Genomic DNA, 488688 nt, shown 5'->3' with positions numbered 1-488688 from the left:
GAAGGTTTCTCCAGTACCACCCGGCCACGTGGTCCTTCAGCCGCTTATAAAATAATCGTTCAGAGACTTAATATTACCAATTGCATGGCCTATGGCAAGCTTCTTGCTAGCTAGCTCTTATAACTTCAATTAACCCATTTCTATTAATCTATGTTTTGCCACGTGTTCCGTGGCTAAAAGCCAAGTCCCCATGTCCTTCCTTCCGGCCCCACAGCAGTCCCAGCAAGCCTGAGTCCCCAGAAAGTCCTGACATTCCCCTTGAGTAGACAGGACCTGGAGTCCTGCCATCCTCCCATGACACCTTGGGCCTTTTTAGGGGTGCCAGGTTTAGGAAAGAGTCTACAAGGGCCACAGACAGGTTCTGGGGGCCATAGTCAGGAGGACAACAAAAGCAATACCGTGTCCAGTGATCACAACCAAAGTGGGATGGATGTTCAAGAGATGATCAGGTCAGATACGATGGCTCACACCTGTCATCCCAGAACTCAGGAGGCCAAGGCAGAAAGATTTCAGATTTCAAACCAGCCTGGATTACACAGAGACAGAGGTGTGAGAATGGGCATAGTAAATCACGTTTGTCCACACTGCATCATAGCCTTCAGCTCCTACGTGTTGATTTGAAGCATGAAGAACCAAAGGCCCTTGGAGAAATGGCTGGTGCCAGGAGGTCTGGTAGAGCCTTTGAGGTAAATTGAAAAACTGTTCCCCAGAGTCCTCACATCAAATCCTCAGAATCCATCAAGCCCCACCTTCCGCCTCTAGCACTGCAAAGCCAAATGAAATCTCCAGAGCTTGTGAGTTGTGCTGTTTAGAAAAAGCATATTTGCAGCAGGGATTAGTGACAGATCTTGAGATGAGATCATCCTGGAATGTCTCAGGTGGTTCCTAAATGTCATCCCAAGTATCACAGCAGCAGATAGCCCTTGTCCACACCCAGAAGACCTGAAGTCAATACTAAGACACTGTCACCAGGGAGCTGGGAGAAATGGGGAGAAACACCAAAACCCACCAGTTCTTCCCAAGCATTTATTTTTCTGAATTTGAGAGAATGAATTTTTTTTGGGGGGTGGGGGGTGTTGCTGTTGGTTGGTTGTTTTCTGTTGCTGGGAATAAAACCCAAAACTGGGAACATACCAGTCAGCTCTATGCCACTGAACCATATCCTCAAAATCATTGCTTCTTTTTTTTTTTGGGGGGGGGGGGTTCAAGACAGTGTTTCTCTGTGTAGTTTTGGTGCCTGTCCTGGATCTTGCTCTGTAACCCAGGCTGGCCTCGAACTCACAGAGATCTGCCTGGCTCTGCCTCCCGAGTGCTGGGATGAAAGGCGTGCGCCATCACTGCCCGGCTTTATTGCTTCTTCTTTTTCTTTCTTTCTTTGTTTCTATTTGAGACAAGCCCAGGCTGGCCATGAACTCACCTTGTAGCTGAGGTTGGTCTTGATCAACCACTTGCTCCTCCGGCCTCTACATCCCGAGGTCTAGGATTAATACTGCTTCCCTCGTCTCTTAAATTGGCAAACGTTGTATATATTTATGACATATGATATTTTAGAGTGTGTTCAACATATGGGTTAGTTAATTAACATTTTTATGTAGTTTTTGTATGTGTGTTAAAGAAAATTTTTATAACATTTGTTTATAGTTTGTGGTACATGCACCATGGTGCCTGTGGAAGTCAGAGACAACTAATGGGAGTTGGTTTCCACCATGTTGGTTCCAAAAATCAAACTCAGGTCTTCTGGCTTGCTGGCACTTTTACCAGATCACCACTCCTATTTAAAAAAATATGAAAAAAGAAAAGAAACGAAAAGCCAGGCAGTGTTAACTGAGTTCCAGGCCAGCCTGGTCCACAGAGTGATTTCCAGCATAGCCAGGGATACACAGAGAAATCCTGTCTTAAAAAACAAACAAAAAAAATTTTTATCTGTTCTGGGCTGGGCAGATAGCTGAGCAAGAAAAGCCCTTCCTGCACAAGCTTGAAGACCAGAGTTTAGATTCTCCAAACTCATGGAAAAGCTGCGTGAGCATAGTGGCCCACTTTTACTCTAACTCAGAGACAAGGGCTCCCCAGAGTAAGGTGGCTAGCCAAACTAACTGAAATGGCAAGCTCTGGTTCAGCAAGAGGCTTCACCTCTATATGCAAGGAAGACACCCAGTGTCAGCCTTGGGCATCCGTATGCATGTGCACGTGTGTGCAAATGTACCCACACACAGGAGTGCTCATGTACACAGAAATGTGCAGACACACACCACACAGACAGACAGACAGACACACATACACACATACACACCACAATACTTTTAAGAGCCAGGAATGGTGGCAAGCACATATAATCCCAGAACTCTGAAGACTAAGATTGAGACAGGAGAATCACAAGTCAACATAGAGAGTTCAAGGCTAGCCTGAACTACACAAAACTTTTTGTCTTAAAAGCAAAAACAAAACAGACAAAAATCTATCTGGAATGGGGCTCCGCAGCACCCTTGGCAAACTGAAACAGGTTTGTTTCAGATTTGAGGTCAGCTTAGGCATAGTGTCAGATACTGTTTCAATAAACCAAAAGAAGGGAAGAGTTCCCTTAGCGATTTGTTTTTCTCCAGCCTCAGCCTCCTGATTGCTGTGATTACAGGCATGAAGCACCATGCCTGGTTAGCAATTATACTTTCTTTCTTTTTTTCTTTTCTTTCTTTTTTTTTTTTTGTTTTGTTTTTTTTTGTTTTGTTTTTTTTTTTTTTTTTTGTTTTTGTTTTTCGAGACAGGGTTTCTCTGTGTAGCTTTGGCTCCTGTCCTGGAACTCACTCTGTAGCCCAGGCTGGCCTCAGACTCACAGAGATCCACCTGCCTCTACCTCCCGAGTGCTGGGATTAAAGGCGTGCGTCACCAACGCCCAGCAGCAGTTATATTTTCAATTTTTTGAGGAACCTTTTTTTTTTGAGGAACACACCGTGTGTGTGTGTGTGTGTGTGTGTGTGTGTGTGTGTGTGTGTGTGTGTGTGTGGACATGGCAGGTAAAGTTGCTTGCTGTCTGAGTTTGATCCCCAGAATCCACACGTACAGTAATAGACTTCTGCTTTCACTCTATACATGATTTTTTATGGTTATATAAAATCAACTCTTTCCATAATGGCTCTACTAATTTATATTTCCAGTAATAGTATGAAAATAGTTCCTTTCCTCCATATCCTCATTGGTACATAATTCCTCATCTTTTTTAAAAATAATTTTTGAGATTATCATATAATTACAGGATTCCCCCTCCCTTTCCTCCCTCCAGACCCTCCCATGTACTCCCTTACTCTTTCCACTTCATGACCTGTTTTTAATTACTCTGTGTGTGTGTGTGTGTGTGTGTGTGTGTGTTCCTAAATACATAGATACAGTGTACTCGGTCTGTTTGTTACTTGATATATTTTTATATTTTCAGGACTGGTTATTTGGTATTAAATAACCAACTGGTCTGCTCTTCCCTGGGGAAGACTCTGTCTCCCATTCAGCATCCCTTAGTTGTCTAGGTTGAGGCCTCCTGAGCTTTCCCTGTCTACATTAACATGTCTGTGGTGCCATCCTTGTTCGGGTCGTGTTCAGGCAGCCGTGTTGGGACTTTATGGGTGTATCGTCTGACATTTTTAGGAGACGATCTCCTGAAGTCCCTGTCCCTTACACTCACTCTGCCTCCTCTTCTTCCGTGTTCCCTGAGCCTTGGGTACTGGAGCTCTGTTGTAGATGTATCAGTTGGGACTGGGCTCCACAGCTCTGCATTTTCACTGGCTGTGGGGTTTTGTAACATCGTTCTTTAAATTAATACTTTCAGTGTATGTGTGGGCATGATTTCCCTGCATGTATGTCTGTGCACCACACGTGACGTACCTGCTGCCTTAGGAGGCCAGAAGAGGGTGTTTCAGATCCCCTAGGACTGGAATTGTAGACAGCTGTGAACTGCCACGGGATGCTGGGAACTGAATCCAGTCCTCTGGAAGAGCAGCCAGTGCTCTTAACTATTGAGCCATGTCTCCAGCCCTTGTAACATTTGTTTCTACAATAGTCATCCTAACAAGTGTGTGGTGAACTCCCAGTGCATTTTGTTTTGTTATTTGGTGGTGCAGGAGGGTAACCCAGGGCCTCTTGCATGTGAGGCAAGTGCTCAAACCATGAATCTATTCTCTTCAATGCCTTGTAGAGTTTGTTCACATTTTTCCGATTGTTAGTGATACTGAGCATTTTTTCCATACACCTGTTGGCCATTTTTATGTCTTTTGAGGGAGAAGTGATGAAGATTTTACTATTCCACCCAGGCTAGTCCCAAATTCATGGCTCAAGTGATTATCTTGCTCAGCCAGCCTCCTGTGTAACTAGGACTATAAGCATGTGCTGCCAGCTCCAGATCTGTACATCTGTAGAACCCAGGCCATAGTGCATGCTAGGGAAACACCCTACCACTGAGCTACATCTGCAGGTTTCTTTCCTCTTTTTTTTTCTTGGTTGTTGTTGTTGTTGTTATTTGTTTGTTTTTAAATTTTTTGCCTGTGTACCACGTGCCTGCAGGAGTCCTCAGAAGTCAGGAGAAGGCATCAGATCCCCTAGAACTGAAGTGGAAACTCCCTGGGATCTATGAGGGTGACCCTAGAGAAGATTCCTAGTAATGGGGCATTCAGAGCCTGAGCTGGCCATCTTCTGTAACCAGGCAAGGCTTCCAGTGTTGGTGCCAGGATATCAGCCCAGGCACAAAACCTTCCACCTACAATTTGTCCTGCCTGTAAGATGTGCTGAGGTAAAGGCAGTGCAGAACTTGTGGGAGTGGCCAACCAGTGACTGACTGGTCCCACCTGAGGCCCACGCCATGAGAGGGAGCTCACGCTGCCTAGAGGACCAAGACCTAGAGGCTGGACAGCCCAGAGACCTAAGGTAGACTCAAACGTAACTGAAAAAAAAAAGTTAATGAAATTATTCCTAATGATACTCTGCTATACTCATAGATCAGTGCCTAGCACAATCATCATCAGAGAGGCTTTACCCAGCAACTGATAGGAGCAGACACAGAGACCCATAGCCAAACATTAGGCGGAGCTCAGGGAACCCCCCAGAAATGGGGAGGAAGGATTGTAGGAGCCAGAGGGGTCGAGGACACCATGAACATGGCCCACAGAATCAACTAAGCACGTCTCATAGGGGCTCACAGAGACTGAAGCGACATTAATAGAGCCTGATGGCTCTGAGTTAGCGCCTCTGCAGATTTGCTACAGTTGCGTGGCTTTGTCTTCTTGTGGAACTCCTAACAGTGGGGTGGGGAGTGTTTCTTGATCTTTTTTTTTTTTTTTTTTTTTTTTTTTTTTTTGGTTTTTCGAGACAGGGTTTCTCTGTGTAGCTTTGTGCCTTTCCTGGAACTCACTTGGTAGCCCAGGCTGGCCTCGAACCTACAGAGATCCGCCTGCCTCTGCCTCCCGAGTGCTGGGATTAAAGGCGTGCGCCACCACCGCCCGGCTATTTCTTGATCTTTTTGTTTGTTTGTTTTTTGTATTTTCGAGACAGGGTTTCTCTGTGTAGCTTTGCACCTGTCCTGGAACTCACTCTGTAGCCCAGGCTGGCCTCGAACTCACAGAGATCCGCCCGCCCCTGCCTCCTGAGTGCTGGGGTGTTTCTGGACCTTTTGCCTGTTCTTGGAACCCTTCTCCTCATAGTGGGTTGGGTTGCCTCGTCCCTTGATATGAGGGTTCGTGCCTGGTCTGACTTTAACTTTAACTTTAACTGGTCTAACTTTAACTTTAGCTATGCTGTGTTCAGTTAACATCCCCAGAAGGCGTGCTCTTTTCTACAGGGAAATGGAGGAGGAGTGGATCTGGGGAAGGGCGAAGGGAGGGGGGTACTGAGAGGAGTAGAGTGGGGGGGAAACTGTGGTTGGAATATAGGTAGGAGAGAAGAATAAAAAACGATTTTCTTTAATGTGTACCACAAGCCTGCAGGAGCCTCCAGAAGTCAGAAGAGGGCATCAGATCCCCTAGAACTGGAGTTACAGGTGGTTATGAGCTGACTTGTGGATTCTAGAAACTAAATTCAGGTTCTCTGTAAGAGCAAATGTTCTCAACCACTGAGCTGTCTCTCCAGCCCTATCTTTGCCTATGTTTTATTGAGTTATTTATTGTCCTACTTTTTAGTAAGTTCTTTATAAGTTTTGGATGTTAATCCTTTTCAGAAATGTGTTTTTCTCACATTCTGTAGGTTACGTCTTCCCTAAGTTGATTTGATTGTTTCCTTTGTGTGGGAAGGCCTTAGTCTGTTGTAATCGCATTTACATATATTTTAATAATGTGAGTGTGAGTGCTTGCACACGTGCCCAGGAGAGTGAAACATGTGTATGCTGTAACATGCATGAGGCTGTCAGAGGACAATTCCTGGGAGTTGGTTTTCTGCTTCTGCCATGTGGTTCTGGGGCTCAAATTCAGGACGTCAGGCTTGTCAGCACCTTATCCACTGAGCCATTTCAAAACACGCATGCACGCACGCACGCTCAAGTGTGCAGATGCACCTTTTGATTTGTTTTTTGAGACAGGGTGTCAAGTGACCCAAGTTGCTCTCAAATTTGATATGTAACTTTTCCTGAGTGTGCTTGGTTTTTGTTTGTTTGTTTTGTTTTTCAAGACAGGGTTTCTCTGTGTAGCCTTGGCTGTCCTGGAACACCCTCTGTAGACCAGGCTGGCCTTGAACTCACAGAGATATGTCTGCCTCTGCCTCCCGAGTGCTGGAATTAAAGATGTGTGCTACCATGACCTGCTAAGATTGTTAACTTCTGATCCTCCTGTATTCACCCTCCAAATGCTGGGATTACAGATAGGCTGTGTCTGGTTTACTTTGCATATTATAACAATATTAATTATTTCATCTGTAAACATGGGATATCTTTCCATTTTTTTGTGCATTCTGAAGTTCATTTCATTGTTGTTTTATTTTTCAGTCTAAAAACCCTTATCTCCTTGGTTAAATTTATTCTCCACTATTTTTGTGGCTATTGAAAATGGAATTTTTTTTTCTGTTGTGTGCTTGGCTTTTGTTTGTTTCGAGACAGAGCCTCACAATGTAGCTCAGGTTGGCCTCAAATTCTTGCCTCTAGCCGGGCAGTGGTGGTGCGTACCTTTGATCCCAGCACTAGGGTGGCAGAGGCAGGCAGATCTCCGTGAGTTCAAGGCCAGCCTGGTCTACAAAGCAGATTCCAGGGCATCCAGGAATGTTTCACAGACAGAGAAACCCTGTCTGGGGCAGGGTGGGGAGGTGGAGTGGATATCTCGCCTGTTTCCTGACTGCTGAGATTACGGGCATGCATTGCCTTGCCTAGTTGTTTTCTCTTTTTCAGATAGTTTGTTATTAGGGTACAAAAACTGAGGGGTATAGCTCCGTGTTAGAGTCCACGAGGCTCTGGGTTCAGTTCCCAGCAATATAAGAAAAAAGAAGGAAGGAGAGGGAAGAAGGGATGGAGGGGGAGAGGAAGAAGGGAAGGAAGGAAGGAAGGAAGGAAGGAAGGAAGGAAGGAAGGAAGAAAGAAAGAAAGAAAGAAAGAAAGAAAGAAAGAAAGAAAGAAAGAAAGAAAGAAAGAAAGAAAGAAAGAAAGAAAGAAAGAAGGCAGGCTGTCCAGCTGGCCACTGGTCTCTCTCTTGGTGTTGGGAAGTGTTGGGAACCGAACCCAGGACCTCATACGTAGGAGACAGGCATTTTCCCACTGTGCCGCATCCCGACCACCACTGATTTTGCGTTCTGATTGATTTTTGTTTGTTTAAGAAAGTCTAGCTTTTAGATGCAAGATTGTAAAACATTGGTAGGGAACTTCTGCCCTCCGGGGTTCTCCCATTGTGCTGTAAGCCTGTATTTAAGATCTCTTCCCTCCTTCAATAAACGGCATTCAGCATTAAAAAAAAGAAAGAAAGAAAGTCTAGCTTTATAGCTCAAGCCAACCTGGAACTCAAGTTCCTTCTTTCTCAGCTTCTTGAGTGTTGGAGCTATAATCCTGTGGGCTAGGCCTAGCTTGGGTGTCTTGTCACACTAAATGGCAACATATTTGCCAGAGACTCTTGACCTATAAAGGAACCAGGAGCTTCTCTCTGCCTCCAAAGATAGGACCATCAAGGAGCTGAAGCATACCCAAAATACTGAAAGCTTATATTGATCCTTTTTTCAAGACAGGGTTTCTCTGTGTAGTCCTGACTGTCCTGGAACTTGCTCTGTAGACCAGGCTGGCCTCAAACTTAGAGATCCGCCTGCCTCTGCCTCCCGAGTGTTGGGATTAAAGGCGTGCACCACCACCACCACCACCACCACAGGTAACTGTATACTCTTAAACACAAATAGGCCATCTTGGGAGGATGCTGAGGAACCAGCTCATTGGCTTATTAACTAAAGGAAAGTGTTTACTCTCCTTCCTTTGCACACAGCTCTACCAGGACACCTGGGAGGGAGTTTCTACGCTGAAGTGTTCCAACAGAGAGATAAGGAAGGCTTCCACCATCAGAGGTGAGTGCTATGGTCCTCCTGTTCTTCAGTTCTGGACTCCTGAGAATAATCTGATCCCCATGAATCTGGTTAATCCCCCAGATTCACTCACCAGTTAACAAGAAGTGCAGGGAAATGTTAGCTACATTGGGGAAGCCAACCAGAGAAGCCTTGCAGAAGGGAGTTCCCTAAGTCCAAAGACTCATTTTCTCCAGAGACGACTTCTAGAGGAATAAGGGAAACCTTTGAACTGAAAGAGACATCTTCTGGTTGTGTGTCACAGTGAGGGATGAATCTATGACCGAGAAAAGACACGATGGTCACTGGCAAGCCCAGATGGAGCTGCATTTTAGGCACACCAAAGGCACTGGGGAGTCCGGCATGGGCACCTATAGGTGTAGCCTGGGCAATCAACCTATCAATTTATGTTGTTTTATTTAGACGCTTTTCTTTCATTTTTTTTTTTTTTTGTTTATTTTGTTTTGTTTCAAGACAGGGTCTCTCTGTTGCCCTTTCTGTCCTGGAACTCGCTCTGTAGACCAGGCTGGCCTCAAACTCACAGAGATCCTCCTGCCTCTGCCTCCTGAGTGCTGGGATTAAAGGTGTGCGCCACCACCGCCCGGCAACTCTTTCAATCTTTATTGATACCTGGCCCAAGTGACCTCACCCACAATGGGTAGGGACTGTAGACAGGTGTACGGGGCTCTGAGCAAGGCTGGAGCGGGCTGTTACGGTGCCTGGCGGTGTCCAGCCTAGGTGCAGTTTCAGCGGTGGGAAGACATTGGGAACCATTCACCAGCTCAGGATGCCGGGGCAGTACTTGTCAATCAGCCCTTGATAGTAGGGCCGCAGGCTGTCCACGTCCGGTAGCTCAGGGCTCTTGGTGTAGAGGTCAAATTTGCTGCCGACATGGGGAGGAACAATGAGCACCAGGAAAGATCCTTCTGGAGCCCCAATCCCCCTTCGCTGCCCACACCCCTCGAGGAGCTATGTACTTGAACTCTTGCACCCAGGGCAGCATATCCAGGTCCTGCTGGCTGCACAGCTGTCGGTAGTCACCACCCGTGTGCCACGGATAGAAGGAGTGGAATCGGATCATGTAGAAGGCCTGTGGATGATGCCACACCCAGCATGCTCAGATCTGCCAGACTGGCCAGACCGGGGCTAGGCTCCCGATCGGGGCCCTCCCCACACCTACCTCGGAGGGTAGGGAGAACTTGTTGAACTTCATCATCTGGTAAAGGTACTCTGCAGGAGAAGGGGGCGTCACAGACAGGTGCCCAGAGGGGCAGCCCTAACCACCACCCCCACACGGTCTCCTTGCCCGTCTCTCTGGCTGTGCTCACCGTCATGGCCCCAGGACATAAGGACATTCTCAAGTCCACAGTGGGGCTGGTACATGCCAAGTTCTGTGCTGCGATGACCAAGAGATGAGGATGAGCAGGACTGAGCGGGTCCAGGGGAAGGACGACCTGTGGTCGTATATTGAGGTCAGGTGGGGTGCTATTTCGAACTAACCTGTATCGAGGGTCCTGAAGGTCAGGATTGTCCTGGAAAGTCGAGTCACAGAATACCACAGAGGCCTGGGGCCGGCAGCCCACGGGAAAAGTGTCTCCAACAACGGCCCACTAGGAGAGGACAGGCAGCAGTGGGTGGGTGAGGAGGGGTCAGCCGGTCCGCTCCCTCTCGTAGTGCCCCAAGCTGAATGAAGCTGCCCCACCCCCCGCACCTGGCCTTCACCTACCTGAGGTTCCCCCCACAGAGCCAGGACCTTCCCCAGATCGTGCAGAAGTCCGACCAAGTGGAACCAGTCTGTGGAAAGGCGACAAATGCAGGGAGAAAGGCAGGCAGAGCAGGCTTGGGGCTGAAAGCAAGGAGCCCGGGGGTGTCTGTTTCCCTCAAGGTGGAGCCTGCGGGAGAGGACCAAGCCTCTCGGGTCGGGTCGGGTCGGGTCGCCTGCTAGGGCAATGTCGGCCCCTCTCCCACCTCAGCTGTAGGGCACACCTTTGTCTGGGTGGGCTTTCCGGATGCCCTCCGCTGTCTGGAATGCATGAAAGGAGTTGGGGAAATCGACATCCGGGTCCGATTCATCCACCAGATCATCTAGCATGTTCACGGCCTCCATGACTGTCATTTTCTTGTACGAGAAGCCTCCATACTGGATATGCTGGTGAGAAGGGAGAAATTCGCCGTGTTCCAAGAGGGGGCTACAGAGCAGGGTCCCTCCGTGGGTACATTGGGCCCCAGGCAAGGAGGCTCCCACCCTCGGAGTCTGCGCTAGGAGCAGGGAACCTTTACCTTTCTGCTGACGAAGTCCACCGTCTGGTGTGTGTGCATGAGCTTGTAGGTGGTAAAGACGCGATCCAGCAACGGGCCAGCCTGCAAACCAGACAACCAGCGCAGGCTATGTGCCAAATTGGCCCAGCACACTGGGAGCCGTGGCCTCCCCTCCCGCAGGAGAGGCCCCACAGGTATAAGGCGGAATGGAGCTTCCCCAAAAGCCCCCTTAGAACTGTGGGAAGAGGAAGGGCTGCTCCCCACAGGGCTGGACCAGAGACCGGGCAGAGAAAGTCAGGGTTGTTAACGTGGGTTCACTCACGGTGTAGTTTCGGAAGTTGTCCTTGCTTTGGGCCAACTCTGGGTCCACATCAGGTCGATAGACCAGGGAAGGGTCTGGGCCCTGGTTGGATAGGAGTTTGACCCAATTCACCACTAGCCGGGCTCATAAAGAACATTGCATCCCCAAGAGGGTAGGTACTAAAACACCTCATCCCATGTGCATGGCAGCCCGGCCGGCCAGTGTCAGCTCATGCCTACCTACTTCCAGAGAAGATACTAGTTAAGAGCCAGCAGCTCAAGCCGGGCGTTGGTGGCGCACGCCTTTAATCCCAGCACTCGGGAGGCAGAGGCAGGCGGATCTCTGTGAGTTCGAGGCCAGCCTGGGCTACCAAGTGAGCTCCAGGAAAGGCGCAAAGCTACACAGAGAAACCCTGTCTCGAAAAACCAAAAAAAAAAAAAAAAAAAAAAAAAAAAAAAAAAAAAGAGCCAGCAGCTCCCACCTGCTTGATACCCTTGCAGATGGAAGGTAATTGTAGGAGACCTGACTCCACGGGGAGGCCGGAGGTGGGGGGGCTTCCCACCCCTACCCCAGCTGGATATAAGAGGAAGAAGTTAGCTCTGTGACCTTGACGAGCAGGGCCTGCATGAACCAACTGAAGAAGACCTCTTCCACTGAGGGCTTGGGGAAGCCGCTCCTGTATGATCGTCAGGTACTTACCACATCCACCTTCATCCTGAGAGGGAGCGGCGATCAGACGGCAAAGCTCGCAGGTAGGTGAGATCCGAGGCCAGGGTGCCTTTTATAGGCTCACAAGTTATGTAACTGACCGGATAATACCTATCTCCTTGGACTTGACATTTGGTAATGAGTGACCATCCACCCTCCCCCTGGCCTCAGCAAGTTAATATATCAGCACAGAAGCAGAACCCCACCCCCCAGTCCAGCCCCCTTTACCTTCGTTCCCGCCTCCTCTGTCCTAGAGTGACTGATTCCTCGGATAGACTCTGTAGCCAGACCTCTGATTCCCCCTTGTTGTGGGCACAGAGGTCCTTGTACTAAGAACCAGGAATGTTAATGATGCAGGGGTGTCTCCTCAATGGAGGAGATAAAAATCAAATACCTGTGTCCCATCTGGAAAGCTGAGAGTGGATTCTTTTAATGACCTGGTGACCCTTTTGTTATCTGTGGAGACACACCTCACCCACCTTTTGCTATAGAGGCAGACCTCACCCAAATTCCAGAATGATTATCCTAGACCGTTACCCATCCTTAGGGGAGATGTCACATGTTCTTTATATCCTGCTGACCTCTATGATGTGGGTCAGAAACTACCTTAGATTCTAGGTCTTATAGCCATGGAGCCCACCCTCATGGTCACATGTACTCTGTAAAAAAAAAGACTTTCTATGTAGTCACACCTTCAGCTTTATTGTGCACCTGGAATTGGACTGATTGGATGGATGATTGTTGCCTGGAAACCTTTTCCCCAATTGTCCTGTGTTTTAAATCTGCTGACAGTGAACCTCCTGACCAAGTCAATCCGAACCTGGTTTTCATTCCTATCTCTTCTCCAACCACTGCCCGCATTGACACCTGCAGGCCACCCCACCCCCCAACTGGCACCAAAAACATTGGAGAAGGTAAGAAAACTTTCCTTTCTGTAGAAATTGAGGGTTGGGGAAGCGCAGTCCTCTCACTGAAAAGGGGTCTCAACCTTAAAATGAGAGGGTGGAACAAAATAAGGGCTCTTCTCACTCAGTCTTCCAAGACAAAGTGTTTTGTATAATTATTAAACTATTTGTTGCCAGGCAGCGGTGGCGCACGCCTTTAATCCCAGCACTCAGGAGGCAGAGCCAGGCGGATCTCTGTGAGTTCGAGGCCAGCCTGGGCTACAGAGTGAGTTCCAGGAAAGGCGCAAAGCTACACAGAGAAACCCTGTCTCGAAAAACCAACAAAAAAAGAAAAAAAAAAAAGTCCAAAGGAACCAAACATTCAGAGCTACAACTCTGCAACTTTATAGGCATAGGAACTAAAGTAAAGAGAGCCCGTGTAAAGGAGGATAACAAAGTCTCTGTGAATTATTTTAAAAAGAGAGAGTTGTTTAATTCCCCACCCCCTTTGGTTTTCCCTCACAGTGGGAATAACTCAAGTTAAATGTCCCTTCATAGAAATTTTTTTTCTTATTTTTCCCTAATAGCAGGAATAACTCAGTATCAATGACCCCTTCATGGGAGAAAAAAAAAATCAAAACAAGCCTAACTTCTAGAACAAAAACAACCACAACTAGGACATAGAGCACTAAGCCAATGCTGCTTAAATTTCCAGGGGTATTAGTCACTCATTACATTGTCTAATTAATGCTTAATTTTCATAGTAAATAAACTGAAAGAGCAAAATTCATAATTCATAATTATCTGTTTCTCACTGCTGAGGATCTGGCTCTGCTCTTTAAGTTGCTGTCTGGAGACTCGCCCTTACATTCCATAAAAATGTAACACCTGAAACAGAGCAGGTTATTAGCTTATTAAATAATGTGGTTGCTAAACCAGCAGCTCATAGAAATAACCTCTTACTGATAAAGAGCCTCTAATGATTATTTTTCTGGTAAACTATTTGTTCCGCACTGTTAATAGTTGGCAGTTCAAATTGACATATTACTTGGGATCTATAGATAATTATCTGAAATATTCCCTTTTAAAGAATTTTGAGCAGCTGGAATGGATGGCTCAGTGGTTAAGAGCACTGCCTGTTCATTCAAAGGATCCAGGTTCAATTCCCAGCACCCACATGGCTGTTCACAACTGTCTGTAACTCCAATTCCAGAGGATCTGACACCCTCACACAGCAGGCAAAAACCAATGTGTATTAAAAAAATGAATAAATCTTTTTTTTTTTTTTTTTTTGGTTTTTCGAGACAGGGTTTCTCTTTGTAGCTTTGCGCCTTTCCTGGAACTCACTTGGTAGCCCAGGCTGGCCTCGAACTCACAGAGATCCACCTGCCTCTGCCTCCCGAGTGCTGGGATTAAAGGCATGCACCACCACCGCCCGGCTTAAAATGAATAAATCTTAAAACAAATAATTTTTGAAGATACTCCCTGATTATTGCCTAAAATTACATCTAAAAATCCTATAGAGATTGTTTTTAATGGCTCTTCAAAAGGTCAAGGAGCTTATGTTTTATATACAATATTCACATGGTACACACACACACACACACACACAAGATTGTATTCACTCTGGGTTATACAGCTCAACCCTCTAAACTTGCCATAATCAATCAGCTTTTATTAGATGCTTCTCAGCCATTGAATGTTTTAACTGACTCTGCTATTTATTTAAATTTGAATGACAGGTTATTGGATGGACTTAAGGAAGCATCAGAGTCTTCTAGTCATGATGGGTAGCTTCGGAACCCCTGTTTGTACTTCTTTACCCAAAATGAGCATCCCTAAGGAATTAAGGATTAAAGCTCAACATTAACTGACCTCCTATAAAAATTAGCACATGAAGGATTAAGATGCAGTGAGAATGGAAAGGGAGCTAATGAGAGGAAAAAGAAATACTGCAAAAGGATTGTGATCATGGAAAGGATGTGGTGGAAGGAAACATTTGGAATGAGGTCCTTGAGAATGGAGTCTAGTTAACAGTTGGAATGGATGGGACATGCGTGGTTTGGAGACAGACATGGAAATGGAGATAGACACAAAAGTGGGGGAAAAGGCCTAGTGTACTTCTTCAGCTCAATTTCCTTGCTTAAAAAAAAAATCAAGGAGCCAAATGAGCCAGGTGGCAGTGGCACACGCCTTTAATCCCAGCACTCGGGAGGCAGAGGCAGGCAGATCTCTGTGAGTTCGAGGCCAGCCTGGTCTACAAAATGAGTTCCAGGAAAGGCGCAAAGCTACACAAAGAAACCCTGTCTCAAAAAATAAAAAATTATGTGGACTAGGTCATATTACACCCATTTTGCTCACAGCAAAAATAGTAGAAGAAATTAATCATAGATGGTTGAATTGAGGATGGCTTTCATCTTCCCTCATCCACTGTTAGCTATTCTTATAATTCTCTTATGCTTACCTGTATTAATTAGGGTAGCTGTAGAGGCAATGTATTCAACCTTGTCCTCTTTTACAGCCACTATTTTTTTCTTTAAAAAAAAAAATTAGGAGGGAGCAGATGTTGGGCACACAGTGGTCCTTGTACTCACAGAGAAGCACTAAGAGAACCAGGAATGTTAATCATTTATCTCAATGGAGGAGATAAAAATCAAATACCTTCATTCCATCCAGAAAGCTGAGAGTGGATTTTGTTAATAACCTGGTGACCTTTTTGTTATCTGTGGCAGAACACCTCACCCTAATTTCCCAGGATGGTTATTCCAGACTCTTCCCTCCCTAGACCGTTACCCATCCTTAGGGGAGATGTCACATGTACTTTATATCCTGCTGACCTCTATGCTATGGGTCAGAAACTACCCTAGATTCTAGGTCTTTTAGCCATGGAGCCCACCCTCATGGTCACATGTACTCTGTAAAAAAAAAGACTTTCTATGTAGTCACACCTTCAGCTTTATTGTGCACCTGGAATTGGACTGATTGGATGGATGATTGTTGCCTGGAAACCTTTTTCCAAATTGTCCTGTTTTTTTTTTTTTTTTTTTTTTTTTGGTTTTCGAGACAGGGTTTCTCCGTGTAGCTTTGCCTTTCCTGGAACTCACTTGGTAGCCCAGGCTGGCCTCGAACTCACAGAGATCCGCCTGCCTCTGCCTCCCGAGTGCTGGGATTAAAGGCGTGCGCCACCACCGCCCGGCTATGTCCTGTGTTTTAAATCTGCTGACAGTGAACTGCCTGGCATTAGACTCCCCAAAGTCTGATCCAGGTTGACAAAGTCAATCTGAACTGTATTGTCATTCTTATCTCTTTGCAGACCACTGCCTACACTGACACCTGCAGGGTCCCCCCTCACCACCACCACCCCAGCTTTAAACACCTCCATGCCTGCAGGCATCTCCTTCTGATAAGGCTTGCAGTTCTGAGCCTTACTCTAAAGCATGTGATTCCCCACATCTTTATTTTTTTTTTTTCTTTTCGAGACAGGGTTTCTCTGTGTAGCTTTGGTGCCTGTCCTGGAACTCACTCTGTAGAGCAGGCTGGCCTTGAACTCACAGAGATCCGCCTGCCTCTGCCTCCTGAGTGCTGGGAATAAAGGTGTGTGCCACCACTGCCCGGCGATTCCCCATATCTTATCCCAGGAAGAAAAACCTGTTGAAGAGCATCTATAAATTATAGGTGAGAAGAAATCAGTGTAGGCTGTGGATGCAGCTAAGTGATTAGGAGCATGTATCAAGGCCTAGAACCAAGGTTCAACCCCACTACTGCAAAAAATGGGGGGCAAGGGAGGAAGAGATCAGACTTGTTAAAATGATAAGACTTTATTTAAGGCTGCCACAAAAGGGGAGTGAGATTGAATGTAATGGAGACTGATGGAAATTTACCACTAAGGGTTGCAGTGGTCCAAGTCGGAAGTCGCTGAGACATCAGGAATAGGAGGGCTCTTGGGAGACCGCGTCACTGGATTCTTGCTGGAGGCAGGCAGGTGGCCAGCTATCAGGGTGGAAGAGAGGCCTCTCCACGGGCTGATTTGGGGATTTTGTTTTGCAGTGGTGGGCTGTCTGAGGTCTGGCAAAGAAGGGTGGTGGACTTCTGGGGAACGGGCTCACATGGACCAGGATTTAAAACACTTGGACACTCTTTGTTTGTTTGTTTGTTTGTTTGTTTCAAGACAGGGTTTCTCTGTGTAGCTTTGGAGTCTGTCCTGGAACTCGCTCTGTAGACCAGGCTGGTCTCGAACTCACAGAGATCCGCCTGCCTTTGCCTCCCGAGTGCTGGGATCAAAGACGTGCATCACCACTGGTCTTGGATACTCTTATAAAGAGGATCCAGCAGACAAAAACAATTTGCCTGGGCCATGACAAGCCTGGAGCAGGGAACAGGGCAGCTGACATCTAGGTGCCGTGAAGGTGAGAGTCTTAGGTTAGAAGCTAATTGAGTTGATTCTACATTCAATGGGTGCCCTATGCAGCTGTGCTGGGCCACCAGCAACCCCGGCACTGCTTACAAGGTAAACTGCAAGGAACCTTTTCTTAACTGCCTTTTTGGTGTGTGTTTCTCTCTCTCTCCAGTGAAAGTCGGCCCTGGGAGGCTGAACTCTCCGGCGTGTCCTGTGTGCTCCATGCTCAGTGAACATTGGCCAGGCAAGGGTTCCTTGGAGAAAGCTAGAGCCGTGACCTTCAAAGAGATCAAGGGCAGGTCCTGGTGCCTGGATAGGTTCTTGAGGAGAGTAAGACTTTTAAGTGTGAAAACAGCCAGAAAGTGGCCGTGGGGGTGCGTTGGGGGAGAGCTGTCCTGCCACTGAACCTCTGCATGGGGGCACCAGGAGGTAATCAAGTGTAGCCAAGCGCAGTGTGAGGTTGGCACCACACCAGATACAAGGGTCATGACTGGCAACCTCCTGACGCTGCACAAGATGCCAGTGGTCCTCCCCCTTCACGGCAAAGTTCTGAGGCTCAGGAGCCTTGGCCACGCCTGGGATTCTAGAGGTCAACCTGCAAGAGGTCTGGGTGTCCATGCTGGAAAGATGCAAAGTACCAGTGAAGAGAGGTATGGGGGCGACAGGAGGTGCTCCCGGAAGAGGAGGCGTCTTGTGCTGAAGACTCAGGAGAAGTTCAAGGTTGGACCTTGCCTAGGACCCAGGGTACCGAGGAGGGTCTTGGCAAATTTGGGTCTAGAAGACCCAGTTTCTGTCGGGCCTCAGCTTGTTTTGACTCCTCACCTTTACTCCAGACCTCATGGTTTGTCTTCACTGCCCACCTACCTTTACCATTACCTTTCAGTGGACACAGGACACACCATTCAGGGGTTGGCATCAGGGGCCTCTCTAGTCCCCATTCACACGCCTGCCCGCTGCTGTTGGTTAACCATAGCAGCCCATACCTTCCGTGAGCACAGAGACTTGACACTTCTAAATCCTACAGCCCTTGCTGTACCCTGACCTATCCTGGACTTTGCTGGTTTCTTCCAGGCAGCCTGCCTTTCCTGTCTTGCGAGGCTCCTCAGCACACCACCTCCTATTACAGTTCCGGCCTCTCTATGCACGGAGGTCTCTATTCTAGCAGAGCAGGGACCGAGCTAAGCTGTGCCCACGGGGCTTATCTTGGAAGGAAGACGAGTTACCTGAATTATACAAACCCTGAGTGAGCACAGGGATAGGGGGATCTAGAGGGGTATTTTTAGGATGCTCCTAACTGGGGATCATCTCTGGTCACTTAAAAGGTAGGCCTGACTCTGAGCACGAAAATTGTAGTCACTGGAGCATGTTGCTGAGCTCTGCGTGGCTACCTATAGTTCTGGAGTCATGAAGTGCTCCTACCAGGGAGGCATCGAGCGGGGTGCTGGGAAGCACAGGCAAGTGCTGTGAGTAGTTGCCAAGGAACAACTCTTTTGGAACCCTGTGTTCTGACCGGACAATTGCAAGGTTTGGGCGAAACAACGTGAGCAAAAACCCTGTACCAAGTACCTAGTTCCAGGTTATGACTGATGCCCGCCCCCACTTTTTTTTTTTTGTTTGTTTTTAACAGAGTCTTTGTAGCCAAGGCTGGTCTTGAACTTGTGATTCTGGGTCAGTTTGGTTCTCCTCTTGATTGCCATTTGCGGTCCATCTCCCGTTCTTGGACTCTTGGCTGGGAACAAAGGAATAAGCCTGTCAGACTCCACTGTCCCTACTCCTGATCCTGCTGGGTGTCCCCACGGGACCAGGGGTGGGTAGGATGTGGAGACAACTTTGTTTAAATGCCTCCAGCTTTCCTGAGATAGGTTTGGGTCTTGTTTGTTTTGTTTTTCTAATTTGGGGTAGTTTTGTTGTCGTTGATGATTGGGTTTTTGAAACAGGGGCTTGCTATACAGCCTAAGCTGGTCATAAACTTGTCATCCTCCTGCCTCAGTCTTCTCAGTGCTGAGAGTGCAGGTGTGTGCCACCACCTCTTGCTCAGGGGTAGATCATACCAAGCCCTTTTGAGATGGGACGCTTTTGTCTTATCCCCCTGCCCTGGCCTGAGGATAAGAAGGGTTGTCTCTGCTGTACTTTATCCCAGAATGTCCCAGGAGTCTCCAGTCACCACCGTGGCCTGGGCTCCAGGTTGGCAACAGCCCCTTGGAAGGTCTCTGCTTTCCTGACGCTGGTCCTAGGGACCACAGCCTATAGCTCCTCCTTCTGCCCCTCCTGCCTCAGGATAGGAACAAGGAAAAGTCACCATTCCAGGTCAGTCACAGAAGAGCAAACGGTACAAGAGAGTGGCCACAGCTTTAGCTCACAGCTAGGCTTTAATTCCCAAGGGGGTGGGGTCAAAGGGGCCGCTCTAGCCTTTCTCCTGCTTGGTTGTGGGAGGGGCTATGTTTAAGACTCTAGCTTTTGCTCTATTTCTTTAGACACACTCCTCCTTTCAAGTTCTCTGTGGCTTGAGATACTGTCACCACTCCGGCCAAGCATCTGTTCCCCGAGTGCGCACAGTTCTGGGAGGCACAGGCCCCCGATGGTGCAGCGGTCTAGATCCACGTATCCTCATAGGTTTAGGTTTACAGTATCCAAAGCCATGAGGAATCGCTGCCAGCAGGAGCTCCAGAGACCCGGGCCAGGCTGTGGAGCTCGGCTGCAGCTCTGGGATTAGAGTACAGCACTCCAGGTGGACCATTCAGGACCCACCTCAGCCATAACTGTGGGGGCTGCTGGGATCCACGGGAGCCGAGTCTCGCCGGCCAGCTGGCCGGACCAGCTGCCACAAGCGGTGACTGAGATTCTGCACTTGGCACGTGCCCAGGACACAGCCCACCCGCAGAAGCTGGGCGTGGGGTCTTCGAGGTTCCAAGTGTCGCTGGGGACCTGGGTGTCGTGAGCCAGCACCTTGAAGCAGATGAACCATAGCAAGGGTCGGGTTGCCCCTTCCCTGTGGCTGGGGGGCGTGATGAGGCTTCCAAACTACAGGCCGGAGTGAAGAGTGTCCAGGCTGCAGGCCACTGGAAGGAATCTTTGCTGGGGATTCTCTGTGGAAGCGGGAGGAAGCTGTGAGCCCGGTGGCCGGGCAGAGCCTCCCAAAGGTCCCTAATCCCACCTACTTCTCTACACAGTCTGAAGGCCCTGGCAGGGGAAGCCCACAGCTTCCCTAAAAGCCTGGCCTAGGACCAGGGGAAGCCCAAAGCCTGACCCCCTGTCTCCGACCTGAAGACTTCGGAGAGGAAGCCCATTACCCTTCTGAGCTTACTGGCAGCTTGGCCATCTCCATAGCCCAAGTCACATGTACCATTAGCAGCCGCTCAGGGCAAAGGTCTCCAAAGCAGTAGGCTCTGAGGGCCACTGCTCTTAGAATTCAGAAAGACCTCCCTGGGTTCTTCCCCAGAATGCCTCCGGTCTCCTTGGCTCCAACAGCCCTTTAGTCTAAGAGGCTATCCCACCCACCCGCATCTATCTCTCTCTCTCTCTCTCTCTCTCTCTCTCTCTCTCTCTCTCTCTCTCTCTCTCTCTCTCTCTCTCTCTCCTGTGTGTGTGTGTGTGTGTGTGTGTGTGTGTGTGTGTGTGTAGGGTGGGACTAACTAGCCCAAGCAGAGAGAAGCAAAGGAAGGAAAAGTCCCCTTTCTTGCCTTTCTCGGGCAACACTGAAGCCGGGAAGGTGGCCCTTGATCTGGGAGACGAACTCTAGAAAACTTATGTCCCCACGAGGAGGCTGGTCCACACCTGGTACTCACTCACCTGGGTCTGGAAAGCTTCAATCCCCTGCTCGGGCCGCCAGACTGCGTGCCCGGGAGCAGGTAGAGGAGGCTGATGCAACCGAGGGTTACCGTGACCATCAGGAACTGGGCCATGGCGGGCTGAGCTGTGGAGGAAGAATGCGGTGAAGCCGGCAAATGGGGTGGAGGAGGGCAACTTTAGCCTGGAGCCAACCCTCTTCACCCACCAGTTGGGGAGTTCTCAGCCCGGGGGGCTGGGGGCGTGGGAAGATTGGTACCTGAGTCGGTTGTGGCACAGGTCTCGGATTTTAGAGACAGCAGGCGGGGCTGGGGTCTGTTGGGAGATCCGGGAGCACTGAGTGGAACTCAGGTCAGGTCGTGGTCTCCTGGGCTAGTTCGCCTTCTGGGGTCCAGCGGAAGACCAGTTTGGGAGGCTCTTCCAGCGCTAAGTAGGCTTTGAAGCTGAAGGCGGGGCCCGCCGCTGATGGGGCGGGGCGTCCTCCACCGGGGTGGGCTGCACTCGCCAAGTTCTTCTGGCAGCTACTCCTGCCCAGCAGGAACCAGTAGAGCCACAGGGGGGGTCACTTCGAGGGGTCCACCCCTGCTGGGAAAGGCTCAAGAGGTGTCGAGGACCTCCTATCCTGACTCCGGTTACTTAACTCCTAACTTCAGTGTGCGACAAAAATCTCAGAGATGAGTGGGGCCCCAGTGACCCACCGGGCTGAAAGGTGAGTGCTTGAAGTAGAGGTGTGTTCTGACCCCAAGGGCATCGACCTGTCACCTCTTCAGGAAAGGCAGGAGCATGACTTGGTTACCCAACATCCATCCCCAGGAGATAATGGCAGATTCCCGATGACTGCCAACTTGTTTCCCAAGACAGGTGTCCTCTCATTATCAAATACTGTAATATAAGTACAAAGTGAGCCCCTCCCCCACCACAGCAGTATTCTGGGTGAGAGACTCGTTCCTCTAATCTGCACACAATGTTCTCTGTATGTGTTACACACACATGCACAAACGAGTAATATGTGTAAGTATGTGTAAGCATAAAGGCACTCTTTCTTATGGTTGGGCATGCATGATGAGCTTCCACTGCCCAGCATACCGCCTGGCATGAGATGCTCTTTTTTCAATCAGCCTTTTTTCCTATTGTGGTTGGTACTGGAGAGTGAGCCAGGCAAGCACCTACCCCAATTACCTTATTTGCCTTTGTGTGTACGTCGGGTCTCCGTAAGCTGCTCGGGACCCTCTGTAGCCTAGCGAGGGCTTCAACTCAGAGTCTTCCTGGTTCTGCTTCTTGAACAGCTGGGATTGCAAGTCTGCACCCTGCGTGCGCCTAGCAAGCAGTCCTTCTTTTTCTCCTTCTTCTTCTTCTTCTCCTCCTCCTCCTCCTCCTCCTCCTCCTTCCCCTCCTCCTTCTTTTTACTTGTTTTTATTAAACTTCAGTGTACAAAGTCATGGATTTCATTATGACAACCATCTACCCATAATGGATTCTGCGCCAGTGGTTCTCGGCATCTTTGTCAGCCTGGTGGACTTAAAAAAAAAAAAAATACCTCTAACACTGCCATAAGCATTCTCTTCCTGAAAGAACATTTCTGTGTCCATCTGTGTCTCCTCTTCTGTCTCTCCCTGTCCCTCTGTGGGGCTTCCCCGGGACTTGGTCACTCTGTCCCTCCTGCTGAACACACACGGATGCTCAGTAAACATTTGCCAGATGAGCCCATCAAAGAGAGTTGAATGTAGGCCATGCTGAAGATCTGGCTTTACCTCCTGAGGAAAATTGTAGCAGATAATCACCTGTTTGCTTATTTCCACCAGTTGTGGGAAGAGTGGTTTTTGTTTATGTTAGAAAAGAACAGTGCTCAGCGTGGCAGTGGTGCCTATCTGTAAACCCAACACTCAGGGAACGGAGGTAGGGGGAATCATTAGTTTAGGACTAGCCTGGGCTACATAGTAAGACCCTGCCCCCACCAAAAAAAAAAAAGAAAAAGAAACAAACCAAGGCCCGGGAATGGACCTTTGTAGTAGAGTGATTTTTCTATGTGTGTAAGGCCCTGGAGTTCCTTTACACCCCTCTCAAAAATAAAAAGGTGACTCTAACACAAATAAACATGGGGCTGAGGCAGGTGCTAGGGAGTCTAGAAGGAAGGGAAGGACGCTGGGGTCACAGGACAGGCAGGTCAGAGCAGAGAGAAAGTAGACAGGGACGCGAAGGAACGTGAGGTTGAAGGTCTGTACACAGCCCTTCTGTTTGGTAGAGCAGGAAACTGTGGAAGAGACTGTAAAAGAGGCTACAGTGTGGACATGCCCAGGCTAAGCTCCCTGTGGCTAGAGGTGTCTGTCCAGGAGGCCTTCGGTCTGGTGGCCCTAAGCGGGAGGGCAGGCTGGAACAGTCTTGGGTCTTCAGGGATGGTTAGGCTCTGAGAACTATTGTAAGCATCATCCAAGGGAAGGAAGGGACGACGGTGTGACTGAGTGCAGAATCAGTGTGCCAGCTCTCGAGGGCCAGCAGGGCAGAGGCGAGAGGAGGCTGCTGAGACAGACTCGGCTCTTTAGCTGTGCCTCCTTCTCCAGCCCGGCTCCACCTTCAGCGTGTCTCCACACTGCTGCTGGCACTGCCTTCCAAGCTACAAATGCCATCATGTGATTCACCCACCAGTAAGTACAAAATACATCCTGTGAGCTGGCAAGATGGCTTAGTGGATCAAGGCACTTGCCACCAAGCCTAATAACTTGAGTTTGATCCCCAGAACCCACACAGTGGGAGCACTGACGGCTCTCCTCTGACCTCTACACACATGCCATGGCACACACAATAAAAAACTTCGTAGTAATACAATTTTTGGAAAATATCTCTTGTATTCAAAGAAGCTGAACTTTGGTTGGACCTTAAAGTAAAGTTAATAATATGCCTTGAGATCACTTAAGGCTTTTCCCCCCTGTTTTTAAAAGTGATTTATTTTTATTTAATGCATGCATATTGGTGTTTTGCCTGTGGGTATGTTTGAAGGTTATCTGATCCCCTGGAACTAGAGTTACAGACAGTTGTGTGCTGCCATGTGGGTACTGAGAACTGAACCCGGGTCCTCTGGAAGAGCAGCCAGTGCTCTTAAACACTGAGCCATCTCTCCAACCCCCCAGCCCTCCTTTTTGTTTTGTTGGTGTTGGGGTTTTTTTTTTTTTTTAAAAGATTTATTTATTTATTATGTATACAGCATGTATGACCAGAAGAGGGCACCAGACCTTATTACAGGTGGTTGTGTGCCACCATGTAGTTGCTGGGAATTGAACTTAGGACCTCTGGAAGAGCAGTCAGTACTCTTAACCTCTAAGCCATTTCTCCAGCCCGGTGTTGGGGTTTTTTGTCTGTTAGTTTGTTTTTGTTTTCTTTGAGACAGGGTTTCTCTGTGTATTTCTGGCTCTCCTGAAACTCACCTGCAGATCAGACTGGCCTGGATCTCCGCCTGCCTCTGCTGCCTGAGTTCTGGGATTAAAGGCATGTACCACCACCTAAGAGCACTTGAGACTTAACCTGCTATCCTTCTGAGAACTCCTTACTTTTTTTGTTTTGAGACAGGGTCTTACTATGTAGCCCTGTCTGACCTAGAACTCACAGAGATCTGCCTGCCTCTGTCTCCTAAATGCTAGGATTAAAAGCCCTGTTAATATATAACCTGCCTTTGGCCAGGCAGTGGTGGCACATGCCTTTAATTCCAGCACTGGGGAGGCAGAGGCAGGTGGATCTCTATGAGTTTGAGGCCAGCCTGGGCTACAGAGTGAGTTCCAGGAAAGGCTCCAAAGCTACACAGAGAAACCCTGTCTCGAAAAAAAAACCAAAGTGTGTGTGTGTGTGTGTGTATCCTGCCTTTAAAGAATGATTATAACGAACAGCCTTATATGCCTCAGATTTCCCATGCAGTCAGCTTTTACTGACTAAGCTAGGGCATAGCTTTAATCTTAAATCATTCTTCCATGCCTCTGACCCAGAGTAATGTACGTGTTGTAAACATTTGCTGAAAACAGTCAACAGTTCAAAGCAACCTTATAGTATAAGTATCTAATATAAATGTTGTAAATATTGTGTGGATATAGGTTGATAGCATTTGTTTGCAGTTTTTGTTTACTATTCTGGGCTAGTTGGGAATAGTAATGTTTCTTCCTTGTAAAAACTCTTTACAATTTTAGTAAAGAGCACCTCATTCCTTCCCCATGTGATTGACACTTTCTGTGTTCTAAAATAAATACAGAGCAAAGCCTTTTTTAGGGACAGATGGAAGACACAGGAAGAGAAGTAGAGAATTCAAATTTGAGTTTACTCTTGGTCAAACTAATCCAAGAGGAAGTATGTGTTTTCCTTCCTTAATGCATTAACTAGTACACTTAAAAAAATAAAAACCCCAGCATTTAAATTCTCTGTTCTTATCAATGTGGTTTTTTTTGTTTGTTTGTTTTTGTTGTTATTGTTTTGAGAGGGAATCTCATTTTGTAGTCCTGGGTAGCCTGGAATTTCTGATGTAGATAAAGATGTCCTCAAACTCATAGAGATCCACTTGCCTCTGACTCTCATATGCTTGAGTAAAGGAGTGTACCATCATCCCAGCCTGTCTTATCAGGGTTGTGTGTGTGTGTAATATTTAAAGTTTATTTTTACTACATGTATTTATGTGTGTGTGTAGTGAGCCACAGTGCACATGTAGAGGTCAGAGGACAACTGGCAGGAATCAGCTCAGCTCTCTACTTCTATCATGTAGGTCCTGGGGATCAAACTCAGGTTATAAGTCTTGTTGGCAAGCATTTTTACCTACTGAACCAGCTCACAAGCCCCTTATCTTTTTGTTTGTTTGTTTGTTTGTTTTGTTTTGTTTTTCGACCCACAGGTTGAGGACTGCTGCTTTAGAGAAATTTTCTTAGGGTAAAAAGGGTGGCAACTTCATCAAGAGATATTTTTTAAGGTGTAAATTTGAGGTTTGATCCTGATGGCAAGGGTTTTGAAGGACAGGAAATGACTGGGTGTGGCGGGGGAACTGATAGGGAGCAGTGGGAAGTGGATAGGTAGGTGGGAGGGGCGTTTCTCTGGAAGGAGGGTGGGTGTAGATGGGCAGGTTTGGGGTCTATCATATTATGTATTATGGGTATGCTTTTTTTTTCCCTAGGGAAAGCTAACTCAAGGAGCTGACCATATCTGAGACAAAGTAGAATCAGAAGATAAAGACCAAAAGACAACTGTACGTATCAGCAGGCCAGGGGAGTATGTTTGGGGAGTGCCTATCCATCATGGGCGAGGACCACTGTGTCACTGTGGGTCATTCTACTCTACAGGGGCATCCACCCATCCATCTCAAGTTGAGATAGTTGTGTCATCATGGGTTCCCTCTGCCTTCTTAGGTCTGTCTGCAGGATATAGATGGTTAGGATAGTACATGGCTGGGTTAGGCATGAACAGTGAAAAATGGAGGCAGCAGTTTGCAAGATGACAAGCATTTGGAGGCATGCGTAAGTGTAGTGGTCGGGTCAAAGAACAGATGGAGGGAGCCAAGGAGCCTATGGGATAAAGACAGTGTCTTCTTAGAGGAGATCTGACTGGATGAAGAAGGGAGGATCTGAGGAGACTACAGGCCCTTGAGGAGAAGAGGCCAACAGCAGGTGACCTGGGAAATGTAGGGTCAGGCATTCAACTTAGTGGCAAGAGACTTGGGGATAGATTGGACCTTTGCCAGGATCAGGGTTCTTTCAGGTAAGGAAACAGGGCCTGGTGGTTATGGGAGCCATGGGGTACAGGGCCCTAATAGTTTCTAAGAGAGCCAGCCCGGGGTTCAAGCACCAAGTCAAACTTGCCAGTCACCATGTCTTCACTTAATGGTGTAGAGAGGAGTTTTAGTGATTGACAGAAGCCAACTCAAGCAAGTTCAGATACATGTTAAGCAGAAAGGAAGATGTCACAGTCCATATCACCTGGCAGTGGCAAGGGAGAGCCAGGGCTATGTCTCTGTGCATAGAATGTTCCTGGAAGAGTCTTCTTCACCCTCCCCCCCCCTTTTTTTTTTTTTTTTACAAAAGACAGTTTCATTTTATGTGCTTTGGTGTTTTCCCTGCATGTGTGTCTGTGCGCAGTGCTCCTGGTTACCAGAAGAGGGCGACAGATCCCCTGGAATCACAGTTAAAGATCGTTGGGCGCTGGGAACCCAGCTCAGGTTCTCTGCAAAAGCAAGTGCCCTTAACTGCTAAGCTAATTCTCCAGCAGGCCCTCATGCCCTGTTTATTGTTTTGTTTGCTTGTTTTTTGACACAAGGTTTCCCAGTGAAGCCTAGGAGGCTGGACTGGACGTCGTCATGGTCTACCTGCTTCACCCTCCCAAGGGCTAGATTATACACCTACACCACCAACTGGACTTCTCTCTCTCGTTCTTGAGTTTGGTTTCAATTCATTCTCCAGATCCTGCAGGTGGAGGAAACAGGATGCTAGTAGGTAGAGGAAGCTTGCCTTTCAGTTCCCACAGAAACTAAATCCATCTACACAAGCCCCGCCCTCCGCTTGGACCTCCCTGGTCAAAGACTTTGCCTCTCCTACAGTGACCGGCCCCTGACCCATTTCTGAGTCACTGCTAGAGGTCTGGCTAACCCCCTGACCTCCAGGGTGGTCGGACCTGCCAGGAAGGTGACCCACGCTGGGACATGCTGCAAATGTTTTTTTTTTTTTTTTTTTTTAATGCAGGTGTCGGACATCCCACCCACCCCAAAGTGAAGTCTCTCCCTTGGCAGCGTTTGAGGCGAAGCCCTGGCCCCCCAACTTGAACCTCTAGTTTGGGAGACGAGCTGGACAAGGCCCGGTCTCCAGTGGCTTACTTCAGCCCAAGTGAGCCGGAGCCTCGGGACCACGCCCCTAGCCCTCGGGATTAGGATCTCCTAAGGGTGAGTTCCAGGCCTCTTTTCATTCCGGGGCTTCAGTCTGGACGAGGAAATATGCCCTGGTCCTGACCCGTGTCTCACTCAGGTCGAAATGTCGGCTGCGGGATCGGGGTAGCTGACCCGCCCCGGCCGCCGTCGGCTTCACCCGCCCAAAGGGTTGAGCTGGTCCTTGAGCGTGAAGTAGTGGGCGGAGCAGCGCTCTCGGGACCCGCCCCCACGCCGGGTGGACCAATGGAAGCGTGTTGTACAGGGCCCCGCCTACACGGGAGGGGCAGAACTGCGCAGGCGCACGGAGCGCCCGGGCGGGCCGGCTGGCTGGGAAGATGGCGGCGGAAGCCCTGGCCAGCGGCGCTGCAGAGGAGCGGGCCGGGGGTGTCCCAAGTGTGCAGCTGAGGGCCAGCGCCGGGCCATGAGCGCGCCGCCATCGAGTCCTCGAGCCGTGGAGCCCGCCTGCGCCCCTTGCCATGGCGCGGCTCGCGGACTACTTCGTGCTGGTGGCGTTCGGGCCGCACCCGCGCGGTGAGTGCCGAGGCTCAGCGCCCCGGGGACGAGCTGGGGGTCTGAGGGACTGGGACGGAGGACTCGAGGCTGAAAACACCCGGCCGGAGGCAGTGTTAGAACTTGGGGCCGAGCTCTCCGGGCCTGCGAACAGAGGCCCCCGAGGTTATCGGCCACCGTGGCGTCCGGGGTAGCTCGCGAGGACCCCAGACTGTTTGGCCTGTGTCAGGGCCGTCCTCCCGCACCTGGGCACCTGCATCGGTCTCCTGAGGTGGGCAGGGGCGTGTGCCCCGGCGGCGCGGGAGGTGGGAGGGCCCTGCTGCAGTTCAAGTCTCCCCGATTCCAAGTTGGGTGGGATGGGCGCACCCGCCTTGGCCGACTGCCGGTGGCTGTATCTGGGAATTTCACAGAGGGGGGCGGAACGTTGGTTTTCCAGCTTCTCTGACCCAGTGTTAGTTCCGAAACCTCAAGCCCGCTTGGTGGGGTGCAGTGGGAGGGGAGGGGTTCAGAAACTGCTAAATGGATAGGTGGTGTTGAGCTGGACTTCGGAAGAAAGTGTCAGACTTGGAGAAGAGCGTTCCTGGTGCTCGCCCTTGCTGTCCAAGCCTGCAAGCCAGGCCCTCCGTGGGGGATCAGTGTGGTGATTGGTGCTCACGTCTAGGAGGCCCTGCTCTGGGGTTAGCACCTGTGTCTGAGAGCCCTTCAGCCCAGGGGGTAGGAGAAAACGGAGCCTGACAGTGACATCAGCAACAGCCATGGAGACAACAGTGTTGGGGTGTTGGCTAGAGTCGTCAGTGTGCCAGGCCCTGCACAACCCTTTGTGTGTATGATCTCATTCCTCCCAATAGCCCACTGATGCTGTTGCCCCTATCTTTAGAGGAGAATCGGGCACAGAGAAGTTGAGTGCCGTTCTGGGACAGAGACTGGGGACTTGCAGTCTAGCTGTCAAATCCCACCTGTGGAGGGGCAGTATCTTAGGGACAGCTGTGTGGCCAGACTAGACAGCCCTTCGTTCCTAGAGGTCATGCCTCCCACCATGTTCTTCTACCGTCATCTCCTCCACACAGTTACCCTGCCGCCTCTCAGTCACTGTCACCATTTAGGACCTAAACTTTCCTCCTGGCCTTTCTTCTTGCTAAGTCTTCAGTAGGACTGTTCCTTTGTTTAACGTCTACATGCTGGACCCCAGACCCACCGGGAAGCCTCTGCGTCACCATGATCTTTGTCTCCAGCCCCTCCTCAGTGCCCTCTCACTGAGCACCTCCTTCTCTCTGTTCTCATGTATTCAAGTCTCTATCTCTTGGCACTCAGTCGTGAGCATCTGCCTTTCTCTCCAGAGAGGGAGTTCTCAAAAGCAGGGACCACATTGTCTTCCTCTCCCTGTCCTCTTGGAGCAGGAGGCTTGCCACCCGTGCTGTGCTGGCGCACAGAGGGAGAGCCTGGGCTCCAAGGCACATGTGAAGGTCAGCGAGGCTCCCCCCGACACTGGAGTGCTGCTAGGCAATCAGGGAACAAAGCTGGCTGAGGGGTTACTTTACTCTGAGGGGTCTAGGGCTGGGTGCTGGGCCAGGGCTGGAGGAACAAAATGGACTTGGTTGGTGGTGAGAACAATGTGAAAAATGTCCCGTGAGGCCGAGACTGCAGGCAGGGACCAGGTTGGATAGGTATGTGTGTGTGTGGGGGGGTGAAGTTGAGGGTGACATAAGGAGGTGTAGGTGGTCTCCTCGAGAAGCTTGCTGTGACGCATGTGGACTCACTGATGGAGCCACACGAGAGATAGGTACCTCTGACCTCTGAGCGGGACAGAATAGAAGGCTGAGGCCAGAGGTAGCTACTTGTCCTGAATGATGTGAAGGAGTAATTCTCAAATTACCCATCGTTGTGGAACCAGAAGGCCATAGAGCCCTCTAAGTGTTGCCTTCTAGGGTCAAAATTGACTAGTTGCTGGCTAACCACTCAGCCTCAAGGCATTTCTTGGAGGAATCAGTCCAGAATTGGGTCACTGGGTGGGCTAAAGACAAGGGGTATGCACACCGGGAGCTGAAGACTCAAAGCTGAGGAGCACACTGAAAATTAGTTTGTTGTGGAAGATTACTTTAACTGTGTAAAGACGTGTTGCATTTGTTTATGTAGCAGAATAGTTGTTTAACTATGTAAAGACGTGTTGTATTTGTTTATGCTGCATTTGTTTAACGTGTAAAGATGTGTTGCTTTGCCTGCCTATGGCACCTGATTGGTCTAATAAAAAGCTGAATGGCCAGTAGCAAGACAGTAGAGGGACAGGCGGAGCTGGCGGGCAGAGAGACCAAGTAGGAGGAGGAACCTAGCGGGGAAAGAGAGAGAGGCCCAGGGCCAGCCAGCCAGGCAGCCGCCAGCCAGACATGGATAGGACACACAGAAAGAAAGAGAGGTAAAAAGCACCGAGGCAAAACGTAGATGAACAGGTTAATTTAGGTTACAAGCGCTGGTGGGACGAGCATAAGGTAAGTCTGAGCATTCCTAACTAATAAGAAGCCTCCGTGTTGTGATTTGGAGCTGGTTGGTGGGTCAGAAGAGAGCCTGCTACGTCGGTTGTCCTTTGTCACTTGTCACCAGCCTCATGCCAGTCCTTGTGCTCTCTCTGCCCCAATCTCCTCATCCTGAGATGGACGAATCCCATCCATCTAACGAGGCTGTCAGGAGCTCTCGCATACGAAGCTATGGCACAGGGCAGGCTGGGTAGCCGATGTGTGAACATTGCTCGGTGGGTGCCTCTGAGGAACGTGAAGGACCTGCTGTACTGGCTGCCCTAGGACATTGGGGTGGGGATGCAGGGTCTTTTAGAGTGAGGAGTATGAGGGAGAGGATACTTGTATTATTTTTGTTCTGAAGCAGAACTTTTTCTTTGGAGCTGCTAGGTATAGGACCTGGGTGCTGGGTGGGTACCTTTTTGTCTAGGTTGGGTCCAGAGTCTTACCTGAGGTAGCATCCTGGTTGCTAATGGTTACAGTTGGTGACCTCTCAGGGAAAGTAGACAAGGTTACAGACAGTAAATGGCTGGGCTCTGTGTGACCCTTCCACTTTAGGCCCTAAAGTTTAGAGGATGCCGGCTGGCACAGCATAGGCCCCTCACCAGGTGAGTCAGGGAACACCCTGTGTGTGTGTGCCTTGTCTTATCACTGAACTAGACACCTTCCTTAGGATGAGGACCAGACAGCTTAGCTTAAGACCCCTTGCCCAGCTCCCAAAAGTGGTCAGTTAATTGTGGTAGCTTGGCCAGTGCTCAGTTATCAGACACTTTACCTGGCCTAAGCCTGGCAGGTACCCCCCTCCTACTGCTGGGGAGGAAGAGCTAGATCTCCATCACCCACGAACACGACTTCTGTTCCATGACCCGGCCTCCTTCAGTCCCGATGATAATGAGGTGGCCACATTCTTGGGCCCCATCTATTGTCCCCACCCATGGCCCTGCCCTCCCTCTGGATCAGGTTGGGGCTGTTTGGGATGGCTGCAGTTCCCTCCCAGCCCCCCACCCCGGGAGTTTAAGGGTCCAAGGCTTTGCTGGGGTGGATTAAAGCTTCTGTGTCTGTTTCTTATGGACTGGGGACAGGCCAGAGAGAAAAACTGAGAAAGCTGTAGGCTCCCTCTGCACATGTCCTCTGCTGCAGCTCGCCTGGGCATTGTCTTCGTCTTGAAGTCTGAGAGTGAGAAAAGCAGGAAGGTAGTATTCTTCTGTTCCCTCCCTTTTCCTAGAGCCGGGCTCCTTAGAGGCTGCAGCTACCTGGTGCTGTCCAGCATGTGTGGTGCGGTGTGCGGTGGGCCAGGAGAAGCTGCCGTTCCTTCTTTGCCTTCCCACAGTGCACACTGTCCACGGTTGGCCCTCCAAGCATCGGAGCCTGGCACTGGTGATGGGGTGCTGCCAGCAGATGACAGAATACATGGTCTGTGTTCTGCCACTCAGGCCCCCAGCCTGCATGGGCCTGGTTGCTGGAGGAAGCTCTTGCTGAGGTGCTTTGAGTACGGGAATCCCAATGTGTTTTTCTAGTAGGGGCCTACCCAGCCTGTGGGTTCAAGAGTGGGTCAGGGACTTCCCATCTCTGCTTCAGTGGACCTTGGTGTCTATCCTCCATAGGCTCCCCAAAGAGCACTGCTTTGCAGTGTCTGGCTGTACTGTTGGGATTAGTCCCAGCACTGTTGGGTTAGCGAGGGAGGGTGCTCATTCTCCTCTCTACCCAAAGTGGGCAGTACTTTGGTGGGTCAAGTACAGCCATTACAGGTTACTCTGGTTGCCAAAAGGTTTTAGTGGATGACAGACATAGAGGCATGGCAAAACCCCTCACCTAAATGCAAGCCAGCAGTGTGGGGTCTCAGAGAAGCCAAAGGAGAGAGTTACAAGTCTTCCTCACGGTCCTGTTGGGAGGGCCTGCTGTGCCTCAGGGCTCCGGAAGTTGTTCTGCACTTCTGACTGAGGAACCTGTTTGTTGTGGGGTTGAGTTGGGCTGGGTGTGGGGAGCATGGTCATATAGCTGACTGCATGAATTCAACAAGCCCTAATTAGGCTGTAGTCTGTGCCATGCACAGGAACTTGTTGTCTGGTCAGGCTACTGACAGGTGTACCAGTTGCCTGGAGACAGGGGCTATACTTGTTGGAGGGAAGGCTTCAGGGTCCTGCTACAGGCCCCCCGATTTAGGTTGAGAGTGGATAGCAAGCTTCTTAGAGGAGGAGGCACTAGACTGAAACCTGATGGTCAGATCCTGGGCTGTTGAAGGTACAGAGAAGGAGCTCAAGAGAGATGACCACTGGGCTATCTACCCATCTCCCCTTATGAGGCAGTTGGAAGTCTCAGGAAAGGATCTCTTTAGAGTGTGGAACCCTCAGAAGACTTGGAGACTAGTGGGAAGTGGGAATTAAGATTTCACAGGATGAGGGATGCTGGCAATGGATGATGACCATCCTGTGCCCATTCCTCTGGGAGGAGAGGCTGTAAAAACAACCCTCAGAAGGCTACTAGCCCTCTGGCCTTGGGAAGGCTGCAGAGCAGAGGCTGCTCTCCCTGTCTGCACACCCCCCTTCCTTCCTCCGCCTGCTGCCTCGTGGCAAGAACTGGGTGAGCCCTGGGTGCCAGCCAGGGCTGGGCCCAGATGGTGGTTTAGGGCCGAGCACAAGGAGGCTCTTGCCTGAGTGGGTTGGGGGAGGAGCCACAACTGGGGGAGTAGGTTGTGTGTGCGCATGTTGTGTGTGTGCTTGTGTGTGTATGTGTGCGCATGCATGTGTGTACGTGATCATGTCTTTGTGCATGCACTGCCCAGGCCTGTTGAGGGTGGGACCTGAGGGACCCCCTGGGGGTTTTGTCTTGGTGGGACAGGTTGCGTGGGTGTGTGTAGGTAGGCATGACACCAGCAGACACCTGTCCCTTCCTTGTCTGTTGCCTGTCGCCTGCAGGGTGTTGGTGGTGGGAGGAGGGGAGCAGGAAGCTGAGGTTTTCTGAGTCATAATAGGCCCCTGCACCCCACCACCTCCAGCTTAGCAGCAACCTTCGTAGTATTCACATCCTTGATATTTTCTCCATGGTTCTAGAGGCAGAGGCATGGGTGATCTCCCATGGTTGCAGCTGAGTTCTTTTGCTTTTAGGGGACCTGGGGATTGTGTCCTGTTGTCTTGGGCTTGTGTGTTCAGCACAACTGTGTCTAAATGTAGGCTGGGTGGATGTGAGGCCATATTCTAGTAGGCCCATTGCACACTGAAGTTTTCTGGGACTTAGGCTAAGGTGGGAGGATCCATGAAAAGACTTCTTTTCTTTTTCTTTCTTTTTTTTTTTTTTTTTTTGAGACAGGGTTTCTTTGTGTAGCTCTGGCTGTCCTGGAACTTGCTCTGTAGACCAGGCTGGCCTCATACTCAGAGATCTGCCTGCCTCTGCCTCCTGAGTGCTAGGATTAAAGGCGTGCACCACCACTGGCTGGCATGAAAAGACCTTTATGTTGAACACCCTCCCTCACTATCTGCTTCTGCTGCTTCTGCTGGTGGGAGCATCATCAGCATTGAGTCTGGGCCATGTGAAGGATGGGAGAGCACTATGCCTTGGGGATCTTGAAGTTGTACATGTGAGAAGCAAAAGTGAGGACGCCTGTCTTTCTTGCCATACCACAGCGGTTCTCAACCTGTAGGTTTCAACCCCTTTGGGGATCACATATCAGATATCCTGCATATTACATATTTCCATCATGATTCATAACAGCAGCGAAATTACAGTCATGAAGTAGCAATGAAATAATTTTATGGTTGGGGTTCACCATAACATGGAACACCATAACAAAGGGTTGCAACACCGTGAAGGTTGAGAACCACTGCCGTACCATGTTCCATCTTCCATGAGTATATGAGGCAAATGGTATCCTATGTCATCGTTGTTACCATCACTTGGCCTCCTGCTTTGGTGGTTTAGGAGTGAGCCCCAGGCAGGGACCATCACTCCACCTACATAGACTATACTTAGAAGTTCTTTCCCTGCTGGTGCAGACAGGGGCCTGGGAGCGCCAGCCTTCAAAGGGGCGGGTCCCTGCTCAACTCTTGACTTCTGAGACTTGTGCTCTGGGAGGAACTGTCTCTGAGGTACTGTGGATAGGTAGCAATTTGGAGCCATGGTTGGTGTTTCTACCTGTGTAAGAGAAGCTGAGGCTTGAATTCCACACAGATAACAGTTGTGAGCATGGGCCCAGGGCAGACAGGTGACAGGGATCACCAAGGTGCCCAGTATATATCCAGACATGCCCACTGTCTGCATGGTGCCCACTGTCTGGCAAGGGCTTGAGGGCTAAAGCTGCAGGTTGGCAGTCAGGGAAGATGTTGAGTTAGCTACAAGTACTCTGCTCCCCCCTGAGAGGATCCTATACAGTGAAAGACTAGGCTGGGCTAGTAGGTGGGAGGAGAGGTCTGAGGCCTTCTCCACCTTCCTTATGGTGGCCTCTCTGCACAGAAGTATGTTTAGAGAATGGTAGATCTGGGAGCCTAGGCTGATATGACGCCAGATGAGAAGGAGCTGTTTCCATCCTGGGCCAGTCTTGACAGTATGAGGGGTCGGGGTGGGGATGGGAATTGGGAGGGCACTCTGACCACCTGCTCTTGTTCTCAGGGAGTGGGGAAGGCCAGGGCCAGATCCTGCAGCGCTTCCCGGAGAAGGACTGGGAGGACAACCCTTTCCCCCAGGGCATTGAGCTGGTGAGTGTGGAGGCCTAGCATAGGGGATATCAGGTCCACTGGGGGGCAGCTGGCCTGACAGGCAGGGTGTCTTGCTCATGTCACTGTGTCCCTTGTAGGCTTCACCCTAGATGGTAAGGCCAGAGCCCTCCTTCCAGAGGGCTAAGGCTAGGAGGCTAAGGTGTTCCCTGGGTGATAAAAAGGTGCTTCGTATACCCTGCAACTCCAGGTCCTGGCAGGGCAGGTGCTTGAGGGCAGGTGGTGAGGGAAGGGGCTAATTCTTACTGTGGGTGTGGGTGCAGGCGCTGACTGCTGATCCCTCCCTGTAGTTTTGCCAGCCCAGTGGGTGGCAGCTTTGTCCCGAGAGGAATCCACCAACTTTTTTTGTGGCTGTCCTTACCGACATCAACTCTGAGAGGCACTACTGCGCCTGCTTGACCTTCTGGGAGCCAGTGGAGTCCACACAGGTCAGTTGAAGCTCTGCTGTGCACCATGTGAAGCTGAGCCTTGAGCCATGGCCAGCTTGTTCTACCTCTGGGGGTATGTTCCTGTTGGGGAAGGCTGCATCTGAGTCACCTCTGTCTTCCACTTGGGCTCATGGAATGACTCGGATGAGAGCCAGGAGGATGGGTTTCTGTCTGCAGGAAGTGGTGTTCAATGAAGATACCACAGAGCAGGAGGAAGAGGCAGATGAAGGAGGCCAGGCACGGCTGTCGTCCACAGCACCAGCCCAGCCCAGCCAGCTTTTTGCTCCAAAGACTCTGGTGCTGGTGTCCCGCCTGGACCACACAGACGTGTTCAGGGTGAGGAGGGCCACCGTAGCGGCGAGGCAGTCCGTGGGGTGCCCTGTCAGCTGTACCACTGTTCCCTCTCTGCTTGTTGCAGAATAGCCTTGGTCTCATCTATGCTGTCCATGTGGAGGGCCTGAATGTGTGCCTCGAGAATGTGATTGGGAACCTGCTCACCTGTACTGTCCCTTTGGCTGGGGGATCGCAGGTAGGTCTTAGAGACAGCTGGGTGGCCCCAGGCCCTCCTGGTACAGTCATAGGAGGTGGGGGTGGGTACCTGTTGGCCACTCAGAGTCCTGCCTGGCCAAGCACACAAGCCAAGGCCTTAGATACTCCCTTCTGCTCTCGTGCCGTTGTCTGTCGTCTCTTCTTAGCCCTGTCTGCTTACTTGGCTTTGGGCCTGCCTTTTCCGTCTCTGTCCTCTTGATCATTGGGTGTGTGCCTGTCTCTGGATGCCGTTGTCCGTGTATCTTGTTTTTTTTTTTTTTTTTTGGTTTGTCAAGACAGCATTGTAGCTGGAGAGCAATTTCACCAATACAGGGTTTCTCTGTGTAGCTTTGCGCCTTTCTTGGAACTCGCTTTGTAGACCAGGCTGGCCTTGAACTCACAGAGACCCGCCTACCTCTGCCTCTGCCTCCCAGGTGCTGGGATTAAAGGCGTGCGCCACCACCGCCCGGCTCCATGTATCTTTCTGTTTCTTACTCTGTGCCTTGTGTCTAATGGTGTCTCTCTGTCTGTCTGTCCTGTGCAGCTGGACTCTGTTGAGGAAGGAGCGGTATGGACTCTTTGTTTCTTCTGCCCACTCAGGCCCTGCCCCACTCAGATCAGAGGCAGACCCCCCTTACCTTGAGTTTTCTCTGCAGAGCAGGGCGGGACCTTTCCCTCCAGCCGTCTAAGCCAGTCCCATCTCAAGACCTGTCAGCTTACCTGGGGCCAAGTGCTCAGAGCTGATACCAGCTGCCCACACTCTAAGCTCTGGTCGTTTTCTTTCTACAGAGAACCATCTCTTTGGGGGCTGGTGACCGGCAGGTCATTCAGACTCCGCTGGTAGACTCACTGCCTGTCAGCCGCTGTAGTGTGGCCCTCCTCTTCCGCCAGCTGGGTGAGACTGCCTCTTATACCCCACCCCCAATTTCCTGTTCTGGGACCAGTGGTCAGAGGTGAGGGTGCTCCCTGTGTACTGGAGTAGGGACGTGGGCCCTCACCAACCCTGTCTCCTTTCTTCAGGCATCACCAACGTGCTGTCTTTGTTCTGTGCTGCCCTTACTGAGCACAAAGTCCTCTTCCTGTCCAGGAGCTACCAACGTCTTGCAGATGCTTGCAGGGGCCTCTTGGCACTGCTGTTCCCTCTCAGATACAGGTGCTTTTCTGCCCAGCCCTTCTTCCTGGCCTCCCCGGTCCCTCTGTCTACCCCTCTGTCCTCCGGGGCTTACAGTGTCTTCTGGGCCATTGCAGCTTCACCTATGTGCCCATCCTGCCAGCACAGCTGCTAGAAGTCCTTAGCACGCCCACGCCTTTCATCATTGGGGTCAATGCAGCCTTCCAGGCAGAGACTCAGGAGCTGGTAAGGGCTGTGCTTTGTGTCTGCGTCACTGCCTGGGCTTGCTGATCTCTCACCACTTGCTCCCTTTGGTGCACAGCTGGACGTGATTGTTGCTGATCTTGATGGAGGGACGGTGACTGTCCCTGAGTGTGTGCACATTCCACCCCTGCCAGAGCCACTACAAAGCCAGACCCACAATGTTCTGAGCATGGTGAGGGTTGGGGCCAGGGTGGGGCCGGAGCCTTGGGCTTGTGGGAGCCGTCACCTGACAGCCAGGGAACCCAGAGCCTAAGGTCACCATGCAGTTGTCTCTGCTCCTCTCTGCTTCCACAGGTCCTGGATCCAGAGCTGGAGTTGGCTGACCTTGCCTTCCCACCCCCTACAACATCTGCTTCCTCCCTGAAGATGCAGGTGAGGGTCACTGCTGCTTTGATACAGAGATTCCAGTGCCTCGAATGGCCAAGCTCATGGTGCTCAGACACTCGGCTTACCTCCAAGCTGACCTCAGGTTTCTGTACCCTAGGCAGGAAGGAGCCTGGGAACGAAGGAGCTATACACATAGTTAGGTGTGATGATTGTGTCTGAGTCAGTACAGTGAAACAGTCAAGGGGCTGTGGACAGGAGACACTGTTCAGCACTTGGAGGACTCACTTGACTGCACTGTAGGGAGAGGCAAGGGAGGCAGCAGAGGTCCCTGGGAAACCCAGGGCCTGGCTGTGAATGGGGATAGAGAGAGTACTTGAATGGACCCGATACCTGCATTGACTTGTTCTCTCAGGACAAGGAGCTTCGTGCTGTCTTTCTGCGGCTCTTTGCTCAACTATTGCAAGGTTACCGCTGGTGCCTGCACATTGTACGCATCCACCCAGAACCCGTCATTCGTTTCCATAAGGTAGGCGCTGGGGCTGGGGCTGGGGCTGGGGCTGGAGACAGCTCTGTGAATCCACAAAGAGCTAACTTCTCGGTGTTCTCCCAGGCAGCGTTCTTAGGCCAGCGTGGGCTGGTGGAGGATGATTTCCTGATGAAGGTGTTGGAGGGCATGGCCTTTGCAGGCTTTGTATCAGAGCGAGGGGTCCCTTACCGTTCCACAGACCTGTTTGATGAGGTACAGCCCTGCCCCTGCCTGTCTCCCTGTCCCTCTCCAACCCGCTCAACTGACCCTCACTGTCTTGCCTCCTCCCCCTTAGCTCGTGGCTCACGAAGTAGCGCGGATGCGTGCGGACGAGAACCATCCCCACCGTGTCCTGCGTCACGTCCAGGAACTAGCGGAGCAACTTTATAAGAATGTATGGTGGGTGACATGGAGGGCATGCTGCCACCTTGGTCCTGGCCCGCTAGCCAATGCCTGCCTGTGTTCCCTCAGGAAAACCCATACCCAGCTGTGGCAATGCACAAAGTGCAGAGGCCAGGTGAGGCCAGTCACCTGCGGCGGACTCACCGGCCGTTCCCCCGGCTAGATGAGGGCACAGTTCAGTGGATTGTGGACCAGGCTGCGGCCAAGATGCAGGGTGCGCCCCCAGCTGTCAGAGCTGAGAGGAAGACCACTGTGCCTTCAGGGCCCCCCATGAGTATGTACCTCGAGGGGGAAGACAAGCTGGTTTAGGATGGGTACAAGGCCAGGAGTTGAATGAGCATGTCCTGTCTCTTTAGCGGCCATCCTGGAGCGATGCAGCGGGCCTCACGTCAACAGTGCGCGGCGCCTGGAGGTGGTGCGGAATTGCATCTCCTATGTGTTCGAAGGGAAAATGCTTGAGGCAAAGAAGGTGAGGCTTGTCAGGTGGAAGGAGCCTCTAACCTGGGCTCGGGGCAGCAGCTCTTGGGAGACTCAGGTCTTTCTCCCAGTGCGGTAAATGCTGAGCCTGTGCAGAGGCTGCATGGACAGGAGGGTGCTCCTTCGTCTGAGTGGACAGCAGTCTAGTGTACCCACTCTGCAGTGTAGACCTGTATATGCCATGGATGTGTGGAGTGTTTGCTTGTTTGGGGAGGAGTTTTTCAGACACCGTCTTTATAGCCCAGGCTGGCCTGGAGCTCACTATCTAAGCCGAGTGGGCTTTGCTCTTACTCTGTCTTGGCCTCTTCAGTGCTGGGATTAGAGGCATAAGCCACCACGCCTGGCTTGGTTGCTTTAATAATCTTCTTGCATGCCATTCTGCCCTTCATTGTGTTCGCGAACACCTCCGGGGTGTTGTGTGGTGCTCCTGGGGCTCCCTCCAGAGCCCATGTCCACACTTGGTTGGGAGCCAGCACCGTGCATGCCTGGTGTCTCTGTCCTCTGAACTGTCACTTGTGGGGTTGCTGGGTCCGCTGGAGCCTTAAGTCTGTACTGGTCAGTGAAAAGCAGAGCCTGAGCACACCTGACTTGCATCGGCTTTTGGGCTTTTCTGTGCTTGGAGCCTGGGCTTGGCCGTCTCCACTCTGACGCTGGGTGAGGACTCCCCCGTGGTGCCTTGTGTTCTACATTTCCCCTTGTCTCTGCCTCCAGTTGCTTCCAGCTGTCCTCAGGGCCCTGAAGGGGCGAGCTGCCCGTCGCTGCCTCGCCCATGAGCTTCACCTGCACGTGCAGCAGAACCGTGCAGTTCTAGACCATCAGCAGTTTGACTTTGTCGTCCGCATGATGAATTGCTGCCTACAGGTGAGGCCGGCCTTCATCTTCCCAGGGATGTCACATGGGTGGGTAGACATGGGGCCTCAGGTGTCCCTGGGACTCTGACAGTTAGGAGAGAGTGGAGAGGGGGTGCAGGGGTCTCTCCCATGTGATGGGGTCGGGGAGGTCCATAGTCCGTGGGGAATGGGGAGCTGAAGGGAGCTCTTATTGGCCCTGACTTTGAAACCTGAGGGAACGGTTCCAGGTGGCAGTGGTGGGAGACACTGGCCTGTGATGGCCAGAGGGGTGGGATTGGGTGTGGATGCTCTCCGAGAGGGGCCCCCTGTCACCCCTGGCTCTGCTCACAGGACTGCACTTCCCTGGATGAGCACGGCATTGCCGCTGCACTGCTGCCCCTGGTCACAGCTTTCTGCCGGGTAAGTGTCAGGAGGGTGGGGGACGAGGTCTCCTCGCCAGTCTACGCTTGCTGTGTGCTCATGACCTTTCCCCTTCCTTCTGTAGAAGCTGAGCCCAGGGGTGACACAGTTTGCGTACAGCTGTGTGCAGGAGCATGTAGTGTGGAGCACACCGCAGTTCTGGGAGGCCATGTTCTATGGGGATGTGCAGACCCATATCCGGGCCCTCTACTTGGAGCCTTCTGATGAGCGTGTGAGCCCCTCCCAGGTGTGCAGGACTCCCGGGCCCGGCCGGGCCGGGCCGGGCTGGGGGCGGGCGCCTTGGTCCCCGCTTACTCTTGCGGTGCCCTGACAGGAGGCGGGGGAAGCACAGTCTCAGGATGATGAACGATCTGCCCTGGATGTGGCTTCAGAGCAGCGGCGCCTGTGGCCAACCCTAAGCCAGGAGAAGCAGCAAGAGCTGGTCCAGAAGGAGGAGAGCACTGTGTTCAGCCAGGCCATCCACTATGCCAACCGCATGAGCTACCTTCTGCTGCCTCTGGACAGCAGCAAGAGCCGGCTGCTGCGGGAGCGGGCAGGGCTAGGAGACCTGGAGAGTGCCAGCAACAGCCTGGTCACCAACAGGTGGGGGGGCGGGGGTGAGGCCTGGGCCAGGGAGAAGGTGTATGGTGGGGGCGCGGGGGTGCTGGTGCCCACACATCCCCTCCTGGCCCAGCATGGCGGGCAGTGTGGCCGAGAGCTATGACACGGAGAGCGGCTTTGAAGACGCAGAGACGTGTGATGTGGCTGGGGCCGTGGTCCGCTTCATCAACCGCTTTGTGGACAAGGTCTGCACAGAGAGTGGGGTCACCAGTGACCATCTCAAGGGACTGCATGTCATGGTGCCAGGTATGGTGGTCCTGGGCACGGGAGTACTCCTCAGATGGGTGGCTGTAGGGGCCCAGGGTATGAGACCTGCTCTCCCCTAGACATTGTCCAGATGCACATTGAGACCCTGGAGGCTGTGCACCGTGAGAGCAAGAGGCTGCCCCCCATACAGAAGGTAAATAGTGGCTGACAAGCCGTGGGTACCTGAGGCCTGGGCTGTGCTCTAAGTTTCTGCTCTGTTTGCTGAATAGCCCAAGCTGCTAAGGCCACGCCTGTTGCCTGGTGAGGAGTGTGTCTTAGACGGCCTTCGAGTGTACCTGCTGCCAGATGGGCGTGAGGAGGGTGTGGGAGGCAGTGGAGGAGGCCCTGCACTACTCCCAGCCGAGGGTGCTGTCTTCCTTACCACATACCGCGTCATCTTCACGGGGATGCCTACTGACCCCCTGGGTAAGCCTCGACCTTTTTTCTGTGCCTCCCCAGCTCTCGGAGTAGATAAGACTTTCTTTTCCCTTCCCTTTTCTCAAAGAATCAAAGCCCTATAGGAGATAGGCCCCATGACGCTCCTTCCCTACCCACCCAAGACTTCCATGTCTGGCACCCTGATATATGTGCCCTTGTCTTCTCCTCCCCCTTCACTACTGCCTGACCTGTCTAAGTGGGGGAGCAAGTGGTAGTCCGCTCCTTCCCCGTGGCTGCATTGACCAAGGAGAAGCGCATTAGTGTCCAGACCCCTGTGGACCAGCTTCTGCAGGATGGTCTGCAGCTTCGTTCCTGCACATTCCAGGTGAGGAAACTTACGTCTGCTGCAGCTAGTTTATGCTCTGTAAGTGGGTTCCTGCCAGTGGGTTGTTGACTTGGGGCTGTCACATTGGCTCTCAGCTTGGTATCATCTGACCTTTTGAAATAGTGGCCTCTGTGTATTTGTCTTTTTTTTTTTTAAAGATTTATTTATTTATATACAGTGTTCTGCCTGCATGTATGCCTGCAGGCCAGATGAGGGCGCCAGATGTCATTACAGATGGTTGCTGGGAGTTGAACTCAGGACCTCTGGAAGAGCAGCTAGTGCTCTTAACCCCTGAGCCATCTCTCCAGCCCCTGTGTATTAGTCTTTATCCTTGGGGCACTGACCTGAGTCCAAGTTTTGAGTGTACTGCCTAAGCTGAGAGACCTCGTCAAGTAGCCACTGAAATTTACAGTTTATACACATTAGACCCTGAGTTACATGGACATGATGCCTTTCCTTAAAAGGCACAGTTGGCCTGCCTCTGTGGTATTGCGTGCCATCAGAAGGGAGCCTGTGAACTGAATGCTATCTGACTGGGGGGGAGCCTGGTAGCCACTTAGAGCCCTGAGGGTTTATTTGTCCGACCCAGCTGCTGAAAATGGCCTTTGATGAGGAAGTGGGGTCTGACAGTGCTGAGCTCTTCCGTAAGCAGCTACACAAGCTTCGGTACCCACCAGATATCAGGGGCACCTTCGCCTTCACACTTGGCTCAGCCCACACAACCGGCCGGTCGCCACGGGTTGTCAAGGACAAGGGTCCTTCCCTCAGGTATGGAGTTGGGTCCCAGAGCCAGGGCAGCCAGGTGCTTATTGAGCACCTAGCATAGTCTTCCCTGGACCTCTGCCTTCTCAGCTCTGTTGGACTTTTATACCTAGAAACTTCTCCCGGAACCTGGTGAAGAATGCTAAGAAGACCATTGGGCGGCAGTATGTTACTCGGAAGAAATATAACCCCCCTAGCTGGGAGCATCGGGGCCAGCCACCCCCTGAGGACCAGGAGGACGAGATCTCAGGTGGGAGCAGGGTCAGGGAAATCTGTGTGCTTTCTATCAGAGATGGTCCCATGGAGGCCGGGGCCTGGGTTGGTGGTCTCTGGAGATGGTCCCCAACGATACTGTTTGCAGTGTCAGAGGAGCTGGAGCCCAGCACGCTGACCCCGTCCTCAGCCCTGAAGCCCTCTGACCGTATGACCATGAGCAGCTTGGTGGAGCGGGCATGTTGCCGTGACTACCAGCGCCTTGGACTAGGTACCCTGAGCAGCAGCCTGAGCCGGGCCAAGTCGGAGCCCTTTCGCATCTCTCCTGTTAATCGCATGTATGCCATATGTCGCAGGTGAGGGCTGGCCAGGACACGCCAAGAAGATTTTGCCAGGGCTGACTAGGGTGGTAGGCAGTGCTTGAACACCTTCCCTGCTTGCCATGGGTCCCAGCCGTGGATCCTGCGGGTTTGGTGGAGGCACCCAGATAAGCACAAGGTGCCTTTGGCCTTCCGATTCTGGGAGCCACGGGTTTGTGCCACTGTGCTCACCCTGTCGGCTCTCCTTACCTACTCTGAGGACAGGCACGGGGCAAGGCCTTAGAGCTGCCCTCCTGACACCTCCCACTCCTGCAGCTATCCGGGATTGCTGATTGTTCCCCAGAGCATCCAGGACAATGCCCTGCAGCGTGTTTCCCGCTGCTACCGCCAAAACCGCTTCCCTGTGGTCTGCTGGCGCAGTGGACGCTCCAAGGCTGTGTTGCTGCGCTCTGGGGGCCTGCATGGCAAGGGTGTCGTCGGTCTCTTCAAGGCCCAGAATACACCTTCTCCAGGTACTCCTCCTTTGTTCTGCCTGCCTGCCTACCCTGCTTGTCCAGTCTCCACCTCCTGCAGCTCCAGCTCCAGCTCCAGCTTCTCCTTTCTCAGGCCAGATCCAGGCAGACTCCAGCAGCCTGGAGCAGGAGAAGTACCTGCAGGCTGTGGTCAGCGCCATGCCCCGTTACGCTGACTCATCGGGACGAAACACGCTTAGTGGCTTCTCCTCGGCCCACATGGGCGGTCATGGTGAGAGGGTGCTTTGGGGTGAATGGTGGCCGTAGAGCAAAGAGGACTTTAGGCTGTGGCAGCCGGCATTCATGGTGGGCTAACGAGCAGGGGCAGAAATGACTCTTTTGTGGGTGTTGGGTATGGGACAGAGGGACTTCTCTTCGTGTTCTGGGACAGGGCAGGAATACTGCCCAGACCAGGTAGGTGAGTGTCCTGAGGCCTGCTCTCCTCTGACCATAAGCCTGTCCTTTCCTCTCCTTCCCTAAACCAGGACATCTCCCAGAGGTCTCTAGGTCCGGCAGGTGCTCCGTCCACACTTTGCTGTGTTTGCTGATGCCTAGAGGAACACCCCCAGTCATTTCTCCATCCTTCCTCTAGCCTCTCCCTTCCAACTGCCACTCCGCCCACTAGGGGGCCTTCATGTTCTTCTGTCCTGGCTAATTGGATCTTGTCTGCTCTGCTCTCAATGTCCTTGTCATCCCCTCCACAGCACCCTGAACACACTGAAAGGGGTGCCAGGCCAGCCTTCTTCCCATGCTGACCTCTGCTTATGAGGCACCCACCCAGTTCCTTGCCTGAGAACTGCTATCATAATTGTGTGCAATGTCTTCTGTTGTTATGATCTATGACAGCTGCGTCTGCTGTCTGAAGGAGGCCCAGGGATCAGGGGTGTGCCTCTGGCTATTGGTTGAGCCCAGAGATCAGGGGTGTGCCTCTGGCTATTCTTGAGCCCAGAGATCAGGGGTGTGCCTCTGGCTGTTGGTTGAACCCAGGGATCAGGGGTGTGCCTCTGGCTATTCTTGAGCCCAGAGATCAGGGGTGTGCCTCTGGCTATTGGTTGAGCCCAGGGATCAGGGGTGTGCCTCTGGCTGTTGGTTGAGCCCAGGGATCAGGGGTGTGCCTCTGGCTGTTGGTTGAGCCCAGGGATCAGGGGTGTGCCTCTGGCTGTTGGTTGAGCCCCTTCTTGTGCTGCCCGGCACTAGCTTTGGGCTGACTGTTGACGTAGTTGTCTAGGCGGCAGCTCTTAAGGGTGCGGCCCTGTGTGTGCTCTCAGCGCTCTCAGAAGGCAGACAGCCCGTGTCCAGTGGTGGTTGGCAAGTGAACTGTGGGGCGTGGGCACTGCTCTGGCCAGGCCCATTCTCACGGCCTGCCGGTAGATGCGGGGGTCCTTAGCAGTTGATTCTTTGATGGACAACTTTAGCCACTAACTTGCATACCAAGCCCAGTGGGTGTCAAGCTGGGTCCTTGTGCTTGGAACTCTGTCTCAGCACTGGGTGTGGCGTCTGCCAGGCTCTCAAGTCATCTTACCAAGCTAATGTGACAGTATCACTTGGAAGTAAGTTGCCCCGGTCCATCTGGTCTGCTCAACCTTAACCTCCAGTCCTTCCCTCCCCCTCTTGAAGTTGTGGGGCTACATTTTCTCTTCTGGGATCAGCTTCTGAGAACACAGTGGTACTGGGGCCTTTTTTAGGCTTGGTAGCACCTGCTATGAACAGAGCCGTCCTATGGCCCAGGGTCCTTAAGTTTGTCTGTCTTGTCTCTCTGGTTCCTAGAAGCTGACCACCCAGGTCCATTGTGCTTTTTGTTATTGCTGTTTCGAGACAGCATTTCCCTGTGTAGCCCTGGCTGTCCTGGAAATCACTCTGTAGACCAGGCTGGCCTCCGACTCACAGATCCACGTGCCTCTGCCTCCCATGTGATGAGATTAAAGGTGGGAGCCAGCACACCAGGCCAGGTCTGTTGTTCTTGCCTGAAGCTGTCTGTCTGTCCTTCCCTTTCTCTGCACGCTCTCTTCCCCGGGCTTCTTGACTCCCTCTTGAGCCCCTGGTTCACATATGGACTCACCAGTTTGTCAGTGATCTTCATCTCTTGCTGGCCCCTAGTGCTAAGGACAGGGCAGCAAGCTAGCTCTCCTGGTCACCAGGCGACACCAGTCTGGTGGATAGGCCAAATTGACCCATGTCGCAGTTTCCTGAGAATACCTGATTTCTGTGTGATTTTTCTTCCGGAAATTCTGAGTGGTACTTCAGGCAGCATCCTCCCCTCAGAAAGTATCAGCCTGCACCTTCCCAAGTGTCCCCTGAGCATCTCTAGCCTTCTCGGGGGCTACTGTCGCCACCTCTGGTGTTGTGAGTTCAAGGTGTAGGGCCACCTTCCCTGACTGTCCAGTGATGAGCAGGAGTCTGCTTTCCCTCAGCCCTGCTTGGATTTCCAGCTTGCAACCTAAGTAGTCTGATGCTGTGGGCACTGCGAGCTGGGTAACTGCCATCTGTGATGTGGAGTTGTCAGAGAAATCAGGGTCTGGAAGGCTGGCCTGGAGCTTGGCCCTAGTGACCCTTGCATTGGATGGGGTAATGGTGTCTTGCCCCAGACATTTTTTCTGTGTACTGCATGAGGCTTCTACATAGTCAGGTAACCTGAGATATGACTCAGGCTCCCCCCAGACACTGCCACATTGTCGCAGCCTCTAACCGTGGTGGATGCAGTCCTGGGAAGAGATCCGCTTGTGTCCTCCTGTCCCTCTGGCCCTTCTTTCTTCCTCTTTCAGTTGCCTCTGGGTCTCCTCCAGGCTGAGGCTCTCAGGTACCTCTTGTGTTTTGTTCTGGGTAAGGCTACTACATGGCTGTATGTTGAACGCTTCTATCAGGAATTGTCTATCAGATAGTCCCTGGCTTAAACTAAAGGAAAGGGGGTCTAGGAAAAATCTGAAGACAAGATTGCTTGGAGCTGTTTGAAGAAGAGCCCCGTATGGCAAAGCCTGACCCTTCCCAGCATCACAGGCCCTCTCTGCCGGGCTGCCCCTGGTGGGAAGGACCCTTCCTTGACAGACAAGGGCCGGTCCTGCGCTGACCCCTGGGAGTGGGACTTGGTGGGAGCCTCTGGCAACCCAGGCCTGGGACCAAACCTGAGCCTTCTCTCTGCTGTGCCCTCAGTGCCCAGCCCCCGAGCCAGGGTCACCACGCTGTCCAACCCTATGGCGGCCTCGGCCTCCAGATGGACTGCGTCCCGAGGTACCGTACTGGGGCTTTCCCTCCCTGGCACTGACGGCCCCTAGTAGGAGTATGTCTTGGGCACTAATCTCTCCCTCCACACCCAGCACTAACGCCCCCTCGGAGAGACTAGCACAACTGACTCCCTAGCCTAGTCACTCACTGCCCAGCACCCGAGCCCACTCCAGACGCTAACATAAGACACTAACATAGCACCCCTCCCCATGTGCCTCAGCATCTGTGTGTTCCAGCCCTGCTCCCTCTCACGGCCTGCCGACCACTCTGCCCTGCCTGGAAACTCAGTCCCCTCCCTGGAGGCCAGGCCCAGCCAGCCCCAGGTAAGTGGTGCCCTGACCTCAATCCAGTGCTTACTTGGGGTGTCCTTTGCAGGCAAGTGGAGCAGTGTCCGAGCCAGTGGCCGCAGCAGTGGACTGGGGGCCGACGTGGGCTCGAGGCTGGCTAGCAGAGACCTCCTCAGCACCCCCCACACCAATGGAGCTCCACCCGATTCTGGCTTCCTCCGGCCACAGCGGGCAGCCCTGTACATCATCGGTGACAAAGCTCAGCTTAAGGTAACTGGGATAGGGACGCGGGGCCAGGCAGGGAGCACAGGCTAGGTTTGGCTCACAGCTTTTCATTGGCCTTCTTCCAGGGTGTGCGTCCAGATCCCTTGCAACAGTGGGAGCTGGTGCCTATCGAGGTGTTTGAGGCCAGGCAGGTGAAAGCCAGCTTCAAGAAATTGCTGAAGGCCTGTGTACCTGGTTGCCCTGCCACTGAGCCCGGCCCAGCCTCCTTTCTGCGCTCACTAGAGGACTCAGAATGGCTGACTCAGGTCTCTACACTGCCTCTGCCTCTCTGCCCATCTGGGTGCTAGGTCTCCCTCTAGGTCTGAGTTTCCTCATTTGATATATTGGGTACTGGGAGGAGGGCGAGGTGATGGGCACTTCCTGTGTAGTATCCTAGTGTCCGGGAGGCAGCTGATGGTCTGGGCCTGTTCGAAGTTGGACAGGCCAACAGTGAAAGGGATGGTGGAGCCTGTCTGCTGTGTTGAGGGTGAGGGAAGTTGATCTCCACTGTGGAATGTGGCTTGTGGACAGGGCCCTCTGCTGCTTTGTCCTTTCTGGAGAATGGAAATGGGTGTTGTGCCGTTGGTGCCCTGTGACAGCTAGAGCACTTAGGGATGGGACTGCTGGACACCTGAAGGGCAGGGACTTCCTCTCTTTCTGGGACAGGGTCTCACAATGCCGCGCTGGCTGGCCCCGAGTTTGTGGCAGTCCTCCTAGGTGCTGGGATTACAGACATCTACTACACCCAGCAAGAACAGGGACTTCTGAATCTGCCTTCCTCGCCACGGGGGTTTGGGGAGGGGTGGGCAGGCTGGAGGAACAGTGTAAACGTGACCAGAGCAGAGCAGATCACGTCCATCCAGTGCTGTAGGTACTACTGGCCTTAGAAGGATTCTGTGGCTATGGGAGCCTCTGGGACCCTATTGGCTGTAGTGTCCAAGGGTTGCCTGTCCCTGCAGATACACAAGCTGCTGCAGATATCGGTGCTGGTAGTGGAGCTGCTAGACTCGGGCTCCTCTGTCCTGGTGAGCCTAGAAGATGGCTGGGACATCACCACTCAGGTACGTGGCAGATGCAGGGAAAGGGGTGGGGGCGGGGTCCTCAGATGTTCTCTGACATCTGGTGGTTCTGGCAGGTGGTATCCTTGGTGCAGCTGCTCTCAGACCCCTTCTACCGCACTCTGGAGGGCTTCCGCCTGCTAGTGGAAAAGGAGTGGCTGTCGTTCGGCCATCGTTTCAGCCACCGTGGGGCCCACACCCTAGCTGGGCAGAGCAGCGGCTTCACGCCCGTCTTCCTGCAGTTCCTGGACTGTGTACACCAGGTGGGTGGGTAGGCAGGCGGGAGGGAGGGAGGGTGGGAGGCTGCCATGCAGGCAGGCTGGAGGGAGGGAGGGAGGGAGGGAGGGAGGGAGGGAGGCTGCCATGCAGGCAGGCTGGAGGGAGGGAGGGAGGGAGGTGCCATGTAGGTAGGCTTGAGTAGTTAGTTCTTCTTCCCTCACCTGACCTCTGACCCACGACTTCATGCAGGTCCATTTGCAGTTCCCCATGGAGTTTGAATTCAGTCAGTTCTACCTCAAGTTCCTCGGTTACCACCATGCTTCCCGCCGTTTTCGGACCTTCTTGCTGGACTCTGATTATGAGCGTATTGAGCTGGGTATGTAGGGAAGAAGGAAATCTGGGGTAACTGGGTTAGAGGGGCCTAAGCTCAGTGCTACTCTTGTGTAGGGCTGCTGTATGAGGAGAAGGGTGAACGCAAGGGCCAGCTGGCATGCAGGTCCGTGTGGGAGTACGTGGACCGGCTGAGCAAGAGGACCCCCATGTTCTACAACTACACATATGCACCCGAAGACACCGAGGTGAATGGGGTCTGGCGGGGGCAGCAGCTCCTGCGTGGCCCAGCTTCTGAACGTAAGACTTGCTCCCAGGTGCTGCGACCCTACAGCAATGTGTCCAACCTGAAAGTGTGGGATTTCTACACCGAGGAGACACTGGCTGAGGGCCCCCCGTATGACTGGGAGCTGGCCCAGGGGCCCCCGGAACCCCCGGAAGAAGAGCGGCCTGACGGAGGTGCTCCCCAGAGCCGACGCCGCGTGGTCTGGCCTTGCTATGACAGCCGTCCTCGAGTCCAGCCTGACGCCATCTCACGCCTGCTGGAGGTGCGTGCTGCCCCAGAGGAGGGCCTGGTCTTCCCTCCCCCACTGGTTGAGACACCAGGGCCATACCTGTGCATATGTGCGTGTGTCCCTTGGGGCGGCTCTGACTCCATCTACTACCATATGAACTGCTTGCTTACTTAGGGGGTTGTGGTTGCTAGGTCTCTGTCCATGCTAATAGATGTTTGCAGATAGTAGTGATGAGAAAGCATTTGTCAGACACTCTCAAGACCTGCGCTCTTGGCATGTGTGTCCTTGACCTGGTATATTAGTCATCATTGGTCACTGTGAGGAAATCCTGGAGATAGGCTAACTTACAAGGTAGAGAAATGTATTTAGCTTGCAGTTTTGGAGGCTCAAGGGCATGTACTCAATTCTGGTAAGTCTCTGGGCTGGGTCACATCATGGCAGAGTCTCCCAAGTTCTCTGTGACCCAAGGACCTTCCACCAGGCCCCACCTCTTAAGATTGCATTACTTCCTATTCTGTTACCCAGGGACTAATCTTACTTTCCCGTGGACCTTGCCTGAACAGACTGCATCTACCCTGTGGTACCTTGCTTTAAGTAACTTAGGTAGCTCCCAGGCATCAGTGCAGGCAGGGTTTCCCCAGGAACCATCCGCCTCTGCTTGTCAGTGATTAGTAGCTCATCTGAGTTTCAGCTCTGGAGCTTAGACGTCACTGTCGCCTCTCATTTGCCATCTTTTCTGAGCACATCTGCTCAGGAATCGGAATCAAACAAGGGCCAAGTGAGCTGTGGGAGTTTGTTGGTGTGTGGTAGTTGGGACAGTGTACAGGTGGCAGGTCCTGTCTGTGGCATGGCCTCCCTCACTGGTTCATCAGGGGCTGAGCAGTCAGGAGGGTGTGGGCCTCAGGTCCTAAGCAGGGGAGGGTGCGCCCTCCTCTGTGCTGGCTGAGTTTCCTTCAAGATTATCTGAGCATCTCAGGATCTTAGAGGGACCTGGTCCAAAGGGCTTATTACTGGAAGAGAGAGGGAGGGAGAGAGGAAGGGAGGGAGGGAGGGAGGGAAGGAGAGAGAGAGGGTGGGAGGGAGGGAGGGAGGGAGGGAGAGAGGGAGGGAGGGAGGGAGGGAGGGAGGGAGGGAGGGAGAGAAGAAGGGAGGGAGACAGTGTGTTTTGTGAATGAAGGTATGGAGGACGATAGTACAGAGATCAGAAGAGTCCTTTATCTCTGTTGTCAGCTCCATTCGATGTTACTGCAGTCACTTTGCTTTTCTAGGGCATAAATGCACATAGTACTTTATTTTTGTTTAGTTAACTTTGTTTAAAGAAGTTTTAAAAATGAGAGAAAAGCTTTCTTTTTTTGCCATTCCCAGTATCTTTTCTTTTCCGGTACTGAGAATTGAACTCAGGACCGTTATGTATGCTAGACAGGTGCTCTACCACTGAGGTAGAACTGTCACTTGGTGGGGTGCTTTGTTTTGTTTTTTGAGACAAGGTCTCTCTAAGTTATACTAGCTGGGTACAATTTGAGATCCTCCTGCCTCAGCCTCCCCAATAGTTGAGAGAACAAGTATACTCCAATCTGGTCTCTAATAATCACTTTTTTTCTGTGTATATCTAGTCTAATCCCAGTTCCTTTCAGTCTGAAAAACTTGCAATATTTCCTGTAATACAGGTCTGCTGGTCACACATTTCCTCAAACTTTGATTGATTGATATTTTTTTTTTTGGTCTGAAAACGTCCCTCCACCTCCTCTCCTTTTCATGGTGTTGTAGATGTGAATCAGTGCTAGCGCCTTGTATACACAAGGCAGGTGCTCTGCCACTGAGCCATGCCCTTTGCCTGCCTATTTATATCATTATCTACCTTCCTACCTACCGACCGACCTACCTACCTACCTACCTACCGTCTTTCAAGTGTGGTGGTGTTGTTTTGGTTTGTTGGTTTGAGGCAGGCTCTCACTCTAGCCCAAGTTGACCTGGAATTCACACTTTATTCCAGGCTGGCTTCAAACTCAGTAATCCTTCTGCTTCAGCCTCTGAGGTGTGGGATTAAAGGCAAATGCCATTGTGCCCAGCTGCCTTTATTCTTTCAGACAGGTTTTGTAACTAAAGGGGGCCCTGAACTCCCTTCTGATCCTGCTTCAGCCTACTCAGTTTTAGGATTACATTTGAGAACTACCACCTCAACTCTCATTTATTTTTAAGAGAGAGTATTGCTATGTTTTCCTAGGCTGGCCTTGAACTCCTGGGCTCAAGCAATCCTTCTGTTTTTATTTTAGCCTCTCGGGTAGGTAGAACTACATGGGAAACATGGTGCCTGGTTTTGCCTACCTGCTTCCCCCTCCTTTATCTTTCTTTCTGTTACTTAGTGGTGCTGGATACTGAATCCAGAACTTGGTGCATGGGAAGCAGGTGCTCTCCCAGGATCTATACTACACTCAGCCCATATGTCACTGTTGTGAAGGGTATTTTCTCTGAATATAGAATTCAGATGTGGTAGCTTTTTACATTTAAGCCCCCAGTCTACCCCCCCCATTGAGAGAATACTAATTAAACCCACATACTACATTCAGTTTTACGATATCATTACACTGTTTTCTTGCTTGCATTACTTACACTATAATCAGTGTTCATTCATATCCTTATAACCTATATAATGTCATTTTTATTTTTATCATTTGCGATAGGGTCTTGCTGTAGAGCTCTGGCTAGCCTGTAACTCACAGAGATAGGCCTGTATCTGCCTCTTGAGTACTAGGATTAAAGGCATGTACCGTCACTGGCCTGGAGATAGAGATATATATATATATCTATATATATATCTATCTATATCTATATATCTATCTATATATATATATATATATATATATATTTTACATTTACTTACTGAGTGTGTCTGTGTATATGTGCAGTGGAAGGTCAGAGGTCTGCTTTCAGGAGTCAGGTCTCCTATCCCATCATGTGGGTCCTAAGGCTGCACTTCAGTTGGCAAGTGTGGCGGCCAACATCTTCACTGGAAGCCATCATGGCCTCCCAGTCTGGAGGTTTTTGCTGTTGTTTTGTTCTTAAATATTTTTTAGATTGAAAAAATTCTTTAGGGTATGAGTGTTTTGCCTGCATGTATGTCTATGTACCTTATATATGCCTGGTACCTACAAAGGTCAGAAGAGGGTGTCGGATCTCCTTAGAACTACCTGTCAGATCCCCTGGAACCACAGATAATTGTCACCACTGTATGGATACTGGACATCAAACCCAGCTCCTTTGTAAGAACAAGTGTTCTAAACCGCTGAGCCATCTTTCCAGCTCTTGGATGTTTTTTTGTTCACCAATTCTCCCCAGGAGCTGCAACGGTTGGAGACAGAGCTAGGCCGACCTTCTGAACGCTGGAAAGATACCTGGGACCGGGTGAAGGCTGTGCAGCGCCTTGAGGGCCGGCAAGATGGACGTGTGAGTGGGATGGGGATAGTAGGCTGGGCCGAGGAACACCAAGTGTGTGTGTTGCCAGGAGATGGAGGCTGGCTGGCTTTGATTCTGCAAATGTCTACCATAAATCAAACAGTGAAGGGGAAAATGAATAGGAAGCCCACTTACAGTAAAACATAGCTCTCTGAACAGATGAAGATAGGTTTATTCTGTATCCCAGAATCTAATCAATATTTATATGTATAATTCAGCTATTATTTGGCTTAAAAGGGTTTATTGGGAAATGTTAGCATTTATACTATTTTCTACAGAGAAAATATTTGACTGTTTAGAATAGCCCTGGACTTTAGAATTATAACCTGTTTCATGTAAGGAGAACGAACACCTTCCACCCTGCCTCCTCCAGGGCGCCTCCAGCTCGCTGCTGGCCTCGGCCGTGCCCCACCACCGGCGCTCCTTAGGTGTGTATCTGCAGGAGGGGCCTGTGGGCTCTACTCTGAGCCTCAGCCTGGACAGTGACCAGAGCAGCGGCTCCACCACGTCCAGCTCTCGTCAGGCTGCCCGACGGAGCACCAGTACCCTGTACAGCCAATTCCAGACAGCTGAGAGTGAGAACAGGTGTGAAAGGCACTCCTGCTGCATAGCCACTTCTGGACGGGGGAATGGGGCCCACACATGACTGTGGTGGGGCTAGGCTCTCTGGGGAGCTTTAGTTTAGGTAGGAGGACGTGTAGAAGCCATGACAGCTGCCTGAGCGGAGGACAGCAGCAAGAGAGGTTTGGCTTGTCGACCTGGTGACTCCAGCAGGGCTGAGATGGAGCCGAGGAGCACCGTGAGACTGACTGCCACTAGAGGACACTGAGCCGGGGCATCCTGCTATGGTTGCCGCCAGATCTGACTAAGTGTTCCTCCTCTTTGGGAGTATTTGTGTCACATGAGACTGCTTTCCCAACACCCTTCAAGTTCTGTGTTTGGGACCCAGTGTCTGTCACATGACAACTATAGAGAGACCAACCAATCATCTCATTTCTAGAGGTAGTCCCCCGCCCGTTAGTTAACTTGGCTCTGGTTCTGGTACAAATGCAGGTCCTATGAGGGCACCCTGTACAAGAAAGGAGCCTTCATGAAGCCCTGGAAGGCCCGCTGGTTTGTCCTAGACAAGACCAAGCACCAGGTGAGTGATGAGTGCCGTGGACAAGGGAAACCGATGGAAGGTGGACCTGCCCTAACTCTGCCTCTTACTCCTCACCCCAGCTGCGTTATTATGACCACCGAGTGGACACAGACTGCAAGGGTGTCATTGACCTGGCAGAGGTGGAAGCTGTGGCACCTGGCACACCCACCATAGGTGCCCCTAAGACTGTTGATGAGAAGGCCTTCTTTGATGTGAGCCTCTGCCCAGGGGTGGGGAACACCTGGGGCAGGGGGCTTGGAGTCGTAGGGTCCGTGGAGTCAGTAACCTGCTCTTCCCAGGTGAAGACAACACGTCGCGTTTACAACTTCTGTGCCCAGGATGTCCCCTCGGCCCAGCAGTGGGTGGACCGGATCCAGAGCTGCCTGTCGGACGCCTGACCCTCCCGGCCCTGCCCGGGCTGCTCTGCTTCCAGTCGTTACAGACCACTAGGGGTGGGCAGGGCCGCCCCGGCCATGTTTACAGCCCCGGCCCTCGACAGTATTTGAGGCCCTGAGCCCCCCAGCACTTGTGTGTACAGCCCCCGCCCCGCCCCACCTGGCCAGCTCTAACTTATTGTGGTGTCATGGCTGAGCCGTTAGGGCCGAGGCCATGGTACAGCCCTGTACCGGGCTTGTAAATAGTCCACCCCACCCGGCCCGTCAGTGTGCTGGCCCTGGCCGGCTGGCTGTACTGTTGTTTCTAGAACCAGAGTCTATATAAAGAGAGAACTAACGAACACACTCCTGTCCCTGCATCAGCCAGTGTGTCACGGGTCTGCCCAGAGGGGCTCCTCTGTCCCAACCTTGGGTTTGCTGAGTGGGCAGAGAGTTGCTATCTTTCTTGTATACTTCTTCTGGAGCCTGAGTCCATCTTCCTCCAAGATCCTGTGGTCATGAGCAGCTCTGCTGCAGAAGGGGACTTCATGACACCCTTGCTAGCACACGGCCACCCAACTTGTGCAGGCCTCCAAGCCAGAGAAGAAAGCCCTGTCTGTCTTTTCTACCCAAATAGCTCTGCAGCATTAGTTGACATCAAGGAGGCTCCAGATATTGGAGAGAGAGAGAGAGAGTGAAAGACTTCAGGAAATCGTTCTGAAGCTGAAGGACAAAGGCCACACTCCTGGGCAGAAAGGAGCATGGGCTCTTAAAAAAACAAACAACAAAAGGTCCTCAAGGCAGCTAGGAAGGGGGAAATGTGGCTAAGAGAAGAGGCAACACCCACAGTGATCTGTAAGTCACAGATCATGGGTCTTATGCTGTCTACACCTCCTCCTCTTCCTCCCCTGGGGCCACCATGGAGGTCCCTGATCATCCCATCCAAGGACGTTGTGATGATTTTTGTTGCTGGGCTTGTTACTGTCCTTTCCTGCTTGCCTGTGAACCTCACCAAGACTCGACATCATTAGCTGTGTATTTGCAGCCAGGGCTGGGGCAGAAGGTAGGCAGAGAGCTATGGGTGCTGCAGAGATTGGAGGAATGTCCCAGGCTGGCTGTTGGTGTTGAGGGCTAGCCACTGGTGATCTGGAGCTGCCTGTCTCGAAGGTGGAGGTGAGCAGCAGGTACCAAAGACCCACTGAAAATGCCCGAGGTGTGACCTGCTGTGGTGGAAGGTTGAACCCATCATCTCCGGTGGTGTTACTACTTCTGTTCCCCACAGCTGCCCCCCAGTGAGATGATCTTCGGGCTTTCCTGGAACCGAGTTAGACTGTGGGAGGAAATCCATCCGTAGGGCACATTCTGGGGAGGAAACGGGCTGCTCTCCACAGTTCAGGTTCGAGTCAGGGCTGGGGGTGTAGCCGAAGCACTATTACCCGAGCAGGTGAACGCTGGCAGAGGCCAGGGCAGAGCCACAGGGCCCAGGTGAAGGTGCTGCTGGGAAGGAGGAACGTGACTCTCGGGTCAGTCACTTCTGGATGGGCCCTGGGGTTGGGTTGGGGAAGCCATCACAAAACGGTGTCATTGGTCTGACTACTGAGGTAGAGCTTTTCATTCTGTTTCAATAGGAGACCCAAGTACTATGAGTGAACTCGGTAGGATAGCAAAAGTGTCCACATAGGCTGGGCTCAGCATCTGCAGCTTAACGATACACACTTTTTCAGTAAGAATGATACTTTTTATTGGGGGTTGGATGCCCTGTCAGAAGGTCAGAACATTTAAAAAAAAACAAAAAACAAACAAAAAAAACCAGACTTTTAGACTCTTCCTGGACAATATGGGCCTGTCTGTCTCTGAGCCTCCCGGTGCTCTGCTGTGTCCACTCTAATATGTCTGATGTTGGCTACTACCAGGCACCTCGAACCACCCACTCAAGCGTGCCGGTCCACCCTGCTGATCATAGAGACAACCCCATCTGGTCCAAATGGTCTTTTGTTTTTAAGGCAGTCAAAAATTTGCAGCCTGATTCAAATACCAGCTCCCAGGATCCCTTGGGCAGCTAGAACTGGGGTTTGACCTCATGTGGCCAAACTAATGCCAGACCCCCATGCATTTGTGGGGATCAGGTCTCTCCAACCCAGGCCTTTGCATCTGCCCTGAGCCAAGGGAGACCCTGTACTGTAGCTGGGTACAAAGTGCAAAAAAAACGGCTTTTCCTCCATGCGTTAAAAAATACAGGTGAAACCAGAGCCTGGAGATCCACACCCTTCCTGCCCATCTGTTGATGCTGGCACTTCAGGATCTTGTTCCTCCCCAACTCCTGCAGGTGAAAGCTGCATGCCAGGGACTTCATTGCCATACCAAGGCCTGGCCCCGGGGGTGGTGTATCCTGTCTTCCAGTGGGACCAAGGGCAGGCAGGAGAGACGTGAGTTCGGTCATCCAACTGGTTCCAACTGCCAGCTTTACCAAATGCAGCATTTATTTTAAAGTTAAATTAAAAAAAAAAAAAATTGCATCACCAGGTAGTTTTCTTGATACAGGAAGCAGCCTGACCAGGGCGGGCCACAGCTGGGTGGCAGCAGTTACACAGGACCGTTTAAGGCAGCTCCTTCTGGCAGGGCATCTGTCTTCCTGCATGAATGGGGAAAGGCAGAGTTGGAAGCATGTGGGTTCCTGGGGTTCATCCAGTCCCATCCTACCCTCTCTGGCCAATCTACTCACCTGTCCGTTGTCACTGTCCCTGGGGTGGCAGCAATGGCTGGGGCTGCTGTGGTTACTGCCGTGATCGGCCCTGGGGGGACTGCAGTGGCCACTGAGGGAGAGACAGCTGGGGCGGCTGTGGGGGGGCCTGCCTTGCTTGGTGCTGTGGTGGCCACAGCAGGACTGACAGTCACTTCTGGAGATGCAGGGCAGGCAGGGGCCAACACGGTGCTGTCCGGACACTCAGCCCTGTGTGGCAGATAGCCTTCAGTTATGGGTGCCCCAACCTCGCTGCTGCCTACGTCACATACCCAACTGACCAGTAAAATGGCTTGAGCCAACTAAGGGCATGGGAGCAGCACACAGCTACAGCCAGGTGGCTCTGGAGGCCTGAGTCCCAAACAGTGGGACAAGCTACATGATTGCCATGACCTGAATCCTCCCTACAAGCAACACTCAAGTCCTGACAGTGGTGGAGCTTCGTTTACCGAAGGCCCCAATGTTTCTTCTTAAAGTCAACTCCACCTTGACCCTATCAAAAGGGTCCAGCGGGCTGGGCATGGGACACTCCTTTAATCCTGCACTTAGGAGGCGCAGGTAAGCAAGTCGCTGAGTTTGAGGTCAGCCGGGGCTATGAAGTAAGACTTTGTTAGAAAGTGGGGGTGGGGCGGGAAGGGACTATATAGGCACGAAGGGTCTTCATACCCAAGGCCAGCCCAGCCTAGCCACAAGTAGCAGGTGGATCCTCCATTGGCCTGCAGACAAAGATAGCTCTGTAGTCTGAGCCAGGCAGGGGTGCTCAGATGAGATGCAGGACAAGGGAGGGGGAGGGGGTTCTCAAGGCTGAATAAAACCTGGCAGTGATGCCGCCATCTAGCAAGTTTTAAGAATGGTCTTGGAAAGGATTGACTTTGCAGAATGACCCTGTCTTTTTCAACAGGGTTAAAGTAGTTCCCTAGGAAGGATTAAGGAAAGGAGCATTATGGTCTTGACAATCTCAGTAACCCTAAACTTTGAAGACAGGCTATGACATGGGCATGGCGGTGTACTGTGACCAGAGCACTGCAAAGATGGAGGCAGGAGGGCTGTGAGCACACAGACTGTCCCAGACTCGCGAGCACTCTCGTCCAGGAGCTCGGGACCAGGCTTTCCCTTTGGTTAATTTCATCCCATCCAAATGAGTGACCATGTGAGCCCTTCTCCAAGTCTTGGCTCTACTTTTCTGTAAATCTTTTAGTACTGGCTTTAGGGCTATGTCTTGCCTGGGGTTTCTAGAATACAGGGTCAGGGGCTCAATGAGCTTTGGACAGACACAGCCAAGGGGCTGTGGGCATAGAATAGTCAACTGTGAGCCCAACCTGGACATAGTGGTTCTCAACCTGTGAGTCGTGACCCCTTTAGAATTAGACTTCATAACAGTAGCAAAGTTAGAGTTATGAAAATAATGTTATGGCTGGGGTCACCACAACATGAGGAACTGTATATATTAAAGGGTCACAGCATTAGGAAGGTTGAGAACCATTGTGTTACACCAACCATGGATTCCAGCTGGTTGAGCTCCCAGCTTTCCTGAGGGGACCCTAATATCACAGAGGACCCTCCAGAACCACATAGCGTGGTGGGCAGGGCCTACTCTGCTTGTACAGGAGTAGGCAGGGCTGGTGGGATCTAGGGCCTGAATGCATGCATGCATGCATGATGGACTTGTGCTAGGCAGTATGGCTGATGCCCACCTGTCAGGTACGAGCCAACATAGAAGAAGTGTAGGCAGGGACAAGACTGGGAAGCTCATGAGTGATATTCATTCAGAGCAGTTACAAAAGCCTTCCACACATGGGGCAGTCAAGAGCCTTGTGAGTGAGTACCATGTCTCCTGGTAGAGTTCTTCCACTGCACCCTGAACTTAGGTGGAGTCCTGCCTTTCTTTGTACAGCTGCAAGCCATTTCCAGAATCCTGTCAATAGGCAACTCCTTATGCTCTCTAGTCTCTGAATGCCAGGAGGCATGTCAGTTCGCTGATGGACCCCAGGGACTGAGCCTCTGGGGAGTGAGTGCCCCGAGTCAGGTAACACCTGGAATGCCTTGGTCCTGTCTTCTCATCTTAACCACTCAAAACAAAAAATCAACCGTGGTCTGGGTTTGCTAGAGGGGCTGGCTTCTTTGCAGGCAGGATGACAGTCCTATTTTTTTCAGACTCCTCAAGGGGACTTTGACTTATCTACCTGCAAGTTGCTTCTACCACCCAGCTAAGGCTCATACTACAGACCCAATCCTCAACCCTGAGAAATGCTTTATCCTACTGTGGGTGTGCAGGGCACCTGACTGGAGTCCACACATGCCCTACCACAAAGCGGGCAGCAGAGGAGGGTTGGTCAGCCCCAGAGTCATGAGTTTGCCCTATAGAAAGTTAAGGTTGTTCACTGTCTAGAACAACCCTAGACAACAAGGAGATTAGCCAGTCCCAGAGCCTGAAAACAGGTATTCTCTGTAACTGGCTTCTGTAGTGGAGGCTGTCTTCTCAAGTTTCTGGGGAGCTCTTAGTACATCCAGGTTCTATCTTCTATTCTGAATTACTTAAAAGGGAAAACATGCACTATTGTCCAAGAAGTCCCATACCCTCAGTCCAGCCCTCCCCTTAGTAAAGAGGCATTGTCTTTTCTAGAGATGGCTTCACAGGATCATTAGCCACTGGGTTGGGCAGCAGCAAGGGATTCCAGCCTAGCGGCTACTTGTTCTCAGAGAGCTGAGATCTGGCAACCGAGCCTGGCTCTTAGTGGGTATAGGACCAGAGACTTGTATAAGCCACACAATATTCACTGCCCCCAGGCAAACTTGCCATCCCTTCACACCTGCTGGCAGCAGCCTCCTCTGTCTTGGGTAGTGGGGAGGCCTTTCCACCATGGCCTGTGCACACAGCTTCCACAGCACCAGCTGCCTTCTCCTCGTCTTCACTGTCAGATCCCCCCGAGGAGCTGCTGTCGGAGGCTACCAGTGGGGCCTTCCGGGTGACACACACGTTCCAGGCACAAGGCGAGGTAGGACCAACTGCAAACGAAGGAATCCTGCGATATTTGTGAGGGCAGAGGGGCCAGAGAGCACAGCTACCATGGCCTGAGGGATCCCAAATTTGCATGTGCCAGGTGAAACATGAGAGGCAGAAAGAGCTCACGTTGGCCACATGAGTGTCACACCTGTGCACCTGCTTGTTCACAGGGACCACATGAACTGCTGTGTGCCCTCCCTCGGGACTGCCCCCACACACGAGGAGGAAGGCACTTGAGGAGACCGCTGTCACTGCCCCTCTCTAACCTGGTCTAACCTGGTCTAGTTGCCTAGGAAGGAGGAGATGGAGGCCAAGGACTTTTCCATCAGTGACTCTCTACATACTTAACAATGTGACTCAAGGGTGCAGACCTGGCTCTGAGGGCAGCCTAATGGCCATGTTGCCCTGCCCTGTACCCCTAAAGCTGGAAGACCTCCATCTATACATGACAACTCAAATCCCACAAGTATATATGGACCCCAATACCACAAAGGCATGGTCACACCTGGGACCTTGACCACTTCCCATTTTCCCAAGGGGGTCTGGCCTTGCATTTAGGCCTGGGAACTAGTCAGAGCAGGTGTCCGAGCTGCTGCTACTCACAGGCTTTCTCTGGGCCTGGACTCTGGCCACCCTCAGCATGGCTGTGGCCCATATCCACAGGAGAGCTGCACCGGGGCCCTGACTCAGAGCTGCAAAAGAAGATGGGGACAAACTGAGCACACAGGGCAACACTGGTCCTGACACCCAACAGGCATTGCTCTACATGCTGATGTGTTTGTTACCAGCAGAAAGGCTGGAAGTCGGTGAATTTGGCCCAGCCTTTCTCTTCCGGAGCTGAGGGACCAGCTGTCCATACACTAGACCCCACATCCCTCGCAGCTCCTGGGGCTGCAGACATCGGGTTCACTGGCTCATCAAAAACTGCTGTCCATGTAGTACCTGCCAGGGGGAGATACAGCAGCCATAAATGGGCAGGCCCAGGATGTGATAGACAAGGGAAAAGCAGCATCACATGGAAATTGGTAGAGGGATCAGCAGAGCTCAGCAGGAATACAAGATGCTCCCAGTTAAGAAACCCCAGAGGAGAGCTGGAGAGATGGCTCAGTGGTTAAGAGTACTGACTGTGCTTCCAGAGGTCCTGAGTTCAATACCCAGCAACCACATGGTGGCTCACAACCACCTGTAATGAGATCTGGTGCCCTCTTCTGGCCTTCAGCCATATATGCAGGCAGAACACTGTACACATAGTAAATAAATCTTTAATAAAAGAAAAGAAACCCCCACCCGACCCCTGGAGCCCTCTCTGTCTGAAGTGTCAGAGATAGCAGGACATCCTGGTACCTACTGGCTTTTTGCAGAGGGTAGTATGGCCCTCAGACCCTGGAACGCTGGGGTGCGAGGGCCTCGAGGGTTCTGATAGATTATCAGATAGGTTCTATTATCAGATAGATTATCAGATAGATTATCTGATAGATTATCCACATGTATGGGCGTCAGTGCCAGCTGTGTGGTGCTTCACAAGGTACCCGAGAGACAAAGTAGGTACTGTCCCGCCGGAGGTCACAGGCACTCTGCTCTCTCCTTGGCCTGGGCATGGGTAGCCCTACTGTGGGTGTTCTTGCCCTTGGTCTTGCAGCTTCTTGTCAGCCCCAGCTAGGGTGCTGACAAGTCCTAACAGAAAGCTGGCTTCTTGCCCATGTCCTGAGTATCTCAGCACCCCAAAGCAGAAGTAATAAAAGGGGTCTCTTAAGAGGTAGTAGATGGGGTAGGCTATGCTACTGAGTACATCGGAGGGGTGGCAAGCAACAGCATACAGATTACATGGGGTATGCCTTCCCTAGCAATGACAACTGATGCCAGCTGTGCAGATGCAGATGCAGGAAACAGGTACCACAACAGAAGGGAGTAAGAACACCTTGCTCTAGATTCCACGTAGAGAAGAACCCTACCCATGATGGTCGGGCCTCCCAGAACATTTCATGAAACCATATGTAGATGGGGAAGCTGGAAACACAATGGCTCCGAAGGGAGCTCCTAAGACATACAAGTCAGATCACCTGTCCCCAGTACCCACGTCCCTTGCTGGATCTTCAGGTATTACCTTCTGAATCACTCTCTGAGCGAGGACCTTCTTTCTGTGTAGGGGATGAAGGAGTGGCCAATCCAGGCATATTCCTAGCTGCTGCTAAGCCAGCCTTCCTGTCCTGCCCTCCATGCTCCAGGGCATTCTTTGAGTAATTTTCTGAGACATGAGGGGCTCCAAACCTGAGCAAACACAAAGGTAGTAGATGCCTGGTAAGCCTTGGTTAGATGCCCATGCTGGAGAGCCCATGGCGGCTCAGGAATTGGTGCCAGGGAAGGTTGGGCACAGGGTATCCAGATAAGCACTGCTTGGCTCCCACCAGCTTCTAAGCTCTGGTCTCTTCAGGAAGGGTCACTGCCTCTCTGGGTATCAGAACTTTAACAGTAGCTGGATATCCAGTGCTCAATCTTGTGCCTGCTTCCCACTGGTGGAGGCTTTGAGAGAATATGTGAACCCACACCTGGCTCTGGCCATCACCCGGGCAGTGCATCGAGTCTCCTCATCCTCCCAGATGTCTTCTTCCTCCTCATCATCGAAGGGCTGGATTCGATCACTGCAGCAGGCTTCAAACAGAGCTGCACTAGGCTGTAAGATGGAATAGGAAGGAGCTGGTTTCTGCAGAACCTGGGGAAGCCTTGGTCCCAAATGACTCCCAGAGGGGCTCAGCTCAAGAACAAGGCTGACAAGACAGTACGGGAGGAGGCAAGGAGGGAAGCTCTGCTCTCACTCCCATGGAGGGCTGCCTCGCAGTCCTGACACAAATACACTGGCCAGGGCCCCCATGGCCTCATCCACCTGTGACAAGGACCAAGTTGTGGCCATAGCTTGAGTGATCTGAGCAAGTGGAACAGATGATGCTATGCCCTGCGGCCCTGCAGCAGCCCATCACTCACACTGTCCTCATCGGCTTCAATGTTGAAGTTGATCTCTGCAATCCGGTCAAATGGGGCACTGCAAGAACAAGGTCCCTCAGTCCCTCCTCTGCTCCAGTGGGCCTGGTTGCCCTCAGACAGGAGGTGGGACGTTCACTATCTCCTCAGGGACAGGGACCTCATCCTGGTGAGATCACTTGGAGCGTAGGGAAGAGGACTCACTAGCCCAGAGTCTGCGCCTTCATGGTGTCTGCACTCACTTGATGTTGTCATCCTGGTCTGCAAATTCCTCATCATTGAAGCCAAACTGATCCACAAAGTTGGCTGTCATCTGCTGGATCTGGTACTCAGAGAAGGCCTGGGAGGAGAGGACGCTGTTATAGAACAAGCTGGAGCTCTGGAGGAGGCTGTTCCTTGGAAGCCAGAGCTCTAGTGCTCAGAAGCAGGCAGTGAATTTTCCCGTAGGCTGAATATTCAGAGTGGCTGAGCAGTTGTGTACAGAAGAACACCTCCTTACTCAACTTTCAAGCTCAGTGTCCCCAGGAGTCTCACCAAGGTGATGTGACTTTGGGGGTGTCCCCCCAGGCCTCCCTCTCCCCCAGATATGCTTGGGGATGAGTTATATTTTTCTTTTTGCTAGGCAATGTGATGGGAACTAAGCACTACCAAGGACACAGGCTCCGGAAGGGCCCGGCAGGGTGCAGAGTGCCGGCCATGCCCTCACCTGCTGAAGGGACAGCTCGTTAGGGAAAGTACCCTCAATGTCCTCGTCCTCACTTGAGGAGTGAAGGTGGTGAGTGCTCACCTAAAACACAGGCCAGATGGGGTGGGCATGTGAGCTAGCCAGACCCCACCCAGTCCATTCCAGCCAGCGCCCAGACCCACCCAGCCCAGCCTGGGTCTCTCCCCAGCACCCTCCCATACCACCAACCCCCTGGCACTTGTGGGCCTGTGCAGCTTACTGCAGAGATGCCAAGTGAGGCCAAAGCCTCATGAAAGAAAGCCTAGCCTCCCTGACCCAGGTAATAAATACCCTGGGTCCCAAGCATGAAGAGTCCTTCACAAATAAGCTATAGCTGTGGGAGGGAGGAGACTGAGAGATGACACCAGCTTTGCAAAGAGATCCTGAGAGCCAGCTCTGGTGTGACACTGCCAAGGTCATGCACAGACCGCAGGCCCAAGGCTGGACTGGGTGCCCAGTCACAGTACTGCCCTGGGGCTTCCCTCCTCCCCCTGGGCTGCAGGGGCCTGTGGGACTGACTGTCAGTGGTCCTAGCTGCAGCCCTGCCATGGCAGTAGCCCCAGCCTCCTCACCAGGTCCACAGTGTTCCTGCGGTTGGTCTCCATCAGGGTTTCTTCCACAAAGCTCTCCCATCGCCCACGGCAATCTGCAGGGAGCCCTGCAAGATAAGTGCTACCTTGTAAGTCCTTGGGATGTGTGCAGACAGGGCAGGGCACTCAGGAGCCCTAGCAGGCAAATGCTGGTTGGTCCAGAGAGGGACAAGTTATGCTTCTATGGCCAGTCCACTTGAGGCAAACAGGGGCTGCTGACAGGAAGAAAGCCCATCCAACAAAGGGGAGGACAGATGTCCTGCAGAGCCTGTGACTATAGCAACCCTATAGGTCAATGCTCACCTTCTTGGTTTTACAAAGATCTCAGGGACATGAGAGTTGTCGCTTCATTTATTTATTTACTTGCAATTCATAAAAATAAATTTAATATATTGACAATATATTTTCTTTTTTGTTTGTTTCGTTGGTTGGTTGGTTGTTTTTTCAAGACAGGTTTTTTTTTTTTTTTTTTTTTTTTTTCTCTGTGTAATCCTGGCTGTCCTGGAACTCGATCTATAGGCTGACCTTGAACTCAGAGATCCACCTGCCTCTGCCTCCCCAGTGCTGAGATTAAAGGTGTGAGCCATCACTGCCCAGTTTGTTTGTTTGGTTGTTTGTTTTTTTTCCAAGACAGAGTTTATCCGATTTTGTTTTTGTTTTTGTTTTTGAGACAGGGTTTCACCATATAACTCTGGCTATCCTGGAACTCAATATGTAAGCCAGGCAGGCCTCAAACTCCTAGAGATCCACCTGTCTCTGCCCCCGTCCCCCGAGTCCTGCGATCAAAAGCATATGCCATTACACCTGGTGGCATGAGGATTCTGAGGCCACCTGCTGGTGTATGTTCACATACCGAGGATCTAAAGCAGCAGCCCCTCACTGTGCTCCTTCTAGTCCTGAATGTGGTCTACAGCTGGGGCCTGATCGGACACCAGAGCTTTCTGCTCACCCTCACCTCCCTACACTGTCCTGTCCTGGGCTCCACTCCCATTTGATTTTCTCTTCTAGCTACAAGGGAGCCACCCCCAGCTTGCTCACTCTCCTGCCCGCCACTTCCTTATCATGTGATGATGGGCCGGCAAATCCAACTTCACCAGAGACTACTCAAGTGTAACTAGGAAGAAGTATAACCAGCAGACAGGCAGGTGGCCTGAGATACCACAGAGAAAGAAATTCCTCTGTCCTGCTGGGTCATGGGGAGGACCACCTGGAGCTTCCTTACTCTACACTTGTTGGGGAGATATTGCACAAAGGGGCCATGGGGCCAAACAAGGAGCTCACCCCTCCTCCACACAAATGTGCACAGGACCCATAGTTATCTCTAGTGCAGCAAAACTATCTTTTCGCCTTCCCAAGACAGCTCCCCACCAGCCAACTCAGGCTGCTGAGCAAGAATTATCTCGCCCATGTACAAACTAGTTCCTAGACATCTCTGAGGCTACCTGTCTGTCAATCCTGACCAGGCTGCAGGGGATCTGGTATGCCCTATCCAGGCTTGCTGGTAACCTCTCCTTCCCTCACCCAGTACCCCCTCACTCATGCACTTAGGTCAAATGAGAGAGTATATGATACAAGGATGAGAATGTGGTCACAGAGTCATCCTGTGCTCAGGACATGAAAGGGTCAGAAAGGAGTGCCCTGCTTGAGGGGGCACAGAGCAGCGGGCACCACGGCTGAGGGCAGGGGCTCTGCTGTTCTGTTTGGGACCCAGAATGGTACTGCCCACCCTGTAGGGCTCAGGGTTCCAGTCTTGGTGCCTACCACCTGCTTCTAGGGGCAGGCTATCACCTACACTGATGGGCTCCAGATGTGCATACTAGGAAGGCCCTCCAAATTGTTGGGAGTTGAAAACAAACCAGGAAGGTGGGCCAGGGTCTCTAGTGAAGGCACAGCTCTGGGCAGCCCCTGAGCACAAGAGAGCTTAGAGGGTGGTTCTTGGCTTCTAAGCCCAGCACTGGAGCCCGTCCTTGGCAGGCTGAATCTCCTATACTCTACAGATGTCTGCTCCATGAAGAGAACATCCAGCTTATATTGAGATGACAAAGAAGGCTGCATGGTTGTCCCCTATCAGTGTAGTTACCACTGCTAAGGACACAGGGCAGAGGGAGACGGAAGTAGTGGGCTCACCTCGGATGACTTCACTGATATGGGTCTGCACCGGGCCCTGCTCCAGGTTCTGTACAACTGCATTGGCGATCCGTGTGAGGTGACCCATATTCCCGCGTCTCATGCCACCTGCTGCCCTGAAAGTAAAATGAACTATCATGGTGGTCACTCAGTCCAGCTCTGCCCATCCTCACTGGGAGGGCCACCACAGGCTTTCTGAGGCTCATCTCCACTGCCACCTGTAGCCCAAGCCTTTGGCTTCTCTGCAGCTGTCACCCCAGCTTAACTGCGGGGGAACAACCTGACCAGTCGGTGCCTGACCGACAGCCAGCCTCTAGGATACTGCTGATTATCGATCATCTGGTATGCATTACCATCAGCCCCAGCTCCCCCGTCAGACAAGAAACACTAACGAGACAGCTTACTTCATGGCCCACACTCCACCAGAGTAGCATGAAAGAGGAGCTGAGTCAGGACTGATGCCAGTACAGCTTGTGCTGGGCACAATGCTTTTAGGATACTGCCCACCGTTGGAGCTGGGTGGGGCCTCGAAAGGGAGCTGGTCTAGCCTCTACTTGTGCACCACACAGGTCCTGAGTGACAGTTCCACAACTGTACTTAGACCCCTCTGGGCTCCCATGAGCCCTGCCCAACACTGCCTAGAGACCACTGTTCTCAGCAGGACAATAAATGAATGAGGGTGACCACTGACTCCTGAAAAACACAGAGCATTGTTTCTGAGTGGAGAGATGCTCAGCCAGAAGATGCAGGAAAGCTAAACTGCGCCCTGTGCACAAGTCTCAACAAAGTGTGCTCCGCCAAGTTTAGGAAGATCCAGAGTGTTAGAGACAGCTCAGCAGTTACGAGCACTGGCTGCTCTTCCAGAGGACCTGGGTTTGATTCCCACCAACCACAGGGCAGCTCACAATCACCAGTAACTCCAGTTCTAGGGGATCCAATACCATCATGTGGCCCCTGAGGGTACCAGGCATACACTCATAGTGCACAAAAAAACATGAGACAAAACCCTCACATATAAAATAATAATTTTAAAACAAGAGAGAAAAGAATGGTGGCAGCCAGCACATGGGAAGCTGAGGTAGCAGTATAAGAAGTTCCAGGCCAGCCTGGGATATGTAGCAAGACACTCTTTCAAAAAAACCAAAACAGTGGCTGGTTGTGGTGGTACATGCCTTTAATCCCAGAATTTGGGAGGCAATAGCAGGTGGATAGATCTCTCAGTTTTAGGCCAATCTGGTTATGTGGTAAATTCCAGGATAGTCAAAGCTATATAATGAGACCCTGTCACTGGGGAAAAAGTTAAAAGAAAAAAAATCTTAGCGAGAGAGAGAGAGAGAGAGAGAGAGAGAGAGAGAGAGAGAGAGAGAGAGAGAGAGAGAGAGAGAGAGAGATCGAGATCACAGGTTCACAAAGTCCAAGGCTGGGCGGTGATGGCACATACCTTTAATCCCAGCACTCGGAAGTAGAGGAAGGTGGATCTCTGTGAGTTCAAGGCCAGCCTGGTCTACAAAGTGAGTTTCAGGACAGACAAGGGTACACAGAGAAACCCTGTCTCAAACTCGGAAGACAAGGGTGCTCTGGCTAAGCTGGTGGAAGCTATTAGGACCAATTACAACGACAGATATGATGAGATCCGCCGCCACTGGGGAGGCAACATCCTGGGTCCTAAATCTGTGGCTCGGATTGCCAAGCTGGAAAAGGAAAAGGCCAAAGAACTCGCCACTAAATTGGGTTAAATGTACACTGCTAAGTTTTCTGTACATAAATATAATTACAAACTTATCTTCCAAAAAAAAAAAAAAACCGAACCAAAACAAAGTCTAAGCAAGATAAGTTGGGGAGGGTCACCTACCTACACTGTGTGGCCCAGCCAGCCATCACTCAACACGCCACTCTCCATGCCTGCCTGTATCCTCCTTCCTGAGAAGCCCTTATTGCTGTTTACCCAGTAGCAAGATCCCTTCTAGAATAGTCCTAGGCACATATCTCTGTTACACACTGCTGATGCCTGACATGGAGCCTGGCGTCTTGCCGTATCCAACATCCTGGTGAGATGCATCTCTGCATCCCTAACTGGCCAAGGGGGTTCCTCAGGGTCCTTACTGTGTGTGGTCGTTGGCTTCCCAGGCTTCCAGGATCCTCTGTACCAGGCAGCACTTCTGGAACAGCTGTGAGAGCAGAGCGGCAAGCAGTGTGAGTGGGAGCCCAAGGTTCACACTGCCTCCTAGGTGCTGCAGGTAGTGAGCTGGCAAATCAGCACTGAAGACCCTGTGGCCATGACATCACTGATGCTCAAGGGCTCCAAGTCTCATGCTATTGAACGCCCTGAGAATGAAGACCAGTAAATATAGTAAAGGACGGTCTATGCTCCTCCAACATGCCAGAATGTCTTCTACCTCCCTCCTGGGGGCCTCACCTACACCTCTGGCCACTCTCCCATCAGCTTTCTGGGGCCCTTAGCATTTTCTTCTCCCATACACAGGCTGTTTTCTTGTACACAGGATGTCTGTTACAGATCCCAACTCACACCTTCACCGTCACTATCTGAGGGTCCCTGTTGGTCTATATGCACCGCCCCCCCCAACAGTACTCTCTGTCCCCATGTAGCTCTTGATGCTGCAATCACCTGTCTCATGGCTGTTTATTCACTGGGCCTTAAACTGTAGGCTAGACTGCAAGCATCTTATCCAGTATTAGCTCCTGCTGGGTCTGTCTGCACACAGGTTGCCAAGATACCTACCCCAAGCAAGTAACATTGAGACCTTCTAAACCCAATCAAGCACTGCTGTCTATGAGGCCTCTGAACAGAGACCCAGGAACCCTTTCTCAAGCTTCAGCCCTCCTGTCAGCCCTGTAGTATGGTCCAGAATGTCCTTCATCACTGTAGAACTGGGCAGCAGTCACAGTGGGTCTCAGCTCAGGTACAGCTTATGATCCCAAGCTATTTTCTCCCTTTCTTCCCTGGCAAACGTCCATTAGGGCTGCTCTCTACCAGGGACGGTATTAAATGCTGCTGTCAAAAAGAGGCTGAGTTGCAGGCTCTTAGCCCTAGGGTGCCAACCCAGGTGAAGGGGCAGGGTGACAACTGGATGGTCATCCTACGAAGAATACAGGAATTCACAGAGAAAGCTGGTGCACCTGGCTTCTTTTAACACTTGTATTTCCCCTTCTGTTTAGTTATAAAGGTGGACTGATGGGGGCGGGGGCCTCCTTGTGAGCACAGCCACACAGGGGGAGCAATGTCCAGGTGGCTGCCTGCCTAGAGCCACTACCCACAACCACAAGATCATCTTTGCAAATGCTGGCTTGCCTTCTCTGTCTCCAACTGTGATCCTGTCACACCTGAACATTTCTTCTTCACAATTTTGTGTTCTTGTGAGTAGCACCTCTGACCCACGAGGGTGAGGGGATGACACCCCAGATCCTGGGAAGTGCTGGCTCAGCTGACAGTGAGGAAGAAGGGCCCTGGACTTACATGGGTCACCATCGTGTTCTCAGGAAGGCTGGTGACGGACTGGGGGGTCTCCAGCTTCCCGACCCCATCTCCACTCCCCTGCAGAGGCTCCACCTTGCCATCCGATCCACTGGCTTCTGCCTGCTCCTCCCGGGCAGCATGGGAAAGAATGGCGGCTATGCATAGTTCCACTTGGAAGTGCAAAAAGTTATTCCAGGTGTATTTAAAAAACAAGTCCTGAGAAAACAGAGGACAGAAAAAAGTCTTTAGATGGGTCTTCTCCAAACAGCTCAACTCCAAGGTGAAGGGGAATCAATCTCAAAACTTCATCTGCTAATTTCACAAGTGTGCAGCTGTGGTGTGCTAGGGCTCCCCTGAGGCCCATCTCTCATTTATCAAGTTCCCTGAGGATCTGACCTGCCCACCACCCTCTTGCTTGCTACAATCTCATCCACCTCAGATCCTATCCAAATAGTTGTACTCTACTTTCTATGGATTTATTCTTTGTTCCTTAATTAGAGATTTATCTAATTTGGTTTTTTTTTAATGGTGTCTTTAAAGGGCTATGTATTTTCCTATAAAGCCTACTTTACACTTTATATATTTTACTACATAGTGTTTTTTAAATTATTATTCAGCTCTAAGAATTTAAAAGTATACTAAAGTTGAGACTCCACCAGGATGAGTGACATCCATCTCCTCCACATGAACACGAGACTGGGGTGTGCCAGGTATCCTTGGAAGAGTTGGAGCTAGAGCATCATTGGCAAAGCCTAGACCAAGGGCAGCCTCAGGCCTCCTGAAACACAGGATTAAAAGTATCCCGTCTCCCAAGGAGCCTTTTCCAGACCAGGGTAAGGAGAGGAAGAAAGGCTGAGTCCTCAGCTCTGGACCTTCTCCATTACTGCCATCTCATGCAGGCCAGGGTTGCAGCAGCCCACAGTCCCAGACCCAGCATCGGGGGGAGAGGGGGTACAATTTCAGACCCTCCTTTACAACAAAGATTACATCATCCAACAGAGAAGTCCTCTGTTGACATTCTTCTCCAAAAGATACATAATCCCTTTCTGAGTGTGTGTTGCACACTTTTAATCCTAGCACCTGGGGGGCAGAGGCAGGCATATCTTCGTGTGTTCGAGGCCAGCCTGGTTTACATAGCAAGTTCCAGGCCATCTAAGGATACACAGTGAGATCCCCATCTCAAAGACAAAGAAAATAAATAAAATAAAAAAATAAATAAAAATAAAAAAAGAGAAAGAAAGTAACAAACAAACAACCCCAGTCCTTTGCTTTACTTTTTGGCTCTGTAACCTTAAGCCATGCAGCCGACTTTGCTACCTAGATCACCTTTCAACAGAGAAAGGCAAGAATACATGACCTAAATGATGAATGCCACCAAACATTTAATTAAAACCTTTTTGTTTATTTTACATGCACTCGTGTTCTGTCTGCATGTATATCTATGTGAAGGTGTCGGATTCCCTGAACCTGGAGTGACAGACAATTATGAGCTGCCATGTGGGTGTTGGGAAGTGAACCTGTGTCCTCTGGAAGAGCAGCCAGTGCTCTTAACTGCTAAGCCATTCCAGACCCTTAAATTTTTTTTATGTGCATGGATATTTTGCCTGCATATGTTTATGTACCATGTATGTGCCTGATGCTTGTGAAGGCCAGGAGGAGGTGTCAGATACCCTAGGACAGGAGTCATAGATGGTTGTGAGCCACCATGTGGGTGCTGGGAACCAAACCTGGGTCCCTGGCAAGAGCAGCAAGTGTTCTTAACTGCTGAGTTGTCTCTCAGCTCCTCTACCACAGTATCGATCTGATACTAAAATGAGATAAGGATATGAAAAAAAAAAACTTTATATGCCTTATGCATACCAATGCAAAATACTAACAAAATGAATCCAGCTTCCCATTAAAAGAATCATTCACCATAACTAAATGGGACTATTCCTGGAAAGCGAGAGCAAGGCCAGTTCAACATAGGAAATAAATCAAAACAGAGAGGGAAAGATAAAAATCAAAAGACTATCTCTTTCATAAAGAAAAACTATTTGATAAAATTCAAGTCTTATTGAAAAAAAAAGCTTAAAAAGCTAGGGATAGAAGGAAACTTCTTCAAGATATCTACAAAATGTTCATACCTAACATCACATTCAATGCTGTAAAACTGAAAACTGCTCCAGGAACAGGAGAACCTTCGACTCAGTGTAGTGCTGAAATCCTCACCAGAGCAGTCAGGCAAGAACAAGAATCACAGGTCTCCAAATCAGAAAAGAGTAAGTACAATTATCCCCATTGCAAAATGACATGATCTTGCTTAAAAAAAAATTCTAAAGACTTCACATAACTATTAGAGGTAAGAAACAAGTTTACACACGAATTTAAAAGTAATAAAAACATTGAGTTATTAAAAAAAAGAAAATTCATGAATATTGTAGGATACAAAGTCAACACACACACAACTTGTATTTCTACACAGAAGCAATAAACAATTCAAAAAGGAAACCAATACTATATTGTAATGCACGATAACATTCAAAAGAATAAAATCCTTGAGAGTAAACTAAAGAGGCAAAAAACAGTGTACTGAAAACTGCAAACCAGTCCACACAGTGGTGGCATACACCTTTAGTCTCAGCACTCCAGAGGCAGAGGCCCTTGGAGAAATGGCTGGTGCTAGGAGGTCTGGTAGAGCCTCTGAGGTAAGTTGAAAAACTGTCCTCAAAAGTCCTCACAGCAGCTGGGCGGTGGTGGTGCACTCCTTTAATCCCAGCACTCGGAGGTAGAGGCAGGCTGATCTCTGTGAGTTCGAGGCCAGCTTGGTCTATAGAGTGAGTTCCAAAGTTACACAGTGAAATCTTGTCTCCAAAAACCAAAAACCAGAAGAAAAAAAAAAGCATCAGAAATCTAACACTGGTGATCTAAGAGTTCAATCCTTAGGACCTACATGATAGAGAGAACTGACTCCCACAAGCTGTACTCTGACTGCCACATGCACATGGTGGCACCTGGGACCACACACACACACACACACACACACACACACACACACACACACACACACACACACACACTCACACACCAAATAAATAAATATAATGCAAAACATGCTGAAAGAACTCAAAGAAAACCAGATTTATATATTTATGATTTACATTACTAGGAGCTGAACACAGGGCTTTATTGGTTTTTGTTTGTTTCATTTTACTTTTTTTTTTTTTCCCCGAGACAGGGTTTCTCTGCGTAGCTTTGCACCTTTCCTGGAGCTCACTTGGTAGCCCAGGCTGGCCTTGAACTCACAGAGATCCACCTGGCTCTGCCTCCCGAGTGCTGGGATTAAAGGCGTGCGCCACCACCGCCCGGCTTACTTTTTTTTTTTAAAGGTTTATTTATTATGTATATAATGTTCTGCCTACATGCCAGAAGAGGGCACCAGATCAAATTACAGACGGTTGTGAGCCACCATGTGGTTGCTGGGAATTGAACTCAGGTCCTCTGGAAGGGCAGTCAGTGCTCTTAACCTCTGAGCCATCTCTTCATCCCCCTTACTTTACTTTTTAAAAAATAATGTGTATAAGTGTTTTGTCTACCTATATGTCCATGGAAGCCAGAGAGGACATCTGATTTCCTGGGCCTGGAGTTATAGATGGTTGTGAGCTGCCATATGGAGGTTGAGAATTGAACTTGAGTCCTCTGGAAGAACAGCCAGTGCTCTAAACCCCAAGCCATCTCTCTAGTATGAACAGGCTTTGTGTATGACATAAGTGCTCTGCCACTGAGCTATTTCTCCCTAGTCCCAAAGAAAATCTACTGAAACAAAAGGGAAAACCACCAATATTCTCTTAATTAATGTTACATTATATGATAAAGAAATAGAGAGGAAAGAAAACACAAATATCTATACAAACACATTCTTAACAAAATATCACAGAAACACTCATGTCAATTATAATCAGTTCTATAACTGGTCTCGTGACCTTAGCTGGTATTTGTAACTATCTTCCTCTACTACCCATTCCACATTTCCTCCACTTTCAGCAAGAACCTCAGCATGTCTTGGCTCTTTTCCTGGAGGAGTGACCAATACCTTTATTTGTAAGGCCCTGGCATCCTCCCATATTGAGTAAGCCGTTGCCTGCTTGCCGACTTTGACCAGATGTCCTCTCTATGCTAATTCCCTGCTGGTATCCACCCTCCTGAATGCTTAAGGGAAGTTCCTTGTTTGTGTATCCTGCATAATGGGCGTTAATCCTGCATAATGGGCGTTAACAGCTTAGAGGCAAAAATGTAGAACATTCTGTAGCAAACTTCTGCCCTCTGGGGTTCTCCCATTGTGCTGTAAGCCTGTATTTAAGGTTTCCTCCCTCTTTCAATAAACGGCATTCGGCATTCTGCTGTGGTGAATGACTCGCTGTCTTTGTCTCTGTTTTTTGATCCACAGCCCCTTGCTTGGACATGGTGAATGGATGGTGGTAGCGCAGGTGTTATCGATACAAATGGAGGTCCCACCGAGATACGAGAAAGAAGGGACATCGCTGATGGACACCCGAAAGGTAAGGCTGGCCAGCAATTTAAAGAAAAAAGAAAAGATAAGGGTGGATTGAAACAGATGCAGCTAGCTCACAGTCAATTAATTGGACTGCTGAAGCAGGAGAGCACCGAAGTTAAGACAGGGTAAGACAGCTAAAGATTTTAAATAAAAAAGGAAATCTAATAGAGAAGAGGGAAGGAAAGGAAATTTCCCGTTAGAAGAGGGAGGAAAATTTTAATCAAGAAAAAAGGATTTTCCCGGTAAAAAAGGGAAAAATTTTGAAACTAGGCCTAAAGATTGGGGCCCTGTAGAGGAAGGATGAAGGAAAGAGAAAAGCCTCTTCCCAGTGGTAATGGAGGAAGAAAAGTCTCCAATTATAGAATTTTCAGGATAGCTAAAACTCTGAGCTCTTTCTGCCTGCCAGCACAGAGCAGCAGCATCTGAATTACAAAAAATCAATAGGTGGGCCTCATTGCTGCTGGATGAACAAGCAAGCAAGCCCAGAGCTTAAAGTTTCATTGTCTGTTTGCTTAATTTTGGTTTGAATGTTCATTTTTCCCTCAGAGTGGGAATAATTAAATATTTAGGAACCCTTCGTGGGAAATGTTTTTCTGTTTTTTTCCTTATGGTGGGAATAACTCATTATTAGGTAGTCCCTTCATGGGAGTAGGAAGTTTAAACGTGAGTTTGTATGTGCGGGGCGCGTGCCCAGCGTGCTGCGCGCAAGATAGCCCGGAGCAGTGGGTGGGCAGCTACACACAGACAGGAGGCAGAGCCACAAGGCCAACAGGAATTGACCAAGCAAGCAAAGGCCGGGAAGGGACAGGTACTAAAAGTTTAAACGGGCCCAACTCCTGATGAAAAATGATTTTGGTCAGGACATGGAATGCTAAGTCAATGCTGTTTGAATTTCCAGGGATATTAATCATTCATTGTATAAAGGATTTTCTGTTCTTTTGATTGTCTTAATAAATGTTTGAATTTTCATGGTAGATAAACAAAAGGAACAGAATTCATAATTTTGAACTATATATTAGGTATGCTCTTGTCTGTTGATCATTACTGAAAAATTGGCTCTGCTCTTTAAGCTGCTTTCTAGAATTCTATAGAAATATAACACCTGAAATGCATTGGGTTGTTAGCTTATTAAATAATGTCGTTGCTAAGATAAACCCATAAAAAATAATCTCTTACTGATAAAGAGGTTACAAAATTATTTTTCCAGTAAATAAAATATAGGTAAATTGGTCCACATTGTTAATAATTGGTTATTTGCATTAACGTGCTATTTGAAATCTATAAAAAAGGATCCTCTTTTTAAGATTTTATAAAAATACTCAAGAGTATTACCTAACGTTACCTCTTCAAATCCTATAAAGATTGTATTTAATGATTTTATAATTGGTATATGTAAAAAGGACCATGGAAATAGAAGCCGGTGATAGAATTGCTCAATTATTATTGCTTTCATATTTTAAATGCAAAACGGCACCTATATGTAGAACTGGAGGCTCTGGAAGTCCAGGAGAAAAGGTGTTTTGACAAACAGTTATCAATGATAAGCAGCCTAAATTAAAAATAAAATTATATGGGATTGAGATTAAAAGATTATTGGATTCTGGTGCTGGATATTTCTATAATTTCACAAGAATCCTGAGATCCCAACTGGCCCCTACTAGAAGTCAGGAACATGGAAGCTATTACAGGATATTAGAGCTGTGAATAAAATCATGCTTCTCATGGGAGCAACACAGCCTGGTTTGCCTGCCCCTGTGGCAATTCCTAAACATTGGCATTTAATTGTGACTGACTTATATGGATGATATATTATTGGCTGCTAAAGATTAAAAAAAACTTGTTTTTGATGCCTTTTCTAAATTACATGAGGTTCTTAGCCTGGCTAATTTACAAATAGCCCCAGAAAAGGTACAGGTATCCTTTCCCTGTCATTTTTTAGGTCATAAATTGTTACACACAGTCCACAAAAGATTACTCTGCTTACGGATCAGCTATGCAAGCTTAATGATTTCCGAACCTTTCTGGGAGATATTCAATGGCTTTGGCCCACTTTAAAGATTCCAACAGGTCAACTTCTGCCCTCTGGGGTTCTCCCATTGTGCTGTAAGCCTGTATTTAAGGTTTCCTCCCTCTTTCAATAAACGGCATTCGGCATTCTGCTGTGGTGAATGACTCACTGTCTTTGTCTCTGTTTTTTGATCCACAGCCCCTTGCTTGGACATGGTGAATGGGTGGTGGTAGCACGGGCTACATTTATTCTTGAAGGATCTGTGTCCTTTGTCATGCTGCCTGGATTAGATGGTTACAGTGTCCCATTGATGTGGTAGCACCAACAGATGTCCTAAAGGATCTCCTGTACTCCAGACATAATCTTTCTTACCTCCATTGTGGAGAAGCAACTCAATTTCCCCATGGTAACCTGGATCAATCACCCCTCATAACACTGTTATTCCTTTAAGGACATTAGAAGCCACAGTGGCCAGAGAGAAGTCTGAGCTTCCATTTTAATGGAATGTTTGTTGTGGCTCCTAGAAGGAGCACTCCCAACTCTGGAACCAAAACTTCTACTGCAACAGAATTTTTTTTAAAGGTATTTTGTTTGTCTGTTTTATTTTGGTTTTGTTTTTCTTTCTTTCTTTCTTTCTTTCTTTCTTTCTTTCTTTCTTTCTTTCTTTCTTTCTTTCTTTCTTTCTTTCTCTCTCTCTCTCTCTCTCTCTCTCTCTCTCTCTCTCTCTCTCTCTCTCTCTCTTTCTTTCTTTCTTTCTTTCTTTTTTTAAAGATTTGTTTATTATGTATACAATGTTCTGCCTGCATGTATGCCTGCAGGCCAGAAGAGGGCATCAGATCTCTCATTACAGATGGATGTGAGCCACCATGTGGTGCTGTGGGATGTTAATGTATGTCCTGTGGGAGCCCTTCTTGGGTTCCTTGTGGCGTTACCCAGCAGGTTTGCATAGAGGATGATTAGGACCATGGGCCTGAGTGCAGGTGTCTGAGATGGTCTGCACTTGGCTGTACTGGGGGATGGTCTGTATGTCAAGTTGCTCTGATTGGTCAATAAATAAAACCTGATTGGTCGTGGCTAGGCAGGAAGTATAGGTGGGACTAACAGAGGAGAAATAAAAGAACAGGAAGGCAGAAGGAGACGCTGCCAGCCACTGCCAGGACAAGCAGCATGTGAAGATGCTGGTAAGCCACGAGCCGCGTGGCAAGGTATAGATTTGTAGAAATGCGTTACTTTAAGATATAGGAACAGTTAACAGGAGGCCTGCCACGGCCATACAGTTTGTAAGCAATATAAGTCTCTGTGTTTACTTGGTTGGGTCTGAGCGACTGTGGGACTGACGGGTGACAGAGATTTGTCCTGACTGTGGGCAAGGCAGGAAAACTCTAGCTACAATGTGGTTGCTAGGAATTGAACTCAGGACCTCTGGAAGAGCAGTCAGTGCTCTTAACCTCTAAGCCATCTCTCTAGGCCCCTGCAACAGAATTTAAGGTCAAAGAAACAGGAAGCAAAAACTTTCCTAATGGACCACTGGGGGTGATAATGAGTGGAACTACTCCTTTTTCCACCCCTTGATTCCTGGACCTATGGATCCTTGTTATGGAAGAAACATACCATACAGTGGACACTGAGTCCAAGCATATACTGTTTTCTGGGAAACCCTGCCCCAGCCCTCAGGCTGCTGCCACCTACTCGGTGCTGTAACTTGATCTTCAAATGGCCCTTCCATCATTCTACCGGGCCAGCTGCTTCAGGACAGTGGGCACATGGTGAGATCAGTGGACTCCAGGATCGTGGGCTCACTGTCAGCACTTCTCTGGCTGTGAAGTGAGTTCCTTGGTCAGAAGCAATACTGTGTGGAGTTCTATGATGGCAGATAAGGCATTCTATAAGGCCATGGATGGTAGTTTTGGCAGAAGCATTCCATGTAGGAAAGGCAAATGCATAACCAGAATAAAAATCTACTCCAGTAAGGACAAAGTCTTGTCTTTTCCAGAGGAAGCAGTCCAATGTAGTCAACCTGCCACCAGGTCGCTGGCTGCACACCCCAGGGAATGGTGCCCTACTGGGGCTCAGGGTTGGTCTCTACTATTGGCAGATCTGGCACTCAGCAGCAACTGCAGTGAGGTCAGCCTTGGTGAGTAACAGTCCATGCTATCAAGCCCATGCATAACCCCATCTCTGCCACCATGGCCACTTTGTTCACAGTCCTCTGGGCAATGACAGGGATGGATGGGGAAAGGGGCTGACTGTCTATAGAACAAATCATCTCATCTACTTGATTACTGAACTCCTCCTCAGCTGAAGTCACCTTTTGATGACAGTTTACATGGGAAACAAGTATCTTCACATCCTTTGCCCATTTCAAAAGATCGATCCACATACTTCTTCCCCAAATGTCTTTCTCACCAATTTTCTAATCATGCTCTTTTCAAGTTCCTGACCATTTAGCCAATCCATTGGCTACAGCCCATGAATCAGTGACCAACTGAACATCTGGCCATTTCTCCTTCCAAACAATATGTATGGCTATGTGTATTGCCTGAAGGTTTGCCCACTGTGAAAATTTCCCTTCACCATTGTCTTTCAGGGTTGTCCCAGAACAGTGCGATAATGCTGCAGTTGTCTACTTCTGGACGCCTGCATAATGTACAGAACCATAAGTAAACCAGGCCCTAGACTTTTCTTCTGCAGTCAACCAATCACAGGGCATAACCATGAGGCTAGAGGTGCATGCTTGGCAGCAGCAGATGACATTGCCTGGCTCTGCCTCCCAAGTGCTTGGATTAAAGGCATACGCCACCACTGCCCAGCTGGACAACTTCTTTATGTAACATGATTGTGCCTTCAGGACCTAATGGAGCCTGATCTCACACACACACACACACACACACACACACACACACACACACACACACACACTTCCATTTGATAATATTGCTGCTGTGCACCCAGCTCATGATGGGCAGCTCAGGTCACATGGTAACTTGGTGGCCCACTGTCAAATGTTCAGTGTCCCCTATTGCCTAACAGCAAGCTGAGAGCTGTGTCTCAAAGGAATAAAATAGTTGAGAATAGTTGTCTGCCAGTGATGGTAGACCTTTCCTCCAAAATCCCAAAGGTCTCTTCTGTGATTCATCTATAAGGGCCTGCCAGCCAAAGGCTCCAAACAGCATCCCTATCTGCCACTGACACCTCAAATTTCATCAGGTCTGCTGGATCATATGGTCCAAGTGGTAGAGCAGCCTGGGCCTGTTGAAGAGCCTTCTGTTTGCAGGCCTCACTCAAAGCTAGCAGCTTCTGAGTCACTTGGTCTATGGGCCAGAGTAACACACCCAAGTGAGGAATGTGCTGTCTCCAGAATCCAAATAGGCCCACTAACAGTTGTGATTCTTTCTTGGTGGTAGGAGGAGCCAGGTGCAATAACTTATCCTTCACCTTAGAAGGAATCACTCTGCATGCACCACACCATTGGACTCCTAAGGATTTCACTGAGGTAAAAGGCCCTTGAATTTTGGCTGGATTTATTTTCTATTCTCTGATACACACATGCATTACCAACAAGTCCAAAGTGGTGGCTACCTCCTGCTCACTTGGTTCCATCTGCATATTGTCATCAACACAGTGAACCAATGTGACATTTTGTAGAAGAGACAGACAATCAAGAGCCCTTAAATTAAACTGTAACACAGAGCTGGAGAGTTAATATATCCTTGAAGTGAAATTGTAAAGATATACTGCTGGCCTTGATAACTGAAAGCAAATTGCTTCTGGTGGTCCTTATGGATACACAGAAAAAGGCATTTAATAGATCAATAGCTGCATACCATGTACCAGGAGATGTGTTAATCTGCTCAAGTAAGGACACCACATCTGGTACAGCAGTCACAGTCACTACCTGATTGAGTTTTCGATAGTCAACTGTCATGCTCCACATTCTATCTGTCTTCCGCACTGGCCAGACAGGAGAATGAAAGGGAAATGTGGTGGAAACCACCACCCTGCATCTTTCAAGTCCCCAATGGTACACGAATTCCTGCAGTTCCTCCAGGGATGGGATACTGGCTTTGATTCACTATTTTCTCTTGTAGAGGCAACTCTGAGGGCTTTCATTAAGCCTTTCCAACCATAGTTGCCCTCCTCAACCCACAGGTCAGGGAACCAATGTGAGAATTCTGCCAACCTCTAAGTCTATCTATCCCAATTATACATTCTGGAGCTGGGGAGATAACCTCAGGATGAGTTGAGGGTCACACTGGAGGAACTGAGTCAGAGAGCAGCCAAAATTCTATAAATCACCTGACCTCTCTAAGCCCCTACTGTAACTGAGGGCCACAATGTTTCTTGGGGTCTCCCAGAATCAACGTCAGTTCAGAAGCAGCATCCAACAGGCCCAGGAAAGCCTGATTGTTTCCTGTCCCCCAGTGTACAGTTACCCTTGTGAAAAACTGCAGATCCTTCTGGAGAAGGACTGGGGAAAAGCCAAGGGCAAAACTTTTAGGTATTTTATCAAGGGCCTTCCTCAGGGGAACCTGGTTGTTCTTTCATTCAAGGAGTTCTGTGCTGTGGAATAATCCTCTGTACACTGTGTAAATCATTCTGTGATTGATTTAATATACTGGCCAGTACTTGTACAGGATAAGGTCAGGTGGGAAAACCAGACTAAGGACACTGAGAAGAAGAAAGGCAGAGTTGGGGGAATCTCGGAAGATGCAGAGAGAAGCAAGATGAATGTGCCTGGCTGAAAGAAGGTATAGCCACATGGCAGATGGTAGATAAGAGATATGGGTTAATCTAAAATGTAAGAGTTAGCTAGTAACCAGCCTGAGCTATCTCCCAAGCATTTATAATTAATATTGAGTCTCTGTGTTGGTTATTTGGGAACTGGCAGGCAGGAAAGAAAAGTCTGCAAACTGGATCAAGTCTGGAATTCCCTTTTACCACTATACAATGGAACCTTTCTTTCATTTGGTTAAGAACTTTTCTACTGAGCTGGGTGGTGGTAGCGCATGCCTTTAATCCCAGCACTTAGGAGGCAGAGCCAGGCGAATCTCTGTGAGTTCGAGGCCTGCCTGGGAAAGGCGCAAAGCCACAGAGAAACCCTGTCTCAAAAAAACAAAAAAAAAGAAAGAAATTTTCTACAGTTTTTATATAGATCAAATAAAACTACAGTAGACTTCTTATATGTTTTGTGCCTGAAAACACCATGATTGATCGATCGATCACCCAGTACCAACATGAGTCACGTCATCATAAAAATCACTTTGCCCATTATGGGTTAGGCCATTATGGACATTGCTTTGTCTGTACTACCCATTAGCTTCACAAGTACTGGGGTGGTAGGCATGTACATCATTTAACTCTCCTTTTAATTGTTTTTACATGTACAATGTAGTGGCATTAAGTACTTTGCACCTATCTATCTCCAGAACTTGCTCCCCTTTCCAAACAGAAACTATACCTTTTAAACACTAACTCCCCAGACCCTGGAAGTTTCCATTCTTTCTGTCTTTGAATTTGGCTATTCCAGTACACTCTGTGTCTAGGTGGAATCACAGATTGTTTTTCTTGTGAGTGGCACATTTCATCGAGTATAGTGGCTTCAAGGTTCATTTACATTATGGCATGTATCAGGATTTCCTTTCCTTTCAAAGCTGAAACATTTATATTTATAATCATATATATATATATATATAGTTTAATCACTCATCTATCAGCAGGTGCTAGGATTATTTACACTTTTTGCTGCTCTGACCTTGAGTGTACAGAGATATCTGTTTAAGGTCTTTAGATGCATAACTAGGAGTGGATATATAGGATCTCATGGCAATTCTACAGTTAACATTTTGAGGAACCACAAAACTTTTCCAAAGCAGCTATATTGTTTTGCAATCTCACCAATATACAAGCTTTCCTATTTCTTTGCTTAATGATTTCCTTAAAGTGGGGACAAGTAGATAGTTCAACAGGTAAAAATCCTTATTGTCAAAACTTACAAACCAGTTTGAGTCCTAGGACCCACATGGCAAAGAGAAATCTATTCTTGCAAGTTGTCCTCTGACTTCCACATGCATGCCATGGCATTTGTGAATGCACATGCAAACACATACACACTCCACTACCCCTACTCCCCACAATAAATACAAAATGAATGTGAAGGAAAAAGGCCAGGCATAGTAGCACGTGCCTTTAATCCCAGCACTCAGCAGGCAGAAGCCCCTCCCCCCAAAAAACCCACTATGGTTGGGCATATAGTTCAGTCATAGAGTGCTTGTCCAACATACGCAAGCCCCTGGATTCAGTTCCTAGAATTGCTGAGTGGATGAATGAATATACAAGATCCATAGGGTAGCTCAATGATGGAGTACTTACTTGGGTTTTAGTCCAAGGACCAGAGAACAGTAGTAAGTAAGTCAGTAAAGTACTTGCCATCCAAGCATTAGAGACCTGAGTTCAATTCCCAGTGTCCATGTATAAGCCATGCTCAGCAGCACACACTTGTAGTCTCGGCACTAGGGAGATGAAGGTGAGAATCCCTGCTTGCTGGCCAACCACTAGCTGAATCAGCAAGTTCCAGATTCAGTAAGAGACCTTGTCTCAAAAGGTAAGGTGTAGCCAGATGTGGTAGCACACACCTCTAATCCCAGCACTTGGAAGGCAGGGGCGGAAGAATTTCTCTCTGTGAGTCCAAGGCCAGCCTGGTGTACTTAATAAGTTCCAGGCCAGCCAGAGCTACAGAGTGAGACCTTGTCTTAAAAAACAAGCAAGCAGGGCCAGGCAGTGGTGGTGTATGCCTTTAAAAACTCAGAATTGTTTTGGAAAGAAAAGGAAAATAAGTCTTTTATAAACATACCCCAGATACAAGCTGGGATCTGTCGTAGCAGTGCCAAACTTTTGGTGGTGGTGGTGGTGGTGGTGGTGGTGGTGGTGGTGGTGGTGGTGGTGGTGGGTGAGTGTGTGTGTGTGTGTGTGTGTGTGTGTGTGTGTGTGAGAGAGAGAGAGAGAGAGAGAGAGTCAGTCTCATATAGCCCACTATCTCCAGAGTATTTGACACCACACCTAGCAGTGCCATATTTGAGGGAACTTCCTGCTTTCTGGAAATAGAGGCTGCAGGGCATGCCAGAAGGGACTGTGCATGTCAACAGTACCCACACAGGGCAATGCCTCTTCCCTGTCCGTATCTTCCTGCTCAAGGAAACGGCCACAAGCTCTCTGTAGTAGCATCTCCTGACCAGAGCCAGTACAGGCAGGTCACTACTGCCAGCTCACCCTCTCATCAGAAATCTACAGCATTCTGACCAGACAGGTGACACACGCCTTTAATCCTAAGCACTTGGGAGGCCAGCCTGGTCTACATAGCAAGTCTCAGGCCAACCAAGGCTACATAGAGATATCCTGTCTCAAAAAACAAAAACAAACAAAAAAACACACACCAAAAGACCAAAAAAAGTAACCTACAGGCCACTGGGTAGCTTCTACTGATGGAGGGGCATTTCCTACTGGATTTGACAAGAGCCACAAGGATGACTATCATAAAAGACAAGGACCATCTCTCTCTGGACCCTTTATTTTTGAGACAGGGTCTTACTATGTAGCTCTGACTGTCCTGGAATTCACTATGTAGACCAAACTGGCCTCGAACTCAGAGATCCACCTCTCAGGACACTTTGACTTAAGAGATGACAAGACCAGACACCTGTCCTCTGTCATCAGCCTATGATGTCAGCTACTGTGAGCCGAAGACTGAATCACACCCCTGTGTTGCTCAGTGTGCTCCATCAGAGACCCATGATCAAGCCTTTGCTATCAGCACCTCTCCTTGGCAGGTCTTTTTGCCCAGGTGCTGAAGTGTCTGCCCTGAATAATCCTGTCCAGTGTTCCTGACCCATCTCCATGTTCAACTGCAGACTGTGCATGGCACATATAGACAAGCAGAGCTGGCTATGGTGCTGACTCACCAGCAGTAAGTCCATGGTGTTGAGCCGGCAGAGCTCCTGGTTGATGCTGGGCGTGTTTGTATGCAGCAGTGCAGCCATGAGGCGTGCACCATGAAGACGAGCATTTCCCAGGGGCTCCTCTAGCACGCCAATAGTGGTCAGGATTGCTTTTTTCTGCAAACACAGGAGGCACCACCCAGTTGGAGTCTTATAACAAACAAGGCCACTCACCTATGACATGCCTGGCCTGGAGAGAGTAGGGTGTGATCAAGACAGGGCTTCCTGTAAGAAGAAGTGAAGAAATCCACAGGATGAAGGACCCTCTTCTCCCCTCATAGCCAAAAAGAGCGGATAAGGGGACCAAAGGCTCCTAGGAAGCCCAGGGACTCTTGCCTGTGCCTAACAGGCCAAAGGACCACTACTATGGCATATGAAATGTGTCCAGTTTCCATGATGGAGCTAGCAGTGCCAATCTGAAGGCAAACAGCAAGACCCAACTATGGCTGAAGCCCTGGACATGACATTTGGTTATGAATCCCACAGAATTCTTTGGGGGCATTCTGAGCTAAGAGCTTGCCTCATTAGCAGTATAGCGTTTCTCCCCAGTTAAAAAAACAAAGGTTCATGTGTACATATTATCTATGTGCTTATGTATGTACTGTGTGTATGTGTGTGTGTGCTCCTGGCACATGTATGCCACAGCACATGTGTGACGGTCAGAGGGCAATTCTGTGCAGCTGAGTCTCTCCTTTTACCTTTCTATGTTCCCAGGAATCAAACTCAGGTCATGAGGCCGGCACAGCAAGCATTCTCCCACCTGGCCACCTCCCTAGCCCCGAGCTCGCTTCAGTAGATTGGATTCAGGAATTCCCTGATCCATCTCTGTCCACTTCTCCATAAACTGAATGTTTGAGGCTGACAAAACAGAGCTCTTGCCTCCATGAATCCCTCTTTATTAGTGGGAAAACAAGACAAAAACCAAGTCAGTAAGTCAGGTGGGTATACTATTTGGGAAGGAACTGGAATGTGAGGCCAGAGTGCCAGAGAAGAAGCCCTGGTGGGTAGGAGGCAGTTGAGGACCTTTGTGAACTTCACCCTCCTCAGTCGAACCCAAGAACTACCCTGAGCTGTTGACTGAACAAAGGGCTCCCCTGGGATCTTGGCCTCCAGGAGCTGAGCCACCCTTGGCTAGGTGTGCCCCGACCCCGAGGCTAGTTAACCTCATGCTCAGTTACCTGGGGAGTCTGCAACTGTCCCACTCCCAGGCCTCTCCTAGTAGAGGCGACATGGGTATTCCTAGCTAGCAGCGCATTTTCACATCTGCCCAGAGGTTGGTTCTCCAGTTAGCATCTCGAAGGGCAGCATCAAAGCACACTTAACTCCATACTCTGCCTTACCCTGTACATTATACTTTCATATGTCTCTCAAGGTCCCTAACAATCTCTCAGGGCCGTTTACCTTTGGAGGGTGGAGCAGGAGCTGGTGGAAATTCTTCAGCCAGGGCTCGATGCCGTGCAGGATGCTGCTGTTGACAGAGTATGACCTTTCCAGTCCCTGAGAAAAGGAGTCCACCAAGCCTTCTGTTCTGTGGATAAAGATAGCAGGCAGTCTTGGCATTTATACCGTGTCCTGTGCACTCCCCATTCACCTTGTCAACAATCTACTCAGCATCTTCCAAAAAGCTCTTGTTGGGTTTCCCAAAAGCCAATCTGAAAAGGGTCATTACTGAGGACTTCTACACACGATCCGGTGACTGGTGTACTGGGAAGAAGAAGGCCCTCGGCCCCGTAGCAAACACTTCTAGGTGAAGTCCAAGAGCACAGGGCAAGGGGAGTGACACAGGACTTGCTACCCTTCAGTCCTCTTAACCCCTCACCCCCGGCCCCGTAGCAAACACTTCTAGGTGAAGTCCAAGAGCACAGGGCAAGGGGAGTGACACAGGACTTGCTACCCTTCAGTCCTCTTAACCCCTCACCCCTAGAGGGGTCCCCAGTCCTCCAGTGAGAAACAGGAGACAGGCTGGCCACAGAGTTTCTTTGCTTTTTCAAGACAATTCCTCTGAGAGACAGATTTAAATAGATTTTCCAATTAATGAAAGCAATATGAAATCAATGCAGAAAAAAAAACCCTAAATAAAGGATCAGGGGCTGTCTCTGACTGCTTTGCTGGCTTTTGGAACCCTTATCCTCAACTGTCCAGCCTTCAACTTCAACTTGATATGCCACCCTTGGTTGATATCCATGGGAAGCCTGCCCTCCTCTGAATAGAAAGGAGGAGGAGTGGGGGCGGGGTGCAAAAGGGAGCAGGGCCAGGAGGAAAGGAAGGAGGAAACAGTGGTCAGGCTGTAAAAGTTTTTTTAAAATGTAAAGACCTTGACCTAACAGCTATAACTTGCCTTTGCTTGATATCCCTGGGAGGCCTGCCCCCCTCCTTTTTTTTTTTTTTTTTTGGTTTTTCCAGACAGGGTTTCTCTGTGTAGCTTTGCGCCTTTCCTGGAACTTGCTCTGTAGACCAGGCTGGCCTTGAACTCACAGAGATCCTCCTGCCTCTGCCTCCCGAGTGCTGGGATTAAAGGCGCGCGCCACCACCGCCCGACTTTTTTTAAGGAAAACAGAGGAATAGATCTGGGGGAAAGAGGAGAGGAGGGCCTGGGAAGAGTGAAAGAGGGGAACTGGGCAGGATGTAATGTATGAGAGAAGAATAAAAAATTTTTATTCTTCTCTTCAGGGGCTGAAGAGATGGCTTAGCGCATAAGAGCACTGGCTGCTCTTCCAGAGGACCTGAGTTCAATTCCCAGCACCCACATGGTGGCTCACAGCTGTCTGTAACTCCAGTTCCAAGGGATCCGGTGACACTCACACAGACATATGCAAGCAAAGCACCAATAAAATAAATTTTTAAAAATGTTTTTAATGTAAAGAGAAACAGTTAACTATTTCTATTTTGTCTTTCTTTTTAAAAACATTTAAAAATTTATTTACTTATTCATTTCTTTTACAACCCAACAGCTGTTTCTGTCCTTCCAGTCCCTTCCCCCACCTCCTCTCTGCCTCCCCTTCTATGCAGGCCTCCCATGTATATCAACCAAACACGGTGTATCAAGTTGAAGGCCAGACGAGGGAGCCCTTAGAGGATACGGATTCCAAAAGGCAGAAAAAGAGTCAGAGACAGCTCCTGCTCCCACTGTTACGAGTCCCACAAGAAGACCAAGCTACACAAGTATAACATATGTGCAGAGGGCCTGGTCCGTCCCGTGCAGGCTCCCCGGTCGTCAGTTCAGTCTCTGTGAGCCCCTAGGAGCGCTGGTTAGTTGATTCTGTGGGGTTCTTTCTTTCTTTTTTTTTTTTTTTTGGGGGGGGGTGGTTTCGAGACAAGGTTTCTCTGTGTAGCTTTGCACCTTTCCTGGATCTCACTCTGTAGACCAGGCCTGCCTCTGCCTCCTGAGTGCTGGGGTTAAAGGCTTCTTTCCTCTCTTTTAAAAAGAAAAAACCGTTGAACCAGGATCTAAGCAGCGCTCAGGGGCCTAAACCCCACTTCTCTGCCTCACCACTGCTGCAAGTACAGGCATGGGCCTCCAGGCCTGGTCCTAGTTCTGGCTTTCTACATTTTACATTGTTCCTTCCATCACATGCAGGGCTGAGTTTGGCTTTCAGAAGTGGTCTAGGCTTCCTGGATTTGTTAAAGAAATCAATATTCTACTTGTGTAAGTAGAGAAAATGATTACTTATTTTTAGGCAATACACTAATATTAATGTGTTGAGGTAGTTTTAGAAAGAGATTTACCCAGTTTCTTGTCATTTTTGCACACGCGTATGCATGTGCACGCGTTAAAAAGCACAAGGCTATCAGTACCAGGAAATAATGAAGTTCTCCCCAACACGGGGAACTATGACAACTGCCTTGAGGGAGAGGTGGAACCTTAGCCCCAACATGTGATACAACAGTTCAGAAACATCCTAGGGATGGCTCAGTGGTTACACAGAACCTTAACCCACTGATGAGTCTGATGGTCCTCTGAAAAGGCTGAGGGGGTCAGTGCTTAGCAACATCAAGATCCTCCTCCACTGTCTCCTGTGGCATGCCTTCCACCGGGCTCCTGAGCCAACAACTCTGCTACTGACTCCCCAGATCCTGTTGTCTCACAGACCTGCAGCTCACAGGGTAAAATCAGATCATCTTTGTTTAAGTGGCTGTGGCCACATCTAGCCTGCTGGGATCTCAGGGCCATTCTGGGCTGCAATTTATATTTGGGGTCCTAGAAAGTTCTCAATCACTTGTATTTCCAAATAAATTCAACTTTTCACACTAATTCATGTCTCCTGCTTTCTCCTGTCTTAGGAAGTGGTACTTTGCCTCAGAAGGCTTCCAATAGCAATACTGAGGATAACCAGTATGGTGAGCTTCAAGCTTCACACCTCCTTATTCATATATTGGCAGTATGCTTTTGCTAATACTAGGATCTTCTTGTCAGGAACTTTCTTTGACTAAATAGGGCCTCTCAGAGAAAAACTCCCTGAACAGCACATCTCTATCTTCCAGGCCTACATAGACTTTCCTCATGGATCATGCATTTTCCACACTGAATCATCTGTCCCCATAACGATCTCCTGGGACAGAGAGGAACACTGGAGGAAAGGGGACTATGTTTTGGTTGTTTTTGTCTCTTAGGATTCCATGCTAGGTATTCAGACAGCACCTGATGGATGAAAAAGAGGTGAAGGACAGTGGCTGGAGAAATGGCTCAATGGTTAAGAGCACTTACTGCTCTTGCAGAGAACCTGGCTTTGGTTTCCAACCCTATATGGCCGCTCACAACCACCTGTAACTCATGTTCCAGGAGAATCTGTTGCCCTCTTCTGGCCTCCACAGGCACTGCACCCACATGGCACACATACATACATGCAGGCAAACACTCATACACATAAAAATAAATACATCTTTTAAAAAAAGTGAAGGACAGCCCAGAAACAAAGTGTCTTACTGAACACTACTTAGCAGAGAAATTAGCACCTGTGGGTGACAGAATAACACAGCATGCTTCCTTCCCTAGCATGGGAGATAGCCGTGTAAACAGCAAGTGGCTACATGCTGGAGTAAAAGCCCTGCAGGAGGTACACATGCATACACACTCATGCATTGTAGGCCAGAACAGTCCTAGAGAAACCACACTCATTCCATATGCACCTACAACATCCTGCAAACTGGCAACAGCTGAGTGCCATCAGGCTAGGGTGAAACTATGCCTGCTAGTGAGGTCAAAGAGGACCTAGCTACAGCTGCAAAGGAGACCTTTCAACCGGGGGTGTCTATCCACATTTGTATAACCAAAACTTAATTAAAAATAGAGCATTTCCTGGCTCATCTTAGACATCTATATCCTGTGGCGTAGCGACAATGTATGCTGCTTTTCAAGGGAAAGGCTCACCCAACGCGCCTTGGTTCCAGCAAGGCAAGCAGCACCTGCATCCCACTGACCAGGCAGCTCTCCATCTGATCCCCATCAAACATGTTCTTCAGAAGCTGCTCCACACAGTCCTGCCTGTTGGGCACATGCAGAGGTCACTGCCTGGCAGAGCAGACACACAGACATAATGCAAGGACACTCTCTTCCCCAGAGGATACCACAACACACTGAGGCAGATGGGGCCTCATTCTGGCTTTGTCCAGGTTCAAAGCCAGGATAATACTCAAAGCTTGCGTAATACACAATCCCACTAGTCCCAACTGCCTGGACCACCAGGGCTTCCAGTGGCATCCCTTTCTGGGCTCTGAACCTGAGGAATTCATCAGATTCTGAATTAGAGATGGCAGGTCATCTCCTGTGTTCAAAACAGGTTCCAAGACAGGCCCATGATTTAGTGAGGCCCACCATACCATGGCCCACTATCACTCACGACTCCAATGTTATGAGGAGGGGGTCTGGCTCCACAGCCTCCTGCAGCTGACTGCCCTGGTCTCTGCCCAGCCTGATGATGTCACAGAGTGCCTGAGAAGCATTTGACTGCCTCTGAAAAGACAAGGGAAACAGGCTCCCCTCAGCAAAGACACCCATCAGCCAAGTGAACCCTGCTAATATATTCACACTTCTTATGAACCAGCTTTCTATAAAGATTCGTGAAATGGTTCATTTGAAAGTGGCATGTGTCTGCTTTGTTCCCCATCAAGATGTGGATTCAGTTAGATTTTTTTTTTTTTTTAAGACATACTGAACCCATCCCCAGGAATTAAAAATGGAGCCTAAAATAGCCAAGTATGTTATATGCCTTTGCACCTATTCTATACCTTTGGTTCACATTCTAAAATGTATTAAATATGTAATCATGTTATTCTATATTTTAAATTTAATATTAAGCAGTTACTATTATTTACAATTAGTCCCAGGGGCTTAGAAAAGTAGGATAAGCTGCTGAAGAAAAAAAATAGAGAACTCAACACTCCTAGGGAAACATCAATTCTGACCCCATACCTTCAACTCAAACATGTGCTTGCTGAGAACACTTGTGGGCAGAGATGAGAGCAATCAAGAGAAAAAGAGTTTGATCTTTGCAATATCATACACACACAGTAGAAAAACCGAGATTTAAAAAAAAGGCCACTTGCAAGGCTTTCAGGGAAAATGAAAGCAACCAGGTTGGCTCTGTGGCCTTAAGCTTACCTTTAGGTCCAGGGACAGGCCAGTCACCCTACAACATTCACACCACTGGTAGGCTCTACCTTTTGGGACACTAACATAGGAAAACCTCTAGACTTCAACAATTGTTCTCCAAGCTGTTTGGTAGGCTCAATGGGCAGCAGTGAAGACTCCGGACACATGTCAGGTATTGACTGAAGACAGTGTGTGTGTGTGTGTGTGTGTGCAAATAGTCACAATGCATGGCAAAGCCCTTACTAGATATAACTCAAGCTCTCTCAACAGTGATTACTGTAGGGAGGATGAAGATGGCTCAAAGCACCTGTGATATTATGTATGCTGACATATATTTTTTGCTCTCTGCCCACAGTTCCTGGCTAACGGTCTACTCTGGCAGTAGATTATAATATCCTCCTTATCCCAGAGGGCTCCTACTCCATGACATGGAATGGGTAATGCTTCACAGAGTCCAAAAAGAACCTGGACAGGCCTTACTGGGTTTTCCTACCAAATCTATTATCAATAATGACTATGCAGTTAAGCCTCAACAACAACAAAAAAACTCAGAAAGACCTGGTTTGGGGAGTTTCTGAATAGCAAAACATGTGAAGGTTTCTTCAGGGTAGAATAACTGGAAAAGACAGGGAAGCTCCACACCCATTCTTCCACATTACACTACACAACTCTTCTTACTGACATGTGTCATAATAAACTAGTAAACGCAACAAATTATCTGTACTGAAGGAAGTGTATAGAGAATCCATGTCTAGCTGGCCAGTCAGAAGCACAGACGTAAGGCAGCGGCAGGTGGGGTAGTTTGGGTGACTAAGTCCTCAGACCTGTGCCATCTGCTCCTATATAAGAACATGTGTCAGAGGTGAACTGAATTTTAGGGTGTCTGGCTGGTGTTCTCTGAGAACTGACTGTTTGGCTTGAGTGTGAGGAGCCTGACTCCTCACTTGCATCAGAAATAGTCTTGTATAGTGAAAGGTTAGTAGGAGACATTGAGTGAGAGCTGGCTTTTCTTTCTATGATTCCATCATATGCTTCTAGGGAAGCTTCTAGAAGGGCCCTAATCAACCTCTCCTGGTATTCATGCCTATAAGCAGAGGTTCTCCTTTGCTTCTCTGATTTTTCAGCTTTTACCCCGATATCTGACTCCGGGGTTTTTAATTGTTCAGATTAATGAGGATCTCGCATTACCCTTGTTAAGTCCATGTCCTTGGATGTAGGCTAGCCCTGGATGTGCAAGTCTAAAGTGAAAAATGCATTAGTGCAGTGGTTATCAACCGTGGGTTGTGAGCCCTTGGGAGGTGAGGGTCACATTGTCTGTATATCAGAATCACATTATGATTCATAACAGTAGCAAAATTACAGCTATGAAGTAGCAACAAAATAATTTTATGGCTGGGGGTCACCACAACAAAAGGAGCTGTATTAAAGGGTCACAGCATTAGGAAGGTTGAGAACCACTGCATTAGAGCAGACCATCATTTCTGAGCTGAATTTATAGAAGTCTGGTGTAGGTCCAGCTCACTCCTTAAAGCCAGCTACCTTAGTGTGAGACCTGCTGTACACTCAGAAGCCCACCTCACATAGAGCTAAAGGGTTACCTGGTTAGCAGCCTCTAAGAACTGAATGCTGCTAAGCCACTTGTAACTATGAAATGGATCTTCTTTCAGCTGAGTCCTGAAATGACTGTAATCCTGTGAAAGACCCTGAGCAGAGGAGCCAACAGACCATGGCCAGATCCCTGACCAGAGAAACCGATACTGACAGAGATAAAAGGTACTTATTATAGACAACTCAGCTACAGTGTGACTTGTCATGTAGCCATGGTTAACTAATACAACCCTGTTACAACAGTCTTATTATACACATATATGAAGTAATATGTGCATACATAAGAGTGTAGATAGACATATGAACACACACACACAAATATACATGTATATGATATATCTATATATCTATATCTATATATATATATATATAGAGAGAGAGAGAGAGAGGGAGGGAGGGAGGGAGGGAGGGGGGGAGGAAGGAAGGAAGGAAGGAAGGAAGGAAGGAAGGAAGGAAGGAAGGAAGGAAGGAAAGAAAGAAAGAAAGAAAGAAAGAAAGAAAGAAAGAAAGAAAGAAAGAAAGAAAGAAAGAAAGGCAGACAGACAGACAGACAGACAGACAGAAAGAAAGATTTTAACTGTTCTCACTATGTAGCCCTGACTGTCCTGGAACTCACTCTGTAGACCAGGCTGACCTTGACCTCACAGAGATCCACCTGCCTCTGCTTCCCAAAGAGCTGGGATTAAAGGTGCGGGCCACCATACCTGGTCTATCTTTATTTTTAGTAGAAACAAAACTGCCTAGACATTAGAGAAAGGAAGTGTCTAATGGAAAAGAAGTGCCTCGCCCCCTTCACCCAGCAGCGTACGTTCCAACAGCCTAGGTGTGGGACTTTTCATGGAAGAGGGTGGGCTTTGAGAGCGTCACACTCACATCTTCATCCTGATGGGGATGGATCAATTCCACAAGTCTCTGGATGATTTTCTCCTCATTAAGCCACTAAAAAAAGAGGGAAAAAAAGTTGAGTTCAGTATCTGCTCATATCTAACCAAATGGAAGAAAGTCCTTTGGTATAGCTGAAACTCATGTGCCCAGATCTCCTGGATAGACTCTGACATGCCTGTCTAGGCCCAGAAAGAACCAAAATGATGCAATAAACCCTGGGAATGGCCCAAAGAGTTTAAATGGGTGGGCCACTGTCCATCTGTCTTAACAGTGCATACTCTCCACCTTCAGGACACATTTCTGAAACCTAAAGTACACAATGAGCAGAATGGAGTCCAGAGGCCAGCCGGCTGTAAAAATGAGACAAATCCTAGCTCCCTGTGGCATCAGGGCTTTCCTAGGTTTAGAAGGACAGAAGGACTGTGGTGTGGTGGTAGGAGCACTGGAAGAGCTGAAGCCGACACTTTTTAAGGTCAAGGGCAACGGAGACCCAGTGAAATGATATCAGGCCACAGCAGAGCTGGCAGGCTCGTTCTACTAGTGCACTTTGTACTCTGCATGTCAGACTCCTCATGCAAAGATGAAATGCCCCAACAGGGATGCTTTACAGTGTGAATGAGGAGCCCAAGTGAGAGGTGAAAGGCTATGTAGTCTTCTGTGGTGGTTTCAAAGAGAATGGCTTCCATAGGATCTTATGTTTGAATACCGTCCCCAGTTGGTGCAACTGTTTGGGAAGGATTAGGAGGGGCGGCCTTGTTGGAGGAGCTGTGTTACTGGGAGTGGCTTGAAGCTTCAAAAGACTCCTGCCCTTCCCAGTGTGCTCTCTCACTGCCTTCCACTTAGGGTTCAAGACATGGGCTCTGAGCTGCTCCTGCCACCATGTCTTTGCCCCACCATCATGGACTCTAACCTTCTAGAACCGTAAGTCAAATTAAATGCTTTCTTTTGTTTGTTTGTTTGTTTGTTTGTTTTTGAGACAGGGTTTCTCTGTGTAGCTTTGAAACCTGTCCTAGAGGAACTCACTCTGTAGACCAAGCTGGCCTCAAACTCACAGAGATCCGCCTGCCTCTGCCTCCCGAGTGCTGGGATTAAATGTGAGCACCACCACCCCTACTCCCCAGTCTCCCACTCTGGCTAAATGCTTTCTTTTAAATTGCCTTGGTCACTTCAGGTGTGGTGGTGTATGCTCTTAATCCTAACACTCAGGAGGCAGAGACAGGTAGATCCCTATCTGGTCTACAAAGCAAGTTCCAGGACACCCAGGACTACACACAAACAAAACTCTGCCTAGGAAAACAAAAACAAAAAAAGAAAGAGAGGGGAAGGAAGGAAGGAAGGGAGGGAGGGAGGGAGGGAGGGAGGGAGGAAGGAAGGAAGGAAGGAAGGAAGGAAGGAAGGAAGGAAGGAAGGGAGGAATTGCCTTGGTCATGATGTTTGTGATAGTTATTCTTGAGCGTCAACTTGACTACATCTGGAATTAAAGACCCCAAAATGGGGCACACCTATGAAGACATTTTGTTTAGTTTGAAATGGGAAGATCCACTTCTAATCTGTATCTGAGATGGGAAGACCCACCTTTAATCCAGACCTTCTGAGATGGGAAGATCCACCTCTAACCTGGGCCACACCTGATGCTGGCAGCCTACTTAAAGGACAGAAGGAGGAAGCTCTCTCTCTTTGCCTGCTTGTTCTCACCTCACTACCAAGTCCATTCCTTCACTGGCACTACAGCCTACTTCTTTAGGATTCCAGTGTGTACTGAAGAGCAGCTGAGACATGCAGCCTCATGCACCAAACAGCTACTGCATTCTTGGACCTTCTATTCATAGGTATCCATTGTTGGGTTAGCTGGACCACAGCCTGTTAAGTCATTCTAATAAATCACCTTTCTATATATAGAGAGATTCATTCTATAAGTTGTTACTCTAGAGAACCCTGACTAATAGATTTTTAAATGAGCAATAGAAAAGTCACTAAATTAGCTCCCAACAAATACTTAACAACAGCTAATATACATGCTGCATTCACTGAATATGCCATAAGGAAATGAGTTATGAACCTAAGAGTGAGAATAACTACCATTTTATTTTATTCTTTTATTTCCCTTTTATTGAAAATAGATTATTTTCTTATACAACGTATCCTAAGCACAGTTTCCTCTTCTTCTATTCCTCCAAGTACGTCCCTCCCCTGACTCCCCTCCCCCAAAATCTGGATCTACCAAGACCCACAGCCAAACGCTAGGTGGAGCCAGAGGGGTCAAGGACACCATGAGAACAAGGCCCACAGAATCAACTAAGCAGGGCTCCTTAGGGCTCACAAAGCCTGAAGTGACAAATATGGACCCTGTGTGGGTCTAAGCTAAGTCCTCTGCATATGGCTGTGTAGCTTGGTATTCTTGTGGGAATCCTAACAGTGGAGTGTGGTTGTCTCTGACTCTTTTACCTATGCATGGGACTCTTTTCCTCCTCCTGGGCTGCCATATCCAGCCATGATATAAGGGTTTGTACCTAGTCTTATTGTATCTTGTTAGCCATATTCGGTGGACATACCTGGGAGGCCTGCTTTTTTTTAAAGGGAAACAGAGGAGGAGGTGATCTGTGGAGAGTGGAGGCAGGGGAAACTGAAGTCAGGATGTAATGTATGAGAGAAGAATAAAAGTTAAAAGAAAAAAGAAAATGACAGGCTTCTAAGAGATAACAACATAAAATATAATAAAAAAGAAAAGCTATCATATCTTTTATTTATTTTATGAGATAGGGTAGGTAACCTATATATCATGAGGCACTATGTAGGCCTTAGTGGCCTGGAACTCACAATCCTACCTCTGCCTCCCAACTGCTGGGATTACTGGCTTGTAGCACCATGCTCAATGAGAATGGCCATCTAAAGTGACACTTGATTCTCACAGTGAGAAAACGAACTGCTTACTTTGTTTGACTTTAAAATGGGGAACAAGCGAGCCTCTAGGCTGGGCATCCTGCTCTCCCCAGGGACTACAATGTCTCTCCCAGCAGCACAGCAGGACCCACCCTCTAGGTAAAGAGATGCACCCCTGCCTGACTAGCCAGCCTGTACTTTCCTCACACCCCTCATTGAGCATCGGCTCTAAGGACTGTGGGTGCCTGGGTAAGGGAAAGGGCAGGAGAGAGCAAGAGGCCATGTGCTGGGGAGAAGGAGCCTCTGTTTTTTGCTTCTGAATGGGCTGAAGAAGGACAAAAGTATAGAAAGAAACAGGTGGTGCTGAGGGACTGAGTGAAGAGCTTGGGGCCAGGCATCTGGTGCTTCCTGATCCAGGTGGCCTGGCCTGGTACACCTTCCCATGGAGAATGAGATGGTGTTCGAACACATTTACACAAAGTCCCTGGCACTCACATGTAGGACCTCTTGCCGGAGACCAACTGGTTCCACACAGCTGACGAGGCGTAGTAGCAGGTCCATGAGAGCAGAGGTACCTATGTGCTTCAACATCAGATTGATGAACTTGTCCTTCTTCTTCAAAAACATGATCACCTGAAGTCAAACACACCTAATAAGTAAACAGGTTCCTGACAGGAAGGAACACTCCTTAAAGAACTTTCATGAGAAAGATAATTAACTTTCAATTATCCTGAGAAGAAATGATAGAAAGACCAGGTAAAGGCTATATGAAAAAAAAATCCCTCCCAAAACAGGCAGCGTCCTAGAGGCCAGCAATGCAAGTACCGAGTGGCAGTGCTATAACTGGACACCTGTCTGGAGAATGGTGCAAGTCACCATGCACAGTCCCCACTGACCACGTGCTAGCTCACGTGTGCACAACAGAAACAAAAGGCACGGGAAGAACTAAGCTGGGAGATGAGGGTCACTGGTGCAGAACTACACAGAGGAAGCCTGTCTGAAAAAAACGTCCTCCCAACTCTACATGCTGTGGTATACACCCTGTCTTACATCATACACACATATACAATAATAATAAGGAAATTTGTAAAACTATCATGAGAAGTTAATATAAATAGTTGAATACCAATTTGTATGCATCCTTAAAAAATAATTTTTAAAAATCCAATTAGCAGTACAGTGGCCCATGCCTTTAATTCCAGCACTTGGGAGGCAGAAACTGGTGGATCACTATGAGTTCAAGGCCATTCTGCCCTACATAGTAAGTTGCAGGACAGCCAGAGCTACATAAAAGAGAGACTCTGTCTAAAAAAGGGGGTGGGGGGAGACAAACAATCTAATTAACCAGGCTACATGCCACTAATCCCAGCACTTGGGAGGCAGAGGCAGGAAGATCAGAAGTTCAAAGTCATCCTCAGCTACATAGCAGGCTCAAACCAGCCTGGGCTGCATGAGACATTCTGTCTTTAAATAAATAAATTAGGAACACTGTTAAAAGGGGTGACTCCAGGGCTCAGTGGATAAAGGCACTTGCTGCCAAGCCTAACAACCTAAATTTGATCCCTAGAATCAATATAAAGGCAGAAAAAGAAGAGTAACTCCACAAAGTTGTCTTCTGACCTCCATATGTGCAGCAGAGCACATTGTGTACCCCTCCCCCAGCATCACACACACACACACACACACACACACACACACACACGAACAAAAACAAGAAATTTAAAAATATTTTTAATCTTTATTTTTATTTATGTGCATGGGCATTTTGCCTACATGAATGTCTGTGCACCATGTTTGTGTAGTACCTGTGGAGACCAGAAGAGGGTGTTGGATCTCCTGGGACTAGAGTTACAGTTTTGAGCCACAATGTGGGTGCTGGGATTTAAACCTGGATCCTGTGGAAGAACAACCAGTACTCTTAACCCCTAAGCCATCTCTACAGCCCCCTTAAAATATTTTTTTAAGATTATCTAAACTGGAAAGAAGAAAATATGGATGAATATTCCAGATGAACATCAAAAGAAATACACCTCACTGGGTGTAGTGGCACACCTCTCTAATCCCAGCACTCCGGAGGCAGAGGTAGGAAGATCTTAGTGAGTTTGAGGCCAGCCTGGTCTACAGAATGAGTTCCAGGACAATCAAAACTACACTTGTCTGCTGGGCGGTGGTGGTGGTGGTGGTGGTGGTGGTGGTGGTGGTGGTGGTGGTGGTGCACGCCTTTAATCCCAGCACTTGGGAGGCAGAGCCAGGTGGATCTCTGTGAGTTCAAGACCAGCCTCTACAGAACAAGACTGATCCAGAACAGTCACCAAAACTACACAGAGAAACCCTGTCTCGAAAAACCAAAAAACAAACAAACAAACAAAAAACCCTACACTTGTCTCACCCCCCGCCCCCTACATCCCGAAAAACAGGAAATTAAAAGCCATCTCACTAAAGACCATAGCACAAGACTCAAAATAGAAAAGAAAAATAGAACCAGGCTTGGTGGTGCATGCCTTTAATCCCAGTGCTTAGGAGGTAGAGGCGGGTGGATTTCTAAATTGTGAGTTCTGACTTTGAGGTTAGCCTGGTCTACAGAGTGAGTTCCAGGATAGCCAGATGTATGCATAGAAACTTGGTCTCAAAAAACCAAAAAGGAAAAGAAAAGGGGGAGAAAAAAAACCCCAATAATCAAGCTCAGTCATTCCAGGAATGCAAAGTTGGTTTAACAACATAAGAAGAGCATTTCATTAATTTCAACAACTATTGCCAATACACAGACTTTCAAAAAGCTAGGACTCACTCCCACAAACTGCTTTTAATTTGTTTGTTTCTATGCTGATGATTAAACCCAGGGCCCTGTACATGTTAAGCAATACTCTACTACTGAGTTATAACTACCAGGTCCTTAGGGTTGGGTTTTTTAATTTATTACATTTATTTATTGTATGTAGCAGGGCATAAGTGTGCCAGAGCACATGTGCTGGTCATACGGGCCCCAGGGTTTGAACTCAGGTGGTCAGGCTTGCCAGCATGTGCCTTCACCCACTAGGGCATCTCTCTGGCCCCTTAGGCTTGACTTTTGTTTTTTTTTTAAGCTTTAGAGCTGCAGTTGGTACAGTACTTGCCTAGCATGCATGAAGCCGAGTTTGATTCCGGCAACACAAACAAGATTCGGTGGCACATGCCTATAATCCCGGCATTCAGCAAGTTGTGGCAGGAGTTCAAGGTTATCCTCAGACATAGTGGGTCTGAGGTCAGCCTGAGGTACAGGAGAACTTGTAGATAATGATCAAAATATATTTTATATGTGTATGAAATTCTCAATGAATAAACAAATTAAAATTTAAATAAAAACACTAAAAACCTTACAATAAACATCTTACTTATAAAATTTTTTCATCTAAGGCAATAAATAACACAAGGAAATTCACAATTAGCATCTCTATTCAATATTGTACTAGAGGCTCCAGCCAATTCAGTAAGACATGAAAAAGAAATAAAAGGTATATAAATTATAAAGAACAGCCAGGCGGTGGTGGCGCACTCCTTTAATCCCAGCACTCGGGAGGCAGAGACAGGCGGATCTCTGTGAGTTCAAGGCCAGCCTGGTCTCCAAAGTGAGTTCCAGGACATTCTCCAAAACTACACAGAGAAACCCTGTCTTCAAAAAACGAAAAAAAAAAAAAAATTATAAAGCACAAAATAAAACTGTCATTAATTTGGGGCTGAAGAGATGGCTCAAAGGTTAAGAGCACTTGTTCTTGCAGAAGACCCAAGTTCAGTTCCCAGTACTGACATGGCAGCTCAGAACCATCTATAACTCCAGTCCTGGATCCAACACCCTCTTCTGACCTCCGTGGGCACCAAGCATGTATGTGGTGCATATACATACATGCAAGCAAAATACATACACATAAAAAAGTTAAATCACCATTAATCACAAATAATATAATCTTGTATGTAAATAAAAGGATATGAATTATTAGAATTAATAGCAGTTTTATTTCTCATCAATAAAAAGGGAAAGCACAGTACATATCTATTATAGAATATTATTTTAAGGTGTGTTACATTTGTTTATGTTGCATTTGTTTAACTCTGTGAAGCTGTGTTACTTTGCCTGTCTAAAACACCTGATGGTCTAATAAAAACCTGAATGGCCAATAGCAAGGCAGGAGAAAGGATAGGCAGGGCTGGCAGGCAGAGAGAATATATAGAGGGAGAAATCTGGGAGGAAAAAGAAGCAAGTAGCCAGAGGAGGAGGACTCCAGGGGCCAGCCACCCAGCTCTACAGCAAGCCACGGAGTAAGAGTAAGATTTACAAAAGTTAGAGAACTGGAAAAGCCCAAAGACAAAAGGTAGACAGGATAAGTTAAGGAAAGCTAGCAAGAAACAATCCAAGCTAAGGCCACGCATTCATAAGAAAAAGCCTCTGTGTATTTATTTGGGAGCTGGATGGCAGCCCCCCCAAAAGAGCAGAAACAAACAACAGATGTCCTCCAACACATAAATGTTGGTTTACCCACACCATACAATATTAAATAGCAATAAAAAAGGAGCGAATCATTGATACACACAACTTGGCTGACTCTATTTTAACTTGGATGAGATGACACTCAGTGAAAGGGCTGAGTCCTGAAGGCACAAGGCACAAGGCTGGGATATAGCTCAGTGGTTCAGCTCTTGCCCTGAGTTCAGTCTCTAACTTCATGAAATAAAAATGTGCAATTTAAGTTTGAGGTCAGCCTGGTTTATACAGCAAGTTCCAGGGCAGCCAGGGACACATAGAGAGACCAGAACAACAAAATGTACACAGTTTAGGTATTAGTGTAACTCCTGACAATAAATAAGGGAAAAAACAATGGTATACCAGAATGGGCTCAGCCAATCCTTCTTGTAGTCAAAAGCAAATACTGTATTGGCTAGGTTTGTTTTTGTTTTTGTTTTTTTTTCAACTTGACCCAATTAGAGTCATTTGAGAGAAAGGAACTTCAACTGAGAAACCGCCTCCATAAGATCAGCCTATAGGCAAACCTATAAGGTATTTTTTTAACTTTATTTTTTAACCTTTTTTTTTTTTTTTTGGAGCTGAGGATCGAACCCAGGACCTTGAGCTTGCTAGGCAAGCGCTCTACCACTGAGCTAAGTCCCCAACCCCTTTAACTTTTTTTAATGACTTATTTACTTTGTATACAGTGCTCTGCTTGCATGTATGCCTGCAGGCCAGAAAAGGGCACCAGATCTCATTACAAATGGTTGTGAGCCACCATGTGATTGCTGGGAATTGAACTCAGGACCTTTGGAAGAGCAGCCAGTGCTCTTAACCTCTGAGCTACCTTTCGAGCCCATAGGGCATTTTTTAATGTGGGAGGTGCATTTTGGGTGGTGCCACCTCTGGGTAGATGGCCCTGTGCATAATTTAAAAACAACAACAACAACAACAAAAAAAAAAAAAAAAAAAAAAAACCCTGAGTAATCCAGGAGGGTGTAAACCATTAAAAAGTACTCCTCCATGGCTTCTGCCTTTATTTAGTTCCTGCTCTGATTTCCTTTGTGGTGGATTGTAATGTGAACCGTAAGCTGAAATAAACCCTTTCCTTCTGCAAGTTGCTCTTGGTGTTTTATCACAGCAAGAGAAACCTTAAGACAGAAATCGGTATCAGGTTTGTGGGAAACTGCTGACAGACCTGACCATGTTTTTGGACGGTCTGTAGAACTTTGAAACTTGGGGCGAGAGAAGCCATTGCGTGTCCAAAGCTTGATAAGTGTTTTGTGGGAACTTGGAGAATGTTGGGAGCAGTGCAGACAACAGAGGCCTGCCTTATGAAGTTTCAGAGACTCAACAGGAAGCTCGCTTTGGCAGCTCATAGACTGAACTGGACAGCTACACAGGAGACCAGCACGGCCCCTGCGCAAGCATCACCTGCAAGTCTGTGAAGCGCTCCATATTTTCAGGATGCTGAAGGGTGACTCTCCACAACTGATGGCTTCCGGCAGGGGCAGGGGTGGGGAAGGACTTAGTGGGGGGGGGGGGGGCGTTCCATACAGGGTTTCTCTGTATAGCCCTGGCTGTCCTAAAACTCACTCTGTAGACTAGGCTGGCCTTGAACACACAGAGATCTGCCTACCTTTGCCTCCGAGTGCTGGATTAAAGGCGTGAGCCACCACCACCTGGCAACTTAGCTTTCTTTAAGGGGCTGGCCACCAGAGTTTGACCATGCTCCAGTGAATATATGGACAACTCAATTAGACCTTTTTCCCCCCTTCCTTTTTTGTGTGGGTGGGTAGGGGTCACAGGGGTAGGAAACAGACCTGGAAAGTGAGTGTGATCAGGATTCATGATATGAAATTCCCAAATAATCAATAAAAATATTATGTAAAGAAAAAAAAAAACCTCAACCAGGGCTATCAAATATTTTGAGTTAAGACTCTATGGTTCTGATCAGCTGAAGCTAAGAAAAAGAGACCATAAGAGATCAATGAGGCCATAACCACTGACTAAAACAAAACCTTTGCTTCACTGGAACAACTGGTGCTGGTTAACTGGAGCTAAGACATCAGCTGTGATTAAGAAGGAAGCAGCAGGGGCTGGAGAGATGGCTTATCGGTTAAGAGCACTAGCTGCTCTTCCAGAGGATCCGGGTTCAATTCCCAGCACCCACATGGCAGCTCACAACTGTCTATAACTCCAGTTCCAGGGGACCTGACACCCATGGCAAAAACATCAATGCACATTTAAAAAAAGGAGGGGGGGGTGCAGCATCACTGAAGCAAAGTTCTGGGAAACATTTCCTCATGGTCAGTGCACAGAGACTTGTGCCTGAAGAACTTGGTGATGTGTAAGACTGTCCCAGGCAGTACTGTTTTTTTGTTTTGTTTTGTTTTGGTTTTTTAGAGTATATGTATGTTTTGCCTGCAGGTGTCTGTGCACCACATGAGTGCAGTGTCCGCAGAGGCCAGAAGAGGGCCTGGGACTGCAGTAACAGGTGGTTGTGAGCCTCCAAGTGCTGGGAATCAAACCCAGGTCCTCTGGAAGAGCAGCCAATGCTCATAATTTCTGAGCCATCTCTCCAGCCCCTGGTACTTGTTTTAAAAGCATGAAAGGGGTCATAGAGAGACATTATGGCTTAGCATCATTTAAAAGGGACAGAATCCCTGAAGAGAGCCCAAAAGAGGCTACTGATAAAGTTGTAGCCAGTTGCAGTGGAGACCCCAACATTTTGGAGATGCCGGTACCACAAGATGACCACCAAGAACAGCAGCAGGTGTGGAGCCAGCCTGAGGTTGTAAGCTGCATTATGTGTGCTGTGGCAAGCCCCTTTGTGGAGCCCAGAAGATGGTGAGTCCCTGAAGTCTGACACTGAGCTTCACATTTGGACTCTGGTTTGCTCTGACTGTACCTGTGTTCTGGCTCTTCCTTTTTGAAGTGGGAAAAAAAATATAACTTATTTATTTATAGGAGCGCAGAGTTGAGAGACTCTGAAGTTATAGTGGCTTTAGATATTTTAAAAAGGCTTTAAACTTTGAAAGAAACTTCAAATGGTTTCAAGAGACTGAACTTTTAAAGTGTTTCAATTTTTAAAGACTGGGACTTTTTTTTTTTTTTGGTTTTTCGAGACAGGGTTTCTCTGCGTAGCTTTGCGCCTTTCCTGGGACTCACTTGGTAGCCCAGGCTGGCCTCGAACTCACAGAGATCCACCTGGCTCTGCCTCCCAAGTGCTGGGATTAAAGGCGTGCACCACCACCACCACCACCACCACCACCACCACCACCACCACCACCACCACCACCACCACCGCCCGGCTTAAGACTGGGACTTTTAAAAGTTGGAATGTTATAACCAGGTGTGGTGGCGCACGCCTTTAATCCCCGCACTCGGGAGGCAGAGGCAGGTGAATCTCTGTGAGTTCCAGGTCAGCCTGGTCTACAGAGCGAGATCCAGGACAGCCAGGACTATTAGACAGAGAAACCCTGTCTCAAAAAAACTCAAAAAAGTTGGAATGTTTTATATCGTGGTATTGATATTAATATGAAATCTTGGGGGTGAACAAGAAAGAAAAGGTTATAGTTTAATGGTAATGTGTTTATGTGTCAGGTTGGCAAAAGTTCAATTGTGCTGGTTAGTTTGTCAACTTGACACAAGCTGTGTCATCTGAGAGGTGAGAACTTCAACTGAGAAAATGTCTCCATAAGGTCAGCCTATAGGCAAACTTATAGGGCATTTCCTTAACGGATGATTGAGGGCAGTGCCACCTCTGGGCAGGTGGTCCTGGGTGTATAAGAAAACAAACCTAGCAAGCCAGGAGGGAGCAAACTACTAAGAAGTTCCTCCACGGCTTCTGCTGTAATTCCTGACTTCAGGACTGTGCCCCAAGTTCCCACCCTGACTTCATTTCATGATAGGCTGTGACGAGGAACCTTAAGCTAAAATAAACCCTACCTCCCAGTTGCTTTTGGTCATGGTGTTTTGTCCCAGCACTAGACACCTGAACTGAGACACAGACCATTTTGAGATGTCAAAGGCAACCCATACATTGCAAGAACATTTAACCAAATTAAGGTACTACTGTTCATGTTTTATGTGTAACAATGGTATTGTAGTTATATCTATAAAAGACATCTCATCTTTTATCTGTATATCTCATCTCTCATCTGATATTTGTAATTTTCTTCAAAATAATCTGATGAGACTGAAAATAAGGAGGTTCAAATTGGGTGGTGGTGCATACCTTTAATCCCAGAACTCACTCGGTGAGTTCGAGGGCAGCCTGGTATGCAGAGTGAGTTCCAGGACAGCTAGGACAACACAGAGAAATCCTATCTCGAAAAACAAAACAAACAAACACCCACCCCCTCCAAAAAAAAAAGAAAAGAAAAGAAAAGAAGGAGGTTCAGAAAAAAATATTGGTCCTAACAGATAATGTGGAAGCCCATCTATGGAGACATGAAGGCTTAAAAACTAGCTTACATAATTTACAGAGACTTGAAAGCACTGCCAGTCCTTTCCCTAACAGTCCGGTCCCTGAGTCAGTCTATACTTTCAGGAAAGCTCCCCTGCCTGCCACAGCTAACCCTAGGAACGGGCCAGCTCCTGGGTGACTGACAACAAATTCTGGTACAATAATACAAGGGACTGTCAAAATGAAGCAGGTATTTCCAAAGAAAAAGACAATACAAGACTTATGTATATGTAAGAAAAGCAATTTATAGTGCTCAGTATGATATCATTATGTGAAAATTAACAACGCGTGTTATCTACTGAAAAAGTAGTTATTGTAAGGAGTACAGAAACTAAATGTTTCAGTCTTAACTTGAATTCCACATAAGTGTATTACATGTCTGTCAGCACAATAATTTTTTTTACTTTATTTAGATAACATTTTTTCATTTACTTTACATACTGACCACAGCTTCCCCTCCCTTCTCTCCTCCCATGCCTTCTCCCCACCCCACCCCATCTCCATTCAGAAAGGGGCAGGCCTCCTATGGGCTGGAACAAAGCATGGCACCAGGGGAGGAGCTTGATCCTGACTCAACTTGATGTATAATACATTTTTTTAAAGAGTTCATTTCATATTACTCTAATGCAGTCGGCACTAGATAAAGGAAGAAAAGAGAAATTATGAGACAGTAACTTTATAAAGAAACTCTGAAAGCGGCCAAAGAATATGACCAGGCTACAGTAAATTATGAGATTCACAAATCCAGCACTGGGTGGCAAGGTCTAGACACAAGAGGTCTCTCTGACACTCAGTGAACCCCCCACAGCACCTTTCTTCATGTTCTTCCCTACAGCCCTGCCGCCACACCATTGCACATACAAGTGGGAAGGGGATGTGCAGGCGCGCACACACACACACACACACACACACACACACACACACACGCATATCATTTCTGCTTTTCAAAACAAATATGAGATAAGACAGTCCTCTGGAGTCCCAAGACTCAAGGCACAGACAAAACACAGGTTTGTTTGCTAAATGGATATTTGATGGGATTAAACAATTACATCTAATATTTTAGGAGTATAATACTTAGCAATATTAAAAAGAAAAAAGTCCTTATAATTTAGCCACATCCTGGACTATTTACACAAGACATTATCTGACATCTGAGACGTGTGTTTAATTACCCAATGGGAACTGGTAAATGAAGTGAAAGGACAGATGCTGAACGTGGCGGGAAGCACAAGCTGCCGTTACACTCCCCTGTTCACACCCACGCTTGATTGATTGATTGATTGACTGATTTAGTTTTTTGAGACAGTATTTCTCTGTGTAGCCCTAGCTGTCCTGGAGCTCACTCCTGAGTTCTGGGATTAAAAGTGTGCACCACCCCCACCCCCTGGCTTCACATCAACACTTTACACGTAAGGCAGGAGGAAGACAGTGTTACAGCTGAAATACTAGTGTGTTTTCCCTCAAAAACCCAATTCTGAACATCATCTTTTGTTTGTTTTGAAACAATCACTATCCTGGCCACACAGGCATGCCACTCACAAAGACCCCAAAATGTAGATGTTCCAGGTCGCTCCACAGTGAAGGCATGTTATCGGACCTCATGTTTATGCCTGACCTGGAGCTTGCAAAGCACCCAGAGAGCACAGGAAGTACTACTTATTCCAGAGCTGGCGACGAGAACATCTTTGAAACTTTTTTTTTTTTTTTTTACTTAAACAACAGTTCACATATCAGCCAGCCATACTGTTCATCTGTGTTCTGTTAAGCAAACAAAATACTGTCCCAAGAGCCTGGTGACAGTTTCACAGTGTCAGCAGTGATTGTCCAATACATTTGGCTTCACGTATCATTACCTGTTCAGTTTTCCTTGCAATAAGATTGCCAATGGTCTTGCTGAAGAAACTGGCAAGCAGAGGGTTGAGTGGTGGCTCCTGGTCCAGGAAGTCATAGAGAAGGTTCAGCAGACTCTCATCCTCGCCTAGTCTGTCACTGATCTGCGGCACATCACAAGTCAGAAGCTCACAGGCTGTGTTTGGATATCTAAAAGGGCACAGTCCAAGCACTGGAGGTGAAATGAGACTTCTCCAACTCTTAGGAAGCTGTCTAAGAAAATGCTGCTTAGGAAGCAGACATATGGCAGGGCTGGAGAGAGCTCAGTGGTTAGAGTATGTACTGCTCTTCCAGAGGGCCTGAGTTCAACTCCCAGTGCCCATGTCTGGTGTCAGAGCCACCTGTAACTACAGCTCCAGGGGATCCAACGCCCCCAGCCTCTAGGCACCCACAAACATGGCACATTCTCATAGAGACACACACAGACACAACTAAAAATAAATACATTTAGGCTGGGCGGCGGTAGTGTACACCTTTAGTCCCAGCACTTGGGAGGCAGAGCCAAGTGGATCTCTGTGAGTTTGAGGCCAGCCTGGTCTACAGAGCTGGATCCAGAACAGGCACCAAAACTACACAGAGAAACCCTGTCTTGGAAAATAATAAATAAATAAATAGATAGATAGATAGATAGATAGATAGATAGATAGATAGATAGATAGATAGATAGATAGATAAATAAACATTTAAAAAAAGGAAGCAGACCCATGTGATAAGAGCAAAGTACTGCTCAAAGAACAGACCTCAGAACAGAATGAAGATGATACTCTGTAACAATTATCATTTCTGACTATTAGAACTTCAAAGTTCTTAACATATCTTTTATGAGCTCCATATATCCTGTACTCTAATATTCTAAATTTTCTGACTCTACTTCTATTCTGTAAATAACTCTAATTTTTTTAAAAACGGGATTTCATGTAGCCTGGACTGGCCTCAAATTCACTATGTAGATGAGGATGGCCTTCTCCTCCTGCCTTTACCTCCCAAGCACTGGGATTACAGGTATGTACCAGCAGACCAGACTTAGATAATCTCTTTTTCTCCTGGATTCTCTCTGCAGGCCTTCCTGCTCGTCTGCCAGGCCTCTCCCTGTTGACTGTCAGTGAGGCCAAGTCCCAGCCATGCTCATGTTTCTCCTTGGGAAATCGCCCTTCATTTTCTCCCCACTTCCTGTGCCTTCAAATCAGTAAGCACAGACCAAAACTGTTCGACACTAGGAAGTATGTCTGCAGCTATGAAACAATATCTGCTATGAGACATCATGCAAGTAATTTACTATTAAGAAATGCTAGTATGAGCTGGGGGGTGGTGGCACACGCTTTAAATCCCAGCACCAGGGAGGCAGAGGCATGCGGATCTCTGAGAGTATGAGGCCAGCCTATAGTCTACAGGACAGCCAGGGCTACACAGAGAAATGCTATCTACAAAAAAAAAAAAAAGAGAGAGAGAGAGAGAAATGCTAGCATGTGTAAATGTACTTTTCATTTAATGAAAGCGACTACAGACAAGATAAGCCATTGTGTGATTCCATGCTATCACTGTTTCTTCTTTAGCAGCTGGTCCACACGGGATAGAAGACAACAATGTCCCAGAAACAAACAGTTCTTCACTAGCTGTGGGGTGGGGTGCTCCTCCCCAGCCCCACAGGAAGAAGCAGCCTTCAGAGCCATGAAGGAGCTGTCAGTCAGGACATGTGAGACAAGTAGGCCTTTGGACAATAGTGTGGGCAGTGCTCAGGGCTACAGGCTGGGTGTGGGAGGGGCCTAAGGGTTAAGTGGGATTGCTCCTTCCTGGCTAACCTCTCTGGCCTTCGATGTCCTTGTCTGTGAAGCGGGGTAGCCAGGGCCCACCTCATGGGATGGCTATCACTGTGCATGAGTGTTCAGTGTAGGGGATCATACATGGCCAATGAGGGCAGGGAGACCAGAGCCAGCAGGGAAAGAGGCCACGTGAGCAGCAGGGAGGCCACAGAGACACTCTACCAGATCCAAACAAGACCCAGCTGGGCAGAGCAAGCAGTCAAGTCCTAGGGCGAGGGAGCAAAGCCGACTGCACGTTCTCACAGTCTGCTCTAGCTTAGTACTCGGGCGGTACTACTCTCTCTCAGACTCCGGCTCTGCAAGTCTCCAGTCATTAATGCTATTCTAAGAATCCCTGTCTTGACCCCAAAGCCCCTTAACTACACCCCTCCCCCACCTATCACGTTGTTCTCATCTGTCACCCAAACTAGGAGACAATTGTAGAGAAGATGGCAGGTAGGCTGTGTAGTGATACTGAGAGCACACCAGCCTCCAGCTGTGGCCACCTGCCCACAACGCCATGGCTCCTGACAGCAGGCCTCTGCTCTTCCTACAACTGTCTCCCAAGGGTCATGGGACCCTTGTCAGACAGACTGACTGCCTAGAGGAAGCACTGACAGCCTACCACTCAGACAGACAGACTGCCTGAGGAAGCACTGATAGTCCCCCACAGGCTGCCTCATCATCCAGGCCTGTCAGACAGACAGACTGCCTAGAGGAAGTACTGACAGTCCACCACAGGCTGCCTTGTCATCCAGGCCTGTCAGACAGACAGACTGCCTAGAGGAAGTACTGACAGCCTACCACTCTGACAGACTGACTGCCTGAGGAAGCACTGATAGTCCCCCACAGGCTGCCTCATCATCCAGGCTTGCCCTGTTTTCTTCCAAAGGACAAAGGTCAGCAAAGATTTGTTGTGAAGGGCCAGGTTACAAATATTTTTTGTTAGTCTCTTTGCGACTGGACTCTGGTTGTATAGGGATTGGTGTGATATGTCAACAACACTAAAAAGGTCATCAACGTGTGTCACAAACTACTCTCCCTGTAACTTTTTTCAGGCATTCAAAAATGCAAAAGCTGTCAGGCATGCAGTATATCTGAGATCTAGCACTTGGGAGGCTTTGGCAGGAGGAATGGAAGTAGACTAGCATGTGCTACACACTAAGTCTTTATGTCGGGAGGGAGGGAGGGAGGGAGGGGGGAGGGAGGGAAGGAAGGAGGAAGGAGGAAGGCAGGCCGGACAAACAGCACATCACGACTTACCGCCCCTATTCTAAGGCCTCCTACCATGCACATGTACAGGGGCTCCTCTTCAGCACCTGGATCTATGTCTGTTGTGTTACTTGTCCCTAGCTCGCCCCAGAAACACTACAGACCATGTGACCTATTCATGGCGCCAAACTTTCTAAGCCTGACTCGTCCTTCTTGCTACCCAAGCATCCTCCACTTTAGACTCTGCCCTTGCTCAAAACTCCGACCATCCTGTAATGACACTGTCCCTTCCTTTTGTCAGCTCCCAACATCCTGGTCAAACTTAAAATATTTTAGGAACGGGGCTGGAGAGATGGCTCAGAGGTTAAGAGCACTGGCTGCTCTTCCAGAGGTCCTGAGTTCAGTTCCCAGCAACCACATGGTGGCTCACAACCATCTGTAATGAGATCTGGTGCCCTCTTCTGGCCTGCAGGGATACGTGCAGGCGGAACACTATACATAATAAATAAATCTTAAAAAATAAAAAATAAACTATCTTTTAATATATATATATGTATGTATATATATATATATATTAGAAAGAATTTCTTTTTTTTTTTTTTTTTGGTTTTTCGAGACAGGGTTTCTCTGTGTAGCTTTGCGCCTTTCCTGGAACTCACTTGGTAGCCCAGGTTGGCCTCGAACTCACAAAGATCCGCCTGCCTCTGCCTCCCGAGTGCTGGGATTAAAGGCGTGCGCCACCAACGCCCGGCTTAGAAAGAATTTCTAAAGGTTTAGTATCACTAATGATAATGACTCACTTCTCTCTATTAAACACCCCAAAGCAAAGCACTTCTTGGGTCTCAGAAGTCAGACATCATACTTCTATGATGTGGCACAACTCTGCAATCTCAGGTACCTATTTATCAAGAGGTCTTTCTTTCATCAAATTGTTCCAACATGTGTTAACTTAATATAAACTCACCTATAACTCAGAATGAGAAAATAAACAACAAACTGCACAATGGCCTCCTCACTTGTCATGTGCTGATGCCCTGGCTCTAGCTGGCCTTAGACACTACCCATAGCCTCCTTAAGCACTACCCAGCTGGCCTGGGGAACAGCCTCAGTACATACTTGAATCGGACCTTCTCTTCCATGTCCAGGGGGGGGTCTTGTGTGATGAGGTTCACCAGCTCCTCCATACACTGCTGCCTGCACAAGAAGTCCAGCAACTTCTGGTTCTGAGCCTTACACTCTTGCAGGATGTCATCTTCATCCATTAACTCCTGCAACGTTACATGTTCCTTGTCGAGCAGCTTGTCAACATGGGACGTGGTATTCAAGTCAAATTTCCAGAACATGATGGTGGCCACAGAGCTGCAAGCAAGGACAAAAAAGGAGCTCACTCCTCCCTACTCTGTGAACCCACCCTCAGCCACGCTATACCAGAGTCCAAGAAGTTCATCCCCAACATACACACAAGCAATCCTGGGGACCAAGTAACTACTCTTATCTATAGGTCCCTTAGGTTCCTCTCACTGACTTACCTCCTCTCCACCCAAAGGAACCCCCTCATCTGACCTATCTTCTCCCCTACCCACAATGCTTAAGTCCCTGGAGGCTCTCATTTCCATCATGGCTTTGAGGGGCCCATACATCTGTCTCCCAAGTATCAACACCAGGAATACCCTTCCATCCTAAAAAAGTAACTCAAACCAGAAACCCACCGTCCCAGTATTTAATCCTTCCTGAGTGAACACTAGACATGTGTTCCCAGAAGACTCTTGGAGCCTATACTCAGCAAGCCAAACTAAGGACCACCTGTTGAGTTTGATCCTGCCATTTTCTACAGCCATCTGTCACCTAGTCCCTCAGTTTATGGTGGCCACTTGCCGAATAACATCGAGGTTACCCATGAGACAACCATCTCATTCACATGCACACAAATTGTGCACAAAGTCCTAACACAGCAATCTGAAGATTGCCACTAACCCAGCCCTTCCTCTGCCTTCCCAGCCCTTCTTCCAACTTTTGGTGTCATACCTAGACAAGACTGTCCATCCCCATGGGGTTCAATGTTAGTGTGCAGCCCAGGGTGAGTTAGCTAATCGTTTTTACTGTTCTGATAACAAAAAGAAAACATGAAGCTTCATCTTGAACAAAGCTAAAAGCTTATCTTTAATTATGAATCTTTTAAAATTGTTTTTACATTTATTCATTTGTTTGCCCACATGTGAACACCATGCAATCAGGAAAGCATACATGTGTGGTGGTCAGAGGCCAAGTTGTGGGAGTGAGTTCTCACTTTCTATCGTGTGTGTCCCAGGGACTGAACTCAGATCATCAGCCCTGACCTGGTTAGACATTTCATTGGTACAAATTATAAATCTTTTTAAAGTCATATGAGGTTATTTACAAAATTATAGTAAGATCTGAGGGGCTTATCTTACTTGGTATTTTTTACTTTAAAAAAAATCTAAAAGATTGGGGGTAGAGAGATGGCTCAGTGGTTAAGAGTCCTGGCTGTAGATCCAGAGGACCTAGGGATTGATTTCTAGTATTAAAACCACAACTCCCATCAGTCTGTAACTCCAGTCCCAGGTGATATAACACCATCTTCTGACCGCTATGGGCACTGTACACCTATGATACACAGACATGCATGCAGGCAAAACATCCATATACATAAAATAATGTTTTAAGACAGAATCTTACTGTGTAGCTCTGGTTGCCTGAAACTCATTATGTAGAACAAGCTCAACTCAAACTCACAGAAGTACACTGCCTCTTCCACATAAATGCTGAGATTTAAGGATGTGTGCCACTACACCTGATGCTAAAATAAACTTAAAATGAAAAAACTAAAAGACTGGCTGCAGTTCTTAAATGTGTTGGCCTGTTTGTGAATCTGAGATATCAGTGGGCCCTGACACAGCAGCCTCTGATACTATTATGTATTCAATTAATTTTCAATAAATGTACAAAATCAATTAAAAGAAAAGTGTGTTGTTGTGTGAGTGTGTGTGCATGCAGTCTTTTTCAAAAATTATTCCAGAAAACTAATACACATAAATAAGCTGATGTTCAACACTTACTTCACACCAAACCCCAAACTAACATGATATAGATCACAGGTTTAATCATAAAACCTACAACTAGAAAATCTAGAAGACAATGTTTGGAGACTGGGAATGCAGCTCAGTGGTAGACCCATTGCCGAGCATATACAAGGTCATAGGGTTTGTTGCCCAGCACTATGGAGGCGGGGTGGGATAGAAAGGGAGGGTCAGCAAATGACTTCAGTGACTAGGGGCACTAGTCACCACACCTGAGAACCTGAGTTTAATCCCTGAGACCACACGGTGAAAGGAGAGGACCACTCCCATAAGCTGTCCTCTGTTGGCCACATACAAATCAAAGCAAGCACATAAACACACACACACAAATAAATGTGATATCCTCCAGACATAGTATTGCATGCCTTTAATCTCAGCACTTGGGAGGCAGAGGCAGGTGGATCTCTGTGAGTTAAAAGCCAGCCTAGGTCTACATAAAGCATTCCAGATAAGTCAAAGACACACAGTGAGACTATCTCAAAACAACAACAAAAAGTAATGTGACTAAGTGTTTTAAAAAGCAAGAAATGAAGGCCAGTCGGTGGTGTCACACACCTTTAATCCCAGCACTAAGTAGACAGAGACAGGTGGATCTCTGTGAGTTTGAGGCCAGCATGGTCTACATAGTGAGTTCCAGAACAGCCAAAGCTGTTATACAGAGGAAACCCTGTCTTGGAAAAAAAAAAAAAAAAGAAAGAAAGCAAAGGAAAAGAAACAAGAAAAGAAAAGAAACAAAAGTTGGAGGTTCATAAGACACACTAAACATAATTTATGACGGAAAAAGTAATAAGTAAGACTCCCACAAAATTGTGCACTTCTGAGAGCCAGCAAGATGACTCAGTGGTTAAAGGCACCTGTCATCAAGAGTGACAGCTTGAGTTCAATCCCTGGGACACACATGGTAGGAAAGAACTGTCACTTGTCCTCTGACCTTTTTATGTGTGCTACTTGCACAGCACACGCATGCATGCACACACACACACACACACACACTCACACACACACGTGCATGTACACAAACAAAAAATAAAACTAAACTTTGGGGTTCAAATGATATAAGAAATCAATTTATGGAAGGAAAAGTAATGAATCAGACCCCCACAAAATTATAATCTCCTGGGGCTGGCAGTATGACTCAGTGGGTAAGAGATCTTGTGGCCAAGCCTGACAATGAGTTGAATCATAGAAACCCAGAAAGGGCTAACCAACTCCTTCAAGTTGTCCTCTGACCTCTACTCTTGTGTGCTGTATGTAACACTTGTGTGTCCCCTCACTAAATAAATAAGCAAATAAATGTTAAGAGAGAGAAAGAAAGAGACAAATAGTGAGACAGAGACAAAGAAAAGAACATTTCTGTGCCTTAGCCACATCCCCACTCAGGAGGCAAGGCCAGATTACCACACACTGAGAGCATCTATAAAAAAAAAAAATTAAAAAAAGAAGGGGGTGGGGAAATTCCTGGGACCAGTAAGATGATTCATGGGGCTGGAGAGATGGCTCAGTGGCTAAGAGCGCTGACTACTCTTCCAGAGGACCTGGGTTCAATTCCCAGCATCCACATGGCAGCTCACAACTGTCTGTAACTCCCAAGATCTGACACCCTCACACAGATATGCAGGTAAACACCAATACACATAAAATAAAAATAAATAACTTAAAAAAAACAAAAAAACATTACATTCTTAAAAAAAAAAAAAAGATGATTCAGCAGGTAGAGGTTTGCTGCCAAGCCTAATGACATGGGTTCAATCCCCAGGATCCATGTAGAAGAAGAGAACTTACTCTCTGAAAATTTGTCCTCTGATGTCCACAAATATACCACAGCACATATATGGAATAAATAGATGTAAAAAATTCAATTCCTTTAGTTAGTAAAATAAAAATATAAGTCACAAGCTGGGAAAAATATTAATGTACAGTTCAGATATAAATCTATACTAATTTCTGACATATATCTGAAAAGTTATCCATATTTACATCATAAAAATTTTTTTACAACTCAGCTATAAGACAACAAAACATTAATTTTAAAAATTGGAGATACATTACTTTAAAAGATATAAAAACATACATGCTAGCTTACACCTTTTATCCCAGAATTTGCAATGCTGAGGCAAGAGGACCATGAACTTGAAGCCATCCTTGGCAACACAGTAAGATCCTATCTCAAAACAAAACAAAAACCCATACAGTAAGTGCATTATAACAGGATCAGTATCACAGTAACCAGCGATCTGCAGTGAGGCTGTACTGCATACATACCTACCAGAATGACTAACATCAAAAGCCACCCATGTGCTGATGAAGACACTGAACAACTCAAACTCCTATCCACTTCCAGGAAGAGAGCTCTAATGTGGTACAACCACTCTGAAAAGAGTTGAACAGCTTTTTTACAGAATTAGGCATATTCTTACCATGTGATCTACCAATTCTACTCTCAGGTCCAACATAAGAAAAATTAAATACTATGTCTGTACAAAGACTGAGTGAAGGCTGACAGCCACCTGACAGTAGTTACACACAGGCAACAGCTCAGATGTCTATTAACAGGTGAATGATCTCCCCATACAATGGAACCTTACTCACAACATACAACAAGCACAACACAGATGAGTGACAGGGGATGAAGGCCAATATTAAATGGTTCCATTTATAAACGAGTTCAGAAATATGTAAAACATATCCAGGGCAAGGAGAGCAGAAGCTGTTCAAGGACAGGGATATGGCACAGAATAACTACACTGTGACTAAAGGGAATTTGGGGGTAATGTAGAACTGTGTCTTAAATAGGATCTCTATTGCTGTAATAAAACATCATGATCATAAGCAATTTGGGTTTTTTTTTTTCTGTTACACTTCCACATCACAGTCCATTATTGAAGGAAGTCATGGCAGAAACTCAGGGCAAGAAGTTCTGGTTTGAAGTTCTTGCCCTGAGTTTCTGGTTTGCTCAGTTTGGTTTTCTTATAAGCCCCAGGTATAGCTTCAGCTCCCTCCATTCCAGAGATTCTGTGTGCTGACATTCAGGAAAAAAAACTCCCAGATACACTGTTCTCAATGTTACTGGTTTCTTCTTCATCACCACTAACTTCTCAGCTCCAGCTAACCAGCAGCAATTACCCCATCAAAACAAAGGTTTCACTTCAGTGGTTCTAGTCTCTTGTTAATTACAGCCAATTCTTCAGCCTCAACTGACCAGGACCACAGATTCTTAATTCAAAATATCACATAAACAGCCCTGAGTCTCTGCCTCCCTCTGGAACTTCACAAGCCAGGCCTCCATCTCATGCAGTGCTTTCACCATTGTCTTCTAAGTTTCTACAGAACAGCCCATGGAGCTCTGAGCAACTCAAAACACATGGTCAGGACTGTCAACACTATACCCCATGGCCTGGTACCAATCCATCTTAGTTAGGGTTTCTACTGCTGCTGTGACAAAACACCATGACCATAAGCAACTTGGAGAGAAAATGGTTTATTTCAATTACACTTCCACATCACAGTTCATCACTGAAGGAAGTTAGGGCAAGGACTCAAGGCAGAAACTGAAGCAGAGGCCTTTATTGGAAATGCTCTTTAGTGGCTTGCTCCTCATAGCTTGCCCAGCCTGTTTTCCTATAGCACCCAGGACTACCAGCCCACAGTGAACTGGGCTCTCCACATCAATCACCAATCAAGAAAATGTCCCACAAGCTTGCCCACAGGCCAATCGAATGGAGACATTTTCTCAACTGAAGTTCCTTCTTCCCAAATGGCTCTAGCTTGTGTCAAGTTGACATAAAACTAACCGTCACAAACTGAAAACTTAAAGGGGGTCTGTTTATTTACTATAAATAATACCTGTGTGGTATACAACAAAAACCAGTAAAGAATTATTAAGAGTACCAGGTGGTGGTGGCACACACCTTTGATCCCAGCAATTACGAGGCAGAGGCAGGTGGATCTCTGAGTTCAAAGCCAATCTGGTCTACAGAGTGAGTTCCAGGATACCATGGCAACACAGAGAAACCCTGTCTCAAAATAAACAACAAACAAGTAATTGCTGATAAAATACCTATGAAATTATATATAAGATTTGGAATGAATTCCAAGCAAAGAAGTGCTTACTATAAAATAATCTATAATTTAGTATCTGTATGACTCTGGCTGGAGAGATGGCTCCGTGGTTGTGAGCTCTTTCTGCTCTCCCAGAGGACCTGAGTTCTCACAACCTTCTCTAACTCCAGCTCCAAGGGATCGAATGCCTCTGGTCTCCATAAGCACTGCATGCATGTGCACATACCCACATGCAGGTGTACACACCTACATATAATTACAAAGAATAAAAACAAATTTTTTAAAAATCTGTGTGACTGCTGGGGATAGTATTGCGCACCTTTAATCCCTTTAAACTCAAGAAGCAAAGGCAGGTAGGTTTCTGTTAGTCCAAAACTAGCCTGATCCTCATGGCCAGTTCCAGCCCATCCAGGGCTACACACAGAGAGCCTGTCTTGGAAAGAAGAAACAAACAAAACAACAAAATCTTTATGACTTAAAAACAGCAAAACAGAAAAATACCTGGCTCCTCATGCTCATCTCAGGCAATTTATATTTTGTTTGGTTTTGTTCTTCATGATTTTTTTCAGGTTGGCTTATACAACATAGCTAGAGTTGGTCTCAAACTCAAAATTCTTCTGCTTAACCTCCACAAAAGTCTAGGATTCCAGGCATGTGCTACCATACCCAGCTATTATTCTATCAACTAAAGATTCATTCTTTTGGACAGCCATTTATGTGACCAGAATGATGTTCAGTAGAGGCTTCTCTACCTGTTGATACGGCAAGGAAAAGGGGCTGTGTTACTGGGAAAATGGAAGAGATATTTTTAAGCTTAAAAACTATGTAAGTGGAATAAAGGTCTTAATATCCACAACAAAGGGAATATTGCTGTTGGTTATTTTTGCTCTTTTGGGGGGCCTGCCACTCAGCTCCCAAATATATCACATGGAGGCTTATTACTACTTACAAAAGCCCATCCTTTAGCTTGGCTTGTTTCTTACCAGCTTTTCTTAACTTTAAATTATCCCATCTACTTTTTTTTCTTACTTCTGTATATCTTACTTTCCCACGTACTCTGTGGTTGGCTGGATAGCTGTGAGGCTGTGAGGCTGTGAGGCTGGGTGGCTGGGTGGCTGGGTGGCTGGGTGGCTGGGTGGCTGGGTGGCTGGGTGGCTGGGTGGCTGGGTGGCTGGGTGGTTGGCCTCTAACATCCTCCTCTCGTTGTTCTCTTCTCTTTCTTCATTTCCTCCCAGAGTTCTCCTTCTATTTATTCTCTCTGCCTGTCATCCCTGCCTATCCTTTCTCCTGCCTCACTATTGGCTGTTCAGCTCTTTATTAGACTGATCAGGTGTTTTAGACAGGCACAGCAACACAGCTTCACAGAGTTAAACAAATGCAACATAAAAGAATGCAATACAGCTGGGCAATAAAGTGGTGGCGCACACCTTTAATCAATCCCAGCACTCAGGAGGCAGAGCCAGGAGGATCTCTGTGAGTTCAAGGCCAGCCTGGGCTACCAAGTGAGTTCCAGGAAAGGCGCAAAGCTACACAGAGAAACCCTGTCTCGAAAAACCAAAAAAAAAAAAAAAAAGAATGCAACACAGCTTTGCATCATTAAACAAATGTTCCACAGCATAAACAAATGTAACACACCTTAAAATAATATTCCACAACAGAATGCATAACTAAAAAAATAGCAATAAAGTAAACAAAAGCAAAACTCAAAATGAAACATCTACCATAATCTAGCATATGGAAAATAGGAAAGAAAAAATAAAGACAAAACTAAAATATTAGTAAATAAAAAATATGAAATAGGGCTGGAGAGATGGCTCAGAGGTTAAGAGCACTGGCTGTTCTTCCAGAGGTCCTGAGTTCAATTCCCAGCAACCACATGGTGGCTCACAGCCATCTGTAATGAGAGCTGGCGCACTCTCCTGGCATGCAGACAGAACACTGTATACCTAGTAAATAAATAAATCTTTAAAAAAGTATGAAATAAAATGACAGAAACTAGCACTAATAATGTCAACAGCCATATGTGGGATAAAGTTATCAATGAAAAAGTCTCTCAGACTGGATATAAAAAATTCCAACAAGGCTGGAGAGATGGCTCAGCAGTTAAGAGCACTGGCTGTTCTTCCAGAGGACCTGGGTTCAATTCCTAGCACCCACATGGCAGCTTACAACTGTCTGTAACTCCAATTCCAGGGGATCTGATACCTTCACACCAATGCACACAAAATAACGTTAAATCAATTTTAAAAATTCCAACAATGTTGACTCTAAACAATATACTTTAGCTGGGCATAGTGGCACACACCTTTGGTCTTATCACTTGGAAGGCAGAAACAGGCAGATCTCTGTGAATTCAAGGCCAGTCCGGTCTACATAGAGAGTTCCAGGACAGCCAAGGACATAGAAAGGAAGCCTGTCTCAAACAAAGACATACTTTAAAAACTGAACAAGGCAGAAATAGGACAACTGAAAAACACAGAGGGCAAATAGGAACCAAAAACTGAGATACAATTTTAATATCTGATAAACTTTAAGGCAAAAAACAATAAGAGGCAACGTTATACAAGGTAAGAAAGAAAAGATCTAAGCATGATAAACATACAAACCTTAAGAGATTCTGCAACCTCTATAGTGCAGCAGTGAACAGAAATCCATACAAATAAAACTGCCTTGGCCCTGGACATTGATCCTAGAGAAACAAAAACTTAAATGCACACAAAAACCTTCACAGCAGCTTTATTTATAACAGTCAAAAGCTAGAATAACAGCAGGGTACGCCTTTAATCACAGCACTCAGGAGGCAGAGGCAGGCAGATCTCTGAGTTCGAAGCTAGCCTGTTCTATACTGTGAGTTCTAGGACAGCCAGAGCTACCTGCTAAGATCCTGTATCAAACAAAACAAAACAGAAAGTGAGAATCACATTTTTTTGTATGCTAACCAAAAAAAAGGGGGGAGGGGAGTTAAAGGTTGGCACCAGCTTGGACAGTCTTCAAAATACAAACTAAATGCAGCATATGGAGCCAACACAGTAAGGAAAACAGGATGATTAAAAAGTGCTATTGTGCTCACTCTGATAGCTCATGTACTAAAACCACAATGATCTGGGAAAGTTAACATGGCCACCATGCAAGGAAGTTAGGAAAATTTATCATTCTTTTCTTATTTTCCTGCCTAAAATGTATATGCTATAGAAACAGCTAACAAGGAAATAACTTTAAATGATGGCTACTCTTGTTTAATGTCATATGAAAAATCCATGTGCAATTCCAAGCATAATTGTTATCCAAGCACAATTGTTAACATATGTACTAAGTTCATGTAAGTGGAATAAATGTTTTATGATTAGGAAAAAAACCTTTGTTTTTTGTTTTTTGTTTTGTTTTTGTTTTTTGAGAGAGTCTCATGTTTGTCAGAATAACCTCGAACTTTTTATATATAGCTGAGGGTCACCTTGAACTCCCAATCTTTCTGCCTCTGCCTCCCTGGTTCTGAGCTGGGCTCAAACCCAGGGCTTTTCATGTTAGGCAAGCATTCTACCAAAAGAATTACATCCCCAGCCCCCAAAAGGAACTACTGATGGGTACAAAAACTGAATAAGTTTCTAGAAATGTATTACTAGGCAAAGTAAACAAATGCCAAAAAGTTGTATACTATGATTCCATTGATGGCTTGGTGGATTTGGTTTTGTTTTGTTTCATTTCTTTGAGATATGATCTCACAATTCTCTCACTGCAGTCTCCTGAAAGCTTAAGAGTATGCCACCATGCCTAGCTCCAGTGCAACATTTTAAGTGATAAAATTTTAGAAATGGCGCAGTGGTACATACCTTTAATCACAGCATTTGGAAGGCAGAGGCAGGCTGGATCTCTGTGAGTTCAAGGCCCACCTGGTCTATATAGCAAGCAAATTCCAGCACAACCAGAGCTACTAAGAGAGACCGTGTCTCAAAAAAATAAATAAATAAATAAAAAATAAATAAAAATCTAGAAACAGAGGCTGAAGAGATGGCTTGGTAATTAAGAGAGCACTAGTTGTTCTTGCAGAGACCTGGGTTTGAATCCTAGCACCCACATGGTGGTTCACAACCATATGTAACTCCAGTTCTGGGGGATCTAATGCCCTTGCCCTCTTCTGACACCTGAAGGCACCAGGCATGCATGTAGTACAGACATACATGCAGGCCATACACTCATACACACAAAATAAATACAACTTTAAAAAATATTAGAAACAGGAGGACAGTGTAGTGGATAGTATTACTAACAGGATTTAGTATCACCTAGAGAGAGACAAACTTCTAGGCATACCTGTGATGGAGTCTTGTGGTGATATTTTGTGTATACTCTATTAAAAAAAGCTTGCCTAAAGACCAGAGGGCAAAGCCAGCCACTAGTTAGCCATAGAGACCAGGCAGTGGTGGCACACACCTTTAATCCCAGCACTTGGGATCTCATGCCTTTGCTCCCAGTATTTGGAGGCACACATGCCTTTAATCCCAGCACTAGGGAGGCTGAACAGGAAGTGATATGGCTGGACGGAGAAAAGAAATATAAAGGGGAGGAAACAGGAGCTCAGTCTTTTCGGCCGAGGAGTTGATGAGGTGAGAGGTGGCTGTGGCTCGTTCCTTTGTCTCTGATCTTTCAGCATTTACCCCAATATCTTTTTATTATAAGACCAATTTGGATTCGTGCTATAGAGTCTCTTGATTAGGTTAACTGAAATGAGCAGACACACCCATGGAGTAGGGAGCATGATTCCCTAGGCTTGGGTTCTAGACCACATAAAAAGGAGGAAGCCAGCTCAGCACAAGCATTCATTCATTGCTCTCCTCTTCCTAACTGAATGCAACACAGCCAAGACTGCTCCGGGTGCTTGACGGACTATACCCTTAAGCTGTGGACCAAAATAAACTATCCACCTTACATTGCTCCCATCAGGATATTGTATCACAGCAACATGAAAAGACAGATTCTTGGTTTCCAGTGTCTGGGAATTAGGAGAGGAGAAAAAGGGAAGTAAATATGGTTATAAAAGTGACATGACAACCGGGCATGGGAGTGCACACTTGCAATCCCAGCCCTAGGGGGGTGAAAGCGGCAGGATCAGGAGTTCAAGATCATCCCTCACTACAGAGCAAGTTCAAGTCCATGACTACATACACACACACACACACACACACACACACACAGAGAGAGAGAGAGAGAGAGAGAGAGAGAATGAACTGAGGAGGTCAAATTGAGTGTGGTAGCACACATTTGCAATCCCAGCATTTGAAAGGCTGAAGCAGTCAGGTATCTGTAAGTTCCAGGATAACATGAACTACATACAAGCTTCAGGCCAACAAGAATCAGCCTAAAAACAAACAAACAACTGGGAGGTGTGAATAGTCAGTAGACTGTGACAGTCCCACTTCCTGGTTAGAACTCTGTAAAACATTTCTACTATTGCTGGCCTGCAATCCTGCCACCTGGAAGGACAGGCAGAAGAAAGAGTAGTAGTTCCAGCTCAGCCACAGCTGCACAGGGAGCTGGCGGCCAGCATGGGCTATTTGAGAGCCTTTCTCAAAACAAAGTTTCATTATGGGGGAAATGGGTAAAGGACACAAGGGATTTCTCTGTTATTTCTTACAGTTGCGCTGAATAAGCTCAGGCTGCTAAGGAAACTTAAACACCTAAAAATGGAATACAAAAATTTCCAACATCCAATGTAACATTTACAAATATAAGCAACTGGGTTGGGAAGAATGCTCAGCCATTAAAGGCTAGGCTCACAACCAAAAATACAAATATAATCCCCAACACAAGAACTTCAGATGACCAGTGTCATACAGATTACTTTCTCTAAAAACAATAAGATATGGATGGAAACTGATATCAAAAGTTTTTTTTAAGATTTTGTTTTGTAGCCGGCAGTGGTGATGCACGCCGTTAATCCCAGGACTACGCAGAAAAATCTTGTAAAAACCAAACAAAATCTTTTTTTTGGGGGGGGGGGGGGTCAAGACAGGGTTTCTTCGTGTAGTTTTGGTGCCTGTCCTGGATCTTGCTCTGTAGACCAGGCTGGACTCGAACTCACAGAGATCCGCCTGCCTCTACCTACTGAGTGCTAGGATTAAAGGTGAGCACCACCACTGCCTGGCTAAGATTTTATTTTTATTTCTATGTATATGTGTCTGTGTATGTGTGTGCGCACACATACACAGATGCTCTGGAGCTAGAGTTATAGATACTCATGAGCTGCCTGACATGGTGCTGAGAATCAAAATCTTGTCCTCAGGAAAAGCAGCAAGTGCTCTTAACTCAAGCCATCTCTCTAGTCCTAAGGACTGGGTTTTTTGTTGTTTTTTAAAGAAAGGGTCTTCTGTAGCCCACCCTGGCTGGCCCTAAACTCTCTGTACAGCTGAGAATCATCATAAATCACTGATCCTGTGGCTTCCACGCTCAAACGGTGGGATTATAGGAGTGTGCCACTCACTGCATTTAGTTCAGGTTTTTGTTTTGTTTTTTTGTTTTTAAATCCTACCTATGGATGTGACTATAGGCACGTGCCACCATTCTCCACTTAGTTTTTTGTTTTGTTTTTAAATCCTACCTATGATCTCACAAGCTATTCGTAAAATTAACACAGAAATGCAAGGAATTGAGCATAGACAACACAGTGGTGAAAAGAAAGAACAATCCTGGAGGACTCACAGGTTCGGCTTCCTCTATTCATACTGACTAAGGAATATGGAGGGAATTTAAGGACACAAACACTTCATTGAGGGGCCCACTGTGCTCCCATGCCATTTCCAAACTGGTGGTCACCGATTAAGACGTAAATGTAGGTAGAAAAGGGCCTGGTAGAGTGGGGTCAAGGGGCTGGGAGGGTTCAGAGAAGGTGGAGGTGCAGTAAGCTGAATGCACTATGGATGTGGTAGTCTGAATGAGAATGCCCAGTATGTAGGCTCATATATGCGAATGTTGGTTCCCAGTTCATAAACTGTTTGGGAAGGATTAGGAGGTGTGACCTTGCTGGAGGAAGTGTGTTCTTGCTAGAGACAGTGTGACCTTGTTGGAGGAGGTGTGTCACTGGGGGGTTGGGGCCTGAGGTTTCAAAAGCCCATGCCAGGCCCAGTGACTTTGTCTACTTGCTGCCTGTGGATCAGGATGCATAGCTCTCAGTCACTACACACGTGTCATACTTATGTGCTCCCCACCAGAGATCAACAGGAGCTCAGCCTCAGATAACACAGCTCCCATATCTGTGACTCAGAGAACATCTCAGAAGAGGGAGTAGAAAGGCTGTAAGAGCCAGTCTCTCCTAGAAATGGCAGCATAAACAAGACTATAATGACGGCCATGTCAACAGACATGGTAATGTGGAAGGAGGAAAATTTCATGGATCCCACTTCTAGATAAAGAACTACAGGCAACTAATAACTGTGGGGAGAAGGAGAATTAGCCTCTCCCAGAGATGAGCACCTTAACTGGTTGTCCAATACAGAGTAGTCAGCCTTGAAACCATATACACGCACAAACAAAAACAGACTCATTAGGTTGTATTTATATCTTTGTGCATACACACACATATATACATGTATATGTACATAACAATAACAATATCAAAAAAAAGAGGCTAGCCAGGTGGTGGTGGTGCACTTTTTTAAAAAGATTTATTTTATGTATATGAGTGTTCTATCTACATGTACACCTGTATGCCAGAAGAGAACATCATCAGATCCCACTATAGATGGTTGTGAGCCACCATGTGCAGAGGACCTCTGGAAGAGCAACCAGTGCTCTTAACCATCTCTCCAGCCCTGGTGGTACATACTTTTAATCCCAAAACTCGGGAGGCAGAAGTAGGCAGATCTCTGAGTTTGAGGCTAGCCTGGTCTACAAAGTGAGTTCCAAGATAGCTAGGGCCAGACAGAGAAATGCTGTCTCGAAAAATGAAAACAAACAACAACGAAACCCCAACAATACAAAATGTATTTTTAATTATGTGTGTGTTGTATGTCACATGTGTGGTTGCCCTTGGGCTGGTAAAAACCTCAGGTCCTCTGGAAGGGAAGCAATTGCTCTTAAACATGATCCCATCTCTTCAGCTCTTAGTCTTTTTACATTTACTTATTTATTTGAGTGAGTGAGTGTGCGTGTGTGTGATCAATTTGTGGGCATCAGTTTTCTTCGATCAAATTCCTATCTTTGGGCACAGGCCATCACACATGTCTGTGGTCAGAAGAAAACTTGAAGGGATCAATTCTCTCCCTCCATCATGGGTTCTGGGGATCAAACTCAGGTCATCAAGCTTGTGCAATAAACATTTTTACCCACCAAGCCATCTCACCAGCCCATTTTCTCTTTTTAATTCATATTAGTCGGGATACAACATGCTTCATAAGTCTATGGACTTACGTATTATTAGTTTTTGAAAAGTTTAAAGCCCTTGATACTTCGAATAATGCTGTGCCTCCATTTTCCCTATTTTTACAGTGGAATCCCAACTATCCATTTATATCATTTTTACAGGAACTCTATTTTTCCTTAATCTCATTTTCTATTTCCCATCTCTCAGTTCAACAACTCTGAATATTTTTTTCAGATACATGTTACAGTTCACTAATTCTGTCTTCATATACATTTCATCTGTTTAAATTCATGAGTGTCTTTAGCTGCTAAACCATCTTGCAGGCCCAATTCTTGAATATTTCTTTTTCAAACTTTTGTTTGTTTGTTTGTTTAATTGAAGCAGGGTCTCAGTAGCACATGCTGGTCTTGAACTTATGGTTATACTCTTACCTCAGCCTCTCAAATTCTGGGATTACAGGTGTGAACTACCATGCCTGGTCTCTGTATACCCTATCTTCCATAAAGATGCTTAACTATGGAGAAGGCCATACTCTTCCTTCCACAGATGACCTGCTGGTTACCACTGTGAGCATCCTTATTCATAAACCAACTTTGGACTTAGTATATCAACACAGCAGGATGCTTTTCCCGTTGTGACAACTATTCTTGAGATTCTGTCAAGAACAACATGCTACAGGCAACATCTCCTACATGCTTACCCAGCACTGAATGAATGAAAGGAGCCTCAAGTTCTGCTTCTTTATTTTTCCAGGGTGACACAATCAGAAGACAGAGGGTAGGATTCAAACACAAGTGTCGCCCGTATGATCATATGATCCTACAGTTCCATGAAAGAGTCCAACAGAACATTCTGTGGTAGAGATTGTTGCCAAGAGAGAATTAGAATCTAAACTGAAATTTATTATCTGTCCAGCCACAAATTAGCTCTTATTTTTTTTCTATTTTCACTTTTTAAACTTTATCACTGCCAGGTATGGTGGCCCATGCCTTTAATCCCAGCACTTGAGAGGCAGAGGTAGTTGTCTCTGTGTGTTGGAGGCCAGCCTGATCTATGTAGTGAGTTCTAGACAGCTGGGGCTACATACAGACACTCTGTCTCAAAAAAAAAAAAAAAAAAAAAAGAATGAATAAATAAACAATAAGCTTTATTTATCATTATTGTGTGTGTATGTGATGTGTGTTAGTACAGGAGCAAATGTGCCATCACACATGTCTAAAAATCAGAAGACAGCTTTTAGGGGTCAATTCTCTCCCTCCACCATGGGTTCCAAGGATCAAACTCAGGTAAGCCATCAGATTTGTGCAATAAGAGCCACCTTGTCAGCCTATTTTCTCTCTTATTTCATATTAGTTGGGATACAACATGCTTCTTAAACCTACGAACTTATGTCTCATTCATTTTTGAAAAGTGGTGCTTTATCACAGCAACAGAAAAAGAAACAGGACACAGAGTATGTTTTATTCTGAAGAAAATCAATGCTTTCTTTAGTACAAAGCAAAAGAGTTGCCATAATGCTCAGTGTCCTGTCTTTTGTTCTTTAGAGTGCTATCTGAATTTCTAGTACAACAAAATGCTGGCAAGAAATTACATGAACCAAGTGTTGTGATGTCCACCCAGAATTCCAGCATTCAGGGCACAAGGGAGAAGGATCATAAGTTCAAAAACAGTTTTGACTATATAGTGAGATCCTGTCAGAGAGACAGAGAATTCCAACATCAAATTGGATTATAAAAGAAAGGCTTTCAATGGGCCAGTGAGACCCCCACCTCAAAAAACAGAAACAAAAGATTTCACTGTCATCCAATCTTTGAATGTCCATCTATACAACGTATTTGAGTAAACTGTACAATGAAGTAGAATTTGAGCTGGGCGGTGGTGGCGCATGCCTTTGATCCCAACATGTGGGAGGCAGAGCCAGCAGATCTCTGTGAGTTCAAGGCCAGTCTAGTCTACAGAGCGAGATCCAGGACAGGCACTAAAACTACACAGAGAAACCCTGTCTTGAAAAAAACCAAAAAACAACGAACGAAGTAGAATTTAATTGAAAAGAAAGATCAACTTACCTTCAATGGCTGTACCTTGTTTAAATCTTGTGTTCAGGCAAAATAAAAAGCATTTGGGTTTTTTCTTCTGTATATATGCAACTTTAAAAAAGATGTTTTCATTCAGGTTAGAGTTTTAGCCTATTTACCTGAAAAATAAGAGAAAAATACTAATTTTCCTTTATAAGTTAATTTTCTTAGTTTCTTTCCTGTTGCTGTGATAAAATATTTTCCAAAAGCCACTTAAGGAAGGGCTTATTTTAACTCGCAGTTCAAGGTCCATCATGGTAGAGAAATCAACGCAGCAGGAACCTGAAGCAGTTAGTCACATTACATTCACAGTCAAAGAAGAGATCAACAAATACCTGTAATCAGCCCACTGTCTCCTCCCATACAGTCTAAGAGCAATGCCTACAAAATGGTGCCACCCATGGTGGGCAGGTCTTCCCATCTCAATTACTGCATCAAGATAATCTCCTATAGACATGCACCAGAAGTCCATTTCCCAAGTAATTCTAGATCTTGTCAAGTTGACAACATCATACTAATAAAAAATGTTGAAGGTTGGTGGTGTACATCTTTAATCCCAGCACTCAGGAGGCAGAGGAAGGTATCTACTATGATCTCTATGAGTTTGAGGCCAGCCTGATCTATAGCACGAGTTCCAGGACAGCCAGAAAAAGTCAGGCAAAATACAAGGCAAACAAAAGAAATCAAGAACTGTTATTTTGATTGTCATCTTGATTGAGACCTAGGAGAGCAATAAAGTACCTCTGGGTGTGTCTGAGGGCATTTTGAGAGATGATTAATTAAGTTGTGGAGAACTGCCTTGAATGTATAGGGGACACCATCTCATAGGCTGAGGGCCTGGACAGAATAAAACAGAAAACGGAGAAGCTAGCTAAGCAGTCATACTTTCCTTGACTTTTTCTTTCTCTCCCTCCTTCCCTCATTCTTTTCGGTCCTTCCTGGCTCCCATGATATACAGACTATGATCTGATAGACTATGGTAGACGAACACCAATATGACTGGGTAATACCACTCAGACTAGAGACTAAATAAATCTCACCTCCCATAAACTGTTTACATGGGTATTCTGTCACACAAGTGTAAACCAACATTAAAAACTGGTACTGGGGGCGGGGGGGGGGGGGGGGGGGGGCTAGAACTATGGCTCAGCTGTTTGTTATGAGCACTGGATGCTCTTCCTGGGTTCAATTCCAAGCATCTACCCGATGGCTCAACAACCACAGCTCCAGTTCTGGGGAATCTGACACCCTTTTCTGGCCTCCACAGTTACCCAACAAGCACATGGCATACAGACATATACATGCAAGTAAAACACTCATTTAAAATAAAATGGTATGGGGTACAGAGGTAGGTATTGCATGGCTAAAAACATGTTTTGGTTTTTTTTTTTTTTTTTTTTTGTTATTGTTGTTTCTAGAGACCATTAACTAAGAACTATTAAGACCTACCCTGGCCAGGCAGTGGTGATGCACACAGATGGATCTCTGAGAGCTCGAAGCTGCCTGGTCTACAGAGTGAGTTCCAGGACAACCAGGATTATACAGAGAAACCTTATTCCAAAAAAATCAGAAAGAGAAAGAGGGACCTGCTCTGAAGTAGGCAGCACCAATTCTTTTTTTTTTTTTTTTTTTTTTTAGTTATGAATGTTCAGTCTTAGCTCTTATTTCTTGCTAGCTTTTATAACTTAAATAATCCTGTTTCTCTTCCCCTATGTTTTGCCTCAGGCCTTTTTTTTTCTTTAAACCTTTCTTTCTGTATTTCCTACTTTCACTGCTTCTCACGTCTGTCAGGCGGCTGCCTGGCTTCTGGCCTGGGGCGAGTCCTCGTTCTCCCGTTCTTCTTCTCTCTTTAGCCTAGATTTCTCCTATTGCTTATTCTCTCCGCCCGCCAGCCCTGCCTATCCCTCTCTTGCCTAGCTATTGGCCATTCAAAGTAATATTCTGCAGCACAAACAAATGTAACACAATTCTACATAGTTAAAATAATGTGGGTTGGGGATTTAGCTCAGTGGTAGAGCACTTGCCTAGCAAGCACAAGGTCCTCAGCTCCAGGAGAAAAAAAAAAGGAAATAATGTTCCACAACACTGTCTCTCCTGGCTTAAGAGGGTGCTGGGATTTAAACTCAGTTCCTCATGCTTACCTGCAGGCACTTAGAAATACCTCCTAATTCCCAGCCTCCCTCCCCCTATTTTTTTTCTTTGCTTCTTTTTTTCCTTTTCTTTTCTTTTTTTGGTTTTTCAAGACAGGGTTTCGCAGGGTGGTAGTGACACATGCCTTTAATCCTAGCACTCGGGAGGCAGAGGTCTACAGAGAGAGATCCAGGACAGGCACCAAAACTACACAGAGAAACCCTGTATCAAAAATCCAAAGACAGGGTTTCTCTATGTAACAGTCCTGCTGCTGTCCTGGAACTCACTCTGTAGACCAGGCTGGCCTCAAACTCAGAGATCCATCTGTCTCTGCCTCCCGAGTACTGGGATTAAAGGTGGGCAGCAGCAATTCTTAAGGTAGAAATCCAAATGGAATAAAAGGAGAAAATGAAAGAAGCCACCTAGTCCAGGCATTTTCTCCCTCTGTTTCCTTAAGAGCATAATGTAAGTTACTGTAGCAGGAATCTTAAAAAGTCTTACTAATAAAAACAAACCTGAGCCAGGTATTGGGGTGAACGCTGGAAGATCAGAGAGACAGAACAGGCCACATCCACCTCACCTTGCCAATTCCTCAGCTGATCTGTTTCCTCAGAATGGAAGCCTCTGAGTCCTCATCCGAATGGCTCTCAGCTGAACTGTTACTCAGAAGCCTAAAAGCTTAACAGCCTAGTTCCTGGTTTTCACGCCTTATATACCTTTCTGCTTTCTGCCATCACTTCCTGGGATTAAAGGCGTGAGTCACCATACCTGGCTGCTTCCAGTGTGGCTTTAAACTCACAGAGATCCAGATGGATCTCTGCCTCCCAAGTAACAGGATTAAAGGTGTGTGTGCCACCATTTTCTGGCCTCTATATCTAGTGGCTGTTCTGTTCTCTGACCCCAGATAAGCTTATTAGGGTACACAATATTTTGGGGAACACAATATCACCACAAGTTACTTTGTTCCACCATACCCTCCCTGACAAGAGAGACTGAAAACTCAGAAACTGTGAGACAAAAATCGTCTTTCCACCCTTGTTCTGTTCAGCTATTTGGTCACAAGGACACAAAACTGATACACTATGTTTAGTTGTATCCAAATCATCGGAACATTTCATAATTAAGGAACTAAAAAACTCGTTACTTATTCAAAAAAAATTACTAACAATATAAATCACTCCACATTTGACTAACTGGTTCAGTAGTTAGAATGTCACACCAAACAATCCAAGGATAATGGGTACTGTGAACACGGTTATAGTGCCACCTACTTAGGAGGCTGAGGAAAGAGGATCTCTTGAGGCCAGGAGTTCAAGGCCAGCCTGGGCAATACAGCAAGACATTGTTTTGTTTCTTTGCATCTAGAGATACTCACATTAAGTGAATTAAGTCAGTCTAAGAAAGATAAATGTTGCATGTTTTCTTTCATTTATGGCTCCTAGACCTTATAGATACATAATGTCATATGTACAGATGATATGAAAGTAGAAGCAAATTTGTCTGGGGGAACAAATGGGAGTGAGAAAAGAAAAGGGAGAAAGCAGGGTAGAGAGAATGTGCTCAAAGAATATTATACAGTTGCAAGAAGTTGGTTTTCAGTAACCCTGTTTAATTTAAAAAAATAAAAAGAACCTAAGGATATGACAAGGATTTCTATTGAAGTTGCCAGTTTCATAACAGAAGACTGCTACCATTAACAAATGCACATTCCTGGTGTGGTAGTTTGAATGAGATTGATCCCCATAGGCTCGTATATTTGCATGCTTAGTGCCCAGTTGGTGAACTACTTGGAAGGATTAGGTACGGCCTTGTTGGAGTAGCTGTGTCACTGGGGATGGGCTTTGAGTGATCTTTCTTTCTTCCTTCCTTCCTTTCATTTCTTTCTTTCTTCCTTTCTTCTTTCTTTTGGCTTTTTTCAAGACAGGGTCTCACTACAGAGCCCTGGCTGTCCTGAAATTCACTAAATAGACCAGGCTGGTCTCAAACTCACAGAGATCTGCCAGCCTCTGTCTCCCGAGTGCTTAGACTAAAGGTGTGTGATATTATACCCAGCTCTTGACTGTGAGGTTTCAACAGCCCACAGCAGTGTCCCTGTCTCTCTGGCCTGAAGCCTGCAGCTCAGGATGTCAGCTCTCAGCTACTGCTCCTGCACCATGCGCCCTGTCATGATGAGAATGGACTGACCCTTTGAAACTGCAAGCAAGCCCCAGTCAAAAGTTTTCTAAGAGTTGCCTTGGCTTGGCCGGGCGCACACCTTTAGTCATAGCATTTGGGAGGCAGAGCCAGATGGATCTCGGTAAGTTCAAGGCCAGCCTGGTCTGCAGAGCGAGATCCAGGACAGGCACCAAAACTACACAGAGAAACCCTGTCTCGAAAAAAAGCAAACAAACAAACAACCCTTCATGTCTCCCCATATAGAATCTAGATATTTATATATTTAATGCATACATACATATACATAAAGATGTGAAAGCAAGAAGGAGGGACTCTGGGAGGAAGGAGATCAGCATGGGGAAGGACATGGAAAGGTGTTGGAGTATGAATATAAAAAAGTACAATGAGGGTCTGGAGAGATGGCTCAGAGGTTAAGAGCACTGACTGCTCTTCCAGGGGTCCTGAGTTCAATTCCCAGCACCCACATGGTGGCTCATAACCATCTGTAATGAGATCTGGCGCCCTCTTCTGTATACATAATAAATAAATAAATCTTTAAAAAAAAAGTACAATGATATGTATACATGAGAACATCATAATGAAATCCACTGTTTTGTTTATTAAAAATTAATACTAAAAATGTGGAAAGATCCTGTCTCATTAAAAAAAGAAGGCCGGGCAGTGGTGGCACACGCCTTTAATTCCAGCACTCGGGAGGCAGAGCCAGGTGGATCTCTGTGAGTTTGAGGCCAGCGTGGTCTACAGAGTGAGTTCCAGGAAAGGCACAAAGCTACACAGAGAAACCCTGTCTCGAAAAACCAAAAAAGAAGGAGGAGGAGGAGGAGGAAGAAGAAGAGAAGAAGAAGAAACTGGAAGATAAGAGCCTAAAAGTACAAACAACCCAAGTGTCCATCAAGAGATGAATAAATAAACAAAACAGGACACAGGTAGCTGAGGGGTGTAGCTCAGTGGTAAGGTGTATGCTTAACATACATATGACATTGCATCAATGCCCAATACCAAAGAAGATGGGCATAAACAATGGAATATTACTCAATATCAAAAAGGAAATTCAGAGGAAGAAGGCTGTCTGTGAGTTCAAGGCCAGCCTGGTCTACAGAACATTCCATGAAAGCCAGGGATACACAGAGAAACTCTGTCTCAAAAAAAAAACAGGAAGAAAGAAAAAATACCATATAAACCCATTTATATGAGGAAATTAGTTTCAAAGACAGAAAGTTCAACAGCAGTTAGTTGACAAGGAGCTGAGGGAAGGGTGAGTTAACAGCTTCGATATAGTAGGTACAAAGTTTCAATCTGACAAGATGGGGCTAGACTATATTTCCATGATGGAGTGCTTGCCTACCATGTACTAGATTCCGAGTTCATCCCTAACAGTGCAGAAGCTTCAGAAATCCTTCTGGAATAAGCACTCCAACATCAATGAGAGTAGATGAGAGGAAATGTATTCACCAGTGGACTAAAGCCCAGATAGTTCCTGAAAAGCCTGGGTTTGGGGTCCAGTTTGCATTCTCATTTTATACTCAAAGACCACAAGGAGGGGAGAGTTAGCGAAACTGGTCAGGCTGTTACTGGGCAACAATCTACTATTTTATGCCATTTCTCCAGGTCTTCTGTTCCAGGCACCATTAGAAGCCACGCTTGGCAAAGGGCAGCACAAGCAGCGCTTGAGGAGAACCACTAAATAAATGAGTGTGTGTTCTAACTGGTCTTTCCTACCTTATTCTACTTCAAGGGGGTAAAGAATTGGGAAGATAAAAGGTTTGTAAAAAAAAAAAATTTGTTTTTTAAGTTCTGAACTTGAATAGTGATGATATACAGTATGGATTGCTACAGTGGTAGATTTCAAATTACATAAATTTTATCACAACTAAACATTAGTTGAACTTGGTAGCCCCATGACTTGAGAGGCTCAGACAGGAGGATCACTACTAATTCATCACTAACCTAAGCAACTTGATAACACCCTCTCTTTTAAAAAATTCATTTAGCTATGCATGATGGCACACACTTTTAATTTCAGCACTCAGGAGGCAGGAGCAGGTGGATCTCTGAGTACTTCAAGGCCAGCCTGGTCTACAGAATGAGTTCCAGAATGGCAGGGTCACACAAAGAAACCCTGTCTCAAGAGAAAAGAAAAAAGAAAAGAAAAGAGAAGAGAAAAGAAAAGAAAAAAGAGAAGAGACGAGAAGAGAAAAGAAAAGAAAAAAAGAAAAGAAAAGAAAAAAGAAAAGAAAAGAAAAAAGAAAAGAAAAGAAAAGAGAGAGAAAGAAAAAAAAAGGCCCTGAACAAATCTAGTAGCCTCTCTTTCTGTCTCCATTTTCCTTGTCTTTGAAAGGATAATACATACTTATAATGAAAAAGGATAATTTAGCCAGGCATGGTGACGCATACCTTTCATCAGAGCAGAGGTAGGTGAATCTCTGTGAGTTCAGGACCAGTCTGGTCTCCAGAGTGAGTTCCAGAACAGCCAGGAATATACAGAGAAACCCTGTCTTAAAAAACAAACAAAGCCAGGCGGTGGTGTCATATGTCTTTAATCCCAGCACTCAGGCTGGAGAAATGGCTCAGAGGTTAAGAGCACTGACTGATCTTCCAGAGGTCCTGAGTTCAATTCCCAGCAACCACATGGTGGCTCACAACCATCTGTAATGAGATCTGGTACCCTCTTCTGGCCTTCAGTCATACATGCTGTATACATAAAAAATAAACAAACAAACAAATAAATAAATAAATAAAATCCCAGCACTCAGGAGGAAGAGCCAGGAAGATCTCTGTGAGTTCAAGGCCATCCTGGTCTACAGAGTGAGATCCAGGACAGGCACCAAAACTACACAGAGAAACCCTGTCTCGAAAAACCAAACAAAAAAAATAATTTAATGTAAACAATTTAGAATAACTAATATACAGAAGGCCTTTAAATACAAGTAGTTACTTTTTATTTCATTAACTTAATAAATAACTAGGAATTAAATACCTACAGAATTTGAATGTAGTAGAACCAGCAAAATGGCTCAGTGGGTAAAAGGTTGCAAGCCTGGCAACCTGAGTTCAATCCCCAGAACCCACATAGAGGTGATGGACAGAGGCTGGGCATGGCAGCGCACATCTTTAGTCCAGCACTTAGGAAGCAGAAGCCAGGGCAAGGATGGGAATCTCTGTGAATTTGAAGCCAGCCTGGTCTACAGATTGAATTTCAGGCCATCCAGGGATACATGGTAAGCCCTTCTTAAAATTAAAAAAAGAAAGAGAGAGAGAGAAACAAAGAAACAAACGAAGAAAGAAAGAAAGAAAGAAAGAGAGAGAGAGAGAGAGAGAGAGAGAGAGAGAAAGTAGATGGAACAACCAACTCCAAAAAGTTGGTCTATATCCATGAATGGCATGCATGACCCGCCACCACGCATGATGCACACACATACACAATAAATAAAAATTTTAAGATTTTATTTTATTTTATCTATTTATTTATTGAGGCAGGGTCTCTATATACAGTACTGGCTATCCTGGAACTCAAATGCTGGGATTAAAGGTATACACTGCCACACCCAGCTTCTTTGGTTAAAAAAAAGGTTTTTATGTGCATGGGTGTTTTGCCTGCATGTAGGTCTGTGTAATATGTGCATGTACTGCCCTTAGAGGCCCTGGGATTGAAGTTATAGATGGCTGTGAGCTGTCATATGTGTGCTAGGAATTGAACCTGCTGGGTCCCCTGAAAGAACAGCCAATGAACGCTCTTAACTTCTAAGCCACCTCTTTAGCCCCAACAGCTAGTGCTTTTAACTGCTGAGCTATTTCTTTAGCTCCCTCATTCATATTCTTAAAAAAAAAAAAAAAAAAAAAAAAAAAAAAATGCTATGGGGCTGGAGAGATGGCTCAGAAGACCTGAACTGAGTTCTGAGCACCCTTGGAAGGTGGCAGCTCAACCACCTGGAGCTCTAGCTCCAAGAGGACTTGAAGTCTCTGTGGGCACTTCCATTGCTGTGATACACACACATACATGTAATTAAAAACAAAATAAAATATTGAGCCAAGCACCTTTAATACCACTACTTGGGAAGCAGAGGCAGGCAGATCTCTGTAAGTTAGGGACCAGCCTGGTCTATATGAGTTCCAGGACAGCCAGGGCTACACAGAAAGACCCGATTCAAGACAACAAAAACAAAACAAAAAATTTGTTTTTAACGAATTTGAATGAACTAGCTTCTATGGAACAGAACTAGGGAATGGGGAGGACCACATTTCTAATTTTAAAATTCTAAATTAAAAAAGGATAGATTTTTTTTAATTAGAAGCCTTGTGTTTTTTGTTCTTGCCAAGCGGTGGTGGCACACACCTTTAATCCCAGCACTCGGGAGGCAGAGCCAGGAGGATCTCTGTGAGTTCGAGGCCAGCCTGGTCTACAGGGTGAGATCCAAGTGGGGGAGAGGGGACACGTTCTCACAGCCAGGTGTAGTAAGGCATGCTTTTTTAAGGGGGGGCGGGGTGTGTGCATGGTTTGAGACAGGGCTTCTCTGTGTAGCTTTGGAGCTTGTCCTGGAACTTGCTCTGTAGACCAGGCTGGCCTTGAAATCAGAGATCCACCTGCCTCTGTTGGGATTAAAGGTATGTACCATTTCCACCTGGCATAGTACATACTTTTAATCCAGTACTTGGGAGGCAGACTAGGCCAATCTCTGAGTTCAAGGCCAACCTAGTCTACAAAGTGAGTCCAGGACAGCCATGGCTATATGGTGAGACCTTGTCTCAAAAATAAACCAAATTAAAAAAATTTTTTTTTTGAGACAGGGTTTCTCTGTGTAGTTTTGTGCCTTTCCTGGATCTCGCTCTGTAGACCAGGCTGGCCTCGAACTCACAAAGATCCTCCTGCCTCTGCCTCCCAAGTGCTGGAATTAAAGGTGTGCGCCACCATTGCCCCGTCACCAAATTAAATTTGAAGAAGTGTGTGTACGTGTGTGTGTGTGTGTGTGTGTGTGTGTAAGAGACAGAGACAGAGCAAATACTGCTCTTGCAGAAGACCCAAAGTTCAGTTGCCAGCATCCACACTGAATGACTCACAAGCACTTGTAAATCCAATTCCAGAGGATCCGATGCCTCTGGCTTCCAAGGACACCTGCACTCATATACACAAACACATAACTAAAAATAAAATTAAATCTAGCCAAGTATGGTGGCATACACCTTTGGGAGGCAGAGTCAGATGTGTTCCAGGCCAGCCATGACTACAAAGTGAGACCCTGTCTCCAAATACAAATTAAAGTTAATTAAATTAAAATTAAAAATATTTACACACACACACACACACATCAAACAGCCTGATGAACAAACTTTTCTGAGTACTGGGCCAAGAGCAGGGAAAGCACAGTCTGGACTAATTCGAGACACAAAAAGAGAAAGGGAAAACGAGAATAATGGTTTTAATTGGAAGTGAACATCCTATAACTCCAGGCCTCTATAATGAAAACTTTCCTTACTGTGGCAATAAAAAAGTGCCAGCCACCCAACTGTTGATTCTCCTGTCATATCCTAAAACAAGGGTTGCAATACAGAGACCTTTAGCACAGGGCAGTGTAGGGACAGAGGAAACCCTGAGAAGTTCTGAGGGGACTGTTTGACATGAGCCTGCCATGTCAAGGACCGAGGCCTGGGATCAATAGGAAGTGGAAAAGCCTTTCCTCTGGGTCAGGCTCAGAGAGGCAAAGCTGCCTTCTGGTCCAAGTGCCCTAATTACAGACAACTGACCAGTATATACAAAAAGCCCTAGCAACTGCAGGTTCCCTCCTCCCGGGTGTTTACAGTTTCAAATCTCAGGCATCTGCATCTCCTGCAGACACCTCCTGCCTAACTCTTCCCCCTATGCTGTACAAAATAAACATGTTGAACTTCCCCAATGTGGCAGCTGGCACAACTCCTTCAGCGTGCATGGCCCACCTGGCCCCATATCTGTCCTTTCTTCATTCCCTCATTCTGCTCAGGGTTCTAGAACCAAGACACTCCAGAGAAGGAGCAGCAAGAGGTAAGCGAAAGGAAGGAAGCTGGATGGAGAAGACACACAGGATGAGGCTGCTGGACAAGACAGATAAGATGCTTACCCACAGAGACACCAGGTAGGTGACAGTCAACAGGGATATAAAGGTTTTTTTTTTTTACATCTTCAAAGTTTTTGTTTAGTTTTGGTTTTGAGACAAGATCTCACTGTGTAGCCCTGGCTGGGCTAGAACTCAGAGAGCTGCCTGCCTGTGCTGGGATTAAAGGTGTGTGCTACTGCACCCAGCATGATCTCCAAATCTTCTCGTTGTTTGTTTTGTTTGAAACCAAGTCTAGTACTATAACCCAGGCTCGGTCTAAACTAGCAGTATTCTTTCTGCTTCAGCCTGCTGAGATTACAGGTATGAGTCACCACCACCACCACATCTGGCTCAAAATCTTCAAATGTTAATTACTCTACTTTTTAACTTGCCCAGGCCAATACTATGCAGGATACATTCTGAAGCCAACAGAAGTTCTGAGGCCAGCAGGTTTTCCTGCCCACCCTTCTATCCCAGCCAATTAGACTTTGAGTCCTCCACTGACTGATATCTTGGCTCAACTTGTTATGCAAAACACAGGCTGGGGGGGGGGAGGCATTAAAACAGCATTTATTTCTCATAATTTAAGAGTCTAGTAGAAGTCAAAATCAAGGTGCTAGCTGGTTTTCTTCCTAGTACAGATAGCTGCCATTTTAGCCAATCCAATTCTGAGATCCCTACCCCATGTCTTCATCTATCTTAAATCCCCCGCCTCCCCGTCTTTGATTTTTTGAGACAGAGTTCCTCTGTGTAGCCCTAGCTGTCCCAGAACTCACAGAGATTGCTTTGTAGACCAGTCTGGCCTTGAACTCACAGAGATTTCCCCTAAATGCTGGGATTAAAGGCATGTGCCACCAGGCATTGTTTTCTTAATCATCTCTTAAAGGCTCAGCTCCAAATCTGACTAGATTGGGTGTTAGGTTAGGGCTTGAATATATAACAGGGGAGCATACAATCCAATCCAAAGCACCCTGCCTGCCTCTGAGTTCCCATCCCACCAAGTGGACAACGTTACGACTCACAGGTACAGCATCTGCCTTGCAACTGCTGTACAGTGAGGACTAAGCACCTGGCAGCTGGCTCCAGTACTAGCCTAGGCTTGGCCTGCTTGTGGCTGCAAGCTCCTGGGTCTTCTAACTCTCAACCTAGTAGTCCAGCAAAGTCTCAGACAGGCGACTTAACACAAATTCCCTCTAAACATCAAGGGCTCTACCAGGCTCTTCGTGTCTCTTGGTTTTCTCAGGAGCATCCTCCTACGCCTTAGATATGATGAAGACACAGTGAAAAGTAAAAACTTGACTATTCACTGTGTCAGTTCTTCCAGTTAAAGACAGAACCAGCCAACACTGAGCTGGCTAACAATAATAAGCCCCATGTTGAGGGTCTTGGCCCATCATGAAACCAAATAATAACAGCCAGCCAGAGAACTGGAAGTAAACGGGCCAGATCATAGCAGTACACTCCCTAGCTACAAAGACCACAAATAAAGGCCAGTTTCTGTCACTCATAAACTTTTTTTTTTCTGAGACAGTATTTCTCTGTTTAGCCTTGGCTGTCCTGGAACTCACTCTGTAGACCAGGCTGGCCTCAAACTCATAGAGATCCGACTGCTTCTGTTTCCCAAGTGCTGTTATTAAAGGCATGTGCTACCACTATCCAGCTTGTCAGTGATCAACTTTATCATCTTCGGAAAATACCTGATGCATGTGTAATAGAAAAAGACATATGGCTCCAGAAAAGAGAACTGTTAGGACTACCATTGCCTAGAACAGTGGCAAACAGCAAACACCTCCAAGGAAGTTAGAGAGAAAAATGAATCAACTACAAAGAACCAAAGACCATCATACTACCCTACTCTTAAGAGAGAAAGTACCCACACCATGTTTGTTCTCAATACAACAGTGCTAAAAAACAGAATCAGAATGGGAACCCTTGGCCAAGGGCTGGCAGGATAGGGAATACTGTGGCTGAGACTCTAAGGGAGAACAGCAAAGACAAATTTGATAAAAAGCATTACCAAGGCCAGAGAGGTATCTCAATGGTTAAGAGCACATACTGCCTTTGCAGAGGAACTGAGTACAGTTCCCAGCACTCAGGAGGGCAGCTCACAACTTCCTCTAACTCCAGCTCCAGTGGAACCTGATACCTCTGCCCTCCAAAGGCACTTGCACTCACATGCACACACACACACAGATTCACAAACATATTCACCTTATTAAAAACAATAATATAACAATAGCCAGGTGTGGTGACACACACCTTTAATCCCAACACTGGAGGCAAAGGCTGGCCGATCTCTGAGTTCTAGGCCAGCCTGGTCTATGTAGTGAGTTCCAGGCCAACTAAGGCTCCACAGTGAGGCTTTGTCTCAAATAATAACAATAATGAGCCCAGCAGTGGCGCATGCCTTTAGTCCCAGCACTTGGGAGGCAGAGGCAGGAGGCTCTCAGTGAGTTTGAGGCCAGCCTGGTCTACAGAGTGAGTTCCAGAACAGCCAGGGCTACACAGAGAAACCCTCGAGGAAAAAAAAAGAGAGAGAGAGAGAGAGAGAAGAATAAATAAATAAATAAAATTACCAAACAGGCATAATATAACACTAAAAAGCACCAAGGAGGAACCTGGGGCAACCAGCAAAGGTGAAGTGCAAACAGGAAGTACAGAAGAACTAAGAGCCAAGGAACTCTAACTTTAGGATTATCTCAGCCACAATTAAGAGAAGTAATCTCGGGTACTGGAGAGATGGCTCAGCAGTTAAGAGCACTGACTGCTCTTTCAGAGAACCTGAGTTCAATTTCCAGCACCCACATGATAGCTCATAACTGTCTGTAACTCCAGTTCCAGGGGATCTGACATCTTCACACCAATGCACATAGAATAAAGTTAAATAAATTATTATTATAAGAGAGAGAGAGGGGTTGGGGATTTAGCTCAGTGGTAGAGCACTTGCCTAGCAAGCACAAGGCCCTGGGTTCAATCCTCAGCTAAAAAAAAAAAAAAAAAAAGATGTTGCATTTAAGAGAGAGAGAAGTAATCATGAAAGCTAGCACTGCATGGACCTTGCAATGTGTGGGTACTACAAAGGCACAGTCTCTCAAAGCTCAGAACAACTCAGGGCTTCAGGTTGTCTATTGTAACTTCTATTCACAGGCAAAAAGCAAAAGCCTCCATCATTTCTCAACTAGCCCCAGATTATCATCTTAGTCATTTCTTCTGCATTTCCTTTGATGACTCCTTTTTCTTTTATTAAATGTACTAGAGTATGGTTGCCTTATTGAGAGAAGATGGATTGTGCCATCAGCCATCCCTTAGGTTTTTCAAGTCCTCAATTCTGTGTTTGTGCCCTCTAATATAGGCTTTACATGGTGACAGTATATACCTCATAAGGTAATCTGAAGCCAGGTGTGATACTCATGCATGCCTGAAATCCCAGCACTCAAGAGGCTGAAGCAGGAGGTTCATCTGATTCCAAGGCCAACCAGAGCTATATATTGAGTTACAGGCCAGCCAGGGTTTGGAGTAAAATTGTGGGGGGGAGGGGGGGAAGACACAAAAACACCAAAACAAAATATAATTTATATAAAATGCCCAACACATGCATGGTGTAGTTGGTTTGTTTGTTTTTACTCTTTGGGGGCCTGCCAGCCAGCTCCCAAGTAAATACATGGAGACTTATTCTTCCTTATGAATGTCCAGCCTTAGCTTGGCTTGTTTATAACCACCATCTCTAACTGAAATTATCCGGTTTCTCTTTAACTACATTTTGCCTCTGGACTTTTTACCTTTCTTTATTCTACATATCTTTCTTCCTTTCTTACTCAGTAGATGGCTATGTGGCTAACCCCTGGTGTCCTCCCCTCCTCATTTTCTTTCTTTTTTTTTTTTTTTTGTTTTGTTTTTCAAGACAGGATTTCTCTGTGTAGCTTTGCACCTTTTCTGGAACTCGCTCTGTAGCCCAGGCTGGCTTCAAACTCACAGAGATCCGCCTGTCTCTGCCTCCCAAGTGCTGGGATTAAAGGCGTGCACCACCACTCAGCCTTTTTCTTTTCCTTCTCTTTTTCTTATTCCTCGCTCTCTTCCCCAGATTTCTCCTTCTATTCACTCTCTCTGCCTGCCAGCCCCACCTATTTCTCTCTTCTGCCTTACTATTGACTGTTCAGCTCTTTATTAGACCAATCAGGTGTTTTATACAGGCAAAGTAATACAGCTTTACAGAGTTAAACAAATGCAACACAAAAGAATGCACACATCTTTGCATCATTAAATAAATATTCCACAGCATAAACGAATGTAACACATCTTAAACTAATAGTCCACAACAGCATGACAGAGTTAAGTACCTAATGAAGTGTCATTAGTCATGAGCAGAAGAGGATGATAGGGAAGCACTGGTCAGAGAAGGCTTCCATGAATAAATCCAGTTAGAGCTTTATTCATTCTAAATGACCACAAACCTCAAATAAACATTAAATATAGCCTAGATTCCTATTCTCTCTCTAGGAAGATGGTTTCCCTCTCTTATAATAATAGTGATGAGCTTAAACACAGTTCTTTGTCTCAAGAGGTGAAGTCTGAGCCAGGCACAGTGGCACAACTACACACCTGTAGTCCCAGCACTCAAGAGTAGGCAGGAGGATTACCATGAATTTGAGGCAGCCTGGGCTATATAGCAATTCTGATGTTAGCATGGGCCACATAGTCAGACCCTACCTAAAAACAAATGAGAAGGTAAAGTCTCTGCTCATCCCTTCACTCTCAGCATCCCTTATAACCAATAAAGTTATCAAGACAGGTGCCAGAACCTCATCCCCAAGAGGCGTCACAGCTTCCACTCAACAGCTTTGAATTCTCTGACTAAACGTGAACAAGCTTCCTCAGGCCTCCCTAAGGATAGCAAAACCCTGGAGACTGGCACAAACATCCAGCTGAGACCCAGTCCCTCAGGTAAACCAAGGTGACTCCATGGAAAACACTGCTGTGCACAGCCCACACTGCCAACCTGGACTCATGACCAAAAATTAATCTTGTTTTAAGCCACTCATGAATGGGGTGGGTTGTTACAAAGAAACATAAAAAAACATAAATATTATAAAATAAACCACCTTAATCCTTTTAGTGTTTCCTCAACTTTCTAATATCCTTATTCCTTAACTCACAGAAAAGAGCAAGTTCTCAAGTGTTAATACCTCCACCCCCTGCATCAACTCTATCAAACCCACCCTATCTCCTGCCTTTACTTCTGTTACAAATAAAGAGCCATCAAAGCTCAGCCCCTCCATCTGCAATCCAGACCCCATCCCATGTCCTCCAAACTGCTCCACCTGATACCTCTCCCACCAATATTTCTAGTCTCTCTTCCTCTTCTAGTGCATACATCCACACACATGCACAGCTACACACGGGTCCTCTTTTAATCCCACAAACATCTCTCCAATCCCAGGGTTATAGTACTATTTCCCAAAGGAACTACCTTCCCTCACTGTCCCCAACTCCTCTCTTCCCACCATTCCAACAAACTGTTTCTGTCAGAAAAGCCAACGACTGCTAAAGACTGCTTCTCATTTCTCACCTCAACATTTCAATACTGCGGATCAACCTTCCTTTGTGGAATGATGGTCTCGCGCCTGCATTCTTTAACATCGAGGCCTCCTCCAGCCTCAGAGCTGCTCCTTGTCAGCCTCTACTCTGCTCAGTCTTGATTGCTCTTCTCTCTTCAGGTCACGTATGTAATATCTTGCTAAAGAGTGCCAGACTGTGTCGACTCAAAGCTGCCTTTTGGATTTGACTGTCCTCTCTGGTAGGCTCATTTAGTTAATAAACAAGTTGTGGCTGGGCAGTGGTGGCGGCGGCAGAGCACGCCTTTAATCCCAGCACTCAGGAGGCAGAGGCAGGTGGATCTTTGTGAGTCCGAGGCCAGCCTGGGCTACCAAATGAGTTCCAGGAAAGGCGCAAAACAACACAGAGAAACCCTGTCTCGAAAAAAAAAAAAAAGAAAGAAAGAAAATAAATAAATAAACAAGCTGTGGACTTGAGAGGAAAAGTAAGAGTCTAGTCCTAGCACTTCAAGGGCTGAGAAAAGCGTCAGCTGGTCACCTGAGCCAGCCTGACAACACAGCAGGAGTCTATCTCTTTCCAAACACACACTTGGGTGTGGTAGCTGTATTAGGGTTCTCTAGAGGAACAGAATCAAAGAATGAATCTATATCTACATTAAAAGGAGATGTATTAGAATGGCTTACAAGCTACATTCTGGCTAGTCCATCAGTGGCTGGCTAAGTATCCAGTAGTTGTTCAGTCCACAAGGCTGGATGTCTTGGCTGATAGTCTAAGACGGAATCCAGAAGTAGCTTCTATTGTCAGTGAAGTAATGCCCCAGAAGAACAGATGAACTTGCTATAGAGAGGGAGAACAGGAAGGTAAAAAGCAAAAGCTTCTTTCTTCCATGCTCTTTTAAGCAGGCCACACCAGAAGATGTGTCTAGAATTAGGATGGGTCTTCAGATCTCTAATAATCCAGATTTAGGGTAGATCTTCCTAATCAAGAGAATCCTTCACAGGTGTACCCACCTGCTTGGGTTTTAGTTGATTCCAGACGGAGTCAAGTTGACAACCAAAATTAGCCATCACAGTGGCATGTACCTTTAATGCCAGCATTCTGTGAGTTTGAAGCCAGCCTCATATATAGAGGCCAACCAGGATTATGACACAGTGAAACTCTGTCTCAAAAATATATTTTATACACACACACACACACACACACACACACACACACCGCTAAGACTCTGGTTCAGAAAGGGTGGAACAGCTATGTATTAGACAAAGCACCTTTCCTGCAGATAATAATTATAAACTCTGAACAAAATATTAAAAACAGATATCTGAGCTCCTAGGGATCTGGCTTCTGGCCTTTGCAGGCTCCTCTACTCATGTATGCATGCACATACCCTAAAAAAAGAAAAGTTCAGAGTTCAGAGTAACAAAAAGAAATTCCAACAAGTAAGAAAACCCCAAATTTGTATTAAATTTCTCTCCAAATTCTCAGATGGGACAACATATGAAGAAGCTACAGGGAACAAAGGTTGCTGCTGTCATGGGTATACCAGAGGTGGAGTATATAAGACTTCCGGCCTTAAAAGTGCTGCCACAAGGGCTGGAGGGATGGCTCAGAGTTTAAGAGCACTGACTGCTCCTCCAGAGGTCCTGAGTTCAATTCCCAGCAACCACATGGTGGCTCACAACCATCTGTAACGAGATCTGGTGCCCTCTTCTGGCCTGCAGGGATATATGCTGTATACATAATAAATAAATAAATCTTAAAAAAAAAAAAAAAAAAAAAGTAAAAGTGCTGCCACAAGGTGAAAGCTATCCAGATCTAAGGAGACAAAACTTGGAATCCAAGTTCTGCCAAATTAGAAGGATTTTCCATTATACTCCAGAAGGGTCACAATTTAGAAGTTAAGAACCATGTTCTAGAACTAATGGCTGTGACCTAAAACTTAAGTCAAAATCAAAAGGGCCCACACTGACAAAGGCCACAATTAAGTCTCCACTGTATGAAGGTGCTGTCCCCATAGTTTAACAGCCTGACCAAACAAAATGTTTTCAAAAGAGATTTACACTGCAATGTGTGCGCGTGTGTTATGTACGTGTCAGAGTGCAGGCACACATGCCAGTCTGTGTTCTTCCCCCTCCACCTTTAGGTGGGTTCTGGGGATCTAAGGAAAGCAGTCAGGCTTGCATGGACGCCCTTTTACCTGTTGAACCATCCTGCCAGCCCCAAACTCAACATTTTTAATGGGTTTTTGTTGTTGCTGCTGTTTGTTTTTTCAAGACAGGGTTTCTCTGTGTAATAACCCTGGCTGTCCTGGAACTTGCTCTGTAGACCAGGCTGGCCTCAAACTCACAGATCCACCTGCCTCCTGAGTGCTGGGATTAAAGGCAGTCACCAGAACCCCGACCCCAGCTCAATTCTTCCAGGGACTGTAACTCAGTCATACAGTACATGCTTACACTGCACAAGGCACTTGGTTCAATACCCATCAGTTTAAAAAGGAAAAAAAAAAACTGTACAGAATATTATGTTGCCAACTGTCCATCAAGCACAATGCTGCTTTGCTATCCAGCAACAGAAAGATTCGGTCTGGCATTGTGAAACACACTTGTAATCTAGCACTTGGGAGGTAGATTTAAGTGGGGAGGAAGGTAAGCTCAACCCCAACTACACTGTAAGTTCAAGGTCAGTCAGCCTGTGCTACATTGAGTCCCACCCAGTCTCAAGAAAAAAAAATCTCAATTCTTGTTGGGGGGGGGGGGTACTTAATTTTATTTAAGCCTGGAAATAGGTATTGCAATATTTTAAAATAAATCCATTTTGAATGTTTAAAAAAAAGCTCAGCAGGTTGCTGTTATTGTTGTTTGTTGTTCTGGTTGTTTTAAGTATATGTTTGTATGTGTTTATTATATGTGTATGCTGAGAGCAAATGTTGCCCAGGCTGATCTCAAAAACCTTGGCTTTAAGAAATCCTCCAACTTTTCTGGGAGGTGGTGGCACATGCCTTTAATTCTAGCACCTGGGAGGCAGAGCCAGGCGGATCTCTGTGAGTTGGAGGCCAGCCTGGTCTACAGAGCGAGATCCAGGACAGGCACCAAAACTACACAGAGAAACCCTCAAAAAAACAAAAAAACAAAAAAAAAAAAAGAAAAGAAAAGAAAAGAAAAGAAAAAGAAAGAAAGAAAATAAATCTTCCAAACTCAGTCCTCTGAGCAGCATGCACCACACCATATCTCACGAGACTAAAAAATCTTTAAGGGAAAATAACATAAACCACAATCTCTAGAAGGTATCATCCAAGCTGGGCGGTGGTAGTGTATGCCTTTGATCAATCCCAGCACTCGGGAGGCAGAGCCAGGCGGCTCTCTGTGAGTTCGAGGCCAGCCTGGTCTACAGAGTGAGTTCCAGGAAAGGCACAAAACTACACAGAGAAACCCTGTCTCGGAAAAAAAAAAGAAAGAAAGAGAGAGAGAGAGAGAGAGAGAGAGAGAGAGAGAGAGAGAGAGAGAGAAAGAAAGAAAGAAAGAAAGAAAGAAAGAAAGAAAGAAAGAAAGAAAGAAAGAAAGAAAGAAAGAAAAAGAAAAGGTATCATCCATAATGTCAATTATACAATTATACTGAAAATTACTAGAGATGTGAAAAAGAAAATGTGACAGTCCAGAGAAAAAGTAAATGCTAGGACTTACAAATGACCATGCACTGAAACTGTCAGATAAGAACTTCAAAAGAGCATTAATAAATCTGTCCATGAGATTTTGGAAGAGACCAGAAGGTAAAGAAAAGATGAAGATTCTCACCAGATACATGAAAATACATGTAACCCCAGCACTTGGGAGCTGAGGGAAGGGAATTTATAGTTTTAGGCCAGCCTGGTTCTACAGAGAGCTTCCAAAGACTGTTGAGATGGCTCAGACATTATGACAGAGACTGTTCTTCCCGAGAACTGGGGTTTGACTCCCAGCACCCATATGGCAGCTCACAACCATCTGTAACTCCAGTTCCAAGGGGTCCGACACCCTCCCTCTTCTGGCCTCCATGGGCACCAGACATGAAAATGGTACAAAGACATATATGCCAGCAAAACACCCATAAAATAAAAAATTTAAACATATAAAAAGGAAATTCTAAGGCCGGGCGGTGATGGCGCACGCCTTTAATCCCAGCACTCGGGAGGCAGAGCCAGGCGGATCTCTGTGAGTTCGAGGCCAGCCTGGGCTACCAAGTGAGTTCCAGGAAAGTCGCAAAGCTACACAGAGAAACCCTGTCTCGAAAAAGCAAAAAAAAAAAAAAAGGAAATTCTAGAACTAAAAAGACAGTATCTGAAATAAAATGTTACTGATTGTGCTTAATAACAGAACAGACATAGAAAAAAGTAGCAAAATTTGAAGAAAAGTAGAAAACATACAACTATAAACAGAAAAAATTTAAAAATTTAATACACACACACACACACACACACACACACACACACACACACACACACACACACACACACACACACATACACACACACGAGTCCCAAAGCAGAAGAAAAAGAAATTGAGGCCCCAAAAGTTACTTAATGGCAACATTTTGGCCGGGCAGTGGTAGCATCTGCCTTTAATCCCAGTCCTCAGGAGGCAGAGACAGGCAGATCTCTGTGAGTTCAAGACCAGCCTGATCTATAGAGCAAATTCCAGGACAGCCAAAGCTACACAGAGAAACCCTCTCTTGGGGGGGGAAAAAAAAAAGAAGTTTCCAAAGGTTTTTGTTTGTTTTGTTCCAGTTTTTGGTTTTTTAATTTGTATGAGTGGTTTGTCTGTACATTAGATGCCCACCTAGTGCCCACAGAAGCCAGAAGAGGGCATCAGATCCCCTAGAGTCATAGATGGTTGTTAGCCACCATGTGGGTGCTGGGAACCAAACCCTGGTTCTCTCCAAGAGTAGTCAGAGCTCTTAATAGCTGAGCCATCTCTCCAGCTCCCCAAAATACAACAAGGAATATCTTTTGTTGTTGTTGTTGTTGTTTTTGTTGTTGTTTTTGTTGTTTTGATAAGACAGGGTCTCACAATGTAGCCCTGGCTGGCCTGTAACTCTCTACAGAGGCCAGGTTAGCCTTGCACTCCTGAATGCTGGGATTAAGTCTGTGCCATTACATCCAGCTTTTGTTCTGTTTTTTGTTTGTTTGTTTTTTGTTTTGTTTTATTTTTTAGACAGGGTCTCATTTAGCAGAGTCTAGCCTCAAACTTCAGGTTCTCCTGTCTCAGTTTCTACTACATTACAGGTGTATATCACTATACTCAGCCATTTTATAGTTTTTAAATATATCAACCCAGCAGTCCAAAAAGGATAAATATACCTAGAACACAGTTAAACTAAAGGGGGAGTAAATATCTTAACTACAACAAAAAAGAATTTAAACAATAATAGTGAGCTGGAGAGATGGCTCAGAGGTTAAGAGCACTGGCTGCTCTTCCAGAGGTCCTGAGTTCAATTCCCAGCAACCATATGGTGGCTCACAACCATCCATAATGAAATCTGGTTCTCTCTTCTGGCCTGCAGGCAAACATGCAGGCAGAACACTGTATACATAATAAATAAATAAATATTAAAAAAAAATTAGCTGACATCATAAGTAGGAGCTAAAAACAATGAGATAATTCTTTGAAGTACTGAAAGACAAAAAGTAGTCAAACAAGAATTCTACATCCAGCAAAGAATCTTTCAAAGAAAAAGTGTAGAGTCTAAAGATATACATCAGTTGATAGAACGTTTACCCAGCATAAATGGAACCCTAGGCTTGCCGTAATCCCAGCACACAGAAGGTAATAGCAGGATTGAAGTTCAGAAGGTCAAGGTCATTCTCTGCTATATAGCCAAGAGTTTGAGGTCAGCCTGGGCCCTGTCATTAAATAAATAAATCGCAGCATTCACAAGGCTGAGGCAAGACAACCCTAAAACCAGCCTGAGCAAAACCTCATCTCAAAAGTAAGTCAGGTGCTGGCCACCCTGGCTTACACCTGTTGGGCACCATAGCTCACACCTGTAAATTCACACAGCATTCCAGAGGCTACCTTGTGATTTCAGGCCAGCCAGGGCTATAGAATGAGACTGTCTCCAAAACCAAAATAAAACAAGACTGGCTGAGAATATAGTTCAATGGCAGAGCACCTGCCTAGTATACAGAAGGCCCTAGGTTTGATTTCCAATACTGCCAAAAATTATTATATAGATATTTATATGGAATTCTGCCTAGAGTAATGGATCAAATCCTTTAGTCCCAGTACTTAGAAGGCTGAGACAGGAGGATCACTGGTCACTTGAACTACAAAGTGACACCCTGTCTCAAATAACAAAGCTGGGCTGGAGAGATGGCCCAGAGGTTAAGAGCACTGGCAGCTTTTCCAGAGGACCCAAGTTCAACTCCCAGCACCCAAATGGTGGCTCATTACATATCTGTAATGAGATCTGGTGCCTTCTTCTGGAGTGCAGGCAGAACACTGTATACATAATAAATACATAAATCTTAAAAAAAAAAAAAAAATAGGGGCAGTTGTGGTGCGCGCCTTTAATCCCAGGACTCTGCTCTGTGAGGCAGACAATCAGATCTCTGACCAGCCAGCCTGATCTACACAGTGGGTTCTAAGACAGCCATGGTTACACAGAAAAACCCTGTCCTGGAAAAACAAACCACAAGACAGCACTCTGCCAAGCATACAAAAGGTTTGATCCTAGCACAGAAAAGAAGAAAAGGAAAGAGGGAGAGAAGGGAGGGAAGAGAAAAAAGAACAAAAAAGAAAACTGGGCATTTATAAATATCTCTTCATAAATTTGCAAAGATCCTCAACAAACACTACCAAACCAAATCATACACACAAATAGAACCTACATCATGCCAAGAGGAATTTATTCTGAGAATGCGGTTTTTTTTTTTAACATCTGAAATCAATCAATATAACATACCACAGATCAATGAAAGTCAAAGAACCATCTGAATTGATGAAGAAAAAGCATCTGACCAAATCCAACACTCTTTCATTATGAAAACACTCCGGGGCCAGTGAGATCACTTACCAGGTAAATCACTCTTGCACAAGCCAGGTGACCTCAATCTCTGGAACCCACTTACAGGTAGAAGGAGAGAAGTGACTTCACAAAGTCGTCCTTGACTTCCAAATGCACACCACGGCATTCACATACTCACATATTATACTCACAAAATAATAAGAAGTAATCATTTTTTAATTCCACAAAATTGAAATAAAGGTAACTTTCTCAGCCACGGAAGGCCCATTACTATCACTTTTATTTAACACTGTTTGGGGGTTTCTACTCAATGCAATAAAAAAAAGTAAAACAAAGGGAATACCAATTGGGAAGGAAAAGAAAAACTACCTTAGTTGCAGATATAATCATGTAAGTAGAAAATCCAAGGGGTATACTATGAGAACTAATAAGTTACACAATGATGCAGAATGTTACCATTATACATAACCTAAATATATCTTTGTACAACAAATATTGAAAACATTTACAATACCATCAAAAGACAAAACAGCTCAGAATAATTCAAATGAAAATGTACCTTTAGAGTGAAAACATAAATTACTAAAAAAATCTAAATGGAGAAAAAAATTAAATGCATAGATAAAAAGACTCAATAATTCAACTCTGAATTTGATCTATAGATTCTACATAATATCAGTCAAACTCACAGCAAAAATGACACAAATTTGAGAGCTTACTCTAAAACTAACAAAACAAGCTGAGGTAGAAAGGGTTGTTTTGTGTTTGTTTTTTACACAGGGTCTTCATACACACACACACACACACACACACACACACACACACACACACACACACACACACACACACGATGCAGTGGCTTCATGATTTTCCTATCTCAGATTCCAGACTGCTGAAATTAGAGGTGTGTGTTACTCCCTGCAAGGAGCATATATTTTATAATTCCATTTCAAGTCTGAGGACCTAGAAACTTAATCTATAGTGACAGAAATGAGAACATCAACTACTTGAAGATTTCAAGGATGGTTGTAATGATTGGAAAGGAACACAAAAACAATTCCAGGGGGATAGATAGAAATGTTCTACATTGACTTGAGAGATGTCCACACTAATTTTTTGTTTATTTTTGAGACAGGATCTCACTGTGTAGCCCTGGCTGTCCTAGAAATCGTTATATAGATTAGGCTGACCTCGAACTCAGAAAGATCTGCCTGCTTCTGACTCCTGAGTGCTGGGATTAAAAGTATGTGCCACCTTGACTGTCAACACTGATGTTTATATTTGCTAAAACTCATTAATATCATATAAATAAGATTTCTCTGGGTATGAACTATCCTTCAATAATTTTAAATGCAATATTGTAAACAAAATAAAAATAAAAGACTATATTCAGCTAAAAGGATGAAGGATGCTTGTTATGTATAGATAGAACATAATTTCCAAACTAATTTAAAAAAAAAAAAAAAACAAGACACAGGGAGCCAACAAGATGGTTCAGGATCTGAGTTTGACCCCAGAAACCCACATGATGGAAAGAAAGAACCAACTCCAGCAAGTTATCTTCTGACCTCCACACAAATAAGTAAATGTAAAAAAAAAAAAAAAAAAAAAAAAAAAAATAGTAATAATAAGATACAGAACAATATGTGAAGTATGCTTTCCTTTTTTGTTTGTTCGTTTGTTTGTTTTTTTCAAAACAGGGTTTCTTTTTGTAGCCCTGGCTGTCCTGGAACTAGCTCTGTAGACCAGGCTGCCCTGGAACTCACAGAGATCTGCGAACTCTGCCTCCTGGGTGCTGGGATTAAAGGTGGGCACCAACACCGCCTGGCTTTTTTTTTTTTTTTAAATAGGATCTCTGTGGTGGTTTCAATGAAAATGGTCCCCACAGGCTCATATATTTGAATACTTGGTCCCCAGTTGGTGGAACTGTTTGGGAAGGATTAGAAGGTGTGGCCTTGTTGGAAGAGGTATCACTGGGGGTGGGCTTTGAGGTTTCAAAAGCCCATGCCATCCCCAGTTAGCTCTCTCTACCTTATGCTGGTGTTTCAGGACATAAGCTCTCAGCTACTGCTCCACTGCCATGCTTGCCTACCTGCTGCCACAGTCCATGCCATGATGGACATGGACTCTAATCTAAACTGTGAGTCCCAAGTCAAATGCTTTCTTTTATAAGTTGCCTTGGTCATGGTGTTTTGTCACAGCAACAGAAAATAACTAAGACTGTCTCAATGTAACCATGCCTAGCCCGAAACTTGGTATGTAGACCAGGCTCTTTGAACTCTAAAATCTACCTATCTCCACCCCAGGGTGCTGGGATTAAGTATGTCACACCAGTTATGCAACTCGTTTCTATAAAATGTACACTTCTTTCTCTCAAACATATTTATGCACAGAATTATCCGTAAACTATCTTTAAAATGACACAAAAGAAAAGAACAACATCAATTGCCTTGAAAGAGGATGCTAAACACTCTGAGAGGTCATATTATCCATTTGTATAAACTGCCTAAGATGCAACAGTGAAAGGCATAGGCTCTGGAGTTTGGGTTGAACCTAAACTCTCTGGTTTATTTGTTTTGACCTCAGATACCTTGCTTCTTACTTACTTTGTGTCTGAGTACTCTCACATGACTATTTTGTATGTGACATGTATGTGCATGTGGGGTAGGTCATACACCTGTGCAGAGGCCAGAAGAGGATATTAGGTGTCTTCTATCATTCTCCAATTTTTTTTTTTTTTTTTTTTTTTTTTAAGATAGGGTATCTCACTGAACCAGAAGCTTATCACTGGGTTCAGGTTTTGATGAAGCTGGCTGGTCAGAGAACCCCTGGGATCCACCTGCCTCTACCCTGCAGAAATTTAAGGTCACCCTCAATCTACACAGCAACATTTTTAAGGTCACACTGGGCAAAATTAGATCCTGCCTCAAAAGAATTAAAAAGAAAGAAAAGAGCCGAAAGAAGAATAATTTCATTACTAAGTTATTGCAAAGATGAAATGAGATGACGTGGATAACATACTTTAAAAAGTGTCTGGGCCTGCCAAGCATGGTAGAACTTAACTGTAACCGTCATCATTGTTATTAGTTTAAATATTTCAAACATTACCCTTATCTTGAGAGAGAGAAAGAGAGAGAGAGAGGAAGAATGGATGCAGAGCCAAACTGCCTGCAGTACAAATCCTGGCTCTCCTGCCTCAGTCTCTTTATCTCTGAAGAGGGAAATTATAGCCCCTATAGTCTATGGTTACCCTGAGGACTAGATGAAAAATTCCCATATGAATTAAATATTGAGCTGGGCATGGTGGTGCATGCCTTTAATCCTAGCACCTGGAGGAGCAGAGGTAAGTAGATCTCTACTAGTCCTGGTCTATATAGCAAGTTCCAGAACAGCTGGGGCTACACAAAGAAATCCTGTCTCAAAAAAAAAAAAAAAAAAAAAAAAAAAAAGCAATGGCATACTGTAAATACCCAAACATTATGCTGTGTGCTTTAAGTAATAGTTATTTCCAAAGCTTTAAACATTATCTCCCTGCTCAAAATTGTATGTTCAGCCTTCTCTCTCCTCTGGGCTCCAGATTTTTCTGTAACATATATTCTCCCTGGACTTCTTAGATGGTTCCCACTACTTCCAGCCAAAAGAAAGCCTTGCTTTCTCTCTCTAATGTGTAATAATTCCCTCACATCTACCACTACCTCAACCCAGCTTCCCCATTTAATTAAACAATGACACTACCCGACCATGTCAAGATGCCTGGAAATCACTCTGAGCTGCTCATTCCCTCATAAGTCTGCTCAATTGTTACATACTTCTCTAAGGCATTCCAACAGCTCTCCCTCCAAAATACCTCCTAACTCAACTGCTGAGGTTTAAACAACAGTCCCCTCTATCCATGTGCCAAAATTCATTAAGAACTCAAGACCCAGCTCTTCACCAATGTCTGTAAGGTTGACTAGAACCAACTTTCCAAACCAAGCTCCCCGTTAAGATGCACCAGTATTATCTAGTTCTTGCCAGAGATCTGGGCCTTCCCCATCTCCTCTCTACATCTGTGTTCTCACCCTGGAAGGCTCTGTCCTGCCCTCCCACCCCCACCTCCTCATTATAGATAGCTTTTTTTTTTTTAATTTCATGAGCGTTGACTGGTGTTTTGCCTGCACGTATGTCTGTGTGAGGGTGTTGGATCCCCTCGAACTGGAGTTACAGACAGTTAGTTGTAAGCTACCATGTGGGTGCTGGGAATCGAACCCGAGTCCTCTGGAAGAGCAGCCAATGTTCTTCACCCGACCCCCAACCATCCTTCCAGCTCCTACATCTTCAAGATGGATGAGAATGGGGACAAACTGAGGGGAAGACCAAGACAAGAAGCGGAAAAAGGGACAGACTGAGAGAGAGCTGGTAGAGATCAGTAATAAGTCGCCACCAGTCCTTAACAAGTGAGTAGTCAGCTGCCAGGATCCCAAGTCTCGGGTGAAGAGATTCCATAATGGAGGGAGCTTCGAGAAGAGAAGGAAGAGAGGATGGGGGGGAGGTGGAGATAAGTCAGGGGAAGTGATGGAATAAGGCCGTGGGTGACCGACGAGCACTGGGGAATGAGAGGAAGAGGAGCAGGATGGAAATCCAGGACAAACACAAAGTCAGTACTGGGCACTGGGCACTGGGCACTGGCGGGGAGGAGGGGAGCCGTGGCGGGGGTGCGGGGGGCACCGATGGGTGGAAAGGTCACTCACAGCAGGCCCCTGATGAGGAAGGTGTATCCAAAAAAAAAAAAAAAATATATGAGGATGAGAGAGGGAACACCGACAACTCCCCCACCCCGCGCCCCCATATATCCAAGGTCCGTCCGCCACACCTTCACAGGCGTTCACAGAGGGGAGCGGCCTAGACAGGGACGGCGGGGGTGGACACCGGGGAGGGGGACAGGGAGGGGACCCCGACAGGCTGCGACCGGTTCTCAGAGTGGGGGACACCGGCCGACCGCTGACAGCCGGGAGCGGGCACGTTAGGTAAGAAGGAGGTTGACTAACTAGGAGAAGGGTTAGCGGAGGGGACGGAGGAGGAACGAACGAATGAATGAATGAATGACGGGAGTGGAGCGTGCTGGCTGACACAAGCGAGCAGACGGACGGACGGACGGACGGACGGACGGAGGCGCTGACCACCCCCCACCCCACCCCCCCGGACGAAGCGCAGGGTTGACAAAGGCGCTGATCCACACGGACTGGGCGCCGTCTGCAGGTGCTGAGTGACAGCAGAAGGAAGAAGGGGGGAGAGAGCGGGGGGCTCCCTCCTCTCCCCGGGCCGGAGGAAGCCGCCGGCGCGCGGCCGCACTCACCTGCCCCGCAGGCTCGGGCGGGGGGGTGGTGGTGGAGGAGAGGAGGGTCGCGGCGGCTCCTCCGAGGCCCGAGGGGAGGCCAGGACGCTCGCAGAGGGGACGTGCGGACGGCCTGCAGAGGGGCCGCACGCCCATGGGCCCCGGCCCGCGGCGCGGCGCCTCCGGACTCGGGCGCAGCCGGCGGGAGGCTCGGGACCCGCTCGGGACCGGCTCGGGGCCGCGGGCGAGATCGCTCCAAAATGGCGGCGGCGGCGGCGAGAGCGAGCGCGAGAGCGGGCGCGAGGGCGCGAGCACGAGCGCGCGCTCCGGGGACGCGCGGACGGGGGGCGGGGCGGGGGCGCGCCCCGGGGGCGGGGCCATCGGAGGAGGCGCTGGATCGCCGCCGCTCTCCGGTCTGGGGGGGTCTGGCCGAGGGGCTCCGGATGGAAACGTAGCGGCCTCCCCAGGGCTCTCTGTCCTGAGCTGTCTCCCGGATCGAGCTGGCTGTGCTACGTTCTCCGGGCATCTTCAGTCGCCCAAGAGCGGCGGCTCGCTGGGGCCTTGCCCAGGTGTGGGCGCAGGTCTCCCCTACGCCCCGTTTCTGCACTGGGCAGCGAACAGCCAGCCCCCCTTTCTCTTTTTTTCTGAGTGCCCCGTACATGTTAGGCAATATTTCTGCACGTTACGGACGTGTCCCGCTAACGTGGCTTGGGATTAGTTCAAATTTAATCTCTGAAATGAGACTGATTTCCGGTGGCCTTGCAAGCCGTGGGAAAATAAAAAAAAAAAGGAAGAAATGAAACATGTAAGGAATGTGTCAACACATGCTAGTTAAGAACTCTATGCCGTTCAGCTGCAAGTTCACCAGTGTTTGTGCGAAAATACAACCCGGCGTGGGTGGTGCACTTTGGTGGAGACCAAAGCAGGAGAGTAAGCAAAACATTGTCGCTCCGGGCGTCTTTAATCCCAGCACTCCAGAGGCAGGAGGATCTCTGTCAGTTCGAGGCCTACCTGATCTACTCAGCGAGTTCCAGGTCAGCTAGGACTACATACTGAAACATGTCTGAAGGGAGTTAGGGGTGGGGTGGGGGGAGCATCTGGGCCCTTCAAGGATTTTTGCCTTTGAGGTGGTATTGCTATGCTTCTTCAGCAGAGGGCGCCAAAGAGACACTGCTTTGTTGGGGGTGGAGAGGCGAGAAAGCGTTTTCCTTCCCTGGTCTGGAAAGCAAAACTGGAGGCACCTGGGTTCACGCCAAGGCCTCTGGCGGTGGTCCGCAGCACAGCTTTTCCCAGGCCACCCTACTGAAAGTGACTTGGGTAAGATTTACCCTGAATACGGAAGCTGATGGTGCTGCAGAACCGGGACTTGTACTGAGGTACCAAATACAGGAGATGACCCATAGTCCTAAAAACCGCAGCAGTGAGCAGGTGCAACCCTGCCCCTGACCTTTACACTGTTTTTGTGCCCAGGCCAGAGTTCGTGAATCAGCAGCAGCTCCATGCACCCTTCACACACACGCGCGCGCGCGCACACACACACACACACACACACACACACACACACACACACACCATTTTTGCAATATTAAGCAAGCACAGTACAGCTGAGCTGCATCTCCAGCCCTAACCTTTTTTTTTTTTTTTTTTTTTTTTTTTTTTTTTTTTTAATTTTGAGCTGGGCACGTAGTCCCAATATTTGAGAGATTGAGGCAGGAGGATTAGTAATTCAAGATTGGTTTGGACTGCATATTGAGTTCAAGGGCAGCCTGGACTACATGAGACCTTGTCTTAAAATACCGCTTGTTTGTTTGTTTGTTTGTTTTGAGGGCATAAGGTTTTGATAAGTTGTTCAGGCTAGCCTTGAACTTGTGGCATTCCCCTGCTCCTTTCACACCCACACTGAATTCATCAGCGAACCTCCTGTACCTTTCATTTCAATATCTAACCTGTAAGACCAGTTCCTCTCATCTGACTCAAAACAGTCTAGATGGGCCCCCTACTTTTATCCTGGAGGACTTGCTGTAGGCCATTCAGCATAGTGTTCAAAGGGCTCCTGTTAAAATAAGTCAGATCAGATCTCTGACCTCAGGGCTTGCTGTCTCACCCAAGATGAAAGCAAGAATCCTCGCTGTTGCCCACACTGCTTTTTGTGATGTGATCTCACTTTATCTACTCATTTTATTTCATTTCAGTCATGATAACCTCCTGCCCCAAGTCCATTGCTCACACCTTCACTGTATCTTTTCAGGCATCTCCCCTTATTATTGCTACGCTTGCTGACTTGCCTCATAGATACTTGCTGATTTCCTCCTCCTCAGTGAGGGCTTCCCTGACTGCTCTGTTTAAAGCCTTGTTTTTCTATGATGCTAACTTCACAGCCTCCTCTCCCATTTAGTCTTTCCTCTTTCCTAGTGGTATCACTGACTAGTCACAATTCAATAAGGAGACCTGGAACTACACAGTGATTTTAACAGGGGGAGCTTATTATAAAAATGATGAATTATAGAATGATTGTGAAGAAATAAAACTATATTCAAGAAAGGAAAAATCTTGGAAGAAAGCTTATTCTCCCAACGGGGGTTCATTCTTTCTCAAAGAAGTTTGGCTTCATCCCAGTTAAAGACAGAGACATTCCCTGGGCTGTCCTGAACTTTCTGAGAAGAACTGCCATGCACTACAGAACAGATCTTACAAAGAAATACAACTTCCAAAGAGCAAGCAAGGATGAAAACTAACCACGGAGGTGCCTGTGAGCATCACTAGGAATTACCCATGGGGATAGCGGTCAGAGAGAAGTACCAACACTTGATGAGAATGAGAATAATGCATGGCCTTCCCATACCCCTAGGAACTACACAACAGAAACCAGATAGAGGATGCACACGGACCTCGGACGCAAACCCAGAGGTCTCTCCTGTCGAAAGTTAATGTACTGGGTGAGAGGGCTCTGGAGTTGATGTGGTAAGGAGAAAACTGGATCATCAACTCTGGACATCCTTCTATGCTACAACAAAACAACTGCATTTCCAGCTAACAATTTTGCTCTTGGGGTTGGCAAGATGGCCCAGTGGGTAAAGTCAATCACTCCCGAACTGACAATCTGAATTTGATGCCTAGAGCCCCCCCGTGCTGGAAAGAGAGAACTGACTCCCACAAGTTGTCCTCTGACCTCCACATGAACTCAGTAGCAGGCAGGCACACACACACACACACACACACACACACACACAGATAATAAACAAATGTAACTTTGAAAATTTGTTCTGGAGTGTAATCCCTACTCTTTCCCTAAAAATGAGATTATGTACACTTCCAGCAGTCATTACAACTGTCACTGGCTATTTTGATTACTCTTCAAGTACAGTCGCTATCCCACTGAAAAGTTTCTTATGCAAACACTAAATAGTAACGTTACCATCTAAAAGCTTGTATTTTTTTAAAAGAGAAAAAGAAGTATGTACAATATATAACAATGAAAAATATGCAAAGCTACTACATTCCTTATTTCTGTAATGGGCGCAGTACATATTGGCATGTATTGTCTGTAACCATTTAGGATTACACAAAACACCTAGAACAAAGGCAGTTATTCTGACACAAAAGGACCAAATAGAGTGAATTCTATCACTAAGAGCACCAAATAAAAAGTCATTCACCAATAAACTGGAGAAAGCAAAGCTACATCTCAAACCACCGTCAGATAAGGACTAGTGTGACCTGCATTGTCCTTCCCTCAAGAGCCCCTGAGTTTCTATGCCAAGATAGACCCAGGAACAAGAATCTCTAAAAAGAGCCGGGTGGTGGTGGTGGTGGTGGTGGCGGCGGCGGCGGCGGCGGCGGCGGCGGCGGCGGCGGCGGCGGCGCACGCCTTTAATCCCAGCACTCAGGAGGCAGAGCCAGGCGGATCTCTGTGAGTTCGAGGCAAGCCTGGGCTACCAAGTGAGTTCCAGGAAAGGCGCAAAGCTACACAGAGAAACCCTGTCTCAAAAAAAAAAAAAAAAAAAATCTAAAAAGAATTAAAACAGGCAGAAGAATGAAAACAGGCAGAACCATGTTTGTATACACCATAATCAAATTGCTGGAGGCCAAAGACAGAAAACCCACGAAAGCAGAAAGAAAAAAAAATGAAAAAAAATGACTCACCAACATTAAGGGAACAACAATAAAGTTTATAGCTGAAGACTCATAAAAGATCAAGGAAGTGATAAAGTAGCATTCAGAGTGTGAAGGAAAAATAAAAACTGTCAATGAACAAACTCTAAGTCCGGCAAAACTATCCTTCCAAAACTGAAAGTGGAAGACTGGGGAGATAGCTCAGTAAAGTGATTACTGTGTAAGCATGACGTCCTGGGTTCGAATCCCAAAACCCACATAAAAAACCAGGCCGAGGGACTGGAGAAATGACTCAGTAATTAATAGCACTAGCTGCTCTTCCAGAGGACCTGAATTTGATTCCCAGTAACCACATGTCAGCTCACAATCATCTGTAACTCCAGTTCTAAGGATTCAACACCCTCCTCTGGCCTCCAACCATACCCACATACATGTGGCATATACTCTAACAGATACATACATACACATAAATAAATCTTTAAGAAAGAAAGAGAGAGGCCGGGCCTTGGTGGCGCACGCCTTTAATCCCAGCACTCGGGAGGCAGAGGCAGGCGGATCTCTGTGAGTTCGAGGCCAGGCTGGGCTACCAAGTGAGCTCCAGGAAAGGCGCAAAGCTACACAGAGAAACCCTGTCTCGGAAAAAAAAAAAAAAAAGAAAGAAAGAAAGAGAGAGAGAGAGAGAGAATGGAATCCAAGGTTGACTGCTTGCCTCTGCTCACACACACAAACACACACAATTTTTTTTTTTTTTTAATGAGGATGAACTAGCAGGAGGTGGTAGCACACGCCTTTAATCCCAGTACTAGGAAGGCAGAGGCAGATGAAGCTTTGTGAGTTTGAGGCCTGGTCTACAGAACAACAAGTTCCAGAACAGCCAGGGCTACATGAAGAAACCCTGTCTCATCTTGAAAAAAAAAAGTGTACATACACACACAAAAATTTATGATAAAAATAATAAATGATGCCAGGCAGTGGTGGTGTATGACTTTAATCCCAGCACTCAGAGGCAGAGGCAGTTGGATCTCTGTGAGTTTGAGGCTAGCCTGGTCTACAGAGTGAGTTCCAGGACAGCCAGGGCTGTTACATAGAGAAACCCTGTCTTGAAAAACCAATAATCATCATCATCATCATCATAATAATAATAATATATAATAATAAATGGTAAACAAACACAATGGACCATTAGCCATTATGAAGAAAAGGGGGAGAACTAGAGAGCATCACGTGAACTTAGTTGAACACTGAAAGACAAATGTCATCTGCGTTTTTTTTTTTACTCACTGTGTAGTCTTGGAACTCACTTTGTAGACCAGGCTGACCTAGAACTCACAGAGATTCACCTGCCTCTGCCTCCCAAGTGCTGGGATTAAAAGTATGAGTCTGGCCACATGCATTCTTTCATAGGCAGAATTTTTAGAAATGCTGATCTGAATGTAGGAGAGAGACTATTGGAGACTGGGAAGGATGCCAGGGGGAGAAGAGGTGGAGAGGAGCGTAAGTGTAAGCTAACATGATATATGGATGTATGAAAATATCATGGCAAAACCACTAATTTGGCAGGCATAGTGAAATGGTGCACACCTGTAATCACAACAGTTGATAAGTACAGGCAGGGGGATCAGGAGTTCAAGGTCATTCTCAGCTGCTAGCTAGATAAAGGCCATCCTTGGCTACATGACACCCTGGATCAAGAAAAAAGCCCTTACTTTGTTTGACTAACAAATGTTAATAAAAACTGCATTATAGCAGAGTTAAAAGAGTACATAAGCTAGAGGTAATCTAACCCCACAGAAGCTAATGAAGTACTCCAGAGAAAAATTCAGTAATATAGCAAAAGGATTATGTATCAAGAGTAATGGGGTTTATTCCATTATTTGTTTAGCATACAAAATCATAAGGAGACAGATGCGTAGCTTGGTCTGTTTAAGGGGCCACTGGCAGTGGGACCAGGATCTACCCCTAGTGCATGAGCTGGCTTTTTGGAGCCCATTCCCTATGTGGGGACACCTTGCTGAGCCTTGATACAGCAGGGAGGGGCTTGGTCCTGCCTCAACTGGCTTTGTTGACTCCCCATGGGAGGAGTGGATGGGAGGAGTGGATGGGAGGGTGGATGAGGGGAGTGAGATGGGGGATGGAGGGTGGGGGGTGGGAGTGGGGGTGGGTTGTCTGTAAAATGAATAAAACATTAAAAAAAAAAAAGAGAGAGAGAGAAGTTTAAAAAAAAAAAAAAGTGAGTTCCAGGACAGCCAAGGCTACACACAGAGAAACTCTGTCTCAAGCAAAACAAAACAAAACAAAAAATGAGTTGGTGGGGTTGGAGAGATGGCTCAGTGGTTAAGAGCACTCACTATTGTTGCAGAGAGGCTATGGGTTCGGTTCCCAGCTTACAACTGTCTGTAACTCCAGTTGGAGGAGATCTGACACCTTCTTCTTCTTGCCTCTGCACATACATACCAGGCACATACATGTGGACAAAACACTCACATGCATAAAATGAGATATTTTTTCTTTTTATTTTATTTTATTTTATTTTATTTTACAATACAATTCAGTTCTACATATCAGCCACGGATTCCCTTGTTCTCTCCCAACCCCCCCCCCCCAGATAATATTTTTTAACTTAAAAGACAATCACCAATTTCAAAGGTGCAGATGGTAACTTGCTGTTTAGCTAGTTATACATGCATGGATCACCCCACTTCTACTTTCCCAATTTCAGCCAACAAAGATACCTATCAAACTCTATCCCTGGGGGAAACAGTTGAGACTGACTCTCATTTCCACTTGCAAAATCAGTCCTGTCAGTGACTGGCATCCTGCAGGTGGACAAAATGGGCTTACTTCACTTACGACTGTGCAGTTGGTAGCAGTTACAAAGTTATTTACAAAAATAACTATCTTAAACTCAACGAAATGTGGTAATTAAAAAAGATAATGATTTTGTAGCGCATAAATAACCATAAGCTCACATAGTCCCTGCTTTGAACCTTATGCCTACTTTTGGCAGATGGACTGCAAGTGCATAATTCCTAGGCAATTAAGTCAATGAACAACAACAATAACAAATAGGTGTTGGGGGAAACCTTTACATTCTTTTCCACTTTGATGATATGCATTCTAAAGGTCCCGGCCTTCCCATGAGCTCACATGAGTGGAAAAACTATTTAAGACTTGGAAATTGAAGCTGGGACAGCCTTTTTTGTTTGTTTGTTTGTTTGTTTGTTTCTCTTTTTTGGTTTTTTGAGCAAGGGTTTCTCTGTGTAGCTTTGCGCCTTTCCTGGAACTCACTCTGTAGCCCAGGCTTGGCCTCGAACTCACAGAGATCCACCTGCCTCTGCCTCTCAGTGCTGGGACTAAAGGCATGTGCCATCATGCCCAGCTGCTGGGACACCATTAATCCCAGCACTTGGGAGGCAGAGGCATGTGGGTCTCTGTGAGTTCAAGGCTAGCCTGGTCTACAAAGTAAGTTCCAGGAGCTAACAGAGAGAAACCCTGTCTCCAATCTTCCTACCCCCCCCCAAAAAAAAAAAAAAAGATTTGAAAATTTTTGCTGAAGCCTAGTCTAAGTCAGTAATTTTGAAAGAAGGACTTTAGGGCTTAAAAAATAAAAACACCTAAGCCGGGCAGTGGTGGCGCATGCCTTTAATCCCAGCACTCGGGAGGCAGAGGCAGGTGGATCTCTGTGAGTTCGAGGCCAGCCTGGGCTACCAAGTGAGTTCCAGGAAAGGCGCAAAGCTACACAGAGAAACCCTGTCTCAAAAAACCAAAAAAAAAAAAATAAAATAAAAACACCTAAAATCAAAAATCAAAGTATGCTAGATAGTATTGCTATACTGCCATTCTCAGTAGCCTGGGTTCTAGACCTTTAGGGATCTCAGCTAAAACCAGACTTGGATTTGTGGCTTTTTTTTTTTTTTTTTTTTTTTTTTGGTTTTTTGAGACAGGGTTTCTCTGTATAGCTTTGCACCTTTCCTGGAACTCACTTTGGAGACCAGGCTGGCCTCGAACTCACAGAGATCTGCCTGCCTCTGCCTCCCAGTGCTGGGATTAAAGGCGTGCACCACCACCACCTGGCTGGATTTGTGGCTTTGACATAGAAAAGAATGACATTCTAAAACTAGCCATTTTATGGAGCAGAATTTGAGTTTACTTATTTTTGATGGAAACATCATCTTTATTGATATAAACATAATCCTTTATTATTTAGGATTATGATAGGCACTTCCATGACAAAAAGATGGCTCTAAGACAATGAAGAGTGAAACAGAAACATGTGAGCTAAAAAGACTTCTCACCCTCATTATCTCCATCAGCACTTTGCTCCAACTTCCCACAGAATAAGAGCTGGGGCTTAATAAAAACATTTCAATGGAGACGTAAGCACACGGGTTAAGAGAGACAACGCAAGTGTGTGGTGATGGCCATTTTCAAAGCCAGCAGACGCAGGCAGAGCTCTGTGAGTTCACGATGAGCCTGGTCTGCATATCAAGTTCCCCCGCAGACGGCACTACATAGGGCTCCTGTCTCAAATGAGGGTGTGTGTTTGGGGGTAAGGGACTGAGAAGAAAGTAAGACATCCAAGAGAATAGGTGTAGGCTTCTCCAGGAGCCCGTCAGACAAATCCATAGGTATGAGCTCTGTAAGGCAGAGTTATAATTGTTTAGTATTGATCATATATCCCAGCTTGATAGCTCTCAGGTTGTATCTCAAAAGATCACTAACCCCCCCCCTCCCATAAGTAGGATGGGTGAGGTCTGGGAATGCCTTGGATGGCAATCTGGTAGGGTGGTAAAACCATAAGTTACAAGGGTTACACAAGACGTTTAGTCTATGTTCTTTCCCTGTAAACCAGGTTTCTGATGGGATTTCTGGAAAACTGCAGGTTCATAGTTGGGAAAAGAAAGACCTTAAGCAGGTTGTTAATCATGTTAGATTTCTTGCTTCTCTACTGGTAAGAGGCTGGGGGTGGGGAGGAGGAAGGCTCTCCATTCCCCTTCTTTTGCCCCCTCAAATGTTTCTTTCCAGCCTGCCTCATTGCCTCTTGGTTCTAAATTCACCCTTCTATAAACCCAGCCTCCAAGTTGGGGCTGGCAAACCTCTTTACTCCTAGAGACAGCAGCATTAACTGGTCGGGCTGCCTCTTTGCTAGCGAAAGTGAGCACAACAGCCTGGAGTGGAAGTGGGTCAGGCAGACATGCCAACTCAGCTAGGATGGCCTTCAATAAAGAGTCGGTGGGTGGAGACATGGTCTATCAATGGTGTCCAACCCTGGACAGGACACCAACAAAGTACAGGAGAGCTATACATTCAGACACAAAACTGTGAACTTAAAAACATTGAGGTGGTTTTTTAAAAGATTTATTTTTAGAGTGTTTGCCTTTGCACCACGTGCGTGTATGGCACCCGTGGTGGTCCGAAGAGGGTATCGGATCCACAGGAAGTGCAGTTACAGTTGTGAGCTGCCATGTGGTTGCTGAGAATCAAGCCTGACTTTTCAGGAAAAGCAGCCGGTGTTCTTTCCCGCTGAGTCATCTCCCCAGCCCCAAACATTGTGTGTGTGTGTGTGTGTGTGTGTTTTAAAACACTTTTTTTGTTTGTTTTGTTTTTGTTTCTCTGTGTAGCCCTGGCTGTCCTGGAACTCGCTCTGTAGACCAGGCTGGCTCGAACTCTGAGCTCGGCCTGCCTCTACCTCCTGAAAGCCGAGATTTAAGGCGAGCGTCACTACCGCACCGGAAATGGTTTTCTCACTTTTCAATGAATGAGCTTTTGAGGTTAGTCTGTAACTGGCTTGGGCGACTGTCCAGTATGAACGCTGTAGATGAAAAGGCCCTGCAGCGATGACACCCAAAATGAACATTAAGCTCACAACCCACGGCCGGGGTGGATACCCTTAGGTGGCCCAAATACAATTCTGTGTGGTTCAGAGAAGCGAAAACGACGCCTGACAGCCCTGGTAACCGCCCACAGTCCCCCCCACCCCACCCCCCGAATCAGACGCAGGCCAGGGATGTCAGAACCGGCATTGCTCACCGGCCAGATTCAGAGCTGCACTAGCTGCCCACGGGCGGACCCGGGTCGCGCATCCTCCACGATGCGCCACCAGCTCTAGACCCCTCTATAACCGGCTGGGGCCTTTCTCGCTGGTACAGCAGCCGACGCCCCAGGGCGGACGCTCCTCTGGCGCCAGGGGGCGCGCGGCTGCTCGGGGGACCTTCTGGCCTGCGACGGCAGCTCGACTGCTCCGAGGCGGGCCTGGTGAACCCCGGCGTTTCCCACTCCCCCGCCCCCCGCAACGTGCGGGTATCGCTTGAGCTACTACCATGGAGGGGCCGATGGGCCCCGGGCCCCGGCAGGGTGGCGGAGGACTAGGCGCGACTAGGTCCACGTCCTCCGGCCGTACAACGCGGGCCTCGGCGATGCCCTGGGCGCGCTTCTCTGCCTGGCTGGAGTGCGTGTGCGTGGTCACCTTCGATCTGGAGCTGGGCCAGGCGCTGGAGGTAAGTGGATGGGCCGGCCGACCCTCCAGGACGGTCTCGGTGCCCTCTCCTTCCGCGGCCCGAGCCTCTCCAGACGCCCCTCCTCTCCGGACGTCCCTCCTCTCCCGATGCCCCTCCCCCCCACGCTCCTCCCTCCCCTCGCCCGCACCCCTGCTGCTGCTCTTTTCCTCCCAGTCCTTGCTCTCCGCTGCGCGCCCACCCTCCAGGAAGCTGATCCCATGGCCTCCTCGCCTGCAGCCTTCCTGCTTGGTCTAGGGTCCTCCTCGTCGCCTCTCTGTATACTTTGTATCCTCGGGCTGACCTTTATCCCACTTCCTTCCACTAGTGACTAGCTCAGCGACCTCCTCTTTCCTATCCCCAGTCACCTCTCCAAGAGGAGCCTCTTCCTCAGAGCTCTAGGAGCGCTTCCCAGGCCAAGAAAGGGACGGTCTCCAAGGCCTGATGGCCTATCCATCAATTTATTTTCCGCAGCATCTTCGGTGGCCCTTTCCCCCAAAGAGGCCCAAATACCTCCTGCCCTCAGTTGCTCAAGCCAGAGTTCCTAGGGTCCATCTCCCCCCAGGTTTTACCTTGTGTCTGCTGCAGTCTCCGATATCACCCATACGTTCGTTTCTGGTTTTCCTGCTAGAAATCCTGTGGCGCTCCTCTTTAGCGTAGAATCAGATCCAGACCCTGTGAGGCCCTGCCTGGCCCCTCTGTTTGTAGCTCTGCTCAACCTTTGGCATCTGGTCACCAGCTGTGTGCAGCTGGGCAGGGCCATAGGCTTTTGATGTGGTCTTTCTCTGGCATGAAGGCCTCCATCCCACTTACACATAAAGACAGCTTCTCTTCTAGATAAAGATGAAAACATCAGCCAGGCTGGGGTACATGCAAACCCAGCGTTGGGGAGACTGAGGCAGGATCATAAGTTTGAGGCCAATATGGATTATATAGTGAGTTCCAGAGTAGCCTGAGCTACAGCATCAGACTTTGAAGAAAGAAAGAAAAAAGATGGGCGTGGTGGGTGGCACGTGTCTAATCCCACCCAGTACTCTGGAGGCAGAAGCAGGCTGATCTCTTATGAGTTCAAGGCCAGCCTGGTCAACTTAATGAATTCCACGACAGCCAAATCTATACACAGTGAGACCTGGTCTCAACAACAACAACAACAACAACAAAACCAGCTAAACAAAAACCACCAGAAAGATAGAAGAAGAGGGGGAGGAAGAAAATGTTTCAGGCTCAGTGAGGCATTTGGCAGGTCCAATCAAGATAATGTCTATGCTCTAAAGGGCCCTGACACAAACCAGGGAGCTGACCATCACAGGAGGTCCATTGTAGATGACTAGATGATGGTGTCTCAGAGGCTGACCATGATGTCAGCGTGACCTGTGAGAGCCTGAGAGGTTGTGAGTGTAGCTGAGGTAAGGCTGCAAAGTGACCCTTGAGACAGCTGCTGCTGCGGCATACCTTTGTTCCTGGGAAATGCTATGGCTCCGATGATGAGAGGCTAGAGGTCTAAAATCTTCTAAACAGAAAAGTGGAATTCTTTTTTGTCGGCGGGGTGTATATGTTTTGAGACATGGTTTCTTCCATGTCACTTCTGCTGTTCTGGAACTCTGTAGACCAGGGTGGCTGTAAACTCACAGAGATGCGCCTGCCTCTGCCTCCTGAGTGCATGCTGGGATTAAAGGTGTGCACTACCACCTTCGGCCATACACATACTTTTTTTTTTGCTTGTTTGGTTTTTTGAGGGTCTTTGTAGCTAGGGCTGTCCTAGAACTCACTATGTAGACCAGACTGGCTCTGCCTTCACTTATATTGGCTTTTTGAGGGAGACTTGAGGGGGCCTTGTTGTTATAGGGCCTGTCATCACCATGCCAGAGGCTCCTCTGTCCTCTGAAACAGACTTTCTTCGGCCTCAGTCTCTGCCTCTAGGTTCGAAGGCGTGTACAACCATGCCTGGCTCTCAGCTCGGCTTTTTTTTATATCACCCAGGACCACCAGTCTAGGCCACAACAGGCTGGGCCTTCCCACATCATTCGCTAATTGAGAAAATGTACTACAGACTTGCCTACAGGCTAGTCTTACAGAGGAATTTCCTCAATTGAGAGACATTCTTCCCAAATGACTCTGGCTAGCTAGTGTCAAGTCGATGGAAAACTAGCAAGCACACCCAGTCTAACTAGGGCTAAAGGTCATGGAGAAGAGGAATCAGAATCGAGGAGAAGGTTCTGATGTAAGGTTCAACATGTAGGAAAGGAGGAGGTCACTGGGAGGCCAGGGAGTGGGCCAGAAGGATAGCAAACACATGCTTATGGACCCTGCTGAGCTGTCTTAGTGGACCCCTTTGCCTCAGGCAGGTAGATACATTATCACCAAGTACTCTGTCTTCCCCTGCAGCTAGTCTATCCACGTGACTTCCAGCTCACAGACAAGGAGGTAGGTTTTGGACTTCTTGGGAGTGGATGTCCCCAGGAGTGAGCCAGCCCTCACTGGAACTCTGTTTGTTTCAGAAAAGCAGCATCTGCTACCTGTCCTTTCCAGACTCCCACTCAGGTAGGCAATCCCACACTCCCTGAACCGGACACCGGCCCTGGGGCTGGAAGGTGATGGGCAAAAAATGGAGTGATGGGGCCAGCGGTATGTCGGCTGCCAGCAGGCTACGGGGCACTGTAAGGATGGACCCTCACCAGAGCCCCAGCTGCAGCAAGATAGCCAGGTCCTCTAAAACCCACAGATAGCCAGATATCTGGGCGATCTGGTCTCCTTCACTCCATTACAGCAGCCACCCAGTGAGCACTGTGTAGTTTATTCTCCTGCCCCAGGCCGCCTGAGTTAGGCTCCTGCAGGGAAAGTGAAGATGAGTCTCTGCGTCTGTTCATTCCGAGACTCTTGTGTGATGTATCAGGATAGGCGTCTGTTGGGAATCAGATCGTCAAGTTAAGTTTTCCCTTGAGTGGGCATTTGCCCTTGTACCACAGTCCTCACCCCTGATAGGGGGAGGAGATTCTCCTATTCATGACGTGTGGTGGGGCTGCCCCTTTTCAGGATGCCTTGGAGACACTCAGTTCAGTTTCCGTATGCGTCAGTGTGGAGGACAGAGGAGCCTCTGGCATGGTGACGACAGGCCCTATAACAACAAAGCCCCCTTGGCACTGCAGGTGAGTAGTGGGATGCATCTGGTCTGTGTCTTCCTTCCCTTTACTAGGGGGCCCCTCCCTGGCTCCTGGCTGTGAACTTCATAACATAACATAAGCCCTTGGGCTTATGCAGTAGAGGTGCTGGCCAGGCCCATCCTGTGAGGTCAATAACTGTAAGCTGCAGATCCTGCACTGTGGGTCTCCACCTGGGTCAGCTCTTCCGGGGTTCACCAGGATCACTACATTGATGCTGTACATCATGTCTCCCTGGCTGGGCACCTGGGTGATTAAATAAGCTGGGGCTCAGTGAGCAGAAGTCTGCAGGGCCTTCCAGGGGTGCTGGGCACTCTCGTGCTGGCTAAGTTCTTTCTGTGTCAGTGTTCTGTCAGTGGACATACTCTAGAATGGTTTACCCACCTTCTGAACTGGAGACTCCTACATCCCACTGTGGTAGACACAGGGCAGGCCCTAGTCGGCAAGTGCCTCCTACATCTTCTGGATTCTTAGGTGTTTCTTAGGGTTTTTTGTTGGTTTGTTTGTTTTAAAGACAGGGTCTCTCCACATAGCCCTGGCTGTCCTGGAACTCACTATGTAGAACAGGCTGGCCTTGAACTCACAGAGATCCGTCTGCCCCTACCTCCCAACCCTAACCCGGAGTGCCAGGACTAAAGGCGTGTACCACCATGCCTGGCCTTAGGTTTCCTCCTTAACAGGCCCTGCTTCTGTCCCCCTGGATCTAGCAAATGGTCGGTGTAGGGCATGGCTAACACTGCACTCCTTACAGAGAGAGCCGGCGCACTACCTGGGCTACGTGTACTTCCGACAGGTGAAGGACAGCTCTGTGAAGAGGGGCTACTTCCAGAAGGTGAGCTGCCTGCCGCTGTGAGCCAGTGCTGTGGAGAGGTAGCAAATGGTGGACAGCTACAGGACACCTAGTGAGGAGTCCTGAGCCTCCACTCTGGGGTGCCTACCCATCTGCAGCCCACCTGGGTAGCAGGACCAAGGAGGAGCCACCAGTGGGCCCAGTTCTTCCTGAAGACTTTCTTTGCCTAGGATGGCACTTGAGGCCTTTCTGTCCCCGGGCCCAGAATATCCCAGCTCCTCAGGTCTTGCTGGTGTCACCACACTGCCAGGATAAGGACAACTTAGGCAGCTCACACTTCCCTCTGAAGTCCCTAGGCCCAGTCCTAACCCTGCTCTCACCTGGGGTTGTCCACCCTGTGGTTATCTGCGCTAGCTCAGGGTGCAGACCTCAGGCTTTCTCTTTTCCAATCCCGACACACGAGTTAGGCTATTCTGTGGCAGCTGTCCCACGGGGTGACGGGGGATGTGCTGCCCTGACCAGCTCTGGGTAAGCGTGGCTGCAGGGTTGCCATGGGCTCCTGAATTATAGGAATGATGTCTGTAGCTGAATGCCCTCTGACTGGCCCTGCATCATCAGTCTTTAGTGCTGGTGTCCCGCCTGCCATTTGTCCGGCTGTTTCAGTCGCTCCTCAGCCTGATCGCCCCTGAGTACTTTGAGAAGCTGGCACCGTGCCTGGAAGCAGGTGAGTGGCCATCCGACATGGCCAGCGTTGTCTCATCTCAGCCCTTTGGGACAGCTCCTGACATTGGCCACCTTTGTCCACAGCGTGCAATGAGATTGACCAATGGCCAGCCCCCGTGCCGGGGCAGACCCTGAACCTCCCGATCATGGGAGTCGTCATTCAGGTGAGGAGCAGCCGAAGGGTAAGCCATGCCAGTGTGGGTGGGTGGAGACGCTCTACCCCCTTTGTGGCAGCTGCTTCCTTCTTCCCTAGGTGCGAATTCCGTCCAGGGTGGACAAGCTGGAATCCAATCCTCCAAAGCAGTGTGACCAAGAGGTGGGGGATGGGGTAGAGGGAGCTGGGCCTTAGCCTGAGCCCTGTCCCTGGGCTTGGGTGGTTGTCGCCTCTGCCTCACCAGTCGCCTTTGTGGGTGGCCAGGCCTAGGCAAAGCCAGGGTGGTGGCCGGCAGCTTCAGTGTGGATGCTGTGCTGGGGGGGGGGGGGGGAGTGGCATGGGGCTGCAGGATTGTCATCAGAGAGAGCGTTCACCTGGGCCTGACCTACCTTCCCTTCCCTTCTCAGAACCTGCTGCCAGCCCCTGTGGTCCTTGCTAGTGTCCACGAACTGGATCTGTTTAGGTGAGCCCTGTAGGGTAGCACAGGCTACTCTGAGGGAGCCTACCCTCAGTCATACACACATGAGTGTGTATGTCATGCAGGGCACAACTTGCCGAGAGAGGCTGCTCATCTGAGTGGCCCTTGAGAAACTTGCACAGAAGAGGAGACCTGTACCCAAGTGTCTGGCTTAGGGAACATGCGCACAGTGGGCAGGAAGGTCCTTTGCCCAGAGAGGTTGCAAGGGAGACATTTGCTCTCTGAGGCTGCCCCTTTGGGCCTTTCTAGGTGTCTTCAAGGGGTCCTGGACTTTGAGACTATCTTCTTCCATCCTGGGCCCAACAGGAGCCAGGACTTAAGTCTGGAGGCATAAGAGGCTATAGGAATAGCAAAGCCCTGGATTGGTAGACCCCCCGGGTCACAGGCAGGGTCCAGGTCGGGTCCCCTAGGCCAGCACTAGCTCAGGTGGTCTGTCAGAACAAGGGGTGACTTTGGTGACCTGAGACACCCCTTACACTTGGAGCACCCTTGCTGCTGTCTTGGGGAGAGGTAGTGCCCTGTGCTTACCACGGCACCTTTGTAACTGGGCTGCCCGACTGACCCAGTTGCTCTCTCCTCACCAGGTGCTTCCGGCCGGTACTAACCCACGTACAGACCCTGTGGGAGCTCATGCTCCTTGGGGAGCCGCTAGTGGTCCTGGCGCCCTCGCCTGACGTGTCTTCAGAGCTGGTGCTGGCCCTGACCAGGTACAGACCTTACCCACTAGACTGTTATGGCTGTGCCTGGTTACCCCCCGCCTTACACATTCCTTGCCGCCCTACCCCCGCAGCTGCCTACAGCCCCTGAAGTTCTGCTGTGACTTCCGCCCCTACTTCACCATTCACGACAGCGAGTTCAAGGAGCTCACAACGCGAACACAGGCCCCGTAAGGACATGTCCTTCCTTCCCGCTCTCACACACTACCTCCCCTAGGTCTCTCTCTGCCTCTTCTCTCTTTCTCTCTCTCTAGACCAAACGTGGTCCTGGGAGTCACAAACCCTTTCTTTATCAAAACACTCCAGCACTGGCCTCATGTCCTCCGAATTGGGGAGCCCAAGATGTCAGGTGAGAAGCCCAGGGGCTATCAGCCTCACCAGCTTGGGACCTTCGGTGGGGTTCTGTATCCAGTACCTCCGAAGCCACAGGCACAGGCAGAGCTGTGGGTCCTGAGCCTTGGCTACTGGGTGTATTTCACAGGCGACCTTCCTAAGCAGGTCAAGCTTAAAAAACCCTCCCGGCTGAAGACCCTGGACACCAAACCAGGTCTGTGCTTCCCCCTTGGGCTGCAGCCTCGTCTACTCTGGTAAGGCCTGTCCTGCACTAGGTAGATTCCTCCAGTGGCGATGGCCAGGCCTTCTGACGCTTTTTCTTTCTACTCAGGCCCCATGGTGGCAGGTGGGGGGGACGTTGTCTTCTTTAGCAGGTCTCCTGAGTCTCGGGACGGATGGGGTGAGAGACGTGCGGGTTCTGTCGAGGGAATGGGGCTGTAGGCAGATCAGACAACCCTCTTCATCATCAGTAGAGCTGTGGGAGCGTGGAAGGGAGGTTGAACGGACAGCCACAACTCTGACTCCCTGTCAGGGCTCTACACCTCCTACACTGCGCACCTCCACCGGGACAAAGCATTGCTTAAAAGACTGCTCAAGGTACAGACTCGTGGGTAGGGCCTGGACGTGGGCACGTGTGTGCCGTGAAGGATGCAGGGTCCCAGCCAACGCTGAGACTCAGGTCCCCTGCTTCCTCTGGCAGGGTGTACAGAAGAAGCGGCCTTGGGACGCACAGAGTGCCCTCCTGAGGCGGCACTTCCTAGAGCTCACGCAGAGTTTCATCATCCCTCTGGTGAGGCTCTGTGTGAGGCAGGGGCGTGGCAGCAGTGGGCCCGAGGGAGGGATGGTCGCGGGTGGGGAGAGCACAGGCCGTGACAACGGGGTTGTGGCTCACACTCACCCCTTGTCCCTCCCCTCCAGGAGCACTACATGGCCAGCCTCATGCCACTGCAGAAGAGCATCACACCCTGGAAGGTGGGCGTCCGGGGAGTTCTGGGGAGGGTCACTTCAACCCCCGTACCCAGGAGGGAAGGCCTGAGACAGGACTGTGTCCACATGGAACAGTGGGTGGCTGTGATGCAGAAGCCGCCAGGGCATGAAGTTGACCCTGTGCCTGCCAGGCAGCCCATCCAGGGCAGAGAAATGAGGACTGCAAGGGAGGGCCACTAAGAGAACTCCTCAGGGGCTGTCCAGGGATCTGCCCCAAGCGGTGGAGAGCTCTAGATACATCCTGGAGAGGGAGGGCTGCATCCTGCCTGCCGAAAGGTAGGGCCTGCATGCCTGTCCTCTTTAACACCTGGCTCATATGACCTTTGTCTCAGAGCCCACCCCAGATCTGCCCCTTCCGCCAGGATGATTTCCTGCGTAGCCTGGAGCACGCGGGACCCCAGCTCACCTGCATCCTCAAGGGTGACTGGCTGGGCCTCTACAGGTGGGTAAACATTTGGGCACAGGCCGCTGGGGGTGCCCCCAAACGCACGAGGCCGGCTCTTCAGCCGCCTCTCGCCGTCACAGGCGTTTCTTCAGGTCCCCCAATTTTGACGGCTGGTATCGGCAACGACATAAAGAGATGGCCCAGAAGCTGGAAGCGCTGCACCTGGAAGCTATTTGTGAGGCGGTGAGGGAAGGCGAAGGGAGGGGAGAGGTGCAGGCCCAGGGTGGGTGGGAGACTCGGTGAGGAGAACCTGACATGTCCCCAGCAGAATCTCGAGGCCTGGATGAAGGACAAGTCGGAGGTGGAAGTGGTAGACCTAGTCCTGAAACTCCGGGAAAAACTGGTGAGAAGCCTCCTGGGCCGCCCAGCCTCCTCCTGCCAGGCCGGAAGTACGGTCACCCCTTACTGCTGTTGTCTCTCCAGGTGCGGGCACAGGGCCACCAGCTCCCCGTGAAGGAGGTGACACTACATCGGGCCCAGCTGTACATCGATACAGTTATTGGCTCCCTGCCCAAGGACCTCCAAGCAGTCCTGTGCCCTCCCTAGGACAGGGCCAACCTGTGTGGTCCTGGGGGCCTAAGTCTGCCAAGTTCTCTCTCCACCAGCCTTGGGCTCCTACCTCGGCTTCAGCCCCTCCCAGAACCACCTCTGTCCCAGCAGTAAAAATGACATTCGCAATGACAGTCTGGTCCCTGACTGACTGCCGGGGGATTCTGTGCTGGCACTGTCTGGCTCCTTCCTGGGCCCCACCTGTCCTCCGCAGCTGGAGGTGGGCGTGGGCTAGTGGCCCTCGCTGATGGAGGTGCCCTCACCACCTGCCCCCTCCTGGCTCCCATCTGCCCACACTTCAGGAGGCCTTGTGTGGTGGGGTCCTTTAGCCCAGCAGGCTTCCCAGCTCAGAGCGGAGGGAGGCAGCTGCCAGGGCCAGCCCTCTCCTGGACACTCCACCCCTTCCCTCTTCTGGGGAGTGATAGGTACCGTGCCTAGGCAGCTACTTGAGAAGGCAGAGACTCTTTGTCCTGTGAGGACCTAAATCTCCCTCCTGCTGTGATTGGTCAGGATGAGAGAGTGAGGGACAGTTATGGGACCTGGCACCCCACTTGGACAGCAAGCTCAGGCTGTTCTTTGAGGTTCTCACCATGGTCCTTGTTCCCTTTCTTGGAACACCCCCTGGATACCTGCTCCATGAGTTTCACCCAGGCCACCAAGGGAGACTCCAGCTTTTCCCCTGGTGTCTGCCCCTCCCCTTGAAGCTTGAAAGGCTTTGGGCTATAGCCTAATGTTACATTCTCTGCTGTCTTGTCCTTAGTTGGTCTCTTAGGCCAGGGTGTCTCTTGGAGGTATTGTTCTGTGCTCTTCCTAGGAAAGGGCTAACCTGTGATCCCAGGTGCCTAAGTCTGCCAAGTCTCCCTTCAAGGCTCTATCCTGGCTTCGGTCCCCCTTCCAGAACTACGTTGTCTGAGCAGTAAAAATGGCATTTGGAACCATAGCCTGGCCCCTGACTGTTGGAGAAATCTTGGCTGGCTCTGTCTCCCCCCTTGCTGGATTGGATACTGTTGTGCAGTGACCCCCCCAAGCCTGGGTACCATGAGCTACAATGTTCCAGCCCAGCACAGGATCGGGGGCCCTTGGGAAGGTGCAAACTAAAGTGCGGACCAGAGCCGCAGCCCAGCCCTGGCTGAGTATCAGAAACCTGTAGGTAGGTCTGCTGACCACTCAGACTCCAAATCTGAGCGGCCAGGCCATGTAGGTGGCTCACTGGGCAGTGTTGGCAGTGAAGGGGGAAGGGGCATTCAGGAAGATTGGGCTGTGCACCCTGTAATGCTTTAAGGGGTGTTAGCAAAGTAAGCTGGTGCAGAGCTGCACAGTGAGCTTTTGCTGTCTCCCAGAGCGCCCATGTAGCATGACTTCTGGTTCTTGAGACTTCTTCCACCAAACCAATATACACTGCCTTGCCATTCCCCCTGATCCGGGCTAAGTCCAGACAACAAAGGCAGTCCGTTGTAAACAGGTGCCAGCCCTGTTCCTAGATCGTTGTATATGCTCTCTTGTTTACTCCCTGACTGACTTCAGCCAATGACAACTTGTCACATTGTATCCATTTTACAGGAAACGGACAAGATGGATGTGATGAAGGTGTACAGTGAGCTAGATCAGTCTAACTCAGCATCCAGTTAGAAAACTGAGCAGAGGCAGGTGGAGGCGGAGACCTTGGCATTAGAAAGAGTGGCCCTGGCACCCCCTGGAACAGAGGTGCCAGCCTCACCACCGAGAGCCTGGTCTCTAAGGGATCTTTAGAAATATGGCATCTTCCACTGTGACAGATGGAGCTCCCAGGCTATGGGGACAGCAGAGTGCTAGCCATTTGGAGTCTGTGAAACTGTGCCTTTGGTGTGCCCAGCCTCCTATCCAAGTATACAGTGGCCAGGATTGAAGTCCCCAGGTCTTAGTGGTCGCACCCTAAAGAGCACATCTCAAATGCCACTGCAGTGTGTTTCTCATGTTTTCACTTTCTAAGGGCTGTCATACAGTAGCTTCAGAGTAGTCCCATGGACTCAGCCACCATCCACCTAGAACTGTCCTAGCAGCTCAGAACACCGGACACGAGACCCAGGAAACAGATTTGGTGGGCGGGGGGATGGTGTGGATACAACAGGACTGCCTAGGGCATAGACCCAAGGCTGACACATACAGGAATGAGGAAATTTCCAGTCCCTTTTAGGGTTTTGTCCCCATGGCTGGGTAGCATTTACAGCCTGGGGCCTCCTACCAGCTACATCCTCTTCTACCCTTGCTCTCCCAGCTTGGGATCAGCTCCGAGTTAGTTAGCAGGGCTTCAGTCCAGAGTAGGCTCAAGCCTTCTAGTCCATGCCAAGGACAAGGGCCTGGAGGGAGTAAGACAGATGGCTTCAAGGAATTGCTCCCCTCCCCCCAAGCCCAAGGTCCCTCATGGTTCAGATGCCTGGATGCATGGATAGTGAAAAGCTAATCCAAGTGGTTGTGGTCCCCAGGGCTCCCTTGTGTGGCACGTTGGAGAGAGCTGTGAGCCGGCATTCAGGGGATCTAGAAGGGCTGGGTGGAGGTCATGAGGCAGCCAGCCCCAGGGACAGACCGGAAGGACAGGAGGACTCTTTTACCCTCCAGCTTCCTGCCTTCTATTTTGAGCCCTCCTCAGTTTGGAATACTGGTCTTCCCACAACTTTGGTATTAAAATATCCTTTTGTGATACAACACTTGTCTTAATGTTTTGATACAAAGTTTGCAGCCCTGTAAATCACTGGATATTTTGGGTGTGTGTGTGTGGAGGGGAGGGGGCTGTTGGTGGAGGGAGGAAGGTAGTGTGGACAAAGCCTGGCTGCTTGGTGATGGGCAAGCCCACTTGCTTAGAGAACAGAAGTCCTCAGATTTGTGAAATCTTGGCTGGGGAAGGCTTAAGAATTGGGACAGATCCCCAAAGTTGGGGAGGAGATGCCTGAGGGAGTAGGCAGTCTTCAAGGAGGGCAAATTTTGGTGGAGGAGTGTATAGACACCAGCCGAGGTTTGGGGACTAGTCCCAAACCCTGTTCCGAGACAGCGGGATCATTGCCATGTTAAAAAATCCATGGGACCACTGCATGGGTGACTTGGAGACCAGAAGTAGGAACCCTAGGGAGTGGTCCTGTCCCACCCTATAGATGAAGGTATATAGATAAAGACTTGCAGGTCAGTAAGGCCCAGATGTGCTAGGCCGAGGAACCAGGAAGGAGGGCAGAGTTTCAGCTTTTCTATGGGAGACTGAGCGGCTAGGATCCCGGAGAAAGAATCAAGGTCCAGCAGCCCTCACCCTCGGGAACGGGAACGGCATGAGCATGGTCCGCCTGTTGCCAATCTGGTGGTGAGGTTCCTTGCGCCCCGCCCATCTCAAAGAAGAACACTTGAGGCCTCGGTCTGGCCCTGCCGAAGCCACCCGCTAGTGCCGGGCCGCGTGCGCCATTCAGTTCGGCCTGGGGCACTCCCGGGGTGGTGCCCAGCCTCAGCAAACTCCTCTGATGACGGGGCGGTGGGGGGGTGGAGTGGGGTGGGGGACGCGACTTGCAGCAGGCAGGGCGCGCGGATTGCTACAGGCGCGAACCTCCAAGCAAAGCCGTGCGCTTAAGTGGCTCTGAGTCGGGGGAAACGCGGGGTGCGTTGGGGACGCCAGGCGCCCCTCCTACCCTTCCTCGGCTATCTTCTATCCCTTAGTCTCGTCCCTCCCTCTCGCCCGCCCCTGTCCTCCCCGCCCTCCTTCTCCCCTGGCGGGGGCGGGGCCGGCGGCTCCCGCGCGCTCCGGCCCCTCCTCGGCCACACAAAGGCCCGTCTCCATGGCAGCCGCGCGGGCCGGAGCGCAACGCAGAGCGCGGCCCCGGCGCCATCGAGCGACGGCTGCGGAGGAGCAGGTACCGCACTTGGGGACGGGAACTGCGGGGGGGGGGCGTCGCGCAGGCCCAGGCTTCGCCGTTCACGCCGCTCGGCCTCGGCTTGCGCCCCCAGACGCGGGGGTGCTAGAGCAGTGCCGCTGCGGGGAGGGCGACGCGGGCCTGCGTCTTTGCCCTGTGTCTGTCTGTCCAACCGGCTGGGCCTGGCTGCTCCTGCCCCACCGGTTGGCGACGAGGTCCTGCGCGCCGGGATGTTGGTAGACTGGCCTGGCAGGCCGGGTCCCAGAGATCCAGTGGAGCTGCACCCTACCCGGTGTAGTTTCAAAGCCTCCCTCCCGGCCGGCGCCCCTACCTCTTCGCCGCCGAATCGATGGACCAGAGCGAGTCATCCCTGTTGTGCCGGACCTCCAGGCCCCAGTTCTCAAGCTAAGCCTGCTCAGAGCCAGGCTCTTTTGGGGCTTTTTTTTCCCGGGGTGCACAACCACAGCAGTCCCCACACCTTCTGGGACAGGGAACGAGGGACAGAGAGAACCAACAGTAGTATCTGGAGAGGCCCCACGCCTCCCGGCAAGGTTTCGGCAGCTTCTAGTGTAGTTCGTTGTTGTGGTGTTTGGAGGGACAGAGGGCTTAGAACTTGGAGGGTGCTTTCACAGTCTCCCCCTTCTCTTCCATATACCTTCTGCAGGGAGCTCTCCGGCATGTGCCCTTACCGTTCCTCTGGTCAGGCCGGGTGGCAGATTTGTGTGTGTGTGTGGGTCCTTTCTCCCTATCTGGGGGTTTCTGAGCTTAAGAATCCTAGAGTTTCTGGCCACGTCACTTAACTCCTCTTTCTAGCTCCTTGGAGAAGGCAGGAAGGGAGGTCGGCCAGTGGCCACCATGGTGGTGGTGGTGGTCAGAACTGGAGCTGAAGCCAGGCCCCAAAGCCAGTGTAATGTTCTGGGGGAACGGAAGCTCTCAGGGCCCTCATTTGCCTTGGGGGGTGCCCCCACTAATGTCTGTCTTCCGTCTGTATTGATGGTTTTAAAGCTGAACTTCCCAGGCTGCCCACACACACACCTTGAGGGTGGGAGCTGTCAGTCTGATCCCACACCCGGATGCTACCCTGCTACATAGGGAATACCACCGGAAAGCTGGTCTGCCGGTGCGAAGAGTTCTTCTTGCTCTTTGGACAGAAGGTGAAGTTCCTACCAAAGCAGGGCGAGCATATGAGGTGTTTTGTGGAATGTGCCAAACCTTATTGAAATTGCTAGAGAAGACTGAGAAATGGGCAGGTAGACTACGGAGCCTTGGGCACCTAGTCTCACACCCTGCCGTGGAGTTGGGGAGGCCTGAGGACTGGCCAGAGGTTCCTAGCCCCAGGAACTCAGGGAAGTTACTTAGAAAAACAAGAGTTTGGAATGTGAGTTTCCCCCTCCCCCACGGGCTGCCTGCCAAGGAGGAATTATTTTGGATTATCCAGCCGAGTCCAGCGATTCCAGCTACCCAAAGAGGAGGCTGAAGCTGGAGGGGAGGCTGAAGGGACCCACTTCCGGGCCGGGCCGTGAGTTGCGAACCCCAGGAGGGCGGGGTTGAGAACCCCAGGAGGGCGGGGCTGGCAAGTCCAGGCAGCTCCACCACCTCCCTCCCACGGCTGCTCAGACCAGTCAGGGGCGGGGTAGGAGGGCATGTGTCACCTTGGGTTGGAGAAGGTCCTCAAGGTCGGTTCCTTTGTGAGCCCTGCCCAGCCTGGAATCTGCTCAGGCTCCTCTGAGAGAGCCCATGAGGCAGCAAGTACTTCAGAGCCTGGTGGAAGACCAGGTTTACTCCCCCAAACCATGCACCTTGGATGGGTCACACTCCTGGAGCTAAACTTCAGGCTACCTTCCTGTCTTCTCACTGACCAGCCGCTCACTGAGGGGCTGCCTTCCCTCCGACCCCTCATTGGGATGTGATACTGGTCAGGACATCCCACAGGTGAGCGATCGGATAAAGGTCCCCACAAGGAGCCCTTGGGATGTTCCTGAGTTGGCTCCTGGGGCTCATGACTGCCCCGGAGCCTGCATGGGTACCACTTAGGGAGGTAGAGCCTGCAGCTGATGGCCAAGGGCAGGAAGCCCAGGGACTTGGCCCCGGCCCCTGCTAGTGGAGCAGAAGAGATTGGATTGGAAAGGATTGGGCTGGGCTGGGCTGACAGCCTACAGAGGCGTCCATATGGCACATGTCCCCCCTACCAGATCTCTAGCTGTTCTAGGACATCCCCATGACGTGTCCTCTGCCTCGTACCTCTCCTGATGGTCAGTGCCGATGGTTCCTCGGGGATGTTGGATGTAGGCAAGGCTAGGCAAGACTAACTTGCCTACCTTTCTGCCTCTGAGGATTGTCACCCTGCAGTCAGGCATTCCTTGCTTATGTCCTCTGTCCCTCTTGCTGCTTCCAGCCCCGCCCCCCCACTTGCTCTTGATATTCAAGGAGTAAGCTTTTTGTCGAAAGGCCTCTTGTAAAAGGACTGGCATGGTGAGGGAAAGGGGGATAAGTTGATTAGAACTTCAACCAAGGCCTGGTAATCAAGGCTCCGGAGAGCCTGTGGATGAGGATGAGGCTGCCCCTCCTAGCCTCAGCTACTAGCCTCCCCATCCTTCTGTGCCAAGCCATTGGGTGATTAGATAGGGGTAGGGGCTGGGTAGAGCCCCTCCCCTAGGACTAATGGCTGTTTGTGTTTAGGGTGGGGTTGTGGGTGGGGTGGGGCTGGGTTCTGACTAATTATAGTCTGGGAAGGGCTGAAGTGTGTGTGTTGTGTGTGTGGGGGCGTGGTTCAGAATGGGGTATTAGGGGCAGCTGCCCCAGCTCTTCTCTTTCCAGACCTCATGTGACTTCTCTTTCTTCCTCTCCATGGTTTCATATCCCCAGATAGCTTCTGCTCTGCTCTCTCCCCCCCCCCCCCCAGCTGTGTGAGGCTCTTGCTCCCTGTCCTCAGGGACAGGTGCTGCCTCTGGAACATCCCACTGACCCCTCTACCCCATTAGAGCATCTGAAAGGATAGGAAGGCCCTCTGCTGTCCTTCCTGTACCCCAACCCCAGGGGGGGCCTTCCTTACGCTGAAACTCATCAACCTGTGACAGTGATTGGAAATCAACTCCCAGGTGGTCAAGGACTGGAGTGGACCTGATCCACCTCACGGTGACAGTCTTGTCCCTGGGAAGATCCCAAGCCGGTCCAGACTTGGAGCTGGTAGCACTATTTCCTGTCTTTTGTCACTCTCTGGTCCCGCCTCTGCAGTCCCCTCCCCCAGCCTGGCTCCCTGCCTCCCTCGAGGCTGGCAGCCTTCCCTGGGGTGTCCCTGTGGACGGCTGAGTTCACACCTGAGCTGCCTGGGGTCCCAGTGGACTACACACAGAAGGGGCTCAGCCTGGATTGGGACACCGTGCCTGGGGGCAGGGCAGGGCTTGGTGGCCACACCCTCTTTCTTCCTCAGCTCCCTGAGGTCCCTCCCTGGACTTCAGAAACCCAGCAGTTCCCCTTTCTGGTGTCTGCTGGGTCCCGGCTCTAGGCCTCAAGGAGAGGAAGTGGGAAGGGGTAGCCTCTATAGGTATATCCGTAGTTCTAACTCCAGCTCTTCCATCAGCCCAGCAGCCTGGCCTGGGGCATGTCCTGTCTGGACCCAGGGACCAGGTACTTGGAGGCAGGGGCCCCTCTGGCACAGCTGTTCAGTAGTTCCCATGGGGGGCCCTGGGTGAAAAAGAAAGGAACTAGTATTAATGTTGACCTTTCAGATGGTTCCCTCTGTCGAGACAGCTTGGGGGAGCTCTTATGTAAGAGGGTTGGCTGTATACAGGGCTAGAGTTCTCTTTCCATGGGGTCACCCTGATCTGTGGCCTCTGAACTGGCATACCACCTGTGTCCTGCATTGGTCCACCTGTAGACTTGGTGATGGGTTCATGCCAAATGTAGGCATGTGCCTGGGGGATACATTAGGACCCTATTAAGTCTTCTTCAGGGGAAGAACACTTCCTATTCCCTTCGGTCCTACATCATGGGAAGAAGTCTCAGGCCACCTTAGAGTTCCTCAACAGTGCATGGGTGACTGGTTAAGAGGATGTTCTGTGATTGACACTCCATCCTCAAGAGCCCTAACCTTTTGTTGTTGTTTGTTTTTGTTGTTGTTGTTTTTCGAGACAAGGTTTCTCCAAGTAGTTTTGGTGCCTGTCCTGGATCTCACTCTGTAGATCAGGCTGGCCTCGAACTCGAACTCGTAGGGATCTGCCTGGCTCTGCTTCCCAAGTGCTGGGATTAAAGGTGTGTGCCACTGCCACCACCCAGCGTCCTAACCTTTTTTTTTTTTTTTAACGCAGGCAAGTTGCTGGGTCTTAGGACAGCTCCAACACAAGAGCTGTCCTAAGGGTCTGTCTAGTTCGGGAGGAACCAGGTGGCATTTGTGTGGTTCAGAGGCTGAGGGCTTTCTGCCCTCTTTGTAGATGATAGCAGTGACCCTGGGACACAGAAGCCCCCTGCTGTGGGTCACACTCTGCCTCATCATCATGCACTTGATACCGGGGCACCTCTTCCCTGCCCAGTAAGTAGGAACAGCTATTTTAAATCGAGCTGGGTAAGCTGCCAGGGATGAGGGGTGGGTGACAGAAGAGAAAAGACTCTGGAATGACCCACTCACTACTCCAGCCTCAGAAATATTTCCCTAGACTGGCCTTAGGAGCGGGAGGTTCAGCCTGCCTTACCTCCACCTTAACCTCAGGCCTGATTTGGAATATTACCCTGGGATGCCTCTGCCAAAACCCCTATGGCAGAAGGAGGAGGGATCTAGGCAGCCCCTCCCTTGTCCAGGAGTGCTCCCTGGAACACATCTCTTCACCTCTTCCGGGTGTACCATGGAGACTTAAAGGAGACTCCAGAGGGACCTGATGTGTCATGCTTCCCACCAAACAGGGGAAGAAACTGGGTCTAGGGGCTCCAAATCCCCCACCCCATGTACACACCAGGATCAGCTCCCACTCCAAGCTGGGCATTTCCTCATTGGAAAATCCCAGGCCCTCGTCCCTCCTAGGCCTTGAGTGCCTGACCCATTGTGTCACTTAGACATGGAGCCCTGCTCACTGTTTCACCCTCAGACTCTCTCCAGCACTCCATAAAGAACCATGTGCCTGCCAGGGAGGGCCCCGGGTTAATGTGGATGGGCCAATCACCAGTGAGCAGCTCCCTCCCTCAAGGCCAGCCCCTGCCCTCCCAGCTCCAACAAATCTCTTAGGGCATCCTGGGATGACCCAGTATGGGGGGGACTTATGTATATTCCCCATTTTCACAGCCCCTTAGGTCATACCTGGGAATTGATTCTTGCCTTCCTGCTGGCAAGACTCTGGCAACATCATGGACATGTGTGTGCCTGTACATGTGTGGTCATGTGTGAGTGGTGGCTGGCACCCAGGCTTGGCGAGGTGCCCTAAGCTAATTGTAGGGTTCAACAGTGATGGGGGAGGAGGAGCTAGGGTGACCGGTGAGACACTGACAGGCTGACAGGGAGATTACAGGCCTTGCTGGCTCCTCACTCATTCAGGCCCTCACCCATCCGCCCCCATGCCACTGGATTGCACCCCCCCCAACCCCCACCCCTGCTGAATCTCGGGAGGGACTCTGTGGAACTGGTTCTGAGCAAACTGCAGCCTCCATGAGCTTCAGGCTGCCCTGGCTAGCAGCAGCATCTTTGCCAGTACTTGAGTGAGCTGGGAAAGGGGAGAAGAGGTGTATGTAGGTGGGGCAGGAGTGCCCAGAAGTGGGATAGGAAGGTAAACATGGTAACCACCAGCGCCAGCGCAGGCTCCTGAGGTCCCCATCCGAGCCTTCCTATGACTGACGTCTGTCTGAACATTCCCAGTCCGGATGAGCTGACTATGGTGGTGATGGGGACAGGAACCATCTGCGACCTCCCTCTCCGTTTGCTGAGTTTGGGGGGTCCTCCAGGAGCACAGTAAACCCACAGAGTGATGAATCTGGAGGCTGGCAGTGTAAAGCTAGGTAAAGAGGGGAATGCTGGAGATCCCAGAGTGGCTCTCCCATGCCCAGGCAAGACACTGTGGTGGCTGGGGCTTTAAACCTAGGGATGGGGGGTGTGTGCAGTTGGTCATGGGGAGCCAGCCAGCTCAATGGTTGGCAGTGTGGGGTACCCAGGGTAAGTTCCCCACTATATACAGAGGCTGCAGCTGGCTCTAAGGAAGGGAAGAGGAGACCTGAAGAAGCCCTTGGGGCTTTGACAGGTTAGCTCTTGAGGCACCTGAGGGCCATGGCCGATAGTGGAGATCCTGGGAGATTAAGTCTCAGACAGAGAGATGGCTTTGTTGGATGCACTCAGTGGGAGAGGGAAAGCGAGTGGACGATCTGGCCTGGGCTGGCCTAGAGACTGGCGGTGGGGGCATAGGTAGGCCTAAAGATCCGGGGGCTAGGATTTATGGGGAAAGGCTGCAGACACCCTCTGCTTGGGAGGCGTCCTTTAACTCTGAGCCCCGTGAGAGGTTCGGAGCCCTGACTCAGGTTAGCACATCAGCCTTTCCCTGGAGCCCCACCCTTGTTCCAGGTCAGGTGGCACAGTTTCCTTAGGGCTGGTTTTTCCCGTGAGGAGTCTGGGCGGATATCCCCGTGGTCTGGCCTGAGGCTGCTGGAAGACAAGGTCGCGCTTGGTTAGCTGACCCCTGGTTCGGGGGCCGGGCCCTGGAACTGACCCTGGGCGGGGGCGGAGCTCCCGGCAGTGGGGCGGAGCCTCGCATTGCTTGTCTTCCACGGCTGGGAGGACTTGGGTAGGTAATGGCCGGTCCTGCCTTCGGCTGTTTCTGACATCCGATCAGCACCGCAGGGATCTGGCTCTTGGCTCTTGACGGTGGCCTCCGCTTCCATTGTCACCCGAGGTTAGGCTCCCACCTGCCCATCGCCTTGTGAGTTTCTCCGACCTGGTGAGGCTGGCGCCAAAAGCGCAGTCCACGTGTTCCCCTCTAGGTGCGCGCTGGGGTGCGGGGCCAAAATGTGGAAGCCGTCCTGATTAGAGCGCGGGGGGCTTGACCCCTGGGTTCTAGGACCGTGGGCGTGGCCGTGCCCCTGGCGGGGAGCTTGGGCCGCGCGTCCTCGTTCACGTCTGGGGTCCGCCTCCAGTGCAGTTCCCAGGTAACCGGCTTGTGATCCCAGAGGAGTCTGGCGGAAACGGCGCTGGGGGAGGGGCCCTGACACCTACGAGGAATGAGGCCAGCGCTGGCTCCCGGCTTCGGGAATCGACCAAGCCTCCGGGACTGTACTCTGACCAGGTTGTCAAGGTGGGTGGAGCCGGGTACTCGGACACAGACCGCGCCCCCCTCGGGGTCTTCTCCGACGATCCCGTGGTCGGTTCCGGGTGCGTCTGTGGCCGCGGTGCTCCGAGAGGCGTCGAGCTCCGCGCAGACCCTTGTCGCAGCCCCTCCCTCAGGCTTGTTTTGAAAACAGCGAAGGCTTGGATTTGCGGGCGCCGCGGCCTGTTTTGTCTCTCCTGATTTGTTTAACGCTCGCAGCTAATTGCAGATTTTCGTAGCTTTCCGAGAGCGGACGCCCCGCCTCATGGCTGCCAGCTGCGGCGGGGGAGGGGCAGCATCGGTTTCTCTGTGGCCCTGCGCCCCTGGATTGTAGTCCGCTGATTGGGCTCCCCTGTCCTGTCCTGGGGGTGGTGCAATTCCCAGCCTACTTGTTAGAATCCTGGCTTTAGTGGGAATCGTTACCGGCTCCCTGCCAGTCCCTGGTGTCTCTGGTTTGCTGTCTTGGTCCCTGGGGGAGATCCCAGCTCTGATCTCCTGTTGGGCCACACTTCCACAACGTTGATTTGATCTGAGCCTTAAAAAGCCACTCACACTAAGAAACGAAGCCCAACTCTATCTAACCTTGCCCTGCGAGGCTGTCCCAGAGTGAGGGAACTCAACTGGTAGTGTCTGTCATGTCCGCCGTCCCCCACCCCCCACTACCCGGTGCACCATGGAATTGGCCTCAAGAGAGGCCTGGAGAAGAGGAACCCGAAGAGGGAAGCCTCAGAGCATCATCCAGCTGACGAGGGGCTTTTGTTGCTTACCAAACAGTCCAGGATGTGCTCGCCCTCAGAATTCTGGCCCAAGAGAGAGACTGTTAAGTTCCAGACCTGGGAGCTGGCACTGGCTCCATGTGCTCTCATCTCTCAAACACTGTATTTCCACTGGTCGCCCCGCCCCCGCCCCCATCCTCATCCCTGGGTCAGACTTGGCCCACATAGGGCTCCCTGGGGAAGATCATAGAGAATGAACGACTGTTGTCAGGGTGCTGGAGGGTACATAGTTGCCCAGCTCTCTGAAGTGGGTATTATTATTATTATATCCAACCTACATATGGGGAAACCACACAGAGCAGCTTTGTAAGTAGTCCGAGTTACTCTGCCAGAAAGAGGCAGTACTAGATTCGAATCAGAGCCCTACAGGGCTGAGGCGGAGTTCTGTGTCTGGGCTGTTGGGGAGGGGGCAATCCTGGGAGACAGGTGACTGGTTGGGAGCATCAGCCCAGGGCTTAGTGACCTAGAATTGTAGTGTCGATGTTTGTTTTCTACGAAGTGGGAGCTCAGAGGATCCTGATAGAGGAGGAGACAGCTGGCCTGCCTGGAGTCTGAGTGGTGGGCCCTGATTGGTCAATGGGTGGCTCTTCAGACCCTTCTGAAGTATGTATGACAAAGTTGCTTAGAATAGGCCATCCTCCCTTGGCCTTACCTTCAGGAGACCCACACACACACCCATGGACAACTGGAACCTAGATAGTCTGCTGTGAGAATTCTAGAGCTAGAGGAGGCCGAGGGACAGGGGCCAGAGGAAGTTAGGGCTGCCCCCAGGCACAGAGAGGCTGCAGGTGGTGTGTCTGCATGAAGGTGTTAGTACAAGGCTTCTGCTAGCAGCAGTCAACGCCTGCCTGCCCGCCGGGTCCCAGAATTCTCATGGGGCTGACGCTGTCCTGTGGTTTGGCTGCTGTGTCTGAAGAGCAGACTGTTGGTTCATATTACAAATGCTGTATTGAGTATTGAGGGCAAAGAGATGCCCTCTGCCCCACGATGTAGCCCCTTGACCAGGTTAGGGGCTGAAGACACCACAGTGTGGGGCGTGATGGACTACTTGGACTCACCGTAGGTCCAGGTCTGGGTCGACTGTCCGAGGGTATGGGCTAGGAGAGCCATGCTACACAGGGTAAGTGGAGAGAGAGTCTTGGTAGGGCTGGAGGTGGACATTGCCTAGAAGTGTAGCCAGTTGGGCCAGCAAAGGCTAAGGACAGGCTTGTAGTGTCTCAACTACGGCTGGGTGTGCTTCCTCCCTGTCCCTAAAGTTCCCCCACAGTTTTCAGGTTGGGTTGAAGGCTTAGAGAACCCGGGAGCTAGCACACTGGTAGAATTGGGTGATGTGGGATCTTGGTATGTTGGCGCAGACCCTTATGGCAGAAATGCCATGCATTTTCCCTGGAGTATCCTCTGGCTGGCAGCTGGAGGAGTTGCCAAATTGCTCCCCTCCGACAAACCTGCTAAGAAGTTACCCTTGGTCTGGACTTCCCTCTGGGCTTCCAAGGACTGCTTCTAGGAGAAGGAATACAATAGAGAGAGCTGCTGAGTGCTACAGTGTAACACTCGCAGGCTTTTCATGAATGAATTCATTTAATCTTTATAACGCCTAGGGTTAACTGATTATTACTGTGTCCATTTTGCAGATGGGGAAATGAGGCACAGAGAAGTTAACTTGCCCAAGGTCACGCAGCTAGTAAGTAGAATTGCCCTGTTGTGGGTATGCATGCCTTTTCAGAAACAGTGTTTTGGGCTTGTTTGTTTTGGGTTCTTTTGATTTTGGTTTTTGTTCATTCCTTTGTTTGAGACAGGGTTTCTCTGTATAGCTGTGGCTGTTCTGGAACTCACTTTTGTAGACCAGGCTGGCCTCCAACACAGAGGTCCATCTGCCTCTGCCCTTAATCCCCGAGCCTGGTTATGCTTGTAGTTTTAAAGAGCAGATAGCGTCATAGACTTACAGTGGACAGAAGCTACCTGCTTCTGAGCAGAAGAGAAAGTAGCGTGACTTGCTTATGTTTTGCAAAGACCAGGTCAATCAATGTGCTTGGCTTTAGAAGCTGGGCTGGATGCCTGGGAGTGTCTAAAGGAGGGCCTTACTGGGAGTGAGAAGATAGAGGAGGAGATAGGTGGAATCAGGACAGCCACCCAGAGTGACTGCTCTCTATCTCTCTCTGCCTCCTCCAGAGTCCTGATGCCAGTCTAAAACAGAGACTGAGACCACTGGCGCTTTGGTGAGTGAGTGCAATAAGCCCAGGAGTGCTGAAAACCATCCATTGTGGGGCCCTGAGGCTGCTCCTCTGGGCATGTGGCTTCTTGGAAGTGTACCTCCAAACTTCAGGAGGAGGAGGAGGAGGGCTAACTGGTACCCCTGAGGAAATCCCCACCAGCCAGGCAAACAGGGGTCCTGGATTTAGTCCAAAACAGGAAGTTCCTGCGCTTGCCCTCCCATTCCAGGAACATCAGCGGCAGGAAGCGTTAGTTGGCTCTGCCTGGCGCCTCCAGCTTGTACTGCCAGAGCACTGTCGGAGGTCAGGTGCTCTTTGCTCCTGGGCCTGGCCAGGCAGGTCACTGTAGGCCTTGTTTGTCCAGGAAGTAGAAGGGAGCTGCCACCTGTAGAATACAATCCACGTCCCTTTTATCACCCAGAAGACACTGGGACTGGAGCTTCCTTATCCCACTACCTTGGTTTCTGGGTGTGTAGGAGTGCCAAGGATGTGTGAGCTTCCCTGTGTGAGCTTCCCGAGAGAGTGTGAGCTTCAAGCACAGGGAGGAGGAGGAGGTGATCAGTCCCCTGCCTGAGATCAATTGGAGAGAAGCCCACCTGGCAGGTCTCCTAGGGAGGCCCGTGGCAGGCAGTTGGAGAAGGTGGAAAGAGGAGAGAGAGAGTTTCCAGAGTAAAGAGTAGAGAGAGGGTTCCCTAACTAGTTAGCTCTAGTTCAAGCCTTGAGCTTAAACACCAGTAGAGGTCAGGGGCGGAGGCTGGCACAACCACATTTCAAAGAGGGTGGCTGGTTAGGTTTCAGCTGTGCTGAGACTCTAGCTCCTCCCACGCCCACGCCTCACCCCCTTCCACCCCCTTCTGGCTGGGAACATTCCATTCATTCTCTGCTCCTGGGAGCTGACAAGCTGCAGCGATTTGGTGAGTTAGAACCGGTGAGCTGCATCTATAAGCCCGGAACAAGCAGGCTCTGGCGATCAGGCCTTGGTGGCGGCCTTTGGGGAGTGGACTTGCATGGAGAAACCTGGGATGGAAATTGGTCAGTAAAACCACAGGACTGTCCCCATGGGACTGGAATCTGGATGCTGCTCCAGGTTCTGAGGCAGGCCTTAGAATCTTAGAGTGGGCTGGGTCTTAAAGGGCTTGGGAAGTCTTCCTGTCTCTGACTGAAGCCACTGACTTCTCCCTAACCTAGTCTCTTAATGAGGTCTGGGGTTGCCCTTGCATTTTGCACCACACTTTCTTTTGGACATGCGATGCTTGTGTGTGTGTGTGTGTGTGTGTGTGTGTGTGTGTATTTTCGAGACAGGGTTTCTCTGTGTAGTTTTGGTGCCTGTCCTGGATCTCACTCTGTAGACCAGGCTGGCCTCCAAATCACAGAGATCCACCTGGCTCTGCTTCCCGAGTGCTGGGATTAAAGGCGTGCGCCACCACCGCCCGGCTCCTTCCTCAGTGGGTTATGCCTCCTAGGTCTGAGGAGGCTTATGAGGGGGTATAGACTAGAATAGGAGAGCTGGCAGAGTTTTAGCGCTCATGAGCAAAGCCCCGACCTCATTCCAGTATACTCAGCTTCCCCCGCAGTTCAGAGATGTCTTTGACAACAGGGTCCTCTTGGAGGAGAGGGATACCAGCTAGGGGGTCTCAAAGAGAGCAGGAGTCGGAGGTAGGTCAGCCTCCTACCCCTCCCACTCACCCCCCACCTCATGCAGGCTGCCTTTAGGGAAGTTACTTCCTCTCGGTAAGCTGTTCCTTCATCTGTGACTGGAAAGTTACAGAGCCTGAAAAGTGTGACCTAGAATCGTTTTCATGTTTAAATTTTAATTTCTTATGAGGAATGAGAATATGTAAGAGGTGATGTTTAAGGTAGTCTTTTTAAATTTAAATTTGATTTATTTTATGTGTATGAGTGTTTTGTTGGCATGTATGTCTGTGTATCACCTGTGTGCCTGGTACCTGTGGAGACCAAAAAAAAAGGTGTTAGATTCACTGGGACTAGAGTTACAGATGGTTATGAGCTGCCATGTGGTTGCTGGGAATTGAACTCAGGTCCTCTGGAAGAGCAGCCAGTGCTCTTAAGTTTACCCCAGCCCTAGAGTGGTCTTAAATAGGGGGTATTAGAGCCTCTGGAGACACCCTTGCTTTTGTGCCCTATGGGCAGTCATACTGTTTCAGGCACACCCTGAGTTGAGGTCCTGGAGTTGAGGGTGTTTTCAGGCCTCTAGGAGACAAAGCTGGGCGTCCACAGGGTCCACCCATGAGACCCTAGATTTTCCTCCAGTTGGACTCTTGGACCCAGGATCCTAAATGGTACGTGCATCTACATGTCAACACACACACACACACACACACACACACACACACACACACACACACACACACCCCTTCTTGTAAACTGGTGGATTTAATGCTGTTTACCCCTCCCCAGGAGGCAGCAAATGAGCTATGAACGGAGTTGGGGCCCGTCCTGGGCCAAGGAGCTCTGGAAGTGGACATAAATAGACTGTGCTTGCCTGGGTCATGTGCATGGATGGGCCTTTAGTTGCAGCCCAGGTCTCAAGCAGTATGGGTTTACATGTCCACAAGTCTGGCGTTTGTACCCAGAGACCACCTGTAGCTTCTTGAGAGGAATGTGTATGAATAGCTAGGAGTCTTCCTACCTAGACCTATCCCTTGGGTGCCCCCTCGGGATTATGTCCCTCTATGGCCTGTTTTCCAGACATACAGGGCAGGGCCAGAATGAGGAGAGACCTGGGCTTATCTGACCCTTACTGTCTCTCCCCACAGAGTTCTGGGGGCAATGGCTCTGTCACTCTGGGCCCTGACCTTCCTGGGTCTGGCGGGCCTAGGGTTGAGCCTACGGTCCCGCAAGCCGGAGACTTTCCGCAGTGACACAGAGCTGAACCACCTGGTTGTGGATGAGGCCTCGGGTGTGGTATATGTTGGGGCAGTGAACGCGCTCTACCAGCTGAGTGCTGACCTGCACCTCCAGCAGCACGTGGTCACAGGCCCCGCCATGGATAACAAGAAGTGCACACCGCCCATCGAGGCTAGCCAGTGCCACGAAGCCGTGCTCACTGACAACGTCAACCAGCTGCTGCTGCTCGACCCACCGGGGAGGCGCCTGGTCGAGTGCGGCAGCCTTTTCAAGGGCATCTGTGCTCTGCGCGCCCTGAGCAATATCTCGGTGCGCCTCTTCTATGAGGACGGCAGCGGCGAGAAGTCCTTTGTAGCCAGCAACGACGAGAAGGTGGCCACGGTAGGGCTGGTGAGCTCCACGGGCCCTGCTGGTGACCGCGTGCTCTTTGTGGGCAAAGGCAACGGGCCGCACGACAATGGCATCATCGTGAGCACCCGCCTTCTGGACAGGGCTGAGGGCCGGGAGGCCTTCGAGGCCTACTCAGACCATACCACCTTCAAGGCTGGCTACCTGTCCACTAACACTCAGCAGTTCGTTACAGCCTTTGAGGATGGCCTCTACGTCTTCTTCATCTTCAACCAGCAAGACAAGCACCCTGCCCGGAACCGCACACTGCTGGCGCGCATGTGCAAAGATGACCCCTCCTACTACTCCTACGTAGAGATGGACCTGCGGTGCCTGGATCCCGCTTACCCCCAAGACTCTGCCTTTGGTACCTGCCTAGCGGCTTCCGTAGCGGGCAGGATACTCTATGCCGTCTTCAGCAGAGATGGCCGGAGCAGTGGGGGGCCCGGTGCGGGCCTCTGTGTTTTCCCATTAGTTGATGTCAATGCCAAGATGGAAGCCAGCCGCAATAACTGCTACACAGGTAACCGAGAGACAGTCCGGGACACCTTCTACAAGCCCTTCCACGGAGACATCCAGTGTGGTGGCCATGTGCAAGTACGTGTCTTGCCTGTTCGTAGGTGTATGTTTCCCCCTTGAGTGTCAAGAGTCTATTTGTGTTGTGGAGGACAGGGTCTGATTCCTATAGCTTGGCGCCCTGGTAGGGAAAAGCCTGGGAGAGAGACAAGGACCCGTCCTGATGCTGTGATCCACAGGGTGCCAGCGAGAGCTTCCCATGTGGTTCGGAGCATCTGCCCTATCCACTGGGCAGTCGTGACGGACTTGACGCCACAGCCCTGCTGTCCCGTGGGGGCCTGAATCTGACCGCGGTGACGGTGACTGCTGAGAACGGCCATATTGTTGCCTTCCTGGGCACCTCGGATGGCCGCATCCTTAAGGTACTGCCCCCGGCAGGGCGGTGCCCAGAGGGGCCAGGTGGGCACGATGCCCCCGTTCTCATGGGCTGCCTTGGTGTTCACAGGTATACCTTGCCCCAGATGGCACTTCGGCAGAGTATGGCTCTATCCCGGTAGACATCAACAAGAAAATCAAGCAGGACCTGGCACTGTCTGGAAACCTGTCCAGTCTGTATGCTATGACCCAGGACAAGGTCAGCCCAAAGATGGCCCCAGAAGGCCATTTTGAAACAGACCTAGAGGGTATGCCGAGCCTTGCCTTAGACAGTAGGACAGAGTCTGGGCTCATGTCTGAGTCTTTACAGCACCATTGTCGTTTTTTTCAGAGGTTTTATTTTGAGCACTAGGAATTAGAACTAGGGAGTTCTTGCATGGGTGGCAAGTGCTTTATCACTGAGCAATATCTCTAATCTTCCTTTTCTCAAGGAAGTTGTCCCTTTTCATTTCTTTTGAGGCGCGGGGTGGGGAGGGTTCTCTCTTTTTTGGGGTGGGGGTTTGAGACAGGGTTTCTCTGTGTAGCTTTAGAGCCTTTCCTGGAATTCACTCTTTAGCCCAGGTTGGCCTTGAACTCACAGAGATCTGCCTGCCTCTGCCTCCCAAGTGCTGGGATTAAAGGCGTGTGCCACCACCGCTGGCTAGGGGCTCAGGCCGGCTAGGGGCTCGGGGGTGGGGGGTGGGGGGTGGGGGTGGGGTTTTTTCAAGACATGGTTTCTCTGTGTAACAGCCCTGACTGTCCTGGATCTTGCTCTGTAGACCAGGCTGGCCTCCAGAGATCCGCCTACTTCTGCCTCCCTGGTGCTGGGATTAAAAGCGTGTGCCACCACGGCCCTGGCAAGGTTTCCTTTTCTGATCGTGCCCTAAGCTTGTATAGGTGGTTATGAATCCCCGACACCAAGTTGGCCCAGGGGAATTCCCTGCCAGTAGTCCCAGGAGAGTCTGGTGTCTAAGGTAGGGCACCGTGTCTGTAAGTCACGTTCCCCCATGGCCCTGCTGTCTCACCTCCAGGTGTTCCGGCTCCCAGTGCAAGAGTGTCTGAGCTACCTAACCTGTGCTCAGTGCCGTGACTCCCAGGATCCTTACTGTGGCTGGTGTGTCGTCGAGGGACGGTGAGCAGTTTGTCCTTGCCCCGATGGCCTGGAGGCCCAAGGGTACTGGAGCTGAAGTTACTCCCCGCCCTTGCAGATGTACCAGGAAGGCTGAGTGCTCACGGGCCGAGGAAGCTGGCCACTGGCTCTGGAGCCGGGACAAGTCCTGTGTGGCCATCACTAATGCCAGTCCACAGAACATGAGCCGGCGGGCCCAAGGAGAGGTGTGTGACAGGTGGCAGGCAGTGGTTGGTGTGCAGGGCCAGGTGGGGCTCTCCTTACACAGCTAGCTGCTGGCGGGGAGCTATCAGAGAAGCCAGGAAACCACAAGTTGCCCTTGTACCCAGGACCACATGAGCATCCTAGACAGAAAGGCAGGTTCTAGGTATTGTGTCTCCTCCTCCTGCAGGTACGGCTGTCTGTCAGCCCCCTACCCACCCTGACGGAGGAGGATGAGTTGCTGTGCCTCTTTGGTGAATCACCACCACACCGTGCCCGGGTAGAGGGGGACACCGTCATCTGTAACTCCTCAAGCAACATCCCCAGCACACCACCAGGCCAAGGTGAGATCTCATATTCTTTAGCCCCTGGACCTGCACACTTCCTTTGGCCTGCACACAGCTTTTTTTTTTTCCTAGTCTGCTCTCACATTGTAGTTCATTGGGCACCATGTGTGAGCCAATCCTGGATGCAGGCCGCTGTTATTGGGGAGGGGGAAATAAAATCCCAGTTTTGAGAGTACCTTGATCTTGGCCTGAAGGCTGAGTGCTCTGTTCTGGGGAGGCCCCTGCAAGTTATTTGCACAGAGGTCCCTCACGCCTCACTGCTGTGTCCAGCCCGAGGCAGCTGGAGCTGTCTTCCTGAGGCTGAAGGCCTTTATCTGGGCCCTAAGACAGGTGCTATAGCTGTCTGTCCCTTGAGTGTTGGGGGTAACAAGGCCATGAGGCCCCAGAGTGATATGGACAGGGACCCGGGAGGCCCTCCCACCCAGACTCTGAGGAGCTCCCGCCCCCAGCACTTGCAGGAACAGAGAGAGGGTACGAAAGCAGCCAAGCCCAGGGGAGAAAGCAGAGCCTAGCCCTGGGAGCTGAGCCCAGAGCCCAGATTTGACAGCATCAGCAGGCCAGCTGAGCCTACAGACTGGGGTATCCCTATTGCATCCTACGGCCCCAGCACAGGCCTGCTTTCAGCTGGGCACTGGTGGCGGCCCAGCTCCACCCTTCTGCTCCAGCTCCGCCTGACCCTGTTCCCACCTGCATTCTGCAGACCATGTGGCCGTGAGCATCCAGCTCCTCTTCAAACGTGGCAGTGTCTTCCTCACCTCCCACCAGTATCCTTTCTATGACTGCAGAGAGGCTATGAGCCTGGTGGAGAACCTGCCGTGAGTCCTGGCTGCCTTTCGAGGCCCCCCCTCCAGCCCACCCCTCCGTCCCTCCCCTCCTCCAGGCCCCTTACACCCTCACGCCCCTCTCGCCCAGGTGCATCTCTTGCGCTAGCAACCGCTGGATGTGTCAGTGGAACCTGCCGCTGCACGAGTGTCAGGAGGCCTCATCCAACCCAGAGGACGGAGTCATCGGCGCCCACATGGTGAGCCAGCCACTCAGGTATAACGGTGGTTAGGACCACAGGTGGTAGGAGACGCTCCAGCTCACCAGCTTTGCGCTCTCTCTCTCTCTCTCTCTCTCTCTCTCTCTCTCTCTCTCCCAGGAGGACAACTGTCCCCAGTTCCTGGCCCCTAGCCCTTTGGTCATCCCCATGAACCATGAGACGGAAGTGACCTTCCAGGGCAAAAACTTGGACACTGTGCAGGTAGAGAAGGCCTGGGGTGAAGTCTCGCCGGTGGTCGTAGGGGCTTGCTTGAGAATCTTCCCTCCTGGAGTTGGGGTCTCTGGGTCTCCATTCAGCACTAAGAGCACTCAGTGGGAGACATTAGAGATAGGGAGGGGGGGCTCTTTGGGAGCTCCTGGGGACACAGATTCCATGCCACTGGGGGGCTAGACAGTGTGCCTGCCGGCTTGCCGAGAGGATGCTGACTGGCCTCTGTTTATTTAGGTCTCTTCCCTCTCTGTGGGCAGTGACCTGCTGAAGTTCGAGGCGACTGTGACTAGGCTGGAGCCAGAGGCCTTCTCTTTTAAGACCCCAAAGGTACTGCTACAGCTGGTCTCAGGGCTGGAGGGTGGGTCTGACCTCTAGGCCTGGAGCCTAGCTGGGGCCTTGTCCCTCCTGCCCTGTGCCTTTGTGGTCTCCAGGCATCTCTGCCTATGTCCCCAGACCTACTCATCTTCTCATGGTATGTGTGTCGATGCTTTCCCAGTTCCTGCCTGCCTGGCAGACTTCACTGGCCTTGGGCAGTAGAGGGATTCCCGTGGCTTTGGGGGTACCAGGAAGTACAGTTTGTCCCTGTGTGTCCCATGCAGCTGTCCCACGATGGCAATGAGACGCTGCCCCTTCACCTGTACGTGAAGTCCGCCGACAAGAACATTGACAGCAAGCTCCAAGGTGGGTGGCCTCTGGGGAAGGTGGGGGAGGGACCGAACAGAAGGACAGCTAACTGTGTGTTCTCCTCCACAGTGACGCTCTACAACTGCTCCTTTGGCCGCAGTGACTGTAGCCTGTGTCTGGCTGCCGATCCTGCCTACAGGTGTGTGTGGTGCCGTGGGTCGAACAGGTGTGTGTATGAGGCTCTGTGCAGCAATGTTACTTCCGAATGCCCGCCACCAGTCATTACCAGGGTGAGTTTGGTGGCAGCTTGACCTGTACGTTCCCCCGTCCCCACATCTTCATCCTCCCAAGCCGTTCGCTCACCCGGGCTCTGCCGATTTTCAGATCCAGCCCGAGACAGGCCCACTGGGTGGGGGCATCCGCGTCACCATCCATGGGTCCAATTTGGGTATCACAGCAGATGATGTCAAGAAGATCACTGTGGCTGGCCAAAACTGTGCCTTTGAACCAAAATGGTACTCTGTGTCTACCCGGTGAGTGAAGCGCCGTCAGCCTGAGCTCCCTGTGCAGATGATGCAGTGGTCACGAGCTGACTGGGTTCTGTCTATCGACAGGATTGTGTGTGCAGTTGAGGCTTCGGAGATGCCTTTCACGGGAGGTATTGAGGTGGATATTAATGGAAAACTCGGCCATTCACCACCACATGTCCAGTTCACTTATCAAGTAAGTGCCTGACCAAGCTGTGAGTCCAGCCTTTGCTACTGAACCCATCCATAGCAGTTGGCTTCTAACAATAACCACTATCTGGTGAGCCCTGGCCCGGGTCCTTGGCACTAACTACGTGTGTTGCTCTCAGCAACCCCAGCCTCTCAGTGTGGAGCCTCGACAGGGGCCACAGGCAGGTGGCACCACATTGACCATCAATGGCACTCACCTGGACACAGGCTCCAAGGAAGATGTGCGGGTGACACTCAAAGACGTCCCTTGTGAAGTGTACGTGTTTGCTCATGGCTGCGGAGCCTGCCTGACCCCGGGGAAAAGGGTGGGAAGGCCTGAGTCTGCCGCGGAGGGTGGAGGGGGCAGCGGAACTGGCCAGGTCTCCTGACAAGCACCTCCCACCCTAGGACGAAGTTCGGAGCTCAGCTGCAATGCATCACAGGTCCACAGCCGGCTCCAGGCCAGGCGGTGCTAGAAATCTCCTACGGGGGCTCCCGAGTGCCCAGCTCTGACATCTCCTTCACCTACTGTGAGAACCCAGTGTTAAGAGCCTTCGAGCCGCTGAGAAGCTTTGTCAGGTGCGGCCTCTCCCCTTCCTGGCTAGTGCCTCCCCCAACCCCCGCCTGCTGACCTGAGGAATGTGGCAGAACTGGGCTGGGCAGGGCAAGAGAAGGAATCCTCTGGAAAACCCCACTGCACCCTGATCCCTGACAGGCTTCCTCCTGAGAACCCAGACGGCAGGGTCAGAACAGGGCCACTTTCCCCGCTTCCCCTGCCTCTGACTTGTCACCTTATTACTGTGCCGCTTCCCACCCGGGGGATGAGCTGGTAGAGGGGAACCCGGAAGCTGGGCGGAGCATTTCCGTTGCCTGGCTGAACTCACCCAAGACTGCCTCTCTCTCCAACCCAGCGGTGGCCGGAGCATCAACGTTACGGGTCAGGGCTTCAGCCTCATCCAGAAGTTTGCTATGGTTGTCATTGCGGAGCCCTTGAGGTCCTGGCGGCGGCGGCGGGAGGCTGGCTCCCTGGAGCCCGTGACGGTCAGTCCTGCTGTCCTGCTGTCCTGCTGTGGGCTGAGGGCTCAGTTCTAAAAGGGAACATGAGCAACTGGGGACCAGGAGGGGCAAGGTCTTCGTCAAGCGGCCTGAAGTTTTTGGACCCATCCCCACAGATCACAGGCACTGAGTACGTGTTCTACAACGACACCAAGGTCGTCTTCTTGTCCCCCGCTGTCCCCGAAGAACCTGAGGCTTACAACCTCACTGCATTGATACAGATGGACGGTCATCGTGCCCTGCTCAGGACTGAAGCTGGTGCCTTCGAGTACGTGGCAGATCCCACCTTTGAGAACTTCACAGGTGGTGTTAAGAAGCAGGTCAACAAGCTCATCCATGCCCGGGTAAGGAGACCCACAGCATGGGGGACCCGGTCCAGGGCGGGGACTCTTGCTGATCATTCTGACCTCTGCTCCTCCCTGCCCCTCCCCCCAACCCTGCTCTAGGGAACCAATCTGAACAAGGCCATGACGCTAGAGGAGGCTGAGGCATTTGTGGGTGCCGAGCGGTGCATCATGAAGACGCTGACTGAGACCGACCTGTACTGTGAACCCCCCGAGGTGCAGCCCCCACCCAAGCGCCGGCAGAAGCGAGACACAGCACACAACCTGCCTGAGTTCATTGTGCGTGAGAGCGGGAGGGCTGTGGAGGGCCTGGGGACCCTCTCAGGAGAAGCCACCGCTGCCTGCACCTGCCTGCGCTGAGCCCTAGCTTCCACACAGGTGAAGTTTGGCTCTCGAGAGTGGGTGCTAGGCCGGGTGGAGTATGACACACGTGTGAGTGACGTGCCGCTCAGTCTCATCCTGCCTCTGGTCATGGTGCCCATGGTGTTTATCATTGCTGTGTCCATCTACTGCTACTGGTGAGTCCGGCCCCGGCTAACACCCCCTTCATCCCTCTCGCACCCGGCCTTCTGGCCCTAGCCGCTGACGGATAACTGAGAGATGTTCTGTGCCCACCAGGAGGAAGAGCCAGCAGGCCGAGCGTGAGTATGAGAAGATTAAATCCCAGCTGGAAGGCTTGGAGGAGAGTGTGCGTGACCGCTGCAAGAAGGAATTCACAGGTAGGGGCTGCCTCCGGCAGGCAGGTGGATCTACAGGCTGCCCTTCTCAGAGTCCCTGGATCTTTTAGGCAGCCACTTAGGACTAGAAACTGCAGGGGGGGACGGGTAAGCGCAGCACGCAGCAGGGGGAGGTGGCCAGGGATGCTTCACTCTGGCCTTCCATTCTCTTCTCAGACCTGATGATCGAGATGGAGGACCAGACAAACGATGTGCATGAGGCGGGCATCCCCACGCTGGACTATAAGACCTACACTGACCGCGTCTTCTTCCTGCCCTCCAAGGACGGCGACAAGGATGTCATGATCACTGGCAAGCTAGACATTCCTGAGTCACGGCGGCCCGTCGTGGAGCAGGCCCTCTACCAGTTTTCCAACCTGCTTAATAGCAAGTCCTTCCTCATCAATGTGAGCAGAGGGGGCGGGGAGGCAGGCCGTGGCGGGGCTCCGAGGCAGGGTGGGGGGATGCTCAGATGCTCAGGCCGTAGCACAGATGCTCAGCTGTCCTCTCTCCGGTCGCTCTGCAGTTCATCCACACCCTAGAGAATCAGCGTGAGTTCTCAGCTCGCGCCAAGGTCTACTTTGCATCACTGCTGACCGTGGCCTTGCACGGGAAGCTGGAGTACTACACAGATATCATGCGCACGCTCTTCCTGGAGCTCATGGAGCAGTACGTGGTGGCCAAGAACCCCAAGCTGATGCTGCGAAGGTCTGTGGGTGATAGGGGCTATATGAGTGACAGGTGGGCTGGGGCGGGGCTTCTTTGGACAGACACAAAGCCAGGTCCCACTCTGTACCGCCGTTGGTCTGAGCAGCTACATAGCCCATCCGGATGGGTACGCCCCGCCACAGGGGCCACACTGCCTTTCTGCTCACATGTGCATTGTGGTGGGGTCCTGGAGCCAGCTGGGCCTTGGGAATATGAGACCTCTGTAGGAATATGAGACCTCTGTGTACCCTCAGGTCTGAGACAGTGGTAGAGAGGATGCTGTCCAACTGGATGTCCATCTGTCTATACCAGTACCTCAAGGTAAGCTCCAGCTCTAGGGTCAGGGGTGGGTGAATTGGTGCTGTTCCCCCCTCAACACCTGCCTGCCTAGTGCCTTGAAGGAGGTCCGGCCCCACTGTGAATGTTGGTTCCATGCCTCCCACTCATATGGCCCCTTTGCTCCAGGATAGCGCAGGTGAGCCCCTGTACAAGCTCTTCAAGGCCATCAAACACCAGGTGGAAAAGGGACCTGTGGATGCTGTGCAGAAGAAGGCCAAGTACACCCTAAATGACACGGGGCTGCTTGGGGATGATGTCGAATATGCACCTCTGGTAAGTCCCCCAGAACCAGGAGCTGCAGAGGGGAAGCTGAGCCAGGACTTGGACCCCATACTTGGACCCCATATCTGAACTCAGCAGAGTGAAGCCAAGTTGTCCTGGCTGGGTAGGCGCTCTCTGGTGCAGAGGTGTGGTTACAAGGGTCCTCCCTCAGCTGGTCCTTCTCATCCTGTGTTCCCTGGCAGACGGTGAGCGTGATCGTTCAGGATGAAGGTATTAATGCCATCCCAGTTAAGGTCCTCAACTGCGACACCATATCTCAGGTCAAAGAGAAGATCATTGATCAGGTGTACCGTACACAACCCTGCTCTTGCTGGCCCAAGCCTGACAGTGTGGTCCTTGGTGAGTACTACCTGTTCACGAGGCCCATGTGCCCAGCTCTTCCTGGGTACGGGCAGCCATGTGGCCCTGGGTTCCAGAAACTGAGCTATGTCCTTCTGCAGAATGGCGTCCTGGGTCCACGGCTCAGATTCTGTCTGACTTGGACCTTACCTCTCAGCGGGAAGGCCGGTGGAAACGAATCAACACCCTTATGCACTATAATGTGAGTGTGGAGGTCCCCCAGGCAGGGGAATAGTACTGGATCCCACAGTAGAAATAGAGCCATCCCTCATGACTCTATCCCCAGGTCCGGGATGGAGCCACCCTCATCCTGTCTAAGGTGGGAGTCTCCCAGCAGCCAGAAGACAGCCAACAGGACCTGCCTGGGGAACGTGAGTCTATGGCGTCTTTCTTGTCCTTATAGAAAAAGGTCTGTGAAGACCATATCCTCTTTTTGCTGCCACCTAGTGGACCCTAGGGCCCTACATACCAAGCTTCAGGCCACGCCTACCTTAAACGTTGGATCCCTCAGCTCCCTGCTCCCCACAGGCCATGCCCTTCTGGAAGAGGAAAACCGGGTGTGGCACTTGGTGCGGCCGACAGATGAGGTAGATGAAGGCAAGTCCAAGCGCGGCAGCATGAAGGAGAAAGAGCGGACCAAGGCCATCACAGAGATCTACCTGACGCGGCTGCTCTCAGTCAAGGTGATAGCACTCATGCCCAGGTACACATCCTCCTCCCACACTGGTGCCTGGGCTGTGCCCCAAGGGGGGTCACACGGAGCCACTCTCCTCTACAGGGCACACTGCAGCAGTTTGTGGACAACTTTTTCCAAAGCGTGCTGGCACCCGGGCACGCGGTACCTCCTGCCGTCAAGTACTTCTTTGACTTCTTGGATGAGCAGGCAGAAAAGCATGACATCCGGGACGAGGATACCATCCATATTTGGAAAACCAATAGGTGAGAGGCCCTGCCCCCCGTCCGCCCCCTGCCATAGCCTGCCCGGCACAGCCCCTCACTCCCTGTCCCGTCTGCTCCAGTTTACCGCTCCGCTTCTGGGTGAACATCCTGAAGAATCCTCACTTCATCTTCGACGTTCACGTCCACGAAGTGGTGGACGCCTCCCTGTCGGTGATCGCACAGACCTTCATGGATGCCTGCACTCGCACAGAGCACAAGCTGAGCCGTGTGAGTAAGGCTCGTGGGTCAGAGAGTTGGGTCAACTGCCCAGGATGGGTGGAGGGTCTAGTCTAGACAGCGTCCCTAGGGAGAGAGCTGTGGCTGAGATGGGGTGAGTGTGGATTATACCAAAAGCTTTCCTTAAGGCGGGTTCATATATTTTGGGCTGAAGTTGGGGGCAGAAGCAGGTGGAAGGTGACCAGGGCCTCAGGGCTGCCGTGAAGATGGTCACCTCCCTTCCCTCACCTCCCAGGGGGCTTCTGTCCCTTTTTTATTACTCATCCACCATCCCCAGCCTCCAGGGCTTTCTTACACAGAGTCTGAGCAGGAGCCTCGCTACTGCTTTGTGAGCACCGAGTAGCCGAGCCCAGCCCGGTGTCAAGGCTTTTGTCTTCCCCAGGACTCTCCCAGCAACAAGCTGCTGTATGCCAAGGAGATCTCTACCTACAAGAAGATGGTGGAGGAGTGAGTGACGTGGAGCGGGGCCGGGGAACGCCTGGGAATCCCTAAGAGACCCCAGGGTCTGTCTGGCACCCCCTTTTTTTCCCCCCTTAGACTCTCTTCCTGCCTTCATCCATAACCCTTCTTCTCTTTCAGCTACTATAAGGGCATCCGGCAGATGGTGCAGGTCAGCGACCAAGACATGAACACACACCTGGCGGAGATTTCCCGGGTAAGGGCCACAGAGTTCCGCAAGAGGAAGGGCTCTCCTGCCCGCTGCTGAGCCAGCCAGCGAACCGCAGTGGAGGTCGATACTACGATGATGAGGGAAGCAGAGGATGGCCGAGAGGGCGTGTTGGTCAGGCACGCTGCCTTGAGTGTAGCTGAGTCCTAGGGACGAACATGTGTGTAGAGGCTGATGTGTAGGCAATGAGTAGCTCAGGGCCCCGCCATACCTGCTGTCCTGGCTATGGCTGAGCAGGCTACTGCCATGTGTATGGGCTTTGCATGCGGCCTTACCAGGGCATGGCCCTTTTACCGGTGTATCTGTGATGTTGCCACACAGCCAACACATGACAGCCTGCTGTTCTGTGGGACTGGTCTTGGGGCTCCCGTAGCCCCCCATCTCATACTGGGTAATCCTGTCGCTCCCCAGGCACACACAGACTCCTTGAACACACTTGTGGCACTGCACCAGCTTTACCAGTACACCCAAAAGTACTATGACGAGGTATGGTCTGTGTCCCTGGGGTGAAATGCAGGACAGCCTGCCCCCCACCCACCCCCCCAGCCTGTTAACCTGACAGGTCCCTTCTGTGTCCATCTCTGCCCCCGCCCCCGCCCCACCAGATCATCAATGCTTTGGAGGAGGACCCTGCAGCCCAGAAGATGCAGCTGGCCTTCCGCCTGCAGCAGATTGCCGCTGCACTTGAGAACAAGGTTACAGACCTCTGACCATCAGCACTTGCCTCAGGACGCAGGTGTGTGGTACCATGGCATCTGGGCAGCCCCCCTTGGCGTGAGATGGCACTGGCTGTAGCTGAGTTCTTCTCTATCTCTCTCCAGTAGAGGCTGCACCCAAGGTGTCTGGAGTGGGCGTAGTGAGCCCACCTCCTGTAGACTGTAGCGTCTTTCTCCTGAGCAATACTGCCCGGGCGCCCGAGTAGCCAGCACCAGCTCCTTCCAATGGCACCAGCATCGGGTGTTCTCTGTGTTGTCTCCTGAGTAATTCGCAAATGTGCCTTACAAAGCCACACCGGGCCACTGGGGGCAGCGGAGCCTTGGCCTCCCCTTCCCATGCACCAGCAGCCTAGCCTCCTCAGATACCCTGAGTTTGGCCTGCAGCTCCCATGGCCAGTTCCTGGACTGGATCTGTCTGCCAGATGGAAGGAGAAGAAAAAGCGGTACGATGCCTTCCTGACCTCACCTGAGCCTCCCCATGGGGCGCAGGCACTCCAGGTGGACTTGGAGGGCCATCACTGGCTCCACCTCTAAGGTCAAGCTGGACGTCAGACGTCGGGGCCCGGGTGGCCAGAGGGACCCAGAAAACTGAGGTCCTGGTCTCAGCTGTCAAACAGGCTGTCCTGGAGGCCCTGCCTGGATCTGGGGATGCTGGAGCAGCATCTCCCCCAGGACCACCCATCCCTTTTTGTAAATCTTGATTGTAAATCCAATACAGTTGTCTTTTTCACTCTCTGGTTGGCTGGGTTTCTCCTTGGGCTGCCCATCTGTCCCTTCTCACCTCGCCCCATCATCCCTTGGGCCTGTGCTGCTCACAGCCTCCTTCCGGATACCAAAACAGGCCCCTGTGTAGGACAATCGGGGGTCACTCTGGACACAGGGATTAGGCTAGCTGTAGTATCTTGGGCTTCGGCAGCCTTCAGCTTCCACACCCTCTCCTGGCTTTCCTTCACCTTTTTTCCACATGGCAAGAGCAGGAGGGGTGCGGGACTTATCCTAACCGTGTATCCCCACACTTGATTCTGCAGGAGTCACCCACCTAGTGGGTTCTGGGGATCAAACACACACAGGTCATCAGGCTTGGTGGCAAGCTCCTTTCACCTCTGAGCTATCCCAGCTGGTCCTCCATACCTGTTTCCAAGGTGTGGTGACACCTTACAGCACATGTTCTCTGGGCACATATATGTGTGAACATCGTGTGTGCACTGAGTTCCAAGGGGGCCTTGAGATCAGCTTCTGCTCAGTGCCACAAGATGCTGCAAGATATTACAGGATAAAAAGTCTACGACCAAGCTGGGTAGTGGCCTAAACCCACGCCTTTAATCCCAGCACTCGGGAAGCAGAGCCAGGAGCATCTCTGTGAGTTCGAGGTCAGCCTGGTCTACAGAGGGAGATCCAGGACAGGCACCAAAACTACACAGAGAAACCCTGTGTCAAAAAAAAACAAAAAAAAAAGAAAAGAAAAAAGAAAAAGCCACGGCCGGAGAGTCAGTGGTGCCATGAGTTCCAGGAATCTGTTAGTAGATGTCTTAGTTCCTGTTCTGTTGCTGTGAGGAGATACCATGACCAAGGCAACAGAAACCATTTATTTGGGAGCTTGCTTACAGTTTCAGAGGGTTAGTACATGACCATCATGATGGGGAGCGTGGCGGCAGACAGGCATGGCATCTCTGTTCTGAAGGTTACAGGCAGAGACAGACAGACTGCAACTGACATGCGCTTTTGAAACCTCAAAGCCCACCCCCAGTGACAAACCACCTCCAACAAGGCTGCACCTCCTAATCCTAAACAGTCCACCAACTGGGGCCCAAGCATTCAAACATGAGCCTACCGGGTCTTTTCTCATTCAAACCACCACGGTAGGAAAGAGGATTGTTCCTAATCCCCGGGCTCTAGACCTAGAAAGTATTCCAGTGTGAGTTAAACTGAGATATGCACACACAGAGAGCCTCATTCACTCCACAAGGTTCTTTGTGTTGTGTTTTGTTTTGTCTTTTGAAAGGGTATCAATGTGTAACCCTGGCTGGCCTGGAACTTGCTTTGTAGCCCAGAAGTGGCCTTGAACTCAGTTCTGCCTGCCTCTGTCTCTGAGATTAAAGGTGTGTGCCACCACACCCAGCTCCACAATCACTTCTGCTGCGGGCACTGTAGGAGACCGAGAACCCAGCAGCAAGCTAGACAAGTGGGTCTGCCCTTGGGGAGCCTCCCATCCTCTCCAGATACCTACTCAAGTCCATGTTCCCTAGCAGGAAGTGAAGTGGTCCAGTGTGATTTTGGCTGGATTCAAATTCTGTCCATGGATCCCATCCTGAATTATTCCCAGAATGCACTGTCACATCCTATGTCTGGAGAGTCCTGATTGGGGAGCTGTCTCTCCCAAGAAGGAGTGCAAGACCAACAGTCAATATCCCCCCCCCCCCAAGTGATGCTTCTACTGTGATTCAATAGAGGCTCTCCTGCAGAGATGACTGGCCAGGGAATCTGAACTAAGTATCACTAAGTCAGCAGGGGTGAAGGGGTCATGTTTTGGAATGCAGAGCTAGGATAGAAGAACTGGGAACCCTGAGGCCTGGCTTCCAGAATGGACCCCTCAAGACCATCTCACTGGACAGAAGCATACAAACTGCTAAGCTTGGGGGTGGTTGGCAGTCCCAAACAGGTTCCACGTGGGGTGTCCATCCCTATTCCTCACATTCCTTCAAGAGTAGACAAGTGTGTGCAGAGATTGGGGGGATTGTCCTGCCCTGGGAACCAGCAAAGGGTAAAAACTTGGCCTCTGTGTTGGAATGCTTAGGGATGGATAGAGGCATGAGACCAACCTTGAGTTGAAGCAGCATCACCAACAAACCCAGGGATGACCTCCAGCTTTCCTCTGTGACCACTTTCTTTCCATTGCATTAGAGACAGGAGGAGAAGGGGCTGTGGTAGGCAACCTGTAGTGCCTTCCCCTAAATCAGTTCCTTCTTCCAGATTTATCTTTCACAAAGTGCATCCTGACCACTCGCAGATTCTGTGGGATCTGAGTGGGCAAGCTAACCACTGGGGAACTGTCTAGTTGAAAAGGGGGCTTGAACATAGCGGGCAATAGAAGATGGGGTTGATATTTAGGGGTGGCACTAAATCATGGAGACAGAGTCCTGGACTTTTTATGTTGCAGCTCCCAACACACACACACACACACACACACACACACACACACACACACACACACACACACACACCTGCCCTCTATTGCAATGCTACCTTGTACCTGCTTCAGGGCTATCCTTCAAGGGGACCTCTAGCACTCACTACCAACTGAGACTTAGGTGGCCACTCCCCGTAGTGTTTGATCCCATACAGTCCTCAGAAGGCACCTGGTACCCGTGGGTGGGCACAACAGGTGGAAAGGGGTGTCCAGAGCAGTTTGCTGAGGATGAGAATCACCACTGTGTGAGAGCTAAGCCTGGCTAGATCTAACCCCTGGCTAGCAGTTGTCAGCTCTGACCACCTGGACTTGGCGGGAGTTGGGGGGGGGGGGTGAAAGCAGTCAGGAAAATTGGTCTGAGGCCCTCCTGGGCAGGTGGCTACTATCGTCCTAAGCCTTCATCCTGCCCCCTTCCCCACTTTCCAGTTGAGCCAAATTGGGCATCCTTGGGAATGTGGAGGAGACAAGGCAGGTTACCCTGGCAACTGCCTGGCCCTGCCCTGCTGCTGTACAGACAAAGGCCACTACCCTCCCCCCCCCCCCCCCCCGCCCCCCCTCCCACCCCGCCACTGTGTAGGCAAGGTTCCCAACCCCCCACAATCGCCCTGGCTCAGTTCCCCCCTCCTCTGCCTTTAGCTGACGCTCCATTAGCTTTGCACAAAACCTCAGCCCACCCCCGGGAAAGGTGCTCTCTCTGAGCGTTATTGTCCTGAGCAGTGGGGGCTGGGGCCACCCTCAGGTTCTCTGGCTAGGCTCCAGGATTGAGAACGGCTCCCAGAGGGGAAGCTGCTGCCAAGGATGGCCTGGGGCTGAGGCAAAGTCTTGTGAGGGGCTGGAGACTGAGGCTAGGAGCTATTTCCTTGGCCACTTAGTGTGCCCCACTATATCTCAGGACTCACGGCAGATACTTCGAGTGCCTGGTACTTCACTGGCTTAGTTTAGTTTAGTTGACGATTTGTTTTGTTTTATTTTGTTGTGTTTCTTCACAGGGTTTCTCTGTGCAGTCCTGGCTGGATCTCACTCTGTAAATCAGGCTGGCCTCAAACTCACAGAGAGATCCACCTGCCTCTGCTTCCCGAGTGCTGGGATTAAAGGCATTCGCCGCCACCACTGCCCAGCTTAGTTGACAATTTTTAATTTATATTTTACATTATATTACTATCTGTTTTATTTTATTTATTTTAGTTTTTCGAGACAGGGTTTCTCTGTGTTGCCCTAGCTGTCCTGGAACTTGCTCTGCAGCCAAGGGTGGGCTTGCATTCACAAAGACCCACTTGCCTCTCTCTCCCGAGTGCTAGGGTTAAAGATGTGTGCCACCATACCTGGCTTTTCTTTCTTTCTCTTTCTGTCTTGAAGACAGGGTCTCGCTCTGTAGTTCAGGTTGCTTCAAATTCACTATGTAGCCCAGAAAGGCCTTGAACTTGCTGTGGTCCTCCATATTCAGCTTCCTGAGCATTTGAATTACAGATGGAAGCTACCACACTAGGTCCATGTTCACTTTCTTTATTGGGGGACAAGGTTTTTTTTTTTTTGGTGTGTGTGTGTGTCAGGGTCTCTATTATATAGCTCTGGCTGTTCTGGAACTCACAGATGTAGATCAAGCTGGCCTTGAACTCCCAGAGGTCCACCTGCCTCTGCCTCTGAGTGCTAGGATCAAAGGTGTGCGCCATGACGCCTGGCTCCATGTTCACTTTTAAGTGTGAATTAAAGTAGGGCAGAGAGCAGTGGTTTTCAACCTTCCTAATGCTGTGACCCTTTCATAGAGTTCCTCAGGCTGGAGAGATGGTCAGAGGTTTAAAGCACTGGATGTTCTTCCAGAGGTCCTGAGTTCAAGTCCCAGCAACCACATAGTGGCTCACAGCCATCTGCAATGAGATTTTGTGCCCTTTTCTGGCCTGCAGAGATACATGCAGGCAGAACACTGTATATATAATAAATAAATCTTAAAAAAAAAATAGTTCCTCATGTTACAGTGACCCCCCCAACATATAAAATTATTTTCGTTGCTACTTCAAAGCTGTAATTTTGCTACTGTTATGAATCATAATATAAATATCTGTTTTGTTTTGTTTTTTTGGTTTTTCGAGACAGGGTTTCTCTGTGTAGCTTTGCGCCTTTCCTGGAACTCACTTGGTAGCCCAGGCTGGCCTCGATCTCACAGAGATCCGCCTGCCTCTGCCTCCCGAGTGCTGGGATTAAAGGCGTGTGCCACCACCGCTCGGCAATATCTGTGTTTTTTGATGGTCGGGGTCGAGACTCACATGTTGAGAACCGCTGTCTTAGAGTGGCACATTCCGGTGGGACCTTACTGCACATGAGAGTATCCCATCCACCTTGGACACCAGGAAAACGGAGCTTTCTATACTGAGTGACAAACTGAACTGCGCCTGCCTGGGTGGCAGACCTGCTGGGCCACCACGTGCTAGTGGCCTGAGAAAGTTAGGGCTGGGTGCGTTTCGAGGATGTCAGTGAGGTGGGTGCTTCATACGAAGGAAAAATACCCAATACCAAAAAGGATTCATTTGGGGACCAAACCTTGTGGCCCCAACCATGGTGCTGCTGCTGTCCCTGGTCCTGACTGGCCGCCGGGAGCTCACCTCTTCAAGGAGCTTCTTCTAGACCTAGGTTAGGGCAAGATGCAGGGTAAATAACGTCCCCTGAAGACTCTGTCACCAAAGTAAGTCTACTGGAAGGTGAACCACTAACGCCAAAGGGAAGCGCCCTCCTCGCCCAGGCCACCACGCACCTCCCACGGTAGGGCCCTGGGTTAGCGCCGTGGTGCTGGTTTTCACCCCGAGCCTTTAGTTTTTACATGGCTAGTGTTTTTTTGTTCTGCAAGCATCCTCACCATGTGCTCTAGCTCGCTTCTAACAATTTCCCCTCATTTCTGAGGACGGAATCTGAGCTAGGACCCGGGGAAGGGCAGGGGGAGCGCGCGGCACGCAGAAGGTGAAGGTGGGAAATACAAGCAAGAAGATCTGCTCGTCATCCCCACGGGAGGGAAGACGGCTTTCTCCTTTGTCGCCGTCTCCCAGGGGCAGGAAGCTGCACGTCTGTCTCCGGGAACACCCCCCCCCCATCCCTTTTCCACCCCCCTCCCGCTTCCCCGCCCCCGGTCGGTCGCCAGGCTGGGGAAATCCGCCGGGCCTCGGCCCCGCCCCGCCGCCCCGCCCTGCTGCGCCGCAGCCCCCCACCCCCCACCCCGCTTTGCTCAGCGGTGCTCACGCCTGCTGGGCGTGGGGCGCGGGCCGGGTGCTGCGCGGGGCTCCGGGGCTCCGGGGCGCTCGCTCCAGCTGCCGCTGCGGATATGTCGGGTCCGCGAGCGGGATTCTACCGGCAGGAGCTGAACAAAACAGTATGGGAGGTGCCGCAGCGGCTGCAGGGCCTCCGCCCGGTGGGCTCCGGCGCCTACGGCTCGGTCTGGTAGGGGCCGGCAAGGATCTGGTGGGAGCTGGGCGGGAAAGTGTGCGCGACCCTCCAGCGCGACGTGGGGTTCCCGGCGTGGGGAGGGGCCTCGCCCTGCCTCCGCCCCCGGCCGGCACGCTTCTGAAGAATGAATGGGGGGGGAGGGGACACGGAGGAAACTTTTCCTACTAGATTACACTCGTTGGCAGGGAGGGGGTCCTCTAACGTACCCCCCCATCTCTGATCCCTAGTTTCTCCCAGTAAGGCCGAATCCCGCGGCGTCACAGCTGGCGGGAGAGCAAATCTCTGGGGCTGCTAAATGGAGCAGCCATCCGGGTTATTTGGGGCAGAGTCTAAATAGCTGGAGGGTCTAACGTGCCCCCAGACCTGAGTGTTTGAAAAGGGGGCTCCCAGCGCTGTGGGGAGACCTCTCCTCTTCGGAAGCCTTCAAACTCTTCGTGGATCCTACTACCCCTCCTCCTCCAGTGTCCTAGGAGTCTCAGACAGAGGATTGAGTAGAATCAGACATCTACCCTCCTGTCTACACCCTACCCCAGTCTACCCAACAAAGGATCTCAGGATAAAGCCCGGGCAGCTAGCTAGGGCTTGAGGATCAAGGGTTAGAGTCTTGATCCGGGCAGAGTACAGGTTGGCTGAAGCCAGCTAGCTCCCAGGCACCCGGGATTGGAGAATGGGTGCAGATAGTCCATGTTGACAGGCTGGTCAAGGGTGTGGACGCGGATATGTGCCCCACACCCCAGCACTGGGAATGGGGGCTGAGGCTCAAATCTTGGATCTTATGCTGTCATTCGCCTGTGTCAAAGCTCTGACGGCAGGGCTGCTGCTGAAATCTTACAGATTCTGTAATGTAGAGGAAACCAGTCCTGCTTTACAGGACCCATAGTGAGCTTGGTCATGGGATGGCACCCCATGTCTGTAGTCTGAAATCCCAGCGCTATGAGATGGATAAGCTTGTTCTGATGACACTTGTTCCTTATCTCCTTCTTGTTTCTCTTAGGGTGTACCCCCTCCACAGTGATAGAGACAGGATCCCCCCTTCAATACCCAAGGAGCAGGACAGAGGAAAAGATAAGACAGGCTGTGTCTGGGATGCTCGTGGGCTCAGCAAGTAGAGGAGGAGGATGTTACACAAAATCCCATTTATAAACAAATAATGCAATAATAAATTAGAGGGAGGGAGGGAGGGAAGGGGGAGGGGGAGGAGGTTGGGAGTGGGGTGGGGAGAAAGGGGGGCAGACACCTTGCAGAGGGCTTAGACATGGGCTCAGATGGCATCGTCTGGGGGCTGACCATGTAGGAGTTACTGGGGGACAGCCAACTTTCCCAAGTGAGGCCTGGGTCGGTCTCCACGGTCTGTGATGCTGGGTTTGTTCAGTTGCACTCCTGAGGTTGGTGATAGGATGCCAACTCCTGGTAACTTGTACAGAGGCAATGGAGCAGGAGGATCTGCGGTTCTAGTGGCCACTCCCGCCACACCTCACCCCAGGAGTTATTTCGATGTTCTGCTTATCATAGGGAACCAGCTTCCCTCCATGACTCTCTAGTCCCACGAGCATCCCAGACCCACCATGTCCTATCCTTGCCTTCCCTCGCCTGGTGGGAATGGGTGGTATCCTGTCTCCACTCACTGCAGGGAAGGGTGCACCCTGAGATGAAGAGACTGTAGCCAGCTGGGCTCCTTCAGTGGGTTCATAGCTGCTCCAGTCTTTTTTTTTTTTTGTTTGTTTGTTTGTTTGTTTTTTGTTTTGGTTTTTTCAAGACAGGGTTTCTCTGTGTAGCTTTGCGCCTTTCCTGGAACTCACTTGGTAGCCCAGGCTGGCCTTGAACTCATAGAGATCTGCCTGGCTCTGCCTCCCGAGTGCTGGGATTAAAGGCATGCGCCACCACCGCCCAGTTTAGCTGCTCCAGTCTTGAGGGCAGTGGGACCAGAATGTGGGGAAAAGCCCTATGACCACAGCTCATGATCATGCTGGTCTAGGTCCCACCAATACAGAAGAGGGCGTGTTCTCATTTGCTCATTTGAGGCCTTCCAGTGAAGGACAGAAGGGTGAAGAGGAGCTGGGTGGTGGTGGTGGTGGTGGTGGTGGTGGTGGTGGTAGCACATGCCTTTAATCCCAGCACTCAGGAGGCAGAGGCAGACGAATCTCTGTGAGTTTGAGGCCAGCCTGGTCTACAGAGTGAGTTCCTGGACAGCCAGGACCACACAGAGAAACCCTGTCTCAAAAAAAACCCAAAAGGAAGGAAGGGAGAAAGAAGGGTAGAGATGGAGGGTCCTCCAGTCTCCAGGTAGTGGGCCAGAGAGCACCCAACCTACCCAGGATGAACATTTCCTACCATCCAGTTGTTCAGTTATATATTGTTGGGGGGGGGGGTTCTTTACTTTTTTATGAGACAGTATTTCACCGGCTAGCCATGAACTCATCTCAGATCTTTTGCTTCAGCCTCCCCAAGAGCTGGGATTACAGTCTTGAACCACCACGTCCAGCTTCAATTACAAATTAGGATGCAATAAACACCTCTTCCTTCCTCAATCTAATGTGCGGAGGCGGAGGTAGGGGGGGTGGGGGGTGGGGTGTTCATGGCTTTGTAGGTTAGCCTCCCTTGCTCACGGCAAGGAAGGAGGTGGGCTGCTTGCTGAGGGAGTGCCCGTGGACATGTTCTTAGCGTGTTTTCCATGCAGCAGCCTCGTTGTGAGTAGAGTCTTAGGTTTGGGCTAGAATCACGAGAGAAGAAAAGATTTAAAAGAAAACAAAAAACAAAAAACTCTGCCAGAGAACGCTCAGTCTACTCAAGGGGGGTCTCCTAAGGGAGGTCCAAGAAGGGCGGCGTGGAGCCAGCAGGCAGGGACTGGCCTCCTAGGTCTTGGAGCCAGCAGCGGAGGCTTGCTCTCCTGCACTCCGGCGCAGGGTGGACTCAGGCCAGGCGCTCCGCGCATCGCCTCACTCGCCCACCTTGCAGCTCGGCCTACGACGCGCGTCTGCGCCAGAAGGTGGCTGTGAAGAAGCTGTCTCGCCCTTTCCAATCCCTGATCCACGCGAGGAGGACCTACCGCGAGCTGCGCCTCCTCAAACACCTGAAGCACGAGAACGTGAGAGGGCGGGCCAGTGGTGCAGGGATTGAACAACCGACACTGCCCGGTGGGGGCGGGAGCGAAGTGGGAGGGGAGGGGCCTTTAGGGGCACGCCCCTTGTGTGGGCGGGGCCCCAAACCAGTGGGGCGTTGCCTACAGCTGTGCTGTGGTCCTGCCTCGGTTCCCTGCCCAGGTCATAGGGCTTCTGGACGTCTTCACGCCGGCCACATCCATCGAGGATTTCAGCGAAGTGTGAGCGGCCTGGGCAGGCTTGGCGGTGGCCTTGGGAGCTTAGTCCGGGAGGGGGTGGCGAGACACGGTCCTCACTCGTGCCCCTGTTGCAGGTACCTGGTGACCACCCTGATGGGCGCTGACCTGAATAACATCGTCAAGTGCCAGGCACTGAGCGATGAGCATGTTCAGTTCCTCGTCTACCAGCTGCTGCGTGGGCTGAAGGTGGGGCGCGTGGGCTCTGGGGTTCGTTCCCTCGACCGCGTTGGGTTGGGGCAGAACGGGGTGGAGCCTGGGCTCACCCGGTCTGCCCTCCCCTGCAGTATATCCACTCGGCAGGCATCATCCACCGGGTAGGTGCAGCTGTGGGCGAGGGTGAGGGTCAGTTACTCTGCCCAGGCTCACGGCCGCCACACTCACGCCCGCCCACCCCACCCTGCAGGACCTGAAGCCCAGCAATGTGGCGGTGAATGAGGACTGCGAGCTCAGGGTAAGGGGTGGGATGGGGTGTGTGAACAGTGGGAACGCACAGAGAGAGGTAGGTGTCTTACATAACGCCTGTGGTCCTCCAGATCCTGGACTTCGGGCTCGCGCGCCAGGCCGATGAGGAGATGACTGGATACGTGGCCACACGTTGGTACCGGGCGCCAGAGATCATGCTGAACTGGATGCACTACAACCAGACAGGTGCTGTGGACCCTTCACAGTGGCCTTGTCCTAGAAGGGCGGGCAGGCAGTGCTCACATCAACGTGTAGGGAAGGTGACAAATTGGGGGTAGGAAGAAGGGCTGAAAGGGAGAAGAGCATGCTTTGGAGCTCTGAGTGAGGGGCAAGAGAAATTGGTGGGACCGGCTTTAGAAAGGCTTTTCTAACTTGGTGGGTGTCCTCATACCTCTTCTCAGGGTAGGGGATAGAACTCCGCTGGTCTCTTTGGTTCTGGATATGACTGAGGGTCACTGGGCAGGCTTCTCCCCAGCTCCACAGGAAGAATTTGGGGTGGCAGACTGATAGAGTCTCCTTATTCTCCCCCAACAGTGGACATCTGGTCCGTGGGCTGCATCATGGCTGAGCTTCTCCAAGGAAAGGCCCTCTTTCCAGGCAATGACTGTATCCTTGGGGAGCAGGGTCAAGCTGGGGTCCCATTCTACAGGGTCAGTAGGGGTGGTCACCAGCCCTTTTCCGAAGTCTTACTTATGCCGTGTCACATGGGGCTCTCTGTCCTAAGCCAGAGCTCCCCAGTGTACCAGGGGCTGGGCCTGGAAAGACTGGCCACCAGGTGTTTCCTGAGCTAGGTAGACATCGACCAGCTGAAGCGAATCATGGAGGTGGTGGGCACACCCAGCCCTGAGGTTCTGGCAAAGATATCCTCGGAGCATGTAAGTTAGTGGCCATCCGTCCATCTGTTTGTTCTTCTGACCAAGCACCCAGTCATGTTGGGGAGGGGGTGGTATGCAGATAAATGGGCATCCCGTGGGGGACATGGACAGAGAAGGACAGAGCTTGTACTAGAAACCCAACCCTTCAGGGAGAAGCAGGTGAGTCAGGAGGACATCTCCAGGTAAGGGCAAGAGTAGAGTACAAACCCATCAGTACTGACAAAACTCCTCCAGCTGTAGACAATAGAGGCAGGTGAGAGCAGAGAAAGCTTTGAATAATTGGCTTCTGCAGACATCACCAGAAGCCACGTGGAGGTCTGGAGTCCCCAGACGTTTTTGTTTTGTTTTTGGAGACAGGGTTTCCCTGTGTAGCCCTGGCTGTCCTGGAACTTGCTCTGTAGACCAAGCTGGCCTTGAACTCAGGGATCTGCCTACCTCTGCCTCCTGAGTGCTGGGATTAAAGGCGTGTGGCACCACCACCCAGCTAGGGAGCCCCCAGACTTCGAGAGCAAGACTCTGGCTTGCTGGGGCACCTGCTAGGCAGATTGGAATGACTGCATCAGGGCCATCTCCTGAAGCCTTCTGCCAAGTTTGGAGTCATGGGAATGGAGGATAATTAGTCCTTCAAGCCCTTCTTATGTGTCCCCAGGCCCGGACATACATCCAGTCTCTGCCCCCCATGCCCCAGAAGGACCTCAGCAGTGTCTTCCATGGAGCCAACCCTCTGGGTGAGGACTGGTACCTGGGTATGGGTTGGGCTTCAGATCCAGGACCGGATGTGGTGTTAACCCTCATTCCTGTAGCTGTAGACCTCCTTGGAAGGATGCTGGTGCTGGACAGTGACCAGAGGGTCAGTGCAGCTGAAGCCTTGGCCCATGCATACTTCAGTCAGTACCATGATCCTGACGACGAGCCAGAGGCTGAACCCTATGATGAGAGTGTTGAGGCCAAGGAGCGCACGCTGGAAGAGTGGAAGGGTGAGCAAGGGGGCGCAGGAGAGGGGGCAGTGCCCGAGAAGTCGGCTGTGGGCTGCACTTCCTCAGAACAAGACTTGACGTGCTTCATGCAAGACACTCCCCAGAACTTGCCCCCAAGTGGCTTGGGAGGGGAAACCACATGAATGTCTGTACTCCAGAGCGAGACATGAAAGGTGTGTGTGTGTGTGTGTGTGTGTGTGTGTGTGTGTGTGTGTGTGTGAGAGAGAGAGAGAGAGAGGGGGGGGAAGAAACTTGAAGGACAATGTGGGGCAGGCTCTGTTTCTCAGCTCAGGCAGAGGTAGATGTGGTCTGGGAAGCAGATACCACACATGCAGATGAGGAACTGCGTTGTGTGTGTGGGGGGGGACAGCACGATCTCACCTCCCACCCCTCTTTTTTCGTTCCCCCAGAGCTTACTTACCAGGAAGTCCTTAGCTTCAAGCCTCTGGAGCCATCACAGCTGCCTGGCACCCATGAGATTGAGCAGTGAAGCCTGAGGGGAGGCCTGGGCCTGCCCCCTTTCCTCAGCTTTCCAGTTTTCCTCAAGAGGTGCCTCTCAGGCAGCCCTGGCACGTAACCTGGGACCCTTTGCCTTGAGAAAACGCTACACATCTAACACACATGAATGCACGGATGTGTACATATGCCTGCCATTATGTGTTGGAGTCCAGGCAGTAGTGTTTTCTGGGCCTACCTTGGTCCACCCAGGTTCTCCTTGGGACCTCCGGGGGGGACCTGAATGTGTCCCTGTCTGGAATCTCTTCTGCTCTGAAGACTCTGGATTGGGAGGAAGGCAAATGGGCCATGGCCCCCGAAGACTCTGAGGGGGTGGGTGTCACAGTGGTTGGAGCAGCTCAACCTGGAAGTGAGTGGCTGAAAGCTGAGGCAGGGCCTGTGCCCACCACCCAACTGAGTGGAGTTTCCCCTGGGGGTGGCAAGGCAGAGACCATCACCAGGTATCTAATCAGAAAAGCCAGCTGCAGCGTTGTGTCTGCCTGTGATATGTGGACAAATGGGCATGAGTGTATGTTCCTGGTGTACATATCAGAGCATATGCAGGCAGGTGCTGGTGTGTATGAATCTGTGAGCACCCAAAGGTCAGCAGCCATTTCTGGTAGGGCACCTAAGATGGAGACACTCTTGCCTCCCCTTCCCCAAGTTCCTGTTACCTAATGGGTCTTGAGACCCAGTTGTGAACTAGACTAAGGCTCGGAGAGGTGCCAAGATCCATTCGTTTGAGCCCAAACCAGGACCTTTCTGCCAGGGTGTAGGAGCTGCTGCAGGATCCTGGGGCACAAGGACACAATGCCTGCTGGGAAGCTGATGAAAGAGGGGGGGGGGGTCTAATCTCAAGGATGCTAGGTGGACAGCGCCCATGAATATGCACTTGGACAGTCTTGCTCCTGGACCTTGATTCAAAGCTGACAAACGTCTGTCCACATTCTACCTCCACCTACCCTTGTACCTCTGCAGCTGGTGTGGGGTGCTGTGGTCTGTGGGGCACCCCTCATCTCCCCGTTCCCCAGAGAGGAGCTGACCAAGTAACTTTGGAGGTAGGGCGCTGTTGGAAGGCGGGCTGGCGGTGTGGCTCCTCCCCGAAGAGATGATGAACTTCTGCTATCAGGGATCAGGGGGCTCTGGATGTCAAGTGCCTGCACTTAGTGTGCACAATAAAGGGGTTTCCCTGTTGCTCTTGTTGGTGTGGAAGGCTCCAGACCCTACCGCTTCTACCGCTCCTGCTGCCTGGAGGGGTGGGTGGACCCCTGGGCTTGGTCCTCTTCCAGCCAGCCCTGAAGACTTTGCACCCCTGGATCGCTGAGTGAGAGCAGTGGTCATTTCTGGTGCCATCACAGCTGGGGGGGAAGGGGAGGGTCAAGAACCTGGGAGACTAGTGCAGGATAAGACCCACAGGTTAAAGGGGGAGAAATGTGATAGCCATCCCACATTGGTCTCTGCTGTTTTATGTACATTGGGACTCAGTGGACAGGCGTGGCTCCCTTTTACTCAGTGATGAAGCTGGCTCTGTCTGGGGTGGGGTGATGGGGTGGGATTGTCTCTGGAGTAAAGGCCAGTTCTTCCTCAGGGATTGGACAGGATACGGGAAATAGCTTTCCTTTCCTTCCTGGCTAAGGCAAAAAGGCTACCTTAGCCCAGGATACAGCCAGCTCATGTATCATGCCCATGTGCTGAATCTTGGACCTCCAGAAGCCTTAGTCTGGCAGCTAGTCCTAGGGGAAACCTAGTGTTGGGGGACTGGCAGCAGGAGTAGAACCCAATATATAGCCCTCGTTCCAAAGCCTGGTCTGGCTTAGTCCCCCCCCCCCTAGAATAAGGAGGGGAACTGGGGAGATTTTTGGAGGAGATGGGTGGGTGGCCAGAGGCCTCCCAGGGCATGAAGGGCACAGGATACAGGCAGATGTGGTCTGAGTGACCCGGAGCTCCCCTGTCTGCTTGTGAATGTGCCACACCACCAGCAGCAGCCGCCCAGGTGTAAAGCTGCTCTGGCTGGCCTTGAGCTGCTGATTCATGGCAGCAGGCAGGCAGGCAGGCAGGCATGGAGGGAGGGGAAGAGAGTTTCTGGGGGATCTTGTTACTGCTCATCCACCCAGTGGGATCCTGGAATGGACTTTGGTCACTAGGCTGTTGGAAGGTTGGTGGCTTTACCCTCCAGGGCGCATCTGGTTCAGGTCTGGGCCAGACCCCAGAGAGAAAACTCACATGAAGGCATCACATAAGATCTTTTTTTTTTCCCCCTGGGGGCACACACCTTTAGCTCATTCCGGGCTTTGAAGGTCAAACTGGAGGGCAGGTGGGATAGATAGAGGGCCAGTCCTATTCAGTGCTTGAAGGAGGCACTTCACATACCAGGTGAGGGGCCAGGGAGGGGAACAGAGGGGCAAAGGGCCCTAGCAGGGCCTATATGACCAACCCCTCGGGTTCCTAGATTGAGAAGCTGAGAGCTAGTGGCCACAGTGGGGTTGGGGATGCAACCTGAGATGTCTGGGAGACAGAACAAAATACCTCTTCTATCCATAGAGAAGAAGATGAATGGATCAGCCCCAGGGGCGGGGCACCCTTGGGAAAGAAGAGTTGAGCCGGGGAACAGGAAAACAATTGGGATGGAATGGGATTGGTAAATGGGCAGGTAAACCTGACCTGGGGCTGGAGTAGAAGTTGGTGAGCTCAAGTTGCCTAGAATGGGTCCCGAGTTCTGGAAGGACAGGAAAGGTTGCAATCCAGAGAAGCACCTGCTAAGACCTCCCAGGGCCGAGAAGTCTAATGAGGATAGAGTCCGGCCAGGGCGTTTCAGCGCCACCTCCCGCCCCTCCCGCCCCAGGTCCCGTGTGAGCTATGGGGCAGCTTCCCGCCCCCCCTCTTCCCAAGCCTTCCGCCCAACCCCGGAGGCCTCCTCGGGTTTCCGCAGGGGCCGGAGGGCAGACGGGGGTATCACGTGTTCAGGGCTCGGGGGCCCGGTTGGTCAGTGGGCCGGGAGGGACCACTTTGCCGGCCGGAGACAAGGATCGGGTGGGAGTTGGCGGTTACAGGGAGTTCAGGGTGACGACCCCAAGAGAAGAGGCCGTAAGGGACAGCCCCAGAGGCGGGCGGGCGGCGCGGAGCCCGCCTGCCACGCAGTGACCTGGGGAGAGCGGGCGGAGCCCCTGATCCCGGGTCCGGTCCTGGGGCGCGGTGCTCCGGCCGGGGATGAGCTCCCCGCCACCCGCCCGCAAGGGCTTTTACCGCCAGGAGGTGACCAAAACGGCCTGGGAGGTCCGCGTCGTGTACCAGGACCTGCAGCCCGTGGGCTCCGGTGCCTATGGTGCAGTGTGGTGAGCGTTCGCCGGGCGGGGCGGCAGGCAGGGCAGGCGGCTGCTGGCGATAACCGGGCGGGTTCTCTAGCCAAGCTGTCCGCCCCTCAGCTCTGCAGTAGACAGCCGCACTGGTAACAAGGTGGCAATCAAGAAGTTGTACCGGCCCTTCCAGTCCGAGCTGTTTGCCAAGCGCGCCTACAGAGAACTGCGGCTCCTCAAACACATGCGCCACGAGAACGTGAGTCCAACGCCCGTCCCAGATGCGGACGCTGTGCACCGGCCACCTCTCATCCTGCCCTCCCCTGCAAATACTGCCCATCGCCCCAGCTTCCCCGGGGCCTGGGTGGGTACCTCCTACCCAGTTAAGCTTCCAGCTTGAGTAAGCTAACAGCAGCTTCGAGGTGGGAAGTGGAGGCAGATCCCAGACCCCTTTCTGGGTGACAGAACAAGTTCCGTCTCCTGCTTCAGTGGATTGCTTGGTTTCACCTTCGGTCCACCTCTATTTTCACAACCCAGGCAGTGGTCAGGGTATGTTCTAGGCCTAAGGGCTTCTCAGGGCTCACTCCAGACCCTGTCTCCACTCAGGTTGGTGGGAAGAGGGTTTTCCCGGAAGAGGCATCTCTTCCCCACCCTAGGTCTTCTTTTGCCCACCTCCTGAGTCTTCTATTCCAGGCAGGCAGGTTGCTAGGATTATGCACCCTGACGCTATCATCCCAAAGCCTCCAGTCTCTGTGGATACGGGATTTAAGGAGCATTACAGTCACCATTGTCGGTGTGTATTTCTCCCGTCAGGGAAAGCATCTCAGTTCTACCTGCCCATGGCAGGATAATGCACATGGCCGCCCCTGTGTCTCTCATATCAGCATTACTGACCATCAGAATCCTTCTCTCAGCCAGGGGGCTTTGTCTTCATACTGTTCTTCCTGAGGCTGTAAGTTCGATTCCTGCTCCCACTTCCCACCTGGGCAGTTGCGCTAATCCTGACATGTTTTAACCTCCCGGATCATCAGAGTCAATAGCCCCATGGAACAATGAACTCCCTGTAGTTAACAGCAAACTGACCCCCATAACTGACCCCCCCCCCATGCCTTCATCACTGCCACTCTGGGCTGACCTGGCAGATTTTTTTAAGATTTATTTGTTTGTTTACTTACTTATTTCATATAAATGGGGCTCTATCTGCGTGTACAACTTTATGCCAGAAGAGGGCATTAGATCCCACTATAGATGGTTGTGAGCCATCATGTGGTTGCTGGGAATTGAACTCAGGACTTCTGGAAGAACAGCCAGTGCTCTTAACTGCTGAGCCATCTCTCTAACGTCGACCTGGTGGATCTTTCTTTCTTTTCTTTGTGAAGCCTGCTTAAGATGGATGCCAGCTCTGCTTTGTCTGCTTCTCCGCTTCCCCAAAGGCCTGTAAACAGTAAAAACAAACAAAATAGTAAAAGGCTTTGTTCTCATGGGTGTGGCCGCCCCCATCCTCAGAGCCCCCAACTCCCACCTACCCACCTGCCTATCTCCAGCCAAGGACTGTGGGCCTCTTCATTCACTCCCCACTTCTGAGCAAATCTGTGGGTCAACCCTGCCTTGCCAAGGGTCTTACACCAAGCTGCTGTCCTGCCCTCACCTGGGAGGGCCAGCTTTCAGGATGCCTCAGCCCCTTCTGGGAGGCTGTCATGGTAGCTTATCTTCTCATGTAGAAACTGAGGTTTGGACAGGCTGTATGCTCCTCTCACCGGAGATGGGGTTACCACAGATCCAGCCCTAACCCCCTTCACCTTCTCCTCAAGCTTTGGTCCTTGGCTCTGGGTCACATTCTACACCACAAAGTGCAGAAGTCAATTCCTTTGATGGACTTACCTTTGATAGAGTGACCTCTAGGACACTATCCCTATTTATTCTGCAGAGTGTGCTAAGCTCTCAGGTCACATCTGTGGTTTATCTGTCCCCCAACTTTGGCCATGACTAAAGTGGTCACTCATCTGTCCTTTACTTCCTGTCTATTCTTGCCTCATTCTCTCTGTCCTTTTGTTGAAACTCGGAGTACATTCATCATTATATCTATTTATTTATTTATTTTTTTTACTTTTTGTTTTTTTGAGACAGGGTTTCTCTGTGTAATAGCTTTGGCTGTCTTAGAACTTGCTCTGTAGACCAGGTTGGCCTCAAACCCACAGAGATCCGCCTGCTTCTGCCTTCTGAGTGCTGGGATTAAAGGTGTGCGCCACCACTGCCAGCCCTCAGCATTGTATTTTTGTTTAAATCCTTCTACAGGCCCCCTCTAAAAAAAAAAAAAAATGAGAGCCGGGTGGTGATGGCGCACAGCTTTAGTCCCAGCATTCGGGAGGCAGAGCCAGGTGGATCTGTGTGAGTTCGAGGCCAGCCTGGTCTACAGAGTGAGATCCAGGACAGGCACCAAAGCTACATAGAGAAACCCTGTCTTGAAAAAAATAAAAAACAAACAACAACAACAACAACAACAAAAATCCTTCCACAGCAGCTCTATGGATTTAAGCCAAGTCTTCTTCCTCTGTCCTCTCCTTGGTTCCTCTTTGGCCTGGGCTTCAGCCACTTGGATTCCTTCTCTATTCTGTACTCTAGAGGTGTTTACATTCCTGCTTTGGCCATCAGGCACCCCACCTCTCTTTGCTCATTATCGTATGAGTAAATAAGCCCCCCTCCCCTCCCAGGAGCCCTCCCTTGATCCCAGATCTCCTACCCCCCAACCAAGTACTAGGACACTGATGTCACATTGCCCATCTGGTATCCAACTCCCTCAACCAGAAGCTGTGTTTAAATGGGTGCTTCCCCTTGGTCTAGACAGCCAGGGCATGGCCCCAGGGAGGACCTGCCAGGTATCCACTCCTCCCAAGGGACTGTCCCCACTTTGGTCTTGGGTCTGCTTCATTGGGGAGAAAAAAAAAAGGTGGGAGGGAAAACTGAGGGGCGGGGTTGCTCAGAAGCCTGGAGTCAACCCAGACGTGAGACTGCCCCTCCCCCCAGAGTATCCCGGCTGTCAGCATCCAAAAATAGCCTGTGTCTGTGGGCACATGGACCAGGGTGGGGGCTGAGCTGACAGTGGGCACAGTGGAGGAGATGAGGATAGTTACGGGAGGGTTTTCTGTCTGGGGTACAGTGCCACCCTGGGCCTGCACTGAATCCGTGCATGTCTCATGTGTTCTCTATCCTGTCTGGTCCTTGTTTCCCAGGTGATTGGGCTACTGGATGTATTCACGCCTGATGAGACTCTGGATGACTTCACAGACTTGTAAGTGCTGGCCTGGGCTGGCACAGTGGGTGAGAGGAACCTGGGTGGCTTCAGGGCGCCAGCTTAAAGGTTCTGGGTCAGGTTGGGGGCATTCTCCCATAGCCCAGGTGAGGGGTAGGGTGCACACTGCCCACTCCCTCTTCTTACCAGGGTCCATTCCACACTCCTACGTGCTCCTGGGAGCTATGAACCCTGGCATGCCCTGGTAGAGCTATGTCTCTTTCTTCTTCCAAGCTTTGGTACTTGGGACCCTCACATGGCCTCAAGTTTGAAGCTTGGATCTGATGTTTGTGTTCAAGACCCTGGCACCCAGCATGTGGCCCCCAAATCTGAACTGTCACTGCCTTTTGCTGGCAGATAGGGCCTGTCCTGTCCCATGGTTGGTCATCCCTGGACTCATACTGTTATCAACCAGAGGCCTGGGAAGGGCTGGAGTGGGTGGGTAGCAGGCATACTCTTTGTTGCTGACTGGCATAGGTCAAGATATACGATGGCCCCATTGTCCCCTGGGGTGGGTGATAATGCCATTCTCCTTTGTCTTTTCCTTCACCCACCTGAACATCCAACCTTGCAGTCCCAACCCCTGCCCCAGATTCCTGGTTACCCTGTGTGTGGCAGGAGGGACCTGGGCAGCTTTTGGGTACTGGCTTCAGGTTCTAAAAGGGCTTGAGAACTTCTTTCCATGGGCCAAGTGAAGGCTGAGATGCCTACCGCCCTCTCGCTCCTCACATTCCCATATACTATAGGTACCCCTGGATACCGACATGCCCTTGTAGAACCAAACTTTCTCTTCTTTCTAAGCCCAGCATTTGGGCCCTCACATTGCCTGAGGTATCAGTACAACAGAGTGATCTGAGGTGCCAGTTCCGGGTGCAGCCCTAGCTGCTCACCTGGCATGTGATGCCCTTTAGTCAGGAATTTTAAAACCCTGAGGTGTAGAGTGTGGTGGCTGGCACACACTTGTAACCTCAGCATTTGGGAGATGGAGGTAGGAGGATCAGGAGTTTGAGGCCATTTGGGGCTGCATGAAACCCTGTCTCAAACAAAACAAAACAGCAAACAAACAAAAACAAAACAAAACAAAAGACAAGGGGTGGAGAGATGGCTCAGTGCTCAAGAGCACTGACTGTTCTTCCAGAGGACATAAAGTCCATTCCCTGCCTGCCATTTTGGAAAGAGGGGATATGGGCATGCATTGAGATGGTGTAATAGCCAAGGATAGGTGTGGACAGATAATAGAGTGGAGCCTCGCAGGGCATGATGGGAGTAGAAACACCATAGGATGATAGGACCCCGAAGCTAGTGAGGATGGGTGCTGCAGAGTAATACTTTAAGGGCCCCTGCTGAGATGGGGTCTTGCAAGGTATGAACTAGGCCCAGTGGGTATTAGCTTAAGTCTAGGACTTAGCCTTGTTCCACTGGCTGCATCCCTTGCCTCCAGTTACCTGGTGATGCCGTTCATGGGCACTGATCTGGGCAAGCTCATGAAGCATGAGACGCTGAGTGAAGACAGAATCCAGTTTCTTGTGTACCAGATGCTGAAGGGGCTGAAGGTAAGCTTTGCTGAGGTGGCCCCAGGGAGGTGGGCGGAGCTTCCTGGTTGGGCAGGGTAGGGCTCTGTGGCTTGGAGTGCTCCCTGAGATGATGGCTAATGAACTCCCTCTCTTCCACAGTACATCCATGCTGCCGGCGTCATCCACAGAGTGAGTCCTGGTGGGCCCGGGAGATTACCCATCTGCCCCTCCCCAGCTCTGTAAACAGAAGTGCTCAACCCCAGCTTCCATTGCTTACCCATAAAAAGGCAAACTAGCCGGGCGGTGGCGGCACACGCCTTTAATCCCAGTACTGGGAGGCAGAGGCAGGCAGATCTCTGTGAGTTCAAGGCCAGCCTGGTCTCCAGAGTGAGTTCCAGGAAAGGCACAAAGCTACACCGAGAAATCCTGTCTCGAAAAACCAAAAAAAAAAAAAAAAAAAAAAAAGGCAAACTAGAAGTATGGTGGGGGATGTATATAATCAATCCCCAGTTGAAAGCCTGCCCTGGGGACCCTAGCTCCTCTGCCCTTCCTCAGAAGGGCCAGGCCTATTTTAGAGGCCCTAGGAAAGTGCTGCCTGGGTCTTGCTGTGGCAGGTGGGTCACAGTGGCCACCTTTCTTCCCCCAGGACTTGAAGCCTGGCAACCTGGCTGTGAATGAGGATTGTGAGCTGAAGGTATCACTGGGTGGCGAAGGTGACCAAGACGGGGGTGGGGGGTGGGGACCCCTTCTATCCCTCTACTGGTCCATTTGGCTTTTGGCCCAGGAAAAGGGGCAGACCTCAGGCATCTGAGACTGAGCATCTCATGGTTCCTGGGGCCAGGCACCTGCTTTAGGTAAAGAGTGGGTGAACATTCCTAGTCACCCAGGGCAAGAGTTTGGAGGCCCCTGAAGGTGATCAGGGGATGGGAAAATAGAGGAAAATCCTTAGCACTTTCTCCCGAGGTGGATACAGCCAGATGAATTGACCTCAGGGAGAAGCCTGGGGGATGGGGAACCAAGACCAAAGGGGGGCAAAAGCTCCAGTGTGGAGACTTCAAGCCCAGCTTCTTTGAGTCTTCTAGACTACATTTGGCTTGTCCTCGGTGTCTTAGTTCCACCTCCCCGATCTTCTTTAGATCCTAGACTTCGGCCTAGCCAGACAGGCAGACAGTGAGATGACAGGTTACGTGGTGACCCGGTGGTACCGGGCACCGGAGGTCATCTTGAATTGGATGCGCTACACACAGACAGGTAAGAGGCTATCCAAAGATTCCAGTGCACACCACCTACAGTTACCCATTTATTCTTATTTTTCAATTATTTTTGTGGTGTGGGGATGGAACCCAGAGTCTTATTCATGCTAGGCAAGTGCTCTATCGTTAAGATGTATCTCAGCTCAGCCCTTCCTTATTATTATTTTGTACCTTTTTTTGAGACATGGTCTCACTATATAGCTCTGGCTATTCCCAGAGCTAACAATGTGGACCAGACTGGCCTTGAACCCACAGAGATCCACCTGCTTCTGCCTCTCAAGTGCTGGAATTAAAGGCCTGTGTTGGGGTTGGGGATTTAGCTCAGTGGTAGAGTGCTTGCCTAGCAAGCACAAGGCCCTGGGTTCGGTCCTCAGCCATGAAATGAAAAATTAAAAAAAAAAAAAAAAAAAAAAAGGCCTGTGTCACCATGTCCAGCCCCTTCTTCATTTTTAAGAATTTTACTTATTTTATGTGTATAAGTACTTATCTGCATATATACATATACATATACATATATACATATACATATACACATATACATACATACATATATACATATACATATACATACATACATATATATATATATACACACACAATCACATGTGTACTGGTACATGCACGGGCCAGAAGATGGCATTGGATCCTCTAGAACTGGAGCCACAGATAGTTGTGAGCTGCCATGCAGTTGCTGGAAACAAAACCGAGGTCCTCTGGAAGAGCAGCCAGTGCTCTTAGCTGATGAGCCATCTCTCTAGCCCCCTTCCTCATTTCTTGCTAGGGAGCCTTTTGTAGGCACTACCTCTGGGAGGCTAATGAGCTGGGGTGGGACGCTGCTACCCTCTGTGATGACTGCTTGTGCTCTGTGCCCCTATGTACACCCCTCCTGGCCATGTACACTTGTCTCCCATATGTGGTCTCTTGCATGTCCCCTTCTCTTGGCTCTCATGAACATGAACGTCATCCTTGTCTATGGGGCACCGATGGGACTTCCATCTCAGTGGACATTTGGTCTGTTGGCTGCATCATGGCAGAGATGATTACGGGAAAGATTCTGTTCAAAGGCAATGACCGTATCCTTCTATGTAGAGCATCATGGGCCTTCAGCTAAGGTGTGGGTGCTGGGTGGGGCCAGCTTCTGCCCTTGCACTGTGTTCCTGACCTTGGTACAGACCTGGACCAGCTGAAGGAGATCATGAAGGTCACAGGGACACCCCCTCCGGAGTTTGTGCAGAAGCTACAGAGTGCTGAGGTCAGTGGGGAGGGAGCTGGGTGGTGGGCTGGACTTGGGTTTGGGAGCTGGCTTATCGGTCTTCTCTCCCCATAGGCCAAGAACTACATGGAAGGCCTCCCTGAGCTGGAAAAGAAGGATTTTGCTTCTGTCCTGACCAATGCAAGCCCTCAGGGTAGGGCTGGGTGGGGTGAAGGTCTCAGGCTGCTGGGTATGTCCTGTTCTGTGGCTTGGCCTGATTGGCTCTCCCCACAGCCGTGAACCTTCTGGAAAAGATGCTGGTGCTGGATGCAGAGCAGCGGGTGACGGCAGCTGAGGCACTGGCCCATCCATACTTTGAGTCCCTGCAGGACACTGAGGATGAGCCCAAGGCCCAGAAATACGATGATTCCTTTGATGATGTAGACCGCACCCTTGAGGAATGGAAGCGTGAGTGTGGGTCCCATCCACACAATGGCTGGCTTTGGACCCTGTGTGCCCTGTATGGACGAGTCTCTGCCCTCTGGGTTGCAGATGAGATAAAAAAAAAGGGGGGGGGGAGTTAAAGGACATTGTGGGGCAGTACAACTTGGCCAAGTTGACTTCTGGCTAGAGGAGAAGGCAGTGGCAAAGAGTGTCCCTTGCAGACTGGCGCAAGATGGGTCACAAGAACTGTGGAGCATCTGTGTGCTCAGGATAGCAGTACCCTTGGTCTCTACTGATTCCCTGGCCTCTCCCCCCACCCATGATGCCCAGCATCCTCATGTCTAGACCACACTGGAGTCCTCTCTACCACTACTTATCCTTATGACTTCCTTCTCATACCTTTTGAATTTATCCTTACCCCTTTTCAGGACCCCTCCTGAAACAACTACATCTTTCTCATGTTCTGGCCATGGGGGACAGTCTATTCCCATGCAGCTCCAGGAGCTTAGCCTTTCCCCCCACATCTCCGGCCCCAGATCCATCCGTGGTTAATGTGTTGAATCTCCGGGTTCCGGACAGACTATCCTCTTACATTGAGGACCCTTCTTATACCTTTGAGAGCTGGCTCCGGGCTGCCCACTGTCCCCTGATCTGGAACTAGCCTCTGGTGTCTGCTCCAGATTGGCAGGTCCAGCCTGGGGAGTAGGGAGGTCCTAGGACATGTCCACCGGGACGTGCTGGATCCCTTGTCCTGCCTGCCATGTCCTTGCACCCTGATGTGGGAAGGCTGGATGGGTTGAGGTTCTCAAATCATGTCCTGCAAGGTTCTCCTGCACTGCCGGCAGGCATCCGTCCCTTCTCTGTTGTCATGTGCTTAGGAGTCTGGTTCTGGGCGAAGAAACCCTTCTGCTGCTGCTCAGCAAAGTAACTCCCTTAACCACGGGCCACAGGATCTGATCTGTGGTCTCCACCTACACACTGTGGCGGGGTTCTTTTTGCTTTTGCCATAGACCACAGCGGACACAGTTGAGTCCACAGACAGGAACACGAGCTTGCTGGCTTTCTTTTTTTGAACACAGGCTCTCATCACCTGTTTTCTTGGAAATGCAAATTTACAGCAGTTTTCACCCAATGTTTTTTTTTTTTTTTTCTGGTTTTCCGAGACAGCCCCTGGCTGTCCTAGAACTCTCTCTGCAGACCAGGTTGGCCTCACAGACATACACCTGCCTCTGCCTCCTGAATGCTGGATTAAAGGTGTGCGCCACTCCTGCCCAGCCCACACTAAGTGTCTTTAAGTGGATTGGCCCATTTAGGATTAAAGGCCCATGGGGTGCTGGTTTCTCCCCTTGGGTGAAAGCGGACTAACTGTGTCATCTGCTTCTCCTTGCTTTCCAAAGGTGTTACCTACAAGGAAGTGCTCAGCTTCAGGCCTCCCAGGCAGCCAGGAGCCAGAGTCCCAAAGGAGACAGCTCTATGAAGACCTCCGGGTAGTTTGGGGGTATCCTAAGGAGCCCGGCTGGGAACTTCACAGGCACCTTGGCTCCTCTCCCCTGGAACAGGAATCCTGGTTAGCACTGTGACAGTGCCTGGGGCTTGTATCCCAAGTCACCCACCCGGAGAGACTGAGTAGACCCTCGAATCATGGACCCTCTATCTCTAAACCTGCTCCTCTGCTTTTGGGGTACCCCAGATGATCCTGGCAGAACATCTAAGCTTTCTGTCCAAGACCCTTACCCAACATGGAACTAGCCTTTGAATTCTGGAGTTGGTCTCCCTTCACCGGTGTGTATGGAAAGGCCTCAGATCTGGCAGAGTCTGGGAGACTAGTGCTAATCCTTGATCTCTGCTGGCTCTGGACAGTGCCAAGGCCAGCTCCTGAGAAGGAAGGAGATAGAGGTTGGGGGGGGGCACTGACTCAGGGACGTCATCTCTCCTCTGATGGAGGTGGACTCTCTTACACCCTTAGCCTGGAATGTAAACCAGCCATTTGGTGTGCTTAAGTGGCTGGGAGCAAATAAACCCTTTTGTAGATCTCCCACTCTGGCTGTGTGGCCCAGTGTCTGAGCTCCGATCATTTTTTCTCTTGAGCTGCCAGTCTGTGCACCAAAAAAGGGGTAGCCTGAGCTCCCTGCACCCCAGCTAGTAGAGGTGCCACGCCCTGACTCCTCCCAGGCCAAAGTGCTGGTGCCACCTAGTTCTTGCCAGTGGTCCTCAAGCTACCACATTAGGGCTTGGCCCCCTCCCTTCTTCACTGATTGGACTCTAATTAAGGCTTAGGGTCTGAGCAAGGTGTCTATGGAGCAGGATGCAGGGCAGATATTGGGGACGAGGATGTTCAGACCGGGACAGATGCTTCCTTCTTTCTGAGATAGCAGCATTTGTCTCCTTATGGTCAAAGCTTCTAGAGAGGAAGGTTACTTCTGGTCTTAGAGGCTCCCCAAGACCCAGAAAGGTGGGTTCTGTTCTCTGACCAACAACTTACCTCTACTGGCATCACCCTGGCAGCTTCCCTGAACCTACACCGTCATCTGCAGAACATTAGACCCTAGCTGCCTAGTTAGATGGTCCATGTTCTTCCCCATGTCCCAAGAACAGGTACACCAAAGCAGGACATATACGGGTGGGGCCTTGCATTCCCTTCATTTGGCAAGGAGTTCTGGGCAAATACACTTTGCCCAGGCCAATCTGGTTAGAGGAGATGCCATGACTGTGCCCTCCTCTGCCTGATCCCCCTTGAGATAACCGTGGGCCAGGACTTCGAATACTTCACCCTATTACAGAGGTGTGGCTCACTGCATGCCCTGCCCCACAAGACACATAGCCCAGGGCGCTCAGTGAGGAGTGTGAGGAGTGCCTCGGCCTGATTGATGTCTTTGGTCTTTAGAAGCTGGAGAGGCCTTAGGACCAACCAAAACCTGGGCCTGCACTCCAGCTCCCGATTGTGCGACGGGCACCTCCTAACTGCTCTGGGACGCTTTGGTTTCTTCTGCATGTGACAGTCCTGTGTGTCCCTTTCGTGGATATCAGTGGCAGCTTTGCCCCCCTTCCCTCTCATTGTCCTGGGGGTGTGTGTGTGGCCCTCCCCTCACCTCTCCCCATCTTGGGGACATCTTGCTTCAGGAAACATGATGGGACACCTCTGTGATCCCAGCACTCAAGAGGCTGAGGCAAGGACTTCAGAACTGGAAACAAGCCTGGGCTACAGGGGGAAAAATATATGTATATATATGCACAACATTAGTTCAGACTTGAGCTCATGTCTCCTTTGTTCCTTCTTCCCAAGGCTCCCATCCCCTGCATCCCCCTTCCTTGCTCAGAACCCCCTCTGACCTTTCTGGTCCTACACTGTGCCTCAGCGTTCCTGATCTGGCCTCCAACCATGCCGGTGGCCTCTTTCTCACCTGTGGTCTTTTTTTTTATCAACCCCATTTTGAAGCACTGTGCCATGATCCAGCTCAGGTCAGCCCCTGTGCCGGCATGCGTCCACACCTTGCTCACCTCCCTTCCTTCCACCCTTCACTGGAAGAGCAGGCAAATTGGATGTGATGATGGACAGTTGGCATGTCTGACCCTGTAGCCCTGAACCGGCAGGTTAGGCTCGAGAACGCTGGGGGAAGAAAGGCGCATAGCCGCGGCTGCTGTGATCGCCTGAGGACAAGCAGCCCCGTCTTCCCAGCCATTTCAAGGGGGACACTGGCGGCGGACACTGGTCGCAGGCTCCGTGCCACACGTTGTTGGGGGTGGCTCTGCAGCTGAAGCACTGGAGCGAGAGATCAGATCAGAGACGCTGGCCGAACCCTCCTGGAGCTGTCGCCTGGTCTACCCCACCCTCATCTCGCTTGAGGGCGGGACCGAGCCTGTGAAGGAGGAAGCCGGAAGTTAGGCGGTGGGAGCTACACTGTGGACCCGGCTTAGATCGCTTTCCCGCCGGTTCGCTAGTGACTACCGGCCGGATCTGGGCCTGGGCCTGGGGTGGTGCGCTCTTGCCCAGGTCCAGCGTCTGCTACCCGGCTCTGTCCCAAGCGAAGGGCTGTTTACGTCCGGGCTGTGAGGTGGGACTAGGCAGTGCAGTCACCTGCCAGCAGAGGGCGTCTTACGCTAGTGTGGATCAAAGTGACCACGGTGTGGCCATGGGTACAGCCCTTGTGTACCACGAGGACATGACAGCCACCCGGCTGCTCTGGGATGAGTAAGTGTGTCTGGACAGAATTAGGGGCCTGGGAGGGAACCCCTGAACACTGAGAATCCTTGTCTGCTCCAGCCCCGAGTGCGAAATTGAGTGTCCGGAGCGCCTGACTGCAGCCCTGGATGGCCTGCGGCAGCGTGGCCTAGAACAAAGGTGCCTGTGTTTGTCAGCTTGTGAGGCGTCGGAGGAAGAGTTGGGCCTGGTGCACAGGTCAGACTATGACGGGTCTGGGGACCTGAACCTGTTATAGCCCTACAGCGTGCCCAGTTTTACCGGGGTGTGGGCTCAAAGGCATAAGGGCACTGGGTGGGCGCTCCCACCAGGAATCCCGTCTCTTTTTTTTTCCTGTGCCGCTGCTGGCCTGCCCGCTGATCTGCAGCCCCGAATATGTAGCCCTGGTGCGGAGGACCCAAACCCTGGACAAGGAGGAGCTCCGGGCACTGTCTAAGCAGTTTGATGCTGTCTACTTCCACCCGGTGCGAGCCAGCAAACACACCCCGATTTATGTCCCTACGCCTATGTGTATTCATACCCCGAGACACTGCCCACCTGCCAATGTCTTCTCATCTGAGCTCATGACCATACCCTGTCCTGTTTTGCTTGCCATTTGTCCCAGCCCTGTCTTGCTCAGCTGTGGGAGACCCGCAGCCTGGGACAAGCAGGTCAGGCAGCAGGCTAACTTGCACTCTGGCCCACAGAACACTTTTCACTGTGCCCGACTGGCTGTGGGGGCCGCGTTGCAGCTGGTGGACGCTGTGCTCACAGGCGCTGCGCACAATGGGCTTGCCCTGGTGAGGTGAGAACCGCCCCCCCCCCACTCCAACCCGCCTGCCTCTGCGTGTGACCCTGTGAGGGGGCAGGATGACTGACATGCCCTGTACCCCAATTTTGCATCTCAGGCCTCCAGGACACCACAGTCAGAAGGCAGCTGCCAATGGATTCTGTGTGTTCAACAATGTGGCTATAGCAGTCAAGCATGCCAAGCAGAAGTATGGGTTGCAGAGGTATGTCCAGGCATTGCAAGGGCTGGGGCACACAAACTATAAAGGCAGAGGCAGAGCTGGTGGCCGAGAGATCCCACCTTGCTCCCTCCACCCCTGGATGGGCTCCTGGCCTAAAGGTGGCTGGCTGATCTCCAGCATTGTTTGAATTTAGGATCCTTATTGTCGACTGGGATATCCATCATGGCCAGGGCATCCAGTACATCTTCGATGAGGACCCCAGGTGAGCCGGGGTCTGGACACAAGCTTTTCCCTGCAGTGCAGTCTTTTGGGGGATAAAATTCAAATTCATCGGAGTCAGGGTTATCTGAGAAGCCGTGGCGTTGCTGAGGGACCTCGCTTCTGACCTGGCCGATTGTCTACAGTGTCCTTTATTTTTCCTGGCACCGCTATGAGCATGGGCGCTTCTGGCCATTCCTTCAAGAGTCCGATGCGTGCGCAGTTGGGCAGGGGCGGGGCCAAGGCTTCACTGTCAATTTGCCCTGGAATCAGGTACCGAGCTCCCCTCCCCCCTCCATCCAGCCCTACCTCTCCTGCTCCCCCAGCTCTGGGTTTGCGAATGCCCCCCCTGGGGCACCCTGCAAGGGTCTCCCTGGAGTTCTGTCCCCTGGGGTGAAGACCCTGAAGTCCTCATTTGTAGGGCTGTGGTCCTTCAGGGTGAAGACACTGAAGTCCTCATTCGTGGGGCTGTGTGGTCCTCTGATGCCCGCTTTGATCTTGCTGCAGGTTGGGATGGGAGATGCTGACTATTTGGCTGCTTTCTTGCACGTGCTGCTCCCGTTGGCCTTTGAGGTGACTGTGCGGTGGGTGTCCCCCAGGGCAGGCAACCCTAGGCTTTACCAAGAGTTCCACTGTGAAGGCGGGAGGAGATTTGTGAACCATACCGCCAGTGTATGAACGAACCCTGGGGAGCGGGGGAGGCGCCTCGGCAAGTCCGATTTTATGTGAACGGGGAGCATGGGGGGGCCTCCCCTTCACCTGGGCCATGGCTCTCTTTTGCTCCCTTCTGCTGGACCCTGCCTACAGTTTGAGCCTGAGCTGGTGCTGGTCTCAGCAGGATTTGACTCTGCCATTGGGGACCCTGAGGTGAGAGCATGGCCTGGCTCGGGTAATCGAGGGTCCTGGGCCCAGCCAGGCCCCTATCATACGTGACTCACTGTGCTTCAGGGGCAGATGCAGGCCACACCTGAGTGCTTTGCCCACCTCACACAGCTGCTGCAGGTGCTGGCTGGTGGCCGGATTTGTGCTGTGTTAGAAGTAAGTGTGGGGCACTGGGGAGGCTCAAAGGCCAGGGGAGGGCGTGGGGCCAGATGGGAGGGTCAGTCAAGGTTAGGTGTTCTGCCTAGTGTAGCCACTCACGATGGTGACGTCCCTGCTCTGTCCTGTGTCAACACTCTTCCTAGGGTGGATACTGCCTGGAGTCCCTAGCACAGTCAGTCTGCATGATGGTACAGACACTGCTTGGTGACCCCACACCTCCCCTTCTTGGGCTCATGGTGCCGTGTCAGAGGTTTGAAGACTGGAGAGTGTGTGTGTGGGGAGGGGGCACTGAGGCAGGAGTCAGGCTTACTTACAACTCTCCTTCTCCCCATAGTGCCCTGGAGTCCATCCAGAGTGTGCAGACAGCCCAGGCCCCTCACTGGACAAGCCTCCGACAAAGTCAGTATGACCTGGATCTGGGATGGTGGCTCCACCTTAGACTCCTTCGCAGTGACTGTGACTCTGAACTGTTTAGATGCGGCACCAGTTCTGAGTCCCAGCAACCACCTCCCTGAAGGGAGGTCTCTGCCTCGGCTTGCTGAGAGCTCCACGCATGAAGTAGCAGAAGATGCACTGAGCCCCCTCCTGGATGGACTGTGCCTCCGCCCTAGGCCCCCGGTCTGCACAGCTGTTGCCTTGACTGTGCCAGGTGCTGCTCTGGCCTTCCCTCCCGGAGTGCTCTATCAGGAAGGGTCAGCCTTGAAGGAGGAAACCGAAGCCTGGGCCAGGTGAGGAGAGCAGTCTGAGGACAGAGCTGTCTATGCCTGCCCCTGTGTGACTGATGCATATTTGGTTTCCATGTGTCCCACTGGCCTGCCCATCATAGGCTACACAAGTCCCGGTTCCCGGATGAGGGTCTTGCTGCATTGGGGAAGATTCTGTGTCTCTTAGATGGAATCCTGGATGGGCAGGTAGGTTGCCAGGGGAGCTGCTGAAGATAGTGTGGTGGCCATGTACAGCGGACTGACATGCTAGCTTGTGCAGGGTCTAGGAGATGCTCGTGGGCAAAGAGAAAGTAGACAATTTAAAGTGTAGTTTTAAGCATCTTGCTTATAGGAAGGGGGGTGATTTGATCTTGTCGTGCAGGGAAAGTCACTCAGTAGCAGCCATTTGGACAGGACCAAAGCAAAGCACAAATGGGTTTGTTAAACCTGGTTTGGGAGTTGGCCCTGACTCCTGAAAGAGCTCCATAGAGGGGGTGTGTGCCAGCCTCCAGACTCCCCTGCCTTATTATTTATTCCATAGGTAAGAAGTGGCATAACTGCCCCAGCCACCGCGGCAACTGTAGATGTGGTCATTCAGCGATGCCTATCCCATGGAACTCAGAGGTAAAGTTTGCTTGGTTGACTTGAGACTCCAAGCACCTGGGAATACCCATTGATGGCATGGGGAGGGCTCTGGAATGGACACTGGGCAGTGTGAGCCCAGCCTATCGTGGGTCAACTTCTTAGGCTGCTCTGTGTGGCCCTGGGACAGCTGGATCGGCCCCTGGACCTTGCAGATGATGGGTATGATTCTCAGCTTGCACATCTCCCCAGCTGTGCCTGTGTATGAACAGGCAGCATGCATTTAACTGGGGATCCAGGGTTACTGTTGGGTGGGGACCCTGCAGTACAGAATGGGGGCGTTCCAGGGGTGCAGTTTGAGAGTGGGTGCCCCAGAAAGCGGAGCCATACTGGGTTGGCAGTCACACACGTCCCCCCTCCCTGCCCGGGCCCCAAGTTCCCATCTATACTCTGTGGTTGAGTTCAGGGAAGGGTCTCATGGACATGTGCACATGTCCATGGTGCTCTCTCCTGGGAAGGAGAGTTCTGTGGCTGAACATCCGGGGCAAGGAAGCAAGCATCGGGTCCATGTTCCATATCCACACTCCACTGCCACAGGTGAGTGGCTGCGCTGTGGGTGGGCAGGTTCTCACTGTCCCCGGGTCTTTCTGGAGTTCCTGCTCACAATCCAGGGTCCCTGAGATTTGGGGGGTGGTGACCAGAGCCAGCAGCAGTGTCCCTAGAGGAGAGCCTGAGTGAGGCTCTGTTGCTGTCCCCACAGACGACTGGGGGGTTTCTGAGCTGCATCTTGGGTCTGGTACTGCCCCTGGCCTATGGCTTCCAGCCCGACATGGTGTTGATGGCACTCGGGCCTGCCCATGGCCTGCAGAACGCTCAAGCTGCTCTCTTGGCCGCAGTGCTTCGGGGCCCAGCAGGGGGCCGGATACTAGCTGTAGTGGAAGAGGTAAACTGGGCAAGGTGGATAAGCTGTACGGGTGGGAGGTGGATAGAAACCATTGTCTCACTGCCCGCCCTCCCCCAACCCCTCAATCCCTGGGCCAGGAATCCATACTCCAGCTTGCAAGGACCCTGGCACAGGTACTGCATGGAGAAGCACCTCCCAGGCTGGGCCCTTTCTTGATGGCCTCTCCAGAGGAGATCCAGGCCCTTATGTTTCTAAAAGCTCAGCTGGCGCCTCGGTGGAAGTTGCTGCAGGTGGCTGGTGAGGCACGTGGGGAGGCGCGGCCCTGCTTTAGAGCTCCGGGGAGCCAGCTTCAACGCGCGAGCTAACGGTGCTTTTCCAGCTCCTCCACCAGGACCGTGCTCCCCAGTCGCCTGAAAAATCGGTCAAGGTGGGCGATGTCTAGTTGGAGAAGAGCGCACTCGGGCCCCAGCGAACCGTGACCGGAGACCGACGTCCCTTCTGCCGCCCAGGCATCCTACCTCTAGAGCAATAAATATCGGTTAAACGGAGTCCACCCCTGCTTCCCTTACTGAGTTCTAGTTCAGCAAGCGAGAGGTTCCTAAGGCTGCGGCTGCGGCCCCGCCCCTTTGGTGACGTAATTCCGGCGCGTCTCTTGGTGGTTGTCTGCGGTCGCGTGGGTGTGACGCCACAGCGGCGGGAGTCCCAGTTCAGCCGACTTGGGCCAGCCATGGGACGCGCGCGTTCGGTTGGCAAACTTGTCACGGTCCGTAAGACCCGAGGACGAGCGCCGGGTGGCGGCTGAGGGCTGGGAGGACGCGGCGTGTGGCCTCTCTTGCACCGAGAAACCCGAGGCGCGGATGCCTGGTTCCCAGATGGGAAGCGACGGGCGGTCGGCCCTTCGGCCCTGGTCCACCTGCGGTCGCTCTGGTGTTTGAGAGGTGTCTCCCAGGTGCAAAGTTTCCCACTCGGGGGTCCAGGCCTGGGAAGAGTGGCTATGGCCAGTATCACCCAGCTGTTCGATGACCTCTGCGAGGCTCTCTTACCTGCTGCCCAGGCTCGCCCGGGCCAGCGCAGCGTGAATAGGAAGAGGGCAAAGCTGAGCCTTAAGAGGGTAGCCTACAATGCTCTTTTCGCCAATCTTTTCCAAGAGGAGACTCATCAGCGGCAGCCCGACTCGTCGAAGCTCCCAGTGAAAAACAAGGTCCTCATGCTGTCCTTTGATTTGAGGGTGGGCGGCTTGGGGCCAGAGGCCGACCGTTTGGAGGAGCTTGTGGAGAAGTTGGAAGCCAGCCCTGGCTGTCCTCTTGTGGAGGTGGAGTCGGTGCTGGACCTCTTGGTTCAGCTGGCAGGGAGCGGCCCTCCTCAAGTGCTGCGGAGAAAACGGGATTACTTCTTTAACAACAAGCACGCAGGCAGAAACGTACCCTACAGCGGCTACGATTGCTATGACCTGAGTGTGTTGGAAATGGACGTTCGGTCGCTTATCTCCGGAGAGGAGTATTTGTGTCATAACATGGTCCAGGAAGCAGTTCAAGTGATGGAGGCTGCCCCAGGCACTGGCCTGCCCACCGTTGGGCTCTTCTCAGCGGGTGACTCTTGTGGTGACAGGTTCGAGAGAGACACCCGGGTCTCACTCTTTGGTGCCCTTGTCCACAGCCGCACATGTGACATGGATGTGCGTCTGGATCTGCCCCCTGTGCCGGACAGCGCAGACTTTTCCGGGCTGGCCATTAAGGTAGTCTTTCTTTCCCTTCAACATCCCTAGAGGGTTGGAAAATGCCTTCTTTGACCTTTTACCGTGGTGATGCGGGAAAGCCCGCGCCCAGAGCATCAGGTCACCGGTTTGTTAGGAAGTGGAGGTGTTGGAGAGGACTCGCTGGCACGCTCTTGCACAGGGATGTGCTTGCTGCTCACCTGCCTCGAAAAGCAGCACACAACTGTTCATCTTTTACCCCCAGGGCTTGTTGTAAAGTCATTTCTCTAGTGCTGTTCATTTAAATTCAGATTAATTAAAAAGGAAATACATTCTGTTCTTCAGTTGCAGAGGCCACATTTCAAATATGCCTGGTTTGCATGCTTCTTGGTGTACTTTCCCACTTATAATAACATGCCAGCCACTGAGTAAATTGTCATTGCCTCTTGTGTTTTATTACTTTGTAAATTCTACTAAGAGGATGAACTATTACTACTCAGTTTTTTAAATTATGAAATACCTAGGCTATTTACAAGTTTAAATGATCTCAGTGTACATACATTTTTCCAGATTTAGTATAGTTTTCTTTTTCTGCTGAGTGCTGCTGAGGGGATGAGGTGAATAGAGACAGGGTTTCAGTATAGCTCAGGCTGGCCTCAAACTCATGGCCTCAACCTACAGAGTGCTGGGATTTCCATATTACCTTATGTTGTTTTCCCTAAAATGAGGCCATGTATTATGTGAAGTTAAAAATTAACACTTGTACTCTAGGTAAATCTTCCTGTGCAGCCCAGCCTAGTTCCAAACTCATAATCCTGCTTCAGCCTCAGGAGTGTTGGGATTACAGGCATGCACCACCACACCTGACTAAAAATTGATAGTGGATTATTTTAATTCTTTCCATGATTTCATTGTGATGGGGTGTATTGTGTAGTACATTGGAACTTGAGAAAAAATAAAATATTTTGCTAGGTCGGTCTGTCTAGGGAATAAATGGATGTGGATAAAGTTCCTGGAATGTTATACCCCACTTAGATGAATGCATACACAAAGAAATAAATAGTGAATTACTTTTCCCTGTGGTCTCCAGGTCCCACAGATTGTGGATCAATGGGAAGATGAAGGGTTCCAATCAGCTTCCAATTTAACTCCTGACTCCCAGTCTGAACCAAGCATGACCCCGGACTTGGACCTGTGGGAAGCTGTGCTCACATACGAAGCCAGCAAGCGGAGGTGCTGGGAGCGCATTGGATGGTATGTGACCCTCTCTTTGCCTTTAAATGCACTGTGCCTTTGCCCCATATCAACAGCTTACTTTGAAACCCCAGGCAGTTGTTTATAGAAATATCAGTGTTGAGATTAAGAGGCTGACATTTCAGGTAAGCTAGGGTACAATATTGTCTGAATCCTAGGAGTTGAGAGACGTGGAGGAGAAAGGAACATTCCCCACCTCTCCACCTCATTGGAGTTAACTGCAAGTTAACTGCAGATCATAGTTATACAGTCTGTCTTTCCACCAGGACTGCTGGACAGATGTCCCAGGGCAGCTGGTAGGCTGTGTGGCCAGTGCCTGGGAGATGCTCCAAGACACTTATTACATGAGTAGAAGCCATGGGTGTGGTGCCTTCTGCTGGCAGAAGCATCAGCCATAACAGCCTTTCCCTGAGTGCTTCATTGCCTGAGACTGGGCCACATACTCTGTGTATATCTGGGACTAGGGGTCCCTGCCTTCAGGTCCTTTCATGCTCTGAAGTGGTGCCCTTTGGAAACACCCAGAATGAGAATTGAGGACATGTACTTCACAGACGTTTGTTCATGGATTCCTCTTCACACCCTTTTGCTACAGTTGGGAAAACAGTTGGGAAGCACTGAAGTAAAGAGTCAGGGCTGGAGGAGCCTTGTGTCATCTGATGCAGCCTCTGGGTCCCTACAGGGTCTCTGAGGGGAACACATGATTGGGGGAGTGGTGAAGCCTTTTTGTGTGTAGGGCACTACTCTATGTGAGGAACTTTCCTAGGTGTGGGCATAATTGCCCATTTGGATCCCTCAAAGGGATGGCCAGCTCCCTGCTCTGTAACTTAAATGGTGTTGGTAGTTGTCTTGCCTTTGAAGGGCTTCTCAGTCTTCTAACTTCACACTAGGGTTTTGGTCCTGTCTTGTTTGTACAAAGCAATTGTTCCCCCTTTCTACCAACCCTTTACATGCTGAGAAATTGACCTTCTAGCCTACTGCTTTCTTTGTAAATGTTTATTAGTGTTATTTCATCTGTTAGCTTTTCTGTGTCACTGTTTGGGAGACATGGTCACTTAGCAGCTTATTTATTATCCGTTGTCAATATACTTCATCCTTTTGGTGTTCCCGGAAGCACAGGATTGGCCATAGAGCTCCAGCACAAAGTAGCACTCTAGCAATGTTTCCTGCAAGGAGGACTATATTCCCAAAGTGGTATTGTTTGAGACAGGGTTTTGCTGTGTTGCTCAAGCTAGCCTCAAATTCCTGAGCTCAAGGATTCTTCTTCTTCTTCTTCTTTTTTTTTTTTTTTTTTAAGATTTATTATACATACAGTGTTCTGCCTGCACATGTGCCTATAGGCCAGAAGAGGGCACCAGATCTCATTATAGATGGTTGTGAGCCACGATGTGGTTGCTGGGAATTGAACTCGGGACCTCTGGAAGAACAGCCAGTGCTCTTAACCTCTGAGCCATCTCTCTAGCCCTCAAGGATTCTTCTTACCTCAGCCTCTCAAGTAGCTGGTACTGTACATGTGCATCTCTGTCCCTGTCATCTAAGGAACTTTAATGTATGGTCTTAAGATGAAGAGCACTCCCAGTAACTGGGAGAGAATGGGAATACAGATTTGATCGTTTACAGGCTCTAGGGTTTATGTGGCATACCCGGAGATTATTCATATAGAAATGAGGAAATGGGGCTGGAGAGTTGGCTCAGTGGCTAAGAGTACCAACTGCTTCCAAGGGACTCAAGGGACCCAGATTTGATTCCCACCACCACATGACAGCCAACAGTAGCATCTGTCAGAAGGGGATCTAATGCCCTCTTCTGGCCTCTAAGGGTATGAGGCATGCGTGTTGTACACAGATATACATTCACTCAAACACTCATGCATACAAAATAAAAATAAATCTTAAAAAAAATCAAGAAACTTATGGATGTGAGAAATAATGCAATAATGCCTTTGTTGAGTCTAAAGCATTATTTAAACAGATTTTCCATGGGCAATTTGTTTGTGTGGGACAAAGTCTCATTTATGTAGCTCTCTCTCTCTCTCTCACTAACTCTCTCTCTCACACAACACACATACACATACAAAGCAAAATAAATCTTTTGAAAAACAAACAACCCCATGCAGACTGTGCACTGTGGAGGACATGTAGTATGCTAGAAGGGTATGCAGTATACACACAACGCACAGCTGAGGTATACAGTGTTGCAGTACGCTGAGGGGTATGCAGTATATGCAGCTTGCAGAACCCAGCTAGGTAGCTTGTGCTTGCTTGTTTGCATTCTCTCTCTCTCTCTCTCTCTCTCTCTCTCTCTCTCTCTCTCTCTCTCTCTCTCTCTCTCTCTTTGATAGAGATCTTTAATGTAACCTAAGCTAGCTATAAACTCAAACCTTTCTACTTTAGTCTCTTGAGCAGTGCCCTTAATTTTTTATTGGTAAGGATTTATGGATGTAGTTTCTGACATTCCTAAGAGACGCAATCTCACAGCAAATGTTTTGTTTTTAATTAAGTTTTTACACTAGTGCTTTTTAAAATGTAGGGGCTCATGTACTTCAGATTGGCCTTGAACTTACAATGTAGCTGAAATTGATTTTGAACTCTTGATCTTCCTGTCTCAGTCTTCCAAATTCTGGGGTTACAGGCGTGAACCACCATGCCTGACATTGCTACACTTCTTTTTTATTTATGTATTAAAAAATTGTGGTAGTGGTCCTGGAGACATGGCTCTGCAGTTAAGGACACCAGCTGTTCTTCTGGAAGACCTGGGTTCAATTCCTAGCACCCACCCACAACTGTCTGTAACTTTTTTTAAAATTAAATTTAAATTTTTCTTGTTTTTTTTTTTTTTTTTTTTTTTTTTTTTTTTGAGACAGGGTTTCTCTGTGTAGCCTTAGCTGTACTGGAACTCAAGCTCTTCCTGCCTCTGCCTCCTGAGTGCTGGGATTAAAGGCATGTGCCATCATGCCTGCCTGTCTGTAACTTGAATTCCAGGGGATCTGAGCCCTCTTCTGGCCTCTGCAGGCTCTGCAAGCAGGTGGTATACAGACATGTAGGCAAAACACCCATTACATAAAATTAATAAAATAATAGTGCTGGAGAGTTGGCTCAGCAGTTAAGAGCACTTGTTGTTCTTGCAGAAGACCTGGGTTCCATTCCTAGCACCCACATGGTGGTTCACAACCATCTGTAATTCCAGTTCTGGGGGATCTGTCACCCTCCTCTGGCCTCAGCATATACCAAGCATGAATGTGGTACACAGACATAAGTGAGTGCAAAGCAAAACCCCCCCACACACACCCAAAATAAAATAATAAAATACACATATGCCACACATACACAACACACAAGACTGGTATACTCTGTGTGAGTCATGCCCTGTCCTTGTCCATCCATGACTGGGTGCTGCTTTTGGGATGTCAAGACATTGGCCTGAGAAACTATTGCACCCTGGAGAAAGCACACCTTGCATAAGGTATCTGCTGTTCCATCTGCTCATCCCCTTCTCTTCTGTCTTCCTCACAGCCCCCCTGGTCACCGAGAGGAGCCCTACCTCACCGAGGCAGGGAGGGATGCCTTTGACAGGTTCTGCAGGCTCTGTCATGGAGAGCTACAGGCCCTCAGTGGGGGTCTGCTACAGGCCCCCAAGCCTGTGCTGGTGGAGGAAAGCGAGCTGGTGAAAGACTCACTGAATGTCCTGCTGGGTGTGGTGTCCGCTACATTTTCTCTCTGTCAGGTGAGAAGGGCTCACAGCTGTCATGGGACCAATCTTGTATGGAATAGCCTGTGCTCTCCCGGGCATGCTCAGCACGCTAAGGGGTAGGTTGAGGTCAGTGCCATGAGTGGCAGGGAAGGCCAGCGCGATGGAATGATTAAAGATAGCCACAAGTTAAACTGGTATATGAAACAGTGTTGGAATTCTTGCCTAGCTTGTGAGAGATCCTGGGTTCAGTCCCTAATACTGTAAGACAAAACAGGCATTCTGTTTGGATTTTAAAAGTGTTGACTTAGAGTCAGATGTGGTGGTGCATGCCGTTAGTCTCAGCACTCGGGAGGCAGAGGCAGGTGGATCTCTGTGAGTTTAAAGCCAACCTGGTCTACAGAGTGAGTTCCAAGACAGCTGGGGCTGTTTCATAGAGTGACTCTGTCTCAAACAAAAAAAGTGTTGACTTTTTTTTTTTTAAGATTTATTTATTTATTATGTATACAGTATTCTGTCTACATGTACGCCTGCATGCCAAAAGAGGGTGCCAGATCTCATTACAGATGGTTGTGAGCCATCATGTGGTTGTTGGGAATTGAACTCAAGACCTTTGGAAGAGCAGTTAGTGCTCTTAACCACTGAGCCATCACTCCAGCCCAAGTGTTGACTTACTAATGTCCTTTGTTGAACGAAAGATACTTTTTTTTTCCACTTGCTTCCTGGGATGGAAGAACCCAAATTTGTTCTTTGCACGTGTTCAGTTGTACAACACCATTTGTTGAGAAGGTCATCGTAGTTGAGGATGATGGCTTATTCCTGAAATCCCAGCATTTAGGAGGCAGGCAAGAGCAGGAGGATAACAACTTTGAGGTCAGCCTTGGCTACATAGTCAGACCTTGTCTCAAAAAGAAAAGAACAGAAAAGAACTGACCAGGACCATCCTGATACCTTCCTCCCCTTTAATTTTATTTGCTTGTTTATTGAGAGACAGTCTATCCAGACTGCTTTTAACTCGTGATCCTCTGCCTCTGCCTTCTGAACACTTGGCTTTCCTCTCCTCTGTGGAGTGATCATGTCACCCTTGTTAAAAATTCGAGGTGGATGTGGTGGCACACAGCTGTGATCCCATCACCTTGGGTGCAGAAAACTCTGTCTCAGACTAAAAGCAGGGCTGGAGAGATGGCAGAGTTGGTAAAGTGCTTTCCAGCCAGCACGGGAACCTGAGTTTTAATCCCCAGTGAAAACCCACATACAAATGCCAGCCGGGTGTGGTGGTGAATGTCTTAATCCCACACCTGGGGGGCTGAGGCAGGCTCATCTCTGAGAGTTTGAGGTCGGCCTGGGCTGCATAGTGAGTTTCAGGCCATACAGAGTTACACAGTGAGACTCTCAGAAAACCAGTGACAATGATGTAGAGGGGAGAGGCAAGATGGCTCAGCAGTTAGAGGCAGTTTACCAACCAGGGGTAGTTTGGCACACCTTTTGATCCCAGCAGTCAGGAGGCAGAGGCAGATCTCTGTGAGTTCAAGGCCAGGCTGATCAACATGGAAGTTTCAGGACAGCCAGGGCTAGACACACTCACACACACACACACACACACACACACACACACACACACACACACACCCCCAACTAAAACTAAAAGAAAACTAAGAGAAAAAAAAGAAACAGTAAGAGTGTGTCTCTGGTTTCTGTTCTACTTCACTAATCCATGCAGGAAGTTTTAATGCTTACCACTAGTCTCCCCATTGTTAGGGATGAAACCTGCCATTGGGTACAGGATTTTCAATGCTGTAGGTTTCTTTGTTGTTGTTTTTCCTTTTTAAAGATTTATTTGTTTGCCAGGAGGTGGTAATCCCAGCATGAGGTCGGGGAGCGGGGTGGGGGTGGATGAAGGGGTGGGGGGATGGGGAGAGGCAAAGGCAGGCGGATCTCTGTGAGTTTGTGGCCAGCCTGGTCTACCGAGTGAGTTCCAAGACAGCCAGGGCTCGAAAAATCAAAAAACCAAAACAAAACCAAGAAACAAACAAAAAAGATTTATTTATTTTTTTTCTGTGTGAGTTTCCTGCCTGCATGTGTATGTGCATGTGTGCCTGGTGCCTGTGGAGGTCAGGAGAGGGTATTGGATTCCCCTGGAACTGGACTTACAGGTGGTTATGAGCTGCTGTGTGGGTTACTGGCACTAACCCAGGTGCTCTGCAAAACCAGTAAGTACTCTTAGTGCCTGAGCCTCTCTAGCCTGTTATTTTTCTTAAACTAGCAAAACATATGACAGAATTTGCTGGGGTACCCTATTAGGAGGTTTTGTTTACAGACTCAGTCTTCAACTTCTTGTAGGTAGATTTCTATTGTCTAGAGTTAGTTTTATTACTTTATATGGTTCTAAGAAAATTGGCATTTGATCTGGGCTATCTAATTTGTTGACATGCAATTATTTTTGTTCAGTGTGTATGTTCCTAGGGATGGAATCCAGGGCCTGGCACATGCTAGTCAGGTGCTCTACCACTGAGCTACATCCTAGCCCAGATTTGTTTCCTTTTTCATTACATTTATTTATTTGAGGGGTAGGGACAATGTGCATGTAGAGGCCAGAGGACAGCTTTTGGGAGTTGGATCTTTATACCATATGAGTCCTGGAATCAGGTCAGACTTGGTGACAAGCACCTTTACCTGCTGTCTTTTTTTTTTTTCTTTTTCTTTTTTTAAAGCGTATGTGTGTGTGTGTGTGTGTGTGTGTGTGTGTGTGTGTGTGTGTGTGTGTTTTGCTTGCCTGTATGTCTGTGGACCATGTATGTGTGTGCCTAGTACTTAAAGAGGCCAGAAGAGGGCATTAGATCTCCTAGAACTGGAGTTACAGACAGTTGTGAGCTGCCATGTAGGTGCTGGGAATTGAACCCAGGTCCTCTGGAAGAGCAGCCAATTCTCTTAACTGCTGAGCCATCTCTCCAGCCCACCTGCTGTCTTAATTAGGTTTTGTATTGCTATGATTAAACACCATGACCAAAAGCAACTTGGGGAGGAAAGGGCTTACACTTCAATGTAACATAGTCTTATTACTGAGGGAAGTCAGGGCAGGAACTCAAGTAGGGCGGGATCTGGAGGCAGGAACTGAAGCATAAGCCATGGAGGAGTGGAGTGCTGCTTACTAGCTTGCTCTCATGTCCTGCTCAGCTTTCTTTTATTTATTTATTTATTTATTTTTTGGTTTTTCGAGACAGGGTTTCTCTGTGTAGCTTTGCGCCTTTCCTGGGACTCACTTGGTAGCCCAGGCTGGCCTCGAACTCAAAGAGATCCGCCTGCCTCTGCCTCCCGAGTGCTGGGATTAAAGGCGTGCGCCACCACCGCCTGACTGCTTTCTTTTATTTTTTAAAGATTTATTATGTATTGTGTTCTGCCTGCATGTCTGCCTACACTCCAGAAGAGGGCACCAGATCTCATTACAGATGGTTGTGAGCCATGTGAGAAATGGCTCAGTAGTAAAAGAACATGTATGTACTACTCCCGCAGAGGACCTGAGTTTGGTTCCCAGCACTCACGTTAGGTAGCTCATAACCACCTTTTAGTCCAGCTCCAGGGAATCCAATACCCTCTTTTGGTCTCCACAGGCACCTGTACTCACATTCACACACTGACACAGAAATGCACAACCAGGTGGTGGCACATGCATTTAATCCCAACACTTGAGGGGCAGAGGCAGGCAGATCTCTGTGAGTGTGAGGCCAGCCTGGTCTACAGAGTGAGTTCCAGACAGCCAGGAATATATAGAGACCCTGTCTCAAAAAAACAAAACAAAACAAAACCCAAACAAATCAAAGAAAAAGAAAACCAGAACAAACAAAAGCGAATGGCAGAACTAATGAACAATGTTATAAATCAAACATTAAAATTAAAATTCCAACTGTGAGCTAGACATGGTGGTGCACATCTCTAATCCCAGCACTCGGGAGGCAGAGGCAGACAGACATTTGTAAGTTAAAAACCAGACTCTACATTGTGAGTTCCAGGACAGCCAAGTCTACAGAATGAGACCCTGTCACATGAAATAGAACAAAAAACAAACAGCAGCAACAACAAAATTCCAGCTGTGAAAAGGGAAAACAAAACACTTCATTACAATGCAATAAATATACACATAGGGGCTTGACAGACTGTTGAGCAGTTATGAGGGCTTACTTTTCTTCCAGAAGATCTGAGTTCAGTTCAAACAGTGACACCGTGCAGCTGATACCCGCCTGTAACACTAGTTCTAAGTGGCCCCACACCCTCTTCTGGTCTCCAAGGATACTGCATTCATGTGTACAAACCCACACCCAGATACACATATATACACATAATTTTAAAAATGAAGAAAAAGTACACATGAACATCTTTCTTGGAATATGCCTGCTACTAAATCTGAGGCACTGGCTCCCCAGATCATGTCCAAAAAAACTGTCGAAGTCTTGCCATGGCACACTCTCTACAATATTGTTAAAGCCGTAGAGGGTAGGAATAACTTCAGAGGGCTCAGTACAGCCAAAACAGACCAGGTACAATGAAACCAGCATTCAGAACAAAGGTAATAACAGTAAATGCTTATACTGTAAAAGAAACATCAATAACCAGACTGCCTACCTTAAGAAACTACAAAGAGAAACGCAGTTCAAACTTCCCAAACTAGCAGAGAGAGATTATAAACTGGGCATTGTGCTCATCCTGTAATCCCAGCAAGCAGGTGGATGGTGAGTTTGAGTCCAACCTGTCCTACACAGTGAGGCTCTTATCTCAAAAAAGTGCACCCCTTTAATCCCAAGGAGGCAGAGGCCAGCCTGATCTACAGAGAGAATTCCAGGATAGCCAGGGCTGTTACATAGAGAAACCCTGTTTCAAAAACAAACAAACAAACAAAAAAAAACCCCAACAATTGCAACAATTGTTGTAAGAAAGATTCTGGGCCAATGACATGGTCCAGCAGGTGTACTAGTTTTTATGTCAACTTGGCACAGGCTAAAGTCATTTTTGAAGAGGGACCCTCAACTGAGAAAATGTTCCCATCTGATTGGGCTGTTGGCAAAACTGTGGTGCTGCTTCTTGAAGCCCCTGGGCTTACATTCTGCTTTCAGAACTTTCTGTTTGTGTGTCTTGGACTTGGAGAACTTTGGGGCATATGGCAGATGGGAACATGGGTGGAGAGAAATGGTACCACATAGGGTCTTGATGTCTGGCCTCTGAAACTCCTCCTCTCTGCTCTGTAGCCAACACAAGCCTTTGTAGTGGAGTTGGGTGTCCATGTGTCAGGCGCATCTCCTGAGAGCATCAGCAGCATCCTTTCCGAAGTGGCGGAGTATGGGACCTACTACACACGCCTGAGCCACTTCTCTCTACAGCCCGTCGTAGGCTCCTCGTGCAGCAGGGGCCTTGTGTTCCAGGTATGCCTCTGTGAGAACCGTGCTACCTTCACAAAGGAATCGAGCTGAGAATTATGGGTTGAGAACCCAAAACCTCTTAAGAAGCTGGGTGACTTGAGACTGTTTTACTTCATCTATTATTCCACTGGAACCATGTTGTATTTGGGCAAAGGCATAGAGGGAGGCAGGTGTGAACATTTAGGGAATTTGAGGCCAAGGACCAAGTGCTATGAGAGGTGGGTGAGCCAGGTACAAGCCACCTGCTCCACATAGGCCCCATTGTCTTGTATGGTGTGTGGCAAGGTGGATCTCCTGTTCTAATGAGTTGATTCTCAAAGTACCCACACTTTTCCGTTTATTGAAAGACTTGCAGCTGGCTTGTGTGCTGGTAGAATCTTAAAGGATCTTGGCAGCTGGGGCAGGTGAGGGCAGATATGCAAGCTAGCAGAGTGTTGTGCAGAAAACATGGGCGGGGGTCAGGAGTGCTGGGGCAGGGTACAGCCTAGGAGGAGGGGGCTGCCCGGGCCCTCTCAAGCTCTGATGTAGAATAAAGTCAGCAGGCAAAGGAACTAGCCCGCATCAGTTTTCAGGGGTGTGTTAGGAGCTTCCAGGCAGCGGGACAAGGAGGGAACCCCTAAGAGGACCAGAGGCTGCGGGTGTTATAGAATTGGTCTGAAAGGGGAATCCGTGGGAGGGGAGGCTGTGGTTCCTGGATTCCTGGCCTGGAGGCAAGACAGGCCGAGGTAGATGGACGGGGTTTGTTGCAGGGTGGCCGTGTCTGAGTGTGATCAAGGGGCAAAGCCGCATCTGTGGCAGGTCCTAATCCTAACCTACATCTTCCAGTAAAGCATCTTCCTCCTGGCTGGGCTTAAGCCATAAATGCCCACCGCTTGGAAAATGGGGCCCCTGGGCTGTGGCCTGGAAGCACAGCCCTGTTTTCCAGCTTGGGGGTGCCCTTCCAGCCCTTGAGTACAGGCCTGCCTCTGTGTCCCAGCCGCCTGCCTTCTCCTCCTTGCCCACAGGCCTTCACCAGCGGCCTGCGGAGGTACTTGCAGTATTACCGGGCCTGTGTTCTCTCCACCCCGCCTACCCTGAGTCTCCTCACCATTGGCTTTCTCTTCAAGAAACTGGGCCGGCAGCTCAGGTGAACCTCATCACAGTAGCCTAGCATGGGCCTCAGGAGAAGGTGTGGGGCTTCCAAGGCAGTAGAGAGCCAGCCCTGCTCCCTGGCGAGGAGGGCCCAGAATAGTGCTTGGTTGTCTGAACAGCCCCTGCACAGCTGGTCACTGTGTGCGATAGAATGTCTTGCTGGGCCCAGGGATTCCTGCCTAAATAGTGCTGCAGGGGAGGGAGGACCCTGCCTCTGACACCCACGAGCCCGTTAGTAAACCACAGGTGTAGTGTCTCCTGGCAGGTGCTATCCGCTGAGAGAAGCCGGGGGTGGCAGGTAATATGGGAGGAGGACACGTTCCAGGCAGCCAAGAATTGGGAAGGTAGAGCCTGGGATCTGGACAGTGTGAGTGGGGGAGTCATGTGAACACAGGCTACGGTGAGGTAGAGAGGGTGAGCGTTCGTGAGGGGGTTGGTTCCCATCCTAGTCAGACAGGGTGGTAACCTATGCCAGGCAGAGCGTTCAGATGGTCCCTAAGAGTGGAGTTAGAGGGTAGGCATGGGGTGGGGAGGCCCAGTGTGGATGTGGTAGCGCCATGGGAGGACAGCACAGGGACAGTGCTGGGCAGGGCCCAGCAGGCTGCTTAGATCCGGTTTGTGGGGGGACACGTGGTTTTTAAAGCCTGTGTGGACCAGTCGCTTAGGAAAATGAGTATTTAGCTTGCTTGTTTTATCTGGTCCCTGGGACCCTGTACCCCTGTCACCTGATCTGATCTAGCTTCTGTGTCTAGGTACTTGGCTGAGCTTTGTGGTGTTGGCACTGTATCCCTGGCAACCAGCGGAGAACCCAGGCCTGTCTTCCCCACTGTGAGTCCTTCCTTTTCTCAAGTGTGAGCTTGCCGGCCTCCCTTGACTTGTGCGTTCATGTCATGTTTGGAGGTGTGGTCTCTAGCCACCCTGCTTCTTCCTGCTGTTTGTAGGGAGTGAAGCTTCTGTCCTACCTCTACCAGGAGGCACTGGATAACTGTAGTAATGAGCACTATCCCGTGTTGCTGTCCCTGCTGAAGACCAGCTGTGAGCCCTACACACGGTAGGTGGTGGGTGCCCATGCTGGCCATGCCTTCTCTCCCTACAGTGGATGGGGGAGGCTACACTTAGACCAAGTATGTATTTGGGCTTCCTATTGATCCACTGAGTGCTGGGGTCCGTGTGAAACATACTGGACAAGTGGACCTACTAGGTAGCAAACGATACCCACAGCTGGCAGGATCTGCTGGCAGTGTCCTGTTTCACTCTGTGGACTGGCCACACCCACCCATGGTCATCCGCAGCCGCCTAACTCCCCACACCCTGCCATGTCCCATTACCCCACAGGTTCATCCATGATTGGGTGTACAGTGGAGTCTTCAGAGATGTTTATGGGGAGTTCATGATCCAAGTTAACCATGAGTACCTCAGCTTCCGAGGTAAGTAACCATTGGCTGCTAGGCTGTGCCCACTGCCTGGGATCAGGGCCATTGTAACTGCAGATCATCATGTTCTGTCCATGTTCTGTCCAGACAAGTTTTACTGGACCCATGGCTACGTGCTCATTTCCAAAGAGGTGGAGGACTGTGTTCCCGTGTTCTTGAAACATATTGCCCACGATGTGTACGTCTGTGGGAAGACCATCAACCTGCTGAAGCTCTGCTGTCCCCGGGTGAGAGGGTCCTGCTAGCTGGGTCGGGGGCTTGTACAGGCGGGAGACCAGCTCTGTAGGGACTGTGTCTGACTGGGAGGCCCTAGTGTTTGCTGCCACGGTCCTCTGAGTGGAGATGAGATCCCACGGTGCTCCTCAGTTTCTCATTCCGCTTCTGCTCTAGGCCCCATACATGGTGTCTCCATCGTTGGGGTACTTGCTCTGTGGAATCATCAAGGCTTTCTGCTCCCCCCAGATTGAGGGATGAACTTTTCAAGGAAGAAATGGCTGTCCTCGTCTGTCACTGAAAACTCAGTTGCAAGGCAGGGCTGGTTTTGCTCCTGGCCTTGGCCACGTTCTCACTGCAGCCTTTCCTCTCCGCAGCACTATCTCTGTTGGTCTGATGTCCCCGTCCCTCGTATCTCGGTGATCTTCTCTCTCGAGGAGCTGAAGGAGATCGAGAAGGACTGTGCTGTCTACGTCGGGCGGATGGAGAGAGTTGCCCGTCATAGCTCCATCAGCAAGGAGGAAAAGGTAGTTGGTTGTGGGGCTTTGGCTTTCTCTGCACTTCCCCTCACTTCTTGGGGTTCGGGACGGATAGAGCTCCCACACCCCAGTGGTGGGCCATTGCCACTCAGCAACTTCTGCCTGGTGCCCAGTGGGCAGTAGGAGCAGCCAGGCAGACTCAGGGCCAAGAAGTGCTGGGGGGAGGGGCGTGTAAGGCAGAATGGGTCTTTCTGCTATCTGTCCTGGGAGTATGTTTAGGTGGGGACACCCAAGGTGCTTGGCTGTGTGTCAAGGGAAATTGGAATAATCTGGTGACAGGTATTCAGAGCAGGGGCTTTGTTCCCCCCTCCCCGGGTCGAGGTGGCTTTGCCTGCACTCCAGGTTTTGCTACATGGGTGGCTCCAGCTGGAAGATCCAGGCAGCAAGGCCTGAAGGTCCTCCACTTGGGTAGTTTTCCAAATAGTGGGTGTGTTCCTGGAAGCAGCCCCGTAACTCTCCAGCGTACTCCAGGACAAGACTACTATGACAGTGTGCTCTAATGACTGGCCAGGGCCGATCTCAAGAACTTTCTCCTAGCTTGGTCCTAATGGGCAGCAGGAGAGACCAGGCAAGGACAGACTGAGGAGCAGGAGTGGTCCAGGAGCCCTTTATTTATCTCTGGGTACATAGTCACCTCCTATTCACTGCTCCAAGGGGGAGGCCTCCCTGTCTTCCCAGCCTTGGGTGAGGCATTCCCTGCTAACATTCTGTGTAGGTTGGGAGGGGTGTCTGTTGACAGTGGCCAGCAGCAGGTTCTTTTAGAGAACTAGGGTAGTGTTCTCTCCACACGATCCTAGGAGAAGGACAGGGCATTAAGATAGTTTGCTTATTGCCTTTAGGAATTGCGTATGGAAATTGCAAAACAAGAACTAATTGTCCATGCCCGGGAAGCAGCATCTCGGGTCCTGAGAGAGCTGAGTGGTGAGTGCAGTTCCAGATCTCCCTTCTGCTCTGCTGGGGCCCCTGCCGGACTCTTCACAATTGCATATGCCTCTCACCTTCTCTTGAAGACCGGCAGATGTCAGAACAGATGGCTGTGGACACCAGGAAGCGAGAGCAGTTTCAGCGGCTGAAGGAACAGTTTGTGAAGGATCAGGAGGTGGGTGGGGGGTCTGGGTTCTGGGTGGTTCTGGCCCTGGAGTCTTTGATTTAGTAAATGAGGCTGTGTGTGTTGTGTAGCGACGCCTGGCGGCTAGACAAGAGGAGCTAGATGATGATTTCAGCTATGCCCGTGAGCTCCGTGATCGGGAGAAGAGGCTCAAGGCCCTGGAGGAAGAGCTGGAGAGGAAGGCCAGGTAGGGCTGTGTGGCAGCAGGTCCCACAGCGCTGGTTTAATCTGAACTAGGGATGGTTTACTTTGTCTTTTTTTTCTTTGATGCTAGGGAATCCAAGGCCCCAATGTTGCTAGGCAAGTGCTCTACCAGTGAGCAACACCCCTTACTTGTTATTTTGGCTTTTAATCTGAAAAATTACAGACCTATGTTAAGACAGAAAGATAGTAAGTCTGCTGGACCAGCATGCTGTCCTGGGCTAAGGGGTCAGAGCCCATAGGCTGTGCTCTGGGGTCTAGTCCCAGTGCACGCAGTGTGTTTGGTGTCCTGACTGTTTATTAATAGTGTTCATTTTGTGGTGCTATGGAGCCAACTTTGGGCCTTGAGCGTACAAGTAAGCACTACTATTGAACCACATCCCCAAGGTCTTGCTGTGTGGCCGGCTGGCTTAAATTTGCAGTCCTCCTGTCTCTGCCTTCCTGGTGCTCTGATTACAGGTGCATGCCACTCCACCTGGTCTGTTCATCTTAAACAGCTTCAATTGGTTTTTTTATTTAACAGAGCAATGGGCCGTTAATCTAGCATAGTTCTTGAGTCTGTTCCTCTTTGTCTCATTAGCTTGTCCTTGAAACCAGCTCATTGTTTCAGTGGGAGGCTTTTGTAGAAGGGCCTGGCCACATCTTGTATGGTGCCCTTGGAAGCTCAGCTGTTGCAGCCTTAGATCCTGCTTACAGAGGAAAGGAGGGGTTTGCCCCCTGCATGTGCTCTGTGCATACACACATGTGAGTAGGTACTCTATTCACATAAGAGGAATCCAGGCATGGAGGCCCTGTTCCTGACTTCTGCCAGCCAAATTGGAGATGGCACATTGTGCCTCAATGCCTAGTGGCTGGAGGCTTGGAATCCCTGGGTTTGCGTTGATTTTGTTCTTTTAGTCAGTCTCCAGTTCTCTTGGGTTTGAACTTGCAGATGGGAAGAGGTCTGCTGTGAAGTAAAGAAAATGTGACCTGGTTCCACTGGGCTGGTCCTCAGCCACCTGCTTGTTCTCTTGTCTCTGGCCATGTACATTTTTTCCATTTTTCCTCTGGTCATTTGTCCAACAGCAGTTGCCAAAGGGGCCATCTGTCCATTGGAGCCTTTCAGTGTGGTGGGCAGCAAGGCCGACCCCGGGAGACCAGTCTGTGGTGGGGAAGATGGAGAGCAGGAGTCTGGGGAGGGAGCCTACTTGGAGGACCATCTTAGCCTGAGTCTGCCCACCAGATGGTGCAGAGTGCTTGTAGTGACCATGTCCTCTCTGCATGTCGCTTCAGGCAGGCACTGGTTGACCATTACAGCAAGTTGTCTGCAGAGGCAGCTCGCCGGGAGCAGAAGGCTCTGTGGAGAATCCAGAGGCACCGGCTAGAGAGCGCACGCCTCCGTTTCCTCCTGGAAGACCAGAAGAGCATTCAGGTATGGCGGCGGTGGCAGCTGCGCCTGCACACAGCCGTGCACTCGTGCCTTCTTGTGCAAGGGTGCAGATGGCACTTGCTGCGGCTCAGGCTTCCAGCCAAACCCGGACAGCGAGTAGGCAGCAGGGCCAGTGGCATCTGTGATGGGTGAGGGGCACTGTGTGAAGGCTGTGGTGTGTGCCAGCTTTTGGTCACTCTACAGAGCTGCTGTATCTTCCTGTTGGCTTGAATTTCAGGAGATGCTGAGAGACATGGAGGCTCACCCGCCCCAGGAGCCGCTGAGCGTGTTCCCAAGCACATGCCCTCAGGTAATAGGCTCTACAGGATCTTGGGAGCCCTGCTGGGACTCTGAGTTAGAGGCTCTGGCTTGGTTGTCCCGTGTCCCTCAGAACTTAGTAGGTGTCGGTCACTGTTGCTGAGCTCACCTTGGGGACACAGGGTTAAATGGCTGGAGGGATTCAGTATGTGCTGTGTGTCAGGTCCCATCTCCAGGTCCTGAGCATGCAGATGAAGGCCATAGCTGTGATCTGGGGTCTGCAGAACTGCGTTGGGATCATCCAAGTCCACCAAGTGCATCAACACCATCAGCCCTCCAGTCTGCGGCAGAGGGAGTGGATGACCCTGGTGCTGGGCAGGCAGAGGGAGCTGGGCCCTTCTCTCCTGGTCTCAGCATCACAGACTTTCTGCCCGTGGGCCCTGGGGCCGAGCAGCCTGTGGATAACACTGGAGCTCCCTTCTTAGAGGTGGCACTGCAGACCATCTCTTCAGACCTGTCCCCTGTAACTCCTGGGCCAGCACTCACAGCAGCTGGCCCCCAGCCTATCCAGTCAGAGTATGATTTCAATACCATCCTGAGGCCAGCTGTGGCCACCTCCTCTTCACCAGGACCCTCGCAGGATGTCCAAAACGGTTTGGACAGTGAAAAGCAGCATCTATTGGACATGCCCACAAAACTGGATGCATGTGTCCATGACATGCAAGAGACTTTGCCTTGCCCACATCCACTCAAACATGTCACTTCTGAGGAGGGGACCTTCCAGCCTGTGGGGCAGCTCCTTGAACACATATCAGGGACTGCTGTCTCTGCAGAGAGCCTTGCTTCTGGAATGGCTCCTTGCCAGCCACTTAGCATTTCCGGATGCGTGTCAGATGCCAGCATCAAGCAGGGGGACTATATGTCAGACGTGGTTCTTCCTCAGCCACAGTGGAACATCCATGGACATTTGTCACATGCCAGCACTGGAGCTGGGGAGAATGTGTCAGAAGTGGCTCCTTCCCGGCCACGGTGGAATGTCCACGGACATGTGTCAGAGGCCAGCATCAGGATTGGGGAGAATGTATCAGATGTGGCTCCTTCCCGGCCACGGTGGAATGTCCACGGACATGTGTCAGAGGCCAACATCAGGATTGGGGAGAATGTGTCAGATGTGGCTCCTTCCCGGCCACGGTGGAATGTCCACGGACATGTGTCAGAGGCAAGCATCAAGATTGGGGAGAATGTGTCAGATGTGGCTCCTTCCCGGCCACGGTGGAATGTCCACGGACATGTGTCAGAGGCCAGCATCAGGATTGGGGAAAATGTGTCAGATGTGACTCCTTCCCGGCCACGGTGGAACATTCATGGACACGTGTCAGATGCCAACATCAAGATTGGGGAGAATGTGTCAGATGTGACTCCTTCTCGGCCACGGTGGAATGTCCACGGACATGTGTCAGAGGCAAGCATCAGGATTGGGGAAAATGTGTCAGATGTGACTCCTTCTCGGCCACGGTGGAATGTCCATGGACACGTGTCAGATGCCAGCATCAGGATTGGGGACAGTGTGTCAGAAGAGGCTCTTCAGCCACATGGATGTACTCAGCCTCCCTTGATTCTGGAGGAGCCCTTGCCAGAAGCTGAGCCTGACCTCCTCACGCCCCAGCAGTGCCCTCCTGCCTGTGTGTCCCCGTCAGGCCTTCATGTGGAAGCACAGAGCCCTGTTGGGGAAAGCGGGCCACAGCTACCTGGAGAAACGAAGCCCACCCTCTGTTCTAGTCTTGGCAGCACAGAAGAAGGTAGTGTACAGACCAAGCCCCCTGCTGTGGCTGAGCCTAGCACGCTGGGAAATGGCATCCCTGAAGAGACAGGTGAGAGCGGGCGGTGCTGGTCAGGATGGGACCATGGCACACAAGAGGCGGTGTCATGATGACTTCTGTGACCCTTTCTGTCAGCCAGATTGCCTTGCTGCTGTGGGGGCTCTGGAGGAGTTCTCTGGGCCAACCTCCCTGTCTCCTCAGCAGGTGCTGGGCACTGATGGCCCCTACCCACTTTGTGTCTTCCTAGGTCCAGGGAGGAGGAGGGATGCAGAAGACCTCTCTCCATGGCCTCCAAGCTCACAGGTCAGGGAAGCCTGTAGGGAATGGCACCACATGGGACTCCCACACGCCCACTTTCACCACAAGCAAAGTGGGGGGCAGGGCGTAGTACACTGGGTGGGGGTGCAGTTCTTTGAGGTTGGTCTCTTTTTAGGAAGACACAGCGGTTCCAAGCAGCCCAGGCCCTAGTGAGGAGGTCTCGGACACAGAGGCTGAGGCCAGACGGTGGGGCAAGGAGCAGGCCTATTTGGCAGACCTCACAAAGCTCTACCACCTGGAGCAGTACCCAGACAGCTACGAATCCATGTGTGAGTGGGCCAGCTGCAAGGGCGGTGGGGGCTGGGTGTGCGCTAGGCCAGTGTATCCCCAAGTTTGAGCGAGTCTGTTTTGTTTCCCACAGCAGAGCCTCCTGTGGCTCACCTGGTCCATCACATGCTTCCCCAGGCCTTTGCTTTCCCCGTGGACCCCCAAGTTCAGTCAGCGGTGGATGAGACTGCAGTGCAGCTAAGTGAGCTGCTGACGCTGCCTGTGCTGATGAAGCGCTCGCTCACGGCACCTCTGGCTGCCCAGTGAGTGCTGCCACCCGCCCTTTCCTGCCCGCCACCTGCCCTTGCCTGCCACCCTAACCTCCAGCTTCCCCCCAGTGTCAGCCTGGTGAACAAAGCTGCGGTCGACTATTTCTTTGTGGAGCTGCACCTGGAGACACACTTTGAAGCACTGCGCCATTTCCTGCTGATGGAAGATGGAGAGTTCGCGCAGTCCCTTAGTGACCTGCTCTTTGAGAAGGTCACTAAGACGTGGAGTTGGGATCAGGCTGGCCTGTAGAGCTGTTGTGGGTAGGGTGTGGGTGGCTGCTGGCCTCAGAGATGCCTAGCAACATGACAGTGCTGCTTCGGAAGTGGGGAGGGACAGGGCACAAACCCGGGGCTCCTTGAAACATTGTCTCTCCACTTCCTCAGCTCGGGGCTGGACAGACGCCTGGGGAGCTGCTCAACCCACTGGTCCTTAACAGCATCCTGAGCAAGGCACTGCAGTACAGCCTCCACGGGGACACGCCACATGCTGCCAACCTGTCTTTTGCCCTCAAGTACCTGCCTGAGGTGTTTGCCCCTAATGCGCCGGATGTGCTGAGCTGCCTGGAGCTCAGGTACAAGGTCAGCAGTGTCCTGCCACAAGCGTGTGGGGAGGTGTGTCCTGCAGCTGCAGGTGCTAAGTGGGGCTTCCTGAACAGGTTGACTGGCCCCTCAACATCGTTATCACCGAGAGCTGCCTGAACAAGTACAGTGGTATCTTCTCCTTCCTGTTGCAGCTGAAGCTCATGATGTGGACACTCAAAGACATCTGCTTCCACCTCAAGCGCACAGGTGAGGCCTGGCCTAAGTCCATCCCGTGTGTGGCTGCAGGCTGACGCTCACCCTATTTGTTCTCCAACAGCCCTGGTGAGCCACACAGCTGGATCAGTGCAGTTCCGCCAGCTGCAGCTGTTTAAGCACGAGATGCAGCATTTCGTGAAGGTCATCCAGGGCTACATTGCTAACCAGATCCTGCATGTCAGCTGGTGTGAATTCAGGGCCCGGCTAGCTGTAGTAGGTGACCTGGAGGAGATCCAGCGGGCCCATGCCGAGTACCTGCACAGGGCTGTTTTCAGGTGAGACAGGCCCCCCTGGACTTGGGTGTGCCCCGGTCAGGCTGGGCAGATCACCAGCAGCTCTACCCTCCACTAGGGGCCTGCTGACTGAGAAGGCGGCACCAGTCATGAACATCATCCATAGCATCTTCAGCCTGGTGCTCAAGTTCCGTAGCCAGCTCATCTCCCAGAGCTGGGGCCCGGCTACTGGCCCCCGTGGTGCCGAGCACCCCAACTTCCCGCTCATGCAGCAGTCCTACAGCACCTTCAAGTACTACTCCCACTTCCTTTTCAAAGGTGAGTTCCCCTGCCGGGCTGGGCTGCTGCTGGGCTGGGCTGCTGGGGTGGCAAGGCACAGGGTGGGCAGGAGCCTGAGAGTTGGATGCCTCTCCAGTAGTGACCAAGCTTGTGAACCGTGGCTATCAGCCCCACCTTGAGGACTTCCTGCTTCGAATCAACTTCAACAACTACTACCAGGACTCCTGAGGACAGACAGGACCATGGTGCTGCATCCCGTCTGACCTGGCTACAGCAGTGAGCACCCAGACAGACCTGAAAAAAGCTGCTTTATTTAGAGGCCTAGGAGATTGAACAAGTGTCAGGCCCAGTCCTTTGGGGCAAGATGCACAGACGGGCTACAAGGCTAATTCATCCCTGTTTGCATCGCTTATAAGCATGAGACTGAGTTCCTCTACTGGCATGAAGTACCATGTGCTGAGGGCATGTTGAGTGCTAGGCCAGGGCAGTACTGCTGAGGTCGTATCAGACAGAGACGGGTCAGGTTTGACTGGAGGTCTCTGCCATCATGGAGAGACCGTGAGGGTGGGGATCCCATGGTCTCAGCAACTCAGCAGCACTGGGGACGCCTCGGGAGACTCCAGACACGTGGAGGACACCGAGGCCTTTATGAGGATCATGTTACACAGAGTTCTGCCGCCCAGAGGGGTGGCCTGCTGCTGTAGGAACACTGCTCATCAGTGGCCCTTGCCGCTGCTTCAGGGCCTGTGGCCTCAGTGGCCACCTCTTCGCTGTAGTAAGGAGACTCTAGCAGCTTCAGGACACGCCGCACCTAGAGAACAGGTGAGAGGAATTGGAGTGGGTATATTTAATGACCGCCCTTCCTCCCGGGACCTAACAGGCACAGGTGTGTGCTTACCTCGGAAAAGTCTCCGTTCTCAGCAGCTTCAATGGCATTCTGTGCAATATAGTTCCTTAGGATGTACTTGGGGTTGTTGGCATGCATGATGCGCACACGGTCTGCCTGCCAGGCAGCGGTGTCTCCGACATCCTCCTTCTCCTTGTCCAGACGGGCTCTGGAATCATATCCCTAGCTGGCTTTTTCCAACAAGACCAGCTTGCTCCAGCCCCAATTCAGGGCCATCTGCAGCCACCCCTGTGTGCCATTGTGCCAAGGAGCCAGCACAGGTGGCCCTGGAAGCTGCCTACCTGTACTCCTGCAGCCAAGTTTTCCAGCGGTCTGTGTTCTTGCTCTGCAGTTCCTCGGGGCTCAGCTGTTCCAGCCGGGACTGGTGTTCCACACGCTCTAGCTCCTTTGTGACATTTGCTTGAGTGCCGATGAGGGCAAAGAGCTGTGGGTTCGACTGTGCAAGCATCAGCATCATAGAGAGCTGCCTGCAGGGAGGGGTACAGGAAGTACCTCAGCTAGGGGCAGTACGTAGATTTTGCCTTGCTGTGAGGTCGGCTGCTTTGTAGATAGCCACATGACTCAGGTGCTGAGGCAACTTCCAAATTGCCCTGGACCCGGGCGTTGCAGTTAGCTGAGGTCAGGGACCACGATGACCCAGGTGTGTTCCTACCAATCTCAAGTGCCGTTTCCTCGGAATGGTTACTGCTCCATTCTCCACTAAATTCCTTCTGCATGACTAGCCCCTGGGTTGTTACTGGAAAGCCTGTAAACACCGCCACCACCATTGCCCACATCTCTGGACAGTGTGCACACCCTATGGGAGATGCTGTGGGAAGACACAGTCTGCTTGGCATCTCCGTCCCAGTCCACCTGTGCCCTGCTTTCTCCATGTTGGTGCCCTGGTCCCCAATGCTACCGAAATGTGACCTTACTACATTTCATGCCTAGGAATGGGGCAGCTGCCAGGGCCTCAGGTGTACCTGTGAAGGACTCTCACAGGCAGACCCCAACCTCCCTGCTGCTTCCCTTCTGAAACCAAATTCCAAGGGTATACACTCACCGGGGATCCATCTGGGGGCGGAAGGCCAGCTTCAGCTCTTCCAGAGAGGCACACTGGGAGGTCAGCCTGGTTAGGAACTCGGTTGAGTCTGATGCTTCAGCTGGGAAGGAGCTCAGCATGTAGAAGGTATTTGTGAAGTCAGCACCTGAAAAATGAGCTGCTCAGGTGCTGGGAGGCAGATGCTGGCTCCCATTTCCATAGCTGCCAGACATCTGATACAAGTCCTTTGTAGGTGACGTCACCTGAAAAAACAGTGCCTGCCTGGGGACTCCCTGGGGCACCCCCCCCCCCCCCAACACACACACCCGGTACAGGGTAGCTGTCAGCCTCACCTGGCAATCAGTCACTTGGAGCCATGCAACTCCTAAGCAACATATGAAAAGAAGTGCAAAAAGAGGGCTGGTAGGATTGCTGAGTGGATAGCGGGGCTTGCTGCCATATGCACTGGCCCAAGTTTGATCCCCAAGACCCAAATCATGGAAGGAGAACTGGCTCCTGCGAGTTGTACTTTACCTCTGCTATGTACACTGTAGTACACGTGGAACACAGTAATTTCTTAAAAATATAAGATGAGGCCAGGTGGTAGTAGCACATGCCTTTAATCCCAGCACTCAGGAGGCAGGCAGATCTCTGCACGTTCCAGGACAGCCTGGGCTACACAGAGAAACCCTGTCTTGGCAAACCAGTTTATAAAATGAGAAGTCAGGTGTGGCTGTATGTGGGAGGCTGTCAAGTTCCAGGCCAGCCTGCGCTATACAGCAAACCCAGTTTGTCTTGTGCTCACATGCTGTGGTCCATGTGTGGACGTCAGAAGACAGCTTTGTGGAGCAGTTCCCCCGTCTTTATAGGGTTCTGAGAGTCAAACACAGGTCTTCAGGCCTTGTAGCGCAAGCTTGACCTGATGAGCCACCTCACCAGCCTTCCCAGTCTCTCTGTGATGCGTGCACACGAAGGCCAGAGCAAGATCTCTGCTGTCTTCCTCTACTGCTCTCAGCCTGGCCTCAAGACACTCACCTGGAAGCACCCTCCCCCACCCTGTAATGTTGAGGTCACTGCCTTTTTATGTGGGTGCTAGGAAGTAGAGCTTGGGTTCCCATCCTTGCAGAACAAGCACTCTTATCCACTGACCTATGTCCCCAGCCCAAGACCCAGTTTCAAAAAAGAAGATGGCTCAGTGGACAGAGGCCCTTGTCACTGACCTGACAACCTGTGCTCACTACCCGGGATCAACATGGTAGATGGGAACTGACCCCTGCCAACGACCTCCATGCTTGTGGGGCCATAGGCACACTCCCCTTCATACACAAAAATAATTTTAAAAAAGGCCGGGCACTGTGGTGGCACATTTTAGCACTCCAGGGACAGAGGCAGGCAGATCTCTGAGTTTGAGGCTAACCTGGTCTACATAGCAAGTTCCAGGCCAACCAGGGCTACACAGTGAGACCCTGTCTCAAAAAGATGAAAACACTTCCAGAGTAATGGAGAAAATGAGACAAAAGAGAGATAAGACATACAGAAAACAAACTTGTCAGGGATTAGTTGTAACTAATGGATTAACCATCCCTGCGATGGAGAGGCAAGTAGACAGAGTGGAGAAGAAAGATGTGATTCAGCCTGTCTATAAAATGCCTGCTTTAGAGTCAAGTCTGTTGAAAATGAAAGATAAAACCCATGCAAACAGGATCTACAGAGGCTGAGGTGGTGGCACATGCCTTGAATACCTGTGGCAGGCAGATCTCTGTGTTCGAGCCCAGCCTAGTGCACGCTGAGTTCTAGACAACCAAAGCTATGTGGAGAGACCCTATTACAAACTAATAAGAAATCAAGAGGCTGGGGTGGGCACACTAACACAGGCAAGACAAGCTGGGCATGTGACCCCGGCGTTCAGGAGGCTGGCCCAGGCTAGAGTGTCTCCAGATAAAAGGCTGCAGTTCTGAGACCAGGAACAAAGCAAACATGCCCATGTTAGTCACCTCTGCCAGACAGTGTTATGTCCAGAACAGTCGGGGTGAACTAAAAATGACCCAGTAACCCCACTGACTATGAGAACTGGAAGCCGGGATTCAAACCAGTAACTGCATACATTTTTCCCCCCCAGAGCTGAGGACTGAACCCAGGGTCTTGCGCTTGTTAGGCAAGCACTCTACCACTGAGCTAAATCCCCAACCCCAAAATCTTTTTGTTTTTGTTTTTTTTTGAGACAGGGTTTCTCTGTGTAGTTTTCGTGCCTGTCCTGGATCTCACTCTGTAGACCAGGATGGGCTCGAACTCACAGAGATCCATCTGGCTCTGTCTCCCGAGTGCTGGGATTAGAGGACGCACCACTGCCGTCCAGCATACATTTTTTAAGTAGCACTATATGCAATAGCCTTTAAGAAAACCCAAGGGGGCAGCCGGGTGGTGATGGCACATGCCTTTAATCGCAGCACTCAGGAGGCAGAGGCAGGCAGATCTCTGTGAGTTCAAGGCTGGCCTGGTCTACAGAGCAAGTTCCAGTACGGCCAGGACTACACAGAGAAATTCTGTCTTGAAACACCGCCTCCCTCCCCCGCACACACAAAAAAGAAAACCCAAGGGGATCCATTACCATAGACACTGGATATTCAGCATTAAAAATGGAGTTAAATTCAGACACATGCTACAACATGAAAGAGCCTAGGGATCTCCTGTGTAGTGAAAGAAGCCAGCCACAGACAAATCCTGAGGTTCCTGGAGTGGTCGAATTTAAAGGAGACAATTTCAGTTTGGGAAATGGGAATGTCCTCAGTGCCAGTGAGCTATACGTCTAGAAACGATGAAGGGGAACACTGAGTATTTGCCCACAGTGCCAGGGTGCTGCAGCTCACCAGTCAGATGCATGGTCTCCAGAAGCTTGGCCACAAGTGTCCCGTCTTCCTCCAGCTCCACTCGAATAAGGCCCAGCTTCTTACGCATCTTCTGCAGATAGTGCCTTTGGAATTCGCTGTCAAACTCCTCGGCGAGGATGGCCTCCCCCAGCGCGAGGGGCAGCTCGGGCTCCAGTGCTTCTGCCAGCTTCTGCAGGTTCCACTTGCACACCTGTGGCTGCTTGCTGTACGTGTAGCGCCCGGCGTTGTCGGAGGCGTTGCAGATGTGGTCAGGGTCGTATCTGCCGCACAGAGAAGTGCTATCAGGAGACGGGACAGGCTCCTGGCGCAGGCTGACGGCCACGCCCGTGGTGATACCACTCCTGCAGTCAGGTCCTGTGGGCTCAGACATCTCTAGACTGGCTGTACTTTCTTCTGCCTATACACAGGCAGTTTGGCCTCAAGGCCAGGGAGGAAGCTCCTTGAGACCCAGAAAGACCCAGGCCACAAGATAGAGCTCCCTGCCTACCACCTGCCTCTGCTCCACCCCTCCCCTGCATCCCGCTCCTTTGATCCACTTACAGCCTGGCAGTGGAGGGGCTTGTTCTAACATGCTAAGACGTCATCCTTTTTAGTTCAAAACACTCCAGGGAAGCTAAGTATGATGGCACACTCCTATAATCCTATCATTCAGAAGCCTAAGACAGGAAGACCACAAGTTCAAGACCAGCCTGGATTACATAATGAGTTCCAAAACCCTTGATTTCTGCTTCTAGGAATGGCTGACCAGACACTGCTGGGAATGAGACACTGAAAAAGGCACATGAGCAGCACACAGGCCTCCCTGCCCCCTTCTTATACCCGTGACCCCTGTGCTGCTGGGGTCTGTCCCCCTCACTGTGAGGGACAGTTCCTAGGTGACCATCAGGCAAGAGGCCCATCACCGTCGACCCCAGGGGCAGTACCTGTCCAGGAAGCCGAAGGGGCCGTAGTCAATAGTAAGCCCCACGATGCTCATGTTGTCCGTGTTGAGCACGCCATGGCAGAAGCCGACACACTGCCACTCGGCCACCATCCGTGCTGTTCGCCGGGTCACCTAGGGGACAGACTCTGGTTGCTCCCTCCCTGTGGTGCCCTTACTCATACCAGAGCACCCAGCGCATCTCCTGGATGCCAGTGGACTTCTCTAAGTGGTTCTCAGTCCCGGGCCCTCTGCAGTCCTTTACCCCTCGGTGTTTCAGAAGTATGCTTGCGGTGAGTTGGCTTATACGGGCCTAAGTTGCATTTCCGCCACCTACTCTTTTATCTGCTAATTCTGGATAAACCATAAAAATCAGCAACACAGACTGAGTCCCAGGAAAACATCACTCTGTCATAGACCAGTCTAGGTTGCTATTTCCTAGACAATGCTATCCCATCTCCATAGTGGGTGCTATATGGCCATGTCACCAACTGCTCACCCAACCAGAGGCAGCCTCTGAACACAAGGTTCCAGTGTGGCCTGGAGAACAGTAGCCCAAGTGCAGGGCTGCACCACAACCCACACCGCCCAAGTGCAGGGCTGCACCACAGCCCCCCCCCCCAGTGCAGGACTGCACCAGAGCCCCACCCACCCACCCAAGTGCAGGACTGCACCACAACCCCCCCCCACCCAAGTGCAGGGCTGCACCACAGCCCCCCCCACCCAAGTGCAGGACTGCACCACAGCCCCCCCACCCAAGTGCAGGACTGCACCACAGCCCCGCCTCCCCGCCCAAGTGCAGGACTGCACCACAGCCCCGCCTCCCCGCCCAAGTGCAGGACTGCACCACAGCCCCCCCTGCCCAAGTGCAGGGCTGCACCACAGCCGCTCCCACCCCCTCCTGCCCAAGTGCAGGACTGCACCACAGCTCCCCCCCCAAGTGCAGGGCTGCACCACAGCCCGCCCCCCCAAGTGCAGGGCTGCACCAGAGCCCACACCGCCCAAGTGCAGGGCTGCACCAGAGCCCTCCCCCCCCCCAAGTGCAGGGCTGCACCACAACCCCCCCCCAAGTGCAGGACTGCACCACAGCCCCCCCTGCCCAAGTGCAGGGCTGCACCACAGCCGCTCCCACCCCCTCCTGCCCAAGTGCAGGACTGCACCACAGCTCCCCCCCCAAGTGCAGGGCTGCACCACAGCCCGCCCCCCCCAAGTGCAGGGCTGCACCAGAGCCCACACCGCCCAAGTGCAGGGCTGCACCAGAGCCCTCCCCCCCCAAGTGCAGGGCTGCACCAGAGCCCTCCCCCCCCAAGTGCAGGGCTGCACCACAACCCCCCCCCCAAGTGCAGGACTGCACCACAGCCCCCCCTGCCCAAGTGCAGGGCTGCACCACAGCCGCCCCCCCCCCCCCCCCCGCCCAAGTGCAGGACTGCACCACAGCCCGCCCCCCCCAAGTGCAGGGCTGCACCAGAGCCCACACCGCCCAAGTGCAGGCTGCACCAGAGCCCTCCCCCCCCCAAGTGCAGGGCTGCACCACAACCCCCCCCCAAGTGCAGGACTGCACCACAGCCCCCCCTGCCCAAGTGCAGGGCTGCACCACAGCCGCCCCCCCCCCCCCCCCCCGCCCAAGTGCAGGACTGCACCACAGCCCGCCCCCCCCAAGTGCAGGGCTGCACCAGAGCCCACACCGCCCAAGCAAGCGGCCTTTTGTGTCTCACCAGTGTAAGAAGCACAGGAGCTCCTGGGAACCAGCTAGTCCTGGCCTTCCAGTTTCATGACATAAAGACAGATGCTTAAAGGGACAGTGTAAGCTGACCAGATCACCCCCCTGTTCCTGTGTGAGAGCAGGAAGCTGAGCCTCATAGCTTCTCCTGGTGCACTGTGGCTCTGTCACACCAATCCCCAGCAACTGTACCACAGGTGGGAAACATGAGTGACCTGGTGTGGGACAAAGCCCTGTGGACTCATGCTTGGAGGATTATTCTGCTGACCTGCCGCAGTGACTTGTAGTATTCTAGCCCAAGCCCCACAGAAACAGGACTATGCCTGGCCCTGGCTGGGGGAGTCCACATCTCTTCTCCCCGGGTTGAGATACCAAGTGGAGGGCTGGAGAGATGGCTCAGCCGTTAAAGGCTAGGCTCACAACCAAAAATATAAGAGATACCAAGTGGGTGTGCTGGGTTGGTGTCCAGTACTTCTGTCCATGTGTCTTCCCCAGCAGGGCCTCCTGGTTCTCATAGGTGTACTCAGAACCAGGTGTCTTAATGTCAAAGCACCAAAAAGCTCTGGTGTATTAATCCCAACACTCAGGAGGCAGAGGCAAGTGGGTCTTTATGAGTCTGAGGCTGCCTGATCTACACATAGCAAGTTCCAGGCTAGCCAATGCTTCTTAGTAAAAATGTCTCAAAAATAACAGAAGCCCTGGCTCACGAGGCTGAGGGAGATGATGGACCTGAGGGCAGGAACAAGGAACAGAAAAGGACAGGGATACCCGAGAAAAGCCTTGGGCTCTGGTCACAGTGACCATATTTGGCAACAAGTGGAACTCAACCCACGGCCAGTGGGAAACCCTCTGCCTACCTCTCTGAAGAAGGCAGCATTCCTCTGTGTGTGGTCACTGTCGCAGCTGTGGGCAGCCTGGATTTCAGGGTAGAAAGAACTGATCACATAGTCGAGCATCTGCACGCGGATATCGTTCCGTCCCACGCTAGGGCCTGCTCGCCCTGTGTGCTCATCGGGGGGCTTAAAAATTTCAAAGGAGCCAAATCTGCAGGAAAGACCCAGTGTTCAGTAAGTCAGACGGACCCCATCCCTTTGAGAAAAAGAAATACCAGCAAGACTCCAAGGCCCTGCAGCCCTACAATGGAAGAGCATGTTGACAAGACACAGCAACACCCAGCCAGAGCAGGGCCAGATCTCTGAGTGACAGATGGGACTCGGTTTGGCCAACTGCCAGCCAATTAACCTCTGGTTCCCAGATCCTGGGAGGGCATTCGTGCCCAGAAAGCACCATGGCTGCCTACTTTGTCCACCTCAACTCCACACAGGGTTTTGTGTGCACCCCACATTGTGAGGACAAGCAGGGGTGGGTGGCTCTAGCAGAGAGAATGTCCAAGTGTGGTGTGGTGTCTCAGCAGCGTGGCTGTCCCACAGGGGACATCGGTCACATACGGAGGCTTGTTTTGTTTGGAGACAGGGTTTCTCTGTGTAACCTGGCTGTCCTGGAACTCACTCTGTAGCCCAGGCTGGCCTCAAACTCAGAGATCCGCCTGACTCTGCCTCCCGAGTGCTGGGATTAAAGGCATGTGCCACCATGCCTAACTGAACTTTTTTTGTTTTATTGTAACTGTGTTGCTACTGGCAATTGGTGGGCAGAGGCCAGTAATGCTATCAACATTGTACAAAGCATAGGATGGCCTCTACTCAAATGTCAACCAAGTCAGGGCAAAGGGCCTCTGGAGTGGAGCAGTTATCATCGCTGGCCTCTTTCCATCCTTCCAGAGGTCAGAAAAAGCCAGAGACCAACAGTGGGCCTTGTGTGGGGTGGGTGGTATTAGATGACTAACTCGCCTGGGCATGACAGGACCGAGAGCCCTAAGAACACTAGCCACCTCCTGACAGTTCCCTACTCAGAGCCCCTGAAGTGCTGGACACCAAGCTAAGGTGTAGTCAGAGGAGTCTGCCAGAAAGGACTAGGTTAATGAGTCAGCAGACGATTAAGAAAAAATCTACAGGAGCCCACTGATGGGGACACGAAATGAGGCCATTTCCTTGTGGAAACTCTACGGAGTTCTTTTTTTTTTTTTTAAGATTTATTTATTTATTTATTTATTTATTTATTATACAGTATATAATCTGGCTGCATATATTCCTGCATGCCCAAAGAGGGCACCAGATCTCATTACAGATGGTTGTGAGCCACCATGTGGGTGCTGGGAATTAAACTCAGGACCTCTGGAGGAGCAGCCAGTGCTCTTAACCTCTGAGCCATCTCTCCAGCCCTCTACGTAGTTCTTGATCAAGGAGCATCTAGAGGCATCTGGGGCTAAATCCTGACCACAGCCAGATGCTGTTGCTTGTTCATGAGCTGGGTTCAACATTCTGGCTGCATAAGCATGGATCTTCTATGACCTATGAGCAAGTGCATGTAGACAGGCCTAGTGGACCCCAGCATTACCTTATAAAAGTGGGAGCTATACGCAACACAACCGTGCACTTTTCATATTTTGGATTACCATCATAGAACACGTCGCGAATCACTGTGGACTCAGATGTGACGCAGGCCCCGGCCCTAGTGGTGGGGATCCCCAGGTGAAACATGGCTTCGCTGCACAGGAACTCCCGGATGCTTGACCTCAGGACTTTGCGACCATCAGCCTGTCTGAAATCAAACACAGGCCAGGAAGCCAGTCAGGCAAAGGTTATTCTGGGCCACGTTTCCCAAGAGCTTTGGTGTGGCGATCATATGACTAAGGCTAGGTGAAGAGACATACTTCAAATCTGCAGTTTTGCCTTCAAGAGTGGTTTACAAAAAAACCACTTACAATAATTAGTGCATACACACACCCCAGCACAATCTGCAGTAATGAAAAATGGAAAACCACCTTGTGGTAGCGTGAAAGAAAACGGCCCCCAAAGGGAGCTGCACTATGAGGAGGTGTGGTTTTGTTGGAGGAAGTGTGTCTCTATAGGGGTGGGCTTTGAGGGCTCTCGCTCAAGCTTCTCTCAGTGGGACCCTTAGTCAACTTCCTGTTGCCTGTAAGATGTAGCACTCTCAACTCCAGCACCATGTCTGCCTGCATGCCGCCATGCTCCCTCTGAACCGGTAAGTGATCCACCCCAATTAAATGTTTTCTTGGTAAGAATTGCTGTGGTCATGGTGTCTCTTCACAGCAATGCTAACTAACACAAAATTGCTAAGACACACCCTGAGTGAGCAGGTACAGAAGAAGCACAAGCTCACTAGTAAGCTGTTATCTGGGTCTCAGGGAAGGACACAGGCTCTGCTCCAAACCCAAAGGGCAGGCAGAAACCGTTAAGACTGCAGTATAGTGGGTAGTGCTGGGACAAGCAGTTGGTGGACATGCGGCACATGCCACACCCCTAAAGGAAACGAAACTGTGTGACCACATGTCTACATGTGACGGACTCCGTAGGCACTACAGGGAAATAAAGAACAAGATTGGGCAAGAAAACTGCCTCCTATGGTTTGTTGTATACCTTGAACTCTTCCACACACTGCGCCTATTTTGTTTTTAGCAGAACAAAGCACAGTATCAGGAGCCCAGCACAGTGGCTACCTGGACAGGCCACATCCATAGCCCCTCCTTGCATGAGGGGTGCCTTACCAAGAGGCCTCCTACCTGGGGCCGAGCACACCAACATGCTGCGTACAGCCCTGTGTTCTCGGTATGTGGAACACAGACAGGAGGGTCAAAAGTTTAAGATCAAGCCTGGTGTGGAGGCGCACGCCTTTAATCTCAGCGCTTGAGGGGTAGAGGTAGATGGATCTCTGTGAGTTCAAGGCCTGCATGTTTATGTGGCAAGTCTGAGGACAGCCAGGGATATGGGAGACACTGTCTCAAAAAAAAAAAAAAAAAAAAAAGCACAACCTATCCACGCTAACCTAACCTAGTTGGAGTCTAGTAAACAGGATCTTAGAAACAAGCTAGCTGTCCTGGGAGCTCTCTTCTGGCACTGTCACCCTCCCATCCTTGCTGTGTGACCATGTGGCAATGCTGGCTTCTCTATAAACAAACCTAGTCCTGGGCAGAAAGGGAGGCTGCTTTGCCCAGGACTGGGGCTTACCACAAGGGCTTGTCTTGAAGCCCCTACAACCAAGGCAGGGAGAAGACAGGGTAAGAGGTCACTCACCCATCTCAGGGTTCTAGAAACCTTGACCCCACAACCACCTCCAACCTCAGCCTCAAGTGTTGGCAAGGTGTTGAGGTCGGGGACCCTGACACACAAGACCTAAGCAAGGGTCAAAGGGAATCCCTGACTTCAAGGAAACATTTTAGCTGCCTTCAGGTATGGAAACACCAACTAAAAATAAGTATAAAAAGCATCTTTTGTGGCTGGGTATGTTGCTCAGTAGAAGTCTAGAATATATGAAGATTCTGGACTTGATTCCCAGCACCATGATAAGATCTAATAAAGCCTTCCAACCTCAAATTATCCTGACAACAGGCTATTTCTTTTTGAAAAAGTTTAAGGCTGCTTACAGAATGAGTGGGCTCTGGAATGTGGCATCTGCCCTTCTTTCCGGGAGTGGACACCTAGGAGACGGTTGCTCCAGGTGAGAAGCTGAGTGCCAGGTGAGACCATAAATTTGGCATGGGGCACAGATCAAAGACCTGGGGCTGGGAAGATGAGCAAGAACCCACTGTTCTGAGAAGCTTGTCTGAGGTGAAGACTCAGCTGGTGGGGGACGGTTGTCATGCTGGTGGCAGAGAGGCAGATGGAATGTCAAACCATAAAATCCCAGCTTACGACGATCTCTTAGTCACTTAACAAGCATCTGCATCCATCATGCAGTGAAAAGCAGGAACAGAGCCCTAAGTGCTGTCTGTACCTGGGTGGCAGGACCTGGGTAAGAGTTTTCAGCCTGTCTGGATTTCGACAGGCTCGTCTTGGACCACTTGTGTACTCCCCACAGGGATCCAAGAACTACGCACCCGATGGTGTGTGGGGGTGGAGTGATTAGAACTGACAGGCTTGGGAGAGTGCTCACAGAGAAGGTGGGTATGAGAAGAGACTGCCCCCCTAGATCCTAGATGGTGCACAAAGAGGCCTGCCAGAGTCTGGGCGAGTTGGGGAAGCAGACTGCTTAAGCGGCACGGGAAAACAGGTGCCTGGACGTCAGCCCAACCCGTCACCTCTGAAAACTGGTCTCTGGACAAGATGTCCAGCAAACAGTATCATTCCCGGAACTGGCTCCAAAGTCCTCGGTGTGTTTCTGACAACACAACGGACAGCCATTAGAGGTGTGTCCCTTCTGCTTCACCTGACAGAACAGGCAGCTGGAGACCTCTATGGAGTGTCAGCCAGAAAGGGAGCACAGCCCCTAACTTCCCGTTCTCCGGTCTTGCCACCGGGCACCTCCCAGCCCCGCCTCTTAGCCTTCCTCCTGGAAACCCTTTGCAAAGACGCTTCACCGTCTAGGTCCTAACCACTCCATGGAGCTTTTCTGGGCGAACGTCTGTCCCAAAGCGGGCGAAAGGCGCCACTGAGCACCTTCCCGTTGCACCCAAGCGCGCAGAGGGGGTGCCGCCTGGGAGCTCCCCCGAGTTCCGCACCTGGAGAAGGGCGTGGGGCCGGCCCCCTTGAGCTGCAGCTCCCAGCGCTCGCCGGCCGCAGTGCACACCTCGCCCAGGTACATGGCGGCGCCGTCGCCCAGCTGCCCGGCGAACTGGCCGAACTGGTGGCCACAGTAGCAGTGCGCGGCGGGCTCGGCGCCCGGCAGCAGCGCATTGCCACTGAAGAAGAGCGCGGCTTCGGCCTCGACCTCGGCCTCCTCGCGGGCCTCCAGCCCCAGCAGCGCCAGCGCGGGCATCGACAGCGCCACCAGGCAGGGCCTCCGCAGCGGGGCGGGCCGCGCACGGCTGAAGCAGGCTCCGGGCACCGGCCGCGGGGTGGACAGGACGTCCTCGGGCCCGGGCGGCGGCGTCTCGACGGGCAGCGCGCGCAGGGCGCGGTTGTCGAAGCGCAGCCCCGCGAGCCAGCGCGGCGTGGGCTCCATGGCAGCCGCCCAGGAGGAGCAGGGCGCGGGCGACGGGAGCGCGAGGCCGAAGGACGGCGGCCGGGTTCGGGCAGCCGCGAGCGAGGCCCCGAACGCGGCCCTGAGAGAGGCCATTCGCCGCGCCGCCGGAAGCTCGCTCGCCACGACCGGAAGTTTTTCACCGCCCAATTAAGGGGTTGGCGGGGGCACGCCCAGAAGCTTGGCTCTGATTGGTTCTCGCTCTTGTTCGTCCACTTCCGGGCTTCGAGAAATTGCCGGGAGAAGTGGGCCTGAGATGCTCTCCAAGCTCTGGCACCAGTGCCCCGGGTCAGCAGAGTTCTGAAGCGCCCACCCAGGTGACATGTGACAGACTGAGTGAGGTCCCTAAAAGACCACCAGGGGCGCCCCCAACTAATGGGAAGCTAACAGCCATCGTTAGCCCGGGTCCCACTGGGTGCTTGGGTTTGGCTGGTTCTGTCCATCACACATAAAGCCAGAAACTGAATCTTTGAGCTGTTTTATTCAGAGAGCCAACAATCTAAGACAGTAGTTTAACAACCTAAAGATGTGTCTTTCATCTCATCTTTAGCCAGCAGATTATGTAGGTAAGTAAACAAAGGCTGTCAGTCATTCCAAAGTTTAGTCTTGCCCCTCTGGTCAGTCCGTCAATCTTGGTTCAGATTTATGCAGTTGGTGCTTTTCTCTCCATCATCCCCTCTCTGTAGCAGGGGGAGGTTTGCAAACAAGGGCCCGAGTCTGTCGTTCTTCCTGAGTCAGCTGTTTGGATAAGTTTTATGCTTAACTCAGAACACACTATCAAATGTGTGTATGTAGATTCCTTTCTACAATAAAGTACAAATATGTTCTTAGAATGTAGAATATGCAGTGCCCTCCCATCAGGGCAATTTTTCTCATGTTTTGACCAGAGAAGGGCCAGAAATCTTGTCAGTGTTCCTGGGATCTGTGGGACAGGTGGGAGCTGGCCACCTAAAACTTAATACAGAGACAATTTGCATCAGCAATTGTACCAGGGCAAGGCTGAAGCAGAGGATGGACAATGGGTCAGGGTAGGGGTCTGAGCTTACCTGGAACCTGGGTTCCATATACAGAACTTCTCTCTGAAGTGATCACATTTCCTTTTCTCCCCATTTTGTGTCTGTCACTTGCAGTCTAGGTGGATATGAGCCTTCATGGCGGAGGTAGACAGCATCCAGTGCTCAGGAAACCTATTAGTCTCCAATAGGAGACTCTGAGCATGGACAAATGCACACATCCCTTCCTGGCTGTGTCTCTTCATTTCAGCCTCTGCCTTCAGTTCTAGACCTTAAGAATTCACATCTGGAACTTTTCCTGGGGCCACAGTGGGCTTCTAAAGCTACAGTGAACCTCGCCTGCCCCTGGAGCTGTGTGGTTACACGAGTGAATCTCCCTCCTTCTGCACGGGAGGTGGGATGATGTGTACGCATTCCTCTTTTTTGTGAGAGCAGGGCTATAGCACCTCAGCCCCGGCCAGAGCATCTGTGCTCTTGCTGCTGCCACCAACACGGACCTCACTGGCTTTGCTCTGGCCGGGAAATAATATACTCCCGCTCCCACATCTGTCAGGCATTGAAGTGTGAACCAGAGGGTATACAGGTGCTGAATGCATGCACTTGGCTGGCACACAGATAACCTTGCTAGATACTAGTGAGCACCAGGGGCCAGCCTGTATACTTTGCTGAGATGGATAGTGTGTACCCTGGGATGCAGGAGTACCTCTAGCATCCTGCAGACCTGGGGGCAGATGACAAAAGAGGAAGCCAGTCCCCATCACCTGAGTCCCATTTTCATACACTGCACAAAACGGGAGCTTCCAAAATTAAAATTTATTTCTCTTTCTAGGGAATGAATCCACGAGTGTGAGACAGAAGTACACAGCCCAACCAGCCCTGTATCCCCTGCCCAGCTCAGTGTTTCACCTGATTTGGCAGTCAACACAAGGATATTCAGAGTGGTCTTGGTCTTGCCAGGCTGTGCAGTATGTCAGGAGCCCCAGCCTGTACACATGAATGGCTGGCGTGCACAAGCCAACCATGGCCTTAGGTTTGTGGCCCATAGTGGGTCCACTACTGTCCAGTTTGGGCATCCCACCTAATGCACAGGAATCAGGTCAAGCCCCTCCCAGCACCAAGGGCAGCCAGGGAAGCAGGCTGATACTTGAGGCAGCCCAACGCCACACTGAGCTGTAGTAGAGTCGAGCAGGGGCTGCCCTGGACCCCCATCTGACTCTCTGACATACACTGCCCACTCGGGGCACACGAATACAAATAAAAAGACTTCTTTGTCCTCGCTGGATTTAAGGCTTGTATTTCCTGATATTTGCTTCAGTTTGTTTTTTCTTTGACGTCAAAATTACCTGAGTAAAAAACTTTTTGACATTAAAAAAACAAAAAACCAAACCACAGACTCTCTGCAGGTAGAGATACAGCTGGCAACGCCACATGCATGTCTAGGCCAGCCAAAGGCCTACACACCTACAGGAAAGAGCTGCATGGACACCCAGCTCCCCAAACTTGCCGGCCCCAAACCCACAGTGAGATGCACTCGGGGCCAGATGCTCCTGCCGGCCAGAGCACAAGGCACAGTGAGGTAGGTAGAGCAACAGCTTGCCAGGCCCACCCTGGGGTTAGGTGTGGGGCACCTCAGTGCCTTCCCTCAGCTTCTGGCCCTTTTGGAATTAGGCCGCTGGGTCCTGACACTGTGGACGGCCCTGACGCCCATGGGTGGCCCCTACAGTGTGTGTATGGGGCTGCTGGGAAGCCTGAGCTCAGACAGTTAAATATTCTTTATTTGGGTGGGCTGGGCATGGGGAAGGTAGGATAAGCCTGGCCTAGGCCCCCATAGGGGGTGGCTTGGATGTATCTGCACCCAGGGACATCTCTGGACAGGTGATGCCAGCTCCTCGGGAGCACCAGATGTGATGCAGAGGAGAAGAGCCCCTGGGTGTGGTCTCTCCTTTGCATGGTCCTCCTACCGGCCTGGCCGAGCCTCGCTCACCCTCTGGAGGCAGAACTGCGCAGCAGGCAGTGATAGGACCAGGTTCATGGTTCGACGGCCCATCCAGTACAGACTGTAGCCCAGCAGGCCAAAGAAGGCAGCCTTCACGGCCAGCCGGGACACTCTGCCCGAGATGGACGGAGGGGGAACTCTGTGGGAGGGAGAGGTGTGGTAGGCCTGGCTGGAGCATGTACTCCCAAGGTCTTCCCATCTATGGGTCACCACCACGTGCAGTTGCAGGGATTTCCAGGTGGGGTGGGGAAGGCACTCACGTCATGATCTCCTGGATGTTGAGGTCGGTGCTCCAGTTCTTCTCAATGCCAGGCACATGACCCATGCCAACAACACCCACAACCACAGATGGGACGCACTTCCTGGGCTCAGCTGTCAGGGGAGGGTGAAAGTCAGTGGCAGGCACAGAACCAGTATTTAGGGAGTTCCCCCCCTGGCCTGTCCATCACCATCGGAGGCGCGGGGAAGCTCAAGGCGCCGTGCAGCCTGCCGCAGCATGTAAGTCAAATAGACATCACGCTCTGAGACAATGGTTCGGTGCAAGTCAGGGAACTCCCCGATCATCTCTGCCATCATCTGCTCCAATAGGTCCTTCTGCTTGCAGCGCTCCACATCGTCTTTGCTGAGGACAGAGGGCATGTTGCTAGCTCAGAGGGATAAACAGGGATTTGCTGGCATACTGTGGGGATGGAGACATCGGAAGTCTTGTGTTGCTGACTCAGGACAGGGACCAGAGCAGGTGGGGAATGTGCCATGAATAGGCCAGGGAGGCTGTCCTACCTGATTGGGTCTGACAGGAAGCACAGGCCCCAGGCCAGCTTGACCTTCTGCCAGAAGGAGAGTGCAGCAATGGCCCTCTTAAAGGTGACAGGGATGGGCCGGTCACCCAGGTGGAATTTGCAGAACGGTACCTTGCTAGCCTGAGGTAGAGGCTGGGTGTTAGGACTTGTGACACCAAGGAGGCTGCCACCAGCCCCCACTAAGGCATCCACAAATCCCTTAGGCCTAGCACCCACCTCCTTGAAGGCTTCCCTGAACTCGCCACCAGGGGCCATGCCCAGCTGCTCAGTGATGTGGGCAGACACCTTCAGCAGCAACATCTGCATGAGTCCAGACATGAGCCCATTCTGCAGGAAGAGGAACCATGTCAGCTATACTGCAGAGTGAGTAAGGCAAAGCAGTATGAAGATCCCAGGGTGCCCTTGAGTTAGGCCCCAGCCTATGACTGGTCTCAGGCCCCTTCCAGTGGCCAGGGGCAGGCCATCCTGGGGCATGAGGAGGGTCAGACAACAGCAGGTCATCTTGGCTTCAAGAATCATTCAAATGTGTTGCCTCTGAAAAAAGTTTTCTTATAGGATGGTCAACTATAGAACTTCTCTATAGGATGGTCTTCTTTATAGAGAAGGAGCTACTGACAGGGACCACCTGACCAGGGGTCGGAGGCAGGCACAGGCTGATCCTGAGCAAACTAACAGGGAACCTCAGTACTTGCCACATCCATCTGCGGAGGGCAACATGAATGCCTAGCATCCACAGTGGCCACTGGCTGCCTCTGGTCTGGTCAGGCCCTAAGGTATGGATCAGTCTGCTGAGATTCCACCCTGCATGGCTGGCACTTCCTTAGGAAGGATCACTTGTGAGCTGCTACATGGACCGTCTACTCTACCTTCCCAGGAAAGTCTGGCCCTTGATTCAGGAAAGTGCACTTGGAGATAATTTATCCAATAGGAGTGTCCTTATTTACCTGACTTAGGGGATAGGCTGCAAAGTCTAGGCTGACCATGAGATTTATTTTATTGTCTGTTTTTTAAAATGTAGCCCTGGCTGGCTTGGAAACTTGCTTTGTAGACCAGGCTAGCCTTGGATATGCACACAGAACTGAACACACAGAAATCCACCTGCCACTGCCTCCCAAATGCTGGGATTAAAGCTGTGTGTCACCATGCTCAGCTTGTGGAGCTCATGGGTCAGGCAGTACCCGCTTACTGCTGGAGGAACTAGAGCTGATGACGTCAGCTGTGCCCACAAGGCCAACCCACAATAAAAACTGGACACCAGGACAGTGGCCCCCTGGTGGGCAGCACCTGTGCATGTTATCACACACTGTTGCTGGGGAGACTACATGCCATCTGAGACTCCTTGAGGGACGAGGGGCAGCAGGTGCCAGCCTCTCCGCTCTGTTGACCCTTACCCAGGCCCTCACTGTTGGGCCCAGCCAGCTGCCTGGCTCTTCTTCCAGTGGAGTATGGACCCTCTGTTTTAAGGAGAGTGCATGGGGGTTGGGGACAGGGATGACACATGACTGGTATTAAACCCACACCCGACTGAATGATGACTTCTTCTTACAGGGTATCCAGTAAGGGTCTACGGTGACACCCCTCATCTGGGAGATTCCGGGGTGAAAAGTGCTCAGCCTGTCTGGGACAGTCACATAAGACTCTAACACTCATTTCCTTCAAATAAGAGGAGGCGTACGCTGCAGCTGGGGCAAGGCATGCCTGTGCCCTCTGAAAAGCAGGTCACAAGGATGTGCTCCCAAGTGTTGCTTCCCCTAGCCCTGCAGGGCTGGGGCAATGTGGAAGACAAGGGACACACAGCAATGAGGTGGGCCAGACAGGGCTCAGACCCACCACTGCAGCCTAGGAAAACAGGCATCAGCTCTGCCCTGTCCCTGCCTTGTGGAGGATCCTTATCCATCTCCCCTTCCAGCCTCGATCCTCTTTTGGGTGAGAGTGGGCTGGCAACCAGGGTACCATTGCGATGACCAGAAGGCTGGCCCAGGGAGGAGCCTGCCTGCCATCAGCTCAAAGGAGACTCTGGCTCTACAGAGAAGGGCAGAAGCTTCGGGCCCCTATGTAGCCTGGGCACCCAGAGCCCGTGGGGCGGCTCCTATGCGCACCTGCCTGACAGCCTGTTGGAGCTTCTCCAGGCTGACCTCCTTGGCCTCTCGTAGCAGCGTTCTCTCGTCCATCTTCAGCATGGACACACGGTACTGGCAGAGTTCCACAACGACCACATCCGGCTGCACCTCCCGGATAGTCTGTAAAGCAAGGGCCACACTCTAATAGAACTCTACCGGCACTTCCACACTGGACAAGGAGCCCACACCAGGGGGCAGCCAGTGCTAACAGCCTGTGTGGCTTCGGTGACAAATGCTAGAGAAAAAGCAACCAAAGGAAGCCACGAGACAGCTTTCCTTGTCCAAATGAAGAAGCCTAAGGCTTTGAGTTGTGGAGCAGGAACCACTACTTATCACTCCAGGGGACTCCAGAGTTAGAAATACCTGCTGCACAGCTCTTGCCTGGTTGCCCTGGACTGTGTCCCTGGAGGACAGGCGGACACATGCATAGTGCTCACCTTCACTACATCCCGCTTGCTGTCGTCACTGAAGTGAGCAGTGCCCACCACATACACCTTGCTCCCATCCTCGGCCACCAGCTGGGTCACAGTGCGTGGAAGGTTGGGCCGCTCACGCCGTCTCTTCAGCTTCATCTCCAGGAGCAAGTTGAAGGCGTCCACATCAGCTGCAACAGCAGCAGAGCCACAGTGGGCTGGGGCCTGACGCCAGGGCACAACTGCCCGTGTATTGGTCCCAAACTCTGTCCAGGCCCTCAGGGAGAACTGACTCCCACTGGACACATCATCTCTGGCAGGCAGAGCACTTCACACAGCTGGCGGACCCAGATGACCGGGCAAGCCGCCTGACCACATCTGTGAGCAGAGCACTATCTGAGGGGCCCGGGCAGGAGCTCTCTCACCTCCGTCAACTGGACCCAAACTGTCATAGGAGAGTGCTGGGGATGGGGGGAGAGGGGGTAACCAGGTGCCCTGGAAGTGTCTCGGTCATACGCATGGCCGGACTTAGGGGAAGCAGAGGCTCTGGGCAAGCATAGGTTGGCAGCCAATTTCAGGATATTATAAGGCACCTGAGTGTGGTGCGGGGTTCCCGCTGCCTTTACTCCCTCCCCGAACTGGGCAGGCCACTGATGTCCCCACCCCCTCCCTGGGGCCCAGCATTGTGTCTATACCAAGTCCTGAAGGGAAACATACAGATGTTTTGAGGGTCTCCAGAAAGCACCCTTGGCACTGCTTCTGAGGCCCCTGATGTCACCACGGGTTCCATATCAGCCTGCAGAGGGAGTTCAGGTAAGTGTCCAAATACTTGGGCCCCACCCCACAGGCCAGGCACACACCAGACCTGTTGTACCTCCTTAGCAAGCCCAAGAGGGACCATTTGCCTCAGGCCTTCCCCACGGAAGTTCTTGCTGGACTCTAAAAACCCTAGTTATCAAGTTAGGTCTCTGTAGAGAAACAGCTAAAGGGGCCAGGGTGGCCCCACCAGGAGCCTCACTCTGCTGTGTGCAACAGCAAAAGCTATTTCTGGGCTGGGAAGAGGGCTGTTTAGAGGATGTTCCACCAGCCCCCAGCTCTCCCTTACCTCTTGAGCTGGCTTCTCCTCTCCCTCCATGACTGGACAGCAGCTTCCTGACTGATGTAGGATGCCTGAGGAGACAGATAATAGTTCTTACCCAGGGTCCCAGGGACAGGATCAGGGATCACTGTGACAACAGAATTGGGTCAGTCTTGAACAACCCTTAGGATAGGACCTTGGCCTTCCCGTGCCTATACCATTGACGTCTTCCTGCTTAAATGTAGGCGGTCTGAGGTCTAGGGTCCTTTTGGGATGTGCCACACTGGTGAGAGGCCAGCAGCCTCCGTGAGTAACATATGGGATGGCTGTGCACAGGGGGAGTCTCTGGCATGCAGGGGCTTTGACCCACAACAGGCGCAAACACAGTGAAGCAAACCTGTGTCTCTGAGGAGCTGCACTGACTCCTCTGGGGTCACTGCAGGACACAGTGCTGTGGCTGCTGTCCCCATGGTGGGAACCCCAGAGCCTTTGTGACAAAGCCACTTCAAGGAAACCCTCCATTCTTTTTATAACGATGGCCACAACTGTCTGGCTACCAGCCAGAAGGACAAAGACTAAGCAAGAAGACGGCATCCGGGGAGCCAAGACAGTTTTCCAGTTTAAAAGACCAAGAAGCCTAACATGAAAGACACTGTATTAGAAACTTGACAAGGGGCGGTACCCTGGTAACCAGTCCCTGACACTGTGGTTCCTTACTGCGTTACTGGGAGCCCCAGGGTTGGGGGCCCAGAGTGTCAGGTGGTACAGAGTAACACACTGACCAAAGAGGACAGAGGCAGCTTCAAACCATGGCCCAGCAAGGCCAGCAGACTCACGGACCTACCAGTGGTCAGATACCGCCTACCTGGCAGTCATACATGTACACATTGTCTATGTGCCTGTGTGTGGGTATGTGCACATGTTTGGGTGCCTGTGGAGGCCAGAAGAGACAGATTACTCTGGAGCTGGAGTTACAGGTGACTGTGATCCGGAGGCACCTGATATAAGTGTTGGGAACTGGACTCAGGTGCTCTGCAAGGGCAGTTTGACGCTCTTAACTGCTGAGCCATGTCTCCGCCCCGCCCCACCCCACCCCACCTATATAGTTTTAGCAAAAAACATGTAAAGGTATTTCAATTCCATGCTGGTGGGTTTCATGAATTATAGAAGCTATTTCCTCAAACAAAACAAAATCATCACCCATAACATATAGGTTACTTATAACAATGTTATATTTGTTTTATATATGTTGCTTTAACAAAGAAGCGTGTAGACTGTGGCTTATAAGTTTTGGTTTTACTCAATTACTGGGCAAGCCTCAATGAAACATTTCACAATTAGGATAAGAATTTATACTGTACCAAGCTGATAATAGAAAAATAAATAAAAAAGTAGGGGAAAATGCTGGGCGGTGGTGGCGCACGCCTTTAATCCCAGCACTCAGGAGGCAGAGGCAGGCGGATCTCTATGAGTTCGAGGCCAGCCTGGACTACCAAGTGAGTTCCAGGAAAGGCGCAAAGCTACACAGAGAAACCCTGTCTTGAACCACCCCCCCCCCAAAAAAAAAAGTAGGGGAAAAAAACGAAGCGCGGGCGTGCGTGTATGTGTGTGTACCAAATATGTCAACATTATCCAGCCCACAGGAGCTGAACAGTCAAGACAGGAATGCTTAGCAGACATAATGGTCCTGGCTGGAGAAACCCCTTTAAAAATGACAAGTTTACTGGAAAAATCTGATCCTTGGGCGTAGTAATGTTTTTAAGAGGTTTTTTAATTTTTGTTTTTTTTTAGATTTATTTATTATGTATACAGTATTGTGCCTGCATGTGTCCTCGCAGGCCAGAAGAGAGCTCCAGATCTCATTACAGGTGGTTGTGAGCCACCATGTGGTTGCTAGGAATTGAACTCAGGACCTCCGGGAAGAGCAGTCAAGTCAGTGCTCTTAACCACTAAGACATCTCTCTAGCCAAAGAGTTTTTATTACCAATTATGTATATTTGTGTGTCTGTGTGTGTTTTGTGCACACGAGTACAGTACCCACAGGGGAGAGATACCCAGAAGCCAGAGGTACAGGTGGTTGTAAGCCACCAGAGGTCAAACACCAGTTCTTCTAAGAGCAGTACTTATGGGGAGCAGTGGCACACTCAGGAGGCAGAGGCAGGCGGATCTCTAAGTTTGAGGCCAGCCTGGTCTACAAAACAAGCTCCAGGGCAGCTAGAGTTACACAGAGAAACCCTGCCTGAAATTTTAGAGCGAGAGCGAGAGCGCGACAGAGAGAGAGAGAGAGAGAGAGAGAGAGAGAGAGAGAGAGAGAGAGAGAGAGAGAGAGCGCGCACAGTACATGTTCTTAACTCCTGGGTTTTGTAATATTAAGGAACTAGAATATTCTAGTTTTCCTTCAGCTACAGCAAGAAAGGATGATTCTGTTTTGATGTGTCTGAGTACCTCAGTAATGCGTACTGAGGGAAATGTGCCCTGGAAAGAGCTGGGTCAGAATGGGGTATGGTAAGATGACAGTGGTACCCCGCAGACCTGGGGACTTTCTGGGTTCATTTTGACCTACCGCTTTTGTCTGCACACTTCTCAGAGCTGTCAGCTCCCCACCCCAGCCCTGTGTCTCCTCTGGTCCTATTGTGTAAATGTGATTCAGGGGTCTCTCTGGGTATAATCAGACTTCTAATGCTGTGGTCAACAGTAAAACGGGGGCAGGCAATCCTAAGCACTATTAACCTTCTGCAAGAGGAACTGGAGCAGGGCCAGGGTGGGTTACAAGGCAGAGGGCAGCAGACACTCGGAGATAGCCTCTGAAACCACGTGCTCCTGGCCTTATGGCGCTCCTGGCTGTTAGAGAGGCAAGCACAACTTAGCTTCCTGCTCTGCCCTAGGGTCCCCCTTCTCCCAGGTCTGGAACCTATCCTAACATGCACCCTGGGCATTTTATATAAAGATCAGCACATCTGGGCAGTGCCATTGCTGGCTCAGGGCTTGTGCATGGCCAGGACTACACTCAACCCCATGGCATCTGCTCACAGTTTCACCCTATGGGTCTCCTTTCATTAACAGAACGAAATGCTTCAAAGAAACAGGAACAGGGAAATCAATGTACTTGGACGGGGAACCTGCCTTTCGGGACAGGGTAGGGACTGTCCCCCCAACTCCATGGAACCCCAGTCAAGGGCAGGGAGTGTAGCCCAAACAGGGACCAACAGTGAAAAGGGAGAGTATCGCCCTTGTTCTGGATGAGCACCCGAAGCAAACCGGTAGTCCTAACAGCAGCACCAGGCTGCCAAACATGAGATGAAAACTTAAAACATCCTGTGCAAGTGGGCGGGCCAGCCAGAGGCTGCAGCAAATGGGAAAGGACCACGTCGTCTCTGCCTGCCCTGCCCTCTGAGAGGTGGGGCGGCTGCAGGTCTGCAGTAGCTCCGTAGATCTACCCTTCAGAGCTTGCTTAGGGTGCCTCTGAGCCTTTGGTGGGGGGGGTATGGAGGCCACCAAAGCTGGAAAGCTGGCTCCAGACAGCTGTGGAGAGTCCTTGGCTGGTCCACAGCAGGACTGGCTTCACCTCCAGTCACCTCCAGTCCTGTGGTAGGTGGAGGAGGCCACAGGCTGGTCAGGAGCCAAGCTCTGAGCCCTTTGATGGTCAGACACCCAAACACAGCACCAGGACCCCTTGTGGCTCCCAGCCCTGGGGCATAGGCGCTCGTGCAGAGCGGTGCCAGTCGGTGGGGGGAGGTCAGGCCTCCCTGACAAGAAGGCCACTGACAGCCTTTCCACACCACCTCCCCCGAGACAGAAGCCTGTGATTCTGAGTCCCTGCCACCATCAAATCTATGCATTTTCTGATCCTTTGGTTTCCTGCCTCTCAGAGGCAGTTTCATTAGTGACTAGTGCCTCCTCACCCTGCTCATTATTTCTGACCGAGCAACGGAGACAGACAGACAGACCTCCGCTTTCATACTCACCTAAGCATCCAGCCCCTGGACCTGCACTACACTTGTTACGTGTCCTTTTCAGACATAGTCAAGCTGTGTGACCTCCTACTGCTCAACCTCCCCAGGGTGAGCAAATCGCTTCCTAAATCCCCAGCAGTTAGCAGACAGTTTCCAGACCGGCTCCTGGCCAAGACCACACTGTAGACTTTTGCAGGGTAAAGCCAGAGAGCTGTGATTTCTGTCAAACCGGCCTCTCACCAGCTCTCCCTGCTGAGCAGGACTGTAGGAGACACCGTTCCAGATCTGCTACCAACCAGGCAAGAAGATGCTTCTACATGCTAAACGCCAAAACTTCCAGCATTTGCTAAATTTCTAGGGGAACTAGGCTTAGACCTTTGAAAATTCCCAGGAATCTGCGGCTTTAAGAGAAAAAACGCTGGCTCAAAGGTCAGGAAAGGTCTCTTCATGCCAGGGCTCACGGGGAGGTATGGCCCTGGCATAACAGGTCTAAGTAACCATAGAGGTCCTGCCTGCCCAGCCGCACAACTGTCTCTCTCTTCTGGATCCTACTAATCCGAACCAAGTGTGTCCTACCCAAATTCACATACTGAAAATCTCAGCCTCGAAGTGATTACATCAATAGGCAAGGGTTTTAAGAGGCGAGTGGATTCAGATGAGGCCATAAGGCAGATCCCATGATGGACCTGGTGTCCTTATAAGAGACACTAAGCAGCTGTGAGAACACAATGAGAAGGGACCTCTACAAGACAGGCAGCGCCTTCATTAGCAACCCAAAAGACTAGCGTTCGACCTTGGACTCCCAGGCTCTGAAAGTATGAGAAACAGACGTTTGTTCAATTTCTTAACCCACAAACCCCTGTTACCACCCCGAGCTGACACACCCATCACGCTCTGCAATCTCCGAAAAACTGCTTCTCAGATGGCAGCTTGGCTTCCTACCCCTCGTCAAGAGCTGACCACGACCAGATGGAAAAATCTAGACAGGCCGTCAGAGCGCACTCAGAAAACCAAGAGAGAAAGAAATAACAGGGTGTACAGAAGCCCTGGCCGCCTCTTGTCCGTTTCTGACGCCCGGGCACTGCCGGACCCAAGAAAACCTGCTCCAGCAAGACGTGTTTTACCCAAGTGTGGCAGAGCCGAGGGCCGGAAGAGGAAACACACCCGAGGTGAAGAAGCCTAGCCGGCCCTCCCGGGACCTCGTTTCTGTCCACCTGGAGATGCCCTGTCGGGGCCTGCAGGCTCTTGGTGGCTGTCCACTCTGCCAGAGCCCTGCTGGCATCCTGCCCACAGGTTCACGGCCACCGCAAGACCAGCCTTCTTAGGGAGGCAAGAGAGGGAGGCCCCGGGACAGACAGCAGAGTCTCACAAGACCGGCGAACCTGCAGCGCCTCCGCTCGGGGCGCACGGCAGCCCGGAGGCGGCTGCCCCCACTTCTCGAGAAGCTCTTGACGTCCCAGAGCCAGCGGAGCGCTGCTGAGCGTCCGGGTTGTCTGTGGGACTCGCGAGCCCGAGAACCGAGATCTCTCCCCCCGTCCTGGGTCAGCCTGACCCGGTGGGATGCGTGCCCCTGCTCTCCGCAGTCCCCCACCTGCAGCCCGCGCCCTCCCGCGCGCGCGCGCCGTCGAGGCGCGAGGAGTCCCCGCCCGCCCGCCCGCCCGCCCGCCCGGCCAGGCCACGGCGTACCGAGCGAGGCGGCGGCGCTCCTCAGCCGGCCTCCATGCGCGCGTCGCCGGGCTGACGGGGTGAGCCGGGGCGGGGCGGCCGGACGGGCCGGACAGGCCGAGGGTGCGGGCCGCGCACGGCATGCCGGGAAACGCCTCCCAGGGCCGCGCGCGCGCGAGACCCCGCCCCCGCCGGGGTCTGAGCGCAGGGCCCCGCCTACCGGCCCGACGCCCCCAGGTCCTAGAGAGCAACCCGGAGCACGCTGCGGGGTGGTGGTGTGGGGGGAAGGTGCTAACCCCACAGCCAAGTCTGTGCAATGGGGCTGTGTACTTAAGGCGTCCGCACGGTGGCCTAGCGTCCAGGGAGCAGTCAGCAGCCCAGGAAAGGGACAGAAACTAGGGATCGTACGACGCGCCCTTGGGGAAACACATGCCAGGTGGAGAGGCTCAAAGGCAGGACTAAGGAGCAAGAAGCTGGCCAAGTCAGTCCCCTAGGCCATCAGGGCCTCGCGAGTTCCGCTGCGTGTGGCCGAGAGTCTGGAAACGGCGGGGTCTCTGGGTGGGTGGCGCCCCAGTGATTGCCTCCACCAGTGCCCAGGCCTCCGGGTATCCAGTCTCCAACTGCACCTTAGAACGGGACAGGGGGTGGGGCCAGTTGGCCCACTCAGGTCTCCAGGCTGTAGAGGACTGTTGGTCCTTCTGCCCAAGGTTGGTGAATGGATGGGAGGAGCCAGGTGGGCCCAGAGTGGACATTTCTCCATTGAGTGCCCCAAGATGAGCTACTGTGGGGGTCGGACAGAGACGACCCAGAGCAGGCCCTGACACAGACCTTCCAAAGGGGGAGCAAGCTCTGCCTAGTTCCCAGCTGCCCCTTCCAGCCCTTTCAGATTCCAAGAGGCGAGAGGTTGCAGCCCTGGCCTTGGCCTTTGACATCGGTCCTCTGAATGGCCCTTCTAGAACCTGGCTATTGTCGGGGAGTTAATCCTTTCTGCACCAGGCAGGGTTCCCTCCGGCAAGTGGTTACGCATGGAGAGGTCCACATGGAGACTACTGGCAGGCATTTGCTGCTCCTCTTGTTACCATCTCCTCCATACAGCTTCTCGATCCCCCAAGGGGCCTGGCTTCCAGGTGACCTCTGCCTTCCCTGCCCCTTAGCGACACACATCTTTGTTCTGGGGAGTCTCGGCTGTGTCCCTGTGGTTCGCTACTTTTTTTGCCTGTGCTCCGTGGTCACCTCTCCTCTTCTGGCCTCCTCAGCCACACTCGTGCGGCTCAACAGAAAGAAGGCAGCAGGGATGGGCTCGGAGCCGAGCCTGCCACCCACTCTGCCTGCTCACAGAGCACCCACGATGAGGTGACTCTCCCGGTACCTGTACTGTTTGAAAACCTTACTGCTAGGCTAGTGTCAGGAATGGGCCTGGATTCCAGTCCTGGTTGGCTGGGATGGCTCTCCCCCAGCCTGTCGGTTTCTGTGGGCAGACCACAGTGCCATGTCCCGTTTGCCCTGCCTCAAGGGCCAGAATTCTGCTTTGGCTAAGTGGCTGTTGGGGGAGGAAGGTGATGAAAACCAGAGATGCCCTCTCACCTACTGGTGTCTGCAGGGGCCAGAAATAGGCAATGGTGTCTGGGGGACATGTCTGGCCACGCTGCCAGGGAAACCATGGCAGATCCCCAGCTGGTAGAGCCTGGGCCTCCCCTATACCTTAGGCTTTGCTTGGGTGAACAGCCTGCTAGCTGAGCTCTGCCTTCGACCAGCTGTTCCCAAGCATGCTTTTTGTTCCAGCAGGTTCTGTTCCGCCACAAGGCGAGCGGGTGACTTATCACAGAGTTGGCCACCTGGGAGGCCCCTTTGTTCAGCAGAGCAGCCACCGGAGGGGCTTTTTGAGGTGAGCCATGCGGGGAGCCAATGCGGGCAGGTGAGGCTTGCGGGGAAAGGATTCCACATGGCCGGAGGCGCCCAGAGCCCCTAGGAAGGGAAAGGAGCTTTCTGAAGCAATTGTGAGTACACAGTGTGGAAGGCCTTCCTGGGCTCCCAGTTAGCTTTGAGGGGCACAGCAAGGAAAAGGTCAGGTGTGAGAACGGCAAAGACAACCTGAACCAGACAGGTCCCACAGAAGCGGAGCTGAGGCAGAGGCCAGAAAGGGAGCCCCCAAGTTGGCAAGTGGCTCAGCTCAGGGTGACCCCAGGGATCATGACTATTCTTTCTTTGGGCCCCTGGCCATCTGCTTCCTGGAAGGTCAACTAGCTAATGGGAACATGGAGCCAGAGGACACTTCTGAGGAGTAAGATGGTAGGATGCACAGTACCCCTGGGCAGAGAAAGGTATATAAGGCGTGAAGAAACAGGAACTCACTCTCTGTCTGCTTCTGCAGGACACTGACTTGAGCCCCTTCCCCAGAAGCAGCCCCTTGAAGGTCAGCACACAGAGACAGCGTTGTTTACTCACAGCACCGACCTCTTCCAGACAGGACTCTTCTGAGAGGTCCCTCTAGGCTTAATCCAAGAATAGAGGTGAGAAGCGGCTGCTTTATTGGCCTTGGTTCTCCCAAAGAGCCAGCTCCAGTGGGCCCAGCCTCTCCCATGGCTACTTCTGCTCTGTATAAGCTCTGGGACAGCATGCCCAGACACTGTCTGAATTTTCTATGGTACTTCCTTTCATGAACAGGGAAACAGGGCCGATAAGGAAGGTACAGCAGATGGACTTGGTACCATGCAGACCAGCGGCTCCCTAGAATCTGAGTGTCTCCCCATCTGAGCCAAGCAAGCCTCTGGGTGTTCAGGCTGAGCTGTAGGGAGTGGATATCATACATGCAGGGTGGACTATATGCCACGTGCAGGAAGCAGGTGGGTATGTGAGCAGAGAGGGCCAGGGAGCAGGAAAGACGCCAGCACCCCAAGTTTTCTTGGGTTATTTTAGCTGCCATGCCTGCTCATCATCGTCAAGGGGCCAATTTGTGGGTGTGGGCCGTGGCACCGTGGCTCATCTTCTCCAGGGGAGCAAGCAGCCTGGAGGCAGCCAGCTGTTCCCCCAGGGTTCCATGGGGTCTCAGAAGCTCCTCCCTAGAATGTGTGGAAATGTTGTGTACTGCCTTGAATCCCAGGGACAGTGTCCAGCATCAGCTTAGGGTGGGCTTTCTGAGGACAGGGTGCATTTCTGTATTGTATTGTGGTTTTTGGTTTGACTTTGAGACAGGGTCGCACTATGAGGCCCTGGCTGTCCTGGAACTCACAATGTAGACGAGGCTGGCCTCAAACTCAAGAGATCTGCCTGCCTCTGCCTCCCAAGTGCTGGGATTAAATGCTGTGGTGCCACACCTGGCTGTCTTCTAGAGTCTCATCTGCCGACTTGGGAGCTTTGCTGGCTCTGGACAGGTGCCTTTCTTCTAAGGCAGAGCACTCCCCAAAGTGGGCAGGTAACACTATGTGCAGTGCCCATCACTACCCCTTTCCCACAGTCTGGGCCACTATCCACCTGTCCCAGTCACTCCAAGGCAGGAATTAGGCACAGCCTGAGTCCAGCAGCCACAGAAGCCATCCACACTGGAGGATCCTCCGTCTCTCACTTGCCCGATCTGTTCCTTCCTGGGGATGGCTATCTCTCTGCCAGCCTCACCCCGGTCGGTATTCCTTGGTGTGACCCTGTGTGATGTGGGATGTCCCCTCTATTGTCTGTGAACAAGAAACACCTTTCCTATGGCAGGTGTCTGAGCTGGAGGTGTAACTCAGCGATAGAACACTTGCTTAGCATATGCAAGCCCCAGGATTGGTTCCCTGTATCCCCCAACTAAACCAGTGGCAGGGGTCCTGTGATCTGTTTTGGCCTTAAGTGGATAATAACAAAACATTTTTAAAACGAATAATCAAACCAGAATGTGGTCTCTGCATGGTCAGCATGCTTAGGCTTGGACTGCGGCAGTGGAGGACATGGGAACATTTTGCCCTGCCCACCTCAGGGTTGTCCCATGGCTAGGTAAGCTTTCAGGAGGCACAAGCCAGGCAGAGGTGGCTGTTCTGATCTCAGCTGAGCCTCTCTCTTTTGATATATGACCTATGCCCCCGAATGTCTATGAATTCCTGGCCTAGCTTCCTCAGTCACCTGTCTTCAAGGACTTTCTTGTTCAAACCCACATGGTCACCTACCCTGGCCTGCAGGGCATGCCGCTCTATAGGGCCAGTTTTGTCTAACTGAAAGTTGGGCCTGAGGTTGAAACTCTATTGTGGACCTTCTGATGAACATGGTAAGTGCATCCTGACCACAGCCAGGACCTACCAACCAAGAACCCTTCCCGGATCCTGCCAGCTCTGTGGTCCCTGGTAACGCACTTAACAGCGCCTGGGGCCAGGCAGGCTGTATGTGGTGGTTTGAAGAATGGCCCCAGTACGCTCATATATCTGAATATTTGGTTCCCAGATGGTGGGTTGCTGAGGAAGGCTTTGGCAATGTGGCCTTGTTGGAGAAGGTGTGTCCCTGGGGTGGGCTCTGAGGTTTCAGCAGACAGACCCACACTCTCTGCTTCCTGCCTGCAGATCAGGATGTAGCTCTGGGCTCCTGCGCCACGCTTGCGTGCTGCTGTGCTCCCCGCCATGTCGTTCGCGGACTAACCCTCTGAGATGATAACCCCCTGATTAAATGCTTCCTTCTTCAAGTGACCATTGTCCTGGTGTCTCTTCACAGACACCAATAGAGCAGTGACTAAGATACTCTGTCCCTCCCCAGAGAGCTCCCTTAATACTCTGTCCCCCCACAGCCCCACAACCCAGCGCCCCATGGTCCCCCTCCTCACACTTCCGGGTGGAGGCCTGATGTTCCTGTATCCTGGGCTGCCTGGCCCTGCCCACTGTGACCCAGTGGCTCCCAGAGATGCCCAGGTGTGGATGGGTGTTGCAGGCAGCTCTAGTTAGTACAGGGAGGCAGGGCCTCAAAGCACAGGGAGTTATCAGAATAGTATTTATTGATATGCTCGGTGCTACCTTGTTAATACTTCGTCACGTGGCGCGTGGCTGAGGTAATAGGGGTGGGGCCAGTGGGGCCTGGACTCCCATGGGAAGCAGCCCAGCCAGCAGCTGGGGACCCGGGAGGGGGATGTGGTTATTGCGTTGTATTCCTTCCCTCACTTGCACCCTGGTGCCTAGGCCTGCTCTCACCCACTGCTCACGTGGGTACCACTCGCACACTCCACACGCTCAGGCTCACTCACACCACGCTTGTCCCCTACTTGTTCGTGAGCTTGCTGGCGTGTGGGCACTGTGCCCTCTGGCAAACTCGAGCAGCACTCAGGCAGGTGCTTATACCCACACCTGCTTACTTGCACACTCACACCCACCTCTGCTTATCACACACACACACACACACACACACACACACACACACACACACACACACCATCCTTTGCTTTAAATGCACCCTAATTCTCCTGATGATAAATAAGCTCGTCAGTTACAGTAATCATAGTAAAATAAAGTGTGTGTCAGGCTAGGAGGAGAAAGTGCATGTTGATTTGGACCTGGGGCAGCCAGCCCTCGGTTCCCCCACCTGAAGGCATCAGGTCCCTCTGCAGGGGCCAGGCCCTTAAGTGAGTGACCCCTGGGGTCTGTCCTGAGGTCAGTGCCACCGTTCTCAAGCTTCCTCCTCACACACCCTAGGCTGGGCCCAACTGGGTCTGTTGAGTTGTCTCAGCACACAACAAAACCCACGACAAAAAATAAACTCTCTCTCTTGTGGCCCAGCACACAGGGGCCGCCTGATGCCAGGGTGGGCACCCTACCCCCCCACCTTGCGCTCTAGCCCCAGCCTGCACCCGTGGATGCCATGGTGAGCCAGGGGGAAGGAGTGCTGGGCCCCGTGGCATGCAGACAGGAGGCTGGGGGTGTAGGCAGTACTGGGTGAGCAGAGTTCAGGTCTACTCAAGGCTAGGCTCAGCTGGGCCATCCCTGGCTCATGCAGAGAGTTTTTGGCAGCCTGGAGGGCCCTGCCCCTCAAAACTCCACAGTACTCACAACTGTTCTTGGCTCCTCGAAGGTGGCGATGAGGATCTGCTGGGGTGGGGGGATGGTGAGGAGGTCGCCCATGTCTGAGGGTGCACAGGGGCCTCCTTCCTCCTCTTCCCGGGCCTCATAGAGCGTGCTGATGTGGAGCAGGGGGTGGGTGGCATTTCGGCTGAGGATGGTGAGGGGGTCAGCCTTGCCCAGACTGCCTGGTGACAGGGGGGCAGCAGCAGGAGCCGCGGGGGGTGAGCAGACGTGAAATGGGCCCCCAGATGGAAGCCCTGGCAGGGCAGGCTCTGTGGGGTATGGGGTTTCCTTCTCGGGGGGTGGAGCATCTGCAAACAGGCAGGAACATAGGCATTTCACCTTCTAGCTCACTCGCTCCTACGGCCCTCCCGGTGTCACCCACGGGACCCGCTGGGCCCCTAGCTTCCATGGATGGCAGGCACCCTTGCACTTAGCAGCCTGCCCAGCTAAGTCTCGCCACCCGTGAATAGCAGTGCTGTTTGCTAAACACCCTCCATCCACCCGCCCACAGTGGCCCACATCTGCCCGAAGCCCTTACTGACCAAAGGAGATGTGTGGCCACAGCCCTGCCTTCCTCCTCATCCTCTGCTTTATGGGAGCATCCAGACTCCTGTTAGGCCTGCACCTCACCTTAGGAGCAACCCATCAGCTGGCCCAGCTGTCACCAAGCCCTAGCTAGCCCGGCTGCCACCTCATCTACGTTGTTCTGCGGTGTCTTCTGCCCTCGTGCCCTAGACACGGGGGACTGCCAGTTTCCTGCTCGGGGCTCCCTGGGAATCTACGTCTTGCCCCATCCCCCACCTGCCTGGCTCCCTACCTTTGGTGGGTGCTGCAGCCAGGCCCAGCCCACATTCTTCTGTCTGGGACAGGAAGCCACCTTCTTGGCTCCGGGAGGCTGGCAGGGCAGGGGGCACTGCCTCAGTCTTGGCCTTCTTGGTACCTAGGATGTAGGGATGCACATCCAAGGAGAAGTGACGGGTATGTTTCTTGTCAGAGGCAGCAGGTGGGGCAGGGGAGGGGCCGGGATCACCCCCACTACCCTTGTAGTGGTGGGCGGCCCGGGCACCAGCATCCAGCAGCGGGGCAATAAGCGTGTCTGTGGCTGTCTTCCTGCGCACGGGCTTGGGCTTCTCAGCCTTGCTGTTTTCCACGCGCATAATGGCCAGCTGCTCCTTGAAGGGCTGTGGCAGCGGGTTGCTGGTGGGGATCCACTTCATTTTCTTTCGGGGCCGCTTGACCACAGGTGGCTCAGCGGAGCCATCCGGCTCTGCAGGGTTGATGCTGGGGTCCACAGTCTGGATGCCGGAGTCCCGCACAGTGGGCGTGGTGTCATGGTTGGACTGAGCCAGGGCCGCCAGGAGCTGCCGCACCACATTGTCGTACATGAGGTCGCTCTCGTTGGTGATGAAGTCCAGCCGATTGAGCGACTTGATGTGGTCGCGGTTCTCGTTGCAGAACATGGCCAGGATGTTGATGTCGCAGAACTGTGAGCGCCGCCACTGCCGGCGCGTCTTGATGCCCACCTTGTGTAGTTTGTCAAAGATGAAGTTGCTCTTGCGGAAGATGAAGAGGTGGATGAGGTTGACTAGGATGATGAGGTTCATGAAGCAGAGGAGTACGATGTCCACGCCTGCAATGATCCGCTGCAGCTGCACGGACGGCAGCTTGCAGTTGACGCGCACCGTGGGTCCAGCGCTACCCACTGGCCCATCGGGTGAGGCGCCCAGGGCACAGGTGAACTCGTTCTGCTTCTGGGTGGCGTAGTAGGTGCACAGGTAGGAGATGGGCACCACACTGAGCAGCAGGATCAGCACATGCCGCGCCAAGTACAGCTTGGCCAAGAAGTTGCTGCGGCCCCGGCGCTCCAGGTACTTCTCAAACAGATTCTGCTCGGGGCTCTTCTCCTTCTCAGCGTTCTCGATGATCTCCCGCTTCTCGCGCTCCGTGATGCCTGGCCCCTTCGACTGGATCTGCTTCTCGATCTTGGGGGCACGGCCCTCAGCGGCTCGGTGGTAGCAGTTGTCAATCTCCTGAAGCAGGAAGTTGAGCTCAGAGGTGAGGCGCGTGGAGGCCAGGAACTCCCAGCCCAGGGCGGGCACATACATGATGGCAGCAAAGGCCAGCAGTGCGTAGGGCAGGAACTTGTGCTCAAACAGCGATGGCCACAGGCTGGCATCCACGCCGGGCAGCGCGTCCCGCAGCTCTGTCCAGCAGTAGCCACGGGCGTACAGCGCCTGGTCACGGGTGAAGTTGTGCGGAGTGTAACAGTAAATTGGTTCCTCTAGGGTAAAGAGGAGACATGGGCTAGGGCAAGAGGTGGGACTGGCCTGAGGAAGACCAGGTCTTGGGATGAAGGGCGTGGGATAGACCTGATCCCATCTCTGCTCAGACCCCTCCCCTACCTGTGTAGGCAGCTGGGCTCTCTCATGTCCATGGACTCTATGGCCCCTCTGATAGAGCCGCCTGCCTTATGCAGGGACTGCTGTTTCCAAGTGGGCCTACCCCTCTGAGGCCAGTTTCCCCTCACCGTGTCCTGACGACAGTGTTGTGTGTGTCGTCCCCATCCTTACAAAGTGGTAGGCAGGGGTTAAGACCTGCTTGTATAAGCTGAGAAACTGACCAGTACTGTTTATCTAGGTCTAGAAAGGCCAGAGAGCCTGCATGTACAGGAGAAACCAAGGTCTAGGGAGGATCAAGACAGGTCACGCTGGCAGCCAGGGTCCCTCTTTCAGCATCCCACATGGACTAAATACCAGTCCCTGCCACTGGCTTGGCATTGCCAGGATTGGTGGCCTGGATGCTCCTACCTAACCAGACGCAGTCACAGAGGCCCAAATTCCATGAAAAAAAAAAAATGGCCTGTGACAGGTGAAAGGGTTCTTACGAGTCCCCCTGTCCTGGAGGAAGGGAAACGTGGGAACCCTGGATGCTGGTGGACACTGCTAGGGAACCCTCACAGGCTGGACACATCTGCCACTGCACATGAACTAAGGGCCCAGCTGCATTTGCTTAAGTGGGCACACGTCCTGAAGCAAAGGATGTTACCCATGCTCACACCGGGCCACGGTCAGCCTTGTTCTGCAAACTCATGCTTTTAATTCGTTTCCAGGAAACTTGGAGGCTCAAAGCCCACCAGACTGGGTCATGATTCCTAGGTGCCAGAACATTTGTGCCCATCTGGTAGCACTGTTTTGGTAGGTTTGTGGCATCTTCGGGAGGTGGGGCCTAGCGAGAAGCATCAAACTAGGGGAAGGTCACAGGGGTTATATGCACCTCAATGGGAACGAGCTACGCCAGGAGCTCTCGCCATGGATGGAGCCACCCTAGCCATACGCCTTCTCCCCATGTTGGAATGTATTCCCTGAGACTGTGAACCAGACCAAATCCTTGCTCCGTTAGGTTGTTTCTGCCACAGCAACTAGAAAAATAACCAACACAGACATCAATCACAGGTGATGCTTCCGGGGGCCCAAGAGGCAGGGGACAGAGGCCCCACGGCTTGCATGTTCTTCTTGTAGTACCAACATTTAGGGGTCTTGACCCCATTCTAACAGCCTAGGACCTTGGTACCCATTTGAGGGTATATCCATCTGCCTACATAGCCTCGCATCATGAAGTCTCAAAGAAGCTTACGGTTCAAGGACTCCCAGAGCATAACCCAGTCAAGGAGAGCCCCAAAGGCAGGCTCCAGTAGAGGTGTGGGTGAGCTAGACAGAGTGAGCCTTGCTTAGATGGTCAGGTACTGGGGCTCCTTGAAGCTGAGCCATGCCCACATGAGAGCTGGGCACCTGGCTGTGGTCAGGGGCTGAAGAGGAGGCTACAGAGAGTTAGAGAAAGCTGAGCCCTTTAACCTGAGATCCTGGAGGACAGGTGTCCAGGCTGGATGAGCTGGGCTCTGAGAAGAGCAAACAGGGAAAGCAAAGCTCTCTTGGTTGAAAAAAATGGAATTTTATTCATATATATATATATATATAATAATAATATATATATATATATATATATATATAATATAATATATATATTCCTTTCAGTTGACCCCTAAAGCCACAGAAGGGTGCATTGTTTTCTCTCTGGGAATTTGTCTCTCACCCTGTACCAAGCCCATCCCTACAGCCTGCCAAACTGCAAGTTGGACAAGCAAGGGGAGAGACCCCCATACTCTCATGGGCATATCCAGTGGAGCCAAACCTCCTCCTTCGCTGGCCTGTGTCTGCAGAGGCACATGGTGCTTCTGAGGGCACAGCTGAGACCAAAGGACCTAGAGGAGCGCATGCTCAAGCATGGCTGGCCACCACAGGGTGGTGGTGCTGTGGACTTGTCGTGCTGGGCCTGAACTGGGCAGGATGGCAGGTACCCAGACACTGGATGCTCTGCCCAGATACAGTGGCTACACGGAGTTCTCTGTGTGAGGCCCCTCTTGTGGGATTTCCCAGGGGCGATGAGTCTTGCCTGGTTAAGTACAGGTGCTCAAGGAGGAGACACAAAAGCTGGTCCATCTCAATGCAGACAGAGCTATCTCTGTAGAGTGCTGTTGGAGGGTCCTTTCTCCAGAGGACGGTAATGTGTATACCTGGGCTGCTGGGCACCCTGCTGCTCAAAAGAGTGCACTGAGATTCAAGCACTAGCTGAGACTGCCTACCCCGTCACAGTGGCATGGAGACAACAGCAATGAGCATTAAGTGCTTGTTGAGGCCTCCAGAAGAGCAGGTCTAAATAGTATAAGCACAGACCTATAGGGTTTTGATTTGGAATTCTGTCCAGGGTTGGGCTGAACTTGAGCATCAGGCATATTTTCAGTCCACTCCTGGGGTCCAGCCTGCAAACAGCCCAGCTCACTTACGCCTCTGTCACTTGTGGAAGAAAAGCCTTTCCAGGGATCCCTGGTTCTGCTGAGGCTATTGCCTCTGGCCACCTCACAGCTACCACTGCCCTCTCAGCTCCCCCTCCCCCAGGACAGGTCCAAATCTTTTCCTGGATTACCTGAGTGGGACAATGAGATCACAGGAGTCCCTTTCAAAGGCAGGCAGTGGCAGCATAGAGAAGGTCTGAGCCAAATGACATGACGTAGCTAGGTCCTGAAGGTGGGAATGGACTTGCCACTGGAAATTCCACGACTGGCCCTGCCCACAATTTACCATAGTGTAACACTCACTTCAGATGTCTGCAGAAATGGAGGACAACTGTTTTCCTTAATTTTGAAACGTTTGTGTGTGTGTTTACGTGTATGTGTGTGGGTGTCATGTGTGCCGTGGAATGTATGTGGAGGTCAGTGGACAACTGGTGGGTATTGGTTCTCTCCTGCTACCCTGTGGATTCCAGGGATCAAACTCGAGTTGTCAGGCCCGAGGAAAGCATCTTTAGGGCTGAGCTCTCTTGCCGGCTTTGTTTGTTTGCCTTTTGGTGCGTGTGAGGCGCAGGTCCACCCAGGCCCTCCAGCATGCTAAGCGAACACTCTGCTGCTGAGCCACACCCTAGTCTCGGGCATCGCTTGAAGCCACTGGGTTTGTGTTCGTCTGTTCCAGCAGTGTGGGCAGATAACAGGTGGCCCTGGCTTCTCGCAGGCTGCCTGCCTCATGTGTGTATGTACGTGGGGGAGTACTCCATGCTGGTACTTCCTGCCATGGTATGGGTGGATACTTCTGAGTGCTGCAGGCCTTGCAGGGGTGAGACTCATCCCCGGGGCAGAAAGGGTTGACCTTCAGGGGCCCCAGAAAAGAGCAGATGGGCTGCTGTCGGAGTGCCTCCATCTCTCACAGGTCCACCCTGAGATCCATCCTGCTGGGTGGGATGCCTAGGGAAAGGCCAGGGGCCAGGGGCAGGACTGCCTGTGCTCATCCTATGAGGCACTTTCAGTTTTCCTTCTTTAATGAAGAAAGAGTACTAAGAATGGGACCCCTCCTGGGTGACATCCCACTTCTGTGAGCTGGGTGGTCATGCCCAGGCGATAACCAAAAGTACCCCCAGGTACCTAGGACCTGATTATTTGACTATTTTAGGGAAAAGTCGTTGCTGACCTCCCAGTCTGAGCAATCTGGTGGCTCTTTGCCTCTCTCCCCTTCCCCCACTCCCGCCTGAGTGGCAGGGGAGCTATTTCACAGTGGCCCTGGCCCCATCACCAGCTGGTCTCCAGACAGGAGTCCTCTGAGATTTTCCCGGGCTGTCCCTACACCTTGAGCTCTACCTCCAGCTCTGCTAGGTGGAGATCAGCAGTGCTGAGCTCAAGGAAATTCATTTTTAGCATAGCAGGACCCACTACAAGGAAGGTGGACTCCTCCCGAGAGGGTATCCACACAGCACCCTCCTCTGACATTCAGGATTGAATGCCCCTATAGGCAGGACCCGGGAGTATGCAGAAAAAAATGGAGCGACCGTTGGTCACACTGGTCACAGTACTAGCAGTGGGGTGGCTGGCTTAAAACAGCAGACACATACCTCCCAGATCTGGAGGCCAGAAGTCCCAAATCCTTCACACAGAGCCCTGGCACAGGGGCCTGAGTATGCACCTGTCTTATCTCCCATGTTCTCACTGAGTGGTCCCCATGCATTTTCAGGCCTCGGGAGAAAGAACCATTAAGGCAGCCTTTCCCCACACCCGATTCTCTTGTGCCTGAGGTCCCTGGATGCTTCTAGCTTCTGTGGGGCAAAAGGATGGTGAAGAGCCACAAGAGGCTACCGTGCTGTTCTGAACATCGATCAAAGCCAAGAGAAGCAGTCCACGCTTCAAAATTATATGCAGGAGGTCAGGGAGGGCAAACGGTAGGATTAAGGCTGGTGGTTCATTCTTTGTCCTCCCAGGAAAAGAGCAGCCTTACTGGCCAAGCACAGCTGCTTGTCCATGCTGCAGAGGCACTAGGGCCCTCCTCATGCTCGTGTGGGACTAGCTTGGCATGGGTAGACGGGCTTAGACATGTGGGCCTCAGGTGGGCACATGCATTCCTGAGGGAAAGCACAGGGGGTTTGAAGGAACAGGCCCAGGATCAGGGCTGACTTTGGGGGACATCCTGGTGGTTCCAGGCCCAGCTGGATGCAGGGTGTTTGGAGGCCTCACAGGTGACAAGCTGGGCTGGCAGTGCTTGAGTGTAGGGCTCACATCAGTCCATGTGTACCCCCACATCTGAAGCTACCCTGTAAAGTCTGTCATAGATAAAGCTGTGTTCCCAAGTATCTGCTGAAATCCTTTCCCTATACCTGGTGGACTGATAGAAAAGCCTTTGCAGATGTAAATGAGGTGAGAATGGAGTAGAGTAACCCTAACCCTGCTGTGTCCTTGTAACTCAAGGGAGGGACATGGACATGGGGAAATCCCCAAGAGAGGACAGACACAATGCTCGTGCAGCTACAGGCCACGGAATACCAGAGATGGTCTGCAGCTACCAGCTAATCAGGAAGAAAGGGTCCTTGTCATTCTCTAGGGCATTGAGAGAGAACTCAGTCCTCCCCGCACCTGGACTTTGTGCTTCTGGCCCCCAGAACTGTGAGGCACATGTCTGTGGTTGTAAGCCAGCCACCCCATGACTGATACCGTGACCAGCACAGCCCAAGGCCCCTTTGTGCACACACCTGGGTGTGACTGGAGGCCCCATGTGCCCAAATTCTTCTGTCTTGCTTATGGGGACATCTAATCCTGAGTGTCAGAGCCTTTGGAGTGCAAGGATGGAGACCAGGAGAACTTCCTCCACCCTTGGGTAGTATTAAGCAGTCTGAAGGACGCCTCCTCTCAGGTTGGACATCTCTAGGTCCTGGAGTTTCCTGAAAGGTGAGGCACCTGTGGAGGACGGTGAAGAGGTGGGTATTAAAATACCTGTTCTTGTTCCCCAGGAGCTGCAGAGGGTAGAGCGGCCTGCACCTCCAGAGGAACTCTGGAGCCCTGACGGTTTCCTGCTATGAAACCTGTACCTCTGGGCCACAAATTAGACCTGTGCATGTGGATATCTAGGGCTGAGTCCTTGCCTCAGCTCAGCTCCAGGTGGGAGACACTATTTCCTGTCTCTGTGTCACCAGAAGGCAGCTCCCCAGGGCCTGGCGTTGGCTTACTGCTCTGTTCTGAACATGTCATCTTAGGCAGTGCCCATCAAGCACGTGCACTTTCCTGGCTATGACCACAGGTGCACCCACGTGCTCCCTCTCACACCAGGCCCCCTGACCTCTCAGCCTATTCACTCTACCCTGACCTGCCCCATCTTCCACCTACTCTGCCTTTGCCAGCCAAGGGTGGCCTCTTGGGCCATCATCGCTTGGTGCCCTCCAAGGCCAGCCATGTCTGACCTCTTCTGCAGAAGACTTTTGGAGGGGGGTACTTCAGAGCTCCTCAGAAGTACCCTCAATTTCCTACACTGTCAGCCCCATGAGTCCCGTGAAGCATCATGGGATTTTCACTCTCCCTGGGCAGTGGCTCTCAACACTCAGAACATCCTTCTCTGGTCCTCACTGGCTACTCCTCCAAGCCTCAGTCCACACTGTGACAGTCTACAACTCAGACCCCAAGTCCCATTGACAGGCCTACTCTCCTCACGGCTTGAGGCTGAAGGAATGGAAAGCCAAACAACAATAAAACAGAGGAGGGCTCTCTGGGAGGCCCCGTCTCGCTTCAACCCCTCATGCCAGACTGAGGTGCTGCCCAAGGTCTGTGCTGAGACCCGAGGGCAATGCCTCCCCGCCTGGCCAGGTGGGTGCGGTCCAGCTGGAGCTAGCTGCCTGGCGCTGAGAGCCGCGCGGCACGCTCAGAGCGCTGGGCGCTAAACACCTGCGGACGCGCGCCCTGCCTCACCTGCGAAGTTCTTGGTGAAGACCAGGGTGACCAGCAGGATGGGTACCAGCACGGTGCCGATGGTGACCACGCGGTCGAACGGCAGTTCCAGCTTGAGCTGCAGCAGCAGCGCGGCCAGCGCGCCCGCCTTGTCGTCCTGCGAGCCAGGCAGGATCAGCTCCCTCAGCTTCTCGCCCGCCAGCAGCGCGGTCGCCATGTCCGCCGACTGCTCCAGGAGGTGGTGCATGGGGGGCGGGGGCGCGGCAAGGCAGGGTACGGGCGGGGGGCGCGGGCGGGGCCGCGCGCCGGAGAGGGCGGCGGGGGGCGAGGGGGACTGTGACCGCGGGGGCGCAGCGCGCGGGGCGCCGGAAGGGGGATGTCAGCGGGGACGCGGCGGGGCTCGGGGGTCTGCCGCCCCGCGAGAGGGGTCGGGCTGCCAGGGCGCCGGGCCGCCGCCGCCCCCTCCGTGCGCTGTAGCCGGCCCGCGCCCTGCGTCCCTCCCGGGGGCGGCGGCGGCTCTCCTGCCTGGGCCGCGCGGCCCGCTCCCGCCTGGGAGGGGGGCTGTTTACCTGCGGCAACTCCGCGGCGTGGCTCCGCCCCCCGCTCCCCCCACCTGCCACGTAGCTGCGGCGTTGGCGATGACTTTGCAAAAAAAAAAAAATAAATAAATTTAATTTTAAATGAAATGAACGGAGTTCATAGTGACCAGCCGGTAGCATCAGGGTTGGGCATCAGGGTTGGGCCGAGCTCTGGCTCCCCTAGCCCTGAGCACTGAAAGGGACTGATCGCTGTGGGCTCAAATCTTGCCTGATGGCCTGAGGTTTCTAGCTCTACAGAACCTCTGCTCTCGTGTTCCTCACCGGGTCCTGGCCCCCCATGAGCGCAGCGGCTGCCCTATGGGGTGTTGCAGACAAGGGCAAGGAAACCCGAACCCCTCTTCTCAGGCTAGAGCCTGCACATAAATGTCGGGCGTCCTCTCCAAGGCCCCTCACATGCCTCTTTACTGCAGCCACGTCCCGGACCCAGGGGCACTCAGATGAACGCTGTGATGGGACGTCGCCCCATGTGGATATGCTTGCTTGCTAACTCAGCATCTCGGCAACTTCCCCCACAGTCAACATTCATGGAGTTGAGGCAGCTTGTGGGGGCTTCCTGCCTCCATGCTGTCATCGGACCCCCTGGGCCACGCACATGTGCTGTTCTCAAGAGCTACTGTACACAAACTTCTGCAGCCTTGGCCTCCTGAGCGATTCCCTGGCTCAGTATCCTCCATCCTTGTCTTTGTGTGTGCCTGGAGTAGTAACTTCCTTCAATAACCATCCATTAGCTGTCTGGAAATACCTCCACAGACCAAAGCAGAACCTGGAGAGGGCAACTGTCCTGTCTGGCCCGACTCTGACCCTTTCGGCTCTGAAAGGCCCTTACCTGTGAAGGATGCATTCTTGCTTCCACAGATTTTACTTTCACCTGACTCTGCTGTTGTTAACTGCATCTCACTCCCCATTCCCGGGGTTCCTGGCTGCACTGAGGTGCCCCAGTTACCTATGACAAGCCATCACCTTAGGTTTCCCCGTGCAGTCATTTTGAGGCCCTCTGAGTACTCCCTGCACCATCCTTGGCTTCTCAGAAGCGCTATCCAACCTTCCAGAGCTCTGCATTGTTATTCTGTTTGCCCTTATCTGATTACTAGGCTTTTTTTGCACATTGACTGACCACTTCTGAGTTCTTGTCTTTCTCTGACCCGCAGTTCCTTTATTTTCCAAATGTTTCCTTTGTTAACTAATTGTGCATGCCTCCCCAAAGGCTCTATCTATTCACTCTGAGAGCCTTATTAAAAAAAAAAAAAATTATGTGTATGGGTGTTTTGCCTTCATGTATGTATATGTACCACCTGCATTTGGTGGACACAGAGGCCAGAAGAACTCCCTGGGGCTGAGGTTACAGACCTTATAAGCCACTACGTGGGTGTTGGGAATTGAACTCAGGTCCACAGATTTTCCCCCAGCATCCATGGCTACTAACAACAGTCTGCAACCCCAGTTCCAGAGGATGGGATCCTCCTGCTCTCTGCACACACTGTACTAATGTAGTGTACAGAATACATGCAGGCAAAATGCCCATATACATAAAATAATAAAGACAAAACCAAAGAGTTTAAATGGAGTTGCCCAATAATGGGGCAACAATGCCCCTACTAGACACCAGAGGCTGACAAATAAAAAGCCCTGTGGAGTTGTTGGCCACTCAATTTCCATAGATACCAAAATATTACACTGTTCTTGGTTACACTACCATTGTTCTTGGTTATCCTTCAGAACCTGATAGTGAGACCCTAGTGCTGGACATACCACAGACTCTAGTCATGGGATATGGAGACATTAAGCAGGTACTGACTTGGAAGCTCCATCCTGACTGGCTAACTTTCACAGTGCTATAAGGTGCTGAGTACACTATGAGGGGAGAAGATTCAACACGGGGGTCTTAGCCAGCTGTGCACCCTACAAGCTGTAATGACTGGCCTGCTGTGCCATGCCCACTGATGTAATAGTGGTGAAAACAGCATGGGAGTAACCAACCATTCTGATTGGATTTAAGTCCCACTCCACAAGGTGAACCCCATACCTGGCAACCATTGTTGGGCCAAGATGGGTCACAGGCTCTGAGAGATCCCACTACTATTATTCTGCTAACTGAACATAATAATCTGATTAATTAATGCACCTTCCCACCCTCATCAGTGAAGCTCCTATTTGCAGTAGGTGGTGATTAACACAGAGATCCACAACTGGCCAAGATGTAGAAAATAAGAGACTGTGGAATGCTCAGCCCTAAATTAAGACATGTACATCACATCCTGTCTCCCAAGGCTCAGGGATCCTTGCTGAAGAGGGGGCAGGGAGAGTTTTAAGAGCCAGGTGGTGGATGAGTACAAGGAAATAGTGTCCTCCAGACACACCAGGGCAGCTGCACATGTGAACACACATCAATTTGACAGCATTAGTCAGTCCCTTGCAAGCTCACTCTAGACCAAATCTCAGCATGGAAAGAAGCGTTAGACATGAAGTTTTACCACTAGCCAGGGAGCTAGTGGCAGTTGATAGAGTTGATAGCTGCCGAGGAGTCCGTTTACTTTAAGAATGTTGCCCTGGTAAATGGACCACATTCCAATGGAAGGCTACACATCCAAGACATGGGCTGCACAATTGGATTTGATGGGTGAAGGGAGGGGACAACGTTGGGTGGGTAGAGTGAGGGGTAGATCTAGGAGGAATTAGGGAAGGGTGAAAAATCATCAAAATACATTGTATGAAATTCTCAAAGAACTAAAAACAACAACAAAAGGCCTCATTTGGACTATTGCAAGATGCATTTCCAATTTAATTTTACCTCCATGTTTAGTTTTTATGAAAATTGGCAACATTTTGATTAGGCACTGACCTGACTTTAAGAATGATAATTCAGGTGCAACTCTTGTGTCAGGTTCAGCTTCATGGGATTGCCAATCAACTAGTCCTATATTCTGAGAAGAGGTGAGCTGAGCAAGCAGAGGTCATTCCACACAACACACAACTCCATTTTCAATGTCCTGAGCAGCAGCACAGGGCCATCCCTCCACTCCTGCTCGGGAACTGCCGCTTCAGAATGAGGCCAGGTGCCTTCTAGGGTCAGGAGTATCAAGTGTTTGCTTGGGCTTCCTGGTCAGAGCTCATCACTGTCTTCTGGGACCATAGGTGATGAATGTGAAATCCATTTTGAGGACACAACAGAAAATATGTGCCAAAAAAGAAAGAAAACTCACATTTTCTTCCCAACTGACCTATGAGCATAGTGTTTTATACTGGGGTTTAAATCCAGAGAGTGGAAATACAGGCTCGAGGGGAAAAGCATCATTTCTAGCTTTGGAGGATGTCCTTTTGGTAGACAATGGTGGTGTAAAATGTTAGCATGTTTTCACCTCACACGAGGCACTGATAGGTGGCTCTGTTTTGCTGTGGCATGGCAAAATTTACAGTATGCTTGGAATGACATTTTAAGTCGCCTTTTAAAAATGAGAAACTGGGGCTGGAAAGAGAGCTCTGTAGTTAAGAGCACTGGCTGCTTTTAAAGAGGAACCGGGTTTGGTTCCTAGAACCCACATGGATTGTAACTCGAGAGGATCCTACACCATCTTCTGGACTCTGCTGGCACTGCACATAAAATACCATATACATAAAGTAAGAATAAGTAAAATCTAAAAGAAAAATGTAGGTAACTTAAAAATAAGCAAGGAAACACATTTTCTATTTCCTCTAAGGGCTATGACCGAGTCTGAAGTCTGTCTGTGCCTACCTGCCTACAGGCACTGCTGGTCCTTGCTTGGCAGGTGGTCACACTGGTCTGAGTAGTGTTGTCATCCTTGAGAGCAGGGCCTTCTGTACTCCGTATTTTCGGTGGCTTCCTTCCCTCACCCTGATTATCCAGGCTGCTGCCTGCTCTGTGTAAGGTCCTGTACAGCGATCCCCTCCTGGCTTCTATTCCTGACTGGGATGCTGCTCATCTCAGCCCATCTTGCCTCTGCCTCTGACCCCATCACTCTCACTCCAGAGATCCCCTGAAGTATGTGCCCTACACCTGTCTCAGCTACAGAACGTTCAGTTCAAGCTGGAGCAGATGTGGTTAGCCCTGAGCTGGATGGGTATTTCTGAGGTAGAAGAGTGCTGAGGCCCATGGGTTCATGACTAAGCTTAGCTGGATGCTCAGGTGACTAGGTCATGTCACTGATGGACATCCCAGTCACTGGCCACCTTTCTGGGACCTGCTAGCTACCTCCTGGTGTTAGCCCTGCCATTGCTCCTGCCTGCATGGCCTCTCTGGGTGGCCACACCGCAATTGAGTTTTGATCTGAGGCAGAGGATGACACAGATGTGGACAGGACACCAAAGAGGCCTGACAGCAATTAAGCTGAAAAGACTCAATGGGGGGCAAGCTCCCTGACTTTAGAGGGCAGCACCTTCAAAAATCCAGAGAAAGATGTGTTCCTGGCTAGGGCCCCAGAGGCCATGGGCAGGATGAAGGCTGTGGTCTTTCCTGGGATGGGAAGGGCTGATAAAGGGCTGTGACTACTGCTGATAACACCACCATGCCTGCTGAGAGGAGACTGGGGAAAGTTGGCTGGAGGCTGCTCTCAACTCCACCCAAAGCCCCCCATCTAAGACTCTCCATTCTCTGCCTGAGGAAAGTGCCTTGTCCACTGTGGTCCTGAGGTAGTAGAGGCCCTTGAAATTTCTGTGAGGATTATCCCTGTCCTCCTCACCTCTGTGCTCCATCGAGCCAGGTGCAGTCCCTGGGGGTGGAGGGAGACCACTGTAATAGGATGGGTGCAGTGTGGGGTCTCTCCTGCACCAGGACCTGGGCAGATGGGCTCCATCAGCCTGTGGAGTAAGGAGCGCTGCAGGACTGAAGGGGGAAAAACCCTCATCAGGGACGGTCCTCACCTGCACAGAGGGAGGGCTAACTCCAGGCTGCTCACCTCGGGCTCTGAAAGAGGCAGCCTCCACGTGCAATTTTCTCGGCAGCAGTACCACATCACCTGTGCTGGCCCCTCCTAAGCCAGGGGAGGAAGCTTGGTGAATTTTACTTCTTTGCTTAGGGCCTCTAGAGCACAGACTTGCAAGTCCAGTTTAGCCCATCGAAGAGCCTGTCTCACCCAACCAGGAAGGCTCTCAGACGTTGGCATCTACTTGAATACAGGGACAGGCCAGAGAGGGCAGGACAGGCCCTGACTGACTGCCCCTTTCCAGAAATACGGGGTCTACATGGGCCTGGTTCCACCCAACACCCTTCTCAGTCCTCAGGTGCTACAACACAGCCAGCTGTGGCCTGTAGTTCTCAGGTGAGTGGAGCTGGTGGCCTTTCCTGCTGTTTCATACACATCTACATCAGGACAGAGCAGTTGATGGTGGAGCCAACTCCAGAGATTGTAGCCAGCAGGGTGCAAATCAAAGACAAGACCCTTATCACTGGAACAGGTGCATTCAGAGACAGAAAGGGGTTTGGGGTTACTGGAATGTTTATTTGGGGGGAGGGTAGTGGCAGTGACTGCCCACTGGCAGAAACAAACTGTTGTGAACCAAGGTCAGTACAAGGAAGCAAGAGAAGCTCAGCTGACTCAGTGGTCCCATCTACACAATGTTCAGTCTTGAGACCAGGAAGCCACAAGAGTTATAGAAGACCGAAGCATGTCTGGATCTAAGGGTCCACAGGGTGAGGCGCAATGTCTCCCTGTTGCAGCTGCTGTATATCAACGGGCCAGACTCATCTGTGTCCCACAGAAACCGACACTGCCATCTAGCAACAGCTTGAGCAGAGAAGTGAGCACATGGAGCCACACACTTTCCTCCACGGTGCTTTGTTTACCTGTTCAGGTACACAAGGGTAGGGTGAGATTGACCACTAAAGTCCAGGACAGTGTCTGCTGCAGCCCAGGGGTCAGGAAAAGTCAAAAAAGCATCCAACCTGGTCCTGAGGCTTCAGTGGGTTTGGGTGCATGGGGTCCTGAGGGAGAACCAATACAGGAGGGTTGGGGAGTCCTAAAGCCAGCCCACCTTTTAGGAAGTAGACAGGAGTGCTCACTTTTGGAGAGCCTGCAGTTCTGGAGGTAGATCACAGCCTGTGTAGACACCATTGCTAACACTGTATTCTAGCAGCGCTCCAAAACAGGGATCCTGATGAAAACAGGAGAGCCAAATGAGTGAAGGCCCAGAGTTTCCTGGTGCCGGGGCATGTCTGACTTCAGAAGTCATTTCCTGCAACCTGCATCCTTCCCTTCCTCCATCAAGACCATGGCAGCCCAGGGTTCTGGCAAACTCACTCTGACAAGCACATGAGGGTTTCCCAGAACGATCAGCAATGCTTTGGGTCTTGTGATTGCAACATTAAATCTTTTTGAATTGGACAAGAAACCCAAAAAATAACGGTCATCTTCAAATCTATCTTCATTTGACCGTACCTAAAAGACACAAAGATGAATAAAAATAGTATTTTAAGGTTTTTTTTTCTTGGTACACAAAAACAGAAAGGTCAATAAGCAACATGACCTTATTTGTGTTTAAAAAAATGAGACAGGCTGATACCAGCACTATTCTGTCTGCAGACAGGGAGACCCCCAGATGCTAACAGGTTATATCTAGGTAGATGGTCTTAATTTTCTTTTTTGCATCTGAATTTTCTATCAGCAATTAGCATGTATTTGCAATGGTGATACTTTAAAAATTAGAAGACAAAGGTTTGAAAGTTAAGCTGTCCTTGTGTAGTGGTGTAAAAGCCACTGCTGGGGGCTTCTTTTGGAATCTGCTCCACTCTGCTCTCAAGCTGTCTGTCTTTCACTGTCTTTTTTTCTTTCTTTTGTTTTTTTTGAGGCAGAGTGTCACTATGTAGCCCTGGCTGTCCTGGAACTCACAGGGGGGCTTCAAAGTCAAAGAGATCTGCCTGCCTGCCTCTGCTTTCCAAGTGCTGGAATCTAAGGTGTGTGCAACCACAGCTCCTTTTCACTATCTTATTCTTCCTCTATGCACTGGCTATTTCTGCCTAGAGCATTTTTACTTGGGCTCCTGATCTTTAGGCTTTCCTTAAACATTATACTACAGTCACTTTTGGAAACACATGAGTCTAGTAGGAGAGTCTCTAGCCTGTGGTCCAGTCTGTTACACTGTAGATCAGGTCCTTCCATTTCATTTGAATGTATCTATCGCTCATTAAATAACCATCAATTTCAAGCACATGTCAGCTGGCCACAAACAGAGAACTTACAGTGGAAATGACAATGACCAAGTACTCTTGCCCCTGGAACTCCTCGACTGAGCCAACCTTTATGTCAGTCAAGTCCACATTTCGCAGAAGGATTTTTATTTTCTCCACCTTTAAAACAGGTTAGAAGATTAAAAATAACATTGTAAAAATCAAGATATATACCTATTACAGTGAAACCAAATACTATTATGGTTTGGGTCTGAAATGCGCTCCCTCTCCCCACTCATACTTTGAGCACTTGGTCCACAGTTGGCGGCGCTATTCTGGGAAACTGTGCAGCTTTTAGAAAGTGGGGCTCGGTTGGCAGAAGTAGGTTTCTGAGGGCTGCTGAAGGCCTTTCTCGCTCTGCTTCCTAGTTCTGTGATGTGAACAGTCTCTGCCACAGTTCTGCTGCCATGAGTTAGGCTAGTCACCATGTCTTTCCCACTATGATGGACTGAAACCCTCTGAAATCATCAGCCAAAATAAGTCCTCCCCTCCCCTTCGAGCTGTTTTGTCAGAGTCTCTAAGTGACATGGAATAACTAACATAGGAAACTGGAATGAGAGAAGTGTGGCCATTGCTATGACTACACCTGACCGTGTCAATCTCGGGCTTTTGCAGCTGGTTTGCAGGAGGACTTTAGGAACATTTTGGAGCTGTGGGCTACAGTAGTGTTAGCATGCTGTAAGCACATCTTAATGGATGATTATGTTGGAGTTTAGAAGAACAGAATGTTACAATTATGGACAGTTCCATCAACTAGGGATCAAGCATTCAAAAATATGAGCCTATAGGGGCCATTCTCATTCAAACCACCACAGATGCCCTAAAGTACATCTCCTCACTGTCTGCCATCACACTGTGGTCTTGTTGCACTGTGGTGATCCAGACTGCTTTTGTAGCCTAAACTTAGTGGGGCTCTGCTGTGGTTTACAAATCTTTGCTCTAGCAGGAGAACCTCAGCTCTTAATGATGACTCAAATTCAATGTTTCAGTCTTTAGCATTTTTGCTGTGATATATTTGTCCTATTAAATGTATTTTTAATTATTCAAACCCTTCTTCAGACCATGTGGGGACATGCAGGACATTTGAGAAATATGTTCTAAAAAAGTTACAGTTGCTTGATCACAGTGACACACACCATTCTCAGATCATACCTCTGTAGCTAGGCACCCTTGATGCCAATGTAAAGGTCCCAATGGGGGTGTTGGGTGTTGGAGAATTCAGTCTGTCTTTCTGGCTCCTTCCAGCAGGGCTACACAGGAGCAGTTGCTCCAGCTTTGTGACAAGTGGTCATTTGAGTAATGATTTTTCCTTTCTTTTTTTTTTTTTTTCTTCAAGACAGAGTTTCTCTGGGTAGCCTTTGCTGTTTTGGAACTTGTTCTGTAGATCAGGCTGGCCTGGAACTGGCTCTGTAAAGCAGGCTGGCCTCAAACTCCAGAGATCCACCTGCCTCTGCCTCCCGAATGCTGGGATTAAAAGCATGTGCCTCCACTCTGACAAACTGGTTTCTTGCTTCAGCAGATATGACCATCAATGCAAAGGTTAACTGCTTTCTCTTGGCAAATGACTGACACTTACGTGAAGAGTTGTATATGCCCATATGTGAGACATTCTGAACTGAATATGGGGATAATAAGGTCAGACAGAGTGATGGAAAGATGACTCAGTGGTTAAAAGCACTGGCTACTCTTCCCGATGACCCAGGTTCAAATTTCCAGCACCCAAATGAAGGCTCAGAACCATGTGTAACTCCAGTCCCAGGGAATCTGACACCCTATTCTGGCCTCCTGAGACAGCAAGTAATCATGTGGTATACAGACATATATGCAGGCAACATACTTGTACATATTAAAAATCATTAAATAATAAAAAATACTGAGGGTATTTTTAAAAAGGTAGTATAAGAGGATATGGATGTAGTTCAATGGTTCAGTCCTTGACTACCATGCACATACCCTGTTTGATCCCTAGCCCACAAAACAAAACCCTTAGTATTTAAGAAGCATATGTGAGCACTTGGGAGAAGGAGGCAGGATGATCATGAGTTTGAGGCTGGCCTGGGCTACAAAATGAGTTCTAGGCCAGTCTGAGATCCACAAAGAAACTGTATCTCTAAAAACCAGAAGCTATAAAAGAGATACCTTGATAGAGAGAGCCATTATGGGGTTAGGAAGAAACCTGGTGCTAGGGAAATTCCCAGGAACCCACAAGGATGACTCCAGCTAAGACTCTTAGCAATAATGGATAGGAAGCCTGGAGTGGCCTTCTCCTGTAATCAGATTGGTGACTAACCTAACTGTCATCATAGAACCTTCATCCAGTAAGTGGTGGAAGCAGATGCAGAGATCCACAGCCAAGCACTGGGCAGAGCTCCTTGATTCCAGATGAAGAGAGGGAGGAGAGATTGTATGAGCAAGTGGGGGGGGGCAGTCAAGATCATGATGGGGAAACCCACAGAGACAGTGGAAGCTCATGGACTCTGGACTGACAGCTGGGGAGCCTTCATGGAACCGACCTAGGCCCTCTGGATGTGGGTGATAGTTGTGTGGCTTGGTCTGTTTGTGGGGACCTTGGAGTGGGCCTAAGGTTTATCCTTTGTGCACTAACTGGCTTTTTGGAGCCCATTCCCTATGGTAGGATGCCTTGCTCAGCATTGATACAGCAGGAAGGGCTTGGTCCTGCCTCAACTTGATATGCCAAACTTTGCTGACTCCCAATGGGAAGCCTTACCCTCTCTGAGGAGTGGATGAAGGGTGGGGTAGAGGGCACCAGAAGGAGGAGAGGGAGGGGGAACTGTGGTTTGTATGTAAAATGAAAAATAAAATGGTTTGAAAAACTGTAAACAACAAACAAACACCAGAAGCCAGAGAGAGGACTCAGCAAGTATGAGAACTGGCTGCTCTTCCACAGGATCCAGAATTGAATCCCAGCACTCACAAAGTGGCTCACAAGCATCTAACTCCTGTTCCAATGCCTCCACAAGCACTACGTGCATGTGGTGCAGAGACACACATGCAGGTAAAACACCCATACACATAAAATAAAAATCAATCTTTAAAATAAACAAGCAAACACTAACAGAAGGAGTCTCTCAGACTCCTGGTCAGTCCCCTGAAAATGAGTTGAACACAGAGACCCTGAAGTAATCTACTATGCTGGACAGCTGTGCAGTGATCAAGGTCAGTGTGGAAGACCTGGAAAGCTGTTCAGCCTACATCAGTGCAATCTTGAGGACCAAGCTGAGCCTCAAGGACAGGTTGATGGCATGTGGCACTGGGCCAGCCTGATGTCACATCATCTGTTTCCCCATGGATATCTACTAGTATCCTTGTAGGGCTTTAGGTCCAAACAAGATCTAGGCAAGATGGTGACAACTGAGTAAGGAGACACAAATCTACTCCCACGAAGCAAACACACACTTGCACATTCAGTGTTCTGGAAATAATTACAGTCTAACAAGTGTTAATGCAACTCAACTTTGGGTAAGAACAGTGTGAGTCTGTGCTCTGGTCTGTGGGCTCTTCCATCTGGCTGTAACCTCGGAGGCAAGCAGGCATGGAGAGCTAAGAGCTCCACTCATTGGGCTGGAAAGATGGCTCAGCTATTAACAGCTAAGCTCACAACCAAAAACAAAACAAAAACCAACCAAACAAAAACAAAAAAACTCAACAAACAACAAAAACAAGAAAAAATTAGTTAGGTTCCCAGCACCCACAGCCATCTCTCCTGCTTAAAACCAACAAACAAAGAAAAAAAGACCTCGAGGTGGGGATGAATGTATTACTGCCTGAGGCTGTGTTCATGGCAGAGGAGACACAAAAGAGCCTAGTGGGAAGCAGCAGTTTGGGAAGATTCAAATGGCCTGAGGTCTGCACTGAAAGGCACCTGAGGGTATATATTTAGTGAATGGCAGAGATACCCACTCAAGATGATGAGCACGGCCACTGCCGAGAGCTGGTGACCCACTAAGCTGGGCTTGTAGTCCCCCAGAAGCCATGTTTAAAAACAAAGAAAATAAAACTCAACAGAGACACATACCAGAAAAAATAAGATGCCACAGAGTGGAGGCAGCTATGACCCAAAGAAGCAAGTAAGAATAAAGCACAATCTTCAGAGTGGAGTTCAGAACCCAAAGTTACCGTGTTTACTAAAATTTCAAGTTCTCAACAATAGTTTAAAAACATTCAAGGGAACTGAAAATGTGACCCACACACACTCAAGAAAAAGGGCATAAGGGAACCAGGAGTGTTTGCAGGTGTTGGATCTAGCAGAGCCTTCAGGGACATTATTACCAATGTGTCTCATAACTTGAAGATGCCACATTAAAAAACCTTATGTGCAAATGCCACAGCAGAGATTCTAGTAAGAACAGAAATGATAAAGATCCAGCCGAGATTTTACAGTTCAAAATCTGAGCTGATAAATTACTAAAAGATACCCAACAGTGGTATAAAAAAAGAGTGAAGTTAAGCCAGCTAAGGTGACTCTGGTCTTGTAATCTTAGAATTTGGGAATCTGAGGCAGGAGGACTGCTATGAGTTCAAGGATAGCCTGGGTATAAAGTGAGACTGTTCCAGAAACAAATGACAAGCAAGGATAAAACTTAAAACAGACCCACAGAAACTGTCTAACAACCCGAAGAACAGATCAAGCCCACAGTGTGGAAGAAGGAGCAGAAAAAAGTATTTAGAAATACTGGTCCAAACTTCCAGAATCTGATGAAAAATCATTTATGGATCTATGAAGCTCAACACCCTCCCAATGAGATAAGCACTAAGAGATGCACTACCAGATGCATTACAGAAAACGCATGAAACACATGGGTACTTCCTACTCAGGTGCTGAGCACAAAGAGAGGGATGACATGCTCTGTCCCATCCCACTGGAGGATGGTGTCCCAGCCATTAGTGGAGTCCTGAAGCCAGCAGACCATACTTTGAAAAGGAAGGTGAAGACATACAACTTAAATCACTGAGGACCTAAGGTGAGAGGAGAAAAAGGGAAAAAAAGGGAAGAGGAAAGGTGGGGAGACAGAGAGAGAGACAGAGAGACAGAGAGAGAGAGAGAGAGAGAGAGAGAGAGAGAGAGAGAGAGAGAGAGAGAGAGAGAGAGAGAGAAGACAGGGAGGTTATTTAGCTGGAAAAAGTAAAATACTGTGTGCATGGTATGTGTGTGTGTTGTGTCTTGTGTGTGTGTGTGTCTGTATGCATGTGTACAGCGGTCAGATGACAACCTGAGGTGTTGGTCCTTCCTTCCACCTTGAGGTAGGGTCTTTGGTTGTTTGCCACTGTTTGCTGGATAGATCAATTTAGATGGTCCCAAAGTTTCTGGGGATTCTCTTGTCTCTGCCTCCCATCTCACTACAGGAGCACAGGTATTACAGGTTTGTGTTACTGTGCTTGGCTTTATCTAGGTTCTGGGGATTTGAACCCAGGTACTCATGTTTATGCAGCTATGTTTAGCACTTTACCCACTGAACCACCTCCCTGGCCCCAAATATTACTTATTTATTTATCCATGGGTGGCATGTCCATGTTATGGCATACACATGGAGGTCAAAGGACAACTTGTGGGGATTGGTTCTCTCCTTCCATCATGTTGTCCTTGGAATTGAACTCAGGTTATTAAGCTTGGCAGCAAGTGTTTTAACCTGATGAACCATTTTGCCAACCCCAAAATATCACTATTAGTAATAAATGGTAATTTAAGTAGTGAACAAGAACATAAAAATGTTTATCCTTGAGCTGGAGAGATGGCTCAGTAGTGAAGAACACTTGTTACTTTTGCAGAGGACCGGACACGGACAGGATTGACAGACTGATAGCTCTTTCTCGATTCAGTTGCCAGCACCCACTCACAACCACCTGTAACTCCAGTTCTAAGAGCTCTGATGCTCTCTTCTGGATTCCAGACATACATATGATACATAGACAATAATACAGACAAACACTCATACATAAAATAAAAATGAATCTTAAAAAAAAAATGTTTAGCCTCAAAAAAAGTCCAGCCAAATACATGGACTTGTTTTTAAATGGAATTGCTTTGAGTTTCTCTCCATTTAATTTGATACTGGCTATAGGCTTGCTGTAAACCGCCTTTATTGTGTTTGGGTATGTCCCTTGTATCCCTGATCTCTCCAAGACTTTTATCATGAAGGGTGTTGGATTTTGTCAAAGACTTTTTCAGCATCTAATGAGATAAATCATTTGTTTTTTTTTTCTTTTGGTTTGTATATATGGTAGACTATACTGACAGATCTTCCCATGTTGAACCATCCCTGCATCTCTGGAGTGAAGCCTAACTTGAACATGGTGGATGATCTTTTTGATGTGTTCTTGCATTTGGTTTGATAGTTTTTTATTGAGTATTTTTGATTAATGTTCATGAGAGAAACTGGTCTGTAATTCTTTTTCTTTGTTGAATCATTGTGTGGTTTGGGTATCAGGGTGACTGTGGCCTCCTCATAAAATGAATTTGGCAATGTTCTTTGCATTTCTATTTTGTGGAATAATTTGAGGATTATAATATATATATTTGGTAGAATTCTGCACTAAAAGCATTTGGTCCTGGCTTTTTTTGGTTGGGAGACATTTTTTTTTGGGGGGGGTGTTTCTAGACAGGGTTTCTCTGTGAAACAGTTCTGGCTGTTCTGGAACTCAACTCTGTAGACCAGGCTGACCTTGAACTCACAAGAGATCTGCCTGCCTCTGCTTCCCGAGTGCTGGGATTAAAGGTGTGTGTCACCACCGCATGGTGGTTGGGCGATTTTTAATGATTGCTTCTATTTCCTTAGGGGTTATAGGTCTATTTAAATTGTTTATCTGATCTTGGTTTAACTTTGGTAAGTAGTATCTATCAAGAAAATTGTCCATTTCTTTTAGATTTTCCAATTTTGTGGAGTATAGGTATGACCTAATGATTCTTTGCATTTCCTTGGTGTCTATTGTTATGTTCCCCTTCTCCTTTCTGATTTTGTTAATCTGGATATTCTGTTAGTTTGGATAAGGGTTTGTCTATCTTGTTGATTTTCTCAAAGAATCAACTCTTTGTTTCATTATTTGTATTGTTCTGTTTTTATTTTGTTGATTTCAGCCCTGAGTTTGATTACTTCCTGTTGTCTACTCCTCTTTGGTGTGTTTGCTTCTTTTTGTTTCTAGAGCTTTCAGGTGTGCTGTTAAATTCCTAGAAAGAGATCTCTCCAATTTCTTTATGAAGGCATTTAGTGCTATGAACTTTCCTGCTGTGGGATGTCTTTCTGTATGCTGTGAATATGTGTTGCTCTGATTGGTTGATAAATAAAGCTACATTGGCTTATGGCAGGGAAAGATGGAGCCAGGCAGGAAAATCCAAGAGAGATAGGAAAGAAAGGAGAGTGGGGCAGACGCTGCCAGTCACGGCCAGGAGAAGCAAGATGTAAAGTACTGGTAAGCCACAAGGCAAGGTATAGATTTATAGAGATGGGTTAAGATATAAGAGCTGGATAGCAAGAAGCCTGCCATGGCCATAGATTGAAAATAAGCCCGTGTGTGTTTATTTGGGTCTGAGTGGCTGTGGACCAGGCGGGACACAGGAAAATTTTCAACTACACTTTCCTGTTAGTGCCACTTTCATTGTGTCCCATAAGTCTGGGTGTGTTGTGCATTCATTTTCATTGGATTCTACAAAGTCTTTAATGACCCAGTCGTCATTCAGGGGAGAGTTTGTGTTTCCATGAGTTTGTAGGCTTTCTGTTGTTGAAATCCAGCTTTAATCTGTGGTAGTCTGATAGGAGACAGGGATTTCAATTTTCTTGTGTCTGTTAAGACTTGCTTTGTGGCTGAGTTGGAGAATGTTCTGTGAGGTGCTGAGAAACAGTATATTTATTCTTTTGTGTTTGGGCAAAATGTTCTGTAGATCTTTGTTAGGTCCACTTCATTCATAACTTCTGTTAGCTCCATTATAGTTTTTGTTTCAATTACCTGTCCATTGGTGAAAGTGGGGTACTGAAGTCTCCCACTATTAATATGTGAGTGAGGTTCAATTAAGCTTTAGTAATGTTTCTTTTGCAAATGTGGGTACCCTTGCATTTGGGGAATAGATGTTAAGAATTGAGATGTCATCTTGCTGGATTTTTCCTTTGATAAATATTTAGTGTCCTCCCCCATCTTTTTTGATTTATTTTGGTTGGAAGACTCTTTTGTTAGATATTAGAATGGCTACATCAGCTTGCTTCTTGCATCCATTTGCTTGGAAAATCTTTTTCCAACCCTTTACTCTGAGTTAAGGTCTAGTTTTGATGTTGAGGTATGTTTCTTATTTGCAGCAGGATGGATCCTGTTTTTGTATATATTCTGTTAGCGTGTCTTTTGTTGTTGTTCCAGACAGGGTTTCTCTGTGTAGCTTTGGAGCCTGTCCTGGAACTTGCTCTGTAGACCAGGCTAGCATTGAATTAATAGAGATCTGCCTGCCTCTGCCTCCTGAGTGCTGGGATTAAAGGCGTGCACCACCACTACCTGGCACCCTGTGTCTTTTTATTGGGGGAATTGGGTTCACTGATATTGAGAAATATTAATGACTAATGATTGTTAATTCCTGTTTTTTTTTATTGTTATTGTTGTTGGTAGTGTGTTTCTCTTCTTTTGGTTTTGTTGGTGTGAGATTATTTCCTGTGTTTTCATGGGTGTAGTTAACCTCCTTGGGTTGGAGTTTTCCTGTAGGGGTCTGATATAGGTCCTCTGCATACAAGTTATTGTTGTGTAGTTTGGTGTTCTTGTGGGACTCCTTACAGTGGGAACAGGGGCTATCTCTGATTCTTTTACATGCTTTTGGGACCTCTTTTCTCCTACTGGGTTGCCTCATTCAGCCTTAATATGAGGGAAAATGCCTCGTTTTATTGTAACTTGATATGCTATGTTGGGTTGATATCCCAGGAGGCCTGCCCTTTTCTGAAGGGAAATGTAGAAGTGGATCTGGGGGAGAGGTGAGGTTTGGGAGCTGGGAGGAGAGGAGGGAGGGGATGTAATATATGAGAGAAGAATAAATAAAAATGAAAAAATATATAGACTTGGACTTGTGAGTCAACTGCACTACAGTGTCAAGATGGAGGATGCTCTGTTTCCAGACAGTGGTGTGGCCAATGACCCCAAACTTACCAAGGAGGAAAGACAGGCCAGCATCAAATGGCTGTTTGCTCTTAATCAAGGTACTGCTATCTCTGTGCCACCAGGAGAACTACATACTCACTCTCACCTCTTGCCCCACTTCAGAAAAAAGGCTTTCCTAACACAGGTCAGCATGTTCTTAACCAACTGCCTGTGCAGTCAACCTTTTGTTTGCAGCTCTAGGGCCTCACCCCCAAGCTTTGGTGGCCTGTGTATCACAGGGGCAAGAACTCAACTACTGAAACTCATGTTTGGTATGGAAGGCACCTCTACCCACAGTCCAGCTTCAGAACAGGTAAATACACATGGACAGTTTCTGGTTGTCACAATCTATAGAGCACTGTATAGGGCCAGCAATGCTGGCTGCCCCACAATCCTTTTTTGTGGAAGGGTCACCCTCACAAATGCCAGCAACATTCATTACCTTTGAGAAATACTGGCTGAGGGCTGGGATGGACAGCTTTCTTTTTCTGTTACTGAGAGAGGGTCTCATTCTGTAGCCCAGATCGGCCTAGAACATGAATAATCCGGACTAGTCTCTAACTAGCAGCAATCCTCCTGCCTCAGTCTTCTAAGGGCTGTTGTTAAGATATGAACTGCTACACATACAAGAATGTTTATTTTTTTTTTTTTTTTTTTTTTTTTTTTTTTTTTTGGTTTTTTCGAGACAGGGTTTCTCTGTGTAGCTTTGCGCCTTTCCTGGAGCTCTCTTGGTAGCCCAGGCTGGCCTCGAACTCACAGAGATCCACCTGGCTCTGCCTCCCGAGTGCTGGGATTAAAGGCGTGCGCCACCAACGCCCGGCACAAGAATGTTTATTATTATTATTATTATTATTATTATTATTATTATTATTGTTACTACTACTACTACTACTACTACTACTACTAAGACAGGGTCTAAATATGTAGCCCTAGCTGGCCTTGCTCTCAAAAGATCCTCCTGCCTCTGCCTCACAAGTTCTGAGATTTAAGCTAAAAGCCTTTTGTTTTCTCTTTTCCTTTTAAATGGTTTTTCAAGACAAGGTTTCTCTGTGTAGCCTTGAGCTGTCCTGGAACTCTGTAGACCAGGCTGGCCTCAAACTCAGAGATCCACCTGCCTCTACCTCCAGAGTGCTAGGACTAAAGGCGTGTTCTAATACTGCCCTGCCAAAAGCTTTTTCTATTTTTTTTAAAAACATTTATTAATTTATTTTATATGAGTGCTCTATCCACTTTATGCCAGAAGAAGGCATCATATCCCATTATAGATAGTTGTGAGCCACCATATGGTTGCTGGGAATTGAACTCAGGACCTCTGGAAGAGCAGCCAGTGCTCTTAACTACTGAGCCATCTCTCCAGCCCCTGAAAGCTTTTTCTTTTTTCTTTTTTTGGTTTTTTGAGACAGGGTTTCTCCGTGCAGTTTTGGTGCCTGTCCTGGATCTCGCTCTGTAGACCAGGCTGGCCTCGAACTCACAGAGACCTGCCTGCCTCTGCCTCCCCAGTGCTGGGATTAAAGGCATGCACCACCACCACCACCCGGCCTGAAAGTTTTTTCTTAAAGGAACAAAGTACTAAGATATTCCACAGGTCCTTATGTAAATATTTATGATGCAATTACCTAGAATGTAAAAATAATACTCAGCACTGCCTATAGTAAGACAGGTTGCTGGTTAGTAATGGCCATGAGCTGTATGGTTTACCAATTTCTTATCTTCAGCATTACTTGAATATGGTTCTGCTTCTCTGAAAACTTGCTACTGTTCAGAATGAGCTTGTTTCTGCCCTTCAGAAACCAAAGACCAAGGGCCACAGTGGCTATGTATAAGAAGACAGACTCCTGGTGGGCTCACCTGCTTCCGATAGGGTGTGATGACACCGATATCCTTGGAAGAAACTTGGCTGGAGACACTCCGGGCCAAGAGGCAACAGTAGCGCATGACCTGGACAGCCTCGGCTGGGCTGAACCATGATGGGCTTCTCCCTTCACGAGCCTCATTTCCCTGAGTTAGTGAGAACATAAAATGTCATTTACCCAGTGATGTTTCTCAAGGATCAAATAGAGACTGGGAATACACAGTAAATACAATAGAAAAAAATCTCTACTGTCAGACAGAATTTATAACCTATCAGGACAGTTATCATTAAATAATCTGGAAATTAGAACCAGGTTTTTGTTCTTTGTTTTTCGAGACAGGGTTTCTCTGTGTAGTTTTGGTGCCTGTCCTGGATCTGTAGACCAGGCTGGCTTCGAACTCAGAGATCCACCTGGCTCTGCCTCCCGAGTGCTGGGATTAAAGGCATTAGCCAGTTTTTTTTAAATGAAGTTTTTGTTTGTTTGTGTTTTTCCTAGACAAGGTGTTGGTGGCTAGGTTGGAACTCACTATGCAGAACAGGATGGCCTTGGCCTAAGTGCTGGGATTAAAGTCATAGCCATCACACCTGGCTAATAGGAAATGTTTTGAGTCAGGGTCTCACTATGTAGCCCAAGCTGGCTTGGAACTTGCTAGGTAGATCAGGTTGGCCTCAAACTCACAGAGATTCACATGTCTTTGCCTCCCAAATGCTGGTATTCAAGGCCTATGGCACTATGCCTGGCCTAGAATCATGCTACATGCTATACAAGTAAAGAAAAGGAGTGGTTGTACAAATTTACCATTTTGGGGCCAGCAATGGTGGCACATCCCTTTAACTTCAGCACTTGGGAGGCAGAAACACACAGATCTCTGTGAGTTCAAGGCCAGGCTGGTATACATAGTGAGACCCTGTGTCAAAAAACAAACAAACGGAAATCCTGACATTCTATTACAGGGACAGACCCTAAAGAATGCTGAGTGAGACAGCCAGTCACAGGAAAATGGTCCACTTACACTAGGTCTACAGAGCAGTCAAATTCATAGGGGATGCCAGAGGCAGGCCTACTGGGGAACTAAAAAAAATTTTTTTAAGGTTTTTCGAGACAAGGTTTCTCTGTGTAGCTTTGGAGCCTTTCCTGGATCTCACTCTGTAGACCAGGCTGGCCTCAAACTCACGGAGATCCACCTGCCTCTGCCTCCCGAGTCCTGGGATTAAAGGCATGCGCCACCACCGCCCGGCCGGAACTAAAATTTCGTAGGAACAGAATTTCAGTTTTGCAAGATGAAAAAGTTCTACAGATTGTTAGCTGAAAAATATGAATATACGCCGGGCGGTGGTGGCGCACGCCTTTAATCCCAGCACTTGGGAGGCAGAGCCAGGTGGATCTCTGTAAGTTCGAGGCCAGCCTGGGCTACCAAGTGAGTCCCAGGAAAGGCGCAAAGCTACATAGAGAAACCCTGTCTCGAAAAAACAAAAAAACAAACAAACAAAAAAAAAGAATATACTTAACAGTACTGAATTTCACACTTAAAAATGGTTAACAGAGTAAAGTTTGTGATGTGTATTTCACCATAATTTTAAAAGTGAACAAAGCTAGGTGTGATGTTTCACACCTCGATCCTATCACTTGATCTGAGTTTGAGGTCAGCTTGAACTACTTACCAAGACGCTGTCTCATAAAACACAACAAAATAAAAATGTCGACACCAGTTAAAGCTATAATAATTGTAATTATCATTCAGAACCACCTGTTTTGAAATAGATACATAATTTACCTCTTTTATTGTATGATGTTACCTAAATATCTTAAAGATTAATAAGGAAAAAAGCTTATGGCAGAATTTTAAAAATTATTTTAATACCTTATGCATGTGCACCATATATGTGCCTGGTGCTCATTAAGGTTAGAAGAGGGTATCAGATCTCTTGAAATTGGAGATATAGATTATCTTAGGGTTTTTATTGCTATGAAGAGATACCATGGCAACTTTTTTTTTTTTTGAGACAGGGTTTCTCTGTGTAGCTTTGGAGCCTTTCCTGGAACTCACTCTGTAGCCTAGGATGGCCTTGAGCTCACAGAGATCCACTTGCCTCTGCCTTCCGAGTGCTGGGATTAAAGGCGTTCACCACCACTGCCCAGCTTATTTTTTCTTTTTCTCTTTCTTTTCTTTTCTTTTTCTTTTTCTTTTTTTTGGTTCATGGCAACTCTTACAAGTAAAACATTTAATCGAGGGACTCACAGTTTTAGAGATTCAGTCCATTTCATCATGGTGGGGAGCATGGCTGCATGCAGGCAGACATGGTGCTGGAAGAGCTAAGAGTCCTACATCTTTTTCTGGAAACAGGAAGTTGACTGACTCACTGGGCAGTATCCTGAGCATAGGAAACCTCAAAGCCTGCCCCTACAGTGACACACTTCCTCCAACAAGGTCACAATCACTCCAACAAAGCCACACCTCTCAATAGTGCTGCTCCCTATGAGATTATGGGGGTCAATTACATTCAAACTTCCACATTTCACTCCCTGGCCCTATAAGTTTATAACAATTATCATAATGCAAAATGCATTTAGTCCAACTTCAAAAGTTCCCATAGTCTATCATAGTTTCAATAATGTTTTAAAGTCCAAAGTCTCTTCTGAGATTCATGCAATCTCTTAACTGTAATCACCTGTAAAAATTCAAAATAAAAAGCAGATCACAGCAGATCAGCAGCACATCTACCTTGCTTTGTATTAGTCTATTTCCCATAAATTGATATATACCTAAAAAAAGAAAAGCAGATCACATACTTCCAACATATAATGGCACAGGATATATATTACTGTTCCAAAATGTAGGGAAAGGAGCATAGTGAGGAAATAGTGGACCAAAACAAGACTGAAAACCAGCTGGGCAAACTCTAAACTGTGCATCTCCATATCTGATGTCAAAAAAACGCTCTCTACATCTCCAACTCCATTTAGTTTTGTTGACTGCAACACACTTCTTTCTCTTGAGCTGATTCCACTCCCTGATAGCAGCTGTCCTTGGCAAGTATCCCATGACTCTGGCATGTCTAACATCTTGCATTCGCCAAGGCAATCTAGGTTTCAACTTCACAGCTTCACGAAATGGCCTCTCTACTAGGACTCCATTCAGGGACACCCCTGACATATGCTTGGCCACAGTGGCTTTATTCTGTAACTTCTTTCTTCTATCCTTAACTCTAAATCCAGAACTATGTGGCTGAAGCTGCCAAGTTCTTCTGCTTGCTGGGGCTGAAACATGACTCCCTTGTTTAATTACATTTTCATCAGCTTTCTGTTTTTCTTCACTGCCTATGCTTGGCTGTCCTTGAACTCATTCTATAGACTAGGCTGGTCTCAGACTCAGAAATCTGTCAGCTTCTGCCTACCCAGCACTGAGATTAGAGGCGTGCACTACCATACCCAGCTCTAAGCTTTTCTTAAGTTTCTTTCCACAAGTTGCAAACTTAGCTGGGTGGGATCTTGCCCTGAGCTCACTATTCTTTTTATTCCATTTATTAATCCATTTATCTCCTTTTCATTATAAATCTTCTTTAGTTATTACCACTAATATCCACACAAGAGAGGCTACTTGGCTGTTTTGAGATTTCTTCTGCCAACTGAATTAACCTAAATCTCTTCACTTTAGCCTCAGGCAGGCATTTTCTTCGCCAAAATATCACAAGACCAATTTCTAGGCAACATACTAAAATTCTTCTCCTCTGAAACCTCTTGAGTGAACCTCTGACAGTTTAAATAACTCTTAGCACCTCTGTCTTCCATGTTCCAACTAGCATGGCCCTTTAAGCAGTGCTTAAAGCATTCCACTACTTTCATAACACAAACTTCCAAAGTTCAAATTCCTTCAAACAAACACATGGTCAGGCCTATCACAGGAATACCCTAATCCCTGGCACCAACTTCTGTCTTAGGGTTTTTAATTGCTGTGAAGAGACACCATGACCATGGCAACTTTTATAAAGTAAAACATTTAATTGAGGGGGTTGCTTACAGTTTCATAGGTTCAGTCCATTATTATAGCGGCATGAAGGCAGACATGGTGCTGGAGAAGTTGAGAGTCCTACATCTTTTTAGGCAACAGGAAGTTGATTGACTCACTGGGTGGTATCCTGAGCACAGGAAACCTCAAAGCCCACCTACACTGTTGTAGAATAGAGTATTTGTTTAACTATGTAAAGGTCTGTTGCATTTGTTTATGCTGCATTTGTTTAACTATGTAAAGATGTGTTACATTTGTTTTACCTTGCTTGCCTAAGGCACCTGGCTGGTCTAATAAAAAGCTGAACGGTCAATAGCTAGGTAGTAGAGGGATAGACAGGGCTGGTGGGCAGAGAGAATGAGAAGGAGGAATCTAGGCTGAAGAGAGAATGAGGGAGAAAAAGAGGGAGATGCCAGGGGCCAGCCAGCCAGAGACAGAGAAAGCAGGAAAGCAGGATATAAAGAATGAAAGAAGTGATATTATAGGGCCTAGTTATATTCAAACTACCACATGGATGATTGTGAACCATCATTCAGGTATGTGGGATTGAAACCAGACCCTCTTGGTTTCAATAAAAGATAAACCAGAGTCAACTTTTTTTTAAAGATTTAATTCTTTATTATGTATACAATGTTCTGCCTGCCTGTATCCCTGCACACCAGAAGAGGGCACCAGATCTCATTATAGATGGTTGTGAGCCACCATGTGGTTGCTGGGAATTGAACTCAGGACCTCTGGAAGAGCAGTCAGTGCTCTTAAACTCTGAGCCATCTTGCCAGCCCCAAGCCAACTTTTTAACTCTCTTTTTTTTTTTAAAGACAGGGTCTCATATAGACCAAGCTGGCCTGGAACTCATAGAAATCTGCCTGCCTCTGCCTCCTAAGTGTTGAGATTAAAAGCATGCATCACCACACTGGGCTTCAGAAAAATTCAAACAATAGCAAAGAATCAAGTAGAAAAATAAAGAAAGTGTGGAAACAACAGTAATAAAGGTAAAGAAGAAATAAGACCCACCAAAGAGTGAGATGATTTGCCAAAATTGGATTAAATATGACACCCAAGCTGCTTCTAAGAAAAAACTAAAATAAAATACAATGAATAGTCAGGCATGGAGGCACACCACTTTAGTCCCAGCACTATGGAGGCAGGGGAAGGTGGGTCTCTGTGAGTTCGAGGCCGGCCTGGGCTACAGAGTGAGTTAAGCCCAGCCAGAGTTACACGGTGAGACTCTGTCTCACACAAACAAACAAACAAACAAACAAACAAACAAACAAACAAACTACAATGAATGAAAATACCCAAAGCAAGCAAACGAAAAACCTTAACAAAACAGAAGTAAGGGCCAGGCATAGATAGCAGCGTACAACTTTAATCACAGGACTCAGGAGGTGGAGACAGGAATATCCCTGGGAGACAAAGGCCAGTGCTTTACAGGCCAGCCTGAGCCTGAGCCACATAGTGATAATCTATCCAAGGAGGCACAGAGCAACAACAAAACAAAACAAAACAAAACACCCAACACTAAGCTATGAGGCATTAAGAAAAGTACTTTTGTCAGATATACTTGTATCATTTTATATCAAGTCTATAATCAAAACACTTGGAAAGCAGAGTAGGAAGATGGAAAAATCAAAGTCCATTTTGGCTACAGATCTGTCATGACCCCCCCCCCCCCAACACACACACATACACTCAGTCCAGGGGCAGGGGTTGAGGAAAGGGGGATACAAAGAGAGATGAAGAAAAGCTAGTCTGTGATATGGCAGCCTGGGCCTGTCTCCTCATTAAAACAGAAGGCACAAGGATTAAAAAAATGATAGTAGGAGTTTTTAGTCAGAGAACTCTGGACTCCCCAAACAAGGTAACCTATTTCTGTTGCCCTTAGTTGACTCCCAGAGGTTGAAGGTAAGTGCCTATTGCTAAAGACACCATGCACTTTTGTCACAAGACTTGGAGGATTCAAGCTGGATCTGACCTCAAAGCCTCCTCAAGGCCTAGCTATCATAGTAACAGAAGTTGATATATAAGCTGCCAAAGGAGGGAAGCAGCCAACAGTCCTCCCCAACTGTGACACCTAGGAGCCACAACGATGACCAGCATGGTAAGACATTCTTAAAGGTCTAACAATGGCACTCATACATATCTTGGTAGGAACCAATAGCTGTCTAATTAAATTAAGGATTGCTTAACAGAAGAGAAATCATGCCTGGTACTGGACACCTACGCAAATTCCTGGGGCTAATGAGGTTATGGCTCTTAGAGGAGAACCGACTACCATTACTTCACTAAACTAGCATACTAACGGCATTCTAAGTACTCTTACCGTTCATCAATGAGCTTCCCTTTGCAGCAGAGTCCATTACAGAAAACCACAGCTGTTCAAAATTCAGAGATCAGCTGATCATGGGGTTCCCAGTCCCAATGGACACATCTACAACACAACTCTTGCACCTAAAGCTCTGGGGACATCATGGAAGTGGGGACCTGAGAGATTGCCGGAGCCCGAGGACCAGAAAGTTTGCTGTGAGAGCATGTCTTGTAGAAATGATAAGGAAGCTACAGCCATGGTAACTCAACAATATGTATGACTAAACAAGACCTAAAAAATAACACCAAAAGACATGCTTTTATGGAAGGGGGAAATCTCATTGGCTCCTACCCCCAAAGAGCTATAGGCAACGAAGGACTGCTAATTGTGGGAGAATTAGAATGAGCACCCCTCCCAAATTGGTTATCTAATACCAAGTGGTCAGCCCTGAAATCATATACATACAAGCAACACTAAACTGACTCAGCAGGTTATAGTTATATATTTGTGTATTTATACATATATGTAACAATAACAGAAAAAGAGGCCATGAATTTGAGAGGGAACAAGGGGGTGCATGGAAGGGGTTGGAGGAAGGAAAGGGAATGGAGGAAATGATGTAATTATATTTTAATTTAAAATATTTACAAACCTAGTAAGAGAAGAGATAAGAACAGTAAGGTAGGAAAGGAGGAGGACTACAGATAAAAGCTGGAGACAATGAAGCAGGAGAGGCAAAGGCAGATGAGTTGCACCAGAGGATGACACAGTGCTGCCATGAAGAGGTGATAAAGGCTTTAGGATCTTATGGGCCGTAGTGCCCTGTTCAGTGCTGCTGCTACAGCGGAAAGCAGCACAGCCCAGGTGGCCTGTGCGTAACATATACTGTGGCTTCTCTGTGACAATTCCTGTGGCAAGAGACAACAGCTTCCTTTGGGCCTGTTTTGTGGAATCTAGGGTGTTCAGCCCTACCCTAAGCATGCCGTAAACACCTTATTGAACAATTCTATCTGGAACATCCAAAGCACAGGCAGGCACAAGGACATTCTGTCTGCTGTCACCAGAGGAAGCCAAGCATTCAGGAAACAAAGGCCAAGCCTGCCAGCAACACTGCAGCCAATTTACACAGGGGTGTGTATGGTCTTTTCTGCTCAAACCGGGCGTGGACCACATGTTCTCAGGACCTAGAACTTAGCAGATAATTTGGCATTTAGAAAATACTGAAATGTGACTAAATCACCCATAGTGATCTCTGATGATTCTCCATCACTTCTGTATCTGTCAAAATACAAAGGGACTTTCTCACAGCAGAAGCAGGGTTTATTCACTCAAGAGCTTCCAGGCCTGAGTCTATTCTCAGTTTTCACATGGTCTATCCGGATCACTGTCTTATTCAGCTTCTTCCCAGTGACCACCTCCCTGTGACATAGCTAGATGCAGTCTGCTTGGTTGTCCCTGCTGACCCTCACAACTGCACTGACTACGCAGACAAGCAAGAGTGCCCCCTCTTGGTGCTACATCATCTCCTGAAACTCTGCCTATCTGATCCAGACCCACAAATTAAAAGTGTCCATAGAAGTCAGGTGTGAGGGCTTCCACATGTAATTCTAGCACCAAGGATATGGAGGGAAAAGGATTTTGAGTTCAAGGTTGGCCTGGGTTGACAAGACAAGTCACAAACAAACAAACAAACAAACAAACAAGGCGGGGGTGTGATTCAGTAGGTAGAACACTAGCCATGCATGCATGGAGTTCTTGGTTTGATCTCCAGTATTGAATAAACCAGGTATGGTGGTGCACGCCTATAAACCTAGCACTTAGAGGTAGACAGAGTGGGGTCACAAGTTGAAGGCCATCCTGAGCTATATGTCAAGTTCAAAGCAAACCTGATATACACGAGATCCTGTCTCAAACAAACAAACAAATAAACAAAACAAGGGGCTGGAGAGATGGCTCAGAGTTTAAGAGCATTGGCTGCTCTTCAAGAGGACCTGCATTCAATTCCCAGCAACCACATGATGGCTCACAACCATCTGAGATGTGGTGACCTCTTCTGGCCTGCAGGGGTACATGCAGAGAGAACACTGCATAATAACTAAATCTTAAAAACAAACAAAACCAAAAAAAACAAAAAGAACAACAAAATACCTGCCCATGAGAAACCTGGTGAGATATTACCCTGGACTAAATAGAGACATTGGTCCACAGGTCCCTCTTCCTCCGTCTCCCAGAGTATGTTCCCTGACCTCCATATATGACCTTTAGGTTGCCAAGTACTCCCAGGGCCTGTTGGTGATCAAATCTATATTTCCATCTTGTTTCACAGTGACTGATAGGCACTTTTCTCTTAAAATCCTCTTTATTGGGCCAAACATGGTAGTGCATGTCTTTAATCCCAGCACTTAGAAGGTAGAGGCAGGTGGATCTCTGTGAGTTCAGTGCCAGTGTGGTCTACAAAGGGTTCTAGGCAGTCAGAATTACATAGTAAAACCCTGTGTCAAAAAGAAAAATCCTCTATATCTACTGGTATTTTTGGACTCCATTCCACCAACTTGTACCTTTATTGTCAACTATACATGTGCATATGTGTGCATGCACACACATATACCCCACACACTTTGTCTTTGTGGTGGACTGATCCCAGGATCTTACACATGCTAGGCAAGTATTCTACTACTAAGTTGCATATTTAATATGTATTTAATACTGGACACTTAGATTTACTCTAACTTTGTAGTATGTTTTGTAACCTATCAAGTCTTAATGATTCATTTGTCTGGTTCTTTTTGTCAACATTGAAAATTGAATCTAGGACTGTACTCATTTTCTTTAATAAAACGTTTTGAACTGTCATTAAAATAGTTCTCATAAAGAAGTTTGTGGTAATTTTTTGTTTGTTTTTCAAGACAGGGTTTCTCTGTGTAACAGCCCTGGCCATCCTGGAACTTGCTTTGTAGATCAGGCTGGCCTGCCTCTGTCTCCTGAGTGTTGAGATTACAGGAGTGAACTGTATTAAATATATAGGTTAATTTGGGAAGAAGTGACATCTTTAAGATCTTGAGCTTCTACTTGTGAACACACCCTCATGTGCTCAGGTAAAGCCTTGGCCTCTGTCTCACAGCCAACACTGGCCATGCCTCACAAGGCTCGTCTCTTGACACTCTAACAGCCACTTGTCTTTCCTGATGTACTAGAGGCTTCTGAGGATGGGCAGAGCTGCCCAGACCCCAGGGAGGGTGTCCTGGGGTAGGGCGGCACATTAGGGCTCGGTAAGCACTGATAAACAGCCTTAGAGGGTGCTCCAGAGCCACGGCACGATTCTGCAGATGCACTTCTAACAGAGTCTGAACAACTTTTCTCCTTAAGGGTTTAGAGAGAAACTGAGGCAGGGACTGCACTTGGGTGCAGCTGTCTGTGGGCTCTCATACTGATAAGACCAGGCTATGGGAGAGGAGAGCTATCTGACACCATCTTCCCTTCTGGGTGTGACACTAATTCTGGAAAACTCAAATCCTCTCCTTTTGGGAGGGTGAATGTAAACCTTGATTTCTGGTTCTGACAACCAAATTCCCAATACAAACGAGCTGCTTTAATGACTACCTGCAATGCATTTTAACTGATGAGCACCTCAACCCCACTCTGTGAGGTCTTGTAGGAAGGAGACTCGGTCCTTGTCATTCCCCCACCTCTGGAGCTGGGGATGAGTGCTTGGTTGACTGGTTCTTTTTTTTTTTTTTTCCCTTAATTTTATTTATTTATTGTCTGTATAGTATTCTGTCTGCACACCAGAAGAGGGCACCAGATCTCATTATGGATGGTTGTGAGCCACCATGTGGTTGCTGGTATTGAACTCAGGACTTCTGAAAGAGTAGCCAATGCTCTTAACCTCTGAGCCATCTCTCCAGCCCCAGTTGACTGGTTCTTGTGGGTTCTCAGCTTGACTGGTCCTGAGGACAAGGCAAACCTTGTCAAGATGTCAGTCCTTGATGCTCAGCTTCCATTGGTCCTTCCTGCCTTACTTCTCAGCCTTTGTTTATTCCAAGATTTATTTTACTTTTCATTATGTCTGTCTGTATGTATATGGTAGTGTAGGTGCTCATGGAGACTTAAAGGCATCAGATCTCCTAGAGCTGGAGTTACAAGTGGTTATGTGCCAACCAATGTGAGTGTTGGGAATTGAATAAAGGTCTGCAAAAGTGAGAAGCACTCTTAACTACTGAGCCATCTCTCTAGCCCATCCTCCTGGACTTCTAATCTATACTTTGAGCTCTTGGATACTGGCCTGTGTTTCCTTTTGGAATCTAGTATTTATCTAATGCAAACAGCAAAGGACAGGGCCTGCATTATCTATCCTTAAGCTCTTTCTGTATGGAATCTGACAGGAGAGGTCAGCAGCCTTACACTTAAGACATCAGCACCCATCTTCCCTCAGCTCAGGCCCACAGGGAATGCTTGGCTAATGTAGCATAGGCAGGGGACACACAACACTGGAAATCACACATCATGGTTGTTCTCTGAATGAAGACGCCACCTCCTCTTTCCCTTCCTGCACCACCTGATGCAAGGAGCACTCAGCAGTCAAGTCAGACTTACCCTCACGCCATGAAAGATGAGAGGGAAGCCTTTTCTGGGCAGCTTCTCCCAGCCCAGCAGCGAAGTCACTACTTTGGGATCAGCACAGACCTCAAGCTCCCTATGGTAGAACAGGCGAGAGGGCAGTGCCAGCAGGGCCGAGTGGGACCTATAGTTCTTCACTAGCTTTGTGACCTGTAGGGAAAGGGTAGGCACAGATCACAAGGAGTCAAAACCACACAGTTTCTGTTCAGGTTTTTCCCTTTTGACCTTGCAAGATAAACTTAAAACCAACCATCTTAATGTTGACTTCATGGGGGTAGTCCCCTGCTCCTGCCTCTGTTCTTTTAGCTTGAAATCTGATGCCAGGCCAAGTTTCTCAGAGATGGAGAATCTCAAGGATCCATTTTAAGAGAAAAGGTAAACATCAGGAGGGACAAAAGGCCTCTTTTGTGATTCTCCTGGGTCCTGATTGTTGACTGTCTCTTATGGGTGCAGTCAGCTCTGGACAGGTCCTCTTGGGTTGGTCTGCTGTCTTACAAGCTCAGCCTTTAAATGAAGCCCGATAAAGCTCTGACTCAGCACTGGGGACAGAAAGTAAGAGCTGCTCTCACAGCCCTGGTGCATCTTAGGTCCTGGGGATAGCACCAATATGAGGAAATGCTTTTTTCCTCCAACTGTTTGCTCTTTTTCCATTTGTGTGACAAGGCAGAGAGTTTGGAACTCACCAAAAGAGGGTTGTATGCACCACAAGCACCAAAGGCATTCTCATCTCTCAGGTATGCTGGTCTGGACATCAATCTCTCCAACATAGACACATTCAACCCATAGGCCATGGCCAGCCTGGACTTGATGACTGGGCCAAGCTGCATGGGGTCTCCAGCAAGCACAATCTATAGCACATACAAGGATGTATATGGATACAAGGATACAAGGATGGTGGGGAGTAGACAGGCATACAGTCCAACATAGACAGGCATACAGCAGAAGAGCTATGAGAACTAACAGACAAGTGTCTCTGAATAGATTAGGGGTTGGGCTGTGCAGACAGGGGCCTCCTTGCCTACTCCGGTTATGTGGAATGAGGGAAAACGCTGAGAGGCTATGGTAGACACAGGCTATGGAATTGACAATGGCCTAGACAGAGAAGTAGGGAAGGAGAAACTAGATGGGCTCGAGACTCAGGCTTCTCTACATAAGCAGCTATAACCTGCTTTATCAGTCCTGGTACAGCAGTCCAGCCACCTCTTCCACTTATCTCTCAATGTGGCAAAAGCCTCGGGGATTCAGCTTGTGTTCTGGAATTTGCTGCTGTGCCTGGCCATGGGAAACTACCCCTGGCCCTTTCCATGATGCCTTTTCCTTGGAGGCCTCACACACATTAATATCATGCTGACCAGTCTCTTAAGTATTCTAATTAGACCAGTCCTTGTTTGCTCCTTAGTTCCTCCTAGTACTCTGTCTCATAGAGCCTGGTGACTTGAGGGGAGATGGTGGGAACACGTCTGGAGGAGCCTGACAAGTTCACAAGTGGATGCCAGATGACCTCTCAGCTGGGGGTACTGAAGGTGATAATCATGTCACTGTCCAAAGTACCATAGAGAAGATCAGATGGGGATCTGCAGGAGCACACAGAGTTGGAGGGGCTGGGGGCTTGAGTGAGGAGCCCCTGAAAAATGTAATGAAAATGACAGCCAGATCTTAGCAGGGCATGAGGCTCTGTCTTCTCCCCTTTGCCATACCAGAATCTGTTATTGACCCTGTCATTGTGTTCCCAGTACTACAATGGCTCTTAGCTTCTGTTTGCAATCGAGTAAACAGTAACAAGCAAGGGCCTTTCTTCCCAGCCACAAAAGATTGAGGCTGTGATGAACAGCACAGCTCTGACCTCCCAGATTCTCAGGGTCCTAGTACTTTTACTTGAACACTGTGACTGTCACCAAGGGAAACTAGTAAGACAGAAACACACAAAAGACACAGGCCTTACCTGGCCATTGATGTCTGAAATCAGTCCCAGAGGAATAAGGCATTCTGGCTCACTTGCCTGCCCTGCCTCATCCACAAACACGTGTGTGAAGTATCCAACTCTAGAGCCAAAGATGTCTGAATGGTAATTTCATTGTATGGTTTAACAACTGCTACCTAACACATATTGGCAAAGCTCTGCTCTGGGGTCCTGAGATTATAGTGGGGTTCTCCAAGGAAAATGAGACCAAGAGGTATGTGTGTCACATGACTTGGGGTCACAACAGCTGCAGGCCTGCTAGGAGACTCATGAATCCCTATCAGCAGCTGGTGTTCTGTAAGCAGAAGGTGTACTTATTTGTAAGGACATGAAGGGGTGAGGGTGAGTATGAACAAAGCCTGAGAGCCCCCTGGCAGCTTAGAGTTCTGGCACCTTGTATCACAAAAATCCTTTGCCTTTGCTTAGACCTGTACCCTCCCAGTGGCTAGTCTGAAATACAAAAGTTCTAAGTTTTGTACTTGAATCATTAAATGTAGACTGTCTCATTAGTGATTTCACAGCTACATCCTGGGATGAGTCTGCTCCAAGCTGCAGAGCTGTCTGTCCTCAGGATCTCAGGAGTTGAGATTCATCCTTGCTCTTCCTCCTTCCTCAGCCTGGCCTGTGCTACCTCCTCTTCTTAGCAGGACAGCTTGCAGCCTCCCTGGCTCACTTCTAACGCGTTGGTATGAAGCTTCCTCACTCAGTTTCTTTTCAGCTCTTGGGACATTCTTCCTAGCACTGAGGACATGTTCTTAGGAAGCTTTCTCTGGTCCTCAGCCCACCTCCTCCCACCCCCTGCACCATCAATGCTCCACCTTCTTGGGGAGACACCACTAGTGGGTACTTGAGCTGCCTCCACCCAGGACTAACCTCACAGACCCGGCTGTTTTCTATGTAGCCTGCCTTCCATCGATGCTTTAAGCTACTCATGCAGTGGAATTCTTCTAAAGTGAGGGTCATATCCTAATGCCTCTTCTAAAAACTGAAACCTTCGGAGCCAGGTCTCTTGTTATAGCCCCTGTCTCCATTCTTGCTTACTAGGTCCCAACTCTGAGGTTTCCTTTATGTGAACATGCTCAGGGCTCTTTACCCACAGGATTTTTTACATGTTCCTAGCTTACTTGCATATCCATTCTATTGCTGAACCCTTTGAGTCTCTTTGGTCTCATCAATGATCCCAGTTTCCTCAGAAAAGATGCCCCCCTCCTTATTGTTCTTATCCTATGGCTGACACCCCCCTCCACTACTCAATCTCCATCTGGTCAACCTCTTCTGACGTAAGTGTGGGAGATTCAAACTGTCTAGGGAACTCTGTTCCTCAAATACCTGGTACTTACCTCACACCTATCTGGTAAAACAGTCCTGCACTGCTACATGTGGTGATTATTATCCTGAAGCGTGAGGCTCTCCAGATATCTTCTCCATCTCTGCAATATGGTTTGATGGCATCAATAATAGTCTGGGGCAAAGAGGTTAAAGTCAGTTTGGTTTTCAATTTATTGATCATTTCCTTAAACTGGACAGAACAGCAAGGTTGGAATTCTACAAGATAATCTTGCCTTGTTGATACTTCTTAGTGATGACTAATTATTAATGATTATCTTAAATTAAAATGTCTTATCTTTTCATATTAAGTCCATGTTTTATGGACTCTAAAGGCATGAATATACTATAATCTTTTACATAGCCCAGAAATGAACTTAAAATATTTTTTCTAGTCACAATTTCTTTTTTGAGCAATATTTTATTCAAAAGCAAACTAGGATCCTCTAATTTCCCAAAAGGGATAGTGATAACCAAATAAAACAGAACTAAAAAGAAACTAGAACACATTTGAAGAATTAAATGAAAGCACAACATGAGAATTTAACAAAACTGAGAATGTCCACAAAAACACTGTTAATTCAGAGAGAGTGTGAGAATACAATGAAATATTCAGGAATAAGAACCCATCGTGTAGCTGAGCTGTATCACAAGACTGAGCAATTTCTCCATTACAACTTTCTATGATAGTTTGGTGTAATCTACCAAGCGATTACCTCCTGCTAAAACCTGCCCACTTGGTATTCTTCATGAAGGATTCCAGGTGCCCATCCCTGCCTGGGCTTACCTCCTCAAATCTGCAGGTGGCATTCACCCGGACCATGGCAGCTGGCTTCAGTACCTTGCTCTCATGAAGCCGCAAACACACAAGGTCAGCAGCACTGTTGGAGGGAGCACACACCAAAATCCGACTGTCCGGCAGAGCATAATGTACCTTAATTAAGAAGTAAGAGACCAGGGATCTTATTGCCACAGAGTGGAAACCCTAGGTCTGTATCCAGCATACAGATTTCTTTATAGGGAATGAAGGGTGTGGGCTTGGATACTAATCCCTGAGCACCTGAGACACTCCTTGCAACGTCAAAGTGACTGACTACTCTGCCTCACTGGCCACAGATGAGATGTAATCAGGTGGTAGCCCCCACACCCCACTACTCCCACATACATACAGAAAAAGAGAGAATGCAGGGTTATCCAAAGCCTGTATATGGTATATCCCCATCTCTCCAACCATAACCTTCCACACACATCTCCACAGACATCTCCATAGACAGCACCAAGTTACATCAATCTCACAAGCCCAGCTTGCAGTATAGCACAGAACACTCATAGTGTGCTTGCTAATCAAAATCTGGAATGACACTGTAGTACTATATACACAGTATTTTCATAAACTTAATTGGAAATATAAAGGAGATACCAGCAAGAGCTGCAGAGTGGTGGCTATCCAGGCAACTTCTTCAGTAAAGCCTCACAATGGGATCAAAGGTTTACTATTCTAGAAATGAAGTTTCCTTCTACACTTATGAAATAAACTTAAAATCCTAATACATAAATAGACAATGTTAGTAGCTAAATCTTTCTCAAGTTCTTCACAAATGTCTCTAAAGTTTAAACTAATACTTTCTCAGACTAAATACAATAACACAGCACAGACCCACAGCAAACAGCACCACTGTCCTTACCTGCAAAACAGCCTCAATTATTGTCACAGTCTTCCCAGTTCCAGGAGGTCCAAAAAGAATGTATGGGAGGGGTCGGCAGTCGCCACTCAGAATCCTCCTCACTGCCAGCTTCTGGTTCTCATTGAGCAATGGATTGAAGAACTCCTTATCTGTTGCATTAGGGATCTGAATTTCATCCACTGCATTGGAAGTGGAAAGACAGCCTAGTCAGAGGCCACAGAGCTTTGCACAACTGCTTATTAGATGCTATAAAGGCCAAATAAAACCTGACAATGCCAATAACTTTCAATGTGACAAGAGAACATATTACAGAATCATCTGTGTTTTTTGAGGCAAAGTCAGGAAAAGTAACTTAGCTTTCTAAGCCACTTATAGATACAGCATCACCTGAAATATTACACACAGGGCTTAAAAACCTTTTTTGTTGGTGATTTCCCCTAAACATTTAAATGAGTTGTTTTAAAGTCAGCATACAAAGCAGTAAGTTTCACTGTGGTACTTTCACATACACTTAGTTCTGGGTGACCTTCCTGACCCGCAGTCTCCACACCCACTGCTTGCATTCTGCTTTCACGTCACATGCACTCTGACACCCCTTCTTCTTTTCCCAATGCCCCCTTAAGAACTCATTCCTTCTCACAGTACCCTACTTTTATGACCTATATACCAACATATATACATATCTAATAACTAAAATTTAAAATCTGCATGAGGGAAAACCACTTGGTATTTGTCTTTTCAAGTCTGGGAAACTGCTTAATAATTTCCATTTCATAATTTTCCAGAAAAGGACCATGATTTCATTTTTATCTTAATACAATTCAATTGTGTATATGTAATTAAAATTTTATCTCCAATTGGATGGGTTGGTTCCACATCTTAGCAATGATGATTAATTTAACAATAAGTATATATCTGCAAGCATCTCTTGTATACTTAGATTTCTTGGGGTATATATCCAGTAGTATAGCTGGACAATATGACAGTTCCTCTATTTATATTATTTTTTTTAAAAAGATCTATTTTGTATGTACGAGTATTTGCCTTCATGTATGTCTATGCATACCACACGAGTGCCTGGTGCCTGTAGAGCCAGAAGAGGGTGTCAGATCACTGGAACTGGAGTTGTAGATGGTTGTGAGCTGCCACGTGGCATAGGGACCAAACATGAGTCCTCTGCATGAACAGCCAGTGCTTCTTCAACACTACTTTAGATTTTAGTTTTTGAAACTTCTAGACTGATTTACTAGTAGTAAATATGAATTCTTATCAGTATTTGTTGTCTTATCTCACTTAGCCTCTCTGGCTGGGGTGAGAAAGAATTTTGAGTAGTTTTAATTTGTATTTCCCTGATGGCTATAGATGTTGAACATTTTTTTAAATGTTTACTAGGCATTTGTGTTTGTCGGTATTACAAGTCAGGTGTGCTGAATCCTGCTTGTAGGTTTTGCTATCTAGGCTAAGTGAGGGATCACTTGAGTCCATGAATTTAAGACCAGCTTGGGTGACATTGTAAGACTCTTGACTTAAATATACCCTGAGGATACAACAACTTAAGAGTATGCATGGCAAGAATAATACACAATCTAAGTTTTTTCTAAAGTAATCTAAACCATCTAGACACCCCTTGGGATCATGCAGATGGGGCTTCAGCCTTCTCTGTGAACAATGTGTCTGTCACAATGATCTCCAACCACAGTGTGCTTCTCAGGCACCTTCTTTCAGTTACAGGTTTCTTCACTGTTCTTCTCTGAGCTCAGTATACACTTGTACCCCACTCACTAGTCTCTGCAGTGGAGTCAGCCTTCTCTGGCAGGTCTGTAGTAGCCACGTGCCTCTCCTTTGTTGTGTGTTTAGTTTGGTCTACCAGTGTTTTCTTGTTCTGGAAATGATCATGAAGAAAGCAGTTACAACGATAGCTTTGTGAACAGAAACTTATTTAAAGAGCAGCACACACACCTACCAACAACATTCTGCTGTCACATTTAACAATTCTTTGGATAGGTCGTCTACCCCTTGAAACATAATTCAAACACGAGACAGTCAATAAAAACTTGCCTCAAAGTTTAAGGTTTCCTTCCCCAGCTCTTTGAAAAATAAATGTAAACAAACTGATTTTTGCCACAATAAAATTGAAACAAAGAGTATCTAAGTTTGATTTGATTAACATACATCCTGCCTCTTCCTGTAAGCAGGGAAGGCTGACAGCACAGCCCAGAGCCTGGCTCTGCTAGGCAGCCTTGGGAATACCTCTCCTGAAGGCAACAGAACTCTGCTGTGCAGCAGCTCCATGCCTTCCCGAGAACACAGAAAGCCAGCACTGCCTGTCGACTGTGTTCAAAGCCCACACAAGAACTGGTTTTGCAGGTATGTTTGAATATTGATATATTTGCTTTGGGCCAATGGAATTGAGTTTTTAATTCTTCTATTACAAACATTCTCTAATTCATAGCTTTGCACATGTATCTTTGTACACTCAATGCCTTTCATAAAATCAATCTTGTAAAAGCACATGATAAAATTTCTCCATTAAAAATATATGCACTGTCAAATTTTATTCCAGGATTTCCCCATGTGACCTCCCATCACTGTTACTGGGGCTGCAGAGGATAACTGGTATGGTCTTGGTCCATGTGTCTGGTCCTGTAATTGTATTTGTCTGACCATAGTCTAGTATGAGGATATACTTTAATATGAGGACAGGTAAGTATTCTTTTTCAATACTGCCATAGGTATCTGTGGCCTTTACATATATATTTTCTAATGTGTATTTCATGTATATATGAAATCTGTAATTAGATTTTAAAATTTATATTTTAGAACAACTTGGTTAAGTTTCCGAAAGCAACAATAAAACTAGCTGGAACGTTAAGATTCACAGATTTGTGATGGGAGATGGCAGAGTTGGTAAAATGCTTCCCATGCAGGTATAAGGACCTGAGTTCAATTCCTAAAACCCATGTCAAAAGCTAGGCATGGCTGGGCGGTGGTGGTGCACTCGGGAGGCAGAGGCAGGCGGATCTTTGTGAGTTCGAGGCCAGCCTGGTCTATAGAGCAAAATCAAGGAAAGGCGCAAAGCTACACAGAGAAACCCTGTCTTGAGAAAAAAAAATCTAGGCATGTTGACAAGACAACAAACTAAACAACAACAACAACAACATGGACTGGGGAGAGGTACAACTGTACTAGAAACTGTCTCAAAGGACTCCTAAAACCTGTAGTCAGCAAGCTAAGGACCAGGAGAGTTGATGGTTATGTTCCAGCCTAAGGCTAAGGAATGAGAATCAGGAGGCTTGCCAAAGGTGTTAGTTTCAGTAAGATGGCTGGTGTCTCAAGGCTAAAGAACAGCCATGCTCCAGTATGAGTCTGATGGCAGAATGCTGGAGTTCCAACTGTAGACACTGACAGGAAGAGAATCCCTTTCCTATTGTATGCCAGGAGTGCTAGGAAGTAGGGTATGTCAGTCTGTTTATCCTAGTCAGGCCTCATCTGACTGGCTGCCATTCGAACATTAAGTGGGGGCAGTAAGCCTTACTAACACACAAATTCAAATGTCAATCTCATCCACAAGATGATATACCCAGATCACTGATACACCCAGAATAAGATTCACTGTGCTTCTGGATACCCTTTGGCCCAGTCAAGGTGACACGTAAAATTAATTGCCATAAGATTATGCCCTTGTCCTTCGGACAGTGATGTGTCTCAGAGTCACATTTACCATATTCTTGATATCAGCCACCTGTATGTGTACTCCATCTCCAATCAATCTGGGTTACGGTTTAGCAATTTTACTCATCTTCTTAAGACACTGGGGGTTTTGTTTGAGACACGATATTGTTAATGTAGCCCAGGCTGAAATTATAGGTGTGTGATAGACACCACACATGGCCCCAATATGCTTCTTTACATTTTTTCCCTGCTCTAGTTCCTATAATTCCATCTTGGTTGACTGATGGAATGCTAGAATAATTATATAAATAATTATAACTTGGCTAGAAATAATATTCTGCACTTAAGAATACAATGATTCAGCTAGTCAGGAAATATTCATCTAAATAGCAGTAGCTTCTGTTCACCCCATCCTTCCATCTCCTCCACAGACTTTTGTTTGTTCCTTTCTTTTCTCTTTTTTTTCTTTTGGTTTTTCAAGACAGGGTTTCTCTGTGTAGTTATGGTGCCTGTCCTGGATCTCGCTCTGTAGACCAGGCTGGCCTCACAAGAGATCTGCTTGGTTCTGCCTCCCGAGGACTGAAATTAAAGGTGTGCGCAACCACACAGACTTTTCTTGAGAATCAGGCAATGGAATGAACCAGGAGTAAGGTGATGAAAGACAGATCAAAGTGTATCTATGTTCAATGAAGACTTCTATTTTCAAATCAAAATAGATGCCTAGAAGTAAATACATAGCTGAGGATTTATTTACTTTATATATGAGTGCTCTATCTGCACGCACTCCTTTATGCCAGAAGATCTCTCACTACAGATGACTGTGAGCCATCATGTGGTTGCTGGTAATTGAATTTAGGTCCTCTGGAAAAGCAGCCAGTGCTCTTTAACCGCTGAGCTATCTTTCTGGCGCCCAGCTGATAATTTTTAATGAATAACCTTTTCTTATTTCATTTATAGTGTTTTCCACGATTGAGTGAGCATCCTGTAACTGCCATTTTCTGTGTGTGTGGTACATATAAGTATATATATACATGTTTGATGAGCGCAAATGTGCACATGCCATGATTGGTGGTATGTAGGCCAGAGGACAATCATGGATGTTATTCCTCACATTGTACCTTGAGACAGGGCATGTTTTATTGTCCACTGCTGTGGACTCCAGGCTAGCCTCCAGGAGTCTCCTAATACTGCCTCCCATTTGATGTAGGAATGCTGGGAGGTCGGATGTGCACTACTGTAGCCCAACTTTCTGTGGGCTCTAAGATTTGAACTCAAGTCCTCATGGTTGAGCAATAGGTGCTTTTACCCACTAAGCCATCTCCCCAGCTGTAAAACTACCACTTTTGCTTCTAAATAACTATGTTTAATGCTTATCATAAACGCTACGGTCAGTTTTGTTAGAGTTTATTTTTTGTTAACATTAGTCAGTAATTACTAAAGATACTCATAACTGGTCAAAGTACTGAAAATAAGTAACTGTTGAATGTCCAGCCATCAATGAGACATCTGTGTTATCACCTTCATGGCTCAGAAAGTGCCACAAAATCAGGGGCAGGAAGGATATAAAAGCCAGGGAAAAGGTGGGAAGACAAGTGGATCATAGATTTCTGGGCACAACAAGACCACTGTACTCTTCAGCTTATAGCAGCTGTCATTATCTGTACAAGACTAGCCTGAGCCTGTCATGGAGGAGAGAGAAAGGCTTATGGACTTCACCACCCCTAGAAGGTTTATGCACAGCTAATGGCTGAGAGGGGAGGGAGAAACATTTTCTTGAGTGGTACAGCAATGGCAAGATGTTCATACTACTGTAAATGAACTCTCAATTATGCTCCTGTAAGCAACCCTCATAAAAGAGATGAAAGAAGATGGGGAGGGGGGTGAAATGGGAAGAGAAAAGGATAAGGGAGTAAGAAAAAAACAAGAGAGATCAATGGGGGTGTGACTGTGATAAAAATATATTAAGTACATGTATAAAATGTCATAATGACATTAATATACAATTAATGTATATGCTAAAACATTATAAAATAAAGCAATTACAGAGGTTCCAAGCAACAAGACTCCTACCTTTTGCACTTTTCTTTAAAAGATTTATTCATTTATTATGTATACAGCATGTATGACTGCAGGCCAGAAGAGGGCACCAGATCTCATTACAGATGGTTGTGAGCCACCATGTGGTTGCTGAGAATTGAACTCAGGACCTCTGGAAGAGCAGTCAGTGCTCTTAACCTCTGAGCCATCTCTCCAGCCCCCTTTTGCATTTTTGGAGAGTACTTATAGAATAGTAAAAGAGTTTCCAAATATTACACGTAATTTGAAATTTTATATTTATTATACACTTAAGACATTCCCATGAAATCACATTCCAACAGCACACAATTGTAGTTTGCAAACCTCTAGCTGGCATGGATGATTTTTCATATTACTAGAAACACAATGGTAAATAAAAACTACTATTTTATTCATAAAGTGTACTAAGAGCCTAGTACACTACCTCCAATACAAAGGCACTAAGTGACCATTCATAGAAGCACAGGATTAGCGAAGTAAAAAATAGAGTGTCTTTGCAACGTTTACAGACTACAAATGTTAGTGACGTGCTAAACTAACATTAGTTAGACATTTTCTATGCATATACAAGCATGTAAATGCCCCCCTCCAACATAAAAAGGGAGCAATTTTTTTTTCCCCGACAGGGTCATAATAAATAGCCCTGGATGTCTTGGAATTCTTTTTTTTTTTTTTTTGGTTTTTTGAGACAGGGTTTCTTTGTGTAGCTTTGCGCCTTTCCTGGAACTCGCTTTGGAGACCAGGCTGGCCTTGAACTCACAGAGATCCACCTGGCTCTGCCTCCCGAGTGCTGGGATTAAAGGCGTTGGAATTCTTATTGTAGACCAGGCTGGCCTCAAACTCACAAAGAGGCTCCTGAGTGCTAGGATTAAGGGTGTGCACCACTTAAAAGCACACAATTTTAAAATAAATCGATATGATCATACAAGCACCCATATCTTATTTTTCCCTTTTTAAATATATTATAGCATCCTGGTCCTATATATAATTGTATGCACATTTAAACTAAATGCACCCTATGAATATTTTACTTTATTAAGACTTATTTTTTATTATATGTGTATGGATTTGTCTGCATGTCTGTGCACCATGTGCATACAATGCCCTTAAGGGCCAGAAGAGAACATCAGATTCTTTGGAACTGGAGTTACAGGCAGTTAGCTGCCATGTACATGCTGAGTGTCAAATCTGGATCCTCTTGAAGAGCAGCAAGTACTCTTAACCAATAACCCATCTCTCCAGCTCCCCTCCTCCCTTTTGAGACAGTCTCATTATGTATTTCTGGCTGTCCTGCAACTCATTCTGTAGACCAGGTTGGCCTTGAACTCACAGAGGTCTGCCTACCTCTGCCTCCCAAGTGCTGGGATTAAAGGTATAAACCACCACACCCAGCAATTTTAGTTTTATTTAACTGAAACTTTGGATTATTTGTGAATAACATTCCTCTAATACTCCAGTCGAGTGAGAATTAAATTCATATTATATACTTAAGTATATCATAGCCATCAAAACACTACCTTGGTGATGGACTGTCCATCAATTTTGGTGTCCTGTGCAAGGCTCCAATTCCCTGTCACCTGAGGAGACTGTAAAATGATTTCTTCTGGAAATAATACTTTGAAACAAGAAAAAGTAAAAGGGGCAGATATTATTTAAAAGTATGAAGACAACCTAAACATTAATGGCTGATTCTGAAATAGTTCATATTTCATTCTATTCTTTTCAGATTCCCCCTTTCCTAGTTTTAACATTAAATAATATTGCATAGACTTTGCAACAAGCTATTACTTATCCCTGTGAAAACAAAGATGAATTACATTACCAGGAATAAATACAGAGAATAAATTAATTTTCAATTATTTAAGTATGTTATTTTTTACATAGTTAAAATAGTAAAAAAAAAAAAAAGAGGTGGAATATAAACTGCCCAGTAGGAAGGTAAAAACATGTACTGTCATATTTCTTACATATAACTGAAGAACTAAGGAGACCATTTTGCACAAAAATTTTCATGAACTCTATAAACATACTCTAGGGAGTTTTAATACTACCAATGTACAAAACACTACCTTTTACACCCAAATGGATGACTTGTTCAAGTGCATAGTGACACCGTCTGCTTGTGGTCCTGCCAGAAAGAAAAACATAAAATATGAACCTTAAACAAAAATTTTATTATGTAAATGTTACCACACGAATGTTACCTCCAAACTCCAAAGCTTAGATCAAATTTTTATTTATGTGCTGGTGACTACAATTTATTGCCTCTGTGATGGCTTTGGAGGGTATGACCTTTAAGAGATGATGAGGCCATGAGGTCAAACTATTTCTGTGTAAACAACTTTGTTACACAGAAATGTATTAAATGTATAAAATGAATTAAACTCACTGTCCTGGCTTTCTCTGGCCCGTTCCTGTATTCTCTTGCCATGTTTTGATATAGCAAGATGGCCCTCACCAATGCTACAAAGTCTTCAGAACTATGAGAATAAATCTTTTCTTTATAAATTATCCAGCCTATGATATCTGTTGTAGCAACAGGAAACAGACAAGACAATAAACTTACAGCAATCACTCTAACACAAACTTTACAAAAAGCTTGTAGATAAAAGACCATACAGAGGCCAGGTGTTACAGGGTCATAAAGGCATGTTCCTGCCCTTATGTGAAGGGAGAGGGAAGGGGAGCTTTAAAAAACATCAGACAATTAGGAGTTTTATACCAAAGTTTAAGCAGAGACAACTGAGATATCAGGACAGCAGGCACCATCCTTCTAGAAGAGTAAGGAAGATATTGATATTACTGTGTCAAGAGAAAAACAGTTTTGCTGTAAGGTTTTTTTCATTTGAAATTGGGGAAAAAAAAACAAAGAATAAAAACACAGGAAATAAAAACCCATTTTCAATAAATCAGGATTACCAATACTCCAAAAACACAAATGAAGACGCTTATCTGTTCTACTGGGCAATGTTGCTCCAATTACAGAGCAGAACTGACTCATGCCTTCTTAGAGACAAAGGACAGGTTTCTTGAAGGCTCAGCTGGCTGTGGGACACAACATAGACACTTGACCATTCCTAACTACTAGAGGGTGTGGGGTGGATGCTAAAAGCTAGTATCAAGATCTACTTCTGTGGTGCCTAACTGTCACCACAGATACTCTGGGGTGTCTCTGTGAGGGGCACTGAACCTGTGTAAGCTCTGTTTTCCTATCTTTGCAAGATAATTGCTTGGGATACAATAAACTCCATATAAAGAGGGATAAGAGCTGGGATAGAATCACCCCAGGACTTGGCCAAACTGACTCTAACAAAGAGATAGAAAATGAGAAAAATTAAGTAGATGTAGCATTGGGGAACACAGGACAATACACAAGACTTCCAAAGGAGGGCAGAAATGAGAAAGGATCACAAAACCCAACTTCCCTAGATATGAACTAGTGGTTCAAGAGGAAGATGTGCAAGATGTCAACTGTCTATTTTAGCATCTTTGTGCAAGATAAAGAGAATCTTGGGGCTGGAGAGATGGCTCAGTTTTTTAGAGCACTCTGTTATCGCAGAGGACCAGAGCTCAGATTTTAGCATCCCTGTTGTGCAGCTTACAACCTGTAACTCCAGCTCCAGGAAATCTGACGCTATCCTCTGTCATCTACATTCATGCATGTGTGCAACACAGACACAGACACAGACACAGACACACACGCACGCACGCACACATATACATGCACAGAGTCTTTTAAAAAAAAGAATCTATTATGTCTTCACTCAGGACTAAGTGACCAGTAACTAAGCTAGAGTGGTAAAGTCAGGGTAATATTCATCCAGCACTAAACACATGAGGTAGAAAAAGGAAGGCCTTCAATCTTTCGTCTCCACTTATAATAATATGAGGAGCTGGAGAAAGAAAAGCAGATGGAGCCCAAGAGAAATAGGAAAAAGGAAATAATACAAGATCAGAGCAAAACTTAATGCAACTGGGAACAGAAGAACAGTAAAGAATGGTATGCTAGTGAAGCCAAGAGTGGAGTCTTTGACAAGGTCACTAAAATAACATACTTCAAGGCCCGGAGAGATGGCCCAGTAGTTAAGAGTACTGACTGCTCTTGCAGGGGATCAAGGTTAGATTCCCACACCCACATGGCAGCTAACAACCATCTGTAACTCCAGTCCTAGGGGAATTGATGCCCTCTTATGGCTTCCATGGGCACCAGACATGCATATAATGCACAGACATGGCAGGCAAGAGACACTCACACACATATAAGATAAAATAAAAATAATAAAAGACCCCACATTTCTAGGATATTGATGAGGGAAAGAAACAAAACCCACTAACATCAGAAATTAGAAATGTGAAATCACTATAGATGACAACTATAGGAAAAATAGAATAAGAAAATTCTGTAACTAACTTAAATGCAAATAAGACAACCTGGATAAAATACAGAGTTCTTAAAATGACAGACTCCTAAAGCTTACAGGAACCTAATAACCAGGCCAAGAGGATGGCTCAGTGGGTAAAGGGACTTGGGACTTGCCACCAAGTCTGATGATCTGAGTTTAATTCCCAAACTCAAGGGTGGAAGGAGAGAAGTGACTCCACAAAGTCTTCCTCTGACCTCCACGTGCACTATGGCACACGAACCACATATATCATAGACACTTATATGCATGTATGCCCACATGTACATATACAAACACACACATGCATGCAAATAAAAAGAATCTAGTACTAAACCTAAAAGATTCTTTTTCTAGTAGAACAATAGAACACACAGCTTTAAAGATTCCCACAAAGAAAACTCCAGATCTAGAAGGCCTCGGAGGTGACTCTATCAAGTGCCTAAGGAAGAAATGAAAGTTTTCCAGAATATACAATATACTGTAGACCAATATATCTCATGAACATAAATATAAAAAATGAGTAAAAGTTTAGCAAATCAGACCTAACACACATTAAAAAAACAAAAAACCCACATCATGACCAAGTACTGTTCATTTCAGGAGACAAAGGTGAAATTACATTAGAAAACAAATTAAGAAAATTGACTGATGAACCCAAAACAGAAAACCCCACGTAATTTCAAAAGATACAGAAAAGCATTTGACAACATCAGTATCTATTCTGTGTGTTTGAGACAGGTCCTCACTATGTAGACCTGGCTGGCCTGGAACTCAGAGATCTGTCTGCCTCTCCCTCCTCAGTGCTCAGTATTTATTCTTGACTAAAAATTATCTGTAAACTAGGAATCTCTCTCCTCAATCTGCTAGGATATGTCAAAACCTTCCATGTCGCCTTGAACTCCTTGCTGAGAGGAAATACCGAGAGCAAGCAATTGGAAATTAAAGGTAATATTGTTTACAATAGTATTAAAATTAAAAAAAGAGGGCCAGGAGCCAGGAGTGGTGGTGCACGGCTTTAATCCCAATATCCAGGAGGTGGAGACAGGTCAGCCAAGGCTATATAGTGAGACTCTGTCACCCTGTCTCAAAAACAAAAACAAAAACAAAAACAAAAACAAAAAAAGCCAGGCAGCAGGCACAGCATCACACACCTTTACTCACAACACTCAGGAGACAGAGGTGTGTGGATCTCTGAATTCAAGGACAACCTAGTCTAGAGAGCTAGTTCTAGGACAGCCAGGGCTATACAGAGACACCCTGTCTCAAAAAAAAAAAAAAAAAAAAAAAAAAAAAAACCAACCCAACAAACAAAAAAGGACAAACCTGCTGAAAACATGCAAAACTACAAACTGAGAAGTACATATTGCCAAAAGGAAACTGACGAAATATGTAAATGAAAGGAGAGAATCATGTTTTCAAAGGACTAGAGGACGATATCCTAATAGCATCAATTTTCCTCAAACTGATCCAAGAGATAAAAGCCTACACTTAGAATTCCTCAGAAATACGTGATTGGTTAGGAGGGGCTGGGCCCTCTGGAAAGGGGCCCATTGCTCTGCTCCCAGGTTTTGGCACCAGATGTAACTGAGAGTGCAGTGAAACCACCAAACTGGACTTCTCCATGTGTAGGAAGAGGTTTATTGTAAACATAAAACTGCTGTATGGCTCTCTCTCTGGTGGTGGAAAGAGAAGAGCCAGAGGCACTTGGGGTAGTCCAAGGCTGCCATGTCTATCTCTCAGGGACAGAGAGAGCAGTCAACTCTCAACTGCCAGGGCTAGCTCTCAGAAAAGCCAGGCGGCTAGCATGGGGGCTTGCAGGTCAGAAGACAGAAGAGCTTAGTGGCTTTGATACGCACCACAGGTACATGCCAACAGAGATCCACATGCCCCATTCGCCAGAGGCAAGGGAGATAAGGGAAGTGGCTCTTTCTGGCAAGAAGAAATTGGTTTCACAAGATTCTGAAGACCTCTGAGGGCAGATTTTTTTCTCTCTACCAGCAATCCTTCTGTTTTCCCTGTGGGCATCTAGCCCAGCTAGCCCCAGACTGTCATTTTCCCTGTGGGCATTTAGCCCGAGCTGGCTCCAGACAATCACTCTGGGCCATAGTCAGTGCTGCTGCCTTTTGGGATGTTAGCACAGGATGGCTAACAAGCCATCTCTTGCATGCCCATGGAGACTTCAACTGATTCACTCAAGGATAGACCATATGGGAGAATGGAAAAACATTTTTATTAAACTCACTAAAACCTTACCTATTATATGTAAACTCGACATCCATAGGTTCAAAATTATACATTTGTTCAAATCCTGGATTAAGCTTAAGAGTTACATCTTCTTCATGAATCTAAAAAGAAACAAATGAGTGGTTCAACTTCTACACACTAGACTGGACTTTCTAGGACAATCTTGCATCTATAGTTGGCAATACATCATGAAAATATCATTTTACAGATCTGAGCCAAAATCTTAAGTATCTGCAAAATTAACTGAGAGTGAGTAAATTATTCTTAAACTACACAAATAGGGGTGATGTCTTCATTCACATCAGCAACACTTAACCAGTCTCTCCCTGTGCCAAGTACACTGACAAGATCAAAGGAGATCAACCTGCCAACAACCCCAAGTCATGAGTGGTCCTGTTGAGTTAAAGCCTCCACAGAAAGGTCACTTAGGACTTCCTTTTCTAGTAGTACAGGAGTTAAATGAAGCTGGACCCTGCATAAAATAAGACCTCATACTTTCATCTGAATAGGAAAGAAAGGGACCCAAACATCCTCAGGTGGAAGCTGCACTGAGGCTGTGTGGCTTTTCAAAGCCCAGGCCTGACACTGTGCAAGGTCAGAAGCTGCAGTGAGAATCCGGACCCTGAGACTGTGGGCAGAAGGTGACGCACAGTAAACACTGCGACAGACTGTCACAGAGTCCTCCCATTCTCAGGAGATGCTGCCACAGTCCTTTCCAAGGAAAGCCACCCGGCAGAGGCTTCTGAGTTACCCAGAGATTACAAAAGTGAAAGGAAGGGAACCCACAACCTAAGGTCACTAAGCACACTAAACCTGATCACTAAGAGTGTGGGACCAGGATCCTCAGCAGCTTAGGATACTGCAGACTGACTTGACCTTCTATCTGAAAAGCTGCAAAAGAAGAAAATGGAAAGACACATAAAAGCAAGCACAAGGCAACTTAAAAACATTACAACAGCCAGAGTAGTCAGAAGTAAAGGCAAGAGGTACTGGGAAGGCTGCAAGTGGGGCAGAGTGTGTTCTGTACAGCCCTAGTTACTTCTAAGTCAATCTGACACAAGCTAGTCATTTGAGAAGAGGAACTCAACTGAGAAAACACCTCAGATTGGCCTGTAGGCAGGTCTATGGGACATTTTCTTGATTAATGATCCACCGGGGAAAGCCCTACCCACTGTAGGTGGTGCTACCCCTGAGAAGGTTGTTGGGTGATCTATCAGACTCAGCAGCAGCCCATTAGAAACAAGTCAATAAGCTGCTGCACTCCTCCATGGTTGCCATCTTGACGACATGCTTTGGCTTCCTCTGATGACAGACTGTAAATAAACCCCTTCTTCCTCAAGCTTTTGGTCACGGTGAGTTTGTTTATTTTTTAAAGATTTATTTATTATATATACAGTGTTCTGTCTGCATGTTTGCCTGCAGGCCAGAAGAGGGCATCAGATCTCATTATAGATGGTTGTGAGCCACCATGTGGTTGCCAGGAATTGAACTCAGGACCTCTGGAAGAGCAGTCAATGCTCTTAACTCTGAGCTATCTCCCCAGCTCTGGTTATGGTGTTTTATCACAACAACAGAAACCTAATTAAGACATCTAGCACATGCTTGGCAGGAAGATCCTCTGTGGTCAATTGGAAGTGAGTAGCTCTCAGTAAGGGATCAGCACATGAGTCTTCTCTCCCTAAACTCTCCAAATTGGCTCTCCTAACAGGGCACAGCTTTTCAAGGCCAAGAGACCTATGTTGGACTATCCCTGCTGGTTCTAAGGCAGCAAACTTGACTTCAGCATGATAAATATGTGTTTCAGATGTGGCTTCTTTACCAGCTACACCATCTGGGCCTCTTGGAAGCCTTCTCTATCAGCTTGAGTATCCTGCCCCATGTTCTGGCCAGAAAGTTGATGGCAGAACCAAGGGAAGTCATGCTGAGACCGAAGCATGCATTGACTGAGCACTTGGCTTTACTGCGCAAAGTATCCTACTGAATGCCTCAGGACCATACTTACCTAGTGGGTCCTCCTCCTAAGGCTCCTACCTGCTAACTCTTCTAGATCATGCCCACGGGGTCCGAAGCTGATTCAGTGCAAACATGGCTTACAAGTAGTTTTATATAGTTGAAAATTATACTTTCTTAGACAGGAAGGTCCCTTTACACAACAAAAATTACTCAAAGATCCCGTGTCTTTAAATTTCCCACAATACAGACAAAGCCACTGGAGTTCCCTCTGTGAGGGTGGGTGAGTCAGTCTGTCCTTCACTCTTTGAGGAGTGTCCTCTCACCTCCATGACATAGCCGATATATTCAATGACATGTCCATTGTATTCTTGAGATTTTAAAATCAGCTTGTCACCTAGGTAAAAAATATATTACTATGTGTCAAACACAAAATCATAAATTTCCTGCTTCACTCTGAAATCAAGTCTTAATGAAGTATAATAAAATATAGAATTCCTGATATTTGTTGCTTAAAGATAGTGTGTAACAAAGAAACATGTATAACATACACATTAGATCACTCCCTTTTAAGTAAATGTTGCTTCTAAGGACAGAAATGGGACAATCTAAGTAAGTGGCCAGGTGAAACTACTTTTCCCCAGTGTGATCTTTCTGCTGGCCCCCAGATAACCCACAGTGAGGATCTACCTGCATAGAGGGAAGGCCGGCTCTCAGCAAGGCCCGGGACCTCCAGCACCAGCAGATCCCCCTTCCTCTTCAGGACCACGCCACTCATGTTATACTCCTTCAGTTCTATTTCTGCATGGATCTCCTCCAGCCACAGCAGAGTGGAGAACTTCTCCTTGTAGTTTGACATGTTCAGAAGCTGAAAAACAAGCACCCAGTCTGTGAAGACAGAACAGTACATCCCTATCTATGACTAAGGAATACCCACTCTTAAGAGTCCAGATGTCTAAACCCTTACATCCAAGACATCTACTCCAGACAGGACCATTCAGGGTGAGAGGTTATGAAGCCAGTCAGCATACCTCCACCCTTTGGCTTATGGAGGACCACAGCACTGTGGCTCTTCATTAACCAAAACCTCTACTCACTACCATAGTCTGGGCCCTCAGCCAACTCTCTTGTCCCTAACTTTCTGTCATGTCTTTGAGCTTATTCTGGAAAGGGCGGTGTAACTTCAAAGATGTTTGAGGACAAGGACAGGCTATCTATCCATTGGCCTAGATATAGTGTAAAGGGCCATCTTCCTTTCCATCTGAAATAATTGTAAAAATATCTAGATGAAACGATAAGTCCTAGAAACATAAAAGCTACCAAGACTATACCACAAAGAAACAATGCAATCAGAATATAATTGTAACTACTCAGGAACCAAAAACTTTTTCAACAAAGAAAATCCCTAGATCTGGTGGTTTCATGAGAAAATTCTACATTTAAAGAAACAGCAGAAATCCTCTTCAAACTTTTCCAAAAGCCCAAGGAATCCTCTATAATTCATTCTAAGAAGTCAGTATTACTCTGACATCAAAATCAGAAAAGGACATTATAAAGAAAGAAAAGGCATGTGGTGCACACCTGTAATCCCATCGCTCAGAAAACAGACAGGAAGATTACAAGTTTGAGGCTAGCCTGGGCTGCACAGTGTCACAATGATGTGAGGGAACGGGGAGGAAGAAGATAAAGGGAAAGAGGAAGAAGGGAAAAGACATGTAAAAAGAGGGAAAAGGGAGGGAAAGGGAGAAGGTAGAGAAAAAGGCAGGAGAGAAAAAGAAAGAGTGGTACTTCTCTCAGCTACGCAGCAGGCTAAAGAAAGAGGGCCATTTCAGTTCAGGAGTTTGAGGCTATCCTGGGTAACATAGTAAGACTCCATTTCAAAACAAAACAAACAGAACTTACCCAACCACAGCTCCCTCTCCAATACAGACCAATGTCTTACGAATATTGATTCAAGGACTGTCACAAAATGCTAGCACACAATGCTGTAGTATATTAAAAGTATGGCCAAACTTAGGAGGTATGGATAGGCTAACATATGAAAATTAAAAACAGCAAACTACTTAACAGAATGGAGAAAAATACATGATCATTGAGATACAGAAAAAATATCTGACTAAATTCAGTATCCTCTCATGATTAAAAAGAACCACTTTCTCAATATGATAAAGGTAGATTATAAAAATACTCACTGCTGAAAAACTGAAAACTATTCCACTAAGATCAGGAACAAAATAGACGTCCATTCTCATCATTTCTCCTTATTTCTAGAGGTCTTTGCTGTAGCAATTAGTAAAGTAAATGAACTCAGGGTGGGAGCTTTCAGTAGAAACTAGCAGAGGAATGCTGCTTACTAGTTTGCTCCTCTGGCTTGCTCAGCTACCTTTCTTTTATATAGCTCAGGTCTCCCAGCCTAGGGATGGCAGGCATACTGGGTCTTCCTACATCAATCAGCAATAAAGAAAATGCCTCATAGGCTGGAGAGATGGTTCAGAGGTTAAGAACACTGGTTGCTCTTCCAGAGGACTGGGGCTCAATTCTCAGCATCCACATGGTAGCTCACATCTGTCTGTAACTCCAGTCCCAGGAGATCCAATATATTCTTCTGGCCTCTGCTACAATGCACAGACTGTGCACAGACAGAGATGCAGACAAAACACCCATACACATTAAATGAATAAGTTAAAGAAAGAAAGAAAATGTCTCACTGATATGCCCATAAGCCAATCTGATGGAGGCAATTCTTTAACTGGGGTTCCCTCTTCCCAAGTGACTATGGATTGCATCACATTAACATCTGAAGCTAACTATGACAGTAAGTATTGTGAATGTAAAATCATCAGTGCTGAGAAAGCTTTGCACACAAACACTAAAATGTCAGAAGTGTGTTTAAGCCACTTCAGGAATAGTTAGAAATTGTATTCTAACCACCAGTCAAAATTCACTTAACTGTGTTAAGAGTGTGTGTGTGTGTGTGTGTGTGTGTGTGTGTGTGTGAATGTGTGCATGTAGGTATACTTGCCTGTGTTGGGTACATGTAGAGTACCAGAGACTGATGTCAGAATGTCCTCAGTCACTTCTATACCTTATTTTTTTTTTTATGTTTTTTTTCCCCCCCAAGACAGGGGTTTTCTCTGTGTAGCCTTGGCTCCTTTCCTGGAACTCACTCTGTAGCCCAGGCTACAGCAATACTTCCTGGGATAGGGCAGACTTCCCATCCAATGCCAGACCCTAACTAAACTTTTGTTTTCTAGACTTCTCTGCAGTCTCTGAACTCAGGGAGGCAGTCTTCCACCTTCCCTGCAAGCAGTGTGCATCTCTTTCCCTGTCTGCTGTCCTGGCATTCCTGGGAAGAACACTTCAGCAAAAGTCACAGATCTTATGCTAAGGGACAATGCAGAGCACAAGGGAATGCTGAAGAGTTGACTGTGACATCTGCATCTAGAGCTAAGCCTAAAGCATCTCTGGCTCCACAGTCATGTCTGTGCCTTGCTGCTGAATTCAGAAGGGTTGCACTTCCTCAGAGTTGGTGCATACCTAAGTCTTTCCAGAGACTTGATTTTCAATGCTCCTCTGCCTAGCACCAGTGCTCTCCACCTTCAGTGTTCTGAGCCTCTCTACATAAGTATGGAAAGCCTCCTGACCCTGGCATAGTAGACCAAGGCCACCTGGCAGATAGAAGGCTGGCTCGAATCTCCCATTTCCACTCCTCTTCCTGAGCACTCTGAACACCAGGTTATATGTGAAGGTGATTCTCTCTTGTTATCCTGAAATTCCTAGTTACCTAGAGTGGAAAATACTGACAGGAGATCTGAATCCAATGGCTCACCCGGTTTTTTTGAATGGCGCTTTAGTGGTGAGTAACACCCCATTGCTTTCAGATGTTTTCCTACCTCTGCAAGAAGCGGCTGGAAAGTCAGGATGTCAATTTTCTGTTCCACACATTTTTTTAATCTATCTGGTATTGGATACTGTGGAAGAAAACTTGGAAGTTGTCTTCTTGAGTTCCTTAAAAGAAAAAGTTAAATCAAGAGCAATTATATTATGCATGTATAGCTTGTGTGTATGTGGGGGGGGGCACACACACACACACGTGTAGAGGCCAGAGGACAACTTTGGATGTTGTTTCTTGGGTGCGTCATGCTTGATTTTTTTTAAAAACATGGTCATCTCTGGTTGGCCTAGGATTACCTGATTAGGCGAGGCCAGCCAGGCAATGAGCCCCAGGAGCTGCCTGTCTCTACCTTCCCAGTGGTGGGATTACAACATGGCACCATAGTGACTTGATTTTTTATATGGGTCTGGGGACTGAACTCAGTTTCTCCTGGTTGCATAACAAGTACTGACTGAACTAAAAGAAATTCTTAATCTAAACTTTTACATGTTTATAAATATCTCTCGTCTATAGTGTATGGGTCCAGAAATGTTTCAGATTTTCTAGGTCCCCCCAACCCCCAGTTCTGGGATTGAACCCAGGGCCTCACACTTGCTAGGCACTCTACCACTGAGCTACACTTTTAACCCATTATTCTTCACTTTGCAATATTTATATCGATTTTACCAGTTATAGATTTTCTGAAATGCAACAAAATCTGAAACTTGTAGGTCATATCAACATTCAGATATTTTCAGATTTCAGAAGACACTGGGTTTTGAGTTAAAGAAGTTCAACCTGTATGAGGCATTTCCCCTCAGATACTCTGTCCTGTTTCAGAAAGGCTAAAGTTCATTAGTCCATGGAAACACCTGACATGAGAACTGGACTAGGCCACACTGGGTTCAGGATCCTGTCTCTACACAAGCTCTGGCTTGGCACTCTTGTCTCTACAACAGAGCTGGACAGAGCTCTGCAAGCTGTAGGGGAACCAGATGGGAAAAGTTCCAGGAGCCTAATCAAACACCATGACATTTAAAGACAGTTCGTTTTAACTTCCTAAGTAGCTAAACTCTTATTACCACACTTTTAGTGAAGACATGAGTACTAGAAATGATACTGACATATCACCAATAAGAAGACTGGAGGGGGCTGGAGAGATGACTTGGTGGTTAAGAGCACTGGCTGCTCTTCTAAAGGACCCAGGTTCAATTCCCAGCACCCACATGGCAGCTCACACCTGTCTGTAACTAAAGTTTCAGGGGATATGACACCCTTACACAGTTATAAATTCAGGCAAAACACCAATGAACATAAAATAAAAATAAATTATTGAAAAAAGGAAAAGTGAATTTGGGAGAAGAAAGGAAGGAAGGAAGGAAGGAAGGAAGGAAGGAAGGAAGGAAGGAAGGAAGGAAGGAAGGAAGGAAGGAAGGAAGGAAGGAAGGAAAAAGGACATACTTGGTAAAAGCTGCCCTGTGTGGAGCCTGCTTCAACTGTTCTGCTGGTCCTTGGTGCTATTTTTTTTTTCTCTAGAGAAATTTAGGTTCATCCTGAAGCGTCTGCCTTCATCTAGTTAGCTACATTTAAATTCACAGCATCTTCCATATCCAGGAAGACAAAAAGCAGAGTAACAGAAATGATAGGGAAAATGGGGAGAAGTGAGGAGAGAGAATGAGGAAGGACAGGCATCTCAAGGCCAGGTCCCCTTCAAGCTCCGATGCAGTTTGTGCGGAGTGGAGGGAGCAGAGGTGTACTGCCAGTCTCTCAACTTCATCGCCACTTCCTGTGCAGTGGGTTCCTTTAAGAACCCTGCAGGTAGTCTGACTGTATGACTCTGGGTAGAAACTGCAGTCTACTACAGGGCTACCCAGCAGTACTGAAGGCTGCTGAGGCTGTGTTCACCTCTGAAGTGTGGGGTACTCATGCAAATGGCTACCTGGAAAGCAGGGGCACCTAGTAAATGCTAATGAACTAACTATCAATTACTGAGCTATGGAGGGACTAAGACAACCAGCACACCTGTATACAAGCTGCTCTCTGAGTTTGAGACCAGCCTGGTCTAGTAATAAATTCTAGGGTAGCCAGAGCTACATAGTGAGACCCTGTGTCAAAGACAAAAAGACAAGAGTTCTGCTCACATAGAACAATGATTCGAATAGAAGGGAGAAGCCAGAAATGAACTCATACAGCTACAACCATCCCATTTTCAACAATGGTATAAAAAACACAGCAGAGAAATGACAGTCCCCAGAAATCACGTACATGGTGGCTTATAAGTAGAAGAATGAAATAGATCTCCACCTCTTGTTTTCTACAAAAATCACTTCAAAATGGATCAAAGAACCTGTGGTGGTCTGAATGTAATTGGCCCCCATAATCTCACAGGGAGCAACACTATTAGGAGGTGTGGCCTTGTTGAAGTGAGAATACCTTGTTGGAGGAAGTGTGTCACTGTGCAGGTGGGCTTTGAGGTTTCCTATGCTCAGGATACCACCCAGTGTCTCAGTTGACTTCCTGTTACTTGCAAAAAACGTAGGACTCTCAGTTCTAGCACCATGTCTGCCTGCAAACTGTCATGCTCCCATCATGATAATGACTGAACCTCTGAAACTGTAAATGAGTCACCCCAATTAAATGTTTTCTTTATAAAAGCTATTGTGGTCATTGTGTCTCTTTACAGCAATAAAAACCCTAAGACAAACCCTAACGTAAGACCCACAACTCTGGATCTGCATTTCAAGATACAGGCACTGGCAAGGTTTCCTGTGCCTGTGACTACAATAGCTCAGTAAATAGTAGCAATACTTGATAGAGTTACGTGGAATTAAAAGCTTTCATACAGCAGAAGAAACAACCAGAGTGAAGGGACATCCTGCAAAACGTTACCAACTGACAAGGAATTAAAATCTATAATCGAGCTGGGTGGTGGTGGCACACTTTAATCCCAGCACTCAGGAGGCAGAGGCAGGCGAATCTCTGTGAGTTCCAGACCAGCCTGGTCTACAGAGCGAGTTCCAGGACATACACCAAAGCTACACAGAGAAACTGTCTCGAAAACAAAACAACAACAAATCTAGAATCTATTAAAAAAAAAAAAAACCAAAATAAAACAAAACCAAAAAAACCCAACTCAAATACCAGCCATAAAAACAACAACAACAATGCTGGGTGGCAGTGGTGCACGCTTTTAATCTGAGCATTTGGGAGGCAGAGCCAGGTGGATCTTTGTGAGTTCAAGGCCAGCCTGGTGGTCTATAGAGCAAGATCCAGGACAGGCACCAAAACTACACAGAGAAACCCTGTCTTGAAAAACCAACCAACCAACCAACCAACCAACTAATCAAACAACAAAATAAAAACTCAAACCATCCGGCCAATCAATATTTGGGCAAATTAATTAAACAGTTCTCAAAAGAAATACAAATGGCTAATGAACATGAAAAATGCAAATTAAATTGCTCAGAGACTCCATCTCACTATCTTGATGACAATAGAGGACAGAGAAAGCCAGTGAGATGTGGGAACTATACAATGTGGTACTGTGAGGTGGAGCAGCCACTAAGGAGGTCAGTATAGAACTACCCCAGGAGCTGCCCCAGGCCCATGTCTAAAGGATTCCAAAACAACACACCACTTACTTCAACATTCATGTTTATTGCCCTCAACAGCTAAGTTATGGATCAGTCCAGACATCCAGCAACAGTTGAATGCAGAGTGTGATATATATTCATACAAGAGTTGTATTCATCCATAAAAAGGAAAACAGTTATGTGTGGAAACTGGATGAACTGGAGACCGTCAAGAAAGAAAAGGGAAGGAAGGAGGGAGGGAGGGAGGGAGGGAGGGAGGGAGGGAGGGAGGAAGCCAGGCTAAAGAAGGAAAAGTTTCTCTTATATGTAATTTTCTCTCTTATGTAGAATACACATTTGTAAACACACACATACCCTGTGACGGTAGAAAGGAGACTGTGTGTGCGGGAAAGGGTCTAAATGGAGAAGGAAAAAAGAAATACAAATGTGAAAGCAGCAGCAGACTATTGGAAGAGAGTGGAATAAGGATGGACGATGAGTAGGTAGATATTATCAAGGTATAGTTATCTGTACGTTTAAAAATATTGCAAAGAAACCCATTATTTTATACACATATTTTTAAAAAATTAAAGAGAGCTAGGTGTAGTGGTGCACACCTTTAATCCCATCACTTGGAAGGCAGAGGCAGGGAGATCTGTGTGTTCGAGACCAGTCTGGTGTACAGAGTGAGTTCCAGGACAGCCAGGGTTACACGGGGAAACTCTGTTTCAAAAGGCAAACAGCAGCAAAAACAACAAGTTTTGAAGAGGTCTATGCAATACATGACCCCACCTGACAGCTAAAACAGGAGCATGACTGCGCACTGGGCTTGACTGACCCCGGAAGTCACCGTGCAGGCAGGAGATAGCACTGCCCAGACTGCCAGGAACCAATGGCCTTAGTCTAGCACATGTTCTCAATCTGTGGGTCCAGACCCCTTTGGGGATTGAAAACCCTTTCACAGGAGTTGCCTAAGACCATTAGAAATCACAAATATATGGGGCTGGAGAGATGGCTCAGCAGTTAATAGCACTAACTGCTCTTCCAGAGGATCCAGGTTCGATTCCCAGCAGCCACACGGCAGCTCACAACTGTCTGTAGTCCCAAGATCCAACACCCTCACACAGACGTACATACAGGCAAAAACACCAAAAAAAAAAAAGAAAGAAAGAAAGAAAACAACGATATTTACATTATAATGCATAACAATAGCAAAATTACAGTTATAAATTAGCCATAAAAATGATTTTGTGGTTGGGGGTCACCACTCCATGAGGAACTGTATTAAAGGGTCGCAGCATGAGGAAGGGTGGGAACCACTGCTCTAGAGGAACTCTCATACATGGATGTGCTAATACTCCCCCAGAAACAGTCAGCAGGGTATTCGAACACTTGTACATGAGCTTTCTCTTGGACCAGCTCTAATTGGACGGTGTGTAAACCAGAGTATTTGCTCTCATACTTCTCACCCAGTCACTACAGACATGCTAACATCTCACTCCCTTTCTGGGCTTTTCCCCTAGGCACACCCTAGAAGTGACCAAGAACCATCAGCACTTACTACTGCTCTGTGCCAGGAAACTGTGCATTTCATGTGCTCTACACCATTTACTCCTCAAACCACATGAGGGAGAGACTATCACTTACAAATGAAGTTAAGGCACAGAGAGGTCAAGAAACTTTCCCAAGGCCACACAGCTTCTTGGTCGCAGTGCTGTGATTCAAACAATGGTCTAAAGAAGCATGGTGTCCACAGCTGCCTTCCAAACAATGGTCAACGACAAGTTCAGCAATGCCATAATACTGTCTGCTAATACATTCTCCTTTCAGTCTACAATTTGGTAGAAGTCCATCATCCTTTGTCTTAGACTGTTACTGGGTTAACATGATCTGAAATCCAGAATTTTCCAGTATTAGAGAAATAATAGTCTTGCCCTGATGGGCTGTGGGCAGCACCTGACTCAAACCCTCAGTAGTGACAAGGACGCAGCAGTGTCTTCCGCACCCAGGACAACGCCATTTAACACTCACACGCAGGTCCCATTTTTTTTTTTTTTTTTTGATTAAACTTAGAAGAAATGTGTTTCTTGGAAGTTTTATTGCTTTGTTTACTTCAGACAAGAGCAAATGGACCCTGGACCCAACCCAGGCAGTAACCAGGTCGTTCACAAACTTTCTATGCTCAAGTCACTGTTTTCATTCTTGAATGGTATCAGATCTTCCAAAAGACTTCCAGTGACCAAGCAATCTTGGGCCCAATACAAGCTATCCAGCAATTCTGGGAACTGCTCTAATAACCACACCAGCCAGTATGGCACAGAGCCGCTGCTAATGGTGCAGCAGGGGCATCAGAGCCAGTCCTGCCCAGGAGCGGATGGCAGGAGCCAAGAGCTACACCCTCCTGGTTGCAAAGTGGCCCCAGGATCTGCCAAGGAAAAGCAGAGCCGAAGGGTGCACAGGGCCCGGTCTGCATGGACACTGGAGGTAACAGACACAGACCCTGCCCTTACCAGTTCAAGGGAATGCATCCTGCCCCAAGACCAGTCACGGAAAAAGGCTCAAACACCAGCCTTGCCCTTGTCACCTCCTTAGCTAGGGTGACGGCTGACACCACTGCCTTTCCATAACATATAAAGCTAACAGACAGAAAACCACACAGTAATTGCATAGTACCTCTTCTGCGTGGTCACAACAACTGTAGTCTTTGCAGACACTAATGTTTGGGAACTTTTAGGCTTTTTCCAAGAAAATGGCTCACGCACAGCTATTAATGCCTCTTCACCACTCACGACATTCACTTCAAGATGCCGCCCAATAAGAAAGTTGGAGAAACACAGCAGAAGGAGCTCCTTGCAACGGCCAGGGTTTCTTGAAAAAGAAAAAAAAAAAAATTTAGTCTTAGTTATGAATGAGGCAGATTCAATCTGATTTCCCTTTCAGTATTTAAGGAAGTTGTAAAGCTGTAAGTATCAGCCAAGCTGACTTCTTAATTTTTTTTAACACAGGAAAGTTTACTTTATAAAGCAAGAAATATAGTATTTTCCAAGTATGATGGTTAATCCCAAGTGTCAGTGTGGTTAAGGTCTAGAACCACTATGGAGATAGCCCTCTGGGTATGCCTATAGACACTCTTCTTGGTTAGATGAACCGAGGTAGGAAAACTTGCTGACTGTGTCTCCATTTCCTGGGATGAGATTGTGAAGCAGATAAAAAGGAGAAGCAAGCTGAGCACAGGCCTTACTGCTCTGTTTTGTGCATGCAAGGTTCTTCTGCCACGATGGACTGGAACCCTGAACTGTGAACCAAAACAAACCATATTTCCCTTAAGTTGCTTTCATTGGGGTATTTTTTAATCATAGCAACAGAAAAGTAGGTAACATAGAAGAAAATTGGTACTGAGAAGTGGGCCAATGCTGTGATAAATGTGTGACTCCTAGGCCTTCAGAAATTTTTGTGGCTGGAATGTGGAAGATTTTGATACTTAGGGCTAGAAAATCCCTAGCATGCTGGAAGCAGGACTTAATGGGCCATTCAGGTGGGATGGAAGACAAAAATGCAGAGAAAAACATGGAGGCTTGGTTGATGAAATTTCAAAGTGGATCAAAGACCCTCCATCAGGAAGTGGGCTAGAGGCCGTTTATGTGATATTATGGCTAAGAATCTGTCTTTATTCTGCCTCTACCCTGAGAACTTGAGTAAAACTGATTTTAAAGATAATAGACTTATTCATTAAGCAGAGAAGTCTTCAAATAGAGCATTCGGGCTGATGCTGCCGAAAGCTCCTTCCTGCTGCTATGGAGACATACTTTATTGTTTTGTTGGAGACAGGGTTTCTCTGTGTAGCTCTGGCTATCCTGGAACTCACTCTGTAGACCAGGCTGGCCTCAAACTCAGAGATCTGCCTGCCTCTGACTCCCGAGTGCTGGGATCAAAGGCCTGTGCTACCACACCCTGCTAGATTATAACTTAGAACTGTGAGCCAAAATGAACCATTTATTTCCTAAGTTGTTGATTTTTCCAGGTATTTTATTATGGCAACAGGTAAAGTAACTAATACATCAAGATAAATTCAGGTGCTTAAAACAGAACTTTCTGTAATTCTGAAATTTAACAGGGAAAACATTTTCAGTATTCCCAAATTCAAGTAAGACTTCTAACTGTGTGACTAAAATGGCACCGTTCTTACTTGATTGCTCATTTCCAGCTGTGACTCTAACAAGGTTATGCTGTGCATACTAACCTCTGCTTATAACTATAGCTTTCTCAACCTAATTATTCCTGTTATGCCATGGCTAAAACTCAGCTAAGCTGTCTCATTTACATGGGTGACTCACCTACAATCTGATGGGTTTGAAGCAAGATCGTCAGATCAGAAAGATTTAAATGACTGTCGATGGGAAGGAAGCCTGGACCCAAATGTCAACCTTGGTGACTACATGCTTTTGAGCAGCCAGAATGGTAGTGGGGCATGAGGAGGGAGAGCAGGAAAGGAGAGCTGAGTGAAAGGCTGGGGAATGGAGGTGGGACTTCCCGTCTAGGCTGTGCCCTCCTTTCCTTCCACCTCTTGTTCACTCTAAAGTCTTGACAAGATGCCCAGAGGACAAGAAGAGGGGTGTAGATGGACTGAGATCCTGGGGACACCAGGACACAGTGAAAATGAGCTCAAGATGGCTACCATCAGAAGGGCTCAAAAGCAGAAGGAGCTTACATCTAAATGGGTCATGACCACTACTTTCTTTGTAAAGATGGAGTCAGGTTGTCTGCTGAAGAGGAGTGTGGGTCCTATTCTGGGTGGACATTTTCTGGATCAATACTTGTCTTTGTGATTTGGTTCCATCAGAGACAGGAATGAATGCTTTAAAAATATACAACATATCCAGGTAGTAGTGGTACACGCCTTTAATCTTAGCACTAGGGGGTAAGAGGCAGGCAGATCTCCGAGTTCAAGAGCCTGGTCTACAGAGTGAGTTTCAGGACAGGCTACACAGAGAAACCCTGTCTCAAAGGGGAAAAAATTATATAAGCATCACAGATGACCCATGGGAGAAACATGAACCAGTACCCCACAGGAAGCTCTTCCTAGCCCCAAGCACATACTTGGCATCACATGTAACCACAATGCAAGTTTTCTCCCCTGGAGGAATGAGGCCCCCAGGTTCAGGCTCCTGTTTCTTTGATGTGTTTCCTTTTTCTCTACTTTCTTCTTCACAAGCACAGTCATCTGGGAAATGACATTTAAACCAACAATTAGTGGGGGAAGGTAACTTATTCCTAACAATGTTGGAAATCAATGTGTACACACACACATCAACTTTTGTAGGTGGCTAACAGAACAGGGAAGCAGGGGAGGAGGATGTACCTACAGGACCAGCCAGGACTAGGGAAAGGTCTCTGGCCCTGGCCATCTCCTAGCTGAGGACTGCCTGTATCCTAAAGCACATGCTGGTCTGTGTCAAGCTGTTTCTGTCCTTCTCCCAGCCCCAAGACTGCAGGAGCACAAGTATCCAAATTAAAAAGAGTTCAGGCACCAAGTGTTGCCAGGTCCTAGGGCAGACTCTCTAACTCACTGGCCACAAGGCCAGCTCAGTTCCTGGACCTTATGGAGCAGCAGCTGCACCATCTACCTGGAGAGATTTCTGTGTTGCTCAGATGGCTCTCTGGCGTCTCATCAGTTTTGTTTTCTCTGTGATGATTCAATAAATTAACATTTTCACCCTCAGGAACAGAAACAGCAGCCTCCCCTGAGCAGGCCTGGCCTCTGCCCTGTGCCTCAAATCTAAACTGTTGCACTTTATCCCAGCCAGCCAGTCTGCAACTGATGAGGTCCTGAGAAATCTTTCCTTTATTCCTGGAAAAAAGAAAAAAGACCATGGACTGTGTCAGGTCTTCAGAGCTCAGACATCACAGTCAACTAAACCCACACAATTCAACGTAGTGAGGAATGCCTTCAAATATCTTTACAATGTTAAGTTTGAAGGACATTTTAGAGCAAAATTTGTGGAAGGGTGATATAGTCTTGTTATGCACACCAGCCTTGAACTTGCAGTAATTCTCCTGCCTCTGCCTCCCCATTTGCTGGTGTTATAGGCATGAGTCACCATACTGGCTTGAGGTGAAATTTCATTTTAATATTCATTAATTCACCCAATCATTCATTCATCCAATACGTGGGTGTGCACGTGTCTCAGGGTGTGCTTGTAGAGGCTGGAGAGTAACTCAGGGAATCAGTTCTCTGCTTCTTCCTTCATTTAGGTTTGGAAGGCTGAATTTAGGTTTCCAGGTCTGCATAGCAAAGGCCTGTGCCTAGTGAGGCAACAACTCTTCAGCCCAAGGGCTGAGACTGTTTACAGGGAAAAATAAACAGGCACCATACAGTTGTTTCTACAGAATATCTTCAAGTCAGAGTTTAAAAGCAACTTGTACGGCCCCTTTACCTGAAACTCCAGGGCGTACTTACTCTATCCAGATCACCAATGCCTTGCTTTCTCCTTCCTTCAATGTTCCAAAGCTGGTCATTCTTGTAACTTCAATACCACCTTTGTTTTTCAGTAAGAGGGCTCCATAGGGCTCCTGGGGGGCCTCACCAAGAGTGGCAGCATCTCTGAAGAAAACACCAGTGTCAAGGTGCTGAGACCTCCCTGCAGCGCTGCTGACCTTCCCCACCTTCCTCCCACCTCCCTGGAGACCAAGTGCCTGATAACATGATACAGAGGCCAGCCAGGTATTCTAAAGTCCCACAATTTCTCCAGTCACCTCACAAAAGAGCATCACAAATCCCCCAAAGGCTAAAGGCAAGGAGTGAAACAGGTGGCATCTGACCTACTCCCATAGAACTCACAGTGCTGAGATTCCTGCTCTCCACTGCCTCCAAGACCACAAAGGATGGACATTGGAGGGAGGAGGCACACACAGGGCCTTGCAGTCAGAGATTTCCTGAACTTGTATTTGGAGTATTATTTTCTTTGCTTTTAAGTACAGTTAAAGGCTGTATGACTATATTTCCTTTATAGTGGACTGCATACTTAACACCGGTCTTGTAAGTTTAAGATGGAGATGAAAATTCCCACTGCCTAAATGTTTCATTCTTTTCTATACTTGTATTTGTCTAGATGTACAATAGCACTATGTTACAACAGCCTGCAGTATTTGGCACGGTAGCATAACAGGTAGCCTATAGCAATATGCTTATATAATTGATATATGCACAATCACTAAGCTGCCTGACCAAGTAATACATTTCTCAGAACATATATCCATTATTAAACAGTATCTGACTGTATGTGAAAACAATTCAAGGGGAAGTTCCGTTCTTCAGAAAATAAGAAACTTCTTTCTCTCAAAAAGGAGTCCTTTGCTTCTTTATGTCCACATGCTTTGTGACCCAAGCATGGGAATGGGCATTATGCTCTGGCTCCTTAGACCCAGCAGCTTCCACTCCATGATCATGATAGAATGGGCATGCCATAGAGCAGAAACAATTTCAAGAATTCATGGTGGCTGGACATGTGGTTCAGCATGAATTGTAGTACTCAGGGAGCTAAGACAGAAGGATTGCTAGTTATAGACCCGCCTGGGTGACATAACAAGCCCTTACTACAAAACTAAACTAAACATAACACAATGACAACAACAAAATGTATGGCCTTAGGAGAAGAATTGGGGCAACGTATGGAGTGAAGGAGATATGTCCTTCAAGTGGCTATGACATCCATGGAGTCAGTGAGACCCACTGGTCATACATGGGCGTTGTCCCCAACCCCATGGAGAAGAATATCAGAGTATGGAGACCGAGTCACAGACACAGAGCTGAGGCCCATCAAGACATGAAGGTGGGTTCCCAGTCAGTAAACCAGATGACTGCCTTATTCTGTACTCCAGGGTTCTACAGATGAATATGCTGACAGAAGTTGAGAGCCATGTTTTGCTTCTTCTTCCAGAAGGTAAGCAGGGTCCCATGAATAAGAGAACTGGGCTCCAAGTAGACAAAGACAGTATCTTCCAGCAGGAAGAAGATGTGGCATCAGTCCACCCTCCACACTCCATCAGAAAACTGCTGCCCATCGGCTTATGTGGGGCAGAGCTGTCTCATCAGACACCAGGATAGGTGCTAGATGTGGGGCAGAAAGGAGAAAAAGCACTTTCCTACTCAGACCTGGCATTTTATTGAGGAGATGAGACAGTGAGTAGAATAATGAAAGACAACTAAGGAGCCCACAAGTGGTGATTGCTAAGGGCAACAGAAGACAAGGAAGCCCAGCAGGCAGAGGTACAGCTGCCACACACAAAGCAGAAATGGGGAACACACCGCCGCAAATAAAGCACAAACAAAAAACCCAGACACAGGATTTCCAGTCACTGTAAGAACCTACTACATCAGGCAATGATGGCACACATCTTTAATCCCAGCACTCGGGAAGCAGAGGCAGGTGGATCTCTGTTGAGTTCCAGGCCAGCCTGGTCTACAGAGCAAGATCCAGAACAGGCTCCAAAACTACACAGAGAAACCCTGTCTTGAAAACAAACAAAAAAAGGTAATAACAACAACAAAATAACCTACTACATTTATATATATATATACACACATACATATACATATATACATATACATATATATATACATACATATATATAAAACACATACACACACACATATAATTTTTTATTTTCTATGTGCTGTGGGATGTCTTTCTGAATGCTGTGAATATGTGTTGTTCTGATTGGTTGATAAATAACGCTGTACTGGCCTAAGGCAAGGCAGCTTAGAGGCAGACAGGAAATTCAAGCAGATAGACAGGAAGAAGAAGAGAGAGAAGAGATGCCAGCTGCTGCCAGGAAAAGCAAGATGTAAAAATACTGGTAAGCCATGGCCATATGACAACTTACAGATTAACAGAAATGGGTTAAATTACAGGAGCTAGCTAGTGAGAAGCCTGAACCATTAGGCCATAAAGTTTGTTGTGTTTACTTGTCTGAGCGGCTTTGGATGGGCGGGACACAGGAAAACTTCTGACTATATCTACATGTATGAGTGTTTTGCCTGTGTGACTGTATGTGCATTACATGTGTGCCAGGTGCTCAGAGAGGTCAGAGGAAGATATAAGATTCCCTGGGACTGGAGTTACAGATAGTTGTGATCTGCCATAGGGTGCTCAGTCCTCTGCAAAAACAAGTGCTTTTAATTACTGAGCCAACTCTCCAACCCTCAATATATATATTTAATAATGAAAGGACAACAGACACAAAACAAAAAAATGATGTTAGACATGCTGGTACATACCTTTAGTTCCAGAAGTTGAGAGGCAAAGGCAGGCAGATCTTTTTGAGTTCAAGGCCAGCTTGGTCTATACAGGAAGTTACAGGCCAACTAGGGCCATATAGTGAGACACTGTCTAAAACTAACAAAAAAGTCAACAACAATGAACTTCATATAAAAATTGGGCTAGAGGCCAGGCAATGGTGATGCACGCCTTTAATCCCAGCACTCGGGAGGCAGAGGCATTCGGATCTCTGAGTTCGAGGCCCGCCTGGGCTACAAGGAAAGGTGCAAAGCTATACTGAGAAACCCTGTCTCCAAAAACAAAACAAAAAAAAAAGGTTGGGCTAGAGATGTAGCTCAGTGGGTAGAGTGCTTACTTAGTATGCACAAAGCTCTGGATTCAATGCCTAGAACTGCACAAACAGTATGAGTGTATATACCTCTCAATTCCAGGTTTTAGGAGATAGAGGCAAGAGTATCATTCAAGGCCATCCTCAGCTACATAGTAAGTTTGAGGCTGCCTTAAGATGAGACCCTGTCAAAGAAAATAGGATAACAGAAAATAAAGAATAAATAAAATTATAAAATGACAACCACTACTATGATTTGAATATGATTTGTCCCTTACAAAACTCATGCTGAAATTTAATCTCTACTATGAAGAGGTGGGATGCTGCCCCTCCCCAAACAAAACAAAGCAAAGAAACAAAGAGGTGGGACCAGACAGCACTTCTGAGGGCTGAGTAGGGCTCTGTCCTCATGAATAGATTAAACCCATATGTTTAATGGAGTAATGGGTTATCTCCAGTGGGTCTGCTATATAAACCAATTTGATTAGGGTTCTATTAACATGTGATACTTCATGCTACCTCAGGACTTTGCTGGCCAGAAGGCCATTTCTGGATTTGGGGGTATAGCTCAGTGGGTAGAGCATTTTTTCCAGCACACACAAGGTCCTGGCATCAATCCTTAGCACTGAGGCTGGACATAGGGAGCCCCATCATTAGATGCAGCCCTTGATTGTGGACCCAAGCAGTGAGCCCAAATAAACCTCATTCTCTTGTACCTTACCCAGTCTATGGTAATGTGTTATCAGCAACAGAAAATGGATGAAGACAATCACTACCAAAAGAGTAAGGATTAAGGGACTCTTGGGGCTGAGCATAGTGGGACATACCTAAAAGGAGGCAGAGCTAGGTAGATCTCTGTGAGTTTAAGACCAGGCTGATATACATAGAGAATTCCAGGACATCTAGAGCTATATAATAAAGAGACCCTGTTTAAAAAGCAAACAAAAAGAGACCCTTGGAATTCTATCATCACTCAACCACAAAGACAGAGGACTCTTCTTAACCAGCAGTAAATTCAGGTCCTGGAATTTCACCTATTCTGGCTTAATAAAGTACAGTCATGCATGCTAAAAACAGGAATACGTTCTGAGAAATGGGTTGTTAGGTTATTTTATGCTTATGTCAATATCATACTATACTTGCAAAGACCTAAGCAGGCCACAATGTCACTATGTGATACAATCATTGAGAAAAATTTTAAATCTACCTTTCTCTTATTCTCTCTCTCTGTCTCTCTCTTTCGCGTGTGTGTGTGTGTGTAATGCTATGGATCACATGGAAGTCAGAGGACAACTTGTGGAGTCAGTTCTCTCCTAGTATGCTAGTTCTAGGGATTGAACTCAGGCTGTAAAGCCTTGGCAACAAGTACTTTTAACTGCTGAGCCATCTTGTCAGCCTGGTGGTATGACCTTATGGGAAAAGCGTCATGTAAGCAGTCATGAATGACTGAAATGTTAGGCAGTATTTGACTACAACGCTTATAAATACACTTAAAATTGGCCTTTTTATTTCCAAAGAAGAATAGTTTGGGTACCACCTCTTCACGGGGGTCATGCACAGTGCTCTCCAGATGTAGCATGACTGGCTGCTCTCCACCACCACAGCATTGACAATGTCGTGTCTCCTTGGTGTGTACCCTTCCGGTAGCTTCAGGGAATCCAGGCTGAAGAAGATGCTGTCCTCTATCACCCCATTCCTCCCACACAGGCTGGAAATGCAAACCTGCAAGTGCAGTGCTGGATATTGCTTCAAAGTGTATATGGACAAGGAACAGTTCTCAACCCTGGCTTCTCTGACTCTGACTAACCCCGTCTGGCCTTGTGAAGCCAGTAAAGTCCAGTACAACACAGATGCACAAGAGCCTAGGAGTTTTCAGGCTAACAAAGAGGTATGTAGTGGTAGCTGACATCTTTCCCCAAATGCTCTGTTATGGTCCAGTTCATGCATCCACCTCACCCCAGTGCAAACTCAATGTTTCCACAACTCATGTCATTCCCTAAACCGTCAGCTGACAAGGAAGCTCAAGACCCACAATTCCTCACGTATATGCTTTGTCCTAGAACACCTTTAACACATCCAGGTGCAGGCTGTAAGTCAGACTTTAAGCACACAAGCATGCTGCTGCCTCTACTTCCTTTTTGAAAAAATATTTATTTTCTGTGTACAGGTGCTTTGCCTGAATGTCTTTGCACCATGTGTATGCAGGGCCCTTGGGACACTAAAAGAGGGCATGCATTGGATCCCCTGGAACTGGAGTTCACAGACAGTTGTGAGCCATCATGTAGGTGCTAGGCATCAAGCCTAGGTCCTCTGGAAGAACAGCCAGTACTCTTAACCACTGAGCCATCGCTCCAGCCCCACTTCTACTTCTTTAATGAAACACAGACTAGGATTGAGTTTTATCTACAAGAATCATCAAGGAGAATCCCTGGGCAGCTGTAGCAGAAACTCAGGAACCACTCACTCGTCAGCACATTACCTGGTCCACACGCTTGTACCGCAGTGGCTTCACTGAGATTGCCTCGCTGCTCCATGTCCCTGGCCTGATCCAGTACTCAGCCTCTACCCAGTCTCCCTTGCATGGGTGGAAACCTGAACAGCCAAAGAGAAAACTTCAATAACATTCAAATGTGCAGTGTACTCTGAGGTTATGACACATTGAAATAATATCTGGTCCATCTTTCCTCATTTCTGTCATGATCCAATTCATGTATCCACCTAACCCTGAAACAATGCATGCTCTCACATTAGTTAAATGGAGCAGAGTTTTGGGTATCAACCATCCTCCAGCCTCTAAGACAGTGGTTCTCAACCTTCCTAATGCTGTGACCCTTTAACACAGTTCCTCATGTTGTGGTGACCCCAACCATAAAATCATCTCATTGCTACTTCATAACTGTAATTTTGCTACTGTTATGAATCATAATGTAAATATCTGATATGTGACCCTGTAGGGTCACAACCCACAGGTTGAGAATTGCTGCTCTAAGAGAGCAAAGAACCCAGTATGGTCACTCTCAAGTCAAGCCTGTCATCTCAGATCCCCACCCATTAAATCTACTCTCTATATTTTGTCATATCAAAATATTTTTAACCAGGTGTGGTGGTACACACCTTAAGTCCCAGCACTCAGAAGGCAGAGGCAGGTATAGCTGTGAGTTCAAGGACAGCCAGGGCTACACAGTGAGACCCTGTCTCAAAAGACAAAACAAAACAACAATAAAAAACAAGTCCAGAATAAAACCCCAAAGAACCTGGGCTGGGAAGACCGCACACACATGATGACCTGAGTTAAAATCCCAGAATCACATAAACTCTAGGTGTGGTAGTACATATATGTAATTGCAGTGCTGGAGGAGTGGAGACAGTCAGATCCCTGCAACTCACTGGCCAGCTGTTCTAGCCAAATGGTGAGTCTGGGCTGAATTGTCTCAAAAAAAAAAAAAAAAAAAAAAAAGTGAACAGCAACCAAGGAAGGGCCCCGATGACCTCCCCATGCACCATACATACATCATACTCGAGAGCATGTGCACTTGTGTTCATGCACACGTGTGCACACACAGACATGCCCAACCAAATTAGTCTGTTTTTAATTGTACTGTGTTAGTGTAGTGTGGGAGCCCATTTTCAGGTTTCCTAGTGGCTTTACCCAGCAGGTCTGTATAGAGAGGATGATTAGGACCACGGGCCTGAGTGCAGGTGTCTGAGATGGTCTACACTTGGCTGTGCTGGGGGGAGGTCTTCTGCTCCACCCCTTGGTGTTTCTATAAATACCCTGGGGCAGAGACAGTCAGGGCCCGTTGGAATAGGTTCCAGGCCCTCTTGAGGCTATCCTGTATTTTCTATCTGTTAATCTCAACACTCTAAATCCTTCTATCTAATACTTCCTGCTGCTCCCACCTAAAAGCACTCTGGGGAAATGTGGGGGTGGTGGGTAGCCCCCTCCCGGAAGTGTAGCACTTTTCTTGTTATGCTAACAAGCTGCCTGACAAGAGTAATTTACGGAAGGAGGTTCAATGTCACTCAGTTTGAGAGCACAGTCCACAAAGACAAAGAGGGTGTGGTGGGAGAGCAGCCCTAACAGTGGCAAGACCACAAGGCAGCTGTCACACTGCACCCACTCAGGGTCAGAGAAGATGAAGACTGGTGGGGCCCAGTCCACAGAGTGAATGCTGTCCACATGGAAGGTGGGTCTTCCCTCCTTGGTTAGATCTCTCCACAGATCATGCCCAGAGGTATTTCCTGTGTGGTGCTAAATCCAGTCAAGTGGACAGTAAATATTAACCACTACAAGTATATCTGTTGTCAACTTGACACCCAAAATCATAACATTCCACCTCTGACCCTCAAAGGCACACAGTATCTCATAATACAAAATACACCCATTCCAATTTCAAAAGTCCCTAAAGTGTCAAAACTCCTTAAAACCAACCAGAGAATCTACTAACATTCAGGCAAACTTGTAAATGTGAGTCTCTGTAATAACAACAAACAAAAATCAAGTTACATACTTCTAATATACAATGGACACAGTATACATCCTATTTCAAAAGAGAGAAATGGAGGCATAGAAAAGAAAGATTGAACCAAAGCAAGACTGAAACCCATTAAGGCAAATGTTAACTTCCAAAGTTCTATGTCTACCCCCTGGGGCTTTACAACGGACTAATTTGGGGCTCCAATAGCCTTGGTATCTTGCCCATTTAGTTCTGCTGCCTACAGAGCTTGGACCAGCTCTACTCTATGCCTGAAGCTTTCTTTGTTGGACATTTTGGGGTCTCCATTATGGATTTAGTCTTCACTCTCACCAATTCACGCCATTTCTCAGGGCCTTCTTCCAGGAAATCCAAACCTGCCACACACTGGCCTCAAAGGCTTTCTGGAACTTTGGTGCAAACCTCAGTAATAGTCCATGCTTGCATTTTGCATGACTGAAAAACCAGCACCGTAAGGACGGCATTGTCAAGTTCTGTTTCCAGTTTAAGATGTAGTTTGGTTCCTTTCCACCATAGCTAAAGTGGCTGAGTCCAGGGAAACACTTCCATAGGCAAATGCTGGGAAGCACAGAACCTGTGTGGCATTCTCAGTTCCGTACTCTCCTTTTTACCTATGTTAGGCGAACTCTTGCCATCAGGACCTTTCTAGTGTCCCAGTGACAAGTTTTAAAGCTGCCAGTATTTTTAAGAGTTCAGCTACTTTCTTGGCATTTGCCTCACCTGCAACTTCAACCACACTCACACTGATTCTTCTGCTCAACCTCACTATAAATCTAAGAGTAGTAAACAGTAACCATGCCACAGCTGAATACTGTACTGTCTTGAAATGTTCTCCACCAAACAACTTAGTCCACTGCGTTTGAATTTAGTCTTACTCAAGTTTTGAGGACATGGGCAGGAACGTTCCAAATCTGCTGGAATGTAACACAGATAGCTTGTAGTCAAATTCCCAGTACAGTCCTCAGTCCTTTCTGAAATCTCATGAGCTGAGACTTCATGTTCCATTCCAGTCTTCCATATTCCCACCAGAATGGCCCATAACGCTGTATAGCATTCTCAGGCTTCTCTAGCCTAAAGTTCCAAACTCTTCCACCCTTCTCCTGCAAACAACTTCCAAAGGCCTAAGAACCTTAGGGTCAGGTTTCTCAAAGCAATATTCCTGCTTCTCAGTACAATTTTCTGTTATTAGTTATTTACCTTATTGCTGTGACAAAATGCTTAAGAAAACCAACTTACAAGGAAAGTTTTTTGGGGCCACAGTTTGAAGGAAGAAGGGATGGCATTGAGAGCAACCCTAGTGGTGGTGGCTAGAATGTGAGGTGGCTGCTCACACCATGTCGTCCACTCTGAGGAAGCAAAGAGAAGAGAATGCTGGTCCTTCTTCCCTGTCGATTCAGCCTGGGACCCCAGCCTACATAATAGAGCTGCCCACATTCAGAGTGTGTGTTCTTCTCTGCCCAGTGGTGTGCCCCTTAGGTGACTTTAAGTTCAGCCAACTTGACAGTAAATAGTAGCCATCCCAGTTAGAATGCATGACCTTAAAAACTGCTATGTGAGGTGCTAGCTTGAGCTCCATAAATAAGTGTCAAATGGCCCAGGCTTGGTGGTACATACCTTACTCTTACCATTTGGGAGGCAGGGGAAGGCAGATCTTGATGAGTTCAAGGCCAGCCTGGTCTACATAGTGAGTTCTAGGTCAGCCAAGGCTATATAGTGAGATACTGCCTCAAAAAAATGTTAAGTTAGCCAGCTTTTGTGCATGCCTGTGGAGCACTCTTGCTGAGCTCCTGGCCTGGTTCCAGAGACTAGCACCTAGCCCTAATCCTTCCTTTGTTTAACCACACCTTTTGTTTCTCTTATCACCCTATGTGAATCTTGTTTGAGAGTCAAGGATCAGAGAGTCCCCCAAGGATCAAAAGCCTATGCAAAACTTGGTTCAGGAAACCCAGAAGACCATGGTACCTGATAAAATAATTTGTACTAGGCATTTGGTCTCTGGGAGCTCCTTTTAGATTGCATTTAAGGTACGGAAATTAACTGGCTAAACTGTAAATAGAGAGTTAATAAAAATGCCCTAGGTGAAGGGAAAGCGCTTCAGTCCTTCAAGGCTGGACCCCCCTGCAGCCAAGAAAGGCTGGATTCATTCTTAAGATGCCTCTGAGTCTTCATTCCACAGACCCGAGTGAACTCACACACCGGTGCTATGACCACACAGTTACACATGCCTTTAACCCCAGCAGAGGTCAGCAGACCTCTGTGAGTTCTAGGCTTGCCTGGTCTACAGAGTGAGTTCCAGGACAGACTCCAAAGCTACACAGAGAAACTCTCTCTCAAAACAAAACAAAAAAGAAAGAAAAAATGTTAAGTTAATTTGTCTTGGAATTAGGGCCAAATTTCTAAATTGATCCTTAATATAATTTCGTACTGTGTATTTAAGGAAAGCAGCATCCCCAGCATTGGTGATTAAACTATCAAAATGCTGATCAAAAGTATTTAAATTTAACACCTCTTCTCAGATGTGTAATGGCACAAACTCTGGCCGCCCCTGGCTGCAGCTGAGGTGTGACCCCACAAAAGTCATGGGTTCAGAGCATGGCTTCACCATTTTGAGCACCAGGCAAAGTGCATTGCCAGCTCTCTCCTCGCCACCCTCTGCTAATGCTTTCCTCAAGCACCAGGAACAGGACTGTATGGTCCAAATCATCAGGCTGGAAAAGCGAAGAGCAGGCAGACATGGGAAAGCTTTGGAAACTATCTGCCTTGGTAGGACAAATGTCTCTGTCTTTGGGGTAGGGTCTGAGGGAGCATACATAAGTGCAGTGTTTAACTTTAAAAATTTTATTACTATTATTATTGTTATTATTATAGGTTTTTGAGACACGGTTTCTCTATGTAGTCCTAGATATTCTGGAACTTACTATGTAGAGCAGGCTGGTTTTGAACTCACAAAGAGTTAAATCGTGACACCCCCCCCCACCACCACCACCACCACAATCCAAAGTCCACCCAGCATTCAAGAACTCCTGTGTGAGGCCAACACCTGGCAGCCATTTCCAAACATGACTCTTTAAATAATACATGCATAATGGACTCAAACTTAATCCATAAAAATTACTAAACGACAGAAAACTTAATTTTAAATATGAAACAGAAATCCATCTAGCTACCTTCACATACACTCTCCAGAGAGAAATATGTGGTCTGGTTGATGTAACCAGCACCTTCCAACATGGAAGTCACACAGCCAATCAGCACTCTGGGGCTGGAGTCTGATAACCCTTTGCAAGAGTTTTTGCTATCATCTTCCCATTTATCAGAGACAGCTTCCACCTGTAAAACAAACGAGTGACTCTTTACATCATTATAAGGGAAAATAAGAAAAAGTTCAAGATCCGGTATGGATCAGTGTCTGGTAAAATTTGCTTCCTGATTCACAGAAATGCCACCTGAAGGTTTTTGTTTTTGTTTCGAGTTAAAATAAACAAACACCTAGATTAAGCTGGATGTGGTAGTGCATGGCTTTAAATCCAGCACTCAGGATGCAGAGGCAGGTGAGATCTCTATTAGAGGCCAGTCTGGTCTATGTAGTGAGTGTAGTGAGTTCCAGGTCAACCAAGTCTACACAGTGATACCATCTCAAAACAAAACAAAACAAAAAAACAACCAATCTTTTTGGCTTTTAGGTGTGTGTGTGTGTGTGTGTGTGTGTGTACACACCCATGCAATTTCCCACGGAAGGCAGAAGACTATCTGATTGGTTAGAGCTAGAGTAGCATTGTAAGCCAGCTGATTTGGGTGCTGGGACCCAAATTAGGGTTCCCTACAGGAGCAACAAAGCACCCTTAATTGCTGAGCCATCTCTCTAGCTCCTGGAAGGATTTTTAAGGATCTGTCTTGTCCTTCATAAGGGCATAAATCCTACTCATGAGCTCTCATTAGCCAATCACTCCTTAAAAGCCTCACCTGTAATTCCAACCACCACAGGAGTCAGAATTTAACACACTTTTAGAGACAGAGCTGTATAGCAATCTCTTCTGAATAAATATACAAATATTCAAGAAAACATTAGTAAACTGAATATAACGGCATATTATAAGGAATATACACCACCAACAAATGGGGCTTGTCTCAGAATGTAGAAGTGGTTAAACATTTAAAATTCAGTTAACATACTACATTGATAGGATGAAGAAAAAATTACATGACTGTTTCCATTGATGCATAAAAATCATTTGATAAAATTCAAACCTTCTGGGATATGGAAGAAAGAAAGGATGGACGGAATGTAACATGGCCAAAGCATATGGCATATTGTATAAAAATGCAGTTAAGAGCACTAACTGATCTTTTCAGAGGAGCCAGGTTCAATTCCCAGCACCTACAAAGCAACTAATAACCATCTATAACTCCAGTTCCAGGGGATCTGATGCCTTCTTCTGGTCTCTTCATGCACTGCACACACGAGGTGCACAGACATTCATGCAGACAAAACACCCATATACACACATTTTAAAAAACACTCAAAAATTTGAATGTCTTTATGAAAATTGTCACTGTGCAATAAACAGATGCCACACTAATTTTATATTAAAATTTTCCAGGCTGGGCATAGTGGCATACAACTTTAATCCTAGCATTTAGGAGGCAGAATCAGGCAGGTCTTTTTGAGTGTGAGGCCAGCCTGGTCTACATACCAAGTTCCAGGACAGCCAGAGTTAGATTCTGTCTCAAAACAAACAAACAAAAAAACACCCAACAATCCTTCATAATACAAACAACAAAGTAGGAATGAAAAGGAAAAATTTCCAGCATAATGAAGACTAAAAGTGAAAAATACACAGGTAACATCAACCCAGTGCTAAAGATGAAAAGCTTCCCTCTGTAATCCGGAAACGGCCAAGGTGGAAAGCTTTCCTCTGTAAATCTGGAAACGGTCGAGGGCGCCCACTTGTCTCACTTCTATTCAACACTGTACTGAAAGTCCTTGCCAAAACAATCAGGTACGAAAAAGAAACTAAAGGCATCCAAATTAAAAAACAATCAAAATTATCTTTGTTCACAGATGGCTGGATCCTGCATGTACAAATTCCTAAAGATTTCACATTTTAAAAAAGTCCTCAAATGGTTAAAGTTAATAACTGAATTTGGCAAGGTATCAGGCACACAATTTGTTTTGTTTCTATGTTCTTGCAATAAAGAATACAAAAAAAAAAAATTTAAGCTTCAAAAAGAAGCTGGACAAGGTAGTACATACCTTAACTCCAGCATCTATATGGCTAAGGCAGAAGATTGTGAACTCAAAGCTAGCTTAGGCTATATACGAAGATTCCATTAAAAAAAAAAAAAAAAGAATACTTAGGAATCAACAGTCAAGGAGACAAATTAAACTGAAAAACTTAAACATGTAACTACATAAAATGAAACCATGTAACAAAGTCAACAATGATTTTGAGAGCTGGAGCAATAGCTTAGTTGAGCTTAGTTCCCACAGTGCTATCATGAGGTCCAGAGTTCAGATCCTAACATTCATGTAAACAAGCTGATACAATGTTATTAATTTGATCATTTAATCTATCAGTCCTACCTCCAAGAATTTATACTACCAAAGACCCATTCTTATATAAAAAAGGAAATTGCTGAATAAAAGCTACTGATCATCTGTGCTAATGATTTGTTATTATTGTTTTGTCTCTGTTTTTGAGACAGGGTCTCACCAGGAAGCCTTGGCTGGCCTGAAACTCACTATGTAGATCAGGTCAGTCAAGAAATCACAGAGATCTGCCTGCCTCTACTTTCCAAGTGCTAGGATTACCAATCTTTATAATTTTAAACAATGTTTTTAAAACACTAGAGAAAAATTTTAAAAACCATTGAAGAGTATATGTCCTAGCATAAATTTATAGGAAAACTTTACTTTCTGACTTACATATTTCTATGTCTCAATTTGCAATTCCCATCACTTGTTTTTTAAAACAGAAATCACTATAAAGAACAAAAGCTCTCCCTCATAGGCACACTTCCCATGCCCTCTTCGGCTAGGCCATGCCTGAGAGGCTAACAAATGTGGTGACTCAGGGTCAAGAGTGACTACTCCTTGCAAACTAAGACTTACCCTGATTGCTTTCAGTCCATTTGACACTTTGTTTTCTTCAACAACCGCAATAACTTCCTGTCCAACATTCAGAAGCACTTTGCTAGTCACAACATCGTTGGAAAAGTAGATCAAATCATCAATCATGCCATAATCACTGCAATATCTTGTCACAACACCCTGCACAGTCTTCAATCTGATATCACCTGGGACAAACGAGCAAAGACGTTATATTAATAACAAAAGATAACCCCAGGGCAGAGAGAATGGCTCAGTGGCTTAGAGTGCTTGCTGTTCTTCCAGAGGACGGAAGTTCAGTTCCTAGCACCCACAGGGGGTGGGGGGTTATAACCATCTGTAGCCTCCTGAGGATCTGTTACCTTCTTCTGTAGATACCACATACATACGGGGAGTGCGCGCGCACTCTCTCTCTCTCTCTCTCTCTCTCTCACTCACTCACTCACTCACTTAAAAAAAAACTCAAATGCTACTACAATTAAACTCTACAGAGAAAGGCAAAGTACAAGCATTCATGGGGACAGGAACTTAACTGGATCTGAGAACTGAGAAGCTGCCCCTGAGTTATGTTCGGGAGTGATTTTGAAACAGAACCCTAGGTTCTGAGAGGCACAGGTAGTGACCATGGTGGGGAGAGCTTTGACTCCAAAGCCAGACTTGCTTGCCTGGCCTCACCCTAGCTCTTCAACCAAGTGTAACCCTGAGCATGGTCCTTAACCATTACACATGTCAGTTACCACCTATAAAATGACATCAGTAGCTATCACTACACGACAGCTGTTGGATGATTAAATAACAGAATCTATATACCATGTGCAGACTTCTGAGTGGCTGGCACAAGCTAGGGTGCCCTGTACATTATCATTATGGACATCTGGGGAGTTCTAGACATGTACTATTTGTTACCATCTTATCACCATCATAGCTACAGCCTTAAGAGACTAAGGTTCCAAACACAACACTGAAGGCATAGGAAAGCACATCCTACTTCAAGGGAAGTACAGAAACTTGGCCCTTCAGTGACCTATCATGAACTGGAGCTGCAGCCACCATCTTGGAGTCCTTGCTACACCTTTTCTGTGACCTCTCACTGGTAAAATTTCCAGCACCCAGATCACGTGACACTTGTGGAGGCAGTACACTGTGAAACTGAGGCACAAGCTGTTTCTAAAAGCCACAGTGGTTCTCGTCCTTCCTAACGCTGAGACCCTTTAATACAGTTCCTCATGTTGTGGTGAGCCCCCCCACCATAAAATTATTTCCATTGCTACTTCATAACTGTCATTTTGCTGCTGTTCTGAACCATAATGTAAATACCTGATATGCAACGTCCAACGGGGTCACGACCCACAGGTTGAGACCCACTGCTTTGGGAGGATGACATTATTTCCCCAAGTCACATTTTGCCCATTAGCACATCTACTTATACACAGAAGCCCTTTATTATGCTGTGCTCAACAACTCCATTTTTAAAAGTGTTATTTCTAGCTTCTCTTATAGGAAATTTCACTCTTTTAGAGGACGGAGAAAGCAAATGGGAGCCACGAGCCTGAGTTCCCAAACAAAACAAGAAAGGCACAGTTATGTTCAGCAAGCATGTATCTGGGCACCTGGGAGGGTAACCAGAATCCAAAGGGAATGATTTCATGGCTTTTCGAAAAGACAGCATGAGGTGGTGGGATTAAGGTTTCCAGACCTCTGAGAGGTCAGTGGGGGCAGACACCAGGCAGCAACGTGCAGAGACATCTGGACACTTTGCGTGGCATAAAATCATGCACAGTGAAGGCGAGGGAGTACGAGGAAGCCAATGGCACCGACCGACCCAAGAGTAACAAGGCACACGTGCAAAGAGCTTCTCCGAGAAAATGGTGACTTCTAAGAAAGAGACAACTCGTTTGCGTTTGTCAAAGAAGTGAGGGCCGCCGGGGCCCGATGGCGCACACCTTTATGAATCCAGCACTCGGGAGGCCGAGGCAGGCGCATCTCTCTTGGTGAGTTCGAGGCCGGCCTGGGGTCCACAGCGTGAGTTCCAGAACGGCCAGGGCTGTTACACAGAGGAACTCCGTCCCGAAAAACCAAAACCAACCAAACAAACCAACCAAGAAGCGAGCGCCAAGCTTACACCTCTGAAGTCCTGTTCTCGAACCACACGGAACGATGGTGGCGCTCACGGTAGAAAAGAACCCTAAGGGTCACAGCCCGCCCCACCTCCCAGGCCTGCCCGAGGGCTTCCTGCTGAGCGCCCCTGGAGCCCTTACCTTCCGACAGCTCCTGCCTGGGTGTCCCGGCCTCCTCCTCAGGGATGTCCTCCCTCCTCCAGAAGAAGGACACCAGCTTGGCCGCGAGGCGCAGCATGGCAGCCGCTCCGCTTCCACCTCGGCCCCAGGAGCCTGCCCGCCACGGCCCCGTCCCATTGGCCACTACGCATGCGCCGGCCCGCAGAACTCAGCCAATAGGGTTGTTGCGTCTGCGCCTGCGCCTGCCCATCACGGGACTCGGCCAATAGGATCCTTGCCCATGCCGTGAGCCACGACCGTTAGCCGCGCGAGTTTGGCGGTTAGCACGTGGAGGAGCCCAAGATTCCTCGTGGCGGCGACGAGCGGCCTGACATGCGCAGTGTCCTGACGGGGCGGGGCTTCATGCCGGATGGGCGCAGCCTGAAGCTGGGGCGGGCGTTTCTGCTCCATCCACTTAAGACGAGGCCAGGCACATGGTGGCGCATGTCTTTAATCCCAGCACTCGGGAAGCAGAGGCAGGCAGACCTCTCTGAGTTCGAGGCTAGCCTGGACTACAGAGCAAGTTCAAGACAGCTAGGACTGTTAACACAGAGGAACTTTGTCTTAAAAAAACAAAAACAAAACAAAACAAAAAAAAGAAAAGAAAAAGGAAAGAATTTCACCACCAAGTGTGACCTTAGGCGTGGTTTTGTAGAAATTCTCTATCAGGTCCGGGATGCCCCCTTCTAATCCAATTTTCCTAAGAGTTTTACTTCTTTTTGGGGCGCGGGGGTGGGGGGAAGAGGATGTTATATACCTAGCTTGTCTATGAACTCACGATGTAGCTAAGGATGCTTTGAACTCAGGATTCTCCTGCCTCGATCTCCCAAGTCCAGAATTTACAGGCCTGTTTTATGTTGTGTTAGGGATCTGCAGCCTGGATGCTTGGCAAATATCCCTTCAACTGAGCTACATCCCCAGCCTGTGAACTGTTTTTGTTTGTTTGTTTTTTAAGAAAGTATTTTTAAATTACAAATTTCTCTTTAAATTTTGGTTAAGTAGCATCCTGAAAAAAAATTGAGTTGCAATTTCACTTTTTTTCTTGTGGTTTTCTTGACCCAAATAGGAGTTTTTATTTTGCTGTTGCTTGTTTTTTTGTTTTGTTTTTGTTTTTTCCAGGCATGTTGTCAATATATGACTATTTAGAGAGTTTCTGCTACTGATCTAATTTAAGTCAAATCTGGGTGACTTCTGTTTTTAAAATGTATCAGGGTATGGGGGCCCACACCTTTAATCCCAGTACTTGGGAGGAAGAGGCAAGCAGACTTCTGTGAATTCCAGGCCAATCTGGTTTACATAGTTAGTTCTAGGCCTGTCAGGGCTACATAGTGAGACCCTGTCTCCAAACAAAATAAAAGGCAAACCTTATCAAGAGTGTCCCCAATGTTATTAGTATCCTGAGTCCCCTTTCTTCTATGTAACTTAAACAAGATGTCTTCTGTTGTATTAGTTGGGGGTCTGATTTAGTTCTAGATTAGATTTCTTTTTAATACACCCAATCTGTCAGTTTTATTTACACCCTTCTTGAGAGATGGGAGAGAGCAATTCATTCCTTAAACATTTAGGAAGCCCATCATAAAGGCTTCCTCTTGGGTGTGTTGCTGGGAATATATGGGAACATGAAAAAGGACCTGAGAATTTATAAGGTCGGAGTCATCTTCAGAGATGAGGGCTGAATCCCACCACCACCACCACCACCACCACCCAGTCAGGCTTTCTATCATGGTATATGGTAGGAATTCCTTTCAGGACTATCTGTGGACGCTACCAGACTGAGCTGCTGGTAGCCCAGATTAGTCTCTTCCACAAAGACGCTCTGAGGACATTGTATCTGTCTATACATCATATCTAAAAGAAAATACGATGTTGCTCCAAGACCTTTCTCTGTAGGTCACCGTACTGATAGCAAATGGGGTGGATTGGCTCTTCCATGTCTTTCTGGAATTTGATCCCTTCTCATTATCTTGGGTCACACCTCCTCCCCATCCCCCAGCCATTCTCCACCCAGCATCAGATGTCACCTTGCCCAAGTTCACCTCAGGGTTAAAGTCAAGTGGCTCCCATGTCCACAGATGTCTTGTACCTGGATGGCCTCTGCATTCTATTTCCCAGAATCCTCGACTCACCCCGCTCCAGCCATGATCCTGCCTGCTTCAGGGCCTTGACACCTCCCAGACCTCTGGCTTTTCTGCCTACCGTGTGCCTTTAGTTCCATCCACTGTCACCCTGAAGTCTATTCATCCTCACAGGGAGAAAGTCAACTGTGTTGCCATATGACACAGAAAAACCGTGACCTGGAGATATTCAGTGGGCAGAGGCAGGAAGGGCAGTTGTTTGAGGACTGTACTGAAAAACAGTACTTGCTCTAGAAACTGGTACAACGTAGCCATGAAGACATACTTCCAAGTCACTGTGAGTTGGGAGTTGACAGAGCTCAAGGATCGCCCACCCTCTCTCTTTCAAAGCAGCTTGTTTGCATTTCTTAGTAGACAACACTTTTGAAAGTCCCTCAAGTGATGAAATTTGCTCAACAGTTTTCCCCAAAAGAAAACACAGAAGAGTTCAATCCAGTTGGACCCATTCCTATGAATTCTACTGATTTTAAAACTCAGTAAACTTGGGAGGTTTCTCAACCCATTTGAAAGAAGTTCCAGATGTCTCAGGGAGCAGTTTGGGAGAATTGTTTCTTGTTTTAATTTATTTTTATTTTATGTGTATGAGTGTTTTGCCTGCATGTATACATATAATGTGTGTGTGTCTAAAGCCTACACAGGCCAGAAGAGGGTGTTGGATCCCCTGGAACTAGAGTTATAGACGGTTGTGAGATGCCGGGTAGGTGCTGGAGTTGTAAGCTACCATGTGGGTGCTGGGAATTGAACCCAAGATCCTCTGCAAGAGTAGCCAGTGCTCTTCACCTTTGAGCCATCTCTCCAGCCCTGGGTAAACTGTTTCTAATCCTTCTTGTTTGGTTGCAAAGCTAAGATAACTGAGCATCCCTGATGAGAAGCCAGTGACTGAGCCCAGACTGCATGTGGTTCTGCTGTTCAAGGGCCTGTTTTTTCCAAGTACTGTGGACTGAGCCTTTTCGAAATGCGAAATGCGCACAAAGAAATTGTTGCTGTAATTGCGAGGGTGCCAGTGTCTCCAGGCAAATGAAGCACATTCATGTCCCTTTTCTCTGCCCAGTGAGCAGAAATAAAGGGTGCAGTGGGACCGTTCTTGCCAATCCTTGGGGCTACCATGGGAACCCGTGGTGGAATTCCCAGCAGTTCAGGGGCCAGCCTCGCCAAATCGAGAACATAAAGGTTTACGTGGCCTGACGAAGGAGATTTCCATCGTGTGATAATGGGAAACAAAGACGGCTTAAAAAGATGTATGATGTGTGACCTTGGAGCAGTTTTCTGTTCCAGGCCAGAGGCTGGTCAGGATCCACCCCCCAGTGCTGGACTCGGTTCTTAGCAGTACTTCTCTTTCCAAGACACCCTCCTGTCAGTATGCAGGGGACCAGGGGCTCTTCCCGTCCATCCTCCTTGTGTTAGGAAAGCCCCAAGCCCGTGTTTAGGCAACCAAGGCGGACATTTCTAGGCTCCACTCCCTTAATCTCCTCATTGAAATTCAGGAAGCCGTGTGCCTGCCCCTGGCTGAAGTGCGGTTTGGCTCAGCTTCTGTTCCACTTATGAATAGTTCTTGCTGGAAGTCCATCACCCAGAGGCCAGCTCTCCCCACAGCCGGACAACAGCGGAGGTAAGCATGAAGACACTAAGCTGCAAAGTAGGTACATCCTTTGTCGTCTCAGGTTACCACTTTGGGTTGAATGGGTGGACTCCCCCCTCTGTTTGGGACTCATAAAGTTCCTAGTGGAAGTTGGAATGTCCTGTATCTGAAGACTCAGATGAAGTCTAAAAGCCCTGAATCCAGATGGGTTTGGGTGATTTTATTCACTTTGAGAATTGAGCGCTTATTTCTTTTTAAGTTCATAGCCTCATTGTGTGAGCATACTTCTTTGTGTAAGAAAGCGTTTGCTTAAGGCAGACATGGTAGTGTATACTTGTGCAGAAGTTTAAGGCCAGCTTGAGCGACACCGTGTGATATTTTGTCTCAAAAGAAAATTTTTAAAGGAATTTCTTGAAAATGACCCATTGTGACTAGAGGGTTTTCGGTTGTCAAAACTGTCCGTGATGATTTCATTGCCTAGGAGAGACCGAATGGTGGTCTAAATCTGTTCATGAGTCTCAGCTTGGCTGTGTGTCACCCTCAGTGGCATGCCTGTTTCCAGGGCCATGACACGGGAGGGGCAGTTCAGGGAGGAGTTGGGCTATGACCGGATGCCCACACTGGAGAGAGGTCGGCAGGATACAGGACGGCAGGACGCGGGCAGCTACACACCCGACTCAAAGCCGAAGGACCTGCAGTTGTCCAAGAGGTTACCCCCGTGCTTCAGCTACAAGACATGGGTATTCTCTGTGTTGATGGGGGTGAGTAGCTCAACACCATTTCAGAGGACAGCAAACACCACGTCCTTCCAGTACTGGCCATGATCTATAGAGACTGGGACTCCATCCGTCTCGGGTGGGTCAGGCAGGAACAGCTCCCATGTTGGAGGGGAGCCTCTTGAGTGCCGACAGACTTCTTTTGTGTGTGTCCTATCAGTCACGTTTCTTAATATCTGCCGGGTATGGGGGAGGGATATACCCCTAAGCCATACTTACCCTGAGCCCACAAGTCATCAGTCACGAGGCTGGCATGACCCTGTACTCCTGTACATGAATGATCTATGGAGGTTGGAGGCCATCTCATATTTCAGGATGGCTCTGTGGAGTGAATGACAAGAGCTGTGGCCAAGGCTAGGGTCAGGACTATGGAGCAGGGAGGGTTACGGCAGCCGTAAGGACTGTGGGGATGATGGGTATAGCTAGAGAGCAGATCCAAGCTAGTCCAGGGTGGGGCAGTGCCATATGGGGCCTCAGGACGTGTGTACACAGTCTTGCAGATAACCTGGGTGCTTAAAGTGTCCTTTGGCCCTGAGTGTGCACAGTAGCTGGGAACCAAGTCATTGCACACTTTTCTCTATGGCTGGAGCTGAGTTTCTGCAGCCCTGGTCTGAGAAGCTACATATAGATGGGGACTTCTCCCTTTCAACATCCCAAAACTTTCCCCAGATTCCAGCTTGGATCAGTTTCTGCAGAAGCAGTAGGGCAGGCACTTGTTTTACAGGCTCTGACCCCGGACCTGGGATAGGATCCTGAATCCCCGGATATTACTCCCCGCCCCCACCCCATCCCCAAAGAAACCAGTGTAGCAATTTCTGCTCTGGCACCAGAGGTGGGAAAGGGGAGGTCCGTTCCTTGGGTCGGACTGGTTCTGCCAAGAGGAGTTGCAGTCATACGGGACCCAGACATAGGCAAAATAAATATGGGAGGGTGTTGGTTAATATGGGAACAATTACGTTGCTGTCAAAGGGCTGGGTCCTGCCTCCTTGGGTGTCTCATCATCACACAGAGCCAGTTATAACCTGAATCTATGTCGCTCTTTTGCAGAGCTGCCTTCTTGTGACCTCTGGGTTTTCGCTCTACTTGGGGAACGTGTTCCCCTCCGAGATGGATTATTTGCGCTGTGCAGCAGGCTCCGTAAGCATGCTCCTCAGCTACACCAGCACCCTAATTCTCCCATTATGGGTTCGAGCCTCTGTGATCTGGGGTTTATAGGTTTCTGTTAACTGCTCATGTGACTAGTTTCAATAGTTTTGACACTTACCAGGTCTGACCCCTGTGTGGACAACAGCACATTTGGTCCTGGTGTGTTGTGGTGTCCTCCTGCCCCTGCTGACTTGGGTGCCCCTAAGGAGACTGCGCCCCTGTTCCTCCCAAATTCTGATGCCATGTTTCTAGAATCTCATGCATTGCCAGATACTGTCCTCACAGGAGGGAAGGAGAGAGCCGCTAACACCCCCAGGCTCTATGTGTCCTGCCTCCCCAGAGTCTGGCCAACTCTAGCACAGAGCACACTATCCTCTCTGGGTCAGTGTGTGGCAGCTGGGCTATAGGGACCTCCGCAGAACCACCCTATCTTAGGGTTTCTATGCTGTAAAGAGACACCATGACCATGACAACTCTTATAAAGGAAAACTTTTAATTGGGGTGGCTTACCGTTTCAGAGGTTTAGTCCATTATCATCATGGCCGGTGGTGTGCAGGCAGTCATGGTGCTGGAGAAGGAGCTGAGAGTTCTACATCTGGATCCACAGGCAACAGGAAGTGAACTGTCTCTACACTGAGTGTAGCTTGAGCATAGGAGACCTCAAAGCCCACCCCCACAGTGATATATTTCCCCCAACAAGGCCACACCTACCCCAACAAAGCTACACGTCCTAATAGTGCCACTCCCTTTGGGGGCCATTTTCTTTCAAACCACCACACAATCTATGGTCCTTTGAGGTCCTGGATCCCCACGTTCACTCACTATGCCTTTCCCTAGTCAGCTGGTGACTGGCCAGCACAGGCCAAGGTTCCTGGGAGCCTTTTCTTCCCTAACCTTCTGCCAGGATCCCTTCCCCCTCCCACAGGACACATGGAACTCAGCAGTTAAAAGCACTTTCTACTCTTGCGCAAGACCAGGGTTCAGTTCCCATCACCCGTGATGGCGTATAACCATCTGTAACTAGTCCCAGGGGATCCAATGCCCTTTGCTGATCTCTGTGAACACCAGGCACACATGTAGACAAAACGCAAGCACACATGCAGACAAAACACCCCCCCACATAACATACAATAAATGATGCTTTTAAAAAAAGAAGAAAGACAAATGACACCAGTTTCTTTCAGCCCCACACCTCAGCCATGTACACATGCTGTCATAAGCCTCTTTGTACCTTTATAATAAAACTCTGAAAGAATGTGGAGCCCTCCCTGCCACTTCCTCTCTGGATATGTCTGCTGTGTCCTCCTCATGGGAGCAGGGTCAGAGTGATCCTGTCCCACATTGCTCCACCCCGATCCCTCAGTCTCAACGGTGGGGAACACTCTCTCCGGCCTTGCTCCACCCCTGGCGGCAGTCTCCCCAGAGGCTGGTGTTTGGCCTTTGGCTTACCTGAGTGGGTCCCAAGCCCTACCTCAGACCTCAACACAAGTTTCCTTTCTCTCCCATATCACCCACTGTATGTCCTACATAGACATTCCCATCGGCCTTTGTCCCGTGAGCCCCTCCCCTCCTAGGTCCCATCTGCTGTTCCTCTAGGGGACTAGGGTCCCATCACCCACACGATTGACCCCACATGGCCTACCAGACCCAGGCTGACCCACCGCCAGCTCCCCTGACACCCTCACTAACCTCCTCCCCTGGTTCTTGATCTGGCTTTGGAGTCACAGTAGGGTCAGACATGGCCTGGATGACAGCCACTGAGATAGTAGGACCCCTAAGTGCAAGGGGACACTTCTGTTTTGGCCACACAGATACTCTTTCCTTCTGGGCAATTGCTCAACAATAGCAAGTTATAGTATGACTTCCACTCTCATCCAACTAAATGCTATTTTAAATTAACTCCCCCCCCCCTTTTTTGGTTTTTCGAGACAGGGTTTCTCTGTGTAGTTTTGCACCTTTCCTGGATCTTGCTCTGTAGTCCAGGCTGGCCTCAAACTCACAGAGATCCACCTGTCTCTGCCTCCCGAGTGCTGGGATTAAAGGCATGCGCCACCACCGCCCGGCTTTAACTTTTGAAATATACCATTTTTATCAACTCTTTGAGGATTTCATATACACATACAATGTACTTGGACCATATACTGCCTCCACTCCTTCCCTGTTCTCTCAGATCTATCTCTGCTCCCCCTCACAACTTCATTTCATTTTTCCTTTTACTAACCCACTGAGTCCAGTTTGGGCTGAGTCAACCCACCAGGGGCCACGTCACACACACACACACACACACACACACACACACACACACACACACACACCACCTGTCTCTCCCTCCCCAGCAGCCATCATCTATCAATAGTTCCTCAGCTAGGGGTGGGGACTGGTGAGGCCCTTCCTCCTCCATACTGTTTTTAGATTAAGTTACTTTGTCATATCAAGGGACTTTCAGGGCTGAGGGAGCTCCTTGTATTGGGGAGACTGGTGATGATGGTTTACCAGCATGACTCAAATCACTGTCCAGGCTTAAACATTGTGACTGTCTTAATTATGTGCTGAGCTGGAGGTAAAACCCAAGGTCTATAGCACCGTAGGCAAGAGCCCTAGCTCTGAGCTACACCTGGCCTGCAATGCTCTGTTTCAAGGTTGACACCATGTCCAGGGCACAAGACTCGGGTGGACTCGTGGCTCACCCAGGTTCCGGTTTCTTTTCAGTGCATCCCCTCAGCAATCGTGAGCTTCGCTGTTGGGAGGAGAAACGTCAGTGCGGTAAGTGAAGCCTTCAGCGAGTAAGTTAAGCCTTCAGCGAAGCCTCCTCTGCAGACTTGGGGACCCCACAGTAATGAGCTGTGGAATGCGGGTGTTATCTTGATTTCTTTGGTATTTTTAAAAGGAGGAAATGTCTCCTGCTTTGTTTTCCAGATTCCCAACTTTCAGATATTGTTTGTTTCCACGTTCGCTGTTACCACGACGTGTCTAATCTGGTTTGGCTGTAAACTGATCCTGAATCCGTCAGCAATAAATGTGAGTCACTGGAAGGGGATATGGGTCACAATGGATTTAATGTTTTTACCTGAGTCATGACTTCCCACTGAGCAGGGTAAGCTCTGGTTAGATAGTCAATGGAAATGTATTGCTTTTACTGGTGAGTGTTGAGGATTTTTGCCTGTGCTTTGGAAGGAAACTGTCATCTCTACTGGATTCTGAGTATATTTCATTGGGCAAATCTACTGATAAATGACATTTTAGTGTCTATTTCCCATCGGCAACAGTCCTGGGATGCAGCTCAGGGACAGAACATGTGCTTCTAATATGTGCAATGCTTTGCATTTTAGCCCATTATCACACATATTAAACAAACAGCAACATACTGCTGTACTTTACCCCATCTATGATATTGTTTGTAAGGCATCCTATCATTTCTTACTAGTGAGAAAAGATTACATACATTGTGATACTCAATAAGAAAAAAAATCTCACCAGAAATAAGGATGCCCTATCTAGACTTGTTCTAGGAACACACAGGCTGCTGTGTATAGAAGAGATAAGGCTGGCTGGACACTGTGATTATTGAGTGCATGTAGTAAGTTGCTGGGTATGAAAAATAAATACAAAACTTTAATTGTGCCACAAAAGTTGAAAATGTAATCTAAACACAGATGCCTTATAGAGTTAAATGTGTAGAGCTGAATATGTTAGCACATGCCTGTTATCCCAGCCCTTAGGAGATGGAAGGAGGAAAATCAGAACTTCAAGGTCAGCCTTGGCTATATAGTTAAGTTTGAAGACATTCTGGGCTATATGAGACCATGTTTCAAGAAACAACAGCAGCAACAACAACAACAAAACAAAACAAAAACCCCATAACCAACCAAATGAAACATATAAAATTCCTCCCAACACTCAGGAGGCAGAGCCAGGTGGATCTCTGTGAGTTCGAGGCCAGCCTGGTCTACAGAGCAAGATCCAGGACAGGCACCAAAACTACAGAGAAAACCTATCTTGAAAAACGAGACATATATATATATATATATATATATATATATATATATATATATATATATATATTATATATATAGAGAGAGAGATTAAAAACTACGGCACATATCTTTTTATGTGTATGGGTATTTGACCTGCACATATGTCTGTGTCCCATGTGTGTATCTGGTGCCAATGGAGGCCAGAAGAGGGTGGATGACACATATATATCCAGAACAAATAGAGGGTGAGACCATGAGGCAGTGCAGGTCACAGAGAGAGGCTCCTCTCCAAAGTCTGCATAGGTCCTGCTTCAGGGGTGCACAAAGAAGGAAAAGGATCCCTCAGGGACAAGTGGGGACACGTCCTCCCACAGCCAAAGTGCTGGAAAGCAATCCTAGTAAAAGGGTAGGCTGGGCATGGGGTACAGGAACCATCGTGGTCAGTTAGCCCAGAGTCATATGGTATTGGGGGCTTCAGGCTGTGATCTGGGGTACCACGAGCACTGAACTGAATTATTCAGATGGACCCCTCACCTGCCGCACAGATGAAGACTTGAGCTGTGTGGGTGCAGCTATGAGAGACTGCTCTCTCCCAAGCACAGGAGTGCCCTGAGGGTGGGAACAGGAGATGCAGATGTGATAGAGGACGCCTTCAACACACTAGGATCCCCAAGAGATATTGGTGCCCGAGGAGAAGGAGGAAACCACACAGCAAGGTAGCTCAGCACATGCCCAGAGAGACCTTCAGATGACAGCTGCAGACCCTTTTGGAGAACTATTTGGTACTTGTATGTATCTTCTTAAAATGAAGACATTGCGTCATCCCAAGTGCCAACCCTGGAGAAACGCTGGCACCCATGGCTAAGAAGCAGGCATGAGGGGCTGGAGTGACGGCTCAGCAGCTAGAGCACTGGCAGTGGACCAGCAGCCCCAGCCTCACCTGATGCTTACATCTGCAGAACTTCAGTCCCAACTGGGCTAGGTGTCAGACTCCATACCTAACTGGGACCTCCACGGCCCAAACCACGTGGAGGCCTGATGGTTATTGAGCCAAGTAAGAGCTGCCTGGAGTAGGTGGAACCCGAGGAACACAGTATTTGGCCCAGTCATGCTCAGAAACTATGTCTTGTTCAAGGACATCCACGTGAGGGTGAAATAGCCATGAAATGGACAGATGTTCAGGAACATGGTTCCATCCAAGGGTTATGCCACACTGTCCTGTGGGCCCTTCCCCAGATCCTCTGCTCTCTACTAAGGGCTGGGAAACCTTTGGGGTCTATACACTGCTATTACCTGGTTGTAAGGCTCAGCTGTTCTTGCCCTCTACCCATCTCCTCATGGGTTGGTGTGATGGCTAATCTTGGTTGTCAACTGGAGTACATCTGGAACCAACTAAAACCCAAGCAGCTGGGGACAGCTGTGAGGGGTTTTTCTTGATTGGATTATTTGAGGTGGGAAGACCTACTCTAAATCTGGGCCATACCTTCTGGTAGTAGCCCCCATAAGAGACATAAAACAAAGAAGCCTTTGCCTTTTGTCTGTTTGCCCTCACTTGTACTGGTGAATCTATCTGTCCCATTACTGAGGCATTCCTTTGCTTACATTAGAACCTACTTTTTGGGGATTCCAACATAGACTAAAGGCCAGCAGCTCTCTAGGATTCTACCACCAGACTGGACAAGTTCACATGACGTTTCCAAAAGACACATGAAGAATCATCTATTTACCCCAGATAGAAAAATACATCTACAGGCCCAAGAAACAAGCCCAGTTTGGTGAACCAATGAGCTCATTGGTGTTACTTACAGGAGCAGGGGTGACCTCTTATATAGTCGTAGGGTCGGGGAGGCTCAGAGGGAACGTTAATAGGGCAGATCTCACGAGAGTCTCCTGTGTGTCTGATTCAAGGTGGTGATGCTCATGTCCAGCGCATTGAAAACAGCTGCACTTAACTTGCTTTTGGATGGTGAAGTAGCTTGTTCTTAGTTAATCTGCATTATATGAAATACTTACTTTGAGGCAGTGCCTAGCCTCGGATTATTCCCATCTGATAAGACAGCAGCCTTGACCCGAGTTACTCCATTTTGAGTGGAAGTGACAAGAAAGAATGGCTCAATCTACATCTTGTTTACACAAATAAGAAAACCCACCATTTGCCAAGATGTACAAATTGGCAAATGGTAAATGACACCTTGAATATATCAGAAACACCAGGCATGTGAGGTTTTCAGTCCTACTAGATGGAACCTGGGACTATAAAAGAAGGAGCACCCCAAGACCCAAGTGTGGCAGGCACAGTGACCAGTCACTTTGTCACTTGTCATGAGACTCCCCAAGACTCACTCACTGCCACAGGGGAAAACTCCGGCCCTCATCCCTGTGTTCCAGAGTAAGCATAAATCTCTTCTGCTAACCACGCCAGCCCACCTCAGACTGACCCTTGACCCTTGAAACTGACCCACTTCAAAACCCTCCCAGACCTGCACTTGACATCCTTTTGCCCAAACAGCTCTGCAGTTGTTAAGACTTTGTATCTCCCTTGGAGACTTCTCACACCTGTGTCAACTCTGCCCCTGACTTCAGAACCTCAGTTTCTCCAACTTCACCTGTTGTCAAGTCTGGTCATGCACGTGGTTACAGGCTTTTGCCTCAGCTCTGCTGTGGTCGGCCCTAGTTGGATGAACATTCTCGTTTTCATCGCTGTTTGGCTCTCCTTGCCCCTGAAGATCTGGGGGAGGGGTTTGAGCTGTGCTTGTCTATCAGTACTCTCGAGCCTGGCCCCAGGGCTGGCTGAACTTTACGGAGGAGCTAACATTTTTCTCCGGCTCTGTCCTCATTGGTCTTCAAGGCAGGGCTGGGTCTACAAGGCAGGTGCTTTTCAGTTTCAGTTACTCTGCTTGGAGCTCCCTGGAGGAGCTGCAGTCCCCGAGAGAATCTACTCTGACCACCGCAGGCTCCTCTTGTCCAAGAACACACTTCCGTGAATTAGCTGCCACTGAGTGGCCACCCTCTTCAGAGTGTCCTGACTGTTCACTGTCAGGATCCCAATGAAGCAGGCACATGGAATTATTTTTAAATACCATCCACATATTATTGATTTCTGATATCATTATGTGACAACATGAATACATAGGCTGAGTGAGTTGATTCTTTGACTTTTATCAAGACTCACTGTGTGGCAAAATAGATTTTTCTTAATGTTCCAGAGTAGTTATCAAAGAATGAACAATCTGTTTTATTACACAGAGAATTGCATTTGTTTTTTAAATGTTGGCTTTATTACTATCTAGATATGGTGAAGACAGCAGGTTAGGAGACACTTATCATTGAAAAGACGGTTATTGCTCACAGATTCCAGAGGAGGGGGTACCCACACCATCAGAGCCACCAGGGAAGCACCAGGACAATGTCCAAGCAGAGGTGGTGAAGGGGAGATAGGCTAGCATCTCCATTGTGGCCTCCACAGAAAAGGATAGGTCAGACGGGAGAGACAGACGACCCTCCAGCCTGAATAGTTTCCAAGGGTGCTGAACTCCAGGCAATCCTAGTTGCCTGGATCCTGCCCTGGGGTGACAGGCAGATAGATAGTTAGGGGGTGTATGGGGTGGGAAGGTTGAATACACTGTTGTTTGCCAACTCTAGTGATTAGGCATCCCTAGGAAGATCAAGGCTGTCCAGGGTCACCATGGCCACATGCCAAGCATTAGAATACACACACACACACACACACACACACACACACACACACACACACACACAAATGAAGTATGTGATTATTATAGCACATTTATGGTTGTGTGTGTGTGTGTGTGTGTGTGTGTGTGTTTTGCTTGTTTTGTTTTGTCTCACTATGTAACCCTGGTTGATCTGGAACTTGATATGTAGACCAGGCCGCCTGTCTCTCTCTCCCGAGTACTGGAATTAGGTGTATACCACTATGCCCTGCTGGATAAGAGTGTTTATGTGTTTGTGCTTTTGATCAGTCAGTTTTTGAGAAAAGTATGTTTAATTACTTACCTGCAGTTGTTGGCTTATCTATTTCTTCCTGCACGTCTGTCATTACTTCATATATTCTGATGTTGTTACTCAAATATTACTGTATAGTCTTTCCCTTACAAATTTATTTTCAAAACCACACGTATAGCACACAACTATAATCCCCACAACTTGGGAGGCTGAGACAGGAGGGCTGTGAGTTCTAGACTAGACTGGGCTATAGAGTGAGTTCAAGTCCAACCTTGGCAACTTAGTGAGACTGTTTCAAAAGAGGGCTAGGGTATAGTTCAGTGGTAGAGTATGTATTTAACATACAGGGGACCTCAAGTCCAGTTCCTAGTACTGCATAGTGAGTGTGTCCACATCAGTTAAATGTTTATTTGTTATTTATTTATTTGTAGGAACAAGGAGCAAATTCCAAGCCTTGTACATGCTAGGCGTGTGCTCTGCAAGTGTGAACATTTTCCTAACTGCTAACACAGTTGGCCTGAAAGTGGTTCTGTCACCCTCCAAGCCTTGTATTTGTAGTTTCTAGAAACTTTGCTTGGAGCTGAACATGCTGTGAACATTGGTGTTTTGTGTGTGCTTAGAATGGGGAGGAAGATGCAGCTTGAGGGCTTAATATAAGAGGCAGTTTTGCTCCAAAGGGGATAAAAAGTAGTTTATCGTAAGCAAGATAAAAGTAACCAAGACCTAGGAACACAAACTCAGGTTACTGTGAATGATTCTGCTGTTATATGAACCTTTATAGACCCAGAATAAATGAAAGTCCTAAGTCAATGCACTTGCCAGATACACTGGTGTGGACATCAGGTAGGCAAGTCATGGGGGAGTGGGGAAGTCACTTTTATACCTTGCAGATGTTATAACATATTTAGCTTTATGATATTGGAAGCTAGAGGTCTTTTAAGTACACATTCCAAATGTTTTCCCTAGGACTCACAAAGATGTTAGGTCAGATACAGATATTGATAGTGAGTGGCTGTTCAGGGACTAAAGACAAGCCCAGGTAATGTGGGCTCTTTATCTGCCACATGCCTGTAGCTAGAGTTTTCCTGCCTTGCCCACAGAACAAATCTTTGTCACCCACCAGTCCCACAGCCACTCAGACCCAACCAAGTAAACACAGAGACTTATTTATATTGCTTACAAACTGTATGGCCATAGCAGGCTTCTTGCTAACTGTTCTTATAGCTTAAATTAAACCATTTCCACAAATCTATACCTTGCCACGTGGTTCGTGGCTTACCAGCATCTTCACATTCTGCTTGTCCTGGCGGAGGCTGGCAGTGACTCCTTCTGCCTTCCTGTTCTTTCTTTTCTCCTCTCTGTTAGTCCTGCCTATACTCCCTGCCTAGCCACTGGCCAATCAGTATTTTATTTATTGACCAATCAGAGCAACACATTTGCCATGTAGAACATCCCACAGCACATGCCAATTCTCCACAACCATGAAGTTCTAGTTATTCAATCAGGGTGAGAGATTTCCAGCCCAAGTGTGACTTCTATAGAGAACTTTGGCTTCCAGGCCCAGTGGCCTATGGCATGTCTTTGCATAGCCATTCACTAAGAGTAGTTTTAAAAACAAGGACCTGGGGCCAATGATGTGGTTTAGCAGATACAGGTGCTTGCTGTCAAGCCTGAAGACCTCAATCTCCAGGACCCAGAGGTGGAAAAAAAAAACCCTGACTCTTGCAGGTTGTCCTCTGACCTCCACATGAATGCTATGACTGGTGTCCCCACCCCCAGTGAATACATTTAATTAAGAAATTTAAATATCACAAAGTTTAACAATGTCCAGAGAGAGAGAGAGAGGTTGAAAGAGAGAAATCAAACTAAAAACAAGACCCCTACAAACGAGAGGCGGTATGTTGCCCATGGCTTATGCAGACCTACGATAAGAAGAGCAGAGCTGGATTAGCCAGCTGAAGGGGGATGGTAGCTTTCTGGGGGAAGGGACTGGTGTGGCTGAGGCACGTGTTTCCTCTGCAGATTAATTTCAACCTCATCCTGCTCCTGCTGTTGGAGCTCCTCATGGCAGCCACAGTGATCATCTCGGCACGGTCCAGTGAGGAGTCCTGCAAGAAGAAGAAGGTGCGTCTCCTCCTCAGGCCCCTGAGCTGGGCCTGGCTGCAGGAGGCCACGAGTGGGAGGGGACAGGTATGGGTTGGGGGACTGCAGGCTGAGCCTAGGGGGTGATGGTACAGCACCACTGCCTCCCCAGTGTCCTTCCCATCCTGTACCGTCTTTGGGACTGTCCCTGGAAGGCCAGCTCTGCAAACATGTTGGTAAGCTCCAGTTGCAGTGATTGGACATGTCCACTTGCAAGGGGAAATGTTCCTCCAGATTGAAGGGCTGTGACATGGAGGCTTTTAGAAGTATAACTCCTGCCCATGGCAACCAGCACCCGTACCCAGCATTCTATGGCTCCACAAGGATTTCCTTCTTCCTAGGGTTCCATCTCGGATGGCACCAACATTCTGGATGAAGTGACTTTTCCTGCTCGGGTCCTAAAATCCTACTCTGTAAGAAAAACCTCCCTCTTCTTTCTCTTCTTTTGTTTTGACGCAGGGTCTAGCTATATAGTCTCGGTTTGCACTAAACTATCAACCCTCCTGACTCAGCCTCCCACGTGGTGTATTACCACATGAGCACACTATATTGGGCTGGTGGTTCAAATGAGTGGGGCAACTCCATGTTCATCCTCCTCAGGCTCAGTTCTGCCCATGAGCCTCACTGTGGGTCAGGTGGCAGCTCCCTCCACCATCCACCTCTTTGGCCTTCTCTAGTGGTTTCTCCATGGTCAAAGAAGAGTACCTACTGAGCCTATGGCCTGTTCTGGGGAGGTCTGTATCTATACACTGCATTCCGAGACTTCCAGGGCAGCTCTTCTCTCACTGTGGGGGCAGACTATTGGTGTGGTGGCCTAGCAAGGTAACTGTGCCTTTCTTCCCCCTAGGTGGTAGAAGTAATTGCTGGTGTCTCTGCTGTCCTTGGGGGAGTAATCGCTCTAAATGTAGATGAAGCTGTCTCAGGCCCACATCTTTCAGTGACATTCTTTTGGATTCTAGTGGCTGTAAGTACTTCCTGGATGGGCACTTTGTCTATGGATGTAGCTAGCTGGACATGGTTGCAGCCAGTTTTGAGGTTCCCTCCTCAGATCCTACATGGCTGTTTTTTTTTTTAAACACAATGTTGGTAACATTCAGACAGGAGAGCACAAAGGAGAGCCCCCTAAGAATCTGAGAACCAAGGATAAATGTATTTGCATGAAATTTTATCTTAACTGCTACTATTATATTACCTTCATATTTTTCTAAAAAATCCAGTTGTTTTACATGCTATGGTAAACATAAATGCTGCTATGGTAAACATTTAGCACAAGTGTAACATGTGGGAAATGTGTGACACTTGGCTACTCTTTTAAACACGATCCTTTTGCCATCTTAAAGCATTCCAAGTTTACCCATGTGATTTAGTATTGTTGAGTGTCTTTAACAATGTGCTGGGTTCAGATGCAGCCAAGGCTCATTTTGGGCTCATGATACTCCTCAGAACAGTCTGTCTAGAGCTCATTATTTCTACACATCTTGCATTTCACATCTACTCTGAAACCAGTATTTATTATGGCTTGTGTTTCTAGATGTTGACTAAGGTGGTCACTTTGTACCATGCCACTAGTGACCTGCCATTGGCCCCTGATTTGTCCCATTCTGCTTGTCTGGCTAGGTGGATCTTTAGATTCACTTCTCTTCCCATCTTAGAGCAGTGAACAGGGCTTCTGAGATGGAAATGGGTTCTGAAAGCTGCCCAGAGGATCCATCCTTGGTTTGGCTGCTTGCCTTCTGTTCTAGATTGCTTTCTATTGTTCTGATAAAGCAATATAACTGAAAGCAGCTTGGGGAAGAGAGGGTTTATTTGGCTTACACTTCCATGTCTCACAGTCCGTCACTGGAGGAATTAAGGGCAGGAAACTTCAAGTAGGAACCTGAGGCAGGAACTAATGCAGAGGTCAAGGAGGAACACTGATTACTGACTTATATACCATGCCTTGCTCAGCCTTCTTTATATAACCCAGGACCACCTGCTCAGGGATAGTAACATAATGGCCTTGGCTCTCCTACATCAATTATTAATGAAAAAACACCTCATGGACTTGCCTACATGCCAATTGATAGAGGAATTTTCTCAATTGAGGTTTCCTCTTCTTAGATGACTTGAACTTGTGTCAAGCTGACAAAAAAATAAGTACACCTCCTTAATCTTTTTGTTCAGCCATGGGGGAGGCAAATGACCACTAAATCTATGGTTCAACTCCCTTCCAGGGACCCAGGGCACCTGTGACCACCTCACTGAGCTTTAGCTTTGGCTATGTGTTCATTCTAGGAGAGCCCTGAAGACACGTGCAAAGCTGTCTGTGAAAGTTGTTCTCTGGAAGAGACAGGAGTGGGCCACTACAGAGATCTCTTACATGTTCAGGGGGCACCCTGAGCCTGATGTTCTCAGGGAGACAAACTAAGGAATAATCTCATCTGTGTGGTCTGCCGTGTGGAGATGGCTATGGAATTAATTGCACGCTGAGCTTCTTGGGGACAGAGACTACCCATTCCTGTTCCCAGAGTTAAACCATGAACCTGACCCTCCCTCAGACCCATCCTCTTCCAGGACCTATCTGCTAGAATGCCCCCTTGCCCTTCCCAGCAAGATAGCCCAGGTCCTACCCAATGTTGACCTTTGGTCTGACCAGCTGTAGCTCTATGCAGCATGACCTCACTCCTCCAGGGCAGAAGCAGCTTTGAAATGGGTATGAGGACCCAAGAAGGAAGGCCTAGGATTTGAGGGGAAGGAGAATTCCTGGAGTGGTAGTGAGCCAGTGCTATTTATCTGAGTACTGGCTAGAAGATGGTCAGAGAGACCAAGGCTGTAGACAGTGGTCTGGGATGGGGATGGAGCTGAAGCCTATCCTTGGGTCTACATGGCTGAAGGCAAGAGCCCTACCCAGGCTTATTGGCTTGTTATGGCCACTCCAGTTGCTTCCTGACTGGCTGCTTGGTATCCTCTATTCTTACATCCGCACCTGGTCCTGCTATAGCCAGAGGCCACTTTTGGAAATGCCACCCTCAGAAGAGACTCCTGTGTTGACACTTCTGCTTCAGGCCCTGCTCATGCATGCACAGCCACCTCATCAGCTCATCTCCATCTCCACTCACTTTTCACTAGGGTCCTTAACAAGTGCAGACCCCTTCTTGGTGTATCCAGGTCTAGGTATCCTGGGGCCAGTACTGCTGTCCTGGGGCATGGGCATTTCCTTTACATTTATTTATATGGATAAGAACTTTTGAGCTGGGAGACAGTTCAGGAGCTCCTCAGGCTGTTTAGGGTCCTTGGAACTCCTGGGACAATGGCCCAGAAAGATGGCCAAAGGGCTCATTAACCTCCCTGACATCTCTGCTTTCCTTGTTGGCCTGGAGTTTGGAAAAGACATTTTGGTCTCCAAAGGAAGATCCCTGAAGCTTCCCCAGCCCAGGATAAGCAGACCTTCCTGTTTTATCTCGGGAAAGAGGAACCCACCTAACCCAATAAAAGCTTATGTGCAGCTCAGGTCCTGTTTCAGAAAAGTCCGTGAAGGTGCCAGAGGTTAAGGGAGATCCCTATGAATAGAGATTAATAAGGAGGAACAAGGAGATTCTGGTTTGGGTCCTAGATCTCAAAGCCGAGATTTCTCTTCATATTGCTTTTGGGACCAGTAGATAGTGTTGCTGATAGATCCACATTTGACTATGTTACCCTGAGCTGCCCAAGTGTGTAGCATATAGTCAAGTGACCAGGCTGAAGGCAGAGAGCACAGAGCACAGAGATGACAGATTTCAGCAAGGTCATTCCAGGGGACTTGGAGACTTGGAATGTCACTCTGCCATTTTTGCAGTGTTTCTACAGGAGTTGTAAATGTTTAAATAGTTGAGAAACAAGAAGCTACCGAACCTGTGAGGCGCTACCCTGAGCCTGGGCCACTTGTGGCAGCCCTGGCTTTCCTCCTACTAGATAGAAGGGCGAATGTCATCAGAGCAGGAATACGGGACGAGGAGTTGACTTCTTGGCCAGCCGTCTCTAAGATTTCCTCTTCTTTCCCCAGTGTTTCCCAAGTGCCATTGCCAGCCATGTGACAGCAGAGTGTCCCAGCAAGTGTCTGGTAGGTGAGGCCCAGCCCTGCTATGGTGCCATGGGTCACACTTTGGGTGTGACTGAACAGGGGCTGAGAAGGAGAGGTTCTCAGGGCAGGCACCACTGCCCTGGAGAGGATCCACAACTGTCCTGAAGCCCCAGGGGCCCAGCTACCCTATCTCTGGAAACAGGACATAAGCATTCCGAAATTCCTGTTGCTGAGCAAGGGATGAAGGAAAAGACCAGTCCTTTAGCTTCATCCTGCCTCCTATGGGGCTGGTTAGCTGGTAGTAACCTAACTGTTGTGCAAATGAGTGTCATGCTGGGTTGTATGGCCCTGATACATGGGTGGGGGGTGGGGGTGTGTGGGGGGTGGGGGGGTGTTAGAACAGATCTCAGAAGAGCAGGGGAAGTGAACAGCACACAAGAGCTGATTTTTCATCAGATCAGACAGTTGCATGTGAAATTCAAAACCTCACATGTCATACATTGCACTGAGTGAGTGAGCAGAGTTTGTCGGGAGCCATATAGTGGTCCAGCCTCACAAATTCCCAGGCAGGTAGTGCTGGCCACATCTACTACCCAACCTCATCTGTTTCTCTGCCAGGTGGAGGTGCTGATTGCCATCAGCAGCCTTACATCCCCACTGCTGTTCACCGCCTCAGGATATCTGTCCTTCAGTGTGATGAGAATCGTGGAGATTTTTAAAGATTACCCACCAGCCATCAAAGTATGTATCCATTCTATTTTGAGACTCTTTGGAAACAGAGCCGCTCACTGATAGAGTCTGAGGAGATGGCAGTGGCCAGGACAAATGGGCACCCACCTGAACAAAGTGGCTTTGCCCAGTTTGCTCTGGGTGGGGTGGGTTGTGTGTGGAGTGGGGTAGGATTTTCTTTCTCCATCTTGGTTCTGCCCCGACAGGCTGCTAGGCAGCTCTGCTCTGGTTTCTGCCCACTGCTTTGGGTTTGTTTTTTGTTTGGGGATTTTTTTTTTACACCCCTTCCCTGCCTGCCTTATCTCGGCCCTATAATAGGCCCCTACTTCCTTCATCATGACTGTGGCTTTCCTCTGTCTTCTGAGCACCCAGGCACATCTCAAGTTCAGTCATCAGGTTACAACCCACTGGGATCTCAGTCAGACTTGCATCAAGTTCATAGATAGATCTGAAGATTGGAAGTGTTCTGACTTTGTAGCTTTCACATAGGATATCACCAAGTGAGACTCCTCTGGGGACCCTCAGCACATTTCAGGACCTCAGGCTCAAGCACATGCAGCTGGGTTTACATCTTAGATGCTTGGTATTTGTTGGTTTCCAGGATAGGTGATTTCCTCCCATGAGCACATTATGAGGAACCTCATGTGCACATTGGAAGGGCAGTACAGCACCACTGAGATGCTTCAGCAGCTCCCCCTTGCACTCACACGTACTTACACTGATGGTGGCATGAATGTCACGCTCATCTGGGATGAGTGTCAAACTTTGATAACTCAACCCTTCACCCTTTCACAATTAGATGGTCCCAAAGTAAGAACAGTCCCCTACACATCCAAGTCCCATTGTCAAGTCTAAGATGGCCAACATTATTGCACGATGTTGTGTAACATTCAGCCCATATTGATCTTCGTGACTGTTTTAGAGCAGGCTGTCTTACACTTTGGTCTGTTCAGTTCAGGGAAACCTTATCCCCTGATGCTGCCTGGAGTGTGGCCCCACCCATATCTGTTGCCAATGCTCCTGAGGAGCACAAGGGCCCTGTCGAGGTGTAAATCACTGTGGTGTCGGGCTCTGGCTCTATGTAGCTCCAGCTCTGTCCCCAGCACCTCCCCTATGGACTGATGCTGATGGATGATCTTTTCCTGGTAGGTGAAGAAAAGGCGAGGGCCTGGCTTCTCATTCCTCTGCCATTCTCATGCTAGCATAGTGCAAGACAGACAGACAGCTTTGGTTTTTGTTGAACACCACTGAGGACTCGCTAGGCCTCTAGTATTCTTAGAGTATTGTTAACATTCTGCTTTCTATGATGAACTTGACCCAGATGTGTCCAGAGGGCACCTGCCAGGTGAGTGCTCCTGTGATGACCAATCAGTCTTTCTAGGTGGCCACTGAAGACAGCCTAGGCTCATGACCTTGACCCAGATAGGAACAGGACACAGAGCTCAGAATCTGCCTCTGTGTGCTCTCCCTGCACAGGGCTCTCTTCTGAGCCCTTTCATTGAACAGAGCTGGGAAGAACTGTATGTTTACAGATACGCTTTTGTGTTGTTTCCAATTCAAGTTGAACATTCTCTGCTTTTTTCCTTTCCCAGAAGTTTTTTTACTTGATGTTTTCATCTCCTTACTCCCACTTCAAACATGACGTTTCTGGTAACATTTAATAGCCTTTCTACTTAATTTTGTCTTATAATAAAGACATAAAAGGACCCACAATTACAAGAAACCAACATTGCTATCAATAGCCCACCTTCTCTCTCTCTCTCTCTCTCTCTCTCTCTCTCTCTCTCTCTCTCTCTCTCTGTGTGTTTAATATTAATCCCACTAAAGAGTGACCCTCATGCTATTTGACAAAATCCCCTTTCTGTATATGATTTTGATTTGGTAAGTGGTTAAGTCCAGTGGATTCTGGATACAATCAACATTAGGGTTTGTTTTATTTTACATTTTAATGATATTTTCAAACACAACATTTACATTTATAAAGCTGTACAAAGGGTTAATTGAGGAGCAGGGGTGCCAACCTATTACTTGCCAGCTACCAGACCATTATAATTTTCTCTCTTTCCCCTCAAAGCAGGTTAGGCATTCTAATCACTATTATGTATTGGGAGTTATTTTGTTTTGTTTTTATTTTCTGAGACAGGGCTTCTCAGTGTAGCCCTGGCTGTCCTGGATCTCGCTCTGTAGACCAGGCTGGCCTCAAACTCACCAAGATCCTCTAGCCTCTGCCTCCCGAGTGCTGGGATTAAAGGCATGCGCCACCACTGCCTTGTGTTAGGGGTCATTATTTAACTCAGTCATTTACCTTAGTGTTTGGTAGACACCCAGAGGGATCAGAACTCCTCTGCACTCTCTCGTTAATCTGATCAAATGTTGCCCCATTGGCCTGACAAGTCCCTGGTGATGGGAACTGGGTTATTTCCAGCCGTCTGCTGTTATGATGACCAGCCTTTATTTGAGGATGAGCACCTGGGAGAGGGACTCTAGAGATAGCACATGTGTCTGGACCCTTAAGTCCTCACCAGAGAGCTTTCTAGCACGATTTTTTCCAGAGCATGGCAAAGCCATGGATCACCAATTTGATCTTTCTCAAGATGCTTCCCTTGTTAAAGCCACATTTGCATAAAAATCCTTGTTTCCCTCAGTCCTTAGACACACTTTCTCACGGACTGTGCTCCTGTCTGCAAGGTCCTCTCCTTATATGCCGCCATCTGTCTCATCCTCTTGCTGTGTGATGGGACTGCCCTGTGCTAATGGTAGAGGCTGCATATCTGCTTCCTTCCCTTCCAGACAGGAAAGCTCCTCTTTGTGGGACACACATAGCTTTTGCTTTTATGCATGAATTTATATTTCAGTTTTTGAGACAAGGTCTTGTTGTATAGTCCAGGGCAGCCTTGATCTTGAGATCCTCCTGCCTGGGCCTCCTGAGTGCTGGGATCATGGGCTCACATCATCATGCCAGTCAGCACTATGTCCTTTATGGATTAACATTTAGTTGCCCTGTATTTCTGTGGGATGGTGCTGAAAGCCATCCATCTGGTTGCTCTGTGGATATTTCTGAAGCACCCTTGCTATCTGAAATGCATTTATTGCCTCTGGCCCCTGGACTTGGGACAAGGACTCTTGCCCTGTCTTCTTGTTCTCTCTTATTGCCTCTCCCTCACCAGCATCCGGTGTTCAGGTCTCTTTGCTGGTAGGTCTGGGCCCATGACTTTCCTTCAGCCAAAGGCTCTTTAGAGCCAATTCCAATATCAGGAGTGTGTTTCCTGCAGATATATAATTGACACTTGTGGTCTCTCCTACCCTTTACACACCTTCAGCATGAGCCACAGGAGTCCCACAAGATCTTAACCTGCCTATGGTTGTTGGATTGGAGGGGTGGAAGGAACACAACCCGGGTCCTTCTTATGCTCACTTGTAAAATGCAAGCTAGCAGAATTGATTGAACTGGAATGTTCTGGTTCAGAGTACTGAAACAAGAAAGCATGTTTGGATTTCCAGGGCTCAGTGGTCAAGTGGTTCTGACTCTGTGGATGCCTTAGACAGGGAAGAATTGGCAGGAATCTGCATGTGGACCTGCTCACGTCTTGGGGAGAATTGGCAGGAGTCTGCCTGCGGACCTGCTCACATCTTCGGGAGAATTGGCAGGAGCCTGCCTGCGGACCTGCTCACGTCTTGGTCTTTCATTGTAGTCCTATGATGTGCTGCTCCTGCTCTTGCTGCTGGTGCTGTTGCTTCAGGGGGGCCTCAACACTGGCACAGCCATCCAATGTGTGAGCTTCAAGGTCAACGCCCGGCTACAGGCTGCATCCTGGGACGCCCAGACCTGTCCCCAGGAGCGCCCAGCAGGGGAGGTAAGTGGTCTGCCTTCCCAGGATGCCCTCTCCTGGGTCCTCAGAGTAATGGACCCCTTCACTAATGTTCTTCAGTATTTGTTGTGATGGTTTTTTTTCTTTATTTGCGGTTTTAAACACCCAAGAGAAATGGAGAAATAAAGTTTGAACTAGGTTATTTTTTAAAAATGAGCACAAATCCATTCATGAAAAAAAAGCCATGGCCACAGGGCTTCCAGCTGTGCTTTCGCAGACACAGAGAAAGCCTTTCCTAGACGCCCACAGAAGATGCCCTGCTCTGAAGGAGAAGGCTGCCCCTGCCTGGCATGTGGAGCTCTGGCATGTAGACATTCCAGTGACCAGTGGGCCGGGAGTAGCCAGTCCGCAGTTATCTGGACAAGACTCTTCCTACCCCCCAATCCCCACCCCATCCTAAGTTCTGATGCCCCCCCAACTGAGGTTGGGCCTGCTCCCTGAGCCAGCCTGTCCCTGTAGGGTCTTCTAAGACAAACTTGCCCACTGCCATCAAGGAAGTGACCACTAAGTACCTGGTTGTTCTGTGCCCAAGGAGATGTTCAGGCAGGTCCTGCCTGGCAGGTCTTATCTTTGTCTTGGGACAAGTGAAGTCCACCTGGGTCTGTGTCCTGACCAGCAGGCCTTAGAGCCAGGTGAATAAATTGTTGTTGCCAGATTCCAGAACTATCCATCTTTGGAACTCTGAATAAGTGTGCAAGCTAGAGTTAGCCTTTCTCGTGTCTGGAGGCGTGTCTCAGCCTCAGTTGTCCACTTCTTTTGCTGCCAATTACACAGCCATCTTAAAACCTGCCCCACTGGACACCTGCCGACACTCTGGAAGAGTATGTGGGCATTTCTAAGATGGTCTGTCCCTTGTCTTAGCATCCTCTCCCTCAGTTCTTTCACAAGTGTAGAAGCTTGCATCCAGGAACCCAAGATGCTGCACAGACGAAGCTGAACCCGCCTGCCTTCCAGTCTGGCCCGGATGAGGTAACACTGTCCTGTCTCTCACCACAGGTGGCCAGAAGCCCCCTGAAGGAGTTTGACAAGGAGAAAGCCTGGAGAGCTGTGGTGGTACAAATGGCCCAGTGACTACAGGACAGGGAGGCCGAGTCTTGGTGTGTGCCTGGCCTCCGGCATGTTCAACCGTACAGGCTCTAACCATCCTGCAACAACTACTTTCTAACACTCTTTTCCTCCTGTGAGGGCCGGCCAGGCGACTTCGTGGTTTTCACTTCCTGTAGTGGTTTAACTTTGGAACAGGCAAACGTTGAAGGTTGTGCCCTGTCGGGAGGGTCAGATCTGTACTTCCCAGGTGACCCTGCTGGCCTAGGTCATCCTTGTTCTCCAGCCCTCTTCACTCCCCGATTTGATCCTTACTCACACATAGGGCCTGATGTTTTGGCCTCAGGGCATTCCCCTGCCTCCGCAAGCTTGCCGCAGTGCGGGGATAGTTTGACTGTGAGAGTCACTTTGGCTTTGGTGAAAATCATGGCCAACAGATAGTTTGTATACCACCCCCCAAACCCCAGAGATCACCGGGATTCTCTCAACTGACAAGAGCACCGAGGAATCCACAGTAAGTTGGGCCCCTTGTAAAACTGAGAACCGTTTTAGGAACTGCTTTCCTGCCTTCACTTTCACTGAATCGGTTTTGTTCCTCCGGGAGGTGAGTGGCAATGTTCCTTACTGAGCTGGGGTGTATCAGTGGGTTCCAAGGAGGCTAATGGAAAGACGAGAGGTATATTTTGTGCCCCCAAAGAGCTGCCAGGGCCAGGGAGATAATGAAAACCCTTCTAGGCTTCTTACTAAATGCACATGACTCTGACTGCCAGGACTCATGAAAAGTGCAGTTGTTATTTTTAGTCAGAGAAACGCAAGCAAGACACCTGGAAGGTAGAAAGTCCGAAGCCAAGCAGCTCCATCTCCAGCCTTGGGGAGTCCTGGTCCTATCTTCATCCTCTGCGGCTCCCGAGGGCTGGGGCCTGCACCACAGAAGCACCAGGAGAGGTCCTCTGGCCTGCATATGTGCAGAGCCCTCCAGGCTTTGGGCCTGCTGCAGCTCTGCTGCACATTGTTGGGCGGGGAGGGAGCCAAGGGGAAACTGGGATGGCAAGCCATCTGCGGGGAGACCGGAGACTTGAACATTCAGAACCAGAATGGGGCAGCGGGGGATTGCTGCTGGCTTGCACTTTCTAATTTTAGAGAGCTTAAAAAACAACTCATATAAATGGGGTCTAAAAATTGTCTCTTGTATTCTTTTGTTTGGTATAGTTTAATATGCTTGGGCAATAAATGCTAACATGCAAATGTGGTCATAGCCTGTTAAATGCTTCTGAAAAGAAAGAAAACAAACAAACCAAAAAACCAGGGATGAGAAGTAGGACCTTTGAGTGGAAAGCCATTTTTAATTTATTCTTTGATGTGTATGGTGAGTAAAGCCTGGATCACCAGTCAGGGAGAAGCCACCTACACCTGAGAGTAAGACCTATGAAATAAAGATGCCTTTGATCCAGCAGTTCTCATCCTTCCTAATGCCACGACCCTTCAATAAAGTTCCTCATGTTCTGGTGACCCCCAACTATAATATTATTTCACTGCTACTTCATAACTGTAACTTTGTTACTGTTATCACTCATAATGTAGATATCTGATATGCAGAATATTTGATATGTGACTCCTGCAAGGGGATCATGATCCACAGGTTGAGAACCACTGCTTTAAACCAACAATGACAATGTCGGGTGGTGGTGGCGCATACCTTTAATCCCAGCACTGGGGAGGCAGAGCCAGGCAGATCTCTGTGAGTTCCAGGCCAGCCTGGTCTACAGAGTGAGCAAGATCCAGGACAGGCACCAAAAACTACACGGAGAAACCCCCGTCTCAGAAAAACAAAAACAATGACGACTTGGATGGATGGATGGATGGATGGATGGATGGATGGATGGATGGATGGATGGATGATGGGTGGGTGGGTGGATGGGTGGGTGGATGGGTGGATGGATGGATAGGCCTTCCTTAACACAGCCCAAAGTGCCACATAGGGAAGCTGGACAAAGACAGGCACTGACCTGTTAAGGCAGCGAGTGGCACTGGCTGTAGGGAAGGGACAGCCTGGGAACACCGAGTGCACAGCACAGGTACCCCACTAATGAACCTAGGTGCCACAGCCACCCTGACCTCGAGGAGACACTCTCAGCTGGTGAAGGGACTGGGGAGAACACCTGCCTGGAAGGACCCTGGGACTCCATCTCCACCTCTGACCTATGTGGAGGCATCTTGTGAACAGCAAGGGAGCCAGGAGGGAGGAAGCCGAGGGTGGGGCAGGGTGTGACTCCCTGGTCTTTGTGACTTGGTGTAGTCTGAGTGCTAAGGTTGTCTGTGTGACCCTGACAGGTGCGTGGGAGATGTGGAGCGGGAACTCATGACCCTGGCGGGGATAGCAGGCACTTGAGAGCTAACCCTGATGCATGGCCCGCACTGTCAGGAGCCTTAGTCCCCGCCCCCGTCCCCGCCACGGCATTGGCCATTCCTCGGACCGCAGCATGGGACTAGATCCAGAACCAAAGCTCAGTGTGAGTGCCAGCAACGGTGTCCGGACTCAGTCCGCTCCTCGGGTATCGACTGCGCACCGCAGCCATCGGCCTCCCCACACGCGCAGCCGTCTGCAGCCCCTTCTGCCTGTGCGTCCGCGAAGCCCCACACCCCGAGTAGGGCGCCACTCAGGACGCCGCAAGCCAGGCCACCAGCGCCATCGGTCTGCACAATGCGCCGCGCAGCCAGGGGCCGTTGCCCGGGGCGACCACAAGACGCCCAGCCGAGAGGCTCGTGGCTCCTGCAGAGCAGCACGCGCTTCAGGGCGGGTCCCAGGTGAGCACTGTTTGCCCTCAGACACGCCAGGCCCGTCCTCGCTAGCGCCCAGGTCCCCCTCCCACCCCGCGTTCGGAACCCCGCCCCGCCCCCCTCCGATTGGAATCCCCAGGCTTCGCTCCTTAGAACCGCCGAACTTCCCCAGCCTTATACCCTGTCCGCTTTCACCCCACCCTGCCTTTTCAACCTTCTTTCCTTCACCTTCCCATCTCCCTCCAAACTCCGTAACTGCCTCCCCTTCGACCCTACACCTGTGTCCCAATTTCTGACCTGTCTCCCTACCTTGACCTCCCCTTCGTAGCTCCAGACTTGTATTTCACCCCTGACTGGTTCTCCCACTCAGACCTCCCTAACTCGGCCCCAGACCTCTCTCTTCGACCCCGGGCTTTCCCTCCTTAACCCTGAGCTGTCCTCTACTCTAACTTACCCATCTCACTCTCAGACCTGTCTCCCACTGGCCATTTGACTTCTCACCCCCACGCCTCCAGCTCATGACATGTCCCCTTACCCCAGACCTCCCTCCCAGACCACCCTCCCACACCGCGGGCCTCAGAACCCCACCCTTGCTTCCCTGGGTATGTCTGACCTCTCCACCCTTGTCAGCAGGGGCTGGGGGCCAAAGGAACCAGCTACTCGAGGCGAGCATGGAGAATGGCGAAAGGAAGAAGCCGTCTTCCACTTTGCCCGATGAAGATCACAAAGAAGAAAATAGTCCGTACCATTTGCCTTCCGCATTTGCAGTCAGCCCTATTCAAAGCAGCAGGCATAGGGGTTTGGGGAGAGAGGAGGAGGCCCAGATTCTGCTGCCTCCTGGGGTCTGGGGTTTCTGAGGACTGTGAAAATCACATAGTGTTGGTCCTGGGAAACTGTTCTGGTAGTGGAGGGGGAAAGCTCTTTATCCAAGTGGATCCCTGCACTTGCCTTTCAGGCATGGCTCACGTTTATTGGCGAATACCTAAATACCTAAAAGTAAAATCACGTGTCATAGATGGGTACAACATTTAGTTTTAGAAGATATAGTTCAGGCTTACCAGCTGTGGTACTCCCCATCTGCCACACAGCTGGTGTTGTTGGCCTTGCCACTTGGACCATTCTGTGAGTGCTACCAATCTCTCTCTCTCACATCCATGATACTCCAGATCTTGGTTGCAGGAGTTTCTTGTACATTTTGGATACCAGTTTTGTGTCAGATCAGTGTATTATAAATACTCATGAGGATCTGTGGCTGGCCATTTTAGTCTTAATGATTGCTTCCCTAATCTTAACTTCTAAGAGTTTGGTTAGTTGGTTGGTTGGTTTTGTTTTTTGTTTGTTTTTCGTGACAGGGTTTCTCTTTGTAGCCCTGGCTGTCTTCGAACTGACTCTGTAGACCAGGCTGGCCTCGAGCTCGGAGATCAGCCTGCCTCTGCCTCTGCCTCTGCCTCTGCGTCCCTAGTGCTGAGATTAAAGGCATGTTCCACCACTGCCCAGCCCCCTTTCTTTCTGTTTTTGAGACAAGGTCTTACTATGTAGCTCTGGCTGGCCTAGAACTCACAAATGCCCACCTATCTCTGCCTCTGCAGTGCTAGGATTAAAGGTATGCACTGTATATGTCCTGACTGGCCTGGAACTCACCATGTATATCAGATTGGCTTTGAACCCACATAGATCCACTTGCCTCTGCCTCTCAAGTGCTGGGATTAAAGAATGAAATCCCAATGCCCAGCCTGTGAATTTCTGGTTTTAATGAGACCTACTTAATGATCATTTCATATATCACGAGAGCCCTTGTATCTTAAAGAGTCTACACACTTCCTTCCAGAAGGTAATAGTCTTTTCTTTTTCTTTTCTTTTAGCTTTGTCATTCACTTCTTACATCTCAGGTCTGCCACCTAAGGGGACTGAGGAAGACAAGGCTTGGTACTCTCATCCCAAATTTGAATATTCAGTGGCTCAGCTTCTGCCTGGCAGTGTCTCTTTGGGGTCAAGCAGGTGTAGACCTTTTTGGGGGCCACCTATTCTATTATCCTGGTCTTTCTGCTCATCCTTTTTCTATGCCAGTGTCTTAATTCCAGAGGCTTTACAATTAAGTACTCGGAACTTGTCCTTCAAAGTTACTTAGGTTCTCTTGGACTTTTGCACTGCTGAGTACATTTTAGGACCTGATTAACTTCATTAACATGTACATATCCTGCTGGAGCTGCGGTTGTTGTCTATGTTGAATTTATGGGTCAGTTTGGGGGAGAATTAACATCTTAATATTAAATGTTCTAAAAATAGGAACATGTAGTTATCTAATTCTTCTCAGCAACGGTTTGTAGTTGTCATTGTACAAGTGTACAGTGTGTCCTTTGCTGGATTTACTCTGATACACTTGGTGTTTTTAAATGCTGCTATAGATGACATTTTAATTTCGTTTCCTTTAGTGTGTGTGTATGTGTTCGTGTGTGCATGCATTGTGTGGAAGCTGATGTCTGTCACTGAACCTAGAATTCACTAGTTCAGCTAGACTGGCTGGCCAGCAAATTCCAAGCATCCTCTTGTCTCTGCCTCCCTCGTGCTGGGATTACAGGTGTGAGATATCATGCCCAGCTTTGGATGGGTGGTGGGGACCAAACTCAAGTCTTCATGCCTGCACAACAAGCCCTTTACCCACTGAGCCCTCTCCCCAGCCACTGGGTTTTGTTGTCTAATGATTCCTTCTATGTGGAACTACAATTGATTTTCATGCACTGACATGGTATTTGGTGACATTGCTAAATATATTTACTACCTCTAGTAAGATTTGGATTTTCCATATGAACAATCTATAAATCTTTTCAGAACTTAGGCTTTTTGTTTCAGGTTTTTGTGTTATTACATCAGTTAGCACGTCCAGTAAAACACTAGAAATGGTATATTAGATACTCTCATTTCCCTCCCCAACCTCAAGTGGAAAAGGTGATGTTCTATGAGCTTCAGAGGAAGTTTCCTTTCATTGCTGCCTTAAAAAGTTTTTGAGAGAGAGAGAGAGAGAGAGAGAGAGAGAGAGAGAGAGAGAGAGAGAGAGAGAGAGAGTACAAAAGCCAGAAGAAGGCATCCGATCCCTCGATGTTTGGATTATAGGTATTTGTGAAATGCCTTGTAACATGGGCACTGGGAATATGAACTCTGGTCCTCATGATTGGGCAGCAAACACTCCTAACCACTGAGCCATCTCTCAGCTTTTTAAGTAAATAATTGCCAACTGTTGTGTTTTCTTCTGCATCTGATGAGGTCATAGTGTTAATCTTATTAGTTGTTTTATGTTGTGGAATATTAACTGGGCAAAGATGTGTTACGTTTGCTTATGCTGCAGACTGTTACTGTTACTGTGTAAAGGTGTGTTACTTTTGGTTATACTGCATTTGTTTAATGATGTAAAGATGGGCATTTAATTATGTAAAGATGTGTTGCATCTGCTGCACCTTGCCTGCCTAAGGCACCTGATTGGTTTAATAAAGAGTCGAATGGCCAATAGCTAGGAGGAGAAAGGAGAGGCGGGACTGGTGGGCAGAGAGAATAAATAGAAGGAGAAATCTAGGCTCAGAAGAAAAAGGAAGGAGGAGAGAAGCAGGCGAGAACAGGGAATACACCCGGGGCAAGAAGCCAGGCAGACACCAGACAGACAGACAGACATAGAGAAGCAGTAAAAGTAAGATATCCAGAAGTGAGAAAGGTAAAAAGCTCCGAAGTAAAAGGTAGATAAAGGGAAACAGGTTAATTGAAGTTAAAAGAGCTGTCCAGAAAGGAGCCTAAGCTAGGCTGGGCATTCATAACCAATAAGTCACCATGTCGTGATTTTGGAGCTGGTTGGTGGCCAAAAGAAAAAAGTCTGGTACAGTTTTATATATTAATGTGGTGGATTGTGCTAATAGCTTTTCAAACACTAAACCAACTTTACACTCCCGGAATAAACTCCATGGTTGTGGGTTTTTTTTTTTCTTCTCCCTGTCACTGGGTTTAATTTATGAAGGTGTTAGGGCTTGTGTCTGTCCTTATGAGAGTGTGCACTATTCCTTCCCTGTAATGTCCTTGTCAGGTGTTGGTATTAACGGTATAGCCTCACGGTTTATATGACATTTTCCCCTTAAGCATTTGGGAAGACTGACTCGTGATGCCATCTACACCTCAAGTTTCATTTGGGTAATATTTTAATTATGGAATTAATATCTTGAACGGAAACGAGCTGATCTGGATTTCCTATTTATGTTAGTTTTCATGAATATTTCAAAGAAAGTGTTCATTTCATATGAGCTGTCAAAGCGTTAGCATGTAGATGCCAATAAAATCTTATTAATACCTGAATATTCACAGTCAGCGGCAATATCTCCTTTTTCATTCTAATGTTACTAACTTGTTTTTACATATTTCTTCTTAACCTGTCTAGACAAGTTTGTCAGTTTAAATTTTCTTTTCTTTTCCTTCCTTTCTTAATTAATTTTTTTTAACAACCCAACGGCTCTTTCCCCTTTCCTCTCCTCCCAGTCCCTCCCTCACCTCTTCTCTGCCCTCCCCATCCACTCCTCCTCCATTTCTATTCAGAGAAGGGCAGGATATCAACCAAACACGGCATATCAAGTTGAAGGCTGGACAAGGCAGCCCATAAAGGATAAGGATCCTAAAACCCGGTAAAAGAGTCAGAGACAGCTCCTGCTCCCACTGTTAGGAGTCCCACAAGAAGACCAAGCGACAAACCCGGTAAAAGAGTTGGAGACAGCCCCTGCTCCCACTGTTAGGAGTCCCACAAGAAGACCAAGCGACACAACTGTAACATATATTCAGGGGATCTACGTCCGTCCCATGCAGGCTCCCTGGTGTTGGTTCAGTCTCTGTGAGCCCCTAGGAGCCCAAGTTAGTTGATTCTGTGGGTTTTCTTGTGGTGTCCTTGACCCCTGTGGCTTCTACAATCCTTCCTCCCCATCTTCTGCAGGATTTCCCAAGGTCCACCTAATATTTGACTGTGGGTCTCTGCATCTGTTTCCATCAGTTGCTGGATGAAGCCTCTCTGTTGACAACTGGGCTAGGCATCAATCTATAAGTATAGCAGAATATCATTAGGAATCATTTTATTGATTTTTTTTTTTTTTTTTTTTTTTTGCCAGTTGTGTTTGGTTCCATCCTAGGTCTCTGGGATACCCAGCCTCTGAGTGCTGGTCCTCCAGGCAAGTGTCGGGGTGGGCTCCCTCTGGTCTTAAGCTAGACCAGTCATTGGTTGGCCACTCCCACAATTTCTATGACACCTATACTGCAGCACATCTTGCAGGCAGGACAAATTGAAGGTTATATGGCTGGTTTGGTGTCCCAATCCTTCTCCTGAAAGTCTTGCCTGGTTACAGGAGACAGCCAGTTCAGGCTTTGTATCCCTCATTGCTAGGAGTCTTAGCTAGGGTCGCCTTCATACACTCCTGGGAATTTCCATTGCACTAGATTTCTAGTTTGTCCCCAAGATGCCCCATAATTCCAGTCGTCTCTCCCAGTACTCTCCCAATCCATCCTCCTTCTACCTGGTCCCTCCTGTTCTGGTCCCCCAATCTACTTCTCCACCTGTGATGTCTATTTCCCCTTCCCAGGGAGGTTCATACATTCCCCCTTTGAGTCCTCCTTGTTGCTTAGCTTCTCTGGATCTGTGGGTTGTAGCATGGTTATCCTTTACAGCTAATATCCACTTTTAAGTGAGTACATACCATGTTTGTCTTTCTGGGTCTGGGTTACCTCACTCAGGATGATCTTTTCTAGTTCCATCCTTATGCCTGCAAATTTCATGACGTCATTCTTTTAATAGTTGAGTACTATTCCATTGTGTAAATGTACCACAATTTCTTTATCCATTTTTTTGGTTGAGGGACATTTAGGTTATTTCCAGGTTCTGGCTATTATGAATAAAGCTACTATGAACATAGTTGAGCAAGTGTTCTTGTGGTATGGCAGAGTGTCCTTTGGGTATATGCCTAGGAGTGGTATAGCTGGATCTTGAGGTAGATTGATTCCCAATTTTCTAAGAAACTGCCATATTGACTTCTGAAGTGGCTGTACAAGTTTATACTCCCACCAGCAGTGGAGGAGTGTTCCCCTTGTTTCCACATCCTTGCTAGCTTTAGCTGTCACTTGTGTTTTTAGCCATTCTGACAGGTGTAAGATGGAATCTCAAAGTCGTTTTGATTTGTACTTTCCTGACAGCTACGGATACTGAACATTTCTTTAAGTGTTTCTTGGCCATTTGGGATTCCTCTGTTGAGAATTCTCTGTCTAGATCTGTACCCCATTTTTAATTGGATTATTTGGTTTGTTGATGTCTAGTTTCTTTTCTTTCTCTTTCTTTCTTCCTTCCTCCCTCCCTTCCCCCCCCCTCTTTGAGATAGGGTTTCTTTGTGTAGTTTTAGAGCCTGTCCCAGAACTCACTGTATAGACCAGGCTGGCCTCAAACTCACAGAGATCAGCCTGCCTCTGCCTCCCCGAGTACTGGGATTAAAGGTGTGTGCCACCAATGCCCAGATGATTTCTAGTTTATTGAGTTCTTTATATGGTTTGAATATTAGTCCTCTGTCAGATGTGGGATTGGTAAAGATCTTTTCCCATTCTGTAGGCTGCTGTTTTGTCCTTTTGACAGAGTCCTTTGCCTTACAGAAGCTTTTCAGTTTCAGGAGGTTCCATTTATTCATTGTTGATCTCAGTGTCTGCGAGATTGGTATTCTGTTCAGGAAGTTGTCTCCTGTGCCAATGCATTCAAGGCTATTCCTCATTTTCTCTTCCTTTAGGTTCAGTTTTATGTTGAGGCCTCTGATCCACTTAGACTTGAGTTTTGTGTAGGGTGATAGATACAGATCTATTTGCACTCTTGTGCATGCCGACATCCAGTTAGACTAGCACTATTTGTTGAAGATGCTTTTTTCCCCATTGTATAATTTTGGCTTCTTTGTCAAAAATCAGGTGTCCATAGGTGTGTGGATTTACATCTGGGTCTTCAATTTGATTCCATTGATCCACCTGTCTGTCTTTATGCTAATACAATGCAGTTTTTTTTATTACTATAGCTCTATAGAAATCAGGGATGGTGATATCTCCAGAAGTTGTTTTTTTTTTTTTAATTGTACAGGATTGTTTTTAGCTACCCTGGGTTTTTTGTTTTTCCATATGAAGTTGAGTATTGTTCTTTCAAGGTCTGTAAAGAACTATACTGGAATTTTGATGAGGATTGCATTGAATCTGTAGATTGCTTTTGGAAAGACTGCCATTTTTACTATGTTAATCCTACTGATCTGTGAGCATGGGAGATCTTTCCATCTTCTTATATCTTCTTCAAGTTCTTTCTCCAAAGACTTGTAGTCTTTTCATACAGTCTTTCACTTGCTTGGTTAGAGTTATACCAAGGTATTTTATATTATTTGTAGCTTTGTGAAGGGTGTTGTTTCTCTGATTTCTTTCTCAGCCCATTTATTGTTTGTATATAAGAGGGCTACTGATTTTTTTTACTTAATATTGTATCTAGCCACTTTACTAAAGGTGTTTATCAGCTATAGGAGTTCCCTGGTAGAATTTTTGGGGTTGCTTATGTATACTATTATATCATCTTTGAATAATAGTACTTTGACTTCTGCCTTTCCAATTTATATCCCCTTGATATCCTTTACTTGTCTTATTGCTCTAGCTAGGACTTTGAGTACTATATTAAATAGATATGGAGAAAATGGACAGCCTTGTCTTGTTCCTGATTTTAGTGGAATTGCTTTGAGTTTCTCTCCATTTAATTTGGCTATCAGCTTGCTGTATATTGCCTTTATTATGTTTAGGTATGTCCTTTGTATCCCTAATCTATCCAAGACTGTTATCATGAAGGGTGTTGGACTTTGTCAAAGGCTTTTTCAGCATCTCATGAGATGATCATGTGGGTTTTTTTTCTTTCAGTGTTTATATGTTAGATTACATTGATGGATTTTCATATGTTGAACTATCCCTGCATCTCTGGAATGAAGCCTACTTGATCATGGTGGATGATCTTGTTGATATGTTCTTGGATTCAGTTTGCAAGTGTTTCATTGAGTATTTTTGCATCAATGTTCATGAGGGAGAGATGGGTCTGAATTCTCTTTCTTTGTTGAATCTTTGTGTGGTCTGGGTATCAGGATAACTGTGGCCTCATAAAATGAGTTTGGCAATGTTCCTTCTGTTTATATTTTGTGAAATAATTTGAGGTGTATCGGTATTAGCCCTTCTTTCAAAGTCTGGTAGAATTCTGCACTAAACACATCTGGCTTTTTTTGGTTGGGAGACTTTTACACTTGATCTTAGCCAAAAGGCCGAGAAGCAATGGTTGGGAGACTTTTAATGATTGCTTCTATTTCCTTAGGGGTTATATGTCTATTTAAATTGTTTACCTGATCTTGATTTAACTTTGGTAAGTAGTATATATCAAGAAAACTGTCTATTTCTTTTAGATTTTCCAATTTTGTGGAGAACAGATTTTTGAAGTATGACCTAATGATTCTTTGAATTTCCTCAGTGTCTGTTGTTATGTCCCCCTTTTTGTTTCTGATTTTGTTAACTTGGATATTATCTCTTTGCTTTTTACTTAGTCTGGATAAGGGTTGTCTATCTCGTTGATTTTCTCAAAGAACCAATTCTTTGTTTCATTGATTCTCTGTATTGTTTTCTTTGTTTCTATTTTATTGATTTCAGCCCTGAGTTTATTTTCTGCCATCTTCTCTTGAGTGTTTGCTTCTTTTTGTTCTAGAACTTTCAGGTGTGCTCTTAAGTTGCTAGTATGAGATCTCTAGTTTCTTTATGAAGGCACTTAGTAAACTTTCCTCTTCGTACCACTTTCACTGTGTTCTGTAGTTTGGGTGTGGTGTGCATTCATTTTCATTGAATTCTAGGAAGTCTTTAATTTCTTTATTTCTTCTTTGACCCAGTAGTCCTTCAGTAGAGAGTTGTTCAGGCTCCATGAGTTTGCAGGCTTTCTGTTGTTTCTATTGTTGTTGAAATCCAGCTTTAATCTGTGGTGGTCTGATAAGATACAGGTGGTTGTTTCAATTTTCTTGTATCTGTTGAGACTTGCTTTGTGGATGAGTATATGGTCTATTTTGGAAAGGGTTCCACAAGGTGCTGAGAAGAAGGCTTATTTTTTGTTTGGGTGAAATATTCTGTAGATATGTTAGGTCCATTTGAGTCATAATGTCTGTTAGTTCCATTATTTCCCTGCTTAGTTTCTGTCTGGATGACCTGTCCATTGGTGAGGTTGGGGTGTTGAAGTCTCCCACTATTAATGTGTGGGGTTTGATGAGTGATTTAAGCTTTAGTAATGTTTCTTTTACAAACGTGGGTACCTTTGCATTTGGAACATGTTGAGAATTGAGACAACATGATGGATTTTTCCTTTCATGAGTGTGATGTGTCCTTCCCCATCGTTTTTGCTTAATTTGGGTTGGAAGGCTATTTTGTTAGATATTAGAATGGCTACGCCAGCTTGCTGCTTTGGTCTGTTCGCTTGGAAAATCTTTTCCCAACCCTTTACTCTGAGGTAATGTCTTTGATGTTGAGGGGGTTTGATTTGTTTATTTATTTGTTTGTTTGTTATTTTTTACATCCCCTCGCAGTTTCTCCACCCTCTTCCTCTCCTCCTACCTCCTCCCCACCACCTCCCCTCTGCACTCTCATCCATTCCTCTTCCATTTCTATTCAGAATCAACCAACATGGGTTCATAGGAACTCACAGACAGAACTGACAACCCAGGAGCCTGCATGGGACTGACCTGGGCCCTCTGCACATATGTTACAGTTGTGCAGTTTGGTGTTCTTGTGGGACTTCTAACAGTGGGAGCAGGGGCTGTCTCTGACTTCATTGCCTGCTCTGGGGATCCTTTTTTCTCATACTTGGTTGCCTTGTCCCATCTTAATTCAAGGGAAGGGAAGTTCTTAGTCTTACTGCAACTTGATATGCCATGTTTGGTTGTATTCATGGGAGGCTTTCCTTTTCTTTTTATTCTCCTCAGTATTGAGATCTAACTCAGAGACTTGCACCTGCTAGGCAAGTGCCTGACCACTGAGCTACAGCCCCAATCCCCCCAAAATTGTTTCATATATCCAACTTCTGCTTGTGTTAAATTTCTCTAGAATATTTTTCATTTAAATGAATTTTGCTTTGACCTATTATTTCCTTTTCTCTGACTGCCTTGAGTGGCACTGTCTTCTTTCCAGCCTCTTGGGCTGGCATGAAGATAACCTTCAATATGTTTTCTTTTTCTGAAATCATCATCTGATAACCTACAGATTTTCCTCTCATTACTACTTTAACAGCATTGAAATGCTTTGCTATGTCATATTTTTATTATAATGCAATGCATATTCTTTTCAAATTTACATTTAATTTGTCCTCAGTGTGCTACTAATTCTGGGGCATTTAGAAACTTTCCTACTTGTCTTTATATGCTCTCTGTTGGATGTGATCGTTGGTAAGGAATGCAGCCCCTGTGTTCTGTTGTCACTGTGACCAAGTGTCTAACAAGACAACTGAATAGAGGAATGATTTATTATGGCTCCAGGTTTAAGGGGATCCGGTCCGTCATGGTTGAGAGTGTTTGTCAGAGAAAGAAAATCCCAGAGAGGAAGCTGGGCAAGATATAGCCCGAGAGACACACCCCTAGTGACCAGACACTGCCACCACAGACACCCAGAAGTATGCTTCACAAATGGAGGCATCTCTCAAGCTAGTCAGGTTGATGATCAAAATTAGCCATCACAATCTACATGACTGTACATTCTTTTAAATGTGTTGGTGCTTGGAGGCTGAGCCTGTGACCTCTGTGTGTAGGTGATGTGTCTAAGTATGTCATGTAGGTCCATGTGGCTGATCACCATGTCCAATTGCTGTATTATACTGCTCATTGGTTTAATCTTTCATTTCCTAAAAGAAGTAGATTAAGATGTCCCAGGATGGCTGTGTTTTTGCTTCTGTCAATATTTTGAAGCTATATTATTAGGTACATATACATTTAGAAATGTTATATTTTCCTGACAAATTATTTTTATTAAGTTTATTAATAATTCCATATATGTATAGAATGCTTTCTGATTTTTCCTTCATCTCCAATCCTTATTTACATCCTGCCCCCTATGAGTCCCTTTCCCAAGTTTATTCTATGATGCCCTAGGTTGAATTAGGGCCATTTATGGGATCATCAATTTGGAGTCACTTGCAGGAGTCTGGTAGGCTCACCAGGGGTAGACAACTAAGGGAAATAACTCACCATCTCCCAGAACCTGCTCACAGCCAAAAGTTCATCCACAAGGTGTAGGGCCACCAGAACCTGCCCCTGACTTTTCACAGGCCCAATTCTGACAACCTGAACTGGCTGAGTTTGTGATGGTTGTGTCTTGCCCAGAAGATGGCATTTTGAAATCTTTTCCACAGTGCTCCTTGAGCCTTGGGATGGCATAAATGTTGTTTAGGGCTGAGCAGTCAACTGTCACTGATGAGCCCTTTGAGCAGCCATGAGTCTACATTCGCCACTATTCACTGACAAGAGGGCTTTTTTGATTAATGCTGAGAGTAGCATTTGTCTATTCCTATTTTTTAAATTTTTTGTGTATGAGTGTTTGCGTGTGTGTGTGTGTGTGTGTGTGTGTGTGTGTGTGTGTGTGTGTGTGTGTGTGTTTTGTAGGGGTACTCCCAATCTTGCACCTTCATGTGCACACATGCCTCTGTGTGTGTGTGTGTGTGTGTGTGTGTGTGTGTGTGTACCACGTGTGTGCACCATGTGTATGCACCATGTGTGTACAGTGCCTACTGAGGCCAGAGAGCATCAGATCTCCTGGAACTGTAGTTAGGAATGGTTGTGAGCAGCCTCATAGGTGCTGGGAATGAACTGAGCCCAGATTCTCTGGAAGAGCAGTTAAGTGCTCCTCACCACCAAGCCATCTCTCCAGCCCCATTATGCCTATTTTTCAATGTTACAAAAATATCTCCTTTCGTCTTTAGCAATGATTATTATTATTACTTATTATTATTGTTTTCCATATATATATATATATAACTACATATTTACTGTCTCTAAAAGGACATTTTGACATAAACTAATACTTTTCCCACTTCCATAGCATTCACAAAAATCCTTTAATAAAAATCAAATCCTAGAATATATCTGTATCTTCCTGGCTTCCCTCAAAATAACTTCACAGTTGGTTTCTTCATATCTGGATCTGCTGGATCACACGCTGTTCTGACTCTTAGTTATCTTTGCTCCAGGAGGGTGCACCTTCCCATCTGGGTTTTCAAGGTATGAACTTTCTACCTAGGATGCCCCTGCTCTGTGGGGAGCCTTATGCTGATCTTTGTTCCATGCTGCCTTCTCACGGTAAGGTGTGTCACCTGTCCCTCTTGGCCTTGAATGTGCCCTGAGTCTGCAGGGCACAGCTGTTGCTTCAACTGGACTGCTGGATGCCTTGGGTGTGCTCGTTTTCACATTATCCTCGCTTGTTTGCTGTCCTTAGCCGGCATCCCACAGTATTAGTATCTCCAATAGGCTGGGCTCTCTACTGAGACTAAGGCTACGCCTTACCTATGGCCTCTCCTGGTCTCTCTTCAGGGTGACTCTGACCCTGCCACACACTGCCTAGGTTCAGCTGCTCTCTGTGACCCTTCATGCCTTCAACACTAACACCATGTGGGAAACTCTTCCACATTACCCAGTTCGGCTGCCAGCTTGAGTTGCAACCTTGGCCCTTGTGGTGAATCTCAGGAAAGTCTTCCGAGACTCAACGATGCCGGTCTCTTGTTAGTCACAGCTGATTTTTGAGCCCCAGCCAACCCTCACTGATGGTCCCGGGTAAAGCAAAGTTTTCACCTAAGTGGTGCTGGTCTCTTTGTTAATCATAGTTGATCCTCAGCTCCAGATGACCAGAAACCAGATTCTTAACTTAAAAATATCATATGAGCTGTGTGTGGTAGCACATACTTTAATCTCAGCACTTGGGAGGCAGAGGCAGGTGGATCTCTGTGATGACAAGTGACTTTGTGTGTGTCTGTGAGTGTGTGTGTATGCACAGTAAGGCCAGAGGGTGGCATTGTGTGCCTTCTGCTATCACTCAGCACCTCATCCTTGGGATTGGGATAAAGGTAGGTGAGCATGAGCACCTGTCAATCACTTTTGATCTTTGTGGCCAGGATGCATCCCTGATTGACTAGACTGTCAATTAGGTACCAAGCAAGTTCCAAACCTGCCTTCTCTGTCCCTCATGATCAGGCTTACAGACATGCATGACCACACCCAGCTTTTTACATGGATAATGGGGATCCAAACCCCAGTCCTTATGCTGTGGCAGGCACTTTGCCAACTGGGTCAACTCCTCAGTCTATATGCCCCCAAGATACCTGAAATCACCGGCAGTCAGTCTCTCCTGACCCCATCCCTCCAGTGAGTGACCTTGTCCTTTCTGGCTGGGAGTAGTATGACAGCTGGAAACTAGTGATTGGTATTGGTTGTCGGATTGACGTGACCTAGAGTCACCTAGGAGGGAAGTCTTCAGGCACAACTATGAGGAATTATGTCGTCTGGGTTAGCCTCTGGACATGCCTGTGAGGGAGTGTCTTGATTAGGTTAACTGAGGTGGGAAGACATACCCTAATAGTGGACAGCACCTCTGGGCTCTGGGTCCTGAACTGTATAAAAAGGAGAAAGATGGATGAGTATGGCATTTGTCACTGTGTGCTCGACATCACATGTAATGTGCTCAGCTCACGGTGATGGTTTGTACCCTGGAAGTATGAACCAAAATAAATCCTTCCTTCATCCCTTAAGTTGTTTTTGTTGGGGTATTTTATCATAGCAACAGGAAAAGCAACTAAAAGAGAAACCAAAACACCAGGATTGGAGCCAGGTTCTGTGTTTCCTGTGCAGCCAAGAGCTTTTAAGCCTGAATGGAAATTCATTTCTAGTAATGATTCTTTTCTGTAAACTTTTTCAATTATGTGCATATGTCTAGGTTTCTATAGGGGGATATGTGCACATGAATGCCATTGGCAGAGGCTAGAAGAGGGTGCTGGATGGAACTGGAGTTAGAGGCAGTTGTGAGCCATTGGATAATATATGCTGAAACTGAACACTGTAAGGGTAGCAAGAATTCTTAGCCCCTAAGGAACCTCTCTGGCCCCTATTAACAGTGTGTTTATACCTATGGAGATCTAGCTATTGGGATTTCATTAATGGTTCACTGTATCTATTTTTTTTTCACTGTATCTATTAAACCTGAATGGAAGCTAATTTTCATTACTGATCTTTCTGTTTTGTTTCTGTATCTCACTGTCTCTTTGACTAGAGTGTGACTTTTCTTCATTCTCTTCATGTGGCCCGTAACACTGGTGACTTTCAGGTCCAGCCATGGGAGGCTCCCTGGTGGTCATGGCCCCTTGACATGTAGCCAGAATTTGCTCAACTCTTATGTTTGATCTTGTCATCTATGGCCAGTGGGCCTGTGGTCTCATTTTCTTGTCGTATCCGGGCAGGATTCAGGTACCACGGACATGGCAGGTTGTGGGCATGCTTCTCCTTTTGGCAAGAGTTATATAATGAAAGATGGGGAGGAAACTTCCGTGATGCATCAGGCTTGGAGTGTTTGTAATATGAAGGTTTTAAACTCAGATTGGTTGACTCCTGTATTAGAGTATTCTTTTTACCTTCTGTTTGTATTTTCCAAGGGATTTGACTATTATTTTTAAAAGGTTTATTTATTTATTATGTATACAGTGTTCTGCCTGCATGTATGCTTCCATGTTAGAAGAGGATGCCAGATCTCATTACAGATGGTTGTGAGCCGCCATGTGGGTGCTGGGAATTGAACTCAGCACCTATAGAAGAGCAGCCAGTGCTCTTAACCTCAGAGTCATGGGATGTGGCTATTTTATCTAAATTTCAAGTTGATTGCCATGAAGTTCATAGTCACCTCTGTCAGTATCAAACATAGCCCTTACTTCAGAGGGACAGGAGATAGTTTATTCTGGAGCCAAATGTGAGTGACCATGGACTGGGATATAGATTTAGCTTAACTCAAATTCCATGATCCTCAGTGGAAGCAGTTGACTACTAGTTACAAAACAAAGACAGTCAGTCCTAGATTGAGGCGTCGGGCTGTGGGTAGGCAGATGACAGACAGCAAAGCGGGCAGAACTCGGCCACAGGTTTCCAATGACACCTGATGATATTTTTAGATTTGGATTGATGGAGGCTAGTGGTCTGCTAAGAACATATTTGAAAGGTTTGGTAATCACAAGGATGCTAGGTCAGATACATGTGGGCAACAAATGGCATTCCAAGGACTAAAAATAGCCCAAGATAATTAGGCTCTGGTCTGCAACTTTTTAACTCTTAACTCTCCATATCTCTAAGTTCAGTCATTTGGCTTTGTAGAACCTCTAACACAGGTTCAGCCCCCCCCACCCCCATCCCTCCTCTCTGTCTTCGGGGAACTTTAACTCACACCTCTTAGTTTTTAAATATCTAAGGAATTCTCCTGCCTTGTTGTTACTTTGTATGCCTTTCGCCTTTTTGCAAAAGAAGATTTATTTTTAATGATAGCTGTGGGTTGGTATGTGCTTATGAATGTAGGTTCCAGCAGAGGCCAGAGTAGCTAAAGTATCAGGCAGTCGTGAGCCATCTGACGTGGGTACTAGGAACCAAACTTAGATTCTCTCCAAGAGCAGTATGTGCTCTTAACCACTGAACTCTCTCTACCCACTTCCCATCTTCTTAATTAACAAATATCACCAATGAGTTATGAATTTGACCAGTCTTAAGCCTTTGGCTTGGTCAATCTGATTTATTGTATTGAAAATATTTCGTTAATGTCGGTCCCCTTTAATAGTTTCTTTGAGATTACATTTACTGTGTTCTTCCCAACTTGCTGAGATATATGCTTAAATCGTTGTGTTTTGTTTGGTTTTGGTTCCTGAAGACAATGTCTTATGTATCTCACCTGCCGTGGAACTCCTGTGGCCAAGATTGCATTTCAACTCCATATTTTCCAGCAATTCCAACTCCCAAGTGTTGGGATTACAGACGTGTGACACCACACCCAGCTATGGATCAATGCTTTTAGCCTTTATTATTTTCTAATTAGGTGTATTTACAACTTGAAACTTCTTTTTTTTTTAATGTATTCTTTATCTTATGTGTATTGATGTTCTGTCTGCATGTCTGTGTGAGTGAAGCGTTAATCTAATTAATCTTTATCAATAAAAAATTGGGAATCAAATATTAGGGTAAGAACCTGAAAGATCAGAGTACAGGGAACAGCCGCCAGTTCTCCCTACCTCTCGGATTCCTCTGACCAAAAGGGGCCCAAGATCCTCTCTTGGCCCCACCTTACTACTTCCTGTCTCCTCTCTGTCTCCAGTCCTCCAAACCTCTCTGGTTAATTTTGGTCAGCTAGTGGCTGGCCCCACCCTGACTCCAAGCAAGCTTTATTTGTCAGAATACAGTCAAAATATCACACAACATGTGAGAATATGGAATCCTCTGGAGCCGGAGTTACAGACAGTTGTGAGCTGCCATGCAGGTGCTGGGAATTGAACCTCAGGGCCTTTGGAAGAACAACAGCCACGCCATGTGGGTCCTGGAAATTGAACCTGAGTTCTTTGGAAGAGCAGTGCTCTTAACCACTGAGCCATCTCTCCAGCCCTGGAGAGATTTCTTTGTTTACAAAATTTCTTTGTAGACACAGCTTTAATAGATTTAAAATTTGGTGTTTTAGTTGTCTTTGGTTAACCAGGTAAAAGACTTCACATCTTGAATTTTTTTTCCTTACCCACTGGTTATTTAGAAGTACATTTGCTAATCTACACATATTCAGTAGTTTTCTGTTATTTTTTTTAAGGTTTTTATTTTATTTTATTTTATTTATTTATTTTTTTTCCGAGGCAGGGTTTCTCTGTGTAGCTTTGCGCCTTTCCTGGAACTCACTCTGTAGCCACCACTGCCCAGCTGTTTTCTGTTATTTTTATACTGATTTCTGACTTAATTGCTCTGTGGCCAGGAGAATTTTTATGACTTCCAAACCCTTTGAAATTAGCCTAGAGTTTCTTTAAGACCAACTTTAAGGACTATTCTAGAATAATAATGAATGTGTCAGTCTCTGTGATAGAGTCTGGGCTTTGACAGTAGCTTGGTGTCCTGACCAAGATCTCAGGCTGGCTGTGCTGACTTCCAGATGAGGTTAGCACCCCCCCCACCCCGCCCCAGAGATTGACTACTTCTTCATCAGAGTCACTGATTTAGGACCTCAGTGATATTTGCAAAACCCTGTCACATCTGTGAGATGATGCCAATGATTGTGGTTTGATGTCCTGTCACCTTGCTGGTTTAAGTCCAGGGAGGTGTCCTGCTGGTCGTGTGTGTTCCCACTGGCCTCTTTGTTCATTCCATCCACTGCTGAAAGCCACGTACTAACTCTGTGACTACAGACTTAATGGTTTCTTCTTGTTTGATAACTTCTGCTCCTTGCATTTGGAGGCATTAGTATTTGACCATCTTTACGGACTTGCTCTCCTCACACCCTTTCCTACGCACCCCTGTCCCCTATTCTGGTCTTCACTTTTATAGGGGTCTTTTGCCAGCTCTGGTCAGGGCTTGTCTACATGGAGTCCATCACTCTATACCTTTTTGTGTCCAAGTGGTGTATTTGTAAATATTGCTCCCAGTCTATGGTTTGCCTTTTCATTTTCTTAATGAAGCAGAACATTTTATTTTTTGTGCTACGTATGCTTGTGTCCACATTCATGTGCACATAATACATGTGCAAAGGCCAGAGTTCAACCTTTGGTATCACTCCTCAGGAGTCATCCACCTTGTTTTGAGGCAAGGTCTGTCCCTGGGACTTGGGGCTCACTTGATAGGTTAGACAAACTGGCCAGCAAACCCCATGGATCCCCTTATCTCCCCCTTCCCAGTGGAATTGCAAATGCATGGACACTGTGTATAACTTTATATTATGTCATGGCTGCTCATGGGACTCACATTCTCATGCTTGCCAGGGAAGCACTTTACCAATTGAACTACAGCCCCAGCCCCTGAACATTCTAATTTTGACAGTTCCAAACTTACCAAGCCCGACTTTTATTTTCTGTGTGTGCCATCTGAGAATTTTTGCCTAGGTGAGGTTGTGATGATTTTCCTCCTGCTAGGAGTTTTGTGTGGCTTTCACATGCTTCAGAATGAATTCAGGTGGCAGATAGGACTTGCCCTTTCTGCATGGACGTATAGTTCTTAGCCACGCCGCCCCCCCCTCCCCCCAGTTGCTTTGTGCTTTAGTTGAAGTCCATGTCTCTGGTACCTGTGGATTTAGGATGAAGAGAGCCACGGGAAGATCAGGTAGACAGGATGGGACTGATGTTTCCTGAAGCTCCTTGGGGGGTCCAAGGCACTGGGGGTCAGAGTAGTCTGGGAGGAATCTGTACATTTCGGGGAAACAGTAGAAATGTGCTATGAAGACTCTACATTTAGCCAGATGTGGTGGCATCTGCTTTTAATCCCAGAACTTGGGAGGCAGAGGCAGGCGGATCTCTGTGAGTTCGAGGTCAGCCTGATCTACAAAGTGAGTTCCAGGACAGACACAGCTGTTATACAGAGAAACCCTGTCTTGAAACACACACACACATACACACACACACACACACACACACACACACACACACACACACACACCTCCACATTTAGGGCTTGGAGAGAGAAGGGGAAGCAATGAGGGGTACGGGGAAGGGAATGCTGGTCAGCCAAGGGCCTGTGCTGCCTGAAGGGAAGACTCAGTGCACCCTGCAGGCGTGGGTTCCTATGGGAACCCAGCAGATAGGGGGAGGCAGAGACTAGAGAGGCCCAGGGCACTGCAGTGTCTGGTGTGTGCCAACGGGAATGATTGGCATCGGAAGGTTGCCACGGGAGAAGCTGGTGTCAGGGAGGCCATCCAGAGAAGAGGGAGACACTGGGGGGGGGGGGCTTTCCTCCAGGTAGGAGGGAGGATAGCCACTGAATAAAAGCCATGGACTCAGGTGGAGATAGTGGGAGGCTGTATGTGTTCTTACCGCACATATCTAGAGAGGATCAAGACTACCCAGTGCAGGACAGGTATGGCGGTGCACACCTTTAGTCCCAGCACTCGGGAGGCAGAGACAGGTGCATCTCTGTGATTTTGAGGCCAGCCTGGCCTACATAGTAACTTCCAGGACAACCAGGGAGGGCTATATAGAGGGACTGTGTCTAAAAATCAATCAATCAGTCAAACAAACAAACAAACAGACTACCCAATGCCAGAGTGGCCTGGGGCAGGCGGAGCAGGGGAGAGCACTTGGGGTGGGGCTGGGCCAAAGACTCTCAAAAGGTAGCAGGGGCATAGAAGGCTGAGAACTACAGGGGGTGGGCAGGGTGGGCAGGGTGGGCAGAGGCCATGGAACTTGAGGAGAGTGGAGGACAGGCAGACACTGAGTGGGCAGAGGCAAGTGGAGGGAGATGAGGCCTCCCTGTGCGTCCGCGGTCAGGCTGGAGTGATGTTCTGATCCACCCGTCCTTTCCTTTGCCTTGATGTCTGTTTCTCTTTTGCAGAATTAAAACAAGGAATTCCCCAAGATTTGTCTTCTTCCCCCAAATTAGACAGATACAAAATAGCAAGACAATTAACAGAAAAAGCCATCAAGGTAAATGGGTTTGGGGACTCAGGGGTGGGGGTAGTGTTTAAAAAAAATGGGAAATTATTTTGTAATTTTATTTGTATATCAGCCTGACTGGATGACTTCCTCCCATATGGAGATGATGCCAATATCACTTTTGACTTCGTCTGAGTTTTTGTATAGCCTCTGTTGCCAGCTTCTTGTGCCCTATGAACTTAGACTGGCATGTGTGGGTGGTGGGCATTCAGATGATGTTCCCACTGAAAGGCAATTTGGTGAGGCCCTCTGACCCATATATCTCCTATAGGTACCAGGACTTAGCTCCAGGTATCTCCTGAACATGCTCCTGGGTAGGGTCAGATCTTCCAGTGGGACAAGGTTAGGTGTGTTGCCTAGCAACACAAACTTAGCCATAGAAAACAGCCCCACCACAGCCACCTGAAGCCATGTCAATGTCTGTGGGCCATGTTGCCACTAGAGACCATGTGGATGTCTGTGGCCAGTGCTGCCACCAAGGACCACGATGGTGTCTGTGGTCCGTGCTGCGGCCGGCGGCCATGTTGAGGTCCATGGTCTGTCCTGCAGCTGGAGGCCATGCCGATGCCCATAGTCTGTGCTCCTGCTAGAAGTCATGTTGATGTTTGTGGTCTGTGCTGCCACCAGAGACCATGCTGAGGTCCATGGCCACACACTGATGCCAGGAGTCACATGGATGTCCACGATCCATGCTCCCATTGACTATAAAGGGCAAGGAAGCAACTTTTGTAGCATTATCAATGACTACAGACTCACAGTTGAGAAAGAGGGACATAGAAGATTTCTGTGAGGACCCCTACCCCACCCCCAACCCCCTAAAAAAAAAGGGACAGCCTAGACAGGAAGCCATTGAAGAGAACTCTTAAAAATTGTGATAAGGATGGTTTCTGGTGGGGGTGGGAAAGGACTCAGTTTTCTTTAAGGGGCTGGCCGCTGGAAGTTTGACCATACTCCAGTGAGTATATGGGCAACACAAATTGGACTTGTTTTTCTTGAGGGTCTCAAGGGTGGGGGCAGACCTGGGAGGACTGGGAAGTGAGTGTGATGGGGTGCATTATGTGAAATTCCCAAATGATCAATAAAATATTATGTTGGGGAAAAAGTAAATAAATAAAAATTACCTTTGACCCATATGGGACGCAGAACACACACACACACACACACACACACACACACACACACACACACACACAAACCCACCAACAAAACCAACCCAGCACTGCAGTGTGACAGGGTCTAGGCTCAGCTTGTCTCTGTGATGGAATCTGAGCTGAGCTTGTGTTTCTGTCTTGAGTCTCTGTGATAAGGTCTGAATTATCTCTGTTTGTGATGGGCTCTGGGCTCAACTTATCTCTGTTTGCATCTCTGTGACAGATCCTGGGCTTTGACAGTAGCTTGTTGTCCTGATCAAGATCTCAGGCTGGCTGTGCTGACTTCCTGAGTGGCTCTGATTTCAGCTCTTTGAGAGTCAGCAGAATCCCTCCCCTGTGGTGTTTTAACAGCCAATCAGTGGGAGACGTTCTGAGCTTCAAGTCTCTGTTAGGGACTCCCTGGTGAAGTTAGGTCCCCCCAGAGACTGACTGCTTTTTCATCAGAGTCACTGATTTAGGACCTCAATGACATTTGCAAAACCCTGTCACATCTGTGGGACGATGCCAGTGATTGTGGTTTGATGTCCTTCACCTTGCTGGTTAGAGCCCAGGGAGGGTGTCCTGCAGTCATGATCTATCAGGTCTGTCTGTCTGCTGCAGGACTCCAGTGGCCCTGGGGCCGCTCCTCCTGCCTGACCCCAGCTGGCTCTACTCATCCCTGAGTCTGCTAGTGACTGAGTACAGGCCATGTCCCTGCCTTCACCTAGCAGGTGGCTTGCGTTCCCCACATGAATATCAGCTTCTTTTCTGTGGCTACATAAAATACCTGCAGCTGCGTGCTGCAGGTATTTTTAAGAAAAAAAAACAAGAAATTTATTTGCCACCCAGCTTTAAGAGCCAAACGCCAGAGCTTGAGTGGCTCCCCCTGTTTGGCTGTGTCGCCTCAGTGGCAGATGGCATCATCGTAGGCATGCGTGCGTGTGGGAGGGAAAACACATTTGATAGAGGAGACCAGAGGGAGGCTGGCACTTGGCTCACTCTTCTACAACTGCCCACTGTGTGAGAGATGGCTCACATTTAGGGCACATCCCCACTCTACCCCCATGTGGTGACCTTGCCTCAAGCACGCGAGCCTGTTGGGGACAAGTCAGGATCAAGTCCTATCAATGGCAAGTCCTTCCCTGATGACCTCGTCCTCTGCCAGGAAGACTGAGGTAGTACAGCTTAGTCCTCCCACCAGCCACCCACCTGCTCATCCACATGCAGCTAACCATCTCTGAAGTGATGACTCAGGATTCCAGCAGCTTCTGAGCCGGCCCTGCCCCTTCCTCAGTTACTCATTAGTTTCTCCCTTTCTGCCATGTCTACCTCAGGCAGCCACAGCTCCTATAAATATGAGGCACACTCTCTTGCTCTAGTGTTTCTTTTGCTGTGATAAGACCCCATGACTAAAAACAACTTGGAGAGGAAAGGGTTTACCTCGTGTTCCAGGCTTTGTAGTCCACCATGTAGGTAAGTCAGGGCAGGAACTCAAAGCAGGAACCTGGAGGCAGGTACTGAAGCAGAGGCATACTCCTCACTGGCTTGCTCCTATGGCTTGCTCAGCCTGCTTTCTTATACAACTCAGGACCACCTACCAAAGAGTAGCACCACCTACCATGGGCTGGACCCTCCCACATCTGTTGTCAATCAAGAGAACACCTCCCCGGGCCGGCCCACAGGCCAATCTGGTGGGGGTATTTTCTTAATGGAGGTTCCGCTTCCCAAATGACTCTAGCTTGTGAAAGGTGACGTGGAACCAGCCAGGACTCTCACGTCTGTGTAAAAGAGAGGCACATGGGGAATCTCTCGGTTACTCTCTAGACCTGTAGGCATTGCATAGCTGTGTATTCCACCTTTATTCCAAGTCCAGAAATCCTGAGTGGGGGCCACTAAGACAGCTGCTCAGGAAGTATTGGCTTGCTCGGTTGTATTTTGGCCTCCTTTTTGGGTCTTGAGTGTGTGAAGGAGTGTGCAAAAATGACTACCTCTGTAATCCTGACCCAACGATAAATACCCATAAACAGCAACTGTGGAGTCCCAACATGTGCACACACATGTACACACAAGCACTCACCCACGCCCTTCTGATTGCTGAAGACATTCTTGTGCTCTCTGGGAAAATCATGCTGTCTTCCCATGGTGTAGCCTGTTCCGCTGTCCTTTGAAAACTCATCTCAGGTTGACTCAATTCCCTCATTGCTGAGTGCTTCAGTTAAAACACTGCTATTTTTTAGGAAAAGAAGATTTTCTCCATCTATGGACACTACCCTGTCATCCGAGCCACACTGCGAAGAAAGGGCTGGGTGGAGAAGAAGTTTCATTTCTTGCCCAAAGTTCTTCAAAATGTTGAAGGCGAAGGTAAAGGGCACATGGGTGGAGTATCAGACTTGCCTTGTCCCATGTTGGGTTTTGTATATATGGCCAATAAGTCTGCCATCCTAGGTGTGGTGATTCCACATACTCACTGGCATCTATCTGTCTTCATGTCTCCACCACTCTCCCAAACTCACACATGCCAGGCAGCCACACTCCTACCATAGTACATTGCTATTAAGTGTCCCATGTCTACACTCAGCCCTAGCTGTTCTTCCTCCAGCTCCTTTCTCCACCAAGGCCATTCCTCAAGTTCCCATAATTCAAGCTGGTCCTCTCCAGACTCATGCCATAGCATCTACTGAGGGTCATAACCTGCAGCACCCCCTCAATCCTGACCTATCATAGTCTACGTGGGATGCTGCACAGGATGCTGGAGGGAATGGGCATAGGTAACCTCTATAGCATAGCCCTCAAAGATTACCTGCTGCCCAAGGGAAGCCTCTCTTGGGAGCTTCTAGTAGACAAGTGGTCATCCATCCATAGCGGGACCCCAACACTACAGGGAGTCTGGTGAGGGACTTGAATACAGTGGCAGCAATGTCTCTCTGTGTTTTGCTTGCAGATAATAAAAATGCAGAGACCAAAGAAAATCAAGAAGTACCCTTGGAAAGATTAGATGATATCCATGATGTGATGGTAGGCCCTGTGGCCTGGTATTGGGATATGCCATGGCCTTTCTAAGGCAGAGCACACTAGAGAGAGGGCGGAGTGAGACTCCTGAGTGGGAACATTGGGCATCTGGCTTTCCTGTATCCTGTTTCTAGCTTCTGCGTCCCACACTGACTAGCATGAGCAAAGACCTGTGTGACTGTGGACAATGAGGTGCTGAGCGGTTGGGGGGGGGTGTCCATACATTACAGGTTGGAGGCAGAAGGGGCCTTGCCAGTGAACATGGGGTCTCCAGTAATGCATCAGCTGTACCCATGTCAGCCCTAGCCTGACTTCTCCAAAGCTCTACTGTATCTTCTATAAAGAGGACAGAAAGGTTACTCGCAGGGAGGAAGGCTTTGCCACACATGTAATTTACAAGATCAGAGATGCAGAATGTCTGTGTGTGAGAGCTCATAGATCAGTGCTTAGATGGATGGATGGATGGATGGATGGATGGATGGATAGATAGATAGATAGACAGACAGATAGACAGGATTGGCAGAGAATTAGCTCACAGGTGGTCAGTAAACACATTAGGTTTATGGAGCTAAATCCTTTTTTTTTTTTTTTCCCTGAGACAGGGTTTCTCTGTGTAGTTTTGGTGCCTGTCCTGGATCTCACTGTTTAGACCAGGCTGGCCTCAAACTCACAGAGATCCTCCTGGCTCTGCCTCCCTAGTGCTGGGATTAAAGGTGTGTGCCACCACTGCCCGGCGCTAATTCCATTTTTATAGCTGGCTGTGCACTTAGTCTAATTTATTCTGCTGTGAGTACCAGAATCTGGGACCTTCCCCTGTTCCGTCCAGTGGAAGAAAGCTGCCTCCTAGAAGGTGCTTCCTAGGGGTTCTGGGAGCAAACTTCCTCTGGAACACACTCCTGGGTCCCAGAGCACCACATTCACCTCCAGTCAGCGGATTAGCACATCTCTAAGTCCCACGTAGATACCAGGATAGGAAGAGTTCAAGTTCATATTCAGCCCCAAGTGGAGAAAAAAGCAGCTGGCTTCTGGGCAGCAGAAACCCCATGTGGCTGGGGTTGTCCCCATCCCAACACGTGTAGCCCTCAAGAGTCATGTAACCTCGGCTAAAATGGAACCTTCAGCCATAATAATCAGAGTACAGTCTCGCTTCTGTCCACCCCCCCGCCCTCAGCTCTCAGCTGTGTCCCAGCACCTCAAAGGAATAGATCTCTGAATGCTGGATGTTGATAAGAGGGCTCTTCTTGCCAGTCCAGGTTGGTAAAGAACGAGATGCCATACCTCCTCTGGACTATCAAGAGGGACGTTGTGGACTATCACAGCCTGACCTGTGACCAGATGCTGAACCACTATGGGAAGACAGCATCGTTTACCACCAAGGTGGATGGGAGGGCCTGGGGCTTAGTCAGAGTGGGTGGGCCATCCCCGACTGGGAGAACCAGAGGGACTGTGCAGATTTTGGCTCCTCCCCAAAACACCCACCGCCTCCTGTCCCATATGCCCACCTGCTCCCTGTTCTTCCCTCTCTGGGTACTCTCAGTGCCATGGAAGCCCCCTTCCTAGGGAACATGGGTCAAGTCAACCATGGGTCCCCAGTGGAGTTCACTGTGTGTAAGGCTACCACTGAGGTTCCCAATGCACTATTCTCTCTGGAGATTGGACTGTGTTTGAACATGAGGAGCCTGCCTTGGTACGTCCAGGCCAACCCCAACACCTTCTTCCCACGTTGCTATGGCCTCTGCACTGAGAGCGAGAAGCAGGAATTCTTGGGTGAGTGACCAGCGGCTTTCTGAGGTACCACACCACACTTCCCTAGGGCCATGGCGACAATCTCTGGTCCACTTAGTAAGGGCCAGCCCAGACATAGGCAATGTTGGCAGTATGGAAGGAGGCACCTGAGGCTGACAGAAGCTGTAGCCCTTAAGTATTCAGATCTTGGCTCTGAGGGAGCACCGGAGGCCTCCAGCAGCACGGGCTCAGAGCATCACCACCGACTTCCAATCTCTGTGTGGACACCCTGCTGCTCAGAGCCTGGGCTCACCTCCAGCCTAGGTCTGCAGAATGCACAGCTATGTTGCTCTGCTTACGTGCTGGGTGAGTGCAAGCAAGACCCCTTCAGTAGAGGAGGGCTACATTCTAGATGGTCTAGATGGGTCTGGTCCAGAGAGACCCCTTAGATACCTCAAAGGGTCCCAGCACTGTAGCAAGGGGACTCCTTGGAATATCCCTCTGGTCTCTGAGGTGTTGTGAGGCAGTGATAACAGAGAATGGAGGAGGAGAAGGGGAGAGCGGTGGCTGGGAGGAGGAGCTGTCGGGACTGGGTGTGGACAGGTGGGTGAACAGCTGGGGGAAAGTATGGAAGCACCTGTTGAAGGTGGCAGGGAGACCCATGTGGCATGCTCTGCTGCCTCTCTGCTCTGGGTGGGCAGTGGGAGCGAGGCCTTGGTGTCCTTCCAGATGACTTTCGACGCACAGTGGCTTCCAGCATCCTCAAATGGGTAGTCAGCCACCAGAATTACTACTGTAAAATCAAGGGCAAGAGTAAGAAGGAGGAGGCCAAAAACGAAGAGCCCAGCCCCCAAAAAGGTATGCGGCTTTTGCGTCTAATGCGGTGGGTTGTCTGATCAACAGTATAGGTCTTTTTCTGGTGAGGCGGAGTCTCTCTGGTTGATGGACAGGTTGGGCATTGTTGCTTGGGTGTTCAACCAGGCGTAGAGAAGAGACACTGATGCTTCTGGTTCTTCTCTGAGTCTCACAGCCACACAGCAGATACTTTCCGTTTTAGAATTTTAGTGGTTAGCTTACCAATGATCTCTTTGTGGATCATGCCTTCAGTATCGTATCTAAAGCAGACAACAGAAAGCTCAAGATTCCCCTGCGTTTCTTCTATGTTTTTCATCTGAGAGTCTTGTGGCTTCTCATCTTCCAGATAGACTTATTATCCTTTTGGAACTTTCTTGAAGTTGAGATCTGTATCTAGATTTGGTTTTGCTTTGTTATTTTTCTTTAAGGATTTATTTTTTACTATTTTTATTTTATTTTATTTTTTGGTTTTTTGAGACAGGGTTTCTCTGTGTAGTTTTGCGCCTTTCCTGGAACTCACTTTGTAGACCAGACTGGCCTCAAACTCCCAGAGATCCTCCTGCCTCTGCCTCCCAAGTGCTGGGATTAAAGGCGTGCGCCACCACCGCCCGGCTATTTTTATTATTTTTAAGTGTGTGTATGGTGTGTGTGTGTGTGTGTGTGTGTGTGTGTGTGTGTGTGTGTGTGTGTGTACACGTACATGGGTGCAGGTGCCCACAGAGGCTAGAAGTGCTTCTCTGATCTGGAGCTGAAGTTACAGGCAGCTATGAGTCTCCTGACACAGGTTCTGGTAGCCAAATTCTGGTCCTCTTCAAGAGCAATATAGGCCCTAAACCACTAAGCCATTTTTCCAGCACCACCCATCACTACGTTCACTTTTTTGCCCCATCGGTGTCCAGCACCATTATTGGAGCAGACATCTTTACTGTGTTGCTTTATTCCTTTGTATTCATGTACGAGTTGACCAGATCTGTGCGTGTCTTCTTCAGGAAGGGGCTCCATTCTATTCCATAGTCCATAATCTCTGTATTCTTATAGCAACGCCGTAGTGTTTCAATTACTGCAGATGTTAGTTGAGTTTTGAGTCCTCCAACTATGTTCTTCGCCTTTGGTACATAATGAGCAATCTGGTCTTAGACTTTAGAATCCACTTGTCAACATTCTCAAAGTATCTTTCTGTGATTTGTGATCGTGCTTAGACGAGGTCAGGGAGAATGGACATTTTCACACTGGGTCTTTTCTGATTGTTTACTTAATAACTCTCTTCAATATCATTTATAAGAGTATGAAGGTTTCCTCATATATGTCTTATGCTTATGTATTTTTTCTTAAATAGATTTATTTTTATTTAAGAATTATATTTTCGCCAGGCAGTGGTGGCGCACACCTTTAATCCCAGCACTCGGGAGGCAGAGTCAGGCAGATCTCTGTGAGTTCGAGGCCAGCCTGGGCTACCAAGTGAGTCCCAAGAAAGGCGCAAAGCTACACAGAGAAACCCTGTCTCGAAAAACCAAAAAAAAAAAAAAAAGAATTATATTTTCAGCCTGGCAATGGTGGTGCACGCCTTTAATCCCAACACTTGGGAGATAGACGCAGGTGGATATCTCTTGAATTCAAGACCAGCCAGTTCTACAGAGTGAGTTCCAGAACAGCCAGGGCTACACAGAGAAACCCTGTCTCAAACACACACACACACACACACACACACACACACACACACACACACATACACACACACACACACAGGTCTAATGTAAATGGAAATTTTTTAAATTTCAAATTCCAGTTGTTCACTACATAGGAAAGTGACAGATTATAGCCACATGTACTTCCAGGATTCTGTTAAATCTTTTGTATTTTTCTACAAAGATGGTCCTATTGTCTGTGACTAAAGACAATCTTGTTCCTTTCCAATCTCTGTTCATTTTATTTCTTTTTCTTGTCTTATTGCATTGTCTACTACAATGCTGAAAAACAGTGATGAGGGGGTGTCTATAGTGATGTCCCCTCTCAATTCCAATATTAGTAATTTGTGTCTTCTCTCTTTTTCTTAACCTAGCTAGGGATTAGTTCATTGTATTGTTCTTTTCAAAAAAAATCTAAATTTAGGGCTTGTCTTAGTTAGAACTTCTGTCTTAGTTGGGGTTTCTATTGCTGTAAAGAGACACCATGATCACAGCAACTCTTATACATGAAAACATTTAATTGGGGTGCCTCGCTTACATTTCAGAGGTTCAGTCCATCATCATCATGATGGGACATGGTGGCATACAGGCAGACATGGTACTAGAGAAGTAGCTGAGAGTCCTATATCTTACAGGCAACAAGAAGTGGTGTGAGTATCACACTGAGTGAAGCTTGAACATATATGAGATCTTAAAGCCCACCTCCACAGTGATATGCTTCCTCCAACAAGGATATCTACTCCAATAAAGCCACACCTCCTAATAGTGCCACTCCCTTTGGGGGGCTATTTTCTTTCATACCACCACAGTTTTTGTTGCTATGAAGAGATTCCATGACCACTGCAACTCTTATAAAGGAAAGCATCTAATTGGGACTGGCTTACAGTTCAGAGGCTTAGTCCATTATCTTCACGGTGGTATGCACTGTGGTGTACAGGCAGGCATGGTGCTGGAGAAGTAGCTAAGAGTTCTACACTGGATCTGAAGGCAGCAGGAAGTAACAGTGCCACATTGGGCCTGGCTTGAGCATCTGAGACCTCAAAGCCTGCCCCTAGTAATACACTTCCTCCAAAAAGGCCACACCTATTCCAACAAGGCCACACCTCCTAATAGTACCACTCCCTATGAGCCTATGAGGGCCATTTTATTTCAAAGCCACCACAGGGCTTATTAGTTTTTTCTATTGTTTTCCTGTTTTCACTTTCTACCCTAATTTTATTATTTATTTTCTTCAGTTTACTTTGAGTTTTTCTTTTTCTCACTTTCTGGCTAGATTTCTAATTTTATAAGCAGTCACTGATATAAATATTCTAAGCACTGCTCTGGGGCCACCTCTGAAATTTTGTAAGTTGTGATTCCATTTTCATCTAATTGAAGACAGTTTAAATTTTCTTATGTTTTTTTCTTTACCCTGTGTGTTATTACTACTATTATTGAGACAGACCCTCACTGTATAGCCCTGGCTATCCTGGATCTCACTCTGTAGACCAGCTCTTTTTCTTGATTTCTACTTGTAATCCCATCTTAGTTTCAGAGGGGACATGTTATGATTCAGAGGGGATGTGTCCTTTTGACTATGTTGACATGTGTTTTATGGCCAGACTGAGGTCTTTCTTGAGGACCATGAGTATGCCGCTGTTTGTAGATGTAGTAGCGTGTGACATCAGTTACATCCAGTTGACACATGGTGCTGTTGAGTTCTGCTGTCTTTACCTAGTCTCTACCCGCTGCCTCTTTCCTTCCCCCACTTCCCAGACTAGCCTTGAACTCACCTAGATCTGACCACTTGTTCCTTCTCTCTCCTTTTTAAAAATTTTCCTCTTCTTATAGTGCTGTGGATTAAACCCAGGGCCTCACATATACTGGGCAAGTATCTTACCACTTACAGCCCAGGCCCTCATTAAGTGTTGAGACAGAATCTTAGTTACTTAGGCTGATCTTGAGCTCACTCTGTAACCAGGCAAACCTTAAACTTGTGATCAGTCCACCTCGGCCTCTCGTGTAGCTGAGATGGCAGGCCTGAGCCATAGGTCCCTCTGGACATGCCCATTTTTGGTATAGGAATATTGAAGTCTCTATGATTGTGGTATATTTGTTTGTCTTTTGAGCTGTGCCAGCTTTTTGCTGCCTTGAAGCTCTGTTGTTAGGTATGTGTATATTAGTTACTGTTACATTTTTCTGGAGAATTGACTCTTTTTCATTGTATAAAGCTCCTTTTATCCCTGATCATTCCCCTTGCTCTGTAGTCTGCTTTGCCTGATGATAACACAGCTTTTTGACTTTTCTTTTGATTGATGTTAGCATGGTGTATCTTCTCCTGTCTCTTTACTTCTAACTTAAGGTAGCTTTGTTTTCATGGAAGTTTCTTAGAGAAAATAGTTGTGTCTTGTTTAATCTACCCTGGCCATCTTTTAACTGGTGTGTGTAGGCCATCGGTGTTGAAGGTGATTATTGATGGAGTTGGATGGTTACTATTTTCTCTGCATTTCTCTCTCTCTCTCTCTCTCTCTCTCTCTCTCTCTCTCTCTCTCTCTCTCTGTGTGTGTGTGTGTGTGTGTGTGTGTGTGTGTGTGTGTGTGTGTGTGTGTGTTTTCATTGTTTCCTCTTCTCCTTTTCCACCATTTGTGACATTGCCTTTAGAGTTCATCCCCACAGCCAGGCTTTTCCTATTCCCATTCATCCCATGAAGGTTTCTATTCCAGTTAGTCATGATATTCTCTCTCTCTAATTTTGGGGACATTGGTTTTTGTCTTTGACCCCACTTCTTTGGAAGGTCAGAAACCGTTCGTTGTTTAGCTCAACTTTTGACTTAAAAGAGTACAGACAGTCACACCTCCCACGCGTTGGAGCCAGAAGTGGCACGTTGGCTTTTGAATGGTTGGTTTACGTTCTGTGAATTTCACATGCCCATTGTACTCTCTGAAACTGCCACCTAAACTTACTGCCCTTGGCTTCGCGGCATGCTCAGTGAGCCTGTGCCCATCACAGCGCTCCCCAGTGCCATGTCTCTGCCAGCACTGCGCCTGGAGCCCCCTAACCGTTCCACATCTGTGCTGCAATCTCACTACCTCCCGGGGCAGCCTAGCCAGGAAGGGGTCTCAGCCTGCTGGCCACATTCTTGAGGCCACGTGCAGTCTGTACTTCCTGAGACTCAACAGTGGTCCTGAATCATGGGATTGAGAAGGGGTGAGACATGGTGTAAAGGTTCAGGTGCCAGGACCCACCAACGCCCCCAGTGCATGTGGTGCAGGAGGCTCTGTGGCAATAGGAATTGGGCATCAAGGCAGCTCAAAGTGCTCACAGGTATCAGAGCAGCACAGGTCTGGTCGCAGAGTGCGTGAGCAGAAAGCATGCGTTTTGGTGGCACTTGAAAAGTACTGTCTCCTCTCTACCATGACATCCAAGTCCAGTTTCAGAGTCTGAGCTCCTGGTGGCAGGAGTGATGATGCTGTACAGTGGGTTTGACAAGACTCTCCCAAGGGAGAGGTGGTAGGAATGGGAGGCAGCCTCTGTGCCCTGGGTGGGGGTTCCACTCAGTGCCCGTGCTCTGAATTCCAGATCCTGATAATACTGACCTCAAGTTCCAAGGCCTCTCAGGACAGCTTGTGGACACAGCCTGCAAGGTGTGCCAGGCCTACCTGGGCCAGCTGGAGCATGAGGACATCGACGCATCAGAGACCAGCACTGATGCCCTGTCTGAGGAAGAGTGGAATGATCTGACCAAGCAGTACTACTTACTGGTTCAGTAAGATGCTACCCCACTTCCTTGACTCCAGAGGTGTCCCTGTGTGCACACACTGGGATGTGTCTCTGGGTGCTGGAGCACCTGTTTGGGTGCTGGGGGCACTTGCCTTGATGTGGGGATGTTTATCAGGAGTCTGGGCATCTGTCTAGATACTAGGGTGCTTATCTACCTTCTGAAGCACCTATCTGAGGTTGGGATACCTCCTGAGTCTTGGGGTACCTTGAGATGTTAGAGCACCTGCCCTGGGTATCATGGGTGCCTATTGGCTGCTGGGGTACCAAAACCTTTTGTTATTTGTTTAAAAATATGACACCTCCTGTGGGTGTCTTTTGGGGATACCATCTCATTTTGTGCCTTCCTAGTTCCTTTCATGCTTGATCTCACTTGGACCCACAAAAACCCCGGGTAAGTTTGTCCTGCTCAGGGCCGGGTAGGCTCTGATGAGTGATGACGGGCAGAAGCGCTTCCCAGGCCTTCAGACTGCCCAGGATGCTGGTCACCCCTCAGCACCAAGGCCCACATAATGACGCTACTTCCCTACTTTCCTCAGCCTCCCACCCCCATGGTGACCACCAGACACGCTAGGGGGACAGAATGGGGGGGGCAATGCTTGTTTCAAGGGTCTGTGGTAACTCCCACGTACTGTCCGGGGTATTTTCACCCGTTGGCCCGTCCTTCTCTCCATTTCATTATCCGTCTTTTTCCTCCTCTTCTCTTCTCCCCTCTCCTCCCCTCTCCCCTCCCTTCCTCTTCTCTCCTTTCTCCTCTCTTTTCTGTTGATTTATGCCTGTCATCCCAGCACTCAGGAGGCTGAGGCAGGAAGGCCTTGAGGTCAGGGCAAGACGAGGCTCTGCACTGAGTCTGGGGCCAGCATGGGGTATATATAGCAAGACTCTGTTTATTTTTTTTAAGCCAAACCTAAAAGTTACAATATAGGTTTGTTTGGGTTTTTTTTGACAGGGTCTAGCATGAGTCACTGCACCCAAAACCTTCTTACGTTTTATGCCTCATTACTCATCTTTAATTAGCACTTTCACTGTTTCCCATACAAATCACGACAGTGTGGCCTGGCTTACTTCCACCCATTCCTGACATCTTGTCATTCATTTCTGTCTATCTTTGTTTAATTGACTTTTTTATTTATGTGTATGTGTGTGCCTGAATGAGTGTTCATTCAAGTGTATCAGGTGCCCACAGAGTCCCTAGACCTGGAGTTCCAGGTGATTGTGAGCCACCTGATGTGGGTGCTAAGAACTAATCTGGGTCCTCCACAAGGACAGTAAGTGCTCTTAACATCTGAGCCATCTCTCCATCTTCTCTCTGCTTTTAAAGGGCCCGTGACATGCTTGAAATCAGTTACTTTCATTTTTTTGTACATCAGTCATTTTGTTGTTCATCAAAAAAAATCTCTTAATATATTTTCTAGTAATGGCCTGTGGTAGAAAACTTCCTCCATTTTCTTTTTAGTCTCAAAAAGATTAAAATTTTTTCATTTTTGAGAGATATTTTCTCCAGGATAGAATTCTCAATTTGCTGTTGGAATGCTATTCTATCATATTCTGGCTCATGCTGTTTTAATTAGAAGTTTTCTGCTGGAATCTTAGCCCTTCTGGAGGGAAGTAGTATTCTTTTCTCTGTCTGCCTAAGGATTTTTGTCTTTGGTTTTAGTAGTTTCAATAAGAAATATTTGTTATTTTTATAGGAATGCTTTTCTTTGTATTTATCCTTGTTTGAGTTTGTGTGGCATCTTCTAACCATGGGTTGACATTTTTCCCCAAATTCAGACTCTGATCATTATTTCTACATCTGTTGCTTCTGCTTCATGCTCTCTGTCTTCTCTTCCTGGGACTCCCAAGTGTATGTGTGTTACACTGTGTCCCATGTGTCTGTTACCTGGTCTTTTTCTTCATGGTTGTCAGGAGAGTCCTCCTGATATGTGTCTGTTCCTGACTATGTGCTGTGTACCATTGGTCTCTCTAACACTTGTGCACGTTCACGACTCAATCCATCAAAGGAGGCGCATGCTCTGTTTACTCTCCTTTTCGGGCGTTATCCTCATTCTCCCTCATATGAGCTGTTCTAGACATGGTTCCTTCCTAATCAAGTTGGCTGTATCTTTGTATTTATTAGGCACTAACAATTAACAAGAAAACAGTTGATAAAATGCTCTGCGTTGGCTTAAGAACTGTGTTTCTCAAAAAAGCATTGTAAAGAGGATGGAAGCAGAAGCTGCAAACTAGAGACAGACCCACTGTCCACACATCCAACGGAGGTTCCCATTTAGAAGCTACCGAATTAGCTACAATAAGTGAGAGAGGAGAAATTAACCAAATGAAATGCTCCGTTCGTGGAGTGCTTCTCTATCCAGTGTGCAGCCCTGATTTCCATCTCCAGCACCCACAGACACTGAAAGTGGAGGCCCATGCCTGTAGCCCCAAGCACTCAGGGGGTAGTAGTGGGAGGATCAGAAGTTCAAGGTCATCCTCAGGTTCACAGCAAGTTCAATGCTACCCTGGGCTCCATGAGACCCTGTCTTAAGAAAAAAAGAAAAAAGAACAGACACTTCATGAAAGACAAAACTCAGCTGTCTAATCAGACTAGGTAAGTTCCCAGTATCAGAGCTTATCAGAACAACAGTAAACTCTTGGTAGTAGCTCCTATCATTCCAGAAGGACCTTGAACTCAAAGCTGGCCTGTGCTATATACGAGACTGTCTCAAAAGCTGAAGAAGGAAAAAGAAGCAACCAAAAACACCCATGATGGGACACCTCATGCCGGACTAAAGACTCAAAACACCAAGTGCTGGCCTAAGTCAGCAGCTCTAATGCAGTGCTGGTGTGAGCGCCAAGCAAAGCATTTTGGAAAAGCAAGAATTATATGACCTATGATGCAGTTCTTCCATCCCTGGAGAAATGGAAGCACCCAGCCTCAGAAAGACTCAGTGAGCCCAGTGAGCCCTGGTCATGTCAGAGCAGGGGCTGCAAATGGCATAGCCATGGACCAATCTCCCAGTTGTGAGGCTAAAAGACACCCCTTTGGAGAGGGAGGGGATGGGGGGGAGGCAGAGAAAGAGAGAGAGTGTAGGTCCCCTATCCCTGACCATGGGTGTGAAGTTCAAGAAAGGCAGAGCCCGTCCCTGTGGCAGAAAGTGAGAATGATAACTAGCTACCGTCGACTGGGGTGTAATACTGGAGAATTTTCTTAGCAGCCCATGCTGTATGGATCTCGAGCTGGTGGTATCGACACAAGAGTGCACATGAGCAAAAATGATCAAACTTCGCTTTTTCTGTTAGGGCTTTCTATACCCCATTTTCTTAAACCTCTACAAAAAAAAGAACCTGAGGCTTCACCACTGGGTGGCAGCATTGGGTTCCAGTGTGGTGTGGAGTGACCCTGTCAGGTGAGCAGGTTCTCTGGGGCTTTGCAGGGACTGTCCCTGATATGCACTATAGCCCGCTCAGAGGCTGGGGGGTGGGGAGTGGGGATGGTCCTTGTTAAGACTGACAGGTTCCCACATGAGTGTTCACAGGACCTGCAGGGACCCTGTCTGTTTTTCGGTCAGCATGAATATGTCCAGAATCTGAGCATTTTTCAAACGGGCCGGTCTCCTGCTCTGTTCTCGGCGATATCCTAACTTTTACGTCCTCTCATTATGTGGCAGAGGCGACATAATGTGGGTGACATGGCATGGTATCACATGAGTCCAGTGCTGACTCACCCCTGAAAGTATGTCACCCCAGGACCCGGGCTCCAGTGTCCTGCAGCCGTCATAGGGAGTTCCTTCCCACTGAACAGCAAAGCACTTGTCTTTCTGATCCCCGGGGGTGAAAGTATCCATGCCATCAGCAGATAATACCATCGCACTAGTCTGGCCCATGCTTTTGGACCAGATGGTGTTATAGGGACGCTGGGGGTCGTCTGTACCGGTTTGCGCCGTGTACTGGTTATGGCAGAGCTGTCCTATCATTATGGAGTTGGTCAACACCTAACATCTGCAGAGGAAGCCCACATCCAGTAGAGCAGGGGAGTGGGCTCTGCTTGGTGTCTGGCCAGCGAGGGCATGACCACACCATCCCATGCCGATCTGTTCCCTGCAGCCAGGGGTGGAAACTGACACCAGGAGGACCGTGTTTCCTTGAAACTCCAACCCACACTCGAGGGATTTCCATTATTCACTTTTTCCTAGACGGCGCCCTCCTTCCCCAGCAGGTGGACAGAATATACGTGTCTCTTGTCCCCAGCCCTTGCTGTCACCTCTAGGGCTGCAGCCAGAATTGCGGCTCAGCTGCAGCCACGGGACAGTATGCAGGGAGCCTGAACTGAGCATTCCTCACTGTGCCTGGGTCTGCCCACATAAGGAGGCTCCCACAGAACCCGAGAGGGGCTGTGGGTGTTGTGGTGGCTTTTTCTCTCCCAGGTGCCAATAGTGTGCCCTCAAATTCTGAAAGCTGCTCAGACATCTCTACTGATCTCTGACCTTACTCCCTGAGATTATGATGGCTTTCTGAGCTAGGCCTTTTCCTATGAGTCTGAAGTCACCAACAAGGGCATGGGATTAGGTTGACAGTCTAGGTCACAGGACCATAAGCTGGCTGCTACTGTGGCACAGGTGAGTCTGCATGGCAGTTTGGCTTCCTTTATATGGACCTTTCTGGCAACAACAGTGAAGGCAGTGTCTTGGCACAGGGACCCACCCATCTCTGGTTTTCCTTTGGTATAGAATTGGTGTCCTTGTCTGTACAGGCAGTACAGGTCCATGTGTCAGGGTTCTTCTTTCTTCCTTCCTTCCTTCCTTCCTTCCTTCCTTCCTTCCTTCCTTCCTTCCTTCCTTCCTTCCTTCCTTCCTTTCTTCTTCCTTCCTTCCTTCCTTCCTTCCTTTCTCTCTTTCTTTCTTTCCTTCTTTCTTCTTTTCTTTTTTCTTTCATTTGTTCTTTCTTTTCCTTCCTTTTTGAGACAGGGTCTCTCTGTTATGTAACTTTGACTGTCCTTGAACTTGCTATGTAAACCATGCAGGCCCAGAACTCACAAAGATCCTCCTGCCTCTGCCTCTGCCTCCAAGAGTACTGGGCTTAGAGGCACGCACCACCATGCCCAGCTAGGGTCCTTACTTCTTGACACACCCTGTCCAGGTACAAGCCTCTAAGGTCCGTGACCCCAGGTGGTATCCTCAGTTGGTAGACATCCTCTGCTGTCTCTAACCCTTGTCAGATAGCCATCAGCCTGTCCTAGAGCAGAGGCACTCACCAATCACTGGGGCTGGCCTCTGTCTCTCAGAGCCTCATGCCCTTTCTGGATCTTGCTTTTTAGTGGCAATGCCTTCATCCCTGATTCAAGAAGTTACTTTTCACAGTGCCAGACTCTGTTGAGTAAGATCAGTTCTGTGAACCCTCAGACAGAGATCGACGGGATTCGGAACATCTGGATCATAAAACCTGCAGCAAAGTCCCGAGGTCGAGGTGAGTTCCCTGGGCAGATGCCTCCCCATCATGCAAGTCTCCAACCTTGACAGCACCTGCTCTATGATGGAGGGAGATTCAAGGAGTGCTGCCAGGGTCAGACAGGGGTGCCCAAGCGGTGCTGGAGGGGGGAGTGTCCATCACAGTCCTGTCCCGGAGTCTGCTGAGTATCATTTGTATCCATCAGTTAAACAATTCCAGAGTGTTTTCTTTGGGGGGGGGTGTTGTTTGTTTGTTTAGTGTGTGTATGTGTGTTACCTTGATCTTAGCAATAGGTTTATTCTGACCTTTAAGAAGGGTGGACCATCATCCCAAGCAGTGTGCTTCACATCCCATGGGCCATGGTAAAGTTCACCTGTAGAACCTAGAACCCTTAGAGGCAAATTTGGAACACCTCATAAAATTTGCCTGTAGGTTATTCACCTGTTCACATTTTCTGCCTCATCTACCCAAATTGCAGATGGAATTACATTCTCTTCTTTCTTCTTTATTTTTCCCCCGAGACAGGGTTTCTCTGTGTAACTTTGTGCCTGTCCTGGAACTTACTCTGTAGCCCAGGCTGGCCTGGAACTCACAGAGATCTGCCTGGCTCTACCTCTCAAGTGCTAGGATTAAAGGTGTGAGCCACCACCGCCCGGTCATTCTCTTCTTTCTTAATACTGTGTGTGTGTGTGTGTGTGTGTGTGTGTGTGTGTGTGTGTATGAATGCATGTGTGTGATGGTGTCTGCATGTTCATGTGCATGTGTGTGATTTCCTTATCTTGCATTTCCAAAGTCAATGGTTCAGTTTTCAATTTTCCTATGAGAAATTTTTTCTCTTGTCTCTGACTTAAAAGCTAAGTTGGTTTATTTCCAGGCTTTCCTGTGAAATAATAGAAGACTTAAGGCTACGAAGTTCCCTCAGTCTGTGGCATTAGCTGCATCCTTTTGTCTCTGTTACAGAATGTCCTATTTCTCTGTGGTATTTAAACAGACTTTTTAGTTTGCATATCCTGTTGCTCTCTTGAGATCTTCTGAAGTTTCTTAGTGTGCAGGTTGTATTTGTGATTTATTTGTTTCTGAGACAAGGTTTCTCTGTGTAGTTTTGATGCCTGTCCAGGATCTTGCTCTGTAGACCAGGCTGGCCTTGAACTCACAGAGATCCACTCTGCCTCCCGAGTGCTGGGATTAAAGGTGTGTACCACCACCGCCCGGCATGTATGTGATTTCTTTTTTTTAAAAAATCAGATTTATTTATGTGTATGAGTGTTTTTCTTTTTTTCTTGCATGTACATATGTGCACCGTGTGTGTGTGTGTGTGTGTGTGTGTGTGTGTGTGTGTGTGGTGCCTGTGGAGGCCAGAAGAAATTATTAGAACTCCTGGAGTTATGAGTGGTCATGAGCCCCATATGAGTGCTTAGAACCGAACCCAAGTCCTCCTCTATAAGAGTAATAAGTGCTCTTATCTCCAGCCCTATGCATGTGATCTTTAAATTTTTCTTATTAATCTAATCCTAAAGGTCTTCTGTCCTGAGTTATTCTCTTCCCCGGTGTATGTGGTCCACTCCCTTCTGGTGTTCTGCAGATGGTCAGGTCTTCCTTCGTGCTCCTGTGATGTGGCCTTGACTGGCAGATGTGCTGTGTTCCTTCTTGGTCTCTGTGCTAAGCTCCCTTCGCGTCCTAAGAAATCTCTGTCTCCTCTCACCCCTCAGGCCATACCATGCTCCCTCTGGAGACTGACTCCATCCCCAGGGATACTCTGTGGGTTGTTCTGATGCGCTGTTCTCAATAAATGCCCTTCCCTCTGCTGCTCACTGCTTATGCTCTTGCCAACCGCTGGTGGCCCCGGGGTGTAGGTCCAAGCCGACCTCAGCAGTTTGTTTCATTTTAGGCAAGATCTCAACTTGCCTTGACCAAATTAATGGAAGCCATGTGCTTTATGAGAACTTACCTTGTGCCTGTGGGACCCTGTGGATACAAGTCCTTCTACTTTTTATCAACAGAATGGATGGCCAGATAGTGCTGTGTAACAGCCCCCCTCCCCCAAATTTCAGCAGAAACTTGTGTTCCTTGACCTGGTCAAGGGTGCTCTGTCTATCTTGCGGCCTCGTTCTTATCCTTCATTATCATGGCAGAGAAAAGAGAGCCTCAAGGTCTGTCACTGGCATTAAACCCTGCAGAGCTCACCGTGACACACATCACTCCTTCCTGCATGTCCTACAAGTCATGCAACCTACTTTAGGGCCAAAGGGGGGAAATTGTAGAGTCTGCCTGTGAGGAAAGGAAAGCCAGTGGGGAGACATTAAATGCCTCCTGTCTGTGCCCGGCTGATCCCATTTGGTGGATCACACTCACCAAACCCTAAAGCATGCTCTTGAGTGGCTCTCTGCTCTGTTTTTCCCTTGATCTCTGAATGCCCTCTGGGGTGTGGGGTTGGCCCCGTGGCGGGAGGCCTGAACAAGTGGTTGACACCAACTGTGGCAGATGAATGCACATCTGCCCTGCCCAACCATCCCTGCAAACTCTTGGTGCTGGGCCAAAGCCAGGGTGGGTACTGGGGCCTTTAATGACTGCCGGGGGGGGGGGGGAGCTGTGCTGCCCTGGGTCAAGGGTACCCCCTCTTGTTCTTGGAGATATTGTGTGCATGGACCGTGTGGAGAACATCCTGGAGCTGGTGGCCACAGACAACCAGGCCACGAAGGACAACAAATGGGTGGTCCAGAAGTACATCGAGACGCCGATGCTCATCTACGACACCAAGTTCGACATCCGACAGTGGTTCCTGGTCACAGACTGGAATCCCCTCACCATCTGGTTCTACAAGGAGAGCTACCTCCGTTTCTCCACACAGCGCTTCTCCCTGGACAAGCTGGACAGGTCAGCAGGGGGAGCTCTGTATTTCTCTAAGCACCTCGCAGGAGGCCCTTGAGTATGTGTAGATGAGGCACCCTTGCTGTTCGCCCCTCTGAACCCTCAGGGTTGCCCATCACTGCCAAAGCGTCAGGGCATTGGGGCTACCAGGCTCAAACACTCAGGGGTGCTAGGGACTAACAAGCCATATTCCAGTGAAAACCTACCTGCATCCTCAGGGATGACCCAGGACTTTTTCTCAGTGATTTAGTGATTGTCACTTGGCAGGCAGTGCTGGGGACCTGGATGCCCTAGGGGACTTTGAAAGGGAGAGTCAGATGGGATCCTGGGAGGCTGAGGGTTGCTCAATAGGAACTTTGCTGAGTGAACTCTACCCCCAGCACACCTGGAGTCACACCTGCTAGGTCACAGCTGGAATGGGGCTGGGCATAGTTAAAGGCAACCACCCCTATTTTTGCATTACCTCTGGACAAAAGCCTATAGCAGAGTCTAGAAACTTACTGAAAATGGAGTCTGGGAGCTGCATGCAGCCTCTTCCCATGGGCTCAGCTGAGCCATCGACCCTGTGCGTGGTAATATCGTGCACCCTCCTTCAGCTGAGGCTGATGCGAGATTCCCAGAAATGGTATCTGAACGGGTATAGCCCAGCTACACAAACAGAAGCCAAAGAAGTAGATGGGTGGTTGTGTCTTTTAAATGTTCACCTTTCTTACATGTGGCTGTGGGGCCGGCCTCACTCTGGAACTGCCTGCCTTATACCTGCAGTTCAAATGAAAATACCCTTAGCTCCGAACAGTGTCCTACAGTCTTCTAAAAAGGACTGCTTGTTTGAAGTCCGTATAGAGCAAGGTGGAAGTATAAAGTAACTCACTGGAAACTTTAGGTAGGTGGTTCACATCCTCCTACTGACATGTGCCTCTGGGGAAACTGAGGCTTAGGCTGATTATTTTTCCTAGTGGTTGGTTCTGCATTGGTGGGCTTCTGCTCTGTCTTGGTACAGTCTGTGCTGTTCCTCCAGGCTGGTTGAGGGGTCCATGGCTGCTTCTGGGTAGCAGAGCTAACAGTCCAAAAACCACTAGCCCACACCTTCTGCAGCAACCCTGCACGAGGCAAAGTGACGTCAGGGCAAGCTGGGCAGACAGTGCTGGCTCCGTGTTATGGTTGTTGGCATACACCAGTCTCACAAGCACATTGCCCACAGCGCCATCCACCTGTGCAACAACTCCATTCAGAGGCGCCTCAAGAATGACAAGGAGCGCAGCCCGCTGCTCCCTGGCCATAACATGTGGACCAGCACCCGCTTCCAGGAGTACCTGCAGAAGAGGGGTCGAGGGACGACATGGGGCACCATCATCTATCCATCTATGAAAAAAGCCGTCACCAATGCCATGAGGGTGGCTCAGGACCACGTAGAAGCCCGTAAGAACAGCTTCGAGCTCTATGGGGCCGACTTCATCCTGGGGCGAGACTTCAAGCCCTGGCTCATAGAGATCAACTCCAGCCCCACCATGCACCCCTCCACTCCCGTCACGGCCCAGCTCTGTGCCCAGGTGCAGGAAGATACCATCAAGGTTGTGGTGGACCGCAAACTGGACCGAAACTGTGACATTGGCAACTTTGAACTTCTGTGGAGGCAGGTGAGGAGGATAGGCGCTACCCTGCCGAGGCTGCTGGTATCTGTCCACGAGGTGGGTGGGCCTGGGCTTCTGTGTGGCAGCCACCCATTCCCAGGCAGTCGGGACACAAATCCAGTCTCTTGGGTGTGGGCGATGTAGATCTGCCTGATCTGCCCCAAACTCAGCCTCCTGTGTGCATCAAGGCAAAGGTTTACTCTAGACATGGGGTCTTGTCAGCCTTGTCACTTAGGCCCTGTGGCCTTTACAATCTAGTTGTCCTACCTGTCATTTTTCCATATCCCAACCAACCATATGGGTAATGGGAGAGGCCCCTGCCTGAGTATCTGGGGAGGTTCCACAGCCCCTTTTAGATTCTTTCTCTCCAGAGGCCCCCTATTCTGTTTCTGAAGTCTCTCCAGTGGCCTCCCTGTGGGATGGTCTAGCAGGCTCCACATCCACGCTGAGGCTTTTGCCTCTGGACTCCTGCCTGCCCTGTGGGTTGAGCCCCAAGACCTGGAGGAAGGGCCCAGCGAGCACCCGGGCCTTGAAGAAGAAACAGCCAACGCTTCCAAGGCATGGCAGGTGGCTCGGTGTGGGGCCAGCCAGGTGACTCTCTGGGCCAGGGGGGTGATCCTGACCTGCTCCCTCTTCTCACAGCCCGCCGTGGAGCTGCCGCCGTTCAACGGGTCTGACCTCTGTGTGGAAGGGATCAGTGTGAAGAAACCCAAGAAGCAAATGCCCCCCATCACCAACCTCAGCTTCACAGACTCGTTCTCAGATACCACGCTCAAAGTGCGCAGCCCCCGGGCTCTACTGGATGCAGCCGTCGGACCCTCCCGAATGAGCCTTCGGCAGGACTGGAAACGGGAAGAAGCAAAGGTACTTTCAGCCACCTGGTCTGTGCCAGTAACGGCTGCTGAGGGCAGAGGTCAAGCAAAGCCCACTTACGCATTCTCGGTTAGTAACGGTCAAGATGGAGACAGTAAGGCCCCCAAAAGCGTTTTTACCAGAGCCCAATCCACTAAACACTCGGATCCAAACTTAACAAGTGTACGGCACACTGCCCCGGTGCTGCAGAATACGAAAACCACGGGGAAGCCCCAGTCTCCACCACCCAGAGCATCAGGTAACCGTGGGGAGCCTGTGCCTTGTCGTCCCATCATATTTGAGGGATTCTGGCTCCATCCCAATCCTCAAAGAAGACCTTCGAGCTGCATCCTCCAGAACAGGACACAGGGTTGGATGAGGGGTGTCCCCTGAGAGGATCTTCAACCTGAGCTCACAAGTAGGGGTGGGATATAGGGGGTGGGGTGGGGGGGCACTGACTTGTTCAGGCACTCAGGTTTCTGGTATAGTGCCGGCCAAGGCGAGCATCATAGTGGGGTCCTTTTGCAACAGTCCCAGTGGGGTCCCCTCAGTAGTACTTAGTGCTTGCTTCCTCTAAGGTGGAGGCAGAGATCTAGGGATGGGTTATATAGTGTTCGGACAGCGTCAAGTGGCATGGATAGGCAAGGTGTGTCGGGGGATTGCTGGGCTCTTGCACACGATCTCCTGAAGACTCTGATGGAGCTGGCAGAGTTGTAGCTCAGGGTGAGGTGGCTGGCTGTGTCTGCACCCCGGGGCTCCACGTGCCGCCTGTTCTCTGGCACTGGCTCAGAGCATGTCAGACCGGGTCCCCACCTTTCTCTGTTGACGTAGACTCGGACCCCACGCTGTATCCCGCTGCCTAGTTAGTCCACCTCTCCCACTGCCTCCCAGCTGCCTGGTCCTCGCCATAGCCCTCCTTGCCCACCTGCCGTCTGTGTCCCTGGATGGGAAGGCCTGGAGCACCAGCTTTGGCTGCCACCTTTGCAACTACACCCTAATGCCAAGGATGGCGAATGTGATATGTGGCGGGTGCTTGGCACTTGCTGGGCACACAGGTGTGTGCTGCCTGTAGAGGCTCTGGGTGGGAAGAGCATCTGTGTCAGCTCCCATGCCTATGCCTGGCTGTCCCGTATGGGTAACTATGTAAAAGTATCTCTAGGAACCATCTGGCTATACACACCTAGAGACCTCTTTCTGTGGAGAAACGTCAACAGAAAAAAAAAAATAGCGCTATCTAACAAGTGGTGTAACAGTGAACCACACACTGGTACTAAAAGGGGAGGTGTATCCCTAAAAGTCAGGTCAGCAAGACCATGCTTTTGAGGACTCTAGAGAGGGTTTCCCCTCCTGCAGTTCCCGGTGTCTGCCAGTGATCTCTGGTGACTGGTGACCACATCCTGTGTCAGTCTTCACACAGGCCTATTCCTCCCGCGGGTCTGCTTAGGACTCACTCCAAGAAGGATAGCAATCGTCGTGTCAGACTCCCACCCACACTTTAGCATGACATCATTCAGTGATGACATCAGTAGAGACTCTATTTCCAGACAGGAAAGGTTCTGGGTGGACATAAATCTGGGGGGGGGGGGATGCTTCACCCCATCTCACCGCATTGCAGGTGTAGATTGTGCCGATTAGCACTCTGGCCAGCCCCCAAGGTGGCTATTGCTGCTGTCACGGACGCTCTTGCCTCTTGTAAAGTGTTAGTGGGCTTCTTGTATGTTTCCACTGGACAGTGAAATGAAAATTAGCAATTGCCACATGTTTAGCAACCACTTTGGTTTTTTCTGTAAAGTTCTGGATTTGCATCCAAAGAATCCCGAGTCCCACTCCCTCTTACTTGTCATACTTTCTGTTAGAGACTCCCCTTTTTTCCATTGTTTTTTGTTGCAAATATTTCCTACCCTATAACTTGTCTTTTCACCCCTTTGTAGTATTTTCTTTTTATGTAAAAACATCTTAACTGTAATACAATCAATTTAACCAACATCTCTAAATTTGGTGATTTTTTTTTTTTGGTTTGTTAATGAAGGACTCAGGATCATAACAGTAACCCAGGAGTATCTGCTAGTAAAGCATCTGCTAGAATTGGATCATCGTTAGCATGAGGCAAGATCAAATAGATTTCCCAACAAACCCCTCTGGAAATCCTTCCCCCTTTGTGTGGTCACCTCTACCTCATGGTCTCTGCCCACATACACAGGCCCGTCCCTGCCTGTGCCAGTCTGCCTCAGTGGTTTACTCATCTCTCTTAGATCGATGCCACAGTGTCTTCATGCTGTGGCCTTTCTGATTTATGCAAACCTCTTCATCTTGTTCCCTCGGAAACGGCTGAGCTGGTATGACTGGTACCTCCATACACATTGTAGAATCGGGCTATTACTAGCAAACAAACACCAAGAGGGAAAACTATTAGAATTTTTGGAGGGCATCAAGTGGAATTTGTACATCAGTTTGGGTAGAGCTGGCTTCTTTATCACACTGAGCCTTACAATCCATGAATGTGGTGTCTCTTTTCATTTGCTCATCCTTCAGTATCTTCCTTTAAACACCTATATTTCAAAAAATATTAAAAAGATGAGTATTTTATATATTTGAGTGTTTTGCCTACACGTATGTATGTGCAGCATGTACGTGCCTGGTGCCTGTGAAGGTCAGAAGAGATCATTGGATCCCTAGAACTGGGTTATGGATGGTTGTAATCCACCATGTGGGTGCTGGGAACTGAACCACCATGTGTGTGCTGGGTCCTCTGCAAGAGCAGCCAGTGCTCTTAACTGCTGAGCCATCTCTCCAGCCCCTAAACTCCTAAACTTTTAAAGTGACATTTAATTATGTAGTGTGTGTGTGCATTAAGGTCAGAGGCCAACTCATGGGAGTCAGTTCTCTCCTTCCATCATGTGGGTTCTGGGGATCAAAGTCAGGTCATCAGGCTTAGTGGCAAGTGCCTCCACACACTAAGACACCTCTCTGGACCCTACACTAAAATTTTCCTTGCTCTTTTTTGGCAGATTTCTTTCTCTGTATATTTTCTTTGTAAACGGTATCTTTTGATAGAATTGTTTTAAGTTTATAAATTATGCTCATTTTATAGAAATACTACTCACCTTAAAAATCACCATCTGAATAAATCTATTAAGCTATTTAAAGATTCATTGGGTTTTTGTCATGAGCTTGCTACGTCAGAAACACAGACAAACACATCTGTCAGAATTTGTTAACTAACAATAAATTCACAGAATGTGGCTGTTTCATTGACTGCAACCTGCTAGATACTTCTGCTACCCTTGATAACCCTGGTCAAGGCAAATATTTGTTCTTTTATTTCAATCTTAATTGCTGATATTACCTCTCCTATCACACATAGTAAATATATCTGATATGTGTGTGGCGATACACGTGTATGTCGCAGAATGACGGGAAAGGGTTCAAAGGCGCCGTCAATTCAAGAGTTTCCTGAAGCCCGAAAGCAAAGGGGTGCATAAGAGATGCAGAGTCTGTGTTGATACGATAAGGAACCAAACAAAGCCCGGGAAGAAGCTGGAGTCCGGATACAGGGTGAGAGTTGAGCTACAGGACTGAGTCCAGCTGTGGAGGTCAAAGGGCAAAACTAGGTCCCGACAGGAAAACAGGAAGACGAGCAGGCAGCAGTTTAAGTAGGTCATGTCAGCAGTGGAGACAGAACATGGCTGAAGCCTCTGAAGCCGGAGACAGCCGTGTGTCCGTCTGTGCTGCGAGGGTGGTACTGAACAGACGACATGGCTCATGTGTCCACTCGTGCTAAAAGTCATCCTCCATCCTCAAAATGGAATCAAAAGCTGCTTGCAAAGTGGGGTCTCCCAGAGTAAGACACAGCCTGAAATGCCAGGTTTACACGATGTTTCGATTGTTTAGTTAGACCATCTATGATATTTCAAATATTTAATTAGATCGCCATTTTCTTTTTCCTTGAAATTATTCTCATTCGTTTCTTTTTTATTATTTTATTCCACTCTCCAAGACTTTAATTCATCTAGTCATTGTTCTCAGGTGTATATAAGCCAGTCAGTCACAATTCTCATTCTTGCACAGCTCATTGTGTTTTGACTCGTTTTTCTAAAGTCAGGGCTTGGGGTGGAACTTCACACATGCTGGGTGTTCTCCTTTACTTCTCTGTCGCTGTGATAAAACACTGACCAAAAGCAACTTGAGGAAGGAGAGGGTTTATTTGGCTTACAGGTTCCAGTCCGTTCTCAAGGGAAGCGGGAACTGAAAGCGCTGAAAGCGGGATCCTGGAGGTAGGAGCTGAGGCAGAATTCTGCTTCCTGGCTCGCCCTCCTTGCTTTGCTGTTTTTCTCATACAGCCCAGACCTCCCCTTCCCTCCCCGCCCCCCCCCCCCAGAGATGGCACTGCACAGAATGGGCTGGGGCCCTCAATTAGCCATTAGGAGAAAGCATCCCACACACACATGCCCACAGGCCAATCTCAACCTAGGTTCCGGTCTTTCCAGGTAGGTCAAGTTGATAACTAATGCTTATATGAACCTAAGGCAAGCACTCTACCACGGAGCTACACCCTTAGCCCTTGGGTTATTTTTATAATGAAATAAGAAGCTGCAAACAGTGAACTCAACTCCTCCCGCCCTCCCATTTCTCCCCCCACCAAACCCTCGTGCTTGTGTGTGTGTGTGTGTGTGTGTGTGTGTGTGTGTGTGTGTGTGTGTGTGTATTCAATCAACATTCTTTTAAAATTTTTATTACATTTTTATTTGGGAGAGGGGCATGTATACCATGACATAAGAGTGTGGAGGTCAGAAAAGAACTTGCAGGAACTCTCTCTCTCTCTCTCTCTCTCTCTCTCTCTCTCTCTCTCTCTCTTTCAACTATGTGGGTTCTGAGGACGCAAGTCAGGTTATCAGGCTTGGCAGCAAGTTTTGTGTGTATGTGAACACTGAAAATGCTAGCTTGTGGAGATAAGAGAGAGAGAGAGAGAGAGAGAGAGAGAGAGAGAGAGAGAGAGAGAGGAGAGAGAGAGAGAGAGAAAAAAAAACTGTTTTCAATAGTGCTTAAAATAATACACACCCCCCAAAGGTGGTGACGCACACCTTTGTTCCCAGCAGCAGAGGCAGGAGGAGCTCTGTGATTTCAAGGCCAGCCTGGTCTATATAGCAAGTTCCAGGACAGCTAGAGCCACATAGTGATACCCTGTCAGAAAACAAACAAAACAACAGAAAAACAAACAAACAAACAAAAAGAAGATATAGGAAAGTTTATGAACTCACCAAATCACCGGTGATCTAGCGCTTACTGGGTAGATGTAAGAAAGTGTGCTGTTGGTGCTACACATCTCTTGTTCTTCTGCAAAATGTCACTTCAGGGATGCTTTGCATGTATTTCTATGTGGTGGTTTGTACTTACAGTATATGCTGTGGATATCTTCTTCCAGATTGTACTTCCGATTCTCCTGCCTCTACCTCCCAAGTGCCAGGATTGCTGCCTGAACCAAAACGCCCAATTTTATACAGTGCTGGAGAGCAAACCCAAGCCTTTTTAAATGCTAGATGAGCAAGCTACCAACTAAACTACCCCCAGACTCACTCTGTACCCCAGGCTGGCCTTGAACTCACAAAGATCCTCCTGCCTCTGCCTCCAGAGTGCTGGGATCAAAGGTGTGAGATACCATGCCCAATCTTTATTTTGTTTTTTTAGTTATATGTGTGTCTATGTGTAGGTATGTATGCATGTATGTAGGTGCTCACAGAGGCCAGAAGAGGGCAGCATCACATCCCTTGGAGCTAGAGTAGTTCTGAGCCATCCCATGTGGGTACTAGGAACCCACTTTTATACTCTGTAAGAGCAGTATGCACATTTAATCAGTAAACCTTCTCTCCAGTCCTTCTACTGGAGATCTTATGCATCTCTGATTAGATTTTGTTAACGTGATACTCTAATAATACCACATATGGTGTCATCTCTGAGAATGTTCTCATTGTTTTTTACTGGTACATAGGATGCAACTGACACTCATTTACTATGTCCAGTTCTGCACTCGATCGCTGTCTATAATGACTTTTATGTACATTCTTTTGAGTTTATTATGTAAACAACCATCGCTTTTATCTTCCATCCCAGTCCCCAGGCCTCTGAAGTCCTGGTCTTTTCCAATTGCACTGGCTTTACTCATCCTTGTTGTCTAGCTCCTGATTTAAAGGAAATTTACCAAAACTCATGCATGATAAAATGTCCTCCGAGTCTTTATAAGGACTACAGCTGACTGGTAAAGCACTCGCCCAGCATGTAAGAAGCTCTGAGTTTAATCCCCCTTTTAAAAAGGACATGTAAATAAACGGACACAAATCTAGGCATACCACGACAAACAGCCACAAGCCGGAGGAACATTGAGATAGAAAATTAGACTGCCTGCTCCTTGACACAAGGCAGGATAGATAGTGGCTGAATGCCTGTGCTGTGCCTTGCTCTACCTCTGTTTTTCAAGACTGAATGTAAGCTGGCTGTGAAATAAACACAGGTGCTGTCCGGCATTGCCTGGCAGTCCTCTCGGCTCAATAAATAAATAGATAGATAGATAGATAGATAGATAGATAGATAGATAGATAGATAGATAAAGACATACATCGCTGGCTGGTGGTGGCACATGCCTTTAATCCCAGCACTCAGGAAGCAGAAGCAGGCGGATCTCTGGGGTCAAGGCCAACCTGGTCTACAGAGTGAGTTCCAAGACAGCCAGGGTTACACAGATAAACCCTGCCTTGGAAAAAAATCAAAAACAAAAGAAAGAAAGAAAGAAAGAAAGAAAGAAAGAAAGAAAGAAAGAAAGAAAGGAAGGAAGGAAGGAAGGAAGGAAGGAAGGAAGGAAGGAAGGAAGGAAGGAAGGAAGAAAGAAAGGAAGAAAGGAAGAAAGAAAGAAAAATGACACCTGGGGTTGACTTCCAGCCTCCACATGTGAGTGCACACATATTCACATGTGCTCAAACACACACACACACACACACACACACACACACACACACACACACACACACAAACTTAAAAGCATAAATTTTAAATGCAGACAGAATTTTTATACAGCTTTTGTATCCTCATACTTATCATGAATGAATGACATCATTTAATTTTTGTGTATGCTAAAGCAATTATCAATAGTCTAGGAACAAACAAACTTTGGTTTGATATTGGGTAGATGGTAGCTGGATTTGGCTTATTGGGTGTAGCTAGAAATTGGTTCTTAACGACAATTTACTTTTTCATATCATTGTTAGTTGTTTCTAGTTCAGATGTTTGCAAATAGAACTGCTGTAGGCTTTCCTCTAGCAATAGGAAGAGCATTGGTGGGTCGTGTCGATCATCAGTTACAGCTCATCATGGTGTTATGTGTCCCATTTGGTTCAAGTGCTACATGATGCAGATGTTCTCTCTGTTTTAGCTGTTCCATTCAATGTGCTGGCAGAGTCACCTTGTGGCTTCAGTTTGCATTTCGCTGATGCTAATGAAGCTGAGTATTCCATAGCCCATTTGAACCTACTTTTGTAAAGTGCTATTTTTTATTTTTGAAAATGTATTTTATGTGTACGGATGTTTTGCTCCCATGAATGCCTGTACACAACATGCAAGCCTGGTGCCTACAGAGGCCAGATGAGGGCGTTAGCCCTCTGGGACTGGAGTTACAGACAATTGTGAGCCACCATGTGGGTTCTGGGAATTGAACTCATGACCTCTGGAAGAGCAGCCTGTGCTCTTACGCTCTGAGCCATCTCTCCAGCCCACCCACCACCCACCTTGTTTTTGTTTTTGTTTTTGTTTTGTAAGAGGGTCTCTCTCTCTCTCTACAGCTCTGGCTGGCCTGGAAGTTGCTATGTAGACCAGACTGGCCTTAACATCCCAGAGATCCGCCTGCCTCTGTCTCCCAAGTGCTCGGATTAAAGGTGTAGACAACCACAGCTGGCTGTAAAGTACTCTGTTGGCTGGACATGTTTTCTGCTAACCTCTTCTTGTTGATTTGTGTGAGCTCTTTACATATTCTGAACACCAGTTGTTTGGTGGGTGCCTATCGATGGCCTTTTGCTGTTTTAACATTCTGGGTCCTCTCCCACCCTTGTTTTATTTTCTGTGTAGTGTATGTGTTCTCTGTGTATATGCACATGTGGGTGCACATAAACATGAATGGATATAGAGGCCAGAGGTTGACCTTGGATAGTTTCTTCTATGACTATCTTATTTTTTGAGGCCAGGCATCTCATTAAACACAGCACTCACTGATTGGCTAGACTGCCTGGCCAAATTGCTCTGGAGAGCTCTCTGCCTCTCCCTATGCCACTCCCAGTCCCACTATGCCTGGCTTTTTACCCAGCATGGGGACTGGGGCATGAAAAGATTGTCCTGTACATCTGAACTCAAGTCCTCACACACCTCACCAAACACTTTACCATCACCCTGTCTTAATGTTTAAATGCACAGAAATTATTCAACTCAACACATTTCAATATCTACTTTTCCTATGATTAGCAATTTTCACTTTGAAAAATGTCCATATAATCCAAAATTGTGAAATACTTTTGTTTTCTTCTAAAAGTTATATTGTTTCACTTTTCACACTTAGATCTGTATTCCATCTATCTTCGAGTGTCTGAGTAGAGTACAATATGGAAATAAACATCTGTGGTGATATTTGTAATCTAAGAAATAAAGCTTGCCTGAAGATCAGAGAGACAAAGGAACAAGCCATTAGAGAAACTTCTCACCACTACCCAATCCTCAGGCTGAATGGAAGGTGGGATCCTATCTCCAGGAATCCTGTGATTGAATGCTCCTGAGTCCTCAGCTGGAAGGGCTCTAGTTCCTGTCTCCTCAGGCCTTATATGCCTTTCTCTGCCCAGCCATTTCACTTCTTATCTCAACCTTCCTAGTGCTGGGATTAATGGCATGTGTGCTTCCCAAATACTGGGGTTAAAGGTGTGTGCCACCACTGCCTGGCTCTGTGTCTCTCCTAGACTGGATCAATCTCATGTAGCCCAGTGTGGCCTTGAACTCACAGAGATCTCTGCCTCCCAGTGCTAGGATTAAAGGTATGCGCCACCTCTGCCTGACCTCTATGTTTAACTCTGTGGCTGGCTCTGTCCTCTAATCTTCAGGCAAGTTTTATTAGAGTACAACAAAATATCACCACATTTCCCCTTTTTTGTCTAAAATTGTAAGGTTATAACTAATATAAGAAAAACTATATACAATAAGTACAATAACTATATGCGATATATACAATCAATAATTACATTAACAATGTCCAGTCCAGCCAGGCGGGGTTGGTGCATGCCTTTAATCCCAGCACTTGGGAGGCAGAGGCAGGCAGATCTCTGTGAGTTCGAGGCCAGCCTGGTCTACAAAGTGAGTTCCAGGAAAGGCACAAAGCTACACAGAGAAACCCTGTCTTGAAAAAAAAAAATGTCCAGTCCATAAACATTTGACAAATTCGGAGAAAATACTCCATTATCTATCCTATTTTGGTGAGTCCAAAATATTGTACCTTATTCACTTTCTGTCCTAACTTGTACTACCAACTGAAAGCTCTCTTTTGATGTCTTTGAAACTTACACACTGTACACCTTTAAGTTCAAGGCCACACTGGGCTACATGAGATTGATCCAGTCTAGGAGAGAAACAGAGCCAGGCAGTGGTGGCACACACCTTTAATCTCACTATTGGGAAGCACACATGCCATTAATCCCAGCACTAGGAAGGTTGATAAAGGAAGTGAAATGACTGGGTGGAGAAAGGCATATAAAGCCTGAGGAGACAAGAACTAGAGAGCCTTTTGGCTGAGGACTCAGGAGCATTCAGAGGATTTGTGGAGCTGGCGAGGTGAGAAGTGGCTGTGGCTTGTTCCTTTGTCTCTCTGATCTTTGAGCATTTACCCCAATATCTGGCTCCGAGTTTTTATAAGAAGATCATTTAGGATTCCTGCATCCAACATCCATTGCTTTTTCTATGTAGATATTCAACTAATCCAGAGCTATGGGCTGTCATGTGTGCCATGCATGCATGCATCAGCATCCTAAGCTGCAATGCTGCATAAAGCCAGGAGCTGAGCACACAGGGTTATGCCTCCGTAATGGGTATCTGCTTCCCCACTGATTCCACTAGCCAGGCTTCTTTGGTGAAAATGTACACAAAGACCCACTCCAAGACAGTGAGTGGCTTCCAACCGTTGTTTCTTATGGGTCGGCTGTATTTCTTCTGGCCGTCTCAGGGAAGACTGAACTGGGCTCCGGGTGTAGTCTTGGCCCAGATACTCTTCCTCCCGGGACTGGCGGCCCCAGGGCTATACGACGACTTCTGCCATTTTTCCAGGCTGGCATTGCATCTGCAGGAAAAAGAACGAGACGCGTCCCCTCCACATCTCTGAGGCTTTGGAGGTCCCTATATTCACAGCTACAAATTCAGCCTCCTCTTCAGTCACCCACTCACAACTTCCATGTAAGGGGACTGAGTATGAGATGGACAAAGGCCGGTGGAGCTAGATGTTGGGGCAGGAGCTCAGCCTTCACACTCCGGGACCGTGTCAATCTGTCCAAGCACCCAGGTGGCTCAGGTAGTATGTGTGCAAGTTAGGAGCTCACCTGGAGAAGGTGGGTGATGTGGCACCAACCCCCGAGGAAACCATTCCAGCACCAAACAATGCCGGGAATCCCGTGGGTGGCTGGGAGCCTGGAGTGCCCTTGAAGACCTCAACTTCTGACCAGTTCAGACAAACAAAATATACCTGAGGGCTGTTTTTTTGTGTGGTCTATGAACTAAGAATGTTTTTTATGTTTTTAAAGGGTTGGAAACAAAACAAAGCAAAATGTGTAACCGAGTCCGCGTGTGGCCCCCCCCAAAGCCTAACATAGCGGCTGTCAGCCTTGGTGCGGATGCTTGCTATGGTGAGCAAAGCTGGATGCGACTCAGGTCAGTTTCAGCTCACAGGTCCAGACAGAAGCTGCAGTGTGCCTCCTGGCCAGAGAGTGCCCACAATGGAGCATCTCCGAGTTACCCTGAGAGGGGCCTGACCCCCATGTTGTCAGCATACCACAGAGGTCGGGTGACATCTAGGCATCATGGCCTCCCTCTCTGTAAGGAACGCAGCAGGAGGCTTGCCTCCGTGGGCCACCGTATCTTCTTAAACAGAGGCCTCTGCTGATACCAGGCTGCGCTGCGAGGTGGCAATCCTGTCCATGCCAATGATAGTCTGATAGTAGGTCGACCCCTGGGATGTGAAAGGCAGATTAGTACCACCTGGACCCAGTGAGAGCCTGTCTTCACCATGAGCTTCTGCCTGAGTTACCCAGAACGACATGAGCAGCCAAGATCTGTTTCCATCAGCCATCGCCCCCCTAATTAACAGTCTTCTTTGGGTTGGTAAAGATGTAGCAAGGGTGGCGTGAGCGTGTGCCTAATTGCCGGAGCTACTGGGACCATATCACAGTCACTGCCCATGCCTAGCCCCAAGGTGGTGACGCTTTAAACCTGTCAGGTCCCGATGAAGCCAGCCCATCCAGAATGAAGCCAGACCAAGGCCCTTTGATCCCGTGCTCTGGGATAGGCAGAGAGTGAACGCTGTTTCTCTCAAAAGAGTGGCTGCCCACACAGCTTGTCTTGCATGTTCTTGACTGTGCACTCCTGTTGGCGGATCCTTCTCCTGGCCATCGTGAGAACTGACCCCAAAGTGGAGGAATTGTAGCAGCCTAGTTGTAGATGACAGGTTGGCTTATTTGGTGGCTGCCTTTGCAAGTAACATGGATGTGTAGGGAACTCAGCCTCATAGCCTTGGAGTCTAACCAGGGTATAATTTTTTTCCTACTGAGTCAGATGACAGGGAAGCAAACTGAGGGACAGTCTTCAGGTCCCGGAGTCCCCCTCTTTGGAAGTAGCAGCCCTGAACTGTAGACTGACTCCTGAGATGAGAGATTTCCAGTGAGGAACTCCTGCTTGCACTCTCATAGGGAAGCTGCGGCAGAGCCAGGCCCCACATTTCTGGGCCCAGGAACCCCAGTCCTGCCCGCACGAGTCACCCAGCTCTGTACTGCAGTTCTGACTTCTCACGGCCTGGTGGGCTATGGCAGGGCAGGTGCCCAGAGAATCCTGAATCCACTGCTCCCAGCTCCAACAACTACCTATATAGTTTTCATCCATGCCAGGCTCAGAGCCCCTCAGCAAGTGTTTTATTCCTACAGTCATTTGTCTCAGCCTCTGGCCTGTTTGGCCCAGGCCTAGATCCACCGTAGCCATAGCCTTATAGCCAGAGTATAGAGTGACATCATCCCTCAGAAAGGGATTGATCCACAGACCAAGCCTGTCCACAGCCTGTGTTCATAGGATGCTGTTCAATCCTAAACACCAGCTCACTTCTGCTGAAAGCAACACTGGAGGACTCCCCTCACCAAGGGACCGGTGATGAGAATCCCAGACCCTTCAGTCCCACACCAGCAGGACTGGCATTTGCTTTTCTTATCCATATTTTTCGGCTGCCAGATACCAACAGAAGACAAGGCCCCTGGGTCACTGAGGCAGACTTTTGTGACTCCACACAGCAGGCAGCTGGGCACACTGGGTCTGTGTCACCCCTGGGCGCGAAGCATCACTACTTTTCAGTAGCAGTGAGCAGCCTACTTCCTGTCCCTTCTGCCTTGAAATTGCTTAAGGCCAATAGGACCTTGGGAAATGTCCAGGGGAAGAGCGGTCAGTCTGACATTTGGGGTACCTAGAAGAATTCTTTTCATCTAGGAGTGCAAAGGACACCCCCCCAAGACAGTCTCTCCTTACGAGGACAGGCCATCTGCATGCATACACATCATGCACACTGCCTACACCTCCTCCCCCAACATATATCATTTTGTCTTTTCCTGCACTGAGGCAAATCCCTGTTGGGTGTCTTAGTTTTTCTGTTCAAGCATTTCTGGTTGCTGCAGCTGTGGCCTCTTGTGGTTGCCTCTTGTAGTGTCATGTTGCCTCTATTCTTCTGAAGCCTCAGCTGGAATTCAGGCTCACAGGGGTCCCTAGGCCCCTCCCAGCCTTCAAGGGGCACAGTTAGCCTGCTGGACAGCATCATAGCTTCACTAATCAACCATATTTGGCACCATTGGACACCGTCATCACCCAGATGTTCCTCCTGGGCCAAGGACTGGATGAACTCTGCTCACCTGGAGCTTGGGCCCCCGAAAAACTAATGTTCCAGTGATGACTTTCCCAGCCAAGACTGCAAAGGCCCTCAGAAAAATGCTCAGTTTCAAGAGCCACTCAGGAAGGCCAGCCATGAAGCTCTCCACAAGGGCACCTGCGCTCTGCCGGGATTCATGGCCAGCTCCCATAAGGCAGTTTCTGCTGCCAGTCCTCACACTTCCTTCACCAGGAGCCAGACAGAGAGCTGGGCTGCCAAATTCTCCCATGGATGGGACTAGTTTTCTCAACTCCTTCTTCAAGTGTGCCAGGCAAGTCCACAGCATCCTGCCTCAAAGCCTTGTGGGTCAGCACTAGGGCTCTACACACCTCACCGAGCCCTACTTTTCCTAGAGTTGGGGTTTCCTCACTCCCTACCATTTCAAAGCCAGTACACATCTAGGGATCAATTTTACACATGAGCGATGGGGTTCAGCACCCTACAGGATTCCTCCTCCTTGAACCGGTGTCAATCAGGCACGTGTGTCCCTTGAGAACGAACCAAGCCAGTGTGTTTAGACCCTGACAACAAAGTGTCCTGGAAACCAGTGAGTCACCTGGCTTTTCCAGCCATGGGGTAAGGAATTGCATTACACCAGCAGTTACTCCAGACGTATTTCACAGTTGGATGGATTTTTGGAGTTCAAACAACACACCATTGGGGTTTAATGACCAGAGTCTTGAGTCTACAGATCACTTTGAGATGGATGCATATCTTTCTGTCCTATTGTGTTTAATCGGTTCTTGATTTTCCCCCAGGAATGCGTTGTGTTTTAAAAAGCAGAGTCCTAGCACACCTTTCATGAGATCTTTTCTGAGGCATTTGGTAGTTTTTGTTGTTGTTTTGGTCTTTGGAGATGGGGTTTCTCTGTGTAACTACCCCTGGCTATCCTGGAAACGCACTCTGTAGACCAGGCTAGCATTGAACTCAGAGAGCCATCTACCTCTGCCCCCCAAGTGCTGGGATTAAAGGTGTGTGCCACCTCCACCTGGCATGGTTTTTAATGCTTAGGAAATGCCTTTCTTTTTGTAGTGCACTATGGAACAAAACTCACATGGTAAGGACAGGTCTCTGGAGAGCAGGATGGGTTCTTACACGTCAAGTCTACATGGCCACAATCAAGATAAGGAATATTTCTCCCCTATTCCTCATGTCTGGGAGATGGCTACTGTATGTGTCTTAGCAGCTGCTCCCAAATAACCACAAAGAAATGTAGAATTAGTTATAAATGCTCAGGCAATAGCTCAGGCTGGTTACTAGCTAGCTCTAATTTTAATTAATTTTAAATTAACCCATTTTTCTTATCTACCCTCTGCCACATGGTTGTGCCTTCTTTCAACATGGGACATTCATCTTGCTTCTCTCTGTATCTCCCGAGACTTCTCAGACTTCGCCCTCCTTCTTCCCAGCATTCTCTCTGCCCTGAAAATCCTGCCTAGCCATCAGCCAATCAGCTTTTTATTAACAATGAGAGCAATACGTATTTTCAGTGTACAAAGATTGTTCCACGGCAGGCTACCATTTGCCTTAAGTCATCATAGATGGTTTTTGACTGACCCTCACTTCTAAAGGGAGGAGTCTCACAGCCAAACATGGCTGTGTCTAGCCTCAAGCTAATGTGTAGTGGGACATCTCCCTTCCCAGTCCCATGCTCATCTTCACAGCTGAGCAGACTTGGTTCCAGTGAGTCGATTTGAAGTTTTTCTAGCCTGCTAGTGATGGGTCTATGCTGCTCTGACCATCCCTCTAAGACTCTTCCTGTGACCTATACATTCACTTCTCTTAGTCAGGTGCTCAGGGTCACAAATAAGGCTTGTATTTCACTTTTAAATTTTTTTTATTTATTATGTATACAATGTTCTGCTGGCTTGCCAGAAGAGGGCGCCAGATCTCATTACAGATGGTTGTGAGCCACCATGTGGTTGCTGGGAATTGAACTTAGGACCTCTGGAAGAGCAGCTGGGGCTCTTACCCTCTGAGCCATCTCTCCAGCCCTGTATTTCACTTTTGTAGAAACCCAGTTTCCACAAAGTGGCTGCAACATTTTACACCCTCAGCCCTGAGCATTGTGGGATATGATGGGTTCTGTCCTCCGATAGATATGTGTTGGTATTTCATTGTGGTGTTTCCTGATGTGTTGGTGAATTTGTATCCCCATCACCAAATTCCTGACATGAACAGCTCAAAGGAAGGAATCATTGAGTTTAGCTCAGGGCTTCACAGGCATCGGTCCATCATGGCAGAGACACCATGTCTTGGAGCGGAACCACTCACTTCGTGGTAGACAGGAAACAGAATATAACCATAGCAGGAAGGGCAGGGCCAAGCTGGAGCCTCTGAGGACAAGCTTCCATTGGCCTGCGTCTTCCAGCTAAGCACCACCTTCCATGGTTGCACCTCCCAGTATAATCTAACTTGAACTCTGGGGCTGTGATACATCTCTGTGTGATGCATCATACCTACCACTGCATAAACCAAGAGCATGGTGGCACCCGCCTCTAGTCCTAGTACTGGAGTTCGAAGCCAGCCTGGAATATGTGAGACCTTGTCTTAAAAAAAAAAAAAATTAGCTTTTGACTCCAGGAATAGGATTGGCACACTTGTCAGATCAGAGTCCTCATGTCTACCGTCTCTGGAATCCCATTGCAAACACGTCAGAGGTGTGCTTCACTGCTCTCCTAGGTGGCTCTTAATCCTGTCAAGGTGACAGTCAATAACCGTCACCCTGGATGGCTAACCATGTTCAGTGTGCCTCTCTCTGTGAGGTGCTTCACTAAGCCTTTTTCTCCGTTTTTTAAGTTAGGTCTTGTGCCTCTTGGCTTTATCTGTCTAGTTTTTCCACATCCTGTATGTTTACTTGGCAGCTACGTGTGCTGGCAACTGCCTTCCCAGTCCGTGGCTTGTCTTTCCCCCTCCTTAGTACTGTCTATCCCTCCTTCCTCCCTCCCTCCCTCCCTCCCTCCCTCTCTCTCTCCCTCCCTTCTTCCCTCCCTTCCTTTCTTCCTCCCTCCCTCCCTCCTTCCCTTCCTTTCTTCCTCCCTCCCTCCCTCCCTCTCTTCCTTCCTGTATTGGAGATCTGACCCGGGGGCCTTGCCCATTCTAGGCAGGTTCCTCTACCACAGAGCTGCACCCCGGGCCTTCCTTGTGATGAAGGCGTATGTTGTCCATTTGCTTGCCAGTGTCCCCTGGTGTTGCCGGTGCTTTGGTGTCCCTTCAAAAAATAACTCTGCCTACCCCGTCACGAGGGCTCTCCTGTGCTTCTTCCTTGAAGCCTATGGCCTTGGCTTGCACACTGTGTCTTGCTGACCCACTGGGAATGGGTCTGTGTGGGGTGCAAGGCCTGGGCTCATTTGTGCGCTGGTGTCCAGACGCTCCAGTGCTACTATCAAAAACCGCAGCCATCTTCCGGTGAGCTGGGGCATCTTTGCCATGAGTAGATTCTCGGCAGACCCCTGTCACCCTAGCATTTGGACAGTCAAGGTGGGAGGATTGCCACATGCTTCAGGCTGGCCAGGGCTACGTAGGCCCTGTCTTGAAAAGCAAAAATAAGAGGGGGGTGGGGAGGGAGATAGTTCAGTGGGTAAAATGCTCGCTGTGTGAGCAGGAGGACATGAGCACAGATGCCCAGCGCCAGGTAAAAGCCAGGTGTTTGGCACAACGTGCCTGAAACCTCAGCTCTGAGGGCAGCAAAGACAGGAGGATTCCCCGGAGCTCGCTCACTGGCCAGGCAGTCTAGCAGAACTGTGAGCCTCAAGTTCAGTCTCAAAACAAAACAAAGATAGTGCAATAGAGAAAGATACCCAACACCAATCCCTGTCCTCTGCACATGCCCACATGGACACATGCACCTGCATACACACACACACACACACACACACACACACACACACACACACACACGCACGCACGCACGCACGCACGCGCACACACACACACACACACACACACACACAGAGTAGGCTCTTAACCGGGCATGATAGAGTACACCTGTAATCCCAGCACTAGGGAGGCTGAGGCAGTATGATTGCTGAGAGTTTGAAGCCAGCCTGGAATACATAGTAACCTTGTCTCCAAAGAAAAACAGAAACAAAACTCTTGAATGAGTCCTGAATTTTAACTCTTCTGCTCCTCAGTCTCTTTAGCAATTTTATGCCAATTCCACATTGCCTTAGTTACTACATTTTTAGTAACATAGTTACTGTATTTGTTTGTTTCTATTTGTTTCTGTTTATTTATTTTGGTTTTTTGAGACAGGGTTTCTGTGTGTAGTTTTGGTGCCTATCCTGGATCTCGCTCTGTAGACCAGGCTGGCCTCGAACTCACAGAGATCCGCCTGCCTCTGCCTCCCGAGTGCTGGGATTAAAGGTGTGCGCCACCACCACCCAGCTATTTATTTATTTTACTTACTGTATTTTAAAAACAGATCTTGAAATGTAGCCATACAAGTTTCCTGCCTTTGTTTCTTCTTTCTTCAGTGAGTTTTGAATTTTCATGTAAAGTTCAAGATCAGCTTGTCAACTTCAAAAAGATCTTGGAGATTTTTACTGAGATTGTATCAAATCCATAGTTCCCTCTAGGAAGAACTGCCCCGCCCCCCAATGGAGACTTCCATTCTATGTCGAGCAGTAGCTCAACATGACTTAGGTGTTTGGTTGCTTTATATATACAGTATTTAGTGCATAGGCATTTTTCACTACATTTGTTCTTAAGTATTTGATGTATGTTGATACTTTTCCAAATATATTTAATAAATAAACTTTGATACTTTAAAGAATGATACTTGGAATTTCATTTTCTGGTTGTTTGTGGCTTTAACACAGAAAGCGCAGGTGGTTGTGTATGGCACATTGTCCCCGAGTGCTGGTGAGCCCACTTCCTAGTTCTGGTACTTTCTAAATACCTGTGGATCTCTAACTACCGTGTCACCTGCAGCTTGCCCTCCTTTCTTGATGCTCCCATGCCTTTGTGCATTACTTCAGCACCGTAAGAGTGGGCACACACACCCCCACGTGCCAACCTGAGTGACAAGCACGACTATGCAGAGACAGTGGACCTGCCTGGAAGGAGCATTGCAGACCAACTGGCACCAGAAAGGTCATGGAGACAAAGAGTTCCAAAGGGGAAATGAGAAGTGATGCCGGGACCAGTAATGGGCGGGGTCAGTTAGTGGAGAGGCTAGGCACATGGGACATTTTCTGAGAAAGGTCTCAGAGCCCTCTGCCAGCCTGTGGTCCCAGCAGATCGTCCTGAGATGGTACTGTGTGAGAACCCCCTCCTTCACAGCATCCCAGCTTGAGCGCTTTCTCTTTCCTTATTGTAGTTTGACATAAATACTTTTTTTTTTTTTTTTTTTTTTTTTTGGTTTTTCAAGACAGGGTTTCTCTGTGTAGCTTTGGAGCCTGTCCTGGATCTCGCTCTGTAGACCAGGCTGGCCTCAAACTCACAGAGATCTGCCTGCCTCTGCCTCCCGAGTGCTGGGATTTAAAGGCGTGCGCCACCCCTGCCCGGCTAATAACTCCATTTTTTACTCTGACAACTTTCCCATGTCGTAATGGCTGTGGGTTTTTCACAACTCGACATTAGCACATGGGGCCGTTTCTATGTATAGGTCTTTTGCCGAGAGCTGGCTTTTGGCTTTAGTTAGGAGCATGTCTGAGTTTATCCCGCATTCATCTCGCCAGAGTTGTCCCTTATTCTCCTAAGAGTGAGGCACTGTCTGATGCACGTGTGAATTAGCCTTGTGACACCTGTCACTCTGCAGCATGAAGCAAGGCCTTCATTTTATCTCCAATATTGATTATTGAGCTTACCATTCCCATACCCCATCTTGACTAGCTCACCAGCAATCCTGTCTAATTTAATTGTACCTGAAAAAAAAAATTAATGCAGTGGTTTGGAGTATTATCAACTCAACCATTCCTGACTTTCACTACAGTGGTTTTTTTTGGTCCCTGGGTCCTCTAGATTCCTTCCTGTTGCTGTGATCAAACACTCTGACCAAAAGCAAGTTCGGGTTTATTTGACTTACACTTCCAGGCCATAGTCCATCACTGGAGGAAGTCAGGACACAGGAACTCAAGTGGGAACTTGAAGCAGAAACCTTGGAGGAACACTGCTTGCTTTCTCCTTCCAGCTCAGGCTTGGCCAGCTTTCTTATATAGATCAGGACTCAGGGAATAATAGTACTGTCCCCTCCCCTCCCCATCAATTAATAATCAAAACAATCTCCCGCAGACACGCCCACAAGCCGGTCTGACGTAGCCAGTCCTTCAGTAGAAGTCCTCCTCTCTGGTGACCTGAGGCTGTGTCAGGCTGACTCTGCTCTCCTCCTGAAAATGCGTTAGCATGGGGCTTCTCTTCCTTTACCTTACATGTTGCTTGGTCAGAGACCATTGCCTGTGTGACTTCGCTATGCGACCTTTCTTCCGAATTGCTTCGTCGGTTAACTATGTAAATATCCCGTTCAGGACAAACTCCACCGAAGTGCGCAAGAGCTGAGTGCCGTGAGTAGGGTCGGATTGGTCGATTGTATTTTAGACATGTTTCTGCTCCCGCGAGCGCGGCTGCTTCCTGTCACCTTGGTCTGTCAGTTACTGAGCCCAATCAGCGCCTCTGGGGACATGCCTGTTTCTTCTAACACGTCTGTTCGTTCCCACTTTATTGCCAGTCGTTATTTTATTTACTTACTTTGGTTAGAATTTGCTTGTGTTTCTCTTTCTTCATTCTCTCATCTCACGCCTTAGACCAGTGGTTCTCAACCTTCCTAATGTTGTGGACCCATTTAATATGATTCCTCATGTTGTGATGAACCCCCAACCATAAAATTATTTCATTGCTACTTCATAGCTGTGATTTTACTGCTGTTATGAATCGTAATGTAAATATCCGATATGCAGGATATGCGACCCCTGTCCCCACGGGCTGGGAGCCTTAGAGATTTCTCAATCCAAAATGGACAGTGTATTTCAACCTGTGCATTCAGTGTTTACATTCTGTCTTTCTAGCTGAGCTCTACTGAAAGTCAATTGCTGACAGACGACAACTTCAGCATGGTGTAGCCTCAAACAGCACATGCTAACTTCTCCACAGGTTCTGCATGCAGGTCAGGGCCAGACAGGCCGCCTGGCCATTGCTGCTGACCGGCCTCCTCAAGTAGGCTATGAAAGTATAGAGACAAGACTTGGACCTTCGCACGCCTTTAATCCCAGCACTTGGGAGGCAGAGGCAGGCAGATCTCTGTGAGTTCGAGGCCAGCCTGGTCTACAAAGCGAGTTCCAGGAAAGGCGCAAAGCTACACAGAGAAAACCTGTCTCGAAAAACCAAAGAGAAAAAAAAAAGACTTATGTCTTGTGGCCTCGTGGGACACCATCCCACAGCAGCCACCATGTTCAGTTGTTCCCGTGCCCATCCTGAACATGTGCACAGGAGGCAGGCCACAAGAGCCACTGGAGCAGGGTCACTGCAGCATCTACCACTGATGCCACTGATTTCCCATCAACCACCTGTCCACAGTTTTCTTTCTCTGATGTTTACTTTTTTCTTTTCTTTCTTTTTTTGTTTGTGTTTTTGTTTTTGTTTTTCAAGACAGGGTTTCTCTGTGAAACAGTGCTGGCTGTCCTGGAACTCACTCTGTAGACCAGGCAGACCCGCCTCCACCTCTCGAGTGCTGGAATTAGGCGTGCATCACTACCACCCAGCGACTTTTTTTCTTTCTTGAGATAGGATCCTATATAGCCTAGACTGAACTCAAACTCTCTGTGTAGCAGAAGAGAACCTTAAACTTCTGATCCCTCTGTCTCCTGGAGTGCTAGGATTGCGGACATGCACAACTATGTCCAGTTCATGCGAAGCTGAACCCAGGACTTTGTGCCTATGAGGCAAGTGCCCCGCCAACTGAGCCATGCCTCCAGACCTCCTATAGTTCTCTCATTTCAGTGTTCCTGGTTTAGAGGTTAGATAGTCTGTCCCTGGTGGTATAGTGGTACCTGCAAATATTCCTTACCAAATTCCAAAACTTTTCCCTCCTACCCAGATAGCCTAATAGCCTTGAGGCTTAGAGATGTTCCTCTGGCAGAGTTCTTGCTATGGTTGACAATTGGCTAACACCTCTCTCTCTCTCTCTCTCTCTCTCTCTCTCTCTCTCTCTCTCTCTCTCTCTCTCTCTGTGTGTGTGTGTGTGTGTGTGTGTGTGTGTGTGTGTGTGTGTGTGTGTGGTAGTGGTGGTGAGGCTAGGATGGAACCCACAACTTCATGCCTGCTAGGCAAATTTCTCAGAGCTGAGTTATAAGCCAGCCCTGCAACGCCTCTTATGCCACAGATACAGCACGGGCCTCATCCCATCTGTCTTCCAAGTTTGCCTGCCTATGTGCCCCTGGCCTTCTGCGGGTTCATGTGTCCCAGACTCTCAGGGGAGAATGCTTTGAGCCGCATCCCTCAGTGAGGGTCTGGGACAGTCAGGTGACTGGATGGTCTCCAGCTGTTTCTCACACTAGTGCCTCGCACAGACAGGCAGCAGCCACCTGCTCTCAGCACACTCTGCCCGCACAGCTCTGCCTGCTTTCAGAAAGCCAGCATTTGCAGGGTGGGCAGGATGGTTCAGTGGGCAACCTGCCATCAGTCGTGATGACCCGAGTTCGAGCCCTAGGACCCACACAGTAGGAGAGAACTGGCTCCCTCGGGTATCCTCTGACACCCACACAGGGGCTGCGGCACTTGTGGCCACATGTGTGCACGCCAAATAAAAGTACAAATTTTAAAGAGAAAACCAACAACACTGTCATCATCCTGTCCTACGGTAAGCCGTCAGTCTGCCAACCTTCTAGTCACCCATTTACCCAGGCATGTGGCTTATTCACTCATCCTGGATTGCCCAGGATTTCCTTTAAACTGTGCAGTGAGCTGCATTGTGGTGGCGCATGCCTTAATCCCAGCACTCAAACAGAGGCAGGGGGATCTCTGTGAGTTCAAGGCCAGCCTGGTCATCTATATTATTGGTTGAAATATTAAGGCAACTCCACGTAGTTAAAAGGGAGGCTTATTTTGTGGGGTAACTCACAAGTGAAGGGATAGGTTACAGGGTCCTGGAAAGGTGAAGCGCAGCCCAGCGGTATTCTCTGGAGAACTCTGCTCCGTCTACCTCCAGAGTCCAGGATCCAGGAACCAAGAGAGGTGGTGCATCTGGATCTCGGGTCTTTCAGAGTTCCTGTCTCACCTCTGCCTCTTAGGCGTGACAGTTGCCAGAAGCCTCAATGGGGGTGGTACTTCCAGGACAAAGCTGGAACAGCCACCCACTACACTATATAGTGAGTTCCAGGCCCGTCGGAACTACAAAGGGAGACCCTGTCTCAAAACAACAACAAATAACACTGCAACTGTCACCACCGGCCAGTTAGAAATCTCCTCACCTCTGGCCTCCATCTCAGCTCTCCCTCCTTCACTTTGGCCTCGGGCTAGCCTTTGCTAACCCTTCCCAGTGGCTGCACATGGTCCTAGTCTCCACTGTTGGAGCTGCCTGGTTTCTGTGTCGCCCTTGGAACGGTTCCCTGCTTCGCTTCTGCTCACCCCAAGCCCATCGGTGCTGTGAATCCACAGATGTCAATCTCTGCTCTTCTAATGGCCACTTCTTACAAGTCCCGCCTGCTGGGCTGGGGGTGACACTTAGTTGGTAGAGTCCTTGCCTAGCATGCAGGCGGTGCTAGGCACCATCCCCAGCAACACATGAACTCCAGGAGGTTGAGGCAGGAGGATTAGAAGTTCACCATCACCTTCGACTTTGTAGGAAGTTCAAGGGCAGCCTAGGACACAGGAAACCTTGTCTCAAAAGAGTAGTGGTAGGACTTGTGTTTTAATAAAATTACTAGGCTGGGTTGCTGCTCAGTGATAGAGGACTTGCCAGTGGCATGCATGAGGTTCTGAGTTCCATATCTGACCACACACATGCATGCCCACACATATGAATTACACACACACACACACACACACACACACACACACACACACACACCTCGTGGACATCTTTTAGCTTATTTTCCTCTCTTATGCTTTCAACATTGCATTTGGAATTATGAAACTTATGTCCCGTGTCTAATTGTCCAGCGATCCTAATTGTTTTGCCCGGAATGCTCCTGCAGCAGCATCTACCCAAACTTGCTCATATTTACGGTGAACTCTTTTCTTTAACAAATTATTGGTAGAGGTCATTTGCATTTCTTCCAGGATACGGGCTCACCCATCATAGAACAGAGTCTGCTCCACTTGTAACCCAGCCACCTCAGGCATCTCTCTAACTTCTCCACCAGCCAGATAAGACTTTGTCTTCAAATCCACAGGCAGGCTGACTTGGCATTCCCTTTTCTTACGGATCTCTCCTTCAGTTCTTCTCGGGATCAAGGGTCAGGGTGGGGCAGTGGAGGAGGGACAAATAACCTTTGGTGGTTTCTGCTTTCCTGGGGCAGGGATCTCTTTCCTCCAAGGGATGCCCTTCTGCCTCCCATACCCCAGGAGGCCTCCTTCAGCCCCGCATGACCTTCCTATCTTTCTGCTCTGTTGGTTTTCTCTACAGCTTTCCAGCAATGCTTCTCCTACCTTCTGCCCCACGTTGGTTTGGTCTAGACTCCAGAGACCACTTACACGGATGCCTCCCCAAGTCCAGGGGCCTGCCTCCTTCAGTGTGCCTTCTCAGCCACTACTAGGGTCCCTACTCCATGGGCTGGCTGGAGAGTTGCAGAATAAGGACTGTTGGTTACCCTTACCTTCATCATCCCTCGGTCCCCTGTGCCCACCCCCACCTTGATCAATGCCAGGACTCATCATTCAGTTCCACCCAGGGCATGAAGGTCTGGGGCTGTGTCTCCTGGAACAGCCTGGACACTAGGTCTCCCCTGGCCACCACCTCCGGGAAGGCAGGGGGTGGGCAAAGATCTGGAAGGAAAACTGGAAGAAAATGACCAGTTTCAGGACCAGTAGGAACCTTCCCCAGGAAGGTAAACCTCCTGGAGACAGGAGAAGGTTGCAGCCCTCTTGTGCTCAGTGAGCCCTAGATCCTGCCCTCCGGTGTCCAGTAGGGCCAGCTTCCTCCCCAAATGGGAATGGCGCCTTCCCTTCTGTTCCCAAGACCAGCCCTGCAGTGTAGCCCAGAGACACAGAGCCCACCCATTCCTTCTGGCTGGGACTGCCCATGCCTTGGCGGTGTTGAGGGGGTTGGCAGGTAGAGAGGGACAAAATGGGGCCATCCCCAGCCTCTCTGGCCTTCACCGCAGACTTGACCTCCACTCCTCAGCCCCAGTTTGTGTATTGAGAAGTCTAGGTTTTCTGAAACCTAGTAAAGGAGACAGGTGGCATCCATGAAGTGAGTGTGTTTGGGAGCCTGCTGGCACTAGGCTTCCGTTCTATGGGTAGAAATGGTGTGAAGCGGGTGTGCCTTATTACAGTCTGCCCTAGGAACCTGGTCTCAGGAACGAGGAGTCTGGTGTTTTGGGTGATGGGCGTGGTTTCAAAGTACAGTGGGTGTGGCCTCAGGGTGCGGATGGGTGTGGACGGTGAAACGTTGGTCCAGGAGTTCAGATTCACCGGGGCAGAAGTGACTGGCGCAGGAGGCATAATTCCCCACTGGCAGCACTGGTCAGAGCAGATGGGTGGGGTGGAGAGGCAGGGAAGGAGCTATGGTAGGTACCTCAGGCTGCCAGATGGTGGAGACAGTGGCTGTGGCAGTGGATGTTGGGGCGTTGGGGGACAGGAGAGTAGGAGGGGCTATAGGGCGGGACCGTGGTGGAGTTGGACCGTGCGGGGCGGCAGTAAGTTGGGGGGTGCGGGCAGCAGTGAGTTGGAGGAGTGATGGCCCAGAGGTCCAGAGGTAGAGGGATTGTGCTGTGCGGGCGTGGCAGTGGGCGGAGCAATGTGTTGTAGGCGTGGGAACGAGGCGGTGGATGGTGACAGAGCACTGGGGGATGCGGGATGGGGCAGTGGGATGGGGCATTGGGATGGGGTAGTGGACGCATCAGGGGGATCGGAGAGTGGGAACAAGTTGATGGATTGGGGCAGTGGGATGGGGCAGTGGGGGAGCGGCAGTGGGCGCCGCAGTGGGCAGGGCACCGAGGGGCTGTTCCCCGTCGGGCCAGCGGGGCGGGTCTCAGCGCCCCTTTCCTCGCAGGGCTTCCGTGGGACCACCAAGCGCCGTGCCTAGTTTGCTGTGGCTTCCGCCCGCCCCGCCCCTGCAAAGCCTCTCTCTGCGCCTAGATAACCAAAAGGCGCCTTCTGCTGCTCCGGGCGGCGGGCGGCCAGGCAGCTGGCGGAGCCCGGGACGAGGACCAGGATGAGGACCAAGACCGGACCGAGACGCCCCCAGATCATGGCTCGTCTCTGCGGGAACCGACACATAGACGAGGGACCTTGTATATAGAGCTATTTTAGAGAAATCGTGATTGCCGCCATGGTATTTCTTGTGGAGCCCCACCCTCTCCTGTGCCCACATCCCAGTCCTCCTGCTCACTCCCTGGGCAGACTTTCATAAGCCTGTTAACTCTGACCCCTGCTCTCTGGCCACGAAACAGAGGAGAGGCAGCCACCCCTGGCACTATGACGACCTTTCCTCTCGGAGGGTCGCCCCTTTGCTGCTGGGTGTCTCCCACCGGGGAAGGTCCTTTGCAGGACACCCATTTATTTATTATTTATTTATTTATTCAATGCATCTAGGCTGTGCTGGTCCCCATGCTTTGCACTCAAGCATGGGTGCTAGGCAAAGTGGATCTCTCAGATCCTTTGTTAACGGTGCAGTTTTGGAGCCCTCTGTCGCTCAAGGGACCAGGCAGTCTGTGGACACCCAAGCATGGGGAAAGGCCCAAGTCCTCCCTAGAATAAGGCTGATGAGGGGTCCTGATATGGTGAACAGAGCCAGCTATTGGGGACATTGGAGGTCTGCTATTGTATGAATATGTACCCTAAAAGTCCATGCCCTGGAAACTGTGTCCCCAGTGTAACAATCTTGAGAGAGGAGACCTCTGCCAGGGCGCTTGTGAACAGATTCATCCTTTCATGGATTAATAGGCTGTCTTGAGCATGGCTTTGTTTTAAAGGCAAGTTCCCTCAGGTACACTTGTGACACCTTCCACATGTGACAGTCTGCATGTGACACCTTCCACATGTCATGACATCACCGAGCCATCAGACACACACCAACACCCAGCATCAGATGCGAGCCCCATACCCTTGAACTTCCTAGCCTCCAGAACCATGAGCCAAATAAAACTCTGTTCTTTATAAATGTACCAATGTGTGACACTTAGTTTTGAGAACAAGAAATGAGCTGAGAACGGTGTGGGGAGGGATGTCCCCGTGGCCTCAAGCTGGAGGTGGCAAGGGGCAGAGGTGAGGGCACATTGTAGCTAACTCTAGCCTTCTTTCCAATGCTCTCTCTCTCTCTCTCTCTCTCTCTCTCTCTCTCTCTCTCTCTCTCTCTCTCTCCCCCCCCCACTCTTGCCTCAGGATAAGGTCCACTTAGAATCATTCACAGCCCCCTCATGGCATTTGGATGACACGTTCAGAGTATCTGTCACTTGGCAGCCAAGCCTTGTCTGAGCTGGCGGTAAAGGTTACCGTCCTGACAAGAGTCGACTCACAGGGGTCTCCACCCTTCTCTTTACTCCTGTGGGAATGCCTGTGAGATCATTAGAGGGCCTTTTGCCCGAGGCACAGCAGTTTCCACTGGAACCCCCAGAATGCATTGCTGTAGCCGGGCCTGGAGTATATAGCAGGGTCTTTCAGAACCAGCCTTCCTGGTTGTCTCAGTCACACCCATTGCTGACCACATTTCCACACAGAGGCTGGACCAGACTTTCGCTCCCAGGGACTGTGGCCGCAGGGGGCTGTCCTCTCCCCGTTTTCTTGCCTCTCTGGCGGCACAGTGTGTGGCTCCAGCAGTGACCACAGAAGTCCCCACCCACCAAGTGCTGGTCTGGCCCCGGTGATTTAGGGCCTGGTTCTGTGGGCTCTGGCACTTTGGGCTAGGCTGGCAGAAGGGTGGGGTCCCTAGACAAGGGTGAGGTCAGACAGTGGGTCCTAGCTGTGGCCCCTGCTTCTGATGCACGAACCTGAGCGCGCGCACACACACACACACACAGCATGCTTTGTTGGTCCCCTCCTGATACAGTCTGTGTTCTTCCCTGGTCCAGGAATGCTGCCCTCCGCCCTTAGGTTGTCTGTTGAACAGCCATGAAGTGCGGAGACATGTCCAGGCTCAGCATCCTGAGATTCCCCAGGCATTCATCCCCTCTCCATGCCTCCAATGTCTCCCTCACGTGGTACAGTGGCCCTCCCTGGGTCAGAGGTGGAAGCAGGGAGTCCCTGTCCTACCCAGGAAGAAGCTGGACTTAGGGATTTGAGCTGAGAGGGCCTTCACCTTCAGGGTGAGAGAGGTGACCAGCACAGGACCTGCTACACATTCCCAGGATGGAACAGGCATGACTCGCCTTTCTTTTCTTTTTCCTTCTCTCTCTTTCTTTCTTTCTTTCTTTCTTTCTTTCTTTCTTTCTTTCTTTCTTTCTTTCTTTCTTTCTTTTTTTGGGGGGATGGGGTTTCTCTGTGTAACCCTAGCCATCCTGGAACTTGCTCTGTAGACCAGGCTGGCCTTGAACTCAGAGATCCACCTCTCTCTCTCCTGAGTGCTGGGACTAAAGATATGCGATGCCACTCCACCCAGTAGACCTGACCCTTATTTTGCCATGTGACTTGGCAACTAGCCGAAACCCAGGCCTTGATCTTCTAGGGGGAGTCCATTTTAGACTAAAAATAGTCTGTTCCTTGTTGACAGAGCCTTTGTGGGCCAGTGCCCAGCACAAAGCCCCGCCCCCTGGGTGTCAGGTCCATGTGTAGCCCCCCACCCTGCTGCTTGTGATCCTGAGCAACAGCCCACCTGCTAACACTTCCCTTCTTACCACAGCCTGACCAGGGGTAGTCATGTCCACAGGCACTCAGGGAGCACTCCCCTACTTCTGTGGGTGCTCCCTCATCATGTAGGAATTAGCCCAGCTAAAAGGGGTTCGTGCAGATTCACTTCCCTCTCCTGGACACCCTGTGGATTTACAGCCTCACACTTCTGACTCCAGCGTTGTTTCTCTGCATTCTTTTTGTTATTTTTGTCTGTTTTTTAGTTTTTTGAGACAGGGTTTCTCTGTGTAGCCCTGGCTGTCCTGGAGCTAGCTCTGTAGACCAGGCTGGCCTCGAACTCACAGAGATCCACCTGCCTCCACCTCCCAAGAGCTGGGATTAAAGGTGTGAGCCACCACTGCCCAGCCCCACATTCTTTTTGTTTGCTTGTTTGTTTGGTTGGTTGGTTTTTGGTTTTTCGAGACAGGGTTTCTCTGTGTAGCTTTGGAACCTTTCCTGGAACTCACTCTGTAGACCAGGCTGGCCTCGAACTCACAGAGATCCGCCTGCCTCTGCCTCCCAAGTGCTGGGATTAAAGGCGTGCGCCACCACTGCCCTGCTCAGTCCCACATTCTTGTACAAGGTGAACCATGCAAAAAAAAAAGTCACTGATTTCTTAGATTGTCAAATTCTCTGCCTTTTGTCTTGGAAGATGAGCTCCAAAGAGGGAGGGTATGTGTGTGTGTGGGGGGGGGTCTCTGCAGATATTTATTCACAGAGCCTGAGCCCTAAACAAATGTTTAATTGATTTTCACTGAGTGGATAAACCTGGGTGTGCCATCAGCCGGTGGGATCTATGAATGCCAGGAGAAGCAGGGCATGGAGGCCACATGGAGAGGTGACAGAGCTCTCTGCCTCCCAGATGCTCACACCCTCTCAGTCTTTGTGTTATTTCCTCTTCACAGTGAGGATTATTGGAGAGAGAATCCGAACAAACAGAAAGAGTCAAAATTTTGGTTCTTAAAAATCTCCGTGTATGCACTATTCATGTGGGCTTGTGTTAACATCATTTACTCGGTACCAAATTGGCTTTTCAGTAAAGTGTTTGTGTAAGCTAAAATTGTTCAATTGGCCCAGCTCTCTTTTAGCTCACAGTAAAACTAAAATGTGAAGGGAAAAAAAAAATCTCTAACTCCAACTGTTCCCTCAGTAAGCTTAGCCACACCACATGTCTAGTTCACCAATTAAAGGAACCAAGTGAGTGACAAGGGGGTTAGGAAATCAGTATGACCACCTTCGGAGAACAAGCAGAGGGGTCCTGGATCTTTCTTTGGAGGAATTAACATGAGTTTTTAAATTTAAATTTAAATTTTTTTTAAAGATAAGATATACATAATTATATGTTTCCTGTCAAAACGGTAGTTATTTGATCTTCATCTGGATTCTGATTCCACAAAATGTCGTATTGCTTGAGGGAATAATTTAATTTAAAAAAAAATGACTACTCTTGATTCAGGTACAAATTTTCATATTCACTAATTGACCCTGAGATGCTAAACCCCTTATCCCAGGGATGTTTATCTCTATGCTTTCAGGTGTATTTTGTATGTATAAACATCTACAATTTTTGTTTGTTTGTTGTTTTTAGAGACAGAGTTTCTCTGTGTAATAGTTCTGTCTGTCGTGGAACTTGCTCTGTAGCCCAGGCTGGCCTCGAACTCACAGAGATCCGCCTGCCTCTGCCTCCTGAGTGCTGGGATTAAAGGCGTGAGCAACCACCACCTGTGCAACTTTTAAAAAATGGAACAGGTTGCTGGCTGGTGGTGGCACACGCCTTTAATGCCAGCATTCGGCAGGCAGAGGCAGGCAGATCTCTGAGTTTGAGGCCAGCCTTGTCTATACTGTCTACAGAGTGAGGATAGCCAGGACTACACAGAGAAACCCTGTATTGGGGGGAAAAAAAGGTTTTTCAAGGCTGATATCTTAGCCAAGCCTATGTAAGATACAACTCTAGGCCGGGCGGTGGTGGCACACACCTTTAATCCCAGCACTCGGGAGGCAGAGGCAGGTGGATCTCTGTGAGTTCGAGGCCAGCCTGGGCTACCAAGTGAGTCCCAGGAAAGGCGCAAAACTACACAGAGAAACCCTGTCTCGAAAAAAAAAAAAAAAAAAAAAAAAAAAAGATACAACTCTAAATGTTTTTTAAAAACAGTCATTTAACGGCCAGGTGGCGGTGACTCACACTTTTAATCCCAGTGCTCGGGAGGCAGAGCCAGGTGCATCTCTGTGAGTTAGAGGCCAGCCTGGTCTACAGAACAAGATCCAGGACAGGCACCAAAACTACACAGAGAAACCCTGCCTCGGGGGAAAACGACAACAACAAAAAACAACAACAACAACATAAAAACAGTCATTTTAAAAACCTGCTTCAAAGGGAAGGAAGGATTGTAGGAGTCAGAGGAGTCAAGGATACCACGAGAAAACAGCCCACAGAGTCAACTAAGCAGGGCTCATAGGGGCTCCCAGAGGTTGAAGGGACAATCACAGAGCATGCATGGGTCTGACCTAGGTCCTCTGCATATACATTACAGTTGTGTAGCTTGGTGTTTTTGTGGGACTCCTAATGGTGACAGTGGGGGTGTCTCTGACTCTTTCACCTGCTCTTGGGACCCTTTTCCTCCTACTGGGCTGCCTCTGTCTGGCCTTGATGTGAGGGGGTGTGTCTTGTGTCTTGTCTCACTGTAACTTGCTACACAGTGTTTTGTTGATATCCCTGGGAAGCCTGACCTTTTCTGAAGGGAAACAGAAGAGAAGTGGATGGGAGAGCATGAAGCAGGGAGCTGAGGGGAGTGGAGGGAGGGGAAACTGTGGTCAGAATGTAACACACGAGAGAAGAATAAGGAAAAAACACTGCTTCAAGGCTTACAAAGACATCTTGGAGTTAGTTTATAAATAATCTCTTCTTTTTTAAGTGGCATAGAAACTGTATTCAAAGCAAAGCAGTAGATAAGATTAGACTATGTTGTAATACAGCCGTATTATTGTTTGGAAGCTTCATTTTATGGGAATTCCCATAAGAGAAAGAGGGGTTTGGTTATTAGGGGTGTGTAGTAAGGAGGGTTTTCTGTTTTCCTTTCTTTTCTTTTTTCCTTAGGGGAGGGGAAACTGTGGTTGGGATGTACTGTATGAGAGAAGAATAAATAAAAAGAAAAAAGATCATCTTAATTTGTTACATTATGTCATAATATTATACTTAGGGCAATTACTCATCTTTGCTTTTAGTTTAAAAAAAAGACAGTTTAGGTAAAATATTTGTTAAGTGATTAATGTACTTACTACGAAGATGAAAAGGACTATTAATATGTTCTACCTGTGTTTGTAACTGTTAGATATTTAAAATACCATTTATATGTTTTCTGTGTTTTAGTTACCTCCTCTTGAATTTTCATTTAACATTCTTTTTTTTTTTTTTTTTTTTTTTTTTTTTTTTGGTTTTTTGAGACAGAGTTTCTCTATGTAGCTTTGTGCCTTTCCTGGAACTCACTTTGTAGACCAGGCTGGCCTCGAACTCACAGAGATCCGCCTGCCTCTGCCTCCCGAGTGCTGGGATTAAAGGCATGCGCCACCACCGCCCGGCTTCATTTAACATTCTTATTTAAAATGTTTTTGCCCTTAATCTCAGCACTTGAGAGGCAGAAGCAGATGGATTTCTGTGAGTTCAAGGCCAACCTGGTCTACAGAACTAGTGCCAGGACAGCTAGAACTACACAGAGAAAGCCTGTCTTGAAAAAAAGTCTAAGTTTTATAGAAAATAACAATAATTATGATAAGAACTAAACTATCAAGTAAAGAACATGAAATATAAAGGCTACATATATACACTGTATTTTTGGTAAAAGAAAAAAAGCGTAAAGGGAAAAATGCATTTGGATAAGAAAGGACTTTGAGTGGTATATACCTTTAACCCCAGCACTTGGAAGGCAGAGGCAAGCAGAGCTCTGAGTTCAAGGCCAGCCTGGTCTATACAGAGTAAGTTTCAGGACAGCCAGGACTACACAGAGGAACCCTGTCTCAAAAAAAAAAAATTCTAAAATAGAAACAAATGAGAATAATTTTAGAAGATTATAAAATAAAAGTTACCAAATTTTTAATATTTTATTTTTAAAATATTCTTATTATTTACATATGTGTACATGTGTATGTCTATGTATGAGGAGATCAGAGGGATGGAGCTGGAGTTATAGGCTGTTGTGAGTTGCCTGATATGAGTGCTGGAAATCGAACTCATGTCCTATGCAAGAATAATATGTGCTCTTAACCACTGAGCCATCTCTCCAGCCCTAAATATTTTTTTAAAGATTTATTTATTTATTATGTATACAGCATGTTTGCCTGCAGGACAGAAGAGGGCACCAGATCTCATTACAGATAGTTGTGAGCCACCATGTGGTTGTTGGGAATTGAACTCAGGACCTCTGGAAGAGCAGTCAGTGCTCTTAACCTCTGAGCCATCTCTCCAGCCCTAAATATTTTATTTTTAACTATGTGTACATGTGGTCTGTTAGTGGGTTTGTGCATGCGAGTGGAGGGAGAAGTCCTGAGTGAATGTGTATTGTTGGCATGGGGACAGGCATGTCAAGGACCAAGGTCTCAACCCATGGGGATTTGGCAAAGCCATTCACCTTATGGCAAGGCTCAGAAAACAAACCTGCTTCCTCTGGTCCAAGTATGAGTGTCATGGACAGTTGACTGGCTTGTACAGAAATGAGTACTGCTGTTTCTTCCTCCTGGATGTGTACAGCTCGAGAGTCCTCGCCACAGACCCCTCCTGCCAGCTGACTGGGACTGTGCTACACTTTATAAACACACTGAGGTTCCAGGCAGGACAGGTGCTGCTCCAACTTGACCCCAGCTCTCCTGTGCTTACCTGTCCTTTCTTCATTCCCTCCTGCTCCTAGTCAGGGCTCCAGGACCCAAGCTGGGCAGGTCACAGCATGTGAGTGCAGTGCCCAGAGGCCAGAGGTGTCAGATCTCCCTGGAGCTGGGGTTACAGATGGTTATGAGATGCCCAGTGTGGATGCTGGGAACCAAACTCAGGTCCTCTGAAAGAGTAGTTCAAGCTCTTAACCATTGAACAATCTCTTTTGCTCCAAGTTATTAAAAGTTTTACGATCACAATCAATAGCCATGAGATAAGATTAATACTTGTTCTCTGTTTACAACAAGTAAGGCTTTTGAAGTATTAATCTACTCATAGTAATGTTCACACACACACACACACACACACACACACACACACACACACACACACAAAAGAGGCTTAAAAAGTCAAGGGCTATGTTTTATCCTTTTACTAAATAATTTTATCTATAGCTATACTAAATGTTTATCGTTTTACTAAACATTTAAAGTTGGTGATAAGATTTTAATTTTATTTTATGTTTTCCCATTGACAGAGCCTTTACGAGTTGAATACCCACTACATGTTGAATATCATTTCTTTTAACTTCAGACGAACCTACTAAATTACAGAATGATCATGGAACTCGTTGATTGTAGTGGACAAATCTATAAATCTCTATAAAATTTGTCCTAGTACATAAATAACACTAATAAATACAAAAAATTAACCAAAGATTTTGCTTCCTTCTAAGATTTACCTCTTTTAGAAAACATCTATTATTTCCTCATAAGTACTTGACATCCTATAAAAATTAAATATAAAACTGTATGAGACATTTCTATTAAAGGAAAACATATACTGTTATCAGTACTTTTAACTATGAAAACTAAAAATTCAAAATTAACTACAGGGTCTTCTTCCAAAGATAAAACAACAACAACAACAAAAAGCCAGGCAGCAGTGGCGCACGCCTTTAATCTTAGCACTCGGGAGGCAGAGCCAGGTGGATCTCTGAGTTCAAGGCCAGCCTGGTCTACAGAGCGAGATCCAGGACGGGCACCAAAACTACACAGAGAAACCCTGTCTCAAAACAAACAACAAAAAAGACATGACATTGAAGGTCCCAATCTGGCTGGAGGAAACAGACACAGCTTTCATCCCAGCAGTTTGGAGTCAAAGGCAATCAGACCTCTGCAAGTTCAAAGTCAGCCTGGCCTACAGAAAGAGTTCCAGGACAGCCACAAAGAGAAACCCTGTCACACAAAGAAACCCTGTCTTGAAACCCTGACCCCAAAAAGTCTACAAGAACTATAAAATTACAATCTTAGTTCTATCACGGTTATTAATATTTGGTACATAAAAGACAATCTTCTTTTTCTTTTTGGTTTTTTGAGACAGGGTTTCTCTGTGTAACTTTGGAGCCTTTCCTGGAATTCACTTTGTAGACCAGGCTGGCCTCAAACTCACAGAGATCCGCCTGGCTCTGCCTAAAAAGACAATCTTTTTGTTTTTGTTTTTTGTTTGTGTTTTTGAGACAAGGTTTCTCTGTGTAACAGCTCTGGCTGTCCTGGAACTCACTTTATACACCAGACTGTCCTAAAATTCACAGAGATCCACCTGCCTCTGCTTCCCAAGGGCTGGGATTAAAAGTGTGTGCCATCATGCCTTGCTTGGCAATCTTATTAAAAGAAAAATTTAAAAAACACTACATTGTTATCTAATTTCTTCTACAGTGTGACCTTCCACTTAGTTTTCCAAAATAAATCTGGTATAATATCAATATAATAAAACAGGCCACGTTGGTTTCCACAGACAACAGTTATGATAATTTAGATACTAAATAAACCAATCTTTTGGGCCTAGAGAGATGGTTTGGCAGTTAGTAACATATTCTGCTCCTGCAGAGGACCCACGTTCAGTTCCTACGACCCGTGTCGAGTGGCTCACACCCACTCACAATTCCAGGTCCAGGGGATCTGATGCCTCTACACCTGAACTTATTTGCACATACATATACACATAATTTAATAATAATATAAATAAGTCTTTAAAAATATTTCTTTAAACTTAGAGCTAGCCATTCTGTGTAAGGTTATAGCTGTAAGATCAAACTAGAAAAATACGTGACAAAAAATTGGAAGAAATAAAGAAAGCCAAGAAAAAGTAATTAAACAGATGAAAGAAACATTCTAAGATCTGAAAAATGAAATTGAGACAACAAAGAAAACACAAGCTGAGGGAATGCTAGAAATAGAAATCCTGGCTAAACGAACAGAAACAAGCATAACCAACCGAATACAAGAGATGGAACAGAGAATCTCTGACACTGAAGACACAATAGAGAAAATAGATTCATTAGTCAAAGAAAACACTAAAGACAAAAAAGTCGTAACACAAAACATCCAAAAAATTTGGGACACCATGAAAAGACCAAACCTAAGAATAATAGGAATAGAAGAAGGAGAAGAATACCAACTCAAAGGCACAGAAAATATATTCAACAAAATCATAGAAGAAAACTTTCCTAACCTAAAGAAAGAAATACCTATGAAGATACAAGAAGCTTACAGAACACCAAATAGGCTGGATCCAAAAAAAAAAAAAAATAGTCCCCTCGCCACATAATAATCAAAACACTAAACATACAGAACAAAGAAAAAATATTAAGAGCCGCAAAGGAAAAAGACAAAGTAACATATAAAGGCAAACCCATCAGAATAACACCAGACTTCTCAATAGAGACTATGAAAGCTAGAAGGTCCTGGACAAATGTTATGCAGACACTAAGAGACCAAGGATGCCAATCCAGACTATTATACCCAGCAAAACTCTCAGTCACCATAGGCAGAGTAAACAAAATATTCCATGATAAAACCAGATTTAATTAATACCTGTCCACAAACCCAGCCCTACAGAAAGCAAAAAAAAGCCCAGGACCAGATGGTTTCAGTGCAGAATTCTACCAGACTTTCAAAGAAGAACTAATACCAATACTCTTCAAATTGTTCCACACAATAGAAACAGAAGGAACACTACCAAACTCTTTTCATGAGGCTACAATTACCCTGATACCCAAACCACACAAAGATGCAACAAAGAAAGAGAATTACAGACCAATCTCTCTCATGAACATTGATGCAAAAATATTCAACAAAATATTGGCAAACCGAATCCAAGAATACATCAAAAAAAAAAAATTATCCATCACAACCAAGTAGACTTCATCCCAGGGATGCAAGGATGGTTCAACATACGAAAATCAGTCAATGTAATACACCATATAAACAAACTGAAAGAAAAAAACCACATGATATCTCATTAGATGCTGAAAAAGCCTTTGACAAAATCCAACACCCCTTCATGATAAAGATCTTAGAGAGATCAGGAATACAAGGAACATTCCTAAACATAATAATGGCAATTTACAGCAAACCAACAGCCAACATCAAATTAAACGGAGAGAAACTCAAAGCAATACCACTAAAATCAGGAACAAGACAAGTCTGTCCACTCTCCCCATATTTATTCAATATAGTACTACAAGTTCTAGCTAGAGCAATAAGACAACAAAAGGAGATCAAAGGGATACAAATTGGAAAGGAAGAAGTCAAACTCTCACTATTTGCAGATGATATGATAGTATACATAAGTGACCCCAAAAATTCTACCAGGGAATTCCTACAGCTGATAAACTCCTTCAGTAAAGTGGCAGGATACAAGATCAACTCAAAAAAATCAGTAGCCCTCTTATACACAAATGATAAAAGGGCTGAGAAAGAAGTCAGAGAAACATCACCCTTTACAATGGCCACAAATAATATAAAATACCTTGGGATAACACTAACTAAACAAGTGAAGGAACTTTTTGATAAGAACTTTAAAACTCTAAAGAAAGAAATTGAAGAAGATATCAGAAAATGGAAGGATCTCCCATGCTCATGGATAGGTAGGGTTAACATAGTACAAATGGCAATCTTACCAAAAGCAATCTACAGATTCAATGCAATCCCCACCAAAATCCCAACACAATTCTTCACAGACTTGGAAAGAAAAATACTCAACTTCATATGGAAAAACAAAAGACCCAGAATAGCTAAAAGAATCCTGTTTGATAAAGCAACCTCTGGAGGCATCACCATCCCTGACCCCAAGCTCTACTATAGAGCTATAGTAACAAAAACAGCTTGGTACTGGTATAAAAACCGACATATGGACCAATGGAATCTAACTGAGATCCTGATGTTAATCCATGCACATATGAACACCTGATTTTTGACAAAGAAGCCAAAACTACACAATGGAAAAAAAGAAAGCATCTTCAACAAATGGTGCTGGCATAACTGGATCTCAATATGTAAAAGATTACAAATAGATCCATATCTGTCACCATGCACAAAACTCAAGTCCCAGTGGATCAAAGACCTCAACATAAATCCAGTTACACTAAACTTAATAGAAGAGAAAGTAGGAAGTACTTTTGAACGCATTGGCACCAGAGACCACTTCCTAAATATAACACCAACAGCACAGACACTGAGCACAACAGCTAATAAATGGGTCCTCTGGAAACTGAGAAGCTTTTGCAGGGCAAAAGACACGGTCAATAAGACAAAAAGACAGCCTATAGAATGGGAAAAGACCTTCACCAAACCCACATCTGACAGAGGATTGATCTCGACAGTATATAAAGAACTCAAGAAACTAGACATCAAAATACTGAACAATCCAATTAAAAAATGGGCTAAATAGCTAAACAGAGAATTCACAAAACAAGAATCACAAGTGGCTGAAAGACATTTAAAGAAATGCTCGCCGGGCGGTGGTGGCGCACGCCTTTAATCCCAGCACTCGGGAGGCAGAGCCAGGAGGATCTCTGTGAGTTCGAGGCCAGCCTGGGCTACCAAGTGAGCTCCAGGAAAGGCGCAAAGCTACACAGAGAAACCCTGTCTCAAAAAAACCAAAAAAAAAAAAAAAAAAAAAAAAAAAAAAAAAAAAAAAAAAAAAAAAAAAAGGCGTAAAAAAAAAAGAAATGCTCAACATTCTTAATCATCAGAGAAATGCAAATCAAAACAACTCTGAGATACCACCTTACACCTGTCAGAATGGCTATGATCAAAAACACTAATGATAGTCAATGTTGGAGAGGATGTGGAGCAAAAAGGATGTGGAGCAAATTTAATTATTGGTGGGAATGCAAGCTTGTACAACCACTGTGGAAAGCAGTATGGTGGTTTCTCAGAAAATTAGGAATTGAACTACCTCAAGACCCAGCCATACCACTCTTGGGCATATACCCAAGGAATGCT

General features: G+C 48.5%; 16 protein-coding genes, 4 long non-coding RNA genes and 1 other non-coding gene across 107 annotated transcripts; 11 read left to right on the top strand and 10 right to left on the bottom strand.

Moving 5' to 3' along the window:
* Window positions 1-9094: 9094 nt before the first annotated feature.
* Window positions 9095-11899, bottom strand: Miox (myo-inositol oxygenase). Its single transcript, XM_006976155.4, has 10 exons — window positions 11750-11899; window positions 11072-11152; window positions 10771-10851; window positions 10477-10639; window positions 10217-10284; window positions 9991-10100; window positions 9819-9886; window positions 9671-9720; window positions 9468-9580; window positions 9095-9373 (listed from the first exon to the last, which is right to left on the bottom strand). Exons 1-10 carry the CDS (start codon window positions 11762-11764, stop codon window positions 9265-9267), a joined length of 858 nt encoding a protein of 285 aa, XP_006976217.1. The 5' UTR covers window positions 11765-11899; the 3' UTR covers window positions 9095-9264.
* Window positions 11900-16451: 4552 nt separating this feature from the next.
* On the bottom strand, window positions 16452-21465 carry Adm2 (adrenomedullin 2). 2 transcript variants are annotated; one of them, XM_076556545.1, is made up of 4 exons: window positions 21084-21465; window positions 20828-20951; window positions 19787-20124; window positions 16452-18767 (listed from the first exon to the last, which is right to left on the bottom strand). In XM_076556545.1, the coding sequence occupies exons 2-3, from the start codon at window positions 20938-20940 to the stop codon at window positions 19788-19790; spliced, it is 450 nt and encodes a 149-aa protein (XP_076412660.1). In that variant the 5' UTR covers window positions 20941-20951; window positions 21084-21465; the 3' UTR covers window positions 16452-18767; window position 19787. The 2 variants fall into 2 exon arrangements, with proteins under 2 accessions (XP_076412660.1, XP_042121391.1); XM_042265457.2 differs by lacking the exon at window positions 16452-18767 and having other exon boundaries at window positions 19389-20124; window positions 21084-21464.
* A 5570-nt stretch (window positions 21466-27035) lies between these two features.
* Window positions 27036-27790, bottom strand: LOC121824521 (uncharacterized). Its single transcript, XR_006066449.2, has 2 exons — window positions 27651-27790; window positions 27036-27243 (listed from the first exon to the last, which is right to left on the bottom strand). It is a non-coding gene; the product is annotated as an uncharacterized LOC121824521 (long non-coding RNA).
* Window positions 27791-27973: 183 nt separating this feature from the next.
* Window positions 27974-55400, top strand: Sbf1 (SET binding factor 1). 14 transcript variants are annotated; one of them, XM_042265440.2, is made up of 42 exons: window positions 27995-28232; window positions 35321-35406; window positions 35715-35852; window positions 36030-36188; window positions 36271-36381; window positions 36925-36948; window positions 37170-37275; window positions 37401-37533; window positions 37629-37737; window positions 37814-37927; window positions 38050-38127; window positions 38495-38608; window positions 38693-38821; window positions 38904-39002; window positions 39080-39284; window positions 39367-39479; window positions 40199-40348; window positions 40669-40737; window positions 40823-40984; window positions 41072-41340; window positions 41432-41604; window positions 41685-41758; window positions 41835-42030; window positions 42240-42367; window positions 42957-43135; window positions 43243-43379; window positions 43491-43698; window positions 43978-44174; window positions 44269-44406; window positions 47322-47399; window positions 47769-47950; window positions 48031-48210; window positions 48904-49005; window positions 49080-49265; window positions 49471-49597; window positions 49669-49799; window positions 49869-50099; window positions 53403-53510; window positions 53893-54104; window positions 54573-54660; window positions 54741-54872; window positions 54960-55400. In XM_042265440.2, exons 1-42 carry the CDS (start codon window positions 28178-28180, stop codon window positions 55056-55058), a joined length of 5709 nt encoding a protein of 1902 aa, XP_042121374.1. In that variant the 5' UTR covers window positions 27995-28177; the 3' UTR covers window positions 55059-55400. The 14 variants fall into 14 exon arrangements, 13 of the variants coding, with proteins under 13 accessions (XP_006976207.1, XP_015850574.1, XP_076412692.1 ...); XM_042265439.2 differs by having other exon boundaries at window positions 44254-44406; XM_006976145.4 differs by lacking the exon at window positions 36925-36948 and having other exon boundaries at window positions 27974-28232.
* A 1350-nt stretch (window positions 55401-56750) lies between these two features.
* Window positions 56751-157115, bottom strand: Ppp6r2 (protein phosphatase 6 regulatory subunit 2). Of its 24 annotated transcripts, none has more exons than XM_076556580.1 (28): window positions 156860-157072; window positions 128594-128721; window positions 127228-127379; window positions 120781-120863; window positions 120480-120587; window positions 118494-118603; window positions 112134-112376; window positions 107970-108156; window positions 97661-97798; window positions 94274-94339; window positions 91041-91153; window positions 90572-90685; window positions 86605-86731; window positions 85168-85320; window positions 70671-70886; window positions 69299-69363; window positions 67196-67311; window positions 65051-65136; window positions 64461-64541; window positions 63997-64094; window positions 63758-63815; window positions 63325-63449; window positions 62883-63046; window positions 61564-61720; window positions 61382-61470; window positions 60585-60780; window positions 57757-57984; window positions 56751-57666 (listed from the first exon to the last, which is right to left on the bottom strand). In XM_076556580.1, the coding sequence occupies exons 7-28, from the start codon at window positions 112358-112360 to the stop codon at window positions 57618-57620; spliced, it is 2853 nt and encodes a 950-aa protein (XP_076412695.1). In that variant the 5' UTR covers window positions 112361-112376; window positions 118494-118603; window positions 120480-120587; window positions 120781-120863; window positions 127228-127379; window positions 128594-128721; window positions 156860-157072; the 3' UTR covers window positions 56751-57617. The 24 variants fall into 24 exon arrangements, with proteins under 24 accessions (XP_076412695.1, XP_076412696.1, XP_076412697.1 ...); XM_076556581.1 differs by having other exon boundaries at window positions 118494-118607; window positions 156860-156995; XM_076556582.1 differs by lacking the exon at window positions 120480-120587 and having other exon boundaries at window positions 156860-157095.
* LOC121824590 (U6 spliceosomal RNA) lies at window positions 103002-103106 on the top strand. The gene has a single exon (XR_006066516.1). It is a non-coding gene; the product is annotated as a U6 spliceosomal RNA (small nuclear RNA).
* A 10040-nt stretch (window positions 157116-167155) lies between the features above and the next one.
* Dennd6b (DENN domain containing 6B) lies at window positions 167156-175912 on the top strand. Of its 3 annotated transcripts, none has more exons than XM_006976144.4 (20): window positions 167156-167448; window positions 169831-169869; window positions 169944-169986; window positions 170479-170591; window positions 171355-171435; window positions 172012-172117; window positions 172201-172280; window positions 172370-172432; window positions 172678-172733; window positions 173333-173455; window positions 173539-173634; window positions 173719-173813; window positions 173946-174011; window positions 174330-174394; window positions 174498-174587; window positions 174716-174769; window positions 175117-175226; window positions 175310-175412; window positions 175498-175572; window positions 175653-175912. In XM_006976144.4, exons 1-20 carry the CDS (start codon window positions 167272-167274, stop codon window positions 175773-175775), a joined length of 1758 nt encoding a protein of 585 aa, XP_006976206.2. In that variant the 5' UTR covers window positions 167156-167271; the 3' UTR covers window positions 175776-175912. The 3 variants fall into 3 exon arrangements, 2 of the variants coding, with proteins under 2 accessions (XP_006976206.2, XP_015850571.2); XR_013046546.1 differs by having other exon boundaries at window positions 167162-167448; window positions 175310-175404; XM_015995085.3 differs by having other exon boundaries at window positions 167163-167448; window positions 175495-175572.
* On the bottom strand, window positions 175389-179188 carry LOC121824337 (uncharacterized). Its single transcript, XR_013046547.1, has 3 exons — window positions 179053-179188; window positions 178000-178114; window positions 175389-175508 (listed from the first exon to the last, which is right to left on the bottom strand). It is a non-coding gene; the product is annotated as an uncharacterized LOC121824337 (long non-coding RNA).
* Window positions 179189-179506: 318 nt separating this feature from the next.
* On the top strand, window positions 179507-205436 carry Plxnb2 (plexin B2). Of its 12 annotated transcripts, none has more exons than XM_076556568.1 (40): window positions 186387-186507; window positions 186749-186906; window positions 189326-189375; window positions 189864-189910; window positions 192682-193756; window positions 193915-194097; window positions 194181-194309; window positions 195121-195221; window positions 195298-195424; window positions 195610-195763; window positions 196467-196581; window positions 196679-196787; window positions 196908-197009; window positions 197253-197345; window positions 197618-197699; window positions 197772-197932; window positions 198027-198175; window positions 198257-198365; window positions 198499-198635; window positions 198767-198937; window positions 199270-199399; window positions 199531-199758; window positions 199861-200037; window positions 200137-200276; window positions 200377-200477; window positions 200652-200881; window positions 201001-201182; window positions 201437-201503; window positions 201648-201794; window positions 201986-202142; window positions 202244-202344; window positions 202429-202513; window positions 202671-202825; window positions 202921-203081; window positions 203162-203309; window positions 203701-203765; window positions 203898-203973; window positions 204397-204471; window positions 204591-204721; window positions 204810-205436. In XM_076556568.1, exons 5-39 carry the CDS (start codon window positions 192695-192697, stop codon window positions 204693-204695), a joined length of 5514 nt encoding a protein of 1837 aa, XP_076412683.1. In that variant the 5' UTR covers window positions 186387-186507; window positions 186749-186906; window positions 189326-189375; window positions 189864-189910; window positions 192682-192694; the 3' UTR covers window positions 204696-204721; window positions 204810-205436. The 12 variants fall into 12 exon arrangements, with proteins under 12 accessions (XP_015850570.3, XP_015850569.3, XP_076412687.1 ...); XM_076556563.1 differs by having other exon boundaries at window positions 186393-186507; window positions 204807-205436; XM_015995084.3 differs by lacking the exons at window positions 186387-186507; window positions 186749-186906 and adding an exon at window positions 179507-179644.
* A 5660-nt stretch (window positions 205437-211096) lies between these two features.
* Window positions 211097-218657, top strand: Mapk11 (mitogen-activated protein kinase 11). 8 transcript variants are annotated; one of them, XM_006976142.4, is made up of 12 exons: window positions 211097-211311; window positions 214273-214402; window positions 214578-214636; window positions 214729-214840; window positions 214939-214968; window positions 215058-215105; window positions 215188-215302; window positions 215651-215722; window positions 215912-215991; window positions 216641-216719; window positions 216795-216968; window positions 217379-218657. In XM_006976142.4, exons 1-12 carry the CDS (start codon window positions 211196-211198, stop codon window positions 217456-217458), a joined length of 1095 nt encoding a protein of 364 aa, XP_006976204.1. In that variant the 5' UTR covers window positions 211097-211195; the 3' UTR covers window positions 217459-218657. The 8 variants fall into 8 exon arrangements, with proteins under 8 accessions (XP_006976204.1, XP_042121346.1, XP_076412658.1 ...); XM_042265412.2 differs by lacking the exon at window positions 214939-214968; XM_076556543.1 differs by lacking the exon at window positions 217379-218657 and having other exon boundaries at window positions 216795-217175.
* A 1775-nt stretch (window positions 218658-220432) lies between these two features.
* On the top strand, window positions 220433-230486 carry Mapk12 (mitogen-activated protein kinase 12). Its single transcript, XM_006976141.4, has 12 exons — window positions 220433-220795; window positions 220886-221015; window positions 223987-224045; window positions 225487-225598; window positions 225719-225748; window positions 226206-226253; window positions 226696-226810; window positions 227814-227885; window positions 227985-228064; window positions 228140-228218; window positions 228299-228472; window positions 229846-230486. Exons 1-12 carry the CDS (start codon window positions 220671-220673, stop codon window positions 229923-229925), a joined length of 1104 nt encoding a protein of 367 aa, XP_006976203.1. The 5' UTR covers window positions 220433-220670; the 3' UTR covers window positions 229926-230486.
* Window positions 230487-232291: 1805 nt separating this feature from the next.
* Hdac10 (histone deacetylase 10) lies at window positions 232292-237633 on the top strand. Of its 4 annotated transcripts, XM_006976140.4 has the most exons (20): window positions 232292-232637; window positions 232710-232844; window positions 233014-233110; window positions 233333-233430; window positions 233534-233638; window positions 233790-233858; window positions 234001-234127; window positions 234362-234427; window positions 234662-234721; window positions 234803-234892; window positions 235039-235145; window positions 235230-235294; window positions 235371-235623; window positions 235722-235806; window positions 236141-236223; window positions 236347-236403; window positions 236700-236778; window positions 236942-237124; window positions 237223-237382; window positions 237465-237633. In XM_006976140.4, exons 1-20 carry the CDS (start codon window positions 232579-232581, stop codon window positions 237497-237499), a joined length of 2013 nt encoding a protein of 670 aa, XP_006976202.3. In that variant the 5' UTR covers window positions 232292-232578; the 3' UTR covers window positions 237500-237633. The 4 variants fall into 4 exon arrangements, with proteins under 4 accessions (XP_006976202.3, XP_076412676.1, XP_076412675.1 ...); XM_076556560.1 differs by having other exon boundaries at window positions 232321-232637; window positions 237223-237633; XM_076556559.1 differs by having other exon boundaries at window positions 232321-232637; window positions 235039-235294.
* Window positions 237634-237740: 107 nt separating this feature from the next.
* Tubgcp6 (tubulin gamma complex component 6) lies at window positions 237741-261027 on the top strand. 2 transcript variants are annotated; one of them, XM_006976138.4, is made up of 25 exons: window positions 237741-238820; window positions 239869-240032; window positions 243542-243752; window positions 248954-249127; window positions 250129-250250; window positions 251008-251083; window positions 251197-251306; window positions 251591-251682; window positions 251776-251915; window positions 252279-252428; window positions 253280-253361; window positions 253451-253539; window positions 253620-253735; window positions 255022-255160; window positions 255396-255467; window positions 255639-257286; window positions 257483-257538; window positions 257669-257822; window positions 257915-258083; window positions 258159-258300; window positions 258474-258668; window positions 258746-258878; window positions 258949-259162; window positions 259239-259438; window positions 259536-261027. In XM_006976138.4, exons 1-25 carry the CDS (start codon window positions 238080-238082, stop codon window positions 259625-259627), a joined length of 5481 nt encoding a protein of 1826 aa, XP_006976200.3. In that variant the 5' UTR covers window positions 237741-238079; the 3' UTR covers window positions 259628-261027. The 2 variants fall into 2 exon arrangements, 1 of the variants encoding a protein (XP_006976200.3); XR_001577853.3 differs by lacking the exons at window positions 259239-259438; window positions 259536-261027 and having other exon boundaries at window positions 258474-258661; window positions 258949-259087.
* On the bottom strand, window positions 259691-273020 carry Selenoo (selenoprotein O). Its single transcript, XM_006976139.4, has 9 exons — window positions 272430-273020; window positions 269309-269512; window positions 267712-267898; window positions 265139-265269; window positions 264195-264475; window positions 261349-261493; window positions 260588-260773; window positions 260298-260454; window positions 259691-260210 (listed from the first exon to the last, which is right to left on the bottom strand). Exons 1-9 carry the CDS (start codon window positions 272984-272986, stop codon window positions 260046-260048), a joined length of 2013 nt encoding a protein of 670 aa, XP_006976201.4. The 5' UTR covers window positions 272987-273020; the 3' UTR covers window positions 259691-260045.
* A 645-nt stretch (window positions 273021-273665) lies between these two features.
* Trabd (TraB domain containing) lies at window positions 273666-286090 on the bottom strand. 4 transcript variants are annotated; one of them, XM_042265410.2, is made up of 10 exons: window positions 285428-285560; window positions 280338-280402; window positions 279950-280028; window positions 279257-279423; window positions 278799-278939; window positions 276916-277026; window positions 276680-276819; window positions 276349-276521; window positions 276160-276271; window positions 273666-273844 (listed from the first exon to the last, which is right to left on the bottom strand). In XM_042265410.2, the coding sequence occupies exons 1-10, from the start codon at window positions 285543-285545 to the stop codon at window positions 273763-273765; spliced, it is 1188 nt and encodes a 395-aa protein (XP_042121344.2). In that variant the 5' UTR covers window positions 285546-285560; the 3' UTR covers window positions 273666-273762. The 4 variants fall into 4 exon arrangements, with proteins under 4 accessions (XP_042121344.2, XP_076412677.1, XP_042121345.1 ...); XM_076556562.1 differs by lacking the exons at window positions 273666-273844; window positions 285428-285560 and adding exons at window positions 274702-276038; window positions 285950-286090; XM_042265411.2 differs by lacking the exons at window positions 273666-273844; window positions 285428-285560 and adding exons at window positions 274702-276038; window positions 285646-285755.
* A 420-nt stretch (window positions 286091-286510) lies between these two features.
* LOC121824255 (uncharacterized) lies at window positions 286511-288438 on the top strand. 2 transcript variants are annotated; one of them, XR_006066059.2, is made up of 3 exons: window positions 286511-286635; window positions 287714-287813; window positions 288300-288438. It is a non-coding gene; the product is annotated as an uncharacterized LOC121824255 (long non-coding RNA). The 2 variants fall into 2 exon arrangements; XR_006066060.2 differs by lacking the exon at window positions 286511-286635 and adding an exon at window positions 287179-287281.
* A 2423-nt stretch (window positions 288439-290861) lies between these two features.
* Panx2 (pannexin 2) lies at window positions 290862-300974 on the bottom strand. 2 transcript variants are annotated; one of them, XM_015995078.3, is made up of 4 exons: window positions 300707-300843; window positions 299500-299704; window positions 292757-294220; window positions 290862-292247 (listed from the first exon to the last, which is right to left on the bottom strand). In XM_015995078.3, the coding sequence occupies exons 3-4, from the start codon at window positions 294042-294044 to the stop codon at window positions 291904-291906; spliced, it is 1632 nt and encodes a 543-aa protein (XP_015850564.1). In that variant the 5' UTR covers window positions 294045-294220; window positions 299500-299704; window positions 300707-300843; the 3' UTR covers window positions 290862-291903. The 2 variants fall into 2 exon arrangements, with proteins under 2 accessions (XP_015850564.1, XP_006976198.1); XM_006976136.4 differs by lacking the exon at window positions 299500-299704 and having other exon boundaries at window positions 300707-300974.
* Window positions 300975-306718: 5744 nt separating this feature from the next.
* On the bottom strand, window positions 306719-379818 carry Mov10l1 (Mov10 like RNA helicase 1). 5 transcript variants are annotated; one of them, XM_042264632.2, is made up of 27 exons: window positions 379600-379818; window positions 377345-377529; window positions 374400-374562; window positions 369216-369328; window positions 368274-368458; window positions 363588-363731; window positions 362755-362978; window positions 362228-362351; window positions 359804-359998; window positions 353578-353692; window positions 350375-350552; window positions 350011-350081; window positions 347744-347835; window positions 343157-343215; window positions 342605-342702; window positions 337122-337221; window positions 335340-335518; window positions 334442-334588; window positions 333669-333790; window positions 332311-332410; window positions 331052-331216; window positions 330345-330518; window positions 319433-319582; window positions 308474-308581; window positions 307536-307673; window positions 307270-307389; window positions 306719-307081 (listed from the first exon to the last, which is right to left on the bottom strand). In XM_042264632.2, exons 1-26 carry the CDS (start codon window positions 379694-379696, stop codon window positions 307294-307296), a joined length of 3522 nt encoding a protein of 1173 aa, XP_042120566.2. In that variant the 5' UTR covers window positions 379697-379818; the 3' UTR covers window positions 306719-307081; window positions 307270-307293. The 5 variants fall into 5 exon arrangements, with proteins under 5 accessions (XP_042120566.2, XP_042120567.2, XP_076412671.1 ...); XM_042264633.2 differs by having other exon boundaries at window positions 307298-307389; XM_076556556.1 differs by lacking the exon at window positions 368274-368458 and having other exon boundaries at window positions 379600-379774.
* Window positions 379819-379967: 149 nt separating this feature from the next.
* Window positions 379968-406265, top strand: Mlc1 (modulator of VRAC current 1). Of its 3 annotated transcripts, XM_076556554.1 has the most exons (13): window positions 379968-380286; window positions 383237-383361; window positions 383894-384092; window positions 385155-385244; window positions 387963-388016; window positions 388170-388271; window positions 395216-395317; window positions 395677-395748; window positions 396183-396299; window positions 399357-399413; window positions 399993-400115; window positions 403796-403957; window positions 404969-406265. In XM_076556554.1, the coding sequence occupies exons 1-13, from the start codon at window positions 379981-379983 to the stop codon at window positions 405041-405043; spliced, it is 1584 nt and encodes a 527-aa protein (XP_076412669.1). In that variant the 5' UTR covers window positions 379968-379980; the 3' UTR covers window positions 405044-406265. The 3 variants fall into 3 exon arrangements, with proteins under 3 accessions (XP_076412669.1, XP_015850558.1, XP_076412670.1); XM_015995072.3 differs by lacking the exon at window positions 379968-380286 and having other exon boundaries at window positions 382494-383361; XM_076556555.1 differs by lacking the exon at window positions 379968-380286 and having other exon boundaries at window positions 383347-383388.
* A 1052-nt stretch (window positions 406266-407317) lies between these two features.
* Window positions 407318-484114, top strand: Ttll8 (tubulin tyrosine ligase like 8). 15 transcript variants are annotated; one of them, XM_042264616.2, is made up of 15 exons: window positions 407355-407821; window positions 408428-408532; window positions 427399-427490; window positions 430867-430990; window positions 431571-431644; window positions 432887-433015; window positions 433291-433405; window positions 434093-434221; window positions 439462-439648; window positions 444956-445104; window positions 447717-447960; window positions 449156-449591; window positions 450228-450449; window positions 460776-461016; window positions 461246-461654. In XM_042264616.2, exons 1-15 carry the CDS (start codon window positions 407422-407424, stop codon window positions 461602-461604), a joined length of 3006 nt encoding a protein of 1001 aa, XP_042120550.1. In that variant the 5' UTR covers window positions 407355-407421; the 3' UTR covers window positions 461605-461654. The 15 variants fall into 15 exon arrangements, with proteins under 15 accessions (XP_076412664.1, XP_042120554.1, XP_076412663.1 ...); XM_042264615.2 differs by having other exon boundaries at window positions 408425-408532; XM_076556549.1 differs by lacking the exons at window positions 460776-461016; window positions 461246-461654 and adding an exon at window positions 483936-484114 and having other exon boundaries at window positions 407318-407821.
* Window positions 448633-448963, bottom strand: LOC143269804 (uncharacterized). Its single transcript, XR_013046545.1, has 2 exons — window positions 448826-448963; window positions 448633-448713 (listed from the first exon to the last, which is right to left on the bottom strand). It is a non-coding gene; the product is annotated as an uncharacterized LOC143269804 (long non-coding RNA).
* Window positions 484115-488688: the final 4574 nt, after the last annotated feature.

Source organism: Peromyscus maniculatus, chromosome 20 (genome assembly GCF_049852395.1).
Source record: "Peromyscus maniculatus bairdii isolate BWxNUB_F1_BW_parent chromosome 20, HU_Pman_BW_mat_3.1, whole genome shotgun sequence".
In the NCBI taxonomy this organism is placed as follows: domain Eukaryota; kingdom Metazoa; phylum Chordata; class Mammalia; order Rodentia; family Cricetidae; genus Peromyscus; species Peromyscus maniculatus.
The sequence above is the reverse complement of the archived record's forward strand: the minus strand, read 5'-3'. Positions and strand labels throughout refer to the sequence as shown.

Excerpts from the sequence above, each read along its gene's own strand:
- Miox (XM_006976155.4), bottom strand. Across the intron at positions 10,285-10,476 it reads GAAAGCCCACCCAGACAAAG|ACTGGTTCCACTTGGTCGGA; the intron begins GTGTGCCCTACA and ends GCCTTTCCACAG. Across the intron at positions 9,374-9,467 it reads CCCTGGGTGCAAGAGTTCAA|CAAATTTGACCTCTACACCA; the intron begins GTACATAGCTCC and ends CCATGTCGGCAG.
- Adm2 (XM_076556545.1), bottom strand. The coding sequence starts at position 20,940 with ATGGCCCAGTTCCTGATGGTCACGGTAACCCTCGGTTGCATCAGCCTC. Across the intron at positions 20,125-20,827 it reads TTGAAGCTTTCCAGACCCAG|AGAATCCCCAGCAAAGATTC; the intron begins GTGAGTGAGTAC and ends CCGCTTCCACAG.
- Sbf1 (XM_042265439.2), top strand. The coding sequence starts at position 28,178 with ATGGCGCGGCTCGCGGACTACTTCGTGCTGGTGGCGTTCGGGCCGCAC. Across the intron at positions 39,285-39,366 it reads GCCTTCAGGGCCCCCCATGA|CGGCCATCCTGGAGCGATGC; the intron begins GTATGTACCTCG and ends CTGTCTCTTTAG. Across the intron at positions 50,100-53,402 it reads CCATCTCACGCCTGCTGGAG|GAGCTGCAACGGTTGGAGAC; the intron begins GTGCGTGCTGCC and ends AATTCTCCCCAG.
- Ppp6r2 (XM_076556582.1), bottom strand. The coding sequence starts at position 112,360 with ATGTTCTGGAAATTTGACTTGAATACCACGTCCCATGTTGACAAGCTG. Across the intron at positions 61,721-62,882 it reads CTCAGAGAGTGATTCAGAAG|GTACTACATGGACAGCAGTT; the intron begins GTAATACCTGAA and ends TCCCCCTGGCAG. Across the intron at positions 57,985-60,584 it reads GAGGAGGCTGCTGCCAGCAG|GGCTGAGTGTCCGGACAGCA; the intron begins GTGTGAAGGGAT and ends TCTGCCACACAG.
- Dennd6b (XM_015995085.3), top strand. The coding sequence starts at position 167,272 with ATGGAGGGGCCGATGGGCCCCGGGCCCCGGCAGGGTGGCGGAGGACTA. Across the intron at positions 174,588-174,715 it reads AGAGTTTCATCATCCCTCTG|GAGCACTACATGGCCAGCCT; the intron begins GTGAGGCTCTGT and ends CCTCCCCTCCAG. Across the intron at positions 175,413-175,494 it reads TGGAAGCTATTTGTGAGGCG|CAGAATCTCGAGGCCTGGAT; the intron begins GTGAGGGAAGGC and ends ACATGTCCCCAG.
- Plxnb2 (XM_015995084.3), top strand. The coding sequence starts at position 192,695 with ATGGCTCTGTCACTCTGGGCCCTGACCTTCCTGGGTCTGGCGGGCCTA. Across the intron at positions 195,222-195,297 it reads TGGTGTGTCGTCGAGGGACG|ATGTACCAGGAAGGCTGAGT; the intron begins GTGAGCAGTTTG and ends CCGCCCTTGCAG. Across the intron at positions 202,514-202,670 it reads ACAGGACCTGCCTGGGGAAC|GCCATGCCCTTCTGGAAGAG; the intron begins GTGAGTCTATGG and ends TGCTCCCCACAG.
- Mapk11 (XM_076556539.1), top strand. The coding sequence starts at position 211,196 with ATGTCGGGTCCGCGAGCGGGATTCTACCGGCAGGAGCTGAACAAAACA. Across the intron at positions 211,312-214,272 it reads GGCGCCTACGGCTCGGTCTG|CTCGGCCTACGACGCGCGTC; the intron begins GTAGGGGCCGGC and ends CCCACCTTGCAG. Across the intron at positions 215,723-215,911 it reads CCTCTTTCCAGGCAATGACT|ACATCGACCAGCTGAAGCGA; the intron begins GTATCCTTGGGG and ends TGAGCTAGGTAG.
- Mapk12 (XM_006976141.4), top strand. The coding sequence starts at position 220,671 with ATGAGCTCCCCGCCACCCGCCCGCAAGGGCTTTTACCGCCAGGAGGTG. Across the intron at positions 224,046-225,486 it reads CTGGATGACTTCACAGACTT|TTACCTGGTGATGCCGTTCA; the intron begins GTAAGTGCTGGC and ends CCTTGCCTCCAG. Across the intron at positions 225,749-226,205 it reads CTGCCGGCGTCATCCACAGA|GACTTGAAGCCTGGCAACCT; the intron begins GTGAGTCCTGGT and ends TTCTTCCCCCAG.
- Hdac10 (XM_076556561.1), top strand. The coding sequence starts at position 232,579 with ATGGGTACAGCCCTTGTGTACCACGAGGACATGACAGCCACCCGGCTG. Across the intron at positions 233,111-233,332 it reads ATGCTGTCTACTTCCACCCG|AACACTTTTCACTGTGCCCG; the intron begins GTGCGAGCCAGC and ends TCTGGCCCACAG. Across the intron at positions 233,859-234,000 it reads ATCTTCGATGAGGACCCCAG|TGTCCTTTATTTTTCCTGGC; the intron begins GTGAGCCGGGGT and ends GATTGTCTACAG.
- Tubgcp6 (XM_006976138.4), top strand. The coding sequence starts at position 238,080 with ATGGCCAGTATCACCCAGCTGTTCGATGACCTCTGCGAGGCTCTCTTA. Across the intron at positions 252,429-253,279 it reads CCATCAGCAAGGAGGAAAAG|GAATTGCGTATGGAAATTGC; the intron begins GTAGTTGGTTGT and ends TATTGCCTTTAG. Across the intron at positions 259,439-259,535 it reads CTCCCACTTCCTTTTCAAAG|TAGTGACCAAGCTTGTGAAC; the intron begins GTGAGTTCCCCT and ends ATGCCTCTCCAG.
- Trabd (XM_015995079.3), bottom strand. The coding sequence starts at position 285,545 with ATGCCAGCAGGGCTCTGGCAGAGTGGACAGCCACCAAGAGCCTGCAGG. Across the intron at positions 277,027-278,798 it reads TCCAACAGGCTGTCAGGCAG|AATGGGCTCATGTCTGGACT; the intron begins GTGCGCATAGGA and ends CTCTTCCTGCAG. Across the intron at positions 276,820-276,915 it reads TCAGGGAAGCCTTCAAGGAG|GCTAGCAAGGTACCGTTCTG; the intron begins GTGGGTGCTAGG and ends CCTCTACCTCAG.
- Panx2 (XM_006976136.4), bottom strand. The coding sequence starts at position 300,932 with ATGCACCACCTCCTGGAGCAGTCGGCGGACATGGCGACCGCGCTGCTG. Across the intron at positions 294,221-300,706 it reads CTTCACCAAGAACTTCGCAG|AGGAACCAATTTACTGTTAC; the intron begins GTGAGGCAGGGC and ends TCTTTACCCTAG. Across the intron at positions 292,248-292,756 it reads GGCTGCAGCACCCACCAAAG|ATGCTCCACCCCCCGAGAAG; the intron begins GTAGGGAGCCAG and ends GCCTGTTTGCAG.
- Mov10l1 (XM_042264632.2), bottom strand. The coding sequence starts at position 379,696 with ATGCTGCGCCTCGCGGCCAAGCTGGTGTCCTTCTTCTGGAGGAGGGAG. Across the intron at positions 374,563-377,344 it reads ATGGACTGAAAGCAATCAGG|GTGGAAGCTGTCTCTGATAA; the intron begins GTAAGTCTTAGT and ends TTTGTTTTACAG. Across the intron at positions 330,519-331,051 it reads GTGCATACAACCCTCTTTTG|GTCACAAAGCTAGTGAAGAA; the intron begins GTGAGTTCCAAA and ends CTTTCCCTACAG.
- Mlc1 (XM_076556554.1), top strand. The coding sequence starts at position 379,981 with ATGCCGGATGGGCGCAGCCTGAAGCTGGGGCGGGCGTTTCTGCTCCAT. Across the intron at positions 395,749-396,182 it reads GGGTCCTAAAATCCTACTCT|GTGGTAGAAGTAATTGCTGG; the intron begins GTAAGAAAAACC and ends TCTTCCCCCTAG. Across the intron at positions 399,414-399,992 it reads AGTGTCCCAGCAAGTGTCTG|GTGGAGGTGCTGATTGCCAT; the intron begins GTAGGTGAGGCC and ends TTTCTCTGCCAG.
- Ttll8 (XM_042264615.2), top strand. The coding sequence starts at position 407,422 with ATGGCCCGCACTGTCAGGAGCCTTAGTCCCCGCCCCCGTCCCCGCCAC. Across the intron at positions 439,649-444,955 it reads CAGTACTACTTACTGGTTCA|TGGCAATGCCTTCATCCCTG; the intron begins GTAAGATGCTAC and ends CTTGCTTTTTAG. Across the intron at positions 450,450-460,775 it reads GGAAACGGGAAGAAGCAAAG|GCTGGCATTGCATCTGCAGG; the intron begins GTACTTTCAGCC and ends CCATTTTTCCAG.